Here is a 424,004-nt window from a genome sequence, read left to right as displayed (position 1 = left end):
GCCCTGTGAAAGTTGAAACTTGACAGATAAGGCCAAAGTCCCCTTTGACCAATTCTCTCCCTCAATCCTGATCGCCTTGCTCTGTGCCTTTACATGAAGACATATCTACCCTTAGAAACAATCGGGTTTTAAAACCAGACTAAGGTCAGCCAGGGAAAGAATGAGCAAGGGGAAAAAACTGTTGTGCAGGTACAAGTTATCGAAAGGGGTTGTGATGGCTACAAGTTCAGGGGTGATAGGAGTTTGGCAGGAGACAATGCAGAGGAAGTTTGCAAGGGGCAGACTGCACGGGGCCTTCGACACCAGGTGAGGAGTGTCTGTATCTTTAGTACCCCGGCCCTGTGTCTGGGGAAGAATCTCAAATTTTGTAGAAGAGCAAAGAATGAACCCACTTTGTTTCTTAAGATTTCATTTATTTATTTGACAGAGAGAGACACAGCAAGAGAGGGAACACAAGCAAGGGGCATGGGAGAGGGAGAAGCAGGCTTCCCGCTGAGCAGGGAGCCCAACACGGGGCTCAATCCCAGGACCCTGGGATCATGACCTGAGCCGAATGCAGCTGCTCAACAACTGAGCCACCCTGGTGCCCTGAACCCACTTTTATTTTCAGGATGCTCCCACTGAAGGTGGATGGTTAGATTCATCTAATGCTTCCAACAGGAAGACATGGGATTCTCAGATGACCCATGAGGCAGGAGTAGGAAAACAAAGAGAGGAACAGAAGCCTGGGAGAACAGGGCAGGATTGAGGGCCTGGAGGTCAGCGTGCGGAGAACAGAACAGGATCGGGGGAGGCAGGAAGTGAAGAGGAAGGAGGGATGCTGTGGTTGGCAGGCAGATTTCAGAATCTGGACAGCTCTAGGGTCAGGGTGGCCTCAGGGATGAACTCTAAAGCAGAATGGCGGGATGTGGAAGGAACCTAGCCCCTAAAAGTCTGGAGAGTTCGAGGTCCTTCCCCTGCTGGGGTCTTTACAAAACAAGATTCTGGACAAACAAAATAAGTTAGCGGGATGGATCCTGCACATGGGCCCCAGCTTGCTACCCCTGACTTCTGTGAGCTCTTGTGCTTCCAGGATGCTAGCAGCTCTTGGGGTAGGGAGAAGCCCAAGCCAGGGGCCAATGCTTCTGTGAGGGGGAGGGGCTGCCTTAGAATCGTGGAGGTGACAGGGGTGCTGTCAGGAAGCAGGTAGTGGCAGGGAATAGTCTGGACATCCCTAGACAAGGCACGGTGGAGGTGGGAGAACAGGAACTTGGATGTGGCAATCCTGTCTCCCGGTGCCAGGGGGCCAGCCGGAACTGTGGCCAACTGGGCAGCCTCCTCTCCAGAGCCTGGAGGGAGGAAGAGGCAGGGAGCATCCTCTAGGGAGAGCCAGGCTCAGCTCAGGTGAGGAGGGGGAGGGGCACGAGGCAGTAATTGTTTATTGCTGGAGAAGGGGCAGAAGTTAGGGAATGTCGGGGTGCTTGGGTGGCCCAGTCGTTAAGCGGCTGCCTTCAGCTCAGGTCATGATCTCAGGGGCCTGGGGTAGAGCCCTGCATTGGGCTCCCTGCTCAGTGGGGAGCCTGCTTCTTCCTCTCCAGCTCTCCCTGCTTGTGTTCCCTCTCTCACTGTGGCTCTTCCTGTCAAATAAATAAATAAAACCTACATAAAAAAAAAAAAAGAAGTGAGGGAATGTCAAGGGCACAGCTGGGGAAAGGCAGGTAAGGTTCTGCCCTTGCTCCACCACTTCCTGTCCAAGCCTCTCCCAACACAACCAGACACATTCAGTAGGTTACAAGAAGGCTCCTGAGGCCAGCTCTAAGTCTTGCCCTGGTAGGCCAGGAAGCAAGGTTCCCAGAGGCTCCAAGAGGCTCGCCAATAAGGAACACTGCCTACCCCCAAGGAGCCCGCAGCCTGGGAGCAGATGGAGCTCTGTGGCCACGAGCGCCCCCTGGAATCCAGGAGCTGTGTTGTTAATTGCTAATTGCTAAGGGCAAATTAGGGGGACCCTGTCGCCACTGTCTAGGAACTCACAGTCCAGTGGCGGAGACAGCCATAGTCTTGAAGGATAAATTGGATTTCCATAAGGCAGTAATGCTGTGGGGGACTGAGGGGAAGGCATGGCCTTCGGGCAGAGGGAGAAAGTGAAGTACAAATAAGATAAAATCAAGGCATGGTATAAACCAGAACAGAGCACTAGAAAGCCTGCAGCTCTTTCAGGAAGGGCAGTGAGTTCAGCAGTTTGACTTCCTTGAAGGGCAGAGGACTGAGAGAAGGTAAGTTAGAATCAGATCTTGCAGGGGCTCCTGGGTGGCACCGTTGGTTAAGCGTCTGCCTCTGGTTCAGGTCATGATCCCAGGATCCTGAGTTTGAGCCCCGTGTGGGCCTCCCCATTTAGCGGGGAGTCTGCATCTCACTCTCCCCCTACCCCACCCCCACCCCAGCCCCCCAACCCCGCTCGTGTTCTCTCTCCTTATCTCTCTCAAATAAATAAATAAAATCTTAAAAAAAAAAAAAGAGGGGCGCCTTGGTGGCTCAGTCGGTTAAGCGTCTGCCTTGGGCTCAGGTCATAATGTCAGGGTCCTGGGATGGAGCCCAGTGTCAGGCTCCCTGCTCAGCGGGGAGTCTGCATCTCCCTCTCCCACTGCCGCTTCCCTTGCTTCTGCTCTCAAATAAATAGTCTTTAAAAAAAAAAAAAAAGAATCAGATCTTGCAGTTGTTTCTACTTTATTCCAGAAGCCAGGGGGAAGCTCTCATTCCACAAACATGGACTAAACACCACCTACTGTGGGCCAGGAACATGCTAAGTACCAGGAATATGCGGTGAGCACATCGCCCTTGCTCTCTTGAAGCTTGAAGTTTAGCAAGGAGATAGACATCAAATAATCACACAGATCATTAAAACTACAAACCATGAGACATGACAGGAAGAAAAAGTAGAGGCCCTGCGAAAGTGGAATGGGGGCTTAATTTCAATTGCGGGATCAGGAAGGGCCTCTGAAGGTTTTGAACAAGAGAGTGTTGTGGTCAGAAGTTACATGAGGAAAATGAATCAGGCACAGTGTGCATGACAGATTGGAATTATGGTAATGCTAAAAAGCTGTTACAGTGGTGGAGGCAAAAAGTGACAAAGACAGGAAATCAGTCTATGATGAAAAGGTAGCATTTCAATGGGGAGTTGTTAAAGAGTTTCACTTTTGCAAGATAAGAAAGTTCTAGAAATCTGTTGCACAACAATGTAAATAACTTAACACTACTGAACTATATACTTCAAAGATGGTTAAGATGGTAAATTTTATGTCATGTGTGTTTTATCACAATTTTTTTCAAAATAGCATTTCAAACGAGATGGGAAGTGGTGGACTGTTCAATAAATGCTTTGGGACAACTGGATATGCTCCCTCACAATATACAACAAAATGAGTTCCAGATAAACTGAAGATTTAAAAATTCAAAAATGAAACCATAAAAGTACTAGAAGAAAATATGAGGGGATTTAAACGGAAAATATTGAAATCAAGAGGCCTTTCCAAGCATGACACAAAACTCAGAGGCTATGGAAGAGATTGACATATTCAACCACATTTTTAAAAACTTTATGGCAAAAATTACTGTAAAAAAGGCAAAATCCAAAGATAAACAATAAGCTGAGGAAAATATCTGCTACTCACAGTGAATATGAGAACAATTCTTACAAATCAATACCTCAAATACCACCAGCCAATATAAAAATGAGCAAATAAAGTAAAAAAAATCAAAATGAAATATAGAAAAAGAAATTAAAATGGCTTCAAAACTGATCAGAAGATGCTCAAATGCACTCATACTAAAAGAAATGTATTTCAGGGGTGCCTGGGTGGCTGAGATGGCTAAGCATCTGCCTTCATCTCAGGTCATAACCCCAGGGTCCTGGGATCAAGTCCGGCAGCAGCAGGGAGTCTGCTTCTCCCTCTCCCTTTGCCTGCCGCTCCCTCTGCTCATGCTCTCTCCCTCTCTCTCTCAAATAAATAAATTTTTAAAATCTTGAAATAATTTAAATAAATAAAAGAAATATGTGTGTGTGTGTGTGTATAGGTTTTATTTATTTATTTGAGAGGGAGATAGAGATAGTGACAGAGATAGCAAGACAGAGCACAAGCGGGAGGAGAGGGAGAAGCAGGCTCCCTGCTGAGCAGAGAACCCGATGCGGGGCTCGATCTCAGGGCGCTGAGATCATGACCTGAGCCAAAGGCAGCGGCTTCACCTACTGAGCCACCCAGACACCCTGAGAGAATATATTTTTGTTGAGGTATGGTTGACATGCAAAATAATAATAGTTTCAGGTGTACAACATAGGCATTTGACACTTATATACATTACAAAGTGGTCACCATGATAAGTCTAGTTACTATCTGCCTCCTCGGTTTTCCTTTTATCATATATATATGTGTATATATGTATATACGTTTGTATATATGTATACATATACTTATGTATATATGTGTGTGTGTGTGTGTGTGTGTGTGTGTGTGTGTGTGTGTGTATATATATATATTCCCCTGGACTGGGTGCCAAAGAAGCCAAAACCACCAAACCAACAGTTACACACACACACACACACACACACACACACACACACACACACACGGACTGGAAACCTGCTGTGAGGATCTAAGTCCTTGCTCCACAACCAAAGTCCCAGAAGGCGGTCCAGTCTGCTTGCAGCAACAGCCTTGGGCTGTCTCAGTCCCCACTCCAGAACTAGGACACTCCCAGGCAGCCTGATTTTCCTGTAGCAGTAGCAGCAACAAAGCCCGGTATCTCCCTACCCTCTACCCAGGGGCATAAGGAAATCCAGCCACCAGTGGCTTCAACAACCTTCCCCTCCCTCCAGAAGATCACCCAGCAAAAAACAAGCAGCTCAGGGAAGCACCTTCTCCCCCTGCAGACAGCACAGCAAGGATTGAGCAGGAACCCCCAGGGACAACAGAAAAATGAAGCAGACCAAGAAACGCACGGTAAGGGTTTGGAAAACTAAATGGTCACTGGAACTACAACCCATAGAAATAAACCAGAACATACATGCTAAACCTAAACAGGGTGACTGCCTACTAAAGTAGAAGATTGAACCAGGATCAAGAGTCTCCTAGCTCAACTCAAATGTCTACAATGCAACAGAAAATCACTCATCATAACAAAAGCCAGGAAAATCACCATTTGAATGAGAAAAGACAATCAATCGACTGACACCAACACCAATGTGAATCAGATACTAGAATTACCCAACAAAGGTTTTAAAGCAGCCATCATAAAAATACTTCAACAAACAATTACAGATTCATTTGAAACAAAAAAGTTTAAATCTCAACAAAAAAACAGAAGTTATAAAAGGAGCTAAGTGGAAATTAGAGAATGAAAGAAAAATAACTGAAGTAAAAACCTCACTGGATAGATTCAATAATAAAGTGGAGGTGACAGAGGACAGAATCAGTGAACTTGAAGGCAGATCAATAGAATTTAGTCAATCTGAACTCACTTGAACACCAGTAAGCCGCAGTAAGTGTTGTTATGTATACAATACTACTTAGAGCAAACACTAAGAAAATTGTACAAAGCAGTATACACGGAATCATTATAAATAAATCCAAATGGTACTCTAAAATATGTTCAAGTAACTCACAGGTAAGCAAGCAAAAAGAAACAAAAGCATGAGAAACAGAAAACAAGTAACAAAATGGCAGACTTAAGCCATGAGATATCAGTAATTAACCTTAAACATAAATGGACTACATACATCAATTAAAAGAAAGAGATAAGTAGGGGTGACTGGGTGGCTCAGTCCGTTAGGAGACCGACTCTTGATTTCTGCTCAGGTCATGATCTCAGGGTTGTGGGATTGAGCCCTGTGTCAGTTCCACGCTGGGCATGGAGCCTACTTCTCTCTCTCTCTCTCTCTCTCTCTCTCTCGAAAGAGAGATAAGTAGAATGGATTTTAAAAAAGCACACACACAACCCAACTACATCCTGTCTTCAGGAAACTCACTTCAAACATAGCAATAGAGGTAGGCTGAAAGTAAAAGAATAATTTAAAAAAAAGATATACCATGTAAACAGTAATTTTTTAAAAAGCAGAAATGGTCGTGCTCGCTTCGGCAGCACATATACTAAAAAGCAGAAATGGTTATATTAAAAGCAGATAAAGGAGACTTCAGAGCAAAGAAGATTACTAGGGACAAAGAGGGACATCACATAATGGTAAAAGGATCAAGTCACCAAGAAGACATGACAATCCTAAATGTGTATGCACCAACAAACAAAGCTGCAAAATACAGGAAGCAGGGGTGCCCGGGTGGCTCAGTCGGTTAAGTGGCTGACTCTTGATCTCAACTCAGGTCTTGATCTCAGGGTCAAGAGTTCAAGTCCTGCACTGGACTCCATGCCGGGCATGGAGCCTACTTAAAAAAAAAAAAAATACAGCCCTGCCTTTCCAGCTCCGGCCGCGGACGTAGCAGCCGCCGATGTTGATGCCCAAGAAGAACCGAATTGCCATTTATGAACTCCTTTTCAAGGAGGGAGTGATGGTGGCCAAGAAGGATGTCCACATGCCCAAACACCCTGAGTTGGCAGACAAGAACGTGCCCAATCTTCACGTCATGAAGGCCATGCAGTCTCTCAAATCACGAGGCTACGTAAAGGAACAGTTTGCCTGGAGACATTTCTACTGGTACCTTACCAACGAGGGTATCCAGTAACTGCATGATTACCTCCACTTGCCCCCCGAGATTGTGCCTGCCACTCTGCACCGCAGCCGCCCTGAGACTGGCAGACCACGGCCCAAAGGTCTGGAGGGAGAGCGACCTGCAAGACTCACATGAGGGGAAGCTGACAGAGACACCTACAGACGAAGCGCTGTGCCCCCCTGGTGCCGACAAGAAAGCTGAGGCCGGGGCTGGGTCAGCAACTGAGTTCCAGTTCAGAGGTGGATTTGGTCGTGGACGTGGTCAGCCACCTCAGTAAAGTTGGAGATTGTTTTGTATTGAATAAATTTGTAGCCAGAAAAAAAAAATACGCAAAGCAAAAACTGAGAGCACTGCAAGGCAAAACAGATCTCTGATTACAGTTGCAGAGTTCAACATCTCCTTTCTGCAACGGATAGAACAACTAGACAAATTCAGCAAAGTTATAGGAATATTCAACAGTACCATCAACTGAGAGGATCTAATTGACATTTATAAAACACTTCACCCAACAACGGAAGAATACATATTCTTTTCAAATACTCAGGGAACACTGACCAAGACAGGCCGTATTCTGGGTTATAAAACAAACTTTAAGGCGGGGCTCCTGGGTGGCTCAGTGCGTTAAAGCCTCTGCCTTCGGCTCAGGTCATGATCCCAGAGTCCTGGGATCCAGCCAGCGTAGAGCTCTCTGCTCAGCAGGGGACCTACTCCGCCCCCCGCCCACCCACCTCTCTCTCTGCCTGCCTCTCTGCCTACTTGTGATCTCTCTCTGTCAAATAAATAAACAAAATCTTAAAAAAAAAAAACAAACTTTAAGGAATGGAAAGGAACCGAAGTCATACAGATTATGTTCTCTGGCAACAATGGAATCAAACCAGTAGTCAATATAACCTAAAGATAATAGGAGAATCTCCAAACACTTGGAAGCTAAACAGCATAGTTCTAAATAATCTTTGGTTCAAAAAGGAAATTTTTATTTTATTTTAAGATTTACTTATTCATTTTAGAGAAGGGGGGGAGGGACAGAGAGAGGGGAAGAGAGAATCGCAAGCAGACTCCCCACTGAGGGTGGAGCCCGACATGGGGCTAGATCTCATGACCCTGAGATCAAGACCTGAGCTGAAACCAAGAGTCAGATGCCCAACTGACTGTGCCACTCAGGTGCCCCCCCAAAAGGAAATTTTTAAAAAATATATTGAACTGAATGGAAATGAGAATATGACATATAAAACTTTGCGGGATGCCAGCAAAAGCAGAGAGGGAAATGTCTGGCATTAAATGTTCACATTAGAAAGAGACAAAAAGTCTCAAACTCATGGTCTACCTCAGGAACCAAGAAAAAGATGAGCAAAATAAACCCCAAACCAAGGAAACAGAAGGAAATAAAGATGGAAGCAGCAATCAATGGAATTGAAAACAGAAAAACAATGGAGAAAAATCAATGAAACAAAAAGCTGGTTCTTCAGAAAAAAGTCAATAAAATTGACAAAACTCGAGCAAGACTGACACAAATAAAAAGAGAGAAAACACAAATTACCAATATCAGGAATGAAACAGAGGATGGCACTCACTACTGGTTCTGTAGCTATTAAAGGAATAAGAAGAGAATAGTGCAAATAACTACACACTCCTAAATTCAATGTAGAAGAAATGGACCAATTCCTCAAAACCCACAAACTACCAGAGCCCTATCAAGATGAAATAGGCTAATGGTCCCACAGCCATTAAAGAGATTGAATTTGTATAATTAAAGAGCTAAAGAGAAATCTTTAGGCCCAGATCTTTTCTACTAGAGAATTTTATGACATGTTCAAAGAAGAATCAACACCAATTTTACACAACATCTTCCAGAAAATACGAGGAGGAAATGCCTCCCAAGTAACGCTCTGATATCAAAACCAGACAAAGGCAATACACAAAAGAAGAAAATTATAGACCAATATCTCTGATTTTCTAAACAAAAATTTAACCTCAATCAACATGATTTACCATGTCAACAAAGTAAAGAAGAAAAAAAATATGATCATACCAGGTAAAGCAGAAAAAGCATTTGACAAAACTCCAACAGCAAATCATGATTAAAACAACAACAACAACCTCTCAGTACACTAGGAATAGATGGGAATTTCCTCAACCTCATAAAGAGCATCTCCAAAAAGCCCGACAGCTAGCATCATACTTACTGGAGAAAAACTAATGCTTTCTCTCTAGGACTGGGATAAGGATAACAAGATAACAAGACAAGGATATACATTCATTATTCTTATTCAACATAGCACTGGGAGTCCTACTCGCTATGGTAAGGCAAGAAAAAAAATAAAAACTAAACAGATCAGAAACAAAGAAAGAAAATTTTTCCTATTTGCACATGGCATGATTGTCCAATAGCAAATACCAAGGAATCTACAAAGCCACTCCTAGAATGAATAAATGAGCTCAAGAAGTCCAAGGGCAGTAAGATCAACACACAAAAAGCAATCATATTTATATATAAATGTGGAAACTGAAATATATTATATATATATGATATATGTAATATATATGGAAACCGAAATCTCAGACATGATACCATATATCATCACTATATATATACATATATGTATGTACGTATACATATATATTTATATGCAAATATACATAAATATATATATACACACATTTACTATAAATCCTGGTCAGGATCTGCATCTGAAAATTACAAAATGCTGACGAAAGAAAGCATAGAGCACTTAAATGATTCTATAAATTTAATGCAGTTTCTACCAAAATCGCAGCAAGTTTTTTGTAGACATATTTGTGCTTATTCCAAAGTTTATATGGAAGGGCCTAGGAACTGGAGTGGCCAAAACAATTTGATAAAGAAGAATAAAGTGGGAGGTGCCTGGGTGGCTCAGTCATTAAGCATCTGCCTCCACTCAGGTCATAATCCCAGGGTCCTGGGATAGAGCCCCGCATGGGGCTCCCTGCTCAGCGGGAAGCCTGCTTGGCCCTCTCTCACTCCCCCTGCTTGTGTTCCCTCTCTCACTGTCTCTCTCTCTCTCTCTCTCTCTCTCTGTCAAATAAATAAATAAATAAATCTTTATTAAAAAAAAAAAAAGAAAGTGGGAAGAATTACTCTAATCAATGTTAAAGCTTACGATATAGCTACAACAATTAAGATAGTGATGGTGGCTGAAGGAGAATAGGTCAATGGAACAGAATGGAGAATCCAGAAATGGACTCACACAAATATGACCAAATTATTTTTGGCAAAGTTTCCAAAGCAATTTAAAAGAGGAGGGATAGCTTTCTCAAAGAATGCTGCTGGAGCAACTGGACATCCATAGGCAAAACAAAACAAATCAAAACAAAAGAACCCTAAAGTTCATACCATATACAAAAATTAACTTCAAATGATAACTGATTTAGTTATAAAACAAACTAAAAAGCTTTTAGAAGAAAATCCTCAAAACCTAGGGCTAGGTGCAGAATTCTTAGACTTGACACCAAAGGCATTATCTAGAAAAGGAAAAATGGATACATTTAACTTTGTGATATTTACAATCTTGTGCTCTCTGAAAGCCTAGGTACAGAGGATGAAAATACGAACTACAGACTGAAAGAAAATACTTCCAAACCACATGCCTGACAAAGGATTAGTATCTAGAATATTTCAAGCACTCTCCAAACCAGTGTATGTAAAAAAAAATTCTCCAAACTCAACAGTAAAATGACAAAGGATCCAATTAGAACATAGGCAAAAGACATGGAGAGGCATTTCACTAAAAACAATTTTCAGATGGCAAATAAGCACATGAAAAGGTGGTCAACATCACTGGGCTATTAGGGAAAGGTAAATTAAAACTACAAGGAGAGGGGCGCCTAGGTGGGTCAGATGGATAAGCAGCTGCTTTCAGCTCAGGTCATGATGCCACATCAGGCTCCCCACTCACCTGGGAGTCTGTTTCTCCCTCTGCCCTTCACCCCACTCATGCACTCTCTCTATATATATATCAAATAAATTAGTAAAATCTTTTAAAAAACGACTACAAGGAGATACACACTCATATCAGAATGGCTAAAATAAAAAACAGTGACAACACCAGATTCTGACAAGGATGCAGAGAAGCTGGATCACTCGCATATTGCTGGTGAGGATGTGAAATGGTTCGGCCACTGTGGCCTAGAATATGGCAGTTTAAATCAAAGTAAACTTACCATATAACCCAGCAATTGCGCTCTTGGCATTTATTTGCCTCAGAAAAATGAAAATTTATGTTCACACAAACCTATACACAAACATTCTCAGCAGCTTGCTTCCTAAGAGATCCAAACTGGAAACCACTAAGATGTGCTTCAATGGGTTAAGCAAACAGTGGTACATCCCTACCACGGGATACTATTCAGCCATAAAAAGAAATGAACAACTTGGATGAACATCAAGGAAATGATGTTGAGTGAAAAACAGCCAATCTATAAAAGATATATACTGCATGATTCCACACATGTAACATCCGTGAAATAACATAATTATAGAAATGGAAAAGAGATCACAGGGCGCTAAACTGTTAATGAGCACTGACAATGGAATTAGATTGTCTTCTAAACCCAGCTCCGCTGTGTGCTAGTGGGAGTTGGGGTAATTGGCGTCATCTCACTCAGCCTTGATTTCCTCTGGCATAAAAGTTTCCTTTCATGTATTCAGTCAGTCAGTCAGTCAGTCAATGAACATTTAGTTCTGGGTGTTGAAGATAGATAGCAGTGACCAAAAGAGACAAAATCTTTGTCCTCATAGAGCAGGCATCCTGGGCGGGGGGGGGTGGGGGGGGGGGGTGGGGTAGTAAACAAACACACTAATTAACGTGTATCAGCAGAGATTGTACTCTAAGAGAAAGTAAAGCACGATGAGGTCAAAGAAGAAAAAACATATAGAGTATTTAGTACAGTGCTAGAACATAGTGTTCAAAAATATTAGTTGTTGTTAGACATTGTTGTTGGTAATGAGAAAAAGGCTATTTTTAAAGTTTTAAGTGTTAGTAAGGGCGAAGGGACAGGAATGTTCTCATACACTGCTGGTGGGAGTGCAATCCATACAGCCCCCTTGGAGGCCAATTGGCAAGTCTTTTAAAATTAAAAATACCGGGGCGCCTGGGTGGCTCAGTCGTAAGCGTCTGCCTTCTGTTCAGGTCATGATCCCAGTGTCCTGGGATGGAGCCCCGCATCGTGTTCCCTGCTCCTCGGGGAGCCTGCTTCTCCCTCTACCACTTCCCCCTGCTTGTATTCTCTCTCTCTCTCTGTCAAATAAATAAACAAAATCTTTAAGAAAAAAACAAAATTAAAAATACCCCTGCCCTGTGACCCGGCAAACTGAACTCTGGATCCAAACGATCTGAGTTCACATTCTGACTCTGCCTGCTACTGACTAGTTGTGTGACCTTTGATAAATTGTCTAACCTCTCTGTGCCTTGGTTTCCTCATCTGTAAAAGAAGGATGAAAACATGGGGTTGCTGTGAGGATTAAAGGAGTCCATATATGTAAAGCATTTAGAACAGCACTTAGCACATAGTAATTGTTATATAGGTATTCGTTGAGTAAATTCTACCTCTTGGTATCTACCTAGGGAAACACATGGGCACCAAAAGCAGATTTAGGGATGTTCGTCTACAACATTCTTTATAGCAGTAGAAAAAAAAAATTGAAACTACCTAAAATTTTTTAATTTAATCAAAAAAATTTAAAGATAGGTGCACCTGGGCGGCTGAGTCAGTTAAGCCTCTGCCTTTAGCTCATGTCATGATCCCAGGGTCCTGGGATTGAGTCCCTTGTCAGGCTCCCTGCTCAGGGGGAGTCTCCTTCTCCTCTCCCTCTGCCCCTCCCCCCTGTTTATTCTCTCTCTCTCTTCTTTCTCTCTCTCATTCTCACTCTCGCTCTCTCTTAAATAAATAAAGTCTTTTAAAAAATTTCTAAGCTAAATTACCTAAATATCCATCAATAAAGCAATGGTGCAGGGCACCTGGGTGGCTCAGTCGGTTAAGCATCTGACCCTTGATTTGGGCTCAGGTCATGATCTCAGGGTTGTGAGATCAAGCCTGGCGTCAGGCTCATGCACTAGGCATGAAGCCTGCTTGGGATTCTCTCTTTCCCTCTCCCTCTGCACAGCCCCCCTAAAAAAGCAAGCAATGATGAAACAAAGTAAGTTATAGTGATCCTATGGGATACTATGAGTCAGCTAAAGAAAATGAAATAGAGCTCTATGTTCTAGCATGGAAAGATCTCTGAGAAGTGTTGTCATGTACCAAAAAGCTAGACTCAGAATGATACATACACTATGAGCATATCTAAACAAAACAAAGCATACAATATTGTATGTGTGTATGTGTGTATGTGTATCCATATGTAGAAAAATATCTGGAAGGATACACTTCAAATTGATGTTGTTAGAGTTGCTATCTGGTGGGGAGTGTTGGGAGAAGCAAGATGGAATATAAAAGTAGTCAGAAATGATTTTATATTTTACAAGGAGAATATATTCATCTGCAACTTATATGATTAGAAGGATTTTTTTTAAGTTTCATGAAGAAGTAGCCAGAAGTGGCCAAAACGAATTATCTTTTCAACAAATCCTAAAACAGTTGGATATCCATAAGCAATAATTAACACAAAACGGATCATGAACCTAAATGTAAAATCTAGAACTATTAAAGTTCTAGAAGAAATCGTAGGAGAAGATGTATATGATTTTAGGTTAGACAAAGATTTCTTAGATACAATACCAAAAGCATAATCCATACAAGAAAAAACAATTGATAAACTGGACTTCATCATAATTAAATACTTTGGCTTTTTGAAAGAGACTGTTTAAAATAATGAAAAGCTGGGGGTGTCCATGTGGCTCAGTCTGTTGAGTGTCCAGCTCTTGGCTTGAGCTCAGGTGGTGATCTCAGGGTCCTGGGATTGAGCTTTCCCATTGGGCTCTGTGCTTAGCAGGGAGTCTGCCTGAGGATTCCCTCCCTCTCCCTTTGCCCCTCCCCCTGCTCACACACATGCTCTCATTCTCTCTCAAATAAGTAAATAAATCTCTTTAAAAAAAAAAAGACAGGGGCACCTGGGTGGCTCAGTCCTTAAGCGTCTGCCTTCGGCTCAGGTCATGATCCCAGGGTCCTGGGATCGAGCCCCTCATCAGGCTCACTGCTTGACGGGAAGCCTGCTTCTCTCTCCCACTCCCCCTGCTCATGCTCCCTCTCTCTGTCTCTCTCTCTGTGTCAATTAAATAAATAAATAAAATCCTTAAAAAATAATAAAAGTCAAACTGCAAACTTGAAGAAAATATTTGCAAATCACATAGCTGATAAAGGATTTTCATCCAGAATATACAAAGAACACTTAAATGCAATAAGAAAATAAACAACTCAAGTTTGAGAAATAGGCAAAACATTTGAGCAGATATTTGGATGGCAAAGAAGCACATGGAAAGATGTCCATCATTAGCTATCAGGGAAGGGCAAAATAAAACCACAATGATATACCACTATACATCTATTAGAATGGCCAAAATTAATAAGACTGGCCTTCATAGGCAACAAAAGAAAAAACAGATGAGTGTACTTCACCAAAATTAAAAATATTTGTGTATCAAAGGACTCAGGACTGTGAAAAGACAACCCACAGAATGGGGGAATATATTTGCAAATCATAGACCTATAAGTATTCAGAATACATATATAACTTTTACAGCTCAACAGCAACAAAACTAATAGCCCAATCCAAAAATAGGTAAAGGACTTGCATAGACATCTCGCCAAAGAAGGTATACAAATGGCCAATGAGCACATGAAAAGATGCTCAACATCACTAATCATTAGGGGAATGCAAATCAAAACCATCACGAGATACCACTTCTTACCAATTAGAATGTCTATTTTTTTTTAATGGAAACTAATAGGTGTTGGTAAAGACAGAGAGATTTGGAATCCTTGCCCATTGCTGCTGGGAGTGGAAAACGGTGCAGCCACTGTGGAAAATAATTTGAAATTCCTCAAAAGTTAAATGGAGAATTACCATATGGTCCAACAATTTCACTTCCAGGTAGAGAGCCAAAAGAAATGAAAGAAGGGACTTAAACAGATACCTGTACACCCGTGTTCATTGCAGCAACACTCACAATAGCCAAAAGGTGGAAGAGACCCAAATGTCTGTCAACAGATAAATAGATAAACTAACTGCAATGTATACCTGAAATGGAATATTATTCAGACTTTAAAAAGAATGAAAATATGAGACATGCTACAACATGGATGAACCTTGAAAATACTCTAAGTAAAATAAACCAGGTGGAAAAGAATGAAGAGCATATGATTCCACTTAGATAAGATACCTAGAATAGGCAAATTCACACAGAGACAGAACGTTGAAAGAGGTTACCAGGGGCTGAGGGCAGAAGGGAAAGGGGAACAATTGTTTCATGCATACAGAGTTTCTGTTCAGAAAGATGAAAAAAATTCCAGAAATGAATAGTGGTGATGGTTGTACAACATCATGAACATACTTAATGCCACTTAATTTTACACCCAAAAATGGCCAAAATGGGGGTGCCTGGGTGGCTCATTCGGTGAAGAGTCTGCCTTCAGCTCCGGTCATGTTCCTGGGATTCTGGGATGGAGCCCCACATTGGCCTCCCTGCTCGGCAGGGAGTCTTTCTCCCTCTCCCTCTGCCCCTCCACCAGTTTGTGCACTCTGTCTCTCTCTCTCTCACGAATAAATAAATAAAATCTTTAAAAAATAAAATAAATTAAAATTAAAATTAAAAAAAATTTAAATGGCAAGAATGGTAAATTTTATGTTGTGTATATTTTACCACAATAAAAGTAAATAAATTAAAAAGACTGACCTTAACATGTGGAGCAACTGGAACTCTCGTAACTGCTCATGGCAATGTAAAATAATACAAACACTTCAGAAAACTGGCGTTTTTTAAAAAAGTGAAATAAGCATTTCCTATATGACTTAGCCATTCCAATCATAGGTATTTGCCAAGAGAAATGAAAATATTTGTCCATAAAAAGACTTGTGTGGAAATGTTCATAGGCCAAAACTGGAAACAACCCAAATGTCTATCCATAGGTGAATGGATGAGCTCATTGTGGTTTACCACACAATGAACTACTACCCAGCAATAAAAACGATAAACTATTGGGGCCCCTGGGTGGCTCAGTGGGTTAAGCCCTCTGCCTTCACCTCAGGTCCTGGTCTCAGGGTCCTGGTCTCAGGGTCCTGGGATCGAGCCCCACATCGGGCTTTCTGCTCAGCAGCAAGCCTGCTTCTTCCTCTCTCTCCACCTGCCTTTCTGCCTACTTGTGATCTCTGTCAAATAAATAAATAAAATCTTTTTAAAAAAAGATAAACTATTGATACAATGCAAAAAATATGGATGACTCTCGAAATAACTATGCAGAGTGAAAGGTGCTAGACAAAAGAGAACATACTGTAAGATTTCCACTTCTTTTAAATTCTATAAAATGCAAATTAATCAGTAGTGAGAGAAAGCAGATCAGTAACTGCCTGGGAATGCAGGAGGACGGGTTGGAGTGAGGGATTACCAAGGAATGAGAGGAAATTTTCAGGGTGAAGAACCTGTTCATTTCTCTTAGTTGAGATGATTATGTTAGGTATATACATCCATCAAAATGTGTCAAACTGTATATATATTTTTAAATTTTATTTATTGGGACAACTAGGTGGCTCAGTCAGTTAAGCATCTGCTTTTGGCTTGGTTCATGATCCTGGGGTTGTGGGATTGAGCCCCTCATGGGGCTTTCTGCTCAGTGGGGAGTCTGCTTCTCCCTCTGCTCCTCCCCCACTTCCCCACCCCATACTCCCGCTCCTGTGCTTGCATTCTCTTTCTCTCTGAAATAAATAAATACATTTATTTTTTATTTAGACTTATTTCCAAGAGAGAGTGCACATAAGCGGGAGGGGCAGGAGAGGGAGATGGAACCCCAAGCAGACTCCACACTGAGCACAGAGCCCCATGAGGGCCTCGATCTCACAACCCTAGGATCATGACCCTGAGATCACAACCCGAGTGGAAACCAAGAGTTCGACGCTTAACCAACTGTGCCACCTGGGCACCCCCAAACCATATAGTTTAGATATGTGTGCTTTATTGTGTGTCAATTATCCCTCAATAAAGCTGTTTTAAAAATAAGTTTAAGGGAGTAGCCAGGAGTGGTCAGGAGAGAATTGGAGTATGAATTCACTGACTGAGTCACTACTATGTTCTGTGAACTTGACACACCGTCCCTGATCCTTACAACCAACTGAAGAGTAAGGATTGTTATCCTTGTTTTCTGATCAGTAACCTGATGTTCAGAGAAGTGAAGCCACTTGTTCATGCGCACACAGAGACAGATCCAAACTGTGCTCTTTCCACTCTGCCTCACTATGTCCCAGCAGTGTGAGAAATGGAAGAGAAGACGGTGCTGGCTCATCGGTTGCTGACAATTAGTGGATCAGGGAACATAAGCCATGAAGGGCTACTCTTTAAGACGGGGAGGCAGGGGTTTGGACTACTCCACTTATAGCATCACTTATGACCATGAACCACTCATACACGTCCCTTCCCTCTGGTAACCTGGGACAGGATACTTGGGGATTCATATGTCTCAGTTCTCTCCTCACCATAGACTCCACCTCCCAAGCCCACACTTAAAGAAACAGAACCATGTACTGTGTGATTTCATTTAATGCTAAGGCAGTTCTTAGAACACAACAGAGCAGAGAAAGATCATTCAATACACTGTAGTGAGAAAATTGGTTAGCCGTTTGGGGAAAATAGAATTTTTTCTTTTTCTCTTTTCTGTTTGTCTTTATCAACCCCAGGCTGATACAGAATTAAATACATGCTGTTAAACAGAATTGAGTATTTAGCAGATCTTTGAACTGATGGTAACCTTCTAAGCTTTGAATTGACAGGAAGAAATTGCAAGAGAAAAGATCGATAGATTGAGTTCTATAAAATTTTGAAACGTTGTACACAGAAAAATGTAACCCAAAGGAAAATAACCAAATGGTAAAAATATCTGCCTCAAATATGACAGAAAATGAACTTCCAGGTTTCATAAAGCACTCATGCAAATCGATCAGACAAACACACCACGTCCCCCAAAGATAAATGGGTAGAGATACTTTACGCAAGAGGAAATGGACCGGGTAAGTATGCATACGGCAAAATGTTCACCCTCACAAGTGGTTTTTTAAGTGCAAATTAAAACAATCACATTAGGGAAAATTAAGAATAAGTAATTACCAGGCTGCCACGAGGACAGTATAATTGAAAGGATCTTCGGAAAAAGGTTTTTGGCAATACGCATACATGACTGCAAAGTGTTCAGACTCTTAACATAGTGCTCCTTCTCCAACAGTTACTGCCAACCACTCTCATGGACTGAGCCCAGACGCACCAGTTCTTCCAAATGTGAGTCCCCAGCACAGATCGTGCACCTGCAGACCTCAGCCTATAAGACATCTCTGATCTGATGTCCCCTTCCTCAGCTGTGCATCTCACTCAAAGCAAGAATGCCTCCTCCTTTTTCTCAGTGAATGCACCACTGAGTCACCAAGCCAGAAACCTGGGAGTCATCCTAATTGCCTCTTTGTCCCTCACTCCTGCACATTCATCTTTTCCATCAGCTCCTGCCAATACTCCATCTGCAATGTCTTTTGAATCTGCCTCTTCCTCCCCCCCATAGTCACAGATGTGGGTCTCACCTGCTGTTTCTTGCTTGTATTGTTGAAATAACCCTGACCCATCTCCTCCAAGGCACTGACGCTTCCTTCAAGCCATTCTACAGGGAGCCGTGGGAGTTATCTTTATAAAATACAAAGCTGATTCTGTGTTGTCCTTCAAATCTTTCAATGCACCCCCACCCATTGTATACCTACAGGCTAAAGTCCAAGGTTCTTAAGGTTTAGCGGCCCTCTGTGCTCCAGACTGCCTCGCCACCATCTTTTCTGTGGTGAGCTTCTCCTGGTTTTCTGTCCCCTCCTCCCAGCTGGCCTCTCCCATTGTAATGGGAATTCCTTGCAAGCCGAAGAACAGAACGAGATCTTAATCATCTCTGCCTCCCTGGTTGGTAATACTGAGGTTGACACGGAGTAGGCGCTCAGTAAATGTTGGGTGGAGAAATGGCTTTCTCCTAAAGAAATCATTCAAAAATTAAAATTAGGGGCACCTGAAGTCGCTCAGTCGTTAAGCATCTGCCTTCGGCTCAGATGAAGATCCCAGGACCCTGGGATCGAGACCCGCATCTGGCTCCCTGCTCAGCAGGAAGCCTGCTTCTCCCTCTCCCACTCCCCCGGCTTGTATTCCCTCTCTTGCTGTCTCTCTCTCTCTCAAATAAATAAATAAAATATTTAAAACAAAACAAAAAAAAAACCCACAAAAAACAAAAACAAAAATTTAAATTTAAATTTAAAAAGTCGTTCGACAGAAGGAAAAAGCTTATGAAGGAAAACGGCTCACTATAGCAGCATTCATAATACAGAAAAAGTGCAAAAAACTTAATGTTCAACAAAAGAGAACTTTTATTAATTACGGGACAGCCATTTAGTGGAATATGATGCAGCTGTTAAAATACTAATTATGAAAATTATGTAGCAACTCAGAAAGTGTTTATTATATAATAAAAGCAGAATACAAAATGGTCTGTATGCTAGGACTAAAATTATGTAGAAGTATGCACGCACACAAACTGATCAGAATGAGAACAGGAAAAGGAACAAATGAATACAGATGATGTGTTTAGGGTGTTTGGGGAGGTACTGTTTGTGATTTTCTTAAGCTCTTTGCAAATTCCCCTCGTTGTTGTTAGAATGTCTTTGTGCATAAATACAAACTGACAGAGGAAAAAAACATGTATACTGAAAAAGGTACTTGGATTCCCTCAAGTCCTTGGACAAGCTGTGGTACAAAAGTAAACAAACCACTGACCTGGGAGGAAAGAGACCAGCTCCTCACCCCACCCCCACCCCTAACTGGCTGTGGGATCTTGACTAAGTAAACTCTGCAGCTCTAGGCCCCATTTCTCCTACCCTCTCTGGCTGCAAGTCCCATGGTTGTTCCTCACTTCCGAATCAAATCCCGTCATTTCTGTTCGCTGTACCACCATCTCCCCCAATGACCTCAGATGGAAAATCTCAAAATTCTCCGTCTGTCCATTGTCTTATCACCTTCACTCTCTCTAATTCCCACCTCCAGTCCATTGCCCCTCCTTTCCAATAATCATTTATAGCATGCTTCACTATGGGCCTGGTTTCAGATAAAGAGGAGTCCCTGCCCTCCTGGTCAGCACTGTCTGGTTCAGAAGAGCCAACAATTTTTTCCTCTCTTGCACCTTTGCAGACTGCTGAGGGGTAAAGTTGTGGGGGGGGGGGTGTAGAGAAACATAAAGCGGGACTTCCTGAGTAATGAGCTTGACCCCGTGGTGGGAGGAGTTTAGGCACAGGCTGGATACTCTTGAGGGGTAATATAGTAAGACTTGGTAGAATGAGTGGGCTGTTGACTCAATTTATTCATTCAACACGTATTTACCAAGTGCTGGACACAGCGCCAAGCTCTCTGTTAGGTGGCAAAGGGCCTGACCAGATGAATTAGGGCAGTCTCTGTTATGGGGATCACGGAGATGCTCACAGTCTAGTGAAGGACAGATGAGGACACTACTCATTACACCGCAATGTGCAATGTGCTAAGTTCTTTCTCCGTGTTTGAACAAAGGGCTCTGAGGCAGAGGAATGTGGGATTGACCGTGCCTGCGGGGGCTGCGGGCTCACAGAGCCGGAAGGACTTCAGTTGTTAGGTATCCCTGAGGCTGAGGAGTGGGACTAGAGACCCAGAAAAGGGGAGTGGGCTGTTCCCATGGCAGGTCCAGGCTGAGGAATCATCAGGTCCACAGACAGGACGCTTGAAAGAGGCAGCTTTCTGAGAGTGGTAAATAGTTTGGAGTGGCTTAAGCTTTGAGGTTTAGGATGGGGGAAGGGAGCAATGAGTGTCCAGGCACAGTCAGAGGCAGGTGACAGGTGGTGAGACCTGAGAAACCACGCAGGAGGGCCAAGGGCAGTTTCAAAGTAAGAAAGTAGTATGATTAGATCTAAGTTTTGATAAGATAACCAGATGGTCTCTAATGGCTCCTCTCTTCCCTAAGACTTCATGGTAAGTACCAAAAGTGTGGTATAGGAACTTAGGGGCAGGGTGCCAAGGTTCAAGCAAGGATCCTACCCTCCTGCCCTCTACACTCTACCACCTAAGCGATCTGGGAGAAACAAGAGAGAATAAAAATGTTCGGTCTATCTGGGGGTGCCTGGGTGGCTCAGATTTCCGTTCAGGTCAGGATCTCAGCATCATGGGATGGAGCCCCTCCCTGGGCTCCACACTCAGCCCCGAGTCTGTTTGGGGTTCTCTCTCCCCTCTCCCTCTGCTCCTCCCCCTGCTCTGGTGCATTCTCTCTCTCTCTCTCTCCATCTCAAATAAATATCTTAAAAAAAAAATGTTGGTTCTTCCCAACTTACAGGATGGGCAGTTTGGCTGGCTCAAGGGAACTCGGAAAAAGGGACAAACAAAATATGTTTCAGAATTAATATTAAATATCTATTAAAATACATTCTGCTGAGAATACTCAGACTGATGAATCATAGACCGGCTCCCCTTTAACAACACGTTATATGTTAAGAAAAAAAAATACGTTCTACTGATTATACAATCTCATGTACGTGGGACTTCAATTAGCCTCACTCTGCCCTGTCCTCGAAGGAAGGGACCATGTCTAGCTCATCTTGTATTTCCAGCAGCCAACACTAAATCACAGCGCACCGAGGCGCTCAGCAAATATTGGTTGCGGCGGAGGCTGGAAAGAGAGAGAAAATCGCCCAAGCTTCGGCCCTATGACCTCCCACCAGCAGGTGGCAAGATAGAATCCGGGTGCTCTGGGAAAGGGCGGAACTGGGCGGAGCGTTTGCGGCTCCGTCGCGCGCAGCCTCCGACCCTCTTTTCTCGGGTACCGGAAGAAGGCGGTTCTCTTTTCGTTCCTAGCGCAGCCATGGTAAGGAGGCTTCTTCGCGAGCTCTCGGGGTCCATCAGCTTCCATCCTTCCAGAGCTGGGGCTACCCGGAGATCCGGGGTCCCCGCAGTGGGTAGCCGGGGGGAGGCGAAGGCACTGCGACCTGCGGCTTGGCCCAGGCGGGCTCGAGAGCGAACGGCGGCCCCGGAGGAAGGGGGAGATGGGTGCCGCTGGCGGGAAGGCCTCCGTGGCTGGCCTGGCCAAGATGCCTGCCCGACCACGCATCCCATCTCCAGCCGGGGCGGAGTGGGGGGATGGATGATGGGTCCGGGGCGGGTGGGTGCTGGGTAAGCCAGGCCAAGAAGCATTTTTTTAGTCGCTGTTATTTAGTTATGTATTTATTTATTTATTTTTGGCACGGCCTGACTTGACGTAGTGTGGCTGGTAAGCATGTGTACACGACGTTAACATGCTTCCGCATTTCAGAGTGAAAGCAGCCCTCACCTTGTGCCCTTGAGTACGAGAGAGCAGCTCTCAGCACGTGGTTTTGCTGAGAGCAGGTGACTGTTGCATGCAACGGACACTTTGTAACCAGGTGGTTAAGTTGGGAAAACTTTACTATGTGACAGAGTAACCGAATAGCAACACAGATTGAACTCTTGCCCATTTCTGTTGCCGGCTCGCCCCGTGCCACAATGTCCAACCCTTGGCCATTTTGCCAGAACAGTTTCTTGAGGGAGGGGGAATAGCCTCAAGAAGGGGGCACGCTTTTTTTTTTTTTTTAAAGATTGTATTTATTTATATATTTATTTGACATCACAAGTAGGCAGAGAGGCAGGCAGATGGAGAGGGGGAAGCAGGCGCCCTGCTGAGCAAAGAGCCCGATGTGGGGCTCGATCCCAGGACCCTGAGATCGTGACCTGAACCCCAAAGTGGGCGGTCACCCCAAAGTGGGCGTGCTTTTAAGCGGTAACTTAGAACCCTCCCCAAAGACAGTAATTCCTAATCTCTGTCCAGCGGAGGGGGGCAGTTGAAGTCGATGGAACCTATAGTATTTGCTACATAACTACGCTTTTGCTTCTGCTCATTTTGTCACTGGCCCCACACTTTCTAACCACACATTTTGCTGGAGAGGCAGCAGGAGACTGAGTTCTTTGAAGAAGTTAAGAGAATTGGTAAGCTGTTCTTGAAACAACCTGTAACTGTTTTAACGGCAATGAAATCTAAAACCCTGAAATTCTCCTTCAGGCTCGTGGTCCCAAGAAACATCTGAAGCGTGTAGCAGCTCCAAAGCATTGGATGCTGGATAAACTGACTGGTGTGTTCGTAAGTATCATATTGTGAGCATATATGATAAATTGTAAGTACCTTAAGGGACACGTTCAGGGAACCTGTTTTATACTTCTTTATGTACCACGCATCCCTGATTACTTTTATCTGTAAATTATTTGGGCACAGGATTATGGGTAGAGTGTTCTTGTCATCCTGTTTTTGAAGGCGTTCTGCTACCTAGGTGCACTCTGCCTCTTAGTAGCGCTGCCTCACATATTCCATATACCATATACCATATAGTACACTTAGGTGGACTCCAAACTCAAATGTTCCTAATGGGCCTGGACCTCTGAAAGGGAAAGATGCTGTACAGCTTTTTGGTTTGGAATAGTTTTACAAATTTTGAACACCTCTTGTTTATCCAAATTCGGGGGCTGGTGAACAGACTTGGTGTCTATTTTAATGGATTTCAGGACGTAGGAAGTGGCTTTGAGTGAATCCCAACATACGTTTAAGCTAATTTTAAATCATTTTACAGGCTCCTCGCCCATCTACTGGTCCCCATAAGCTGAGAGAGTGTCTTCCTCTCATCATTTTCCTAAGGAACAGACTTAAGTATGCCCTAACAGGAGATGAAGTAAAGAAGATCTGTATGCAGCGTTTTATTAAGATTGATGGCAAGGTCCGAACTGATATAACATACCCTGCTGGTTTTATGGGTAAGTGGTTGGTGGTGGGTGCTTGGTGCTGGCTCCTTTTGGTTTTCTCCTCCTCTCCAAAATGGCGGTCATATTGAATATTGGTGGGCTTTTTTTAATCAGTCACGTAAGTAAAGCATGACCTTGCCCTTCAGTTTCGTTACTAACATAGCGTAGGGCTGTAAAGAGTCATGAATCATTTCTCAAAACCGAATTCCAATTCACTTTGAGTTTTGCATGTCATAAAAACAGGGTTTTGAAACATTAAGAGATTGGCCAGCTGTCATCATTGGTCTCAGGAGTTCTGTTCTTGTTCGAATTTGAAATGGGAAGCATAGGGTGGTTTTTCTAGTGGTGTGGTGGTTACTCGGCATGAGGTAGTGGGGCTGTATAGTAACCTTAGTTACTGTTCTGATGTCAGATGTCATCAGCATTGACAAGACCGGAGAGAATTTCCGTCTGATCTATGATACCAAGGGTCGCTTTGCTGTTCATCGGATTACACTCGAGGAGGCCAAGGTGAGCGTTCCAAACAAGCTGGGTCTTCATTCAGAAAGTTACTTGGTTCTAAGTGAGAGCCTGGAGTGAGTATGTGGGCCTGGTCCGTTGCAGTGACGTAGATAAAGATTACTTAACTTCAGGTATACCTGAAAATAGCCAGTTAAGTTGGGTGGGGTTCTCTTGTGTGTGCAGTTTCATGTCATGTTATTAAAAGACCTGCTAAGAGGGGCGCCTGGGTGGCTCAGTGGGTTAAGCCGCTGCCTTCGGCTCATGTCATGATCTCAGGGTCCTGGGATCGAGTCCCGCATTGGGCTCTCTGCTCGGCGGGGAGCCTGCTTCCCTCCCTCTCTCTGCCTGCCTCTGTCTACTTGTGATCTGTCTCTCTGTCAAATAAATTAAAAAAAAAATCCTTCTAAGAGTGGCATCACAGTTTGTTGCTGGATATCTAATAATTGGTCCCCATTTGAAGTTAACACCTTCAAAGATCGTCTTTATGGCAGAAAAAATTTTCTAGTTTAACAGTGGCTTCCAGGTTGTCTTCTAGAGGCAAGGAGAGTGATTTCTAAGATTTATCAGTACCTGAAGTATGGGTCCTCTTAAGTACAAGGGACCAGAAAACCAGTATTAGTCCAATCTGATTGGCCCTTTGTCATGTCTCCATTTGTGGCTCTAGCTTTACTCTGGGGGAAAGGAAAGGTGTTAATGGAAGAGACTGGTCATCCTTGGGGCATTTCTTTGCGATAGTTCCCTAAAAAAGATTACAGACATTGATTATTTAATCCAGTTTGTTGTAGTGATTTTACACAAAAGTTTAAGGCCCCTTGAATTACTGGCTATAAATGAAGGTTAATTCAATTGGATGATTCAGTTCCTAATTGCCTTAGCTGCCTCGTTCTCAGCAGGCTGGGGGGTATGTCCAGTGGCATCAAGGTGATTTGATTTACTTGGGGAAGGTCAGGGAGCAAAAGTCCAAGGTCCAAATGCCTTGTGTGAAATGTTTGTTGATTAGGGGAACTGGTAATGCAATTGCAGTTGGTGAGACAAAACTCAATTGTGTGAAAGAAAGAGCCGCCCAGAGGCGCTTGTTAGGGGGCTGATGCCGGTAAGTTGGAGGGGAAAATTAAGGTCACCTCTGAGGCTGAAACAGCCTCTGGAAAGAAGGGTGATCAGCCCATGAGGAGGTTGTAGAGCCTTTGATCCCTTGGACTTGAACGAGTGTGGTACAAGGAAAAGCCCTAACAGGAAGACTAGAGAGGGACAGCATGAAAGAAATTTACAGAGGGTAGGAAGTCAAGTCCAGGACACCGTTCTGTACTTTGGGAAACCAGCAGTTCCTGTGTAGGGCTGTTGCCTTTAACTGCTGATTGCATTTCTAACACGGTGACTTGGGGTTTTGAAATTACTGCTTGCTACATTTTGGAGCGTGGTGCATGTGAGCTAAACTAAATGTGGTGAACTTGTGTTTCCAGTACAAGTTGTGCAAAGTGAGAAAGATCTTTGTGGGGACAAAAGGAATCCCCCATCTGGTGACTCACGATGCTCGCACCATCCGCTATCCTGATCCCCTCATCAAGGTCAATGACACCATTCAGATTGATTTGGAAACCGGAAAGATTACTGATTTCATCAAGTTTGACACTGGTAAGCAGCCTCAGTGCTACCTGGACGTTCTCTTTATTTTGTCTGGGCATTTTCTTTAAAGCCTGGGTGTAGGAGCTGTCCTTAACTCTTGTTCTCTCTCTCTCTCTCTCTCTCTGTCTCAAGAATGTAATCAAGCATTAGGATTTGCACTGGGGCTAGGGTACAGGGTTTGGTTTTGTTTTGAACCCTCTTAGGTTCTGATGTACACCTAATTAGCAACCAGAGCTGGAGGGTTTTTGATGTAGTAAGGGATGGGGAAGGGGCAACTTGTGACATTGAAGAAATGGGCAAGCGATGTGTAGAACTTCATGGTGTGTCATTTCAGCATGGCTTGGTGGTGATGGGGATGTGTTCTGAATGGGGGGAGTGGCGGCCTTGGGGAGCTGTGAGGGGTTGAACAGGTTTCCCTTGGGCGGAGGGCAGAAACAGACAGCCAGGTATGTGTAGTATAGTATGTTCACTTCCAGAGAGGCCCTAATGCTCAGAATATTCTGGGCGGATCTTCAGCTATGAGGGAGAGGGGTGGGGTAAATCCTAAGAAAGCCCTGAGAGTCCTCCTTGCTTGGCTAACCTATCCAGAGAAGTAAATTAAAATGGGAAAAATTACTAATTTTGTCTTAAAGCTGTCTCTTGTCATTTGTCACATCGGGTTATGAGTTGGCATGGTGCCGGGCTCTAAGCGGATTACTTCTTCTCCCCAGGTAATCTGTGTATGGTGACTGGGGGTGCTAACCTGGGAAGAATTGGTGTGATCACCAACAGAGAGAGACACCCTGGTTCGTTTGATGTGGTTCACGTGAAAGATGCCAATGGCAACAGCTTTGCCACCCGACTCTCCAACATTTTTGTTATTGGCAAAGTAAGTCTGGGTTTCCCTGCCCAGATGCAGGGACCACTGGGAGTGCAGCACCTGGCTCCCGGCCGCCTCTACTGATCCTAGTGGAAAGTCTGTGCGGGGGTAGGGCTCAGCACAGTGCCGGGCCAGGGCCAACCTGGGCTCTTGCAGTATCACAGAATCCTGATCACCTTGCTTGGTGAAAAGTGCCAGTGATAGAGTGAATATGCCTTATACTTAGGTTCTTTAATTTGCACCTGTGGGGCTGGATGGGGGGCGGTGCTAGTAGTCCACCTTGGACCTGCTTCCATAATTGTAAATCATTAACTACAAAGGATACTGTAGTTTGCATCTTTTTGGGCAGCAGGTTTAATAGGGTGATGCCCGCGGCCCAGGCAGTGGATGTTTCTGCCGAACGGGCATCTGAATGTCTTAAGACTACCTGGCTGTTGCTAAAGGCGCTCAGGCCTCTGTTTCTTTAAATGAGATGACAGGTGCGGTGTGTGTGCCAAGCTGCCAGTGGGAGTTAGTGTGTGGTGGCTTGTAATGCTCCTTGTCTTCTCCTGCAGGGCAACAAACCATGGATTTCTCTTCCTCGTGGAAAGGGTATCCGCCTCACCATTGCTGAAGAGAGAGACAAGAGACTGGCGGCCAAACAGAGCAGCGGGTAGAATGGTCCCTAGGTGACGTGATTGGAAGTCTTTATACCTAATTAAAGGTCATACAGCACGATAAATTGTCTCTTTGGTGTTTGTTGTGGTTTGGGTTGGGGTTTTGTGTTCATTTATAGTTGCCTCCTGTTTGACTTACAGCTTGTAAAGTACATTGACTCCTCAGGCAGGCTTAGGCATTCTGTGATACACGGCTAAGATATTTATTCATGAGAGACGGAGGGAGAAGGAGAAGTAGGCTCCCCACAGAGCAGGGAGCCTGACGTGGGGCTCGATCCCCAGGATCATGACCTGAGCCAAAGGCAGACGCTTAATCCACTGAGCCACCCAGGTCCCCCTTTGTCTTTTTTTAGATTGGACTCTGGGTGATGGGAGGGAGAACACAAAGGACTTGTCAAAGAAGGAGCAGCAACTAACCCAGGAGCCAGGAGAGCCAAGGGGGCCCAGATTGTTGGCCGAGAACTCATCTGTTCTACCTACTGATTCTTCACTTAAAAAATAATAATCAGGGCCCCTGGGTGGCTCAGTTGGTTAAGCAACTGCCTTTGGCTCAGGTCATGATCTGGAGTCCCAGGATCAAGTCCCGCATCAGGCTCCCTGCTCAGCAGAGAGTCTGCTGCTCCTGCTGACCTCTCCCCTCTCATGCTCTCATTCTCTCTCTCTCAAATAAATAAAATCTTCAAAAAAAATAATAGTGCCCTCCTTCCTCTGGTCTTAATTGCACTGGCTCATCTTTTTCCCATTCTTGCCCAGCTTGATCTCACCCAGGGTGGAAATCTCCAGATGTGGACACAGTGCTAAGTGCACGGGCTCTTGATACTACAAAGCAAAGCACTCCTTGGACTTAATCTAATGTCTCCAGCTGCCACTGCAGTCCTCACCTCCATTTCTCGGGGGACTGTAAAAACTATCCTGTAGAAAGGCAACTTGTTCCTGCTCCCTGGAGTGTGTAGGGTCATGTCAGGCTTGCCTCCCAATATTTTTTTAAGATAAATTTTTAGAAGGGGAGGAGTGGAGGGAGAGAAGGAGTCTCTGACAGACTCCCAGCTGAGCACAAAGTCCAATACCTGGCTCAGTCTCCTGACCCTGAGATCATGACTGGAGTCAAAACCAAGTCAGTTGCTCAACCAACAACCATCCAGGTGCCCCTTGCCTACCAATCTTTAAGATTTATGTTAGAGGTTGGGCAGAGGGAGAAGAAGCAAATTTTTTTTAATTTATTTATTTATTTGACAGAGATCACAAGTAGGCAGAGAGTCAGAGAGAGAGGGAGAAGCAGGCTCCCCGCTGAGCAGAGAGCCCGACGCGGGACTCGATCCCAGGACCCCAGGATCACGACCCGAGCCGAAAGCAGAGGCTCTAACCCACTGAGCCACCCAGGTTCCCGAAGAAGCAAAGTCTTAAGCAGAGTCCCTACTGAGTGCAGAGGCTGCCCTGGGGCCCGGTCCCAGGATCCTAGGATCATGAGCCTGAGATGACTTAACCACTTGAGCCAACCAGGTGCCCTGCCCACCATTTTTTTTTCAAGATTTTATTTGACAGAAAGGCAGGGGGAGTGGGAGAGAGAGCAGCAGGCTTCCTGCTGAGCGGGGAGCCCAATTCGGGCTTGAATCCCAGGACCCTGGTATCATGACCTGAGTGGAAGGCAGACAATGACTGAGCCACCCACGTGCCCCCCTGCCCACCACTCTTGATTGTTTCCCTCCCTACAAGGGGCTAGCTCTCTTCCTGTTCTCCTATAAGACATGGCTTCCAAAAACAAAAACCGCCTTTACCTCCTATAGCAGGGCTTACCAACCTTTATACTGTTGGCCCAGGTAACCTGGGGGTGGCTGTTCCACGGATTGTGGTATGTCAGACCCCACCCCTGGCCTCTACCAGGTGTTAGAGCATGCCTTCTGGTTCTGCCAAGTTGTGATCCCAGAATGACTCCAGACACAGCTCCCTCTGGGGAGCAAAATTGCCTGTGTTCTGAACCACTATCCTATATATCCTGCTGTGTCTCACCATCACTTTTATTTAACATCTTGTTGCAGAGACCTCTCAAGCTTACTAAATGATCCCACCGTGACAGGTTTGGGGGTCAAAACCGTTTTGGACATCTTTATCTGAGGCGTGATGAGCCTGGGTAAGGTCGCTTTGCATGTTGCACTGGGCATGGGAAATGGTCCTCCCTGGTGCCCAGGTGTGTGGTCCGACAGAGAAGGAGGCCTGCTGAACACCTGTGGCTTGCAGTGTCTTAGCCCCCCACCCCCACCCTGATCCCCGGGGACTGGATCCTGGGCCTGGAGTCAGGAGCCGCAGAATAACGCAGAATAACGATCTTGTCAACAGAACAAGGCAAGAACTAATCATTTAGGTAAAAGAGGTACGGCCCAGGAATCTCCCAAGCCGATTTGGCCCCACAAGGCTTCTCTGCCTTTCATACTGCAGACTCCAAAGCACCACTGGCTGGGGCTTGAGAGCAGTCGAACCCCGGGCCTCAAGACCTCAGCTTAAGCAGGTGAAAGGGAATTTCTGCGGGGACAGTGTCCAACCAGAGCACATCGGGGAGTGCTGTGCAAGTGGGCTTGCCAGACCTGTTGCTTCAGCGTGGTTGTCTTGTCAGGAGCAGAGCTCAGAAGGACAGGCAGTTCTGGTGAGCCAGGCCAGAAGTAATCTTAAGGTGCCCCTTGAAAAATAGGCCAGGGAGACAGAGAAAGGCCCAAGGGCAGGAGTCCCTAAATCCTGGTGGATTCTCTTGCCGCCTGTCCTGCTCACTGCCCCGAGGCTGCTCTTTCTAAGTCTCAGCCCAGCAGATGATGGAAGTGATTTGAAGTTTAGCTAAGGAACCAAAGCAAACGCGGGGAGTGAGAGGCCTCCCAGTTGGTTCTTTCCACCTGTGCAGGGGTTTCCTAGCTGCCTCATCGCCCAGCCATCTTGCACAACAGAGGAATTGGGGTGTTTGGCTGCAGTCTCCTCGTATCCTTTATTTTTTTTTCATGTCTCTGCATATAAGTTGATTTCTGTCAGGTTTTTAATTCCAGTTAATATGAGTTACCAGAGTTATATTAGTTTCAGATGTACAATCTAGTGATTCGACAATTCCACACGGTACCTGCTGCTTATCACAAGTGTGCTCCTTAATCCCCATCACCTGTTTCCCCCAACCCCCCCCCACCCACCTCCCCTCTGGTAACCAGCAGTTTGTTCTCTAAAGTTAAGAGTCTGTTTCTTGGTTCGTCTCTCTTATTTTTTTTCCCTTTCCTCATTTGTTTCTTAAATTCCACATATGAGTGAAATCATGGTATTTGTCTTTCTCTGACTTAAATTGCTTAGCATGATACACTCTAGCTCCACCCACATCATTGCAAATGGCAAGATTTCATTCTTTTCTTATGGCTGAATAATATTCCATTGTGTATATACACCACATCTTTATCCATTCATCAGTCCATGGCCACTTGGGCTGCTTCCAGAACTTGGCTATTATAAATAATCCTGCTATAAACTAGGGCTGCATGTATCCCTTTGAATTAGCGCTTTTGTACTTTTTGGGTCAAGACCCAGGAGTTCAATCTCTGGGTCATAGGGTAGTTCTATTTTTTTTTTAAAGATTTTTTTTATCTATTTATTTGACAGAGAGGTCACAAGTAGGCAGAGAGAAAGGGGGGGCGGGGGAAGCAGGCTCCCTGCTGAGCAGAGAGCCCAATTCGGGACTCAATCCCAGGACCCTGGGATCATGACCTGAGCTGAAGGCAGAGGCTTAACCCACTGAGCCACCCAGGTGCCCCTATTTTTAACTTTTTGAGGAACCTCCATACTGTTTTCCAGAGTGGCTGCACCAACTTGCATACCCACCCGCAGTGCCCGAGGCTTCCTTTTTAGTCACATACTCACCACCATCTGTTGTTTCTTGTCTTGTTGATTTCCACCATTCTGACAGGTGTGAGGTGATAGCTCATTGTAGTTTTGATTTGCATTTCCATGCTGGTGAGTGATGGTGAGTGATGGTGAGTGATGGTGAGTGATGATGAACATCTTTTCATGTATCTATTGGCCATCTGGATGTCTTTGGAGGAACGTCTGTCCATGTCTTCTGCCCATTTTTTAATTGGATTATTTGGTTGTTGGGTGTTGAGTTATATAAGTTCTTTACATATTTTGGGTACTAGCCATTTATTGGATACGTCATTTGCAATTATCTCCCATCCCATAGGTTGGCTTTTAGTTTTGCTGATTGTTTCTCTTCACTGTGCTTAAGCAAACAACATTTTAAATGTGTTTTGTTTTTTATTTGTTAAAGTAGCACAGGAATTTTTTTTGTATTAGCAACTAGCCCTGATGTGGGGAAGATTTCCACCTAACAACCAGGTCGTATGGGTATACTTCGCTAAAGCAGCCTGAATATCATCAGACTGAGCTACAGATTTCCAAATAAAATGGCTCATGTCTTCGTAGGGCTTCCTAAGGCTTCCAGTTTGTTTCATAAAATCTTAGAGCTGGAGGTAAACTTAGAGATCATTTCAACAGGGAGGCAGACAAATGGTTATTGAGATGAAACGGACTGAGACAAACAGACCTTTACTGGATTTGGCTTACTTCCCTTCTGCCTTCAGTGGGCTGGGCCTCATGCTTCAGTCAGAGAACAGCAGGGCACAGCTTTGAGAACAAGAAAAATACAGGGCACCTGGGTGACTCAGTCGTTAAGCATCTGCCTTCAGCTCAGGTCCTGATCTCCGGGTCCTGGGATCCACATCAGGCTCCCTGCTCAGCGGGAAGTCTGCTTCTACCTCTCCCACTCCCCCTGCTTGTGTTCCCTCTCTCGATGTGTCTCTCTCTGTCAAATAAATTAATTAATTAAAGAGAACAAGTAGAATACAAACAACTAGGATTTATGTAGTACTTCATAGTTTACAAAGAGTCATCTTGATTTTTTTAAGATGTTATTTATTTATTTGAGAGAGAGAGAGATAGCAAGAGGGAAAGTAAGAGGAGGGGTGGGGAGGACCAGGCTCCCCACTGAGCAGGATGCCCAATGCGGGACTCAATCCCAGACCCCTGGGATCAGAATCTGAGTGGAAGCAGCTGCTTAACCAACTAAGCCACATAGGCACCCACAGAGTCATCTTGATTTTTTTGATATCCCAATCCCGTGTTCCTGCTCTAAACCAGACGTTACAGAAAGAATGATATCCTTCCGACTGCCTCCTGATCCACTCCAATCAGTTCTATCCATAGTCTTCCCCATCTCAGGTCATGGCAAACTGTCTTACCAATTACTCAAGCCAAACACTTTGGACATGTCCTTGATTCATCTCCTTTTCTCACATGCCACATGTAATTTTATTAGAAAATCCTGTTGGTTCTACCTTCAGAATATATCCTGAATCCATATTTGGTGATATTTAGAAATTATTGTTAATTTTTTGTGAGACAATCATGGAAACTTTTCCAGAGATACATACTGAAGTATTTGTAGAAGAAATGACAAGCATCTGGAACTTGCTTTAAAATAATCTAGTGAGGGGCACCTGGGTGGCTCAGTGGGTTAAGCCTCTGCCTTTGGCTCAGGTCATGATCTCAGGGTCCTGGGATCGAGCCCCGAATCGGGCTCTCTGCTCAGCAGGGATCCTGCTTCCCCCTCCCTCTCTGCCTACTTGTGATATCTATCTATCTATCTCTCTCTCTCTCTCTCTCTCTGTCAAATAAATAAATAAATAAAAATTAAAAAATAAAAAATAAAATAATCTAGTGAGTGAGGAAGAGCAAGAAGACAAGATTGACCATATACTAATAATGTTGAAGTTGGGCAGTGGTTACATGGGAGTCATTATACTAGTTCTACTTCCATGTATGTTTGACATTTCCCACAATAAACTTATAAAGGAACAAATAAATAGTATGATGTCTGCCACCCGAAATAATATTGGAATATTCCTTTTTTTTTGAAAGATTTTATTTATTTGTCAGAGAAAGAGAGCACAGGCAGGGGGAGTGACGGGTAGAGGAGAAGCAGGCTCCCTGCTGAGCAAGGAGCCCAGTGTGGGGCTCGATCACAGGACCCTGGGATCATGACCTGAGCCAAAGGCAGATGCTTAACCCACTGAGCCACCCAGGGGCCTCGAGAATGTTATACTGTTTAAACAATAAATAATAATAACAGAAATGTTCTCAAGAGAACAAACATTGTTTAACAACAACAGAAAGAAGAAACTTTCCAAGAGCCAACAGCTTTTCAGTTTATTCCTGGGGTTTTCCTAGGGATATACTCTTACATTTTTCTTAGCTGTTCTAGCAACCATGAACAGGTATAATAATCACTGGTGTGCTGGTAAATGTTAACAGCCAACTCTTTAAAAAAATGTGTACATATACATGTACACGGGTTTATGATGTTTCACTGATACAAAGGATGTATAACACAATTTGCAAATAATAATGAAATAGGCAATTCTCTTCATTGTGCATTCCATATAACTAGTTGGGTCTCACAGATTGCTTTCTTTGATCTTTGCCAACTTCTTATAGTCATATCAATCTACGATCACAGTTACAATCGACTAAGAAATGTAGTTCTGACAAATATTTCGGTCTGTGTGAATACATGAGACAAAAGTGAAACAACAAAGACATTCATAAGAACGTCATTCATTTGTTAACAACGTGAGCAACTTCTTTGCTGACTCAGATAATAGTTCCCGAATGCGGAGAGAATATCTCCTTAATTTTTTGTACTAGTCCTAATGTATTGGCTACAAGATACAATGCGCTTGAAGTTTAATCTGCATTTTAACATTTTCTCCTTTGCTTCCTTAATTCTAGACCATCAGCGAAGCAGACCCTCAAGTCCTGAGCATAGCGTTTGCCAGTTTCAAGCTACCACCGTGATGTCACTGAACAGGGAGCTGGGCGGAGATGAGCAGCAGCCCCCCATTCTATAGCATTTCCACGACATATATATGATAGGCATAAATAATCTCGAGTTCATCGAGGTAATAGTAAAATGTAAAATGATTAGGAAGTAATAAGCATTTAGTATTTATTTATTACTTTTGCATTTAATATAATTTGCTTAATTCTAAGTTTGTATATTAACGTTTAAATATAGCTTAAATATTTATATTTTTTACATTTCTAACAGTGGCTGTTTTTAACATGTGGCTCAGAAAAGTCCTGAAAATGTAACAGTCAGCTCTCAGGAGCTGGTATGAGCCAGCACACCATGTGGGTCATGCCAGAAGACACAGCTGGCTGCACTGGTACGGTTGAGTGTGCCTCCTCACCACCCCTTACACATACCCTCCTTCTCCATCCTCTCAGCCACCTGTGCCATGGGTGACTTCCTCTTCTCCCACCCAAGTCTCTCCACCACACACTGCAGCCCAGTTCCTAGACCCTAGCTTGAATTGTGTCACTTCCTCTTCAAAACCTCTTGTTCGAAAGCATTGCCTATGGGTACCTGGGTAGCTCAGTTGCTTAAGTGTCTGCCTTCACCACAGGTCATGATCCCAGAGTGCTGGGATCAAGTCCCACCATCGGGCTCCTTGCTCAGTGGGGAGTTTGCTACTCCCCCGGTTGTGTGTGCTCTCTCTTGCTCATGCTCTCTCAGATAAGTAATAAATAAAATATATTTTTTTAATTCTAAAAAAAAAAAAAAAGCACTGCCTATAGACTCAGGTCCAAATTCCTTGGGCTATCTTTGCAAGCCATCTCCATTGTGGTCCTAAGCTATTTTCTCAATAGAACAACACAGTATCTCCCAATTCCCAGGTCTCTAATCACCACAACTTCTTTCTTGGACCATCAGACCCTCATAGTCTTCCTCTTGGAAGATCCCCAAACATCTCAAACTTAGCCCATTTTTAATTTCTTTTTATTTTTTAAGATTTTGTTTTATTTATTTGACAGAGAGAGACACAGCGAGAGAGGGAACACAAGCAGGGGAAGTGGGAGAGGGAGAAGCAGGCTTCCCGCTGAGCAGGGAGCCCGCTGCGGGCCTCCATCCCAAGACCACAGGATCATGACCTGAGCTGAAGGCAGACGCATAACAACTGAGCCACGCAGGTGCCCCTAACTTAGCTTGTTTTTAGAATTCATCCTTTTTTTTCTCCCTCCCACCCCAACAGTGCTTCTGTTTCTGTAGTCCCTGATTTTCTCTCAGGCCTTCAAATTTACATTGTTTCCATCTCTCTTCATATTCTTTCTCTTTTTTTTTTAATACTTTTGTTAAAGATTTTATTTACTCATTTGACAGAGGGAGAGAGATCACAAGTAGGCAGAGAGGCAGGCAGAGAGAGAGGGGGAAGCAGGCTCCCTGCTGAGCAGAGAGCCCGATGCGGGGCTCGATCCCAGGACCCTGAGATCATGACCTGAGCTGAAGGCAGAGGCCTTAACCCACTGAGCCACCCAGGTGCCCCATATTCTCTTTTTTAAAGATATCTATCTATCTATCTAGAGAGCACGAGTAGTGGGAGGGGCAGAGGGAGAGGGAGAGAGAGAATCCCAAGCAGACACTGCACTGACCTTGGAGCCTGACATGGGGCTCCATCTCACAACTCTGAGATCATGACCTGAGCTGACAAGAGTCGGACACTTAACCAACTGAGCCACCCAGGTGCCCCTCTCTTCATATCCTTTTTTTTTTTTTTTTAAGATTTTATTTATTTATTTATTTGTCAGAGAGAGAGAGAAAGCGAGCACAGGCAGAGGCAGAGGGAGAAACAGGCTCCCTGCCAAGCAAGGAGCCCGATGTGGGACTCGATCCCAGGACGCCGGGATCATGACCCGAGCCGAAGGCAGCCGCTTAACCAACTGAGCCACCCAGGCGTCCCTCTTCATATCCTTTTGACCCTTTTTTCTTCCAGGAACTTTTTCCACTCTCGGCCGTCCTTCAGGTCTCAACTGAGGTATTGTTTCCTCTGGGAAACTGCTGGGAAGTGCCCTCAGCACTCCATTTCTCTGTTCTTCCCATCCTAGATTCTACCTCAGTGTATTAAAATGGCCTATTTAGGGGGACCTGGCTGGCTTAGTCGATGGAGCACGTGACTCTTGATCTCAGGGTTGTGAGGTCAAGCCCCACATTGGGCATAGAGCTTACTTTAAAAAAATTGTCTATTTAATAATTATCATATGATCTCTCTGATAAGACGAATTTGAGAGGCAGGGCAGGGGGTCATGGAGGGAAGGGAGGGAAAAATGAAACAAGATGGGACCAGAAAGGGAGACAAACCATAAGAGACTCTTTAGCTCAGAAAACAAACTGAGGGTTACTGGACGGGGTGGGGGGGAATGGGTGGCTGTGTGATGGACATTGGGGAGGGTATGTGCTATGGGGAATGCTGTGAGTTGTGTAAGACTGATCATTCACAGACCTGTACCCCTGGGGCAAATAATACATTATATGTTGATTAAAAAATTGTCTATTTAATTGTCTGTCTCCCTCAAGAGTTTGCGAGGTCCACAAGGTTAATCTTGTTCCCCACTGTAATCCCTACTATCTAGCCCAGTTACTGGCATGTTGTGGGTGCTGAACAAATGAATGAACAAATGAGGAAGAGGTATATCCCACAGTTCCCCTACAAACCCTCCCCTCCATCTGTCTTGTTTCCTCACTGTTTCCCCAAGCACACTATGTATTTTTCACTTCCAAAAAAAAAAGAAAAGGAAGCCAAAGTTTTTGCTTGTGCTTAAGGGGACAAGGTCAGAAAATGTCACCCTCTGAAATTAGAACTAATAGAATCAACATTGAATAGATGAAAGCAGCCATCTACAAAATAATCCACTTTAAGGGTTGGTTTGTAAATGTAGTACCAGTGAGGTGAGGGCACTTCTCAGGTCTCTGTGGTGATCAGCGTGTTGCCACAGGCTGGAGATCTGCCAAATATAAAGAAAGTGATAATGTCAATCAGTTGTAACCTGATTGTTAACGATAATGCTATATAAGGAGGAGGCCCCTTGTGTCCATGGGGTCTTGAAAAGACTTGAGCCAAAGAGCAACACATTTTCTGTGCGCGATCATCATCGAGCGCCACATGTGGTCTTGTACAGTTTACAAAGCACCTCCGTGTATTACCTCAGTACGTCTCCATGATGACCCCACCAGGTGGACCTTAGTCCTCATTTTACAGATGACAGAAATGAAGTTCATTGCATTTGAACTTCATTTTTGAGGTGAATCAACTTGCCCTAAATCTCTCCCCCGCCCACACACATTAATACCCACACCTTCACCAAGCCCACAGAGCATGAGATGGCTATGAACCCAAGGAGAGAAATAGCCCTAGGGCAGAGACAGAAAGTTCTTGCAGTGACCAGTTGGTTAAACCACCTGCTTTGGTTCATTCTGATTCTGTGTTCTCAGGTAGCAGCTTTTAGCTCTGAAGAGTTTTGGCTCAGGGCCTTGGACCCCATGAAGGGAGTTGGGGGAGGTGGCTAATGAGGGGGGAATGCAGCCAGACTTCAGCAAACATTTATTAGACAAGTACTCTGTGCCCAGCAGTGCTAAGAGCATGGTATGTAGTGGTGAATAAGACACAGAGCTCCTCAGCAAACTGACAGCCTAATTACAGGAGTGTGACGAGAAATACAGTAGTCCCTCCTTATCTTTTCTTTTTTTAAGATTTTTATTTATTTGTCAGAGGCGAGAGGGAGAGAGAGTACAAGCAGGGGAAGGCAGGAAGAGGGAGAAGCAGGCTCCGCACTGAGCAAGGGGCCCGATGCGGGGCTCGATCCCAGAACCCTGGGATCATGACCTGAGCCAAAGGCAGACATTTAACTGACTGAGCCACCCAGGCGTCCCTATTCCCTCCTTATCTGCATGTACCTATGATAAAGTTTAATTCATAAAGAAATAGTAAGAGATTAACAACAATGGATAAATAGAACAATTACGAAAATATTCTGCAATGAATGTTATGTGAATGCGGTCTCTCTCTCCCAAAATATCTTCTTGTACTGGACTCACTCTTCTTGTGATGATGTGAGATGATAAAATGCCCGCGTGATGAGACGAAATGAGGTGAGTGACGTAAGCACCTTGACGTAGCGTTAAGCTGCTATTGACCTTCTGATGCTATGTTAGGAGGACCATCTGCTTCTGGACCACGGGCGACCTTGGGTCACTGAAACCGTGGAAGGCAGAACTGCAGATAGACTGACACATACAGTATGATAGAGGCTCTAAAAAGGGAGCGCAGGGTGCTCCGCGGGCCCATGGAAGAGCCATCTTCAGTGGTCTTGGGAGGGTCTGGGCAGGCTGCCCAGAGAAATCAATGACTGAACTGATACCGCAAGGGACTTAGCAATACAAAAAGAGGTTGGATGAATCAGGGTGGGGAGAGAAAAATTTAACAGGGAGACAGAGTGAGAAAACTGGGGGGTCAGGTGGGTCGAAGGAAAGGAAAGGGAAGAGAGGTGGGGGGGTTGTGAGAAGTGCGGCTGGAGAGATAATCATAAAAGCCAAATTAATATAATCATAAAGTATAGTACAATGTAACAAGATCCATGATGACATGAACAATGATTATTAATCATTAGTTGATTAAATCAGTAATAACGTATATGGCTGATACGGATGACTTTATACTTCTCTGATCTGACCGTCAGTGACTGATTCATGCACCTCCGTGTGGGGCACAGAGCTCAGCACGGGACTCGCACCCTCAAAACCACCCTCCCGCCTAGGAACCGTTCTGTCCTACCAAGCAAGTGAGAGAATTGCAGGTCAGAGAGGTGAAGAGTGGACCAAAAGTCACACTAGCTGGTTTGGCATCAGGACTGAAGTTTAATATAAACTTCAGTTTATATTAAGCAATGGCTTGCTTAATAGCACAGTGCTGCATCAGAGCTGTATAGGAATTTAAACTTAATCCTAAGAAAAATAAAGAAATCAAAGAGCTCTGGGTTTTTGTTAAAGTCAATTATTGTGTTAAATTGTGTTTTAAAGAATTCACCCTGGGGAGTGCCTGGGCGGCTCAGTTGGTGAAGCATCTGCCTTCAGCTCGGTCATGATCCCAGGGTCCTGGGATGGAGCCCCACATGGGGTTCCCTGCTCAGCGGGACCCTGCTTCTCTCTCTGCCCCTCTCCCTGCTAGTGTGTGCACGCTCTCTCTCTGTCCCAAATAAATAGATAAAATCTAAAATAAAATTAATTTAAAAAAGAACTCACCGTCACCCTGGCTGTGGGGTGAAGGATGGATTGGAAGGGGGAGAATAGAGGTGGGGGGGCGGGGGGGCAGGGAGAAGGCTTTTGCCTTTTACTTCATCTCTCTGATGGTTGTGGCTTGGACTAGGGAGTTGGTGGTGGGGATGGAGAGAAGGGAGTAGATTCACGAGATAGGAGGTAACATTGACAGGCCCCGGTGCCTGATGGGATGTGGGCAGCGAAGGCAAAGAAAACCTGAGGATGATTCCCGGGGTTCTGGCTGAAGCAGGTGGATAAATGGCAGAGCCATTCCTCAAGAAGGGGGACACGGAAGAAGGACAAGGTTCTGAGGAAGAAGATACCCACTGAGTTCACACTGCAGGTGGAGCACTAGGTCCACAAGAGACAGGAAGCCAGAGAGATGGTTTGAGAATTCAGAGAAGGGATCTGGACCAAGCGTCAAGATAAAGAAGGTGATTCCAGTCATGGAGGGATGAGGTCTCCCAGGTGCGCAGGGTGAGAAAGGGGAGGGCGGATGAGCACCACTGTTTGGGGGAGGAATGAAAAGCCTCCATAAGGCACTGTGGAGGGTCTGCTTGCTCTCCTGGGAGGAGAAAGGTGGTAAGCCTGAGACAGAGTTGGGACTTAGAGGTGCCTCCCCAAAGAGGGTCGCTGGGCAGCCCCATTGCCGATTTGAGCCCTTGTGTAGTTTTCAGTGAGGATGAGGGTTTGGGTCTGCCTCTCTACCCAGGGTAAGGGCTGCTGAGAGCCAATGCCATTCCCTCAGCCGATCCCCCTTCCCCTTGGGATACGAGGATCTCACAGGGTTTGATCCAACAGTTTGAAGAGACAGTATAGCATTGTAATGGAGCATAGGGCCTTTGCAGCAAGACTGCCTGTGTACAAGACCTTGACCAGCATTTGTCCTCTGTTTAATGGTAGGCAAGTCACTTCACTCCCCTGAGTCTTACTTCTCCCATCTGTAAAAGGAGGATAATAATTACACCAACCTCGCAGGGTCTTTTTGGAGGATAAAATGACCTAGAACATTCCCTGGCAGGTAGTAAACGCCATTGAATGTTCCCTGCTCCTGGCCAAGAAGACTGTGTCTGACCTATTACCGTTTCCAAATCCATATTCTCCAGGGCCCAATTGCTCAATAAACATGCTGAGGGCATTCAAAAAGCAGGAACAACAACAAAAGTGTTGGAGGAAAGCATATGACAGTTGATATTTCAAAGGTCTCCATCAAAGTAGTCATCACAGGAAAAATCAGAACTTGGTTGGACTTTCTTCCCCTTTTTACATTTGGTACAATTTTTCCTCTGAATCACCTAATGATAATTGGTAGCATTAAGTGTGGAGTCGGGGGCGGGGGTCAATCCGCTCTTCTCAGTACTTAATGCCTCTGAGTCACAGTCTCTGATAATCCCATTAGAGCCTTTCATCAAGCCTGCAAAGGAAGTGTCATTTATATCCTTCTCTGTGGAGGTGGAAAATGAGGCTCAGAGAGATCAAGAACAGGCATGGGACTGGATGAGAACCCAGGCAGGTGTTGTCAGAGCCTCCCGTAAAGTGAGGAGATTGGATGGTTTATGGTTCTGGGGGGTGGGGGTGGCAGGTCCTCGGCATGGGCCTATTTGTCCCATGTAAGAGGAATTCGTGCTTTCATGCAAGAAGTAAGGCAGTAAGGGGCCCTAGGCAAAGGCAAAGATGGCTCTCGAGGCCTTTTGCAAAGTCCCCTCCTTGGGGGCCATATGTTTGCAATCAATGTGTGTATGGCCAGAGTTGGTGGGGGGGGGGTCCCTGTCTTGGCCGGTAGCCAAGCCAGATGTTTGTTGTGTGACTCCTCATAGCACAGAGCTCAGTCAACCCCTCGCCGAGCTGGGAATTTGCATGCCATAGTTACGACCAACTTCGTCCTGTAACTGAGGTTTCAAAAGTCCTCTGAGCCAGGACTGGCCCAAGGCAGAACCAGGGAGGCGGGAGGCCAGCCTCCCCTCCCCTCACACCATCCCCTTTCTTTGCACAGGACTTTCTTTCCCTTATACTCTCTCCATGCTCCAGTGCTCCCTGTCTTCCTGCAGCCTTCCCCACCCCAGGACTTCCACTAAGGCCTGCCTGGCCATTGGCTTCATTCCCCATGCCCCACTTGTTGTGAAGAATGAGCCCTTTCGCCCCTCTAATTTTTTTTAAGTTAGCTCTTCCCCCAACGTGGGGCTCGAACTCACAGTCCCTGAGATCAAGAGTCAAAGGCCCTACAGACTGAGACAGCCAGGATCCCACCCCCCCCCAACAAAACAGCACTCATCCTTTACGGTCCCTAATCTTGGCTCTGCTTTGAAGCTTCTCCAACTTCCTCAGAAAGAGAGGGACAAGGGGGCAATTGCTCAGGGAGCACCTACTCTGTGCCAGCCGTGGAACCTGGGGTTTTATATCCCTCCCCTTGTTAAATCTTCAAAACAGCCCTGTAAGTTTCTGCAGGCGAGGGAACCTGGGTTCAGAGATGGCAAGCAACTCGCCCAAGGTCACACAGCTGAAAAGGGCCGGGGAGGGGGGTGGGGGGGTGGGCTCAATTGAACTCCTCAGTCCCCATGCACTTGAACTCCCTCCAGTTCATACCTCAATACCTGTCCCAAGACATGTTCCCTCTTGATCGTCTCTGACTCCTCTCTTTTCTGTTTTAAAGATTTTATTTATTTATTTGAGAGAGAGAAAGAGCACGAGCCATGGGAGAGGGGCAGAGGGAGAGGGTGAAGCTGACTCCCCACCAAGCAGGGAGCCCAACATAGGGCTCAATCCCAGGACCCTGCAATCATGACCCCAGCTGAAGGCAGATGCTTAATCCACGGAGCCACCCAGGTGCCCCTTCTCTCTCTTCACCCCACCGCATGTCTGATCCATCAGCAAATCCCATTGGCTCTACCTGCAAAATATACCCAGAATTCACCACTTCTCATCATCTCCACAGGTGCCACCCTGGTCTAAGCTCCCATCACCTTTCACCTGGATTGCCGCAATAGAATAGCCCCTAGCAGTGCGCCTGCTTCACCCTTGACCCTCACCACCCTTCCTGCACACACGGTCTATTCATTACTCAGAAGCTGGAGGGATCCTACTGAAACATATGTGCAAATCCTGGGTCTCCATCTCAAAATCTGGCAATGGCTTTCCCTTCACTGGTAGTATCCATCCTCGCGTTGGCCCACATGGCCCGCGTGTTCTGTCGCTGCCTCTTTCCTTGCCGTCGAGACCTTGCTTACTCTGCTCCAGCTAGCCTGGACTCACCACCACTGTTCCTCCAATATACCAGACATGCTCCTGCCTCAGTGCCTCTGTACCTACTCTTCCTTCTGCCTGGAACATTCTTGGAAATCCGCATGGCTTGCTGCCTCATTTCTTTCTTTCCTTTTTTTAATTTGTTATTTTTTAAAGATTATTTATTTGAGAGAGAGCACAAGCGGGGTGGGGGCAGAGGGAGAGGCAGACTCCCCACTGAGCAGGGAGCCTCTGCAAGGGCTCCCGTCAGATCCCAGAATGCTGAGGCCAGGACCTGAGCCAAAGGCAGATGCTTAACCCACCGAGCCACCCAGGCGCCCCTGCCTCCCTTCTCTCAAGTCTTCATTCAAATGATACTTTCTCTCTGAGACTTTCTCCATCACCTCGTTTAAAGTGGCAACCCCCAGCCCACTAACACTTTCTATTCCTACTCTCCTGTTTTATTTTTCACTTGTCAGCAACTATGGCCACGCCTCTCATCACCAGGTTGTGATGGTTCATTTGCTGTGTCAACTTGACTGGCGGGAGGGGGGTTGGGGGGGGGCGGCAGATATTTCGTTAACTATTATGTCTGGGTGTTTCTGCATGAGATTAACATTTGAATCTGTACACGGAGAAAAGCAGATCGCCCTCCCCAGTGTGGGTGGGCTTCCCCCCAGTCCATTGAAGGCCTGAATACAATACAAGATTGAGTAAGAAAGAATTCTTTCTGCCTGATTGTCTTGGAGCTGGGACGTTATTCTCCTGTCTTGGGACTCAGACGGAAGCTTCCAGCATTGGCTCCTCTGGGTCTCCAGCTCACCCACTGCATATCCCAGACTACCCAGCCTCCAAAACTGTATGAAGTAATTCCTCACAGGAAATTTCTTTACGTATTTATACAGACCCTATCGGTTCTGTTTCTCAAGAGGACCCAAATACACCAACTAACAGTTTACTTTTATTTATATTTTACAAAGTTGTTGTCTCTTTCCACTCCAATGGAAACTTCATGAGGGCAGGAGTTTTGTCTGTTTTGTTCATTGCTGTGCATGGCATAGTGTAGGTACTTAATAAATACATGTTGAATGAATTGCACCATGTTTGCGTATCTCGCTGCCTTATTTTATTTTATTTTATTTTAACTTATTTTATTTTTGGCTCCCAGGACTCTGTGAGCCTCCACTGCAAGAACTGGCCTTTGCATCCCCAATGCCAGGCAAAATTCCCACCACCGGAGTGCCCAGTACCTACTGAATGCAATGCCCTGAGAGGATCCATCCAGAAGACCATGCAAGTTTCCAGAACCACCCAGAACAGAGCGCTTTCTCAGTGCCGAATTCAGGAAGACCACCTCTCTTCTTCCCCTACCCTTCCCTCAAACCCCTTGGCAGGGCAGCCGCCGCTGGCCTGGTGCTTCCCCTCCTCCCCCCTCCCCCCTCCCTCCTCCCTCCCCCCCGCCTCTTGCTTCCCTTGCCTCTTGCCTCCCTTCCCCCTCCAAGCCCTCCTCGCCCGCCTGGGTACAGGCGATTATCTGGGGGTGGTAATTATTGCGAGTAAATTGGAAGTTGTTTTGCACAAGGCTATGTCTCACGCAGGTCGATTTGTATGCTTCCTGGGCACTTGTGACACTCCAGAGATGCCATAGCAACGGCCCCGGCGCCGCCGGCTCACTGACCGCAGGAGATGAGGCGGGGGAGTGGTGCCCTCCGCGGGCACCGAGATGGCAGGCAGGGCCCTCAGTTTCCCCGTGGTCCCAGGGCAAGAGGAACCCGCCCCGAGGCCGTCGTGGCGGGGGGGGGGGGGCAGAAAGGAGATCACGGCCGGAACAGTTTGTACTACGACCCTTCGTGCTCGTGGCATTGTCTTCCTTCCTGCTCGTCCCCAGCCTTTCTGCCGCCCGCCCGCCTGCCTCGCCCGCCTCGCCCGCCTCGCCCCCGCCCTGCCTCAGTGCCTGCCAGATTCCCCCGCCGCAGGAGCGGGGTTCCTGCTGGCCCGCCTTTATTCGGTGCAAAAATCACTGCCCCGGAATACCTTTTAGCGACGAGGCCCACAGAGACACCGCCAGCTCATCCCGCGGGGGCCGAGCCGCTGATTAAATTGTATTCACTCTGCCTTTCGGTCATTCAGATTGGCTGGGACGAGGCCAGCTGGAATTAGTGACAAATCTGAAGCAGAGAATATTGACAAAAGAAGACTGTTTTATTGCTTGCAATGAGACACGATAATTCAAAGGAGGCTCCCCAGTGTTTTCAAGGAGAGCTTTGGTTAGACTTTTTTTTTTTTTTTGGCTAATTATTTGGAGAGATGTGGACCCCCGAGTACTTAAAATCAGTTTTGTTCCCTTCTCGGTGTTGAAAAACAACCCTTCGTTCTCTGATGGCCTCCTCCCTCTTTACATCGGAGAGCAGGAGGAGGCTTTGAAAACAAGAAAGCACTACCGAACAGTTCATTCCTTCCAAATATTTTTTAAGCACCTACTGTGCCTCAGAACTAGTGTGGGTATTGGAGATACAAACATGGAGCTAATGTTCTGGAGGGGAACAGACAATGTCGAAGTAAACAGAGGAGGGAGAAACGTCTCAATACTGGTAAGGGCTCCAAAGGACATAAACAGGTTGAGGGAGGTTGGGTAGCTACTTTAGAGAGGATGGGTCAGGAAAGGTCTCACAGAGGAGAGACCTGAGATCTGGATGCTAAGAAGGAGCCAGCCTTGCTAAGATTTTAGGAGAAAATGTTCCCGGCAGAGGGAAGAGCAAATGCAAAGCCCCTGTGGTGGAAATGGCCTTGGTTGTTTGAAGAAGAGAATGAAAGCCCATGCGGTTGAGGTGAAATGAACAAACAGGATGGGATTTGGACCGGTCTGAGCGCTAGGGACTTGCAGGGCGCCGTAAGGAGTTTGGATGGTAATTTCAGGGCACTGTGGACTCATGAAAGGTCTTAAGCAAAGGAATGATGTGATCTGGTTTCTATTTTTTTTTTTTTAAAGATTTTATTTATTTATTTGTCAGAGAGAGAGAGAGCGCGAGCGAGCATAGGCAGACAGAGTGGCAGAGGGAGAAGCAGGCTCCCTGCGGGGCAAGGAGCCCGATGCGGGACTCGATCCCAGGACGCTGGGATCATGACCTGAGCCGAAGGCAGCTGCTCAACCAACTGAGCCACCCAGGTGTCCCTCTGGTTTCTATTTTTAAAAAAGATTACTGGCTGCTGATTGAAGAATGGATTTAATTACCCTAATAAGAAAAACGGACTGGGAGACAAGAATGGGAATAGGGACGCCAATTAGGAAGTCACTGGCAAATGCCAGGTGGCTTAGGCTTGGGTGCTTACAGTTGGGTGGGGAAAAGTGGAAAGATTCAGGATGTATTTTGGAGATAGAGCCTGAAAGGCTTGGCGATGGGTTGGGTGAGGGACAGAGAAGAGATGACGTTCCTGGTTTTTAGGTTTGGGGCTTCAGCAACTTGGTATATTGTGGTGCCATTCACAGAGATGGGAAAGACTGGAGCAGCTCAGGTTGGAAGGTGGATTGGGAACCCATACTTCTGGGTGTGTTCAGTAAGATATCAGGGAGGCCTTGATATAGGAGGCCGGGGCTCGAGTGAGAGGTCTGGACCTAAGAGAGACCTTTGGGAGTCCTTGATACTCAGGAAAGCACTCTTGGGATTCTTGGTGACTCGTTCAAAGCTAACCCTATGCTAGAACAGGTAACTGCCTCCCTCTCTACACCCAAAATGACATGCTTGTTCTCCACTTGACTGATCTCAGTGAAGACCTACTCTAAGGGGAAATGGAAATAAAACTATGAGGTATGACTTTTTTAAGAAGCGGAAGGGCGAAGATCTAAAGGTTAGAAACTATTGTCAGCAAGGGTGTGGGGAAACAGGCATTCTGGTACATTGCTGATGGGAACAGAAGCTCGCCCATCCTTTATGGAAGGCAATTTAGCAGTTTCTGTCCAAATGAGAAAGACACCTACTCTTTGACCCCAACAATTCCACCTTTAGGAAATCATCCTACAGATACATTCACACATATTCACAGGAATGCATGTACCAGGATATTTGTAGTAGCAGACTGGAAAAATATCCACCAACAGGGGACTGGTCAAAGAAATTAAAGTACTCTCTCACAGTAGAATATATGTAGCCATTAAAACTAAGGAAGCTCTTGGAGCACCTGGGTGGTTCAGTCATTAAGCGTCTGCCTTCAGCTCAGGTCATGATATCCAGGTCCTGGAATCGAGCCCCGTGTCCTGGGTTTGAGCCCCACATCAGGCTCCCTGCTTGGTGGGAAGCCTGTTTCTCCCTCTCCTACTCCCCCTGCTTGTGTTCCCTCTCTCACTGTGTTTCTCTCTGTCAAATAAATAAAATCTTTTAAAAATAAATAAGTAAATAAACTTAGGAAGCTCTTGAATTTTTTTTTATCTTTTGAATTGAGATGAAAGTCACATAACAGTACATTCACAATTTTAGCCATTTCAAAGTGTGAAATGCAGTGTTTTTATGGATTGATATGAAACATCTTCTGAGACATGTGGTAAGTGTCTACACCCGCTCACCTGTCCCACCTGCCTACCTCTGCTGGTGATCCTAGGAGGGACTCTTTTCGATGGGCACCTTTGAAACGTCTCCATGACATAGGAGGCTGAAAGAGTCTGTTGCTAGGGAAAGATGGTGGTAATATTAATCAATGCTTCTCCGACCAGCTGCACATGAGTGTCCCTTGGGGAGATTTAAAAAAGGTCCTTGCCCAGGCCCCGCCTCCAGAGATTTTGATTTAATTAGTCAGAGGTGGGCCAGGACATGGTATTTTATTTGTTTGTTTGTTTCTTTGTTTATTTTTAATGATCCATCTATTTTATTTTTAACTATATATTTATCATTTAAATTCAACTAGCCAACATAGAGGACATCATTAGTTTCAGATGTACTGTTCAATAATTCATCAGTTGCGTGTCACACCCAGTGCTCATCACATCACGTGCCCTCCTTAATGCCCATCACCCAATTATCCCATCCCCACACCTCCTCCCCTCCAGCAACCCATGGTTTGTTTTCTATAGTTAAGAGCTGGACATTTTAAATTAAGGCATAATGTACACACAGTAAAATGCGTAGGTCTTAAGTATGTAGTTCAACGAATTGTGGTAACTTTGGGCAGCGTGTATCCATCGCCCCAGTAAAAACATAGACCATTTCCACCATCCCAGTCAATGCCCCCACCCCCGCCAGAGGAACCCACCATTTTTATTTCTACCATAGATTCATTCTGATTGTTCTTGAACTGCATATAAGTAGAATTGAGCAGTATGTGACATTTTGAGATCGGCTTCTTTCCTGTAGCACAATACCTTTGAGATCTATCCAAGTTGTTGCACTGATCAGTAGTAGTCCCTTCCATTGTTGAAGGGTATTCCCTTGTGTGGACACACAAGTTTGTTCAGCCATTCACACATCCAGAGATATTTGGGTCATCCCAATCTTTCCATAGGCACATGCATTCATTTCTTTGGGGCTGGAATTGCTGGATTTATGTGGAACTTGCTTGAGGCTGTGTTTTCCAAAATTCTTGCGCCAATTTGCACTCTCACCAACAAAATATGAGAGTTACAGTTGTTCCGCAACCTTGCCAACACTTTGTATTGTCTGTCCTTTTTTTTTCTTTTTAAAGATTTTATTTATTTGACAGAGAGAGAGAGAGCACAAGCAGGAGCAGTGGCAGAGGGAGAAGCAGACTCCCTGCTCAGCAGGGAGCCTGACCTCGGTGGATCCCAGAACCCTGGGATCATGACCCTAGCCAAAGGCAGAGGCTTAACCCACTGAGCCACGCAGACATCCCTCACTGTGGTTTTATTTTTTTTAATATTTTATTTATTTATTTGACAGAGAGACAGATCACAAGTAGGCAGAGAGGCAGGCAGAGAGAGAGGGAGAAGCAGGCTTCCCGCTGAGCAGAGAGGCTGACGTGGGGCTCGATTCCAGGACCCTGAGACCATGACCTGAGCCGAAAGCAGAGGCTTAACCCACTGAGCCACCCAGGTGCCCCTCTTACTGTGGTTTTAAACTGCATTTCCCTAATGACTATGTTGGTCATCTTTTCATGTGCTCATCCATCATTCATATATTCTCTCCCATGTGGTGTCTGTTCCTATCTTTTGCCTGTATTTTTTAGGTTGTCATTTTATTATTGATTTGTCAATGCTCTGTATATATTCTGGATACTCTTCCTTTATTGGATACATATATTGCAAACACAATTATTATTTAAAAGATCCCCAGTGACTCTAACATGAATCTAGGGTTGAAAACCCCTGGTACGCTAAAGATCAGCCCCAGAGGTCTTTCTTTCTTTCTTTCTTTCTTTTTTTAAGATTTCATTCATTTACTTGAGAGAGAGTGAGCAAGAGCAGGGAGAGGGGCAGAGGGAGAGGGAGAAACAGATTCCATGCTGAGCGGGGAGCCTGATGCGGGGCTCAATCCCAGGACCCCAGGATCATGACCTGAGCCGAAGGCAGATACTTAGCTGACTGAGCCACCCAGGCACCCAGGGGTTCCCTATTTCTGTGAGTCCCCAAATGTGCCCCCCCCCGGCAACTATGCCTGATGCTTGGTTCTTCAATCCTGTGAATGTACAGGGCTGAAGGGATTTGGGGACTGAGGGGTGCCTCATCAGGCTTCCTCCAGTGGATCTGTCTGGTTTCTCGGATTGATTCATTTATCTCTTACTCTCTGATGTGAGACCTTAAGTAAGTCTTTCATTGTCTCCACCCTAAAATTTTCCATGTATGAAACTGACCCATTCCTACTACCGGATATAATGTACGTTAAAGGGTTAAAGACATGTTTTCTCCTGGATGGAGCAAGCTATGTCCTAGGCAAAGAGGGAGTGTGACTTTCTGTATCCCTTCCCCGCCATTGTCCTCAGACTGCCTACCTGCTCACTGAAAGGGAGAATCATTCTCTAGTAGCCTTGGCAACCATTTACCAAGGGTCTGGGAGCTGACGCCCTGGTCCTGGTCTTGCTCTCTTTGAATCTGAGGCATACTTGCTGTGCGACTTTGTGTAAAGCAGTTAACCCTTTTGAGCCTTGGTTCCTGTGACTGGTAAAGGAGAACAGTAATTTCTTGCTTGTTGTGGGCCGGCATAAAGTAGGTGTTCACAAAGCCATGAGTTCCCTCGAAAGGGGAGCTGGGAAGGCTTGGCTCTGGGAGCAGTGCAGCTGGGCTGTGAGAGGTGCTCTCTGCTTGGGGACTTGCCATGCCCTCACTGTGCCCTGGTGTCACATATCTGCCCCTTTCCTCCACACACAGTCTAGGAGGCCTAGACTGGCCAAGATCCCGCCTGCTCTGTTGTCCTCACCCTGCCTTTCTTGGCTAATTTGAACAGAGCATCCAATGAGGGCCCCTAGGCTCTTTAAGCTCAGAGCAGATGGCTGGGAAGCCAATTCTCTGGGACATACAGTTCCTGACTCACATCTAGGCAGGGGGCCAAGGCCTCCATCCTCCCCTCAAGAGCTTGTAGATTTTATTTCCTGCCTCAGGTAGTGCCAAGGAGGAAGGGCAAAGGACCACAAAGGTTAAGATTAGGGGCCCCCAGGGATCCCTTCTTGGGCTGACATCAGGGAGAAGCCTTGACTTCAGCTTTTTGGATAGGCACCCATGCCGTGTAGGGAGCCTTTCTCTGCGGCTGCAGAAAGGTGAGGGAGCTGAGGAGGAACTCATGGGAGCTTCCAGAAACGCTTTTGACGTGGGGAACGAGTGGGCATGGGGCATCTGGAGAATCCACCAACACCTAGGCACTGGCTGGAACCCATTCATTTCACAGCCAGACATGGGTGGCTTTCTCCCAGCACGAGATTTGGGGAGAGAATAGAAAGGGAGTATCCCATTCCTGGGTGTAACTCAGATTGCTCTGTGCTATTTCTGAGTCCTTCCTGAGGCGGGTATAAGACAGAGTCAGTGCTGGCAAGAAGTGTGGCTGGGATGGGCAGGCTTGGACCTCCCCTCTTCCTTGGTTCCTGGTCCCCACTATTGCTTTAGATCTATCACTCCTACCCACGACCTCACTAAAGCTCTCCAACATGGTGTCTATTGCTCTCCTTTGAGACCAGGAAATTGACAAACTCGTCCATCCACCCATTCATCATCCATCCAAAAGTATTTCCTTATTGGCTACTATATGTAGGTACCGGGCTAAGCTCTGTGAAGTTATAAAGTGGAAAAGACAGATGGGTCCTTCACAGAGCTCACGTGATCATGGGTGAGCCAGAGGTAACCGGGCAGCCACATTCTGTGGACTAATCCAATGATGAAGGCAGGGTGAATCACATTGTGTCCCAGAGGATGACTGTTGGGAAGGATTATGGAAGGGCCCTGGAAAACTTGAGCTGAGACGCAAGCAGTAAAGAGGAGATAGTGAGACAAAAAGGTAGGGAAGAAAGTCCGGGCAAAGGAAACAGCACGCAAAGCAAGATTTAAGTAGAAGTGCTTCAGTTTGAGACCAGTGGGGTGTGTGTGTGTGTGTGTGTGTGTGTGTGTGTGTGTTTAGGGGCTGTGGAGAATTGAGTCATAGGCTGGAGAAGCAGTCAGGAGCCAGATTAGGAAGGCCTTGAAAGCCACGGTGAGGAGGCAGGACTTGATTTGGAGGGCAAGGAGGAGGCTTCAAAGGGTTTAGACAGAGCCATGACATGATCAGATCGGTGTCTTTGGAAGCTCACTCTGGTTTCTAGGTGCAGAAACAGTGGGGAGCGGGCACAAAGAAAAGCAGGGAGAAAGTCAGGAAGCTATTGCAGTGAGCCAGGTGAGAGATGACCATGCCATAGACCAGAACGGTGACAGAGGAGATGAAGGGAAGTGTTTGGGTTTCGGTTATATTTTGGAGGTAGAGCCAACAGGATCTGGAAAGATGCCTCCCAGTTTCTGACTTGAATGATTTGGGGGCAGTGGTGGCAGTGCTGTTCATGGAAATGAGGGATACCGAGGGAACAAGACTTGGGGAGGGTGGGAGATGAGTTCAGTGCCAGGTCGAGTTTAAGCTTCCGGGAAGATACGTCCCTGCAGCCAGTTGGCCATCTAGGTCTGAGACTCAGGAAAAAGGATGAGGTTAGAGACAGAACTCTGAGGTTTGGGGAGTGGATGAGGTAGTCCAAAAGGAGTGTTAGAAGGCCACGTTTCATGCAGCAGCTTTCTCCTGTCAAAAGATTTTCTACCCTTAGGTTCCTGCCTGCTTCGGCTGAAACCCCAGGAGGCAGGTTCAGAAGGCACTTACCAAAGACTGCAATTTAGTGCAAAGACCCTGTGGATAATCCCAACTCTTGGCTCCCTCTTTCCCCTCAGTTCCTGTCATTTCCACAGCGTGTTGGACTGACTTGACTAGCTTCCATGAAGATTTCTCCAGGCCAGGGGCCAGGCCAGCCGCCAGCCAAGCCAGCCGCCATTCTTAGGAAGCTCGGTTTCCGGCTCCCCCTGCTGGCAGAGCTGGAGATGACTCCCAGCTGGGCCGCTGAGCCCGAGCATCCTCCCCTCACCTCAAATGAGCGGCCAAGGACCTCAGCCTCAGTACTCTTCACAAATCCCACCCACTTTAGAACCCTTGCTAGAAATAGCGGGAGAAAAGCCCAATTAGGGATCTGGGAGTCACAAATTAAATTCTTCCTGTTTCTAAATTACTTCTCTCTTTTTTGGCTCCCAACTCACTCACCCTTGGTCTCCTTGCCCATGAAGACTTCATTTGCTTATTTATACCTATCTCCAAAAACACTCTGCCATTCTCTGTCCCAGTGAGCAATGTTGTGCTGACACCCAGTTTACCTCCCTTCTCCTCATATGCAGGAAAGCCATGATCTGTGCTGGAAAAGAGCACTGGGCTGGCGGTCAAGGAACCTAGGTTGAGTCCTGTTTCTGCCACTGATTCAGGGTGTGACCTTGGATCAGACACTTCCTTCTTTCCCAGGGGCACTTCTCTCACCTGTGACATTGCACTGGACTTCAAAAAAGCCTTTCCAACTCTAGCTTTCTAGGCTTTGCTCCGACCGCCTTAGCCTTTCCAGTTCTTCATGTGTATCGAGCTCTCTCCTGCTCCAGGGCCTTTGGTTGTGCCCTTCGCTCTGCCTGAAATGCTCTGCCCTTCCCTTTTTTTGTCCCATTAATTCCTCCTTATCCTTCAGCTCTCAGCTCAAATGTTACTTTCTCAGAAAGACCTTCTCAGCCCCTTCAGACTGGGCCAGGTACTTCATCATATGCTCTCAGAACTCCCTGGAGCTCTCCTTCTGTGCCCTCATTGTGGTTTGTAATTTTCCACATGCTTGTATGATCATTATTTCAAGCCCCTTCCCCCCATTCCCATCAAACTCCAAACTCTTTCACAGCAAGAACCAGTCTGTTTTGCTCACTACTGTATCCCTGGCACCCAGATGCTTGCCTGGCCATCTTGTGAAGGCTCAATACATATCTATTAAGTGGATGAATAAGTACATGGGTGAATGGGCCCTTATCTTCACCTATCAGCTGCTTTCTACATCTAACTTGCATCATGTTGAAGAGCAAAGTGTCAAGGAACCCCTGGGTGGCTCAGTCTGTTGGGTGTCTGACTCTTGGTTTTGACTCATGTTGAGCCCCATACCAGGCTCCCCACTCAGGAGGTAGTCTGCTTGTCCCTCTTCCACTGCCCCTCCCCTTCTGCCCTTCCCCTGCACGCTTGAGCACTCTCTCTCTTAAATAAATAAATAAATAAATAAATAAATAAATAAATAAAATAAAATCTTAAAAAAAAAAAAAGGGATCAAAAAGTCAAAAACCAGGGACGCCCGGGTGGCTCAGTGGGTTAGGCCTCTGCCTTCAGCTCGGGTCGTGATCTCAGGGTCCTGGGATCGAGTCCCGTATCGGGCTTTCTGCTCAGCAGGGAGCCTGCTTCCCCCCCCCCCGCCCCCACCCTTCTCTCTCTCTGCCTGCTTCTCTGCCTACTTGTGATCTCTCTCTGTCCATGAATAAATAAAAATCTTTAAAAAACTAAATAAATAAAAAAAAGTAAAAAACCAGAGTGCCGGGGTTTGGAACCCAGCTTTACAACCCACAAGCTGTGTACACTTGTATATGTTATTCTATCTTACTGTGCCTCAGTTTCCTTATCTATAAAGGGCGGGCAATAATAGCATACACTATGAACAAGGTTGTTGTGAGGCTGGAAAGACGTAATATATGTAAACTGTGTAGAGACAAGGCTTGGCACTGAAGTGTTATATTAGTAATAGCTATTGTTCTGATTCTGCCCCATCCCTCCCTCCATTTACCCATTCTGAACTCTCCCTCATTATCTTATTTCCGGTCTTTGAGTACAGGTGACTCAGTGTTATTTGCAGATTAGATAGCAAAGTTTAAAAAAAAATTATTATGGAAAATTTCAAACAGGCAGAGTAGGGAGAAGAGGATAATGAACCTCTGTAACAAGCTTCAACAATTATCAACATTTTGCCACTCTATGCTCATCTTTCCTCCTCTCATTTTTCTCCCACCTGGAGTATTTTAATATAACCTCCAGATGTCATATAATTTTATCTGAAAATACTCCATTATGTTTCTCTAGCAGGTAAGGGCTTTAAAAATATAATACCATTATCACACTTAAACAAATAACAATAATTAGGGAAGGCTTTTTAAACTCCATCCCCTTGAGAGTTGCTGGGGGAATGGGAACCATCACTCTGGGGTTGACGTAAAATGAGGAACAGCCAAGAGAATTAATGTAAGTTTAGTGCTTTGAACAGGGCCTGATATAGTAGTAACTATTATTTTGATTCTCCTCCATTTTCTCCATTTATGCACTCTAAATCCTCCCCCACCATCTTGCTTTTTTCTGGTCTGTGAATGTATGTGATCTTTTACAAAGGAGGACTAGGAGTCCAGGGTGGTGAGTTTCCTGGGTCATTGGCACCCCCTGGTGAGAGCTGGGACTCTGGAAGGCACTGAGAAGGGTCCAAAGGAAGTGACTGTGGGACTGAGGGAGAGGGAAAGAGGGCTGGAGGACTTAGTGGGTTTAAAGAAGGGGAAGTCCTCTGGCTGCGTGAAAATGGCATGGAGAAAATCCAGTAGCCTAAGGGTAGGCAAGCTGGAAGGTTGGTCCTTTCTTCCTGATATTCAGAGCCTTTGGAGGTAACTGACAGATGAGAAGCGGGGAGGGTCTAGCCTGGCTCCTGAGGGAGTTCCTTCTAGCTTTCTCCACAGCCCACAGAAGGGCAGCTGCCTAAGACAGTAATCAGGGTTTCGCTCTGCTTCATTTTGAGTTCTCATCTGTTCCAAGGATATATAAGCGATGATGGTAGACACTGAGCCAAAGGACAACTGGAGATAGACTTCCCTGGACTGGTGATGAAGATTTTCATGCTCCCATCTCTTTTTTTTCCTTTCTATGGAATTCTCCCCACCAGCCCTTCTTCTCATCACACTCATACTTTGGGTACCCAGTGCACCTACATGCTCCACCCACCCCTATCCAAACCTGCCTCCAGGAAAAGAAGTGATTGAAACCCCTCAACAGGGTAAACAAGCTCTTTCACAAACCCACTTCCCACTGCCCCATCAACCTCTGCTGTCCATTTCTTTCTAGCAATAGGCAGTGGACATGGTGAGTGAGCACTCATTTTTGTCCATATAGACCTGGTACTGAATTGTGGCTCTGCCGTTTCCCAGCTCTGAAAACTTAGGCAAAGTCAGTTTTCATGTCTGAAAATGGGGAGAATAGTATACTAAAACTCCACTTTTTTCTTTGTTCTTTTCTTTTCCTTTTCTTTCTTTCTTTCTTTTCTTTTTTTTTTTTTTTTTACTAAAACTCTTCTTAACAGAAGGCTTAACGCCATATGAAAATATGCCTTAAGGTCACGTGAAACAGGAAAATAGCCCATATTCTCTTTTTAGAAGATCTCTTTTTAAACTCCCAATGATCTATAAAATTTACAAAAAGCTTAAAATCCTCTGGACTTGGGGTGGGCATGACTAGGTCAATAGGTGAGTTTTCAAACACTGAATGTTAATGTTCTGAAGAATCACAATGTCCATGTTTTTATCAGTATAAGAAGGGCAATATTTGTGGGCCCACAACCTGCTATTTAGGATCCCCCAAGCACACCACTTAAACTCAGTTATAGGGTTTCCTGTCCCAAGCTCTGAGCTCTGTGTTTCAAAATGACTGCATCCTAGTTGGAGCTTCTAAAGAAATGGTGACCATGTGTAAGTTACAGCACTACTAATTTCTTTTTTTTTTTTTTTAAGATTTATTTATTTATTTATTTGACAGAGAGAGAAATCACAAGTAGGCAGAAGTAGGCAGAGAGGCAGGCAGAGAGAGGAGGAAGCAGGCTCCCCGCCGAGCAGAAAGCCTGATGCTCCATCCCAGGACCCTGGGATCATGACCTGAGCAGACGGCAGAGGCTTTAACCCACTCAGCCACCCAGGCGTCCCTTGCACTACTAATTTCTTAAATGAGAGCTTTGGCTTGGCTCTTGAAGACCTTCAGTGTGTTTAAGTCACGGAGACCATGGCTCCCAGGGAGTTTGATTTCAAAGCGTGCGCCCCGCCAGGCAATGGAGAGCATGGAATGAAGGATATTTGGGAGAGCAGGCTATGGAGAAGGTCTCTGGGGGCCACTAAAATGACTGAGGTCATATCAGGCATTTTCCCTCACGAGGACAGCAGACGCACAAATCTGCAGAAGCACGGTTTGTATCAGACTAAAAACGCGAGAGACGAGAGGACACAAGCACACCCCTCTCCCCTGGGGCCGCGACTGCCTCTGAGCTCCGTGGCACGTAGGCGCAGGCGCGCGACCTTCGTGGGCGGGCTCAGGCTTTGGCGCGGAGCGCGGCGCTACGGATTGGCCAGCTCGGAGGCCGACAGTTGGTCCCGCCTCTCCTCCAGGCGCACAGCGCATGCGTAGGGCGGGGGCGAGCGAAATTCAATTGGCTGCTGATTTACCTGGAATTCAAGCCGGGGGTCATGGAGGCGTCCGGACGGTTTGTGGAAGCCGCGGCCTTAACTCCAGAGCAGGCCGCCCTTTACCAGAGGTATGTCTGCGCCGCTGGGCGGGTCTCGCTCGCAGGCCCCGGCCGGGAGTGGGGGTGGGAAGGCCTCGGACCCTCCCAGCGGCGTGGAGCCTGGTGAGACGCGCCCTCGCGTTCTCCGAGTAGGGCGTGGGAATCTGCTCAGATTTCTAAATCGAAAGCCTGGGTAGCCTCCCGATGCCCCCCCCCTTTTTTTTTTTTTGCCAAATAGCACTCTTAAAAGCCAGAACTTCCACCCATCAAGGCTTTCTCGACTCTTTACAGTACCAAACACCAGGCCTGGGGGTTACAGAGATCAGTAGAACATTGACCCTGCCCCCCAAATTGCTTATCATTTGGTAGTGGAAAGGGATAAGTAAACCAACAATCGCTATAATGTTTGATAAGTGCTGCAAGAGGTATAATGGGCAAGGCATAGTAAGGGTAAAGGAGGAAATGGCCAACTACGGCTCCACAAGAGAAGGAAACGTTGGTGTTGAAGAATGAGTGAACGTTTACCATATGGCTAAGGGTGGGGGGTGGGGTGATGTGCGAATGAGATTTAAACCTTTTTTTTTTAAGTTGCGATAAAGCAGACACAACGTCAAATTTACCGTCGTCACCGTTCTTAAGCATACAGTTCAGTGGTATTAAATACATTAGTACTGTTGTTAAAGCATCACCCATCCATCTCTAGAACTCTTCATCTGGCAAAACTAAAACCGCCTGTTAACTTCTAACTCCCCGCTCCCTGGGGCCTGGTAAACATCGTTCTACTTTCTGTCCCCTTGAATTTGACTCTAGGGACCACCTACAAGTGGAATCATACGATATTTACCTTTTGGGGACTGGTTTATTTCACATAGCATAATTTCACCAAGGTTCATCCATACTGTGTCTGTGATAGAATTTCCTTCCTTTTCAGGACTGAATAATATTCCATTGTATGCATGTGTCACGTTTTCTTTATCCATTTATCCGTGCTGGACACTTGTGTTGCTTTCATCTCTTGACTGTTGTGAACAGCTGCTTTGAACATGGGTGTGCAAATATCTCTTAGAGATCCTGCTTCCACTTCTTTTGGATATCTAGCCAGAAGTGGGATTGCTGGATCAGTGGTAATTCTATTTTTAACTTTTCTAGGGTCTTTTATTGTGGCTGCACCATTTTACATTCCCTCCAACAGTGTACAAGGGTTCCAATATCTACACTTGTTCTATTCTGGTTTTGTTGTGGTTGTTACTAGCCATTCTAAGGATAATGAAGTGGTAGCTCATTGGGATTTTTTTTTTTCATTTCTCTAAGGATTAGTGATGTTGAGCATCTTTTCATGCACTTATTGGCCATTTGTATGTCTTTGCAGAAATGTCCATTCAAGTCCTTTGCCCATTTTTTAGTCAGGTGGGTTGTTTTTTCTTTATATATTCTGGATATTAACTCCTTATCAGATAAATGGTTTACAGATATTTTCTCCCATTTGTAGGTTGCCTTTTCACTCTGTTGGTAGTGTCCTTTGATGCACAGAAGTTTTCAATTTTAATGTGGTACAAAGAAACACATTGGGACAGTGAAATAGTTTTGTCTCCCTTTCAATAAAAGTATGCTTTAAGGCTGTTAAAAGCTAAAAGGTTTCCTTACAGAGGAGTCAAATCATATCTTTGGACTGTGTTATATGACTTCTTTAAAGAAGATTTGGGGAAAACAGTGAGGCAGTGTGGTGTGGTAGAGTACTAGCTTTAGAGCTAGGCCATTTGGGGTTCAAATGATGGCTCTGCCACCTGCTAGCTGGGAAACCTCAAATGAATCACTTAACTGTTCTGAGACTCAATTTGGAAAAGGGGGAAATAGTAAGGATCAAGCCCTTCAGCTCCCTTCCTTCCTTTCCCCCAACCCCCAGAAAGTCAGTGCACTAATTTCCCGATACCACCTCCCACATGGGCACCTGTCTCTTACTTGCTCTCATGTGCTCTTTCCTGACTGAGCCACTGGGTGCCCCACAGTCATCCTCTTCTGCTCTCACAGTCCCACTTTGCCCTCATAGCCTCCCTATCTCTCATGACCCATCACCTCACAATCTCTCTTTTATTTCTCCCATTTTTTTCTCAGTCTCTCCTGTCCTCTTCCAAATCTGCCTGATGCTGAGAGCCCCTTGCACAAAGCATCGCCTTCTCTACCTTCTTCACCCCTCATTGTCCTTGGCACACTCCTCTCACAGTCTCTCTGCCTGTCCTCCTCCTTCTCTCATCTCTCCCCTTGCTGTCCCTCTGTCCTCAGCTCTCTGCCCCTCCTGCCTAAGAGATGAAAGAAAACTTTGAAACTTGCTCTCACACACTCTCTGCATACATGTGTCCTCTTTGACACACCTTCATCTTCTGCCATACACAGTGACTCTGTCACATACTCTCAGTGTCAGTCATCCTCTCCCTTGGTGATGCCCACCTGCCACCTCCTGTCTTGCCCTGCGTCCCCCTCTCCCCACTTCTGTACTGTCTCTTCCTGTTACCCATTACCTTTCCTTCTATGTCACCCACCTTTGTCACTCAGTCTCCCTCTCTGACACTCATATTTTCTGGCTCCCTCTCTCCCATTGTCTCTCTGTCACCTACCACATCTTTCTCTCTGTTGCCCCCTTCTCTCTCCTGTCACATTTCTATTGACACTATTATCTACCTGCCCATACTGTTGTCCATTTTGTCTCATCCACTTAATCTCTGCCATCCCACCCTCTTTCTGTCATCCTCCCCACTGTTGTCCCTTCCCCCTTTCTCTGTCACCCATGATCTCTATCACCCACTCTCTACCTCTCTCTTACCCATTCTGTTACCCCCCCTTATCCCTGTTATCTATTTTCTTTCTGTCACCCACTCTTTTCATTCTCACATGCCCTCTTTTGCTCTCAGTTCTGGGTCCAGTCAGGAGGTAGAAACCAGACAGCATATTAAAACAGGCATTTCAACATATAGAATCTTAAACTGATAAATGAGTGACTGTAAGAAATAAGGAAACTCTCTATGGTGTCCTTGGGCTAAGGGAGCATGCCCAAGTCAGGACAAACTTGGAAGGGGCTCTCCACCCCAAGGCTGAGGTTCAGATCTCATGGGAGATGTCGTTCAGCCCACTGTACTGTAGAGCAGTGCTCCGGCTGGCCCAGGCCAGAGTTAGTCTACGCCCCCCCGGCCCTGCAGGAAGCAACCTTCTGGAATGCAGGTGGTGAGTGGGCCATCAGCGAGTCTTGGTGTGTATGGGCAGGAGAGGTGGGGGCACGAGGCACAGGCAGGCTGCTGGGGGAGCTGGTGTCCGTGTGAGAGGGCTGCAAGAAGGTTATTGCCAGGCCAGGTGGAGGTGTCAGGGTCATGGAGGGACCATGTATTCTGGGCCTGCGGTCGCAGGCTACCCCGTGGCCCACTGTGCTGCTGCAGCTGGCCGCTGGAGGAGAGCCCCTTCCTCCTGCAGCGTCCCTCAGGCGCCCTCTACTGAGAAAGATGAACATCGTGTTCACTGTACAGGGGAGCTGCTTAAAGCAGTTCTGTCCGTTATCACAGAACAGGTATTGAGGGGTGAATTTGGAACTGAGAGGCAATAAAATATGACTGGTAGAGTCATGTGCCTTCTGTTTATCTCTGTCACCCGCCCTCTGTCTTATGTTGCCCACTTTTTGTCTCTCACTCACTCTCTTTCTCTGTCACCCATTTGTTTGTACTCTGTTGGCCATACTCTCTTGCCGTCACCCATCCGCTGCTCTCTTTCTCAATTCTGTCACCCACTTTCTTCTCTCACTCTACTCAAACTGATTTTGTCAAGGTCACTAATGAGTTCATAAATCGAATGGTCACTGCGTAATCCTCATCTTCCTTGACTTACTAGCAGTATTTGACAGTGTTGCTCACTTCTCCATGAAACGCTTGATTCCTTTGGCTTCCAGGACCCCTGACTCTTATGATTTTCTTCTTACCTTACAGGTTGCTGCTTCTCAGATTCTGCTGATTCCTCCTCACAGCCTCACTTTTTTTGGTCTAATGTACTTTAAAGTAAATTCTTGGGGTGCCTGGGTGCTTGTGCTCTCTCGCTCTCTGTCAAATAAATAAATAAAATCTTTAAAAAAATAAATTCTCAGACATCACAGCACTCCAACCTTCAAATTCTCTTTTTTTTTAGTTTAATTTATTTATTTGTGAGAGAGAGGGAGTGAGCAGGTGAGCGTGAGCACAAGTAGGGGTTGCGGCAGGCAGAGGGAGAAGCAGGCTTCCCGTTGAGCAAGGAGCCCGATGTGGGGCTCCGTCCCAGGACCCTGGGATTATGACCTGAGCCAAAGGCAGACGCTTAACCGACAGAGCCACCCAGGCATCCCACTGACTTTTTTTATTTCTATGCCAATTATTTGGATTAGTCTTATGAATACCTTGTAGTGTCATTAGCTTGTTCTCCTGCCTCCTGTAATTTATTTATTTATTTATTTATTTATTTTTTAAAGATTTTATTTATTTGACAGAGATCACAAGTAGGCAGGCAGGCAAAGAGAGAGAGAGGGGGAAGCAGACTCCCCGCTGAGCAGAGAGCCCAACGTGGGGCTCGATCCCAGGACCCCGAGATCATGACCTGAGCCGAAGGCAGAGGCTTAACCCACTGAGCCACCCAGGCGCCCCGTCTCCTGTAATTTAAATTTAAAGGCTGGATGGAATGGATAAAGAAATGTGCTCTACACACACACACACACACACACACACACACGAATATTATTCAGCACTAAAAAAAGAATAAAATTTTGCCATTTGTGACTACACAGATGGACCTTGAGGGCATTATGCTAAGTAAAGTAAGTCAGACAGAAAGACAAATACCATATGATCTCACTTGTATGTGGAATCTTAAAAAAAAAAAAAACACAAGCTCATAGATACAGAGAACAGATTGGTGATTGCCAGAGATGGAGGTCTGGAGGGTGGGCAAAATGGGGGAAGGGAGTGAAAAGGTACAGACATCCAATTATAAAATTAATAAGTAATGGATATGTAATATATCAACATGGTTATATAGTTAATCATATAACTGTAGTTAATAACACTATATTGCATAGTTGAAAGTTGCAAAGGAGTAAATCTTAAAAGTTCTCACAAGAAGACAAATTCTATAATTATCTATGTGACAGACATTAACAAGACTTATTGTGGTGATGATTTCACAATATATCCAAATACTGAATCATTAGGTTTTGCACCTGAAACTAATAGAATGTTGCATTGTCAATTCTACCTTACTGCAAATTTTTAAAAGCGGTTCTGGAGGGGAAAAAAAGGGTCAATATTTTTGGCATGAATATTTCAAAGGTGAGGCTGTGTACTTATTACATCGTATTGGGAAGCATATAATGTCGGAGATTCCTACTTTTAGTAACATTAAGATAGGTTGGTGGTTCAGGTGGTCACAGGCTGATCAGTCCTTTGCAAAGCTGCATTCCCCCCTTATGATGAATAAATGCTATGTTGGGGATACTTTGGCATCCTGTGGTCACTCCATTCCCCATTAACTTTTCATCCATTGATAATCATTGCCCAAATCAGTTATTTCTTTTTTTTTTTTTTTAAAGATTTTATTTATTTATTTGACAGAGATCACAAGTAGGCAAAGAGGCAGGCAGAGAGAATGAGAGGGAAGCAGGCTCCCTGCTGCGCAGAGAGCCCGATGCGGGACTCGATCCCAGGACCCCGAGATCATGACCTGAGCCGAAGGCAGTGGCTTAACCCACTGAGCCACCCAGGCGCCCCCAAATCAGTTATTTCATTAGAAATTACAAAGTGGTGATTTTCTTTCTTTATTTATTTGAGAGAGAGCATGAGAGGGGAGAAGGTCAGAGGGAGAAGCAGACTCCTTGTGGAGCTGGGAGCCCTATGCAGGACCCGATCCCGGAACTTGGGGATCATGACCTGAGCTGAAGGCAGTCGTTTAACCAGCTGAGCCACCCAGGCGCCCCAAAGTGATGATTTTCTAACTTAATCATTGTTTTTGTATTCATGAGCCGTAATTCTTCTGTAAATGTTTTTATTGCTGCAGTGTTGTTTGGAGTACCACGTTTTGTTGTTTTGTAATTATATTCCTTTGTTTTGTAATTATATTCCTTCATTTGGCGATCTTATCCAAGTTCTTTGCTTTAAATCCCATCTTTATGCTGAGAATTTTCACATTTTTTTCTGTAGTCCTGACCTCTTCTGAACTGTGGACTCCTGTATCCAACTGCTTACCTGACTGTTCGCTTCATAGTAGGTGGAGCAAACTTGTCCAGAACTTAAAGGACAAAGCCATATGTTCTTCTCAATGGGTGCTGAAAAAGCATTTGAGAAAATATAGCACCTGGCGGGGTGCTATATTTGGGGGGTACCCTGGGTGGCTCTGCTGGTTAAATGTCTGTCTTCTGCTCAGGTCATGATTCCAGGACCCCGGGATCAAGCCCCATGTGGGGCTCTCTGCTCAGCAGGAAGTCTCCTTCTCTCTCTCCCTCTGCTCACATATGATCTCACTCTCCCCACACCCCCTACCCTCCATGTCTCTCAAATCAATAAATAAAATCTTAAAAAAAAAGAAAATATAACACCCTTTAATAAAAACTCAACAAACTAGGAATACAAAAATAACTTCCTCAGTCTGATCAAAGGTGTCTCCAGAAACTCGAAGCTAGCAATGGTAAAAGACCGAAAGCTTTCCATCCTTATATCAGGAACAAGACAGGATTATGCTCTCGCCACTTCTATTCAGCATTATAATTCAACATTATAATACATGTTCTATCCAGGGCAAACAGGCCAGAAAAAGGAATAAAAGGCATCCAGATTGGAAAGAAAGAAATAAAACTATCTATATTCACAGATGACATGATCTTTTATGTAGAAAGCCCTAATGGATCCACAAAAAGAAAAATAAGAGCTAATAAGAGAGTTCAGCAAATTTGCAAGATATGAGATCAATATTCAAATTCAGTTGTATTTTGGCAAGTAACATTCTACAATTCTTGTTCTGAAATATCAGATATATATAGGAAAATGTATAAAACAAAAATTCAATATAATGAGTTATTATTGCAACCATCACCTAGGTAATGGTTTTTAGATTTTTATTTTCATTTTAATGGAAGGTCTTGTCTGCTTTCCCACCGAGGTGGCCTGAAGGTGAATTGAAGGCAGACTTGAGGGTTCAGGACTTCTTTCCAAACAAGCCCAGGTTTGTTCAAATTCTGGAATAAGTGCTTGCTTGAAGCCCCAGAGTTTTGCACTACAATGCAGCGGTTAACCAGATGACCTTGGGCTGGTAGTCTGGGGACTAGAAGTACTGAAGGTCTGTCCCTACTCGAAAAGAACATACTATTGTTCCTGGAGAATTTTTCATTTTTAGTTAGACTATCTGAAAGGGCCGGTCAGGATGTGAGCCTCCAAATGCTCTCCCAAATGATGAAGCCATATCCTGCTGAGGACCATTGGCTGGTCTGATCCATCTGGGTGCCAAAGCACATCTGCTGGGCCAGAAAAATAAGATAATTTTGGCTTTGACATAATTATTAATTAGCTGTTTTTTTCCGGAGTAATTAGCCAGCAAATTCAGCTGCTTTCTGAGGGCATGTTAACATGTAAGAGGATGCTGTCTTCCTGTGTATTCTGGCAGAAGCATATTTTGCCCTGTTCAACCAAAATTTTCAGGCCTGAGTAACAGAAGAGCGGGACTAGATCCCTGCTTGCCTTTATGCACTTTGAAATCAGTCTTGCTCTCCCTGCCTGTTTGCAGTCTCTTTATGGCAGGATATAAAGGACCTGAAAGAGCACAGAGAATCTTGGATCTCTTTGGGACCATGTGGTTTGGTTCAGATAGTTCTCATCTGTGGAATCCAAAGCTAGTGACATAGATAATGAATACTATAGAAAACCTTTTTCTATAGTAAAAACTTCTATATAAAAGGTTTTACTTTATCTATAGAAAACTCTCTTTAAGTGATTGGTCTTATAGGTGAAACAGAATATGTAGATGGACAGTCTTGTTTTTATTTGCTTGTTTTAAGATTTTATTTATCCATATTTTGCAGGAGAGAGAGAGAAAGTACGAGCAGGGGGAAGGGCAGAGGGAGAAGCAGACTCCCCACCAAGCAAGGAGCCCAATGAGGGACTTGATCCCAGGGCCCCAGGATCATGACCTGAACCAAAGGCAGACGCTCAACAAATTGAGCCACCCAGGTGCCCTAGAAGGACAATGTTAAGCTCCAAACCAAATCTTGTGTAGGCCCCTATCCAAAGAGCCATAGGCCTACTATTTTTTAGGAGGAAGCATTTGGAGAGAACCAGCCAAAGCCAATGGCACTTCTAGCTGAAATAAGCCAGAGGTCACAAAGTGGCAGCCCATGAGCCATGTTCAGAGATAAGTTTTATTTGTTTTGCCCAGTGTTTTTTCTTTTTAATATTTTATTTATTTATTTGAGAGAGAGAGCACAAGTGGAGGGTGAGGGGCAGAGGCAGAGGGAGAAGCAGACTCCCCGATGAGCAGGGAGCCCAAGGTGGGACTTGACCCCAGGACCCAGGATCATGACCTGAGCCAAAGGCAGACACTTAACTGACTGAGCCACCCAGGCACCCTGTGCCCAGTGTTTTTAAAACTTATGCATCAGTGGGGTTCCTAGGTGGCTCAGTGGGTTAAACCTCTGCCTTCAGCTCAGGTCATGATCCCAGGGTCCTGGGATTGAGCCCCACATCAGGCTCTCTGCTCAACGGGGAGCCTGCTCCCCCCCCCGCCTGCTTGTGATCTCTGTCAAATAAATAAAATCTTAAAAAAAACAAAACAAAACTTATGCATTCATTACCATTAAAAATCAGGAGAAATCCCATAAAAATCCAAGTTAGGTAGGTTAGAAAACAAAGCAACTTCAGAGGTGCCTGGGTGGCTCGGTCGTTAAGAGTCTGCCTTTGGCTCAGGACATGATCCCAGGGTCCTGGGATTGAACCCCACATCAGGCTACCTGCTCAGTGGGTAGCCTGCTTCTCCCTCTCCCACTCCCCTTGCTTTTGTTCACTCTCTCACTGTTTCTCTTTCTGTCTGTCTGTCTATTAAATAAATAAAGTCTTTTAAAAAAAGAACAACTTCAGTTGCTTTGCATGTGAAGCAGTTTTACTGGGTTTGGGTCTTTGCATTCGGTTCCATATTCCATCATATTCCAGAAGATTATCATAGGGAATGTTCCGAAGGACCCTCCAGAACCTGGTGTTTGTCTCTATATAATCTTTCTGTATATCCTTTAGAATGATCCTTAAAGGGAATCATGTTCTAGGGATGTAATTTCAGGTATACTCATGAAAATATAAAGATTTTTGTTTTATTGTCCCTTGCTATGAAATGACAGTTGGGTTGACAGTTTTGCATCTCAGTAGTTCTTTAACATATCGGAGCCTCATGTGTTAAGTGACCTTTAAGTAGTTATGAAATTGGTAAATGAAAATAAAAACTGGCCTTCTTCCATACTCTGGCACTGTTTTTCTCCTTGTTCTGCTTGAGAGGAGTTTCTTTCTCCTGAACTGGTTACTTTTCCCTTGTCCCCTTGGCTCCCAAGCAGGCCTAGCTTCTCTCCAGCCATGCCCAAGAAGAACAGGGGAGTGATTTTGGGAGAAAAAAAAAATACAATCCCAGGAAGTGTTAAGTACTCCAGATCATTAGGCATCCTGTGTGTTAGAGATGGACACATGATTGCATTAGCAGTAAAAAATGACATTCTTCCTTTCAAGCCCTGGAAAATGGAAGTGATCAGAGGCTGAGCAGCTAAATCAAACTGTATTACAGAAAACACTGTAGTCTTGTAAATAAGCAGATATCCAGGGTGGTGCTGTAATAGGCAGATTTCATCCCCCCACCAGTTCCATTATAGGGTAAGAATACTGTCCTGGGTCCGACTTCATTGGTGGAGCAGACGGGTAGAGGGGAAGACCTGAGGTGTTGTATTAGACCCACGAACTCAGGTGGAACAGGAACTGTGAAGCAGCTTGGCTGACGGGTTGGGTGCATTCAGAAAGTGGTGCTAACAGGCACCTTCTGTGTTTCAGGCAGAAGGTTGACAAATGTGGGAATGCCAGAGGATGGGTAGAGCCCAGCAATAGGAGTCTTAGGCTGGTGGTAAGAAGTCTAGGCAGACAGTTGCCATTTAAAAGGTTGGTGTATGATTTGGGGGAGTCAGGCCCAGAGCTGGGGTTCATGGGCAGTGCTTGACTTTCTGGGGAGGAGGCCTGGCTGGAGTTAGAGGCCCAGGCTACACAAGGGTTCAGGATACTGCACAGGTTACCAGTTGAGGGATTTGGAAACGATCTAATAGTAATAAAAAATGACATAGTTTCTCCTTCAAGCTCTGAACCACAGACAAGCCAGGAGACCGGTTGGCCAGGTGAAGGCACCCGGCAGGTGGGAAGGGCTGGGAGGAAAGGGAGAGCAGAGAACAAGTTCAGGGGCTGGCACCAGGATGGAGGAGTCCAGTGGTTACCGCTATGCCCTCAGGTTCAAGAGCAGAGTAATAGGGAATGTAACTTATTTCTGTAGCCCAGCAGAGTTGGGGAGGTGGGCAGCTGACCTGCCACAGAAGGAATAGCAGTCTTGGCAGCCAGCAAGCTCTTTTCTTCCTCTTTTCCTCCTCTTCCTCTTTCATTCACTTGGCTTTCACTGAGTGCTCTAAAACCTGATCCCTATCCCTGCTCTCAAGTTCAGGCAGATAACACAAACAGATAGATTGGGGGGGGCCTTAAGTAAAGGTAATTTTATTTATTTTTTAAAAAATATTTTATTTATTTATTTATTTGTCAGAGAGAACACAAGCAGGGGGAGTGCCAGGCAGAGGGAGAAGCAGGCTCCCCTCTGAGTAGGGAGCCTGATGCGGGGCTCGATCCCAGGACCCTGGGATCATGCCCTGAGCCGAAGGCAGACATTTAACTGACAGAGCCACCCAGGTGCCCCAAGTAAAGGTAATTTTTAAAATTTTTTTTAATTTCCTTTTTTTAAAAAAGATTTTATTTATTTATTTGACAGAGAGATCACAAGTAGGCAGAGAGGCAGGCAGAGAGAGAGGAAGGGAAGCAGGCTCCTTGCCAAGCTGAGAACCTGATGCGGGGCTTGATCCCAGGACCCTGGGATCATGACCTGAGCCGAAGGTAGAGGCTTTAACCCACTGGGCCACCCAGGAACCCCAGTAAAGGTAATTTTAGAGTAGTTTTAGATTTGCAGAAATATTCCAGATAGAGTGCAGAGGTTTCTCACGTAGCCCACACCTAGTTTCCCCTCTTGTTAACATCTCACATTAGTATGGTACAGTAATCACAGTCAGTAAACCAATACCAATACATTATTATTAACTAAACCCATCATTTTAGACTTCCGTGGTTTCATGTAAGTCCTTTTTCCATTCCAGCATCCTATCTAAGACACCACTTTACGTTCAGTCATCTGTCTCCTTAGGTTCTTCTTGTCTGTGACAGATTCTTGGACTTTCTTTGTTTTTGATGACCTTGACAGTTTTGAGGACTGTTGGTTAGGTATTTCTAGAATGTTCTGTCAATTGGGATTTGTCATTGTCATGATTAGACTGGGGTTTTTGGTTTTGTGGGCAAAGACTACAGAGATAAAGTGCCCTTCTCATGAATTGTTATCAGGGGCACATACTGTTTTTTTGTTTGTTTGTTTGTTTGTTTGTTTTTTAAGATTTTATTTATTTGCCAGAGAGAGAGAGAGTACACACAAGCAGGCAGAGAGGCAGGCAGAGGCAGCGAGAAAAGCAGGCTCCCTGCCGAGCAAGGAACCCGATGCTGGACTCGATCCCAGGACTCTGGGATCATGACCTGAGCCAAGGCAGCGGCTTAACCAACTGAGCCACCCAGGCGTCCCAGAGGCACATACTGTTAATGGGATAGATCGTTGTTGATGTTGACTGTAATCACTGGGCTGACTTACTGTTTGCCAGGTTTCTCCTCTTTAAAGTTACTTGTTGTGCCCTTTCCCCCTCTCTGCCCCACCATAACTTTCCACACTCTTTTTTGTTTTTAAAGATTTTATTTATTTATTTGTTAGAGACAGAGCACAAGCAGGGGGAGGGGCAGGGAGAGGGAGAAGCAGGCTCCCTGCTGAGCAGAGAGCCCGATGCGAGATTCGATCCCACCACCCTGGGATCATGACCTGAGCCGAAGGCAGACACTTCACCGACTGAGCCCCCCAGGTGCCCCCACTCTGTGCTTTTTGGGAGGATGTTAGTATGCAGGACACATTTAAGGAATAGGAGTCATGCTCCATCTCCCTAAGGGCAGAGATTTGTCTCTTTTTTTGTTCACTCATTTTTATCAGTGGATTCATTTATTTTATATTTTGGGTTCTAGTCCAATACTACTTCATTTTGTTGCTCAGGTTATTCCAGCTCTGACCACTGGGAGTGCTTTCATTTGGCTCCTGTGTATCTGCCAGACTCACATCATTGTGGGGTGTTGTTTGAGCACTTCCTCACTTTCTGACACTACAAGATGCCCCAGGCTCTTCTGACATATTTCCTGCCACAGTCCTAGAATCAGCCCAGGTCCTTTTTCCAAGGAGCCCACGTTCCTTTTATTGGAGAATGGTATTAGAAACCAAGATCCGGGGGTTCCCCGGGTGGCTCAATCATTAAGCGTCTGCCTTCAGCTGAGGTTATGATCCCAGGGTCCTGGGATCGAGCCCCGAATCGGGCTCTCTGCTCGGCGGGAGGCCTGCTTCTCCTTCTCCCCCTCCCCCTGCTTGTGTTCCCTCTCTCACTGTGTCTCTCTGTCAAATAAATAAATAAAACCTTTAAAAAAAACAACAACAAGATCTGGGTGCTAGGCATACTTGTCGCTACTAAGGTTTCCTTGCTTCTAGGCCCTCTCACCTGACAGAGCAAGGAAATACATGTGTATACTAATCTCCGTGTATATAGGCCACTGTAAATATTCTTTGTGTAACCATCTGTTTCTGTGTTAAAACCTGGGTTTATACTGATGTCTCTAACGCTGATCCATTACCACATGGATCATTCTGTCTCCTCTTGCTTCTCCATTCTAACAGGTGAGAACCCTGGCTTCCACTATCCACCATTCATTTACTTAATTATTCAGTTCTTATTTATTTATTTATGTATTTGAGAGAGAGAGAGAGAGAGCATGAGCACGAGTTATGGGGAGAGGGACAAGCAGACTCCCTGCTGAGCAAGGAGCCCAATGTGGGACTCAATCCCAGGACCCTGGGATCATGACCTGAGCTGAAGGCAGACGCTTAGCCCACTGAGCCACCCAGGTGTTCCTCCATGTATAACTTTTTTGAGGAACTGACAAACTGATTTCCAAAGCAGTTGCACCATTTTACATTCCCGCCAACAGCATCATGAGAGTTCCAATTTTTCCACATTGTCACTAACGTGGTATTTTCTTGCCTTTTTATTCTAGTCATCCTCATGGGCATAAAGTGGGTATTTCATTGTGGTTTTGGTTTGCATTTCCCTGATGGCAAATGATGTTGAGCATTATGTCATGCTTATTAGCCATTTGTAGATCTTCTTTGGAGAAATGTCTATTCAGATCCTTTGCCCATTTTAAAATTGTATTGTCTTTTTAAAAAGATTTATTTATTTTAGAGAGTGTGTGTGCATGAGCAGGGGAGGGGCCGAGAGAGAGAATCTCAGACTTCCTGCTGAGCCCACCACAGGGTTCCATCTCACCACCCTGAGATCATGACCTGAGCCAAAAATCAAGAGTCAGTTGTTTAACCAGCTGGGCCACCCAGATGCCCTTGTGTTAATTGTCTTTTAATTATTGAGTTGTAAGATTTCTTTGTATGTTTTAGGTCTAAATCCTTTATCAGATACATGATTCAAAAATATTTCTCCCAATCTTTGGGTTGTCTTCACTTTCTTGATGGTATCCTTTGAAACACAAGTTTTTCATTTGGTGAAGCCCAATTTATTTTTCTTTTGGTTCCTTGTGTGTTTGGCATCATATCTAAGAAAGCATTGCCAAATACAAGGTTGAAAAGATTTATGCCAATATTTTCTTCTATGGTTTTTGTAGTTTTAGCTCTTATATTTAGATCTTTGATCCATTTTGAATTAATTTTTGTGTATGGTGTGAGGTAGGGAACCAGTTTCATCCTTTTGCACATGATAATTGGTCAAAAAGACTCTCCTTTCCTCAGCGAATTATTTTGGTATCCTTTCAGAATCAGCTCACTATAAACCACTGGAGAATTTTCAGCAGAGAAGTGACATGATTTCTTTTACATTTTTTTTCTTTTACATTTTAAGACAGTATCACTGTCTGCTGTATAGAGAATGCATTAGAGGGGCCAAGAGTGGATGTACAGAGATCAGTGAATAGGAAGTTGCCATTACCCAGGCCAGAGGTGGTGGTGACTTGAACCACAGTAGTAGTAGTGGAGATGAAGGCACAGGTTATACTTGGAAGATAAAGTTAGTAGGGTTTGGGGATTGTTTGGCTGTGGCAGGGGGTGATTAAAAGAGGGGAGGGGTTAAGGATGACTCATGTGAATTAGAGTCAAGGATGATCTTCAGATTTCTAGCATGTACGTCTAAGTTGATGGTAGTGTCAGTTTACTACCACATAAATGGTGGGGACACATGTTTTTAGAGGGGAAATAATGAGTTTAATTTGGGATTAATTGAACTTGAGGTACCTCTGAGATGTTTTTAAGTGGAGACGTCTGGAAGGCAGCTGGAATGTGGGTCTAGACTAGAGTTTTTGGGCAAGCCTTGGGATGGGGAGAGTGATTTCATGAGCACATTAGGTGGGAGTGGAAAGCCAGAAGAGAAAGTAAAAGGATGAGAAGGGCCAGGCCTATTGGAAGAATAGGAGCCCAAGGACACAGAAGCAATGGCCAGTGATGGGGGAGGAAACCAGGAGGAATCTAGAGGAATCCAGTGGAAGGAGGGAATTTTGAGGGAGTGATCATGAGTGTCAAATGTATCACAGAGGTCTGGAAAAATAAGGACTGAGAAATGAGTGCCCATGTATCTTTCCCGTTTCCACGCTCCCATGATTTGGGTTGGCTGCTTGATTTTACAAGAAAATATCACTCCATACTTATTATGGGTGGCATTTTTTCTTAAATACCATGGAACCAATAACCTTTGCACATACATTTCTCACAAGCAGTGCCTGAAGTTGTTGCTGGCGGTATCTGGTGGGTGTGTGTCTTAAGTGATGTCACCTTTCATTGGCATCTTCTCTGCTAATCTTTCCCATCTTGAATTGAGGATATTAAAAGCCCAACCGCAGTTCCAATTCCAAAATGGACCCTAAAGTGTTCTTAGATTGAATGTTCAATCTGTTTCCTTCCTCTCTAATCTCTCTCTCCCTATATCTATATCTTTTACCTTTTTTTTTTAACAGATATGTGAAAGAGGCCAAAGAAGCAACTAAGAATGGGGATCTGGAAGAAGCTTTTAAACTTTTCAATTTGGCAAAGGACATTTTCCCCAATGAAAAGGTGATGAGCAGAATCCAGAAAATACAGGAAGCCTTGGAGGAGTTAGCAGAACATGGAGATGATGAATTCACAGATGTGTGCAACTCTGGCCTGCTGCTTTATCGAGAACTGCACAACCAACTATTTGAGCACCAGAAGGAAGGTGTAGCTTTCCTCTATAGCCTATATAGGGATGGAAGAAAAGGAGGCATCTTAGCAGATGATATGGGATTAGGGAAGACTGTTCAAATCATTGCTTTCCTTTCTGGTATGTTTGATGCTACACTTGTGAGTCACGTGCTGCTCATCATGCCAACCAATCTCATTAGCACGTGGATAAAAGAGTTTGTTAAGTGGACTCCAGGAATGAGAGTCAAAACCTTTCACGGTCCGAGTAAGGATGAACGTACCAGAAACCTCAGTCGGATTCAGCAAAGGAATGGTGTCATTATCACCACGTACCAAATGTTAATCAATAATTGGCAGCAGCTTTCAAGCTTGAATGGCCAAGAGTTTGTGTGGGACTATGTCATCCTTGACGAAGCACATAAAATAAAAACCTCATCCACTAAGTCAGCGATATGTGCTCGCGCTGTCCCTACCAGGAATCGCATCCTCCTCACAGGAACCCCAATCCAGAATAATTTACAAGAACTGTGGTCCCTGTTTGATTTTGCTTGTCAAGGGTCCCTGCTAGGAACATTAAAAACTTTTAAGATGGAGTATGAAAATCCTATTACGAGAGCACGAGAGAAGGATGCTACCCCAGGGGAAAAAGCCTTAGGATTTAAAATATCTGAAAACTTGATGGCAATCATAAAACCCTATTTTCTCAGGAGGACTAAAGAAGAGGTACAAAAGAAAAAGTCAAGCACCCCAGAGGTCGGACTTAGTGCAGAGAATCCAGATGTTGGTGCCATTTGTGAAATGCCTTCTCTTTCCAGGAAAAATGACTTAATTATTTGGATACGTCTTGTGCCTTTACAAGAAGAAATATACAGGAAATTTGTGTCTCTAGATCATATCAAGGAGCTATTAATGGAGACACGCTCACCTCTGGCTGAGCTAGGTGTCTTAAAGAAGCTGTGTGATCATCCTAGGCTGCTCTCTGCACGGGCTTGTCATTTGTTGAATTTAGGGTCTGTGCAATTCTCTGTTCAAGGTGAAAATGAAGGGGAAGATTCCTCAGATGTGGGCCACATTGATCAGATAACTGATGATACACTCATGGAAGAATCTGGAAAAATGATATTTCTGATAGAGCTGCTGAAGCGACTGCGAGATGAAGGGCATCAAACTCTGGTGTTTTCCCAGTCAAGACAAATTCTGAACATCATTGAACACCTCCTAAAGAATCGGCACTTTAAGATACTGCGAATCGATGGGACAGTTACTCATCTTGTGGAACGAGAAAAAAGAATTAACTTATTCCAGCAAAATAGAGAGTACTCTGTTTTTCTGCTTACCACTCAGGTAGGTGGTGTTGGCTTAACACTGACTGCAGCAACCAGAGTGGTCATTTTTGACCCAAGCTGGAATCCTGCAACTGACGCTCAAGCTGTGGACAGAGTCTACCGAATTGGCCAAAAGGAAAATGTTGTAGTTTATAGGCTGATTACTTGTGGGACTGTAGAGGAAAAAATATACAGAAGACAGGTTTTCAAGGACTCACTGATAAGGCAAACTACTGGCGACAAGAAGAACCCTTTCCGGTATTTTACGAAACAAGAATTAAGAGAGCTCTTCACCATTGAGGATTTTCAGCACTCTGCAACCCAGCTGCAGCTTCAATCTTTGCATGCTGCCCAGAGGAGATCTGATAAGATACTGGATGAACATATTGCCTACCTGCACTCTTTGGGGATAGCTGGAATCTCAGACCATGACTTGATGTACACACGTGATCTGTCTGTTAAAGAAGAGCTCGACGTGATTGAAGAATCCCACTATATTCAACAAAGGGTTCAGAAAGCTCAGTTCCTTGTGGAATTAGAGTCTCAAAATACAGAGCTCTTAGCGGGAAGACAAAGAGCTGGAAATGAGGGGACTTGGCTGACAGAACCCCTCTTCCCTTCTCAAATGAAGAAGAAATGCCCTGAACTGAATAAACCTCAGCCTCGGCACTCACCACTTCTACCTACTTATCATACCCAGGAAGAAGAAATCAGTTCCCAAATGGCGAGTGTCATCATTGATGATCTGCCTGAAGAGAGTGAGAATCAAGACGTCTCCAGTATAAAGATGAATGTTACCGTCTCACAAGACGGTAGTCACTCCCCCAAAAGGACATCCGATGCTGGTTCTGTAGCTACTTTACCTGAGGGGTGTGGGAGTGTAGATGAAATCTGGACCAACTCATTGGGAATGGTTCTACAAACGGAGGCATTGCGAGAGGGGCCAACATGGGGGACGCTGCAAGAGAACCCTCTGGGAGATTTTAACTCTCTACCGAGCAAAGCGGTCAGAGCTGATCTGGGGCCAGATCCAGAGCAACCAAACGCTGCTGAGACATTACCACACTGCAACCCCTGGCCCGTGAGTCCCGTGGCCCTTGAAAGTCAAACAGAACCTAACGCATCTGTAATTAGAAGAGCCGATGGCTACTTGTCAGCATCCCACAGTGCACTGCAGGACACTCAAGCAAATGTGGCCAAGTTGGAAGAGGAACGTGTAGCCTCCTCATCGCAGTATGCATGTGATTTCAATCTTTTCTTGGAAGACTCTGCAGACAGCAGACAAAATCTTTCCAGGCAGTCTTCGCAGCACGCTGAGGACGAAAAGAGCTTGTGTGGTTCTGCAGCTCATTCTCAGGCAGAGCTTGAGTGGGACAAAGCACATCTCAGTGTGGATCTTTTGGAGACCGATGACGAGCCGGAAGAAGTAGTGGGTAACGTGAGAGGCAGAAGGAAAGCCAGAAGGATCGTTTCAGATGGTGAAGATGAAGACAATACTTTTAAAGATACTTCAAGCACAGATGCACTCACCACCTCTCCCTTTCTGTTCTTACCTGTGAAACAGTTCGATGCTTCGACTCCCAAAAGTGACATCAGTCCCTCAGGAAGGTTCTTCTCACCGAACATCCCTGATAGGGTAAGTAAGTCCATCCACCCTAGACGATCCCTGGCTTCTAGGAGGTCTCTTGTCAATGTGGTTTTAGATCATGTGGAAGATATGGAGGAAGAGCCTGACAGCAGCAGTGGAGCAGAGGCTGCAGCAAATGATTCCAAGGAAGGAGCAGAGGAGAGCAGTGGCGAAGCCTCAGAGAGCACAGAAGGGCCTCCTGGCGAAACGCTGCCTTCAGAGGACGAGTCCAGCCGGTTAACTAGCCCTCCTGGCGACCCCGAGCCTTTGTCCAGTGGGCAGTTGCTTGATTCTCCCCGGAAGGAGGCAGCGGAGGCTGGGACCGACTATGAGACTCTTGTCACCCGTGGGAAAGAACTGAAAGACCGTGGGCAAATACAGGAGGCCTTAAACTGCTTCGTGAAAGCGCTTGACATAAAAAGTGCCGACCCGGAAGTCATGCTCATGACGTTAAGTTTGTATAAGCAACTTAATAAAACCTGAGACTAACCTGTGTGTTGGTAAAGTGAAATGCTGAGTGTGAATGCATGCATTCCCGTGACTGGGGTCTTGGGGAGCATGAAGCATTTAGGCTTGAGGTGAGAGAGGTCTTGAAAAGCAAGGTTTTGTTTTTAACTGTTCTGTACATTCAGCCTTTACCCCGTACTCGTTCCTACCTCCCCCGCTCCATACATACATTCTGGAATTCTGAACACTAGGTTAATACCGCTTTCCTTGAGCAGTCTTAACCTTTTTCTTTTAGACACACTCGATACACTCAACTCCGTTATATCTAGAAAAGTTTTTGTGAAGTTATTCTGGCCATTCTTAATTTTATTTTGGAAGGGGTCCCTTCTGTCCAGATAAGAACAGTAAAGTTACTCTCAATTGTTTCCTTTTCCATTCACTTTCTTTCGCTAAGATGGCACGAGCAAATGCATACAGAAGTTCCTGAGTTGAAGCAGGAGCTTACTAGAATTCTAAATCTAAGACTGGCTTATTACCGTGCTATTTCATGCCCGTACAGCAGAAGGCTGGGCTCAGGTCCCTGGGGCTAGGCTCTGTTCTCCCTGGCACCCTACTCTGGAGTCACTTTGCCGCCAACTTCGCCATTCTTCATTCACCACCAACTGTGCTCTGTCCCAGGCCAGCGCATTGTGTCTTTGGGTGGTGGACTGCGAAGGAGTTTGGTTGCCTCTCAGAAACCCCAAGCCCAGTGTAGCACTCTACACCCCGTACTCGAGACCGGGAACTAGCATCCGTGGAGTATCTCCCGTGTACTGGGTACTCTACACAGGTTTCTTGTTTAATCCTCGCCATCATCCTTTGAGTTTGACGGTGGCATTTACATTGATTTAGTTGAGGAAACTAAGGCTCAGTGTGGCTGTGACCCACCCAAGATCACATAGCAGGGGGTGAAATGGATTTTTTTAAAACCGTGTGTTACCTAGTGGAACATTATAATAAAATGTCTTTACTGCACTGAATGTACTGAGCTGTTTTTACTGATGACACTTAGGACCCCAAATCTGTGGAGGTTTTCCAAACCAAATAGCCTCTCCGGTTCTCTGCAGAGAGCCACTGGGTGTCCCACAGTCCGACTCAGTTTGGACACTACCTGGAGTTAGGGTCAGATTCCATAGGTTTAAAGGCTCACTCCCGTAAAACTGCCCTTGCTTCCAGTGCCAGTTGCTAGTACTGGGTCCCCCTGTCATCCATACTTCTGCCCAGCATGGCTACAAATTGAGGACTCCCCTGACTGTACCTTCAGGTTCAGTAATTTGCTAGAACAGCACACAGAACTCAGGAAAATGTGTCATTCATATATATATAAAATTTAAATGTATCAGTTGGGGGCGCCTTGGTGGCTCAGTTAAGCATCTGCCTTCGGCTCAGGTCATAGTCCCAGGGTCCTGGGATCAAGCCCCATATCCAGCTCCTTAGGCAGGGAGACTGCTTCTCCTCCCTCTGCCATTCCTCCCACTGTGCTCTCTGGCTCTATCTCGCTGTCAAATAACATCTTTAAAAGTCGATCAATAAATATATGAATTATATATAAAAAGTTTAGAAACTACAGTTAACCCTTCAACAACGGGGGGGTCAGCAGTATCAACCTCCCCACACAGTCGAAAATCTACATACAACTTTTTTTTTTTAAGATTTTATTTATTCTGGGTCGCCTGGGTGGCTCAGTGGGTTAAAGCCTCTGCCTTCGGCTCAGGTCATGATCCTGGAGTCCTGGGATCGAGCCCCGCATCGGGCTCTTTGCTCAGCAGGGAGCCTGCTTCCTCCTCTCTCTCTGCCTGCCTCTCTGCCTACTTGTGTCTGTCAAATGAATAAATAAAAATCTTTAAAAAAAAGATTTTATTTATTCTGAGGGTTGCTAGGGGGAGGGGGGACGGGAGAGGGTGGTGGGGATATGGACATTGGGGAGGGTATGTGGTATGTGCTATGATGAGTGCTGTGAAATGTGTAAACCTGGCGATTCACAGACCTGTACCCCTGGGGATAAAAATACATTATATGTTTATTAAAAAATAATAAAAAGATTTTATTTATTTATTTGACAGAGATCACAAGTAGGCAGAGAGGCAGGCAGAGAGAGAGGGGGAAGCAGGCCCCCTGTGGAGCAGAGAGCCCGATGCGGGGCTTGATCCCAGGACCCTGGGATCATGACCTGAGCTGAAGGCAAAGGCTTAACCCACTGAGCCACCTAGGTGCCCCTACATACAACTTTTTTTTTTTTTAAAGATTTTATTTATTTATTTGACAGAGATCACAAGTAGGCAGAGAGGCAGGCAGAGAGAGAGGAGGAAGCAGGCTCTCTGCTGAGCAGAGAGCCTAATGCGGGGCTCGATCCCAGGACCCTGGGATCATGACCCGAGCCGAAAGCAGAGGCTTTAACCCACTGAGCCACCCAGGCGCCCCTACATACTTTTGACGCCTCAAAAATTACTAGTAGCCTACTGTTGACCGCAAGCCTTACTGATAACATAAACAGTTGAATAATGTATTTTTCATGTTATCTGTATTATATACTATGTTCCTACAATAAAGTAAGCTAGAGAAAAAGTTAAGGAAGTCATAAGGAAAATACATTTATAGTACTATACTATGTTTATCAGAAAACAAACAAACAAACGGGGCACCTGGGTGGCTCAGATGGTTAAGCGTCTGCCTTTGGCTCGGGTCACTATCTCAGGGTCCTGAGATCGGGCCCCATGTCGGGCTCCCTGCCCAGTGGGGAATCTGCCTCTCCCTCTGCCTCTGATGCTCTCTCTAGTTCTCCCTCTCAAATGAATAAGTAAAATATTAAAAAAAAACCAATCTGTATAAGTGGATCCACACAGTTCAAATCTGTGTTCAAGGGTGAACTGTGTTTAGATTACTGTTTCAGTATAATTCAGTATAATCTTTTGTAATCCTACGTATTTTACTTTGTTCATTTTTTTTTTAAGATTTTACTTATTTGACAGAGCACAAGCAGGAGGAGTGGCAGGCAGAGAGAGAAGCAGGATCCCTGCTGAGCAGCAAGCCTGATGGGGGGCTTGATCCCAGGACTCTGAGATCATGACCTGAGCCAAAGGCAGACACTTAACCAACTGAGCCCCTCAGGCGCCCCTACTTTATTCAAAAGCAACTTTCTGAGAAGGGATCCACACACTTGGGCAAACTGCCTAAGGGCTCCATGGCACAAAACAGATGAAGAGCCCTGATCCAAGGGTATAAGATAAAGTCTCTTACCTACCCCAGCCCCCCAGTTCTGGATTGCCACTCCCAAGGGCCCACTATGTATGGACAAGCACAAGTACACATATGTATATATATGTTTTTACCCAAATGATAGTATACTGTACACCCTGTTCTGCGTCAATAGTTGTTAATTTTTAACACAGCTGTATATCTTATTGAATGGGTATATCATTTATCATTTATTCATGGATCTTCAGTTTATTTCCAACAGACACTTGATGAATATCCTTGTACCTTTTATACATATGATTATACCTACAGGATAAATTCTTAGCAATGGAGTTTCTGGGTCAGGGGGTGTATTTATAATTTTGATAGGTATTGCCAAATTGTTCTCCACAGAAGTTATGATGCACATTTCTACAACACAAATACCTATTCCCTCATGCCCTTGCCAACAATATGTTAAATGTTTTGAACTTTGCCAATCTCACAGGTAAAAAGCAGGATCACATTTTGGATTTAATTTGCAATTATTTTACCCTGAATGAAGTTGGTTCATTAAGCATTGAACTTAATGAAAAAGACGCAGTTTCAAAGCAGGATTGAATGCATGTTTTAGAACTTTAGTTGCCAGTTCAAAGTTAACTTCCCAAGGGTTTGCTTGCTGTCAGAGACCCATTCCTGCTCTACTTCCTCACAAGCTAGCTATAACTGCTTTCTTTCTCCATGCCACAAATTAGTTTGCTTTTTCTACTTTACCTTTCCAGCACTCTGGCTTCTTTTTGTCAGTGACACCTACGCAAAAGGCATTCACTTAGTATCCTGGGTAAACCAAGTCCTGAGAAAAGGATGCCAACTAGATCGTGTCTCATGCATATAAGGATTTCAGAATTTATGGCCCTTATTTAGAGACACGGTTTTGAATGGGGTTTTTAAAACTATTTCATCTTATGCCTACTATTTTGAACATGTCTCAGTATCATACCGGTTTATCTGTACTCAGGGACTGGGGCATCTGTTTGTTAGTCTGCTCAGTGGGGAAAATCTCACAGAGGTATAACCTGGAGATGCTCAGAAACTCCTCTAAAATTAGAAACTTACATGTCAAATGCAGCTGAACGAGAACAGTGTGTTAAAAGAATCACTGTTGGGGCACCTGGGTGGCTCAGTGGGTTAAGCCTCTGCCTTTGGCTCAGGGTCCTGGGATCAAGCCCCAAATCGGGCTCTCTGCTCAGCAGGGAGCCTGCTTCCCCCTCTCTCTGCCTGCCTCTCTGCCTACTTGTGATCTCTGTCTGTCAAATAAATAAATCTTTAAAAAACACAAATCACTGTTAAGAATCACATGTGGTATTGGTCAAGTTTTATCTTACTTAAAAAGTTTTATTTTTATTTATTAATTTTTTTAGGTAGGCTAGTGTGGAGCCTAACACAGGGCTTGAACTCAGGACCCTGAGACTGAGATCTCAGCTGAGATCAAGAGCCGGATGCTTGACTGACAGCCACACAAGCACCCCTGGCAAAATTTTATTTTTGAAGCAGTCTAGTATTTATAATATTACTTGTACTCTTTTGTAGGTCATAAATATGGCACTGTAAAATTTAAAAATGCAGATACACAGAACACTGGCTGCTTAGTCTAGTACAAACAACTGGTAGAACTGATTGCTTTTTCCTTCAGGAAAGGTTTATTTAAAAAGATTTCATAATGATTTCACTCATATGTGGAATTTAAGAAAAACAGGGGAAGGGGAGGAAAAAGTAAGATAAAAGCAGAGAGGGAGGCAAACCATAAGAGACTCTTAACTATGGGAAACAAATTGAGAATTGCTGCAGGGGAGGAGGGTAGGATGATGGGGTTAGTAGGTGGTGGGCATTAAGGAGGGCACGTGATGGAATGAGCCCTGGGTGTTACATGCAACTGATGAGTCAGTCACTACACCCTACCCCTGAAACTAGTATACTATGTTAACTGAACTAAATTTAATAAAAAATTTTTAAAAAAGAAGAGCTCATTAAAAAAAAAAAAAGAGTTCAGGGGCACCTGGGTGGCTCAGTAGGTTAAAGCCTCTGCTTCAGCTCAGGTCATGGTCCTGGGGTCCTGGGCTCGAGCCCCGCATCGGGCTCTCTGCTCAGCAGGGAGCCTGCTTCCCCCTCTCTCTCTGCCTGCCTCTCTGCCTACTTGTGATCTCTGTCAAATAAATAAATAAAATCTTTAAAAATAAAAAATTCAGGGGCGCCTGGATGGCTCAGTTGATTAAGCATCTGCCTTTGGGTCAGGTCATGATCCTGGGGTCCTGGGATCGAGCCCTGCGTCGGGCTCCCAGCTCAGCAGGGAGCCAGCTTCTTCCTCTCCCCGCTGCTTGTGTGCTCTCTCTCAAATAAATAAATAAAATCTTTTAAAAAATTAAATAAATAAAAGAGTTCATATTGAATGGCCATTATATAGTGTATAGTATTAAGACAATGGAGCGAATCACTGTCCTGGCAAATCCAAGTTGGCTAACAGAAAACAAGTATCTAGGAACTTATTTTGATTTTCATATGCTAATCCATCTATTTGATGTCCAACTCAATGTGTGAATAGTGTGAACTAGTATTTGGCTCCCCTAGGGATGTTTTGTTTTTTTTTTTGAAGATTCATCCATTTATTTGACAGAGAGAGATCACAAGTAGGTAGAGAGGGGGGAAGCAGGCTCCCCACTGAGCAGAGAGCGCAATGCAGGGCTCGATCCCAGGACCCTGAGATCATGACCTGAGCAGAAGGCAGACGCCTTAACCCACTGAGCCACCCAGGCACCCCTAGAGATGGTTTTTAAATTAACTTATGGGATATACTGAGAACCAAGAGAGAGTAGTTGTGGGAAGGAAGAGACTACGGGTTAAAAGAAGTCTGCTTGACTCATCTTTTTTTTTTTTTTTAATTATTAAGTAAACTCTATGCTCAGTGTGGGGCTCGAAGTCACAACCCTGAGATCAAGAGTCACATTTCTACCGACTGAGCCAGCCAGGCGCCCCTGTGAGAACACCTGCTACAGTGTACACTAACCCTTCTGCACCTGTTTAGTGCCTACAAAGCCAAAATGACAGAGTTCATAAAATACAAGGATTACTCAACACTTTTTTAAAAAGATTTTATTTATTTATTTGACAGACAGAGGTTACAAGTAGAGAGGCAGGCAGAGAGAGGGGAAGGGAAGCAAGCTCCCTGTCGAGCAGAGAGCCCGATGCAGGGCTCGATCCCAGGACTCTGGGATCATGACCTGAGCTGAAGGCAGAGGCTTTAACCCACTGAGCCACCCAGGCGCCCCTACTCAACACCTTTTAAAGAAACAAACAGAACGTATAAAACACATTCAGTCTTTTGTACAATTTTATTTTCTCCCTTCAACCATAATAATATGATATCCAAATTTTGTCTTAACTGGAGGGTCTGTAAACACAGGCTTATCCAGCCCACTTACAGGCAAGGCAAATGCTGCTTCTTGAAATGGTCCCACCATGGAACCTCTGGTCATCCAACCCAAGTCGCCCTGAAAAACCCAAAAGATATGTGAGGTCAGGTGGCCCCAAAGAGGAAACAGTTCTACTGTACTACCGTAGCTTGAGAATTTCCCAAAACGAATAAGGTTCCTAGGTTCATTCACCTGGACTGCAAAGAAGTGGGCTCACCAAGGACAAATAGGTGGAAGAGATCCAACCCCGGACTAAACACAATACGCACTCACAATGTCGCTGGGTGTCTGTTAGCTGTGCCCGTTTGGTAATGCCTAGTTTTAGACACAGGTGACCTGTACACAACTGTTCACAAGTCGCACATTTCTTTTTAAGAACTTTTTAAGAACTTTAAGCCAAAATATGGCTAAAATTAATGGCAGAACATAAATAATCCCTACTGCTGTGTATCCTCCATGGGGGAGAGATTTTTTTTTTCAAGATTGATTGATTTATTTGAGAGAGAGAGAGCACGCACAAGCAGGAGGGGCAGAGGGAGAATCTCAAGCAGACTCTGCACTAAGCACAGAGCCTGACGCGGGGCTCGATCCCAGGACCCCGAGATCACGACCGGAGCTGAAACCAAGAGTCAGATGCTTAAGTGACTGTGCCACCCAGGCGCCCCAGGGAGAGATCATTTTAAATGACAACAGCACCATACCCCTTGCCTGGCTTTATCTTCACTATACTGTGTGGCCACTTCATTGAATCTCATTCCAGACTTTAACTTTTCCATGGCTTCCATGATTTTCCCATGTTTTTCACACAGAATGTGTCTGACCTGCAAGGAGAAAGTATGTTCACATAGTCTGGGAGACCCAAATGATTCCCTTTCTCAAAGTACAGCAGTCATGTCTGGATTACCCATATTAGCGAAAACACACATCAGGTTCACGGCAACAGAATCCTGGCAGTCTGCTCAGTTGGGTGACAGCCGCAAACCCATTTCTCACGTCAAAACACTATCTCGGAACTCTGACTGAGATGGTAAGTGGGCACTGGGCTGGGGAAAGCTCCCATCTTTACCATGTACTTCAATGGTAACAGGAAGAGATGTAAGGGTTGAAAGCTTGGGCCCTTGAGTCAAATCCCAGCTCTGCTGTATGATTGTAGGCATCTTCTTAAACCTCCAAGTGTTTCCCTGTTTGTGCCCCAAGATAATAATAGTTCCTTCGTGTTCTCAAAGGGTAGTGAAGACTGAGATAATGCAGTTAGTACTCAATAAAGGTTAGCCATTACTTCATCAGAGTGGGGGAAGACATTAAAAAACCCACTAGGAAATCCTTTTTTACCAAAAGAGGTCCAATGTATAAAGCCTCACAATTTGGCACTTTGAAAAAGAATTGTATGTTGATTAACAATACTCAACCCTACAGAAGTATTTAAATTTGACCCATGTTTACATAAAGCCATGTTGTTTTTTTTAAAAAAAAAACAAACCACTCTATCTTTAGAAATGATTTTGTCAAGGGAGCTGTTCTGCAGGATTCCCAATTTCTCATTCAAACACAATCCATGGTTTCCTACTGTAAATGATACACTGGGTTGGGGGATAGAGGTATCTCCCTTATAAATGCAGAGACAAGCAAATCATGGTTGGCCTCAGGGTCCGACTCCTAAAATTGGGGCAAGGGGATTCTAGGCTCAAAGGAGTACTTCCTGACTGGAGGAGCTACACAGGAAACAATCTGTCAAAAGGCAGGGCTCAGAGAGGCAGACTTCTATAGAATGTGCCCAGCACTGTCCCAGGAAGACAGGGACAGTCTGGACACTAGAGAGATACGTGTTGGGAAACAAGGATGGTTCAGCAGACCTCAGCTTGGCCTAGCTACAACCACTTTGAGAATGCCTCCCTCTTTATGGTTCCATACTCGCAAAGCAACCTTCTGGTTGGTTCAGTTGCTGGACACTGAATGACAGCATTGATGATCACAGAGAAGGGATACTACCCAACATGTCACAAACGAATAAACAAGTACTATGGTCTGGACAGCCTGACAGATTAGACATATCGAGTCCGTAGTACCTGCGGGCTCTGCAATGTGACTGAGTGACTGGCAACTGTGGAGGACAGCATCTTGGAGACAGCCAACCCCTAGAGAGGACCTGGAAGTGATCAGTGTGGAGGTAGTATGTGGACGCTACGGGAGGTGAGGAGACGACCCAGGGAGGCTACACACAATGAGAAGAGGAGAAACGGCAAGCTAAAGACATCCTTGGAGAATATGGACATTTAAGCCATAAGCCAAGAAAGATGCTCAATAAAGCAAAGCACAAAGGAAAGGCCAGATGGGCAGGAAAGGCATGTTAACACAACCAAGGCAAAAGACAGTTCCTTTCTTTTTTCAAAAATTTTTTTAAAGAATTTATTTATTTATTTGACAGAGAGATCACAAGTAGGCAGAGAGGCAGGCAGAGAGAGATGGGGAAGCAGGCTCCCTGCTGAGCAGAGAGCCCAACGTGGGGCTCGATCCCAGGACCCTGAGATCATGACCCGAGCTGAAGGCAGAGGCTTAACCTACTGAGCCACCCAGGCGCCCCTCTTTTTTCAAATTTTATGTATTTATCTGTTTATTTGAAAGTGAGAGAGCACAAGCAGGGGGAGGGGCGGGAAGAGAGACTGGGAGAAGCAGGCTCCCCGCTGAGTAGGGAGCCCGATGCGGGGCTCGATCCCAGGCCCCTGGGATCCTGATCTGAAGGCAAAAGCTTAACCTGCTGAGCCACCCAGGCGCCCCACAAAAGACAGTTTCAAGAAGGAAATGGCCAACAGGCTTCAATGCTGCGGAGTGATCAGGGAAGAAGTAAATCAATTTAGCACTGAGTGATTGATGACTTTAGCAAAAGCAGTGTCAGAAGAGCAGAAAGTGCAGAAGCCAGACTGTGGCAGGCAGACGCAGGAAGTAATGGGAGGAGGGGGGGGGGCAGTCTCCCCCAGCAAAGTCAGAAAAGGAGAAAGAGCTCTTAGGAGAGAAAGGTCACAGACATGTATCTATTTTAAAGGTCCCTGGGCATAATCTCAGAACAAAGGGAAAGATGCAGTAAAGAGAGAAAGGCTTAAGACATAGCAACAAAAGAGCGTGGAGCTAATGAAGGAGCCTGTGTGGCATTCAGAGAACTGCTTGAAAATTCACTGGCCTTAGAGGAAAAAAGCTGAGAAGACAGCAGAGGGAGGTGTGGGTGAAGAGAACTCTGTTGGGAGGGGGCTGGAAGGCCACTGAGTTCCTGACGACAGGTCTGGTTTCCATTTTTGTGTGAAAATTTAACAATATTTACAAGTTAGTATTTGCTGGGTACTGCGCGAAGCACTTTCTGTGCGTTCTCGCGTGAATTCCTCACACCAATCCTGTGAGATTGATCGGTGTTTCTCAATCCCGGCAGCACGTCAGAACCATCCTCAGCACTGCTAAAAAATCCATCAAGGTCCAGGCCCCACCCCCTGGAGATTCTGAGGCAGCCGGTCTGGGGTGGGACCCCAGGCACTGGTAGTTTTAGAAGCTGTCTAGGGGAATCTGACGTACACTGGTGGTTCAGAACCACTGGACGGTTATCTGCTGACTGACTAGAGCAGGGTAGTGGGCGGCTGCAGGTGAGCGGCAAAGGATCACTTCACAGTACTGGGGGCCTAGCGAAGGTCAGAGACCAGGAATGGGGGGGTCCCAATTCCCGAGCCTGTGTGAGACTCTGGCAGGGTCCAGCACCTCTGGGCTTAAAGGTAAAGGAAGCAGACCACTGGACTGATCCCAAGTTGTAGTCTGGCAGGTGGATGCAGCAGATGACCACAAGGAAAAAGAATCGGGGCTCCCAGACCCAGTGGTCAAGCTCTCTGATCTAATTTCCAGCTCACAGGACACAGGGCTTGGACAACAGACACGAAGCCGGGGAGAAGGTGGGGGAGAATAGGTGGGCTTGAGGGCTTGAGGTCTGCATGCAGAGAAGTACAGAACAAGATTGGGGGAGGCAGGAAGTGCAGGGAAAGGAGGAAGCTGTTCAGCGGGTGGATTTCAGAATCTGGACAGCTCTACAGACAAAGCGCAGGGTGTGGGCTCAGAAGGGGGCTGAAAGCAGAAGGGCAGGATGTGGAAGGAGCATAGCCCCTGAAAGGCGGGAGGATTCCAGGGTCCCCTCCCGGCTGGGACCTTTACAAACACTGGAAACAACCCAGATGTCCTCTGGCAGGTGAACAGTTAAACATATGGCACATCCGTTCCATATAATCTGGCACACTACATCATATGGCACACTACACAGCCATAGAAAGGAACAGACTACTGGTACATAAAACAACTTGAAAGAGCTCTCCAGAGGATTACACTGACAGCAGAAAAAGCCGGAGGGTTACATACTGCATCACTCCATTCATGGAACATTCGTGAAATTACAAAATTACAGAAAGGAGAACAATTAGTTGCTGTCGGGGGTGAAGGATGGAGGGAAGGCAGGCGAGGGACGTGGGCATGGCTATCAAAGGGCAACAAGAAGGATCCTTGGGGTGATGGAAATGTTCAGTATCTTTACTGCATCAATGTCAATCTCCTGGTTGTACTATTCTTCTAGAGTCTGACGTAGGATGCCACCATTGGGGAAAGAGGGTAAAAGGTACACAGCTTTTTGTTTTGTTTTGTTTTAACAACGGTGAGTCTAAAATTGTCCGTTATTAACAAGAGAATTTAGCTCTGATTACATGTCACTTCTTTCCACATACCTCATGTACAGCCACACTGAACTTACTTTGTTTTTCCAGAAAGGGCAAGGAACCTCTTGAAACTCATATGCAGTGGAGCAATCTCTAGGCCAGGTACTTGGAAAAGTCAGCATGTGAGGTGAAAACTGCACATGGCTAAAATTACCCTATGACATCTCTTATGAAGATGCCCTACTGGACACCAACACATCAGCCCTCATTAAACCCAACAGAGTCTGTCTCTCCAACCCATGGCAACAATGACCACTTCTTCAGCTGAAAACCAGATGAAGTACTTGGTTGGTTTTTAGGGAACATGCTTCATGAAAACCTACCTTCAGATGCCAGAATCCCACTTCACATAACTGGATGCTCATATGAGACCAGAGATCAACTATGGAAAAGCAGATTCACGTCTCCCATCTCTACCCCTGGTTCACACAGTAGAAAAGTAGGTAGAATGGCTCACACTATATTCCCTCTCTCTGGCTGCACATCTGGCTGGATTTATAGGATGTAAATGCACTACAGCACTTACTGCGCAGCAACGAAATGTATTCCTTACCTCACTGCTCCAGCTGCAGTGTGACAACAGAAACCGTCTCTTACCTCCTGTTTTTACACATACCCAGAACTTTGGACACTGCTTGGTGGACAGGCGGTTGTCAATAAATCCTTACTGAGTGAATAAACCCAAGTACAGGATCCCATATACTGACAGAAATATGGATACTGCCTTGTTGCATAGCACAAAGCAGCATGGTTGTCCACAGACTGTATTTTCCCAGGGCAGACACTCCTCTGGGATGGCGTCAAGTACTTCAAGTAATGATTTGTGATTATTCTCCCACCCCGGTTTTCACGGTCAGGGCCCTGGCCTGTAGCTTACCCGTGGGGGAGGTATCTAAGGAGACCTGCGCCTTTGCCTGTTTATCTAAGCCCTTGGTTTTACAAAATATCATTTTCTTCAGAGAGACAGGTCATTCACTTACTTATTTTCTTCGTACTTTGTATTGTTTCTTGATATGTATTAAGGGTACTTAATTGTTGTTGTTAATACTCTATCATTTCTTAAAATGTATGAAGTGTACATTTCAAGAAACAATACAAAGTATGAAGAAATGTGGGATGTTTGAGAAAACGCTTAAAAGGAATTACCTTGCATACGTGAGACTGGTCCCTATCTTCCAATTTTATGTTATGTTGATCCTATAGCCGTATTAGGCTAGCCTCTTAGAATGAGTTCAGCATACTGTCTTTTTCCTTTCCTGGGTTCCAAAGTAACATGTGTATATATGTTATTGATATTTAACATTAAAAAAAAGGAACGAGTGACTTACCTTTACTGCACTGCCACCACCTTTGGGACCCTGAGCCTTCTTGTCAGAACTGTCACTCCCAGAGGCTGCTCCCCCTTTAGAGAAGAGATCACAGGTACTCATTTAAAATGCATCTCGATACTTACACAAAGAGCCAAGACAATAGGAGCCGATAATCTGTCATAGCACCACACTTCAAAAGGGCCCTTTGCCAGACACCCTACTACATGAGGCTGAATTCGTCTGTGACTCACCTCTCTTAAAATAAGAAATGTATGCCTTACAGAAACCCTTCATGGGAAAGGGATAGACAAGTGAATGTGCTGATGGGTGAACAAGAGTGCCAAAAGCCCGGTCCAGATTCTCTGGACCCAATTTGAAATCCTACCCACTAAGCAAATCCCTGAGCTCTTGTAAGATGTCGAATAAGCCAACTTCTGTGTTCACAGCAGCGTACTTACTGTTAGGGGCTGATGTTCATAAGAACTATTGCTGGATTAAATGTTCAGTTCAATAAACATTTCGTAAATAACTACTAAGTTCCAGACACTGGGGATACAAAGATGAACAAGCCACGGTACCTTCCTTCACGGACCTCATAGTCTACTGGGGAAGACACATGTAAACAGATCACTTTAGGAGAATGACCTACGATCTATGGACAGAAGGCTGTAGAAGCATAGAGGGCCATTTCAGTCACTCAGGGAAGGTTTTCTGGATGAGCAGAAGCTGACCAAAGGAAGAAAGGACAAGGATGAGGAGACAACACAGGGTGGTGGAACAATGTGGGACGTGTCAGAAACTACGGATGAAGCCCAATCTGAGGTGGGAGCGTTATGATATTCGTCCAGGGGAGGGGGCTGAGAGCTGGGGCAACGTGGGCCTATGAATCCTACTAAGGAACCTGGAATTTATCCTAGAAAAGGGAGCCACTGAAAAGTTTTTAATCAAGAGACTCCATGTTCCTTGTCTGAGTATCTCCAATGCCTAGCAAAGTACCTGGCACACAACAGTTGTTCAATATCCAACTAAACTGAAAACCCAAAACACCAACCACCAAACACCTAAGAACATCTTACTGCCAAAGGAGTTTTACTACACCAAACTTTTAAGTGGGTTTGCTGTATGTTCACTCTTGAACGATGATGGCTTCCGGTCATCCCATCCTCTCCCCTGCCGGATGCTGCCATCTGACTGCCACCTCACTCCCTCCGACTGAGGATTCTGGCAGCAGTTTCAGGATTCCTTTCCACCCTCACTTTCGTCATCACCTTGAATGACCTCACCACCTATGCTGAGGAACCATCCAACAGCCTTTCTTCACACTTTTGGACCTCCCTCCTGAATGTCCATGCCTTCTACACTGGGCCACCTGCTCCCAAGGGCACACGATGGAACCATGCCACCAAAAACTAATAGTTCAGTCGCTGGCTACAACTTCATGTTCTTCCGGTCTTCTCATGCCTTACTCCCACAACCCTGGCTCTTGGGCTTCACAGAAACCACCCCCCACTTCTGTACCTTTATCCTGCTATGTTCTCCTAGACTATGAAATTTCTGGACCCCACGCTTGATCATTTGTGTTTCCACTGGCACCCTTAATTACCTTGTTTTGCTATTCTATTATTGTCCAACAAACCCTCAACCTTGGCTCAAGGCTCAATCTAGCTCTTTTCAATCCTATATTATGCCAGTTGCTGGTTACTAGGCAAATCATGACTGTGTAGATTGTGTCTTCTACAGATTCATGGGCTTCCAACCTTGGGCTCTCAGCCTTGAGGGCTGATCCTTTTACTAATGTTTTGTTCCCTTTCCCATCACCCCCAATGGCCACTCCAAACCTTTACCACTCTCAAGACCTCCACTCAGTCCCTGCCCCTCAGTTTTCAAAATTACTCTTGCCTTCCACTTTAATAAGAAATTGAGGCCATTAATCATGATACCCTACCAACTCCACCCCCACTTCAGCCCCAGTTTTTACCACCACGCCCATCCTCGTCTCCTTCCCTATGACCTCAAGCATAACGTGACCCTTCTCCTATTCAAAGGTCAACTTCTCCACCTCTGTCCTGGACCCTATTTTCTCAAATCTCACTCCTCTGAACCCTTACCTCCCTAACTCTACTGGATCCTTCACGTCAGCTTCTCTCTCAGGTTTTCTCCATTCTGAAGAAACAAATAGAACTTTCTTTTCATCCTCTGTCCTCTCCTATCTACCACCTAATTTTTATGCTTTTTTCAATTAAGGCTTTCCAAAGAAGTCCGCACTGATTGCCTCCAACTTCTCACTTCCCGGTAAACCCTCCTCTAGTCACTGGCCACCAGCTGCCCCCGTCCCGGACCCCGGAGGTCGCCGGTCTGCGACCTCCTCCTCACCCGACCCCATTCTCTCTGGTTGCTCCGGCCGCTCTACCTTTCCCCCCTTTCCCGGAACCACTTTTTCCCTTGGGCGGCATCTTCGGAACTTGCGGCAGAACCCTCAAAGGCTTCGTTTGCCGCACAAAGCCCCTTCAGGCCCCATGAGCATGTCCGGAACACATGCCTGAAAACGGCACCCAAACGGACCGTTTTTGCTGCGGCCCTGGAAGCAGGCATATTCTGGGGCAGACCCGGTCCTTGGACCCTCGGACCAGGGGAGCTGAAGATGGCTGACCAATAAGAAGTTTGGGTCGTTCGGTGGGGGGGCGGGGGCGGAGCCAAAGGTAGAGCAGGGGCGGGAAACCCCGCCTATGCGGGTTTTTTTGTTGTTGTTGTTTCTTCTGTCGCACGCACTTATTTGCGCCAGCTCCCATGCTCCCCCACTTCCCGGCCGGCTCCTCTACGCGTGCGTAGTGGATGGCGCGGGCCTCTGCAGTCCCTTGGCGCCGGCTCTAGCCAATCCCGTGGGGCCTCCAGACAAAGGGAAGGGAGGAAGAACCGCGGTGGCGGCTCCCTCTTTTCGCTCCCTCCCACGCACAGACCTGCCCTCCGTTGCGGTTTTTTCATTTTGAAATTTTAGTCTGCGTTTGTAGGTGATTGGATTTTAAAAATAGTTTTATTAAAAAAGGGTATCACCCCTCTGCCTCTTGTCCTGGAGGAAAAATTGCGAGCAGGCCAAATGTCCCTCCATAGGGTATTGCTTAATAAATAATGTCTCAACCACACAAAAGGATATGCGCCATTTAAAATAACGAGTGTAGAGCTGTCTGTAGAGACATAGGAAATGGCCTTAAGGAAGGTTACAGACCAGTTATGAAATAGGGTACATTTTTCTGAAAAAGAGAAAGTGTGCATCTGAAAGACAGGAAGGCTATCCAGCAAAATGGGACCAGTGGTGCTAGTACAGGTTGTTGTGTGTGTTTCTCTGTGTTTTCCCAAATTTCTGTAATGGTGCAGCATAAAAAGTACTTAAAAGCATGCATTCTGGAGCCAGCCCGCCTCACCTCCAATCCCTGCTCCACCGTCTGGCTACTAGCTCTGTGACCTTGAGGAAATTACCTCATCCCTCTTTGGCTCAGTTTCATCATCTGTAAAATGGAGTAGTTGATAATAGTACCTACTTCCGGGATGTTAAGAGGATTAAACAAGTTCAAATTTGTAAAGCACATAAACCAATGACTCATAGAATGTTAGCTGAAGATGAATGAGTTTTGAATTTGTGTCCTCACACTTTCTTCTCTTACCTGCAAACCCTCTTCTCCCAGTTTGTATGTAAGGTCGGGGCTTTTTCTTTCCTCCATAAGATGGCTGTCCCTTGCCATCTTAAGCTACCCTGCTGGTAGTTTGCCACTGCCAGCCAGAATATACAGGTCCTCCAGCTCAGAGTATAGTATAGTTTTGGATACAGCCTTGCTGCACTTGGGATGCTTCATTCTCACACCAAAGGATCAGGCATTTTTGAGACTGTGCCCACCCCCAACTCATACCGCTGTGGCATTTGGACACAAGACATCTCGGGCACTCCTTGTTTCCATTTGGGAGTGATCAACGATGGGAAACACATCCAGTGCTGAGAGGATCATTGGTCCCCCACTTCCGAGGTGGATACTGCCCGTATACTGACTTTTCAAGTTCAGCTGGAAGGTGGGGGTTGGGGTTCGGCAGCAACAGTGTGGCCTCATGTTCATCAGCTTATCCACAGGCAGGAAGCCCAGGAGGCCCCTTTACTTCTGGTTTTCCATAGTAACAGCCTTTCCTGTGACCACTGGTTATGGCATGAAGAGGGGGAATGAAGCAGAGTTCAGCTCCCAGGGAAGAGCCGGCATTAAATGGCAGATGCACCTGACAGAAGCTTAGTGCTTGGAACACTGTGAGAGCTCTGCATGTTCCAACAGATAACAGCAGCGATAATAACAAGCAAGCCTCTAAGTGGCTGAACTTACCCAAAGCAGTACCTAGAGACCAGCAGTTCAAAGAAGAGGATGGACATAGGCCTGCTGGTGGGTTTCAAGGTCAAACGCACTATAGGACAGTTAGATTCAAAATCAGGTACAATCTCAACTATGCAGTATGCGTCACAAAAAGATGGGGAAAGAAATACGATAAAATCTTCAGTGTTTGGGGTGACTGGCTGGCTCAGTCCATGGAGCACGTGACTATTGATCTCAGAGTTGTGGGTTCGAGCCCCAAGTTAGGTGTAGAGATTACTTAAAAAAAAATAAGTCTTTACAGGGGAACAAACCATAAGAGACTCTTAACCTCAGGAAACAAACTGGGTTGCTGAAGGGGGTGGGGGATGGGGTAACTGGGTGATAGACATTGGGAGCATATGTGTTGTAATGAGTACTGGGTATTATATAAGACTGATGGATCACAGACCTGTACCCTGAAACAAATAATACATTTGTATGTTAACTAATTGAATTTAAATTAAAAATGACTTTAAAAAATTAAATCTTTAAAAAAATTCTTCGGGCACCTGGGTAGTACAGTCAGTTAAGTATCTGACTCTTGGTTTTGGCTCAGGTCATGATCTCAGGGTGGTGGGATCGAGCCCCATGTCGGGCTCCCCACTCAGCACAGAGCCTGCTTGTGCTTCTCTCTCCCTCTGCCCCCCCATTCTTGCTCTCTCTCTCTCTAAAATAAATAGACCTTTAAAATGATTCTTAAGTGTTCGGTCTGGAATGTGAGTTTGTGCCTACCTTCCATTTTTTTTTCTGTTTATGTTAGATTCTGTTTATAACCATTGGCCTGCATTTTTATTTTGTTCAAGAAAAAAAGAGCAATAAACATTATTTTTAAAAGAAACACACAAAAAAAGCTAGCTTCTCTACAGGGTTAAGTCTGCACCAGCCTGTGGAGGCTGACTGTGGAGGAGTCTGTGGAGCGGAGTGACAAATGAACATAAGAGCGGGCAGGGGGGCAGAGGGGAGAAAACTTCAGCCTTGAAACCATGGTAACGACTGCGGGAGTGTGCACAGTGAGTCAGAGCCAGGAACGGCTGCCAGTTGTATTTTCTATTAATTATCTCCTCAGACTGATTCTTCTACGTATTTCTTAAACAAGGAAAATGAGGAAGGGGAAGCTGACAGCCCTCTGCCCAGGACAGTTCATAAACCTTGACCGAGACTCCCTGTCCTGCCCTACCTGCTCCACAGCCAAGGGCTGCAATTTCCTTTCCAACCTAGAGCCCCCTCCCCCACAAAGGTTAAAGGGGGGGGGGCTTAAAGTAACAGAGCACAGAGATCTTGTTGATCCCATTCAGAGGTGTCAATCCATGGGGAGCTCTGGGTCCCAGCTTCTGGGGACAAGGGTAGAAAAAGGTCACCTTTGGAAACTGAAAGCAGGGAAAATTGGTGCATGGTGGATGAGATCAGCCACCTGCAAAAGTAGCCACCCATCGTGGCCAATGGGTGCAAGTATATTGCCCATGGGATGGATGCGTCTCCTGAGCACAGCCGGTGGCCAAAGACCTTTCTAATCCTCTTCTTGCCATTGTTAACATGTCTGGCAGGAGATAATGAAACTTGAACAACTGGTTTTTAATTTTTTTTAAATTTATTTATTTGTTAGAGAGAGAGCGAGCGAGCACAGGCAGACAGAGTGGTAGGCAGAGGCAGAGGGAGAAGCAGGCTCCCCGCCAAGCAAGGAGCCCGATGTGGGACTCGATCCCAGGACCCTGAGATCATGACCTGAGCCGAAGGCAGCCGCTCAACCAACTGAGCCACCCAGGTGTCCCTGAACAACTGGTTTTTAAAAGGGAGTTTCAGGGGTACCTGGGTGGCTCCGTTGGCTGAACTTCCAATTCTGGATTTCAGCTCAGGTCATGATTTCAGCGTCCTGAGATCGATTGCTAAGTCAGGCTCTGCGCTGGGCGTGGGGCCTGCTTAGGATTCTCCCTTTCCCTCTGCCCCTCTCCCCCTTGCTCAGGCTCACGCGCGCTCTCTCTCTCTAAAAGAAGTAAGTAAGTAAAAATATAAAAGGGCTTCAGAGAAGAAGATTCCATCTGTGTTTGTCTAGCATTGTCCTTTTTTTTTTAAAAGATTTTATTTATTTATTTGACAGGTAGAGACACAGTGAGAGAGGAGAAGCAGGGGGAGTGGGAGAAGGAGAAGCAGCGGGAGTGGGAGAGGGAGAAGCAGGCTTCCCGCCGAGAAGGGAGCCCAATGTGGGGTTCTACCCCAGGACCCTGAGATCATGACCTGAGCCGAAGGCAGACTGTTAATGACTGAGCCACCCAGGCGCCCCCGTCCAGCATTGTCTAAGCGAGAGGTATCCTGTGAGGTGAATTTTTTTCCTTTTTTTCTGAGGCAACGTTCATTTGAGACAGAGGAAAACAACTAACACAAGTGGCATACATAGCATGAGCCAGGTGCTTTCCCTTTGTTATCTCCTTGAGTTTTCACAACAGTCTTTTGTTTCAGGGTTTTATTTTTAAGTACTCTCTACCCCCAGCGTGGGGCTCAAACTCACAACCCCAAGATCAAGAGTTGCCCGCTCTACCAGCAGAGGCAGCTGGGCGCCCCTGTTTTCACAGCAGTCTTATTTGCAGAGACTCCCTGTTGCCATTTGAGAGCTGAAGAAACAGGCTCAGAGGAGTTAAGAGATGTGTGCAAGGTTGCACATCTGGGGACTATGGCAGGGTTGGGCTCTGAACTCAGATCTGTCTGACATCCAAGCTAGTCCGTTGTTCTGGCATGATGCCACTGCCCTAGGCTTTGCCTTCCCCTACGCAAAGCCCAAGAAACACCTGGTTCCCTTTGTTTTGAGCTCGTGTTCAAGTCAGTTTCCCAGGCACCTGATGCCTTCCAAGGGGGCACTCCGCCCAAGAGGTGCCAGGGCCAAGTTATGCCCCCGCCATACAGAAATCAATTCACCTCTGGTTTATGCATCAGTGTGTTTGTTCTGAGTAGTCTAGAAGGTGATCACCTCTGCCTACTGGACCTCCCAAGGCCAGAAACACAGAGGCAAGAAGGAACACGGTGTGGGTGGGGGCCAGTGGGCAGAGCACTATAGCCAAGGCGGTGGGAGGGGGACAGTGGGGAAGAGGTCTTCTCTGTCCTCCCCCTCAGGAACATGTCTCCGTGTCTTATCGATTCTGCCTTCTGAACAGCTCATCTCCCTGCCCCTCATCGCTGTACAGTGAATAACGAATACTCTGTGGAGATTCACCAGGCATCTCTTGCCCTCGCCCCCCTGCCACAGCCTTTTGCACATTCTCCAGACCATTGGAAAAGACTCCATGTGTAGTCTCTCAGCCATCGGTCTCATCCCCTCTGAGCTCTGCTCCCCGGTGTCTGGCAGAGAGCTCTCAGAAACACAGATCTGACACTCATTCCCCCCAGTGAAGACCCTTTAGTGGCTCCCTGCGGTCTGAGAGGCTCCTTAGCCTGGAGACCCAAGGGCCTTTCTGCTGACAACGGCAGCCTCATCTCTTACCCCAGGGGACTTCAACCATGTCGAGGTGCCATTTGCAGGCCCTCAAATGTATGGTGCTCTCTGAAGACTTCATGCCTTTGCACATGGTGTTCTGTCTTCCTGGAACACTCTTCCCCCATTTCTTACCTAGTTAACTTTTATTTACCTCTCAAGACCATGCTCGGGGGCCAGTTCCTCCTGGAAGTCTTCCCTGACTCTCTTCTCTAATTCTCCCAGGCTGAGCTAGGCACTTCCCTCCTTCTGCTGCCAGACCACCCTACGCTTATCTCCAGTATTTGTATGATTTTCAGTAAGAGACCATGCCATAGATGGATCGATTTGTTTCACCACTCACTCGTTGAAAAACCTTTGGGTTGTTTCCATTTGGGAGATATTGTAAATAAAGTGGCTATCAACATTTGTGAACTGGATTTTCTTTTTTTCTTTTTTAAAGATTTTATTTATTTATTTGACAGAGATCAGAAGTAGGCAGAGAGGCAGGCAGAGGGAGAAGAAGGGAAGCAAGCTCCCTGCTGAGCAGAGAGCCCAATGCGGGGCTCGATCCCAGGACGCTGGGATCATGAACTGAGCCAAAGGCAGTGGCTTAACCCACTGAGCCACCCAGGCGCCCCTCTTTTTTTCTTTTTTAAATTTAAATTCAATTAGCCAACATAGAGTGCATCATTAGTTTTAGAGGTAGAGGTCAGTAATTCATCAGTTGCATACGACACCCAGTGTTTATCACATCACGTGCCCTCCTTAATGCCCATCACCCACTGACCCCATCCCCCCACCCACCTTCCCTCCAGCAACCCTCTTTCTTTCCCGTACTTAAGATTCTCTCATGGTTTGTCTCCCTCTCTGCTTTCTTTCCATTCAGTTTTCCCCTCCCTTTCCCCTCTGTGCTGTTTCTTATATTCCTCATATGAGTGAAGGCATATAATTGTCTTTCTCTGATTGACTTACTTCACTCAGCCTAATAACTTCCAGTTCCATCCACATTGATGTAAAAGGTAGGTATTCATCCTTTCTGATGGCTGAGTGGTATTCCATTGTGTATATATACCAGTTCTTTTTTTTTTCAAGATTTTATTTATGTATTTGACAGAGAGAGAGAGAAAGAGAGAGAGAGAGAAAGAGAGATCACAAGTAGGCAGAGAGGCAGACAGAGAAAAAGGGGGAAGCAGGCTCCCCGCCAAGCAGAGAGCCCGATGCGGGGCTCGATCCCAGGTCCCTGAGATCACGACCTGAGCCGAAGGCAGAGGCTTAACCCACTGAGCCACCCAGGTGCCCTATACCACATCTTCTTTATCCATTCATCTGTCAATGGACATCTGGGCTCTTTCCATAGTTTGGCTATTGTGGACATTGCTGCTGTAAACATTGGGGTGCACTTGCCCTTTTGAATCACTACAATTGTATCTTTAGGGTAAATACCCAGTAGTGTGATTGCTGAGTCAGAGGGTAGCTCTATTTTCAACTTTTTTGAGGAACCTCCATGCTGTTTTCCAGAGTGGTTGCACCAGCTTGCATTCCCACCAACAGTGTAGGAGGGTTCCCCTTTCTCCACATCCTCGCCAGCATCTGTCATTTCCTGACTTGTTAATTTTAGCCATTCTGACTGGTGTGAGGTGATATCTCATTGCAGTTTTGATTTGTATTTCCTTGATGCCGAGAAATGTTGAGCACTTTTTCATGGGTCCGTCAGCCATTTGTATGTCTTCTTTGGAGAAATGTCTTTTCATGTCTTCTGTCCATTTCTTGACTGGATTATTTGGTTTTGGGGGGTTGAGTTTGATAAATTCTTTATAGATCTTGGATACTAGCCCTTTATCTCATATGTTATTTCCAAGTATCTTCTCTCACTTCGTAGGTTCCCTTTTAGTTTTGTTGACTGTTTCCTTTGCTGTGCAGAAGAGTTGATCTTAATGAAGATACAGGTTTTTAGGTGAAGGCAAGTTTTCATTTCTTTAGGATAGTTTCCAAGAGTGTTATTGCTGAGATGCATGGTAAGCATGTTGAGTTTTGTAAGAGATTGCCATGCCCTTTTTCAGAGTGGCTGTACCATTTCATATTCCTACCAGAAATGTATGGGTGATCTTTCTCTGCCTGGTCACCAGCATTTCGATTTACCATAATGTTTTATTTTACCTATTTGGATAGGTGTGTACTGATACCTCATTGTGGCTTTAATGTACATTTCCCTGATGGCTAATGATGTTAAGCATCTTTTCTGTGTTAATTTGCTGTCTGTATATGCTCTTCAGTGAAACAGATTTTTTTTTTCCAGTTTCTGATTGGATTTTTTTTTTTTTTTTTTTTTTTTTTGCTGTTGAGTTTCAGGAGCTCTTTAATATATTCTAAATATGAGTGCTTTGTCGGGTATGTGGTTTGCAAATATTTTCTCCCAGTCTCTGAGCTTATATTTTCATCCTCTTTAGAGGGTTTTTATTTCCAGAGAAAAAGTCCTTAATGTTTTTTCTTTTATAGATTATTTATGTTATGTCTCAGAACTCTTTATCAAGTCTTAGAGCCCAAAGATTTTCTCCTATTTCATTTCTTTTTTAAAAAGATTTACTTATTTGTTTGTCAGAGAGATAGAGAGAGAGAAAGAGCGAGCACAAGCAGGGGGAGCTGCAGGCAGAGGGAGAGGGAGAAGCAGGCTCCCTGCTGAGCAGGGAGCACCATGTGGGGCCATCCCAGGACCCCGGGATCATGACCTGAACTGAAGGCAGTCGCTTAACCAATGAGCCACCCAGGTGCCCCTCCTAATTCATTTTTTAAAGGTTTTATAGTTTTATGTTTTACACTGAAATCTATGATCCATTTGAGTTCATTTTTGTGGCAAATGTGAGGTTTAGATTGAAGTCCATTCTTTTCTGCCTATAGATGTCCCATTGCTCCAGCCTCTTTTAGTGAAAGCATTATCCTTCATTATATTGCTTTTGCACTTCTGTTAATAATAATCAGTTGGCTGTACTTGTGTGAGTCTGTTCTAGATTCTCTATTTTATTCCATTGGTCTATGTGTCTATCCTTCCACAATATCACACAGGATTATGCAGTCTTGATTAGTGTAGCTCCAGACTAAGTCTTAAAGTTGGATAGAGTGATTCCTCCCACTTTATTCTTTTTTAAAAAATATTTTATTTTTTGGGGTGCCTGGGTAGCTCAGTGGGTTAAGCCTCTGCCTTCGGCTCAGGTCATGATGCCAGAGTCCTAGGATCAAGCCCCGAGTTGGGGTCTCTGCTCAGCAGGGATCCTGCTTCCTCCTCTCTCTCTACCTGCTGCTCTGCCTACTTGTGATCTCTGTCTGTCAAATAAATAAATAAAATCTTTTAAAAAATAAAAAAATATTTTATTTATTTATTTGACAGAGAGAGAGAGAGTGAGCAAGCACAAGTAGGGGGAGCAGCAGGGAGAAGAAGAGGAGAGGGAGAAGCAGGCTCCCCTCTGAGCAGGGAACCCAATATGGGACTCGATCCCAGGACCCTGAGATCATGACCTGAGCCAAAGGCAGACACTTAACCGACTGAGCCACCCAGGCGCCCCTCTTCTTTTTCAAAATTGTTTTAGCTGTTCTAGTTCTTTGTACCTTTCCACATACATTCTAGAATAATCTTGTCTGTATCAACAAAAAATATTGCTGAGATTTTGATAGGAATGTTGTAAGACCTGTATAACCTTTTGGGGAGAACTGACATCATTACTGTGTTGAGTCCTGCAAAACATGAGCACAGTATGTCTCTCCGTGTAGTTAAATCTTTGATTTCTTCTATCAGCATTTTGTAGTTTCAGCGTACAAGTCCTTTACATGTTTTCTTAGGTTTATATCTATGTATTTTCTTTGAGTGATTGTGGATGATATTGTCCATTTCTTTTTTAAGACATACAGAGAGAGAGATAGTGAGAGAGAGAGAGAGAGAGAGAGAGAGAGGACGAGCACAAGCAGGGGGAGCGGCAGGCAGAGGGAGAGGCTGAGCTGGGAGCCTGATGTAGGGCTCGATCCCAGGACCCTGAGATCATGACCTGAGCCCAAGGCAGATGCTTAACCCACTGAGCCACCCAGGTCCCCCTCATATGTACATTTCTAATATTTAGAAATACAATCAAGTTTTTCTTTTTATTTTCTTTTATTTATTGAGAAAGTGAGAGAGAGGGAGAGAGAGCAAGCACTTGAGCAGGGATGGGGGAGGTGGAGAGGCAGAGGGAGAGGGAAAGAGAGAGAACCTTAAGCAGGCTCCATAGGTGTGGAGCCTGATACAGGGCTCGATCTCATGATCCTGAAGTCATGACCTGAGCCAAAACCAAGAGTCAGACGCTTTATCGACTGAGCCACCCAGGTGCCCCGCAATTGACTTTTCTATGTTGATCTGGTATAGTGCAACCTTGCTGAACTCATTTATTAGTTCTAGGACGTTGGAGTTTTTGTTTGTTTTTTTTGTTGTTTTTGGTTTTTGTTTCATAGATTTCTTGTGATTTTCTATATAGACCATCATGTACTTTCAGCTCCAGATTTCTAATTGTTCCTTTTTATAATTTTTTAAAAATTATTTTTAAATTTTTGTTTCCTTATTGATATTCTTACTTTGTTCATACAAAATTTTTCTGGTTTCCTTTAGTTCTTTGTTCATGGTTTCCCTAAGCTCTTTGAGGATATTTAAGAGAGTTGTTTCAAAGTCTTTGCCCATTAAGTCTAATGCTTGGATATCATGCACAATCTCTGTCAGTTTATTTTATATTTGACTAGGCCATACTTTTCCTATTTCTTTGTTTGCCTGGTGGTTTTTGGTTGAAATTGGATGTTCGGATACTATAATGTGGAAACTCTGGAAACCAGATTCTTTTCCTTCTTCGGGCTTTGCTGTTCTTGATTGTTGAAGGCTATAGTTATCCATTCATTGAGCCACTTTTCCAAACTATTTTTGGAAAGACTGTATTCCTCTTGTGGGGTCCTTGAATTCTCTGTTCCTTTAGCTTGTGTGCACCAGTATTTTAACACGTTTCCTTGAATATCAGGAACTAAGACAAACAAGCAGATAGCTCCTTCCCTAGTATTTGTGGTTTGGCTCTGTACAGGATCACTCTTTCAGTTTTTAGGCAGACCATTTGCAACTCTGTCATAGCCTTTGCTTACTGCTCACACTGAGCTTTGAGATCACCCAGAAATGAAACCTTTAGAGTCTTTTCAGATCTTTTCTTTAAAAAAAAAGATTTTATTTATTTGACCAGAGAGAGAAACAGAGAGAGAGAGAGAACACAAGCAGGGGGAGTGGGAGAGGGAGAAGGAGGCTTCCTCCTGAGCAGAGAGCCCGATGCGGGACTCGATTCCAAGACCTTGGAATCACAACCTAAACCAAAGGCAGAGGCTTAACCCACTGAGCCACCCAGGCAACCCAGAAATAAGCATTTTCAGTCAGTCCTTTAGCTAGTCCCCAGACAGCTTAGAACAAACAAAATAAATTTCAAATGAAGTTTTCTCTACTCCCTCTGAAACCAGGGAGCAGGGCCACACAGCATGGGTTAGGGTGTCATCTTCAACACCAACACCAGCCAGGGAAGGAGTGGGGCAAGGGCAAAGCCAGAATGTTTTCTTACCATTTTTAAATTTCCTCTTTTTTTATGATTTTATTTATTTATTTGTCAGAGAGAGGGCCCAAACAAGGCATGGGGCAGGCAGAGGGAGAGGGAGAAGCAGGCTCCCCACCAAGCAAGAAGCCTGACACAGGACTCAATCCCTGGACCTCGGGATCATGACCCAAGCCAAAGGCAAATGCTTAACCAACCGAGCCACTCAGGCATCCCAAGTTTCCTCTTTCTTGATTCAGCATTTGCTTAGTTGCTGTAAAACTATTTTCCAGAGTTCTGACAACGTTGATTCTAACAGTTTCCGCTTGTTTTTTGAGGTTTCTGTGGAGGGATGGGCATTTGGGATTGCCTTCACGGCCGTTTCGCTGACATCACTTCTCCAACTCTTTTATCATTATGTAATTTCCCTCTTTGTCCTTGGTAATAATTTTTTGCTCTGAAATTTACTTTATCTGTTTTCAAGTTCACCAATCTTGTCTTTTGCAGTATTAAATCCTCTGTTAGTTTCACATAATATAATTTTCATCTCAGTTATTTATAGGAAATTTTATCTGGGTACTTTAAAATACTTATTTCTCTTCTTATTATGCTATTATTTCTTCTGTCTTCTTGAATATATGAAATATATATATATTGTTTTAAAGATTTATTTGTTTTAGAGAGAGGGAGAGTGCATGTGAGTTGGGGGAAGGGCAGAGGGAGAGGGAGAGAAGCAGACTCACTGCTGAGTTCAGAGCCTGACTCTGGATCTCAGGACTCTGAGATCATGACCTGAGCTGAAGTCAAGAGTTGAACGCTTAACAGACTGAGCCACCCAGGCACCCCTGAAAGATATTTTTAATAGCAGTTTTAACATCCCTGTGTATTAAATATATCATCTGGTTCTTTCTGTTTATATTGGTTGATTTTTCTTCCTCTGTGGGTTGTTTTTTTGCAAATTTACATGATGTATTAGTTTTTTAAAATTTTTTATTTTAAAGATTTTATTTGTTCATTTGAGAGAGAAAGAGAGCACAAGCAGGAGAGTCAGAGGCAAAGGGAGAAGCAGGCTCTCTGATGAGCAGGGAGCCTGACATGAGGCTCAATCCCAGGACCCCGGGATCATAACCTGAGCCGAAAGCAGACACTTAACCATCTGAGCCACCCAGGCGCCCCTGTATTAGTTTTTTTTTTTTAATCACAAATTATTATAAACTTAGCACTTTAAAAGCAACAATACTTATGTATAATCTCACAGTGTTATAGGTCAGAAGTCTGGGTAGGTTTGACTGGATTTTCCACTTAGGGTCTCACAAGACTGAAAACCAAGCAGTCAGCTGGTCTGGGCTCTTATCTGGAGCCTCTGGAAAAGAATCTGCTTCCCAGCCCATTCAAGTGATTTCTTGGCACTTGTAGGACTGAGGTACCTGTATTCTTGTTGGCTGACAGCCTTGGGCCACTCTCAGTCTCTTGGGGCCACTTTCATCGCTGGACACTTGGCTCTTTCCATTTTCAAGTTAGTAACGGTGTGCTGAATCCTTCTCACATTTGGAATCTCTCTCAGTTCCTCCTCTACTACCAGCTAGAGAGAACGCTCTGCCTTTTTTTTTTTAAGATTTAATTTATTTATTTGACAGAGAGAGATCACAAGTAGGCAGAGAGGCAGGCAGAGAGAGAGGGGGAAGCAGGCTCCCTGCTGAGCAGACAGCCCAATGTGGGGCTTGATCCCAGGACCCTGAGATCATGACCTGAGTGGAAGGCAGAGGCTTTAACCCACTGAGCCAGCAGGCACCCTGAGAACGCTCTGCTTTTACGATCTCAGTGATTAGATTGGACCCACCAGGAAATCTCCCTTTTGATTAATTCAAAGTCAACTGATTAGTATTCTTAATTACATCCCCCAAATGGCTTTTGTCTTCAAACTTAACATAATTATGGGCACATTATCAGACCATCTTCACAGTTATTGGGATTAGGTCAGGAAGTCTTGGGGACCCGTTTTGCAATTCTGCCTTACACAACGTTATCATTTGATCGGATGCCGGACATTGTGAATTTTATGTTGTTTGTGCTAGATTTTTGTATTCCTATAAGGATTCTTGAGCTTTATTCTGGGATGCAGTTAAGTTACTTGGAAAGAGTTTGATTCCTTTGAGGCTCATTTTATTTTATTTTATAAGATTTTATTTATTTATTTGAGAAGAAGAGAAAGAGAGAGCACGAGCAGGTGGAGAGGCTGAGGGAGAGAGAAAAGCAAGCTCCCTGCTGAGCAGGGAGCCCAATGCAGGACTGAATCCCAGAGCCCTGGGATCATGATCCGAGCCGAAGGCAGATGCTTAACAACAGAGACACCCAGGGGCCCCATTTTATTTTATTTTAAAGATATTATTTATTTATTTATTTATTTATTTATTTATTTATTTATTTATGTGTGTGTGTGTGTGTGTGAGAGAGAGAGAGGGAGAAGGAAAGAAATACAAAGCAGCCTCCACACTGAGCGCAGAGTCTGGTGGGGGGCTTGATCCCACGACCACAAGATCATAACCTGAGCCAAAACCAAGAGTCAGATGCTTAACCCACCAAGTCACCCAAGGTGCACCTGAGGCTCATTTTCAAGTTTTGCTAAGTGAGGCTCAGAACAGACTTCAGTCTAGATCTAATTTGACCCCACTACTGAGGCAATAGCCTTCCAAGGACTCTAATGAATTCCCCACAAGTTAGGAGTTTTTCAGCTCTTATTTGAGAAGAACATCATCTACTTATCGCCCTAGGTGAGCCCCAGCAATTTTTGTCTCTGTTCTTTTCAGGCAGTTTCCTTCAAACGAATCAGTACTCATCTGAATACTTGAGGAAATCCTCCTTCCAGATCTCTGAGGTTCTCTCTTCCTGTGAAGTGCCCTCCTCTGCGGAATGCCGTCCTGCTGACTCTAGCTGCTTCGGTCTTCCTGGACTCTCAGCCCCATTTACTCAACTCGGAATGTCCACTGGGCTCTAATTGGGTTCCCCCTCCTTGCACGGTCTCCTGGAGCCTCTCCCGTAGTAGGAAGCCCAGGCAGTTGCAGGGCTCGCCTAGTTTGTTTCCGGTCCCTCAGGGATCCCCGAGATTTGCTCTTTTTCATCTACTGACGTCCAGTCTCTTGAAAACCATAATTCAAAGTTCCATATAGTCTACTTTTGTTGTTGTTATTTCAGACCAGAAGACAAATCTAGCCCCTATTACTCCATCTTGGCCAGAAAGGGAAGTTAAGTCGTGAGCTTCGTAGAGATGGAAGCATGTAGTAGGCATTCCTCTGTATCTGACTTCCTTGTGAGTGGTAACAGCAGTTTGTTTCTTTTTCAATTGCTGGTAGTAGTCCACTGTATGAATAGTTCTCTTTTTTAAAAAAATTTTAAAAATATTTAATTTATTTATTTGACAGATCACAAGTAGGCAGAGAGGCAGGCAGAGGGGCAGGGGGAACAGGCTTCCCGCTGAGCAGAGAGCCTGATTCGGGGCTCTATCCCAGGACCCTGAGATTATGACCTGAGCCGAAGGCAGAGGCTTAACCCCCTGAGCCACCCAGGTGCCCCAATAGTTCTCTTTTTTTTAATGGCTGCATAGAATTTCATTACATGGCTGTATCATAATTTATCTAACTGGTTTCCTACTGATTGACAATTAAGAGATTATTTCTGGTCTCTTGTTATGACAAACAGTGCTGTGATGTACATCTTGAATGTATATCATGCACAGATGTGAGATATCTTTAGCATAGATTCCCACACACGGAACAGTCAGGACAAAGGATTTTGAACTTCGAGTTTTGCATAGTTAATTGTCAAACTTTTTTCCAAAGAGGGAAGACCAGCCAATGCTCTCGTTGATCATGTGTAAGGGTACCTATTTTTCTTCACTGACTTTTTATTCTTTTTTTTAAGATTTTATTTATTTATTTGACAGACAGAGGTCACATGTAGTCAGAGAGGCAGGCAGAGAGACAGAGAGAGAGAGAGAGGAGGAAGCAGGTTCCCCGTGGAGCGGAGAACCCGATGTGGGGACCCTGGGATCATGACCTGAGCCGAAAGCAGAGGCTTAACCCACTGAGCCACCCAAGCACCCCAACTGACTTGTTATTCTTGAAAGAACTGCCTTGATCACTTAATTAGCTAATAGTATAACAAGATTTTCCTATAAAACTTTCTTCTCTGTATCCAGACCATAAGACTGCCTCAGGAAGGGAAGTTGCCATCTAGCAAGGGTATCTCATTACTTCAGAAATAAACCTCCTTTGGATTCCATCCAAGGCCTCTGGTCTGATACTAAATTGGCATAGGGAACAGTGCCATGGCAAGGTTCCCATGTGGTAGTCTTTGCTCTGCTGAAACGACACTTCTTAAGCAAAGTAAATGAATTATAGGCCTTTGGGGGGCTTTTTCCCTTTGAGATTAGGATTACACCTAAAATGTTCCAAGATAGTAGCTGTTTTAGCCATGTTAGACCCATTACTCTCTTGTAACCTCAACAAAACACTTGCTCCAAAAAGGATGTAAGTTCATGTGGTCGAGGGGGTCATTGTAGTGTCTCAAAGTGTTGCCCCTTGTAACTTAATGAGGTGAATATCTGCTTGGTCTGCTTTAAGAGACTCATATGGACCGATAGTAATCCACGTTAACGGACTTAAAACAACATAGAAGGTGATGTATGATGTATCTGTATACGTGAGTAAGTTTGTAGTGACTACAGTAAGGGCAGCATTGGAACCCAACTGTCTGGGTATAAATCCTGGTTTTGTCACCTACTAGCTGTGACATCACTGGTGAGTTACTTAACATTTCTGGACCTCCTCTGTAAAACAGGGTACTACTAATATCTTCCTCACTGGGTTTTGGGAGCATTAAATCATGAATTTGAACAAAGCCCTTAGGAACAATGCTTGACACACTCTTCAACCAACGTAAGCAACTATTATGTTTGCATGAGCCAGTGTTTTTTCCTTTTTTGGTAAAATGTATCAACTCACGTATTCAAAGCTCTATGTGATGACATCCTGCTGGAAGGTGAGGTGTTGTACAGTGCAAAGGTGTCTTCTAGGGGCGCCTGGGTGGCTCAGGGGGTTAAATCTCTGCCTTCTGTTCAGGTCATGATCCCAGGGTCCTGGGATCGAGCCCCACATCAGGCTCCCTGCTCAGCGGGGAGCCTGCTTCTCCCTCTCCCACTCCCCCTGCTTGTATTCCCTCTCTTGCTGTCTCTCTCTGTCAAATAAATAAATAAAATCTTAAAAAAATAAAAATAAAGGTGGCTTCTCCTAGCAAAACCTATGAAAATTCTTAGGAGTCCTTCCAAAAACAGAGAAGCAACAGTCACACACACAGAGACATGTTTAACAACAATGAGCAAATGTCCATAAAGACAGTTTACACAGGAACTCAAAGAAATCACCTTCGCGGTGGAAACTCCACTGTAATCTTTTATTCCAGATATTTGCCAATGGGATTTATTTACCTTGAGTAGGTACTTCAGTGGGCTAGTTGGAGGGGCAGGGGTAAGACTACAGCTGGAAGCTAGAGGGGACTGATTTGGAAGCATGAAAGCGTAAACAAATAGGGGTCAAAGTTCAGGGATGGGGCACTTGGGTGGCTCCTTCTGTTGAACGTCTGCCTTTGGCTCGGGTCATGATCCCAGGGTCTTGGGATTGAGCCCATATCCGGCTCCTTGCCCATCGGAGAGCCTGCTTTCCCTCTCCCTCTCTCTCTCCCTGCCGCTCCCCAGCTTGTGCTCTCTCTCTCTCTGTCAAATGAATAAATAAAATCTTAAAAAAAAAAAAGTCCAGGGATAGACTGAAGAAGACTACAGTGGACTACAGAGGACTAGAGGAGAAATGGGTTTGAGTAAGGTTTGCAGATCCATCTCCCTTTAGATCGTGAGCAACGTGAAAGCCGGGCCTCATATATACCATGTATTTAGGCTGGAGATGATCCAGTAAATATTTGTTGATGGAACTGAATGGAATTGGAATTAAACAGTCCAAGAATGGTGTCAAGGATTTCAAAATGAGCAAGAGCTCACAGGCAGAGTGGATTTCTATAGAGTGCCTGGGAATAGTATCCCTGAATGCAGCAGAGACAGATGGAGGCACGGAACTGGCAAAACACCATTAGGAAAAAATAGGCAACGAAACATTGCAGACAAGTTGGAAAAGCTATCTCTAGACATATCTCGGGACTAGCAACTACTGTCATTTTTGTTTATTCCCTGGTAGCAGTCATGTTGTGGCTGTTGTCCATATGCATATTCCTTTTCATTCATTAATTTATCCAAGGAATACTTATTGAGCACATATGCCAGGCATGTTCTGTCCGTGGGTGTACATGGTTGCGATCATAAATTGAATACCATTTTGTAGCCTGCCTTTCCACTCACTGTAGCAGAAGCCAGCATCTCCTTGTGCTTTGATGAGCACAAGCTGCCTCATGACAAACAGGTTCCATGGTCAAGAAGGCCTGGGAACACTGCAAGTAAGAGCCCTCCTCTTGGCAGTCCACAACTCAATTGCCCATCTGGGGTTTTCCTTCTCTACTGGCCGCCTGAGCATTGGAGAGCCCGAGGGCTCATCCTGGGTCCTCTTCTCTTCTCCTTAGGGAAACTCATCTGGTTTCAGGGCTTTAAACCATTGAGGTTCCAAGGACTCCCAAATTTCTCCCCAGCCCTGAACTGCCAATCCACCCGGTGTCACCACTTGTATGTCCTATGGTCAACTCAGATTTCATATACATCAAGTATAATCACTCAGTCCTCTGCCCCTCTCAAACCTTCTCTTCCTCAAATCTTCACCATCCCAACATGTGACACCACCATCTAAACACTGCTGAAACCCAAGACCTAGGAATTGTTCTGGATTCCTCTCTTTCACTTGTCACCCACTTCCCATTCACCAGCCAGTCCAGTTGGCTCAATATTCAAAATCTAATTCAAATCCTTCTGCTTCTCCCCATCTCCGCAGTCACCACCCTGGGCCAAGCCACTGTCCTCCCTGGTTGGCTCGCTGTAGCAGTCTCATCCCTGGTCAGCAGTCTCCTCATTGGTCTCCTGCCTTCATTGTTGCTTCAATCTATTAGCCACAGAGCAGCCAGAGTAATTTTTTTAAATTTTTTTTAAAGATTTTATTCATTTATTTGACAGAGATCACAAGTAGGTAGAGAGGCAGGCAGAGAGAGAGGAAGGGAAGCAGGGTCCCCGCTGAGCAGAGAGCCCGACGTGGGGTTTGATCCCAGGACCCTGAGATCATGACCTGAGCCGAAGGCAGAGGCCTTAACCCACTGAGCCACCCAGGCACCCCAGTAAATTTTTTTTTTAATCGAAGCATGTCAGTGACCCTCCTAAAACCCACCAATGGCTTTCCTTTGCTCTTAGAATAGAATCCAAACTCCTCACTGTTGGTCACTGTGCTTCACTCCTGATCCCCCAGCCATGCTGTGCTCCTCTCTATTCCTTGAAAACAGCAAACTCTCTCCCTCCTCGGGGTCTTTGCATTTGCTGTCCCCCTGCCTGGAAGAGTCTCTCTGCAGGCCTGCCGAGGTCTCAGTTCAAAAGTCACCTCAGAAGAACCTTCTGCAATCAGTCAACCCATCTGGACTAGCTCCCCTCCCAGTGCCCATCTATCGCGTCACCCTGTTAATTCCGCTGCAATCTGGGGTAACTTGGGGGGTATTTATTTGCATTTTGCCTCAGCTGACTGGAATATAAGCTTCATGAGGTCAAGGATCTTGTCTCTCGGGTTCATTGGTGTGTCCCCAACACCTAAGTGTCTGACACACCCAGTAATTACTGGTTGAATGAGTGAAAGTGTAATAAAAGCTCTGAGAAGTCCAGGGGTAAAGAAACCTTTTATATCTGGTATTAAAAAAAGAAAACCTATTCATAATACCCTACGTGTTTGGGAGAAAACACTTCAGGAAATGCCGTAAAGGTATTTTTTTTTCACATTGCTGTATAATGGAGTGAAAATTACAGAGGCTTATTATTCAGACAGATGTGTACTCAAATCTTGGTTCTGCCACTCACAACTGTGTGGTCTTTGGCAAGTTGCGTCGTTTCTCTGAGCTTCAGTTTCTCTGTTTATTTTTTAATTTTAAAAAAGATTTTTATTTATTTATTTGACAGAGAGAGACAGCAAGAGAGGGAACACAAGCAGGGGGAGTGGGAGAGGGAGAAGCAGGCTTCCCGCCAAGTAGGGAGCCCCATGCGGGGCTTGATCCCAGGCCCCCGGGATCATGACCTGAGCCAAAGGCAGACACTTAATGACTGCAGCATCCAGGCACTCCCTGACTTTTAAAAAGATTTTATTTATTAGTTTGTCTATGGTTAAATGTAAGAAACAGTACAAAGACTTCGGAGGTGATTGTATTAAATTAAATAGAGTAATACACCTAATAGATATAGTACCTGTCTAAAAGTATCACTCAGTAAGTATTAGTTTCCTTCCTTCCCCATTATCATAATTATGATTTTTACTTAGTGGCACTCAAAGTTGCTTTTCAATGGTTTACTTGTTGAGGCACACTTGAGTCACTTCCAGACTCATTCATAGAGACTTTTCCTTCCTTTGCATAATTTTCCTAGCATAGATTCCCAGAAGTAGGATTATGAGTAAAATGGTATGATCATGTGAAATTTCCTGATGCATATTGCCAGATTTTATTTTAAAGGGATGGCATTTATTCATAGCATGAGTCTCCAGTAACCAGGCATCAATTTGGTACTCTTTCAGTCTGACATATTGTAATTTCTTCCGCCTCCCCTCAATTTCAGCTACTATAATAGGCAAAAAATGGCCATTCAGGTTTTAAAATTTTATATGTCTTTGCTCATTAAGGAAGAGTAGACATTTCCCCATATGTTTGCTTTCTAATAGTATTTATTCTCATCTGTTTGTGCCTTCGCTCATTTTTCTCTTGTGCGAGCATATTCCTGCTACGGCTGCAAGGACACAGGCTGGCGGCTCCCAGCCCCGCTCCGATGTGTCCTACAGAGTGGGGCTGAGTGAGGGTTGGAGCTGTTGTCCACCCCCTTTGGAAATCTGGGAGCTGCTTCTCTCTTGGTTGGCCGCCTGCGGTCTTTTTCCTAGACTCCTTTTCTTTCAGCCCTTCCCGTAAATTTGGTGTAACTCACCCTTGTGTCCCGGGTCTTTAAAAAATGTTCTTGGTGTGAAATAGGACATAGACACATGAAGAAAAGTGCTTCAGACAAATGGACAGCTGGTAGACTTGTAAAAATAGTTACAAGTGCGCACAAGTGTGACCACCGCCCAGGTCCAAAAATAGAACTTTGCCCATACCAGAGAATCCTCCCCTGTGTCTTCACCAATTGCAGTTGCCGCTTCCACTTCCAAGGAGTCACTCTCTTAACGTTTAGGATAACAATCTCCTGGCTTTCCTTTATCGTTTTACCACCTACCTCTGCATCCCTAAGGAAGAATTTCGTTTTGATGGCTTTTGCATTCATACAAACGGAACCATCCTGTATGTGTTCCTTTGCATCTTCCTTCTTCTGCTCAACTTTATATTCCCATGCTCCACACATGTTGGTACAAGCGCTGTCGTTTAATTGCTTTTGCTGTACAGGATCCCACAGTTTGGGGGCGCCTGGGTGGCTCAGTCAATCGAGCGGTAGACTCTTGATTTTGGCTCGGGTCATGATCCCAGGGTCATGAGCTCAAGCTCTGAGCTAGGTGTGGAGCCTGTTTAAGATTCTCTCTCTCGGGGTGCCTGGGTGGCTCAGTGGGTTAAGCCGCTGCCTTCGGCTCAGGTCATGATCTCAGGGTCCTGGGATCGAGTCCCGCATCGGGCTCTGTGCTCAGCAGGGAGCCTGCTTCCCTCTCTCTCTCTCTCTGCCTGCCTCTGTCTACTGTGATCTCTCTCTGTCAAATAAATAAATAAATAAATCTTTAAAAAAAAAAAAATATTCTCTCTCTCCCTCTCCTTCTGATCCCTTCCTCCCCAGTTGCATGCAATTGTTCCCCATCCTTCCCTCTCAAAAAAGTAAAAAAGAAAAAGAATCCCGCAGTTTGCCCATTCTCCTCTTGGTGGACTGTCCGGTTGTTTCCAGTTTGGGCTGCCATGTGGGATGTGCTGTGAATCTCCTATATCTCTTTTGGAAAAGATGTACACATTTGTGTAGGTTAAATAGCTAGGAGTGGAATTGCTGGGTACTGGGAAATGTGTATCTTCAGCTTTAACAGATAAACAAAAACTGTTTTCCGAAGTGGTTGAAATCAGTTTAGGTGGCCATCAGCATCCTATCAGTTTCCGTTCCTTCATGTCTTCCTCAACACTAGTTACTGCCAGGCTTAAAAATGTTTTGCCAGTCTGGGGGTACGAAATGGTATGTCAACATGTGTGTGTGCGCGTTGCAGCTTTGTTGAGCTATAATTGATGTACAACAAACTGCACATATTTAGAGTGACAACTTGATGAGTAAACGTCTGTAAAACCAGAAACTGAGATAATGAACATAGCCATCACACCCGAAAGTTTCCCTCTGCCCCTTTGTAATTCATCCTCCCTCATTCCTCATGTCCCTGTGGATAGATGGGACTAAGCATCTTTCCATGCTTATTGGATATTTGGATTTCTTCTTTTACCACAAACCCATGTAAGTCTCTTGCCCATTTTTTATTGAGTTCACTGTCTTTTTATTATAATTTGTAGGAGTTCTTTGTGGATTCTGAATACTAGTTCTGTGTTGGTTATGTGCATGGCAAATATCTTTTCCTTTGCTGTGGCTAGCCTTTTCACTCTTTAAGTGGTCTTCTAGTTTTAAAGGAGCTGAATTTTAACACTTTTCTTTTATAGTTAGTGGTTTTGTGTCCTGTTTAAGAAATCCTTCTCTGCTCCGAGGTCATGAGGATATTCTCCTATATTATCTTCCAAAAGTCTTATATCTTTGCTGTTCATATTTAGATTTTTATCTACCTGGAAATGGTTTCTTCGTATGGTATGAGGCTCCTTTTTTATCATGTGAAACAAATGAAATAGGATGATAGGGTTCTCAACATTTACTGAGCTCCTACGGCAACAAGTCAAACAAAGCATAAAGGGATACAAGAGAAATTTACATGGCAGAATCTGCAGAGCATATTGGATGTCACAGAGAAGGAGACATCTGGGGAGATGCCCAGGCCTCTGGTTTGTGCCAAATGAGTGGGTGGTGTTACGATTCACTGAGGTAGGAAACAGGGAGAGGAGCAGTAGAAGTGGATGACACGACAGGGAAATCTTGTAAAGGAAAAGGGGAGAAGGCCTAGAACACAGGCCTGAGGAGTCCAGTGCTTAAAGGAAGAGTGGAGGGCGAAGCAAAGGAAATTGTGAAGGAGTGGTCAGATAAGTGAGAGGGGAGGCCAGAAGAGTGTGGTGTCAAGGAGGTCAAAAGAAGAGGCTTTGGGGGAAGGAGGCAGTGGTCAATAGTACCAAGTGCTTCAAAGATACGAGATAAGGATCAAAAGCCTCCCTGGATTTTTTTGACACAGAGATTTTTGGTGGTTCTCAGGACAGTGGACCTAGTATAGGGATGGAGGCAGACTTCAGAGAAAGTGGTGAGAGGCATGTGGTCAGTGCTGACAATTACTTTATGGTGTTAGTATTTTTTTTTTAAGATTTTATTTCTTTATTAGAGATAGACACAGCGAGAGAGGGAACACAAGCAGGGGGAATGGGAGAGGGAGAAGCAGACTCCCTGCTGAGCAGGGAGCCCGATGCGGGGCTCGATCCCAGGACCCCAAGACCATGACCTGAGCCGAAGGCAGAGGCTTAACAGCTGAGCCATCTGGGCACCCGGTATGGTGTTAGTCTTAAAGAGAGGAGATGATGAGGCACCGGACGGTAGCTGGAAAGGGATGTGAGGTCCAGGAAGAGTGATTTTTCAGATGGAAAGATGTGGATCTGTTTTTGTTCTAACCAGAAGGAGTTAGGAGAAAAGAATCCCCTGGGACACCTCATGGACCTCCACATTGCCTCATTATTTCCAGAGAGAGAGAGAGACCTCCTCCCCCAAGAAGTCTGTACCATCTCCGCTGGTGACTTTGCTTCCTATTTCGCTGAGAAATTAGAAGCAGCCAGAAATGAACTTTCCCAGGCTCCAACATCTGCAGTAGTCCTATACTTGCTTCTGTGCCCAAACACTCTGCCTTCTGTCCTGTTTCTATGGAGAAAATGTCCCTTACACTTATAAAAAGTCATCCAACCCTTCCTCCTATGTTCAGGATATTACTCACTCTCACTTTTTTTAAAAAAAGATTTTATTTATTTATTTGAGAGACAGAGATCACAAGTAGGCAGAGAGGCAGGCAGAGAGAGAGGGGCAAGCAGGGTCTCCGAGGAGCAGAGAGCCCGATGCGGGGCTCGATCTCAGGACCCTGGGATCATGACCTGAGCCGAAGGCAGAGGCTTTAATCCACTGAGCCACCCAGGCACCCCTCTCACTTTTTTTTTAAATTTGAAGGGAGAAATAGAGAGAGAGAGAGAGAACATGAGCAGAGAGATGGGCAGATGGAGAGGGAGAAGCAGACTCCCCACTTAGCAGGGTGCCCTACCCTGGGCTCGATCCCAGGACCCGGGGATCATGACCTGAGTCGAAGACAGATGCTTAATGACTGAGCTACCCAGGAGCCCCCATCTCTTATCTTTTCAAGGGCTTCTGCTTCATCAATAGTTCCTTGCTCTCAGATGATTTCCATCAGTATACCAATAAGCACCCATCTCTCTCATCCTCAAAAACACTCTTTCCACTTTGTCTCCCCCACCAAATAATGCTCCTATTGCTTTGCCTTCCTTCACAGCAAAAACTCTCCAAAGGCTGGTCGGTCGTCATTCTTTTCACTCCCTCTCTTCCCATTCTCTATCCAACTAGCTCCAGTTGAGGTTCCATTTTGCAATTCTGCTGAAACTACCCTCTTCACCCATCCGACAGCCCAGTGGTTACATGTCAGTCCTCGTATTACTTGATCTCTCAGTAGCACCTGACACAGTTGATCACTCCTTCCTTCTTGGAAAACCTTTCTTGTTTACTTTCATGATGCCACATTCTCTAGGTGTTCTCCTTCTGCTCTGTCTCAATTTTCTTTGCTGACTCCCTTTTCTACCCAGCTTCCCAGTTTTGGAGGGCCCTATGTCTCTGCCTCAATTCTCTCCTTTATCTACACTCTCTCCCTAGGTGAGCTTATTTGGCACCAAGGCATAAAACACACCTATATGCTTATGGCTCTTAGATCTATATATCTAGCTCTGACCTCTCGCCTTAGCTCCAGGTATAACCTATTACCTACTTGATATTTCCAGCTCTATAACTAATAGGAATCTCAAACTTAATGTGTTCAAAACGTAACTTCATTCGCCTCAGCTCAAGAGTCACCTCCTGACAAATGCCTTCCTGGACCACCATATTCAAAATAGTTCTCTCATATCACTTTCTTTCATAACATTTGACTGTATTTCCTCAATAACCTAAAATGATCTTAGTTTATTAACACGTTGTCTGTTCCCTCACGTTGGAATGTACGCACCTGAAAGTCAGGAGCCTTGACTGTTTTGCTTACCATTATAGTCCGAGCTCCTAACACAGTGCCTGTCACACAGTAGGTGCTTAATTAGTATTTGTTGAATAAATGTTCATTGGAAAGGAGAAGTTGGAGATAGAGAGGGGATAAGGAAGCATGTACATACAGATGGGATAGCGGATTTGCTGTTAGGACAGTAATGGACTTCCTGTCTGATGGTTTCTACTTCCGCTGAGAAGTCATCTCCCAGAGAAGTAGCGGGGGGAGGTGCTAGTGGAGGGCTTTGAGTCTGAAGAGAATGGAGGTTTGAAGTTGTGATGAATAGGAAAGAAGGATGATCATGGAACCAGAGAAGGTGTTTGTTGTTGTTGTTGTTGTTGTTGTTGTTGTTGTTGTTGTTGTTTTGAGTAGAGCTGCAGGCCCCTTTTCAGTAGGAGAACCAGTGTCTTCTCCAGCAGCCTGGATGTAGGAGCAGAGACTGTGGACAATTGGATTGATCCAGGTGGGGCTGTGTCTGGCAGAGGGGTGGAAGGACAACAGAACAAAAGTAGTTGAGGATGTTTGCAAGAGAGTGGTCAAAATGCTAGAGCTGAACTAACTGGTGAAGAAGTTAAAAGACAGACAAGGGCTGAGAGATAAGGGAGCAGTAGGCTGATCTCCACGAGAGCAGGGATTACATTTATCCCATTCAAAGCTGTATTCCCAGTATTTGCTGCCTTGTTTGTGGTAGAAGCCTGCTGAATATTGAATGAATGAATGAATGAAGCTATTAGAGGTCTCGTGAAATTGGACAGTATAATGTAATTGAATGAGAGACAGTTAAGAAGATGTGAGGTAGTGGGAGATTAAAGTTAAGATGTCAGTGAGATGGCAATTCTGGGGGATAACGAGGTCCATTTGTGACCCTGAGAGTGGATGATTGGAGCAGAAAAGGAGGTCATCAGAGATGAGTAGGCCAAAGAAACGAGAAGCCAGGGATTTACAATGGGGCTCTTACATGAATATTCACGTGGTCCCAGATTTTGGCAAGTCTAGAAGTGGGATGACAGACTGAGAAATTCAGCAACTATAGTCTGAAAGGTGCAGAGTAAGGAAGGGACCCACTCCACCACCAGATGCAAAAGTACTTGTGGGTGGTGGGGAGGATGGGAAGGATCTCTGAGGAGAGGCCTACAGGAGAAATGGAGTTCTCAAGAGTGATCCAGTTTTCAGTTAAAGAAGGTAATGTGGGGGCCTTCTGTCTGGGTTGTAAGGCTATTAATCTCTAGAATTGGGGTTCCAGTGGGCCCAGGTGAAAAGAACGGGAGGGAGGGGAGCAGTGGAAAGTTGAGTAGCAGAGCAGAAGCTTAGAACAATGTGAAGGAAGTACTGAAAGAGATGACCAGGGTCGCTGGGTGGCTCGGTCGTTTAAGTGTCTGCCTTTGGCTCAGGTCATGGGATTGAGCCCCACATCGGGGTCCCTGCTCAGCAGTGAGCCTGCTTCTCCTTCTCCCTCTGTCCCTCCTTCCCTCTGTCCCTCCCTCCCCACATCCCCGCTCATGCTCACGCTCTCTCTCTCTCAAATAAATAAAAATAAATAAAATCTTTTTAAAAAGAAAAGAGATGACCAGAGGCGTTCATTTCCAGGGTGGTGACTCCTAGATAATGGGAACATGAGGCCCATTGATCCCGGTTCCCGGGACTACCCAGTGAACTAGTCTCAGCCATGGCCCTGCTGGACAGCAAGCTCCGCGAGGTTGGGCGTGATGTCTGTTGGTCACGATTCCGCCCTCAGTGCCTAGGGCTCTGCTGGGCACATAGACGGAGCTCGTCACAGTCCTGCTGACTGGATGGAGGAGCACACGACGCCTGGCCCATTGTGGGTGCTTGATATATGCCAGTGCCATTTTATTCCTGGCATTTTATGATGGATTGACTTATTTATTAGCACAGGTGACATGTCCTTGGAGAAGGTTTGTTACCAGGCATTAATGAGGCTTGGGAAACCCCGAAGTCCAATTAAGGCGCTCCAACAGTCAACGGGTGACTCCAACTTAAGAAAGCTACGAACCTCATCCCATGCACTGTACTCTTGTCTGAGGTAAGGAGTGGGAGTCGGAAAATAAGAATTTGTGTTTAACTGGCCCTGTTTCTGGGAGAGACACCTGTGATGGACATAGAGCCTTGTGGCCCAGGTCTCCCTTCAAGGGCAGACTTGTTGCCCTGGCTGCCGGGAGTGCCGTCGGCAAAAACCTTTCTTTAGCCATCAGCTCCCTTGGAGATCGCCTCAGCTAGAGAGGATCACCTCATCCGAGGTCAGGCCTTGGTCAGGCGGCCCACAGCCAGTCACTGGAGCAGGGCTATGTATGAAGGCCTCCCTTTGGCCCAGGGCGGGACAGCCTTGATGGGTCAGTGTGATACCCGAGCTCGCCATCGAGTCAGCCGAGGGCTCTGTGGGCGCTGCATTGCTGCCCTTTCCTCCTTCTACCAAAGCCTATTGCCTTCCCTCTCTCCCACAGATGTCGATCCCCGGGGCATTCCCTAATAAATATCCTGCTCACCAAACTCCACCCCGGAGTGCTTCCTGGGGGCACCCCAACCCACAACTATGCCTTGATGCAAGGTTCACAGGCTCACATGCCTTCAGGGCCATAGCAGGCAGTATACATGAATGAAGCTGGTTGGGTTTACTAAAACAGGGAGTGGTGGGGAACTAGGTGAAGTGGAGAAATTGTGCCCCACCTATATTTTCAAAAATTGAAAAACAAGGAGGGGCGCCTGGGTGGCCCAGTCTGTTAAGTATATGACTCTTGGTTTCGGCTCCAGTCATGATCTGAGTGGTAGGATCGAGCCCCATGTGGGACTCTGCACTCAGCAGGGAGTCTGCTGGAGATTCTCCTGCCCTCTGCCCCTCCCCCCACTCGCATGCACACGCGTGCGCGCACACACCCATTCTCTCTCTCTCTCTCTCTCAAATAAAATAAATAAAATCTTTAAAAAATTTTGAAAAAGAACATCGTGTACTCCAGACAGTGTGTGTGAGCTTAATCCAGCTTGCAGGCCTCCTGTTTATGACCTGTGCTGTATTATTTTATTTTTTCAATATTTTATTTGTTTGTTTATTTGTTTATTTGATTTTTTAAAAAGTGGGCTCCACGCTGGGTATGGCCTGAACTCATGACCCTGAGCTCAAGACCTGAGCTGGGATCAAGAGTCGGACGCTTAACCGACTGAGCAATCCAGGCGCCTCAAGATTTTATTTTCTTTTGAAGCAATCTCTGCACCCAACGTGGGTCTCAAACTTACAGCCTCAAGATGCAGAGTCATGTGCTCTACCGACTGAGCCAGGAGGGTGCCCCCACGACCTCTGCTTTAAAGGTGTGTTCTCTTCTTGGTAAATTAATATACCATATCCTGCCTTTGAAATGTCTTTTGTGAGTTTGGTCAGTGTGGGTCAGTCCCTAAAAGCTTCCCCAATTCATGGTCTGGTAGCTCAAGGGGGCCCCGACCCTGCCAGGGTGACCACTCGACTTGGAACCACAGGGTCCACTGAGGTACTGCTTGCCATGAGGCCCACCTCAAGCCAGCCTGTCTCTGACCTTTATCTTAAATCCTAACATCTGCCATGGTCTGAGAGTTGCCTTGCCCTTCCTCCCCTTTCCCCTGTGCACCTTCTAGGTTGTTTCCAGCTCTGTTGTCTTTTTGGAAAAACAGCCTGGTATTGTCAAGGGCATGAGCTAATGACGCAGGGCCTGAGGAGACAAGGATGCCGGCTGCAAGGGCCTTGACTTTACATGCATGGGCCAGTGGGGAGCAGACAACAAAGCTCCTTTCAGATGCGAGTTGACCCTGAAATACAGCTGTCGCTACCTGCATGGTGGGATCTGATCGTTTTTGAGGGATGGTGATGGGAAGTGACCAGGGCTACATCTGGTTTGTGGGTTTTTTGTTTTGTTTCCTTTTGTTTTGTTTTTTTGCTCCGAGCCCAGACTCACTCTTGTCTGCCCTGCTGAATGGCTTCATCGAGCCGGAGAACAAAGAGGGAGTGCGTGCCCTGAGCACAGTTGCCATGGCAACCTCCTCCTTCCGGGAGCTTGGCAACGGCTGCCCACTTCACCAGAACGCCACCTCGCCTGCAGGCCATAAGCGGTTGTATTCGAATCCCCGAAATGAAGTCCTTGAACACAAATTACCTGCCAGTGTAGCTTAGGTTCGCCTCTGGGTGGGCCAGGTACCTGCGAGACACCATGTCCTGCATTATTGGCTTTGGGCTCTCAGGGGTTTGTGAGAATCAAACCCCCTGTGTGGGGGTCCAACACTTGTGTGGTCAGTGACAGAGGCTCACGACCTCGGCTTAATGTCCGAATAAAGGCATCACTGCTACAATGAAAACCAGAGGGTGAGACAGAAAATGATTTTTAACAGAAACAATTTATTTTGAGAAGACACAAACAGCTCTAGCTATATAAAGAATACGCTTCAATTGCTGGTAGCAAGCCAGTATGGAATGCTTAAAAGAAAGAGAGAAAGATAAAGAGGAAAGGAAAAGAAAAAGAAAGACAAGAAAAACCCTTTGTCTTATCTCCCCGCAGAGGGCTTCCTTCCATTGTGTGTTAGAATTCTAAAAAAGACTGGGATGATGATCTCTCCTAGTTTCTGCCGCTTCCTGAAATTTTTATCCAGGGACACTGTCTCTTCACTGGGGGGATGGCCTTATCTCCACCTTCCAGTTTAGGACATTGGTCTGTAAATTCCAGTCTCCCTTATTTTTCTTAAGTGCGTTGTTGGCATTTCGTAAGCACTGCATGTGGACGTGACAAAAGTCTGTCTCCTGACTATGCACAGTAGGACTAGTCAATCCTCCTTCCTTATTTTGCTTTTGGCAGGTGTATAGTTCTTTTGCTGCCTTAGAGATCAAGGTATAAGCCTGGTTCCCCTCCTCAGTCTGGCAATCTTAAACCAAAGGTGGGAAGAAACTGTTTCGCAGATGCTTTCACATAGGGAGATCCTGAAAGGTACTCGCTCATGCCTCTGACTTTTTAAAAATTTAGTTTCTAGTAATGGGGGAGATCCCTGGGCTCAAACGACAGGAAGCAAATAGAAAGGTCCTAAAAAGCAATTTGCTTCGATAGGAAAAACTGCAGCCTCAGAGGTATGTCTGAGTGACCGAGTGCCTATCGAATGAAAGTCCTAGCACTCTGTATGTCAGCCTGTCCACAATTGTCACAGAGGAGTTTCTTCTAATGGCTTCCTGAGAGAAGCAAGCGCAAACCAGCAGAAAGAAATGTTCAAAAGACAAGAAAAAGGGAAATGCCACTGGAGCCCCAACCATCCCCTTCTCGTTGACCAGATGTAGAGCTGGACTAGAGACCTGATGAGAACACTGGATGGAGTATGTGCATGTGCACATGGTGTGTGTGTGCATGTGTGTGTGCGTGTGTGTGAAAGAGAGAGAGAAAGAGAGAGAGAGAGAATTAGTCAACGGGGCTTTCACAGTCCCAGTGGAGAAACTATGCTCACATGCACAGGCACACGCCTTCCTCATTCATGCCCCTCAAGGCTTATGTGAGCAAATGGGAAAATGTGAATCTGAGGTTTAGACTTTCAAGTAGCATGAGAGGTAGAGATGGGCATGAGATGGAGAGTTGTGAAGAAGCTTTAGGGAGTCTTCTTCTTCTTCTCCTTCTTCTTCTTTTTTAAAGTAAGATCTAGGCCCAGTGAGGGGCTTGAACTCACAACCCCAAGATCAAGAGTCGTAAGCTCTACCAACTGAGCCAGCCAGGCACCCCTAGGGAATCCTTTTAAAGGTTCACAAAACAGGAGGCAGTGGTGAGTCACATGTTTCCTGGGGTGGTGGGGGGCTGCACCAGGCATCCCAAGGAGTCCATCCCCCTTGGGCCTGGGGGCCCAAGAGGCAAGGGGTTGAGGCAGGTAAACACTGTGGGAGCAGAATAGTTTCTATATCTTGTTGGTTTTCTTGCTGGGCCTAAGTATAGAACAGATCCAAATGGAATTATAGAAAATGGACACGTGGACATTCTGGGTTTTAAAACCAGCCATGGGGACCAAGAGGGCTGGTGATTTTCCTAGGAAATTGTAGACTGGATTGGAACCTCACAACCTGGGCCACCAGACTTTCCAGAGACAGCCCTAAACTCACAATGGTAATATGGGGCAGGGCAGGCCAGATGATCCAGGGCAGGGGTACCCAGCCACAGTTTGGAAGACCAGTGATCGGACAAAAGAAGTAAGAAAACTCAGAAATCCATTCTTCCCTGTCAGTTTACCCTAAACTTGAGGAAGTAGAGGCACACTGGATAACTAGGACAGGAGGTCTGGAAAAATGAATGAGGGTTTCTACACCAAGGTAGTCACTGAGAGAGAAAGATAGAGAGAGAGAGAGAGACAGAGAGAGAGAGAGAAACACCATGATGAAGAGCACCCTTCTAAAGATTCATGGGTTGACATATGCAGCCCTCCTCCACCCACTTCTGTGCTGACTGGTGTGACAGTGTAGTAATTAGATGGGAAGGCAGGGAGCCCACATGTGGCCCCCCAAAACCTAAAATACTTACTCTCTGGCCTTTTACCAAAAAAGTGTGTCAACTCTTCGGGTTGAGATCCCACTAATCTCTGAGCATTCCTGAAAATGGAAACCAGAGGAGGTCCAGTAGAAACAAGGGAACAATGGAAATAACTGGAAATACCACTCCAACTGACTGGCAGGGCCCTAAAGGGACACTGCCTGCAGTTCCACGAATAATAAGGTATGCATGAGCCATAAAAGAAAGCCCAAGAATAGCTAAAGAGAGAGTCACACTAGGCAAAGAATGTTCCAGAAAAGAGAGTGCATGCAGAGCTCAGTATTGATTAGGGAATTCTATTATTTTCTGATAAGATGGAGATGGAGTTTGAGCCCAGGGATTGACATAACATCAAGCTAGGTGAAGTTTCTAGAACACAACTAAAGACCTCATGAGCATCTAACAGCCTGAAAGTACCTCATAAAGTTTAAGAAGGGAAGGATAAAGTAGATTCTAGGAGAGCCTATGTTGGTTTTCCCTACTTTAAATAAATACCAATTACAAAAGTTCACACTAAAAAGAAGTAGAGACATTAGGGGACATTGGACTCTTTGTTTTTCAAAAGAAATCACCAGAAGTTTCCCCCACATAAAAGACTTTTTTACCAAAAAGCGGAATTTGATCTACAAAAATTCATTTTTCAAACATCTCTTAGGGAAAACATATACAAAGTAGGGAACATATACTGAATTTGGAGGGGAAATGAATGTTTCTAAATTGAAAATGAGATTTGTCTTCGGATTCAACTAAAGAAATCTTGAGCATTTTCCATTAAAGCATAGATAATTAGTTCACTGAACTATCCGGGAAATTCATATGTTGTAAAAGTAGAAGCCAGCTGTGGGTCATCTCTAAATGCAGTGCTTTAAACGCAAACACACTGGCCCCAGAGGCAGGAGACCTGAGATTGAGGCCAGACCTTGCTACTGTATACATGACCTTGTGTAAGTTATTTGACCTTTCTGGGCCTCATGTGTAAAATGAGAGGTTGGTACCTTTCAGTTCTAACATTCCAGGATTACAGATAAATATAGAAATAAGAGCAATACCACAACTTAGAAATAAGAAATATTCCCCAAGGTAAGCTTTGGAATCAGTAGAAAACAGTAGCACTGAAATATAATAAAAAGAAGAAAATTTTAACTACTAGCCAGAGTAAATATATCTCATTTAAAAATTAATGAAAAGATTCGTCATTTACAGTTGATCAGGAGAGGTAAGAACACACAGATTGATATTTCTTCACCATCATACACACGGAGTTGAAAATGAGTTTGGGGCGACTTATACAATGAGCACAATGTTGCATCCGCATGCATAACATCTTATAAAATTGGACGTTAAAAAATAAAAAGCTGAACACCACATAGGGAATAAGTTCCTATAAAGTTTGGCTTGAAGGAGAAGCTGAGAGGGGTTAACTGGTTGTTCCAGTTCAGATTTTGTTGGTGGATCTGTTGATATCAAATTCCACTACGTAGGCAAAAATCTTAAAATCAGAGCCCTCGTCGAGAACAGCCACCACGGTGCAGATGGGTGTTTAAGGGTCGGCAATACCAAACAAACAGAATACTTCTTCCTTTTTCCTATTCGTGAATTACAAAAAAAAAAAATTAAACCCCAAACAGGCCAGATGTCCCGGCTAAGTCAAATCAAAGGCTTTGCAGGGTAAGCAAGTAGTTGATTCAGTCTGATCATTTCTTAACACCAAATAAATGTATACCCGACCAACACGACAATGTACATCACTTGGGCAGATACGGATCGCTCTAATGACAGCAGAAACGACAGGAAAGGCTGGAACCATCTGGACAGTCAGAGCGCTAGGGATTCAGGGGCGTGAAGAAGTAACATCGCTGGAATACACACAATGCGCGCGCGAACACACACACACACAGACACACATCCCAGGGCTGCTGCTGCTGCTAGTTCCGAGATCACGCTAGGTTTTGGGCTTTGCTGAACAAACATATACACGCATTTCACACAACCCATTACTTATGCAAATGTATTTTTGCTACACTTATTAAAAGCGCCTCAAATATTTGTCTCTAACCATTTACTACTGTATTCCTATGTAAGTCTGTTTCAGAATATTCTAGAACTTCATTTCATGTCATTGTTTAAATTACAATTCTTGCTGTCCTTTGACGAAGGCAGCTGTTTGTACCTCTTTCCCATTCTCCTGTCCTCTTAAATCACTAATATCTTTGTGACTTACGGCTGAAACACAGGCAAAGGCTTCTGAGGGACTGCATGCCCTGGCAGAGATCTGGTCTTTCTCACACCAAGCGGAAGTGATAACACAAAACATAAATAAGGGTAGGGGAAGCAGAGGCTTGATTTCAGTAACATTGTACCTCCAGGAAGTTTAATAATCACCACCAACACTGGGCGACCGACATCGATCAGACATTGACTGGACAGTTTCACCTTTCACGAGCAGGACACAGTCTCACAAATTCTAACTCCTTGTGTTCTTTTACTAAAATGATTCGTATGACTTCTATTTGTGTCACAATGTCGCTGTACAATATGAAGAATCTCAGCCTTCTCCATGGCTTTCAGGAGCCATTTCCGAGAGCCTCTTGGTAGATGTGGTCCCTTCGTCCCTTGTCCAAGAGGACAGCTCTGGGGATCAGGACTCTATACCCAACCACCCGCAATGTAACGAAATAATTCCAGGAGACTACGGTATTTTCTATATTCTGGAGTTAGCTGTCAGGGAATTCGGCCTTTCCGTGGTGAAAAATACACTTTGGCAACTAATTGGTGCCTAACATTCTACAAGTAGAACTTTAATTCCTTTGGCTTAAGGCTTTTCCCCTGTTACAATGCAAGTGACCCTCAAAAAAGGTAGCATTAAGCCTTACAATGTCATAGTAAAGGACTTCATCCCTTTCCTGAGAGCGTGGTTTTCTGAGTGAGGAGAACAAACGAGGAGGCACTCAGGAGAGTTGGTACTGGGAACCAAGGTCTAGGGAACATGGACCAGAAAGAGGACAGAGAGCGTCCCAGTGGCAGGCCTCCAACTCATTCACCATCTTGCTGAAGGGCAGCCCCTGTCTGCATCCCTACCGAAACGGGGACTAACTTGTCACTCGGAGCAGGTTGCTTGGAAATCAACCATGTTTTCTGATCATAGTGAAGGCTCTTTGACATACAGGCATACAAATGTTGAGAGCAATGGAAAAAGAGATGGTAATAAAATATTTGGTATAACGGCAGATAGGGAGTTGTCGATAGAACCACACTTGTGCACCGATAGAAGATAAAGCAATATTTATAGAGTGCAAAGTGCAGGGCTGGGACGACGGTAAGGCATGTGTGCGGCTCCCGAGAGTGGGCGCCTCATTCACCTCACTCTGGTCCTGGCCCTGGCAGATCCGGTTAAAGTGAAAGCTTACTACTGCATTGACACACTTGGTGAGGATGGAAGGCTGCCCTGGTGAGGACCAGAGAGCCCTGGCCATGAACTCACCTTTTCTCAGGGATGGTTTGTGAGGAAGAGGGCAGGTGCATGGGCACATCTGCTCAGACGGATAGGTACAGTGGGATTGAGAGCTGATCTGTGTCGTCTAGAGAGTTAATTAAGATGCATATCTGGTGAAATGCACATTGTAAGCCTTGTAGAATCTCCTCCATCTTTGCACATTCGAGGTAATGCCTTCCGACTAACTGGTCGACTTACGGTCATAAGGCTAACGCAAACTCTTTCGCTGCCTGTGGTCCTGCCTCCTCAAAGCATACGCTATAGGCTAGGGATGCAGGTCATGGGAGTTGGGACTGAAGGACAAGTTTGGGCCCGGGGGGTGGGGGCAGGCAAGAGATAAGGCAGGCAAAGGAGAGGAGGCACCAGCAAGGCTTCCTGTTGTACCAAGAATGGCTTGCTATCTCCCCTCAACATTTGAACCACAAACACGTAATGAATGCCCACCTAGAGCAAAGCACTCCTAGCTATCCATTAACCAATCCTGGGAATGACTCCCTCTACTCGTGACTAGACTGAGGTCAGTCAGCAGAGCCACCTGCTGCTATTGGCTGGAATCAGAGCAAGCAAGAAAGATGGAAACAACTTGATTGGAAGCTGGCCTCCGGGGGTCAACTTCACTTCACTTGTTATCGTTATTATCTGCAGAAGTAACAGTGGCAGGAAGAGGTTCTCTGAAAGCCTGCCTGGAGGGGCTTTCAGCCTGTCTTCCCCAGTCTTAGCAGAGTAGGTATACAAGGCAGCGAACACTGGGCTATGGGCCTCGGTGGGAGAGAGCGAGTTGGTGTTACGATAATCACGGGCGTGAGACAGGCTGACTGTTAAGAGCAGGAATGATGTTTGGTGTTATGGTCCTCACTGACTAACAAAGTCTACAGTCTGGTAGTTTGTTTGGGATTAGGTCCCCTGCTGCAAAATATTAAAGGAATATTTCTAGTCCTCGGTGTTCCCTCTGGCCACACCATCACTACCCCAAATCCTCCTGTGCTAATGGAAACACCACCGGGCATTTGAGGGCCATAATAATGATGCAGAAGACGTTCTAAGAATCCCATATACAGGTATACAGTCTGCTGCAGAGGAAAGCAAGACTCAAAGCAGTGTTAAAACATAAAGGCGTCTGGGCATTCAGCTTTAGAATGTTTTGGGAAAACCATCAGGGATAGCACGGTGAGGTGAGAGGCAAAACCCGCTTAGAAGTAGCAAATGAGAAGCTTCCAGAAAAACCAGCAGATGTAACAAATCCTATACTATGTGGGTCTCATACTCCGCTTGAGTTCAGCTGTTCAAAGTGGTTCCCAAGGAGAAGGCCCTGGCAGCATTTCACTTTTGTTAGGCCAAGGCACAAATACCCCTTCATTTCCCTACAGAGGAAAATGTTTCTGTCTTTTGGAATTCTGAGGCTGGGGCAGACCAAGTGTGGCATCCGTATATAAATTCAGGCCAGGAATGAGTCTATTTTATGTCAGGCAACCCCCCTGAAATTTGATCAGGACCTTCAAACCAAATAGTTGGGATGCTTTTGAAAGCAACTGGGTACTCGCTGCTTATTATTTTAAGCGGCCTCTGCCTAAACCAAGGGCAAGTGCAGACTGCGAAGAAGTTGGTGAGCCTGCCCTGTACTCAGAAGTCTAGAATTCAGAACTGTACCAACCAAGGCCCTAGGCCTAAGGCTTCTAAGCGAGAGGCCGAAGTCTCCTCAGCTCTCAGTGTAGATTTTCAGCTGCTCAGTCTGCTAGAGTGTGGGCAGTGGAGCTAAGAGCTTGCTTCTCATTGGTGAGCGAGGCGGCCTATCGAAATCAAGAACTGTTTGTCTCTGGGGCAGTTTCTGCATCCTCCAGGAGGTTGGCCAATGAATCCATTTCCGGGGGGGGGGGGGAGGTGGCGGTGGTGAAGGAGGAAGGGGTCCCCGAAGCAGACTACAATTTCATTTGACTTTGCTTTTCCCTTCTTGGGAACATGGACAATTAACCCTCCATTAATGGTCAGCCAGTTTTTGTTTAATGCGTTGTCTGTTTTTTTCCCCCAAACTCCCAGCAACCAGACATATGAAAATCAAATGAATCACTCCCCTTGCCCTGCTTAGAAAATTGAACTGACAAGTGCCTATAAGCTTGTGTGTGTGTCGTGGGGGGGGGGGGGTCACAGGGATTGTTCTGGGGCTCTGTCAGCATCCTATTTCCCTCAACCCCTCTACTCCCCCACAGCATAGTTAATTAAAAGTTGGTCACACGGTGGAACATAAATGGCAAAAAAAAAAAAAAAAAGATAGCCCTTTTTTTGGCGTTATGGGCCACAGCAACTTGCAAGGCAGCCTTTTAGGTTTGGGATATATCCTTTTTAGTCCATACATTCTTAGTTTTGGAACAGAGTAAGATTTCCTTTAACCAGAACAAAAGCAACCACACACCACAGTCTAAACTGAATGGAGGTGGACAAGTTACACTTACTTTCTCTCCTCCTTGAGACTTTGATGACTCTGTTCCTTCAGCTAATTACTTCCTGTAACGAAGGTTATATGCAAATGAAACGAGGGTTCTTAGAAGGCAGCATGAGCTGGGCACCAATCCTAGCTATCCTTGTTGACAGACACTTGAAGAATCTCAAGGCGCACGGGCGAGTCGCCTTGGCTGGATCTGAGAGAACGCATGGCTGCCTCTTTTGGTGGCTGAACTTGGTTCACCCAAAGCAACTCAGTCCTGACTTTTCCTAGCTAAAGGGGTGGGGGGAGGGGCTACAGGTTCATCGAAACTCATCACCCTGTTCTCCGCATAGACAATCAAACTGAAAAAGGCATGAATTTCAAGACAGAGTCACATTCATATTTTGCGTGACAAAAGCCAGCCAATCAACCCCATGCCGAAATAAGTGTACACCCGCAAACCTCTCTGGGGTGGTGGGGTGCAGAGACCTTGACTGTGGTTGAAGAGGCCTCAGAGTCTTTCTGCTTCTCCACACGGGGCCAGCAAGGCCTTGCCCCAAAAGTGAATCATCGGCAAGGGCACCCCACGACCCCCAGCTTTGGCAGCGCCGGTCAGCCCTCACACTGTGCTCCTCGGTGACAGAAGTCAGGGACAGAGCAGCTCGGTGTGTGACCGAAAAGATGGCGCAGGTGCTCTTACGCCTCAGAATTTCTCCTCAGGGCACAGCACTGGGGGGAAAGAAGGAGAAAACTGGTAGCCAGTAACGGCAAGATTATTAAGTGTGAAAATGCAAAATGTCCGAAGGTGATTAAAGTGCCTGATGATTTTAGCTCTAGGTCTAGTGGCCTCTCTCCTGCGGTCCAGAGGGTGAATGGATGGAAAGGACATGTAGGCTCTTTTGTTATTTCCATGACTCCTTTCTAAAACCCTTTCTCTTCCCCTTTGTCTACTCAAGTTTAGTGACTAAACCCTGTTTGCTGAACCCCGGCCTTAGGTACTGGGGTTATCGGTGGTTTCATAGTCTTTTGAAAATTGTGCAATAATTCTCCGAGCCAGTGGGTTAGTGGTCTTCAGCAGTTCGGCTGCTGAGGGCCGGGACTTTGGGGTTGCCTTGCTCCCCTTTTTCTGTAGTAAGGCCTTGAATTCGTCGTTTCTGCCAGCATCCAGGTTAGCACTGCCGCTTGACCCCGCAGAGGCAGCTGACTCACTGACTGGAGAATCAGCTGGGTTCTTCCCTGGTGAATGGGAGCTTGGTCTGCTGCCGCCTGCAAAGGCCTCCCCAGGCTCTTTCCAGCCAAGCAGCTTTCTTTTGGACCTAAATAAGAAAAAGTTTGCTTTGAGTGAATTCAACGCGGCAGATGTTTCCTAATGCCTCATATAACTTCACAAAGGCCAGTGACATGATCTGGAAGCTTCTACACAGCAGCCTCATGAGCAGTTGCACTGACCAGCTTTCTCCCTCTCTCCCTCTCTCTCTCACTGCTAAGTCCTCAGAGTCCCCTGTCTGGCTCCCTGGCTCTACCCTCCTTTCAGTGTCCATAGCTGGAGGGCCTGCAGGGTTCTGGGACCAAGGAAGAATTTAAGGAGTCAAGGCTATTTGCTCAGTGACTCTGACTCAAGACAGCCTGAGGAAACTGATGCTCCTGCACCTCTGGGAACTGGGATCTTTCTAGTTTTTCTCACCACCAAACCCCTGCTCTTTGCCCTTGTCCAAGAACAGGGGGTCGCCATCCGATCCCCCTTCACCTCCATTCCTGCTCTGATACCCGGCTCGGTGCCCCACTGCACTACTCCTTTTAAATTATTTTTTATTGACATAGAATGTATTATTTGCTTCAGGAGTACAGGTCTGGGATTCATCCATCTTACACAATTCACAGCGCTCACCACAGCACATACCCTCCCCAGTGTCCATCACCCTGCCACCCCATCCCCACCGCACTTCTTGCTAAGATTTGTTTGATACAATGAAGGCTGTGAAGGGTTAAATGTCTCTGTCTGTAGACAGAGCTGCGGAGAGAGCAGATGGAGCCACAATAGGCCGTGCTGTTGCTAGGAGACGAGGGGCCTCTCACTCGGCACCTGGTCCTCCCTTCCCGCGCCCCTCCTCCACTTCACCCAAAGATGTCAGCAAATTGCATCTGCGAGGTCTCAGACCGCCATTGCCACATGTGGGTATCTGAACTTAGTCTCCAGCTTTCAATGCTCATGGCTGCTTAGAGGTCTCAAAAGGGCAGGCATTTCCAATAAGAATTAAGAAAATGGGTCTCGACCTGTGTATCACAGTAAACAAATCTTCCGTTGTGCGTGAAGCCACAAACACGTCATCGTCATCTTCGGCGATCCATTCGGCTGTTTTATCACTAATGACACTTTTTTCTGCAGTGCTTGGTTCCACAGAGGTCCCTAGGCATAAGAACCAGAAGGAATTAAATACTTCGACCACAATAGTTAGGACAAAGCACATTCTCATATGAACCTCATTCGATGTTCAAAGCAACTCCAAAAGGGCTGCTGGGCAGAGACCCTTAATGTCTCCATTTCGCAGAGGAACACGATGTTCCAGAGGTTAGTGTTTGGGTCAAGGTGGCCTGACTGGTGAAGATCAGCATGGGTCCTTGTTTTCTCATGCCTTTTCCATGACAACAGGTTCCCTGAACATTCTCTTGCTTTGAATGCATCATTTTTCAGAAATCAAGAAGCTGAGAGTAATCTAAAGCAATGACTCAAGCAGTAGGTGGGAGCGGGACCGAGCTGAATCTCAGAGGAGCCTGTGGAGTTTGACAAAGCATAATCTAAAATTACCTGTGGCTTTGACTTGTTTGCCTGTTCTTGTCTGTATGATTTAACTTGTGCTGAAAGCCCAAATCAGCTTACAAAAGGTCTTAAGGTTTTTTTTAAAATTTTACTTATTTATCTGAGAGAGAGAGCGAGCATGGGGGGAGGAACAGAGGCAGACAGAGGGGGGACAAGCAGACTCTGCGCTGAGCAAGGAGCCCGATGATGCAATGTGGGGCTTGATCCCAGCACCCCGACCTCTCAGGATCATGACCCGAACAGAAACCAAGAGTTGGACGCCTAACTGACGAGCCACCCAGGCGCCCCAGGGAGGTGATAAGATTTTGATGTTTGGTGTTAAGGGTTCAAAAAAAGGATGAGAAACACGGATGGGTGTGGAGGACAATCTATTAAGTGAAATAGGCGGTCCACAAAAGACCAGTGCGATGTGATTCCACTTACATGAGCTCCCTAGAGAGAGTCAGATTCATAGAGACAGAAAGTAGAAGAATGGTTGCCAGGGGCTAGGGGGAGGGAAGAGCAGTGAGTTATTGTTTAGTGCGTACAGACTTCAGTGTTGCAAGATGAAGAGCGCTCTGGAGAGGGAGGGCGGTCATGGTGGCCCAACATCGGGAATGTACCCAACGGTACTGAGGTGAATGCTTAAAACGTGGTGAAGATGGTAAATTTCAAGTTATGTGTATTTGGCCACAATTGAAACAAAAAGGGGACATGAAACAACGACCCCAGAAAAGGATGAGAAAGATTATCTAGCCTAGTCTTATTGTCCTGGGAAGCGCCAGCCTCAAAGAATCCAAGCAAGTGAGCTCCCTTTCCTCTAGAAAGCACTAAGAAAGGGTGCCGCTGGAAACCTATACCATTGTTTTCAGAGGCCTGCGAGCCAGCAGTGGCACCGGATTGCAGTCTGGGAGCGTACTGAGTCCTGTGTGTGAAACTGAAATGAGTGTGGCTAGCGAAAAGTGCTGTCCAGTGAGGCAGAGAGAGAGTTCCCAGGGCGGGGGATGTGCGCCTGATCAGGCAGATGGACTCCTAAGGTCCTAGGGTGCGAAGACCTAGTTTGATTGTATTCTCTCAGTCCTGGGGGTTCCAGGGTGGACTGGCCCAAACTGGGCCTTGGAGATCCACCCCTTCCTGGGTCACTCCTGATCCCAAGGGCTAGCGAGGTCTCTTTGGAAGAACCCCAACCCTCAAGAGATGCCTCCTACTGACCCACTTGTCCGGAACTCAGGATCATCACTGGGGGCAGGGACATTTGCTTCTGTCTCTGGCACTCTGTGCTCACTCTCATCTTGCCTGGGATTGAAAGGAAAAGCCAGCAGACAGTTTACTAACCTAGAGGACTGGGCTCCCTTTCACCTTCAGCCAGCAGTGGTGAAGTCGTCCTCGTACCAGGGGACTGCAGGTGGTCACTGGTGGGGGGACCCTTGGCCTCTTCCTGCAGGGTGATGATGGGGCTGAGAGGCAGCCTCAGCTCGGCCCCGTATGCCTCCATGTGAGCCGTGGGTGAGGTGAGAGGCAGGTACAGCACGCTGGGCTTTTTGGGAACGGGAGGTGGGATCTTGCCTTTCTTTCTCTCCACTTCCTCCTGGCTCTGGAGGCTGATCCTTTCAGGCAGGGCTCTCGCCTTGGGGCCCCCGTCCTCCATCATGCCCTGGGGAGGTTGCTGTGTTCCTGAGAAGAAAGCACCAGAGGAACTGGCAAAAGGTGTGAGAGCGAGAGAGGAGGGCGCTGGCGTCTCCCCGGGGCTTTTGCCCTCGGGGAAGCTGGAGGGCTTTGGTTTCCGCACCACCGTGTAGATGTCTGGAGGGAGTGGCTGCGTGGGTTGAGCTGAGCTCTTGGGAGTCATAGCCAAGGTCGGCGAGATGAGTGGGCACTCCTCGGGGACGGATGGTGGCTTGTGGACCAAGCTCGGAGGCCTTCGGGCCACGGGGGGCTTCTCCGCTATGGGAGGTTTCATCTTCCTCTCGGGCAAGGTGAAGACTTCCGTGGCTGGATCCTCAGCATAGTCAGGGCTCTCCATGTCATCTTCTGGCTCAGACTTGCTGACAGACCTCAGGCGCACGGAACGGAGGTCCGACTGAGTGACCATGGGCATAACGGGCTGGTTGGGGCTCGTCTTCTGGGCCAGCTTGGCCCCAAAATTGGTATCTGAGTGATGCCGGCTCACCTTGGTTTTGCCTCGGATGGAGATGCTCATCCCAGACAGATCCAGGCTGGTCGAAGAGGTCAGCGGCAGGTCAAATGACAGCCGCGACTTGGACATTTTGTCCATCGGCGAGGTTGGGGGGAGCGACGACTTCCTCTCAGGGACCACCGGACGCACCCGGACGCCACCACTCAGAGGGGGCAGGTGGCCCAGGGTCAAGGACAGGGAGACAGTGGGCGTCGGGGTCTCTGACTGGCTGGAGTAGCCACTGGAGGGTGACATCAGCCCAGTGGGCCTTCCAGGGGAGGATACTTCCCTGGCCTCTACCTCAATGGAGAGCTGAGATGGTGTCGTGGCTCTGGATGTGGAAGGGGAGGCGAGAGACTCTGAGCTGCCCTGAACTTGGCTGCACTCGATGACTGTGGTGCCAGTGGCAGTGCTGGAGCTAGACAAGGACTGGTAGGTGTCGCCAGACTTCCAGTCAGTGAGATACCAGTGGTGGGAGAATTGTGGACCTTCCGGATCTTTGAAAGTTGGCGCAGCTGGGTGACCCTGAGCATCGGAGTGGGACGAGTGACGTCCTTGGTGTTCCAAGGAGAGGCAGAGGCTCCTGGGCCTCTGGTCCTTGGGCAGTGCTGACCCACCTTCTGGTGAGAGGGCCAGCTCATCTTTGACCAGAGAGACGCTGCGCATGGGTGGGGAAGGCTTCTTCTTGGCCTTCCTGAGCGAGATACTCTTGGATCTCTGCCTTCTGTGCTGGGCCTCCTGCTGGGCGCTGAGGGAGGCGATGTTGTCAGCACTGTTACTGCCCTCAGAACTCGTACTGGCACAAGGCAGGGCAGAGGCCTCGCTAGCCTTCTGCTCCTCCTCGTAGGCTACCTCCACAGTGCCCGAGTCTGTGGGCACAGACAGCGACCGCTCCCGGAACCTGCTGTCCCCCGGTGGGCCTGTCTCCAGCTTCGAGGTACCACTAGTGAGAAGGCCCATCTTGGAGGGTCGCTCGGACGCTTGCCGTTGTTGAGAAGGGTGCTCAGAGTAGGCAGCCGACCCGCTGCATCCTGCAGGGTTATCACGAGTAACCAAGAGGGCAGCGGCCTCCTTAGGAACCGGAGGGGGCAGCGAGTGCAGAGAGACCCAAGCATTGCCTGAGGAAGGATTTCTTCCGTGTTCGCCGACTCGACTGCTCTGGCTGGCGGCACTTGGAGTCATGTAGGTAAGAGTATCTCCCTTCCAGGAAGGAGAGAACGACGATTCTGTCGGCCCGTTGCAAGAACTGGGGACGCTGTACACCATTCCCACGCTCTCCATGCCAGGGCGGTTTGTGGCACTGCACGCCTGGAGAGGTTCTTCCGGCTCACTAGAAGGACTCCTTAGTACTGGGGAGGTGAGATTTGGGAACTGAGCTTCCTGGCCGACTGCAACTCTTCCATGCACACCTTCTGGAGCGGAATGACTGGGCCTGATGTCCAAGGTGGTGGCGCGGGCCACGCCGCCTGCCAGCCTGCTGCTGTGACCTGGAGAAGGTAAACACAGAGAGTGAGTCCTGCCACCGGGGATCGCCCTCAAGGTCGTCCTCTCGAGACAGGAGCACCAAAGCTTTGCCAAGAAGCATCTGCCAAGAGCTTGGTCGGGATTCCTTGGTTCTTCCTCTCCCTAGATGAGGATGCTGGGGAAGTTGGGTCCTTGCCCATCACCACACAGTGAGTCACGGGGTGCCTGCCCTTGAATTATCCAGGAGCCTGCCAAGGCCTTGCTGGCTTTAATTATTCCTTTTGGGAGCTCAAATGGTATGTGGGGCTACCTGGGGCTTCCCCCCACCCCCGGAGCTTTTGGCCCAGGCTCACGAACCATCCCAGATCTCAGTGCTCACTCTCTCCTGAGACGAGAGTAGGGGCTGTGGAATTGCCAAAGGACAGCGTGTGGGGCTTGCAGCCCTGGCAATGAACCTGGAGTAGGCCACAGCTGGCAAGTTCAGAGCCTGGTTGCATTTTTGGCACCTGGCATTTTCTAGCTTTGCCCCTACACAAAAGAGTTAGGGTGACCACAGATGTGGGGAAACCACTGTGATGTCCAAAGTCCCCAAAGATGTTCTCATCTACAACAATCATTACTGTCACATCATCGCTGCTCCTATGACTATAATAAATGTGTAAGAGCAGCCACCATTTGCTTGACACCCACCATGTAGCAGGCACATGGCAGGCCAATTACATGTAGCAGCTCTAATCCGTGTGATGGCTCTGCCAGCTTGGTATTACTGTACAATCGAAGGCGCTGAGGCTCAGAGGGGTTTTGAAGATTGGACAAGGCCTCATGGTTTTATTAAGTGGAGAGGCCGGGACTCACATCCATCTCTCTCTGGTCTGCACCCTTTGGCTGGCTTCCATTTAGTGGCAGTAATGGTCTGTTAAGAGAATGCTTTTTGCCGTGGTTCCTGCCTTGATCCATCTGCCTAAACCTGACACATGTGCCTCTATTCCATGTAGAATGGGAGGCAATAACATAATGAATTTACCAGCCTGGGAGGCCTGTTTTCCATATTCTGTTGATGCCCTTGACAAAGGGCCCTTGGTTATCCTTAATTACCACATCTGCTTTTTTTTTTTTTTTAGGACATCCAAAGCCCCCCATCCCCCACCCCCACCCCCCACACACTGAATTACTCCTGGGTGGCAGGGCTGGTGGAAGGGAAAAGGGGAAAGGTCTGGGGCATCAGCTGTGATGGGGTCACCTTGGTCTCGCTGGGAAAAGTTAGAGAATCCAATAATGGTCCGCCTCCGCCTCAGGGTGGATTTGGGGTTCACGGCTGTCTCTGTGTTAAACAACGAGTGTCGCAAACTTGCGTGTTTATCAAACTGCTGCCCTGTAGCCAAAATAAAGACACTTGGGTGCATCCTGGTTTCTGTTTACAGCGCACTGGAAATCGGTCTGAGGCACACAGGAGGGGTGATGGCGGTAGCAATGAGCATGAACAGAGTCCAGGAAAGTGGCCCTCTTTCCTCATCCCACCCAATTCAGCCCTGGGCACCCACGACCCCAAGACATACATGTTGGCTTTCACAGGTCGCACCCTGGGTCACCTGTGAGCCCTAGGTGGCTGAGAGCCAGGGCTTTCAATCAGAACCAACTGAGCAGCTTTTGAAACCCTCGGACCTCAACCTCATCAAGGACACTTAAATCTCTGGCTGTAGGGCCCCGGCAGGAGCATTTTTCTGGAACTTCCCGGGCGACTGATCATTTAGACGTACAGCCCGGGGTGAGAGCCACAGGTGTAGAGAGACAGGTTGAGACTAGATGTTGCTTGATTGTAACCATTTCTCAAAGAAAGCCTTTGTATGGGCCAGTAAGGACAGGGCCTCCAAAAAGCTGCCCCACTCGCCCCCCACCAGCCAGGAAGCTGCCCGATAGGCTGTCCTCCAGTCACCTGATCACATCTTATCAACGTTCACTCCTGTGTAGTGATTGAGATCTATTTCTCCTGAAACCCGGGGTCAGTCTTTTCTCCAGCGGAATTGCTGGGGCAAGGGTGGGGTAAGGCACACTGCTCCCCACCCCCTGCCCCCCGTGTTGTCCCTCATTCCGCTGCAGCAGCGGCAGCGGCAGCGGGCTCACCAGACCCCGCCATCTCAGCCCCATGGCTGCATTTGTACCCACTGCCCACCCTGCCCCCAGCAAGCCGCTCTGCGGGCAAAACTCAGGGCCAGGCTCATTGAGAGTGAGGTGGAAGTTGAGAGACAAAGTGCCCACCTTCCCTTCATGAGTCTCTCTTCCAGGCCTTCACTTCCCTTGGCACATCTCCCTAGGCTCTGGGCTCTGCCTCTGATTTGCCTGCCAAGAGGATGCCGGGGGTGCCCGATGACCCCATATTCATGGAGCGCTACCACACGGGGCCAGATCTGCCCTCATGGCCTTCAGCAGTTTTCTCCAGCATACCACGGACCAGTGATGGCTTCCAGGGGGCCTCTGGTCCCTTCAAGTTAGGAGGGCTTCCTGTCATCAGGTCACTGGCCCTAGCTCCTTCTGACATGACTGACCCTCCTCCTCTTCCACGTACAGCTGGTGGAGTGTGGAACATGAGTTAATAATGGGCATGGTCTAGGGTGCCCTGGGCTCCCAAAGCCACAGCCAGCTGAGCCGCATTTGCCTTGGTCTCTTTCCATTACTTCCCTTCTCAAACACTTGCTGCACAAGGTGAAGACGCCCACCTCCCTGGCAGACCGAGTGGCTACTGAACGTGCCCCGAGGCCCTGGCTCTGTGGCCCGGGTGGGAGCCTCCCTTTGAATGCCAGCACCACAAACCTCCCACTTCCACTCCGACTCCTATCTGTGTGCTACAAACCTTGCCTCTGGCACAAGAAGTTCTCTCTTGCCAAACCAAACCTAACTCACAAACTTGAAATTCCCATGGACATTCCGAAGAGCACACGCGTTCACAGAGTCCTAGCATTTTCTGTTAAGAGGAATTTGCTATCAAATGGGCTCGGTTAGTGTGGCCGTGCCAGGAGAGAGTGAAGAAAGAGCAGCCAGAGCCCCCCTCGCCTGCATGCCTCCATTGCCCCCCTCTCCCCACGAGAGCCATGACCTTGACAGTTCAGGGTGAGCCAGCAGCAGAGAAAAGTCTCGCTCCCTCCCCCAGTCCCCAGTGCATTTGGAGAGGATGGTCTGTAGTTGGCATGGAGGGAAGCAAACGGAGGTGGTGCTGATCGACTCTACCGGAGATGTTGATGGGCACAATGTCAGAGTGCGTGGAGCAAGGCTGAAGCCACCGCTTTTCCTCTAGGATGGGCAGAGGGGAGGGGCTATTCCAGGCAGCTTGCTTGTCGGCTGTGGTCAACAGGCTCAGGGAGGCCTCAGGGGCCCTCACACCCTGGGTGGTGGTCTCATCCTCGTTCAGCTGCCGTTTTATAGGCTGTTGGGAAAGAAGGTGATGGGAAGGGTGTGCTCCCGACGAGATGAGCCATGCCCACGGGATGGCTGTCTAGACAGGGTGGTCAGAGGCTTCGTCTGGGAGGCAGGGAAGTGTGGACGGGCTGCCAGGCCAGACACCTGCTGGGTAGGGCTCCTCTCGGCAGGGCCTCAGGGTAGCTGTGCTGGTGAGGAGAGGTGAGCAGCAGCTTCCGGTGGGTAAGGTGCGAGGCTCAAGGTCCCCCATCAATGAGCACAGAGAGAGCTCTGCCCTGCTGGCTCTCACAGGTGGGGGAAGAGGCAACTCACCATCGATACAAACTCCAGACGCCTGCCCGCCTGAGGCCTTGGGCTAGGAGTGGGCTCAGGGGCCTCATCAGCAGAGCGGAAGGTCTGCCCCAGAAGTCTGGCCTCCGAGTACTGTTCCTCATATTCTTCTGAAAAATAGCACAGTGGATACACATTCTAGGGGGCCACGGCCAAGCACTGGGCTGGGAGAGGACCGCAAGCTGGGGCTCCTGCTCTAGCTGCCCGGCCTGACTTGCTTTGTTTCTTTGTGGTTTGGCCCGGTGTCCGAGCCTCTGGCTTCGGAAACGGAAAAATGCCTACTCCCCAGGACTACAAGGGCCGAGGACAAAAGTCGGTAGAGTCGAGTTGCGCTGGTTCTGAGACCAAGCCTGTGTCTTGACGGTCCCCACCTTAGGTGGTTGACTTGGAGGAGAGGCTCAGGGTGCAGACACCTCTTGGTCCTTTATCCTCTCTCTGAAGCCCTGCAGCTCCTCAGGTTTTCTGCAGGCCTACCAGGGAAAGGACCTGTTGGAAGCATGAAGAAATCTGCACTGGGAAGTCCAACATGCAGTGCTCCCTTGGGTCTCAAGAACTCTCAGCTGAGCTTCCGAGGGCCTGGTTCCCTGCACCTTCGTTCCACTGTGGGTGGTTGTCAGGTCCAGGGGAGCTAAGGTGAGGGAGAGGGAAGGCAGAGGTAGTAGCAGAGAAGGAAGGAGAAGTTGAGGGGCATCGCCAGCGAATAAGAGGGATGCACAAGGTTTGAAGGGGCTTCACTGAAGTGATGAGTTCGATGAGTAGATGAGGAACATGAGAGAGCAAAGAACCAACGGGGGTGGGGCTTTCTGCTCATCTGAACAAAGACTTTAAGACTCATAGAAACTTGGAGGCTGAGGTGCCTCAAAAGTCCTCTGGTTCAACACCCCATTCTGGGCTCAGAGTTCCTTCTCAGCAGCCCTTCTAGATGCTTCTTCAGCCTCCACACAGACCCGCAGAGAAGGGGAGCTGCCATCCTCCCAAGGCAGCTCATTCCATCCAAGGACAGTTGGGGCTGTGGCAGGAAAGCTCTTCCTTAACTCGAGGTGAAATCTGCCTCCCTCCATGTTTCCTCCACCCACTGGTCCCAAATCTGCCCATGGTGGCAACATAGAGCACACTGACTCCTTTTCTGCATGGCAGCTCCTCTCTTATCTGAACACAAGGCTCGTGGTGTCCTTTGGAATCTTGCTTCTCTAAGGTTACCACTGCCCTGGCAAGGGAGGCGAGGGTTTGGGCTAGAATCCAGTTGGGTGGCCCAGCTACCTTTTTCTACTCTCCATAAGAGTTGACCTTCGTTGGTGTGGGTAAACGAGAGCTGACAAGACTTCTTTTCGCACTTAACGTTCACTCAACAAATGCCTACTGAGCACCTCTTGGGGAATCCAGCTCTGTGCCGGGTGCTTCTGGAAACGCGAGGGTACTAAGAGATGTGATTCTTTCTGTCGAGAAGCTTGGTCGGTAGGGTTAGGTGGATGGACGATAAGCCCAGTACCAGTAGGTGAATGAGTTAATGAGTGAACAAATGATAGAAAAAGCAGTTCAGAACTATGTAAGTCCTCTGGAGCTGGATGGCCCAAGGTGGCTCGCAGGAACACTGGTGAAGGGAATGAGCAAAGTGTAGAACTAGTGTTAAAGGGTTTTGAATGAGGCAAGAAGAGAACTGTGAAGAAAGTGTAAGGACTGGAAGTTGGAAGACATGGAGGAAGAGCTTCTGGGTCTGGAAGAGAGGCCTCAGTGGGACAGCGGGTGCCTGGAGTTTGTGCCTGGAGTGCTATGGAGTTTGCGACTACCACTGAGATTTTATTTGTATTCATTACTTCATGGAGATATAACTTACCTACAGTAAGGTGTACAAACAACTTCAGTGCACAGCTCAGTGAATTTTGACATATGCACGGCTCTTGTAACCTCCGTCCAGGTACTGTAACACCCCAGTTGTCTCTTTCACAGCACTGAGTTTTAATCTCTTTGCCACTTACATTGGCTTAATCCCTCCGTTCAATGTGTATGGTTTTCGTATTGCAAGGTCCTAGCAGCGACCGCACTGTTCTCTCTTTTGTGTTAGCTTTAATATGGTGCCCAGCTAAGCCTGTGTTCCAAAGGACATGTATTGGGAGTTGACAGTGCATCTTATCGGGGTCTCTCCACTTGCAAGATACTCTTACTGAGCAAGTTACATACCATTTTTAATTCTCACAAAACTGTGTGCCACATGGGGAACTGGAATCTCACTTTAAAGATGACTGATTCATTGGAAGCTTTAGGTAATCTGCATAATGTCCCACAGCTAGTTAGGTGAGGGATGGGAATGAGATTCTAGCTCTGTCTGATTTCAGAGATTGGATTTTCTCACTCTGCCCAGTGCACGCAGTCTGACTGCTCAGGCACCATGACTGGGCTGTTTGTCCAGGTCGTGTGGACCCAGCTTTTTGTACAGCATGCTCCTCTGTGTACTCCAAAGACACTGGGCTGTGAATTGGGGATGAGGAGACCTCTGGGTGCTGTGTATCGGGCTTACTTATTTTTCGCTCTTTTTTTTTTTTTTAAGTAGGCTTCATGCCCAACATGGAGCCCAACGCAGGGACCGAACCCACAATTCTGAGATCAAGACCTGCGCTGAGATCAACAGTTGGTCGCTCAAGCTCAACCAACTGAAAGTCGGGCTTACTCTCACGAGGCAGTTGCTCCCCAGGAGACACATGGACAGGTTGTGGCAAGAGCAGAATGGGTGAAGCCCTGAGGGGGAGACCCTGCAGATGCCTCCATTGTCCTTGGGTGCCAGGATTCCAAAGGCATGGGCAACATGGCAAGAGAGGGTCTAGAAGGTCTGTGAGCCCACCCTGTGGGAATTTCTCCCCCAGCTCCCTTTGTAAGTGGCTTGACCACTGCCCTGCTTCTGCTTCTGCCCTTTTCTCCCTCGTGGCCTCCTGAACTGAAAAATAAAGGGGTGGGGGTGGAGTGGGGTGGTGGTGGCGAATAAACAGCCCGAGAAATTGAGCCCTCTCGAATCATTTAGTCTGGAAGGTAAAAAGATGGGGAGATGTGTGTGTTTTTTTGTTTTTCAGTGGGGTTTAAACTGTTCTCTCTCTCTTTTTTCCTCTTGCTTGTCCCTGTCCTCTTTCTTCTTCGCCTCCCTCCAGCCGCTGCGCATCTCGCCTGTGGGCTCCGGCCGCAGCCCCCCTCCCTCTCAGTACCTTGCAACAGGCTCTGGAGATTGAGCTGCGCCTCTCGAAGCAGCTCCTCTACACTCGGGGGCCTGCCCGAGGAGAGGAACACGTTCACTGGCTGTCGCCATGACGACCTCGAGTGGGCAGTCGCTGTCGCATTTTCCCGACCCGAGTTAGCTGCAGCTAGGGAAGGAGAGAGTCAGTGAGAGGCGCAGGCGGGGGGCAGGGGGGGTGGGGGGCGGGGGGGGCGGCGCGCGGTGGCCAGTGGGCGCCCGCGGTTCCCTAAGCCCCGCCCTGCCGGGGGCGGGGGGGGCGGTGCGAGGCTGAGCTTAAAAGGCGGGGACTCGCCAGCCGCAAGACTTTTCCTCGACAGATCCTGCCGCAGTACACTCCCTCCCGCTCCGCCAGCCGCCGCCCGCCCCGCCGCCGCCTGCCGCCCGCCGCCTGCCGCCCGCGTCCGCGGCGCCTCCCGGCTCCCGCTGCCGCCCGCCCTCTCTGATCACCGGGACGAGGTAAAGCGCCCCGGGCCGAGCCGCTGGGCCCTCCGGCCGGAGCGCCCGCCCTCCGTGCTCGCCCCAGTGGGTGTGGCTCGGCCTCTCCCGCGCCCCGCCGCGACACTTCGGTCCCCTCCCCCCGCACGCGCCCCACCGCGGCATTTCAGCCTCCTGTCGCGGCCTCCAGCTCCCCACCCCCACCCGCGCCCCCGCCCTCAGACCCAGGGCCCCTGAGCTACTCCTAATGTCCGAGTCCGCAGGAAATCTAAACAGCCTGCGCATGGCGAACGTGGCCCTGCGAGAAGAATTAAATGCCCTTCGCGGGGAGAATGCCAATTTGGGCCTTCAGCTCGGCAGAGCCCTAGCCGAGGTTAATTCCTTGCGGGGCAATGTGTCGAGCTACATCCGCTGGCCAGTGCCGGTGGTGCCCGTCCTTGCCGAGGAGAACTTTGACTTCCCGCTCAGCGAGATCGACGCAGTTCCCGAGGGGGATCTGCCTTTCCTGTGCTGGCCTCCCCCTCGCGCAGAGCCCGAGTACGCCTCGGACGAGCTATTGATTAGCGTGATCCAAGATTGCGGTACCTCCGACGCGCCCGTCGACCCTCCCCCGCGGGCCATTCCGCCCCCGCCGGCGCTGCCCCCGCCCCCAACCAAGGAGCAGCCCGCTCAGCCTCCTCTGCCGCCGCTGGAGCGGCCGGAGTTAGAGCCCTTCTCGGGCGACCCGGTCTACCTGGCCGAGTTCCTGATGAAGCTAGAGACCTTCATAGCGGACCACGAGGATCATTTCCCCGGGGGCGCTGAGCGGGTCGCCTTTCTGATCACCTTTTTCGCTGGCCAAGCCAAGAACTGGGCCATCTCTGTCACCCGGGAGGGAAGCCCCCTGCGTGCCAACTTCCCACGCTTCCTGGATGAGATCCGCAAGGAATTCTGCGGCCCCATCCCCCCGAGCGTGGCTAAAAAGGCCATCCGCAAGCTCAAGCAGGGGCACTGTACCCTAGGCAGCTATGCAGATGCTTTTCAGTTCCTGGCCCAGTTCTTGTCTTGGGATGACTGCCGCCTTCAAAACCAATTCCTTAAAGGCCTGTCAGAATTCTTCCGCAAGGAGCTCTTATGGTCAACTGAAATGGCCGACCTGGATGAGCTGATTCTCGAATGCGTGGAGATAGAAAGAAAAGTGCGCGTGCCCAAGCCAATCCCGCTCCCCGGGGTCCGCAACATCTTCTTCCCTTTCGCTGCGGACCCCAACGCAGACACTGATGATGAAGATTTCCACAGTGACGAAGATGAAGAGACACGCAAGCGCAGGCTTTACGACAGGGAGCAGCGGAGACGCGTGAGAGCTGTTCAGGAGGAGACAAGGGAGGAGGAGGAGAGGAGGAAGAAGCAGGAAGAGATGCGGAAGAAGCAGATGGAGGAGATGAGGAAGAAACTGGAAGAGAAGGAAGAGGAGGAGGAGGAGGACGACGAGGAGGTGGACGAGGAGGTGGACGTGGAGACAGTCAAGGATGAAGAGAATAAGGGCGATTTTGTGTGCCCCGTCCCACAGCCAGACCCCGACGCCGACCAGGATGGGGACCAGGAGCCAGAACCAGAGTCCGAGGATGAGACCCAAGACGATGACCTGGATGAGATGATGGAGATGGAGCCGACTGTCGCCCACGCTTCATCTCAGACCACTGGCTACTACCATGAGAATTTCCTAGACGCATCGCCTCCCATCATTCAGCCCAGCCGGAGGAGGAACCAGAATCGCGTCCCGCTTCTGGAGGGCCTTCCGGGCACTAATTCGCCATTCTACAGCTCGCCCCCACTGATTCGCCGCGCAGGTCGCCTGGGGCAACGCCAAATTCGAAGACGCCCACCCGTGCTGTTCCGCCTCACTCCTCGACAGGGGGGCCACCGGGCCGCACGTGGCCGAATTCGCGTGTGAGCCCTGGGGCGAGCTTGCCGCGCAGAACACACCCTTCGACTGCGTCCCCTGCCCCTGCTATCGCTGCCACACCTGCCCTATTTGCTGACCAGTACTTGAGGGAGTTCCAGACCTGTAGAGCCCGCAGAAGACCTGCAGAACTCCAGATCGTCTTGCAGCCATGACCAGAGAGGGACCCGTGTCCAAGCAAGGCCACCTGAGAAAGAAGGGGTCAGCAATAGCTGTCCTCTTGGAGCACACTCTGCTCAGTCTTGCAACAAGCTAGAGAGCAGGGTTCTGGGCCTGTTCCCATAAAAGAACTGGTCACCCTCTTGTGATCCCCCCTCTAGTTGTTCCTAACCCTCACCTCTCCTGCCTTTATTCACCCTGTGTTCTACGGTTTTATCCTTGGACTGGCTCACCAGGACTTCACCCAATGCCTCACTGAACTGCCCCATGAGCTAAAGGACAGGCCACACCGAACTCCTAAAGCCACTGAGGCCACTTAACGATATAATTGAAGGAGAGCAGGATGGTATCAAGAGATGTACGAAAAGCCGATGCTGGCTTCAAGTCCCCCGTCCAGCAGAAGGGCCATGAAGAGAACCCTACATCCAGCCCAGTGAGCGTGCGCAAAGCCACATGTCAAATGGACAACGTGGCTGAGATCGGCTCTTGACTGACCCAGCAAGCTGCTTCCTCCTCCCTACAGACTCCTGTATCAGGGCCCTTGGACCCATTCACCAAGTCTGGGACCCTCTCCTCTTACCACACTGCCTTCCCAGGCACCCCCAGGAGACAGAGCCCAAGGTTACAGGCTCTAACCCTTCTCTCCATGTTGCCCAAAGGGTGGAGGAGGGGGGAGGGGGAGGGGAGGAGGAGGACGAAGCAGCAGCAACAACTCAGCTTGACATTGTAAGGAGTGACTCTTTCCTTAGGGACGGTGGTCTCCTTCCCCCCAGGCCTTGGACTGCAGCCCCCAACCAAAGGTCTTTGCAGGAGACTCACATCCTTGAGGTACCAGAGGAGACCCAACTGGCCTTTCTTTCCTGGACTGCCAAAGAGAGAGAGGGCCTGGGGCCTGCTCTTTAACTTCGACTTCAAGGATTCCTTGGTTCTGAGAGGAGAGAGGAAGGTTCCTTCTCCAGCCTTGCAGCTGGGACGTCCTCCTGTTTCTCACATGGGGGCCAAGCCATGGCCGGGTGCCGGGCTTCGAGTAGACAATGAGGCTTAAGAGGGTGACCGCCTCCTAGTAACTCCTGGGACTTCTGGGTACAAACCCAGCCCCTCCCCCCAAAGAATCCTGCTGCTTCTCTTGGGTCCAGAAAACACTGCTTCAGCAGTGAAAAATATACACTATGTCACTCTGGGCCCAGAATGCCAGCCAGATCCACTGGCCTGAACTGCCCTTAGCACTGAGCTTCGTGCACAGTGCCTGGCAGCTGGGCGAGTGCAGCCACAGTGTCTGTGGCCGGAGGGAAGAAAACAGAGTAAATTATGCCTCTGTTCCTCACCGGAGTCTGACACAGAACCTCAGCCCAGCCTTAAGATTTTGAGCCTGGAGACAAGCGGAAGGAGCTGGAGGAAGAGGAGTCACAGAGAAACCCAGTCCTCCGGCTGGTTTCTGGTGAGGTCTCTATTCGTCAGTAGGAGGTAAGAAGCCCTTTTTGCTTATAACACCCTTGGGAGCCTGGGGAATTCGGGGAGCCAGGTTCCTAGAACCTGTTGCTGCCTTTTAAAAAGGCTCCCCCCTCCTCCAAGGAGAAAAGTAACAGATAATCATAACAGAAATTTTGGAAAATAGAGAAAACTGTTAAGGACCGAACACCCCCAGGCATTCAGAATCTGGCCACACGGACGCAGGTGCTGTTAACACTTTGATGCCTTTCTAGCATGTTCTTCCTCTGTCTTTTCAAAGCTGAGAATATGCTGTAAGCTCTTGATCAGCAGGATTTAAAATGGCTGCCACCTATGCAGTCATGCATACTGAATAATTTATTTAAGCAGTCTCCTAATTTGTTGGACGTTTTAATTGCCTGGTTTTCTCCATTCCTGCCAGTACAGGAGTCAACAACCGTGTAAAGAAAATTTTGTCTGTTTTTCAGCTATTTCCTCAGGAGAGAGTTCCAGAATGGGAACGGCTATCCTTCTAGGCTGTGGATCCTATTTGCTGACGGTCGATGCGCTGGGCCTGCTGCCTGCATCCCTGCTGGAGAAGTGCAAAGGACAGGTGCCTTGCACCCCTTCCTCCAGGGACCCTTCGGCATAGGCTCTGCTGTTCCCGTGGTGCCTCTCACCCTGAGCCCTTGAAGCCTCAGCCAGGGAAAGAGCAGATGAGCAGTGAGCTGGTTTCTGGCCCTTTGGTGGCAGGGGGGCTTGGGCTTCCCTTTGACCCTCTTCCCCCACCTTTCCTAGATCTTTAATATTTGTTGTGACGTAACAGCCACAAGAGCTGTAAGAGGAACTATGGGCTTTGGGTGCTTTCTTGGGTTGAAAGAAGGGGGGGGTGGGGGGTGGGGGGTGGGGGGGAAATGCATGCAGGGGTACAAAGGCAGCCCAAGGATTCCCAGAGACTCGGGAGGAAACCCGTTTGAAACAAATGTGTTATCGTTATTGTGTTATTGTTGCATTACTGTGTTGTGAAGATAAGAAATTGTTCTGTATGCTAAAGCTTTCTCCTCAATAAAAATATAAAGGGTGTGTAAGGACCGTGTCTCTCTGGATTATTGAGCAAACAGACATAGACGGGCACTCAGTAGGCATCAGAGATCATTTCCCAGGCACCTTGCCTGAATCAACCCTAGCCCGAAGCCTTGCAGTCTTCAGATGATGAAGCTAAGGCCCAGCCAGGCCCCAGGGACCTGCGGAGAGTCCTACGCACTTGGGGGTGGCAGTTGTTGGGAGGGAGGGAGGTAAAGAGACTAGTTATCTTGAAAAATAGCATTAGTTACACATACACACACACACACACACACAACATTGAAGGGAGGGTGGGAGGCCAGGGCGGGTGAGGCGGGAGGGCCCTTCCACTTTGGGGCACTAGGTGGTGCTACCGGACATAACTGAGCTGGCGACTGCCGATTCTTGAATCCGCTTGCCCAGAGCAGTTCACACACAGACCCTCCCTCCCAGCAAGATTTCACTGCTCCTTGAAGACTCTGGGGTCCGAAGAAACTGAATCCCCTTCTTGGATTTGCTAAGGTTTCCCAGCTATGAATTGGAATTCCCCCACCCCCAGCCCTGGGACAGTGGGTGGGAATGTTTACTAAGCCCCCTCCCAGGTACCAAGTGTTAACACCGGGCACCTCACACGGGCACTTCACATCGGCCACGGCAGTCTTATCCTCCTCCTACAGATGAGGGAACAAAGGCTTAGAGGGGAGAAGTCACAGGCCCAAGGTTTATAGGGGCTAGTGGCTTTCCCACAGCTCCACAGCCGCGCATTAGTCAGAGCTCTTTGCCTCCACTCCCTCGGTCCCATGGCCTCCCCTGCTTACAGAGCACAGTGAGAAACAAAGCCCTGTTTCAGAAGCACATCTGCTTTGCCCCTTTAAGACAGAGGAAGGCATGGAGGGAGTGGGGAACCAGCATGTAGCAGGCACTTTCGACAACAAATCTCATTTCATTCCCACAAGCCAGTTCAGCAGGTTAACGTGTCTCCTTTGAGAGCTGAAGGATCTGAATCTCAGCGATGTTAGGTTCCATGCGGGGACTCAGGCCTCTGTGACTCCCAAAGCCACACCCTCTCACCTCTAATAACGCCATGCTGATTCCAAGGAAGCCTGCTGAGGAGCTCAGGTCTCAACCTGACTGGACACTGGGTCTTTGCCAAAGCAGCCAGATCTATGCATCAGGGGCACTGTCTCTAGGAGGCTCTGCGAGAACCAGCCGGGTGGCGAGCTCTGCCCAGCAGGGAAAGTTCTGCAGAGTAAGGTGCTGAGTATAAGGCGATAAGTATGTGCAAGTGTGTGGCTGACTGCCCCTTCCAGGGGAGAGACAGGGCTGTGGCACCGTGGGCTGCCTCAGTCAGCCCTGGGGCTGCCCATTCTGCCTCAGGGGGCCAGATAAGGTCTCTAGCACCCCCCCGAGTTTCTCATGCCATCACAAGTAGGGATAGGTGAGCCCAGATTGTGTCGTGGCCCATCAGAACAGGTGGGGGGAAATAAGAATAGAGGGAGACTTGCTCCATACCCCTGCAGCCACAAGCCCTGTGAGTGTAGGGGAGAGAGCCCAGGATTCCTGTTCGGCCCTGCCACAGACTCATTTTGGGAGCTTGCATGAATCCCATTCTTATTCAGGCCACAGCTTCCTATCTGTCTAGGGACTGAGGGGTCCCTTGTGCCCAGCACAAGTCTGGGTACACAGTAGGATCTCAAACCTAGCTTGATGCATAGCTTGAGTGAATAAATGGGCTGCTGGATTCAAATTTTAAAAAACCCTGTTGCCAAGGGGTGGAAGAAAGCAGAGAACATCTTGCTGCCTGTAAAGCAGGCCCCACTGTTCCATCATTCATTCCGTGAGGAAATGGCAGCTCAAGGTCACTCATTTGACTTGGACGGTAAGCTCCAGCAGGTGGATACACAGAACTCTTCACCTCTACCCTCCACTCATGCCCACAATGATGGAATCAGAATCTCTAGGAATTTCTATTTCTAAAAACTCCCTAGGCAATGTTAATGTAATGTTAATGCCTAGCCTCCTGCAGCAAAGAGCCTTGGGGACAACTATCCCAGGCAACATTTAATGGCCAGTTTGGTTTTGAGCCTTCTCTTAGAGCTCCCTGGAGCAGAAACCAGCCTGGAGATCCCGTACTAGCCCATAGTAAGTGATCACGAAATATTTGTGCAACAGTCCCCCAGCGTGTGCCGTAGTCTGGTGTGAGCTCGCCCCTTCTGGAGATTGTATTTTTTTTTTAAAGATTTTATTTATTTATTTGAAAGAGAGAGAAGGAGCACACAAACACGAGGAAGGGGAGAGCAGAGAGCCCCCGATACGGGGCTTGATCCCAGGACCCTGGGATCATGACCTGAGCTGAAACCAGACGCTCAACCCACTGAGTCACTCAGGTGCCCTCAGACTGCACATTTGAAAGAGATGTGCTGTAGGATGGATGCAGAATTCCAGCCTTGAGAAATCTGGTTCACTGGAGCCTAAGCCTTTAACCTTGACCACCAGAACTGACTCCTGTAGAGCTTTGGCCTCTCCCCAGGTGTGACAGGCATTAAGGAAGCAAGAGATTACCCCCTAAATGGGGCTGGGAGGCTCCACCTCTGGCTAGCACTTCCTGTATCCTGAGGAGAGGAGAGAAAGCTCAGCAGGCCACTTCTCCCCAGGGACTCAATAGACACAGAAACACAAAGCCCAGGGATCTCAGTTGCCATGGTAACAGTGGGACCTACTTGGAAGAAAACAGTCTGCTGAAAAGCTCCCTCTCTGACAGAGGGCGGGCTCTGACTTGCTCCTGACATCCCCTCTCCCCTTCCTGCCTGTCACCCAAAAGGGGGGGGAGGTCTCACCTCAGCGACTCCCCTGAGACAGGGGTGCCAGAAAGTAGGGTCCTGGCTTTTTATTTTGCTCTTGCTGTGGGCTGTTAACAGGACAAAGAAGCTCAAGGGGAAGGTGTCAGAGTGTGAATTCATGGCAATTGTCCTCTGTTCTAAGGAAGCCCTGTTTCATGAGACCCCCCCCCAAAAAACACACAAACCAAACTTGAGGAGAGCAAGTGCCCCCCAGCAATTGCAGTTCTACCTGTTTCGTACCACTTAACCATGGACACAAGAACCAGAGAGAATGTCCAGAAGTTCCAGACTTCTCCCCCACAGTGCAGCCTCTCCTCATCTCTCACCTGGACTTCTGAGGTAGCCTCCCAGCCAGTCTCACCAACTTCTAGTTGCTCTCTACCCCCTTCTAATCAATCCACCTTCCCATATACTTCAGGGGTGGGTGGGCATGGTTCTTTGAACACACAAATCTGGTCCTGTTGCTCCTATTCAAAAACTTTTCAAGGGCTCTCCTTCCTCTATTGGAAGACTTGGGGATCTGATTCTAGCACTCTTCATTGCGTGGTCGTAAGCTACCCATGCCATCATTCTTCCCTCTTACATTCAGTTCAAACCCCAGACATCCTGAGTTACACTCCCTTCTTTCCTTATGTACCAGGCCCTTTCATGCCTCCGGGCCTTTGCACGCTATACTCTCTGCCTTAAGAATTCATCAGCACTCCTGGCCCCACTCCAACTGGCTATCTTCTCAGCTTAAAGCCCACTTCTGCCACAAAGCTCCCTTCACTTCCCAGACAAACTCTTGCCCTTCTGAGCCTTCCCTTGCCTCCCTGCCCCCAGCCCTTCTGTGAAGCTCAAGTTCCAGCTAGGAGTGGAGGCTGGTTCATGATCCCAAGTAGATTTGTTGTTGCAAGTCTGCTTGCTGTTTAGTGTGAGAACATGCACTCGTCCCGCTTGCAAGTGGGGGCTACCTTGGCGGTACACTTTGGAAGGAGTACTGGTCTCCTAAGTTCTGGCTGAGGGCTGAGGGTAGGCAAGCACTGTGCTTCCCCACATCCCAATCAAGCTGGAGGTGTGGACAGTTGGAACGAGTTGAGTAAGAGAAAGCAAGTGTTTGCAAAGCTTGTTGCTCATTCCCAACTGACCACCTATTGGTGGCCCCCATCTCGCTCCCTCTCAGCGATGTGGTGGAGAGGAGCCTCCACTGGCCTTGAGGATCACACAGATCTGCCTTTGAACCCTGGCTCTGCCACTTCCTTGTTGGATACCCTTGGGTTGGTTATTTCACCTCTCTAAGCCCCATTTCCATTTTCTGAAATTAGAGATACTAATAGTATACACTGGCAAAATAACTGATATGAACCAACAACAATAAAAATTGCTAATACTTATTAGCACTTATTACTTCTTGGGCACTAAGTGCTTTCCATTTATTATCTCACTGAATGATTACAATCGTATAAAGCAGGTAGTGTTCTTAGTCCCCATTTGGCGGGTTAAGAAATGGCTTGGAAATGGGGGTGCCTGGGTGGCTCAGTGGGTCAAGCGTCTGCCTTCAGCTCAGATCATCATGCCAGGGGCCTGGGATTGGGGCCTGGGATCGAGCCCAGCATCGGGCTCCCTGCTCGGCTCGGCGGGAAGCCTGCTTCTCCCTCTCCCACTGACCCCTTTCCCTGCTCATGCGCTCATGCACTCTCTCTCTCAAATAAATAAATAATAATTTTAAAAAAAGAAATGGCATGGATAGTTTAACTTGCACAATGCCATAGCACTAGCATGCAAGTGCTATGAGCTCTCCAGTAATACGAGGCCAGCAGAGCAGGAGAGCGCCAAGATCCAGGGCAGGGGCCTTAATCTCTTTCAAGTCAAAGATCCCTCTCAGCAGTTTGGTGAAGCCGCTTCTCAGGATAATGTGTTCAGGTGCATAAAATAAAATACATGGAATTACAAAGGAAACCAATCATACTGAAACAGTTCTAAAATGTTTTTAAGAAATTGTGGTTGAGCTATACGACTGCTTTAATAAGGCATCAAATCACAAGAGTTAGTGGCATGGCTAGAGGTAGAAGTTTCGAAGAGATGACGAGCATAAGTAACTTTTTTTGGAGATACGACTGTAATGTGACATGATGTTTGTGCTTTCTACCGGCGCTAAAGTAACAGATACTACTAATACTATTATGGCTTGTTGCCCACACTCCAAATTTGAGGAAATGCTAAATTTCCGTTCAAGCTTAGTGGGGAAAAAAAAGATCAAATAATTTTCCCATCCAAGTTCATAGATGTCCCCTAAATTCTTTCCATGCGGCCCTTTGAGGGGCACGGAGCTCAAGTTAAGGAGCCCTGCCCTCAGGTGTCAGAGAAAAAACAATGCCTGGACTGTCAGCCGTGAGGAGAAGCTGCGGGCTGGCAGAAAGACAAGTGTGTGGTTTCTCTTTCAAGAAGTGTTTACAGAAATCATGAAGACTGGCAGCTCCCTCTTCCTCTTGGTCCTGAATCAGCAGCCCAGGGTGGGGCCAAGGCTGTCACACTTGATTTGAGTTTGAAGCTCACCACACACGCATCCCGAAGACTTGATCTGTGGCCACTTCCTTACCAGTGAAATCTTGGTGGGTTTTGTTCCATTTTACGATTTGGACCTGCTTGCACACACAGATATCTCATTAGTCTGGAAATAATCTTTCAGTGGCTATTTAATAAGCTCCAAGACATTTTCTGAGCTCATGGATTCTTCTGCCCTAGCATCCCGGCCAGGCTTTACGGCTCACAGACAGGAAGGGGAAAGACAACTAACTGTGCCGTGAATCCCAGAACAACAGTCAGAATCGACACTTTCCCAAAATACCAAATGCTTTTTTTTTTTTCCCTGACTTCCTGACTTTGCCACCTGTCAGCTGAGTCCACGCCAACCACAGCAGCACAGTCCTGGGTGCTGTGGCCAAGGAGACAAATGGTCAGAACAGCAGTAGGCTTCTGCCTTTTTAACTTGCTTCTATTCTCATTCAAGACTCGACGAGAGCACTGTTCAGAAAAACCAGGCCCCAAGCCTACTCACAGTACCTTGCTTGGGGGTCCCCGCTGGCCAGGGTCTGCTGCCTTCTTCTTTTCCCTGGGCCCTGATATGTACTCAGAAATGAGCAACACTTGGTCAATGGCCATGTGCATTAAAAGGCTGCAGCTCATTTTCCAAAGTGAGAGGGTCAGATTATGATAGCCTTATGAACTACAGCCATTGGCTAATAGAGAAGCCAGTTCAGAATGAATCTACCTTAAAAAAATGAATCTACCTCAGTTATTCAAGGGAACAGAACAGTATGCTTTGGGGACAGGGGGCAGGCTGAGAGCTCCATATACTGGAATGTGAAGAAGACTTAAATTTACTATAAAAGAAATACGTGTATGTTCTTCGGTTGGTCAAGGCAGAAGGAGACTGAGGACCAAATGAAGATACAAAAGATCTTTGGGTAGCCAGATTGACTAAGAATAAAGGAAAGAAGACCTCAGCTACTAAAATTGCAAATGACAGAGGGGACATTACAGTCAAACTAGAAATCTAAAGGATTATAAAGAATAACTATGAACAACTGTATGACAAATTATGTAACTTAGATGAAATGCATACGTTTCTAGAAAGACAACAACTATTGAAAATGACTGAAGAATAAATAGAAACTCCAAATAAATCTATAATAAGTAAAGAGCTTGAATTAGTAATCAAAACTACCCACAAAATGTTCCTTGGGTGGCTCAGTCAGTTAAGTAGCTGCTTTCAGCTCCGGTCATGATCCCAGGGTCCCTGCTCAGTGGGGAGTCTGCTTCTCCCTCTGCCCTTCCCCCGTGCTCATGATCTCTCTCTCATACTCTTTCTCTCTCTCAAATAAACAAAATCTTTAAAAAAAAAAAAAAAACTACCCACAAAGAAGGGTACCTGGGTAGTTCAGTCGGTTAAGCCTCTGACTTTTGATTTCAGCTCAGGTCGCGATCCCAGGGTCGTGAGATCGTGGCCCCTGTAGGGCTCCATACTCAGCGTGGAGTCTACTTGTGACTCTCTCTCCCTCCCTCTCTCTGCTCTTCCCCTGCTCTCTCTCTCTCTCTCTCTCAATAAATAAATAAAATCTAAAAAAAAAAACTACCTTCAAAGAAAAGTTCAGATACATACAACTTCTTTTGTGAATTCTAACAAACACTGAAAGAAGAATTAACTTCAATTCTTTACAAACTCATTCATAGTTTAACACTTCTCAACTTATTATGAGGTCAATGTTACCCTGATACCCAAACTGGACAAAAACACCACAGGAAATGAAAACTACAGACCAATATCTCTTATAAATATGACCACAAAATTCTTCAACAAAACACTAGCAAACCAAATCCAGCAATAGATAAAGAAGATCATAAACCATGGCCAATATGATTTATCCCAGGAAAGCAAACTTGTAACATCTGAAAATCAATTGATGAAATACAAATTGATGAAATATCAGTACAATAAAAAACAGAAACATAATTACCTCAATAGACAGAGAAAAGGGATATGACAAAATCCAACACTCTTTTATGATAAAAATGAAAATAAGAACCAAAAACACTCAACACATTAGTAATAGAAAGGAACTTCCTCAAGCTGATAAAAAGCATCTATGAAAAACCCACAATAGCATCATAATGGTGAAACCCTAGAAGCTCTTCCCCTCCAAAATCAGGAATAAGACAAGGGTGTCCACTCTCACCACTTCTACTCAACATGGTACTGGAGGTTACAGCCAGAGCAACTTGATAAGAAAAAGAATTAGAAGGCATTGGAAAGATTGCAAAGAAAGAAGTAAATTATCTGCACAGATGACATGGTCTTACATATAGAAATCCTAAAGAATCTGCTAGAAGGCAGAGTTAATAACTGCGTTCAACAAGGTTACAGGATATGAAGTCAATATAAAATTTTTTATGATTTTATTTATTTATTTGAGAGAGAGAGAGAGCACAGGGGGGTGGGGCAGAGGGAGAGGGAGAGAGAGAGTCACAAGCAGACTCCATGCTGAGCATGGAGCCCCATGCAGGGCTTGATCTCACCATACTTAGATCACAGCCTGAGCTAAAGCCAAGAGTCAGACACTTAAAAGTGACTGTGCCACACAGCCACCCCACAATATAAAAATTTTTATTGCTATACATTTGCAATGAACAATCTGAAATAAATTAGGAAAATAATTTAAAATATCATCAAAAGAATAAAACACTTAGAATAAATTAAACAAAAGTGGTACAAGACTCGTACACTGAAAACTTACAAAACGTGTTGAAAGAGATTAAGGAAGACTGAAACAAGTGGAAAGATATCCCATTTTCATGGGTGGAAATACTGAATATTGTTAAGATGGCAATACTCCCCCAAATGATCCACAGAGTCAATGAAATCCCTATCAGAAGCCCAGCTAGATGCTTTGTAGAAATCGACAAGCTGATACCAAAATTTATATGAAATCCAAGGGGCCCAGGATGGCTAAAACAATCTCGAAAAGGAACAAAGTTGGAGGACTCCCACACTTCCTGATTTCAAAATGTTATACAGATGGAACTTGGGGCGCCTGGGTGGCTCAGTAGGTTAAAGCCTCTGCCTTCGTCTCAGGTCATGATCCCAGCGTCCTGGGATCAAGCCCCACTTCGGGCTCTCTGCTCAGTGGGGAGCCTGCTTCTTCCACTCTCTCTGCCTGCCTCTCTGCCTACTTGTGATCTCTGTCTGTCAAATAAATAAATAAAATCTTTAAATAAAGTTATACAGGAGCACCTGGGTGGCTCAGTGGGTTAAGCCTCTGCCTTTGGTTCAGGTCATGATCTCAAGGTCCTGGGATTGAGCCCCGCATCGGGCTCTCTGCTCAGCAGGGAGCCTGCTTCCCTCTCTCTCTGCCTGCCTCTCTGCCTACTTGTGATCTCTCTCTCTCAGTCAAATAAATAAATAAATTCTTTTAAGAAAATAAATAAATAAAGTTATACAAACTACAGTAATCCAACTAGTGTGTTAATAGCATAAGGATAGACATATAGATCAATGAAACACAAATGAGAGTCCAGAAATGAACTTACACATCTATTGCCAATTGGTTTTTGACAAGGGTATCAAGTCCATTCAAAGAAGAAAGAACTGTCTTTTCAACAAGTGGTGCTGGGACAACTGGATTTCCCCACACAAAAGAATGAAGTTGAAGTTCATTCACACTCATACAAAATTAAACTCAAAATGGATCAAAGACTTATACATGACAGCTAAAATTATAAAACTTAGGAGGAAATATACATGTAAATCTTTGAGACCCCGAATTAGGCAATGATTTCATCGATATGACACTAATAGCACAAGCAACAAAAGAAAATAATAGATAAATTGGAACTCATCAAAACTTAACAAAATTGTATTACAAACAACACCACGAAAAACACGAAAGGACAGCCTACAGAATGACAGAGAGACTTGTATCTAGAGCATATAAACACAGCTTACAAAGCAATAATAAAAAGACAAAGAACCCAATTCAAAAATGGGCAAAGGATCTGAATAGAGGTTTCTCCGAAGAAGATATACAAATGGCCCACAAACAAATAAAAAGATGATCAACATTGGCAGTCATTCAGAAAATGCAAACGAGAAGCACAACACGATCCCACTTCACGCCCGCTGTGATGGTTAGAATCAAAGAGTCAGACTAATGTTGATGAGGACGTGGAGACACTGGTACTCTCTCACATTGCTGGTGGGGATGTGACATGGTGCGGCTGCTTTAGAAAATGTCAGTTCCCCAATGTATTTGAATATGGAATTGTCCCAAGACCCAGCACATCCACTCCTAGGCATATACCCAAGAGAAATGAAAACACACATCCATGCAAAAATGTGTACCCAAGTGGTCACAGCTGTCTGTATTGTTTACAATAGCCAAAAAGTGGAAGCGACCTAAATGTGCCTCAACTAGTGAATGGAGAAATCGACAAGATGCCATTATATGGTGTAGCCATACAATGGAAGGTTACCCAGCCATAAAAAGGAATGAGGGACTGATGCATGCTACAACAAGGATGAACCTTGAAAACAGGTCACATGAAAGAAGCCAATCACATTATGCCCCATAGTGGATGATTCCATTTATATGACAGGTCTAAGATAAGCAAATCCAGAGAGAGAAAGAGAGAGAGAGAGAGAGAGAGAGAGAATGGATCAGTGGTTGCCTAGGGCTGGGGAAGGGGTTGGGGGGAAATGGGGTACAGCATTTCTTTCCGGGATGCTGAAAATATTCTAAAATTGTAGTGATGGCCACACAACTCTTTACATATACTAAAACCCATGGAACTATACATTTTAAGTGGGTTGATAGTATGGTATATGCATGCACTAGGTCTCAATAAGGCTCATTACAGCCCGGGTGGTTCAGTTGGTTAAACATCTGCCTTTGGCTCAGGTCATGATCTCAGGGTCCTAGGATGGAGCCCTGTGTCGGGGTTCCTGCTCACCGGGGGAGTCTGCTTCTCCCTCTCCCTCTGCTCATGCTCTCCTTCCCCTGCTCATGCCTCTCTCTCTCTCTCTCTCTCTCTAATAAATAAACAGAATTTTAAAAAAATAAAGATCAATACAGAAAAGAAATTTGGAAAGACAGAAACATACCAAGGTATCATACTCAAGCACCAAAACAAAGGCCACGACATGAGGTCAGGGAAGCTTTATGATGCACTGCAGAAATTCTAGTGCATCATAGAATATTCCACAGTGACCATGTATCAGTAGGTGGGCTACCATTGAAAAGTAAACTATTGGTGAACCATGAGAGACTATGGACTCTGAAAAACAACCTGAGGGTTTTGAAGGGGCGGGGTGGGAGGGTGGGGGAACCAGGTGGTGGGTATTAGGGAGGGCACAGATTGCATGGAGCACTGGGTGTGGTGAAAAAACAATGAATACTGTTACGCTGAAAATAAATAAAAAATTTAATAAAAAAAAAAAAAAAAGAAAAGTAAACTATTTCCCGGGCTGCAAGGAAACACTCTGTAGAGACAAGCACCACAGTCAGATCTTAGTAGACTCTTCCTGGAGTGTCTTTGTTCTAGTTTAAAAGAGGAAAATGAGGGGCACCTGGGGGGCTCAGTCGGTTAAGCAGCTGCCTTTGGCTCAGGTCATGATCCCAGGGTCCTGGGATCGAGTCCCGCATCTAACTCCTTGCTCAGAGGGAAGCCTGCTTCTCCTTCTCCCACTCCCCCTGCTTGTGTTCCCTCTCTCTGTGTCAAATAAATAAATAAAATCTTTTAACAAATAAATAAAAAATAAAGGAGGAAAAGGGGGTGAGAGTGGCATACCTGGATGGAGCTTTAGCCTTACCACACACTCACCCCAATAACCTGACCTGGATCGTAATCTTGAAGCCAGCTCTCCTGGACCTATGGCAGGATTTTATAGCCCAATCAGGAGTCCTCTGATACCCAGAGATATGCAGGTGGCAAGGTGGAGATACGGACCCTGCTGGCTAGCTGTACTCAATTCTTTTAGAGACGAAGATCCCATTGAAGTTCTCATCGAATGTTGAGACTTTTCCATAGCTGTCTCACAGCTTCCAGGACCATGCTGGTTCTCAGCTGGTCTCTTTCTCCCTTCCTGAGGATGAGTCCATTGCCCAGTCTTCATGCCCAACTCTCAGCATCCTCCCTGGGGCCAACCATCCTTGGTACTTTTTTTTTGTTAAGATTTTATTTATTTGAGAGAGAGAGAGAGAGAGAGAGAGAGAGAGAGCATGAGCAGGGAGAGGGGCAGAGGGAGAAGCAGGCTAACCACTGAGCAAGAGCCCGACATGGGGCTTGATCCCAGGACCCCGAGATCACGACCCGAGCAGAAGTCAGACGCTTAACCAGCTGAGCCACCCAGGCACCCTAATCCTTGGTATTGTTATTGAGGTTCCTCAGTTGGACCAGACTTTGGCTCACATCTCTTCCCTTCTAACCCTGAGGGACCTTGTGCTTTGCTCCGACTTGACCTGATGAGCCCAGACTGCCCTTTTGTTCCTGGGTAGAGATGGGGACCCAGGTATGGCTGTCCTGTATCTTGCATCCTCTAGGAGTGTTTTTCAATTGCATGGTTTTTAAGTTTTGTGGGGTTTTTTTTTAAGATTTTATTTATTTGAGAGAGAGAGAGAACAAGCAAGCACAAGCAGGGGGAGGGGCAGAGGGAGAGGGAGAGGGAGAAGCAGGCTCCCCGCTGAGCAGGGAGCCCTATGTGAGACTTGATCCCAGGGCCCCAGGATCATGACCTGAGCCGAAGGAAGCCGCCTAACTGACTGACCCACCCAGGCATCCCAAATAAATGGTTTTTAATGTGGGTGTTTAATATGAATGTATCGAATGTTTTGATTCCAAAGATATATCCTAGTCAGGCACATTTCAAAAGTCGGTGATTAGAGAAAGAAATCACCTATGATTTTACCTTGTCCATATACACACATATTTTTAGGTAAGAACAATTTCAGGAAGGATACAGTTTTGTACTATTTTTTTTTTACTTATAAAATCACAGGAATTTTATGATCTAGTATTTTACTTAGAATTACTGTCACACCAAGGGAGCAGACAGAAGTCCTAGGCTCCATTATTTCCAATAATAACAGTTGTCCTGGGCATTGCTCTAGGCATTTTGCAAATTTAATCCTCACAACAACCCTATAAGGCAGGTCCTATTATTTCCCTCATCTAACATAACAGTGAGCAACTGAGACACGGAGAGGTTAGATGGCTTTGTTGAAAGTCATGCAGTCAGCAACCCAGGTGGCTGGTGCCAGGAGTCTGTGCTCATGACTCCTCCACAGTGGGTCAGAAACTTCGGTTCACAATTCCCTGGAGGGCTTATTACAACACAGACTGCTGGGCCCTGCTCCCAGAGTTTCTTTCTAATCGAGTAGATCTGGGATAGAGTCCCAGAGTTGGCATTTCTCACAAATTCCCAAGCTGCTGAGGGTTCTGAGGATCACATCTGAGAATGGCTACCCAGCACGGCACCGCCTGCCGGCAGCAGCCCACAGGTTAGAAATCCCTGGACCCCACCCCCAAACCAGTCCTTAGAGGGGTCAGGAAGGGCGCCGTCACTTGCCACGCCCTCCTCTTCTCCTTCCCTCACCCTTCCCTCTGCACTGGCTGGGCAGCCACCAAGGAGTACCACGTCCCAAAAGGGCTGCCTGAAAAAAAGGGCCCATTCCTGCCAATGTCAGACTCAATTAGCTAAATGCAACATCAGCCATTCAAAGGATTGATTAATCAGTCAGGCCATGCAGCCTGCTGCTGAATTCTTGCGCCTGGTGCCTGCAGCCCACGGATCTCACAGGTTAATTAGATCAGCTCGGCCAGGTGGCCCCCTGCCTCCCCAGGTCCCCCAGATTGGGGAGGCTCAGGCCTGTCCCCGGTGCAAGAAAGTTCTGCTCCTCTCCAAAGAGAGCAGCTTTCCAGGAGAGTCAGGGCCCTTTCGTGTAGAACCTAGGAAGTCCAATTCCACTCAGCGGTTTGCAGCAGTGTGAGCAGGTCCTCTGAAGACTGAGGGGTGGGCGTGGGGAACCATCTGGTCCAGCGTTAACGAGGAACAAAAGATTGGTCCATTTGACCATGGAATAAACCACTTGGAAGTCCAGGGAGCTGTGTTACCAGGGAAAGGGGACCTGGGTTTGGACAGAGCGGGCTCTGAGACTCCGCCTCATCTCGACCCAGCTCTATCTTCTCTCTGAATCTGGGTTTCCTTATCGATAAAACGAGGCCGATCACACGCCCACTCTCTCAGCATTCCAGAGCAATGAAAGGATCCTAGTAGACAAAGCCCGGAGCAATGTTTTGGATCCTAGGAAACATCTAAACCAGAGGCCAGCCCATCTATGGGCCTCAAAGGTCACTGCTGAAGGAGACAGATCAGGACCAGAGCTCGGAGCTCCAAATGACGGAGGGAGCCAGGCCTCTGAGTGAGAAACGTTTTCCTCTTTGAAAAATCCCCCTAATGTCTGCCTATAAACTTGTCCTTCGTGGAGGTCAACTCTTCCAGGCGGTTCCCTTCTAGTGGGTGCTGCAAGGGGCCACCTAGATCCTACCACAGAGAAAACGACTTACTCTGCTAAGGGTTGGCGCCGTGGCCTTAAGGCAGCGATGTGCTCTGAGACCTCCTTGGGGATTGCCTTGCCCCATGTCACACCTTCTTCCTGGGATGGCTCCTTCATCCCAGCTAAGAACAACTGAGAGGGGCTGTCCCAGCACCAGAGAGCCCCACTCAAACTGACTGAAGCCTTGGTCAGGACCTCGGTTCAAGGTACTGCATCCCCCCTCCACGATCCTGCTTCTTTACCCACTTGCCACAACTAGTGATCCCCAGAGACTCCCTCCTCACCTCCCTGAGTACTCATCTCCATCCCAGAGTCTGCTTTCCAGGACACCCAACCTCCCTTGGCAGGGAGGGCGCTCTGTGGTGTGGAAGGTGCACTGATGCATCTTCCCGTCGGCTCTGACAGAGATGTGGCAGGCTGCTACTTTTCCCGCTCCCCTTCCTTGCTCATGGCTTCCAGGCAATCTCCCTCTTTGGAAAAAAAAAAAAAAGTCGGGGCACCTGGGTGGCTCAGTCGGTTAAGCATCTGCCTTTGGCTCGGGTCATGATCCCGGGGTCCTGGGATGGAGCCCCTCATCTGGCTCCCTGCTCCTCCCCCAACACCCCCCGCCACCCCCGCTCATGTGCACGAGCTCTCTTTTCCTCTCTCTCCGACAAATAAATAAATTAAATCTTTTTAAAGAAAGTCAACGTTAATTTCTTTCTCATAGGCTTTTTTGTTCTTGTTAAAAAAGCAAAATAAGTTTATCACAGTGAAAAATCAGAACATACAAACGGAAAGAGGAAAACAACATATAATCCGACATATCAGAGACAAGCACGGCTGCTACCTTGGATATATCTTTCCAGAAATTCTCCTGTGCCAAACAAATATGGGGTTATCTTGTAGTATCGCTTTGTGGTTTGCTTAAACTCTCTCTCTCTCACTCCCACAGTAAATAGTTTCTGCCAGTCATGTTAAGTTACTGTCTGAGAATGGGGAAGTGAAGGCTCAGAAACCTGTGGGCAGTCAAAGACCCTAGTCCAATCCCCTCAGATAACAGATATGTGGAAACTGAGGCCCTGAAAGAGACATTTTTCTCAGGTCCCATGCTGAGCAAGTGTGACAGGGGCTCCTCCCCAGCCATCCCAGGCCATCCAGATCACCTCCTGACTTGGCCCCGAGCCTGTCTTTCCAGATGTCTGAGTTGCCCAACCAGGTTCAGACCAGGGAAATAACAGGAAATGGGATCTGCATGAAAGAAATGTAAGAAAAGGGGCGCCTGGGTGGCTCTTTTGGTTAAGCATCCGACTCTTGGTTTCAGCTCAGGTCCTGATCTGAGGGTCATGAGATTGAACCCCGAGTCAGGCTCCACAGTCAGTGCGAAGTCTGCTTCTCCCTCTGCCCCTCCTCCTGCTAATGCTCTTTCTCTTAAGTAAATAAAAAAAAATTTTTTTAAAAGGAAAAGATGACCCAATTAAAAGAAACAGGCAAAAGATCTGAATAGACATTACTCCAAAGAACATATGCAAACAATCACTAAACACATAAAAAGATGCTCGCCATCGCTAGGCACCTGGAAAATGCAAACCGAAACCACAAGGAGATCCCACGTCACACCCAACTAGGATGGCTAGAATCACATAATGACATGTGTCGGTGAGGATGTGAAGTAATTGCAACCCTCATACACTGCTGGAGGGAATGTAAAATGGTGCGGCCACTGTGGAAAGCAGGCTGCAGTTCCTCGAATGACTCAACGGAGAGTGACTACAGTGACTCGGCAATCCCACTTGTGGTGTCTATACCCAAGAAAATGGAAAATCTTTGTCCACACAGGAGCTTGTATATGAATGCTTATAGCAGTATTATGCATGACAGTCCCAATAGGGAGACGACCTACATGTCCATCAATGGATGAACGAACACATCAAAAGAAGGTGGTGTACACACACAATGAAATGTCACCGGACAATAAAAAAGAATGAAGCTCTGTTACATCTTGGAACATGGACGAACGTTGAACCCATTATGCTAAGGGAAAGAAGCCGGTCAGAAAAGCGTACACATTACAGAATTCCTTCGATATGACATGTCCAGAGTAGGCAAATCCATAGAGATGGGAAGTAGACGAGTGGTTACCAGTGGCTGGGGGTTAAGAGGATAATGTATACATGTTCTGGAATTAGATAGTGGTGGTGGTTGCACATACCTGGGAATATACCAAGAATAACTGAATTGTAAGCTTTTAAATGGCTGAAGTGTACAGCACGTAAAATCTATCTCGATAAAGCTGTTACTTGACAAAAAGAATATTTTTTTAAAATATTGCTCCCCAGCGTATCCCCCCCATTGCTTATCATCATACCAGACTAAAATGCAAAGTCCTTACCAAGATCTGGCCTCTGGCTCCCTCTTAAAAACCCTGTTCTGATTCCCTATTATATGTCAGGCATTTAGGTAAGCCCTGTACATACATAATCTCTAATTCCTAGAACAAACGTTCATCTTAAAAAGGAGACTGAGGGGGCGCCTGGGTGGCTCAGTCAGTTAAGTGTCTGCGTTGGTTCAGGTCATCATCCCGGGGTCCTAGGATCCAGCCCCGTGTTGAACTCCCTGCTCGAGGGGATCCTGCTTCTCCCTCTCCTCCCGGTTCGTGCTCTCTCTTGCTATCTCTCTCTCTCAAATTTTATTTATATATTTAGAATATTTATTTATTTATTTGACAGAGCTAGAGACCGCGAGAGACAGAACACAAGCTGGGGAAGTGGGAGAGGGAGAAGCAGGCTTCCTGCCAGCAGGGAGCCCTAAACGGCACTCAATCCCAGGACCCCAGGATCATGACCTGAGCTGAAGGCAGACGCTTAACGACTGAGCCACTCAGGTGCCCCTCTCTCAAATTTAAAAAAAAGTCTTTTCTTAAAAAGACTTTATATATTTATGTGAGAGAGAGACGGTGAGAGAGAGCACGAGAGGGGAGAAGGTCAGAGGGAAAAGCAAACTCCTCACAGAGCTGGGAGCCAGATGTGGGACTCCATCCCCAGGGACTCCGGGATCATGACCTGGGCCAAAGGCCGTTGCTTAACCAAGTGAGCCACCCAGGTGCCCCAATTTTAAAAATGTCTTAAAAAAAAAAAAAAGGAGACGAGAGGCTCCATAAATTGTCCAGGCCACGCAGCTAGTAAACAATAGCTCTCCACTGAAATTTAGATCTAACAGTTAATTTCTTAGTCTAGCCTGAGGAAACAGATAGGATTTCTTAACCTTGTATCCCCAGTGATTTCAGGGGGCAGTGGGACTGCAAGCAGTGGGCTGACTGTAAACAGTGCTTGGAGTGTTAAGGCAGTCAACAGAGTCATACTGCAGTTCTCTAGATGGTTTTTCCCGCCCAGGAAGATGTGAAGGTTGAGAACTTCTGTGGTTCTTAATCTCAGCTCTGTCACTTCCCAGCTGTGGGACCATGGATGGACATGTCACTACCCTTCTGGGAGCCTCAGTTTGTGTTTTTTTTTTTTTTAATCTTCCACAAGATGGAAAAAATAGCATCTACCTTACAGTGTAGATTACACAGGGGTGGAGATGTTCAAGTGACAGCAAATTTTACTCCCTTCCTCAACACTGCATCTGGTGTGGTGAAGGGAGGGGGGGCGCTTCCTCACTGGGTCTCCTGAGTGTGGATGGACTGGACCCTATTTGTGCTCTTTTTAAAAAAAAATTTAGAAGATTTTATTTATTTATTTGTCAAAAAGAGAGAGCACAAGCAGGGGGAGCAGCAGGCAGAGGGAGAAGCAGGGTCCCCGCTGAGCAGAGAGCCCGATATGGGACTCGATCCCAGGACTGTGGCATCATGACCTGAGCCAAAGGCCGACATTTCACCGACTGAACCACCCAGGCGTCTCCCCATTTGTGCTCCACGGTGAGCACTGACTGGAGCATGCTGGGGCCAGGGTGCACCCTGCTGGGTCCTGGGTTGCTCTGCCTCCAGGTGGGTGAGGGGCTCCTTAATAGGCCCTTGTTATTCAGCGAGAGGCCTCAGCCTCTGGCACTCTCTGCATGACACAAAGCAAACTAGCACCCAACAGGGTGGCAATAATCTCACAACAATAGCCTCTTGGAGTCTAGATTAAAAAAAGGGCAAAGGGCTCCAGTGCTATTTATTTAATACTAACTGGCAATTTCAAAAGCAACAGATTTTGCTATGCATTAAGAAAAGCTCGGCACACAATGGGCCGGACATAGCGGATTATAGCCTGCTTTTTCCAGTAGGACCAAGACACTCACAGCAGCCTTCTAAACTGCAGCTTCCAGGGTTCATGCTGCATTTCCCAGATTCCGAGGGTAGGAAGGAAGAACTAGACGGAGGCTGGGCCCCTGACTGCGCTCCCTTCCTAACTCTTGGAATATCCACCGTTTCTGCCCTTCCCCTCTGGTTTTTTTTTTTTTAAAGATTTTATTTATTTCTTTGTCAGAGAAAGCGAGTGAGCACAAGCAGGGGGAACAGCAGACAGAGGGAGAAGCAGGCTTCCAGCTGAGCAGGGAGCCTGATGTGGGGCTCCGTCCCAGGACCCTGGGATCATGACCTGAGCTGAAGGCAGACGCTTAACGATGGAGTCCCCCAGGCGTCACTGCGCCTCCCCTCTGTCGTTTTAAGCCCTCCAACCTCTCTGCTGCCCCCTCCAAAGGCCAGCCTTTCTTGAGTTTGAGGAGCCCTTCAGAATATCTGAGAGGAAGAGGGAATCCGGAAAGGAGAACAGGGTTCCCCCGAGGAGTGGCGGATTCATTGCTCCTTCTGTCTAGGGGCACTTATGCCTCCCCCGCTGCCAGGAGCCTTGCCTGGGTCCATACCCACCTTATCGCAAGGCTTCTCCCCCACTCTTCCTTGGGCTCCTTGAAGGCAAAAAGCAATTGTGGAAGAGCCTCAAAAAATTAAAAAAAGAACTACCATATGATCCATGAATTCCACTTCTGGGAATATATCCAAAGGAAACAAAAACACTAACTCGAAAAGATCTGCACCCCCGTGTTCATAGAAGCGTTATCCGCGATAGCCAAGACATGGGAACACCCTCAGGGTCCATCAGTGGGTGGGTGGGCGAAGAAGCTGGGAGATGCGTCCACGACTGACCGTGATTCGGCCGTAAAAACCAACGAGGAAATCCTGCCATTTTGTGACAACATGGATAGACCTCGAGGGCATTATGCTCCGTGACAGAAGTCAGACCGAGAAAGACGAGAGAGGCGCAGACCATCTGATTTCACTCGTATGTGGAATCTCACAACAAAAGCAAAACCAAACTCGCAGAAGCAGAGATCAGACTGGTGGTGACCAGAGGCGGGGAGAGAGGGGGAAGTTGGAGGGAGGTGGTGAAAAGGCACAGACTTCCAGGTACAAGACAAAGAAGCACGAGGGACGGAACGCAGCACGCGGTGAGCGTGGCCGGAGGAAGGCCGCTAAGAACAAATCCCAAGAGCGCTCATCCCAAGGAAGAAGTGTATCCCCCTTCTTCTTTTCTTCTTTCTTTTCCTTGTTACGGATAACAACATCCTTCACGGATGTCGCTGAACTTACTGTAGTGATCACAACATAATATATGTAAATCAATCCATATAGGCACGCCATACGTACGCCCTAAGCTTACCTGGTGACGTATGTCAATTATTTCTCAATAAAACTAGAAAAAATGTTTATGAAATCAATGATTTATATTGCCACCAGACAATCAGATTAAAACAGCGTATGGTCCTTGCACTCAAAAAAAGGGAAGAAAAGAAAAAGCAAAAAGGAAGTGTAATATGTCCATACTCTCCTCAGGACCCTGCACAGAGTAGGTACTCAGTAAAGGACTTTTGGTGACATGAATTATAAATGAATGCCTGAAGGAGGGCAGAAAATTATGGCTTGGGTCCATGTTTCACCTTAACAGTCCCTTGACTTTTCGGCAGAGAACACAAGTAGAGTCTATGATTCCAATCCCAGGTCTGTACTTATCGTGTTACCTTGGGCAAGTCACGCCACTGACCTAAGACTCAGTCTCCCTATTTATGAAATGGAGCTACTAGCACCTGGCCAGGTCGTTTTGAGGACTGAATGTGAGCGTGTCAGGGAACTTGGTGCGGTAACTGGCACACAGTGAAGACCCAATCAGGAGAAAGTACTGGAATTTGTCTTCAACTCTCCCACCTCCCCCCTAGTGCAGGGAAGTTGGGGCACTCCTCCTGCAGCTAAGTGGGAGGCCCGAGTGCATACTCAGATAGGGCTGGATCTCTGGTCAGGACGTCCTCTTCCCAGCTGGCTTCCTTTCCCACAGATCAGTTATGACCTTGGTCTGGATCACCACAGGCAGCTTCCCCGCCAGTGGCCCCGAGCCACGCAGCACAAATCCACCAGGAGGAACCAAGGTGGGTCGTGGCCGGGGGCGGGCGGGGGGCGGGAATGAGCTCCCAAAGTGTTTTCCACTATTCCGAAAGCGCTCAGTCCCAAAACATTGCACATAACCTCCTTGGCCAAGTTACTTTCCTAATCCCGGTTGCCATAACAACGAGACTTAATGAAGGAGCAATTTTTTTCTTAAAATAATTCGACCCGTTTCCATACCAACAGGGGTTTATTTTGGTTCCACACTCAGCGAGGGCTTGGTAGCCAGCACCTGGCAGCACCTTCTCCACCTTGGAAGGGACTTCGACTTCCAGGGGGCCATTTGAGAAGTGACACGGGGGCTGGGGAGGCCAATGTGTGCTGAGGAAGCCATGCCCTCAAGGAGGTGAGCAACAAACAGAGCATGGGCACCTCAGAAGTTCCTCCTTGGTGGGGAGAAGATTGAGGGAACAAGGAAGGTTCAAGCCCGTTCAACATCCTATCCAAATTTTAAGGCCTATCTGGATAAACTCCCTGTCGCTGAGCCTCCCTCATGGGACCACAGGCCAGGAGGGAGTCCCAGGGCTGGACCTCTGCATTGGGCGGCTTGCAGGAGTGGGTGACAGGAGGGGGCAGGGCTGCCCAAAGTGCCTAGTAAATGATTCCCTTTGTCTCCCTTTTTAAAGATTTTATTTATTTATTTGAGAGAATCACACAGAGAGAGGGAGAGAGAGAGAGAGAGCATGGGCAGGAGTGAGGGGGAGGGGTTAGAGGGAGAAGCAGACTCCCCACTGAGCAGGGAGCCCAATGTGGGGCTCGATTCCGGGACACTGAGATCATGACCTGAGCCGAAGGCAGACACTTAACCGACTGAGCCATGAAGGTGCCCCTAATAAATGATTCTATCTGTGCCTAAGCTGGCTGTACGTGACTAGAGTCCTTCACAGATGTAGTCATTCAGTGACTACTGACTGAGTCTCCACTGTGAGTACCCCCAGGGAGCTCCAGTCTGGTGAGAGCCATGTCAGGCTCAGAGGCTGCCCTCTAGGCCAGCGCTTCTCAGACTTTGTGCATCTGAACCCCCTGAAGATCTTGTTAAAATGCAGGTTCGAATCAGTGGGTGGGGAGAGGGTGGCTGCTGTGATTCTGTGTTCCTAACTGCCTTCCAGGTGCTGCTGTTGCTGCTGCTTCTCAGGCCGTACTCTGCAGAGCAAGAAGTTGGTAGAGAAAAAAGAGTGGGGCCAGAGGGAGGCATTTTTCCTCTCTGTTCCCAGCATCCTCCAGGGGATGCTCAGTCCTGCGGGTTTCGGCTGTAGCTCCCACTGGGGTGGGATGACTTTCTCACTGAGATAAACTCTGCTTCACTTTCTGAGGTACTTCTTCAAATCTGTGGGCTTTTTAATAAATAAGAATGAAAAAGTGGGATGAGCTGCGTAGCTGACCCCAGCAGAGAAGCTACCAGAATGCTTTCAATTCCTTCCTGGGGAAGCCCAAGTCAGCCATGTGAAAGTGTACGTGAAAGGATAGCACTCTAGACCTTCTTTTTTTAAAAAATATTTTATTTATTCATTTGACAGACAGAGATCACAAGTAGGCAGAGAGAGAGGAAGGGAAGCAGGCTCCCTGCTGAGCAGAAAGCCTGACTCGGGGCTCGACTCGGGGCTCGATCCCAGGACCCTGGGATCATGACCTGAGCCGAAGGCAGAAGCTTTAACTCACTGAGCCACCCAGGCACCCCGCACTCTAGACCTTCTTGATTAAGATCCTGTTTGAGGGGGTACCTGGGTGGCTTAGTCAGTTAAGCATCCAACTCTTGATCTCAATTCAGGTCATGATCTCAGGGTCTTGAGATCAAGGCCTGGGTCAGGGTGGGGAGGGCCTGTTTGAGAGTCTCTCTGTCTGCCCCTGTCCTCTGCTCACATGCATGTATGCTCCTTCTCTCTTTCTCTCTCTCTCTCTCCAAAAAAAGAAAAGATCCTATTTGAATGCACACTTTGGACCAATGTGTTTGTAGGGGAGCCAGCATAAATCGAAAGTCAAATCCCAGCCCTCTCTTCCTAAGCCTCGTGACCTCCGGCAAGTCACTTTATCTCTCTGTGCCTCATTTTCCTCATCTACAAAATGGGGCTAATAATCACATCGAAATCACTGGGATGTATTGAAGGGTCAATGAATTAATATTTGCAAAGAACCTGACACACGATAGGTGCCAAAATAATTAGTTCGTTCATTCAACAAATACTTATTGGGTCCTTTCTTTGCACTGGGCGCACAAACATTGAGTGATACCATGGTGACCGCGACAGCCACAGCCCCTGCCTTCATGGACTTCACACTGAAGCAGAGGAGACTGGAACAACGCAAAGCATGGTGGGAGAGCATGCCTGGCCGGGGAAGCAGCGAGTGCTAAGGCCCTGCAGTGGGAAAGAATGACCCTAAGGAGGGAGGAGGAGTGTAGTAAGAAAAATGTCAGAGAGGAGGGCAGGAGCCAGATGACTTCAGGCTCTCGCAGGTCACTGCCAGGAATCTGATCGTCAGCACGACGGGAAGCTGTTGGAGGGTTTACGGTTTGGGCTGGGGCCAGAGTTAGGACCTGACTACTCTCCTACACTGCCTGTGATGTTGACCACCTGGGCTGTGTTCACACACTCCGGCCCCACCCATCAATCTGACCTCCTAAATCCCTCTTGAATCCGTCCCTTCCCCCCACACGCTGGCAGCTCCCCAAATCAAAGCGCCGTGACCTCTCACCTAAACAGCTGCGAAAACCTCCTGCCTGCCATCGCTGCCTCAGATCTTGCTCTCCACGCGGCCACCAGAGTCATCATCTAGTCACGCGGGTCAGATCAGCTCGTGCCACTGCCTCAGAACCTCTAGGGGAAGGTGCCAGTTCCTCCGCCCGGCCGAAGTCCTCCTCAAGCTGCCCTCCACCCCTGTCCGCCAGGGGGCAGCACTCCTCAGTGTTAGCTGGAACATGTCCCTCATCGCCTTTGGAAGCGCCATTCTTTGGTCGCTACTGTTCCTTTGTGCGGACATGCCTCTTCCCCCGCACCTCTGCCCTCTTTCACCCAGCGGAAGCCCATCTGCCCTTCTAGAATCTTGGTACGTTTCCCAGCTTGTCTCGACCATGTCTGGGGCTCCTTCCGCCAAGGCCCAATGGGACTCTTGGCTCTTCTGTCCCTTGGTACACATGGGTCTGCAAGGTCTCGGTTGGCGGGTCCAAGTCCCCCACTAGGTGGTGAGCGCGGAGGGCAGAGGAGACAGCCTTGTAGGTAGAGCCATAACATCGGCCACCGTCACAGCCCCAGCATGCAGCGTTGCGGTGTCTAGCCCTTGTGAACACAAGTGCTGACCTGACAGGGCCCAGGCTAAGGAGAGAAGCAGGCCGAACTGGGGCCCAAGGGGAACTGGGGAGCCCCATGTCCGCCCCACAAGGGGGCAGCACTCCTCAGTATTAGCCAACATATCTGTTTCGGTCAGATCTTAAGGTTTTTTGTTCTTTTTTAGCAAGTGAATTGACAACTAACCTAAATTATTTTTAAAAACAATTTAGAACAGAAAACCACAACAGCTGGCCTTCAGGCCACACTTGGTCTTTTTGGCCAATCATTTTGCACACTCAGAACCTGTTATATTTTTGTGGAAAGAAGGGAAGAAGAAAGGAAGGACTTTTCCTAGGTTCAAGTTTCCTACACTTCTCTCAGTTTCAAAGTTTAAGCCTGGTCAGTGCAGGAGCCCCTTTCTTTTGCTTTTTTGGTGTAAGGACATGAAAGTCAAAATCAAAAGTCAAGTTTTCAGATCGCCCTCTTTCAAAAGGAAGCCCCAACCTCCTTTCAAAGGCAGCTCTTGCACTATCGTTTCCTGGGGAGCCCGAAGGCCCTGTGAGCAGGGCTCCCACCACGGTTGTAGTGACATCCACCTCTTTGAGATGTGGGTCACCCCGGGAAGAAGGGAGGGACTCAGAGACCACAGAAAACGTTTCTGTAGTGTTTGGTTTGCTTAGTGTGGTGATCTCTTAAAAACATCGCAGAGGACGGCAGTGGTTCAGCTCCCTCCAACCTCTCCCTCCCCCGCACCCGCCCAGCTGAGACCCACATGGGAAAACATGGATGACTCAAATTCCTTTTAGGTCCTGGCTCCCTGTCCCTGGAACCTTGTAACCAGCGGAGGCCTGCACAGTAGTGGTGGTGGGGGAGTGGGGGGAGCCAGTTGTACTTTCTGCAAGGGCGGGATGGGAGACCTTGAGTTGCCCGACACCCCTATCGGGATCAAGGCACTCATTCCCCCAGCTGCCAGAGGTGCTGGCTGATGGCTCACAGTTGGGTCCCCTCCAAGGTAACACCCCTGGCCTGGAGGGCAGCCTGCATCCACAGACTCATCAATAGATTGCGGAGGGGAAGAGTGTTGGGAAGAGAAAGGCCCAGCTGCCCAGACTCAGTTGGAGCCATCTGAAGGACCAGCCCAATTCCGAGCTCCCCATGGGATCAGCCAAGGTGTCCAGGGCCAGTGGATTTCAGTTCAACTCCTGCTGTTAACCAGCCCTGCTTCCCTCCTCCCTCACGGGTGCTGTTCCCAACAAACCTACGTGCAAAGCTCTGTCTCAGATTCTGCTTCCTGGGGAAGTCAGCCTAGGACTGCCCTTTGCCTTGGCTTCTTTTCTCTCGCTGCCCTTTTTCCCTCGATGACCGATGACTGCAATTACTCCAAAGGATAAGCCCCACATCTTTTCTGTTGCTATGGCAACTCTCCCAGTCTGCCCTCTTGCATTTCCCAGAGCCAGTTTCACCTGGATGTCCATTTCTTCAGCCCTCATTTTAATATGTTTGAAGCAGAACCCTCTCCCGCTACCCTCATCAACCCTTCCTCTTGATTTCTCTATTAACGCTGCCGCCCTCTCTAGAATCCCAGGCTGGAAACCTCAGCATCATTTGGACAGCTTCCTGCTTAAAAACCTTTAGCATGGGGGTGCCTGGGTGTCTCCACTGTGTAAGCATCTGCCTTTGGCTCGGGTCATGATCCCAGGGTCCTGGGATGGAGCCCTGCGTTGAGCTCCCTGCTCAGCGGGGAGTCTGTCCCTTTCTCTGCCCCTCCCCTCCACTCATGTGCTATGCATGTGCTCTCTCCCCCTCTCAAGTAAATAAATAAAATCTTAAAAAAAAACCCACAACTTTAGCAACCCCTTGGTGCCTATGAGCGCACATCCATGGTGCCTCTCCTTGCATTCCAGGCCTTCCCTGTTGACCCCGATCGGCCTGATTTCCTGCCAACTCTCTAATACAAGAATTTGTGACGTATTTATAGCCTAGACTCCTTTGCAAGTCTGAGGAGGCTTATGGATCCCTTCATGGAGAGTTTTTCTAAGCGTAAAATAAGATACATAGGATTACAAAGGAAGTCAATGATACTTAAAGACATTTATTAATATATGTTTTAAAATTGGGGCCCCTGGGTGGCTCAGTTGGTTAAGCATCTGCCTTCAGCTCGGGTCGTGATCTCAGGGTCCTGGGATCGAGCACCGCATCGGGCTGTCTGCCCAGCGGGGAGTCTTCTCCTCCATCTCCCTTTGTCCCCCCACCACTCATGCTCTCTCACTCTCAAATAAATAAAATCTTTTAAAAAACATCTATGTTTTACAATGAATCTTGGAACACTGCATCAAAAACTAATGATGTATTTTATGGTGACTAATGTAACAATAAAAAAATGTTTTAAAATTTATAACACTGGAAGACATGTTTCATTATTAGCACATAAAGGAGCACGATCTAGTGGTGGGTCCAGGAAGTGCCATATTTTGAAGTAGACACGGGTGTAACAGTACTTCAAGATGTCTGCAGCATTGGTAACCAATGGTAATGGTAAATATCAAAATCTCTGTGGCTCCTACTGGAAACAGAGTCACAGGTACTGCTGATACTACTGTGGGGGTACTGCCTGACTTCATAATGGAAGCAAAGGTGCAAATAGAGCTTTGAGAAGATACGGTTGTCTTTTTTTTCCTCATCCAAGTACACAGAATCCTGGTCAAATCCCTTTGTGCTATGGGGAGCCTCCGTTGCAGCTCAAGTTGGGAGACCTGCACTTCCCTGAACACGTCAGGCATCCTGGTGGACACCGGGAAACTGACACTCGGGCACTGGGCTGCTGAGTTGGCCCCACTCTCTGGGTGGACTCTCTGGCCAAGGCTGGCCAGGACTTGGGGTCCTGCCCCTGCCCACCAGGGGCAGAAACCCAAGCTGGGTGGCTCTTGGGTGATGTTTTCCCTGGCTTTTCTTTCTTTTAAAGATTTTATTTATTTATTTGAGAGAGAGCATGAGTGAGGTGAGGGGCAGAGGGAGAAGAGACACCCTGCTGAGCAGGGAACCCGACACAGGGCTCGATCCCAGGACACCAGGATCATGACCCGAGCTGAAAGCAGACGCTTAACTGAGCCACTCAGGTGCCCCTCCCCTGGCTTTTCTTTCCTCGGGTCCCAGGCCCTGTCCAAGTAACATCACATGAGTCCACTGGCCCAGCCAGGATCACCCAGGCACCAGGCTCATGGGGTAGCTCCCAGCCATCAAGCCAACCCATAGTTCCGGAGCCCTGGCAGGGGGACAGACTCAGCTCTCAAGCTTACGGGGTGCACCCTACCCTTATCTTGCTGCTGAATGTCCTGCAGCATGTGGGACGGTCTTGTACAAAGGACAATTGCACAAAATGCAAAGAAATCCTGTGCAAAATGACCATCATGCCCTCGCCAGGAAACACTGGGCAGGTGTTCTATAAATGTTTGCTTGGTGCTTTAGTGGTCTTTCAGTCCATGGACGGGCATTTCTCTTGACTCCTCACAAGAGTCAAGAGTCAGTCACTGGCCTGAAATCTCAGTGACTTGTACAGCTAGGGCTGGGATTGACCACCAGATATACAAGACGGTGGGAGATGTCCTCACCCCACAACCCCCCACCATGGCCACTGTGGCGATCAGCCACAAATTGGAGCTTTGGCAGGCCTGGATCTTTGCTGGATCAAGAGGAGCTGAGCTTACAGCTGCCACTAGGGAGAAGAAGGCCGATGGGCAGCTGCTTTTAGTTTCCTCCCAGTCCCTGGCTCTGTCGCTGGGAAGGAAGGCTCATCCTAGGCCATCTCTGCCTTAGAACTTGAGCGGGGCAGTGGGCACTCCCACCCAGGTTAGGAGAAGGTACCAGTTCCCACCGTGCTTTTGTGGGTAAATCATTTCTGGGGAGGAGCTGCCACGAGTCTTCCTGCTCCTCCCCTCCTTTGCTTTCCAAGAGCCAGTCTAGCCTCCTAAAAATATCTGGTCCCCATTTCCCAGGCCAAACTGCTCCAGGAAATACCTGTATCTGTGATTTGTGGAGCAGTGGCTGCCTCCATTAGTTTGACCCGTATTCTGATGAAAGGGATTAGTCACTTCTTGCTAAAATAATATTCTGACTTTCAAATCACATCTCTTATGAATAACAAAGACTAAGAGAAAGTTCCTTATTACAGTGTTTCACACTTTATAAAGCACTTTACGTATTAGGTTGAACCATACAAAACTGCTGATATTCAAGTGTTTCAGGGCAATTTCAGAGTGTTCAACCTGATACTTTTTTTTTTTTTTTTTTTTTTGGTGTTTAAACGAAACTTCAATGTGAGCACAAGTTTCCAGTACAGGTCAGAAAATAAGCAATTGATAAAACACGACAATGATAAGACTATACATCAGATTTTAAATTTTGGCAACAAAATATATTGTTTTAAGTGTAAATGAGTTATGAAAAAATATGCATATTGCAAACAGTTAAAATACATAAAGGTATTTAAACTAAAACTCAAAGATCTCTATCACTTCTATTCCAAATTATCCTATTCTTTCCCCAACCCCATTTCTCACTTCCCTTCACAAGATGGAAATTCTATTACTAGTGTGCTGATATGGGTTTTTTTTTCTCCCATTTATTCCTTCCCACAATCCCGGATGGTATTTTTAGCTGTGTTTTACAGAACAAAGTACTAAATCTCGGAGAGGTGAACCAACATAGATAGGCAATAGCAGGGCTGAGACTTGAAACCAACCCCCATGCTTTCGATTCTCAAGGTAGGTTGAGTCAGCTCAGAAGATCCTAATAGCGGTAACATGAGGAGAGGCAAGGCTGTGAGACCATTCCCCCAGCCTATGCTCAGGAACCTTCTGACTGGTTATACTCCTCACCTTTTCTTAGTTAGTGATTAGGTGCCTGGACTAGATGTGATGTGATGATGTGACAAATTTGAGTTTTAGAGCACTGGGAGTACATGGTACAGCAAAGACGGTATTTAGAACATGTTAATCCATTCATCTACCCATTCACCTATCTGCCTTATCCGTCCATCCGTCCATCCACCCACCCATCCACCCATCCATCCATCCATCCACCCATCCACCCATCCATCCATCCATCTAAGGGAACTGTATAGGGTGCTGAGCTACCAGCATTCGGGGAAGAGTCCTAGTCAGCAGAGGTCCCACCCTTTGGCCAGCTGGGGGAGGGGGATAGAACAGTGGAAGCTGGGGTGAGTCCCCTACATGCATATGGGATTTTCATTTACTGTGAAGCGGCTCTGTCTTCCTTGTCCTTTTCCCCTGGCCCAGGTTCGACTCGCTGGGAGGCTCCAGCTCCTGCACCCAGCCAGAAAGCAGCTGGGTTCTCCTTTGTGTCTCAGGATTCTGATACTGTGAAGAGTTTCTAGGCCACAGGGCTGGAGGAGGCAGGAGTAGGAATGAAAGAGGAATGTTGGTGCACGCCCCCCTCCACCGATACCACCAAAGAGAAACCGGGGGATGGGCTGGTAAAGAGGGGCTCCCTCCCAAGCTGCCATAGGAAGAGATTCCTTTCTTCCACACCTGAGTCCACTCTGAGCCCTTGGCCCAGCCCACTGCCATGGGTTCGGTTCTGGCAGCTGGCCAGTGGACGAGGGATAGGCTGGGGTAGGGCAGGTTTGGAAATCAGTCAGGCAGTGGGCATGTGGCCACCACCTTTGCTCAGGGACAGCATGCTGCCCTTCAGGGGATAATCACATTCCTCACCTTCTCGCCAGGGCAGGGGCGAGCGAGCCCTCAGGCCCGCTGTGGAGTGCAAATGTTCAGGCCAGGCCCAAACTGGTCCCTAGCCCTCTCCGGCCACCTGCCTCCTCCCACACTGCCAGCACCCAGCCCGGTGTCAGCCCCAAGTTCACTCGCAGCCCACCACAGAACCCCTCGTGCTCCGCGATTGTGCCCGTGCTCACCATTCTCTGCTCTGGGCTGTGCCACCATGGCTGCCACCACTGTCTCCAGAGACCGCGGCAGCTGTGGGGCCACGGATTGAGACCTCGCAGTTGAGTAAGCCGCAGCGATGTGGGTTCCTCCCACCACACCCTCCCCTACCCCAGCACCAGGCTTTCTTCAGACAGCCATTGCCACACGGCTCTGTTTTTGAAAAAAAGGAAATGGGGCATTGGGACTTGAGTACAGTGAGAAGTACGAAGAGAAACTGTGAACAGAGACATCTCTGGAGGCCAAAAAAAGGGAGGTAAACTTGGACAGGCTCCAGAAAATCCCCCCCGAGCACTCAGGGCCCTCTCCTTATCTCAGTGGCCCACAGAGCTAGAGCCCACGATGGCTGCAGGAGTAGGCCCTTTCCTGCTCACCTCAGCTGTTCTCTTGTGGACCGGGCCAGCATGTGGTGACTTTATGGGGGTCCACACACCACAGCCCCAAGAGGCCCCATGAGCTGCCCTGAGTGGTGAAGTCGAGGTTTCCGTCCTCAGCCTTTGCCCTTCTAATCCATTCCCACCCACCGCAAACGTGGGGATGCTTTGGACCTCTGCCTACCAGACCTCTGCCGTCCAGTACAGTAGCCACCAGCCACACATGGCTCTTAAGCACTAGAAATTGGTTAGTCTGAAGTGAAATGCACTGTAAGTATAAAACGAACTCCGGATTTTAGAGACTTAATATGAGGGGTGCCTGGGTGGCTCAGTCAGTTAAACATCTGACTCCTGGTATCAGCTCAGATCTCGATCTCAGGGTCACGAGCCCAAGCCCTGCACTGGGCTCCACAATGGGAGTGCAGCCCACTTAAAAAAACAAATAAATAAAAATAAATAAAGACTTAGGGACGTCTGGCTGGCTCAGTCTGCCTTTAGCTCAGGTCATGATCCCAGGAGAGCAGAGAGTGTGCTTCTCCCTCTCCCTCTCCCCTCTGCTCATGCTCTCTCTCTTTCTCTCTCAAATAAATAAATAAAATCTTCGGGAAAAAAAAGACAATATGAAACAAAAAAATGTAAAAATGACTCATTGATAATTTTTAATAGTGATTTCATGTTAAAATAATATTTTTGATATATTGGGTGAAATGTAACATGTCATTAAAAATACTTTCATCACTCTCTTTTTACTTTTTACATGTTATTGCTGGAAGTGCGGGATACTGGTGTCAAAACTGGCAAATCAGTACATGAAATAAAATTGTCCAAAACAAATTCATGTATATAGGGGCATTTCTTTTTTTTTAAGATTGTATTTTTTATTTGTCAGAGAGAGAGAGAGAGAGAGCACAAGCAGGAAGAGCTGCAGGCAGAGGGAGAAGCAGGCTTCTTGCTGAGCAGGGAGCCCGATGCGGGACTGGATCCCAAGACCCTGGGATCATGACCTGAGCTGAAGGCAGACGCTTAATGGACGGAGTCACCCAGGTGTCCAATATATGGGCGTTTCTAAATGTATAATATAGGTGTATTACACGTGTAATGTAGAATAAAGGTGGCATTTTGAATCAGTGGGGGGAGGAATGCGGCCATTACTAGAAAATTCTAAATTCCGTAGGTGGTTCATTTTGTGGTCCACATTCCATTTTTATTGGATAGTTTTGTGCTGGACTTTCAATTTCACTTAAATGTCCATCAACAGGGGATGGGTTTCATACACCACAGGGTATCCACTCAATGGGATGCCATGCAGCCATTATGAAGAATGAAGTAGATCTCTATGAGCAGAACTGCGAAAACTTCAGAGTGTTATTGTTAAGTGTAAGAAAAATAAACAAGAACAAGGAATGGCCAGCATGTACAGTATGATCTCATTTGTGCATATAGAAAGCATACAAGGGGTTCCTGGCTGGCTCAGTCAGCAGAGCATACGACTCTTGGTCTCAGGATGGTGAGTTCATGCCCCACACTGGGCACGGAGCCTACTTGAAATTTAAACTATAAATAAAAAAGAAAGCACACATATGTTTATATATGCACTGAAGAAGTCTGCAGACACACAAGTAACTGTTACCATAGATGGCTTCCCGGGGCGGGGGTTGGGGGGAGAAAAGGAGGGCTTTGAGAGGGAGAGGAAAGGACGTTAACTTGTACTTTTCACTTGAAATCCTCCAGTATTATTTGAGGTTTTAACAACCCCTACCCCTGTCTTCACATAGGGGAGGAAGGTGCCATGATGCACGATGCTCCGGGACAGACGTCATTATCCACCGTGGGGAGAGAAGCCCCAGTGGGACTGCGCACTGCTATTTCTCCCCAGCAACTTGGCTACCTTCCTGTTAAGGTAAGACAGCTGACAAAGAGAAAAATAAGAACTTAAGAAAACATGCATGTGGTTTTTTTCTTTTCTTTTCTTTTCTTTTTTTTCTTTCCTAGTTCAGGGATGGGTGGAGGCAGGGTGAAAGCAGCAGGCTTTGGAGAGACGGCTAGATGTAGGTTTGGGAAACCCATTTAATTTGCCATCTGCAGTTAAAAATCACTAAGAGGGTCAAGCGTTTTGAGAAAGAGAACTATAGAGGTGGGAGAAAGGGGGGGAAGAAAGGGCTCTAGCTTCTGGGAAACAGAACAAAAGATTTGTTTGCTCCAAGACAGATGGGAACCTCAGTCCTTAGAGTTTAATTGAGAGAGGAGAAAAAGACAAGAGGTCTCACCCGATTGTCAAGCAGATAATAGCTTGGCCTGCTAGGATGGAGAAATGAAAGCCCTGTTGATGTGGGTTGGGGACGAGTAGTGTGGGAAAAGAGCAAATTTTCTTTTACCCATCGTTCTCAATGCAAATGGAACAAACCTTCTCTCCAGGGCACAGAGTTGCTGTTCTTGTAACATATGGCTGCTCCAAAATGGGTACTTCTGAGCTGATTCTGACTCAGCCACCTCAGTCTATGACATCTCAAGAAGATTCCTTAAAAAACAAACCAAAACAAACCAAAACAAAAACCTGTTTTCTGGGCCTCCTATTTCTATGCACCAAATTCTTTCCACCCACACTTTTTTAAATTACTGCCCTACTCTCTCTTATCTTTGCTGTTAACCACTCTCTTCCTGGTCTGCCTCAAAGAGTCTCTAGATCTTGCTTGCTAATGGATGCCACAAATGATTGAAAGAAATAATAAGCAAAAGTGCTTGGGGACCATAGCAACAGGGGCCATGGCAACAGGGCCAAGCACGGAGGACAGCCCTTCCTACCCTTCCTAGTTTCTGTTTTAGGCCAAGTGCTGCTGATAAGGTCTGATGGTCCCATTGTGTCACTTCATTGGGGTAATGCTGCTGGCCAGAGGCAGAGCGGTTCCAGAAAGTGCTCTGCAATGCTGTTGCTTCTCACCGTACCCATGTTGCAATGGTGGATTCATAGTAAAGGCTATTGCCAAATCAGAATTCAATCTGACCTTTGTCCCGAGCACTCATCACACTTGGTTCGAGTGTACCCAGAGAAGCCCCAGACAGCCAGGCAGGCACCAGCATTAGAGTGGCAAGAAAGAAAATTCAGTGGTCATCCTCTTGGGCCTGGAAGCAAAGAATCATAAATCTGTTCCAAGGATTTATACTGGAGTCTGGGAAAGAAGGGGATTCTCAGTGAGTCGGGGTACAAGATCTCTTCCCACAGAGGTTATAGGTCTCTCTGATGTACCTGTATGAGGCCCCTGGACAAAAGGGTGGGCTCCAAGAGGTGCTGGGTGGTGAATCTGTCTGAGCCTCAGTTTCCTCATCTGCAAAAAGGAACAGCAGGAACCTCTGCCCTGCTTTTCTTCTTCTTTTTTTAGATGATTAACTATTTCAAGCACACAGAAAAGTATTAGGAACAAACACACTTCCCTATATTTGCCCCAGAACGTTTCTTTTCTTTTCTTTCCATTTTTTCTTTTTTAGAGAGAGAGAGAGGGAAACAGAGCAATCATGAGCAGAGGGGTGAGGGAGGGGCAGAGGGAGAGGGAGAATCTTGAGCCCTAAGTGGGGTGCAATCTCACAGCCCCAAGATCATGACCTGAGCCAAAACCAAGAGTTGGATGCTTAACCGACTGAGCCACCCAGCCGCCCCCCGGAACTTTTATTTAAAGAAATAAAATATTACAGGTTCAGTGGAAGCCCACTGTGTACCTCAGTCATGTTTCCCTCCCCCACAGAGGTAGCCTTCCTCCTCAATCAGGTATCTATGATGCATATGCATGCTTTCAAATGCACTCTGTATATGCTCATAAACAATATACAATATACGGTACTGTTTTGCATATTCTTCAATTTCACATACGTTCTATAGAACTATACATATCCTTCTGTGGTTTGCTTTCTTTTTTTAACGATATTATTTCTTTATTTTTGTGTGTGCACAAGAGAGAGCAAGAGGGTGGAGAGGGGCAGAGGGAGAACCAGCCTTCCCACTGAGTGGGGAGCCCGATGAGAGACTTGATCCCAGGACCCTGGGATCATGACATGAGCCCAAGGCAGATGCTTAACCGACTGAGCCACCCAGGTGCCCTGTGGTTTGCTTTCTTCACTCACCTTCAGGTCTGTGAGAAATACTCATGTAGATACAGGTAGCTCTGGGTCGGGCATTTTCCTTTCACTGTTTGGATGTACAATAATGTCCTTTATCTATTCTCCCGTTGTTTCTCAACTTGACTGCTCTCATCAACAAGACTGTCATGAATACTCATGATCTATGTGCCACTGTTCACCTGCATGTAGTCAGGGGAAATGGGAGACCTCGTCTGTTTTGCTCACCTCTGTATCCCCAGGCCTGACCTCCTGCCTGGAGTGTAGTGGGTACTTATTTGTTGAAGGAATTTTATTTTATTTGTAAAGATTTTATTTATTTATTTGAGAGAGAGCGAGGGAGAGAGTAAGAGCAGGGGGAAGGGGCAGAGGGAAAAGCAGGCTCCTCACTGAGCAAAGAGCCCGACTTGGGACTTGATCCCAGGATCCTGGGATCATGACCTGAGCCAAAGGCAAACGCTTAACTGACTGAGCCACCCAGGCGCCCCATAAGAATGAATTTTAAGAACTAAATCTCAACACCCATCAATGGAGAGGTGAATCACCTGTGGGACACCCTCCCTAGAGAATACCTTAGCCTCAGGAAGAAAGCAGTGTAAGGAGGCCCTTCCCCGGGACGTGACTTGTAACTGCCTGTGTATTAGAGATATTTTTCCTACCACCACATGGGGTCCTGGCCAAGCCCCATGTCTGTAGAGAAGGTGCCTTTCCCAGCAATCAGTTCTAATCAAAATAGGGGAATAGTCCAGGGAATAAAATAGAACTCAGGTGTGGCACTAACAGAGCGAGACCGAATTTGTGAGTATTTGAAAGGAATGTTCCCAAATTGATGAGATGGCTTGCCTTGTCTCAAAGCTAAAGGACGAGCAGAAAGAAAAGAAAGGAAAGGCTTTTTTTTCCCCTTTGGTAATGAACATCAATAAGAGGAAGTGTTGGAGGTGACAGGATTTGACATGAGAAATTCAAATGTACCTCTAGAAATGCAAGCATAATTTCATTTACTGGGAGCTTAGTGGATAAAGCCAGAAAGTTTAACTTTTTTAAAAGTTTTTTATTATTTACTTATTTATTTTTGAAGCTTTTATTTACTTATTTGAGAGAGAGAGCACTAGTGGGGGTTGGGCAGAGGGAGAGGGAGAAGCAGACTCCCCGCTGAGCAGGGAGCCTGACTTGGGACTCGATCCCAGGTCCCTGGGATAATGACCTGAGCTGAAGGCAGATGCTTAACTATTGAGCCACCCAGGCGCCCCGCCCTGCATTCTTCTCCATATACTACACTACTCCTCTATATTTGGAGACAAGTATATCAGAAACCCGGGTAATTAACTTGCCAGATTTGGCCTTTAGCCTAATGGATCAGAAAGGACTCCTACAGTGGTCTGTGTGCCTGCCTCACCTACAGGCCCCCTGTGAACAAAGTGGACAGGAGTGATTCCTTGATTCTGGATTCCTATCCACTCATTCAATACATATTATGTTGAGTGTCTACACTATGCCTGGCACTGCGCATTTGGTCATGACTGAATGGACTAGGGAGCCCGTGCCTGAGTCAATGGTAGCCATCTTCAGCTGGGACCGAGAGTGCCCAGTGGTCTCTGAATGTTCTGCAATGAAGGCCCAGACTGACAGGGATGTTCCAGACCTCAGAGTGACCAACTGAGCCCATTGAGAGTCCTTTCCTTGGGGAGACGATGTGACGTATTATGTACGGAGGAGCCCATGTGGTGGGCTGGCCCAGAAGCCAGGAGATGTCCAGGGAGATAGCAAAAAGCAGAGGCCATGGGGAGAGTGCAGTGCAAGACCACAGGAAGTGGCAGGAGAGGCAATGGCAGAGAGATGAGTGGTCGAAGTGGCAGCACTGTGCTTGGCTCATCCAGTGCTCCTGAGGCATCAGTCGTGAAGGGTAATGGCTGCCAAGATGGCTTCCTCTCCTTCACTTACGGGTGACTTCTGATACTCATGTCCTGCCACCCAAGGACACTGAAGCATATCCTTGTTCTTGCAACCTGGAAGAGGCCAACTGATCTACAGACCCTGGGAACCCAGACCCTGAAAGGACTGTGCGTCAGAAGGTCTGACCTTGAGCTTCTGAGCCTGGGTCTTGAGGTCCGCATCCCCATCCTTTTGGTATGTGCATGCGAACATTAGGACAGTCGTGAAAATGCATTTTGCTGGAGGCCGGGTCTCCAGCAGAATGCCATCCAGGCTTCCCAGTCCTGGCTGGGGATGCACACAAGGGGATCCAGAAGAGGTTCTGGGTGAAGCTGGAAGAGGGTGTCGGGAAACAAAAGAACCTCTTTGGCAGTCAAGGACCTGTGCTATGTGGGGCTGCAGATCACGAGTCCTTCCCGGGTACCCCCAGCAAGTTCCTGGGGAAACAATGTTTGTGAAGTTACATCTACCATTGGGCTGTTCGGATAGTCTCAACATACTCATGGAGGACAACCATGCAATCACTGCCTTCCCTGACCACACTCCTGCACAACCAGCTCAAGGTTTCCCCCTCTTCCCAGTGTGGATGAAAGGTTTTATTATGTGCCATGATAGGGAGAGAAGGTACGGAGCAGCAGGAACTTTCATTCATGGCCAGTAGGAGGATCAACAAAAACAAATGCACGTTCCTGGGGCGCCTGGGTGGCTCAGTGGGTTGGGCCTCTGCCTTTGGCTCAGGTCATGGTCTCAGGGTCCTGGGATTGAGCCCCGAATTGGGCTCTCTGCTCGGCAGGGAGCCTCCCCCCACCCCGACCTGCCTCTGCCTATTTGTGATCTCTCTCTCTGTCAGATAAATAAATAAAAGCTTTAAAACAATAAATAAATGCACATCCTTTTTACCCAACAATGCCACTTCTAGGAATTTACACTGGAGATGCAGTGCACAGGAAGATACATGAACAAAGACATACATGGCAGTAGCACACGAAATGGCTGTGTGAGGGCAATAAGCCCTTTCGACAGAAGATAGGTTTGGTATATTGCGGCGTGGCTGCTAAGAAGAATCATGTAAAAATAAAAGAAGACTCATGTAGCCACAATATGTGCTTATATTGAATGTTCTCTCTTTCTCTGCTCCCTCCCTCCCTCTCTCCACACACACATACACACACAGGCGTGCATGCATACTCTCTCACACACATATATGCATAGACAATTTCCAAAAGGACACACAGGAAACTGGTAACCATAGATGCTTTTTGAGAGAGAGGCTATTGAGGTTGGGTGGAGAGTTAGGGATAGGCAGGAGAATTACTTTTCTCACTAAGTACTCTTTTATAGTGTTTAGTTTCCCTTGCTACGTGCATATGTTACTTTGAAGACATAAAGGTAGAAAGAAAAAGCACAATTAATTGCAGAAGTCTTCATCCATAGGGGATTGGTTAAATAAATGGTGGCATAATCTTACTAAAGAATGGTATACAGCCTTTCGAAAGAAAAGATATCCGGTCATAGAAAGATGCCCATTGACATATTAAATTTATAAAACATCAAAGCTCTGTATGAAAGGTACAATAGAAACCCATTTGTATAAAAGGATACATATATACACAGACAGACACACACACACACACACACACACACACACACACAAGTAGGTATATTAATAAGAAAAGATCTGGAATGAGTCACAACATGCTGATAACAGGTATAGTCCTTGTAAGAGACTGGAATTGGCCAGCGGAGGGGAGGGGTGAGTTAAAGGTGGACTTTCATTTTTCACTCTAAATACTTGTTGGTTTACTTTTGATTTTTTTGGTCTAGCGAGTCTGAATTTTATTTCACAAGAAAACCCTATAAATTGTACATAGATGATGAGGAGGACAAGAAGTCCGATCTTAGAGGAATCCTCATTCTTCTTTTTTCAAGATTTTTAAAAGTTCATTTGAGAGTAAAAGAGAGAGCGAGAAAGCAGGAGCAGGAGCAGGGGGAGAGTGAGAATCAGACTCCCCACTGAGCAAGGAGCCCGATGCAGGACTCGATCCCAGGACCCTGGGACCATGACTTGAACCAAAGTCAGATGCTTAACTGACTGAGCCACCGAGGCGCCCAGGAATTTGCATTCTACAGTGTGGTTTCCTCACATGCCCTTTCATTCCAGAGCTACCCAGTGACTTCTCTCAGCTGGAAGGCCCAACACCTGAGCCTGGCACTGGTGGCCTCCACAAGGTGGGCATACCTTGCGTTTCTCCCACTGTCCCTTCCCAGTTCTCTTTGTGCGGCCCAATTAGCCTCCTCACCAGCTCCAAGCAGGTTTCCATCTTTCTTCCCTTACTCAGTTTGCTTCCCTCATCCTCCATACCTGGATACGCCACCCCCCCTCCAACTCCCAGCTCTACTGAACTTCCACTCATGCCTCAGAACCCATCTCAAGCAAGCTTTCTGGAATCCTTCTGCCCATTAGTGAGTGAGTGCCACAGGGACTAATTTGGAGCTTGGGAAACTGCCCTGTGACCTTTATTTGGCCACCCTGTGCTGTGAACTAATTTTCATGGAGTCATTTGACTAAACTATGGGTATCGTTTTCTTGTGTGCAACTCACTTACATGATTAGTGCTTCACTGGAGCCTCTGGTCCATCTTAGGAGGTAGGCAAGGCAGGTGCTATCATTATTGTCATCATTTCATTCGTGAGGAAACTGATGGCTAGGGTGGCTTCTTATTCAATGTCACATACGTGGAGGGTGGCCAAGAGGGAGCTAGGTTGGCCTGTCTCAACACGAACACCTGCTTTTGTTCCCCCAGCCAGAATATCAGTCCCTGGAGGACTGGGAGTACATTTTCAATGTTTCTGTGCACATCGAAGGGACATAAAGGAAAGCCATCTGTGTTCTGATGAGAAGCTTACCAAAGAAGATGGGACATTGAGTCAACCGAAGGGTACATGGTGGGGACATGCCAAGGGCTTAGATCAGTGTTGTGTGCTGGAGGGACACCAAAGCCATGGTACCTGTCCTCGAGGAACTTACAATCTTCAAATGAGGCCAAACATACCAAACAATTACAACGCAATGAAGCAGGAAATAAATGTGATTTCAGGTAGTACACAAATAAGCTTTTTCTTTAATAAGCACATCAAACCTGCAGCTTTGGGCAAGTAAATTTTTTTTAAAGATTTTATTTATTTATTTGACAGAGGGAGATCACAAGTAGGCAGAGAAGCAGGCAGAGAGAGAGAGGAGGAAGCAGGGTCCCCGCTGAGCAGAGAGCCTGATTCGGGGCTCGATCCCAGGACCCTGGGATCATGACCTGAGCTGAAAGCAGAGGCCTTAACCCACTGAGCCACCCAGGTGCCCCTGGGCAAGTAAATTTTTTTTAAAAGATGTTATTTATTTATTTGAGAGAGAGAGAAAGAGAGAGATCGAGTACAAACAAGGGGAGCTGCAGGCAGGAGGGGGAGAAGCAGGCTCCCCACTGAGCAAGGAGCTTGATGTGGGACTTGATCCCAGGACCCTGGGATTGTGACCTGAGCCAAAGGCAGACACTCAACAGACTGAGCCACCAAGGCGCCCCCAAGTTTTTTTTAAAGAGTACATTATTTTTAATTTTCAAAGATTTGTTTATTTATTTGTTTGTTTGTTTCTTTATCAATTTGCTTATTTATTTGAGGGGGGGAGGAGCAGAGGGAGAGGGACAAGCAGACTCTGCACTGAGCGCAGAGCCTGAGGAGAGGCTGGATCCCACGATCCTGAGATCATGACCTGGCCTGAAATCAAGAGTTGGACGCTTAACTGACTGAACCACCCAGGTGCCCCAAGAGTAGATACTGAAAAGAAAAGAAAAAGAGAAGAGAAGAGAGAGCAGATAGCAAGCAAAATTTATGACAGTGGCATATGAATGAATACAATTTGGGAAAACGCCGTAGACCCATTAGGATAAAAGATGGGGGCACCTGGGTGGCTCAGTCGTTAAGCATCTGCCTTCGGCTCAGGTCATGATCCCGGGGTCCTGGGATAGAGCCCCGCGTCGGGTTCCCTGCTCAGCAGGAAGCCTGCTCCTCCCTCTCCAACTCCCCCTGCTTGTGTTCCCTCTCTCACTGTCTCTTTCTGTCAAAAATAAATAAGATCTTAAAAAAAAAAAAAAGGATAAGAGATTGGCCAGGGATGAAAAGGTGGAGTATCTGCCTGAGCAAAGGTCTGAGACAGAGCAAAGAGTTGGGACAGACCATCCTGGCTAGGGTTGAGCGCAATGGGATTTGAAAGCTCCTTTCCAAATATCTATCCCGCTAGATTCCAGAGGCCTCCATGAGCCAGTGTGCAAAGTACGGGCTAGACCAGAAGTCATTTCAATTCTGTGTGGTAGGAACACAATGAAAGTCGTGCTTTGAAAGATGGGTCTGGCAGTAATATGCCATTATGGACTGACTGGGGACTGATGTGTGGGCCGGGACTACCCTTGCTGGCTGCCACACAGAAGATGCCACCAAGACGGCAATGCCATCAGGCTTCAAATTTCAAGTGAAGTTAAGGTTCTCTCATGGAGGTGCACATGGGAGCGTGGTTTGTCATGTATTATCTGAAGTGTTAAAATATGGTAGAAAACTTGAGAACAAGGCTGTCAAGGGGGCTGAGCACTCTTTCAAGAACATAGGAACGTATTGTCCATGAGGTTGCTTGACTATTCACTATTGACTACGGTCCACTCTGTAAAGTAAAAAGTCACCTTGGAGAAGGCTGGCAAGTTGTGAAGGATTTTTTTTCTGGTAGAAAGGAAAGTTATTTCTGTCCAGTAGGAAAGACAACACCAAAGTTCACAGGTTTATTATCTTAGAGACACACCAAGTCTTGTATCCAACTTTTTGATCTTATTCCAGCATTCTTCTAAAGTATCTCACATCTTTTTGTCTCTCATGTCTTTTTTTAACTATTTTTTTTATTGTGGTAAGCTAGGTATAACATAAAATTTGCCATTTTAATCATTGGACATGTATTCAGTGGCATTAACTATATTCACACTGTCTAACGACCCTTACCACTGTCCATTTCCAAAATTTGTCGTCACCCCAAACGGAAATACGAAGCACTAATTTTCCATTCCTCTCTCTTTCTAGTCCTTGGTAACTTCCGGTCTACTCTCTGTCCGTATGAATTTGCTTGTTCTAGACGTTTTGCATAAGCGGAATCATACATTTCTTCTTCTGTGTCTGGCTTCTTTCACTTAGCAGCATGTCCTCAAGGCTCAACCGTATTGTCACATGGATTACAACTTCACTCCTTTTTATGGTCAAATACTGTTCTATTATCAGGATATACCATATTTTGTTTATTCATTCATCTCAAAAGGACGTTTGGGTTGTTTCAGCTTTTGGAATACGGTGAATAATGTTGCTGTGAACATTCATATCCGAGTATCTGTTCAAGGCCTGTTTTCAATTCTTTTGGGTCTATACCTAGAAGTGGAATTGCTGGGTCATATGATAATTCTATGTTTAACTTCTTTTTATTTTTTTAAAGATTTTATTTATTTGAGAGAGAGAGAGAGAGCATGAGCAGGGAGGAGAGACAGAAGGAGAGGGAGAAGCAGACACCTCTGCTGAGCAGACAGCCTGACGTGGGGCTCGATTCCAGGACCCCAGGATCATGACCCAAGCTGAAGGCAAATGCTTAACTGCCTGAGCCACCCAGGTGCCCTAATTTTTTACAGATTTTATTTATTTATTTATTTGAGAGGGAGAGAGAGAGAGAATGAGAAGGGGGAGGGATGGAAGGAGAGGGAAAAGAAGACTCCCTTTGAGCAGGGAGCCCAATGTGGGGCTCAACCCTAGCACCCCAGGATCATGATCTGAGCCAAAGGCAGACGCTTAATGGACTGAGCCACCCAGGTGCCCCTCTATGTTTAATTTCTTGAGGAACTGTCAGAGTCTCGTTATCTTTTTTAAAAATCAGCATTATCACAATGCTGGTTCCCTCATCAATGAGTTAAATCAGTCTTTGATATGTGATCATTATATAGTTCAATGAGGGCCATGTTTTTAACTCTTTGAAAATTATACACTCATAAGGGTGATTTATTTATCTTGCTAATCTTTAAAGCATAAAGTTGACCCCTGAACCCCACTTTGGCTGCCATCGCTTATTGTAAGCTCTCTACGAGGAAGTCAAGGAAATGGGTAGAAATGAGGGCTCCCTTGTTTAATCCATGAGAGCAGCACGGTATTTTGGTAGTTGTAAAGAGAGAGGACATTTTAATTATAGTCCTGTGATAGTGATGGCAAACAAAGGCACACTGGGCATGGACATCTTTATTCTCTCTGGGAACATATGGAGACTTTTCTCCTCTGGAACATAGAGCCATTGTTGGGTTTCTACAGTGTGATAGCTTCTGCTGGGGAAACTCTAGAGAAAAGCCTTGCTTTAGGAGAACTCTGGAGCCAGACAGACCACAGTGGAACTCACTGGGAGAGATGCTAGAATTCTTTTGGTATAGGCTCAAATGCGGCCACCAGTGACAGTTAACAGGAAATCTGTGGGGTGGGGAAAGAAGAGAAGAAAGAGACTGGGCCTAGAGTTTGAGGAGGAGGGTGGACACAAAGGTGGGGAGAGGGTGCGGCCTCAGGGTGGAGAGGAAACAAGGAGCAGGCTGCCCTTCTCAAGACCCAGCTCCTCAAGGGTAATTTTTAGTTGCCTCTAAACGCCCCATTATTCAGCCTACACAATCCCTCCCACCAAACAAACAAACAAGTCAAAACCTCTCCTAGAGTATTAATCACACATAAAATCAGAGATATTCTTGGTTTCATATTTTTAATGTTTCAAATCAAAAAAGTTTTGCCTTTTTGAATGAGGCTGAAATTAAAAACAAACAAACAAACGAACAAACAAACAAAACCATTCCCCCCCTTCACGGCTCAAAAGGAACTAACTGGGTCTTTTTTTTTTTTAAAGATTTTATTATTTTTATTATTTATTTGACAGAGAGAGAGATAACAAGTAGGCAGAGAGGCAGGCGGGGGGGGGGGGGGGGGGAAGCAGGCTCCCTGCTGAGCAGAGAGCCCGATGTGGGGCTTCATCCCAGGACCCTGAGATCATGACCTGAGCCGAAGGCAGAGGCTTTAACCCACTGAGCCACCCAGGCGCCCCACTAACTGGGTCTTGATCATAATTTTCTCACGTTTGAGACAAGATATGGAAGAACAGATGAGTGTAATGGCAGAATTTCACAGGTGGTTAGGAATGTGTAGGGAAAAAAAAAAAGAAAGCCAGAATAGAAAAGAATGTCACTGTTTTAAATACAATCAGAATATATCTCTTTCTGAAAGCATAGCAGGCAGGTTAAGAAAATAAAGGTAAAAGCCTACTTTTTTCTGACATCTTAATGTTGCTCCCTCATAGGGCTGTGACAAGGCGAAATACATGTAATAAGCACTTTGCCAAGTGCAAAGGACTGCACGAGGCTTTGAGAGGGGCTGCGCAGTGTAGGGGAGAGAGGGAATGGGCTGTGAAGCTTGACCGTTCAGGGGCCGGCCCAGCTCGGGGGAATCTGATCAGCAATAACATCTAAAGTAAATCGCTGGATCTCAGTTGTCACATGTGTAGAGCGAGGACAATAAATCACGCCCTAGAGGGTTGTTGGAAGGGTCCTATGACAGAGTCTCCAAGAGAAGCAAGAACAAAGTGCTGGGGATGCATGGTCTGTAGTCGACATTACAGCACTTACCACAATGTTCTGGAAGAGTCTCTTCCAGAGACTCTTCTGTTATCTCTGTTATCTCTGGGATAACATATCTGTTATCCCAGTTATACCAAAAGTTCCCTGTGACTTGTTTGTCCCTGGCTCTCTGCCTCTAAGCACAGTGCTTAGAACATCATACTTAGCCATTTATTCCTTTTTTAAAAAAAATATTTACTTATTTGAGAGAGAGAGAGAAAGAGAGAGAGAGAGAGGGAAAGAGGGAGCACAAGTGGGAAGGTCAGAGGGAGAGGGAGAATCTGAAGCGGACTCTGTACCGAGCAAGGAGCCCGACACAGGGCTCGATCTCGTGACCCTGTGATCATGACCTGAACTGAAAGCTTCACCGTCTGCACCACCCAGGCGCCCTTCAGCCATTTATTCTTGCTAACAAATGTTTAGCAGGCTCTTCCAGTCACCAACTCTTGGCCACCACACTTTGCCTTCCAAACCACTGATCTCTTCTCCCCGCCTTGCCAACACTGAAACTCAGAGTAGGGGCGCTGACAAGGCTCCTGCGGTAGACACGATAATGGCCCTCCAGGTCCCCCCAGGACCAAGGGCTGCTGGTTGACACTCCTCTTTGGGCCCTGCCCAGCTGCCTCCTTGGAGGAGTGCTGCCTTGCCCAAGGCCATGGTCCTTCCCGGAGGCGGACTGCATCCAATGCCGGGTCTCCTCACCCTGACTCAGAACAACTCTGAAGGACCAATCCAGTTCCAGAGCTTCTTGTGGGGTCAGCTGAGGCTGTCATCAGGACAGTGTCACAGCCTGACTTTTCCCTTGAGCCAGTACTGCCTCCTTCGTTTAGATACTAGGTGGGTGGGTTTTTTTTTTTTTAAGGATTTTATTTATTTATTTATTTATTTGATAGAAAGAAAGAGAGGGGGGGATGAGTGGGGGGAGGGGCAGAGGGAGAAGGAGAAGCAGACCTTCCCGCTGAGTAGGGAGCCTGACAAGGGGCTCAATCCCAGGACCCCAGGATCATGACCTGAACCGAAAGCAGACCCTTAACTGACTGAGCCACCCAGGTGCCCCTAAATCCTAGGTGTTAATACCAAAGGCACCCCAATACATGGGACCTGCAGCAGCCCCCCAGGAGCAGTCTCCAGACAGGCTTTCCGGCCTGTGTAGGCTCTGGTTTGGCATCTGGAAAGCCTCAATTCCAAGTGATCCCAGGAGATGTGACTGTCCCTAGGGCCTAATCACTGTGCACAGGCCTCACTTTGAGTCAGATCTGTATTCCCTCTTCCACCCCACTCTTCCCACCCTGCCTAAATTTTTCTTATAAAATGCATTTGGAACCAGTAGGGTAGAAGAGATTGACCTATAAACAAATAATTCTAGCCATGGAGAGACACTCTACTAGAGAAAGAAATGAACCTAGTGCTTGGCTTAAAGGACAGCTTCCTAGAGGAGGTACCATTTACAGAGTCTTGAAGAATGAGTTTGTGTTTGATGGGCGGTCAAGGGATGCGGGAGAGAGACTGCAGAGGGCACAGGGCGCTCAAAGGCCGGCAGGCTTGGGGGGAGGGTCAGGGAGTAAGGGACAACGACGTCTGGGACACTAGTAGGGGCAGACCGTGCAGGGCCTTCGAGGCCAAGCTGAGGAACTTGGTGCTGATTGACTGGCACGTTCCAGTGGCACCCAAGCTTCCACCACGCAGGTACCACTTGGACAAGCTCTGCCCTGTCTGGGCACCACCAGTTCTGTTCACCATTCATTTCATCTTTTTATCGACAGCAACGTCTTTTGCCTAAGTAAATTTCTACCAGAGGAAATTGTCTCTGGCAGCCAAACACCAACACAGGAGTTTCACTTGCCCCAAAGAGAAAGTCACTGTAAAAGTAGATATAGTGGAAACCAACTGGAGTAATTAAGTCCTATGTAGATATCACTGCCTGTCAGTGGTTTTGAGCCTGAGGCCTGCTCTAGCTAGGTTCCTAAAGAAGATTAGCACGCATTATAAAGATGGAAGAATAGCACCACACTGAGACCTTCTCTTTGATGTAATCAGAAAGCTAGAAAGAGAAGGGCCGTGAATAATTTTCTCCCCTTGTAATTCAGTGTCCTTTAAAGCTGTACTGTGTACCAGTAAGAACACCTTGGAGTTCCCTTCCCTACGACTCTGCTGACTAGGAAAGCGGTTGGCAAACAATAAAGTGCCCTACAAATTGGGACTGTCATTACCACTCTATTACCACTCGTTGGCTCTGGGGCCATCCCTTCGATGGAGCTGCCCTTTTGTCGGCCCCAGTGAAGGCTTCCCCCTTCCCCACATTGTGGGAGAGTGAGCGGCAAGGGTGGGGCTGCGGCAGCAGCAGGACCCTGGGTGTCCAGGGGACAGAGGGAGCGAGAAGAACGCTGTGGCTCCTTGTTTAAGGTGACTGGCCCCAGGAGCTGCTGTCCGCAAGGCGGAGGAGAGCAGACTAGGGAAGCGGTGGGGAGTAACCCCTGAGGGCCATTAGAACACCTCGTCTACTGGGCTGGACTCCACAGCTCAGGGCAGAGCGGAGAGTTCTGTCGGTTTCAAGCCGTGTGTGACTTTGGGTAAGCCGCCGAACTGCTCCGGGCACCAGTGTCCTCCGTGGAGTACGATGCGGGTAATGAGAGCACCTGCCTCTCTAGGTTTGTGGCAAGGGTCACAGGAGGCAAGACGCGCAAAGCTTTGTGTATAGGACCTGGCACATTACTTAGCAGGACTTCCTCTCCCCCTCTACGGTCACAACTAAGACCCCTGACAGTACCTCTTCTTCTCTCCTGGCTCTCTCCCCAGGCCTGGCCCACACCTCCAGGACCTGTCCTCCGTCCTATTCTTGTGTTCACTTGCCGTCCCACTTCTCCAGCTATGGGGTTCCTAAGGAGTCTTTCAAGTATTTGCAGATAAGGAAGGTGAGGGGGCACACTCCAGGGGGTAGGACAGGGACCTCCTTCACCTGGAGAGAGAAAGAGAGAGAGGAGGGCAGGTGTTCTGAGGTGGCCGATGGGCCAAGCAGCCCGCATTACCCAGCTGTAGGCAGAGGCCGGTTCTGGCCTGCAGAGAACAAAGAAAAGGTTCTGGTCTCCTGTGGCATTAGAAGGCAGCGTCTGAAGCAAGTCCCTCCATTAAAAGCTACAAGACAGAAGGTTAAATATAGCCCTTTCCGGTTGTCTGGGACAGAGATTTATGAAATGCCAGAGCTGCGTTAGCGAGAAATGATGTTATCTCTGCTCTGTTTTTAGAGTAGCAAGGAAGCAAAAGAGAAGAGAGAGAAATGTGCACTTTCACCAGTGGATAGTGGGCAGCCATGGGAGAACCTGAAGTGGCCAGGTCCGTTTTATAAAGTTGCACTCTGGCCACAGAGGGTGGACAATGGCTGGAGAGGGGCGAGAGGGGAAGCAGGGACCCCAGCAGGAGGGAGAGAGATGGGATGCCAGGGAGGTAGCTGTGGAGGTGGGAGGAGGGAGCACACTGCAGGGTGGGGCCAGGCCTGCATCTCAGGGCCGTGGGGGGTATGGGGGGGCTCTTTCCCCCTCCTCTTCCCCAGAAGAGGAAAGCCAGCTCTCGCTTGCCCTTGTCTTCCCTAGGGCCTGCCTGGTGACTGCGGGAAACGCAGCCTGTCCAAAGACACCTAGACCCCTCACTCCTTTCCAAGACAGTGCATGGAGAAGCTGCTAGAAAGTACCTCCTTATCCATAGCCTACCTCTGCAGCTGTGACCGGAGCCCCCAGGCCATGGCCAAGGGCAGGCAACTGCAGCGTCACCTCCCCTAACCGGGCTTATACTCTTCACCCAAGCCAGAGAGGGGAGGCTGGTGTGCCTCGGGACTCTGAACTCTAGTCTACTCTACTGCCAGGAGATTTGGCTAGTACTGGGATTAGGAAGCACTGGGTCCCTGGCTAGTAACCTGGGTGAACGGATGGCTAGTGCTAGGCATCCCTTTCCAGCCCCTCCCTGCCCCCCCATGCTTTAGTATTGCACTCGTACACACACACACACACACACACACACACACACACACAAATCCGCATTTCAGCAGGAGCCCAGGAGGTGGGTCAAGTCCCAAGACTGACCAAGATGGCATTCCACACACCTCCCCGCTCCCCGCCCAAATGAGCAGAAAGTACAGGAAATCGATTTGTAGAAAATTAAGTGATATGGGATTTCTCACACACACCCTAAAGACTCCTCGGTCGCTCTTATATCCCTTTAGAATCCCAGATGGTCAGGGTTGGGATGTGATCACATCCACCCTCTCCTCCTCCAGGGCCACCCAAATTTGAATTCCTTTTACACCACCTCGGCCAAGGGGTCACGCAGCCCCTCCTGGCATACCTCTAGTCCTAAGGGAACCCACTTTACCCCAAGATGGCGCAGGCTGCCTCAGGATAGCTCCCAGTGCAGGAAGCCCCTCCTCCTCCACGGCCCCCATTCCTTCCCCTTTCCCCTCTGCCGAACATGCAACCCTCCTCCCCCAAGGACTCACCTCCCCTGCTCCAGAAGAGGGTGACAGACTCGGCTCTCTCCATCCTAGCAGTGTGGATGACCAAGACGCCACATCCAGCAAATCGTCATGCGAGGGAGAAGTGTGTGTGGGCCCGCACTGTGGGCAGGGGGCCGAGGAGCTCCACGCTGTTCCAAGCCCCGTCCCCAGGCTCCTCAGTGTGGTACCCAGGGACTCTTCCCGAACCCCGTTTCCCTGCACCCCGGCTGGGTCAGTTTGGCCCCAGCGGCCACATGCTCTGCTGCCTGTGAAGTGGTCCCTGGGCTGCACAGCCCGGGGAGAGCAAGGCTGGATTCGACAAGTGAGGTTCCTCTCTCTACTTTCCCGCTTCCTTCCGCCCCCACCGTCTGCCCACGGCCACACTGGTCCAGTGGGTCCCGTCACGGCAGACCAGTGATGGGTGCTGTCTGCGAGCTGGTCTTGTCTTTCTCTAGGCAAGGTTCTCAGCCAGAGGCCCGAGTCGGAGCCCCACAGAGGGCTGACCTCCCGTTTGGCCCAGCCACTGTCCTGCAGTGAGGGGAAGTGAGCAGGAACTGGCTGTCTGAGTCAGCGCCCGTGGTCTATTGTCACTGTGTGGGCCCCTTCCTTCCCAGAGGAGAGACGTGCACAGAGATAGGCCTTGTTTTTTGCAAGTTTCTCTTGCACACACACACTTTCTCTCTTGGCCAGAGTGAGCCTTGCACCACGGCTGAATGCCATTCAGTTCGGTTTCCCCAGCCCTTAGTGAGTAGTCTCCTCTGGCCGAGGATCACGCCCACGGCACAGAGAGGTCATTTCCCAGCATCCTCACTAGAGGCACAGGAGTTAATCACGGCGCGCGTCCCAAGAACAAGGGAGGAAGCCAAAGCTCAGAGAGGGAAAGAGGCTCTTGCAACGTCCAACAGCAGAGAATCATGAGATTCGTGTCCAGGCTTGGTCTCCATGGCATCAGGTGGAGAATCCCGCTGGCCTTCTTCACCGCTTCCCCCACCTCCACCCTTCCAGCCTATTGCAGATTCTAGCAAAGCCTATCTCCCAGGGCATGAGGCATGAGAGAGTCGCTGGCCTTAAAATATTTAAAACCTGTCTTGTTCAGGGGCACCTGGGTGGCTTAGTCAGTTGAGGGTCCAACTCTTGATTTCGGCTCGGGTCATGATCTCAGGGTCCTGAGAGCCCACTTGGGGCTCTGTGTCTCCCTTCTCCCTTTGCCCTTCGCCCGCTATGTTCACTCTTTCTCTTCCTCAAAAAACAAAACAGAACCCCCCCCAAAACCTTAAAATATATCTGTTCAAAGTTGTTTCTGTGTGTTTAGACGGACGAGGACCCGGGAAATAAGTCACCTGTGCCGGAAGCTCATTACAAAGGGACTCCATGACCAAACTGGCAAAACGAACAGAGGCAGACAAACCACACCTTGTCCCAGTAACCAGCTGTCTTCTAATCGGAAGGGAGCCATCCTGGGTTCTTGCTCAGAGGGTGAAAAGAGACCTAGCCGAAGCTCGGTTCTCCTTCTTATTTTCGTCAGAGATGCAGAGAGATGGGAGAAGCAGCTCGAGGGAAGGAGTCAGGGCTTCTCCTTGGAGGAACCACCTTGTTGCCCCAAGGGCGCTGAGCACCTCCGCTACTAAGACTCTCAGCTCCTCAAGGGCAGGGCAGGTCTGAGACCCATCCTCAGAACATATTTGTATGGCTTGTTACAAAAAGCCATCTAAAATGATGGGTGAAACTCCCAGACAAGGAGAATGCATTGTGTTCCCGGAGTCAGGAGAGGGTTAGTTTCTAGAAGCAGGGACAGTTGATGTCATCGTCTGTATTCAAGGATTTCAGTAGGCTGAGGCCCAAGCGGGGAATGTTCACTGTGTCAACACCAAAAGGGTAACCTTGGCAAGGCTGGCTTCCTGGACGCCAGCCCACAGCAGGTTAAGGAGGGAAATGGGAGGGGAGTGCAGACACCTCTCAGGAAGTCTGGTTGTAGTTAGAGAGGAAGGAGATAGGGCCACAACTGGAGGGCGTGGCCGAGCTGGGAGGTAGCTGTTTGTCAGGATGGGAGAGATGCTGTGTGTTTCTAAGTTGGGGAGCTTCCCCCAAACTCTTGCTCACCCTGCCCTCCGCATTCACCACAGGCTGGACTTCATCTCAGGCTGACCGAACCAGACTTTCTCAGGCGTGGAGCCCGGGCACTGATAGTATTTGCAAGTCTCTCCAGGTTGAGAACCATAGCCGCTAATTTGTCGTAGACACTGAAGTGCAGTCTTAGCCCAGCTAGTGGGTAGAGGGCAAAGGGGGCCTGACTGTCTTAGCTCCCTGATGTGGGCAGCTTCGCACAGCGGCTAGGAAGACAGACTTGGAAGGGCTCCAGTCTCAGTCTCACCTGAGTGCCTTGGGCAAATCGCCAACCGCCTCAGAGCCTCAATTTCTAATCAGTATATTTGTTATGTAATCTGTGGTTTCCAACCTATATAACCCCTTTAGGAGATAATGAGAGTACCTATGCCGTAAGGTTGCCACGTGGGTCAGATGACTGAATATTGGCAAAGCACTCAGGGTGTTGCCTAATTTGGAAAAAGCTATGTTGGAGCTGGCCTGTGCCTCCTAGCACCTTCCTGAACATGCTAGACCTCCACCTAAGGCTCAGGGGGCACCCCTTCAGGAACGTTGCTGGTATTTTATTTTATTTTACTTTATTTATTTAAAAGATTTTACTTATTTATTTGACACACAGAGAGAGAGCACAAGCAGGGAGAATGACAGGCAGAGGGACAGGGAATAGCAGGCTCCCCACTGAGCAAGGAGCTCAAAACAGGACTCGATCCCAGGACCCTGAGATCATGACCTGAGTGGAAGGCAGATGCTTAACCCACTGAGCCACCCAGGCTCCCAAGAAATGTCGTTGGTCTTATCCTCAGCTTGGTTTCCCATTGGCTATCATCCCTGGGTCACCTCGCACAGGTCTGAATGTGTCGTCAACCTCAGCAGCCCCTTCTCCTCTGGCCTGCTCTGGGCTGGAGCTGGCTGGTGGGGCGGTGGCAGGGGCTGCCATCATGTGGGATCAGGACCGTGTTGTTTGTTCAGGATGGGAAGAGTCTACAAATTAGAGCCTTGGCCAATATCTGTCTTTTGTTCCCTCAACTCTTGTTTTTGAACTCTTTCAGCTGGAGTCAAGGCAAACAATTGCCCCCCCGGGTGGGGGGAGATAGTTGGCATGTGTCAGTTCCCATCACACAGATCTCATGTCGGGGGTGGGGGGTGGTTGGAGGCCCGGCAATGGTAGCAACGGGGGCTGCCTTCATTCTAAGAATGAGTGCTGTGATCTTGGGCTCTGTGGCCACCCAAAGAGATCTCTCCCTTTTCAATTTTGCTTTTTACTCCAAGCAGACAGCTCGCTCCCATCCCCCAAGCCAGGCCCCACAGCACCCAGACAACAAGAGGGAGCTGGTGACAGAACCAAAGGCTGGGGCAGATGTCCAGGAAGATAATCATGGTGCGGGGGCAGAGGCACTCAAGAGTATGGCAAGGGGGAGGGTAGAATTCCGCATCGGTGATCGGCGACAAAAGCCAGGGCAGAAGTGTGAGGAGCTAAGTCACAGAAGCCAGAAATCCCAGAAGTCAGGTCCCTGAAGCAGGAGCAAGGCCCCAGGCTGCTGGGCAGGCCCGAATATCTCGAAGGAGCCATATGCTGGAGCTGGGATGTGCCTTTAATCCCTCATGGAACACGAGGGAGGGGCACGTCTTCTCTGAGGCAAGCCCGAGGGGCCTACACAGCACCTGCCTGACCCCCAGCGTCTACAAAGTTCACAAAAGGAATTCACAGAGGTGGCTCTGTGCCACTGTCTCCAATGCCGGAAAGCAGGCTCAAAGAACACACTCCACCCAGATGACTGGGAGCGATTGAGAGCCTCATCCCGCTCCCAGGACCCCACAACCCTCCATCTGTGCTCTTGGAGAATCTGACAGGAGATTGACTTTTTAAATAGAAAATCTGCTATTGAGAGAGATGAAGGTTTCATCAAAGACCATTTACTCCACAGGGATGCAGATGGCACTTAGGAGGCTGCATTAGCTCAAATTGTTTGGAAGGACTGTGGGGGTTGGGGGGGTGATGTGGAGCTGACCTGTCAGTGTGCAGGACCCCCCACCGGGGCCATCTTCCCTTGTTATCTCAAACATCATTTTTTGCCTCCTCTCAATGTCCGAGCCTTGTCTGGCTTCTCCCAGCTTGATAATGGTCATATGGACACAGTGGCACAGGGCAGCTTGGGGAGATCCCAGAGGGCATGGGGACCGCTCCTGGGCAGTAGTGACAGCGGTGTGGCGGGGGGGGGGGGGGCAGCCGCTGGACTAGGGCCCGCATTAATCTCTGTAGCTGGGTGACCTTGGGCATATCACCTTATTTCTGTGGGTCTATAAAATGAAAATTTTGTGGGAGGCAAGTGGTTTCCAAACTCCTACCTCACCTCTATTAAAACACCCAGGCCCCACCATGCTAGACAAAAAGTCTCTTTTTCCCACAGACGATTTTTCAACGCTGACAGGCAAAAATAATATATATACACCATGCTCCCCCAAGCCTCCCTCCACACCCCTCTCAGCACTCGTTGAGGAGCCCTAGGTGAAGTGATTCCTAAAGATCCTTCCTACTCTGACAGGTTTTTTTTTAAAGATTGATTGATTGATTGATTGATTCATGAGAGAGAGAGAGAGAGAGAAGAGGAGAGGAGAGAAGAGAAGAGGAGAGGAGAGGCAGAGGGAGAGAGAGAATCTCACACAGACTCTCCGCTGAGCATGGAGCACAACATGGGGCTCGATCTCATGACCCAGGAGACCATGACCTGAGCCGAAACCAAGAGTTGGACGCTTGGCCAACAGAGCCACCCAGGAGCCCCTTTATGCTGACAATTTCAAGCAGTGAAAGGCACCACACCCACACTCCTCGCCCGCTCTGCATCTCATCCTCACGACCGTGCCTAGGCAGGCAGGACTAATTCCACCAGACCAAGGAGGTAATGGGCCCTCCGAGACCCTCGGTCACTTGCTTGAAAGGCAGACCGGCTAATAAGTGGCCACGTGTGTCCGAGAGTCCGAGCAGCTGAAGAAGTCTTTGCCATGTTCTCTATCAATTACTCTCATCGGCTCCCCACTCTGTTTAAGCACTTCAGAGGACGAGCAAAGCCCATGACATTTTCCCAAGTGTTCCCTAACCCTGGCTAAAACTGGACAGCCTGACTCGCAGTATCAAATCTCAGTGGCACCCAGCGCCCAGAGAAGACAAGACCGAGCCGCACAGGCCAGTCTCGCTTTGCTGTCAGCTGAGGTGGGACAGTGGCGAACAGTGCTTAATGCTTTTGTCTCAAGTTATTTGCATATATACCAGGATAAGGCTTTACACAGCGCAGCATCTCCCAACTCACAAAGCCCTGGGAAACACCCTACATCATTTATTCTGCACCACAGCCCTGTAAGGGGGTCACAGTGGCTATATAATTAGCATCCTTACATTCCAATTGAAGAAGACAAGGGTACGAGGGCTGCAGTCACTTCCCCCAGAACTCAAAGTAAGGCTCAGAGCTGGGATTCAAACCCAGGGCTGCCCACACTCAATCCACATGTTTCCCCCATTTCCCGCGGCTGCTTCTTTCTGTAAGAAGAGGCCTTTACTCTTGCCCTGATGCCTTTTGAGCGTATGCTGGCTCAGAGAAACGACACGATTTGGTTTCTCAACCTGACAGGATGATTTGCCAGTGCAATTGTTGAATATGTTAGTGGTTTCTATTTGGCTTTGCACAAATGACATTATAACAACACTAATGGAAATCTGAGGGAAAGAATAATTCGCCAACCAGCCTGCCACTCGCAATAAATCGAGGTTTGCTTTTTCCACCATTCCCTTCCAGTCCTTGCTCGTGTGCAGACATACTTTTTTACAGGGTTCGCAAAGCTCGCCACAGATACAATTTGTTAGTGTGCCTTCTGTATGGGATTCTCATTATAAGCATTGTCCATGTTGCCCAACTGTCCTCAGAATTAGCTCTTTACGGTGCTAGTGTATCTCAGTGAGGTGGGATGCGTCAGATTTACGTAGCCATCTCCCTGTTATTTGCCCTTAGGTTGGCCATTGTACTTTTTATACACTTGGTGCTTCCTTCCAGTTCCAGCCCAGGAAGTATGTGACTGTGGTGATCGGCCTCAAGCCCCAGGGCTCATGCCTCTACCTCCAACATGTCTTGCGGTTGTGGGAGGTGAGGAGCACCAGGAAATCTTTTGTTTGGTGCCCTGGAGTTTCAGCTTCTCCCATTCCACCTTCCAATGGGCTCCTTAGGTCAGGTTAGGAAATAGGTCTTTAGGAAGAAGGCCCCAGGGGGATAGGGGCCACCTGGCCCCCTCAGTCGCCCCTGCCACTCAAGCACCCAACATACCCAAATCAAGGATTATGAGACTTCTAGAAGCTAATGAATATGAAAGGGCCGGGTCAACTACAAAAATGCCTCGCAAATGCAATGAGATGACTTCTGCATGTTGTTTAGTACAGAGAAGAGAACAGTGGACTCCTTTTCGTCTTGGAGCACAGGTCCCCTTGCCCGCAGCACAGGGATGGCTGCTTGGGTTGGGAGTGGGGGTCGCAGAGCAGCGTGATACCAGGTCTCTCTGTATCTGAAACCCATCTCAACACCCGGGTTAGGCTGACACTCAAGGACACCCCACTTTCTTGCTAGCTCAGGCTCAGCTCCAGTTTCTGGACCCAACACGGAGCCTCCAGTGAGTTTAATTATTCCCACAACACAAACGTGCCATCAACTAGACATATGGTGGGCCTTCTACCGGGCTGGGAATTGCAGTTCTTGTTGCTATAGAGATGGGCTCGCCCTACCGTAACAGAGCCATAGAACCTTCCTTTTACCACACCCGGTCTCCAGGGTTACTAACTCCTGCCACAGTTGCAAAGATGCGGAGAGGCCCGTGGCGTGGCACGACAGGGACAAGTTTGACAGTCAGACAGCCCTGGGCTCCAATCTAGGCTTTGCAACTTCCTGGTCGTCAGACGTTGGGGCAGCTCTCCTCCCAAGCCTCAGTTTTCTCATCCATAAAATGGCATCCACCACTCCTGCCTGGAGGTCATTACAAGGGTTAAGTAAGTCACGTTGCGGACGGAAAGTGCTGGTATGTGTACCACAGGTGTACGCTATTGGTTCCTTTGCCCTCCTGTGTGGTCTAGGGTTCCGAATAGACGGTTAGTATGTGCACAGCTCTGCATGTGCTGAGTAGTGAGGATGCAGTAGCACATACCTGCCCATATGCCATCCAGAGTCATAGGGCAAGAGGGCTACAGCTCACTCAGGGGGTAGAAAGGGGCATAAACATTGGTGGGAAGTCAATTCCAACTCATGAGCTTGGCAAACAAGGTTTTCCAGTGTCAAAGCAACCTATGCCTCCCACATTCTAGAACCTTCCCAGTGCCAGCCCCCCACCTGCACCCACTTTGCAGCTGCATCTCTCAGTCTTGGCTGCTCCCCACAGTCCCCCAAACATGCCGGACTCACAACTGGTTCCATTCTTGGGGTAGACTCACGGTGTTCCCCCATCTGCAATCATAATCACTCTTCTTTCATTTGAGAAGCGATTTCAACCTCCTCAAAGTTTTTCTAGCTATCTCACACCACATCTTCCCAACCACCCCTAGCAGGAGGGTGGGGGGAGTGGGGGTTGTGTGTGTCAAGGATCCCCTTTAAGAATTAATAGCTTTAAAAAAAAGATTTATTTATTTGAGAGAGAAAGAAAGAGAGGGAGAGAGAGTGCATGAGCCGGGCGGGGCGGGGGGCAAGAGGGAGAGGAGAACCTTCCATGTGGGGCTCAATCTCGTGACCCTGAGATCATGACCTGAGCCGAAAACAAGAGTTGGACACTTAACCGACTGACCCACCCAGGTGCCCCTAATTAATAGCTTTTTATACAAGAAGGATGAAGGTAGAAAAGGGGAATGAATTGCTCAAGATCACCCTGCTGGTTCCCAAGCAAGAGAGATCAGAACTCAAGCCTTCCAAGGTTTGGTCAATGGTTCTTTCCCACCCTTTGGTAGACCAGTTTTAGCCGTCGCCTTCAAGAAGCTCACATTTTACTAGGGGAGATAAGCATGTCACAACAATCATAAAAATGACAAAGAAGCCAATCTGAAAAGGCTACATACTGTGTGATTCCAACATTGTGGGAAAAGCAAAACCCGGGAGACAGTAAAAAGACCAGCGGTTGCTGGAGGTTGGGGGTGGGTAGGGGAAGGATGAATATACCTCGAGCACAGGAGACATTTAGGGTGGTGAAAATACTCTCTGTGAAACCCTAATGATGGGTACATGTCATCATACACTTGTCCAAACCCACAGGATACGCAACACCACGAATGAACTGTAATGTGAACTACGGACTTCGGGTGATAATGACATATAACTGATAGGTAGGCTTATCAATTTTAACAAATGTCCCACTCTGGTGGGGGATGTTGATCATGGGGGAGGCAGTCTGAGGGGGGAGGCTGGGGGTATACAGGAAACCTCTATGCCTTCTCCTCAATTTTGTGAACCTAAACTGCTCTTAAAAATGAAAGTCTTCATTAAAAAAAAAAAAGAAAGCCAGATGAAAAACCCATTGAAAAGACTTTGCCCAGCAATGATAAAATTACATACAAAGTACCAAATTAGCACAGAGGATGGAATGAAGAACTCCATTAATAAATTCTGCATGGAGGAAGGAGATCAATCAGGGAAGGCTTCAGCGAAGAGGAAACACCCAGTCAGCGCTTTGAAGGATGAATAGGAAATTGCCAAGAGAAGATGGGGGGCTAGAGGAGGCATTCCAGGCAAAAGAAAGTGCATTTGTGAGCGCACAAGTGCCGAATGGGCATATGGTGTATTTGGAAAACTACCAGTCATTCAAGATGGCTAGATCATCAAGTTCACAAGGACGTAACAGGTGGTAAGGCTGGAGAACTAGGTGGGTCCCATCATGGAAACTCTCTACAGCATGTTAAGGAACATATACTTTACCCTAGAAACCGCTGCTTCCCAAACCTAAGGCAATTGTGTCTCACATTTTCAACTTTTTCCATTTCCCTGCACCACCTGTAATACCATTTACTTAACTATTTTAAAAGACTCACTTTAAAACACTTAATGTCGCCCTAATAAAAAAATATATGAGAAACCATGGGTTGGATTTGCTAGTAATATTTTTTTCCAATACACATTAAAATACATACAGAACTCTGGAAGGTAAAAAAAAAAAAAAAGTTTTCTCTGGATCATGTACAAATGATCCCCGGGGCGACCTGGGACAAGTGGGGCACACACTGGGAGCAACCCTAACCTACCTCCCCCAGATTAGCAAAGCTTGGATTCATAGACTGAGAGTGCAAGGTCGGATCCCTCTGGTGGCCAGCTGCGCTAGGCGTGGCCAGGGGAAGGGCAAACGTGGAGGCCGGAGCCCAGCTCTGGAACAGGCCAGAGGTAACGAAGGTCTGGACTCACACTGACAGTGGGATAAGAGGAGGGGCTGCCAGTTCTCAGAGGAAGACTTAACGATAAATACTTGTCGGATGGATGGATGGATGGATGGATGGACGGACGGACAGATGGTTGAGTGACAATTTTCGTTGTGACGGGAGGAAGTGGGGAGAGCAGACTATGACTCCAGTTTCGAGTTTGGGTTCCTGGGGAGATAGCGGTGTCACCTAAAGAAAGCGGATGAGAAAAAGGGGAGCCTCTCTGCAGGGGCAGAGGGGAGAGCAAGATGTGCTTTGCTGACCGTGAGGTCCTTGTGGGACATGCAGGTGAACATGGAGCAGCTGACTGTTAGTTTGAGGGGGGACTAGAGATGTGGAGGCAAAGCCTCTGGAGGTGGTCTCCAGGTGTGGCTATACCTTTATGCGGGGAGAGGGCGTAGAGGGAGAGCGGATGCACACCGGAGTGGGAGCTCTGAAGAAAGGATATTTGCATTTAAGGGTCGGCAATGCAAGAGGTGTTTTCTTCCTCCCTGAGGCTCTTGTGGGGGGACCTCAGGATAGACCTACCTCCTGTAGGTTGGCCTCATCTCCTCCCTTAGACCGTGTAGCTGTTTCCTGTGCCTATCTCCTCTCCTTGACCAGTCAATGTGCAGCCTGGGGCCGAGAGGCTAACCGGCTGTTTCTCTAGTTGGCTCAGCGGGACTGAGCGTTCCACCGAGGCTTTGGGGACTGCCTAGGGATGGTGAGCGAGCAAGTGCAGTGCTGGGGAAAGATGAGGGCCAGGAGGTGAAGTGGGGGAGGAAGGAGTCCTGAGACCACCTCCTCATGCCTCCAGAAGCCGGTCCAGCAGCTACTGCTTCCAGGATGACCCTGGATTGGAGCTGGCCTTGAAGATGCAGGGCAATGTCTAAGAAATGAAATAGCAGCCAGTAAGTGTCCCAAGTTTCCACTTACTTGTGGAAAGTGCTCCTCAAGCTCCCGTACTGGGCGGCCGAGTATCTCCTTTTTAAAACCCGTGGGGCCTGAGCCTCCAGGTCTGTGCCAGGGATGCAGGACACTATGAGGTGATGGGGGGGCCATTCACCCAAAGGCGGCCTTGGAAGAGTACGTCCCCAGAAGATTCCAAACAAACTTCAGCGCCCAGAACCTTTGCTGTTGGCTCAGTGTCCCACAGGGGCCCAAATTAAGCCCACTTAAGAGGGCAAATCTGGCGCAGCTCTGACAGGTGGACCCCAGCGGCAGCTACCCTCCCTGGAGCACAATCCAGGTTGCTTTCTGGTAGCTTCCCTCACCCTGACACCCTGTGAGACCCCCGTTCCTGGGCTGCCCCTAGGACTAGCTGGCCCTGGACAACTCCCTGTAGCCCCTAGGCCGGCCGAATTCCTCGGAAAAGGCAGAGGCAGCCCTCTGGTCCTGAACATGGCAGGCTTTTGGTAAGACACTGATCTGTGTGTTGCTTTCTTACGCTAAACTTGAGTTAAACTTGGCAAAAACTTTCCTTTCCTTCCCACTGGCCTGAACCATGGACGTGGGCCTCCCAGATGGTTACTGAGAAAACCAGGGGCTTCTTCTGGGAGGAGGGGCACTGAGTAGGAAGACGAGGGGGGGCACTAGCAAGATGGAGGCAGGGGACACCTGGCCCTCGTGCATGTGGCCTGAGCTGAGGCAGCAGCGGAAGGTGCTTCCCAAGTGGCCAAGGATCAGGCAGAAGGGAAAACTGTTGGTGGGGGGCGGAGCGGGGGTGAACGGGACAAGAGAAGTTTCATCCACATTGCTCTTGCATGGCTGGAGAAGGCGAGCTAGGAAAAGTTGTCTCCAGATTCTGTCTCCCTGATTTCCATACTGTCAGCATCCAGGAAGAGGCTGTTGGGGGTGGGGGGAAACTATGCCAACACCCTTGAGTCCATGTCTGGAGAAGGCCAAGTGACGACGCAGGGCAAGCCCAGGGTAGGAGGGCACCAAGCTCAAGGCCGGCACATGCTCCTCTCACCCCTGCAGTGAGGAGAACTCCCCTCTGGGGCTGGGGCAGGAGGTGGGGGCAGGGCATTACACAGCAAGAAACAGATTTGTCTGGATCGTTTTGTGCATGCAGCATGAGAGGCAGAGCCAGGAGAGGTGTAGGTGTACGGTGCGAGGTTGGGCGGGGGTGGGGGGGACTCTGGGGGAGGCGAAGGTTCGAATAACAAAGGAGCCTCGTAAAGGATAAGCCATGCAGGGTTCCAGGTCTCTGCCTACAGGATCCAGACAGAAAGCACAGTCCTAGCAATAAACTTCAGTCCAAGGCACGTTGCTCACTTCCCAGACGGTCCAGCCACCCTCCAGAGGCTACATGGGGTTGCTGGCAAGAGGCTGGCCCCCACCAGCTCTGGGAGCTCTGACTTATGCAATTCAGGCTGGCGTGGGAGCAGTGGAGCTGGGAGTTCACCCACATCTCCCTCAGGCTCTCTCCCCGCCCCCTGCCAGCCCCTGCAAGTCATGCCAAGGGTCAGGGGCCCCACGCGGCTGCAGCTGGGGAGGCCCTGGCTGGAGGAGCCTCAGAAAAGGAGGGAAGGGAAGAGAGTACCTGTTGCTGAATGCATCCAGCTTTGGCTCTTACTCCTCGGTTGCTTGTGGTGAGAGTTGCCCATCATTCTGTTCTGGACTGGCAGCCGCCCCGTGGCTGCCGCCGCCTCCTCCTCCTCCGCCTCCTCCTCCTCCTCCTCCTCCTCCTTTGCCTCCTCCTCCTCCCCCCCCCCACCTCCTCCTCTTCCTCCTCTGCTTGTGCTCCTCCCCAGGTGCTTACATCACCTCGGCTTCGCTTCTTACACACATGGCTCATCCAAATTCCACTTGTGCCCCTGGCACACAATTGTCCAGACCTGACCCTCTCACTTGGACTATAGCCTGCTAGGAGCTTCTCTCAGCCTCTCTCTCTCTCTCTCTCTCTCTCTCTCTCCCTCCCTCCTCCCCTCTTCCTCTGTCTCTTTCCCTCCCCCTCTCCCTTGCTTAGTGCTCTACTCAGGTTGAGCAGCCCAGGTTCCAGGAGAACCCTAGTGAGCCCTGAGGGCGGCCCCCGCCTCATCTGCCTCTGCAGCCGGGGCCAACACAGGCACCAGCGGGGACCCGACTTGTCCGCCCTCACCGTCCCTGGCTGCCTCTGCTCTCAGCGCTGTCATTTCTGCTGCCGCTCCTCGCTCCGTCTGCAGAAGCTTGCAGGAGCGAGGGGCCAATAACAGAGCCTAATCCGGGAGTGTGACAGGGACCAGTGAAGGAATGTGCTACCCAGGAATTCTAAGTGATACAGCTCCCTGCTCCACTGGGGGATGGATCCAGTTCTGTAAGTGACAGCTGCCAACGGACTCCGGGCTCCAGTCCTGAAGGAGACCTGGGGAAATTCTGGCAGAGCGTGAGGCTGCCAGGCTGCGGGCTCAGAGCTAACACAGCCAGATGCCTCTCGCATGCCCAGTGTGGCCACCGGGCGTACCTGCCGCCTGGTCAGGCGCACCTGAAGCCTCACTCCGCTCTCCCCTCCCCTGCCTGCTTCACCTTCCCAGGGGGAGGGCCGAGTTGGCAGCCCAGAGATTCAGCGCCTAGAACTGGGACCCTGGGCAGCCAATAAGAGGGCTCCTTCCATGAGTCCCACTGTAATTCCCTCACTCTCTCTGTCTCTCTCCCTCTCCCTCCTCCTCCCCGCACGCGTGCAGCTGCTCACTGCAAGTGCTGCAGCCCTGTGGGATAAGTGACACGGGGCAGGTTGTGCTGGCTCAGCAGCTCAATCCAGCCCTAACAGCCTGGCGGCAAGGAAAGGGTCATGGCTTCTGGAATCAACCCCCGGAGCTAGACAGCCTTGAGTGACTTCGCTTACTTAATGGAGTTGGTGCACTGTCCAACCTGATGTCATCAGATTCCTGCTCACAGAGACAGGGGGCCTGTTCTGTCAAAGTCATGGCCACCAAGCACCGTGGGTATGGAGCTGGCTAGCGCCTCCACCTGGCAGACTTGGAGCACTGTGCCCCCCAGACAGCGGAGTCTTCTGACTTTGGGGCAAGAGGTCTAAAGTGGGATCCATCCAACCGTCCGTCCATCCGTCCCTCCACCCACCCGGTCATTGCCATTCTTTCAACAGTTCTCGGGGATCTACTCTGGCTGGGCAGGTGTTCTTCTAGGTGTTGGGGACCCAGATGTAGTTAAGTCACCATCTAGGAGGGGTGACCAACACACCCACAGAGCATAACAGTACAACAGGATCACTGCTATGCCAGGGGAAGAATCCACATGTTGTAGGAGCACCCAAGAGAAACTTCTTCGGTCTGGAAGAGTTAGAGGAGCCGCCTCCCAGAGGAGGTGACACTTGGACAGGGTCACGAAGGATGAGGAAGAGCTGGCTAGATCCGGAGAGAGAAAGGGCACACTGTTCAATATTTGGAATACTACCCCCGCTAGGGACCTCTCCTGCCAGGCCCCCAACAGCCAAGGGCCTCCTCAGTTTTCTTCAACGATTCCACACACATCACTTAAGCCTCACCTTTGTGCCAGATTGAGGCGACAGAGGGAGGCAGACGCTGCCTTCCAGGCTCCCCAGCCCAGCGGGAGAGACACAATCACACAGAAAAGTCACAGGATGGTATGATCTTTGCTTGGGCTTTGCAGCTCATTGCGGAATGTGGCAGGAGGCCTCCAAGGAGACCCCCCAGAGGCCAGAAAGATAGGGCTTGGGAAATACAGGTCCCAGAGCAAGTATAAGAGGCCAAGAGGGAAGCATCTTGGGAAAACTGGGTGTATGAACCTAGTAAAAATCATGAAAGGTTTATGAACATGGCAAAAACCCTGAAGGTAAGGTTTGGGGAACATCTGGTCCCTGCTCCCTTATCTACCTGCAGTAGGTCCTCGATGTGAGTCTTGGCAGGTTCAAGGTTGTAAACATGGCCTGAAGAGAAGCTGGAGGAGACAGAACCATGAGATCTGGAGATGGTTCTAAAAGGCGTAAGACATGCTGGGAGTCAAACCAGATCTGAACTCAATGGCGTTGTGCACTTGATACCCCAGATTATATTCCCAGGGGCCAGCCAAGGAAGCTCGAACAGGAAGGTGCGGCTTTTAGAGCATCTGAAGAGTAAGGGGATGGAGGGTGGGGCTGAGGAATGAGTGATGATCATAATCTGAACACACCCAAGTACCGGCTCCCCAGGTCAAGAAGTTGAGCTTGACCAGGACTACAAAAGCATTCCTCTCAGCACTTTTTAGAAGGTCATTGTAGATCTTCTCACACAGCCCTGTGAGGTAGATATTCTGAGTTTGATCTGCTTTACAGGTACCTAAATGGAGGCTAAGAGAGGGGAGGCAGCTTGGCCAAGGTCCCCACTGGCTTCTTCCACTGGGCCTCGACATGTGCTCAAGTTGCTCCCAGAGGAGAAAAACCAACAAAAGAGAACAACGGACACAGAACTCCTCCTTTCTCCCCGCCTCTCCTCTGCCCCATCATTCCTCTCTCTCCTCTTCTCGTCTGAGCTTCTCAGAAAGAGTCTACACCCCGCAAGTCTACATGAACAGGGGGAGTGGGAGAGGGAGAAGTAGGCTTCCTGCTGAGTGGGGAGCCTGATGCGGGGCTCAATCCCAGGACCCCAAGATCATGACCTGAGCCGGAGGCAGATGCTTAACCAACTGAGCCACCCAGGTGCCCCTACTCCTTCTTGACTAAATGAACCCAACTAGTACATGGGATAGACAGGATTTGGGCCCCTGTCTGTCTCCATATTCGGCACTTTCTCCACTGTTGCCCTCTTTATCACCTCAACTGGATGGGGTGTGTTTTCAGGTGTCTCCGACATTCAACACCTCAGAACTGTCTCGCATCCAAGCATTTTGCAGTATCACCTCTACCTCGATCTTTGTGCTCCCAGCTACCAATACCTCTCCCCGAGCCACTGCACTGAACACCCTCTTCACCGGGCTCCCTGTCTGCACCCCTACGCCCTCAAATCTGTTCTTCACACAGCAGCCAGAGCAAGCATTGACAAAACGTAACCCAAATCCTATCGCTCTACTGCTTGGACCCCACCCCAGTGACCTGCTGTCTTAAGCGTCAAGCCCAGGTGCACCTGGGTGACTCAGTCAGTTAAGCATCTGCCTTTGGCTCAGGTCATGATCCCAGCGTCCTGGGATGGAGTCCCACGTCGGGCTCTTTGCTCAGTGGGGAGCCTGCTTCTCCCTCTGCCTGCTGCTCCTGCTGCTTGTGCATGCTTGCACTCTCTCTCTCTCTCTCTCTGATAAACAAGCAAATAAATAAATTAAATCTTTAAAAATAAATGAAGTGTCAAGTCCACACTCTTTAGGCTGTACTCGGAACTAGCCCCATCTGACCTCTTCTGCTTCTCTATTTCCTGAAATAAATCCCTCTGCCCATTCAATCCATGGGCTACTCGTTCTATTCTCTACCTTGCCCTTGAGATTTGTCACCTAATGGGTAAAGCAACCCAGGAAAGGCTCTGTAGTCAGAGCAATCTGGATTCAAATTCTCACTCCGCTGTTTCCACCTGAGCAGCCTCACAAAGTCTCTTAACCTCCCCAGCCTCAGTTTTCCTCATCTGTATAACAGAATGGAAACCTCTAACTTGAGACTTCCATTAGCCAAATGCCACGAGGCATATAGTCAGCACTTGCTAAAAAGTGCTCCTCGGGGCTCCTGGATGGTGAAGTCTGTTAAACTGGGCCCTTGGTTTCTGCTCAGGTTTCGATCACAGGGTCGTGAGATCAAGCCCCACGTTGGGCTCTGTGCTCAGTGCGGAGTCTACTTAAGATTCCCTTTCCCTCTATTTTTCCCCGCTGCTCTCTCTCTCTAAAATAAATAAATCTTAAAAAAAAATAAGTGCTTCTCATCCCTTTCTCACTGTCTCTCCCTACTGTTCCCAAATCCTCCTGGTCCTCCAGCTTTAGCCCTAACCTCACCACTCCATTAAAGTCTTCTCTCTGTCCACTCCCAGTCTGCAGGACTCCCTCTGAATACCTTCAGCCTGGGCTGTCTGAGCCACTCAACTTGTCCCTAAATACAGAAGTCCCGGGATTGTTAGAAATCTTCTATGGGCTCTGGAACTTCTCTGATCTTGGCAGCTTGTGAGTTGCTGGAGGGCTGTGTCAGAGCTGGGGCCCCCGAGTATGTGCTCTGCTGGGCCTGGCACAGAGGACGTCTCGGTTAGTGTTCGCTGACCCATTGGTATGGGCCACGTTACCCTGCCCACGCAGACCTTCCCTCCTCTTCTTCCTCCTACTTCTCCTTTGCTCCCTAACAACCCCTCCAAGGCTTGGTCCTCCCACCCTCAGCAATTCAAGAGTCTTTTCAAAATATTCTCACCCCTTCTGACTTATCAGGGTAGACATCCAGGCTGTGCGTGGTGCGGGTGGTCGGTTCTAATGGGTTTACTGATGCGAGATCACCACCCTCAGAAAGGGGCTAGGAATTCTGCAATCCTTTGTGCTGAGCACTGTGTTCAGGTGGGGGGCAGGAGGTGTGTCATTAAGGCTTTAGGAGGGGACTTGGTCCCCTGCAGTGTCTTCAATGGACTTTGGGGGCAGGGAAAGGGCATCTTTCCGGCTCGTGCATAAGCCAAGCCAGGCCAGAAGCAGCCATGTCTATCCAGGAAAGAGGACCGGGCTCCCCACCTAACTTAGTGCCTTTAGACATACCATAAGAGGGAACAGAGAAGTCTGAGGCCCGAAATCAGCAACTCTGGGGTCCATCTCCCCAAAGTGAAGGGGTTTAAGGCTCATTGCCGTCACCTCATCAACCATGTCCAGCTGTACACAGGGCTGGAGGATGGGAGGTGGGGGGAATGGGAACGACGCAGGTGGTACTATCTCCAGATTTTCCCCCAATGGAACCCAAGAGCTGGGAAGAGAGCCAGTTTGTCACTTGAGTCGTGCTCTCACTTACTTCTCCCCACTACGTGTGAGGGGCTGATGATCGGTCCCCACTCCATGGATGAGAAAAGGGAGCTTAGGGAAGAAGGTGGTGCTGGTAAGTGGCAGGGTCAGGGCAAGAATGCACGTGAGGCTGACTCCAAGTCTGTCTCTTCTTCACTCTGCTGGCCTGTCTGCCGTGATCAGCACACACCCTATCCTGGTATGGGGAAGCTCTGGGTACAAGTTCCAGAAGGAGAAGTGAATTCGAATACATGGCCCCAACTCTGACTCCGGTAGGTCCTGGCCCAGAAGCCAGTCCTGGGCCATTCATTCAGCGTGCTGCCCTGGAGACACTTTCCAGGCCCCCTTGAGCCTTAAGTACCAACTTCTCTCCCATGCCCTCCAAATGCTCTCTCCCTTCTACTCCATGTGCTTGGAATAGTTTTCTTCCCACCTCCATCTCTGATTGTTTAAAGCCGTACTCATCCCTCAAGACCCTGCCTCCTCCTCCGTGAAGCTTTCCCTGCAGCCAGGAACACACTCACTCCCTGTGGCCACAACCTTTTTGAGACTGGTGGGGCCATTGCCTACATCTCCCGTCCTGCTTCAAGCCTTTTCTGATCTTCCCAGCTGTAAATAACTGTCCCCCTGTGTTTATTCCCACAGTACAACACGATGATCCCTGAAGAATGACACATGTTTTGCTAGTGGTACATGAAACAGTGGTATGACAGGCAATTTCACATATATGCAGATCATCTTTTTAAATCTAATAATCATGGATGTATTCTAATGCATACTAGACTCCAATAATAATTGGAGGAAAAAATTAGTGTAATTTATTGAGTATTTGGGGCTGAATTAAATGAGTTCAAGAAAAATAATTTGGTATCTGTAAAGTGGATTGAATTACTTATCCCTTCCTCGTGGCCTGTGGTGAGGAGATCTGCGAAGATGACCAAGAATTGTTTTGTGGCGGGGGGGAGTGTGTGGACCCGGTCAGGCTCCCCTTCTTGACCTGGGTCATGGGTACATGGCTGTGTTCACTTTATTATCATTCACTGATGTGTGAACTTCTTTTAAAAAGAGATTTTATATATTTATTTGAGAGAGAGAGAGTGAGTGAGTGAGCACAAGGGGGGGAGGGGCACAGGGAGAGGGAGAAGCAGACTCCCTGCTGAGCAGAGAGCTCAACATGGGACTCCATCCCAGGACCCTGGGATCATGACCTGAGCTGAAGGGAGAAGCTTAACCGACTGAGCTACCCAGGTGCCCCTGTGGACTTTTTGATATGTGCTCATGTGCGTGTGTGTGTGTGTGTGTGTGTGCGTGTGTATGTATGTGTTAATTCCCTATATAGAGTTTATTTAAAAAAAAAAGCTGACACAGAGCAGGCCCTCACTCAAGGTGAGTTGCACGCTTTGTACTTTGGGCCCAAAGACCCACGAGAAGGGTGTTGATGTCACTGATATTCAAGGAAGGGGGGGTGCAGGTATATAGAAAGTGGGTTCAAGGAGAGCAGTAGGCTCCAGAATTGTGATCTGAGGCAAGTTTCCTTCTCTGGCCCCTGTCCCACTAAGAAAGTCAGAGCACCTTCCAAGAGCCTGTGCTGATGAGTAGCAGGCCAAGGTCAAGAGGATGGAACCAGCCAAGACTTGAATCATAAACAAGCATACAGCCCAGAAGGTAAGCAGCCAGGCCAGCACAGGGGATGAGAGGGTTCGGGCTGGGTGTTTCATGACCTTGGGCAGGCCCTGGGCCTCTCTGAGCCCCATTTCTTTTCCACCTGGACAGTAAAACACATGGACCTAATTGTTCCTTTGAGGTTCCTCTTGCCTCAGACACTCAAAGGGTTGTCCTATGCGTTGACATTGGTCAACAAGTCTCTTCTCAGATAATTTGAACACTCATCCTGTTCTAGATGCTCTTCTGGTCACAGAGGACACACAAATGCCTTCAGGGGACTCCCAGGCCTTGGTTTTTCTTTCTATACTTCCCCCTGAGGAGAGACAAGCACCATGGTTCAGAGTAGAAGGGTCTATAAGAGACTTTCAAAGGAAACTGTAGCCAAGGGTTGGAAATACACATGCCTCCAAAGGTCAGGAAGAGTGGGAACATTTGTGAAGTAGGCTGGGGGAAGCAAACTGGAGGGCGTGTGCTGGTCCCCGCCCCCACTCCCGGGAGCCCCCAAGTCATTCATCCTCCAATCAGGAAAACCTCTATGCTGGCCCAGCTTAACCCATCTATGGCCAAAAGCTGGCCAGTTGGCTTCCAAATATATTCGAGACTCTACCCCAACAGGTGTCTACTTCTGTATAAACGATATAAATGCAATTCTGTGCTCTTCGATGCTATAAATGATAAAACACAAAGACATGCATGACAACAAATGTCGTCAGGAATTCTAATATTGTCACCCAGAGCCCTGATGGATCGTGCACCCATTTCAGAGGGTTGCGGTTCTTACGGCTAGCTAATGCAAGGAGGACAGAAGCACGCGCTGTGCTCCACGACCTTTCAGACCCTGCACGCCTTCGTCATTCACTCGACAACGGAAGCAGTTGACAAGCCAGTCAGAGGAGACAGACAATAACTAAAGGCATAAATAACCGATGTATGGTTGGCTTGGTGGGAATGCTACGAGGGACGTCAACATGGTGAAATGACTGCGAGGGATGGGGGTGGGGGTGGGGAGCTCAGTCTGGATAAGCAGTCAGGGCAGGACTCCCAGAGCTAAGAACTGAGGATGACAAGGGCCCAGCGGAGGGAAGGGGAGGCGCCAAGTCCACGAGGGGAGGAGAAATGATTTTGAGAAGCCGAAAGAAGACCAGTCTGTCTAGGGTGGAGGAGGTAAGGGGGAGAGGGGCCAATTTTATTTGAAGTGCGATGGAAAACGGCCAGATGGTTTTAAGCAAGGGAGTGATCGGACCTGGTTTAACATTTTCAAAGACCACCATGCCTACTCTGTGGATAATGGACCAGAGGCGTTGGAGAAGAAAGGGGGAGGTCAGGAGGCTATGGTACTGGTCCGGGCAAGAGATGACAGACCAGCATCAGGCAACGGAAACAGCGAGAGCCAGCGAGCCTAAGATGTATTTCAACCTTGGAACGACCCTACAATAACGCCCTCGTGAGGCCGCTATTAGCTTCCCCACTGCACATTTGAGGAAACTGAGGACAAGTGAGGTTAAATAACTTGTCCAAGCTCACACAGCTCGTAAGTGAAGAAAGCAGGATTCACTCCGGTCTGCCTGGCTTCCTTCCCATTCTACTTTAGATTCTAATTATGTTTCCTGCTCCAGGGAATCATTCACCGGGACCATATAGGGTCTTCCGACTTCAATCCTGAAAACCACTGGGTATTCTGAACAAAGAAAAGGGGATCGAAGACTGTTTGACCCGGCAATCAGCCAAGGGGATGTAAGTGATTAAAACAGTCCATTCGTCCCGTTTTCCTAAACACGTTCAGTTCACCAGAGCTCTAAGTGAGGGAAAAACCATTCTTTCCTTTGGAGGGGGAGTGGGCAGGAGGAGGGCAGTGATGGTGTATTTGGAAATAGCAAAATGAAGGCTGCCAACTTGTGCCTTCAAGGAAAGCCCAGGGGCACAGGCCAAGACAGGGGAAGTGACCTGCCAAATCCCCCACAACCCCCAAAGTTATTCGCGTGAAAAAGAAGGCAGAATTGTTCCTGCCAAAGACACCAAGTCCTTCACAGAGCACTTGGCTAGCAAAGCCACGCAGCCCTGTCACTATGCAAAGCACGCTGGGACGTTGCCGTGGCAACAGGCAGCTGGGCGCCAGAATCAGCTCAAGGCCTACCTCAGCAGAGGCCCAAGCCTGTGGGGGCAGCTCCCAGAAAGAGAGGGTGTGTGTGTGTATGTAGGGGAAGCTGGTTTTGTGTATGCTGATGAAGAGCCCTGAGCTCCCTTTCCAGGTTACCAGGGCGCAAAGCCTGTGTCTTCAGGAAATCTTTCCTGTTGCCGGAACTGCTGAACTTCCACAAAACACAGGACCCCAGGTTGGCATAACTTTGACCCTTTCCCCGGGTTCTCTTCTCATGGCTCTTCCCGCCCACCCCCACCACTTGTGTGTGTGTGTGTGTGTGTGTGGCTGGGAGAAGGAAAGAAGATGGAAACATCCACATGCTGTCAAACAAAACTCTCTTGTGTTACAAGTACAAAAAGAAACTCTAGCCCAGACAGGGAAAGTGACCGGCCAAAGGATGCACATCCTGGGTAATGCCAGAGTCAGAGCACAGTTGCCCTGACTCCGAATGTGAGTTTCAGCACAGTATTCTTTTTTCCCTGGGCACTGGGGAGGGAGGAAAGCCTTTCAGTATTGATGGAGCCCCTCTGAGTACCTACCTAATGCTGTGCTAGATTCTTTTGTATTCCTCATAGCTCATCTGCACCCCAGACTAGCAAGAGAGCTATTATTATCCCCATTTCACATGTTAGGGAACTGGAGCTCAGAGAGGTTAAGGAATGGGCTGCAGGACACACAGCTACATGGAGTGGCACTGGACTTCACACAGGTCTTTGCATTTCATCGCCTGGCTCCACACGTCTGATGCCTCTCCCCCGCCCCGCCCCTTCTCTCCCCCCACCCCTTAAATAAATAAATAAAATATTTTTTAAAAAGTGGGCAGGGCAAGGTCTGGTGCCCAGTAAACCCTCAATACATGTTACTGCTAAGAGTATTCCCTTTAGGGAACAGTTCCGGTCCTGCCTTGTCAATGACACCAGCCTTCATTTGATGCAATTTCAGTTTCATTCCCTGGTCATCCACTAATTGCCGACTGCCAGCACCCGGAGTCGAATTCCTTCTGCCAGAAGAGAAGCAAGGCATCAAGGCAAGGTGGTACCGAGCCAGTCATCAAAGAACGAAGTGACATTTGCCGGTAAGATGAGGGTTGGAGAGAGGACATTCCGGGCAGAGGACATTTACAGCAAGAGCATAAAGGTATGAATGTACCTGTGTTCGGGGTCGGGGGGCGGGGAGAGTGATTTAGCACAGTGAGGCAGAAGACGAGGTAGTCAGGAGTAGACCGTGGGGACCTTGAGTGTCAGGAGAAGGGGTAACGGCTTGAAGGTAACAAGGAGCCACGGAAGCTTTTAGGTGAGGAAGTGGCCCAAAGATGAGCATCGGGTTACAAGGTGGAAGGCTGATTGGAGAGAGGCGAAAAGACCAGTCAGAGGCTGTGGAAGGGTGTGGGTGAGAAGGGTTGAGGGCTGAGGGTGAGTGACAGGGTGAAGGGGAACAAGGAGCAGTAGAGGAGGTGACCTGGAGAGAACGGGGTAGTGCTGGTCTCCAAATTAGGGAGCCCTGGGAGAAGCCCAGGAGGCGGGAGGGGAGGAGAGAGCTCAGCCTGGCCACTGTGGGTGTGCGGTGCCTCTGGGTACATTGTCCACGAGGTCAGGGCTGAGATAGATATGGAACAGTCATTAGTTCTTGGGGGAGTCCTGCTGACCCTTGACAACACTTGCTCTAACGGCATGGGTCCGCTTACATGCGCGTTATTTTTGATAAATACGGTCGAGAGGTGCAGCTGCATTTTCCTCTTCCTTATGGCTTTCTTAATATTTTCTTCTCTTTACTGCAAGGATACAGCGTATAATACACACAACATACAAAATAGGCGAGAATCAACTTTAGGTTATCAGGAAGCCTTTTGGTCACCAGTAGGGTATTAGTTACATTTTGGAGGAAGTCAAAAGCTCTCTGTGGACGTTAACCTATGTGGAGGGGTAGGTGTCGCTAACCCTCAGGCTGTTCAAGGGCCAACTTGTAGGGGACAATCGGGCTTGACTGGGGAGAACTGCGAGAGGAGGGAGCGCTGATGATTCAGCTCCGTGTTGGGATCGTTTGATGTCTCTGCCAGTCTCTGCAGCGGCAGGCCTTGTGACGCACTGCTCAACGATTATGAAGCCCCCTCATATGCAGACCTAGGAGGTCCTGCAACCCGGTGAGCCAAGATGCTACAGGCCCCATGAATGGGGCCTTAGCAATCCAGGCAGGCAGCTGGCACCCCTGACATGAAGATCTTCTGGGAAAGGGACTTGATAATCCCAAGAGGTCACACAAAATTAGGGAGCAGGCAGAGAAAGCCTGTACGTATTGGGGAGCTATCAAGCTCAGGGTGGCAGAAACAAGTTTTCTAAAATTCTGACTTTCGCTTGAAAGTACACATTTTGGGGTGCCCGAGTGGCTCAGGTGGTTAAGTGTCTGCCTTTGGCTCAGGTCGTGACCCCAGGGTCCTGGGATGGAGCCCCGTGTCGGGCTCCCTGTTCGGCGGGGAACCTGCTTTTCTCACTGTCTCAGTCTCTCTCTCTCTTCCAAATAAAGAAAATATTAAAAAAAAAAAAAAAGGAAAGTTCAAATTTTATCTTTGGTAACAAACGCTGTCAGCTGTTTTCCTGGAAGCGACAGGCTCACTCTGTTCACTTTTGAGAAAATGCCTGCCAAGTACTCAAGCCTGAATACCCATAGTTCATCAGTGCTTCTTTCGAATACAATGGATGTTCCAGGGGGAAAAGAGGCCTATTGAGCTCACACCTCCAACAATCGCACAAGTGCTTTTTCCTCCCCGACAATCCTCAGACTTCAGCCACAGCACAAGTACGGGCTCTTCCCGTTCCGTCTCACAGATTATTAAAAAGATTTGAATTCAACAGTCAAGATTTAATAAGAATAGCATTTTTTTAAAAAATAGCATTTTTTACTGAGTTATCAAAGCCATTCTTAGGTAAAACTGGCTCCCCTCCTCCCCTCTTCCCTCCACCAGAGTGTGCACTGGTGAGGTAGACAATGACGGGCAGGGCCACCAATTTTATTCACTAAGGTGCCAGCAGTTTTGCCCTGAGTGCAAACATAACCTCGTGAAAAAGACATATAAGGGGCACCTGGGTGGCTCAGTGGGTTAAAGCCTCTGCTTTCGGCTCAGGTCATGATCTCAGGGTCCTGGGATCGAGCTCCGAGTCAGGCTCTCTGCTCAGCGGGGAGCCTGCTTCCTCCCCTCTCTCTCCCTCTCTCTGCCTGCCTCTCTGCCTGCTTGTGATCTATCAAATAAATAAAATCTTAAAAAAAAAAGACAAAGACAAATAATGTCTTCATATTATCCTGAAAATCGCTCTGACCTTGTACACCCCTGGAAAGGCTCTGAGGACCATACTTTAAGAACTGCTGGTTTAGAGGGGCACCTGGGTGGCTCAGTTGTTAAGCGTCTGCCTTCTGCTCAGGTCATGATCCTGGGGTCCTGGGATCGAGCCCCGCATCGGCCTCCCTGCTCGGTGGGGATTCGGCTTCTCCCTCGGCTTCTCCCTCGGCTTCTCCCTCGGCTTCTCCCTCTGTCCTTGCATGTGTGCTCTCTCTCAAATAAATAAATAAAATCTCAAAAAAAAAAAAAAAAGAACTGCTGGTTTAGAGAAATTCCTGCCCAGACCCACAGGGGTAAGTTTAGGAAGGTTTACTGTAGCATTCTTTGGGGTCATAGGGAGTCGATGGGACCAAGACGTCCAGTCTTAGAGGAACACAGAGGTAAACTGTGGTAGGTATGTGCAGTTGCTAGAAGTGATCAAATAGATGGCACAAAAACAGAGCGTTGAGGGGGAAAAAAGAAATAGAATATCGTCTTTGAATCAACAGCATTTCTGTAAATTAAACGCACACATAAATATATTGTCAAGGACACCTGTATTTCCAAGACACATACCAACCCCCTAGAGAAAGGGTGGGAGTAGGGATTAAAGACAAAAAGGAAAAATCACATCACACCAAAAAAGAATGTGCAGGACCTTGCACGGATAGATGGTAGTGTGCAGAGCCCTTGAGTGCAAATAAGGACAGAGTGAATGGGAGGCAGAAAATAGTCTACTCTTTCAAGAGCACTGATGGTGAAAAGAAGGGGGACTGCTGGAGAGAGTTCCAGAGAAAGAAGTGGGTGGGGTATGTGCTTTTTGTCTCCTATCAGTGTATCCAAATAGGAGCTAGCCTGGGTTTACCACTCGCCACCTGGTTTCTGAAGGTCACAGAATAAGGTTCCGAAAGGTAGGGAGGGCATGGAAGGAGGTCCCACTTTCTGCTTCCTATTTTTTTTTTCCTGGGAAGTGGAAGATGAGATCATTGCCTCGAAGTAGATGGTATGCAGTTAGGGCATGAAGATCCGGGGACTATGTGAAGCAGCTGCCCTAGAGCCTAGAGAAAAGTAAAAGTATTTCTGGGCGGCACTGATGGCCCATCCCGTCTGGAGACTGAGGGCCGTTTGAGATGGGTGGCAGGAAAATTGCCTTGATTTTTCATCTCTGTGTTTGATCAATCAATTTCAACAAATATTTATTGGGTGTCTGTTATGACACCTTCCAGGCGCCTGGGTAGCTCAGTTGGTTATGTGTCTGCCTTCGACTCAGGTCATGATTCCAGAGTCCCAGGATCGGGCCCTGAGTTGGCTGAGCAGGGGTGGGGAGCTGGGGTTCTGCTTCTCCCTCTCCATCTGCCCCTTCCCCTGCTGCTTCTATCTCTGGCTCACTCTCTCTTTCAAATAAACAAATAAAATGTAAAAAACAAAAACCAAAACCTTGTGAGATACTTGGGATACCATAAGGACTAAAATGGGCATAGTACTGGGGCACCTGGGTGGTTCAATCATTAAGCATCTGCCTTTAGCTCAGGTCATGATCCCAGAGTCCTGGGATTGAGCCCTGCACCGGGCTCTCTGCTCAGCGGGAAGCCTTCTTCTCCCTCTCCCACTCCCCCTGCTTGTGTTCCCTCTCTTGCTGTGTCTCTCTCTGCAAAATTAATCTTTAAAATAAAATAAAATAAAATAGACATAGTCCTTATCCTTATGGACTTGCCAGTCTCGTGGCGGGTGGGGCTTGGGGGGAGGAATGTTAGGTAAGCATACAGGAACAAGTATCATTACACCATAATGACTTCAAGGAAAGAAAATATGGGGCGCTGAGAGAGTATAGTATACTGGCGAGGCTTAATGTAGGCAGGGAGGCCTGTTGGTAAATAGAGATCTTCATTTCCAAAGGCTGCACGGGCCCTATTGCCGGCACGCTCCGCTCCGGGACTTACCTAGCCACCCTTACTAGGCTCCACCACCCCCCCGCCCCGTTCTTCCCACATCATAACCAACATTCTGATGTCTGTCCTCGCACATGCATCCTTGGATGGGCACTCCTTTCATTATCTCCTCAGCATGCATGTCTAAAAGTGGAATGGCCAGGTTAAAGGGCATACATATTTTTTAAGGTTTTTGAAACCTCTTGCCGCACCGGCCGCAGAAAGGTTGTACATAGGAAAAAGTCTGCTTTAAAAAAAGGCGGGGGGCGCTTAACAGTAGTCAGATCCAGGTGGTACAAAACTGGCACAGACTTTTTTCTTTTCTAAATTGTCTGCATCTAAATTTCCCATTTCCCCACCTTCTAACCACTCCTGCCTGTATGTGTATTACTCATTTAAAAATATTTTTGAGTAGGGCGCCTGGGTGGCTCAGTAGGTTAGAGCCTCTGCCTTCGGCTCAGGTCATGATCTCGGGGTCCTGGGATCGAGCTCCGCATCGGGCTCTCTGATCCGCAGGGAGCCTGCTTCCTCCTCTCTCTCTCTGCCTGCCTCTCTGCCTACTTGTGATCTCTGTCAAATAAATAAATAAAATCTTTAAAAAATATATTTTTGAGTAATTAATGCACGCGCACACACACACACACACACACACACGACATAAATATTCAGGGACTACAAAGAGAATTCAGAGAAAAGGGAGTCGCCTTGACCCCTAGCTAGTTTCTTAGGCATCCTGCCAGAAATGTTCTGTGCATAATATACAAGAAATTAGATAATGGCCTCAGGTTATACACATCTCTTGTTCCTTACACTTTTCATTTAACACAAAGAGCCGCCACATTTTTTAAAGCCTATTTGGGCTGTTTCCAATACAAAAAAAAAAAAAAGTGTATTACTTATTTCACAATGATAATAGCAAAGGTGGGAAAAGAAGAAAAAAGACCATCTACGGAGGTTAAAATATGCCTCCATTTATTCAGATAGCGTGCCGGGTGGCAGGAATAAAAAGACAAGAAATGTCGAGTCTCCAGGGCAGGAAAAAAGCACAGAATTTTTTTTTTTTTTTTTTTGGTCTCAAGGTTTGGAACACCTGTGCTTTTAATAAACAATTGATTTACTTTTATCTGTGAATCCCATGACTTATCATGCCTCCCCTTGCTGTTACCTGCCATGAAAGCTTACAGCCAAATTTTGGGACTCACATTTATCAAGAACAGACTTCCTGACATTCACTTTAAGTCACGCCTTCTTCACCAGTAATCCTTGCTCTCCTCTTGCCTCATCTTTCTCTCATACATCTAATTTAGGCTCTCTCCAAGTACTGGGTGTAACTTTGCAAGCCACCCTAAATCCTTTTTAGAATAAATTAAGGTACAAAGATATGTGTGTGTGTGTGTGTGTGTGTATAATATATATTATATATATACATATATATACTATATATGTATATATTACATATATTTTTTTTTTTATTTTACAAAAACTGAGATAAATGTTCAGTTCTCTCGCGAACGCGATCCTCAGGAGAAACGGGCAAGTCACAAGCAGTCGATGTCTGGAGAAAACAAAACCTAATTGGAGGTCAATCAATTGCCGGGCTACTTACGTGCGTCAAAGCTGAGGTCTTCAGCTTCCAAACACGCAAAGCAATTTAGCCCTCGAGTTCCCATGGCAACCGTGGGGGTGGGGCTTGCCAGGGAAGATACAGGAGCCCCGGCCTGGCAGTTGCTGGGGGTGGGGGCTCTAGCTGCTGGCCGTGTGACTCAGCTCAGGCCTGGGCGTTTAGATGCCCAGGGACTTTGCATTAACGGTAATTTCTAGAGTTGAGCCTAATGGAAAATGCAGTTGCTGAGGAGAGGTGAAAAGTATATCCTGGAGATGCAGGGGCAGCAAGGTAGCCCTCCAGTACCCGAAGCTCGTTCCCGCTTTTCTTTTCCTCCCTCTCCTCCCCGGCTGCTAAGAAGGTTATGAAGCAGGAGCTAGAAAATCATCAGTAGGAGAGATCCACAGAAAGCTGCCCTTTCTCAAAGGGGCTGAAAGCGTGACTGGAGTAGAGGCCGGGGAAGGGCTGCCCTCATTAGCATTTTTAGAGCCTCAGCCTAATTGATTGCTTTGGCCTCTGAGGAAGAAAGGTGGTGTTACCCAGAGAGAGAAGCCCAGAAGTAGAATGGGGTAAGGTCAGCAGCGAATGTCCCCCTCAACACCAGGTGAGAATACAGATGAGTATTCATCTGATCTGGGAGGAGGGAAGACTTTCTCAGCGAAAAATAAAAACAAAAACAAAAACCACACAGAAGAACTGCAACGTATTTGACAGCAGTCGTTAAAAAAAAATGTTAGCACATCCTAAAGCACAATAAACCAGAAATCAAAGACAAAATAGAAAAGCGGGAAATAAAAAGCTATTTGCAGCTCAGGGCAAAATTAAAAAAAAGGTTAATAACTTTATCACACAAAGAGCTTTAAGTAATAAGCTCTTTATAAATAAGGAGAAAGATACATGTTTCAATTTTCTAATCAGAAAAACCAACTCCCCCCCTCTCTCTTTCTCTTTTTTTGAAAAAAAGAGGACAGCAGAAGAACATGTCATTCTCTGAAAGGGAAGCTATTAAGAATCACAGAATGTAGATCAGCTCAGACAAGTGCAGAAGTGGCTCAGGAAGAGAGAGTTGGAAAATGTCTTGTTTATTGCATTGGGGAGATGGGGGTGGGGGGTCTCCTAAAGCTTATTTAGAAGTAACCAATTTCGAACAACTATCAAAATGGTACTGGAAACTGTCACTGACATTTACAAGCAGGAAGACTCTGCTTCCCATACAGAGCAGAGAGAGGAGTATGGCAGGGGACACGTCACAGCATCAAACGTTGTTTGAGACTTATTATCTGTTGGGCATGAGATGGGAGTGGAGGAGCAGACCCTCAAGTGAGGAGCTTATTACAAAGACTTCTCAGTCCATGGGGGGAGATAATATGCAACTTGTGAAAGAAGCAGCTTTTGAGAGGGGCTTTGAAGGTTGAGTAGGAGTTCGATAGGCAGAGATATAGTCAGGGTGGGTATCAGAATTGGAAGTGAAGGCAAAGATATGCGAGTGGGTGAGATAATCTCCGAGGCCCTTTTCAGCTCTGCCAGTCTATGATTCTGAACTTCAGTCTTCTCCTCATTAACATTACCTTTGTGAAATCTTGGATTCGACATGCTGCTCAGTGTCCTCTGATAGACAGAAAAACAAATACATAAGCATTCAAATAAAAGGAAACCTCCATCCATACCTCTGGAGGGCGTTTCACTTAATGCCAGTGGCGGGGGTTCCATGTTTGGGAAAACTGTGCCAAAAGTAGTAAGGAGACACTAGGGGCCCTATCTCCATAACTGAGAATATTGGAGGGGGAGAGGATAGAGGCAGGCAAACTGGTCAGAGGTTCTTGCAAGAATCCGATGAAAGGGGATGGGTCCCTCGACTCAGAAGAAACGGCCCAGAAGCCTGGGGTGTACGGGGAGAAGTGATTGATTAGACTACAGCCGGGGTTCCTAAGTCCTAGTTTGCTGCACACAAATCCGAATGAGGCAGGGCTTACATTCAGTTCTGGCCATTATGTTCTTTGCAACATGGAGGGGCATTGTTTTACATTTCCCTTCCCCAAGTTGGAACACATTGTTATGGTTGTTTAAACAAGGTGCCAATCCGACTGGGCAATAGCAGGAAATGTTTCCCCATAGGAAAGGCTCACATCAGATCCCTGCTGCCTTTCACAAGTGGAAATCAGGCCTCCTGCCCCAGAGGACAGGAGGGCCAGACCACAGCGGCCCCTTCAACAGGTGTCAAGAAGAAAGAAAATGTCCTTGGGGCTCCTGGGTGGCTCAGGCAGTTGAGCGTCTGACTCTCGATTTCAGCTCCGGTCACAATCTCGGGGTCTTGGGATGGAGCCCCATGTCAGGCTCTGTACTCGGGGAGGACTCTGCTTGAGATTCTCTCCCTCTCTCCCCCTCCATTTGCCCCTCCCTCCACTGTGCACAGCTTCCCTCCATCTCTAAAATAAATTTTAAAAATCTAGGAAGGAAGGAAGGAAGGAAGGAAGGAAAGAAGGGGATGTTCCTTTTTGCTTAGCAGCCCAGGAATGGAGCATTTGCAGAGGTGTTGGGGGGGTGGGGGAGGGTGCAAGTGACACGTTCCGAGCTCTGCCATCTGAGCAGAGCAGCGTGAATGAAAGCCCAGGGAGATGGGTGCCTCTAGGGACACCACCACCTACCTGCCTGCCTTTTCCATTTGCAACCTGGAGGGGGCCTTCCTTTTCCACGCACAAGAAAGTGACAAGTTTGGAAAGCACCAGGGCTGCCAGCCTAAGTTGGAGAGGTGGGGAGAGTGTCCTGTGCTCCCCGAGGAATGGGAAGGTGACACAGGGGAAGGTGGACCGGGAGAGGAAGAAGTGGGGGAGGATCAGAGTAGCCAGCTCCCTTACCCATCTGCGCCAAGCCCACCTCCCTCAGCTGAGACTGCCTCCGCACCTCCACCTTGTCCCAGAAGTCATGTGGCCACTCAAGCCCTTCCCAGGACAGTTGGCTTGGAGGCCTGGAAGCAGCTCTGTGACCTGATTGAAACGTGCTTCTACCCTCACAGTTCTCGAAGCCTTTCAGTGCCTGACTCTTCACATAAGCAAGCTCACCCTCACCCTTACTCTGTGCTGGGCACTGGGGACACAAACTGGGAACCGGGCATCCAGTCAGGCATGCCTCAGAGTCTCGAGGGGCCAGCTTTCTCAGAGGATGACACACATTCATGTAACTCCTTGTCCCAAGGCAGGGACCTGGTCGGGCTCAGCCAGCACTCAGTGCCCGGCCCAGAGTTGGCATGTGATACGTATTTGTTGGAGATGCTGAAGGAATTCTAAGCCATGAGAGAAAACAAGGTCTACGTTGGCCAAACTCTACTTTCCAAGCTGGAGAGTCAAGAGGCATTATGTCTGATTTGTTTCCAATCTGCTGGGATGAATACCATATTGAGCGCGGTAGAAACCCAATAGGAGGCTTTGCCTGGGGGCATCTGGGAAGTCTTCCAGAAAAGGTGTCATTGAGGCAAGCTTTGAGGAGTCAATGAGGTTTTCCAAGGTGGAAATGAGCATTCTAGCTAAGTGTACGGAATGGAAGCATGAGCAAAGGTAACAGATTGGGATGCGCGGTGGGAGGCCCGCAAGCAGAAAACTTGGCTCGAAGCAGGTGGTAGGAGATGATGTTGGAAAGGTTGCCTGGACCCCCTGCTGTGGAGAGCCGCCAGTTCCAGCTGGAGGAATAGTTTCAGGAACGTGTCATGAAGAAGAAAATCTTCACTGAGACGGAGTTGGCACTGATATGGGAGAAGCAAGAGAGGAGGGTTGGGTGGGGAGTGGCCACGTCACACAACTTGCGGTCACAGCAAGGACGGATGGGGAGGGCAAAGTGCGAAACGTTGATGACTTACGGAAAGAGGGTCTCTCATCTACTCCTGGGGGAACTGTAAAGAGGCATAGCCATCTCAAAGGGCAGTTTTGTGACAATTGCACATAACCCTCACCCAGCAATCTGACTTCTAGGTACAAGATTTCTCCACGTACAAGGGAAAATATGCATAAGAATGTTCCCTGCAGCATAACTGGTAATGGTAAAAAAAAGAGAAACAACCTAAGTTTCTTTTTTTTTCTAAGATTTTATTTATTTATTTGAGAGACAAAGAGAGAGAGAGAGAGCATGAGCCGGGATGGGGAGAGGGAGAAGCAGGCTCCCCGCTGAGCAGGGAGCCCAATGCAGGGCTCCATCCCGGGACCCTGGGATCAATGACCTGAGCCGAAGGCAGACGCTTCACCAACTGAGCCACACAGGCGCTCCCGAAACAACCTGTTTCTATCAGCAGAGGATTTTTAAAAAGTGATTTTATTATTCACGTGATGGCTTATTATATAATAGTTAACACGAACAGCCTACATCTACATGTGTAAAAGGAATAGAGACCAAAAAGATTAATGCTGAATGATAAAAAGCAAATTGTACACAGCTCTTTCATATGGAATATCACTTATGGCAGATTTTAAGTGGGCAAAACCCAATACTACACACCATGTACAGACACATAAACGTGGCCTGGATACGTATCACTGTCAAAATAATGAAGGACAGGACAGGGGAGGACAGCATATCGAGGGATTTCAATGGTATTACATGTAATGTATCATTTCGCCATAACACAAATCTCAGGCAAAGACAAAGCAAATGTTAACATTTGTTCATTCTGGGTGGAGGGTACATGAACATTTGCTGCACTATCCTGACTTAAAAAAAAAAAAAAAAACCCACTCTTTTTTTTTTTTTTTTTTTTTTTTTTAAGAAAAACAGGGGAGGGCGCCTGGGTGGCTCAGTTGGTTAAGCGACTGCCTCCAGCTCAGGTCATGATCCTGGAGTCCCGGGATCGAGTCCCGAATCGGGCTCCCAGCTCCGCGGGGAGTCTGCTTCTCCCTCTGACCTTCTCTTCGCTCATGCTCTCTCTCGCTGTCTCTCTCTCAAATAAATAAATAAAATATTAAAAAAAAAAAAAGAAAAAGAGGAGAAAGGGAGAGGTGAGGGATGGAAGAGAGAGGCCTGGCCATTACCACATCCGGCAATTAGAAACCCACAGATCCACACTGAAGGATACCACAGCTATAATAATAATAACAACAACAGCAACAACAACAGGAGAGGGACGCCTGGGTGGCTCATTCAGTTAAGCGCCTGCCTTCGGCTTGGGTCATGATCTCAGGGTCCTGGGATCGAATCCCACGTCCAGCTCCCCGCTCAGCGGGGGAGTCTGCTTCTCCCTCTCCCTCTGCCTCTCCCCACCAGCTCACATACTCTCTCTCTCAAATAAATAAATAAAATCTTAAAAAAAAAAAGAAAAACCCAGGAAAAATGACCCCACAGTTACCAATAAATGCCACATTACGGAGCCTGGGCTCAGTGCCACTCTTGCCCATATCCAGCTCCCCCGGCTTTCAGGCAAGAAAACAATAAATAAATAGTGCACCAAATCGACCCAAGGTGGAGAACAGTGATGTCGAGTTTTGGCCGGGCCGGACGCAAAGGCACTCGGGAGAGCGCAATTGACACATACGTTCCCCACATGCGAAACAGCTCATCCCTGCAGGGTGTCCAAGGCACCAGAGCCAGAGTGGCACGTCCAGCCTTTGCCAGGGGCCAGGAGTGGAGGCGGTGGCGGCAGCGGCGGCAGAAGAGGAGGTCTTTCAGGGCATCAGAGCGACAAAGAAGGACATGAAGTCAATGGGAAGGCAATCTCACTAGAAATGGAATGTGAGCTCCGGGAAGATTTGTTGGGTTCTGTCTTGTTCCCTGCTGTGCCACCAGCCCCTAGAGTGTCTGGCATATAGCAGATACTCAGTAACTCTGTGCTGAGTGAGTGAAAGGAAATGGTGAACGGCTTGGGGTAGAAGGGAAGAGCCTCGAGCGCCCCCAGCTCTCTGGCATCTTGATTGCTCAAGTGACCAGATTTTAGATGTGCCAAAGCAGACTCCGGTTAGTGTTCCTAGCGCCATCACACTACTGCCGATGGCAGGAACCCGGGGACTGGGACTGAGGTGTCCTGGAGAAGAAAGGATGATGTAGCTATAGAGAAGCGAAGTTCCGGGAGGAGTCAAGAGCCAGGAGGCTCGGGCAGAAAACATCCCTCGATAACTGAAAATCTGCACGACTAGGGACAGTTATGGGGATGGTGTTTGTGAAAGCCAAACAGACACCAGAGAGCATAAAGAAGAGCAGAGGAGTCTCACTCCTATCGGGCACTGCTAGCTCAGGAGGGGCTCCTTTGCGCAAATTTGAGAAAGGCTCCTCCTCCTGCTGGATGGACACTTTGGAGACCTGCAGTGCCTCGGGGAGAAATGGGGGAAAGTGGCCCCAGGGCATAGGGCTTGGTTATTGGAGCTCAGGCTGGATTTCAGGCCCCACTCACAGAGAACCCTGGCACAGTGCACAACTTGCACAACCGTACACATCAGATTAGCATTCCTGACAACCAGTTCTTCATAGTCTCCCATCATTCTGCAGCCTGCTGAGGGCACTGCCACTATCTTTGGCTGCTATCTGTGCTTTGCAGCCCCTGCCAGATCTCCTTACCCTGCACAGCAGGCAGGAAGGTCTATTGAGTCAAGACACAAAACTCAGTCCTAGGGTGAATTCTGAATATCATCCTACGTGCAAGGACTCCATTCTATTCTCAGGAACGTGTCAACTGCCTCAGTTAGGGTGGTACATGCTTCTGTATCCTCCTGACAGAGGTCACGCAAATTCCAAGAAGCTAGAGGCCAGGAACAAGCTGTTGCACCACCCTGGTGTTGGCTAAAGGAAATGCTGATGAATTTCTCCAGTCATTCTGGAGGAGAAATGAAAGCTTCCCCCCCACCAACCATCTCCATCCCCAGGGAGTTGTGGGGTCCACCAGAACATCTGCATTGTAAACAGCAGGGACAGAACATTAGCAACTGCCCCGAGGCCCTGGTAGGATCATGTCACTCCTTGTCAAGCAAGAGAATCCAGCCTCCTCATTCTGAGAAGGTAGTGCTCATCAGATGGCCACTGTCTCTGCCCCTCCCACCAACAAAGTTACCTGCCTCTGCCTTTCACGAGCTCTCTTCTCCCCAGGAGGCCAGGCCCTTCATTTTTTTTTCCCTCAGGGCAACCCCTGCTAACCCCTGATCAGGATCCCATCCCATCCTCTTAACTAACTACCTTTCACTGAATCCAAGGGTGGGAGAGTCACTTCGTCTCTTTGTGTCTCCATTTCCTCATCTGCACGATGTGGGGAGAAAACAGGATGGACCTGGTCGGGTTGTGAGGACTGAGTGCGTTAATTCACGTACAGTGTTTAGCTCTGTGCTTGCCAGAGGGTAGGCACTCACCAAATGTTGTCGATTATGACAATGATTATGATGATTATCATCATGAGTGTGAAGGGCCCAGTTAAAGGCGGTGAAGTATTAAGGGCACGGAACCAGCCTGGACAGCCAGGACCGGGATGACCTCTCTGGGATGAGAGCTGGCTTCAGGAGGGAGGCCCCATGAAGAAGGCTCTGGCCACCACCAGGCTGGACCCTGGAGCTGTCAGCATGCATTCTTCTGCAAAGCAGAATCAGCTACTCTTTCCTCTTGAAACCCTTGGCTTCCCATCTTGTCTTCTCTGTCCTATTTAGACTTGTTCTCTTCCTCTGAACTGATGGGGCAACCCAAGGGCTGGCAGTGCCAGGAGCCGGCATCAGGGGCTTGGTGGTGTCAAGACTCGAGGCACACCTTCTCCTTACCCTGCCCGGCACACCGGGCCTCAGAGTGGTTGGGAGACATCCACTAGTGGTTCTCATCCCGACTCATGGAGCTCCATGGAACCCAATTTGGAGAAACACCGACTGAGCCAAAAAGGCTTGCAGTCAGGACCAGGCTCAATGTGGGCAAAGAATCCTCTTTGAGAGCAAAGAGAAAGAGAGCAAGAGAAAGACCCAAAAGTGTCTCCTCTGTCATTCAGTGGCTGTTGCCTAAAATGCCACCATCCAAATGCTTCATTTTTTAGCCAGAGCCATTGTTCCGGTGAAAATGCGAAGGCCCTGAGAAGGGGAACAGGGAACCATCTCCGATGTTGATGGCTTTGGCAGAACAGTTTATCAGCAAAGTCTCTGCAAAACGGAAGGGCGGCGAGCTCCCTTGTCCTCCCCGCTGGGCCTGCCAATACCTACTGAGAAAACAGACTCAAACACAGGGAAGGGAGTATGTCACACTGCATTTTGATTTCAACAGACCTGGGGCTTTCATCCCAGCGCCGCCTTGTTATTAGCTGTGTGACTTTGGAGAAGCCACTTCACCTCTCTGAACCTTAGTCTTCCCATCTGTACAACCTGATAACAATGATAACAACAATGTCAGATTGGTAACGTTGTTTGTGGCGGGGGGGTGCTTAGATGAAAAAAGAGGCACAAGGGACACTAACCCAGGGCCTGACTCAGGGGAGCTCGTTTGTTTGTTCCATCTGAATTTTGCTCTGAGCCAGCAAGAGGGGCTTTGCCAATGCTGTAAAGACATTAAGAAGCAGGAACACAGGACAAAGGTGAGTCCTGAGCGTCCTCTGCAGGGTCTGTTCTTGGAACGTGCCCAGAGAAGACGGCATAATCCTCAGCCCAAGATTTGGGAGCCGGAATCCAGATGGCACGGCCCATTTATCAGTGCCACCAGACTCTCAACTTTAATAAGCTTTCTGCATTCGTAACCACAGGAAGAGGAGGAAATGGGCCAGATTCCTTGGTGATAATGAGCACTGCCAGCTCACTTTTATGTTGGCAAAGTGCATCGTGATCACTCTGATTAGTTCTTTCTCACAGCAGCCTTCGGGAGGCACAGGCATCTTTTTCTCTTTGTTTAAAGATGTAGGAATTGGGAAGCACAAGCTTTCGGCCATTTCCAACACTCAGCCTGGCCCAAAGCCTCTTCTAGGTATATGGAGCTGCCCTATTGCTGTTAGAATCTTAGGGATGGCTTCTTAGGGTCAAGGACCATTCAGTACTCTTCCAGGAAGATAGCCTGCCTGGTGTTGCCTAGAAGACGCTCTCTTTTACCTAGCAGACGGGGCTGTGGGCAGGCCTAGGAGCAAAGAAACTCCAAACCTTAAAAGGTTAGGAATGCAGGGCCAGGGAAAATGGACCAATGAAAGCGCTTAGCAACATCCAAGGACCAATGGGGAGTGAGCCCCTCTGTTTCCAGGAGGCAGCCTTGATTTTCATTGGCTTTGGCTGTGAAACTGTCTCCCTGACCTGGGGAGGGGAGGATCTGCAGCTTTGTTTAGGTGCTCAGACCTGTCCACGGAGGGGCCTTGAGAAAATTGGGGGAGTTCCCACTCAGGCCTTTACCACTGGTAAGTTCTCAGCCATCCCAAAACAAAACCAAACAAAACAAAAACCCAAAATAAAAGCAGTTTTCAGCAGACTTTCGTGTTTGCCAGGTCTGCCTGAGTGCAAATTGTGGTCTATACACACTATGAAAGGACACACACAGTCATCTTAAACCCCCAAGGAAAGAGCAAGCTATTTACAGGTCAGTCCCTGCGGGTCCGAGACCTGTCTCAATCAGCAAGGATGGTCAAAGACATTCTGCCCGCTCAACCTGGCCTGCTTTAGAATTTGTGGGAACCCAGCCTGATAGGGCACTCTAGGCGAGCGGTCTGAGAGGACACTGCAAAGAGCGTGTGCTGCCGTGGGCAGTGCATCGGAGACTGGACATGAGCTGAGCCCCAGAGGCCATGAGGGCCTCCCTCCCCCCCGCCCGCCATTGCCACTGAACCCCACCAGGAGGGGCTGGTTTTCCTCACCATCCATCATGCATGGGGCCACTGTCCTTGGTCTCTCCAACAGCCCTACCCCACAAGGGACATGGTCTCCAGTTCTGAGGCTCAGCTGGCTTCAGGGGAGCCAGCTGGCAGGTCCGGCTCCTGCCAGGCCCTCCCTTCCCTTCACGCTGGATCTCTGCATAAACTCCCTGGCCTTCACAGGCCTGCAGGATGGGCAACTCGAGTCCCACTGGACACCAAGGACCGCTAGGTGCACCCTGCTCCCTGCATTTCCCAGATGGTGCCATCTGTACCAGACCGGCCTTGAATTTTCCCTATACCCCTTAGACACTGTACTCAGGCTGCTTCTCATGCCGTGGCGAAGCCGTGCTTGAGTTTTAGCACCTACTGTGTGCTAGAATCTGGGAAGGTTGCTGGGTCTTAGTTGTCCCAGGTCCTGCTGCTCAGTGGCAGCTTGGACCCCAAAGGCCCCGTACCCGACATGGGAGCTTCTAGAATGTTCTGCAGCCAAGGCCATGTCATTTAGGAAATTTCCACGAGCCGCTCTCTTTTTGCAGTCCCTCGAGTTCCGTGGGGCCCCAAACAATGCCAAGGGGTGAGTGGGAGAGACACCCTGACAAGGCTGCCGGTTGATGTTCATGATGCCAGGAGCTTGAGTTCTTGTTCTGGGAGCAGCACCTTCCCTTCCCCTCGCCTGGGGAAGTGTTCCCAAACTAGCAGGAATCTGAAGTCAGGCGGCTTCCCTAAAGGCTGGTCTCTGGTTGTGTCAGATGAGCCCCGAGTGTGTGAGTGAGAACCCAGAAAGCCACAGTGTCCTCCATTGCGACCATGTAGGCTGCGGACACCTGCTTCCAATTATTTGGACTCTTGATTTGCACTCGCTTCCCGCACTGTTCCAGAAGCCCTGCCTGGAGTGCCAGTCAGTTAGGCCAAAGATTGACCTATGTCCCCTCAGCTCCATACCTCCTCCTTCCATGACCACAGGATTGGCCATGCTCCCCTAGAACTCCCTGTGTCCTCCCTGTATCCCTCCTAGTTCACCTGGTAGCTCCTTAAGTGGACACTGCCTCAGCCTCATTCATTTCTGTATCCCCGTCACCACACAAGGAGTGCGTGACATCAGGGCAGGCCCCGTAAGTCTTGGCAGGGCAAATATGTGCACTCAGCTTCAAGGGCAGGACTAATCGGGTCTCCTCACAGTCTGGCCGGTTTATTTTGTGCTTGCAGAATCTTCACTCCTTTCTAGGAAAGATCCTACCTAAAACCTGGGGTTCCATTCACCTGAAGTGGGGAAGGATGAGGGCTTGGGAATATAGGCCCCAGACGAGATGGAGTCAACCTTTGTCAAAATCATCGACTGTGTGTGTCCCAAGAGACAGGGAGACCACACTGGTCAAGAAAGGGGTCTCAGGGAGCCTGACACCTAGCAGCCTCTGACAAAAGGGACAGCCAGAGGGGAAAGCGTGGCATGGCATGTTGAAGAAGTTGTTTCTGAGGGAGCACAGAAAGAGCATAGCCTTGAGGCTCGGGTGCCTAGAGTCAAATCCCAGCCTTGCCACTTCCTGGGTGACTTCGGGCAATTTCCCAAGGAAAATTCTCATTGCCCAGTTCCCTCAGGCGTAAAATGGGGGCCAGTAACATTGTCTGCCCCACTGAGTCAGCACAGGGATGACAAATAACACGATAACATGTACCGATTACCCTGTAACAGAGATCATTCTCAATGAATGGCATCTATTAATATCATTAAAACACTTGGGACATGACTGATATTCATGCACAAAATGTAACCTGGTTAAATGTGCAGAGGCCCCCAGGAGGACCTTTGGGGTGTCATAGTAGGACAGTAGTAGGGGTGTGTGTAGGAGGGGGATATTTTCTAGGAAGTTCATTTTATTTTTTTTAAGATTTTATTTATTTATTTTACAGAGAAAAGAGATCACAAGTAGGCAGAGAGGCAGGCAGAGCGAGAGGAGGAAGCAGGCTCCCCACAGAGCAGAGAGCCCAATGCGGGACTCCATCCCAGGAACCTGGGATCATGACCTGAGCCAAAGGCAGAGGCTTAACCCCCTAAGCCACCCAGGCGCCCCTAGGAAGTTCATTTTAGCAGAGCAAGTAAAGTGACAACAGTGAGCTGGCTAGCGATAAGGGGGTGTTCGGTCTGCTGGCATCAAGAACTACTGCGGTAGGGAAACGTCTGTTGTGGTTGCGTGTGTGCATCACCCATCTCCCCCAGGTCAACTGTGGGCACCCCGATGGTGGCAAAAAGCCCAGCTCTCCTCTCTCCCATGCCCCCCACTCTGCATACGTAGCCCAGGCCTGGAACAGAGTATATGCATGGGTGGAGAGGGTAAGCCAAGAGTTCTGATCAGGAGCCCCCCAATGGGGGTCTGTGACAGGCCTGCATTACATGTCTACACCTGCTTCATTCATCCATCCATGCACTCCATAAAGCACCTGCGATGCACTGGGCTCCCAGAAGGTCCACACCTTCGACCTAGGCCCCAGGCTCCCTGTTCACTCCACGGGTTCTCACAGCTCCTCCTTTTCGCTCGGGGACCGGCTTCTGGGTCGGACACTCTGCTCCTTTTGGAGGTTCAGCCTCTTCCCAAGATTCGGCCCCTTCAATCCTCCCCGCCCGGCTCCTCCCACTACTGCTCTCAAAGAGGTGTGCTCCAGTTCCTAACCCTGCCGGCTCCAGGACACCCTGCCCCAACCTGGCCCTCATACTCCAGGTCCCTACTGGCCTGAAGAACTGTCGGGAGTGAGGACCGACTCACATACAGAAAGAAAACAGAGCGACTGAGCCCCACTCTCAGGAAGTTGGTGAGGGACAGAGGAGGGCATGGAGAAGCAGTGAGGCCAGGAAGTCAGCTGGTGACCGTCCTCTCCTGGACCCCTACTGGGGGGGGGACTGGAGCCCCCAGCCTCCATGGAAGGAGCAGCCTGGGCTGCCTGCCACCGCCTCCCCACACGGGCTTGGAGCCCAGCCAGTGAAGCTTCAGGCTTTTATTTCAAACGACCAGTTCGCTCTGCCAGACCGTGTGGTTTGAACACACTCTAGATATTTTCCTGCTGAAATCACAGGGACTGGGGACCTGAGAGCTTGGAGGCGAGAGCAGAAAGCACAGGGGCAGGGGCTGAGGGGGTGGCTTCAGCCACGATGCCTGCAAGGCCTCTGTCGTCCAAGCAGGGCCTCAGAAGTCCGCCAGGCTCCGTCCCAGGCCAGTCTACCCCCTCTTACCCGAAAGAAAGCACTTGGGATCTGGTTTCTGTCAGGGCTGGCAGGCCTCATGGGGAAAAGCCCAGAGCTGAGGGGAGAGGCACAAAGAGAAGACAAGCAGCATCGTGCGTGGGCAGCTTCTGAGAGACCGTCCTCGCCTCGCCCTTCTTGTACTCCTTTTGTTTTTTCATCCCATTCCCACCACTAGCCTGCTGAGAATCCAGAGCTGAGGGCCAGAATCGGACGCGCACATAAGCCAGACGGGAAATGTTTCAGCCCAGAAAGGGAAGAAGGGAGGTGACATGAAATCCTGCCCCCGCTGTTTTCTTCTCCAGTGCCTTGGGACTGCTTTGTGCTGGCTTCTGCTTTAAAGAGGATTCTGAAAGTCAGGTGGATATATTTCTGCATCACCCAGGAGTTGGGCCCCTTGTGGAAGGGAAGGGCAGGGCATCTGGCCCCAGCGTTTCTTTCTTGCTCCCTCTGCTCTTCAGGTTACAGCCATTCCAGAGGCCAGAGGCCACAAAGGAGTGGCGGGGAGACAAGCCAGGATGCTGTAGCTCACAAATTAAAAATCATTGTCACAGTGTTGAAAAATAACAGTATTTTATTATTTTTAAAGATTTCTTTATTTATTTGGGGGATGCCTGGGTGGCTCGGTCAGTTAAGCGTCTGCCTTCAGCTCAGGTCATGATCCCAGGGTCCCAGGATCAAGTCCCGTGTCGGGCTCCTTGCTCAGCGGGGAGTCTGCTTCTCCCCCAGCCTGCCACTCCCCCTACTTGTGTCCCCCCACAAATAAATAAATAAATTCGAGAGAGAGAACATGTGCAAGATGGGGGGAGGGCAGAGGGAGAAGGAGAGAGAATCTCAAGCAGACTCCACCTGCAGCGCAGAGCCCAACACGGGGCTGAGTCCCACAACCCTGAGATCATGACCTGAGCCAAAACCCAGAGTCGGATGCTTAGCCAACTGAGCTGCCATGCACCCCTAAAGTGATACTATTTTATACTGAAACCAAATCTGAATTTCTTTTTTTTTTAAGATTTTTTATTTATTTGACAGACAGAGACCGCAAGTAGGCAGAGAGGCAGGCAGAGAGAGAGAAGGAAGCAGGCTATCCGCCGAGCAGTGAGCCCGATGTGGAGCTGGATCCCAGGACGCCGGGACCACGACCCGAGCTGAAGGCAGGGGCTTTAACCCACTGAGCCACCCAGGTGCCCCCAAATCTGAATTTCTGGCATCTCGAAAAATGGGAAAACATAGCAAGCCGGGTCAGTAATTCTAGATGAGACTGAAAGGCATGGCTTAGAAGCCACTGTCCCCGTAGATGGGATGCAAACTGTCCCATTTCCCACACCCCACACATCTCCTTACGGAGTTTCAGCCTATGTGGCCTGTTTCCCTCACTTACAGTAACTTCCCAGGCCCTCTGAGCATTTTCAGTTGAAATCCCTGATCTACATTCAGCTATTTCCTATTTCCAAAACACACCTCCATGTTCACCTTCATCCTACCCTCTGTGGGTTATGCCATCCACAGCCTACCTAGAAATGGTTACCCATCCTTTAAGATCCAACTGAAGCTTCGTCTTCCCCGTGAAGCCTCATGTAAGCAGAGCTGGGGATTTCCTCCTCTAGATTCTCACTGCATCCATCCCAGTGATCCCTCACTGGATGTGCCCAATGGCTTATAATTATATGTCTCCATGTCTGTTTCCACTGCTGAACCGTGTGTCCCTCAAGGGCAGGGATGGGTTTTCCTTCCTGAATCACCAGCTCCGAGTGTGGGTCTGGCACAGAGGAAATGTTCAAAGTCTTGTTAAATAAATGACAGCTGGCCCAAGAGATAAAAAGAGAGTTATAAAACGTTCACTCAGTATAATGACTGTCCCTTGATGGGACCAGGGGCAAGTTGGGTGGCACCAGAGCAGTTCCGATTGCCCTGAAGTGACATCTATGTGAAGACAGTCTCATATGGCACCAAGGGCTTGGTGCAGAGCCCAGCACACTCCAGGTGCTCCCAGGCTAAAAGATTTGAGTCCGTCTGGCCAAGGAGCAGGACACTTGCCCTTCATTTGGGGCCTGAGTGCTCTGCTGCCCGCCCCCCTGCATCACTCTAGTTTAGAATTTTGGCTCCAGCACATCCATGCTCTGGGACCCTGGGCAAGTGACTTGAACTCTCAGAGGCTCAGTGTCTAAACCAGAAATAAAAGGGGCACCTGGGGGGCTCAGTTGGTTAAGCGTCTGCCTTCGGCTCAAGTCATGGTCCCGGGGTCCTGGGATCAAGCCCTGCTTTGGGCTTCCTACTCTGCGGAGAATCTGCTGCTTCTCCCTCTCCAACCGCCTCTCCCCCCTGCTCATGCTCTCTCTCTCGCTCTCTCTCTCTCTCTCTCTCTCTCTCTCATGCATGCGCTTGCTCTTGAATAAATAAATAAAATCTTTTAAAAAGTAAACCAGAAAAAAATGGGACTTCAACAGAGTAAGTATGAGAAGGTAAATAAGGTGCTCTGGACCAAGTGACATGCTGCAGTCAGTTAATACATTTGCTTGGGCCCTTTGTTAGTCTGGGTTAGCAAGAGTGAGTGTGTGTGTGCACATGTGTGCGCATGTGTGTATGTGAGAGCATGAGAGGGTATGTTCAGTGAAACGTGGAATTCCGTAGGTAGGATCTTTGTTCCTATCCAGCTTTCATTCCTTGAGATACCCTCTCAAGGGAAGATTAGGGCGCATCCCGTAAAAGGAAGAAGCCCACTCCAGGATGCTCAGCAAAACCTCCAAAGAGAGCTAAGCCTAGTCCCTCCATCAGAGGCTGCTCACAGGCACGGCTGAGCGCTGTCCTGCCCCAGCCCCCATCCCATAGTGCCCACAACGCCTGCCCATAGGTATGATTGCTGTACTCTCTTAAAACACTTTGGGGTTGTGGTTTCCTCATCCATGTAAGGGAAACAGCAACAACTGCTTGGAAGGCTGGGTGGGTCATCTAAAAGCACTTCCCTTGGGTGCCTGGGTGGCTCAGTCGGTTAAGCGACTGCCTTCGGCTCAGGTCATGATCCCGGAGTCCCAAGATTGAGTCCTGCATCGGGCTCCCAGCTCTGTGGAGAGTCTGCTTCTCCCTCTGACCTCCTTCCCTCTCATGCTCTTGCTCTCTCTCTCTCTCTCCCAAATAAATAAATAAAATCTTTTAAAAAATTAAAAAATAAAACCACTTGGTATTACTGTACAGAGCAGATGCTCAATAAATATTAGAGTTCTTTCCCTTTCCTGGGGCCATAGGACTGTAGGCTAACAAAGGAAGAATGGCAGAGGGAGGGACATGGAGCATGTTGCACAGTGAAGGGGGAAGGGCATGAAAGTGACGGCGACAGGAGGAATTTTAGTAGGACCCTAATGAGAGGAAGCCAAAGATTGACAATGGGTGCAGAAGAGGCATGTGTGGGTCCAAAATGTTTTGGGGGTGGCACTTCTGACTGGGTTCTGAATACCCACAACGACTTCACACAAGACCCAGCTGACTTGATGCCACCAGCTCCCACCTAATCAAAGAGGGCCAGACTGTGGTTCACCAAGCTTCCTGAGATTCCCCACAGACACCACACAGGGATTATTGATTGGAAGTGCACCTGCCATGGAACTAGACTGAAATCAAAGATGTAGGCTTTCTTGAATGCTTCGAAAGCTATCTCAGAGATGCATTGTTCATAAACAGTGAAAAACAATGAGAAATCTAAATGTCTAACAACCGGTGAATGGATGAATAAATGGTGGTCCGGCCATTATGTGGAATAGTATACAGCAATAAGATGAATAAATCACAACTTGTGCATCAGCATGGATAAATCTCAAGAGCAAAAAGAAGAATATGTGGGCAACATGATGCCAATTATATAAAATTCAAAAACACACAAAATAATATACATGGTTTATGGATGCATATACATATATACATATGTGGTGAAAGTATAAATACGTGCATGGGAATTAGAAACAGAGATTCTGGCTTCTTCTAGGCCAGGATGGGATGGAGCTCACAGCTAGATCATAATGAGCTGTTTCTTAGCAAAAACCTGAAGGCAAATCTGTGGCACGATGTTAAGATCGTGACATTTTTCTCTCTACTTTGCTACATGTTTGACAGACTTTATAATTTTGAAAACTCAGGACTACAAAGGGCCTCAGGCTGTCCCTGCCTCACCCTTTTGTACACGCTCCTTTATGATGATCTTCTGCAGTAGGTATGAGACTGGGGGTCTATCATAGATTTCTCACAGGCCATAAAGCATTTACACCTACATAGGACCCTGGCACTTGAGGCTCAGACAGGTGAAGTGACTTGCCCAAGGACAGGAAATGTGATTAGCTCCCAGCTCCCAGGCCCCACTCTCCTACCGAGCATCTGAAAATATGAGTCCTATGCTGCTTGAGGTTCTCTCTTCTCTCTTTCCCTCTCCCTCTGCCTCTCCCCCAACTTGTGCTCATGCTCTCTCTCTCAAATAAATAAACAAATAAATAATCTTAAAAAAAAAAAAGAGAACCCACAACCTTTAAAAAAAAAAGTAGCAAACTTAAGCCCTAACATACCAATAATCACACTAAATATAAATGATCTATATATAAAAACTGAAAGAGATTAGCAGAGTGTACTAGAAAACACAACCCAACCATATGTTGTCCATGAGAGACTCACTTCTAATGTAACAATATAAGTAGGCTGAAAGTAAGAAGATGGAAGAGGTATGCCATACAAACATTAATCTTTTTTTTTAAGATTTTATTTATTTATTTGACAGATGGAGATCACAGAGAAGCAGGCAGAGAGAGAGGAGGAAGCAGGCTCCCTGCTGAGCAGCGAGCCTGATATGGGGCTCGATCCCAGGACCCTGGGGTCAGGACCTGAGCCGAAGGCAGAGGCTTTAACCCACTGAGCCACCCAGGCGCCCCTGCAAACATTAATCTTAAAAAGCAACAGAGCCTGTACTGATACCAGATAAAGGAGACTTTAGAATAAAGAAAATTACAAGGAAAAAGAGACATTACATATGATGAAAGGATAAATCCACGAGGAAGACAGCAATCCTAAATGTGTATATAACAAACAACAGAGCTGCAAAATACAAGAAGTAAAAGCTAACAGAGCTGAAAGTAGACATAGGTGAACCCACAGTTACAGCTGGGGACCTACATATTCCACTTGCAATAAATGATAGACCTACTAGACAGAAAATCAGAAGAACTCAACAACACAGTCAACCCATAGGCTCTAACTGACATACATAGAACACTCAACCCAGCAAGAGCAGAGAACATATTTTTCTCAAGCATTCATGGAACATTCATTAAGGTAAATTGTATCCTCAACTATAAACAAACCTCAATATGTTAAAAATATTTGAAAGCATATTGAGTGTATTCTCTGACTACAATGGAATCGAACTAAAAATCAATTAAAAAAAAAAGACAGCAGGAACATCTCCAAACACATGGAAATTAAACCACACTCTTCTAAACAGTCATGGGTCAAAAAGAGGAAGTCTCAAAGAAAAATTTAAAATATACCAAACTGCATAAAAATTAAAATACAACATATCAAAACTTCTGGGATCTTAAACAGTGCTCGGAGGGAAACATATGGCACTTAATGCATATATCAGAAAAGGGGAAAGGCCTTAGATCCATAATTTGGAAGTTCCTTCCCCAAGAAAAAGAAGCAGAGAAAAATAGACCCAAAGCAAGAAGATTAAGGAAAGAATAAAGATAAGAGCAGAAATCAATAAAACTGAAAATGAAAAACGCAACTGAGCAAAATCAATGAAACAAAAAGCTGGTTCTCAAAAAAATCAACAGAACTGATAAATCTCGAGCAAGATTAACAAAGGTCAAAAAGAGAGAAGATACAAATCACCACTATTACGAATAAAACAGGGATATCAATACAAATCCTGAAACCCTAAAAAGAGAGAATAAGCAAATATTATGAACAACTTTATACTCATAAATTCAACAACCTGGAAGAAATGGACCAATATCTCAAAACCACAAACAACCAAAGCCCATCATGAAATGGATCATCTGAATAGTCCTATGATTTAAAAAACTGAATTCAAAATTTGAAAAGCTTCCAAAAAACAAGTCTCCAGGCCAAGGTGGTTTCACTAGAGAATTCTACCAAACACTTAAAGAAAATTTAATACCAATTTTACACAGCCTTTTACAGGAAATAGAAAAGGAGGGAACACTCTCCCAATTCATTTATGAGGTCAGTATACAAATCAATGGCATAAAATAGAGAACCCAGAAATAGACTCACAAACTATACCTGACTGATTTTGACAAAGGTGCAGAAGTAATTCAATGGAGGAAGGACAGCCCTTTCAACAAACGGTGCTGAAGTAATTGACACCCACAGGCAAAACAAAACAAAACAAACAAAACAAAAAAGCTCCAAATAAAACAAAACAAAACCCAAACAAATAAAAAAAACAAAACACCTCAGCCTAAACCTCACACCTTACAAAAGAATGAATTAACTCAAAATGGGTTAGAGAAGATCCAAGGGGAGACAAAGAGTTCTTGGATTTGCTGCTGGAAGGACAAACCATAAAAGGAAAAACTGATAAACTCAACCTCATTAAAGTTAAAACGTTTTTCTGGGCAAAAGCCCATGAAAACACAAACTGCAGAGTGTTGGAAAGTATTTGCAAAGCACATAACCGGGACGCCTGGGTGGCTCAGTTGGTTAAGCAGCTGCCTTCGGCTCAGGTCATGATCCCAGCGTCCTGGGATCGAGTCCCACATCGGGCTCCCTGCTCGGCAGGGAGCCTGCTTCTCCCTCTGCCTCTTCCTGCCACTCTGTCTACTTGTGCTCACTCTCGCTCCTCTCTCTCTCTCTGACAAATAAAAAAAAAAAAGCACATAATCAACAAAGGACTAGTAACTAGAATACATAAAGCGCTTTCAAAATTCAACAGTAAAAAACGAGCAATCCAGTTAGAAAACAAAGGCCATGAACAGACATTTCACTGAGGAGGATATACAGTTGGCAAATAAGCACATGAAAAGATGGTCGACATCAGGAGCCATTAAGGAAATGTAAGTTAAAACCACAGTGCAATATCACCACACCCATCAGAATGGCTAAATTTAGAGAAAGAGAAAAGAAAAGAGAAAGAAAAACAACCTATAGTGACGACACCAAATGCTGGTGAGGTTGCTGAGAAACAGGATCACTCCTGCGTTGCTGGTGGGAATGTGAAATGGTATAGCCACTCTGGAAAAGAGTTTGACAATTTCTTTAAAAATTAAGCATGCGATTACCATACAACTTGGCAAATGCACTCTCAGGCATTTCTCCCAGACAAATGAAAACTTACATTCACAGACAAATCCGTTACATAAATGTTCACAGCAGCTTTACTCCTGACATCCCCAAACTGGAAACAGCCCAGAAGTCCTTCAACAGATAAAGGGTTGGGGCACCTGGGTGGCTCAGTGGGTTAAAGCCTCTGCCTTTGGCTCAGGTCATGATCCCAGGGTCCTGGGATCGAGTCCTGCATCGGGTTCTCTGCTCAGTGGGGAGCCTGCTCCTCCCCCCCCTTCCCCGACCCTGCCTGCCTCTCTACCTACTGGTGATTCTGTCTGTCAAATAAATAAATAAAATCTCAAAAAAAAAAAAAACCCGATGAAGTGTTAAACAAACTAGTAGTGTATCCATACCATGGAATACTATTCAGCAAAAAGGAGGAGTAAACTACTGATAGATGCAACAGCTTGCAAGGATCTCGGGGCACCTGGGTGGCTCAGTCGGTTAAGCATCTGCCTTTGGCTCAGGTCATGATCCCAGAGCCCTGGAATCGAGCCCCATGTCTGGATGCCTGCTCAGCGGGGAGCCTGCTGCTCCCTCTCCTTCTGCCACTCCACCCACCACTTGTGCCCTTGCTCTCGCTCACCTTCGCTCTCAAATAAATAAATAAAATCTTTAAAAAAAGCTTGCAAGGATCTCAAGAAAACTCTGCTCAATGAAAAAAGCCAGTACCAAAAGGTTACATAGGATATGAATTTCTCCATATAACGTTATTGAAATAACAAAAACAACACATACTCTTGAAAAATAGCCTCTTGGTTGCTGGGGTCTAGCTACAGGGTGGGGGTGGGGAGTAGGTGGGTGTGAATGCCAAGAGGTAGCACCAGGGAGGTCTTTGCAGTGAGCCAACAGTTTGCATCTCGACTGTGGGGATGGTCACCCAAATCTACATGTGATAAAATTGCATACGCATGACACATACACACGCTCACATACCGAGTGCGTGTAACACTGGTGAAATCTGAAGCAGCTGTGTGGGTTGTACCAAGATCAATCTCCTGGTTTTGATACTCTCTAATTGAGATGTCAACATTGGGGTCTACGGCCATACCACCCTGAACGTGCCTGATCTCATCTGATCTCGGAAGCTAAGCAGGGTTGGGCCTGGTTAGTACTTGGATGGGAGATGTCAACATTGGGGAACACTGGGTGAAGGATCACTGACCCCTATGTACATTTTTTTTCAACTTCCTCTGAATCTGTAATTCTTTCAAAGTAAAGAGTTTTTCTTTTCTTTCTTTGTTTCTTTTTTTTTTTTTTTTGTAATCAGGTTGGTTTATGTATTTGATGTATTTATTTCCTAAGATGCCCGAGCTGGGCTTTTTCAGGAGAGGTCGTAAGTCACTATATGGGGAAGCAGGGAAGGGAGGAAACCCAGTATCTGCTGAGAACGTGCTCTGGGCCAGTCAGTTCACATACGTGACCATATTTACTTCTCAAGACAACCCCGACAAGGTTGGCATCTCTCTTTTTTTAAAGATTATTTATTTATTTATTAGAGAGAGAGAGAGAGAAAAGGAGCAGGGGGAAGGGCAGAAGCAGACTTCCCACTGCGCAGGGAGTCAGATGTGTGGCTCAATTCCAGCTCCCCCCAGTCATGACCTGAGCTGAAGGCAGACACTTAACTGACTGAGCCACCCAGGTGCCCCTCTTATTCTCATTTCATGACGAAGACAATCAGACTTAGGTTCTGGGTTTGTCCGAGTTGGTAGCTAATAAATCCTGATTGGAGCTAATAGTTAGAAAGTGCTTATGTGTGCTAAACGCTATGCATGGATTATCTCATTTAATCTTCAAAATAGCTATGTAAGGCAGCTACTACTAGTATTACCCCCATTGTACAGATGAGGGTCCCAAGGCTTAGAGAGGTAAAGTGACCTGCCCAAGATCACACAGCACTGAAGATGTGGAATCAGGATCCAAGACAGGCGAGTATGAGTATGTCAACCCCCAGGCACTTCCCAAAGTAAATACTGGAATTAAAATTTTAAAACTTCGTAATGAAAAGGAAATGCATTTTAGATTCCAAGGCAGAAATTAGCGCTCTCTGGTGCCCTCAATAAGTCCTGTCCCAGCCCCTAGAACCCTTGATTGCATTTATATTTCCACGTCTGCCTCTCCCTCCAAGCCTTATGTTACAGAAACTCCTTGAGAGACAGAACCACGGCTTACTCTCGTTTGTGACTCTAGAGCTTGCCAAGACGTAGGGGCACAAATGATGTCTGGTGCAGGGACAAAAGAAATTAGAGATCACTTTCCATCCTATGAACAATTCTCTCCTCGCTAAGGGGGCTGGACCTGGGACTACTCGAGAGCGCACCCTTATCTGCAACTCGCCGGGCTGGGCTGGGTAGACCGCAGACCTGGTTCTCTCTGATGCCCCATCGCAACCCCCAGCCTGTCCTGCCTCACCAGAGCCAGAACTTTGCAAGCCAGTTGTTAAACCGTTTGTAGCTTGAAATCAGCCACGGTGGGAATATTTATGCCACAAAACTTGGCAAAGGCTACAAAGCGGAGCACCTCCCCCACCCCCAACACACACACACACACACACACACACACACACACACCGCAGAACTGGTTGTTAAACATTTACCAGCACACCCCTGATGACAAACATTGGGTTGCAGCACTTCGGTCCATGTAAACAAAGAAGCCCAGAGCGGGAGGGGCAAAAATGAGCCTTCTGTGGTGCCTCAAACATTCTATACCTTGAGCTGGGTGGTGGTTACACACAGATGTAGACACATGTAAAAATTCATTGATCTGTACGTTTACTAGCATGCTTTATGCAATTTACGGTATATATGTTTCCCTCAATAAAAATGAACTCCCGGACTATGCAAAGAACTGTGAATCGATCCTGGATGCCCCCCGCGGAGACCCCACTTATCAAGATGCATGACAAGCCCCCGCCATACCATCTGCGTCAGAGATGACTCGGCTCTGCTCAGTGCATTATCTATTACGTGGGAGGGGGCAAAGGTGGTCCAAAAGCGTCTGGCATCAGGCATCCGAATCCCTCTGCGTCTTTTCTCTGTCACTGCTGCTGTCATCTCTCACCTACGTTATTCCTGGCTCTGTGGCTAGAGATGGTGCTGTTTGCTGACGGGCAGCCTGACTCACTACTCGGCAGATCATTTTTCTAATTAAGTGGAGAGATGGATGGATATTTTCCCATACTTGGGCAGAGAAGCCTCATTCGCTTGGATCTTTTTACTGGAATCCCTCAGCTTTACATTTCAGGGGACATTTTCTCCACTTTAACAGAATATAGTACACAAAACCTGCTCTCCTCAGATGATCAGACTTGTAGAGAAAATGGATAGGAAGCTAGGCACTTCTCAAAAAATGCACCCTCACCAGGGAGAGGAAACCACCTTTCCTGAGTTTCTTCCATGAAGTGGCCCTAGATGGGAAGGCCCAGCTCCCTACTCGATCTCCAGAATCCTGGCTGGCATTTAACTTTTCTAACACAAAAAGCTCTAAACTGAGTTTTCCCTGTCCCACCCCGCTCCCTCAGCAACCCAGAGGAACAACTTGCTTGGGGCAGCTGCTTTATTCTGGGAAGGAATGATGGGAGCTTGCAGGCAGAGCCTGTGATCCAGGAAGTGGGCAGGACACGTGACAGGGCACCTGCAGGAACAGGAGGTCTGGCTCTGTGCCAGCCCTTCATGGGGACGCAGGAGCAGCCTCGATGGGATTGGAAGGGTGAACGAGGGCATGTTTGCAGAGTGTCAACATCGCAGCCTGGAGAAATCACACAGTCTCTTCCCCATCTCCCCTCCAGGCTCAGAAACCCCCTCTCAGCTAAGCCCAGCTCAAGCCCCAAGTTCCCAGGGTACAGTGTAGACAGATAACCGTGTGAGGCTTTGTTTGTAAGTAGGGTGGTGGTAGCTCCTGGCAGTCCCACTCAACCCCCTCCACTAGAGTCTCGAAGCTCATCCATCCACTCAGCCCCCTCCCAGGCAGGTTGAGCAGGTCCTGGCTTTGGTCTCAGGGCTCCTTCACTGTTTTCATTGGCCCTCGTGCAACCTGCCAGTTATGAGTCCAGGCCTGAATCCCAAGCCTACCAGAATGGGGTTGTATTTCCCACTTGGTTTTTGCCAGGCTTTTTTTTTTCCATAAGGAGCTGCTTTCTATAACACACACAGATAGATACACACACGGGCGTGCGTGCGCGCGCGAGCCTGCGTATGCCATGCCTAAGCCCTCCACACCCAAATGACCACCCAAGACCCAGTATTCCCAACCCCACCCCTTCCTCCACAGCCTAGGTGGCTGACATCCCAGTATGCCTGCGGCCCAAGTTATGACAACTCACTGACGTCCCAAAGAACAGTCCTCAGATGCTCTTGGCAAAGCCAGCCACTGCTTGGACCACACTTGATGCTGAAGGCCCAACCAGGGGCCCAGCTCTATCCCTAATGTCCAAAGATAGGCCTGGCCTGTCCCCTCCTGCCTGGGAGGGGCTAGGCTAACCTTCTGCATCCCTGTTGGTTCCTGACCTTCGAAGTCCTTCCCAGTGCTTGAGGTCATGTTTGGGGCTCAGGCCCAAGTCTCTTTCAATAGGGACTGTTGTCAGGTGAGAAGTACCCACTCTACTGCCAACAACGTCAGCACTTATCATGCCCTCATCAGGTCACCTGAGTGCACCAGAAGCTGGGGCCTCTTCCCCCTCTCAAATGGGTTGGGATGTGGGCAAGGGAAGGGAGGAATGGAGACCTGGAAAAGGAGGTCAGGTGGGAGGATCTGCTGCCATGTTGGGTTGCTGGTTTCCCCATATCAGCGATGGGTGCCAATAGGCATTTAACAGATGTGTGTTGAATACATATATAAATAAATGCATGGATGAATCCTAAAATATGCAGGGAAAACACTCTGGCACTCACAGAAATCTCTATCTAACCTGCCCAGATGGCTTTCTCTACCCCTTCTTTGGGTTTCCAGCTTTCGACTAAGTATCATTAGGTCCCTTTCTCTGAAGTGTAAACTGAGTCCTTAAAAATTAGGAACCTTGCTTGTAGGCATCCCAGAAAGTTGAAAACAAGCCCACGGAGACCTTGCATGGCTCCTGACCCCTTGCAAACACAACTTGAGCAGACCGAATCCCACTGACCTCCTCTGAGAGGTTACATGCCACCAGAGGTTCATGGACAGACAGATGGCTGGGTTTGGACAGTCCCATCTGCCTTTCTCATGGGGTTCCCAGCACCCCTCTGGCATCTGTTCCTAGCAAACCCAACACTCCCCAGTCCCAAACTCCTACCCATCAGCAGTTGAGTAGGCAACTCACAGGCATGGTGGGGGTCAGGCTGCTCGGACCAAGCCTCTCTCTGAGCCTACAGACAACTGAACACAGAGCCCCTAGTGGAGTCACCGAGAGGAGTATGGCCAAAACCCATCCATCTTCTCCCTGCCTCGGTTACCAAGGTTCTTAGATATCCTGGGTGTCCCCCTCCCATTTCCCACCACGTCTGTCTTGGACTCCCCAGACCTCACTGACAGGGTGAAGGTTAAAATGTCCCGACCACATACCTAGTCATTCCAGCAACTTGCCCAGCAGTCCTCCAGATCGCGTGCTTGGGAGCTGGAGGAGGGACAAGGTGAGAGGACAAGCCTGCTGGGGAAAGCCCTGGGCTCCGTAACCTCCCGGCCAAGTTAACAGAGTTTCCAGACTAAGGCCGGAGGAGGGACGAGCAAAGGAGAGAAAGGAAAGGAGGCAGGACCAAAGCTAACCCCTTCTTTTTTCTTCCTAAACTCAATCCAGATTCGCCTTCTGAGGGCTGCTTGAAACTGATCCCCGCGGCTCTGACTCGTCCTTTCTTAAAGACATAGTCTCCACTTTGGGGTGGTGCGGGGAGAGCAGAGAGGAAAACCTCACCTGGCCAAAATACAACCCAGAACAAAAGATGGGTGGGGGGAGGCAACACGAGTGCCAAGTCCCGAATGTCCCACACGTCCACTCTTGATTAAGACTCAGAGCCGGAAGTTTACTTGAGATTCCCTCAGCTTAGCCCGCTCAAGACCTCCACTGGGTGACTCAAGAGACCCTGTTAGGAACACGGGGCCATGGTGGGAAGTGGGTCAGGTCCCTGGGACTGGCAGATTAGGGGCTGCAGCCGAAGTCTGCAGGTGAGTGTGCGAAAAGGAGCACCGGACTTGGAGTCCTGCCTCTACCACTACTCCCTATGTCACCGACAGCAAGTCACTTTCCTCCTCTCTGCCTGTGTTTCCTTTCTTGACATGTGAAAACGTAATTATCACACCCCAGCTGAGCTGAGGGCTTGCCGCAGTCTCCCATTACAGCAGAAGGCAGCATCCTTGGGGATCTGGGATCTGACCCCCCGCCCCCCACATGCTGTTCTGCTCTGGCTGCCAGATATTTGCATGGATTGGAGTTGGAACTTTCTGCTGGGTTGGGTGGAGGTGGAATCTGGGTGTGAGCATGTGAGTGGGCGGATGGGGAACCATTGTGTGTGTGCGTGTGTGTGTGTAGGAGTAGGAACAGACTGTCTTCCGTGTTCCTTGCAAGGTGTTAACAACCTGTCAGGCTCTACCATCGGAGGGCATGGAAAGAGGCTGTGAGCACATTCCCCTCTTCCCTTCGCCCCCATATGTCCCATTTCCTTCTGCAGGAAAACTTCCTAGGCCCTCAGCCTGGCAGGGCCTGGAGCCGGGCTCTGGCCCTGGTGGCTCCACAGTGGCCTTTTCTTACTGTAGGCTCCCACTCCCTTCTTCCCTGAGGCTGCTCATCTTGTCTCCACACCTGGGCTTCTGTTCATTTTCATCCCGGTTGCAGAGCAGGGCGTGGTCTCCAAGTTTCCCCCTCCTTCCTCGCTGTCCCCCGAGAGCAGCACACAGCCCCATTTCCTTTTGAGGGCATGGTTCTGAGCTGTTTCCACAGTAGACTATCCTGAAGGGCTTTGGAAAAAGTGCTCCTAGTCGAGCCTCAGCCCTGGACACAGATCCTGCTTGTCTGGGGGTGGGTGTGGGCACTGGCTGCCTGCCATCCCAAGGGCTCTGCAGGTGAGTTCAATGCACGGTCCAGGGTGCGAGCCACAGATTCCAGGGTTTCTGTTGCTTGTTACATCTGGGAATTCGGGCAAGGGTGAGTGGGTCACAGATGTGGGGAAGGACAAAGGGTGGGCCTCTCCCAATGTTCTTCCAGAAGCCTTGGGCTCCCTCCATACAACACTCTCAGGAGAAAATAATGGCAACAGCTCACACCAAGGGCTTCGTGTGTTACCTCACTGCATCCATAGGACCATTCTCATCTTCGGAGGTACCATTATCATCCCCATTTTATAGTTGAGGAAACTGAAGCATCAAGAGGTTGAGCAATCGGCTCATGAGTGTGCAAGGGGCAGAGCTGGGATTTGAACTCACACAGGCAGCTGGCAGCCATTATTCTCCCCCCACCTCAGCTGCCAACCACTGAGCCTGGCACTGCTCTCAGAGGCTCCCCTTCTCCCTGGAAGTGCCCTCAATGCATACCCCAGGTCTGGAGATGCTCTGGGGCTGAAAAGTGGTGTCCGGGGTGGGGGTCATGTGTATTTGAGGGACCTGCACTTGAGGGCCAGCGATTATCTTCCAAGGAAGACAGAGAGCTGTGGTTGTTACCAAATGGACTCCAGTCAGATGTACCTGGATGCGTGGCCCAGTTTGGTCACTTTTTGGTGCCTGTAGAGAAAAGGCTCCCTCCTTGCTAGTCCTGGTCTTCTCATTTATCACAGCCAGCTCCCAGAGTCCTGAGAGGTGCTCAGTGCCCATGCTTCCCAAGGCTTCAGGCCACCCTCTCTTGTAAAAGCCTTCTAGAGCAGGCTGTGGACCCCTCTGGCAGCCTGGTGCTGCCTATGGACCCTTTCTCCAAAAAAATATGTTTTTATAAACGCATGTGATAAATCATGAAGGACGACAAAGGAAACTGATTGTTGTGTACTGAACTGCAATTTCTAATCCAGTCGTATGGGCTTCTTGATGAATTTATTCAGTATAACGAGAACTAGCAGTGGGTCTCATGACAACCTTCGTTCTGAGGTAGTGATGAGCATTAATGATGTTCTGAGATACCGGCAGCCAGCGGAAGGTGATATGAAGAGCTATAATCCCACAGGTGGCAGTCACGGATGCTACTAATGGTACTGTGGTTTATTGCTCTGGAGGCAGATCTGCCTGCTCCTCTGCTCATTAGCTCTGTGCTCTAGGCCAACCTACGTAGCCTCTCTGTGCCCGTCTCCTACGCGAAACGGGGGTGGCTCTGAGCATGCGCTGAGTTAATGAGCATGCGCAAAGCGCTTAGATCCTCACCCAGGACCACAGCGGATGCTTTGTCAGTTTTGGCTCTTATTGTTTGCCACAAATGGGCTTCTATAGATTAGGGTACAGATCCAACCCCCTGGGTCAAAGCCCTACCCCCAGAGAAGTTCCCCAACTCTGCAAAGACGACTCCAACACCTTGCCTAATACCACGCCATTTGTATTCATCGGAAACCTGGGATCTTTAAACGTGTCCTTTAGAACACTTGCCAAGGCCAGCTCTTCTGAGGCCAAGAAGTGAGCTCCATTTCAGGGGCCTGCCTTTCCTTGGGGAGAGTCCCCCAAGGCCTCTCCCTGTAGCCTCCCTCTCACTCGCCGCTCCCTCTTCCATCTGCCCAAGGCGCAGTAGTCACTGGCTCTGCCACGGCTCTGGGCTCCCTTCTTAAGAGTCTGGAGTGTGCCCACAAACTTCTAACAAGCTAAACGGGGATGTGGAAACCTGCAGCCTCTCTGACCTACTGTGGTTGCCACGGGTCAGGGACGGGGTTGGGGAGGAACCAAGCTATCCTTGCATTGCGAGGATGTGGCAAATTTGTCGGGTCCTCTCTCCTTCCCCTCCGCACCCACCTCCCCGACTTTAGTCTGCTCTGCTGCTTCAGCCTTCCTGATCCATGCTTCTGCTCCTGTTGCATGCCAGGAATGTCAACAGCCCGGAGGAAGCTTACTGTGCAAGACTCCAAGTTCCTTGAACACCACCCTTCTCCACATCCTGCCAAGGCAGAGAGGAAGAAACTGGAGGCTGTGGTAGGGGAACAGGCCTGGCCAAGGTCTGAGAGCCAGCGAAAGAGCGAGAGCTGGCACTGGGACTCGGGTCAAGGGGTCACAAAATCTGAGTTCTAGAAAGAAGTTTAGTTTGGTGCCATTCCCATTACATCACCCACCTCTCAGAATTACACCCCCAAACCCTATTGTTTCAGGTAACAACTGGAAATACTGTTTTTGTCAGAACCATAATGGCTACTTCCTTTTCTGTGCAATCACTGTGGAAAGAGCAGACAATGCGCCATCTCCTTCTCCCACTGCTTCCCCAGGCTCCTAAAGGTAGTCCTCCAGCATCTGGAAACCCAAATTTCTTCCTTAGCTGTTCCAGGCCTGGGCAGCACCTGCCTGTTCATCACCATGTGCACAGGTATTTCTAGCAGCCTGGGCCCACAATTGGTTTGCCAATTTCATGTTACTAGACTTCTCCGTTGCCTGGAATCTCCCAGGACATAATAGACTGCAGCTGCCTTCCTTCTGCCGCCCTAACACCCGATATCGTGCCTGGCACAGAAAGGACATTCGGTCCTTCAGAAATGAGTGAATGAATGAAAGAAGATGCCAGTGTTGCAAGGGATAAAGAGGACTAGACACAGATCACCCCGCCCTCAAGGAGCTTAGAACTTACTTATGAAGGCAGGATATATAAAGTCATAGAAATATAGCAAGAGAGAATGAGGCCTCCATGTTAGATTTCCCCTGTGGACCATCCAGAGGCCTGGGGCACTGTCAACAGTCTGGAATGTGAGAGCTGTCAAGTCCAAGGGCATGGCAGGGCAGGTCATAGAGGCAGCAACTTGGATGAAAGGGGGCATTAAGTGCCAGGCTGTAACAGGACTAGGGGAGTTGGGAAAACCAGATGTGGTTTCCAGGAACCAGAGAACCAAGGTAGCAATAGCAGGGTCAGAGTGGAGAAGATTCTGGAACTATGTTGCCAAGGCCTAGATCATAGCTGCAGAGTCTTCTTAGTAAAACTGGAGGGGAAAGGGACCAGAGGGGGGAAGGCAGGGGCTACAAGAGAAGTATCTGAATGAGAACAGAAGCAATGAGAAAGGAGAGATGGAGCCAGGGCAAAAAATGGCCCAGGAACCAATTCCATCTGGTGACTGAGAAGCTAATTTTGACACTGAAATGGGCAAATCGCTGGAGGCTGTGTGAGTGCAGACTTAGGGCTTCTTACTCCTCAGCTTCATGTATTCATTCACCAAACACATATGCAACACCCACGATACAGCCCTCAACCCTGTGTGTGTGTGTGTGTGTACATGTGCGTGCGCGCACGTGCATCTACACATTCTAACCTCTAGGGAACACTCGAGACCTCTCCTGCCCCTTCACCTTAAGGGAGGACAAGCAGGCTCCCAGATCTTTGCTACAAGGTGCGCTCTGTGAAGAAGCTGTATTTCTATTACTCAAAAGCACGGTAGAAAATGAAGAATTTCAGGGGCGCCTGGGTGGCTCAGTGGGTTAAGCATCTGCCTTTGGCTTAGGGGAGATCCCAGGGTCCTGGGAACGAGCTGTGCATTGGGCTCCTCACTGATTAGGAGCTTCTCCCTCTCCCGCTCCTCCAGCTTATGCACTCGTTCTCTCTCTCTTTCTTTCGTCCTGTGTGTTTGTCAAATAAATAAAATCTTTAAAAAAAGAAAATGAAGAATTTCATATTCCACCCTAGACCTTCTGAAATGGAATCTGCTCTTTGCACTTCACATCTTAAACATTAACATACAAACCATCATCTAGAGATATGGCTGTCTATGCTGCTGGCCCATGGATCACACGCTGAATAGCAAGGAACTAGGCCACAAAAAGGGACCAGTGTGCTGGGGATGAATCTTTCTGTGGGAGGGCTAAGGGAAACTGAGCAAGCTAGGGTTATGGGTTTACTTGTGGGGGCTCCTTCAGGCAGGTAGGGAAGTAAGTTCATAAGCAGCCTCTCTCCCAGCTCCCCACCCCCAAAAAAGCTGCTCAGTGCTGTCTCTGGTCTGGAACAAAGCCTAGTGGCTCCCACATAATCTAGGCCAACTCTAGACAAGGTGAAGAAGCTACATAGTGGTTTGGGTCCAGAGCCCTGCTCCCAGTAAAAGTCCTCTCAGCAGTATGTTCTTTGAGGACTTCGCATGGTCTACAGTCAGCTAAAGAGCAGAAGTTTTGGGACACCTGGGTGGCTCAGTCAGTTAAGCGTCTGCCTTCAGCTCTCAGGTTATGATCTCAACGTCCTGGGATCGAACCCCAAGTCAGGCTCCCTGCTCAGGGGGGAGTCTGTTTCTTTCTCTCCCTCTGCCCCTCCCCTTCACTCGTGTTTTCTTTCTCTCTCTCTCTCAAATAAATAAAATCTTTATTTTCAAAAAAGACTTTATCTGTTTTTTGATTCATCAGAGACAGAGAGAGAGAGAGCTCACACAAACAGGAGGAGGCAGAAGGAGAGAGAGAAGCAGACTCCCCACTGAGCAGGGAGCCCAGACGCAGGACTGGATCCCAGGATCCCGGGACCATGACCAGAGCCCAAGGCAGATGCTTAACTGACTGAACCACCCAGATGTCCCTAATAAAATCTTAAAAAAAAAAGAGTTGAAGTTTCGGGGGACCAGCCAACATCTCTTCCCATCAGAAATACAACTAATGGAGGGTAAGAGAGGATTGCCCCCAGCTCATGTTTTGTTGGAAACATAAAACTTATAGGGAAGCCATCTGTGACAGTGGGTTTTATAAGTTCACATGCATGTGGATTTTTTAAAAAAAGATTTATGTATTTATTTTAGAAAGAAAGAGAGACAGAGAGAGTGTGCAAGTGGGGGGTGAGGAGCAGACTCCCCAAGCAGATTCCTCACTGAGCATGGAGCCCAGTGTGGGGCTCAAGCTCAGGACCCACGAGACCGTGACCTGAGCTGAAATCAAGCGTCTGATGCTTGACCTACTGAGCTACCCAGGTGCCCCACGCATGTGGATTTTAATAACAAATCTTCAAGTAACTACATCAGGTAGTGAAAATATGGGTGATTTTTCTTTTTTTCTGTGATACTTCTTCATGTTGACCACAATTAACCTGTGTTAGTTTAAAAATCCGTAATTAATAAAGGCTTTATTTCAACAACCTAGTTAATACAAAGGAAAATCATGGCAATATACAAAGAAGTGCTGACTTTTGTGGTGTAATTGATTGTATGGGATTTGGAGGGAGATTTCCAAAGTGAAAGAGAGAGTGATGGGATGGAAAAGAGGTGCCTAAGATCGCTAAGCCTTTATTCTGAAGTTAGGCTGAGCCGAAGTCAAAACCCAGATCTCCTGGAATACAAAGCTGCTCAACACTGATCAGGCCCTAACATGGGTAAATGTATTCATTTCTTGGATCAGAGATTCTTAGAACTAGAAGAATCTGAGCGACTACAGGGCCAGCCTTGCCCTTTTCTTCTTATGGGATGGAATGGGAGATGCAGACAGGTGAGGACACTGAGGGCTCTGTACCTTGGCACAGGCTCTTCTCTCTGCCTGTATCACCCTCCCCTCCGGGCCTGCATGCCCAGCTAATACCCACTCTTCCTCAAGATTTGGTTCAAGCCTGACATACTCTTGTGGGGTAGGCACCCTCCGTACTCATAGAAAACTCCGCACATTTCTCTATTGTGCATTTGACAAAACACTCAACAGCCACTGTGTGTCTGGCACTGTTGTAGACACCTGGGACACATTAGTGACAAAAAGCTCCTGCCCTAGTGTGCCATGATGAAGTCATACCACTTATTTCTTCAGCAAACATTAACAGATCACCTATGTGTGGGGCCCTCGGGGTAACTGTCTGTTCATAGATTTGGCCTCTTCCAGCTCCCCTATCCTTAGTACCTTGTTGTCACCGTGAATGTTTTCTGAATCTATGAATGATGGCATGGCCAAGGTCACACAGCAGCCTCGAGACGGGTCTGGCACTGCAACCCTGGCACCCTGTTAGCCAAAGTGCTTTCTCCTGCCCTGCGTAATGGTCAGCCCAAATCTCTGTAACCTCCCTCATCGTTGGTGGGAAAGGTCCGAGGGGAGAAGATCAAGGGCTGCGACACCTGCGGAGAACGATTTTGGGAAGGGGAGACCCGCCCAATCAGGGACCCTTTCTGGGGAAGGGTGGGGGAAGTCGCCCGCTTCCATGGACTATACTCCAAAGCTTGCAGGAAGCAAGAAGAAGCTCTCCTCTCGGCAGGGAGACAGACCCTAAGAGACTCAATCTCACAGAACAAACTGAGGGTTGCAGGGGAGGGGGCTGTGGAGAGGGTGGCTGGGTTATGGACTTTGGGGAGGGTATGTGCTATGGTGAGTGCTGTGAAGTGTGTAAGCCTGACATTCACAGATCTGTACCCCTGGGGCTAATAATACATTATATGTTTATTAAATTTTTTTTTAAAGAAAAAGAAAGACGCTCTCTCCAGTAGCACCCCATCGGCGCCATCCCTCTGCACAGGGACTGATCATTTTCAGGTACATTTCACATCTGTGTCAAAAACAAAGCCACCGCCGGGGCTGCAGAGACATTCCCCACCTAGCTCACTGCCTGGGCCCCATTCCCTTTCCCTCTGAGCCAGAAGCAGCGCCTGCCGGTGCGGCCACCGGAGCGGCTGCATTGCAGCGCCCTCTGCCGGGCGCGAGGCCGCCTCGGCCGATCAGTGGGGTGGAGGAGGAACGCGGGCGGGAGCGGGGCCGCTTCCAAGGAGCCTCTCCTTCCGGAGGTGCCGAGGGACCGTGACTCATCGCGCCGGCTGCGCCCGCGCCACTCGCCGCCTCTGCACGCGCCCAGTGACTCACCAAGACGCGCAGAGCTGCTCTGCGCACGAAAGGAAAGCAGCCCCGCGGCGGCCCCCGACGGCCCCTGGGCGCCAGCACCTGCTCGGCCTGCCCGGACCTAACTCCGCCCCAGCCCCCGCGTCGTGGCCGCTTCCGCAGCCGGAAGCCCCGCTCACCGCCACCCTCTCTGAGTGTTTACCACTCATCTCAGCTAGGGGTCGTTTTCTTACAGGGACCTAACAGAATGGGAAAGTGAGGGTGAGAGAAAGACGAGGTGAGGGCCAGCTTCAAGAAGCTAAGAAGCAGAGGGGCCACTAGATGAACCAGTTGCCCGACTCCAGAGTTCAAGGTGCGCTGCCCACAGCATCAAACTGCAGCGTCCTCCTAAGCACCCGCTCAACACACACAGGCAGAAAGGCAACGGCGGACCACATCTTAGGGGACCTTCAAAATCGAGCACTATAAGAAACACTGACTATTTGGGAAAGAAAAGGAAAGGTATAAATGGCAGTTGGGAAGAAAGTGGGGGGGTGCTGGGCTTGACTCTGTGAACATGTTTTACTATGGAGCAGAAGACATGATCAGAACTTTGAGCTGGGAAGATGCACTAAAGGAAAACAGATTAGAGAAATGGGCGTGTGGTTGTCCAGTAGCACTCCGTAGGGTCTAAATAGGAGGCATGAAAATGGGGGAGGGGGAAGAAACAGATCCAAGAGTGGGAGAAGCGTTAATGATAGATTGGATTTTAAAAGTGAGATAAGTAGCGGTGACTGGGTGACTCAGTCGGTTTAGGGTCTGCCTTTGGCTCAGGTCATGATCTCACGGTCCTGGAATCAAGCCCCACGGTCCGCTCCCTGCTCAGCAGGGAGTCTGCTTCTTTCTCTCTCTCTCTCTCTCTCTCTCCCTCTGCCCCTCCTCCCTGCTCGTTCTCTCTCTCCCTCTCTCAATTAAATAAATAGAATATTTTTTGAAGATTTTATTTATTTATTTAAGAGAGAGAGAGCATGAGCAGAGGGGAGAGGCAGAAGCAGGCTTCCCACTGAGCAGGGAGCCCAACATGGAGCTCGATCCCAGGACCCTTGGGATCATGACCTGAGCAGAAGGCAGATGCTTAACTGACTGAGCCACCCAGGTGTGGCCAATAAACAGAATCTTTTTTTTTTTTAATAAACAGAATCTTTAAAAAAAAAAGCGAGGTAAATAAGATCCACATAGGAACTCTGTACCTCTCATAAGGTATTTATTGCCATTGATTTGCCTTCTTGACTACAGCGATCGTGTGCTGGCCTTGTTAGGTGTTAAAATCCATAGGGTGGTGGCTTAGGCCCCACTACTGCCTTGGAGACCATGATCTTGTGTGTGTGTGTGTGTGTGTGTGTGTGTGTGTGTGTGTGTAGGGGGGACTACACATGTCCTGGGGCAGTGTCCATCCTCTCAGCCAGATGGAACATGGGGAGAGGAGAATTCCCTGCCTAGATAGCATCTGCACATCCCCAGGAACCTCTAAACCAGCCCCTACAGGCTCCCTGGGAGAAATATGGAGGGCTTCAATGAAACTCTAAGCCTACCTTATGCTACCGAATATCCTTCTAGGCCTACTGTTTGCCAGAGCAACTGAGGGGGCAACTCCATCCCAAAGCCAAGGATCAAGACCTTCCAACCGGCTGTGAGTACCTGTTGCTGGCTGGTGACACTCCATGAACACACCACTGGGCAGGCAGCATGGCTCTGTTGTGGTAGAACGGGGCATTTTTACTCGAGGGTAAATTTTCTAAGCATTGGCACCCCCGCCAAGACAGAAATTCCACAGAACTGGGGAGTGTTATGTCAGCAGTGGACCCAAGGAAGTCAGAACCGCCTTCATACCCACACTGTAGTCTTTCCAGAACATTAGGCCCAATAGGCCCAGCTACTAACTCAGCTCACCTTCCCCTGTTAACCCTATATAGATGGACGCGAAGGAGAGCACCCTGCTGGGAATTCGTGGTTCCATATTTCCTCAGGACCTGACGCTTGGATCCCAGCAGCTTGGGATAGGGGGCCACCCCCAATTGCTGCTTCTTCCCATCCTCCACCACTCACACTTGCTGTCATCCTAGGCTCTCCTGGATGGAGAACTATGACCCCAATGGAACGCTTGGGTGGCTCAGTCAGTTGGGCGTCTGCCTTCAGCTCGGGTCATGATCTCAGGTTCCTGGGATTGAGGCCCGCACCGGGCTCCCTGCTCGGCAGGAAACCTGTTTCTCCCTCTCCTTCTCCCTCTGCTTGTGTTCCCTCTCTCGCTGTGTCTCCCTCTGTCAAATAAATAAATAAAATCTTTTAAAAAAAAGTCCATGTTTCTAATCAATATTTACCCTGGGAGTCTGAAGTACAGGCTTTTACAAATACACAGAAACAAATGTGTGTGTATGTGGGGGAGGGTATGTGTGGGTTATTTAGCCCCAAACACGTGGGCCCGAGTGTTCTTTGTGAAGGAGGACAAGTAGAGTGGAAAAAAAGAAGAAAAGTTTTCAATTCTCCCTAAATTAATCTGTGAACTCATTACCATCCCAAGCAAATCTCCACAGGAATTTTTTTTTGTGGAAACTGACACACTGATTTAGACAAGCATATGAAAAAGAACAGGCACAAGAAAATCTCGAACAATTTGGAGGGGATGACAATGAAGGATAATTTATTATACGAAGTATCAAATCTATCATAATTAGTAAGGTATGGTACTGGCTCAGAAATAGACAAATAAAGAGTGAAAGAGAATAGAAAGCCCCCAAACCACACATGTAAAGATGTTAAATAAATGATATTAGTGGCATTTATAAGCCAGTGCCAAAAGGATGGATTATTCAATACAAAGTATTGGAACAACTGGCTTTTCATTTGGAAAAAAACTAAATTAGATCCCTACCACATACTAAACACACGCACACACGCAACATGCACATGCACACATGACCTCAGATAGCTCAAACAACTAAATATAAAATATAAAACATACCTATAACTACAATAAAAATATGTAGATGCATATATTTGTGACTGTTGCAGAGAAATCCCTTTTAAACAGCACACATACACAACTCAAAAGGCAAAAAAACACAGCTGATAAATATGAATCTCCATCAAAAAACATTTCTTAGACTAAAGACACCATCAATAAAGACAAAGGACAAATGATAAACTGGGAGACATATATGATTTGCAACATACGTAATATGTCAAAAATTAATCTCTCTTACATATATATTGATATACATATCCATGATATTGATCTATATCTATCTATATTGACTCTGTAAGTCAATAAAAAAGGCAAACAACCCAAAAGAAGTATGGCAAAGTATATGGTCAGTCAATTCAGAAGGAAAGTTACAAATAGCCAGTAGACATTTGAAAAAATGCTTGACCTCTAGTAATCAAGGAAAAGCAAATAAAAACAACTACCAGATACCATCTTTCACCCATCACACTGGTAATTAAATGTTTGATTATATCAAGTGCTGGCTCTCATACACTACTGGGTGAAGTGCAGGATCGCTGGAGGGAATCTGGAAGCATCTGCCAGTATGTAAAACGCACAGCCCCTATTACAGAGCAACTCCACTTCTTAATATCCACCCTAAAGAAACTCTTGCGCATGTACACAAATATTTATTGAATGGCTTCTTGTGGAAATACCAGCCATTAAAGTTTAGAGACGATCTTAGTTCATAAAACAAGTAAATAGTCAAATAAACTGCTGAAAGTCATACTCTGCAAAATTATGTAACATCTTATTTTTTAAATTCTTATTATTTATTTATTTCAAAGACTCTATTTGAGAGAGAGAGCGAAGGAGAGCGAGCACAAGCAGGGGGAGTAACAGACAGAGGGAGAAGCAGGCTCCCCACTGAGTAGGAAGCCCGATCCCAGGACTCGATCCCAGGACCCTGAGATCATGACCTCAGCCGAAGGCAGTAACTTAACCAGTTGAGCCACCCAGACATCCCTTATGTAGCAGTTTAAAAGATTAAGTCAGGACTTCTGCCTTTGGGAAGACAACGTAGATATACATTTCCTTATTCCTTCCACTAAGTAAAACTACAAACTAACAACTAAGTAAGTATACCCCAAACCCCTCGACATTATAAGTAAATAAATAAAACAACACAGAAGACTCTGAAAGATGGAGGGAAGAATGTACACCAGTAAGAGACCTCCTGACTACAGGAATGACATGGGGGTATGTTCCCTGGATCTCTGTTTTGCTTCATATATCCCAGAGTTGAAGCTCAGAAAGTCGGCAATCTAGAAGCACCAACGGGGACAGACAAAACCCAAAGCCAAACCAAAAAGCCTGTGCCTCTAATCAAAGGACCAAAAAAGGAGGTACTAGCCCAGCAGAGAATTCTAGGCAATGACTACGTTACTTCAGCCAGATACAGGAAGAAAAAAAAATGGGACCCCATCTCCAACCCCATCTGCAAAGGAAAGGTTGAAAACATAGACTTCTACCCTTACTAAGTGGTAGCTAGGCACCCCAAATTTCCCAACGAGGTGACATCAGAGAAGGCTGAATGGGGAGCTGGACCTCCCAGGTGGAAAATCAGCAAGGATATAGAAGAACTCAGCAACACCCTCACCCAACAGGATCCAATGTGACATTTATAGAGCGCTCCATCCAACAAGAGAATAATATCCATTCTTTTCAAAAGTGCCCATGAGCACAGACCAGGTTAGACAGCATCCTGTGCCATGAAACAAACCTCGATAAATTAAATAATGAAAAGAAAATGGAATGTATTCTCTAACTACAATGGAATCCAACTAGAAATCAATAATGATAGAGAGATTGCAGGAAAATATCTAAACACTCAGAAACTAAATGGCACAGTTCCAAATAACCCATGGGTCAGAGATGAAGTCTCAAGGGAAATTTTAAAAATACACTGACCTGAATGAAAATGAACGTACATCATCACAAAATTTGTGGGATGCAACTAAAGCAGTGGTCATTCAAGGGAAACCTATAGCACCAAATGCTTATACTAGGAGAGAAGAGGTCTCAAATCAATAATCTAATTTCCTAGTTTAAGAACTAGGGAATAAAGAAACAAAACAGAGCCAAAGCAAACAGAAGACAGGAAATTAAAATAAGAGGAGAAATCAATAAAATTGAAAACAGGAAAACAATTAGAGAAAAATCAATGAAACAAAGAGCTGGGTCTTTGAAATGGTCAGTGAAATTGACAAACTCTAGTAACACTTACAAAGAAGAAAGAGACAACACACAAGTTACTAATATCAGGAACCAAATGAATATCATTGCAGACCCTTCAGAAATCAAAAGGGTAGTGAGGAAATACTAACAACTCTACATACTTTGAGAATTTTGATGAAACTAACCAAGTCCTTGATTAGTTTCACAAACTCCCAAAACTCACTCAATAGGAAATAGATGATTTGAATAACCCTATAACTATTAAGAAAATTGAATTCATAATTTTAACTTCCCCCAAAAAGAAACTTCCAGTTTCACTGGAGAATTCTACCAAATGTTAATACCAGTCCCGTACCATCTCTTCCAGAAAACAGGAGAGGAGGAAATGCTTCCCAAATTATTTTATGAAACTACTGTTACCTTTTTTTTTTTTTTGAGAGCAAGAGAGCGTGAGCAGGGTTGGGGAGAGGTGCAGAGGGAGAGGGAGAGAGAGAATCTTAAGCAGGCCCCATGCTCGGTGAGGAGGCCGGCACAGGGCTCCATCTCATGACCCTGAGATCGCGACTTGAGCTGAAATCAAGAGTCGGACTCTTAACCGATTGAGCCACCCAGGCGCCTCTGAAACCACTATTATCTTGATGCCAAAACCAGATGACAGTCACAGACCCAAAAGAAAACTATAAACCAATATCCCTCATGAATAAAGAAGCAAAACTTTCCAACACAACATTAGCAAGTAGCATTCAGTAATATGTAAGAAGAAGTGGGGTCCATTCCAGGGAGGCAAGACAGTTTCAATAACTCAAAATAAGTCAGTGTATTTCACCATATTAACAGACTAAAGAAGAGCAGTTACATAATTATATCAGTGCAGAAAAAGCACTTAACAAAACCCAGCACCCATTATGATTTTTTAAAAAAAGAGCTTTTCAGAAATAGAAAAAGGAATCTCCTCAATGTGAAAAAGAGCAACTATAAAAAACTTAACAGAAAACACTAAACTTCATGGTGAAAGACTGAATGCTTTCCTCCTCAGATTAGGAACAAAGCAAGAATGTACTAAACAGAAAACCACAGGCCCAAAATGGCAGCATTTAGGCCAAGTCACCAAACCAGAGTTTAATACAGAATCTAACTGTACTTTCCACCTCCCCTAGAAACATAGTCTTAACCGGTCAGTCAGGAATTTTCCAATCGGCACCAAGGGGATAATCTGTCACATGGGTTCTCCATTCCTCAAGGGAAGATAAGGTAATCCACCTAATAAGACTCCCTGCCCTTCCCCTTAAGGTACAGCGAACTTGCCCAAACAATCTTTTCCTTTCTTTTGATAATGACTTCTTGTCCCATGTTCCTTCCTACAAAAACCTTCCATTTTGTACAACTCCTCAGAGCTCCCCTCTGCTAGATGGGATACTGCCAGATTCATGAATCACCTGAGAAAGCCAATTAGATTTTCAAATTTACTCAGCTGAGTTTTTGTTCTCTAACAGATGTCCGCCTTCCCTACTGTAATTCAACATAGTGCTGAAAGGTCTAGCCGGTATAATCAGGCAAGAAAAGGAAACAAAAGGCAGACAAAGCAAAAAGGAAGAAATAAAACCGTCCCTATTTGGAGATGACATGATGGTGTGTGAAGAAAATCCCAAGGAGCTACAAAACAATTCCCAGCACTAATAAGGGAGTTCAGTGAGGTTGTAGGATACAAGATAAGCAGAGACAAATAAATTGTATTTCTATATGCTAGCAATGAACAAATGGATGCCAAAATTAAAAATACAATACCATTTACAATTTCTCAAAATGAAATACTTTAAGTGCAAATACAACAAGACACGTACAGGACTTGTATGCTATAGAAACTACAAAAAGCTCATGAAGAAATTCAAGGAAGATCTAAATAAATTGAGAAATACAGGTTGTTGCAACATGGGGGGGTTGGGGGGTAGGAAAAGAATAAATGAAACAAGATGGGATTGGGAGGGAGACAAACCATAAGAGACTCAATCTCACAAAACAAACTGAGGGTTGCTGGGGGGAGGGGGGTCGGGAGAGGTGGGTGGGGTTTTGGACATTGGGGAGGGTATGTGCTATGGTGAGTGCTGTGAAGTGTGTAAACCTGGCGATTCACAGACCTGTACCTCTGGGGCTAATAATACATTATATGTTTATAAAAAAATTAAAAAATTAAAAAAAAAGAAATACAGGTTGTTCGTGGATTAGAGGACTTGACATACTAAAGATGTCAATCCTCCCTTAGATTTATATACAGATTTAGAGAAATGCCTATCAAAATTTCAGGAGGGTGTTTTAGACACAGACAAGCTTATTCTAAAATTTATATGGAAAATCAAAGGAACTAGAACAGCCAAACAATTTTGCAAAAGAAGGAGAGAAATGGGGAGGCATCGCTCTACCCAACTGTAAGACTTATGTAGCTACAATAACAAAGACTGTATGGTCCCGGTGGGGGGATAGATACATAGCTCAACGGAGCAGAGTAGAGACCCAGAAATATACCTCCACAAACATGCTCAGCTCATTCTCAGCAAAGATGCAAAAGCGATTCAATGGAAGAAAGATGGCCTTTTCAGATGGTGCTGGAGCTACTGCACGTAGGCAAAACAGAGAACCTTGATCTGTGTAGTGAGCTGAAGGGTAGCCTCTGAAAACCTATGTCCACATCCTTATCCCCAGAACTTGTGAAGGTTACCTTATCTGGGAAACGGGTCTTTGCAGATGTCATGAAGTCCAGGATCTTGAGATGAGAAGATTATTTTGGATTGTTCAAGTGGGCCCTAATCCAACGACAAATACCCTTATGAAAGAGACACAGAGACGTTGATGTGAAGTTGGGGGCAGAGGTCGGAGTGATGTGGCCACAGGATAAGGAAGCCAAGGATTGTTGGCAGAAGCTGGAAGAGGCAAGGAAGGATTTCCTCCTAGAGCCTCTAAAGAGGGCATGGCCCTGCTGATGCTTTGCTTTCAGACTTCTAGGCTCCACAACCATGAGAGAATACATTTGTCTTGTTTTAAGCTACTAAGTTCGTGGGAATTTGTTATGGCGGTCTCAGGAAACTAATGCAACCTGTTTCATACCTCTAAAAAATCAACTTAAGGGACGCCTGGGTCAGTCTAGCTTCCCAGTCTTCATTGCAGCTCAGGTCATGATCTCAGGGTTGTGAGATCAATCTGGCCCTGTCTCTGGCTCTGTGTGGGGCATGGAGCCCTGGGAAGATCCTCTCTCTCCTTCTCCCTCAGCCCCTCCCCCACCACCCCAACCAATGCTCGTGTGTGCATGTGTGCTCACGCTCTCTCACTCTTGCTCTCAAAAAAAAAAAAAAAATCACCTTAAAATGCATCACACAGGGGGCGCCTGGGTGGCTCAGTTGTTAAGTGTCTGCCTTCGGCTCAGGTCATGATCCCAGAGTCCTGGGATCCAGTCCCGAATCAGGCTCCCTGATTAGTGGGGAGCCTGCTTCTCCCTCCCCCACTCCTTCTGCTTGTGTTCCCTCTCTCGCTGTGTCTCTCTCTGTCAAATAAATAAATAAAATCTTTAAAAAAATAAAATAAAATGCATCACAGACTAATCTTATCGTGGTGATCATTTTGCAATATATATGTGTATCAGATCATCGCATTATCTACCTTAAACTCACACATCATACCTCAACTATATCTCAATAAAACTGGAAAATGCATCACAAACTTAAATGGGAGGTGGAAAATGAAATTTTTAGGAAGAGGAAAAGTGTTTGGAATTGAGAGCTAGATCTTCTACTTAATCAAAACATGACATGAACAGTCAGTTCGCTGGAAAGGCTATATGGATGGCAAGTAAGCACATGAAAAGATGTTCGATGGCTTGCCATTAGGGACATGCAAAGTAAAACCACGACAAGATATCACCACACACCCAACCAGAATGCCTAAAATTAAAAAAAAAAATAGTGACCACACCAAATTCTGGTGGAGATGCCAAGAAACTGGATCTGTCATACATTGCTGATAGGAATGTAAAATGATATGGCCATTTTGTAAAACAGTTTGGCGAGTTACTTTTTTTTTTTTTTAAGATTTTATTTATTTGTCAGCGAGAGAGAGCGAGAGAGAGCATGATTACAAGCATGGGGAGCAGCGGGCTCCTCGCCGAGCAGAGACCCCCTGATTCGGGACTCCATCCCAGGACACTAGAATCATGACCTGAGCCGAAGGCAGATGCTTAACCGACTGAGCCACCCAGATGTCCCCAGAGAGTTCCTTGAAAAGCACGAGCTGGCCCTTGCATTTGTGGACATGTCTCCCAGAGAAATAAAAACTGTCTACAGTTTTATGACTGTTTGTAGCAGCTTTATTTATAGTAGCCAAGAAACTAGGAACAATCCACGTGTCCTTCAACAGGTGAATGGCTAAACTATGTACAATATATCCCAGCCATGGAAAACTACTCGTCTGTAGAAAGGAACAGAATATCCATACACACAACAACGTGGATGACCCTCCAGAGAACTCAGCTGACTAAAGAAAACAATCCCCAAAAGGTCCTCTACTGTATGATTCTATTTACACAACATTATTGAAATGACCTCGTTTTAGAAATGGAGAACAGAGGAGTGGTTGCTAGAGCTTCAGAGTGTGGCTCTGAAAGGGGACCTCGAAGGATCCTTGTGATGATGGAAATCTTCTGTATCTTGACTGCATGTGTGTCCCGCTTCTGATACCGCACCCTAGTTTTGCAGGAGGTTGCCATTGAGGGAAACTGGTTGAAGGGTCTACGGGATTTCTCTGTGTTGGGTTTTTTTTTTTTTTTTTAGATTTTATTTATTTATTTGACAGAGAGAGAGAGAGATAGCAAGAGCAGGAACACAAGCAGGGGAAGCGGGAGAGAGAGAAATGGGAGAGAAAGAAGCAGGCTTCCCAATGAGCAGGGAGCCTGATGCAGGGCTCGATCCCAGGACCCTGGGATCATGACCTGAGCAGAAGGCAGACGCTTAACCGACTGAGCCACCCAGGCGTCCCTCCAAGATATACTGTTAAGTGAAAAAAGTAAGTTATCAATCGGTGTCTATGGTTTCCTAGCATTTATCTTTAATACCCACACACAACCATACATACATATGTATATATACATATATACACAGAAGAAGATGTGGAAGAGGGCACTCTACGGTGATCACAGTGGTTTCCTCTGGGGAACAGAGCTGGGGAGGGAAGAGGGTTTTGAACTGTAGCTGGATTATTGGTTTCTTTTTTTCCACAATGAGAATATATTCACATGCTACTTGTATAGTGAAAACATCCCAGCCATAGCTACAGTGTTCTAGGAATCCAAACCTGTTTGTTTTATCCTGAACCAGCCAATCCCTGCTTCACCACCACCATGGCCAGAAGACCCGGCTCACGAACCCCTGCCCTTGAGCCTCAAGGAAGTGGCTCCTTACCTAGCTTGGAGACGGGCCTGCCCGTAACGTACCACTAGTGAAGTATAGAAATACCACCCGGAAGGGCCAATGTGCCCATGACCATGAACCTACCCACGGCTGCTGACAACTTAAAAACCACACAAAGTTCTGCCCATACTAATCAGTGCAACGGTAGTTTCTGTAAGGTTCAAGCTGACACATCGTCACGCAGGTGTCAGTCATGGGAGTAGCAAAGACTTCCCCTACCCTCTGACCCCAAAACATGGCAGCCTTTGAGCCTCTTTGGAGGCAACTGAGAGCAGTGGGCATGACCAACAACTGGATACCTATGCTGCGCCTGGCTGAGAGCAGACTCACAGTAGGATGGTCCCTGAGAGCATCCACTCATTCACCATATATTTACTGAGCACCTACTATGAGCCAAGTGGTATTCTAGACACTGATCACCAGCAGTGTCTACAACAAAGTCCCTGCCCTCATGGGGCTCTCATTCTAGGCAGGGAGCAGATGATAAGCAGGATAAATAAATTATACATTAGGTGGTATTAAGTGCCATGAAAAAAAAAAAAAACAACATTGCCTGGAAGGAGGATATAAGGTGTTCGGTGCCAGGGGTGGAAATTTTAGAAACGGTGGCCAGAGAAGGCCTCCCTGAGAAGGTAACGTTTTGGTGGAGATCTGAAGGAGGTCAGAGAGCCAGGTGGTTCTGGATGTCTTCCATTTCTACCACCAGATCTTCTCCACCCTTCGCCACCCAGCCATGTGCCCTCGTGTGCTGACCTGTGCGGACTGCATCAACGGCTTCCCTTGCCCTCTGGCTTCGGGTTAGGTTTGACCAATGGGAGGCACCTGGAAGGAGATGAGAAAGAAAAAGAAGATGAGATTTTTTTTTTTATCAGCTCTCTCTGTGCAGGTTCATCATGGGTTGGCTGCACCCCTCTACCAAAGCCCACAGCCCCCTCCAGGTGGCCCTCTCCATACAGCAACCTTTCCCTGGTTCCCATGACCACTCGCTCCTGGGATCATGACTGCCACTGTGGTGGGGGAAGGGGCATTGGGGAACACTCTCGGCAGAAGGAAGAACAAGTACAAAGCACAAATATGTCTGGAAGGCTTAAAGTAGGATCGACTTGAACGGAGGAGGTGATGGAGGAATCTGTAGAAGAGAATGTCCAGGACATAAGGTGCGGGCAGATGATGAGGCCTTTGCAGGCCACCATCAAGACTTCTTTTATTGTGACTGAGAAGGGGAGCAGTTGGAGGACGCTGAGCGAAAGACTAACATACTCAGCCTAGGCTTCAATAGCATCTCTTGGAGCGCCTGGGTGGCTCAGTAGGTTGGGCCTCTGCCTTCGGCTCAGGACATGATCCCAGGGTCCAGGGATCAAGCCCCGCGTGGGGCTCCTTGCTCAGCAGGGAGCCTGCTTCTCCCTCTGCCTGCTGTTCCTCCTACTTCTGCTCTCTCTCTCTCAAATAAACAAATGAAAAATCTAAAAAAACAAGTAGCATCACTTGAGGAGACTGGTGATGGGCAAGACGGGACGATGGCTTGTACTAGGGTGGCAGGAGATGGCATCGTTGGAGGTGGTGAGAAGTGCTTGGATTCCAAATAGATATTAAAGGTTGTGCAGAGGGATCCTTTTTCGGTAAAACGACCAGAGCAAAAGCCCAAACTCAAGACCAGAGACTTGTTACCCTGCTTATCATTGTGCATCCCTGAAAATCCTGTTATTTGACACAATTCCAGAAGGCCCTGCAGGCAGCATGATGATTCCCTGAATTGTGTAATTCTAGGCCAAAGGTCAAGCCCCAAAGATCCCCAGACGGTGCTTGACTCCCGACTCCCGAGCAATTCCAGGAAACTATCATCGTGGGTTTTCTAAGCAACCCACCCCACCCTAAAGCCACAACTCTAGAGGGGTCATACTGGGTGCCATTTTGCCCCCAAATGGGCTCCAGCCACTCTGCCTCCATCGGCCCCTTCGTGAGCTGGCTTAACCATGTCACATCAGAATTCTGGGCAACGCTGTCCATACCTCCTGTCCTCTGCTCCCCATCACTCACAGCCTGGCAGCAGACAGATCACATGCGTCACGAACTTAGCAGACAGGGACAGTTTCCAGAGGTGCTCAGAATACGGTGTGGCAAACATCTCAGAGGTACCATGACTCTGATAGGGAATTTTACATTTGCTTGGGAAGACAGTCAACCATCAACCACAGGCAGGTCATTGGGAGGGAAGAGAAGTTGGAAAACTTGGCCCCACAGTCCACGAGCCCCTGGGTCTGCAGCATCTCCTGGGAACAAAAGCACCCTGCTGATCCTCGGGATAAGGCCTGTTGCTTCATAACTGTGAACCCCCAGCAAAGGCACCCAGCTGGAAACTACACCACAGCACATGATTCTGAAAGCTCATTCCAGAGCCAGGAAAAACTGATGGTATTTTGTTTATGTTCAAAGAAATCAATCCAAAGAGATCAGCCCCACGGCCAAAGTCAGCAAGACCTCGGAGCACACAGTTGCCAACTAGAGAAGGGACAACCTGCCCTGGAATCCCAGATCCAAGACTTTCGAGCTGTGTTCCCTCGGGCCACATTTTTACCTCTCCCGGGACCTCAATTGTCTAATCCATAAAATAAGGACACCACCACTCCCTACCCCCCAAGTTGCATCAAGGACAAAAATTAGCTCAAGCGTGTAAAATGTATCTGGCACGGCCTATGGGATACTAGCTGCTTGCCACATGTTGGTTTTCTTCTGGGGCCCGCTCTTCTTTGGCAAGTTCTAGGCCCACGGTGTGGGGGCAATGATGTGGTTCCGGTGGCCCCCCTGGTGCCCTTCAGAAGAGCTCTCGGAGGAATTCTCTAGCTCTTTCATGCCGATGCTGTTTTTGGCTCTTTACTAAATGAGCGTCCTGGGCAGCTGGCATCTGATCCCAGCAGGATATGGTTCCATGCACAGCGTGGCACCGAAGGGCACTAATGCCTCTTAATTAACTATACATTCAGCTGACCGGCCTAAGCAGCTGCTTGCATTTGCAGAATCCCAAATCTTTCTTATTCTGTTCCAAGTTATTGGAACCCCCAAGGGAGGTAAGTTGATGATGCAGACCTTTGCTCTCCACGCCCCGCCCCTCTCCTCCTCTACCCCCACACCCCCGCCCCAGTCTCTCCTGTCTTCTCCACACCGCTCCCTCTGCCTGGCTTTGGCCTTGGCTCTGCATCTTTTTCCTTCGCTTCCCTAGCTCTTTCATGAATCCTCATCCAAGGACCATGCTGATGCAGGGAGAGCAGTTAAAAGTGGCTTAAGTGGAGCCACGGTAAGGCCTGGGGGAACCCATCCCATGTCTTCTTTGCCCTGTCCTACCAGACCATCCCCCAAGCCTACTTTCCCAGTCATTCACACTGAGCTGGGTAAGGGGGTTACAAAGCAAAACAAGACATGGCTCCTGGGACACCTGGGTGGCTCAGCTGGTTAAGTGTCGGCCTTCAGACTCAGGTCATTATCACAGGGATCGAGGCCTGGGATCGAGTCCCATGTGGGGCTCCCTGCTCAGCAGAGAATCTGCTTCTCTCTCCCTCTGCCTGCCGCTCCCCCCTGCTTGAGATCTCTCCCTCTCTCTCTGTCAAATAAATAAATAAGTATAATCTTAAAAAAAAAAAAAACAAGACATGGCTGCTGCCCTCAGAGAACTCTTAGTCTAGTGGGAGAGAGAGCCCGGCGGCGGAACTGAAGAGGTGGAGAGGGAGCGCTGCGGTGGGAAAGCATTTGCTTGCCTCTGAGGCGTCAGGGAGAGGAGACCTGGCCTGGTCTTGAAGCCCGGGTGCATATTTCCAAATGGAGAGAGATGTCAAAAGGCAGCCCAGGCTTGGGGGGAAGTTGGCATGGAGGTGAGAAGGGCAGTGTGTGTTTGGGGCTCCATGCGGCCTGATGGTAAGTTCTAGCAGATGAGCCACAATGAGCCTGGGCAGGAGCACCTGGAGCCTGCTTGCCAAGAGAGTGCCAGGTTGATGGGAAGCTGGACCACAGGGGGTTAAGATGCAAGGCTGGAGAGGCTGGACCTGGTGAATGTTGGGAAGGCACAAGACAAACACTGTGTTTTAAGAAGAGAATTCTGGAAGGCAGAGACCAGAAACATGGAGGCCAGGTAGGAGGCTGCTGCAATGGTCCTGGCACAGGCCGAGATCCTGAACTGGGGTGTTGACCGTGGCCATGGAAATGAGGGGGGCGGCGAAGAGATACCACTAGGGCTTGTTTCCCTAGCTCTGGCCTTTATCCTGGATTCATTCTTTCCTTTTCCTCCAGTATCTTCTCCTTCGACAATCTCAATGGGTCCTGGGCCTCAACTCTAACTCCAGCCTCAATGTGGATTTATCCCAAATCCATTATCTTGGGATCTGACCTGTCATCTGGCCCTGGGACCAGTTTCTGGTGGCTTCCTGGACTTTCCCAAGTAGCCAACTCATCAGCATTTTGAAAGCTGCCAGCACGGTGCACCTGAGCCCTGACCCAGCTTGGGAGAACCACGTACCTCAGCTACAGTCTGGGCTTCAGGGGCCCAACTCACCGACTGAAGGAGCATTTTACAGCTCTGTAGAGCAAACTTGATTTCCCAGTTCTAAGCCACCCGATTTACATGAGGACTTAGAGGACTCCGTGCATTCATACCCTGGGAATGGCCTTCCTTCCCTGGCTCACTGTCAAGTTCCCCCGCAGTGGCCCTCAGCCGGGAGAGGGAGGTGTCCTTCTGCCCCCTGGAAGTATTTGGGAATGCGTAGGGACATTTAACGTAGTCCCAGTGACTCCAGGAATCAGGATGTAAAATATCCTACAATGCACAGGGAGCTCCCCCACACGTGCAGAGACTGGTCTTCCTCCGAGTGTGAAGGCTAATCTCGTTGAGAAACACTGTGACCGTGGGCCCAATGAGAGCAGGGACTCTGGTTATCTTGTTCTTTACCATGTTCCCAGCATGCAGCAGAGTGCACAGACCAGGAGGGTGTGCGCTGTTTGTTAAACTGATGAATCAACTCACCCCTTCATAAAACCAATACCCACTGAGCGTTATGGTTGGCACTGGGGATAGAAAGACAAACAAGGTGGGGCGCCCGGGTGGCTCAGCCGGTTGGGCATCTGTCTTCGGCTCGGGTCATGATCCCAGAGTCCTGGGATCCAGCCCTGTGTCGGGCTCCCTGCTTAATGGAGAGCCTGCTTCTCCCTCTTCCCTCTGCAGCTCCCTCTGTTTAAGCTCTCTCTTTCTGTCAAATAAATAAATAATATTTTAAAAAAAGAAAGATGAACAAGACTCAGGCAGTGCCTTTGCACCTTGGCTGGCCTTTGCTGGAATCTCGAGATGGGAGGCCAAAAGTTAAGAACGCCTCATCTTCCATAACCACCACGGGGGCCCCTTCCTACTAAGAGGAATGCATTACCCGTTAGATGCGGACTTGAAAATCCATTCATTCCTTCAAGCAACACTTGAGTAGCCCATGAAATGTCCTGAAGCCCTTGCAAGACATTTTGCCAGAGCTGGGCTGGGAGGAGAGGAGGGTTGGGGTGGGGGTTTGGAAGCCGGGCGGGGCCTGAGGGGTTCCTGCCGAGCTCAGGGCCAGAGCAGACAGGCCCAATCAGACAGTCTCTTGGGACTGGGGGTGTGGGGGGTGGGTTTGGTGTGAATGGAAATATGTGCCACATGGCCTGAATTGCAGGGGCCGGCCTCAGGCTCCCTCAGCCCCAAACACTTCCAGATGGATTTATTTATAAATCCCAAACCAGAGCGGCTCTCAGCTTCTTTTCCTCACTTTCCTCCCCACTCCTGGAGCAAGCCTGGGCCGCCCCTTTCCACTCCGGAAACCAGCAGGAGACGGGGAATGTGCAATACTGCTCAGCCACAGCCCTGGTCTGGGCTCCCGGTCACTGCCTGTCCCCTAGGTGGCAACAGCGGCTCACCGTGTGGGTGTGCCAACAGAGTGGCCCATACGTACTCCCGCCCACCTGGTCATCTGGACTCTCAGGCCAGCGGCTAAATAGGTCGTACAAGCTGGGCGCATTCACTCTGGCAAGTCTGCATTCCAGACCGGCCTCCGCTTTGTGTCACACCCCTGTCTTCTCATCATTTGTCTCCAGGAGATTCTGAGCTCCCTCCCCTCCACCTTCTCCCAGGGGATACTGCTTCTCACAGTATAGGCTGCCAGAGGCTTTGGACTCGGACATTTTTTCAGATTTGGAAACGGAAGCTCAGAGAAGTTGAGTCACTAGCCCAAGGTCGCACAGCATGTTTCACAGCAGAGCCTGGAGTCTAAAGCCCCAGGGAGCTCTGTCCTGACACTAGCGCTTTCTAAACCTATGTTTTCCCGTGTATGAAGTGGGGTTAATGCCTGGCAGGTGGTCCGTTCTAAGTGTCAGCTCTGGAGCCGCTCTGCCTGGAGCACATGCTGCTTCTGTCATTTGCCAGCTGGATGACCTTTGATGAGTCACTCTTCTGCTTCGTAATTCAATTTCTTTATCTTTCCTTTAAGGATCAAAAAGATAATGGAGGTAAATGGTTTAGCATAGCGTCTGGCCCACAAACCCACAAGAAATAATAACCGATCTAATAGTTTATTGCTCATTTGCAACATTATAGAGCTCAACAGCTCCCATCTCTTGAAATATGGGCCAGGCGCTATACAAACACTGCCTCCTGACTCCTCACCACATCACATCAAGAGCAGTAAAGTTGGGTTTGGCAAGATTAAGTGACGTGAACTCAGCTCTAGGTGATTCCAAGGTGATAGATTCCAGACTTCCTACAGAGTCTGCAGGATAAAAGCCACCTGGGTGTGTCCTTAGCTGATTCTCTGCCCAGCCTTCCCCAACCTCCCCTGCCCTATCTTGCCTCCTCTAGGACTGGTCCGAGAGCTTCCTGCCCACCCAGCCAAGCCAGAGCATTTCGGGGGACTGAAGCAAGGCCTGTGAGCTCTTTGGGTCTGCAGGAAGCTGGTGGCCCTGGGGCTGTGGCTCCCCACTCCCCTCCTCTCCCAGCCATGGTTGGAACTGGTGGTGGCTGGAGGGGACAGGGTGGCAGAGAAGGCAGACAAGGGCTCCAGAGTCAAGCTTCTGGATGCACCATATCCGTTTTCTGTGCAACCTCTCTGCTCTCAAAGTTACGTAGAACCAAGGTCTGACTTGGGGAGCCTGGTGGCGGGGTTTGGGGCTTAGTCAGTTAAGTGTCTGCCTTCAGCTCAGGTCATGATCTGGGCATTCTGGGATCGGGCTCCCTGCTGAGTGGGGAGCCTGCTTCTCCCCTTACTTGTGCTCTCTCTCTGTGTCAAATAAATAAATAAATAAATAAATAAAATCTTAAAAAAAGAAAAAAGAACCAAATTTTGACAAACCCACTTCTGCATCCAAAGGTCCAGACAAATTTGCCTGCTGCTGTTCAGCAATACCTGACATCAGATTTCTGCCCCAGTGGGAGTTTCTGGGGCTCTCGCATTCCTTTCTGTTTGTTGCAGTGCAGTTAAACACGCGGACCTTCTCTGTTTTCCCACCCCGCCCCACACACCAGTATCACAAGAAAAACTATATGCCAACAAAGTGGACAACTTAGAAGAAATGGATAAATTCCTAGAAACATATAACCTACCAAAACTAAAGCAGAAAGAAATAGAAAATTTGAACAGACCAATTTCTGGTAATGAAATAGAATCAGTAACCCAAAAACTCCCAACAAACCAAAGTCCAGGACCAGATGGCTTCACAGGTGAATTTTACCAAACATTTAAAGAAGAGTTAATATCTATTCCTCTCAAACTATTAAAAAAAAACACACAAGAGGAAGAACAATTTTCAAAATCATTCTATGAGGCCTATCACCCTGATACCAAAGCCAGACAAAGACACCGCAAAAAAAGACAACTACAGGCAGATATCTCTCGTGAACATGGATGCAAAAATCCTCAACAAAATACCAGCAAACTGAATTGAACAATACATTTTAAAAAATCATTCACCATGATCAAGTGGGGTTTATTCCTGGGTTGCAAGGGTTGTTCAATATTCACAAATTAATCAACACGATCCACCACATTAATAAGAGAAAGGATAGGAACCATATGCTCCTTTCAATAGATGCAGAAAAAGCATCTGACAAAGTACAACATCCATTTGTGATAAAAACCCTCAACAAAGTAGGTTTAGAGGGAACATACCTCAACATGATGAAGGCTTTATATGAAAAGCCCACAGCCAACATCATACTCAATGGGGAAAAACTGAGAGCTTTCCCAAGGTCAGGAACAGAACAGGAATTCCTACTCTCACCACTTTTATTCAACATAGCACTGGAAGTCCCATCCACAGCAATCAGACAACATAAAGAAATGAAAGGCATCTGAATTGGTAAGGAAGAAGTAAAACTCTGATATTTACAGAAGACATGAAACTCTATATAAAAAACCTATATAGGGGCGCCTGAGTGGCTCAGGTAGTTAAGCATCTGCCTTCGGCTCAGATCACGATCTCAGGGTCCTGGGATCAAGCCCCATGTCGGGCTCTCTGCTCAGCAGGGGGCCTGCTTTCCCGCTCTCTCTCTGCCTGCCTCTCTGCCTACTTGTGCTCTCTCTCTCTCTGTCAAATAAATAAATAAAATCTTTTTAAAAAAAGGAAAAAACCCATATATAAAACTCTATATAAAAAAACCTTAAAGATTCCACCAAAAAACTACTAGAACTGATACACAAATTCAGTAAAGTCCCAGGATATATGCAAAAGAGTGAAACTGGACCACTTTCTTTCATCATACACAAAAATAAACTCAAAATGGATTAAAGACCTAAATGTGAGACCTGAAACCATAAAAATTCTTGAAGAGAGCACAGACAATAATCTCTCTGACATTGGCCATAGCAACATTTTTCTAGATATCTCTCCTGAGGCAAGGAAGAGAAGAAATAAACTACTGGGACTACATTAATTTTTTTAAAGATTTTATTTATTTATTTATTTGACAGACAGAGATCACAAGTAGGCAGAGAAGCAGGCAGAGAGAGAGAGAGGAGGAAGCAGACAGAGGGAGAAGCAGGCTCCCTGCTGAGCAGAGAGACCAATGCGGGGCTCAATCCCAGGACCCTGGGATCATGACCTGAGCCGAAGGCAGAGGCTTTAACCCACTGAGCCACCCAGGCGCCCCTGGGACTACATTAAAATAAAAAGTTCCTGCACAGTGAGGGAAACAATCAACAAAACTAAAAGGCAACCTACTGAATGGAAGAAGATATTTGCAAGTGACATATCCAATAAAGGGTTAGTATCCAAAATATATAAAGAACTGATACAACTCAATACCCCTAAAAGGCAAATAATCCAACTAGAAATGGGCAGAAGACATGAAAGGAAGACATACCGATGGCTAACAGACACATGAAAAGATGCTGAACATCACTGATCATCAGGAAGTACAAATCGAAACTACAATGAGCTGTCACCTCACACCTGTCAGAACGGCTAAAATCAACAACACGAGAAACAATGAATGCTGGCGAGGATGTGGAGAAAGAGGAACCCTTGTGCATGGCTGGTGGGTATTTGAACTGGAGCAGGCACTGTGAAAAACAGTATGGAGGTTCCTCAAAACATTAAAAGTGGAACAACCCTATATTCTAGTAATGGCACTACTGGGTATTTACCCCCAAAATACAAAAACACAAATCCAAAGAGATAAATGAACCCTGATGTTGATTCAGCATTATTTACACTAGCCAAACCATGGAAGCAGCCCAATTGTCCACTGATAGCTGAATGCATAAAGAAGATGTGGTGTATATATATGCAATGGAATATTACTCAGCCGTAAAAGGAATGAGACCTTGCCATTGCAACGACATGGGCAGAGCTAGAGAGTGTTATGCAGAGTGAAATAAGTCAGCTGGAGAGAGACAAATACCATATGATCTTACTCATATGTGGACTTTAAGAAACAAAACCAAGCAAAGGAAAAGAGAGAGAGAGAGCAAGAGAGAGACAAACCAAGAAACAGACCCAACTATAGAGAATAAACTGATGGTTACTGGAGGGATGTGGATGGGGGAAATGTGGGAAACGGATGATGGGGATTAAAGAATACATTTATCATGATGAAAAATAAGATAATAGGGATGCCTGGGTAGCTCAGTTGGTTGAGTGGCTGCCTTTGGCTCAGGTCATGATCCCATAGTCCTGGGATCGAGTCCCGAATCGGGCTCCTTGCTTAGCAGGGAACCTGCTTCTCCCTCTGTCTGCTGCTCCCCCTGCTTGTGCTCTCTCTCTCTCTGGCAAATAAATAAAGCCTTTCAAAAAAAAAGAAATGCAAAATGAGGAAATAAAGTTTCATTCCTCCAAGAGACTGTGACACAGCTGGACATTTGCGCTGGCATGGGATATTTCAGAATGCCTTCAGGAGCCGGTCAAATAACTGTAACTGAGTGAAGGAGGCTGGAGTAATGCGTTAATAAGGCAGAGGGAGTGGGGGGCTATGGTGAGCTGGAGAGCACATGCTCCATCTAAAGGGGGAGCCCCCACCCCAATCCAGCTAATTACCACCCAGTGGGAATGCACAGGCAGTATTACCAGACTTTTTTGTTTTTCAAAGAAGCCAGAAATCCTGACTGGATGGGAGTATTACTGATTGCCACATGGTTAGCAAATAATTTTTTGAAACTACCAAACCACCTGGGTCGCCTGGATGGCTCAGTCGGTTAAGCATCCGACCCTGGATCTCGGCTCCGGTCTTGATCTCAGGGTCATGAGTTCAGCCCCGCATTAGGCTCCACGGCCTGTAACAAAGCGGGTGCGGATCAAATAAAACACACCTGTGGGTATTATTTGCCACCTCTCCCACCACCAGTCACCAGTTTGAGACCTGTTCATAATGGCAGATGATAAAGTGTCAAACCAAGTGTTAGCGACGGTAAGTCCCGTAGGTGCTCAGAGGAGGACAAGAGTCCCTTGGGACGGTAAAATCTGGAAAGTTTCCCTCAAGGTGGCTGGATTCAGACAGAGCCCACGTGTGGGTGTGAATCTGAGAGGCAGAAGGGAGGGCATAACGCTGTTGTCAAGGATGGAGAAGGGGGAGATAAGAAGGCTGTGGTCAGAACTCAGAAGCAGCAAAGAGGGGCTTCTGGCTGCTATAAAGGCTTTGTGGGGGGCAGCTCCGGCCATTGGCTGATGTCAGTGGAGGAGGTTTCTGGTCTGGGATCTCCGGGAGGCAAAAACTAGAGAAGGTGGAGGACTACTACTTAAAAGAGTTTGATTCTGGAAAGCCAGTCAGAGAGCAATATTAAACACAGACAGATAGATGCTTCATCCATGGGCGTGGGCAAGGAACATTTTAGTCAAGTCCCAGGGCTTTTTTAGAATACAGCCAATGTAAATGCTTGGGAGAAGAGCAAATAAATAGGGTGTGAGCCTGGGTGGTGGCCAGAAAGTGAGACGTCAGTAAAAGCACAGGTAAAATACATGCAAAGAGGTAAAAGCCCCAGGGATTCGAAACCATTCTCCCCAGGGCTCTCTGGCAGGCTGGGAGACTAACGGAAGGAGAGAACGTATCTTAGCCCCAAAGTGGAAAGCACAGGACGTGTGGCCTATAGGTGTCAGGGAGAATGGTATCAGTCTTGCATTGGATTAGGCAACCGCTAAACCAAGAGGCAAGGTAGTAGGTAAGGGTCATGGAAAAAGCACAAGTGTGGTGGATAGAATCATGGCCCCCCAAAGTCATCCATGTCCTAAGTTCCCAGAACCTATGAATATATTAGAATAAATGGCAAAGTTTAGAAATAAAGGGTTTGCAGATGGAATTCAAGTGGCTAATCAGCTGACCTTCAGATGGGGAGAGGAGCCTGCCCCTTCCAGGTGGGCTCAAGTTCACAACCAACAGACAAGGATCCCTGTAAAAGGGGGGTAAGCCAGGCAGAGTCAAGATGCCAGATGGAGGGTCAGAGGACTGAGATGTGAGAAGGACTCGACCAGCTATTGCTGGTTTTGAAGATGGAAGAAGGGGAGAAAAGCCAAGCAATGCAGGCAGCGTCTAGAAGTGTCGAGAAGCAGGCAAGGAAGCAGATGTTCCCCCCTCGAACCTCCAGAAGGAATGCAGCCCTGCCCACACCTTGATTTTGGTCCAATGATCCCGGTGTCAGACTTCTGACCTCCAGAACTGTAAGATCATAAATCTGTGTTGCTTTCAGCCACTACAGCAGCAGTAGCAAACCAATACAATGACCTTTGGCTTCAGACGAAAGTAGGGTTTGATCCTGGCTCTATGCTGTACCAAGGACTTGCCCTTAGTCTGGTCACTTTACCTCTCGGAGCCTCAATATCCTCATAAACGGTGTCCATAATACTTACGCTTCACAGAGTTGAGATGAAAAGCAATTGAGATGATGAGCAGAAAAGACACAGCCCAGCAGCTGGGCACAGAGAAGGTGCCAGCAAAGTTCTTTTCTTTCCATCAGTGCATTTGAGGAAACAACGGGTTAATATTTGGGACCAGTGGTGTTTTGGTAAATGGTTAGCAACCGGCTCTCAAAAAAGAATGCCTATTTATTTATGTACTATGTAAGAATGTGAAGCATAGAGTTTATGAATAATAATGAGATATACAATACTCTTTATTGCAAAATCCATATAGCAGATTGATTTTCATATAATGCTTTCATTGATTTTGCTGAATTCTTTTCTTTAAGATTTTATTTATTCACTCGACAGAGAGAGAAGGAGAGAGAGAGAGAGCACAAGCAGGGGGAGCGGCAGCAGAGGGAGAAGCAGACTCCCCCATGAGGAGGGAGCCTGATGCAGGGCTCAATCCCATGACCCCCGGGGCCATGACCCAAGTCGAAGACAGACACTTAACTGACTGAGCCACCCAGATGCCCCGATTTTGCTGAATTCTTATATCCATTGCCAATCTACAATTGCAAGAGAAGAACAAGTGTAGTTCCTACATGAATGGTGGTTGATATTTTCGTTTATGTTAACAAGCAAGAAGGGAAACGATGAAGCATTGTTGGAACTTGACAAATTCATCAATGATTTGAACAACTTCTTTGCTGAATCAGACAATAGTTTCCATGTATCAGAAGCATGCTTCCTCATTTTTTTGGTCTGTGCTATTCACAAAGCAACACACACTTACTCTTACACACAAACTAGTTTAACATACATTATTAACATTTTTCTCCATCGCTTTCTTGAGGTCTAGAGTGCAATGAACAAAACAAGAATCCAACCGCTGATTTGTAGCATTCTCAGATTTCTGCAACACAAATACTTTCACTCTGGCCTATTTCAAGCTACCTATGTGACATCACCAAACACGGAATGGGCAAAGATGTACATCATTCAGACGTAATGGATGAGAAGCAGCCTAAGGTCATAGATCACGGTAAACTCATTAGGAAGTAAACTAACAGGGAAGAACTAAAGTAAACTAATTATCCGAGTCCCAATAATGAATACTTATTATTCTTTTTAAGTAGAGTTTATTTAATTGGAGGTTTATATCATTTAATATTTTTGTTTAATAGTTAATTTTTCATTTTGAGATAATTCGAGACTTAAAGAAGAGTTGCAGGAGCAGTACACAGAAGTCCTCATGCACTTCACTCAGCTTCCCCTCATACTGACATCCTACATGATTATAAAACATTGATCAGGGGCGCCTGGGTGACTCAGCTGGTTAAGGGTCCGCCTTCGGCTCAGGTCACGATTCTGTCGTCCTGGGATCGAGTCCCGTGTTGGGCTCCTTGCTCAGCAGGGAGCCGGCTTTGCCCTCTGCCTGCTGCTCCCCTTGCTTGTGCTCTCTCTCTGACAAATAAATAAATAAACTCTTAAAAAAAAAACTTTGATCGAAACGGAGAAGTAAGCCTCAATACATTAATTAATTAAAGTACAAAATTTATTTGGACTTCAGTTTTCCCACTAAAGTCTTTTTTCTGTTCTAGGATCCAATCTAGGGTCCTATGTTGCATTGAGTTGGTCATCTATTTGATAAAAAAGAAAATGTCCCTCATTGTTGGTTTGTCTTCTGTTGTTTCAAATAACTCAATTTTTAATGGTGGCTGTGTTTCACAATAGGCTCACGAGTTTCCTAAATATGTAACGACTGGTTCTCAAGAGCTACAACAAACCGGCTCCATCCAGCTCCACACCACTACCTAGGGCACTCAAGCAAAACTGACAAACAATTCATTCGCTGTTTGGTTGGGGTTTGGTTTTGTTTTGTTTTTTTCTCATTAATTCCACCAATATTTATTGAGCGCCCTCTAGGGGATAGGCTGGGGATGAAAAGATGACCAAAAAACAGTCCCTGCCCTTGAGAAAATGACAGGCTAGGGGATTTGACCTAACCGTAGCAGACAATGACCCCGGCGAGATCAAGGCTCTGATGGGGAAACAGAAAGTGCTGGAGCCCTCAGGTGGAAGGGACCGACCATATGCACCTCAGGAGGCTTCAAAGAGGAAGAAAAGGATGAGCAAGAGCCTTTGTACGGTTTAACATTTTTTGTTTCGCAGCTAACTGAAGCAAGGGAAGCAAGGAGATAAGATGACCTGCGAATTGCCTCTTGATGCTTGAGGGGGAATGAGCCAGTCAGCTGAGGAGCGGAAGGAAAAACAGCCACCCAAGTATCCTTTTATTCGCTAAGGTGTCAATTCTGTCCTGGGCTCTGGGGATGGCCAAACCCATAATGGATGAGGACACCCAAGTGTGACTAGGATCGGGATGGCACGAGACAGTGCCTGGACAGTGTTCGAGCAGGGGGCACGAGGACACTAGCCAGCCGCCTCCTCCCTGGGAGCTCAGAAGGACGTCAGGAAGCTTTCAGCTGATATCATCATTTCACCCAGCGTAACTAACAGCTTCGGCCAGAGGACAGAGGATGCCAGAAGCTTCCTACACAGGCAGTACATGTGCACGCCCCCCTTCTCTCCAGCCCCTCACACCCAGACCCCCACGTACAGACCCCTTAGGAGCTCCACTTGGCAATGATCCCCCACCTTGGGCAGACAGCATATACATGCTCGAAAGATGAAGTAATATTGACACGGTATTGAAGACCAACTGAAGGCAAGGGCCCTCGATCTGAGACCAAGACCCCCAGAAGAGGTTCTGCGTCACTTCCTCACCCCCACAACATACACACTGCAGCCATCCTCTATCCCACTGCACTGCTTTATTTTTTCCAGAGCATTTACTACTATTTGAAAATATTGAAGTGTCTACCAGCTTCTGCCTGTCTCTTTCCACTAGACTCTCAGTTCCTCAAATGCTGAATCCTTGTCCACCTCATCATTTGTATCTCCCCAGCTTGCTGCTCAGGGCCGGGCCCACAGAGGCATCAGGGCACTATTTGTGGAAGGGACAAGCGAATGGACAAATGGGAGGGGGGATGCTATTGGCTCAGATCTAAGGGCTGCCTTCATGACCCTCTGTGGCCCAAACTGTCTCCCTCGATTTTAAGTCTTCAGTACCACGACTCCAAACTTGAACCTTACACGGAGGAGGAAAACTGCCCTGTGGGAAATGCAGAGCGCTCCTCTTGAGGCCTGAGGGATATGGCAGTAAGGTAAGACCATAGTCTCTGTTTTGGAGGAATTTAAATATTAGCTCATTTAATTTAAAAACAACCTGAAGAGACGCCTGGGTGGCTCTGTCGGTTAAGCGTCTGCCTGGGGCTCAGGTCACGATCCCAGGGTCTTAGGATCGAGTCCTGAGTCTAGCTCCTTGCTCAGTGGGGAGCCTGCTTCTCCTTCTGCCTGCCGCTCCCCCTGCTTGTGCTCTCTCTCTCTGATAGATAAATAAAAAACTTTTAAAAAACCCTGAAGATGTAGATCTTGTGACTATTCCCATTTTATTTTATTTTTTTTAAAGATTTTATTTATTTATTTGACAGACAGATCACAAGTAGGCAGAGAGGCAGGCAGAGAGAGAGGAGAAAGCAGGCTCTCCACGGAGCAGAGAGCCTGATGCGGGGCTCGATCCCAGGACCCTGGGATCATGACCTGAGCCGAAGGCAGAGGCTTTAATCCACTGAGCCACCCAGGTGCCCCGACTATTCCCATTTTAAAGATGAGAAAACTGAGGCACAGAAGCTAAGTAGCTTGCCCAAGATCCTACAGCTGTAGGATAGCAGAGCCAGGTAGTCTGGGCCCCGAGCCGGCATTCTTAACCACTAAGCTACCCTGGGTACAGTGAAGTGCTTGACAAACTGAATGACATCGACAAATTCGAGTTCCCGGTATTCGGGGTGGGAGCATGGTGCGTTGTAGGGGCAGAAAAGAGATGGGGCCGGGGGCTCAGAGGGTGAATGGAATACAGTGGTCCTGGAGGTGCCTTTAGCCCTTCCTGTGCCAGGAGAGCGCTGATAGTGCTGTGTCTCTGGGGGTTCTGCAGCCCCTTGCTGGAGACTACCAGACTTGGCTGACTCCGGCTGCATAAAGGGGACCACAAGGCCTTTCCACCGGGTAGTGCGGACTTTGCTCTTTGTTGTTTTGTTTTGTTTTGTTTTGCTAGAATCCATCCTGGTCTCCCCCTTCTACTGATTTATTGCCCTCATGGGGGCGGGAATCCTGCCCCACCGCCCCCCTTCACATAGTCCTCCCATTTAGCCTTCTAGCCTGAGAGGACAAAGGAAAGTTTGGCCAACCCCCACTGGCCTTTTCTAGTTTTGTTTCCATTGGAATGAAGCACAGCTCACCCAGTGCTCTCTGATCTTTGGAATGAGAAAGGAAAATAGTTCATCACAAGGAGTGCCCCGCCCCCACACCACCCCCATTGCTCACTGGACACCCAGATTCCTGGCAGGGCTGGACGGGGAAGGCGCCTCCCTTCTGCTCAGCCCTCAGGGAGCTGGGGGGAGAGTGATGACTTCCATCTGGGCTGGCTTGTTTTCTCCCCCTTTGGGCTCCACCTGCGGCCTAGATGGAACAGAAGGAAGAACTGAGTCTCCTCCCTTCTGGTTCTCTCCCAGTTCAAACCTCACCGACGAGCCTCCCAGACCACGGTCAGCAGATTTCCGAGGGGTTCCTGCAGAAAGAGGTGGTGTGGGACCTTGAGCCAATTCCTTAACCCCTGCAAGACCCAGTGTTCTCCTCTAGAAAAAAATGGGTGTAAGAATGCCTGCTTTGTACTGTTTTTGTAAGAACTAAAACTTGAAGTGAAAAATGCTTGAAGAACGCGAGGCCCCAACTAGACTGGGTAGCAGAGTTTGGTCTGGGATAGAAGACAAGAATCGTTCCAGAAAACGAGAATGGCATGGTTGAGGACCTCTGCCCTCATGCCAACAAGGCCTGAGTGGCAACCCCAGTTGGCCAGGCCCTCACCTTGCCCCGTGCAGATCATCACATCTTATCTCTCACCTGATAAATGAGCAAACAGAGGATCAGTGAGCGTAAAGAACTTGCCCAACGTCACCCTGGCAAGACCCACTAACTCCTACGGTCCAGTGGGCTCTCTGCTTCCCATTGACAACCTGCTGCTGAGAATCCCAGGTCGTACGGCCGAGAAATGAACTGGGACAACCTCACGGGTCCCCACGGTCGACCTGTTTCTTTAGTTGGTCCTTAGCGAGTGCCTACTATGTGCCAGGACCTCTTCTATGCGCTAGGAATATAGCATGGGCGAAAACAAACCAAAATTCCTGTTCTCGTGAAGTTTTACATTCTGGTGGAGGGAGACAGACAACAAATAAAATAACTGAGTACAACTGTAGTAAGTTAGAAGGCGATGTCTGGTTTAGAGAAAAATGAAACAATAGAGGGGCTTAGGAGACCAGCAGAACTGGGGTGCTGTTTTAGAATAGGACGGTCAAAGGACGCTTCATTAAGAAGGTGGTATTTGAGCCGAGATCTGACTGAAGTGAGGGAGTGAACCACAAAGACATGCGGAGGAAATGATTTCTAGGCAGAGAGAACAGCAGATGCAAAGACCCTGAGGTTGTTTGGGGAACAGCAAGGAGGCCAGTGTGGCTGGAGTAGAGTGAGCAAGAGGGACAGTGATCAGATATAAGGTTGGACAGGTCATGCATAGGGTGCAGATCATGTAGGGCTCTGTGGGCCACTGTAAGGACTTTGGCTTTGGGGCTGAAACAGAGAACCATGAGAAGGCATCGGCAGGGGCAGGACATGACCTGACTCGTGTTTCATCAGGATCACTCTGGCTGCTGTGTCGAGAGCAGACTGCAGAGGATCCAAGGTGTACTAATTTGATAGCACAGGGAGACCTCGTTGGAGACTTGCAAATATCCAGGGGAGAGAAGATGGTGGCACAGACCATGGACTTGGTAACAAATGGCTTGCTTCTGGATATTATGAAGGGGAAAACAATGTGATATGCTAATGGAGTAGAAACAGAATATGAGAAAAAAAGAGGAGTCGAGAATGACTTTGAGGTTTAAGTCCTGAGCAATTAGAAAGCTGGGGATGCCGAGGCACCTGAGTGGCTCAGTCAGTTAAGTGTCTGCCTTTGGCTCAGGTCATGATCCCAGGGTCCTGGGGTGGAGTGCAGCATCAGGCTCCCTGCTCAGAGGGGAGCCTGCTTCTCCCTCTCATTCTGCTACTGCTGCTCTCTCTCAAATAAATAAAGAAAATCTTTAAAAAAAAAAAGTTGGGGATGCCATTAGCTGGGCTGGGGGAAACTGCAGGAATGGCAGGTTTCTCTCGGGGGACAGTCAGAAATGTGCCTTTCAACACGGCAAGTCAGAGATGCCTATGAGACACCCAAGTGGATGCCCGTGAAAGCCGACCCCCCCTCACCCCATGACACAGCAAGTGGAATTCCCTAGGAACACCAGAAGCAGCAGCCCTACACATCCCAGCCTACCCCGATCACTCAGTGGTGCAGCAGGTGCCGAGTTAGCAGGCCCTGGCGCTGGGGATACGGCTCCCTTCTAGCCGCCCTGTTATCAGTCTCTGGCCCCTCCTGTCTGCCTCACACACGCAGGCTCCAGTGAGGGCCTTCCAAACCCGAGGTCGGCTGCATCACTCCCCTGCTGCAAGCCTCAGCTGGCTTCCCACTGCCTCTAGGGTAAAGACCAACATCCCAAGCGTGGCCCCTCCAGCCCTAAATGATCCGCTCTGTTTCCTGCCACTCCTAGAAGACACATCAGTCACCAGGGCCAGAGTGGGCCCTCCATAGCCATAATTCCCAAGGGTCTGCTCTTGGGCCTCCCGGGGCTAGAAAAGGCCCACTAGGGAAAAACTGCCCTCAGCTTGGTTTACTCTGTTGTCTTCTCCAGTACCTGGCCAAGCCACCCCCTCTCACCGGAAGCCTGTCTTCCTTAGCTTTTACACACTCACACAGAGGGAGCCTCCCTCAGGAAACTCTGGAGACTTTGCACATTTGCACATTCAAGAGTCGCTATCTGGTCTCCCATCTCTCCCCACCCCCAGCTCTGGACTAGTTGCTCCCCTAGGGCAGAGGTTGTTTCTTATTTATTCGCCTCTGTAACCCCAGCATAGCCCTTGCCAAAGTATTCAATACAGTTTTATTGAATGAATGAATGAATGAACGAATGGATGAATGAATGAATGGATGGATGGATGGATGAGTAAGTGAGTGAATGGTCTGACATGCTACGAGAGAGATACAAAAGGATCACATTAGTATTTTGTGAGGTCAGAGAGGATCACAGAGATGCCCTTTAAGCTGGGTCGGGAAGGTCAGCCAAGATTTTAGCAGGGAAAAAAAAAAAAAAGAATTCTCAGGGACGTGCAGCTAAATTTTGCTTCTCACATGGGTCACAAACTAGCCGCCAGGAGGCTGAGATATGGTTTGCAGATGCTCCTGGTCTGGCCATTTTTTTGGCCCGTGCAGTGTTTTTAGAAGTACCACGAAGAGAGAGGCGTTGTGCTTTGTCACACCATGAGTTGTCCTACACTCAGCGAACTCTCATCCTCGTGTTACCTGCCAAGGGCAGGTTTGGTCAAAGAGGCCCTGCACGCATATGAGTTGGCCTCCTCTGGTCAGGGAACCCCAGGGTCTGCTCACTGGCCCAAATTCCTATTGCCAAGGGGAGAACAAACTCAGTTCATTCAGGCAGAGCCCACATGCCAAGTAAGCAGCGTGGCCAGGCCAGGCAGGCTGGTTAGGAGCCATGAGGATGAAGGCCCAAAGGCCTGCCAATTGCAGGACCATCATTTCTACCTCAGATTCTCCAACGTGTGCAAGAGCTCTCCTCACAATGGCAGGAGGGGACACAGCTGCAGGGCCCAGGCCAGGGCTTGGCTGGCCCTGTCCCCCAGCTACTCCAAACAGAGAGAACACAGCAACCCCAGAAACTCTTCCGGGGCTTCTGCCCTGGCAGGGAATTGCATTTCAGGAAGAAGCCTCGCTGTGTGATGATGATGTTGGAGGCCCCTGGCAGAACGGGAGACCCAGATGTGGGTGTGCAAGCTGAGGCCCAGCTTTCTTCCCTCTACCTGACCTGCGGAGGGGCTGAGCTTCTGGGACACTGCGGGGAGCTGAGTGTGCCACGGACGGCACAGCCCACCACATGGAATGCCACGGCTTTTAGAGCAGGTGCGGAGCCCCTCCTACATGGTCAAGTGCTGCCAGGCAGCGGCTCAGCTGGCTATGTGGGGATGAAAGTGAGAGCACCCCACTCTGCACCTGTTCAGTAGATACTGTGGGGGGAGTGGCCCCTGTGGCTTGCTTGCTACTGTGGCTACCAAGCCATCCCGGCTTCCACCTGCACACAAGAAACCCACCACAGCCGACAGCTGCTTCTTCCAGGCCCCCAGCTGTGTCAGCAACATCTGTGTAACACACAACACAGCCACAGGCACACCGGCCCCCTGTCACGTTCCCCTGCGCGTGTTCAGCCTTCAGTCCTGGCTACATCTGAGCCCCCAGGGCAGCCAGCTTCTGGCGCCCCTCAGCAGCTGTACCCACTTCCACGAGCAGGAATGCCCGCTTCCCCTTGCACATGCCACACGTTGGAGGCTCTCACCCCACACCTTGTTGACCTGAGTTGGTCGGAGTGGTGCGAAGGAAATCAACAACACATGCCCAAAACCTAAAACCATGCTTCAAAGGCTCTGAAGTGTGTTCCATCAAGTTTCTTTGGAAAAGTGTCCCTGCTGCATTCTCTTTGGGTTTAATAGACAGTACGAGGGATCTGTCTCCCTGAATTCATGAGCCGCTGAGCAGCACAGGGCAGAACTGCACAGAATCGATCCCTTTCACCCCAGGAAGCTCCCTAGAGTTGTTCCAGACACATGAAACAGTATCTGTCTTCTCCCCTCTGCCTCCCTCATCCTCCCCTGCCCCATCCCAGATGGTTACGACGGCTACAGATGGGGTGGATTTGCCATGTGTGTCCCCTAACTGAATGAATAGCCCCTCTACACCCTCCACACTGAGCCTGGGGGGCTGTCAGCGGTTTTACCCAGGGACCATGCCCAGTGCTGGGCCCACACCCCACACCAGCCCTCTGCCCGGCTCTCAGTACCTTTCACCCAGATGCTGCCCAAACGCGTGGGATTCCAGTGCTGTCCCAGCTGGGCCAGTGCCTTCCAGCAGTGGTTGTTTTTCTAGCATCCCCTGGGGAGCCAGGCCTAGCCAGCCTGTGGCCAGGCAGATTAGCAGCTCCTGTGGCCCTTGGGACCGGTGACTGCAAAGGAACCCGGTGGTGAGAACGCCATTCTTGACCTTCCCTGGCCACCCCGTGCTTCTCAGTGGAGTCTCACTGTGGACTGGGCCGCAGAGAGCCAGGCGGAGAGCGAGGGAGCAAGTGCTTGCTAGCACACACTCCACATTCAACACTTTGTCCTGGAGAGGATCCTGCCAGGCAACGTGGGCTAAATTCATACTTTGTGCCTGCAGCCAATGCCCCCTGTGTACGCCCAGCTGGCTGCCAATGGGCATGCTGTGCCGGTGTCTTTCTAGGCCCTAAGTGGGCCCCGCTTGTACTGGGCTGCGTGCAGACGATCACTTTCAATGGCATGCCATCTCTGCGGTGGACTGCCAAAGCCAAGAATACTAAGGGCACACACCACTGTTCTTTCCTGGCCTGTCTGAGGAGGGCAGAGCCGTCAGGCCTGGCTGCTGTGTATTAGACAGCATTGGAAACCACTTAAGCAAAGCAATGGTAGTTTTCACTTCAAAGCAGGTCAGACAGAGAATCCCTCCCTCCCTGGGTGTTGAAAGGTGCCAAAACACCACCTAATCCAAGGATCACAAATGTAAATGCCTTTAGGCACCAAGCAGCTAATGAAAATGAGAGAGAAGGGGAGCTGTGAGCAGTTGGGGGAGGGGCCGCCGAACTATAGCACACAGGCCTTAAAAAAAAAGGCATTTAGGATCATCCTAAGGAGCCATCCAACAATGCATGTCTTCAGGCCCTTAGGGCTTTTAGGGCCTAAGAACTATAAATTTGGGATTACTGTTGGAATGTCGTGCAATCCAGAGGAAAGGATTTACCCAAGGTCACCCAACCGGTGAGTGAGAGAGACCCCTCCCCACCTATTTGGCAGAACCAGTCCCAGGATATCCTCAATCTGGTTCATTCTTTCCTTCCTTCAGCCAACAGGTTGAGACCGCCCCTCCACCCCCCGCTGCCAATGTCCTAGGCATCCTCCTGGACTCTCAGGGCCCCAGCAGTGAACCAGACATGTTCTTGATCTTCAAGGAAGTCTCAGTTCAGTAGGGAAGTGGCAAGAACTAAGCTTGGAAATCGAGATGGCAAGCAGGCAGCATGGGGCCTTGAATGCCAAGCGGAGGCACCTTGATTTCATGCTGTAAGCAGCAGAGGACCCTTGGGCAAGTTATGAGCGGTTCTCAGAAAGCTGTTTTGTCAGAAGACTCATCCAGCAGTCGTGACACAATGGATCAGGCCAGGACAGCAGGATGGGAGGCATCACTGGAGGCACAAAGAGTGGCTAATCCAATACTCTAGACCTGAGGTCATGAGGTCAGAGGTCACTAAGAAGAGAAGGCAAAGGTTGAATGTGTAAGACACTACAAATCAATAGGGTAGGGCTTCTAGGGGTATGTGCCTATGTGTGAGTGTATCTATGTGTGTGTGTGTCCGTGTGTATATGTATGTAAACGGGCCTGGAATGAAGGAGATGCATTGGTGAGAGACAAGAGGAGAGAAAAATCAAGATGACTCCAAAATGGTGTGGATGGCTGGAATACCAACAGAGAGGAAGAAACCAGGGGACCTGAGTTGGGGGAGATTGGGTGGGTGAAGATGTCCAAATGTTTCTCTACGACAGCGAATGGCCTAAAGACCAATAAAAAGAATCTGGGATTGTCTGTTTAGTGCTATTATAGCCTGTTCATCCCCAGTATGGAAAATTGAGCCAGGGCCTCCTGACCTCTCGACTCTTCCATATGCCCGGAAGTGACCTCTGGGGAAATCCCACTTGGTGCCTCTGGTTGCAATGGTCCAACGATTTAACAAATACTAATCAAATAAATAACAAAAATACATTCTCCACCCTCGGCCTCTTTCTGTCCCCCACTCTGAAACAGCTCTGTGGGAAAGTCAATTTGGGAATTTCCCACATGTGTCCATGACCGCAACGCTGGAGCAGTACTCTGAGTCAGCTACAACCTTCAAAATTCTGTATTCACTTCTCATAGCAAAGGCAGAGTGCTAGCTGGAAGAGCCCTAATGATGCCATAACATCAGCTCTGGGGCTAGCTGAGACTTCTGTGCCAGCCTCCGAAGGCCCGGGCGGCCAAGTAGAGAGAGTGCACAGGGCACGTGACTGACCCATCAAGTCCATCTGAATGATCCACTAGCCTCACACACCCCACAGGGATGGCCCATTTGCCTTCCATTCATTGCCTCCACAGCTGCCCATTTCCTCCCTCTGGGAAGAGACAGCAGCATCAGCGAACAAGCCAGAACCCAAAATAGATGAGGACTTCCAGTCCAAGCCTTGGCCACAGAAAGTGGACTGGAAAACCTGCAGGCAAAGCTGAAGCCAAAGGACGGGTGGGCTCTGGAGAAAAGAGTAGGAGCTCTGGGGTCCCACTGTGGTTCAACTCGCAGCTTGGCCTCCTACCAGGTCTGGCCATAGATTTCTCATGTGTAAAATTGCAGTTATGGGGCGCCTGGGTGGCTTAGTCAGTTAAGCATCTGTCTTTGGCTCAGGTCATGATCCTGGAGTCCTGGGATCAAGCCCTGCATCAGGCTCCCTGCTCGGCAGGGAGCCTGCTTCTCCCTCTCCTACTCTCCTCTGCTTGTGTTCCCTCTCTCCCTGTGTCTCTCTCTGTCAAATAAATAAGTAAAATCTTTTAAAAAAATAAAAAATAAAATTGTGATTATGAACTCCCTTTTAGGGTTACTCTGAGGATTACATGCGATGCTGTATGCACAGTTCCTGGCACATAGTAAACGCTCAATAAAAATTTGTTTCATCTTTCATTGCTTCTGCTTTTGAAGATGAGGTCTTTTTTAATAACGACCAGCTGTTGGACAAAATACCACCTAGTAGGAGGAGTGAGTGGGGAAGAGAGCTGAGGGGAAAGGAAAGAGTGCCAACATCTCATTTTACCAAGCAGGGATTCAAAAAGTGCCCCCAATAATTGATGAAACAAAAACATAAAGGTGCTTGGTACATTACAAAAGCTACTAGAATAATCACTAAAGGGATAAGAAAGTGGCGACAGTCACATAATTGTGAGGCGTCCTCGACCAGCTTAATAGGAAGTCAAGAGAGAACTTCCAATTACAATAAGTTCAGCGACATCCGTTTTCTCATATCCGTAACAAGGAAAAGAAAGAAGAAAAGAAGAAGGGGGATACACTTCTTCCTTGGGATGAGCGCTCTTGGGATTTGTTCTTAGCGGCCTTCCTCCGGCCACGCTCACCGCGTGCTGCGTTCCGTCCCTCGTGCTTCTTTGTCTTGTACCTGGAAGTCTGTGCCTTTTCACCACCTCCCTCCAACTTCCCCCTCTCTCCCCGCCTCTGGTCACCACCAGTCTGATCTCTGCTTCTGCGAGTTTGGTTTTGCTTTTGTTGTGAGATTCCACATACGAGTGAAATCAGATGGTCTGCGCCTCTCTCGTCTTTCTCGGTCTGACTTCTGTCACGGAGCATAATGCCCTCGAGGTCTATCCATGTTGTCACAAAATGGCAGGATTTCCTCGTTGGTTTTTACGGCCGAATCACGGTCAGTCGTGGACGCATCTCCCAGCTTCTTCGCCCACCCACCCACTGATGGACCCCGAGGGTGTTCCCATGTCTTGGCTATCGCGGATAACGCTTCTATGAACACGGAGGTGCAGATCTTTTCGAGTTAGTGTTTTTGCTTCCTTTAGATGTATTCCCAGAAGTGGAATTCATGGATCATAGCGCAGTTCTATTTTTAATTTTTTGAGGATCCTCCATATTGTTTTCCAGCGTGACAGTGCCAATTTACATTCCCACCAACAGTGCACGAGGGTTCCCTTCTGTCCACATCCTCGACAGCACTCGTTATCTCTTGTCATTTTGACGACAGTCACCCTAACAGGGTTGGGGTGATATCTCATTGTAGTTTTAATTTGCATTTCCCTGATGATTAATGATGTTGAATATCTTTTCATTAAGCTGTTGGCCTCCCACATATCCTCTTTGGGGGAAATGTCTATTCCAGTCCTTCGCCCAGTTTTTAATTAGGTTATTTGGCTTTTTGGCTATTAAGTTGTATGAGTTTTTTAAATATGTTTTGAATATTAACTCCTTATCAGACATACAGTTTGTAAATACGGTCTATTTTGTAAGTTGTCTTTTCACTTTGTTGGTGGTTGGGTGGTTCTTTTCTCCTTCTATTTATTTTATTTTATTTTATTTTTATTGATTTATTTGAGAGAGAGAAAGACGGTGATAGAGATAGCAACAGAGAGCACAAGTGAGGGGGAGAGGGAGAAGCAGGCTCCTGCTGAGCAGGGAGCCCGACATGGGACTCGATCCCAGGATCCTGGGATCATGACCTGAGCCAAAGGCAGACACTTAACCAACTGAGCCACCCAGGTGCCCCTCTCCCTCCATTTTTTAAACAGTTTTATTGAGATATAATTCACAATATGATACAATTCAACCAATCAGACAATTTAATGGCTTTTAGTATATTCAGAGTTGTGTGCATCCTCACAGTCAACTTCAGAACATTTTCATCATCCCTTAAAAGAAACCTCATACCCATTAGTTCCCTATTCCACCTCCCCCACAGCCCCTGGAAAACACGAATTTATTTTCTATCTTTGTGAATTTGCCTATGGAACCATAGAATACATGGGATTTGGCCTCTGGCTTCTTTCCCTTAGCACAATGTTTCCAATGCTCATCTGTGTTGTAGCATATATCCGTACCTCATTCTTTTTTATGGCTGAGTAATATTCCAGCATACGGTTCTGGATATACCATATTTTTTTATTCTGCTCACATGCTGAAAGACATTTCCGTCTGTCGGTTACGATGAATAGTGCTCCTATGAACATTGTACGAGCTTGTGTGTGGATGTTATCTTTCCATTTCTGTTGGGTAGAAACCTACAAGTGGAATTGCTGGGTCACATGGGAACCCGGATCAGATTCTTAATCTTTTGACAAATTGCCAGATGGTTTTCCAAAGTGGCTGCACCATTTTACATTCCCAGCAGCAGCACACGGGGGTTCCAATTGTTCCACATCCCACTGGTTTTGTTCCCTATTTTTTACTTCAGATATCCTATTAGGTGTGAAGTGGTATCTGGTGCCTTTGACTTGCACTTCCCTCGTGGCTAATGACATTGCGCACCTTTTCATGTGCTGGTTGGCCATTTGTACATCTTCTTTGGAGAGTCATCTCTTCAGATCCTTTGCCCAATTTAAAATTGGGTTCTTTGTCCTTTCATTATTGAGTTGGAAGAGTTCTTTTTTTTTTTTCTTAGTTGTAAAGAGTACATTATGTATTCTGGATACAAGTCTCTTGTCAGATATATGATGTACAAAAATTTTCTCCCATTCTGTGGGTTGTCTATTTACTTTCCTGGTAGTGTCCTTTGAAAGGCAAGCATTTTTAACCTTCAATAAAGTTCAATTTACCCATTTGTTCTTTTGCCACTTGTACCTTTGGTGTCATAGCTAAGAAACCATTGCCTAATCCAAGGTCATGAAGATTTATACCTACACTTTCTTTTAAGAGTTTTAGTATTAGCTCTTACATTTAAGTCTTTGATCCGTTTTTGAGTTAATTTCTGTATATAGTATGTGCTTAGGGATCAGACTTCATTTTTTTTTTTTGAATGAGGATTCTTCCTTTTTATTTTCAAGGGCAGCACCCAAGTGGAAAACTGGGTCCAGGCAAAATGTGACCTATGATAATTACAAATATCATCGATTAGCTCTCCATGAAGTGTTAATATACGCTAGCTCTTATTTTCACAGCAACACGTCAAGGTAGACCTGCATACAATTCTCATTTCCCAGGTGATAGAAGCGAGATGGATTAACTTGTCCTACACTGCACAAGGGGCAAGAGGCAGGGGGAGGGTTGGTATCGGGCCCACCTGTCTCCTACACTCCCAGTGCTGCACCAGGCTGAAGTGGATGTCATTCTGTTCACTGCCCTCTTCCTCTCAACCTGTCCACACACACACATAACACACGCATACACGTGCACGCATGTGTGTGCATGCACATGTGCATACACACACACACACACAATCTGGAATGTAATACCTGCTTGAGATATGTTGGTCGAATGACTAGATAAACACAGGTTGTTGACAACAGTTGATACTACACAGGATGTGATCCCAGGGTAGGCTAAAACGTTCCAGGGCCAGGAGCAACCTGGCAAAAAAAGGAGCAGTAACCTCAGCACTGAGTGCTGAATGTACCAGCAGCTTCTGGTCCAATGTCAGGGTGCCGTTCCATCCTCCCGGACTGAGTAAAATGCCTATTTTGAAAACCTCTTTCTTCCACCCCACACAGAGTGAAGTTAAAGACCTGTAGTGGTTTGTGGGGCCTGGCAATCCATGGGGATTATCTGTGAAGTGGTTCAAAACAGAGTCCTGGCACCAAATGAGGGCTCCAGAGATGGGGCTCGGTATAAAGCACTGAAAGGCAGTGGGTAGCAGGGGCAAGGGAGGATCTGACAGCAGTCCAAGAGTCCCTTGTAAGGGACAGCACTCTAATCAGAGGCAGAGAATGCATGGGCACTTGACAATTGGCTTGGAAAGGAAAACCGAAAAGAAAAATTTAAGAGATGCTTAATGATTTCTTCGTTTATTTTCTGTTTGCACAAAGATTTCATTTATTGGGGCACCTGGGTGGCTCAGTCGGTTAAGTGTCTGCCTTTGGCTCAGGTCATGATCCCAGGGTCCTGGGTTCAAGCCCCACCTCAGGCTCCCTGCCCAGCAGGAAGCCTCTTTCTCCTCCTCCCGCTCCCCCTGCTTGTGTTACCTCTCTTGCTGTGCCTCTCTTTGTCAAGTAAATAAATAAAAATCTTTACAAAATATTTTATTTATTCATATGAGAGAGAGACAGAGTGAGTGAGCATGAGCTAGGGGTTGGGAGAGGCAGAAGGAGATGGAGAAGCAGACGCCCCCATGAACAGGGAAGGCTGACGCTTGGGGCTCTATTCCAGGATCTCAGGATCATGACCTAAGCCGAAGGCGACGCTTAACCGACTGAGCCACCCAGGCAGGCCCCTTTTAGTTTATTTTCTAATAGTAATAATAATAGCTACTTAAATTAAGGTTTTTTTTATGTGACAGGTATTGCGCTAAGCACTTCACAAGAGTTAACTCATTTAATCCTCACAAAACCCCCATAGTATCGATACTGACATGATTTTTTATTTCCACATGAGAAAACCGAGGCAAAGAGACTTAAGGTAACTTGCCCACGGTCACACAGAGAGTAAGTGGCTAAGCCAGAATCGGAATGGCCTCCTGGCTCCAGAGTCTGTGAACTTAGACTGCTAAGTTGTACAAATGCAAACAGTGGATAAATAAGGGAGGAATGAGAAGGAAGGTCACCTCCTTCTAGAAAGTTGTATTAAGATTTCAGAAACTTTCTACCATCCCCCTCGAGAGGTGTTTGGCACTCTGAAAAGGTTTTTTTTTTATTTTTAATTTTTAAAAAAGATTTTATTTATTTATTTGACAGAGAGAGACTGCGAGAGAGGGAACACAAGCAGGGGCATAGGGAGAGGGAGAAACAGGCTCCCTGCTGAGCAGAGAGCCCAACGTGGGGATCTACCCCAGGACATGAGCCAAAGGCAAATACTTAACAACTGTGCCACCCAGGTGCCCCTCTGAAAAGTTTTTAAAGGTTTACCAATACACAGTGGAATCACAATCAGGACTATGGTTTTAGTTACTGGAACAGGTCATGAAAGAGAGATCAGGTAACCCCAAAGTTTCCAATGCCACCTGGCATGGGCACACATACACTAGAAGGGCAAATACTAGCTAAGGCTTCTAAAAGGACTTACTGTGTACGAGGCAATATTCTGAGAGCTTTCACAGACCTCTGAACTTAATAATCACAACAATTTTTGAAGTAGGTGCTATATTAGCCCCCATTTTATAGGTGAGACGATGAGACGGCGTTACACAGATCATAGGGGCAAAACTGAGATTCTAACCTGGGCACTCCATCTTGCCATGTGGGGCACCTAACAGCGGGGCGAAACCTATCTTGCCAAAAGCCTGTAGGGACAGCTTAACCGCACCTGCTACAAAAGGAGTCAGACTATGAGAGTATCTTGTTGTCCTCAAGCAGCCAACCAATCCATGTCTTGTTTGGCAACTTGTTTTAAACCTACTTTTTAAAAAGTCTCTTAAGTTGACTTCAGCAGTTTTCACAAGCACCAACATATTCTGGCCCCGACCTGCCCCGATACCATCATTGTACAGTCATATCACCCTTTTTATTGGTTCATCCTAGAGAAAAAAAGCAATGCCTTGTGATTTCGCAGAGGGAAAAGTGGATCTCAAGTCTCTTCCTTGTCCTCCTGCCCCTGCATGTCTTTCCCTCTCTATGATACAGTGGAAAGACAACATATAGGTTTTCGGGTAGACAGATCTGGATTCATTTTTTAAAAGATTTTATTTATTTGACAGAGAGATAAATAGCAAAAGAGGGAACACAAGCAGGAGGATTGGGAGAGGGAGGAGCAGGCTCCTCGTGGAGCAGGGAGTCCGATGTGGGGCTCAATCCCAGGACCCGAGCCGGAGACAGATGCTTAACCGACTGAGCCACTCAGGCGCCCCACAGGTGTGGATTCAAATCCTGCTTCCTCCACTTCTAGACCAGCAGGTTTGGGGCAGGTCACTTTGCTTCAGTTTGCTCCTCTGTGAAATAAGGATAATCATAGCAGCTACTTTGTCCCCCAGCTCCCCCTTCCTCCTCCTCCTCCAATGTCATGCACAGACTGAGTACCTTCACTGTCCCAGGGACTTTAGGGGAGAGAAGAAAAGGAATAAGACACAAAAACATATTTGGGGAATGATAAAAAGTCCAGTGTGTCTTAAGCAGTGTAGAGGAGGAGGAGGTAAGGAGGGCTAAGGACCAGAGGAAGATGGTCTTGAATGCCTCAGACAAAGGGGCTTAACTATATTTGAGAAGCAATGGAGCCTTTGAAGTTCTTCACACAAGAGATGACACCACGGTGATGAACATTTATTGTGTGCTTATTCTAGGTTAAGCATGGGTCTTCACTAAATCGTCACTGCCACAATTTTTCCTATTTTACAGATGTGGAAACTGAGACTCAGAAAGATGAACTTGACCCGAGACCACACAGCTCAGATACGGCAGACCTGGGACTAACTCTAGACAGCTGGATCCCACAGTCTGCTCCTTCAACCAAAAAGCTCCGTTATTTTGAGGTAACTAAACCAAGCAATGCTGTAGCTAGTAGACTTGAGGGAAGAATAAAAAGCAGAGACCATTTAGGAAGACATTACAATCAACCAAGAGATGAAGCCAGGGAAACGGAAGCAGCAGTACAGACTGTGAGGCAGAGAGTCTTCTAGAACTGGATAACTGAGTTAATGCAGGAGGTGGGGGGTTGGGACACTAAGCCAGAAATATGGCGGGGTTTTGTCCCCCCATGTTCCTGGGGGGGAAAATGAGTAGTTGTCAACATTTTAGTTTTTCTCAGGATTTGCTTTATTTATTTGAAAGAGCATGAGCAGGGGTAGTGGGAGAGGGAGGAGCAGCCTCCCTGCTGAGCAGGGAGCCCCACACAGGACTCAGTCCCAGGACCCTGGGATCATGACCTGAGCCAAAGGCCGGCACTTAACCAACTAAGCCGACCACATGCCCCAGTTGTCAACATTTTACAATGGGACAGTTTGCATTAATATCTGGATTTTTGTCTTCCCTTAATGAGGCAAAAGGTCTGACAGCACTGGGCTCTCATTCTCATAGGGCACCAGTGGGCTGGGGTCCTGCAGTACCTTCCCTCCTGAGACAGAAGCGGGTGCTCCAAGGTCCTCTGGGGTCTACTCCCCTTCACCTTACCTGGCTGGCCAACATGGTTGTCTGGAGTCCCTGAACTTTTTTGGCTGTAAATCCAAATGCTGGGAGGAATGGTGATGGGGAGTGGCAGGGAGGCTGACAGGCGAAGGAGCTGATTTGGGAAAGGAGAAAAAAATGCTGTCTCTGTAAATAAAGAAAGCTCAGGGGCAAGAGAAGGAGAGAAAGCAGCTAGGGGAAGGGGGCAGGGAGCAGGCCTTGAGAGGACAATTGGAATGACAAGAAGGGGCAAAGGTCAAGGGAGGTGCGGGCAGCATGGGGTCCAGGCATTTACTGATGCAACTGAAGGCTGTTAGTGATGGGGAGGGGGAGTTAGGGAAATAGACAGACAGACCCGACAGAAAGGAAGGAGTGGTGGAGGCAATGTTAAAATCCAAAGGTTCTGGCAAAAGCTGAGGCCATCCTGCAGATGCGCTGGGAAGCTGTGGGAGGAGAGAGGGCGAGCTCTGAATGGAGAATCAAAAAGTGAGATATCTCGGTAAAAATGCATCCATGAATAACGGCAACTGGAAATCGGCGGAAATCAGAGGGATAGGAAAACTGAGAGGCCAGGGCGCTGTGGTGGCCACGGTGTCAATGTCTTCATTCCTCAACGTGCCCGAACTTCCCTTGCAAAAGCAAATGCGGGGGTGTCCCCTGGGAACAGGTAGGCCGGTATCTGCCCCTCCAGCCCTGCGGTCCCGCAGCCAGGGTATGAGGGGGCCAGATTTGGGCACGAAGGAGCAGGGCCTGCCCCAAATCAAGGGCGCACAGGCTGAATGAGGGGGAAGAAAAGTGAGGAAGGTCAGGGCTGCCTGTTCTCTTTGGGGTCCCGCACTTCTTTAAAACTCCCCGTTCCCTTGACAAAGTGGTCAGGATGCGGAGGCCAAGAAGAAACACCATTTTTTAATAAGACTTTATTTATTCATTTGTGTGTGTGTGAGAGAGAGCGCCCAAGCAAGGGGAGGGGCAGGCAGAGGGAGAGGGAGAAGCAGGCTCTCTGGTCAGCAGGGAGCCCGATGGGGGGGGGGGCTTGATCCCAGGACCCTGGGATCATGGTCTGAGCCGAAGGCAAACATTTAACCAACTGAGCCACCCAGGTGCTCCAAGAGACACAATTGAAGAGATGGTGTCAATCTGGAAAGGGACATCTCTCCTAGTGGCGCAGCTTTATCACACTTTCCGCTGAGGTAAGAGTTTCCTAGCCTGGCTGGTGTTCAGACTGCTACACCACAGATGGAGGAGGCAAGGCAGAAAGAAGAGAAATGAGCTTTCTCGGCCGGTCCGTGTGGAAGGGGTCACTACAGGAGTTAAAAGTCACGGCAAGGTCACAGTCTGCTTTTCTACATGTGGGGACCCAGAGCCTGGACATTTCTAGAGACCAGATGAGGGCCTATGTGGTGCTCTTGCCAATATTTAATGAAGATAGCCTTTCCTATAAAAAAGTGAAATAAAATTTCAAAACCATGGCTGAATCGGCAGCAGAGCAGGCCCCACGAAACCACCAGTAGTTCGTAAGGATGAGATTATTCCCGTTGCTCCGGGGATCAGAACGTTTTACCCATAATTACCACTGTTTCCCCTTCTGATTCATGCCCGATTCTGGAGAACAGCCACTCTGCAAAGCATTGGCACCTAGGTAGGTGATAAACCTCAAACTATTTATTGGATTTCTTTTTGAAATGTCTTACATTGTAACCTCATTTCACCATTTGGTATGCTTCCTTCCCCCACCCCTGAATAAAATCTGGGGTTTGGGCTCACTTGAGTTCTAGTAGAGATAACATGTGGAGAAAAAGCCCCCACTGAAAATAAATGTGTCCACTGGAAACATTTTAAGTAAGAGTGTGGGATTTCCAGAATGACTGTATGGGAAACCGGTGTTACTCCCAAGTGAATAAAACCACCATTTCACTGGTGAAAAGGATTAAAAAAAAAAAACACAACAACACCACTTCAAGTCTCTGGAGATTGTCCTCGGGGCACACAGCAAGTAGAGAAACATTTCCTGAGGAAAATTTACTAAATCTTGGTAAGAACGGTGACCTGTGGTATTTGAGCCACAAGCCACACCAATTCTGCTCCCAACCCGACCTCCATGTTATAGAAACACTATCTTGGACAAGGGTGGCCAAGTAAACAGGGCTCCCTCCCCACACCCCCAGCTAGGGACTCTAGTCTCAACTCAGGAGAATCTGTCATCTCCCCTAGCTCAGTACTGCAGAGGGTCTGTTCTGGGTGAGAGTGGCCAAGGGACTGGGCTGTCCTCTCCCACCCAGCCCCGACTTAATGGGGTTTAAGAGGCCATACCTCAGGCTCGGCAGGCCAAGAATAAGGGGACCTCAAACATCCCACCCCAGCTCCCTCACAGGATAGGGTTTCCACTCGAGGAGACGCAAGCTGAAGAGACCAAGGGCTACCGTCTTCTCCCCAGTGCCATTCATAGAGCAGAGGGTATCACTTCCAGGAAAAGCAGGCACAGTTCCCAACACCAGCTTCAGTGCAGTGGCCCAGGGGCGAAGGCAGACCACAAGGATGGAGAGCTCCACATCTAACTACGTAGAACAGAGCATGGAGGAGCCTCTGCTCAAGGCACTATTGGTGCCAAGAAGTCAAGGGGAGGCTGATAGCTCCGTGAAACTAGGACCAAGAAAAATGGCAGACTAGCCAGAGGAGAAAGGGAAAGGGAAAGAGACAGCCAAGGAGACCCCCTCTGGGATCACACTCATCCTTACGGATCCGGAAGGCTGTGCACATCGCACCCACTTCGGGAGCAAGCATGGAAGAACGTGGTACAGCCTTGAAAACAATCCCCCAACCACACACAGATCAAATAGCAATGGGCAGAAGTCTTGCTGGCTCAAGGGGCTTAAGCACAACCTTTGACCAAGCACTGACTGATCAGTGAGCTACTCTGACCCAGGGGCCACTCCTACGAAGGCAGGCTTAAAATTAAATCACACCTATCCCTCGCAGTCTGGAAGTCTGCCCTCTCAGGAATGACTGGAGAAAGAACTTCTAAGCTACTGCTTCCTGGGTGAAGGGGGGGAATTGTAAACTCCCTTAACCGTGAAAGCAGTCTCCAAGTCGTACACGTACAGTCCATTGTAAAGAGAGATCAATAGACATTCTTTTCTCTGAAGGAGCAGCAAATAGAAGAAGAGAGAGGAGGAGCAAGAGAAGATGAGTGGAAGAAGAAAAATGAACAGAGCTTCAGGGAAATGCGATATCGTTAAGTGCACCAACATATACATAATGGGAGTACCAGATGGCGATGTGACAGGCGAGATATTCAAGGACGTACTGGCTGCAAACAATCCAAGTTGGCTGAAAAACATTTATATACACATTCAAGAAGTTTGTTGAACTCCAAGTGGGATAAATAGACAGATCTGCATCCAAACACATCATAGTTGTTGAAATACAGAAATGTTGAAAGTAAAAAAACAAAACAAAACAAAACAAAACTTGAATGCAGGAAGAGAAAAAACAACTCACCGCATCAAAGGAAACCCCAATGAGACAAAGAGCTAACTTCTCATCAGAAACAATGGAGGCCTGGGGCATCTGGGTGGCTCAGTCGGTTAGGCATGTGCCTTCGACCCAGGTCATGATCCTAGGGGTCTTGGGATCGAGTCCCACATCAGGCTCCCTGCTCAGTGGGGAGCCTGCTTCTCCCTCTGCCTGCCACTACCCCTGCTTGTGTTCTCTCTCTCTCTCTCTCTGACAAATAAAAATCTTAAAAAAAAAAAAAGAAAGAAACAATGGAGGCCAGAAGGGACTGGGATACCATATTCAAAGTTCTGAAAGAAGAAAAACTGTCAGCCCCTAACCCAACGTAACTGTCTTTCAAAAATGAAAGTAACACAAAGACTAAGAGAAGCCATTGCTACCATACCTGCCTTCCAAAAATACTAAAGCAAGTTTTTCAGGCTGAAAGGAAGTGACACCAAAGAACAACACGAATTCACACAAATAACCAAAGAGCTCCAGTAAACGTGACTATGTAGATAATGATAAAGGTCAGTTACATATTTCTTTTTTTTTCTTGTATTTACTAATTTAAAAAAGATTTCATAAGTTCCTGTATAATGGTATCGTTTGTCTTATGACATCTAGAAACGTAATATATTTGGCAGTAACAGCACAAAGGAGGTAGCTGGGAACAAAACTGTTTTGGTAAGGAAGCGACATGACACCAGAGGCTAATAAATCCACAGGAAAAATTCAGAGAAGCACAAATGGTAATTAAAAGCATTAGTATTTTTAGTTTATTTATTTTTTAAAGATTTTATTTATTTATGTGACATGGAACAAGCACAAGAAGGCAGAGTGGCAGGCAGAGGGAGAGGGAGAAGCAGGCTTCCCACTGAGTGGGGAGCCCAATGTGGGGCTTGATCCCAGAACCCCAGGATCACGACCTGAGCTGAAGGCAGATGCTTAACCGACTGAGTCACCCAGGCGCCCCCGTAAAATGTTAGTATTTTTTAAACACTTTATATAAATATATCTGTGCTCTCTTTTCTTCTATGAGTTTCTTTAAAAGACGTAAGATTAAAAAAGCAATAATTACTACTAGGTATTGTATTTGTAACAGATATGGACACAATATACATAACTATAATGGCACAAAAAAATGGGAAAGGGAAGGGAGCTATATAGAAAGGAAGTTTCTGGGGCGCCTGGGTGGCTCAGTGGGTTAAGGCCTCTGCCTTCAGCTAGGGTCCTGGTCTCAGGGTCTTGGGATCGAGCCCCACATCCGGCTCTCTGCTCGGCGGGGAGCCTGCTTCCCCTGCCCTCTCTCTCTCTGCCTGCTTGTGATCTGTCAAATAAATAAATAAAATTAAAAAAAAAAATCTCAGGGTCAGGGATAGAGCCCCGCATCAGGCTCCCTGCTCAACGGGAAGCCTGCTTCTCCCTCTCCCACTCCTGCTTGTGTTCCCTCTCTTCGCTGTATCTCTCTCTGTCAAATAAATAAATAAAATCTTTTAAAAAAGAAAAATTAACACCAATCCTTCATGTACTCTTTTTCTTTCTTAAAGATTTTATTTTCTATTTTAGGGAGAGAAAGAGAGAAAGTGTGTGCACGTGCTCAGGGAGAGGGGCAGAGGGGGATGGAGAGGGAAAGGGAGAGGATCTCAAGTGGACTCCAGATGACCGTGGAGCCCAATATGGGGCTTGATCTCACAACCCTGACATGATAACCTGAGCCAAAACCAAGAGTTGAACTCTTAACCAACTGAGCCACCCAGGTGTCCCCTTCATATATTCTTTCAGAAAACAGAGGAAGAACAAATGTTTCCAGACTCATTCTGTCAGGCCGTCATGGTCCTGATATTAGAGAGAAAAGGACATCACAGGGACTCCTGGGTGGCTCAGTTGCTTAAGTGTCTGCCTTGGGCTCAGGTCATGATCCCAGGATCCTGAGATCGAGTCCCGCATTAGACTCCTTGCTCTGCGGGGAGCCTGCTTCTTCCTCTGCCTGCCGTTCCCTCTGCTCGTGCTCTCTCTCTCTCTCTCTGCCAAATAAATAAATAAAACACTTTTCTTTTTAAAAGACTTAACAAAAGAAAACTACAGAGCAATAACCCTATGACTGTAAATGCATATATCAACAAAATATTGGCAGACCCAATCCAGTAACCTATAAAAAGAATGATACACCATGAACATGTGGGATTTAACCCAGGAATTTAAGGTTGGTTCAGTATCTAAAAATCATCAAAGGACAAAAACCATATGATCATTTCAGTAGATTCAGAAGAAGCATTTGACAAAATCTAACACCTTTTTAGGATTAAAAAAAAAAACACCCAATATACTAGGAATAGAAGAAACTCCTGAACCAGATAAAGAATTTCTATGAAAACCAAAACAAAACAAAATAAATGACAGCCAATATCCTACTGAATGGGGGAAAAATGAAAGCTTTTCCCTTAAGGTAAGGAAGGATATTTGCTCCCACCACTTCTAGTCAACATTGTAAAAGGGGTTCTAGCCAGGGCAATTAGGCAAAAAAAAAAAAAAAAAAAAAAAGAATAAATAAGGAAAGGAGGGAGGGATGGAGACAGGGAAGGAAGGAAGGAGAGAAGGAGGAGAGAAAAATTTTTAAAAAGGAAAGAAATAAAAGGCATCCAGATTAAAAAGGAAGTAGAACTATCTCTCTTTGCAGATGACATGATTTTGTAGGTAGAAAATCCTAAGGAAATCATGAAAAGTCTATTAGAACCAATAAACAAATTCAACAAGTTCATAAGATACAAGATCAAAATACAGTTGTCTTCTTTCTTCAGATGCTCAATTTCACATCAGGGGGAAGTACCTTTTCTTGAGTATCTCAAAAAAATTACAGGCAAAGATAGGGAACATATTGCTATTTTTATATCAGCGCACAGAGAAATAGCTCATTCTTTTTATTCTACTATATTCTCCTATAAGTATGCAGAATACTTTCTTTATGGCACTAAATGAGAGACATTCAGATAGTCTCCTAGTGTTTTACTATCACAAACAATATTGCAATGAGCGTTTTTAGGCATATGTGTATTTCTATGCTTTGTATCCCGAGAAATAGAATCGTAAGCGCAAAGGTTATGTACATCTGTAATTCTGACAGCTATTGCCAAATGGTCCTCCAAAGAGAGCAGACATGTCTACTGACAGCACATTTGAGCACTGCTACCCCGCATCCCTTCAGCGCTGAACTATCAAAGCTCTTTATGTTGCCTAATCTGATAAAATTTGATACTTCATTGTTTCAGTTTGCATTTACCTGTGAGAAAAGTTAAGCATCTTTTCAGATGTTTCATTTCCTCTCTTTTTCTTTGAACTTTGCCTCTCTTTTCCTTTCTTGGCTTGTTGGTCTTAGATTTACTAGAATTCTTAATTCACTAAGTAAATCAGCCTTTTGGGGTGCCTGGGTGGCTCAGTCAGTTAAGCATCTGACTCTTGACTTTGACTCAGGTTAGGATTTCAGGGTCACAAGATAGAGCCCCACACCTGGCTCTGTGCTGGGCATGGAGACTGCTTAAGATTTTCTGTCTCTCCCTCTCTCTTTGCTCCTGCCCCCATTCTCTCTCTCTCTCTCTCTCTCTCTCTCAATAAACAAATAAATAGGCCTTTTGTTGTTATACATAAGCTACTCCAATTTGTTAGGTTGCAAAATCTCCCCTCCCCCCACCAGGACTTTATTTTATCATTTCTCTTTCCACATTAGTTATAGTATATTTCTCCTTGAGGAAAATTTTAAATTATATGTTGTCAAATTATTGCTTTTTTTCCCCTTTGAGTTGTATGAGCTTACCTCCACACTAAGATCACAGAAGTAAGTCTCCCATGTAACCATGGGATACATCCTTCTAATACTTTCATGTTTTTACTTTCTAACATTTCAATCCCTGAACCAGCAGGAACTTATTTTGATGTAAACCGGGATTTAACTTTCTTTCTTGCAAATGGGTAACCAGTTGGTCCATCATTATTTATTAAATAACCAGTCCATACAGCTCAGAAATGCCACTTACTTCACCTACTAAATTTCCCCACGGATTGGGGTCTCTTTCAGGACTTTCTTTTCTTTTCCACTGTTCTGAATGTCCATTTGTGTACAGAACCAAACTGTTTTATAATAGATTCCAATTGATTTCTAACAGATTTCAATATTTAGTAGTGCTAATACTTGATTTCAGAGGAAAAAGCTCGTTCTCACTCAGGCTTGTACAACAGACATAATATTGGCCATGTGGATCATGAAGCCACCTGTTCAGAACCAGAAAGGGCAGCCTGTTCGAACTTTCTGAGAGTTACCCTGGCTCATATTTCTAACATTCACTGTATTGGATAAAAGACCTTCACTGAGGCAAAAAACTTGGACCTGGGGCTGAGGGGGAATAAATCAGCAGGTCTACTCTCTCCTCTGACAAAGGGTCTCATTTCAGGGCGCCTGGGTGGCTCAGTCTGTTGAGCGTCTGCCTTCAGTTCACATCATGATCCTGGGGTCCTGGGATTGAGTACTGCATTGGGCTCCCTGCTTCTCCCTCTCCCTCTGTCTGCTTCTCCCCCTGCTTGTGCTCTCTCTCTCTCTCTGTCTCTCTCTCCAACAAAGAAATAAATAAAATCTTTTTAAAAATAAAATAAATAGGGGTGCCTGGGTAGCGCAGTGGGTTAAGCCTCTGCCTTTGGCTCAGGTCATGATCTCAGGGTCCTGGGATCGAGCCCTGCATCAGGCTCTCTGCTCAGCAGGGAGTCTGCCTCTGCCTCTCTCTGCCTGCCTCTCTGCTTTTTTGTGATCTCTCTCTGTCAAATAAATAAATAAAAATAAAATATTTTTAAAAATAAATAGAATAAAATAAATAAAACAGGAAAAAATATCACCTACTTCTCGTTTCCAGTATACCATATAAGGACCTTAGACGTCACCACTCTATCCTAACAAGTAAAAAGATGAACAAACTGAAAATCAACTCTTCTTAGATCCATCAAAGAAGTGAGGTCACAGGGCAAACTGCTGCCCCCAAAATTACAGAGAGAAACAAACATACAGAGAATGACAGCACATGGGAGCAGATGACCAGTACCATGGTGGGAAAATATGAACTGAAACCAATGAATTGTTGGTGGCTCAGTGTGGACCAATCTGAGAATTAAAAATTCCCGGGGGACTCAGTCATAGGGAGGGCCTCACAGTTTAGTGAATTTTACCTCCAGGAGCTTGACCTTGTTCTCACAGTGAAAAATCCTTTAGGGTTTCCAGCAGGAGGAGGAATAAATGAAATCATTTTGAAATATGCTAGACCATTCTGTCCTTCTTCTTCTTTTTTAAGACCATTCTGTTCTTAACAAGGTCTGTCCTCAGGAGAAACTATTTTACCAGAGTCTAACCTGCTGGGGTTTTATCAGAGCCTAACCAACCTATGCGAAGGGACATATTCAACTCCAGCCTGCTCTAGACATCCACATCGCGGGGGGGAATGCCCAGGTACAGCTCCATAATGATGAAGGGGTCAATTCTCCAAGAAGGTCATGGTCCAGGGGTGCAAACTCACCAAAAGACTGAGACCTTATCATAGGATTTTAGAAAACTTCCCTTCCCCCAGCGCCTCACAGAGGCCTATTTACCACTGTTCCTTGAACCCAGTACATCATGTCAACCTTCCAAAAAAAGTTGTAGGGCATACTAAACAGTCAAAAAGAGACTGAAGAGAAATAGCAAGCATCAGAACCAGACCCAGATATGGCAGGGACGTTGGAATTATCAGACTGCATTATTCATTTATTTTTAAATATTTTGAAGAATTTCTTTGTTCACTTGTCAGAGAGAGAGAGAAGGGGGGTGGGGAGACAGACAGCACACAAGCAGAGGGAGCAGCAGGCACAGGGAGAAGCAGACTCCCACTGAGTAAGGAGTCCAATGCGGGACTCGATCTCAGGATCCTGGGATCATGACCTGAGCCAAAGGCAGACGATTAGCCGACTGAGCCACCCAGGCGCCCCTATCAGAGAATTTAAACCAGCTATGATTAGGGGAAGCCTGGGTGGCTCAGCTAGTTAAGCGACCAACTCTTCATTTCACCTCAGGTCCCGATCTCAGTGTCCTGGGATGGAGCCCCACCTCAGGCTCCATGCTCAGGGGGGAGTCTGCTTGAGGATTTCTCTCCTCCTCCCTGTCCCACCTCTCATGCTCTCTCTCTGTCTCTCTGTCTCTGAAATAAATTAATTAATTTTACAAAACCTATGATTCTTATGATAAGAGTTCCAATGGAAAAAGTGGGCAATATGCAAGAACAGATGAATAATGTAAGCAGAGAGCTGGGAATCCTAAGAAAGAACCAAACAGCAATGCTAGAGACCAGAAACATCATAACGGAAATGAAGACTGATTTGAATGGCTCCTTAGTGGACTGGACAAGGCTGAGGAGAAAATCTCCGAGCTTGAGGATACGTCAATAGAAACTTCCAAAGCTGAAAAGCAAAGAGAGAAAAGACTAAAGAAAAAATAACCCACAGAACACCGTATCAAAGGACTGTGGGACAATTATAAAAGGTGTAAAATATGTGCAATGGAAATGCCGGGAGAAGAAAGAGAAAAAGGAACAGAAGCAATATGTGAAGCCATAATGACTGAAAAGTTCCCCCAAAGAAATGTCAGGTGCCAAACCACAGATCCTGGAAGCTAAGAAAACACCAGGCAAAATGAATGGCCCTAAAAATCTACATCTAGGCATATTATATTCAAACTGCAAAAAAAATCCTAAGCTTAAAGAAAAAAAAATCTTGAAAAAAGCCAGAGGAAAAAACCCCTTACCTTTATTTTTTAAAATACTTATTTATTAGAGAGAGAGAGCATGCACACAAGAAGGGGGGCACAGAGGGAGGGGAAGAGGGAGAGGCAGAGGGTGGGGGAGAGAATCTTAAGCAGACTCTCTGCTGAGCATAGAGTTGGATGTGGGGCTCCATCCAATGACCCTGAGATCATGACCTGAGCTGAAGGCAGATGCTTAACCGACTGAGCCACCCAGGCGCCCCCAAAACACCTTACCTTTAGAGCAAAAAGAATTATATCTGACTTTTCCTCAGAAACCATGCAAGGAAGAAGAGAGTGGAGTGAAGTAGTTACAGTGTTGAGAGAAGAAAACTACTAAACTATGATTCTTTACCTTTCAAATATGGAGAAAGACTTTCTCAAAAAAAAGCCAAAACTTGAGTGAATTTGTTTTCAGTAGACTTATCTTGCAAGAAATGGTAAAAGTTCTTCAGGCAGAAGGAAAATGATATAGGTCAGAAACTTAGATCTACATAAAGAAAGGTAAAGTAAAAAACTTGTATTTTTCTTATTATTAATTGATCTAACATAGCAGTTTGTTCAAAATAACATTACAACAGCATATTCAATTATGTATGCTCAGGAAGATAGACAGACAGATGTATGTAACCATCCTCATGTATAAGTGAAATGAATGACAGCAATGATACAGAGACAGAAGGGAGAAATTAGGAATATTTTGTGATGATAAAGTACTTGCATTACCCATTAAATGGTATACTGTCATTTGCAAGTGGACCTGGATTAGTTGTAAATATCTATTGCAAACTCTAAGGCAACAACTAAAAAAAAAAGTATAACTGATATGCTAAGAAAGGAGAGAAAATGGAATCATATAAAATGCTCAGTTAATATAAAACTACAAAAGGCCGAAAAAGAGTGGAAGACAAAAATAGGAACGGCGACAAAAGCAACAAACAGAAAAGAGTAACAAATATGGCAGCTATTATTCCAGCTGTATCAATGATCACTTTTAACATCAAAGGTCTAAATATATCGATTAAAAAACACATATTATCAGAATGGATTAAAAATAACTATACATTGTCTATACATTAAACTATACATTAAAAACAACTATACATTGTCTCCAAGAAACCACTTGAAATATAAAGACACAGATAGACTAAAAGTAAAGAGAAAGAGAAAGGCATACCAGGCTAACAATAATTAAAAGAAAGTGGGAGTAGTTCAAACATAGCTCAAACAGAACAGACTTCAGAGCAAGAAAGGTTATCAAGGATAAAGAGGGGGAATTACATAATGATAAAGGGGTCAATCGTCCAAGAAAACATAATCCTTAATGTGTATGAACCTAACAACAGAGCATCAAAAATATATGAAGTAATAAGTGACAGACCCGCAAGAAAATATAAGCGAATTAACTATTATAGTTAGAGACTTCCAACATTCCTCTTTCAGGTATGGACCAATCCAGCAGGCAGAAAACAAGTTAAGGACATAGTTGAATTCAATAGCACCATCAATCAACATGATACAATTGACATCTACAGACTACAGGCTATTCATCAAAAACAGCAAATTACACATTCTTCTTCTCAAGTTCACATGGAACATCCACCAAGGTACAACAAATTCTGGGCCATAAAACACATCTTCAGTTTTTAAAAAATGGAAATCGTATAATGTCTGCCCTCAGACCAAAGTGAAATTAACCTAGAAATCAGTAAGAGTAAGATTTCTGGAAAATTCCCGAATACTTGGAGATGAAACAACACACTTCAATTTTTTAAATATATTTTATTTATTTATTTGTCAGAGAGAGAGAGAGAGAGAGGGACAACGCACAAGCAGAGGGAGTGGCAGGCACCCTGCTGAGCAAGGAGCCCAATGCAGGACTTGATCCCAGTGATCACGACCTGAGCTGAAGGCAGACGCCTAACTGACTGAGCCACCCAGATGTCCCTAAATAACACACTTCTAAATAACAATGGGTCAAGGAAGAAATCTCAAGAGAAATTTTTAAAATAAGTGAAAATGAAATCACAACTCATCAAAACTTGTGGAATGCAGCAAAAGGAGGACCTAGAGGGAAGTTTATAGCATTGAATGCCTATATTAGACAAGAGAAAAATATCTAAAATCAATAATCTAAGCTTCTATTTTAGAAAACTAGAATAAAAAGAGCAAATAAAATCCAAAATAAGCAGAAGAATAGAAATAATAAAAATGAGAGCAAGAAACTGAAAATAAGCAATGAATGGGGAAACAAAAGCAAAATCTAGTCCCTTGACAAGATCAATAAAATTGATAAGCCCTTAGCCAAGCTAACTAAGAAAGCAAGAAGACAGAAATTATTAGTATCAGAAAGGAACAGTGAAATCACTATAGATCTCATGAGCATCAAAAAAGATAATAAAGGAATATTGTGGACAACTCTCTGCCCACAAATTTCAAACCCTACAATGAAATGGACCAACTCTTTGAAAGACACATTCTGCCAAAACTCACACAAAAAGAAACAATCTGAATAGGCCTATATTTGTTACAGAAACTGAATCAATAATTAATAGCCTTCCAAAACAGAAAGAACCAGGCCCAGATATGTTTCCTGATGAGTTTCATCCATTTCTTTTCAACATCTTATGGGAAATTTCAGCTGATATAATAAGACCAAAAAAAGTATATAAATAATATGAATGATTTAAATTAATAATTAAATCTTGATTCACTGTGACATGATTGTCTATACAGAAAATCTGAAAGACTGGACAAAAAATTCTCCTTAGACTAATAAACAGTAACAGCAGGGTTGCCGAATACAAGGCTAATATACAAAAGTCAATTGCTTTCCCATACACTAAGCAATGAACAAATGAAATTGGAACTTAAAAACACAATATCCTTTACATTAGCATCCCCAAAATGAAATACTTGGTATAAATCTAAGATCTATATGAAGAAAATTACAAAACTCTGATGAACAAAACCAAAGAAGAACTAAATAAATGGAGAGATATTCCGTGTTCATAGACAGGAAGACTCAATATTGTCATGATGTTAGTTCTTCCCAATCTGATGTACAGATTCAACGCAATCCAAGTAAAAATTCCAGCAAGTTAATTTATGGATATCAACAAACTGATTCTTAAGTTTAAGTGGAGAGGCAAGACTCAGAATAGCCAACACAACATTGAAGGGGAAGAACAAAAATAAGTATCAGTGGAATGGATTAGAAGGCCCAGAAATAGATCCGCATAAATATAGTCCACTGAGATTTGGCAAAGGAGCAAACACAATGCAATGGCACAAAAAGAGTCTTTCCAACAAATGGTGCTAGAACAACTGGGTATCCACGTGCAAAAATGAATCCAGATACAGACCTTAGACACTTCACAAAAAAGTAACTCAAAATGTATCACAGATCTAAACACAAGACACAAAACTATAAAGCTCCTAGAAGATAACATCTAGGAGAAAGTCTAGATGACCTTGGGTATGGCAATGACTTGAAGATCCATGAAAGAAATAGTTGATAAGCTGGATTTCATTAAAATACAAACGTTTTTGCTCTGCAAAAGACAATATAAATGGAATGAGAAGACAAGCCGTAGAGTGGGAGACAATATTTACAAAAGGACTGTTATCCAAAGTATATAAAGAATTCTTAAAGCTCAATGATAAGGAAACAAACAATAAAAAATAGGCCAAAGACTTGTTGGTGGGGTGAATTTCGAGATGAGTGTGGCTGAGAGGCAAGGACTCCTTTCTTTCATACTGACCCCCACTTGTGGGATATGGAGACTCTAACTAGGGAATGGCACCACTGAGAATAAGAGGACCATGACTGCCCTTTGACCTTGCTTATGAGTCGTGGATACCACTCCAAGAGAGGTAAGCCAAGGAGATCTGAATGCTGCCTTTCCCTCCACTGAGCACTCATCTCCTCAAGTGGGGGGTGTTATTCAGAACCATGCCATTGTCCCTGACCATAGCACCAGAGTTGTGGCTCAGAGATTTTGCCCCTTGGGAGAAGAGGACCGTAGAACAGAGACCTCTGAATCTTTCCCCAGAGGAATGGACTTTATTTATAACAGAAAGTGGAGAAATTCAAAGCTAAGTTTACTCTCAAAAAAGGTGGAGGCGCCCGGGTGGCTCAGTTGGTTTAGCGTCTGCTTTCAGCTCAGGTCATGATCCCAGGTCCTGGGATTGAGCCCCAAATTGGGGTCCCTGCTGAGTAGGGAGTCTGCTTCTCCCCCAGCCCTCTCTCTCTGCCTCTCTCTCTCCCTCTCTGTGTCAAATAAATAAATAAAATCTTAAAAAAAAAAAAAAGCGGAGGTAGGGGCACCTGAGTGACTCATTCGTTAAGCATCTGCCTTCGGCTCAGGCCATGATCCAGGGATCCTGGGATCGAGCCCCGAGTCGAGCTCCCTGCTCAGCGGGGAGCCTGCTTCTTCCTCTCCTGCTCCCCCTGCTCGTGTTCCCTCTCTCACTGTGTCTCTCTCTGTCAAATAAATAAATAAAATCTTTTTTAAAAAATGGAGGTGATGGTAAAGGGCGGCTGATAGGAGAATGATGGATTCATTGGCAATGGAGACTAAATTGTAGACAGGATAATTTGCTGGAGAGATACAAGGAAAGAGACAGCTGAGAAGAGTCTTCCTGGATTAGAACAAATTTCAGACTCTGATCTAGGAAACTCTCCCTTCAAAGGAGCCCCAATTTGATTGGATCAGATTGGGGAACAATGTATGCTTTAGGGGATTATTGCAAACACTAGAACAATTTGCTGACAATTAGAGGAACTTAATAGCTGAGTGTGGCCAAAGAGAGCCCGGCCAAAACCCAGGATGTTTGTGGGCATCCTGGGGCTGTGCCCCCAAGGACCATCAGAGGCTTCACCCTAGGACTGTGGGGTGATTAGACTTCACTAAAATAATTCAGTCAGTGACTAAACAAGCAAACAAAAAACTAACATAAGTGAGCCCCAGGGTCAGGGTGGTGAGACCAGTACCCCAAGTTGCTACAGTGAACTATCTAAAATGTCCAGTTTACAACAAAATGGTATAAGACAAAGAAACCAGAAAGAATGATCCACACGCCACCCCACCAAAATCAAGCAACAAAAACTACCTGTGAAAAGAAGCAGATGTCAGCTTTAATGGGCAAAGACTTCAAAAAAGCTATTGTAAATCTGTCCAAAGAAGTGGATGAAATTATGAAAAGAAGTAAAAAAAAAAAAAAGAACTATGGCAATGTCGCATCAGTAAAGAATATCCACAGGGGCACCTGGGTGGCTCAATCGGTTGAGCATCCAACTCTTGAACTCAGCTCAGGTCTTGATCTCAGGGTGGTGAGTTCAAGCCCTGTGTTGGGCTCCATGCTGGGTGTGGAGCCTACGTTAAAAAAAAAAAGAATACTAATAAAGAGAAATTATTAAAAATAATGAAACAGAAATTCTGGAGTTGAGAAGAACAATAATGAAGAAAAGAGATCTGGTGTATCAGCATCCTAGGGCTGCTACAACAAAGTACCACAAACTGGGGGGGGCTTAAAAAAATAGAAATTAGGGCTGCCTGGGTGGCTCAGTCATTAGGCATTTGCCTTCGGCTTGGGTCATGATCCCAGGGTCCTGGGATTGAGCCCCGCATCAGGCTCCCTGCTCAGCAAAGAGTCTGCTTCTCTCTCTCTCTCCTTCTGCTTGCCTCTCTGTTTACTTGTGTTCTCTATCTCTCTGTCAAATAAATAAATAAAATCTTTTTTTAAAAATCAACTACATACAACAATATGTACATAGTGTATTGTTGGGACTGCACATGTAGACATGTAAATATATTTGCCAATGAGACCACAGAGGAAGTGGGTGGAGGCAGAGCTATTTTGAACTAAGGAAAAGACTCATGATGAAAACTCAAATCCTCTGGGATAAACGAAGAAAAGCATAAACGTACTGATTTTAGGGTTACAAATAAATTTTAGCAAGTAAGCAAATTTATAAATATGGAATCCATAAATAATAAGAATCAATCGTGTATAGGAGTAGCATTTCTATATGTCACTGGAATTATGTTAGTATAAATCTGAAGCTGAGTCTGAAAAGTTAATCTGTATATAGTAAGCCCTAGAACAACAACTAATAACTCAAAAATATAGTCTAAAATCTTTTAAAAAATTAAAGTGCTACATTAGAAAATATTCACTTAACATGAAAGAAAGAAGTAAAGGAGGAATAGAAGATAAGATGACATGAAACAGAAAAGAAAAAGTAAAATGACAAATGTAAGCTCAACTGTATCAATAATAATATTAAATGTAAATTAATTAAATAAACCAATCAAAATGTCTATGCTACTTAGAGTGATCCACACATTTAATGCAATCCCTATCAAAATACCATCAACTTTTTTCACAGAAATGGAACAAATAATCCTAAAATGTTTATGGAACAAGAAAAAAACATAAATAGCCAGAGGAATGTTGAAAAAGAAAGCCAAAGCTGGTGGCATCACAATTCCAGACTTCAAGCTCTATTACAAAGCTGTAATCATCAAGATAGTACGGTACTGCACAAAAACAGACACACAGATCATGTAACAGAATAGAGAGCCCAGAAATGGACCCTCAACTCTATGGTCAACTAATCTTCGACAAAGCAGGAAAGAATGTCCAATGGAAAAAAGACAGTCTCTTCTACAAATGGTGTTGAGAAAATTGGACAGCCACATGCAGAAGAATGAAACTGGACCATTTCCTTACACCACACACAAAAACAGACTCAAAATGGATGAAAGACCTCAATGTGAGACAGGAATCCATCAAAATCCTTGAGAAGAACACAGGCAGCAACCTCTTCGACCTCACCCACAGCAACTTCTTCCTAGAAACATCGCCAAAGCCAAGGGAAGCATGGACAAAAACGAGCTATTAGGACTTCATCAAGATCAAAAGCTTTTGCATAGCAAAGGAAACAGTCAACAAAACCAAAAGACAACCAACAGAATGGGAGAAGATATTTGCAAATGACATACCAGATAAAGGGTTAGTGTCCAAAATCTATAAAGAACTTATCAAACTCAACACCCAAAGAACAAAGAATCCAATCAAGAAATGGGAAGAAGACATGAACAGACATCTGTTCATGTCTAAATATCTAAGGAATAATTAATACCAATCCTTCTCAAACTCTTCAAAAGAGTAAAGAGGACAGAACACTTCCTATTTCATTCTACAAGGCCAGCATTAGCCTGATTCCAAAGCCAAACACATCACAAGGAAACCCCAGACTGATGTCTTTTATGTAGATGCAAAAATCCTCAAGAAAATACCAGCAAACAAACAGCATATTGGAAAGATTATATAGCCTGACCAAGTGGGATTTATCCCAGGAATGTGATGGTGGTTCTGCATCAAAATCCCAATCATAATAAAACACCACATTAATAGAACAAAGAAAAAGGCCATATGATCATCTCAAATAATGCAGAACAAAACCTTTGACAAAACTCAACACCTTTTCATGATAAAAACACTCAACAAATGAGGAATGAAAGCGAACTTTCAAAACATGATAAGGCGCACACATGAAAAACCGCCACCTAATAACATACTCAGTGGTGAAAGGCTGAATGAAAGCCTTCTCCCTTAGATCAAGAACAAACAACAATGTCCTCTCTTGACACTTCTTTTCAAAGTTGTACTGAAACTTGTAGCCAGAGCTTTCAGAAGAAAAAAAAATCATTGAAATAGGAAAGGGAGAAGTAAAGCTTTTTCTATTTACAGATGACACGATCTTATATACCTAAAATCCTTAAAAACCCACCAAAAAACTTTTAGTGTTAACAAATGAAGACAGCAAAATGGCAGGGTACAAGGTCATACCAAATTCAGATGTATGTCTATACATTAGCAATGAACAGTTCAAAAATAAAATTAAGAAAACAGCTTTATTTATGAAAATGAGCAGTTGGGTGACTCAGCCAGTTAAGCATCTACCTTTGGCTCATGTCATGATCCCAGAGTCTGGGATCTCTGCTGTCTCTCTTTCTGTCAAACAAATAAATAAAATCTTAAAAAAAAGAAAATGAGCAGCATTTAAAAGAATAAAATACTTAAGAATACATTGAACCAAAGAGGCACAAGATTTATACACTGAAAATTTCAGAACACTGATTAAAGAAATTAAAGCCCAAATAAATGGAAACATGCTCTGTGTTCATGGACTGAAAGACACAAATACTACCCAATGTGATCTACAAATTCAATGCAATCCCTATCAAAACTCCAATGGCCCCCTTTTTTTTTGCATAAATGGAAGAGCTAACTCTAAAATTCATATATACTTGAAGGGGACCTCAAAGAGCCACATCACTCTTGACAAAGAACAGCAAAGTTGGAGGACTCAACACTTCTGGATTTCTTTTTTTTTTTTTAATATTTTTATTTATTTGACAGAGAGAGAGAGAGATCACAAGTACAAAGAGAGGGGAAGCAGGCTCCCTGCTGAGCAGAGAGCCCAACATGGGACTCGATCCCAGGATCCTGAGACCATGACCCGAGCCAAAGGCAGAGGCTTAACCCACTGAGCCACCCAGGTGCCCAACACTTCTGGATTTCTAGTCAGACTGGGAAGCTACAGTAATCAAAACCACATGGTATTGGCATGAATACATATAGACAAGTGGGATAAAACCGAGAGTTCAGTAATAAACCCATTCATCTATGGACAACTGATTTTTGACAAGAATGCCAACACTATTCAATGGGAGAACAGTCTTTGCAACAAATAGTTCTGGGAGGTGCCTGGGTGGCTCAGTCATTAAGCATCTGCCTTCAGCTGAGGTCATAATCCCAGGGTCCTGGGATCGAGCCCTGTGCCTGGCTCCCTGCTCATTGGGGAGCCTGCTTCTCCCTATCCCACTCCCCCTGCTTGTGTTCCCTCTCTTACTGTGTGTCTCTCTCTGTCAAATAAATAAATAAAATATCTTTAAAAAAACACAAATAGTTCTGGAACAACTGGATAGCCAGGTGCAAAAGAATGAAGTTGGACTCTTACCTCTCCCCTCTCACCTATACAAAAATTAACTCAAAATGAATCCAAAGAACAAAATATAAGAGCTAAAATTATGAATTTCTTAGAAGAAGACATGGGGATAAATCTTCATGACCATAAATTTGGCAATGGATTCTTAGATAGGACACCACAGCATCTGCAACAAAAGATACAATCGATCAACTGGACTTCCCGAAATTTAACACTTTTGTTCATCAAAAGACAGTAGTATCGAGAGAGTAAAAGGACAACTCACAGAAAACACTTGCAAATCATATATCTGATTAACAGTCTACTACCCAGAATATATAAAGAACAATAACAACTCAACAATAAAAAGACAAATCACCTAAATACAAATGAGCAAATGGATATTTCTCCAAAGAAAATATATAAATGGCTAACAAATATAACATGGCTATTAAGGGGATTCAGATCAAAAGTACAATGAACCATCACTTCCCGCCCACCAGGATGGTTATAATCAAAACGATACTCAATAACAAGTGTTGATAAGGATGTGGAGAAATGGTACAGCCACTTTAGAGAACAGTTTCAACAGTTCCTCAAAAGGGTCACTGTATGACTCAGCAATCCCACTCCTAGGCTCCAAGACAGTTAAAAACATATACCCACACAAAATCTTGCCAATTCAAAGGTCCATCAGTGGATAAACAAAATGTGGTATACCTACGCAATTGAATATATTTCAGCAAAAAGAGAGGAATGAAATCCTGATACGTCCTTCAACATGGATGAATCTCAAAAACATTATGCTTAGTGAAAGAAGCAATTGACAAAAGAAGACATATTTGGAAATGTCCAGAATAGGCAGATCCATAGGGGCAGAAAGTATACTAATTGTTGCCTACTTCTGGGGTGCAGGGGAGCAGAGCAGGGGGAGGGGTTGAGAGCAATGGCTGAAAGGATACAATATTTATTTGGGGCGTGATGAAAATGTTCTAAAATTGATCATGGTGATGGTTGCCTTACTGTTTAAATATAGTAAAAACATTTGAATTGTATGCCTCAAATGGATACATAAATTACATGTATATAAATTACATCTCAATAAACCTGTTAAAAATAATTAAAACCAGGCCAGTTTTTGTATAACTACCTTTCATAAATACACTAGCCCTGACCCTCATACTTGTATACAGGCAACAAATATTTGTGGATGAAATCTGCTTAGGGTAAATGGCCCCTCTCTGGAGGCCATCCATGATTGACTTCTCAGTCTTGAGGAGAACAGAGCTGTTCACGGTTGCTTGGATGTAGCATGGTGGGCAGGTGAGAACCTCGATGCGTGGGGGCTCCAACTCCACCCTTTTCCCAAAGGCACAAATGTGAGCCTTCTAGACTCTTCCATTCTCTAAGTGGAGCCTCCAGTTTTCTTTTCTTTTTTTTTTTAACAATTTTTTTTAATTTAAAGAAATTTTTTAAAGATTTTAATTATTTATTTGACAGAGATCACAAGTAGGCAGAGAGGCAGGCAGAGAGAAAGGAGGAAGCAGGCTCCCTGCCGAGCAGAGAGCCCGATGCAGGACTTCATCCCAGGATCCTGAGATCATGACCTGAGCCGAGGGCAGCCTCCAATTTTCTTTTCCTCCCTTGATCAACTTATTCATCCTGGAGGCACACTCTGGTCTGGTGGTTGCCTAACTTCCATTTCCCCTTTCTTCTCCTTTGTCTAGTCCCTGGATTTTGGTTGTTTGTAATTAATTTATAACTCCCAGCCTTCAGAGTCTCTGCAGCTGAGAGCCTGAAGTGAGGAGACCTGGCCTCAAATCTCACCTTCCTAGCTGCATGCCCTTGGCAGGTCACTTAAATATTTCCTCATCCACAAAGTGCAAATAACAATTTCTACTTATAAGGTTGTTTTGAAGAATTGAGGACATACTATATTTGAAAGTGTCTGCTGAATTGAATCCAACATCCTGTCCCATGTCAAGTGAAACCATTCAGTTTACCGGCTAACGGCAACTAATTTCATTTAGACAGGAAAGAGAGAAAGAGGCAAGAGCAGGGAAGTGGCTGGATTATATTCCCAGGCTCATGCCTATGGATAGCACAACCAGGAATGCTGCTCTCCAACTCCTCATTGTGTAGTTTGGGGACTGCCCAATGCACAATCTCATACAAGATAATGGCCCTCCCCTGCTCCTCTGCACCCCGACTCAGCCCCATGGCTGCCCAGCAATGGCCCATCACAGCCACATGAATTACAGATGAAGCCAGCAACTGTTGTTCCCTGTGTGGCCTTCTCCCAGACTCAAGGACCTTTGTTGTTTCTAGCAACATGATGAGCTGGGAAGGAACACTCTCTTGGGGACTCTACTGCCATGCTACCAGGATTGGCCACCACTTCAGTTTGGGCTGCCAGGCCAATAAGGCACCGCGGGCCCTGGCTAAGGCCACGTAGCTACTTTAGGGCTCAGATCAAGGCATGATGGGAAGGAGATTGAAAATGCTAAGCTACACTGAAACTCTGGGATTATCAGTGATTTGCAGTTCTCTGTGTTCTCTGGGGACATCCTCAGGGAGCTCTCTGGCCCTAAGCCTGCTGCTGGGGCCTGGAATGCAGCCCATTCTCTCTCTCCGCCCCCACCACATAAACATTCATGATCCACTCTAGAAACCCCAGTCCCACTTCAAGATCAGCTCAAATGTCATCTCAAGCAGGAAGTTTTCTCTGGAGCCCCTTCCCCCCCTCTGCTGCCAGATGTAAGCTTCCCTCCTCCCTTGATGTCTTTGTCTTTCTTCTCTGAGGGCATTTATCGCATTCTGTCACACCTAATGGTTATTTATGTGTTTGTCTATCCCTCCTTCTACCACAGTCAGGGTATGGGACCGGTTTATCTCCGTACCAACCGCTCCCCAACCCCTGGCAGTGCCTGACACGCAGTAAGCGTTTCTTTATTCGGTCAACAAATAGTTACTGACCACCTGGTAGTCAGGGTGCTTGTTGAATCCTTAGGAAGGAGACACTCTGGGCCTGCTCAGAGTCCTGCCGCCACCTCAAATTCCCCTTAGCTCGGGCTTGTCTCCAAGGCACTCCTTTCCCACCTTTCCCACCTGGGGGCACAGCAGGCAGCCAGGGGGTCTCTAAAAAGAGGGGAAGTAACTAGCCCTCCCACGTTCCCCCAGGGAGCTACAAAAGGTACAGCTGATGGGAGCATTTGCTTGCCCCAAAATGACTGTGGGCAGCTCCATCCAGTGCTGTCTCAACCTCAGCCCATTCCGGGTCCCCTTGGCACCCATGAGGAAATCCCAAGATTTCCACCTTTTCCCGATGACCCCGTGATCCCACCCCTGGTGGTTGTTAAACATTTGCCTGCATATGGTCCCAGGAGACTATATATATATAGAGAGAGAACTACACACCCGGAGAGTTTCTGTTTTCTGGAAAACTCCAGTCCAAGAACGTGTAAGGCCAGAGAATCGGCCTGATTCAGGGGTTTGGGAGGGCAGGGGAGAACACATTTTTTGCCCCTTCGCCTGGCCAGAGAGGCCTGTGAAGTTGAGTTAGGGCTAGCAGACTGAGCCAGATGGAAAGTAAGACTATCTGTTGGATGCAAGAGCCCTTACTTATCCCAGCAACACGGAGAGAACTAAACCTGCATTCTTAGGAGTACTATCTTTGAGTAGTGTGCAACTGGGCCCAGAGCACCGGATTAGGAGTCAGGACTGAATTCGTACCCCAGCTCAGCTACTTATTAACGGTGGGTAGATAATCTCTCCTTTCCAAGCATCAGTGTCCACATCTATAAAATGGGGTAATAATCCACTCAGAACCCTCAGAACCCCACAGCACTCGGTCATCAGCCAGGACCCTACCAGCATGTAACTCAGGGCCTGAGGAAACAAAGATAGATTATACTTCTTCAAGATTTTTAAAAAAGATTTTATTTATTTATTTGAGAGAGAGAGAGAGTACAAGAGGGGGGAGGGTCAGAGAGAGAAGGAGACTCCCCGCTGAGCAAGGAGTCCAATGTGGGGCTCAATCCCAGGGTCCTGAGATCATGACCTAAGCCAAAGGCAGCTGCTCAACCGACTGAGCCATTCAGGTGTCCCTTTCCTAGACTTTTTAAAAATTGCTGTTTAGAAAAGGCTGTCATAGAGAGAGCCTTTCAAGCCAGGTTGACAGGAATCTTAGAGATCTTACCCAACTGTCTCATTCTATTGATGGAAAAACTGAGGCCCAGAGAGGAGAAGGTATGCCTTGGGTCAGCCAAACAGTACAGTTCCAGAGGAATGTGCCCATAACAAGCACCACAAAAGCTGGCTTCCATGAAGAACTGACTTTTCAAGGCTCCGTGGGCCTCAAGTTCCAAAATCCAAGCCCACTGCTCCCGAACATGTTCTAATCTAAGAAGGGCCTATCATCACCAATAAACCCATGTTCTTTTGCTCAACTTACGCTGTGAAGAAAGATCGAAGGTGAACCACAAGAGAACTTTTGGGGATAATGGAAATGTTCATTATCTTGATTGTGTGGATGATGTTATGGGTATATACACATGTCAAAACTCGCCAACCTGTACACTTTAAACATGTGTCATTTACTGGAAGTCAAATGTACCTCAATAACATTGTTTAAAAAAAAAAGAGCAGAAGGACCCAAACGTTGAGCCAGAAGCACTTAGCAAGGCCTGGGTATTGCTACTGTGGACTTGAAGTAGCTTTGTTGTTCAAGATCTGCTTTCCTTTCACCCTAGTCCACGGAGGCACCACAGACAGCTTTAAAAACAAAACACAAGGGGCGCCTGGGTGGTTCAGTGGGTTAAAGCCTCTGCCTTCGGCTCAGGTCATGATCCCAGGGTCCTGGGATCGAGCCCCGCATTGGGCTCTCTGCTCAGCAGGGAGCCTGCTTCCTCCTCTCTCTCTGCCTGCCTCTCTGCCTACTTGTGATCTCTGTCTGTCAAATACATAAATTAAAAATAAAATAAAAACACAAAAAAAGTCATATCTGGGGTGCCTGGGTGGCTCGGTCAGTTGAGTGACTGCCTTCGGCTCAGGTCAGGATCCCCGAGTCCTGGGATGGAGTCCTGCATTGGGATCCCTGCTCAGCAGGGAGTCTGCTTCTCCCTCTGACCCTCCCCCTTCTCATGCTCTCTCTCTCTCAAATAAATACATAATATCTTTCAAAAGAAAGTGGTCATATCTGGCCTCCTGAAACCCTGCTGCTCAGCCATTGCAGAACATGAGACCCGGTGGGCAAGGTGTTCAGGCTGTGTCCTGCTCCTGGGCTCACCCTGTGGTACTCTAGGGCAAGACAGGGGTGGGCGAAGGACTCACTTATCCGACTTCTTTCTTCCCAAGGATTCCCGGGGTGGAACTCTGCAGCCTGAACTGAATGAAAACTCAGAAAGTTTAGGAGTCAATGAAACTGGTTAATGGAAGTCATTCAAAAGATTTCCATCACCCCCTTGTCTAGCCATCCCACTCCCGCCCCTGTCATTCTCCCTCTCCTCCCAGCTCCCAAAGGGAACACATAGGTGGTGCTCTAAGTCACAGAAGCAGCCTTAGAAGTCTTCCGGCTCCCCGTGTTCACTACATGCTTTTTGAGAATTTATTGTGTGCAAGGTTTGGCCCTCTGGGGAAAAAGATGTCTAAGCCACTTCTCTGCCCTCCACATAAACTCTTAGCCTTGGGCACAAGTACCCCTCGTGCTAGGCAAAGAGGGGTGCACGCCATGATGAATGTCCAAGTACTGTAGCACCGCCAAATGAGGGAGTGCTCTATCCCACCCAAGGCCTCAAGGAACCTTCACAGGGGACCTACGACTGAGCTGAGCCCTGAAGGATGGGTCATTGTCCTTCAGCATAAGAAATGGCATTTGGGGAGATGCTTGGGGGGCACAGTCAGTTAAGTGTCCGACTCTTGGTTTCAGCTCCGGTCCTGATCTCAGGGTCATAAGATTGAGCCCCACATCAGGCTCTGCACTTGGAGCAAAGTCTGCTTGAGATTCTCTCTCCCTCTCCCTCCGGCCCTCCCGCTCATGTTCTCTCTCTCTCTCTCAAATAAATAAGCCTTTAAAAAATGAATTTAGATGGTGCTTTACATTTCACAAAGGGTTTTTCATATCATTGTGTCTCATCAAGACCAATTTAAAAGGTAGGTGGGCTGTTTTGTTAGCCCTGTTTTATTTTCTTAAAAGATTTTAATTATTCATTTGAGAGAGAGACAGAGAGAGCAAAAGCAGGGGGAGAGACAGAGGGAGAGGGAGAAGCAGACTCCCTATTGAGCTGGGAGCCCAACGCGGGGCTCGATCCCAGGACCCTGAAATCATGACTGGAACTGAAAGCAGATGCCCAACCATCTGAGCCACGCAGGCACCCCTCGTTAGTCCCATTTTAGAGAGAAGTAAACCAAAGCTCACAGAGGATGAGCCTGAAAGGTCTAACATTCAACTCAGGGCTTCGGATTTTTTTTATTCTAATGCCTCTCACTATCCCATGAAGCTGTTTTTAATAGGCAGAGGCAGTAGAAGCAGGGAGGCCAAAAAGTCAGGAACCATTAGGCCATGGTGGGTACTTTGGTCAGGAGGAAAATGAGAATTGCATAAGGAAGTGGTAGATCACAAGACTGGACAGGCCACTTGGAACCCATCTGTTGGTAGCTTTAAATGCAAAGATCAAGGTCTGTATATTTACCAACTGTGTTTTATAAGAATAGGGATAGGTGTTATCAAGACTTACTGTGGCGATCATTTTGCACTATATACAAATATCAAATCATTTTTGGGTATACCTCAAACTTATATAATGTTACACGTCAATTATACCTCAATAAATACATTTTAAAAAAAAGAATGGGTTTAGAATTAGTGACTGGAAGGGAGGTGGCAACAAAACCAGTGATGAATGTAAGGAACCGCCCCTACTCGTCTTTAGACCCCCAACAAAACAAACACTATTAGGGTGACCCCGGTCCACCTCCTTCATCCACGAGTAGATTTCCAGAGAAGACACATGGAGACACTTATCCAGGTTAAATAACAAAAGCCAGTTTCCTTCTGAGCAGCTTGCTCTTCGGCTCCCATGGAGGGGGCAGTGGGGTCAGGGAGCAGAAGGCAATGAAAGATAAAGGGAGGGCCAGGAAGGGAAGTCAGGCTCCAGGCCACATCCTGACAGCAAGCCGGGCCCAGCCTGAGGCTCTCCAGAGATGCTCTGGCCAGTTTCCCACTAGGACAAATTCAACTTTAATCAGTCTGTTTTCCCCTCCAGCTCATTGTTGTTGCAGGCAAAAGAGAAAGCCCTTGTGTGGAGACCTTTTGCTAGTCATCTAAGTGACCGACAGCAGCAGCACGCACTGGACCGGAAAGGGCAGGCGGCCTCCTCCCACCCCCCACTCCCTCCCCCCACCCCCCCAACCCCCAACCCCCCCCCCCCCGTTCCGTCCCCCAGCCTCCCCTGCCCCGTGCTGGCATGTGGAGAGTGCACATGATCAGGGAACCTGGGGCAAGTTACCTCAGCTTCTCTGAGCCTCAGTTTCCTCAAGTGTCCCATGAGACTGAATGGACTGGTAGGGGAATGTGGTGAGCCCAGTGAGACGGAGGCCCAGTGGCGTGCCTGGCTCCTGGTAGGGACTCGGTCAATACCAGCTGCCTCAGTTCCCTCCCGCCGCACCAAGGATGGCCACCAGGTAATGCCCACCACACAGCGGAGCCAGGAGGCCCCTCACAAGCAGAAGCAGATGGGTCTGGTGTGCACTTGTTTTGGCCCAAAAATATCAGTGTGTCCCGTGTGATGTTACAGGAGGCAACGGGCTAGGATGGTGGGGAGGAAAAGGAGAAAAGATTGGAAAAATCCTCTTTCTGGAGGGTCCCGCCTGGAGTTGTGAGGGAAACTATTTATATTGGTTTTTTTTAAAGATTTTATTTATTTATTTGACAGACAGACATCACAAGTAGGCAGAGAAGCAGGCAGAGAGAGGGGGGAGGAAGCAGGATCCCTGCCGAGCAGAGATCCCGATGCGGGGCTCGATCCCAGGACCCTGGGATCACGACCTGAGCCGAAGGCAGAGGCTTTAACCCACTGAGCCACCCAGGCGCCCCTATATTGGTTTTTTTTAAAGATTTTATTTATTTATTTGGGAGAGAGAGATAGTGAGAGAGAGAGAGAGAGAGAGGGAGCATAAGCAGGGGCAGAGGGAGATCCAGGCTCCCAGGGATCCTGACGTGGGGCTTAGGACTCTGGGATCGTGACCTGAGCCAAAGGCAGACGCTTAACTGCCTGAGCCACCCAGGTGCCCCGGGAAGGTAAACTACTGAGCAGAAGAGATTCTGTCAAAGCAGAGAAATCTGAGGTGTGGCCACTACCATTTCTGCGTTGACTTTCTTCTTCTTTTTTTGTTTTAAGATTTTATTTATTTATTTGACACAGAGAGAAAGATCACAAGTAGGCAGAGGCAGGCAGAGAGAGGGGGGGAAGCAGGCTCCCCGCTGAGTGGAGAGCCCTACGCGGGGCTCGATCCCAGGAACCTGAGATCATGACCCGAGCCGAAGGCAGAGGCTTTAACCCACTGAGCCACCCAGGCGCCCCTGCGTTGACTTTCAACAAGGAAATCATTAGAGGAAGCTAATGAGGAAATAGGGATGCCTGGGTGGCTCAGTCAGTTAAGCATCTGCCTGCAGCTCAGGTCATGATCCCAGGGTTCTGGAAGCGAGCTCCACATCAGGCTCCCTTATCAGCAGAGAGCCTGCTTCTCCCTCTCCCTCTGCCTGTTGCTTCCCATGCTTGTGTTCTTTCTCTCTGACGAATAAATAAATAAAATCTTAAAAAAAAAAGAAAACATAGTGTTCACCAATAGACGAATGGATGGATAAAGAAGATGTGAGATATATATACACACACTGAAATATTACTCAGCCATTAAAAAAATGAAATCTTGCCATTCATGACAACATGGAAGGATCTAGAGGGTACAACAAGTTAAGTAAGTCAGTCAGAGAAAGACAAATACGTTACGATTTCACATCCATGTGGAATCTAAAAAACAAACAATAGCCAAAAAAAAAAAAAAAACCCCACCCCAGAGAGAAACGGCCTCATAAATACAGAGAACAAAGTCGTGGTTGCCAAAGGGGGATTTGGGGGTGCAGAATGGACGAAATGGGTGAAGGGGATTATGAGGCACCAACTTTCAGTTTATGAAATAAATAAGTCACAGGGATGAAAAGTAAGGCATAGGGAATATAGTCAACAGTATTGTAATGTTCTTATCATGGTGAGCATTTTATAATGTATATCATTGTCAAATCACTATATTGTACATTTGAAGCCAAGTTAACAGGCACCTTGGAGGCTCAGTCAATGAAGCATCTGCCTTTGATCTCAGGGTTCTGGAATCAAGCCCCGCATCGGGCTCCCTGCTCGGCAGGGACCTTGCCTCTGTTTCTCCTTCTGCCGCTCTCCCTCCTTGTGCTCTCTCGCTCTCCGTCAAATAAATTAAATCTTTAAAAAAATAAATACACAAAACATAGTTGAAGGCCCAGTTACCTGTGCTCACGGAGGAGACGAAGAGCCAATCTATCAGATTGAATAGATTAGAAAATCTATTCTAGCCTTTCCTTGCTCTCACCAGAGAGAGCATCAGAGGTCCAGAAACGAGAAGGCCCCAAGAACTAACTGTTGGTAATTCATGTCACACAGCCCTCCTGACAACTATCTGCTCTTAGGTCAACTCTAAGGCAGTGTGTCCTATTTTCCAGTCACCTGCAGACCACGGTCCCAATTTTTTTGTGGGTTTTTTTTTTTTTTTGGAATGGCTGGGACCTCCTTTTTTTTCTTTTTAAAGATTTTATTTATCCATTTGTCAGAGAGAGCGCACACAAGCAGGGGGAGCGGCAGGCAGAGGGAGAGGGAGAAGCAGGCTCCTGCCAAGCAGGGAGCCCGACGTGGGGCTCCATCCCAGGACCCTGGGATCATGACCTGAGCCGAAGGCAGACGCTTCACTGACTGAGCCACCCAGCCATCCCTAGGACCTCCTTTTTTCCCCCCACCATCCTGATTTTTATCATATCCATGTACCACCTGAACTATTATTTAATGAAACTTTCCCTTTAAATTTCTCACTCTTCCACTTAGAGAAGCTTTTGTATCACTCAGGTAAATGGGAAATCACTACCATATGGCCTAACTTAAAGAACACCATAAAAACAAATGCTCCTATATTAAGATAGAAACATTTGCTGGTGTCCCCTCTGAAAGCATGAGATGTACTCCCTCTCCCAGGTGAACATGAGCCCACTTTGGAAAGCCAGCTCTAGAGAACCAGATCCCTGCATTGAGACAGTCCCGCCGGCTGACCTCCTGCCCAGACAGGATACCAGGCTAGAGTGGGAGGGCTTCCGTGAGCAGCTGGTTTGGGGTATGGTCTCTTCGGGTCCTGCCTTGGAATCTCCTCCCAGATTATGGAACGTTAGATGGCACCCACCCCTTGGGGACAGTCAAGGAGCTGGGCCAGAAAGTGTGCAGGTGACGGAGCACCCACGATGCCCTTGGCTTTTGGTGGCTCACATGGCTTTCACTATTGGATCCAAAGCCCGCACTTAGGAAAATTGTCTATGTAATACACTGCTAATTCGGGAAGGGGGTTGCAATAATTTCCTCCCTGCTCTCCTGTATTTTATAAATTTCCTGTTGAGAATGCTAGATGTCTCAGGAGCCCAAAGAGAAAGCTGTGGGTCTGGACCCGGGTGGGTTAACAAACAGTACACCCCAGACCACCTGGGGGGAGTAGGGACACTGGGGTCAGCGAGAGGACTCGAAGAGGAAGGCGACACTGAAGAAATGCATCCCTTCTCCACCTGGAAACCCTCCTACTATAACTTGCTTGCTAAGAACTGGAGAGGGCTTCTTTATGTCCTTACTTGGGTTTTTCTTGAGAGTCACCAGCTCCTTACACTCTCTCAAAGAACAAATAGCAGTAGAAATTTCTGGGTGACCTTTTTATTGCCAAATTCAGGCATTTTGATAGTTATCCTCTCATAGGTCCATTTTCTATTCCTCTTCCTATAAAAATGGAGAGCAGGCAGTTTTCTTCTTTTTTAAGATTTTTATTTACTTATTTGACAGAGACAGAGAAAGGAGAGCACAAGCAGAGGGAGGAGCAGGGGCAGAGGGAGAAGCAGGCTCCCCGCTGAGCAGGGAGCCTGATTCGGGGCTGGATCCCAGGACCCTCGGATCATGACCTGAGCTGAAGGCAGACACCCAGTAGACTGAGCCATCCAGGTGCCCCGAGAGCAGGCAGGTTTCTAACACAGAAGTGCTTGATACATGAATAAAAACGGGCTTTTTGCATGGAGGGAAGGGCAGATTTACCTACTCTTTTTTTTTTTTAAACCAGAAAACGGGTTCAAAGAAATCTGCCACCTCCTACCTTTTTCCCTTCTTCTGTGTTCCCTGAGTTTTTTCTCCCCCAGATGCCTGGCTGGCTATCAAAGTAGGTTGGGACTATACAGGTCAAAGATGATAGAAAACAGAGAATCAAAGAAATCCTAGGGCTGAGGGAAGGCCAGACCTACAAGCATGGCCAGAGAGTAGAGAAAGGCTAGAGGAGGGGCGCCTGGGTGGCTCAGTGGGTTAAAACCTCTGCCTTCAGCTCAGGTCATGATCCCAGGGTCCTGGGATCGAGGCCCGCATCGGGCTCTCTGCTTGGCAGGGAGCCTGCTTCCTCCTCTCTCTCTGCCTGCCTCTCTGCCTACTTGTGATCTCTGTCTGTCAAATAAATAAATAAAATATTTAAAAAAAAAAGAAAGGCTAAAGGACTGGCTGACTGTGGGGTCGCAGGCTTCGAACTGTGCAGAGTCTGGAGGTAACTGGTAACTGGAGGTAAAGACTTCTTTAAATCAAGGGAATCCCAGACCTACAGAACAATGGGCATTTCCAACTTCCAAGACTACCTGGAAAACAAGGCTAAATGCACAGCTTCACATGCAGGCCCAATCTCACCTGCCTGGCCCATGAAAAGATGCCCAACATCATTAGTCATTGGGGAAATGCAATTCAAAACCATAATGAGGTGCCACTTTGCACCCATCGGGGTGACTATTATTTTTCTGAAAGGCAAAAAATAACACGTGTTGGTGGAGATGTGGAGAAACTGGAGCCCTCGTGCACTGCTGGTGGGAATCTAAAATGGGGTGGCCACTGTGGAAAATGGTAGCCAAGAGGTGGAAGCAACCTAAACGTCCACTGATGGGTAGAAGAGTGGTGGTCCACCCATTCGATGGAATAGTATTCAGCCTTTAACAGGGAAGGAATTCTGACACATGCTATGACATGATGAACCTTGAGGGCATCATGCCAAATGAAATAAGTCAGACACAAAAGGACAAATATCGGGGCACCTGGGTGGCTCAGTCGGTTAAGCATCTGCCTTCGGTTCAGGTCATGATCCCGGATCCCTGAGCGAGGAGGCTGCTTCTCCCTTTCCCTCTGCCTGCTGCTCCCCCTGCTTGTGCGTGCCCTCAAATAAATAACTAATAAATAAACTAACTTTTTTTTAAAAAAGGACAAATATTGAATGATTCCACTTGTATGAGATACATTGAGTAGTCAAATCCAGAGTCAGAAAGTAGAGAAGTGTTTTGTAAGTGGCTGGGGACAGGGAGGGGTCTGTTTAATGCTTGGAGTTTCTGTTCTGGAAGGTGAAAATGTTCTAGAGATGGAAGAACAACGATGTGAATATACTCAACACCGCTGAACTGTAAGCTTAAAAAGAGCTAAAATTGTAAATTCGATGTCATGAATGTTTTATCACACACACACACAAAAGGGACCTGCCCTATACTAAAGGGAAATGAAGAGAAAGGACATGGAATGATCCCAGCGCCCTAAGACTCTTGCTCCTGCTCATAACCCAGAGAGACATGGGAGGGGGGACATACCTCTCCAGGTGTTCACTGGAAAGGGAACCTGAAGCCAAGCAAGAAAGCAAGGGCTCCCCCAGGTGCTGCACTCCACAGAAGGAGGTCAGGAAAGGAGAAACAAGGACACAGAAAGCCAGGAGGAGTGTGGGGTGGGGGGCAAAGAGGGGAAGGGCTGCAAGGAGATTCTGTGGGTGCCACTTGCAGACAAGTATTTGCCCTCCCCAGTAAGAAACTCTGGGGCTTCCAGCAGCTCCCCCCCAACCAATCCAAACAAATCCCGATAGGGAGAGAAGCCACCCATTCCCATCAGTTCTTCCTCGAGTTGCTGTCAAGTGCGGGTTCCGTGCTAAAGGCTGGTGGCATCAAGATGGAATCAGAGAAAATAACATGATTTCGTGGAACTCACAGATGTGTAAGGAAAACACCCCAAATACACCACTAACTGTAATCCAAGAGAGGCAGCACCAGAGGCCCTAGAACAAATCTGAGTAAGTGCTGTGGAAACAGAAAGGAGGGAGAAATGCTGTCCAGCTAGAACAGGCTAAGGGGATCTTGTGGAAGAGGTAGCCTTCAAACTGGGCACTGAGGGGACCTGGGTGGCTCAGTCAGTTAGGCAGTTGCCCTTGGATCAGGTCATGATCTCAGGGTCCTGGGATCGAGTTCTGCATCGGGCTCCTCGCTCAGCCTGCTTCTCCCTCTGCCTGCTTCTCTCCCTCTAACCCTCCCCTCACTTGCTCTCTCTCTCTCTCTCGCTCTCTTTTGAATAAATAAATAAATAAAATCTTAAAAAGCACTACTAATAAAAAACTGGGCATTGAGAGATGGGCAGATCGGGGTCTGTAATTCTTGTTTTGTTTGTTTTTCTTGAGAAAGAAGCCACTCTTATGCTCCCAATTTACAACTCCCCAGACTGAATTTCCTCCCCCTATTTCTAATGGCAGAGCTTCACGTTAGCTTTACATCTAAAATCTCTGCGAGAGCAAATTCTTTGACATAGCCTTTCAGCGCAGGTAAGACTTGGACACGTGGCGCAAAGACACCAATTCCTGTATCAAGTACTGGTCATCCACATTATGTTTAGATGCAAAGAGCTGGGCACTTTCGTCAACTTGCAAATGAAACTTGACACTATACCAGCGTCTCCCAGCCGTCAATACACAAATCGAAACCAAAAACTATGTATCCACTACCTACAGATTTTGCCAACACGATGCCAGGTGTACAGGTATTTAGGGAATACGTATATACATACACACATACATATATATGTGTGTATGTATATATATATATATATAGAGAGAGAGAGAGAGTTGGAAGCAAATACATGTGGCATTGGAATGTTGAGCACTGTCAAAAATTAACTGTGTAGGGGCGCCTGGGTGGCTCAGTGGGTTAAGGCCTCTGCCTTCAGTTCAGGTCATGATCGGGATCGTGGGATCGAGCCCCGCTTCGGGCTCTCTGCTCGGCGGGGAGCCTGCTTCCCCCTCTCTCTCTGTGTACTTGTTATCTCTGGCTGTCAAATGGATAAATAAAATCTTTAAAAAAAATTAACTGTGTAACTCTTTGAACACCAAGCTCAGGAGTGTGGGCTCAACTTGAATACCACCATCAAAAAAAGCCCTAACCCCTCCCCCACCCCGCACCACTCCTGCCCCCCCCCTGCAGACTGCGCATGCTCAGGTGGCCGCACTCCACCCCCTCGCTGTCAGGACACACCAGAACTCAGTAAGCGTGGCTGATGGCCCCCCGCAGAATTGGCTGCCTGGTTCAGTGTAGGAATGAGAACGAGAGCCGTGCCAATCAGGTTGCAGGGACGGGGAGACCTTGGAACCCTCAGGAAAGACCCAGCATGTCCCAGGTGAGAGCAGAGCTATGGCACAGAGAGACGCTCGGCCACGCCTTTAGGAAGACCTCGCCCCATAGCAGCCACCCCGCTGTAAGTCAGGCTCCGGCTGGAACTGGGGCAAAAAGTCCAGCCCTCCTCCAGGTTTCAAACCCCTCCCCTAAATCTCCACCCTCAGGCTCACTACCTCCCGTGCTTGCTTGCTTTTTTTTTTTTTTTTTTTTCCCAGTCCGACTGCATCAGCAGGCAAAATACCATGGCAACCCGCCCTGACCAGGGAGAGGAGACTGCCGAGTACCTTACCGTGGGCCAAGTTGAGTCCGGCCGGGCCATGGGACCAGCCGCTGCTGCTGCAGCGACCTAGCCTCACTGTTTTGCCTGCCCCAGCTGGCTTCCACTTCCTCTGAAAGTTCTCCTTTGCCTCTTGCCTCAGCCAGCTGGGCAGCTGGCAAGCACTTGGCCCATGCCCCTGGTTGGACAAACTAGTGGCTGCCCCTACTGGCCAAGGAACTCCAGGTGGAAAAAAGTACTCTGATGGATGCAGCAGAGGTCTGGAGAAATCCACAAAATGGATAATCCAGACCCATAGCTTGGAAGGCGAAAGTGTGTGCTGGGGCGGGGTGGGGGGGGGGCCATGCTCGGCCCCTTCTGACTGGTCTGGGCTTCCCAGGCCTCTGGGGCCTCCTGCTGCCTGCCTGCAGGCAGTGGTGTGGTCAACGAAGGCCAGAGGTCACACAGCAGGCCTTGGGGAAGTGGGCTGCCCCACCCCATCCCCCAGGGCTGCCATGTAGTATCCTGGGGAAAAGAACCAGCCCCCTACCCACCCCCACCATTCCCTGTGCGAGTGTTGGTGTGTGAAGGGGGAGGGAGGATTTTGAGTTTCCAGTTAGCCTGTGTGCTGGAGATATGGGATCTTGGCCCTCCTGCTGCAAAGCAGAGTGACTCCGGCTTTACTGATTCTGCTGGGGCAGCAGAGGGGGGAGACAGGAAGCCAAATCAGAAGGAGAGCTGGGGATTTGCTAGAGTGTGGCAGCGATTCCCTGGGCCAAGTGTGAGAAGCAGCCACCTCTGGGGGTGGGGGGGGGAAGCTCAGTCACTGCCTACTGTAGTGGCCTGGAGCTTTACATCCCCATCTGGGAGCCAGGCAGGTCTGGGACAAAGCAACTCACTCCTCAGCTCCAACACCTTGGGCCAGGGAGGCTCAGAGGTGCTGACTTGCTGGGAGCCACCAAGACCGCAGGCTCTGATCCTGGCCTGGGTTTCCAGACTGTGTCCTTCCCACCCTTCACGGCCAAATGTATTCCTGTTCATCTTTCCGAACTCTTCTCAGACTTCCCCTCCTCCAGGAAGCCAACGACACAGTGCTTCTGGGCCAAGCCTGGCCCAAGGTCTTCTCTCCTGGCACCCCTATGCTACCTCTGTCTCAGGGGGCTCTGACGGAGAAGCAATAGCATTTTATTTGATCAGGTACAGGAATTTTTTTAAAAGCTGCTATTTACTATAAACATGCTTGCATAAACAGGAGGATGTTTTAACATCAAAAGTTTGGAATGACAATTTCAGAAGTTCCAAAACTGGGCGCCTGGGTGGTTCAGTCGGTCAAGTATCTACCTTAGGCTCAGGTCATGATCCCAGGGTCCCAGGATTGAGTTCTGCATCGGGCTCCCTGCTCAGTGGGGAGCCTGCTTCTCTCTCTCCCTCTGCCTGCTGCTCCCCTTGCTTGTGTGCTCTCTCTCTTTGTCAAACAAATAAATAAAATCTTTTAAAAAATTTTAAAAACTGAACACATGTGGCTTTATGAAAAATGAAATCATCGTTTTTTCCTCCTTTTTGACTCAGAAAAGTGAAACCTTTGTGAAGGAGGAACAGCATTTGGCCCTGGGGAACTCTAGGCTAAGACAGCAACTAGGCAAATAAAAGCCTGTCTTGGAGGACATGCGAGCCCCGCCCCCCACACTTGCACTGCACTGTCAAGTTCACCAAGCTACCCTGTACAGTCTCACGACTCCTTGCCTTGGAGTTATCCATGTTCCCATTTTACACAAAGAGGAAACTGGGGCTCAGAAAAATAAAATCACTTGCCTGAAGCCACACACCGTAGTGAAGCCCCAACTCCTTGACCTCCTAGGCCACACTGCCTCAGTGCAACGCTGCCTGCCATTCAACATAACAGACGTGTGTTGAGTGTAGACCCATGTTTGGTCAGACATGAAGTCAAAGCCAGCTTGTCCCATACACTCACAAGAGCTCACAGGGCAGCAGAGACTCCAAAGATAACTTGAATCCGATCACCACCTCTCAAGAGCATTGTGACAAGGACTGAGAAGACTTATGAAGGCCCCTGGCATCAGGCCAGGCATCCAGTAGATATTCAATAAGCATGAGTTTCCTAATATCCTTCCTTTCCTTCTTCCAAGCATCAGGGAGTGACGAGGAAAACAGCCCTATTGTCAAGAAGCACCCATGCCCCCCAGCCTCAGGGCGAGCTGCTTGTAGAGCCCATGAAAAATGCTGGGGACTTCTGGAACTGTGTCCCTTAACCTTTTGATGCAGTTCCTTCCAGGTCTTCTGGTCCATTTTTTGGGAGCTAAGGGTAAGTGCATCTGAAGGACAAGGTCAGGAAGGTAGGCCCTTGGCCCAAGAAAGTTTCTTGGAGAAGCCAAAAGTCAAGGACCAGCTCGAGTGAGGAGAGGGCCAGGTCTGGAGGACTGGCGGGGGATAGGAATTCTTCACTCTTGGTGTGTGAGAAGCCTGAGCATGGGGCAGGAGAGAGCAGACGAAGGGGCCATTGTTCAGTTTTTCCAGAATGGAAAAGAGGGAGGGGTGGGAGCAGGAAACAAGGGATATAAGGGAGGCTGGGTGCTCGGGTGAAGGGTCTGAGGCTGAGGATGGAGGTTGACCAAGTCAAGTCCTCAGTGAGCATCTCTGTCACGACCAGCTACCCTATAGGAAGATCCTTGGCAGCCTCTCCACTGCCAATAAAAATGGAAAAGAAAGGCCAATGGTGAGTCAGGCCCTATGCTGGGCCCTTTATCATTTGTGGTTTCCATGGAGTCTCATGCCTCTGGAGCAGGAGGTAGTAGTAACCCCATTTTATAGAAGAGGAAACTGAGGCTCAGAGAGACCAGGAAACTTGCCCAAGGTCACACAGCCAGCAAGTGGGAGGAAGGGAGCAAATGCTTGAAAACCCACACTCTTCCACATAAACCCTCTCTACCAGCCAGACTTTTGGACTTGCCTGGTTCTCCAGTTAGCAGAGAAGCTGTGTGACTCTGGAGGAAGACTTGAGGGGCACCTGGGTGGCTCAGTCATTTAAGTGTCTGCCTTTGGCTCGTGTCATGATCCCAGGGTCCCGGGACTGAGCCCTGCATCGGGCTCCCTGCTGAGCAGGGAGCCTGCTTCTCCCTCTCCCTCTGCTGTTCCCCCTGTTTGTGTCCTCTATCTGTCAGATAAATCAATAAAATCTTTAAAAAAAGAAAGAATTGAGAGGTGTTGATAAGTGGCAAAGATTATTGGAATAGGCCCAATGTCAAACAATATGGGCTTCAAGCAAAGCAGGGGTAGCAGAGCTGGAGAACACAAGCTGGGGGTGACTGCGAAGCCAGACAACTGCTCCTTTTCAGTCTCCTTTGTGAGCTCCTCTTTTCTACTTAACTTTTGAGACTCGCTGGGGCCTGGTGCTAGGCTCCACACCCTGTACAACCTCCCTTGGTGATCTCACTCACAACCACAGCTGAGCATGCCGAATGTGCTCTTCGGTCACTATTGTTCTCATAAACAGGCTGGAGTGGGGGCAGAGGAGGGGATGTCAATTCGCAGCATTTGCCAACTTCCTTCCTTGGTATAAACACTTCCATCATGCCCGGTTTGCAGCAACCCACCGTTTGATAACCAGCTTGCAAAAGTCCTCAATATTTAGACAACAGGCTTTCAGGAGCCAGTGAGAGCCATCTTGAGAACACCACAGAATCACCCAGCCCTCTCCTCTGAAGTCTGGCTCCGTGTATCTGAATAGCCTGCAGCTCACACACCCCCTATCTACCCTTGGGTGTTTCAATGGCACCCCAAAATTCACATGCCCCAAACCAAAGGCATGATCTTTCTCCCACAAAACTCAGTGTTCTTTTGGGGTCTCTAGAACATAACCACCATCTCTCTACCTGAATGTGCAAGTCGGAACTCTAGGAGCTTTTCTTTTTCTTTTTTGTTATTATTTTTTTAAGATTTTATTTATTTATTTGACAGACAGAGATCACAAGTAGGCAGAGAGGCAGGCAGAGAGAGAGAGAGGGAAGCAGGCTCCCCACCGAGCAGAAAGCCTGATGTGGGGCTCGATCCCAGGACCCTGGGACCATGACCTGAGCTGAAGGCAGAGGCTTTAACCCACTGAGCCACCCAGGCGCCCCTAGGAGCCTTTCTTGACATCTCCTTCTCAGCCTCCCACTCAACCCAACACCTGATTCTGTTGGTTTTCCTTCCTCCACCTCTGCAGTCCTTCTGTGGCCCCCAAATGACCACCCAAGTCCAAGCCACCACTCCAAATTTCTCCACTGGACCTTGGCAGCGGCCCCCTAACTGGCCTTTTCCAAACAAATCTCCACACCGAAGCCAGGGTGACCAGAGGGATGAGTTCCAAGATGCAGACAGGAACATAACATCCCCTGCCTGAAAACGTTCAAGGGCGAAACTGGAAGTGGCCTGTAGACCTTGCCTGTGTGAGGGCTTCAGACCCGCCCCACACATGCTCCTCTCATGCCTCCAACCACACTGGCATTCTTTCAGTCCCTAAATACACTGTGTTCCCTCCCACCCTAGGGTATTTGCATATGCTCGTTCTTCTGTCTGGAATGCCATTCCTTCCCTTCTTTGTCTAATTAACTCCGGTTCCTCTTTCATATATCGTCTCAACTCTCACTGCCTCAGAGAAGCTTTCTCTGACCTCCCTGCACAGCCCAAATCCTCTATTCTAGGCTCGTTTAGCATGTGTACATTTGTCTGGGTGATCATTTGGCTAATAGCTGCCTCTTGGACTGTGAACTCTATGAGGGACAGAGACTGGGTCTGGTTTTGTGGATCATTTTACCTCTAGTTCCTAGCACATATGATATCCTCAGTAATCACATACTGAATGCACAAATGAATGAATGATCAAGTGAATAAGTGAGTCCCCAGGCAAGGCAGCACAGAACACTGGAGTGAGACTACCTGAGTTCGAATCCCAGCTCTGCCGCTCACTAGCTGTATGGTTCTGGTCGAGTTACTTATCTCTCTGTGCCTTGGTTTCTGCCTCTGGAAAACTGACATAATAAAAGCAGTTCTGGGGGCACCTGGGTGGCTCAGTCGGATAAGCGTCTGACTCTTGGTTTCAACTCAGGTCACGATTTCAGGGTCCTGGGATCAAGCTTCGCGTTGGGCTCTGCACTCAGCATGGAGTCTTCTTGAGATTCTCTCTCTCCCTCTCCCTCTGCCCCTCCCGCTCGTGCTCACTCTCTCTCCCTCTTTCTCTCTCAAATAAATAAATTAATCTTAAAAAAAAAGCAGTTCTTACAAGAATTAAATAAGTAAATATTTGTAAAGCACTTAAACAGGGCTGAGATAAGGTAAAGTGTATACATGTGTATGCGGTGTTCAGTTGAATAAATAAATAAACAATTTGTCCTATCCCACTGGCTTCAGTGGCAACAGGAACGCATTCATCTTCCAGTGGGTTCCGATGCTCCAGATCATAAGTCTGGCTGCAGGAAGCCTTTACCGTCGGCCTCCTTTGGTAGAGAAAGCAAGCCGAGGTCTTTGGAGCCCAGTTGACCTGACTTGACTCCTTCCTCCTTTTCTTCCCCTACCTCAAGTCCATGAGGAAGCGCAGTCAGCTCTACCTGAAAAACCGACCCCGCATCTGCCTCCCTCGGGTCTATGACGCTGAGCTAAGTCGACATCGCGATACCCCCACTTCCACTCTTGTCCCCTTACCACCCATTCTCCATCCAGTGGCCAGACTGATCCAAAGAGAGTGCCAGTCAGATCTTGCCACTCCCCTGCTCAAAGCCCTCCTGCGGATCCTCATGGCACCCAGAGTGAAATCCAAACTCCTTCGCACTGTTCCCAGGGCACTCCCCACACAGCCTCTGCCTCCCTCCACCCGGCTCCTCTCTCAGCCTGCTCTGCTCTAGCCATCCATACTCGACCACGCTCAGGAGTTTCTCCAAGCACTATGCTCTCTCTTGATTCTGGCCCCTTGTGGTTCTACGTCTTCTATTTGCATCACTTATTTTCCCACTACGGGCTTCACTCACCGGACTCCTGCTCCCCCTCCAGATCCAGCCTAGACCTCACTTCCACTGGGAAGCCTCTGCTGCTTCCCCACCTCCTGCATGCCCTCCCCCAGGCTGTGATGGGTGCTCCTCTGTCCCTCCTCGGCACTCCACAGCATCAATTTTGTCCCCATCACAGCACCGGCCAAGCAGCACTATTCCTGCCTGCTTCTTTGTCTGGAACACACCCTGCCCCGCAGGCCTATAAGTTGCTGGAGGCAACGACCAAAGTCTTGTGCACACCTCGTGCCCAGCACCCAGCACAAGGCTTGTCCTTGCACAGGCGGTCCCATGAATGGTGGCTGGGTGAATGCTGTCTTCACCATCCCCTAGGGAAATTCCTTGGGTAAGTTCTCTCTGAGCCTGCACCCACAGGCATGAAATGAAATGAGAGGATGCTACTTTGCCGAGCTGTCGTGCTGTCGTGAGGAGTCACTGAGATAACACGTATGGAAAGCACACGCCACAGAGTCAGGGCTCAAGAAATGGCAGCTATTGTCGGGTGGCAGCCGGTCAGGAAAAGAGAGAAAAACAAGTCTCTCCTCCCTGCTCTCCCACATACACACCCATCCTGCTTCCCTCCTGTCTTCAGTCTCTTGAATAAAGCTGGAAAACCTGACCTAGCAAAAATAATCCCCCTCAGTAAACTCTGGGGAGAGAACTATCTTCTGTATCAACAACGCACCCTTCTCTCAGCCTCCAATGGACCAGCCCCAGGTTGGAGGTCTGGCTTTTTTTTTTTTTCACCCCCTCCAGATATTTACAGTGTAAACCTTGGATGATGGGGAGGGGCACACAGCCTGTGCCAAGAAACCTCAGGAAGGAACTCACACTGGGTCTCCACACAGTAACACACACTGTTCTGGAATGGAAGCAGTCTTCCATCGAAATGCTTTGTTGGCCGTGGGAGAGAGGAAAGGGCTCTTCTCTGCAGTGAGGAGGACAGGCAGAGGCCAGGTCCCTCCCTCCTAACTCTCACTGTAGGCTGCTCTGTCTAACAGAGAAAAGACCCAAGTTCTAGCTCCGTAGTAACCTTCCTGCCTCGGTAGTAAAAGACGGGAACGGTGTTGGGAGTTCCACCTCCCACTTCTAGGCTTCAGCTGAACGGGAACCTCTAATGGGTGACCTCCAACTGCCCCGAGGTTGGCATTAGATTTCAATACATATGTACTGGTTGCCTCCTAGCTCCAACTTGAAACTGGGAAGATGTCTTCTAACACGTGTTGCGTGTACGTTTTACACAGTCCACGTGTACCTGCTGCTTTGCTCGTTTTCACTTCACGTCATTCCATACCAATATTTTCTTGTGCCAGCGGAATTCATGAAGTTGTCAAACCAAATATACAAAAACTCACAGTCTGCCTAGCCAAAACCCAATCATTGGCTGTTTGGGTGGTTTCTTTTTGCTGCTGTAAGAAATTGCGCTGTGTATAATTTCCCTTTGGAAGTTTCCTCTTCTGGATTTTTTTTCCTTGGGATGTCAATTCCATTTCAGACTGACTTCAGAAAACACACATGAAAATCAAAGATCCAAAGGCAGGAATGGTTTCTTCTGTGGAGAAGCAGGCCTATCCATTCACTCCCCCCTCAGTCCTGGAACTAGAGCCACTGGAGGAAGTCACTAAATGGGACACTGTGCCCAGAATCTTCCTTTAAGCTGCGGGGGGCAGAGCCGAGAGCCCACGAGTCTGACCTTCCAACTCAGAGCTGGGGACACTTGGGTGCAGTTGTGTGGGCACAGAGAAGATGGCCTTTTCTGGAAACCTCTTGGTCTCAGACCCTCCTCGTCCCAGAACCTGACTCAAAACCGGAGCAGGCTACTTGGTCTCTAAACAAGTGTTTGTGTTCTTTGGTACACACTGCCAGTTGCTTACCTAATAGCCATCCCTCCCTGCTTCTTGCTTGCTAACAGAACTTCAGTTTGTTTAGGTAGTTGGAAAAGACCCGTTCCCTGATATGAAAGGATCTTTGTCAGCCCAAGTCCCGTGCTTGAATTAGAATTGATCTAAACCAGTTGTTGGTCGAGCAGTGAGCACATGACACAGTTCTCGCTAGTGAGATGAAAGGGTCAGTCCCCTGGGAAAGTGTCCCCTTCTCAAAAGCAGGACAGAGTTACCCAAGGAGAAGGCCTTCACTCCTTCCTCCTCCTTCCTGCTGGAATTCAGATGTGATACCTGGAGACACAGCAGTCACCTTGTGACCATGAGGCAAAAAGTATGAAGGTGAAAGCCAATTCACTACGGATGGTAGAGCAAGCAACCACTTGCCTCTACACTGTTTGGTCTGTGAAAAAAATTAACCTCTATTTGTTTAAGCCGCTGACAGGTTGAGTTTTCTGATACTTGCACCCCAAAGTATACCCAAATGCATCTACCATGTGCCTAGCACTCTGCTAAGCACCAATGGAATTATGAAAGGGATGGAGAACACACTCCTTTACCTCAGAAGCTAAGTCTATGCAGGGAGATGCACATCCACAAAAACCCAAAAATAATACTATATGACATATAAGTAAGTGATCAAATGAGAAGGACTGAGAAAACTATTTTGATCAAGGTCTATAGGAAAGAGCTAGAGTTAGAAGCAAGCATAGTGTACCTGGGGAGCAGTAAAGACCTAGATGGGTCCTAGAAAAGAAGGGGAGATATGGGCACATCTTAGCTGAGGTCACATTCCAAGGACTTGGGAATGGCTCCTTCAGGAGTTGGGTCATCTTCTGATACTCTGGGTGGAGAACCAATCCAGGAGAAAGTCATGGGGAAAGTTACGCTGGAGAAAGACTAACTGGATAATGAGGTGTAGACTGAGGCTGTGGAACCTACCGTGGGTGATGACAGTTGAAAGAGACATGGTACAAGAGGTACGATGAAGGAAGGGGTGCCTGGGTGGCTCAGTCGTTAGGCATCTGCCTTCGGCTCAGGTCATGATCCCAGGGTCCTGGGATCGAGCCCTGCATCAGGCTCCCTGCTCAGCGGGCAGTCTGCTTCTCCCTCTCCCACTCCCCCTGCTTGTGTTTCCTTCTCGCTGTGTCTCTCTCTGCCAAATAAATAAATAAAATCTTTAAAAAAAATAAAACAAAATTTAAGAGGTACAATGAAGGAAAAATTAACAGGATTCGGTCAGTGAATGAGCATGAAAAAGGGAGAAGGACGAGTCAGGAATATCCCCAACTGCTAGCCAGGAGAGAGAGGGAGGGAAAGGGAGAGAGAAGGAAGGAGGAGAGGGAGAAAGCAGAGTGGGGTTGGGGGAGAGAGAAATGAGAGCCCTCAACAGAGACCACAAAGTCAAGAAAAGATGAGGCTTTTGGTTTTGATCTGGTAAGAAGAAAGTTGCCCAGGCAGATTAATGTGTCTATTAGACAGTTTTCAAAGCAGAAGCCCCAAATTTGGGAGGGGGGCAGGAGGGGGGCAGAAGAGGCAGTGGAAAAGGTAACGTGATTTGTTGAAGACCAGCGGTTCCCAAACCTCAGTCATCTGCATACTACCTTCGACTTTGGCCACCTGCTTAAAACCCGCACTACTATCTACTTAATAATTTTTCTTTAAATAAACTTCTTTTTTTAAAAAAATACTTCAGCATGGTTCTAATAAGTAATTCCCTTGAAGCCACCAATTTTCATGTGCTACTTGTATCTTTTCTAAAACATGTTAAAAGAAATTTGTGACTGTTGAAGTTAAAAACCCGTTCAGCCATATACCATCTGGAATTATCTCTTGTACCACCAGTAGCCTGCCCCCCATCCTTGGGAAATCGCCAGCTCGGACAAAGCCCCTCTGGGACCTATTTCACGAGGGTAGGGCATTTCTAGGAGCCTACTCTCTGGGCAACGGACCTCTTGAATCTACTCATTTCCCCTAAGTCAGCAATTTGCATTCTTTTCTGTGGAAATAAATCTTGACCCATTTGGGTCAAGCCATAGGGAAGAGAGAGAGGGAGAGAGGATATCCTGACCTTCAAGGTGCCTGGGGAGGTGTTGCTCATACACCAGCCATCTTGGGCTTCACAAACTAGGTGCTGGTTCCCCTCCGTTGCAGTCTAGTCACAGTGGGGCCTCAAATCCCCTCGCTCCGGTTCTAAGGAAAGATTTCCTATAACTTGAGCTAACCAACAAACTCAGAGGCTCAGTTGCCGCCTTCCTCCTCCCTTTCATCCCCTCACCCCACCCCTACTCCCCAAGCCCCCTTCCAAATCAGAGCCGGGCTCAGCATAAGAGAAGCATGACTCACGGAAACCAAGAACTTCACTAGAGAGGTCAGGCTGCCAGGATTCCTCCCCAGCTGATGATGAGCAGACAGGGCAGCTCAGTCCTCAGCCCACTGCAGACTCACTAGTCGGAAAGCTCTGGGGCCTCGGAGACCATAGGGTGACAAACATCCCCGGAGGGAAGGTCAGAACACCTCAAAATGGCAAAAAGCCAGTGTGAAGCAGGGACACCTGGGTGGCTCATTCAGTTAAGCGTCTGCCTTCAGCTCTGGTCATGATCCCAGGGTCTGGGGATTGAATCCCCGCATCGCATCGGGCTCCTTGCTCAGCGGGGAGCCTGCTTTTCCCTCTGCCCCTGCCTGCCGTTCCCCCTGCTTGCACTCTCATTCTCTCTCTTTCTCTCTCTCTGACAAATAAATAAATAAAATCACTTTTAAAAAGCTGGTGTGAAGGGAAGACTGTGTTCTTTCGATTGTGGTGGGGTTCAAATCCGGCCTCCCTTAATGTCTTGTCCAAAAGCCTATTAGGCCCTAAGTGCCTGCCTTCACAGTAAAATGATCATAATAGTAATAAGACTACTAATAAGTAATGCCTACAGGGAAATAACCATGTGCCAGGTACTGTACTAAATGCTTTTTGTGTATTATCTTATTTCATTCGCACGAAGACCTTATAAGGCAAGTACTCTTACTGAATCCATTTAAGACATGAGAAAACTATGGATCAGAGAGGGACAGCAAATTGCCCCGGGTCACGCAGCATGTGGGACAGCCTGGATTTGAGCCTAGACGTCTGGTTCCAGAGCTTCCATTCTTAACCATTCTGCTTGTCTTACTCACGGCACCTTCTGAACAATGTTTGCATTTGATACAGCTGGACTGAGCAGACACAGGTCCCTGACTCAGGGCAGAAAACCCATGGGTTGGCCAGCAGTCTGAACTAGCTGCCAAACATGGGAGATAATGAATAATGGAATCACACAGATAGGCTCTCCTGTGGAAACTGGACAGGAGACACGGAGGGGACAAGAGCTTCTAAATAGAACAGCCCAGCAATTACAAGTCCATCATTTTAACCACTCACTTGCCACTCTACTCATCTCCCTGATGCCGCCTGTCTGTCTTGCAAATTCCTAAGCTTTCAGTCAATTCAAATACCTAGGCCTTCTGCTCCTCCCCCAGGACCGCTGAGCGCTGCTTGGAGAAAACATTCCAAGCTTGCAGATGGGAAACACTATCAGTGCACAGTCTCGACCTCCACGGGGCCTTCAGTGTGGCCGGGCAACCTTTCTTTGAGTCCCCGCTGGGCTCCCTCTCCCGTTCTCTCCAGTGGCCTCCACGGTCATCCCCCAACTTCTAGCCTTGCCACATCCCCCTCATCTGATTTCACAGAAAAAAAAAAAAAAAAGAGAGAGAGAAAGAAGCCATCAGGCAAGAACCTCCCACAGAGAAATCTATAAGCTCACTCACCACATCCATACTTTTTCCTCCTTCCCTCCAATAACTCCTCCTGCCTGAGGCTGACCTCTGAGCCTGCACTCTGCATTCCGTCTCCTCTCGCCCTCTCAGGGCCCTCAAGCCTCAGTTGCCTCCTCTCTCCCCTGTACCTTCCATTTCTCCCTCCCCACCGTCCGCCCTGTCTCCACGGCACTGAAGGACGCCCTCCCTCCACCCAGAGCCCTCAGTCATCTGTTCTCACTTCCCTTTCACAGACAAACTTCTGGAAAGAGCTGTCTGCACCTGTTTTCTCCATTTCCTCACTCCCGCTCTTCAACCCAATGTAGTCTGATGTCCAGTTCTACCATTCTACTGAAGCTATTGTCACCAACAGCCTCTTTTAGCTAAAAGCCACCGTCCGTTTCTCCATCTCCTCTTACATAAGCCTCTCCAAGCCTCGCTGCGGCTGGCCACCGCCTCCATCTTGAAACATTCGCTCATCTGGGCCTCTGCGACGCCGTGCCCTCCCCCTGTTTTTCCTCCTGCCTTTCAGGCTGCTGCTCAGCCTCCTCAGTGTATTCTTTTACCTCTGTCCATCCCACAAAAGTCGAGGCTTGCTCACACCCTTCTTTCCTTCTCTACAAATTCTCCCTGCAAAACCTCCTAAGGTTTTGGGGCGCCTGTGGAACGTAGTCGGTTAAGTGTCTGACTCTTGATTTCGGCTCAGGTCATGATCTCGGGATCATGATCTCAGGCCCAGTGTGCAGCCTCGCTCCAGACATGCTTCAAAACACTTTATGTATTGTTTCCCTTAAGCATTATGAGGCAGGTAATAGTAATAGCCCCATTTAACAGCTAGGGAAACTAAAGCCCAGAGAGGTTAAGGAACTGGCCTAAGGTCACAGAGATGATCAGTGGCAGATCTGGGATTCAAACCCAGGCAGTCCGGCTTCAGAGCCGCTGCTCTTAACCATCATGCTGTACTCCTCCCAACACCACTGCTCTCCAGTCGCACAGGCCAAAAACCTAGGTATCCTTCTGGACTCCCAATTTCCCTGTACTGTCCACATATGTCTACTCAGGTTACCCATCTACCTTCTAAACGTGCCTCACATCCATCCATTTCTCTCTAGTCCCATTCCGGCCCTCTTAACCAGTCACTATCACCTCTCATTTGGACCCATCCCAATCCACCTCCCATGCTGCTTCCACGGTGACGTCATAACCAAATGGCAAACCATTCCAGAGCTCCCTGCTGCCCTCAGGATAATGTCCAAGCCCCGCCACATGGCATCCGTGGTGTCCTCCATGATCCATTCTCTGCCTGCCTCTCTAGGCTCAGGCCTTCCCACTGCCCACCCCCAACCAACCTCCTAACTTTCTATAACTGTCCTCCTTTCTACCTGCCTTCACCTGGCTAACACTTCCTTTTCTTCGGTCCTCTGTCTAGATGAGGGGCTACTCCCAAGCCTCCCTTGACCCCCTACATCTATCTCAGGTGCCATTCCTTTACTACCCTGAATTTATCCTTGTCAGAGCACTTCGCAGGCCCTGTATCATTTATGTAATCATTTTCTTTCCCCACTAGACTGTAAGTTCTGTGAGGCCAGCCACTTTGTCTGCCTTGCTCACCTCTGTACCCCACCTAATCCTGGCACTGTTTGGTGAAAGCTGTGGATGTATGATTCATGCCCAAACTCCCCCTCTTTCCTCTCCTTTCTCCAGACCATGCTCGGTGGTCTAAGAAGCGCCCTCCCGAGGTGGAGACTTGGGACCAGCTGCCTAACACAGGTCCTGTGCTCCGAGGCCAAGGCTGCGTATCCTGAGCTATTGGGTTAGGACTTCCTTCCCAAGAAGTACGGCCCAGAGCCGGTGCTCCGTCTTCACTCCATTTCCTGGACTTGCTTCGCATTATGAATTTTGGTTATCCCTTGGCTTTTAGAACCAGAGTCTAGTTAAATGTCTTAGTTACTGACTCTTTTAATAGCCTCGTGAGATTGATGGGAATGCAACAGAAATAATAGTGATGACTCATCACTCAGCCCATCTCCTCCCCCCTCACCACTCTGCACAAAATCCAGTCTTGCCACTGTCAACTCAAGTACCACTCCAGGGGAAGTAGCAGCAGCTCCTTCATCATCAGAGAAGTCATGCCCAGGAGGAGGAAAAGCCCAAGTGAGCCCAGACGCAAGATGTCAGGCAGACCCTAGGGTCAACCGCCATCTTGGACTTTGAGCCCATGAAAGACAGACCCTGGCAATGGGTCTAGCAGGATGGGAATTTCCAAGGAGAAAGGGGGTCCTCGCTGGGAACTAGGTGCTCAGAAGTCAAATTTTGAGTCACTTCCAGGTTGAAACATTTTAATGCCAGTGTGGGACGCCACAGAGCTCTCCTTCCCTCTGCCATGGTAACCAGCAAAGTTTGAGATGATGGCTTCTCTGACCACCTGGGTTTTGAGGTGAAGAGACAAGGAGCACAGCTCCCAGCTACTCATTATAGACACATGGCAAGAGCAAGGAATATACCACAGATACCACAGCACTGATAAGAAAGATAGTGATTGGGGCGCCTGGATGGCTCAGTGGGTTAAAGCCTCTGCCTTCGGCTCGGGTCATGATCCCAGGTCCTGGGATCGAGCCCCACATCAGGCTCTCCGCTCAGCAGGGAGCCTGCTTCCTTCTCTCTCTCTGCCTGCTTCTCTGCCTACTTGTGATCTCTGTCTGTCAAATAAATAAATAAAATCTTAAAAAAAAAAGAAAGATAGTGATTTATCAAAACCACAGAAAATATCTAGCACCTTGGTAAACATAAGTTACTCGCAACATTTTAGATCACAGTTTGGGTGGTGGGCTCAGGCATGGTTGTTATGTTATTAAATTGCTAAGGCAGGCTAAAATGTTTTGCCACAGGTGTGATGATCTCAGGACGCAGCCAGCAATTCTGAATTACACAGCATGATGCAAGAGTCCAAAAGGATCTAGTCAAGGACGCAGGTCCGAAGAGACGCTCAATCCTTTTGTGGGGCCCCTGGGTGGCTCAGTCAGTTGGGCGTCTGCCTTTGGCTCCGGTCGAGTCATGCATCAGGTTCCCTGCTCGGCGGGGACCCTGCTTCTCTCTCTGCCTGACGCTCCCCTTGCTTGTACTCGCTCTCTTTGTCAAATGAATAAATAAAATCTTTTTTAAAAAAATCCTTTTGTGCAGGCACACATCCAGGCCCTTCCTGGCCTAGCTCTGACTCTCCAGTCCCGTGGTTTCTCTCCCCCTGGTTCTCCACTCCTGATGACAGCCCCCTCTTTTGAGTCCCTTAACCACCAAGAATGTCAGTTCTGCTTACGGCTTCTCCATGGATCCTCCTAGGGCTCTACCTGCCGCCAAAGAAAGCTGCTATGGGTCCCCTGGTGCCCATTGACCTGTAACTCCTCGACCCTCTTTGAGGAAGGGTGCTCCCAACGGGAGAGGCTGGCAGTTTGAGGTCAAACAGAGCAGGATTTGAATCCCAACAACACAATTTACTTGCTAAGTGCGCTCGGACAAGTCATTTTGCCTTTTTGAGCCTCAGCGCCTTCATCTTTAAAATAGGAACAGGAAGGCTCAGAACTGAAGGGGTTGTCCAAGCACTCCCTGAGTGAGACTGCGAGCAGAAAACACCAGGACACAGCAATCACCAACCATGATGTCCCCGTCACTTCTCGAGGTTCTCCTCTTCTCAAAATGGCAACTCTCTAGAACTAAAAAGCTAATCTTGTTTGTTTTTTTCCCTCTTGTTTTGGTTTTCCTCTTCGTCCTTCCAGTCCAAACTCCCCACCCCATGCCACCCCGCCCCCCATCCCTGCCACCACATATACATACGACCATCACACCATCACCACTCTCCCTGCCAGCAGATGCCTTCATTCAAACTTGTCTCTCCTTCACTGTCTTATTCAGGGGCTGAGAGGTGTTTCATTTTGCTTATTTTTGCTTCTTTGTTTGTTTTTAGAAGCCGCACCTTCTGGCCAACAAAATCACCTATAGATCTGCAATATGTAAGATAGAAGCAGAACGGCTCACGGCCGCCCCTGAAAAATCTCTGAGATTCCCGAAGGCTCAGTGCCTCACACACTGAAAACGGCCAGGCTCTTGGCCCCTGCCAGGTCCACAGAATGTCAGTGCTGGCAGACCTCTTAGAGGTCGTCTGCCAATCCACCACCTAAGTTTCTGGATGGGGAAACAGGTCCGGGGATTTGTAGAGCTGTTGTGTGGCAGGCCTGGAAAGAACCCAGGAGGTCACCCAGGCCCCAGGCTGACTGACAGGTGGCAGGCACAGAGCAGGGAGGGAGGCCTCCCACTCCCATCTCCGGCTTTTGGGAGCACAGCCTGCCTCTTACCATGCTCAAGAAGAAGGATTGTGTCATCCAGGGCCAACAGCCTGAGAACCTGGAGTCAAGGACCCCAGCTCAGCCACTCGATAGGTGTGTGGCCTCAGGCAAATCACTTCCTCTCTCTTGATTTTTCTCTCTATGAAACAGGGTAATGAGGCCTACCTCATAGAAGCTGTTTGTAACTACAATACTTGTCTCTCTGTAAACCACTCCTAGGGAGACCTGGCTTTCAGAATCTCTAGGAGAGACACAGACAATGGCGGCGGGACAAGAGGGACACCTCACACATTCTTCCCTTTCCCAGGCAGGAAAGGGAAGCCTTCCCTTCTCTCCACAGAAGCCTGGTTCCTACCTAGGAGAAGCCTCTGGCCCCTGACAAATCCCCTAGGCTTTTCCTCGCAAAGAGGAGTCCTCCCAGTCTGGCAGGTGAGGCTCAGGCTAGGCCCTTCCTGCCTCCCGCCCTCCTTTTGTTCCACTTGCCCTCAAGCACACTGCCCGGAGGACCAGGACCGAGGACTTTTCTGAGCAGTTTGGCTACTTGAGCCCATTAGTACCTGTTTCCACCACTGATGCAAAGTCCTGCCCTGAGGCCCTGGAAACACTGAACGATGAAGTTTAGCTCAGTCAGAACTGACTCTGCCTGGAACCAACCGGTCAGTGGCCCAGACTCATTCATTCTATTTCCAGTTTTCTACAGCTCCCTCTCCCTCTAATGAGCTGCCCAGGCAACAGGCTGAGCAGTTAGCTAGCAATTACACTAACCACAGACTGCATCCTTGCACCGTGCGCATTTAGCTTAATAAATGTGCCTCTTGCTACGGTTTTCACACTTCTCGAGGCTGGAAACCACTTGGACAGGGCACAGGGCTCATTGGTTGTTGCTACCTCCTCCCGGGAGCAAAGGAGCTGCTACCCAGAGGGAGGCCCTGAAAGGGTGCGACTCTTGTTTCCCAACTAAAAATCTTTAGCGGAAGGTCCATCCATTCCCATCGGAGACAAAAATTTTGACAGGGACATGCTAGAGAGTTGAAGGAGCCCCAGGACTACTGCTGTGTGAGGTCTAAAAAGAACTGCCACAGTGGCATGTGATGTGTGTGTGTGTGCGTGCACGTGTGTGTTTGAACACATGGCCATGCAGGTATATGGGCATGTGTGTCCATGATCAAAGAGCTCTCCCAAAAAAAACCCAGAAAAAGCCCCACCACTTAAACCCTTACAAAACACCAGGAGAGACATGCTTAAGAACACCCTTAAGCTGAGCCTCCTTTCAGTTGTCACTGAGATATGTCTTGTAAATTCCAAGGGATTCTGTGGTTTCAGTGACAGTTAGGAATGGACACAACCCACCCATATGTTCAAGCCAGAAACTGAGCAAGCATCCTTGACTTATTCTCCTTACTCTCCTTATCCAACCCCTCAGAAAATCCTGTCTGCTTCACTCCAAAATATATCTCCAATCCCCCCATTTCTCTCCACCTTCACCACCATCAGTGGGGCTCAAGTCACCATCATTTTTTTAAGTCATCATCTCTTCTAACCCAGGCCAAGCCTCCTCAATGGTCTCCCTGGTTCCACCCTTGCTGCCCCACAGTCCATTCTCTACACAGCAGTCAGGGGATTTTTTTTTTAACGTTAAGTCAGATGATATGCCCTATTTCCTGTCACAGAAATTATGGAAGCATGTGTTCAAAAGGGAAGTTCCACCAGCTTGGATCACTGAGTGACTGACTGATGGACAGAAGTCTCTCCCCTCCATCCACCTTGGACAGTTTCTGTGAGTGAGAATTCAGACTGTTACTGCAGCATAACTTAGCCTAACCTGATACATTGAATTCCTGCGTATTTCTTAGGCAGGCATTATGGCCTCAGGTGATTCTTAGAGAAATCAGGGGCCCCAAATGATTTCCATAACCACTGTTCTAGAAGGAGGGGAGCTGGCTGAGTGAGGCACAGCACTCAGAGGGTACCATGAACAGACCTGGTTCTGTATGCCGCGGGCAGGGGTACCACAACGATGAAATAAGTCAAGCAAGCAGACGGCTCAGCAGTCAAGCAATCTGTACCTCGATCAGGACTGGACAGGACTTCAGTCCAGATGGGGAGTGGGGAGGAGAACTGGAGTACAAAGCAGGGCGACTGAGTAGAAATTGGGAATAGGAATCAATATGGTGGGGGTGGGGTGGCAGGGTAGGGGAAAGGAGAGGAAGAGGAAAAAACTTAGAGGTAACATATGGATCTATAAGGATCGCTCTTGGAGGTGCCTAATCTCATATCAAATTGGCAGCAAGGAGACCAAGGAACCAATGCAGGACCCCAGCTGCCGTCACAGCTTCTCCAGCTCCTGGGTCTGCTGAAACTAATGGGCTATCCCTGCTTCAGGCAGGGCTGGCTCACTGGCTGGTATGGTGAACCAAACTGGCCACAGTGAACCTACCTGGGGGACAGCTGGGGGAAGCAGAGGCAGGAGAAATGAGGGGAGCTTGTGCCATCACAATAGCTGACAGGGACCAAGCACTTTTCACAGCCCAGGCGCTGCGACAAGAACATCATGTGCACGCTCTCTCCATAATCCTTACACAAACCCCATAAAGTTAGTACTATTTTATCTCCTTAGAGATTTCTAGAGACATTAAGTAATTTGCCTAAGATCATACAGCTAGTAAATGTCAGAGGCCTGATTTAAAACGAGGATGAATCTTCCCTAACCTTTGCCTTTAACCACTCTATTTTCTCTTCCTCCTACTCCTTGAATTTATGTATCTGTTTTCCTTTCTCCTAGTTCCTCATTCTGTCCCATTTCCTGCCACCTGCTCAATTCCTTCTCACACTCCTCTACTTGACATGAAAAAAATCCGAGTACACCTTGACTTGTTAATTACTGTTCATTTTTCTTCTTCTGTATCCACTTTGTGGCTCAATGTCTCAGCGTTTCAGCTTTCTGTATGCTGACCACTGACAGGTGACCCTTGTCTGTAACCACAGTGCATACCAGACACCTCTGGGACCAGTATATGACAGCAAGAAGCAGGAAGACTTCCCCTCACTGGGAAAGGAGACAGGGCAGCTCCCTGTGCATAGACAGCTCTGGGTCAAAGAATCAGACACTTCTGGAGGGAGCTTGGTGGAGATGAACGTTTGTAGAAAGGAGACTAAGGCTTCCATGGGAGCATAAGGCTTTGAGTTTTGAGAAAGACTTGGTGTGTCGGAAGGGAGACAATTCCTAGCACTGACTCCCTGTGGTTATTTGAGACTATTTGGGATGGACCTTTCTAGAGGGTCCGCTCTGGTGTCACAGAAAAGAAAGAGCACGGGTTGTTCTTAGAATGATGGAATTCTGATCTGGCTTCACCACTAACTGACTGCCCAGCATTAGCCAAGCCATGATTACCCCTGTGGTACTCAGTTGACTCATCTGTAAAGTGAAGACAAGTGTTCCTTCATAGAAAGGATTTGGTGAGGATCATATAACTTAATGACGTCACCAAGGCACCTCAAATTCAAGAACATTAACCCCCTCCCCGAAGCTGCCTTCCCGCCAGTGTTCTTCTCGGTGAAGACCACCCTTTCCAACACTGTCACCGCGGTCAGAAACCCTGTCGCTTCCCTGACTGAAGGCTCTCTCCAAAACCTCAATTTCTTTGGCATCTGTGAATCGGCCCACTTTTCTCTCCAGAGTCACCGTCACCACCCTCGTCAAAGCCAATATTTCTCTCTCAGGCCACAGTAATCCCCTCCTACCTGGCTCTGCTCTCGCCCATCCCCCTCCAGCCCACTCTCTGCACAGCAGTCGGAGTGAGCGTTTTGAAATCAAAATCAGTTCATGTTAATTCTCTGCTTAGTGTCTTCCTGTTGTTCTTAGGATAGAATCTTGAGACTTCTTCCACAGCCCACAGTACCCCATGGGATTGGTCACCCTCACATGGCTCTCTCGTTTCCTTGTCTTTCACCACACTTGCCTCCTTTCGGTACACTGAACACACCATATTCCCTCCAAATTCCCCCCTTTGCACACGGAGTTCTCCTTGCCTGCGATGCTTTTGCCAAACCCCCTCCAGCTCCAGGCACCTTCTTAATTATCAGTTTCTCCAGGAGAGATTTCTCTGATCTCCCGAGATTAGGTGACCTCTTCCTGTTATCCATTTTAAATTTGTTTAGGTGATTATTGACTAACGTCTGCCTCTCCCACTAGATTCTTTGCTACCTCAAAGCAAAGGTCATGGCTATTTTTTGTTCATCATGGTACCCCCAAGCACCTGACACAGTGCCTGTCACATGGTATTTTTTTAAAAAGATTTTATTTATTTATTTGACAGACAGATCACAAGTAGGCAGAGAGGCAGGCAGAGAGAGAAGGGAGGAAGCAGGCTCCCCGCTGAGCAGAGAGCTCGATGCGGGGCTCAATCCCAGGACCCTGGGATCATGACCTGAGCTGAAGGCAGAGGCTTTAACCCACTGAGCCACCCAGGTGCCCCTCATGGTATGTGTTTAATCTGTATTTGTTGAGTGAATAAAATGAACATGGATATCCTGGATAAATAGTTAAAAAGAAAGCTGGGCAAAAATAAATCAGTGTGGCAGAAATGGATGAACTGATCTTAAAATTCATGTGGAAATACAAGGGACAGAGAAAAGCCAAAGCAATGTTGAAAAAGAAAACCAAAGTTGGAGGAATAACACTTCCCAATTTCAACACTTACTTACTAGAAAGGTATAGTAATGAAAAAAAGTGGGCTAGTGGCATAAGAACACACACATAGACCAATGAAATAGAATCGAGAGTCCAGAAATAAATGGTCAATCAGTGTTGCAGAAATGGACAAATTGATCGGGGTGTCAATATCATTCAATGGGGAAAGAATAATCTCTTCAATGAAAGATGCTGAGACAAATTGGATATCCACATGCAACAGAATAAAATTGGATCATTACCTCACACCATATACAAACAACAAGTCAAAATGGATCAAAGACCTAAATGTAAAAGCTCAACTATAAAACTCTTAGAAGGTTCGGGCGCCTGGGTGGCTCAGTGGGTTGGGGCCTCTGCCTTTGACTCAGGTCATGATCCCAGGTCCTGGGATCGAGCCCCACATAGGGCTCTCTGCTCGGCGGGGAGCCTGCTTCCCTCTCTCTCTCTCTGCCTGCCTCTCTGCCTACTTGTGATCTCTGTCAAATAAATAAATAAAATCTTTAAAAAATAAAAAATAAAACTCTTAGAAGGTAACATAAATATAAACCAGTATCTTTGGATTAGAAACAATGGTTTCCTATATGTGTCACCAAAAGGATGAGCAGCCAAAAAAAAAAAATAGGTAAGTTGGAAATTATCGAAAATTATGTAAAATTTTGTAATTATGTAAAAATTTGTACATCAAAGGACATTATCAAGATAATGAAAAAGGCAATCCATAGAATGGGAGAAAATATTTACAAATCACATGTCTGCCAAGAGAATCATATCAAGAATACTTAAAGAATGATAACTCCACAAGACAATAAACAATCCAATTCAAAAATGGGCAAAAGACTTGAATAGACATTTGTTTCTTCAAAAAAGATATACAACGGCTACTAAGTACATAAAGAGACGCTCACCGTCATTAGTAGTTAGGGAAACGTGAGTCAAAACCATGATCAGATCACTTTACACTCACTAGGATGGCTACCCAAAAAACTAAGGGAAATACCAAGGATGGACAGAAACTGAATGTAGCAAGAATATACCTCAAGCAATATATCTCAAGAAAGAATATAGAGAGATTGGTACCCTCATCTACTGCTGGTGAGAATCTAGAATGGTGTATCCTCTGGGTACCTGCGTGGCTCTGTCAGTTAAGTGTCCACCTTCGGCTCAGGTCATGATCCCAGGTTTCTGGGTTTGAGCCCCGCATCCGGCTCCCTGCTCAGCAGGGAGTCTGCTTCTCCCTCTCCCTCTGCCCCTCCCCACTGCTCATGCACTTGTGCTCTCTTGCTCTTGCTCTCGCTCTCTCTCTCTCTCTCTCACGGTCTCTTAAATAAATAAATATCTTTTTAAAAAATTGAAAAATAAATAAAACTGTACATCCTCTGTGAAAAAGAGGCTGGCAGTTCTTCAAAAGGCTAAACATAGTTACCATATGACCCAGCAATTCCATTTCTAGGTTTATACCCAAGAGAAATGAAAGCACATGTTGATGCTAAATTCTGAGCATGAGGGTTCATAGCACATTATTCATAATGGCCCAAAGATGGAAACAACCCAAATGTCCTTCATGTACGATATGAGTGGCTAAACCAACCGTGGTATAGCCCTACAACAGATACATGCTAAAATATGGATGAGCCTTGAAAATCCCAAGCCAAGTAAAAGAAGCAAGACACTGAAGACCACATATCATATGATTCCATTCACATGACATGTCCAGAATAGGCACCTCTATAGAAACAGAACGTAGATTAGGGGCTACCAGAGGCTGTTGGGGGTGGGGATGAGGAATTGGGAGGTAATGACTAAGGGGGAATGAAAATGTCCTAAAATTGATCATGCTGGCATTTGCCCAGTTCCATGAATATACTAAAAGTCCATGTACTGTACACTTGAAATCAGGGAACTGTATAATGTGTGAGTGATATCTCAAGGAAGCTGTTATTTTAAAACAGGTGTGAACACGGAAAGAGAGCTCGAAAGGTCAAGTATGAGCCACTTGTACACAGTTCTGAGGGATGAGTGTTCCAGCCAGAAGGATCCTGAGGCATGAATCAGTTTGGCTAGGAAGAGAGATCAGGCCAGTGCAGTTAGTTGCAGTGGGCCTGGGTGAAAGTGGCGAGAGTCAGTGTCTGAGAGCTTGGCTGGAGAGACATCCTTGCATTTCACGACCAGGAATGTGAGATCTACTCTGAGCATCATGAAGAGCCACAAGAAGCTTTGGAGCAGGAGAGTGACATATGACACTGGCCCAAGCAAGTCACGTGGCCACAGCTAATGGCAAAGGGGCGAGGAGGTGTAGTTCTGTCATGTACCTGAAGAAGGAGAGCCAGAACTATTTGGGGTTTTTTTTTAAGATTTTATTTATTTATCTGACAGAGAGAAAGAGAGCACGAGCAGGGAGAGGGGCAGAGGGAGAGGGAGAGGGAGACAAGCAGCCTCTCCACTAAGCAGGGAGCCCGATGCAGGGCTCGAACCCAGGATCCTGAGATCACGACCTGAGCTGAAGGCAGAAGCTTAACCCACTGAGCCACCCAGGCGTCCCCGGAACTATTAGGACAGAAGTACTAATGACAGCCACCTGCTCATGTGTCCCCAGGCACATACGATCATGAATGTAGTTTCAGTTCCTAGAGCAGGATTAAGATTCCACACTGGGTTGGTTCTCCAGCATCTGTTTTGCCCTAGGGCAAGGATTCTTAACCTGGGGGCCCATAGGCCCCCAAGAGCTACATGCAGACATTCAGGAGGACTGTGGGGAAAAATATTACCTCTTTATTTCCATCAACCTCTAACTGAAAGGATGAGTGTAAGTGACCAGCCGAAGAGGTTTTAGCAGCACTTGTGACTTTATCAATAACTGAAATCACAGAGATTTACAGGAGCACCTGGGTGGCTCAGTAGGTTAAGTGTCTGCCTTCGGCTCAGGTCACGATCTCAGGGTCCTGGGCTCGAGCCCCACGTCAGGCCTCGCCCTGCTCAGCGGAGAGCCTGCTTGTATCCCTCTCCCTTTGTCCCTCCCCACCTCGATTGTGCTCTCTCTATCTCGCTCAGCTCTCTCAAATAAATAAAATCCTTAAAAAAAGGAAACCACAGAGATTTACATACCATATGACAACCGTTGTAGGGATCTTGACATTTCACTTGCACTCCTTGAAAATTATGGTAATCATGAGAATTGCTGTTAGATCTTGTCATTTAAAAGGTATTAGCAAAGAAGCACATATATCACCATATCACAATTCAAACAACACTTCGGTGACTGTATTTCAGTACAATTGTTTTCCTTTGTAAGTCTACCTTATCTGAAGCATTTAAAAATAATATTCTGGAAAAGATCAGGAACTCCAGCGTCCCTAGGGGGTCACTTTCACACTAGGTCCCTCCCTGCCGTCTTCTTTCAACTCACCCTGTGCTGCCTCCATGGCAGGTCTGCCAAGCCTCATGGTCAACTCTTAATCTATGACAGTACGGGGAGTTAAATAAAGCAGAAAACTTGGAAGCACGTTCTGAAGACTAGCAGGTACCATAGGACACTCGGGGGCTACTGAATGTCACTGCTGGTAAATGGCCCAGGCTCTCATGCATCACCACGTGGCAGAAATGTTGACTTGATACAGCCCGCCCCAGTTTATTGGTGCCTTGTTGGGGCCAATCCTTTCACCTCTCTGGGCCTCAGTTTCCCCATCTGTGCTATGAAGGGTTTGGACTAGATGGTCTTCTTAGAGCCTGTCCAGCTACGACAGCCTGAGTTTCTGCCTCTGCCCTCTCTTCTTCCATGCCATCCCTGGAAAGAGGCCCAGGAGCACTAGGCGCCCCTTGCCCTTGGCACCAGGTTTGAGAGGCCTCCCAATGATTCCTTGCAATATGGGAGAGGGGGAAAGGTGCTTTCCCCAACCCCCCAAATGCCACCCACAGACTTCTCTCCTTGCTTTGCCCATACAGCTCCCTCTGCCCAGAACAGTCTCCCTGTGTCTGTCAAGGACACAACCCCAAGCCGGGCATCATGACAAAGCTGTCACAATATGACATGTGACAAAGCTCTGAACTCCCTTGGCACCAGGCATGATGCACCTTTTACTGGGATCTTCTTATACGTATGCCTGCTGTCCCTAACTACGGTGAGAACTCTTCCAGGCAGGACTCGGCTTTCATTCCGTTCTGCATCCCTAGGACCCAGGTCCTTTCCTTTATCAGTGGGCCTCAAGGGCAAGATAGATAATGGCTGGTATCATTACTCAGTATGGTCCAGGGGGTGAGTGGGCGCTAAGGAACCCACTGGAGTCAAATCCTGGCTCCGAGACTTACTAACTAGGTTACTTTTTCCCCAGTGACCACACCTTTGTGCCTCAATGTCTTCATTTGTAAAATTGGGAAATAGTACCTACTTCATGTAAAGGTTAGGGAGCAAATACAAGTAGAGTGCTGGACACTTAAAACCACGAGTTAAAATTTTTGTGTAAAAACAATAACCGTGTGCCAAGTTTGTAATCTTCATGACCTACCTACGAAGTCAGGTGTCATTATGGTGCTCCCCAACTCACAGATAGGGAAACTGAGGCCAAGATGTCAGGCTATTTGTCCCAGGTGAGAAAGAAAGCAAATGGCAAAGTGAGGATTCAAACCCCGGTTGAGTGGCCCCCAGGGTCCACACACTTAACCACTCCGCTAACTATGCTGCCTCGCAATAGCAAGCATTATTGTCTTTCTTCCACCAGCCCAGACCAGCCGTAGGTGCAGAGAGAACTAGGTCAAGTGGCAGGCTGCCTTCCTGTAGCTCGATTTCTGCTGCTCCCAGGTGCTTGTGAGCTGCAAGGCCCACGTTTGTGTTGCCTCTTCCCTCCGGTTGACTTTCACAGTCTGACCCTGCTGAGTCCCCGCCTCCCCCCCACCATCCTGCCCTTGTACACCCATCTGTGTTGCCCACCCAGTGGTCAGCAAGACAGTGAGGGAGACAAAGGACGAAGAGTCCATCTGCTCCTTGTGGACAGACTGCTTAATGTGGGAAAAAGACTTGTCCACACATTTTTGGATTTTCATGAATTTCCCTCTCTTGGCTGTAACATCCGGGACTGTCGAGAGGACAAATAAGTTAATCTGGGTCTCCAAGAGTGAGGCCTCTGAGCCATTAACATTCCCAGCCCAGTGTTCTTGGTAGAATTATAGTGTTTGAGCTGCAGGAAGCCTGAGGGATGTCCAAGTCTATCGTTACACAGAAGGAGGAATCAGGACTCAGGATAAGGAAGGGACGCGTCAAGGGTACATAGTAAGTGGTAAATATCTGTAGCAAGACTGAAAAATTAGGGGCGCCTGGGTGGCTCAGTGGGTTAAGCCTCTGCCTTCGGCTCGGGTCATGATCCCGGGGTCCTGGGATTGAGCCCCGCATCGAGCTCTCCGCTCAGCGGGGAACCTGCTTCCCCCTCTCTATCTGCCTGCCTCTCTGTCTGTCAAATAAATAAATAAAATCTTAAAAAAAAGAGTGAAAAATTAATGATCCATATGCTTGAGAGGTGTGGGGACTATCTGAGATCATGGGACCCAGTTGTTCCTTGTCCCAAGAGCTTCGTGCAAACCCCACACTTTATACTCAGTAACACTCTTTGAGGGGGCAACATTTCAAAATACAAATGTCAGGACACAACCGCAGAGATTCTAATTTAATTTGTCTCAGAGGCGAAGCCCACAGATTGGGGTGTGTGTGTGTGTGTGTGTGTGTGTGTATTTTTCTTTTAAGTTCCCAAGAGGATTCTAATAAGCAGCCAAAGTTGAGACCCACTGTTCTCAACCAATGCTTCTCAAGCTTGACAGCACACTAAAACCCTGTAGAACAGGTTTCTGTTTCTCTCTCTCTCTCTCTCTCTCTCTCACACACACACACACACACACACACACACTGATGCCTGGGCTTCACCCCCAGAGATTCTGATGAGTTGGTCTGAAGTGGGGCTCAGGCATCAGTGTTTTCTTTCTTTTTCCAAAATGTGCCAGATGTTTCTAGAACACAGCCAAGGTTTAAAACCAATATCCATTACCTGACAGAGGGTAATTGAAAAGAAATAACTCCTATTTTCTCTACATTATAAGTTCCATGAGGACAAAGAGTTTTGTCCATCTTGTTCACTGCTATATTCCTAGCACCTAAAACAGTGCATGGTACATAGTAGGTGCTCAGAAAATATTTATCGAATGAATGAATGGTTTCATAGACTTTATAACCTTCCCACTTGCCACCACGGGCAAGTCAGTTACAATCTCTCTGAGTCTATTTTGTTCAATTCTCAAATAGGAGTAATAATTCACGGGGCTGTCACGAGGACCATACGAGATAACATATGTAAAAGTGCTTCAAAAATTAGGAAATGCAAAAATGCCAGTTAATTTCACAGAGAACATTTCAATTTCCTGTTTTCTCTCCTTGGCTCCTCCAAGAAATTTTAACTGTCTTTTTAGTCCCACCAAGTTGAGTCCTGCTGAATCTCCTGGGTCCCACTAGAAAGCCTTCCATCTGATCCTACCCAAACCTCAGCTCCTCCCTGAGGAGGTAAAAACACGCTCCTCCTGCTCCTGGCCTTCAGTACGACCTACTGCCCCTTCATTGTCACTGGGAGCATGCATAGAGGTTCAAATTCTAGATCCGCAGCTCACTCCACGACTCTTAACCAAATCAGTTACTCTTCTCGGAGCCTGCTTCCTCACTAAGAAAGTGGGGATAATAACAGTAACTATATCCCAGAACTGTTGTGAGCAGTAAATGAGTTAATGATTCACATATTGCCTGGCACACAGTGAGCTCTTAAGACTATTAAAAGCCATGGCTTTCTGTCCAAACGTTCTTTAATTTAAAAAGGGGGGGGGGCGGGGAGGGTCATCTCAATGCTAAAGTAAAGTGAAGTAATCTGTGACGTTTGTCACATTTTCTGGTATCTGGAGTTGATTTGGCTGGTCAAATGAAAGTGTGAAAACACGCTATTCCCTTTTCCCGTTAGTCAGTCAGCAAATATGTATTGGGCACTTACTGCACACCAGGGCCCTGAGGGAGCACAAACATGGATAGGATATAGCCCCCACCCTTGAGGAGTCTGGTGAGGGACCTGAGCTCTTTTTTTTATTTTAAGATTTTATTTATTTATTTGAGAGAAAGAGTGAGACAGAGACAGAGAGAGAATGAGCAAGGTGGAAGGGCAGAGAGAAAGTGAGAAACCTACTTCCTGCTGAGCAGGGAGCCTGATGCGGGGCTTGATCCCAGGACCCCAGGATCACGACCCTAGCCAAAGGCAGATGTTTAACCGACTGAGCCATCCAGGCACCCCAGGACCTGAGCTCTTAAGACAAAGTTCCTAGCCTAGGCACCACTGTCAATTTGGCAGCACGATATTCTGTTGCAAGCAAAAATATCGAGGAGCCCATAAACCATCTCTCGCGTGTTCCGAGATTCAGAGTGTTGGTGATGTCAGAAATTACAAAACAGCTGGGGGCATTAACTAGTATAACAGATTTATTAGATACCGTGGAAATGTTAAAATCAATACAAACACCTATCTCCTAGAAGGCCACTCAGTCATTCAACAAGTGTTTGCAGTGTGCCTACTTCTAAACCAGATGCTGGGGAAAGAGGGATGAGTCAGCCACTCTCTCTGTTCTCAAGGATACTAATTCATAAAATTTGGGGGGTGATTTTTGGTTTAGAAAGTCTTTCACATACAGGATTTCATTTGATTCTCCTGATGAATAGAAAACAGAGGCTCAAGGGATGCCTGGGTGGCTCAGACGGTTGAGCATCTGCCTTTGGCTCAGGTCATGATCCTGGGGTCCTGGGATCGAGCCCCATGTCCGGCTCCCTGCTCAGCACAGGAGTCTGCTTCTCTCCCTCCCCCTGCCTCCTCCCGCCACCCCGCTGTTCTCTCAAATAAATAAATAAAATCTTTTAAAAAAATAAAGAAAACAGAGGCTCAAAGACTGGAATTAGGCTTACACCTAGAGCAAAGTAAGTGAAGTAAGACAGGCTCATGACCAGCACTTCTTTCTCTCTCTGAAGGCCTGTCCATAGCCCACAACAACCTAATGTAACTTTGATTTCCTTCTCGGTGGAGGAAACCCTTCAAACTCATCTGAACTTATCAGGATCCACAGGCCACCATAGGTCTGTCATGTTTCCAAATCCCCCCAACCTGTAAGACAGGCTTTTAAACTCTTCCAGGAAGAATGGTAACTTCTAGCTTCCAGTTCATCTTAAGCCCAGGGATGGCCAGGCTGCTCCGGCAAGGTCCAAAGAAGGGGGTCCTGTTACTTTCAAGAGGCAGTGAAGGGAAGGACAGAAAAATGAATTCAAGAAGAAGGGTCGATCCATATTTGGCATTCTCTGTCTCAACTTTATCCTCGCAAGCTCGGCCGCCTAGACGAACCAAGGGTTGCAAAAGGGACCAAGACACAGAAGAAACACAGCAGAGTGAGTCAGAGAGGGCTATAAGGGGGAGGAACTGTTGAGTGGGAGTCTTGACAGATGAACAGGAGCTTTCTGGAAGACAAGACAGAAAAGGGCTATGGAAGCCCCCCACCCCCCTAACTGCTGTAATCTGTGCTTTTCACGCAGGACCTAGCCACCTGCCGTGGGGCTGTCTCCTTCCACACTGTCTTCCCAACTAAATGTGAAGACTCAAGAAAAAAGTAAGTCTCATTGACTTGGTGTTATTAATCCCTGGCCCCGGGCCTGGCACAGTCTTAGTGCAATGAGCTCGGGAGGAATTAGCCCTTGCAGCAAGCTCTAAATCACCAGATTAGAGATAAACTGCTTTCCTTTAGGAAAGAACCCGAAAATTAAAGGGGAAACTATTCCAGCTATGCCCAAACCCACCATCGAAAAGCACAGCTAGACAGCTTGCGACAGTTTTTCAACAGATAATTGAAGGGTGAGGCGACGGTCACATTTGCCCCTCCAGCTCCCAGAAGTAGCGAGCCCTCCTGACAGACAATTCTCCCTGGTTGTTCCTTGTGGAGAGCAGACATTTAGCCCAGAGCTGCAGACAGGAGCAGCACAGCCTGCAGCCCGTGCATCTGGAGGGTAGACGTTTTGTCACCATAGAGAGAAACTCTGCCAGGAGGGATGCGGCAGGGGTGGAGTTGGCAGCAGATGGGGTGAGTTAAAGAGGGTGGGGGTTCGGAGAGGGAGTCTACAAATTCCCGGAGGACAAGGTCTAGCTCTTGCATGTATCTGTACGCCTGGTGCCTGGCCTGGCCCTGGGTACCACAGGACTGCCTCTACTGTTACCTGAGCTGTATGGTTAACAGGGCACCCTGCCAAGGGGTCCCAAGTTAGGGACCAACCCCAGCCAAGCCCAGTGCCCTGTCTGAGGGCACGGGGAGAAAGGGCACCTTTATGTAATTACTATGCCCAGAGAGGGCGACTTTTAAAAACTGTTCCACCCAGGGGCGCCTGGGTGGCTCAGTCGTTAAGTGTCTGCTTTCGGCTCAGGTCATGATCCCGGGGTCCTGGGTTCGAGCCTCACCTTGGGCTCCCTGCTCAGCGGGAAGCCTGCTTCTCCCTCTCCCACGCTCCCTGCTTGTGATCCCTCTCTTGCTGCGTCTCTTGCTGTCAAATAAATGAATAAAATCTTTTTAAAAAGAAAATTAAAAAAATAAATAAAAACTATTCCACCCAGAGGATGCTCTCATTTCAACAGTCAGAAACAGAACAAATGACTTGTTCTAACTGCTATGTGCAGAGAATGGGCCTTTGTTCCTAAAAAGTGGGGGAGGTTCCAGTAGGTTCCACCAAAGCGAGTGGGTTTTTCTCAGTGGTCCATCCAGAGGGGACCGCCTTCACGCCATCCCTTTACCTACAGGGGTGACCGATTTGCCATATATGCCACCAGCTCCACTGGCATCTGACAGGAGTCCACGTGCTTGCTGGGATAGAGAAAGTCCTCACCTTCACGGTCTCTTCCTCCTCCCTCACCACCTCCCCCCAACGTGCATAGAGAGTTTTGAAACTACAGGCCCAAATGGAAAACCTCCATGTAAGTCAATAATGCTTCTTTCCTAAATCTACCTGTTTCATTAACTCGGAATTATGGGGGGGGGGAAGAGTTCACTGTGCCATTTCACGACGGGGAGTAAACTTATGTAACTCGTTATTCCAAGAGGTAATACAGGCTGGAAATTGAAATATGGTGACGCTCAGCGGTCCAGAATCCTCAAGATATGAGTCTCTCTTGATGGCAAAGTCTCCTGGGAGCTGGAGCTTCCCCACCTTTTGGTACTGAATTGTTTCTTCAATTTTCACCATTTTGAGCGGAACTCTTCTTGAAAACACACTCCTCAGCCTTGTTACACGGATTCCTTGGAAGAGGCTACTGCCTCTTTTTTCTTTTTTTAAGATTTTATCTATTTATTTGAGAGAGAGAGCGAGCGAGACAGCACGAACAGGAGGGGCAGAGGGAGAGGGAGGGAGAGAATCTTAAGCAGACTCCATGCTGAGCTTGGAGCCCGACCCGGGGCTTGGTCCAAGGACAGTGAGATCATGACCTGAGCTGAAACCAAGAGTTTGACACTTCACCGACAGCACCACCCAGGCGCCCCACTGCTGCCTCTTCTTAATGCCTTGTTTCTCAACCTTGGCATCAGTTACTGCTTGGGAGGTAAACTAGAGGAGATGCCTTTAGCATCCTTCCCCTCTGATCACAGCAGGGAAGAGGATACTAAAAGTGCCCCCATGATTCTCCCCTCTTCCTTATCCCTCTTGTCCCAGCCTTTTCCCCAGGGGCTGCCATTTCCCAGCCTAAGTGGTTGCCCAAGGACCCCAAAATAGTCACAGGAGAGGTTCTGCACTGAGAGTCACTGCAGTCACCAACCCTGGAGATGCCTTTGCACCAGTCCTCTTCCTTTCACTGGGTTAGCTAGTGGCCTAGATGAAATTTCTAGAACTCTATTTCTACTGGGATCATGAAGGGGGAAAAAAACTTGAAGATAAATACTTTTTCTTGTAAATTGCATTTGTTGAAGTAGATAATAGGTTTAAAAGATGCTAAGTGCATAAATAAATAAATAAATGTGCTAAATGCATCTGTACAGTGGCTCTCACCATTATGCGTTATTATTTTTTTAAAGATTTTATTTATTTATTTGACACAGAGAGAGAGATCACAAGTAGGCAGAGAGACAGAGAGAGGGAGGAAAGCAGGCTCCCTGCTGAGCAGAGAGCCCGATGCGGGGCTCGATCCCAGGACCCTAAGACCATGACCCGAGCTGAAGGCAGAGGCTTAACCCACGGAGCCACCCAGGTGCCCCTTATGCGTTATTATTAACGCAATAGTCTACCTGCACTACGAGATCGTGGGCCGTATCAGAAAATGTGGAAAAGCATGGAGTCAGAGCTAGACATTGATTCGGAGGCAACCATTTCAACTCCTATTTGTGATTTCTGGCATAGCGTAGTTTGGAACACTAAATAGGAAAAACTGGAAGTGTCTTTCCTCTTCCCTGCACTCCAACAGCCCTGTGTATAGGAGACCCTATATTCTCTTGCGAAGAGAGGTAACTTCGGATTGACCTGACGTAGGGATCCAAACCAGTAACATCATGTGTTGTATTAAGTGGTTGCAACATAAAAAAAAAGTACCATTCTTTTCTAAAATGTTAGTGGTTTGGGGGCGCCTGGGTGGCTCAGTCGGTTAAGCGTCTGCCTCCAGCTCAGGTCTTGATCCCAAGAGTCTGGGATCAAGTCTTGCCATCTCCCTCTCCCTCTGCCCCTCTGCTCTGCTTGTGTTCTTCCTCTCGCTCTATCTCAAAATAAATATCTCAAATAAATAAGATCTTTAACTATAAATAAATAAAAATAATAAAATATAAAAATAAAAAGTAAAACGTTAGTGGTTTGGGGGGCACCTGGTTGGCTCAGTCAGTTACGCATCTGCCTTCCGCTCGGATCATGATTCCAGCAGGGAGCCCCGCATCGGGCCCCTGCTTAGCGGGGAGCCTTTTCTCCCTCTGCCTGCTCCTCCCACTGCTTGTGCATGCACTCGCACTCTCTCTCTGTCAAATAAACAAATAAAATCTTCAATAAAAATAAAACAAATAAATGTCAGTGGTTTTTGATGACATGTTAATAACCACAAAATGTACAATAAAATATGATTTACTTTACCTTAACATACATTTTATTCTTTTTATTAACAAAATAAATGTCTTCATTTTTAAAATCTCTTTTGTTCTTTTATAAAGTTAAAAAAATATATTACCTAAAGGTATTTTTTACTGCTTGCCGCTAATTCATCCACAAGACCATTTTCTGTCACTTAATTTAATCTAAACCCGCATTATAGTTCATGCTCTTTATCCATAAATACATTGCAATTTTTCAAGGACTATGTGGTCAAATAAATTTGGGAAGCTCTGACCTGGTCTATTCCAGTTTAGCCATCTATACCATAACCATGTTTCTCAGCACTGGCTACACATCAGAACCACCATGAGATCTTTTACAAATCCTAGTTTCTGGGCCTCATCACCCAGAAATTCTGGCTTTCCTGGTATGGGTTGGGGTCATGTGTTAGTAATTTGTTTAAGCTCCCCAAGTAATTTGGATTTGTAGCCAGGTTCTATATTTCTGGCTGTAATTTAAAAATGGGGGAAAATGCAACCAGCCAGTCTACCCAGGGAGGTGACTGAAGTTCCTGGTGGTTTGGGCATGTTGTAGACACTACCGAGGTGTGTTCATGACCTTGAGGCTGCCTGGTCATGAGATCAGGGCTTACTCACTCCGTATCCACACTGGTAAGAGTCAGGCCTGTTGGACCCTCGGGCAAACTGCCAAATACATCACTGAAACCACCTTAGGCCCCATAAGTTTCTTGTGAGGTGTTTCTTCCCCCATCAAGCAAGCTGGTTCTGCATAACTGGTGCATAAAGCCAGGAGCCACACAGACATCCCAAGGGAAGAGGTGAACCGAACCAGCAGGACACTTGCATAACAGCTCTGCCCAAGGCAGGAGACACTGCCTGCATCCGTCCTCTGCTGCTTCAACAGAACCCCTCGTTGGCATCCCAGCCTGGCGGGTCCTGTGGTCAGCCAGCACCACATATTCTCGGTGACAATAAACACCTCATAGCTGCCAGGACTCTTGGTGGTGCCTTGGCTTCAGTTCCAAAGAATGCTTTCCCCCTTTGGTTGGCAAGGCAGGGAACAGATGTCAGTGGGGGAGAATGAAGGGAGGGGTCAGGGGAAAGGAAAATCCTTGGGTTGGAAGAGATGAGCTGACAGCCTCAAAAGCTAGATGCTGCTCCTCCGTGGGCACACAGGCATTCTTTACATATTCAGGAAAAGGGAAGAATGGCTGCAATTCCGAGCTGTCTAGGAAACATTCTTATTATAACTTCATCTTGACAGTACCCCCATCCATGCATTTCAAACAGCTTCATGGAGCGTTAGCTCCGTAAGTTGGTATTTAGCGATCATGTGTGTGATCATGGTGTAGGCACCAGGCAATTTACCTACGTTATTTTGGATCCTCACAAAAACCCTCTGAACTGGGTAGCATTAACTCCCTTTTACAGATGAGGGAGTGGGGCTCAGAGATACCAGAGTCAGCTAATAAGTGCAAGGCAAGTGGGATTTCAACCCACAGCTGCTGCTTCCAAATTCCAATATTCTCTTCCTTAACATGGCACTCACTGGGGGGTTTTCCTGCTTATTAAAAGCAATACACGTTTGGGATGCCTGGATGGCTCAGTTGGTTAAGCGTCTGCTTTCGGCTCAGGTCATGATTCCAGGGTCCTGGGATTGAGCCCCACATCAGGGTCCCTGCTCAGCGGGGAGCCTGCTTATCCTTCTCCCTCTGCCTGCTGCTCTTCCTGCTTGTGCCCTCTCTCTCTCTGACAAATAAATACATATAACTTTTTTAAAAACATTAACACACGTTCATATAGGACATTTGGAAAAATGTGGAAAGGTCCAAGAAAAAAAGAATCACACCCACTCTCATAATCTCATAAAGATAAGCACTGTTCCTTTTGTTATCATCGTTATCACCCCGAGATAAGCATTGCTAACATGAGGGCATACACCCCTCCAGTTTCTTTTCCATATACATGTGCTTTGTTTTGGAGAATACTGTACAGGCTTATTTTGGATAATACCATACATGAGACTTTATGCCCAGCCTTCCCATTTAGCACTATCACCATACATTTGGGGTTTTTTATTTTTTGTTTTTTTAAGATTTATTTATGTAGGGGTGCCTGGGTGGCTCAGTTGATTAAGCGTCTGCCTTCAGCTCAGGTTCTGATTCCAGGGTCCTGGGATCGAGCCTCACATCAGGTTTCCTGCTCAGCGGGGAATGTGCTCCTCCCTCTGTCTGCTGCTCTCCCTACTTGTGCGTGTGCACACTCTCTCTCTCTCTCTGTGTCAAATAAATAAAAATCTTTTTTTAAAAGGATTTATTCATTTATTTTAGAGAGAGAGAGCGTGCACGCACACATGCAAATTGGGGAAAGGACAGAGGCAAGAGGGAGAGAGAGAATCATAAGCAGATTCACCAATGAGTGCGGAGCCGCCTTGGGGCTTGATCCCATGACCATGAGATCACTACCAGAGCGGAAACCCAGAGTCCAACGTTTAACCAACTGCACCACCCAGGGCCCCATCACCATACATTTGTTTTAAGTCTGATTTTTCTTAGCTATCTAGTATTCTGTCATACAGACCTGTCCAAATTTAGATAACCATGCCCCTATTGATGAATGTTTAAGTTACCTTCTTTTTTTTTTCAGTTAATATAAATAGCCAACAGATGCAGGGAGCATCCTCAAACATTTTTCCCAGAATATCTGAGAGCACAAGGCCCCGGAAGTGGAATTACCTACCGGATCAGAAGGGATAAGAGTATAGGACACCAGCGCGGGAAATGCTGACAACTGTGATACATGGCCTCCTCCCAGAGAACAGAGAGCCCAAGGTCTGTTGATAAAGGAGACCTCACTCCCTCCTCTCCCTCGGGGCCTGCTAGCTAGGGAGGATAATATGAGTTTGGCTATTTTGAAGATACTTGGAGTCTGACTATAAATTGCCAGGAAGTTAACTACGCTTGTTCTCCGAAGCAAATTTCAGTCAAAATAAAAACAGCCGAATCATTTTTTCACCTCATATCCTCTTTGAGTCCATGTCCCAAAGAAAAAAGTATTCTTCTGATTTTCCCCCAGATGAATCACAGGCCATTCTTAAGAACCTATGCTATTTAGAAAGAAAAAATAAAAGACACAGTCAAACCTCCCATGTCCCCACTCATAAAAAAAGAAAAGGCCATGGAGACTCTAGCCTTTTCTCCCTCTTTCTTTCTCTCTGTGGCTTCGAGCCCCTCCTGGCCTGGACTTCTTAGGGAGGTACCCAGGATCTGGCTCTGCTAAGCAGGGCTCATCTGCCCAAGGACAGTGAAAACTTGAATGCAGATCAAGAAAATCCGCAGTTACTCTTAGAACTTCGCCTTAACCTTCCCAAGACTCTCTAGTATCAGGTCCTTGGCCAGCAAACAGGATGTGAGGCCTTCCCCACCCCACCTCCCCACTGAGGCCTCATTCTGAGTCAAGAGGCTCCTTGCACCCTTCTCCTCCTGAATCACTTGAGTTAGTTCCTCCCCCTCACCAGCCCTCTCACATCTCCTGGGCCTTGCACCCGCTACTTCCTGCACCGGGAATTTCCTCCTCTCCTCCTCCTCCCTCAACTGGCCCGCTCCTGATCACCCTTCAGAACTCAGACATCACATCCTCCCGGAAGCTTTTCCAAGCCTGCGGGCTGACTCAGGTGCGCCTCCTTAGCATTCCCTGGACCCCCCAGACTTGCCTCCACAGCAGTACAACGATTCAATGTTCTCCATGCCGGAGTGCAGGGCTGCATTCCACTTAGGCTCTATGTTCCCCAAAACCAGCACGGGGCCAGGCCCAGAATCAGGTGCTCAATAAAATGGGATGGCTCGGGGTGCCTGGGTGGCTCAGGTAATGAACCCAGGGTCCTGCACCAGGAGTCTGTGCTTCCCTCTCCCTCTGCCCTCCCCCCCGCTCATTCATATTCTCTCTTTCTCTCTCTCTCTTTCCCTGTGTCTCTCTCCTTCTCTCTCAAATAAATATTTTAAAAAATAATGAAGTAAATATGTGATAGCTAGAAAAAAGGGACAAACTGAACTTAATAGGCATTTATTAAGTGCCTGTTAGATGCCGAGTGCTATTTTAGGGGCTGGAGAAACAGCAGTAAAAACAGATGAAGATCTTGGGGCCCCTGGGTGGTTTCAGCTCGGGTCCTGGCCTCAGAGTCGTGGGATCAAGCCCCACGTCGGGCTCTGAGCTCAGCAAGGAGTCGGCTAAAGTTTCTCTCTCCCTCTGCCCTCCCCACGTGCATGCACTCTCTCTCTCAAATAAATAAATGAGTTTTTTAAAAAGCAGATGAAGATCTCTGCCCCTGAGGGGCTCACTTTCTATTGAGGAGCTCACACTTTAGAGAGGGAGGGACAGGGAGCTGCCCAATTGCTCAAACCTCCCAAGTGAAAAGACTGATGCCTAGGGTCTTGATGCATGTTCAGACCCACTGCCTCGCACACAGAGCACCCTGCTGCGAGCCTACTCATGCCAACACTTAGTTAACACACCTCCTCTTTGTGGCGTTATTCATGTTGTATTGTCCTTTCGGATATGACCATCCTGGGCGCTCTCACTTGAAAACTTCAGTGAGAGCTGGTCAGAGTGAAATCATGGAATTCTGTGGAGCAGGAAAGAGCTGATAGCTTGAACCATCAAGGTGAAGCTAGTGGCTTCCAGTGGAAGAGAAGATAATTCTAGAAGGCCATGGCATTATCCCAAGTCTGGGAGTCTGCAGATCCACCAAGCGTTGTCCACCTACTGAATAAGCACTACTGTACCTATGTGGAAAGATAGGTCATCAATTTTAAATCTACAGATTCATGTGAAAGCACTGCTGAATTCCCAGTAGCGATCTGTCACTGCTTGGTTTTTATTTTTGTTTTTACCACAGGGGATTCTAAAAGTCCAAGTTTCATTCCTGGACCCCAAACCAGACCGAATGGAAAATCCTCTGGGGTGTGAACTGGGGTCCTTGTTTTGACTATCAGTTCTCCCCCACCTGGAGGAGGAGAGGACCTGATACCCTGGTACCATGTGCTGGTGTGACAGGAAATGAGATGGCACCCACCCCGGCAGTGGGAGCTCTTTTTTTTTTTTTTTTTTTGAGACAGAGAGAGAGAGAGAGAGAGGAGGGACAGGAGGGACAGAGGGAGAGAGAGAATCTTAGGTAGATGCCACACTGAGCGTGAAGCCTGATGCAGGCCTCGATCTCACAACCCTGAGATCATGACCTGAGCCAAAATCAAGAGTCGGAAGCTTCACCGACTGAGCCACCCAGGTGCCTCCAGTGGGAGCTCTTTGAAGAGAGAGACTAGGTCTCATTTGCCTCAGAGTCTTAGCACTCAGCACAAGGGTGACAGGGGGAAAGGTAAGGGGACCCAGACAAAGTTGTGTCCTCTTTTCAAGGCCAGAAGGTAATGACCTGAGAATAAGTTGATTTGAGGCCTCCAGAAAGGGTATATAGAGCAGTGAAGCTAGTAAGCCTGTTAAGTTTCTTAAGCTTTGAAGAATAATAAATCCATACCTTAGAAACATGTATACTAAATACATTTTTGGTAATAATTTTACTTTCTCATTCCTTGGTTTTTAATAAAAGTGCCTTTTGAAATGCCAACCAGTCTCGGCTATAATAACAGAAAATAGTCATGATGTGGGTGTGTGACAAGGAGTGTCCACAATTGGATTAAAAGCTGTAAGGGAAAATAGCGAGTATAAAGAGGACAGAAGGATTAAGAGTGAAAGACCCCCACTGGAAAGGTGACCTTCAGAAGCCCATGTCGGGGTCACAGGTCCAGCCGCCCCTTCCCACCTGAAGGGTCTCTTTTTAAGCTATCGCCCACTCAAAGCTTAAAGGAGACTACGTTTTAACAAGGAAGCCTGTTGCCTCACATCTATCTCCTACATGACGCAAGGCTGACCTTCGTTCCTCCTCTCCACCTTCAGCTCACCCACCAAGTCCCAACTACAGAAACCGTAGGGAGCTCATTCTTTAGAACATCCCTCAGTTGGCAAAGGTAGCAGGAGTCATTCATTATCCTGGACAAATTCCAGCTGGAAAAACTGCCAGGGTGGTGACTCTCAGGGAACAGCTGATTTTGAACTTAGCAACACAGAGCACTGGCTTCGATGTCAGGAGGCCTGGCTTCTAGATCAAGGCTTCCTGCCATTTATCTGCTGTGTAACCTAGCAGGTGCCACATTCCTCAAAGGGGAGATTAAGTATATGCTTAGGTCCCCGACAACAGGAGTACGAAAGAGAGAATGAAAAAAATCTATAAGCCATTTTAATTTCAACATACCTGTGGAACTCTTGAGTAATCTCAAAAATAACATTTTATTTATTTTTTTAAGTAGGCTCCACGCCCGGCATGGGGCTCAAACTCACAACCTTGAGATCAAGACCTGAGCCAAGATCAAGAGTCGGGCACTCAACCAACTGAGCCACCCCGGAGCTCCCCCCAATAACACTTTATCTGAAGGTTTACATTGCTTTCATTTGGAATTACATATGGGGAGACATTATAATCTTTGCAGCACTTAGGCCTATTAATGGGCTTGACCCAGCTGGGTACCTTTGGACAAGTCCCTTCCTTTTTCTGGGCCTCAGTGGTCAAGTGTCGGGACACCGACAATGGTTAATGACCGAGTTTTTGGTGCCACACCGTATAAATCCACTCCACCCAAACCAGAGAAGTGCGTGGCAGATGATGCAAATTCACCCCTCTCCTCCTGACACACAGTCAACTGCATAAAGGTCAAAGTTGAGCCCAAAAGCCGTAACTTGAATCTTCTCCTCTACTCCACTATTCCGTCATCCTGATGCTTAGCTGCTCATTTGTCCAACAAAAAAAAGGGGGGGGAGAAGATTAAATTTCTTGTTTCTGAGGTGGAGGAAATTCTAGTAGACATTTTGGTGTCCAAATTTTCAGGGAAGATGTTTTCAACACATGGAAATACCACGTGGGCAGACCAGGAATTTCATGGTATTTAAAAGAAAATGGGCTTGCTTGCTTGCCTGCCCCACCCTGTCAAGCCACTGTCCCAAGGGTCTCTGGGGATGACAGGTAGGGCAGAGACAAAGTGAACTCTGGCAAGTGCCTGTTCCAAGTCCCGGAATTTCCCCCTGCTCCATCGAACTCAAGCAGGCCGCATCCCTGCCTCAGTAGCGGTGACGGTCAGGTTCAGGGTCCATGACACTTCATCGAATGGGGAATCTGGTTGCAGTCTAAAGGTGCAGCTCTCATTTTTCTCATCTCCATGTGGATTTACAACCGTCTCCTCCTGCCCTGGAATGATGATTTAAACATAAATAAACCAGCTGTCCTTTCTGATTTGGAGCCAAAGTTGCCACAAAACTGAAAATCCAAAAGGTGGGAATTTTACATAAAGATGAAGAGGGGAGTTTCCACCATTGACCCAACTGGCTGTATTCAAGCCAAAATAATTGCAAGAAGGAACAGAGCATCTTTCCCCATAGCAAGTTCATAGGCTAGCGTAACACGAGAGCTCCCCAGTGCTATTAAACATACCTCCATGTATCTAGTGCTTTGGTGACTTCCTTTTTCGCTCCAGAGATATTATACCCCTAGGCCAACAGGCTGATTGCTTTTGTAATGATCATCTAAGCACCTACAAACATTAACTAGATCTCTGAGGGAGGAATTGGAAAGCTTGGATTGACTCAGCATCCGACAGCAGGCATGGAGCTATTTCCCTCTGGTTTTGACCATGCCATCCTTGAGATGAAGACCCGAATGCAATAAAACAGGTCACACTCAAAGCCAGTTTCGAGGAGAGACTCCAGTTACAGGCAGGGCCATGCCAAGGGTGTGCCAAAAGCCACAGATCCATAACCTCAGGAGTCTGGTGCAATCCTTCAGCATGCCCTCTCTTCCTTCCACCCTCCCATCCCCCACCTCGGGCCGGTTACAAGATCTTCTAGGGCAGTCTCAAAGGGGTTCAAGTTACCGAAGAACAGCCTTCGGTGGAGGAGGTGGAGTTGCCAAGCAACCGGCCCAGCCCAGTCCCACCTTTGTAACCTTGAAGATGGCAGGGCTGTGACCCCTGGCTGTAGAGAGGAGCACCTCAGACTCCCTCAGCATCAACTTTCTCCTCCTCCAGCTCCCTCTCCTCCCCCTGCTGCCTCCCAGGGGCCGGATAGAAGCATGTGGTGTGGTCTCTGCAAGCCTGAAGGCTCTGGGCCAGTCTGACTTGCCATTGCTGCTGCAGGTGGCGGCCAAGCTGTGCCCTGCAGGGGGGCTACAAGCTGCTGGCCTGTCAGGTGTCATTCACTCCAGTTACGTGGCTTCCAAACCTTCTTTCCTCCTACCCAGTTCTTGCCTGCCCCCGTGGTCAAAGAAATAGCTAAAGGAAGAAGGGGGGGTGGGAATCCAGCCAGATGGAGGATACATAGGGTAAAATGTTGACTGGGGAGTGCTGACCATCGGCAAGATGGTCAGTAAAGGAGTAGGAGGGCTAGGAGAAAAGGCTCTGGGAAGAAAAAAAGAACAAGACCTGACAACAGTAAAAAAAAATTTTTAAAGGCGGGCTGGATGTTTATTTGGGGTCAAAATATAATATGTAGCCTGCTGAACACCTTCTTGGAGTTTATACCTGAGTGATGAGGGTCTGGCCGGATGGTGCACTGACTGCTCCCTATCTCTCCTTGCATTTGGCACTTAATGCTCAGATCATTGCCGGGAAGGCCTAATTTAAGTGATACACAGTCAAAGCACCTGAAGAGAAAAGTGTGCCGTGGGATCCTCGAGGGCAATCTAGGGTAGGGCATTAGACCAGAAAATGGAAAGCTAGAAGTTCTTGCCAGATTAAGGGAGCTGGGTTCCATTGGTGCAGAGACCCCTCAGAAACATGGACCTCTCAGAGGCAAGTGGACACGTCAGAGACGAGAGACGGCCACTCTCCTGGCTCCCGCGAACTTCAAAGAAACCAAACCAATGCCATTTCTCCTCAGAATTGCTCCCTTCCTTGAAAAGATATCCATTCCACAAAGCCATCTCCTTCTAAACTAGCAGATTACTGAAGAGGTCTAGGTCCCAACGGTGACTTGGTGAAGCCATGCCTTCCCTCAGGTGGAAAGGGCACTCCGATTCAGTTGATGGAAAGGTCCAAGCTGGAAAAGCAGAGACTCCTTTCTGTCCTTATCTTACCCTGCTGAACTCAGTAGGTGGCTCTCTGTAAGCTGTGTGGGCATTCTGAAAACTACCCCCTGAGCTGACTTACCAAATTTCTCCTAGGCTAATCCTGGTAGTCAGTGGGACCCAGGCAAAAAGAGAGAGAGAGAGAGAAAGAGAGAGAGAGAGAGAAGAGAGAGGGGGAGGGAGGGAGGAAGAAGAGAAGAGAAGAGAAAAGAAAAGAAGAAAAGAAAAGAAATCAACAGTGACCTTCTTACCCTCTTTGTCAACTCAGAACTAATCAGACCCAGGGCCCCAGCTCTCTTGGTCCCCAGCCATGCAGAGGTTTCTCGTCCTATGTCTACATTCCATCTGGCAGTCATCTGTGTCTTCCACCTTCCTGCTCAGCCAGGACCCAGTTCATTTTTCTCCACTAGTGATCTCCACCATCTACCTCAGAAGTCCCACGCCTCTCTGAAGAGGGGTCGCAGGGCCTCTGACTCCTGTCCTGCCAGAAAGGGTCAGGACAAGGTGGTGCCTGCAACTGAGAGGGGCTGGCCCAGCCAATCCTTCCCCAAGGCAGGGGAGGCTTGCACTCAAAAGTCAGCCCATAGCCACCTTCTGCCTCCATCTGAAACTTTCTGGTCACATTGCGCCTTCTCGCCCCTTTCTGGTGGTGCCAGTTGGCCTTGGTACCTGGCACGCCCCAGCTGTGGTCGGCTTTTTCCAGCATATTCAGTCCCCTTTGCTTTCAGCACGAGTTCCACACTCTAAGGGAAATACCGGAGTCCAAAGTAGTAAGGGTCAAAGGCTGGCACAGTCCTGGCACCATCTCCAGGGTGCTGCGTTCTCAGCCAGGGCACCTCTGAGTTTCTCAGGCATGGCTAATTCCTAAACAAATCATGAAACTAATGACAGTCACTTTAAGTGCTCCTCTCAAGCAAATCTGTGCAGCCAGAGACCCTAGGCACACGGATCAACGAAGCCGGAGGCCGTCCCTCCTTTCCTCCACACCCCTCCCGCCACTCCTGGAGCAACGACCCTGAAATCGCCGACCCTGAAATCGCCGGGAGAAGTAGGCGGAAGGGCGCTCCGACACTCCTCTGAGTGCGAGCCGCGAACAGGCTGCGGCGCGAAGTTGCACAGGTTTAAATCCAGCGGGCACCGCCGCTAAGCTCCCGGGGCCGCGTAGGTGGCCCGCGGGCCGCGCGCGCTTTCCGAAGCCGCCGAGCTCCGAGACCAGTGCAAAGACACCGGCGGCGCGGCCGTTTGGTTCCCGACGCCGCGGAGACGGGGACGCCCCGGGCCTGGGGACCGCGCCGAAGCCGTCCCAAACCCAGTGCCCCCCCCCACCTCCGCCTTCTTCCCCTAGGTCCCAGAAAACGGGTCCCCAGAAGGCACCGGGTCCCTCGGGACGGTGCGGCCGGCTCCAGCAGCAGGAAGTCCCAGAGGGAGAGCGGCGGATGGGGAGTCAGGGAAACGGGATCCCCTCACCCCGGAGGGGAAGGGAGGAAGGGAGGAGGAGGGAGAGGGAGGGCCGAGGAGAGGGTGGGCGCGGAGCCGGGAGCCCACTGGCGCCCCCAGAGGCGGGGTAGACGCGGGGCCCCGAGCCGCCCGGGCGCGGTTTACCTAGCTCTTCGTCGTCGTCCTCCGGGCCGAGCAGGCGGCAGGGCAAGCGGCGGCGGAGGAGCGCGGTGCGCCGGCACAGGCTGTCGGTGCGGCGCCCCAAGGCCAGCAGGTGCCCCTCGAGGTCCTCGAGCAGAGCCAGAGAGTGGCCGCAGAGGTCAGCGAGCTGCCGGAGCAGGCTGAGCGCGGCCAGGTGGCTCACGTCGCGGAGCTCGGCGAGCGGCTGCGGCGGGTTGCGCGGGCACAGGCGCTGGGGCACCACCGTGCGCCTGTAGAACGGCATTCCGGGCGCTGGCGCGGGGAACCAGCCCGGCGGCGCGGCCGGCTCACCCGGAGGGGCGCCCCTGGCCCGAGCGCCCCTGAGCGGCGGCCCCAGCTCCGGGTGTAGCAGGCCCCGGGCGCAGGCCCGCGAGCGGGCGGGCGCCGAAGACGCCTGGCGGGTGGGCGGGCTGACGGGTTCCCAGCCTGGAGCGCCGCTCCCCCCGGGGCTGCACACTCGCCACTCGCCGGAGCCACCAGTCCCTCTGCCTCTGGTTCGCAGGGCTCCTCCTCCTCCTCCCCGCCTTTCTCCACCTCCTCCTCCCTTGCTCTGCTACTTCGGGATCCCCCCACCCACCCTTTATTTATTTATTTATTTTTTTTTGCGGTCAGAGATTCGCAGATTAACGCTTGATCCGGGAGAGGAGGGAAAGGGAAGTAGGAGTAAAAAGAGCGAGCTGGAGCGTGAAAGAAGGAATGTTTGCGTGAGGGGTGTGTGTGTGTGTGTGAGAGAGAGAGAGAGAGAGAGAGAGATGTTCTGTACAATCTGTGTGCCCGCGTCCTCCTGCGGAACTCGAGTCTTAGTACTGATGGTTAAAAGTTGTGTTCTGCTTTGTTTCTGCAACTTAAATTTTCCCTTCATAAATAATAAAAATTCAAGCGCACCCGCACCCACACCAGCAAGTAATCGGTGGAGACCCACCGAATAGTCTGATTTCATTCATCTAGCTTTCCTTTCCCAAACATAGGCTCGGTGCCACGCACGGGCTGGGCTAGGCTGTGAGTCCAGCTTTCTAGCGCCCAGGAGCTTGGAAACGAGGAGGAAAGAACCAATTATCTTACTGGACTGCCAGGAGGGCAGTGCCTCTAGGTACTCTCACGGTGCCTGGACTGCTGTAAAGACTGTGGAATGAATGAATGAATGAATGAATGAATGAATGAATAGAAAAGAAACCCATTCTCTGGAACAATAGATTCAGTTCAGATGGAGGAAAGCTGCACCATATTTTATTCAGAAATAGAGCCCAGGGCCACCTCCGTCTCTGTCCGCACTGGACTCCTGAGATGCCTGCGGAACAGGCTGGAGTAGGTATGCTTACATCGCAGGAAACCCTGTAGTCACGTCCTGATTTCTCTCTGTTGTAGAAGTTAGAAGGGAGGGAGACACTGACGGATGTCCTCAGGAAAGCAGAGTGCCTGTGTGTGTGTCCCTGTGCACTTGGGAAGTTTCCACTCCAACCACTTAATTTCAACACACTGAGCTCCCATCTGATTCTGCTCTAAACCACTTTGACTTTGGTGTGGTTCCATTTCTTTCTTCTGGTAATTCTCTCATCTCTCCTCCTAAAAATGCTCCCATCCTTATAATCCTTTATAATCTACGAGTAAAACACCTTGAACAGACTATGTGTGTCTGCACAAATGATCCTGAGCGTGGCCTGTTTGCATTTACTCCTTTACAGAATTGTCCCTTAAGCAGTCCAAGAAGGCTCTACAACCAGTTAAGAGTAATCTGATTACCTTTCTCAGCAAGTATCTGTTCCCTGTTCCCAAAATTGGAACACGGATACCAAAAAAGTTGGGTTCTATTACAGTAAGAAACTAAATGGTCAAAAGACCACTTCTCTTCTGAGCTGTTAAATCCGATTGCAGAACGGGGACCCAAAAGTCTGTATTTGGCAAACTCAAACCTGAGCCAAGAGAGTGACTGGCAGGAAGTAGGGACTTGGCCAGACTCTCCAGGGGTACTTGTCCTTGACCTATGGGCTATTTAGACTGATCTTCATTTGGGAGAAAAAGAAATGAGGTACGAACAGATTGAAAGAGACTGTGTGGGCAGAGCTTCCCTGCCTGAGGGTGGCAGGCCTGGCCTGGGCCTGGTGTCTGAGCTGACCTCACGACTTTGATTCCGGAAGCTGAATCTTTCAGGGCTCTATAATAACAAGCTCAACTCCAAGCAAATCAGCACTGGCCCCACGCCCTTCCCCCCCAACCCAGCCAAGTCTGTTCATTCCAGCCTCTTCAATGTGCTGGCCCTGGCTTTCATCAAGGAAACATCAAGGACTTACAATGGGGCCACCTCAGAACAGAGCCCCTCCTTTCTTCCCAGGAGCAGAGCTGGACTGCACGTACTGTGGACGAAGTCAAGGGAATATAGGTTTTCACCTTCCTTCTTATCTCCAGTATCTTCCCAACAGGAAATCAGAGACCTTGAGCGAGAGGCAAGCCTGGATGTAGTGAGCCCCCCGGAAGGAGCTCAGGGGCCCACCTCTGGTCCATGGACGGAGAGCTGGGGTTCTAGAAGTGCCACATTCCAGCCATGCTATCCGGGGCAGGTAAGAAGCTAAGACCAAGTGTCCCATCCCATACTCCCACATCACCTTCCAGCACAGGATTCCCACGATCATCCTTGCTTAATAGTAATCATAATGCTTTTGTAATAATATCATCTTCTCCAGTTACACCGTTAGCTCCATGGGGGCAGGAACCATGTCTGTCTCACCCACTTCATATGTCCAGTGCCAAGGCCAGTGACTAGCGCACCACAGGTACTCAGAAAATGTATGTTGATGAATGAATAAATAAAGCTGGATTATAGGAAGAGCCCAACATGAAGAGCTTTACTAAAGGATCTCACCTGGCCCAAGACCCCATGGAGAATCATTGTGGATTCTGGAGCAGAACACTGCCTGATGTGGGGAAGGAGATGCTCGAAAACTTTTCATCTGGAGGCAATGGGAAGAGGCAAATGTTGAGGGCAAGACTGCTGTGTCCCACCTGTACCCACATCCCCAGAGCCAAGGAGCCAGAAAGTGCTCTGTGAATTCAGTGTTTGCCTTGATTTGCCTATAAACCCTGGCACCGCACATTCCGAAGGAAAACGAGGGAAGGTGCCAAGAGGAGAAAGGAGAGGACCCTAACAACCAAGCCAGATCTGAAAATGCTGGGTGCTTCCTACCCACCCAACAACTCCCAGACTCCAGACCTATAGCTGTTCATCTGTCACTGTGCTCAGAGTTCTAAACTGAGCCTAAGCTGGGCCCACTTGTACAACTGGACACAGGCCTGGCCTCGAAGTAGTGATTAGAAAAAAGAGTGGCTAGAGGGCACCTGGGTGGCTCAGTTGGTTGAGCAACTGCCTTTGGCTCAGGTCGTGATCCTGGAGGACCAGGATTGAGTCCCGCATTGGGCTCCCAGCTCCTCGGGGAGTCTGCTTCTCCCTCTGACCCTCTCCTCTCTCATGCTCTCTCTCACTGTCTCTCTCTCAAATAAATAAATAAAATCTTTTTTTTTTTTTAAAGAGTGGCTAGAGAGGGAGAAGGAAATGGGAGAGTAGACCACCCACAACCAGCAAGGCCCCTGCCTAGCTAGCTGTTGCTAAGAACCTGGAATTTCAATCAAAACTGGATTTTGAGGGATGTCTGGGTGGCTCAGTCGGTTAAGTGTCTGCCTTCAGCTCGGGTCATGATCCCAGATTCCCAGGATCAAGCCCCACATTGGGCTCCCTGCTCAGCTGGGAGCCTGCTTCTCCCTCTGCCCTTCCCCCTGCTTATGCTCGCTCTCTCTCTCTCTCTCTCAAATAAATAAATAAAATCTTTTAAAAAAATTTTTTAAAACTGAAGTTTGAAGGCATAAATAAGTAACCTAGGCTACACCATTTCTCTTCCTCCAAGTGGGCAATCTCCACAGCAGCAAAATGAAAATTCATGAGCAAACATGCCACCTCCCCAGTTTCCCAGCATAGCCCTCGGTCTTATTTCAGGATGAGAACCAAGAAAGGTGCCCCCATGTTGCTACCTCTCAAATTTGCCCAGATGGTAGCATCTTGGAAGCCAAGCAGCAATGCCATTTTTTTTCCTTGCCATTCCTCTATATTCAGACAATTGTTTTATCTAAGTTGTAAAAACAGGGGCACCTGAGTGGCTCAGCGGGTTAAAGCCTCGGCCTTCGGCTCGGGTCATGGTCCCAGGGTTCTGGGATCGAGCCCCACATCAGGCTCTCTGCTCATTGGGGAGCCTGCTTCCCTTCCTCTCTCTCTGCCTGCCTCTCTGCCTACTTGTGATTTCTGTCTGTCAAATAAATAAATAAAATCTTTAAAAAAAAAAGAAGTTGTAAGAACATACATTCTACCCTCAACACCCTCTTGCCATGAGACTCAATGCAGATACTTTCCCTATGAATGGAAAAATATATATACAGCCAGTAGGGGATAAAAGAGGCTGCTCCTCAGTCCCAACGTCAACATCGCTTTGTTCCCTGGTGCTAAGTGTCTGCACCAAGAGAAACTGACAAGAATCGGGAAATACTAGATTGACTCTTTTTTTAATGTCATTTATCCTTTTCAGTATTTTAATGCTTGGCTTTACAGTTAAGAACACAAGTCACCTACCTCCTCAGACAGGCCCTAAGAAAGTAGCCAAAGAAAACAAACTGGTGGCTTTAGCCTTTAATCAAAAGGGATCCCAGGATGCAATCAACAATGCAGATAAAATTCAATGCTTATCAGCACCTTACTGGGAACACAGTGGGACCCGGTCAGTGCCTCCCGTCAGTGCCTAGATTTGAGAGGAGAAAGCAGACTTCTGCCCTTGAGGCAGCCTTCAGAGTGGGGAGGGGAATGCCCCAGAGCTGGGCCTCCAGGGCTGGACTGGAAACTTACACAGCCATCAATCACCTCCTAGGGCAATAGGCGTGTAAGTTGAAGACTGGCTCAAGGTCCTAAAATAAATTCCTTTCAGCCCAGACTCAATGCTTCACAGACATGCAGGGCAAACCCTTCAAGAATTCCATGAGGAAATAAACCTTTATTTCAAAAATAAACTTTGATGTTGTTTGAACTTTGGCCCTGACTCTGAGCTCCGGCTGAAACTGCAAGAAGAGATTTGTGGTATTTTGAAAGAAACTACAGGAAATTTAAGCAGAACATGAACAGATCCTTTTTCAGCCCCTCATCCTCATGTTGGATGTGGATTCCCCCGACAACACCACCAGTCCGCCACCCCCTACCCCACTAACACGCTTTCCCTCATTCCCTCCCTATCTTGTCTGCATGAGACTGTAATTAGGAACACTCAAATGCTGCTACATTCGATGTGTAATTTTATTCTAACATGCTTGCTTTCCCTGAGAGAAATCATTTTGGGACACTCCCTGACTGTCCTACTACTGACCTGACAACTACCGCCCCTCCCTTGCAAATTCCTGTCTCCCCACAAAATCCTAAAGCAGTAAGGGAAAGTCCTTAATCTCTCCAGAATGCGCTATGTCCACCACACGATGACAGGAACCTGAATAAGGAACGTTTTACCTTTGGATGAATATGAGGTCCACCTTCCCTCTCTACTAGGAAGCTATGCAGCCCAGCATAGTGGTCACAGCCAAAGGCAGGCTGTGGGGACCCACTGATCAGCATTTAAGTCACCAGCTCCCCAACTATGTGTCTTGGGCAAGTTACTTAACACTGGCTGTGCCTCAATTTCCTCATCCATAAAATGGACAAGATCCATACTCAATTGATGTGCATGAGTATGGCTGTACCGATGGTCTCCAGGTGTCCATTCTGTTTGATCAGGGCCTACTCCATTCTGACTATTCAATATTGACCTTGCGGGATTGCTCTGAGCACTACGTGAGATAACGTACAGAAAGTGCTGGGCACAGAAGAAACACTCAAGAAATGTTATTAGCAGTATACATAGTAGTTTCCTGACTATAAAAAGGGAGGCACATTTTTTTCTCTCTTCTCCATTCTAAGTTACCTTAGCCTCATGCTCTTGAGTGAATATATAGGGATGCCTGGGTGGCTCAGTCAGTTAAGACACTGCCTTTGGCTCAGGTCATGATCCCAGGGTCCTGGGATCGAGTCCTGCATCAGGCTCCTTGCTCAGCGGGGACCCTGCCTCTGTGCCTCTGCCTGCCACTCTGCCTGCTTGTGCTCTCTCTCTCTCTCTCTGATAAATAAATAAAATCTTACAAAGACTATATCATGATGGGGAATAGTTGAAACCTTGTCTTTTACCCAATTCCCTTTTAACTGCCCAAATGCTTCCTGACATTCAGGTGTCTCAACTTCTTTATCAAGCCCTTTCTCAGCCAATAATGAGTAAGGGATTTATTGGATTAAACTAGGTTCCAAACCTGTGGCAATAACCAATACCAGCCCTCACCTGCCGCTTTTTGTATGGGTTACTCCATTTCCCAATCATCTCAGTGGTATCTTAAATAAGTAGGAGTCTACTATTGCTATCTAGCCCCAAATCATCACTTTGAGCAATCAAAATGGACATTAACTCAACTTCTTAGTAAGCCCAGTTCCTGGAGTGACCTGGAGAAATCTCCAAGCATCCCAGGTGAATGGCCATCTCAGGGGTGCTTGGGTGGTGTAGTTGGCTAAGGGGCCAGCTCTTGTTTCGGCTAGGGTCATGATCTCTGGGTTGTGGGATCAAGCCCTGAGTCAGGCTCCTTGCTCAGTGCAGAGTCTGCTTCAGACTCTCTCCCTTCTCCTTCTGCCCGTCTGCTCATGCACGCTTGTGTGCTCTCTCTCTCCCTCAAATACATAAATCATTTTTTAAAAAGATTCTCTGGGCAGGGGCACCTGAGTGGCTCAGTGGGTTAAAGCCACTGCCTTCGGCTCAGGTCATGATCCCAAGGTCTTGGGATCAAGTCCCGCATCAGGCTCTCTGCTCAGCAGGGACCCTGCTTCCTCCTCTCTCTCTCTGCCTGCTGCTCTGCTTGCTTGTGATCTCTGTCTGCCAAATAAATAAATAAAATCTTAAAAAAAATAAAAAATAAAAAGATTGTCTGGGGTGCCTGGATGGCTCCATCATGATCCCAGAGTCCTGGGATTGAGCCCCATATTGGGCTCTCTGCTCATTGAGGAGTCTGCTTCTCCCTCTGCCTCTGCTGCTTCCCCTGCTTGTGCTTGCGCTCACTCTCGCTCTCTCTCTCTCTCTCTGTCAAATAAAATAAATAAAATCTTTAAAGAAAAGTTAAAAAAAGATTCTCCCTCTCCCTCTGCCCTCCCTCTAAATAAACTGCTATCTCATCACCATTTTCAATTGCAAGATCATACATTCCAAACAAAGTACAGTTGACCTTGAAACAATGCAGGGGTTAGGGTTCTGAGCCCCCAGGCAGTTGAAAATCTGTGTATAATTTTTGACTCCCCCAAAACTTAATGAATAGCCTCCTCTTGACCAGAAGCCTTAACAATAACATAAACAGTCAATCCATCCATATTTTGTATGTTACATGTATTATATATTGTCTTCTTGGAATAAAATAAGTTAGAGAAAAGAAAATGTTAAGATCATTAAGGAAGAGAAAATATATTTACACAACTATGCTGTACTTATGGAAAAATAATTGTGTGTAAGTAGACCCATGCACTTCAAACTCGTGTTCAGGTTTCAACTGTATACACCACAATCACATAAACCAATTATATACATCCTATTGGTTCTGCTTCTCTGGCTGAACCGTGACTGATACAGACCACTACCTCTCACTCCCAAGGGCCTCACCATCACTATTTTTCTGGAAACCATCACAAATAATTTCAACATGGCTTTTCTCTATTTGTGTCAGTAGCCTAAGACTCCCAAGTCATGTTTTTCTTTGAGTGTAGCCAGACAGCTCGGTATATCGCTTTTATGACTCTGTATCCCTCCTCAGCAACTTCTGAAACCCTTCTACCATCTGTAGAATTCGGGGACAGTTATCAAATTCCCCTATATCTGCAGCTGCATCTTTGTATATCCCCTCATCTTCTCCCTTAAGTGAAATCAAACTCTGAGGTCCTTAGTGTCGCAAAACCCTCTTAAATGGTGCTGTCTTCTCTCCCACACCTCTAGCACCACAGGGCCTGGAAGTGGGAAAGGTGTCCTCCTCGTTGCCCCTTCCAGGACATTCTCCTCCCTCCTCAAAAACAACCCCCAGCTTTGAATCTCCTGTCCTCAAATTATATCATTCGCTTTTTGTCCTCAGGGAGATCACTGACCCCTGGATCACTCATACTTACTCCTGGAAGATTTTAGTACCTGGTTCACTGTTACTCCCTATAACACTATTCCTGTTGTAATTCTTGGTCAGTTCAGTCTCCAAATAAATGATCTCCAGCCTCTCAGTTCCTTGACCTCCTCTCCCCTAAATATCATGCCCTCCACCCTATTTTATCCACTAATCCACTAACCCACATGGCCATACCACTGACCTTATAATTACTAACACAAAACAAAACAAACAAAAAAACTACTCCTCTCTTTTCTCAACTTCAGGCATCCCACTTTCAACTAACACTTTCTCCTTTCTAATTCTAAAATAAACAATGTTTATTGTGCCTCTACCCTAACAGTACTTTGGCCCCACTCATTAAACCTCCTACTCCCACTTCCTTTCATGTCCTCAATTCCCTCCCTCCCCAGCTTAAATTTCATGGTCAATTATTGTATTAATTCTATTACATGTGCTCTCAGTGATTTGAGATTTTCTTTTCTAATAAATATTTAATGCTATAAATTTCCTGCTAAACACTGCTTTTGCTACATCCCACAAATTTCAATATGTTTTCTTTTCATTTTTATTTAATTAAAAGTATCATTAAATTTGCCTCAAGAACTTCCTTTGACCCCTGGGTTATTTAGAAGTATACTTTTCAAGTTCCAAAAACTTGGGGATTTTCCAGATATCTTTCTGGTAGTAATTTCTAGTTTAATTCCAATATGGTCTGATTTGTATGATTTCTACTATCTTAAATTTGTCAAGTGTTCCTCATGGCCCAGAGTATGGTCTAACATCATGGTTGTTCTGTGTGCACTTAAGATTTGTATTTTGTTGGGGCGCCTGGGTGGCTCCCTTGGTTAAGCGTCTGCCTTCGACTCAGGTCATGTCCTGGGATCGAGCCCTGTGTCGGGCTCCCTACTCAGCAGGGAGCCTGCTTCTCTCTCCCTCTCCCACTCCCCCTGCTTGTGTTCCTTTTCTAGCTGTCTCTCTCTGTCAAATAAATAAATAAAATCTTCAAAAAAAAAAAGATTTGTCTTGTGTTGGTTGGAGGGTTCTCTAGGTGTCAGCTGGGTCAAGTTGGTTGCTAGTGTTCTTCAAGTTATCTATAAGCTTTTATTTATTTATTTGACAGAGAGAGATCATAAGTAGGCAGAAAGAGAGGGGAAGCAGGCTCCCTGCTGAGCAGAGAGAGCCAGATGCAGGACTCGATCCCAGGACCCTGAAACCATGACCTGAGCCGAAGGCAGAGGCTTAACCCGCTGAGTCACCCAGGCACCCCTTCACTGGCGTTCTGCCTACTTGTTCTCTCAATTATTGAGAGAGGAATGGTGGATTCTCCAACTATAATGGTAGATTTGTCTATTTCTCCTTTAAGTTCTATGAGTTTTTTCCTCACGAATTTTGTTAAGTACATACATATTTAGGATGGTTATATCATCTTGAAAATTGATAATCTTTATCATTATGCAATGTCCCTTTTTATCCCTGAACACATTCACTGCTTGGAACTTGACTTACTCTGAAATTAACATAGCTAGTTCAACTTTCTTTAGATAATATCCGTATGGTATATCTTTCTTTCATTTTACTTTTAATTTGTGTCTTTATAGTTAGAGTGGATTTCTTGTAGACAGCATGTAGTTGTGTTGTGGTTTCTAATCCAGTCTATCTCTGTCTTTTTTTTTTTTTTAAGTAAGCTCTACGCCTGACGTGGGACTAGAATTCATGACCCCGAGATCAAGAGTCACATGCCCTACACACTGAGCCAGGCAGGTGCCCCTGACAATCTCGTCTTTTAACGGGTGTGTGTAGATCATCCAATTTAACATGATTATTGATATGTTTGAAATACAGTCTATCATTTTGCTAGCTGATTTCAATTTGTTATGTCTCTTCTTTGTTTTTCCCTTCTGTTTCTTTCTTCTCTCAGGTTAATTGACCACTCTTTGGAATTAGCTTTTGTAGTAAAAGATGTATGATGTAATATTTATGATTTTAACAATTCTAAGTGTACATGTCACTGGCATTGATTATATCCACAATATTTTGCAACCATTATCACTATATGTGTCCAAAACTTTTTCATCACCTAAAACAAAAACCCTGTAACCATTAAGCAATAACTCCCCGTTTCCACCATGCCCAAGCCCCAGGTAACCTTTAATTTACTTTCTTATCTATATGGCATTGTTAATTCTAGAGATTTCAGATAGGTGAAATCATACAATATTTGTCCTCTTGTGTCACTTAGCAGAATGTTTTCAAGGTTCATCCATGTTGTAGTGTGTATCAAAACTGCATCCCTTGTTTTGGCTGAATAATATTCCTTTGTATTATGTATCATATCGTGTTTATCCATTCATCTGTTAATGGACAATGACTTGTTTCCACGTTTGGCTGCTGTGAATAATTCTTCAGTGAATGCTGGTGTAAAAGTTTCTCTTGGATACTTTTTTTTTTTTCAGTTATTTTGGGTATGTACCTAGGAGTGGAATTGCTGGGTCATGTGGCAACTCTATGTTTTACCCTTTAAGGAACTAGCAGACTGTTTTCCACAGCAACTACACCATTTTACATGCCCACCAGCAATGTATGAGTGTCCAATTTCATTGTATGTTTGTCGACACTTGTTATTTTCTGTTTGTTTTTTCTATGATAGCCATTCTGGTAGGTGTGAAATGGGATCTCCTTGGGATTTTGATTTGCATTTCCCTACTAACGATGTTAAGCATCGTTCCATGTATTTATCTGGCCATATGTATATCTTCTTTGGAGAAATGTCTTTTCAAATGCTTTGCCCATGTTTAATAGGGCCATCTTTTCACTGTTGAGTTATAGGAGTTCTTTATAAACTCTGGATATTAAACCCTTATCAGATATAGGATTTGCAAATATTTTCTTCCATTCTATATGTTTTCTTTTCATTTTCTTAATAATATTCTTTGATGCTCAAAAATTGTAATTTTGGTCAAGTCCAGTTTATTTTCCCTCTTGTTGCCCAAGTTTCTGTTGCCATATCTAAGAATGTATTGCCAAATCTAAGATCGTGAAGATTGATTGTTACGTTTCTTCTAAGATTTTTATAATTTTAGCACTTATATTTAGGTCTTTGATCCTTTTGGAGTTAATTTTTGTATATAGTATGAGGGAGGGGTTAAATTTCATTCTTTTGCATGTGGATATCTAATTTTCCCATTACCATCTCTTAGAGTCGTCATTCCCTCACTGAATGGTCTTTTTTTCCCCCATTTAATGGCCTTGACACCCTTGTTGAAAATCGATTAATCATAGGTATGTCAGTTTATAACTGGACCCTCAATTCTATATTATGTTTCTATACACCTTTCCTTATGCCAGGATTTCATTGCTTAATTACTATAGCTTTGTAATAAGCTTGAAATTAGTAACTGAGTCCTCCAACTTTATTTCTTTTTAAAGATTGTTTTGGTTATTTGGAGTCTTTTGCAGTTCCATAGGAATTTGAGGATTGGCTTTTCCATTTCTACAAAAAAGTCACTGGAATTTTGATAGAGATTGCATTCAATCCTAAGACTGCTTTAGAAAGTACTGGCATCTTAACAATATTAAGTCTTCCAATCCATGAACATAGGATGTGTTTCCATTTATTTGGGTCATAGTTAATTTATTTCAGAAATGTTTTGTAGTTTTCAGTGTATAAGTATTTAGCTTCTTGATTAATTTATTTCTAGATGTTTTACTCTATTAGATGTTATTTTAAATGGAATTGTTTTCTTAATTTCCCTTTTGGATTTTTCATTGCTGGTATAGAAACACAACTAATTTTTGATTGTTGATTTTGTATCTTGCATCTTTTCTGAATTTATTAGCTCTAGCAGCTTTTTTAAAGATTCTTTGGGATTTTCTTTACATAGGATCATGTCATCTGCGACTAGAGATAGTTCACTTCTTCTTTTCTAATTTGTATATTTTTTATTTATTCTTCTACCTAATTGCTCTGGCTAGAATTTACAGTATAATGTTCAATAGCAGTGGTGAAAGTGGACATTCTTGTCTTTTTTTATTAAAATTTTTTATTTGTTTATTTGTCAGCAGGGGTGGGGGAAGGGAGGGAGAGCATGAGCAGGGGGAGGGGCAGAGGGAGAAGCAGGCTCCGCACTGAGCAAAGAGCCTGATGCAGGACTCAATCCCAGGACTCTGGGATCATGACCTGAGCCGAAGGCAGACGCTTAACAACTAAGCCACCCAGGTGTCCCTGTACTGAGTCCTCTTCATGCTACTATCGCTCTGGTTCTCCCTCTTCTGACTCCCACTTTTCAGGATGCTTGTGATTATACTGGACCTACCCAGATAATCCAGAGTAATCTCTCTATCTTAAAGTCAGCTGATCAACAACTTTAATTCCATCTGCTACCTCAGTTCACTTCAGCCACATGACCAGACACTGTCATAAATTCCCCAGATTAGAACATGGACGTATTCACCTGGCCACCAGTCCGTCTACCACACAACGAGACCCACAGTCCTATATACAGTAAGATTCCATGTACATAAAGTTTTTTATTTAAATTCAATTAATTGGGGTGCCTGGGTGGCTCAGTCGGTTAAATGTCTGCCTTCAGCTCAGGTCATGATCCCAGAGTCCTGGGATTGAGCCCCATGTCAGGCTCCCTGCTCAGTAGGGAGTCTGCTTCTCCCTCTGCCTCTCCCCCTGCTTGTGCTCTCTCTCTCTCTCTCTTTCTGTCAAATAAATAAATAACATCTTTTTTAAAAATTTTAATTCAATTAACTAACATATAGTATATTATTAGGTCAGTGATTAATCAGTCTTATATAATACCCAGTGCTCCTTAGTTCCCGTGCCTTCCTTAATGTCCATCTCCCCCCCCAGTTACCCCATCGTCCACCCCCCCATAACGTTTTTTAAAAAGGGAAAAAGAGTAACGTTTAACAGTGTTCCTTATAACTGCATGTAAGACTCTAATGAAAAACAAAGAAGTGGTTACCATGAAAGTTAAGATAGTTGTTACTTTTTGGAAAGGGGAAAGGCAAGCTGATTGAGAAGGGACACAGGGAAAGCCTCTGAGTACTGGTAATGTTCTATTTCTTGACTTGTGTGGTGGGTCCAAATGTGTTTGCTTTATGATCATCCATTGAGTTTGGTGATCATCTTATGTACTTTACTTTTCACAATAAAAAAGCTTAGAAGGGGCACCTGGGTGGCTCAGTGGTTAAGCGTCTGCCTTCGGCTCAAGTCATGATCCCGGGGTCCTGAGATCGAGCCCCTCATTGGATTGTCTGCTAGGTGGGGAGTCTGCTTCTCACTCTCTGCGCTCTTGCGTTCTCTCTCTGTTTTCCCTCTCTCTCTCAAATAAATAAATAAAATCTTTTTTAAAAAGCCTAGAAAATGAAAGAAAGAAGAGTACTTCAAATTTGAAATCACTAAACAGTGTGTGGTGGAGAGAGTATGATCAAACACTTACACAAATACAACTTGCAGTCAGCATGTTAGTGCCTCAAAATGTACTATCAATGGACTTCCAGGGACCTTACAGCATTTGAATAAGATCTCCAATATAAAGGAAACCTGGGTGGCTCAGTGGGTTAAGCCTCTGCCTTCAGCTCAGGTCATGATCTCAGGGTCCTGGGATCGAGTCCTGCATCAGGCTCTCTGCTCAGCAGGGAACCTGCTTCCCCCTCTCTCTCTGCCTGCCTCTCAGCCTACTTGTGATCTCTGTCAAATAAATAAATAAAATAGTAAAAAAAAAAAAGATCTCCAATATGAGAGGGACCAAGACAAATAGCAAAGTAGACTCCAGAGGAAGCAGATATAATATGAGGAACAGAAAAAAAATGCTTTTTATAAAACCATAAACCCCAAGTCCTCTAAATAATATCCTAGAGAAATGAGAGAAGATACTGCATCCATGCTTTAAAAGAGGAACAGAAAATAAAAAAGAACTTGTAGAAATGAAAATAGAAGAATGGAGATTTAAAACAAACAAACCACAAACCTCAATTAAAGGTTGAAAACTAAAGTTTCAGAGGTATCCCAGAAACCATGGAAAGGGGATGGTGAAATGGATAATGGAAGAGAAGAGCTTAGAAATTTTCATGATCATGGGGCGCCTGGGTGGCTCAGTGGGTTAAGCCTCTGCCTTCGACTCAGGTCATGACCTCAGGGTCCTGGGATTGAGCCCCGCATCAGACTCTCTGCTCAGTGGGGAGCCTGCTTCTCCCTCTCTCTCTGCCTGCCTCTCTGCCTACTTGTGATATCTGTCTGTCAAATAAATAAATAAAATATTTTTTAAAAAAAAAGAAAATTTCATGATCAATCTCAAAATCCAGTCTGCTGGTCTTGGAACGGTGTTCTTGGCTCTATGGATATGTGGAGAGCTCACCAGCATGGAAATGCTAGCAGTTCTAAAAGAAGAGAAAAAAAGAAAATGCTGGAGAGGAAAAATTAAGACAATGCTATAGGCTGAATGTTTGTGTCCCCCCAAATTCAAAGGTTAAAACTTAAGCCCCAGTGTGATAGTATTTAGAGGTGAGGCTTTGAGGAGGGGATTAGATGATGAGGGTGGAGCCCTCACTGAAGGGATTATTGCCCTTATAAAAGAGACCCCAGTGAGCTCTCTGGCCCACCGTCACATGAGGATATTGTAAGAAGACATTGTGAACCAGGAAGTGGGCCCTTACTAGTTACCAAAACTGCTGGTACCTTGACCTTGGACAATCCAGCCTCCAGAACTGTGGGAAATAAATCTGTGTCATTTATAAGCCACCCAGTCCATGGTATTCTATTACAGCGGCTCAAATTGACTGAGTAGAAAAGTTCCTGGAATGGAAAGACACACATTTCCGGTGAAAGGGTATACATACTAAATACACAACAAAATGCACATCATAAAAAAGTCACCAATCAAATATTTCCAGATTCCAACAATACAGAAAATATATTGCTGTTGGTCAAATAGGGGGGAAAATGGTACTATGGATAAGTCAATGCACATAAATTGAATAGCTTATAAGAAATAGGCCAGTATCTTGAAAACCTCAAATTACCAAAAATTATCCAATATTGAATAGATAACTTGGATACTCCTATAAAGAAACTGAATTCATTGCTAAATACCTTCCAAAAAAGAAAATGATAGGCCCAGATGGTTTCACTGGTGAATTCTACCATACATTTAAAGAATTAACATCAATTTTGTAAAACTTCTTCCCAAAAATAGAACAGGAGAGAAGAGCTTCCAACCCCTTTCATGAGACCAGCATTACCCTGACACCAAAACCAAAGACAAACAAACAAACAAAAAAACAAGCAAGCAAGAACCTGCAGACCAAAAATCTCATGAACATAGACACAAAAATCCTCAGCAGAATCTTAACAAATCAGGGGCACCTGGGTGGCTCAGTCAGTCTGCCTTCCGCTCCAGTCCTGGGATTGAGCCCTATGTCTGGGTCTCTGCTCAGCAGGGAGCCTGCTTCTCCCTCTCCTTCTGCCTGCCACTCGGCTTGCTTGTGCTCTCTCTCTCTGTCAAATAAATAAACTCTTTTTTTTAATTTTTAATTGAAAAAAATATTAACAAATCAAATCCAGCAATGTATATAAAGAAAAATATATCTCAAACAAGTGATGCTTATTCCAGGAATACAAGGTTTGTTCCATGTTAAAGCAATCAATTAAAGCCATTATTTTTTAAAATTTTATTTATTTGAGAGAGAGAGAGTACATGTGCACACATGAGTTGGGGGAGGGGAAGGGGGAGAGAATCTCAAGCAGATTCGTCACTGAGTATGGAGACCACTGAGGGGCTCAATCTCACAACCCATGAGATGATGACCCGAGTTGAAACCAAGAGTCAGATGCTTAACCAACTGCACCACCTCAATTTAAAGCACTCAAATTAAAGACATTATATTAATATTTTATAAAAGAAAAGTCATGCCATCATGACAAGTGATTAAGAAAACACCTTTGACATCTATTCAAGACAAAAACTCAGCAAACTATGAATGGAAGGAAACTTCCCCAACCTACTAAAGTGCACCTATAAAAAACCTACAGCTAACATACTTGATAGTGAAAAACTAACTGGTTTCCCTCTAAGATAAAGAATAAGGCAAAGATGTCCATATTTACCATTCTTATTCAACATCATACTGAAAATCTTAGCTAGTATAATAATTCAAGAAAAATAAATAAAAGACATTCCAATAGGAAAGGAAGACATAAAACTGACCATATTCATAGGCAATATGATTATCTAAATAGAAAATCCCATGAAATCTATTTAAAAAATTCTCATAACTAACAAATGAGTTTGGTAGGATCACAGGATACAACATCATTAACAAAAATCAATTGTACTTCTTTATACATTAAATGCACAAATGGAAACCAAAAATTTAAAAACCAATATAATTTACAGTATTTAGGGATGTATCTAACAAAATATATACAAGATCTTTATTCTCGAAACCACAAAGTACCAGTGAGAGAAATCCAAGATTTTGTCATAGCCTGGGGATATATGAATAATTTTAAGACATAACACCAAAAACATGTAAGAAATAATAAGGAATGAGTGTTAAACTATATTTCATTAAAATTAAAAATGTTTATTCTGAGAAAGACCCTGTTAAGAGAATAAAAAATAAGTAAATAATACATAGAAATATTTGTAAATTATATATTCAACTATGATCCAGGGTATACAAAGAACTCTTAAAACCCAACAATAAGAAAATCAATAGCTTGGGGCACCTGGAAGGCTCAGTTGGTTAGGCATCTATCTGCCTTGGGCTCAGGTCTTGATCACAGGGTCCTGGAATTGAGCCCCTTATCAGACTCCCTGATCGGTGGGAAGTCTGCTACTCCCTCCACCTGCCCCCTCCTTGTGCTCTCTTTCTCTCTCACTATCTCACAATCTCTCTCTCTCTCTCTCTCTCTCTCTCAAATAAGTAAAATCTTTTTAGAAAATTTAGTTAAAGAAGAAAATGAATAGTTTAGTTAAGAATGGACACTTCACCAAAGAGGATATGAAAATAGCAGTTGAGCACATGAAAAAGTGTTATTAGCCATTAGGAAAATGCAAAGTAAAACAACAATGAGTTATCACTACATACCTATTAGAATAGCTGAATTAAAATACACTGACAAAACCAAGTGCTAGGTAAGATTGGAGGTAAATGGGATGCTCAGACATTGATGAAGGGAATGCAAAATGGTACAGCTGCTCTGTAAAGCAGTTTGCCAATTCTTACAGAAGCAAACACGGAATAACCATAGCACCCAGCAATCTCACTTCTGAGTGCTTTCCCTAGAGCTAGAGGAATGAAAACCTATGTTTACAAAAAACTTTTCCATGAATGCTCATAGCAATTTTATTCATACTAGTTCAAAAATTAAAGGAATCAAGATGTCTTTTAACAGATGAATGAAAAGCAACCTTTGATGCATCCATACAATTGAATACTACTTAGCCAACATAAAGGACAGTACAATTGCTATTTGCACAATTTTGATGAATCACAAATGCATTTTGCTAAATGAAAGGACAAGACACAAAAGATAACGCGCTATCATTATTCTTGTAAACAATTCTGGAAAAGGTAAAAATATAAGAATGGAAAACATATGACTGGTAAACATAGATTTAGGATGGGAAAGAGGGTTTAAATAGAAGGCAGAGTGAGGGAAATTTTAAATATAATGGAAATATTTTATATCCCAATGGTGGTGAAGATTACACAAATTTATTCATAAACAGGATTGGGACTGATACTAGCATTCAGGATCATGGCACGCTTCTCAAAAGTGAATATCGGAAGTTAAAAAAAAAACAGTAGATCAGGACCTTCAAAATCCCTGGGGGGAAATTTCAGCCTGAAATTTATAAATCCAGGTATCAATTAAGAATAAGATAAAGACATTGGGGTGCCTGGATGGCTCAATGGGTTAAAGCCTCTGCCTTCAGCTCAGGTCATGATCTCAGGGTCCTGGGATCCAGCCCCAGATCGGGCTCTCTGCTCGGCGGGGAGCCTGCTTCCCCCTCTCTCTCTGCCTGCCTCTCTGCCTACTTGTGATCTCTCTCTCTGTCAAATAAATAAATAAAATCTTAAAAAAAAAAAAAAGAATGAGATAAAGACAAACTTTGCCCAGGCAAAGTCTCAAAAGAAGTCTCAAAAGAAGTCTCATGTGTCTTTTCTCAGGAAGTACCCAGAGGTACCCATCAAAAACACTGTAGTAAACAACAAGAAAAAAGTGGGTTCCGAGAGGCCCCAGACCGCACTTGGGTGCCTAGCAAAGGAATGTCCTAGATTGATGCAGCACCCTTAGCAATCAATAAAGATTGGAGCGTGGTCTGGGAAGGCATACTCCAAGAACAAAGGAATGAAGATATTTGAAGATTTGGAAGAGATGGATGATAGGTCTATGACAGAAATGGAAGTTCCTTTAGCCCTGTTCACCGATGTAGCTCCAGGTCTTAGAACAGTGCCCAGCAGGTGGCAAGCATTCAGTAATGCTTTGTGAAATTCAAACAGAGAGGAGGACTGAACGGGAGGAGAGGAACTTGAAACAGTACGAACAACTTATTCTTTTAAGATTTATTTACCTATTAGAGAGAGAGAGAGAGAGAGAGAGCATGATCAGGAGGGGCAGAGGGAGAGAGAATCTCAAGCAGACTCCAGGCTGAGCGCCCAGCCCAACACAGGGCTCGATCTCACCACCCTGGGACCACAACCTGAGCCCAGATCAAGAGTCGGATGCTCAACAGACTGCTCCACCCAGCTGCCCTGACACAACTCTTCAAAGGAGTTCTTCTGTAAGGCCGAGCAGGGAAACGTGGGGGCGCTCAAATGGAAAGTGGGATCCGAAGAGGGTTTTTTTAAGTTAGGAGAAATGACATGACAGTACATTGATACGAGTGATCCCAAATGGAGGGACACATTTATAAGGACGGAAGGAAGTTTTCTGCCAGTTGCCCTCTACTCTCAGGAAAATGGGAACCAGGGTCATCAGGTGGGAGTGAAGAGGGTGAGTGAACGGAAAGGACCCGAATATCCTCAACATCTCCAGATGTCCCCCAAATCGTCCTCCTTGACCCGAAAGCTGGCTGTTCCCTAAGATCATTATTTTCCTTGAAGCATTTCTTAGGTGGTATTGAGTCTCACACACTCTTCTACCATGAGAGCGTTAAATCCTTGCATAACTTAGATCCCTTCAAAGCTGTTGAGATCAGCTTCATGGCCCTCGACATGTTCTATCCCAGGAAATGAGCATGTGGACTTGAAAAGAATGTGGAATAGAAGAAACAAAACAGATGAACCTAGGGGAAGGGAAGAAAAAATAAGACAAAAACAGAGAGGGAGGCAAACCCGAAGAGACTCTTAACTCTAGGAAACAATCCCCGCGTTCTGAGAATTGCTGGAGGGGAGGTGGGTAGGGGATGGGGTAACTGGGGGAAGGGCATTGAGGAGGACACTTGATGAAATGAGCCCCCGGTGTTATATGCAGCTGATGATGAATCACTAAATTCTACCCCTGAAAGGCGTAATGCCATATAGATTAACTACATCAAATTTAAACACAAAATTTAAAAAAAAGAAAGAAAGAAAAGGAGGTGTACACAACAGCTCTTAAATGGAGCATCCTGTAGGTGTCCATTAGTTCAAGCTAAAACCAAGACTGTTCAGGTCTTCTATATCCTCACAAATTTTCTGCTAGCCCTTCTATCAATTATTGAGACAGAGTATTAAAGCCTCCGGATACCACCGTTGAATGTGCTAGTTCTGCCATCAATTTTGTCAAGTTCTGTTGTATGTATTTTGAGGCTCTGTACTTTCGCGCATCTAAGTTTACAACTGTGATGTCTCCCATACTGGTGGATCCTTTTATCATTATAAACTCTCCAATTCTGGGGGCGCCTGGGTGGCTCAGTTGGTTAAGAGAATGCCTTCAGCTGTGGTCATGGTCCCACGGTCCTCGGATTGAGCCCCACCTAGGGCTCTCTGCTCAGGGGGGAGTCCGCTTCTCCCTCTGTGCGCGCACTCTCTCTGTCTCAAATAAATAAATAGAATCGTAGAAAAAAATGTCCAGTTCTGTCTCTGGGCACACGTTCTGCCTTAAAGGGCTACTTTGTGTGTTGTGACGGCGCACACTAGAGGCTGAACTCTCGGTAGATCGTCCTCAGTCTTTTCCCTCTCAGCGGGTTTAGGGCGTTATCTGACCAGAGCATACAGTGGAATGCACCGGGTCTTACACTGGGTTGACCCTCTCTATACCTGGCGATTAATGCATTCAAACTAGGGGTGAATTTACAGATGTTGCTTTGCTGTGACTTGTATACATTTCTTATGTCTTTTTGTGCCTCTGTTTCTCCAGGACTACCGTCTTTTGGGTTAGATAGATGTTTTCTCATATACCACTTGACTCCTTGGTGCTGGGGCCCCAGCCCCTGAGGCCTCGGAGCTTTCAGGGTGGCCCTTCGCTCCCTAGCAAGACCCAGCATGTGCCCTGTGCTGATAGACGCTGTGGAGAATGCTCCCCGCCAACCACAGGGGCCCCTCCCAGCGGAAGCCCTGATCTTCTCTCCATAACCTCGCTGGGGCTATGCCAAGCCTGATAAGGGAGAAAAGAAGTGATACACCGAGGCAGTTTCCAGAAATAGCTGCTCTGTACTGGCAGGAGCAGGGGAAATAGCCTTGGGATTGGAGTTTGAGGGTGCTGGATCAAGAGGACAGGAAGAGAAGACTGGATAAGCAGGTTTTACTGAGTGGGGGGGGGCACTTTCTCATCCCACGGGATTTCCCATACTGGCAGGGACTCCAGGAGAGGGAGCAAATTCACCACCAGCATGGCCCTCCAAAGCTTTAAGAAGCTGAAGGCCCACACGGAGAGAAGTGCGAGTCCCTGCCCTGGATGAGCAGGTGGCAGAGGAAGGAACAAAGAGGTTGAGTGAGGCAGGCCTCGTGGAACAGATAGAACACGTGAGGCCAGGCCCACGTGAGGCCAGACGGTTATGCGCCACGGGAGGGCCGAGAGGACACACCATGCACCAAAGCCATCAGGAGTGTTCTGGTGGGGGAGGGGGCAGCATCACCAAGAAGTTCGGCGGTTGCTCTCCTCTGCAGGCCAGGGCAGATGACGGAAGGAAGGTGGTCCTGGCCCGGGCTCATCCCCATCCATGGGAGTGAGGGAACGCTGACATAACAGAGGGCTGGGGTGGCTCTTGACCAAGAGACTCCAGGAGACCATGTTTCTAGTAACAACTGGCAAGGGCGACTGGCACGGAGCTGAGAGGATGGTTCCAAAAGCCTGGCTCCCTCGGGGCAAAGGCGGCCCGAAAAAGGCAAGAGGAAGAGGGTGGTCATCCCAGGAAAGAGTACAACTTCTTGCTCAGTTCCTGGTCCTGAGGCGGTTTTGAGACCGGCCCCACTGACTGAAGAGGTGGAGGAGTCCTGAGGAGGAAGGGTGTGGAAACCAGGAGGTCAGTATATATATGGTTTGTGACGCCACTGTCCTTCTCTACAGAAAAGGACTGCCATTTCTCAGGGGATGGTGCCCTGGGGAGAGAGGAATACTCAGACATGCCTGGAACCATCTGACACAGGGTCTGAGGTGACACTGATTCTGGAGCCCCACAGTGTCACGACAGGGCCCGGTGAGACTGGGGCTGAGGAGACCCTGGTAATAAATGGAGTTGGGACTAGAGACCCAGTCATGGACCACGGCAGTGGTCACTTCTCCAGTCCTCAAGTTGACAACTGATACACGTGGCAGTTGGGGCAAAACCCCCCACACTGGGTCACTGGTCTGTGTGGTAAGAAGCTATCACGCCAGGGTGGCCAAGTGGATGCTCTGACACTGGTCCCGCCGCAGACCAAACAGGTAAGTTGAAACCGCTATCGGAGCAGGGTGAGGCTAAAGGGAGGGAGTCAGCAGGGATTACGGACACCGGCGGAGACCTACAGGGTGCAAGCAAAGAGGAGACACGAGAGCCCCGGGGATGACGAGAGTGCGGAAGGTGCGAAAAGGCTCCAGGATTCTGTCTGCGGGGGAGAGGGACAAGGAGGCTTCCACTGGCTCCACTGGCAATGTTCCCTAGGAGGGCGGTGGGGAGAAGAGATGCTGCTGTATCCTCCGTGACCAATTTAAGCACGTCTGAAACAGCACCATGACTTTAAGAGTCAGTGGGAGAAGTGGGAGAGGGCGTCTTCCACACACAGGCAGGGACAGCGGGGGGCACGCTGGAGGAGGAGGCTCATTGCAGAGTTAGAGTGTGCCCAGTCTCCCCTGCTCTGTGACCTTCTCCAGCACGGTAGGCTTCTCGGGTGCAGACCCAGTGACACTGGGCCTCGGAGCTCACACAGACGAGGAGTGTTCAGGCACCCCAGGCCTCTCTTGGGGATCAGCCAGAGTAGGATGCGGGAAGGAGAGGCAAGGGGCAGAGAGAAGAGCATGAATGGGAAAGAGGAAGGAAAAGCACGGAAGGAATGGAGGGCCCTTGGAGTAGGGGTTGGGTGGCAAGCAAGGGAAATTCTAATAGGCTGGGACCTCACAGAAGCCAAGGGAGAGAGGGACCACTCCCCAGATGTCAGGACTGCTCAGCTCAGAGAAGCTGGGAACCCGCAGTGTCAGGAAAATCTGAGAGACCACTGGCGCCCCACCCCCACCCCCACCGCTACCACCACTGTTAGGCCTACTTAGCTGTGCCTTGCTCCAGACCTCTCCACGTTCTTGTACCTACACCTCTACCTAGTCTCAATATAGGAGTGGTTGGTGGTTTTCAATTCATTTCATTATTTACCAATGTGTGTCCAGCTCCACTGACCTCCAAATTGCTCTATTCAGTCACGAGGGTGCTTTGAAATCTGTGAACGTGGCCTCTCGCGTTCCTTTCGACTGCCGCCTTTCCCGTCCTCCGGATGCACACTTCCCATTGCTTGCATCCCTCTTCTCACTGCTGGGAACCTGGAGTGTTCCCAGTTTTTCTCATCACCAACGTCCTAGCGCACGTGTCCTTCCTTACCCACTGCGTGAACGAGCGAGTCTCCAGAAGAAGTACCGGGCAGCAGATTTGCTGGATGGTAGGCAGGGAATGTGGGTCTTCTCCGCTTTAAGGTTTTCCGCTCAAAGCGAGCACTCTGCCCCCAAACTGCGTGCTTTTGATCCTGCCAGGGGTCCCAGCAATCCTAATGACCTTGGGCCAGTGGCTCAACCTCTCAGTGCCCGTTTCCTTCCCTGCAAGAGTACGGTAATCGTGGGTACCTCAACCCTACGCGTGTCTTGTGGGTGCGTGACTAGTTAACTACAGCGCTTACGTGAGCGCCGGGCATGTAGCACCTATTGTATAAGTTGCTTTGCATCGATTCTGCCAAATACCCTCCCAAAAGGCTGCCCTGGGCCCCCACCCCCACCCCCACCCCCACCCCCAGCGGTGGGCAAAAGCACCGGTTTGCTCACAACCACTGCCACCCTTGGAATGGTTCAGCTCTTTGATCGTCCCAAGTCCAGATTGTGAACACCGATTCGAGGTTTTAGTTCACACCTCCGGCATTGGTGATGGTGAGCATCTTTTGGTGCCTGCACTGGCCGCTGGGATTCCCTCTTTTTGTGAACTGCCTCGGAGAGGAGGAGGGGCCGGCAGGAGGCAGGCAAAGCCCGGCCTGTGCACCAGACCTGCCTGCCAATACAGTTCCCGGAGCAGAGAGTCACGGACCAACTTGATGGTCCATCGTGGTCGAGTGGTTGCGACAAAGACTGAAAGGCCCGTAAATATGACATCGTTTGCTCTCGGGCCCTTCGCAGGGAAAGTATGCCCGCCTCCCGCCCCCCATCCCCTGATCGGTGACTGCGGGCTTCCCGTGCCCAGCTTCCCATTGGGTCCTAAGTGCCACTGTGGAAAACAGGCCGGCGAATCCTCTGTGCGCTCCGTGCCTCACCTCTGTCCCGACCTTTCGTCCCCAAGACCCGGGAGACAGGTGCTACCGCACCCGGCTCGGTGGATGGAGAGACAGAAAGAAGCTCAGAGCGGTGACTCCAAGTGGAAAGCAGGTTCTGGCCAAGGGAGGCGGGACCAGAAGAGCCCGAAGCAACGCCAGGACTCACGGACACCCAACGTCCGCCCGCTGCAGGGCAAACCAACGGCGCTCGACCCCATTGGTTAGGGCCTCGAGGGGCGGGCCAACAAGGGGCGCGCTGGTTGGTGGGGGGCCGACCAATGAGGAAGCCGCCGCAGTCCCGTCGGAGGCGCGCGCAAGCCACACGTTGTTTGAGGCGATCTCGAGCGGTTCAACGCCACGCCGCGTGGCGTGGAGCCTGTGGTGAGGGCCCGCGTCGCCCGGACGCCGAGCGACTCCCGCCGCCCCTCAGGCGCCCTCGCCTCTCACCCGTCGCGCCGGGACCAGGGCGGTCGTCTCCCTCAAAGCCTGCTGCGCGGCGTCGCCGGCATGAGCACTCCGGATGAGGGGTCTGTCTGGGGAGCGGGCTTCGGCCCCGAGGGCGGGGAGCAGGCCGGCATCGGCCCCGGGGCCCCGCGGGCCCCGCGAGCCCCGGGGCTAGGTCTGGATGTGGGCCCGCCGCGGAGCGGCGAGGGCGAGGGCGGGTTCGCAGACGCCGAGGGCTTCGAGTCCGAGCGGGAAGTGCTGGAAGCGGGAGGGCCGGTGCTGTGGGGCCGCGAAGGCCGCCCCGGCTCCCCGGCCGACGACAAGGGGGACGCCCTGGACTACGCAGCCCACGTGGCTGACGAGTCCGCGGCGGACATCGTGCAGCAGCTGACAGACCGCGACGCCCTGGGCCTGCGGAGAAACCCGTCCCCCGAGAGCTGCGCGGCCGAAGCGTCGGGCGGTTGGGCGGGCCTCGACGCGGGGCCCAGTGGGCGAGGCGCGCTCGGCCTGGGCCGCGTGGAGTCGCAGCCGCCTTCCGCCGCCAGGCTGCGCGTGGCTGGGCCCGAGGGCGGCCGGGCCTGGGGGAACCCGAGAAGAGGCGCTAAGAGCAGGGCGAATGCCAGGGCGGATCGCCAGCGGCCCGCCGCCGCCGCCGCCGCCGAAGGCCTGGGCGCCCCGCTGCCTTCCGACCCCGAGTCCTCCGATGAGTTCGGGGAGATACAGCTGATGAGGGTGAGCATTTACTCCAGAGAAGGAGGCCAGGCCAAGCCCAGCAGCCCCGAGGATCCCGGGGACACACCCAGACACTCGAATTTCCGCGTCAGGGAGAATTTCCTGCACGTGCCGGGCCCTTTCCTGACCTCGGCTCCCCGAGGATTCACTTCGGTTGTGGAGAGGCAGGCCATCGGAGAGCTGGACATGCCCTCCTCCAAGAAAATGCAAAGTGTGGTCTGGGGGAAGGGGGAGAGCAGGCCCACCTACCGGGGAGCTACTGCTGTTGCTGCTACTGCTCCTGCTGCTGCTGCTGCTGCTGCTGCTGCTGCTGCAGGCGGCTTGCCCCAGGCCACCTCTAGGAGGAAGGTGACCCAGGAGAAGAAATCCCTAGGGGGCCCCTCAAGAGTCGCCTCGGGGAAAAGCTTTCCTTCCTGGGGGCAGAGAGTCTCGGCAGCTCCCCTGGAACCGGCCACCTTCCCCCCAATCTCTGGTGTCCCGCTGCTTGGCAAGTCCAAGAAGCATGCCGTGGGCCCTTGGGGAATCAAACAGCCCAAGCACACGGGGGCCGGGAAGAAATCGGTGGCCAGGAGGACACGGGAGGCGGAGGTGGTGGCGTCGGCAGGAGAAGGCACTGACTCAAGCAGAGACGCATTCCCAAAGGGCCAGGTGAGTAGGCCATGCTCCTCCTCTCTCGGTGCCCTTCCTCTCCCCCTGCCCCTCCCGCTCTGCCCACTTCTTTACCCATGCTGCCTCTGTCCCTACTTCAGGGGTTGCCGTGGGTGCCCCTGGGTCATTGGGATCACTGGGAGGGCAGATCGGCTCGAGGGTCGTTTTCACAGGGACGGGTAATAACCTGGGGTAGCACTGCGTGTGAGCCCGGCACCGTTCTGAACCCTTGGCACGTTTCCTGCCTCCTTCCCCCAGAGAGGGGTCTGGATGAAGGGAGGACTGGTAGCTGATTGGAAGCCAGGAACCCTTCAAAGTTTGGACCACGACCCTTCAGGCTTTAGCTGCCTGGGCTTTGTCAGTGGCCTACTCGTCTCCCTGGCTCAGCCCTGCCTCCTGGCCCCGGGCTGATTGAGGGAGAAGGTGCCAGCCAGATCGGCCTCTGAGTTCCCTTGCCCATTCCCTGCCTCACCCCAGCTCTTATACACACGTGGGGACACCTACACACACACCCCCACACACACATCCCAAGTCCAGATGGGTGAGAAATTTTTCTTTTAGTTTCCAAAACAGAGGCCAGGGCCATCTTGTTTGTGCATGCATCGTGGAGAATGCAGCACTGGCGACCTCCAGGCCAGAGCCCCCCAAGTTCCCGGAAGCTCGGAACCCTTGGCCCCGAGCCAGGGAGACGTCCTGCCCAGAGGGCCTGCACCCTCCGGTGAGTCTTGTGGGTGTCAGAGGAGTGCGGGGGAGAGGGGAGGAGGAGGGAAACCTCTGGCTCTGGCTCTGGCTCTGGCTCTGGCTCTGGCTGTGCTGGGGGCTCAGCTCTGCGCCCCGCCTCCCCGGGCAGCTTCTCGCACAGGACATGGGGTGTGGACAGGATCGGCCTTAAGCCGCGTCCTCCCCCACGTGGGGTTTGTGCAGCAGGGGTGATGCGTGGCAGTGCCCCAAACTGCGGCCCCGGACACAGCCTTTCAGCAGCACAGAGCCTTTCTTCTGATGAGTCCTGTTTGGGCGCCTTGCTCCTGCCAGGGGCTGGCTGTGGCTGCCGCTCTGGGAGAGTCCGGGCCAGAGCCACGGTCCCTGGGGCCCACCCTCAAGGATGGGCTGGCTGCCCCTGAGGGACAGGGGGGACGGGTCCAGAGAGAAGGTTGGAGCCGCTGGTGGAGCAGCGGGCCACTGGTTGCCAGCAGAGGGTGGTGCTGCCTCACGTTGGACCCTGCTGAGGCCCTTTGCACCTCCCTGGGGGCCTTGGAAGCTGGATTTGATGTTCTTTCCCTCTCAGGTGACCAGGAGCCACTTGACCAGCCCCCAAGGCCAGAGAGGCAGCAGCAGCCGCCAGCTGGTGCACGGGACTGTCCTCGGGTAATGCTTCCTGTGGCTCCTAGAAAGGCAGGCCCAAACTAGAGGGTGGGATCCGGGTCCAGGCTAGACTGACCTGGATGCCCCCCCGCCGCCCCTGCTCACCCCGATCTGCTTGCCACAGAGGGAAGGTGCTGCCTTTCCACTGAGGAGCCTGTGGGGGTCAGGCCACTGGGCCTGGGGATGTAGTACCCGCGGGAGAGGGGGAGGTGGAGGAGAGAGGAAGCCAGAGGATACATACTAATGGTTTCTCTCTCTGTGTCTGCTGTCTGCCGGCCTAGTGTCTCGTGCTACAGAGAGAAATAGACGATCTTAAAGAGCAGCTTGGTATGAGGAACCTCTGGCTGGGGCCGGGCTGGGGCAGAGGCAGGCTGCGGGGTAGGGTGGGGATCCCCAGGGCAGGACCCGGGATGGGCTGCAGGTGCAGGCGGCCTCCCAGGGACCACCGTTCCTGTGGGGAGGAGACCCTGGCAGACCTGGCCTGGGAGCCTACAGTGCGTGTGCAGCTAGGTGTGCGCACAGGCGGTTCAGTCCTGCCTCGCCTTTGTGGCCCCTCTGCCGGCGGGAACAGGTCGCACAGGTCTCCCTCCTTTAGGACATTTGCAGATGCCGCCTTGATTTTCCCTTTAACAGTTCCTTGGTATGGCTTGCAAGGCGTGTGTGTGTGTGTGTGTGTGTGTGTGTGTGTGTGTGTGTTGTTGGCCGAGTCTGACTGAGTCGGATGTGCCCCAAAGCTGGAGAAGTACCGGCACATCGCGTTCCCTTAGAGGACGTGTCCATAGTGAATGGAGGTGGTGGGTGAGTGAGTCAGGCCCGCACTCGTGGGTTGGGGGCTGGAGGGGGTTTCAGGTTGCAGGGTAGGCGGTTCCCCACGGGGACAGGGGGACGGGCTCCTCTCTCCCCACGTCTGGAGGGTCTGCTTACGCCTGTCTCTGTTTCAGCGGCCATGCGGTCCCTGACTGACAAGTTCCAGAGCCTTTGAAGTGAGTGTTACACACTCCATTCCCCTCTGCACCCTGGCAGCCCGTGCAGCAGGGCGGGGGCTGGCCCTGGCTTGCTGCTCCTCCCTGAGCCTGCTCTGTCGGACAGGTTGAGCCCAGCATCTCTGCGCACAGGTTGAGCCCAGCATCTCTGCGCACGAGGAGCAGCTGGTGCCTTTGGAGCCAGGGAGCTGCGGCCAAGCCGGTTCCCTCCTGTTCGACCTCAGCCAAGATTTCCTCTCCCTGTTCTTTTGCCCCCCTCCCCAGCCCCATTCACAGCAGTTTCAAATTAAAGTACCTCTCAGGTCTGTGGTCTGCCCTCTCTGTGGGGTGAGGGGGCTGGGCCGGGCAGTGGGGAGGGGTGGGAGAGGGGAGGGGAGGGGCGGGGCAGGGAGCTGCTCCCTGTCCCAGCCTTTGCCAGAACAGGACCTCCTGGGTCCTGTGGTAGGCCTTCTCCTTGTGGGGAGAGTGGGTGGGCCTGTGCTGGGTGCCCCCTCTGGGGTCTGCGTGGGCTCTGTCTGGCCACCTGAGCATTTGCTCCCTTTCCCCCCGCAGGTCCCCTTCAGGTTCTTCCCTCATGTCCCCCTCTTTTTGAGTCGGGGCGGGGGGTGGGGTGTGTGCTTCCCGTTCATCCCCTGCCCCCGACCCCTCCCCCTTCAGCAGGAACTCAGGACCCCTGCCAGAGCTGCAGCCCCCCTTCCCTTCCCTCCTTGGGATCGCTGTCCTGCTCCTCCCAGCCCCCCTGCTCTGCTGTCTGAGCGTCCTTGATCACTCCTCCCGTGGCTTGTGGCTTTCCCTCGCTGGCCCTCCCTGCCCCTGGGCTTCAGCAGGCATTAGAAAGCACAGCTGAGCTCCTCTTGGCCCTTCCTGGGCCCAGCGCCCTCTGCGGAGTCCTTCCCTCCCTCTGGTGCCACACCACGCACAAGGACCACTGGCGCGGGAACTGGCGCACCCTCCCCTCTCCTCTTTAGCCCTGGGCCTTGAGGCTGGGTTTCCAACCCTGTCGCTTCTCCCTCCTTGGGTTCAGTGGCGGGTTGGAGGCAGAAGTCACAGCCCGGTGGGCTTGTCGAGCAGGTACGGGGAACCCGTACAGGGAGGTAAGGGAACCGGGCAGAAAAGCACAGGTTCGTCTCTGGGCTGGAGGTGGGCGCGATGAGGCTTGTGGGGGCTCTGGGCCGACCAGGGGCAAAGGGCCCGCCAGCAGCCAGAAACGGATGGGCTAGCCACCGGAGCTCTCCCTTCCCTCCTGTCCAAATCACCTCACCCCCTCCTCCAGCCTGGTCGTCTCCGGTCCCTTGGTTGCAAAGTGGCCATCCCCTTCTATGGCAAGGGTGCGTGACGGGTCTCGATGTGCCCGCGTAGTCCTCTTCCAATGCTGTTCGACCTCCACCATGACCCAGATTTTTCTGGAGGCGCTATTTCCGTGTCGCCACTCAGGCTCCCCGACTGCTCCTTCAGGTCACAGGAGATTTAGCCCGGACTCCGTGTTCACGTCGCCCTCGCTGGTGGGCAGGGATGGCTTCCTTCCTTCAGCCGGGGCCCAGAGCTGTGCTGGCCTGAGACTCGGAGGGTCAGATCTGGGTCTGAGTGAGGTGAGGGTCGCCTCTGCCAGACCAGACACCCTTCCCCAGAGACCGGGTGTTTCGGGCACAGAAAGCGGGCTGGGGGTTGCACAGAAAGCGGGCTGGGGGTTTCGATGGTCATGGTTGGTGTGTGTATTGGGGTGTGTGTGTGTGTGTGTGTGTGTGTGTGTGTGAGAGAGAGAGAGAGAGAGAGAGAGAGAGAGAATAAAATTAATCGGGGATAAGATAATCTCCGTGGAGGGAGAGCGAGGTGATTCAGGGTGTAAGGGAAGGGAGACTGTGGTCAAGGGCCTGCGAGGGATTGATCGAGCGGAAGCAAGGGGCGGCTCTACCTTTCAGGGGGTGCCGTTAAATGCCTATAACTGGAGGGAAATGACGTGGAAGTCCCCAGAGCCCCGGATAGGGTGCGGGGGTGCTCAGTGTCACGGGCCCCCAGAGGAGGCTGTGGATCCGACTCTGTGATCCTCTGAGGTCTGAGCCCTCCCGGGTGTGTTGAAGGAAGGACAGTGGGAGGGAAGGCTACCTCGGAGTGGCCGGGGCGGGCCTCAGCTTAGCAGCAGGGAGCTCGCTCCGGAGACTGCTCTGCCAGGAGCTAACGGGGGCAAGGGCAGGATGGGCACAGTGAGGATGGGAAGTAGAGACTGGCTTCCCCGTGGAGAACTGGGCCGACTTGGTTCCCCCCTTGCGCCCTCTTCTCAGCCTGCCTTCCCTCGCAGGTCTGTGCCCCCAACTCAGGTGGCCAGACCATCCCACACCGGGTGGGACAAGCACAGACCTCAGCCTGGGGAAGCACATCCGTGGGACTCGGTCCTGTCCTTCCAAACCCCTCACTTGAGAAGGTGGGCCTGGTTGCTGGGGCTCCGGCCTTCACCCGGACCCCGTGGTTCTCTCTTGGCGGGGTAACACGGTGCGCTGTCGTCTGCGGGAATGTGTTTGGGAGAGACCTTCTGGCTGGGGTGTCCGCGGGCCTTCGCGTGGTCAAGTTGTGAGTGGGGAGAAGTCCAGCACCCACAGCGCCCCCGAGGGCACAGAGCCATGGTGGCCAGCGCCAGGAAGGGGAGAGTGGGTCGAGGATGGTCTGGTCACAGTCCTGGCTGACTAGTTTTGCCAGCCTCCCTTCTATCGTCTGAGCACACCATCTCTGTTCCATATTCAGACCGCATAGCCGCAGTCATGTTGCTGTAAACACGTGCATCACAGGCTGTGGCTCGGCACCTTCCCATCCCAGGGGGAAGTGAGTGGCAGATGGTGAGGCACAGATTAAGGGAGTACGTGTGGGCCCCAGGGGAAAGGAGGAGGTGGGTCCCCTGCCCTTATTTAGTGCCCCTTTCGGTTTCCCCTTCACGTCTCCTCTGCAGCCAGGGAGGCAGTGGCGACTGGCCTGGGGAGCCCTAGGCCCCGTCCTGCCTCGTTCTGCTGCCTGTCCAGGCCCCCGGCGGATGCCTCCCTCTCCACCTCCTCCAGCACCACCTCCAGCACCACCTCCAGCACCAGCACCACTGGCCACCCTTTCTCTGCCAACGCTTGGGGGGGATGGGCACACCCAAGGAGGGCAGGAGGGGGTGCGCACCAGAGACGGCGCTGGGCGTGGAGGGCACAGCCATGGTCCCCAAAGATGTCCACGTCCTAATTCCTGGAATCGGCTCATATGTTACCTTGCACGGCAGCGGTGGGGTGCTACTCAGCTACATTCTGGGTGCTACTCAGCTGGCCTTAAGGGGGGGAGACTCTCGCCCGTGTTCGCTGGGTTTGGCTCCCCCGCACAGTGTGGGTGTCAGGGTGATCATGCGACCTGTTACCTGCATGATCCCCCCGGGCACCATCGGCATCACTAGAGGGTGCTCAGCGGCCCTGGGCTCCTGTCAGGTTGGAATCCTAGTAACTACCGCTCAGATTTAGAGAATTTTTTTTTTTTTTAGATTTTATTTATTTGCCAGAGAGAGAGAGAGAGAGAGTACACACAAGCAGGCAGAGAGGCAGGCAGAGGCAGCGAGAGAAGCAGGCTCCCTGCTGAGCAAGGAACCCGATGCGGGACTCGATCCCAGGACCCTGGGATCATGACCTGAGCCGAAGGCAGCGGCTTAACCAACTGAGCCACCCAGGCGTCCTAGAGAATTTTTGACAGTAAGTTGAAACCCTCCTTCTGCCCCATGCCAGTCACTTGTCTCCCCAGTTTTCTTGAGGTGACTGCTGTCCTGACTTTTCCACTTTCTTTTACATGATAACAAGTGCTATTTAGTAAGGAACCTTTACAAACATAAAATAAATTACAGGAATTTGTTAATTATATTTATGAAACACCATATGTATACACGATTGTAGAAAGCCTGCAATCTGACAAGTGAATAGAAAGATATTAAGCCGTGTAACTACTGCCTGGCTGAGGAATGGTACATGGCACCTCCAGACCTGCCATATGTGTGGGTCCCTTTCTGTGAAGGACATGTGCAAAGTCTGCATACCATAGGATTCTATCTTTTTTTTGTGACATTCTTACAAAGTCCAAACCATAGGGACAGACAACAGATCAGTGGTTGCCAGTGACTGGGGTTGAGAGAAGGGGTTTACCTCTCAGAGCCCTTCGGGATTGGCGGGTGATGAAAATTTTGTAGTCTGTGGTCGTGGTTCCCTAACAGTATGGGTTTGGAAGGACTCAGAGACCTTAACGCAAATTCTATCTCCATAATCTAGAACTTTGCTCTCTGGGCTCAGACCTAGTTTGCAACAACATGGCTAAATGCACCAAGAAGGTTGGAACTGCGGGTAAATACGGGACCTGTTACGGTGCCTCCCTCAGGAAAATGCTGTAGATTGAAATAAAGCAGCATGCTAAGTACACTTGCTCCTTTTGTGGCAAAACCAAGATGAGAAGACGAGCTGTGGGGATCTGGCACTGTGGCTCCTGCATGAAAACCATTGCTGGTGTTGCCGGCACGTACAATACCACTTCTGCAGTCACAGTAAATTTGGCCATCATAAGGCTGAAGGAGTTGAAAGAGCAGTAGAAGCTCCAGCATTTGAGACACTGCTAGCCTATAATAAATGGGTTACTTCATGTAACAAAATTACTTCAGCTTGTTGTTAAATTTATGAATTAGATCTTCTGATTTGTGTTGCATTAATTTTTCTTTCTCAAAAGACTCCGAAATTAAAAATCCTCTAATTTAAAAAAATAATCTTGAACTTTTAAAAAATTGTGAAAAATACATTACGACCTGATACTGTATCCCACCAATTATTTTTCTGAATTTGAGGTTCACAATGATCTCCTATAATTTGTGAATGTGGAATATTGTAGCAATTTATTTTCTGAAGTTAAATCAAGTTTGTGTGTCTGGGATGGATCCGGTTTCATCATAGCGGCTTCTGGTTTCCTTCTTATATTCTGTAGAATTCAGTTTGCTAATATTCTGTTACTGATTCTTGCTTCTTTATCATGAGTGTGTGATTGATCAGTGATTTTCCTTTTTCAACTTGTCCTTGACAGGATTTAATATCCAGGTTATTGTATCCTCAAAATGTTTTGCAGAGCATCCTTCATTTTCCCGTTTTTTATGAATTCATGTCACATTAAAAATGTTTCTGCCAAAAAAAAAAAAGTTTTTGCTTAAAGTATTTGTCCAAAGTCAATGGAGGAGCCTGAATTTTTAAAAAACATTTTTATTTATTTAATTGCTAGAGAGAGAGACAGCGAGAGAGGGAACATGAGCAAGGGCAGAGGGAGAGGGAGAAGCAGGCTCCCCACTCTGCAGGGAGCCCGACGCAGGGCTTGATCCCACATGACCTGAGCTGAAAGCAGATGCCTAACAACTGAGCTATCCACGCGCCCTGAACCTGGATTTTTTTTTAAAAGCTTTTTACTAGTGATATATTTCTGTATGGCTATAGAACAATTCAGGTTGGCTATTCCTTTTTGAGTGACTTTTGGCAAGTTATTTTTTTCTAGATATTGGTCACCTTTTTCTGAGTTTGCAAACTAATAGACATAAAATGGCATTTAATGTCTTCTTTTTCCTCAAATTTTACTTTTTTTAGAAAAGATTTTATTTACTTATTTGACAGTGAGAGAGGGAACACATGCAGGGGGAGAGGGAGAAGCAGGCTTCCTGCTGAGCAGGGAGACTGATGCGGGGCTTGATCCCAGGACCCTGGGATCAGGACCTGAGATGAAGGCAAACGCTTAACAACTGAGCCACCCAGGTGCCCCCAAATTTTGCTTTTGAAAATGTCTCTTTTACAGATAATTGCAAGAAAATTGCAAGGAACACTTATATATCCTTCACCTGGATTTACCCGTTATTATTTGTCACATATGTCATTTTCTGTCCCTCCCCTCTGTGTGTGTGTTTTAAATGTTTCATGAATCATTTGAGTTACTTGAAGAAATTATGGTTTATTGTCCCTAAATACACAACATATATTTCTTTTTTATTCTTTTTTAGAGATTTTATTTATTTATTTGACAGAGGGAGAGATCACAAGTACACAGAGAGACAGGCAGAGAGAGGGGGAAGCAGGCCCCCTGCTGAGCAGAGAGCACGATGCGGGGTTCGATCCCAAGACCCTGGGATCCTGACCTGAGCCGAAGGCAGAGGCTTAACCCACTGAGCCACCCAGGTGCCCCACAACGCACATTTCTTAAGGAAAATTGTGATCTGCTACAAAGTCTTAATGCAGATATCACACTCTGAAAATTTAATTTTGAGACATTATAATACCTAGTTTAGATTCTCACTCAAAATTTCCCATTGTCCCAATACTGTTCTTTGTACCTGATCTCTAAAACAAAAAACCCTCATCTTTCCAAGTAAAGATCATCCATTGCTTTTCAGTTGTCAAGTCTCCTTAATATTTAAACTAACATATTTTCCCAGACTTTTTTTTTTTTTTTGGTCTTGCATGACATTGCCTTTTGAAGATCTGGTCCAGGAGTTCAGAAAGCTTCTTAGGCTGGATTTGTCTGATTGCTTTCTCCTGTTTAGTTTCAGGCTAAACACGTCGGGCAGGAATATTATACAGGTGATGTTCTGTCCTTCTCGGTGCATGACACCAGGATATTCTTGATGTCAGTAGTCCCACAACTTAATTTTGATCATTTGGCTTTGTGGTTATTTCTACCCTCTCTTTTCTGATGTTGGTGCTTCGCTCCCTTGTTTCCTTGACCAAGCTCCTTAGAGTTTCACCAATTTTATTCTTTTCCAAAGAACCAACTCCTGCCTTTGTGATTCTATCTCTTGTATACTTGTTTCCTCTTTCACTAATTTCTTTTACCTTTATTCCTTCCTTCATCCTTTCTTGAGCTTATATTGCTTTTTTTCTAACTGTTTTCATTAACTTTCAACTATCCTTTTAAACATATGCATTACAAATACCCCTTTAATGGCAAGACAGAAAGGTTTATGAGTAGCATTTTTGCTATCATTTTGTTACAAAGAGGGAAACCACACAAATTTCTACTTTTGTGGGCAGGATCAATGATTTGTGGCACATTTATATGAGGGAATACTTTTTCATCAGCAAAAATGCACAAGGTACCACTACACAGAATAATAAGAATGAATCTTACAAATATGAGAGTGAATAAAAGAAGCAAGAAACAATACGGACATATTTAATGATTCCATTTATATAACTATAAATAATGGGCAATATTGATGTATCATTTAAAAATGCATATATAGGGGCACCTGGGTGGCTTACTTGGTTAAGGGTCCAACTCTTGATTTCTGCTCAGGACATGATCTCGGGGTTGTGAGATCAACCCCTGTGTCGGGCTCCATGCTGGGTGTGGAGCCTTCTTAAGATTCTCTCTCTTTGTCTCCCTCTCCCCCCAACTCCTGAAAAATAAAACAAAATAAAGACTCATGCATTGTGTGTAGAACCATGAGGAAAAGCAAGGAAAGTGTGGTCACAGAAGTAAGATTGTGGATTTCCTCTTTGGAGGAGGAAATGGGGCTGAAACCAGACAGGGAAACCTCAGGAGCTTTGGAGGAGATTGACAGCGTTCTCTTCTGTGACCCGGGGAGTTTACACAGACATTAACTTGATAATCATTTATTAAAATATGCGTATAATTGTGACATTTTCCCTATCTATGTTACCTTTCACCATAAATGGCGAAAGAACAATGCTAAGGGAAATAACATAGTAGTAGAAACATATTGTAATTATGTTATATCCAGAAGTAAAACTAAAATTATTTCCTTTATTTACAACAGGCCTCATTAAGATTAGTAACCTCATTTCATTTATATTGATAGCCTTATGTTCCAAATTTCATAGATTTTACTAAAAATGACAGGAATGATGTTTACGTAATTATAATATGTAAATCAATCTCAGTTTTTTAATAGGTATTCCATGTTTGAGTGGTATGTTTTCACTCGGAATGTAATTGTGAGTTTGTGCTGAAAACCCACAAAGGTGTTGCACTATCGTTACAGCTTTTCAGAGATTTCTACCTTCCCCATTCACTTCCTCTCAGCGGTGGAGGACCAAGAATCCCCAGAGCAAGAAATGAAGGCCGAAAATTGCGTTGTAATACGATGATTGGACCAGCTGAGGGCAGTGCCGTTCAAGGCTATTTGTTGGGAAGTAAGGGGTGGACGCCACGCCTTTGGAGTTCCTCCCGTCCTTGGTCCTTCGTCCTTCGTAGTTAGCAGATTAGTCACTGGGGCTGAAGGGGTTATTCGCCAATAAAGGTGGTGGGCGTGGTGATGGCGGTGCCCCGCATTTCCCTTGCCTGTTTGACACTTCCCTCTTAACACCAGCCTTCACCCCTGCTTCCCCATCTGCAACCCTTTTCTTCCTCTTCTCCCTAGACAGAAGCTGAGACCAATGATGTGCTAGACTAGGCGTGGGGGCATGGACAGGCAGAATAAACAACAGGAGGGTGTGGGCAGCCCTTCAAGGCCTTCTTGTTGGTAGGGAACAAAGCTAGAAGAATATTCCTGAGAAGTTAGACCTCACCCCAGGAGTTTCCCCTGCTTTTGTTTCTAGTCTTGCTTTCCCCCAAAGTGGCTCAAGTTTAGGTTCCACGCTGCTTTGTGGCTTTGAGAGGGTCACTAGAAAGAATGTCATGGTTGTTTATTTCATTGACAGATGAAATGGAACAAAATGATCCTCTGCGGCCACCGCCTCTGCCTAAAGATACATAGCATTTCCCATTGTAAATACTGCCCCATTCTCTTAGCACCTTTATTTAGAAGTCCGGCTACCCTAATTCTCCTCTCTTACTTAAGGATGGGCCTGAAGCAGAAACAAAGGAAACATTTATGTCAAAACTTTACGTTAAATGACTAAGTACTTAAAGGGTCTTTTCAGATTCTTCTTAGGGCTTTTCCATCGCTTCAAATGATATTTTCTTTTTTTTCTTTTCTTTTTAAAGATTTATTTATGGGGCACCTGGGTGGCTCAGTCAGTTAAGCGTCTGCTTTCCGCTCAGGTCATGATCTCAGGGTCCTGGGATCAAGTCCCACATTGAGCTCCCTGCTCAGTGGGGAGTCTGCTTCTCCCTCTCCCTCTGCTGCTCCCCCTGCTTGTGCTCATTCTCTCTCTCTCTCTCTCTCTCTCTCTCTCTGTCAAATAAATAAATAAAATATTTTTTAATAATAAAAGTAAATAAAGATTTATTTATTTTAGAGAGGGGGCGGTGGGGGCAGAGGGAATGAGAGTGTTAAGCAGACTCTCCGCTGAACATGGAACCCAACACAGAGCTCTATCTCCTGACCCTGAGATCAGGACCCAAGCCAAAATCAAGAGTCGGATGCTTAACCAACTGCACCACCCAGGCACCCCCAAACAACATTTTCTTTATCGCTAATTCTATGGTACCATTAGAAGACATTTTGAAAAAAAATTATTTTCCCAGAATTAAGAACCCAAATGCCTCAACTCATTTTTCCTCCTGCTTCCTGCCCCAGTATCATAGAAGTACAGAATCTGAGAGCTAGAAGAACTCTTGGAAAAATCAAACAGCCCAACTCCTGGGCAGTGTCCAAGTGAGGAATCAGACCTAGGGGGACAATGCCACGTCAAGGCCACCAGATAGTTCAAGGCTGTGCCTCGTCCTCTCCACTTTGTCTTTCAGCAAGACCAGAGCCCTTCCACCTCCTCACTCTCAGGTCTCTTGTGGATGAATATTGAAGTTGGCGCAGCTCCTTCACAAGCTCCTGACTAGTTTGAGACACTGAAATCCATCCCCCTTGCTGTCCGTTACAGCTAGAGCCTTGTTAACCCATGTGAGTACCCCAGGTGAAGAAGTGGCTGTGCCTGGGGTCCCTGGGGGGCTCGGATGTTAAGCGTCTGCCTTCAGCTCAGGTCATGGTCCCAGGGGCCTGGGATCGAGCCCCGAATCGGGCTCCCTGCTCAGCGGGGAATCTGCTTCTCCCTCTCCCACTCCCCCTGCTTGTGTTCCCTCTCTCGCTGTGTCTCTCTCTGTCAAATAAATAAATAAAATATTTTTTAAAAAGAAGAAGAAGTGGCTGCACCCTTCCATCCTGTCCAGAGGACCTGTGGTGTGCTTGTGCTGGGGTCATCCTGGATGGCTGATCTAACAGGCTCAGAAGAAGGCAGAGTAAACGGGCAAGAACTAGATGAGGAATCATGAGACCTGGCTCTCTCCGAATCTGTGGAAAATCACTTCCCTCTTCTGAAGCACCATTTCTCCATCTGTGAAAAGAGGAAGTTGGCCTGGAACAAGGCTGCTCAACCTGGCGTCCATGAACTTCCTGAAATTGTGTGCAACGTTGTGGGAGGCGATGTATGCAGACTCCGGGGAGGGTGCACAGAACTTTCATCAGGTTCTCAAAAGGGCCTGTTACGGGCTGAATCATGTCGTCTCAAAAATTCCTGTATTGAAGCACTAACCTTCATTGTGACTGTATTTAGAAATAGGGCCTTTAGAAAGTTAAATGAAGGGCTTCCTGGGTGGCTCAGTTGTTAAGCATCTGCCTTCAGCTCAGGTCATGATCCTAGGGTCCTGGGGTCGAGGCCCGCATCAGTCTCCCTGCTCAGCGGGAAGCCTGCTTCTCCCTCTCCCACTCTTCATGCTTGTGTTCCCTCTCTTGCTGTCAAATAAATAAATAAAATATTTTTTAAAGCAAAATAAATCAGTTAACTTATTTCTAGAAATGATTTATATTTAGTGTAGAACTCAGAGTTGTCTGTGTTGCTGATTTTGTACCCTGTGGGATTCTTTGGCAGGATGGCATTTAAACAGAGTGCTTCACTCTTGGGTCCAGGATTTCCTTCCAACCTATTGAAACCCCCATTTGGACCCTTTCAATGGCAATGTCTTCTCATTCTTATAAGGGGGTATAATGGGCATACAAACAATGACAGCCACATCACAAAAGCACCAGATGCCCAACAGCCATCACTGACCTGTCAAAAGTACACTAATTTCAGAAGCATAAAAATGTGGAAAAAAATGCATGTCTTAGAATCAATGAAATATGTTTACTCACCACTACTGTGAATGCCACCTCTTCAGATAGATTTTTCTTAAACTTCATTCCCCAACGGCCCTTGCGTGCCTGTGATGTAGTTCTTACCAATAAGATGCCCCTGTGGAAAGCTTTGATTCAGAATTGACATGGGGTCACAGCTAGGCAGAGGTCACTGGCTTTGCAGGCATGGATGGCAGCAGAGGCAGTGTTTCTGAGGTTAATCAGACTAACTAAGCAATATTATTTTTTAAGAATTTATTTATTTATTTGACAGACAGAGATCACAAGTAGGCAGAGAGGCAGGCAGAGAGAGAGGAGGAAGCAGGGTCCCCGCCGAGCAGAGAGCCTGATGCGGGGCTCGATCCCAGCACCCTGGGATCATGACCTGAGCTAAAGGCAGAGGCTTTAACCCACTGAGCCACCCAGGCGCCCCAAACTAAGCACTGTTGTTTCTGAGAGTTTTGCCTACACCTGCTTCTATAGCTCTTCTAACATTTCTGCACGAGATAAATTTCTTTCTGCCCCAACTAGTTAGAGCCCATCTGAGATTTCTTCTTTCCCTCCTTCCTCGTTAGCAAACCCTGATTTTGTTTGCAGCAGCAACACGTAACAGCTAGAAATCTACATTGCCCAAGCTCCCTCAAAGAGTGATGACCACATGACTAAATTCTGCCTAGTGAGATGGAAGTAGAAGTTGTTGCATAAAACTTTTGTGAAAATTCCTCAGGAAGCAAGGTGACCTCAGTATGTCCCACAAGGTAATACCCTGCAGCTGGCTTGCAGTGTGTCAGCTGGAGTTCTGTTTTCTTCTCATTGCTAAGTGTGACCATAGGGCACATATTCAAGGCACATATTCATTTGGGCAAAATGAAAACCACACCCAGAAATGCATTTGAATTATGATGAAGCAACAAATATATGAACCCTTAGACTTCCTGCTATATACTGATAATTCCTCCAGGAAACAGAGAACACTCTTTCAGCTTTGTACACAGCTTTGTACATAGCAGCATTTTACCTGAATCCCATTCAGTCTGCATAAGGGGTCACTAGGTACAGGGCACCTGGGTGGCTCCGTAGGTTAAGCGTCTGCCTTCAGATCAGGTCATGATCACAGGGTCCTGGGATCGAGCCCCACATCTGGCAGACTGGTCACCAGGAAGTCTGCTTCTCCCTCTCCCTCTAAACCAGACTTACTTGTGCTCTCTCTCACTCTTCCATCTCTCTCTCTCTCTCAAATAAATAAAATCTTTTTTTTAAAAAAGGGTACAAATTGGCCAGATGCTTCTATAGATAATGTTAGCGTAAGAAATATTTGATGAGAACCTGAATCTATAACCTTGCTTTTGTCACAAGTAGATTTTTTTTGCTGTATAACCAGTAATTTGGATTTTATTCTGTATTTGCAAGGTTTGTCATAGAATAATAGTCAATATTCATCATATGGAAAGTTCATATTTGTAATTCAATGAATGCTAATTTTCTTCTTCTTTGCCCTACATCCCTTTTCATACCCTCAGAGGCTGATTTTGTTTCTCATGATACTCCTATTTCTTAGTGTTTTAAATTGGCGCAACCCTAATTCATGAAGCTTTAAATTATTATTATAAATTTCTTTGAAGATTAAGTGCTCTTTATTCAACATTCTTTTCAGTGTGTCACATTGGATATGTCATCCTTTGACATTATGTTCTACTGAACCTAAGAGTGAAATCTGAGTATCATCTTTCCCACTGAAAAGTGACTGAATGTTTATACATGTATATTTTGTGCAAAGAAACACGGATGAGAGAGCTGAATCAGTTGACCTATCTCCTTGCGTCATTAACTTCTCTTCTTCTCTGTGCTTTGAAGGCCGATGTGAAGGCTGGCAGTCAGGCAGCCATCTTGTGAAGGTTAAATGTTCTAACATTGTCTGAGTGGAAATTCAAAAAGAGTCCGAATTTCTGAAAACATCGTGTAGATACCATTTCAGCCCTTGATTACCCATCTTGGGACTTTTCCTTACATGAGAAAATATGTTTTTATGTTATTTGTTTGGGCCAGGCTTTGGAGTTCCCGTTATTGGAGCTAAATTCTGATTCTAATTGACTTGGAATGCAGTACCTCAAAGTAGGAGCTACAAGGTACAAAATCCAAAATTTTAGAATTGGCTCAATAAGGAGGATTAGGCTTGGAGCCATAATGGTAAAACGATGGAAGATTAGAAAGTTATCACCCTTAGTTATTTGGTGGTGAAAAATTTGGTCAAACAATGTTGCCTGTGGTAATTTAAAAAGTGGGCTCTGTACCAACCAAAGCTGTAGAACAGGGCAGTTAGGTTATTTTTAAAACTGTATATGGGGCGCCTGGGTGGTTCAGTTAGTTGGGTTTCTGACTCTTGATTTCATTTCAGGTCACGATCTGAGGGTTGTGAGATCCAGCCCCACGTCAGGCTCCATGCTCAGCACAGAGTCTGCTTGAGATTCTCTCTCCCTCTGCCCCTCCCCCCTGCTCTCCCTCTCTCTCAAATAAATAAATAAATAATTCTTTTTAAAAAAACATGCATGTATTTTTTAACCTGTCTACACAGAAGGGTGGATCACCGGAACAGATACAGGGGAGAGACAGAGAGATGAAGGAAGCTATCCTCACCCCTACGGTGGCCATTACGGCCCTTGCACCACCATCTCAGGTCCTGGCCCCCACGTCAGCAAGGCTGGAAGAGTTTCCCCCCTAAGCAAAAGCTGAGGGAGTTTCTTACCACAAGACCTGCTGTACAAGAAGTGCTAAAAAGGAGTCCTTCAAGTTGAAACCAAGGGATGATAAACAGCTACGTGAAGCCATGTCAAAATGGAAAGATCTCTGGTAAAGGTAAATCCATGGCCACACAGAAGAACCCAGATGGTACCATGGGCACGTCTAAGGTGGTATCTGGAGAGGAAGCCTGAGAAGGTCATCTTGGAATGGGGGAGATCTGGGTTGCTATATGCAGAAGGAGAGGAGAGGGAAAGAGAAGAAGCTGAAGAGGCAAATGATAGAGGGGATCGTTCTGGATCAAGGCCTGCTGGCGGGGCTATGGGGGAGGAGCTAGGGTGCCTGTCAGAGGGGACTGCTGGCGGGGAAGGGGGATGACTCTTCTTCAGCTATGGCAAAAGGAAGTCAGGGAGAGGGAGACAGGCATTCTGCTGATGAGTGTGTTCCCCCAGCAGAGGAGGAAAAAACCTGTTGGTTGCAAACGTGAACATTTGGAAGGTGACACAGTAAGCAGAGAGTTGTCTGGGCCCAGAGGCCACCCAGGGAAAGAGAGTGTGGAAATGTGAGGCAGCGGTTGAGGGCACGGTGACGTGGCTAAGGCTTCAGGTTCTGGCTTGGCAGAGAGGCGACTGAGGCCGTCCCTGAGGCTGTCTAGGAAAACAAGGTTGGCTGGAGGGGCTGGAAGCCAAGCTGAAGGCAGAGTGAGTTCGGCAGAAGGAAGAGAACTGAAAAAACCAGAGGTGGTACTCAGAAAAGAGGATTTCCAGGTTTAAATATTTGAAAATGAAACCTGAAACTTGGGTTGAGCGGAGAAGGCATCCTAGGTGTGATTAAACCCGTAGGAGGCTGACTAAGAGCAGAGGTGGGAATTACTGAAATTGAAAGGAACAGTTCTATGGTGTCATCTATTCCCCATCACATACTGAGGACCCAGAAGATGACAAAACTTGGGCCCGAAGAGGTGAGGCAGCCGGTCCAGAGAGATGGCGAGGTTGAGATTTGAAGCCAGATCTGTGACTCTGTGACTTGCCATCTTGAAAGGGACAGGGTGCTCTCCTGCCACCAACAGGGAATTGGAATAAAACAGATGGCATGGAGGGAGGACGATGTCCCCCAGGTGAGGGCAGGTGAAGGCAGAATTAAGCACAAAGTTAGTTTGGACAATGGAAAAGGAATAAGGAAAGTTTGGTCCGGGGGTGCCTGGGTGGCTTAGTCGGTTCGGGTCATGATCTCGGGGTCCTGGGATGGAGTCCTGCGCCGGGCTCCTTGCTCAGTGGGGAGTCTGTTTCTCTCTCTCTCTCTCTCTCTGTCTCTGTCTCTCTGATCCTCCCCCACCTCGTGCTTTCTCTCTCTCTCAAATAAATAAATAAATAAATGGAAATAAGATGAAAAAGAAAGTTTTCATCAGTATGAACCAGGTTCTTACACTTGGGACCTCTTTTTTTTTTTAAGTTCATTTTTTCTGGGGCCACGTTTAACAAAAGCGATTCTTTGGAGGTTATCCGCGTGTAGCAAGCACATGACAATTTGGTGAGCACTTTCACTTCATCACTCGGTGCCTTCCCGACAGTCTCTGAGGGTAGCTAGCATGATTATGCTCGTCTTCCTGGGGAGAAACAGAAGCTTATAGACTGTGATTTGCCCGTGATCACACAGGAAGTGACAGATGAAGGGGTGCAGTCCAGACACTGTGTTGAAAGTCGGATTTACAACCCCGCCCCCCCTCCCTGCACCGTCCCTTCAGTGTTAAAGAAATCTCTAGCTCTAGCACCTTCACCCTGAATTGTCTGGGACCCTTAGAAGGGGGTGGCCTAGGAAAATGAGAGACCCGCATGCTTGAAACCACATAGTTGGAGAGTACTACTGAGAATCTTCTAAAATGGCAGAAATACAGACATAACAGCACATCCTGTACCTTCAAAGAATGCATCAGTGTCAAGGTGGAGAAAGAATTGTTTTTAAAATTACAATCCAGGGCGCCTGGGTGGCTCAGTGGGTTAAAGCCTCTGCCTTCGGCTCAGGTCTTAATCCCAGGGTCCTGGGATCGAGGCCCGCATCGGGCTCTCTGCTCAGCAGGGAGCCTGCTTCCCTTCCTCCCTCTCTTCCTGCCTCTGCCTACTTGTAATCTCTGTCTGTCAAATAAATAAATAAATAAATAAGATTTAAAATTGCAATCGAGGGGTGCCTGGGTGGCTCAGTCGGTTAAGCGGCTGCCTTCGGCTCAGGTTCTGGGTCGAACTCCACATGGGTCTCCCTGCTCAGTGGAGAACCTTCTTCTCCCTCTGCCTCCGTGTGCTCGCTCGCTCTCTCTCTCTCTCTCTCTCTCTCTCACTGTCTCAAATAAATAAATAAGTCTTAAAAAAAAAAAAAAAAAGGAAGCCAGATCACAGGGACAGAACATCAGTCTATTTATGGAAGGCAGTAGAGGAGAGTGCTGGAGAGTTTTGAACAGGAAGGTGAACAAGGAGGTGATAGGATTAGGTTTGTATTCTGAACAATCTTTTCCATGGAGAATAAAGTCTGGACCCAGGAAAATTGGAGAGGAGGCTGTTCACAGTGGGCCAGGTGAGAGACTCTGGCTTGAGCCATGCAAGGAAAGCTAGAGAGGAGGAAATGGATCCGAGGCAGCTCACACAGGTAATTTTGAGCGCTCGTGCTGTCGGGGTCACGGAATCATAGGAGATACACCTGCTTAGCGGATATGGCTCGCCGCTCTCCAAAAACACTGGCAGCCGGTGTATGCAGGTGAGTTCCTTCGAGTCAGTCTCCCTAGAATGCTTGTTCATATACGCTGCTCCATGAAGTAGATTGTATTCTCTGATTGTGGATAAAGAAACCCAAAAGCTCATTTTAAGTATGTGATTTCCCATGTAACTGTGTGTCCAAACCCTTTGGCAGATTGAAAGGCATGTTTCTTCGTTATTAGTCCCAGATCATAAATCTAGGTATGGAAGAATATTATCCTTCTCTCCTGGGTTTTTTTTTTCCTTATTTATTTATTTATTTAGACAAGGAGAGACACAGCGAGAGAGGGAACACAGGCAAGGGGAGTGGGAGAGGGAGAAGCAGGCTCTCCGCCAAGCAGCGAGCCTGACATGGGACTCGATCCCAGGATCCTGGGGTCATGACCTGAGCCGAAGGCAGCTGCTTAACTGACTGAGCCACCCAGGCGCCCCTCTCTCTTGTTTTTCTAAATCAGCTCAATTTCGGTTCTGTACCCCATCTCAGCAGAGTGTTGGGAAATTCTACCTGAGTCATTCTTGCAGTTCCTGCCTCCCTGAGATCAAGACTAGGTCTTGGAAACTTCCACAGTGCCAGACATCTGAGGGAGCCCCATCTCATCATCGATTATCTGTAAACTGCCACTAACCCTTTCATTGTCCCTGTCGCAGGAAGCTGAGGAAATCTGCCAGACGGCTGGGAGCTCTTGTGTTTCTGTGTGAACTGGGCGGGGGTGGGAGGAGCACTACACTTTGGGGAATTACCAGCTCCTCAGAGCACTGCTAGAAAGCCGGGTCCAGAGACCCACGGTGCTCTCCCCCCACACAGTGCTCCACCCCACCCCACCCCCGCCAGGCTACATTCCTTCCCTGACCTGTTGAAGTAGTGAGGCAGTGAGGAGTAGAGCTGGCTTCACTTTGGTGGGGAGGCGGTGGGAAGAAAAGGGAAAAATACAAGAAGGAAAAATACACCCTTGAGCCTAAGGTGTCTACAAAGATGAGGTGATTAGCTGCTGAGTGGGTTTATGAAAACTGATATAATATCAGAGTAAAGCGATATGGGAGCTTAGGATTTAAAAAATAATTTGAAAATTCCAGCATCCAATCTAACTTTAAGACACTTAAAATGGCTTCTAGCCCCATATCACGTACTCATGGGGCATCCAATTTTGCTCCTAGGAGCAAAATTTCTTTTCTTCCTACGCCTGTGTGGTGGATGAAATTAGATATCCACATCCTACTCCCCAGAATTTGTGAATTTATGTTATATTACATGGCAAAGGGTAATTAAGCTTTGCTGACTTTGAGATGGGGAGATTCTCTTGTATTATCTGGGTGGGTCAATATAATTCCATGGATTTTTCTTTTTTTTAAAGATTTTATTTATTTGACACACAGAGAGAGAGTGAGCGTGCACAAGCAGGGGGAGGGGCAGAGGGAGAGGGAGAAGCAGGCTCCCCGCTGAGCAGGGAACCCAACACAGGGCTCCATCCCAGGACCCCGGGATCATGCTCTGAGCCGAAGGTAGACGCTTAACCGACAGAGTCACCCAGGTTCCCCTCACATGGATTTTTGTAAGTGGACGAGGGAGCCGGAGTGAAGGAACCAGAGAGATGACAGTCTGAAAAGGACTCAGCCCGACATTGCCGACTTTGTAGGTAGAGGAAGGGGTCACAAGCCAAAGAATGTGGCCGGTTCTAGAAGCTGGAAACAGATTCTCCCTTAGAGCCTCCAGAAAGGCCTCCTGCAGGCACCTTGATTTTAGTCCAGTGACACATTTCGGACTTTGGCTTCCAAAGTGTAAGATGAAATTGTGTTATTTTAAGCCACTGAGTTTGTCATAAATTGTTAAAGCAACAATAGGGAATGAGTACATGCTGACAAGGGAGAATCCAGCTTGTGAATTTCTCATCATCGTTTCCAGTATAACTGCTTCCATCCCAGGGCTCAAAGGCAGCACTGGGCAAGACCTACCAGTTTGCTCCCATGCCTCGGTGGTAGATGGTGTGGTTAGAGCAGATGGCTCACCTCTAGCCCTGCCTACTTGGGCTTTTACAGAAATTGATGTCCTCAGGGCGCCTGGGTGACTCAGTGGGTCAAGCATCTGACTTCGGCTCAGGTCATGATCCTAGGGTCCTGGGATCAAACCCCAAATCAGGTTCCCTGCTCCGAGGAGAGCCTGCTTCTCCCTCTCCCTCTGCCACTCCCCCTGCTTGTGCTCTCTCTCTCTCTCTCAAATAAATAAATAAAATATTTTTTAAGAAAGTTTTTTAAACAATTGATGTCCTCTCTTTGCCCTCCAAGCCATCTAGAAACCAAGTCTTGACCAAAGATGAGTGTTAACAGTTTTTGGATCTGCAAACAGATTCTCCTTCTAGCCATGTCCAAAGACAATAAGTTAAGGGGGAAAGCTACTTTACCTATTTCTCTTTTTTAAGACAGGGGAACCCTTTCCCCAAAGCCAGCCAGCTGGTTTCCCCTTACATAGCATGGTCCAGAACTCAGTCGTCCCTGCTTGCCAG

General features: G+C 47.4%; 6 protein-coding genes and 2 pseudogenes across 16 annotated transcripts; 6 read left to right on the top strand and 2 right to left on the bottom strand.

Annotated features, from left to right (window-relative positions):
- Positions 1-6,473: 6,473 nt before the first annotated feature.
- On the top strand, positions 6,474-7,021 carry LOC308337705 (small ribosomal subunit protein eS10-like; annotated as a pseudogene). The gene has a single exon. The product of its transcript is annotated as a small ribosomal subunit protein eS10-like (transcript).
- A 14,667-nt stretch (positions 7,022-21,688) lies between these two features.
- On the top strand, positions 21,689-27,408 carry RPS4X (ribosomal protein S4 X-linked). The gene is made up of 7 exons (XM_080794926.1): positions 21,689-21,767; positions 22,974-23,051; positions 23,536-23,716; positions 24,117-24,214; positions 25,666-25,837; positions 26,539-26,696; positions 27,242-27,408. Exons 1-7 carry the CDS (start codon positions 21,765-21,767, stop codon positions 27,341-27,343), a joined length of 792 nt encoding a protein of 263 aa, XP_080651052.1. The 5' UTR covers positions 21,689-21,764; the 3' UTR covers positions 27,344-27,408.
- Positions 27,409-56,702: 29,294 nt separating this feature from the next.
- ERCC6L (ERCC excision repair 6 like, spindle assembly checkpoint helicase) lies at positions 56,703-76,767 on the top strand. The gene is made up of 2 exons (XM_080794752.1): positions 56,703-56,777; positions 72,155-76,767. The coding sequence occupies exons 1-2, from the start codon at positions 56,710-56,712 to the stop codon at positions 75,792-75,794; spliced, it is 3,708 nt and encodes a 1,235-aa protein (XP_080650878.1). The 5' UTR covers positions 56,703-56,709; the 3' UTR covers positions 75,795-76,767.
- Positions 76,768-82,109: 5,342 nt separating this feature from the next.
- Positions 82,110-91,014, bottom strand: PIN4 (peptidylprolyl cis/trans isomerase, NIMA-interacting 4). 4 transcript variants are annotated; one of them, XM_080794753.1, is made up of 4 exons: positions 90,892-91,014; positions 88,500-88,573; positions 83,140-83,259; positions 82,110-82,516 (listed from the first exon to the last, which is right to left on the bottom strand). In XM_080794753.1, the coding sequence occupies exons 1-4, from the start codon at positions 90,932-90,934 to the stop codon at positions 82,358-82,360; spliced, it is 396 nt and encodes a 131-aa protein (XP_080650879.1). In that variant the 5' UTR covers positions 90,935-91,014; the 3' UTR covers positions 82,110-82,357. The 4 variants fall into 4 exon arrangements, with proteins under 4 accessions (XP_080650879.1, XP_080650880.1, XP_080650881.1 ...); XM_080794754.1 differs by having other exon boundaries at positions 90,916-90,969; XM_080794755.1 differs by having other exon boundaries at positions 90,855-90,967.
- Positions 91,015-128,876: 37,862 nt separating this feature from the next.
- NHSL2 (NHS like 2) lies at positions 128,877-376,919 on the bottom strand (the record flags this gene model as incomplete). 6 transcript variants are annotated; one of them, XM_080795069.1, is made up of 9 exons in its annotated part: positions 128,877-129,201; positions 130,160-130,292; positions 132,018-134,345; positions 135,563-135,694; positions 137,545-137,740; positions 138,046-138,173; positions 141,255-141,410; positions 268,036-268,104; positions 376,640-376,919. In XM_080795069.1, 9 exons carry the CDS (start codon positions 376,917-376,919, stop codon positions 128,877-128,879), a joined length of 3,747 nt encoding a protein of 1,248 aa, XP_080651195.1. The 6 variants fall into 6 exon arrangements, with proteins under 6 accessions (XP_080651195.1, XP_080651196.1, XP_080651197.1 ...); XM_080795070.1 differs by lacking the exon at positions 268,036-268,104; XM_080795071.1 differs by lacking the exons at positions 268,036-268,104; positions 376,640-376,919 and adding an exon at positions 206,503-206,569.
- RTL5 (retrotransposon Gag like 5) lies at positions 141,608-146,337 on the top strand. Its single transcript, XM_080795076.1, has 2 exons — positions 141,608-145,283; positions 145,736-146,337. Exon 1 carries the CDS (start codon positions 141,966-141,968, stop codon positions 143,649-143,651), a length of 1,686 nt encoding a protein of 561 aa, XP_080651202.1. The 5' UTR covers positions 141,608-141,965; the 3' UTR covers positions 143,652-145,283; positions 145,736-146,337.
- A 24,416-nt stretch (positions 376,920-401,335) lies between the features above and the next one.
- Positions 401,336-404,996, top strand: LOC308337135 (uncharacterized protein CXorf49 homolog; the record flags this gene model as incomplete). Its single annotated transcript, XM_080795169.1, has 5 exons — positions 401,336-402,652; positions 403,214-403,370; positions 403,938-404,017; positions 404,296-404,341; positions 404,956-404,996. 5 exons carry the CDS (start codon positions 401,336-401,338, stop codon positions 404,994-404,996), a joined length of 1,641 nt encoding a protein of 546 aa, XP_080651295.1.
- A 4,310-nt stretch (positions 404,997-409,306) lies between these two features.
- Positions 409,307-409,582, top strand: LOC308337106 (large ribosomal subunit protein eL43-like; annotated as a pseudogene). Its single transcript has one exon. The product of its transcript is annotated as a large ribosomal subunit protein eL43-like (transcript).
- Positions 409,583-424,004: the final 14,422 nt, after the last annotated feature.

This window comes from Martes martes, assembly GCF_963455335.1.
Source record: "Martes martes genome assembly, chromosome: X".
NCBI classification, from domain to species: domain Eukaryota; kingdom Metazoa; phylum Chordata; class Mammalia; order Carnivora; family Mustelidae; genus Martes; species Martes martes.
The sequence above is the reverse complement of the archived record's forward strand: the minus strand, read 5'-3'. Positions and strand labels throughout refer to the sequence as shown.

Excerpts from the sequence above, each read along its gene's own strand:
- PIN4 (XM_080794753.1), bottom strand. The coding sequence starts at position 90,934 with ATGCCGCCCAAGGGAAAAAGTGGTTCCGGGAAAGGGGGGAAAG. Across the intron at positions 88,574-90,891 it reads TTCCGGGAAAGGGGGGAAAG|GGGGAGCAGCCTCTGGGAGT; the intron begins GTAGAGCGGCCG and ends TCTTCTCTAAAG. Across the intron at positions 83,260-88,499 it reads GTGGTGGCAGTGCAGTAAAG|GTCAGACACATTCTGTGTGA; the intron begins GTAAGTCACTCG and ends TTCTCCTTGCAG.
- ERCC6L (XM_080794752.1), top strand. The coding sequence starts at position 56,710 with ATGGAGGCGTCCGGACGGTTTGTGGAAGCCGCGGCCTTAACTCCAGAG. Across the intron at positions 56,778-72,154 it reads CAGGCCGCCCTTTACCAGAG|ATATGTGAAAGAGGCCAAAG; the intron begins GTATGTCTGCGC and ends TTTTTTTAACAG.
- RPS4X (XM_080794926.1), top strand. Across the intron at positions 24,215-25,665 it reads TTACACTCGAGGAGGCCAAG|TACAAGTTGTGCAAAGTGAG; the intron begins GTGAGCGTTCCA and ends TTGTGTTTCCAG. Across the intron at positions 26,697-27,241 it reads ACATTTTTGTTATTGGCAAA|GGCAACAAACCATGGATTTC; the intron begins GTAAGTCTGGGT and ends CTTCTCCTGCAG.
- RTL5 (XM_080795076.1), top strand. The coding sequence starts at position 141,966 with ATGTCCGAGTCCGCAGGAAATCTAAACAGCCTGCGCATGGCGAACGTG.